This window comes from Motacilla alba, chromosome 3 (genome assembly GCF_015832195.1).
Source record: "Motacilla alba alba isolate MOTALB_02 chromosome 3, Motacilla_alba_V1.0_pri, whole genome shotgun sequence".
NCBI classification, from domain to species: Eukaryota; Metazoa; Chordata; class Aves; order Passeriformes; family Motacillidae; genus Motacilla; species Motacilla alba.
This window is the reverse complement of record NC_052018.1, coordinates 14,500,566-15,077,281: the sequence shown is the minus strand read 5'-3', so window position 1 is coordinate 15,077,281 and position 576,716 is coordinate 14,500,566. Positions and strand designations below refer to the sequence as shown.

Here is a 576,716-nt window from a genome sequence, read left to right as displayed (position 1 = left end):
CCAGGCTTAAGTAAACATTTAATAACAGATGGAGATGTGTGCAGTTGTTGAAGTTACCGGGTGATGGCATGTGATACTAAACTGTGATTTGTCTAACAGTAAAGCAGTTCAACAAAGCAATGCAGTCTGTGAGAAGGTGTTGATCATGAAAATTCCTAGGTGTCCTGAGAAAAGAGAGAAATAATACAGCTACCAAAATTTCCTGGTCCCAAGTCTGTTTTAGCAACTAAAGCTGAGAGAGAAACTTGGGACCAGGATTTTGTTAAAAAGTAGCTATGACGGTCTGGGAACATACATTAAATCAAGAGTGCAAAGCCATGGACCAAGGACTGTGAACTTGATTGTCCATGCTGTAAACTTGCTAGCAAAGTCATTAACATAGTTTTGGTCTCCTTCAACTAGCACTCCCCCAAAGAGCTCATGAGAAGAACTGAAGAGGGATCCAAGGCTGGGGCTTTTTCCCATGGGCAGGTCACATATCGGCATCTTTTCTTGGAGGTGGAGAGAGCGTTTGTCTGGCCTGCTCCTGCCACCTGGCCCTGATACTGTTTACAACATCAGTATGGATGTTACTTCTAGGTGTTTGTCTCTATGTACATTTAAATCACTGTCACTCTCAGCTCTGTGGTGAGAGACAGGGAGTTTTAAGATGTGATTCATGTCATCTAAAGCAGATATCTAAATAAATCAGATGAATCACAGCCTAAAGCTTCTACATACCATAATGATGGCAGCACAGCCGACTGATTCAGATGAAGGACCACCTGCATAAGTCCAGACAAATTCCTCCCTGAGTGTGCACATGCCCAATGGCCATAACGTTCAACTGAAAGCAGGGCTCTGAAGCCAAGGAGAGAGGCAGGACCATGGTGCAAGTGGAGCTTGAATCTTATCACTGCTGAGAGGCACTAAGAGCCATGAAGACATTCCTGCTCACTTCAAAAGGTAAATGTCCTATGATTCAATACCTCGGTTTGCTCGTATAATCCTGTAGGTACACAGTTTGGAACTGAATAGTGTTATTCTAAAGTAGCTATAACTGAAAAACTTATAGTCTTTGACTTGGACTTTAGAAGCAATAAGTTACTTTCCAAGGCATTGGGGGGCATGGTAAAGTCAATTACAAAGTAACATGATCAATCTGTGATGAGCTCAGTGGTGATGAGAGTGGTTACAGGTCAAACCATGCCAGATGAAGTCAGTGGGCAACAAGGAATGCAAATCTGAGTGCTTGGCAGAGGGAGATGGGGGACAAAAGCTACAGGTAAGATTCTGGTGGGCACTGGGTTGCATTGTTTTGCACTGTGTTGCAGGAAAATGTTAAAATATTGAAACAGACTGGGAGACTATGACAGCCTTTCTTGTTAGAGGAAAGGAGTAGGAATAGCTTAATTTAGGAATGCAGCATTCACAGCAAAACTTTATGTAATAGGTAATTGAAGACAAATTCTTTCATTTTTAGTCCTTTAAGTGTCCTGACAAGATGAATGTTACCTTTTGGACAAGCTTATGCTAAATTGCTAATGCTGATTAGACAATCACAAAATCTTAACAGAAATTAAGGTGTTGCAATGGTAAAAAAATTTGAAATTTTCTGATAATAGAAGTGAGGGGCAATAACCAAGGAAAATGCTGACAGTTCACAGAAGTTTTCAAAGCCTTCCTTGTAGTGAAGTCTGTGAGACTGATAGAAAGCACTAAGGAACCAGCCCCCTGACCTATTTGCAAGATCAAGAAAGAGGAAGGTTTGATTCTGAAGACCAAGGGCACATAGTTAAATGGCAGGTTAAGAGATGAGGAATTAGCAAAAAGAGCAATGCAGATTTTAGCAAACATGGGAAATCAGAAGGTAAATAAATAATCTCTTTCAGAAGAGACCATCTTCATATGTTCTTTTAGCCATTTTGGATCTGTCTTAAAATGAACTTCTGGAGCAAAGAAAAATGATAGCCCTTAGCTGTAGGGAATTGCTGTGTGCTCACAACTGCATAACAAAGCGCTGTAGGATAGAGGCTTTTTAAAGCTACCTGTTAAACCCTCCCCAAATATTGTGAAACCCATATTCAAATATTGGTGCATTTCAGTGGAGCTGAAAAGTAAAGGAAAATCAAGGGGCATTTGTTCCTGTCAAAGGGCAGAAATACTGGAGGCAGCTTGGAAAATAGTTGTGTAGCTTGGAAACCCAGAATTCCAACATATTGAAAACTATATCAATATGTAGTATCTTTATTTCATGAATGGTAGATGTAAGGTGGCACATAAGGTGATATACATCTCTACTTAACTGTCTGTCTAAAAGGTGGCTAAGTTAGCAGAGACACTCTTGTAGTCAGTGGATAAAACCAGGCTTTTCCAGAAGGCAATTTCTCTCAGGCTGAGATTGGTCAAATGAGTTGCTCTTTGCAGTTGCCTTTTGATTGTGGATTGACCATGGCAGTTGACACCTAGGCAACTAATTTTCCAACAACTATAAAACTAATTTTCCAACAACTATAATTACATCATTTTAATCCTACTGCTTTTACTTTCACATGCTTTTTTGCAGTTGGGCTCATCTATAATTGATTTCCTAAATGGTAGAAGATGAGAATGGATTTGAGAGGAAGGCAGTTGCCTTTTGTGTATTTTTAGAAGCAAGCTGAAATTTGAATATACTTTCCTAGGAATTCTTTGAGTTAGGTCAAGGCAGCAGCAGAATCACACATAGATCACAAAGTTTCTCTTTTCCCCAGTACCCACTTCAGATTTGTACAGCTAGATGGAAAAAGCTGAGAAAGCCACAGAAAAAATCTTATCCATTGGATTCAGTTGATTAAAGCATCACAGAAAAAAATAATAGGCCATTATAATCTGCATTTTTTGTGAAGAGTGACAACCACAAATATTGTTGTGAGCTGTTACCCTGAGTTCCACACAGGCAGCATTTGCCTTAGCAATTTCATCATTCACAGTGAGAAACACTGGCCTCCACAAAAGTGTGAATAGGTGGTTTCTAAATGACTAACTTGCTACCGGGACAGAGCAATGGGATATTGATCTGCCTTTCAGAGTTGATGAGTATGGCAGTTAAGAGTTGCATAGTTTTGCTTTGGAACCCAGCAAAGAGAGCAGTAAATTGTGTAGTGTCTACACAAAGCAACTCCTTTAACCATGAGAAGAGTCAGACCTGAGTCACACTGGGAGATTTTGTCCTGTAAAGATAATTGCCCCTTATCAGATAAAGCAGTACAAAGATAGCAATTGAAGCTACATTCTTGTTCAGGTGTGAAGTACACTTCTGTCCTTATTTGTGACAGTAATGAATGTGATATGGAAATAATGCACACTATTTCCAGGCAATGAGCCCCCAGTTAATTAACAATAGCAAGATAAAGCTGTCAGTTGATCTTCTGAGAAAATGACCACATGCTTGTTCAATTGGATATCATTAGGTTCCAATTTGATTATAGATTATATTTTATCCTCTTTTGTTCATACTGTATGTTAGAATGATAGGCAAGTGCTTAATGAGAGACTCTGGTTAATAATTAGCAGTAGCATCTCTGCTAAATTTAACGTTTCATTTCTGTTTCCTACTGTGTAATGAATTAGGCAATGAATGATTTTTTAAATTGGAACAAGCTTGATGTATATATGCAAGTTTCCTTTCTGCAGGTCCTTTGATAGTACTTGCTATGATTAGCAACGTAATAACAGGCCCTGCTGTGTGGAGGGGATTGTAATTTGTTGTGGGGTTCTTTTTCAAGAGACTGAGCAAGTGGGCCTGCACCTTAGGTTTGAATGTCTGCAGAAATTCGTGTGAAACCAGGAAGGTATGACTACAGCAAACACCAGAGACAGTTCCCAAACCATGAGCAGAATGGATTTTGGAGCTGCAAAACTAGTGCCCACTGAGGAATATCAGTAGAGGATTTTGTGAGGACTCAGTTCCTTCTAGTAGATAAAAAAATGCTATGGCACAGATACAAGCACTGCAGCCCAGTCATCTGTTCAGTTAAATTGTTAACAAGTCTTCTGATCCATTTTGACACTGGGGACATTGCAGTGCCATTCCAGTTGTTTAAGTTGCCAGGGATTGGTCTCCAGCATTATGTAATTTATTAATGCAGCCACAAAGTCCCTCCTCCTCAGTTCAGGCTTGCAGGGGACAGCTGTTCCTTACCAGCTCTTCATTTCAGTGGACAGCAGGAGAAAAAATTTGTCCATATCTCTTTTAAGATTCATTCCCATTCTGGGCATTTTGCTTGTTCTGAGAAATGCTGCTTTAAAAAACCTCTTCTTAGCTGTATCTCTGAAGTCTGGTCACTGTTGCATCCCTGCCTGCCTGTGCTCCCGCTGCATTTGCTGCCTGTGTTCACAGGCAGAGCTGTGGGTGTAGCTGCAGCCATTCCCACTGTTTGCACCACTCCTCTTGCAGTGCCTGGTGTCCTTGGAGAAGGAGAAGCTGAACAGGATGCTCATCCCCCTCCAAAGGGCAGGAGTCACAGCCTGATATACCGGTGCCAGCTGTGTGCACTTTATGCTGTGCTGATACACAGAGTGATGCTCTGTGCTGCTCTGCACAAGGGGGAACACAAGTGCTACCTTGCTGCTCTGCTCTGTGGGCAGCAGTTCCTGGGAGCAGCTGGTAAGGGGCTCTTTCAGCCATCCTGGCTAAATCCACCTGCATATACGAGTCAGTCTCAAGCTTTGCTCAGGCCTTACTGCTGAGAGAGCTTCAGTGCTCTCACTGGGGCAAAACTCCTATGCAGTGGAAGAAAACCCAAAACATCCTCATTAAATATCTCCTAGTGTCTTTTAGAGGGGAAGATTCTGTTTTATCAGTAGTTAGAACGCCAAGGGTCAGCCTAACACCAATGGGCTTGGGCTATTTCTGTCTATATTTGAAGTTATGTTAATACTTCACCATTACTTTCAGTGTTCAGGCTGGAAGCTCATCATAGGAAGGAGTTCTCACCTCTAGGAGTACTTTGGAAGGTAGGTCAGCTACAGTACTGGCACAATAATTACCTTCAATTGAATGACTGAAAAATCAGTTCTGGGCCATAGTTTTCTTCAGCAAGGGGCAAGACTTTAACAAGAATTTCAGTGCCTAGCAAAGCAGATGGATGCTGTGCAGGTTGTGTAGGAGGACTGAACTCCTGACAATTTCATATGCTTAGATGCTTTTGGAAGTCCCAATGAACATCTAAATGCCTTCACATTTACAAAATCTACACTCTTGAAAGTATTAAAACTAACTTTCATACTGCAGGATAATTAAATAATGTCCTGGGTGTGTACAGTCCATAGTCTAAGGTATAGCTGAAACCCACTTATTCAGAGACTGCAGTGATCCTCTGTTACAGCAGCATGGAGGAGACATAGGTAATAAGCAACAGTTTATTGCTGTTGAGCTGATGTAACAAGTTCTGGGTACAAATAAGAGAAAATGCTAAATATTACTTATCTGAATTTCTTTTAATAGGTATTTCTATAGAAGCATCTGGAATGATGATTGCCCAATTACTTTCCGTCATTAAGACTGTGACTCCATTATTGTGTGACTTGAATATCCTGTAAAGTCTGGTCATTTAAAACATGGAAGTGGAGTGAAGTCACTCCAGAAAGTACTTAGTGGAGAGGAGGATGTCCAGAGGAAGCCTGTATGTCTAATTAAATTCAGGGAAACAATTTCCTTAGATATCTGGTCTTTTTGTTAGTTCAGCAATTTACTTAGGTCGAGTCAAATGAGATGTACATTAAAAGATTAAATGAAATTAGCTATAATATTCTGAAACTGAAAGTTTTTTATTAAAAAGGCTGAAATGAGTAATAGCTAAAAAAGGGAAAATTTATTGAAAACTGAAAATTTTCAACTTGTTTGCTGGAAAGGAGATAAATTGAATTCTGAACAAAAGCCATTTTGCTTTTCCATATAAATATTAGTATTATGTTATTTGGAATTACAATTATATAGTTAATCATAATGAGATAAAAATTTTCGAATGCTCAAGTTCAGAGGAATCAAGTAGTATCATGGAAAGGGAGAAAGATGTATATCACAGCACTTTACCTCTGACCAAAATGTAACCTGCTTCTTCATTGTCAAACTCAGAAAATAAAACACAAACTCATACAATTCAGCTGAACACTTCTGCAAATGGAATCCTCTATATTAAGCAAATCTTAGTTTTAGTCTCTTTATATTTGTGTGCACAAAATTGCCTTCTAAAGCTGTAACATAGATCAATTAACAACCATAATTCTGTGTTCTTATTAATATTCCTAATACTTTTGCATACAAGACAGAAAAAAAAATTACCTGTGATCATCAAGATACAAATGGAGTTAAATATAAATTCCTGCGGGTCAAATTAAGTACATTTTTCTGTAAGAAACACACGTGAAAAGTATAAAGTTTATTTACATGCCTGGGTATGAGCTATGACTTGTTGACTGTTAATTTCCTTGCCCAGAAGTGCCCAAGCACTAAAGACTAATGGCAAGAAAGTCCATTGCCAGCAGAAGCTGGAAAATTAAATGCTTTTTTAAATAGGCTGTGAAAGTGCACTCTTATGGGCTTGCTACAGCATGTGAGCATACTTATAAAGTGTGCACATGCATACAGAGGGTTAAATATATTTTATTGAGTATGGTTTTTGTCCCAGTGCCTGTGCATTGTTAAATATCTCGTTGATCGATCTGTTTTCTTATTATTCCACAGAGGCTTTAATAATTAAATAGAACCTGACTTCTACATGTAGAGCCTCTACTTTCTAAAGCCATCTTAAAAATTTAGTGCCATTACAGCTGCTAGAGCTTGTAGTTCCTGGGATTTATGGTTGCTCACAGAAACATTTTCTATTTTTCCTTTCTGCTTCTGCTATGTATAGAATTATATTTTCTGGCGTCAATTTTAAAAATAATTGACTAACACACAAACAAAGATTCATCTGGCTGTTTTTCTTCCTAGAGTCACTCAAAAATGCAACCTCTTTTGTACTTCTTTCACTTCTTTGAAAGCACACGGTTTTGCTCAGCTCCTAGGGCGCCTGCAGTCTACCCTTGGCAGGATGTCCCTCCACCAGCCATTTCCAGGTTGCAGGTATGAAAGTCACAGCAACCACAAACAACTGTTTGTGGTATCAGCCAGAGCTTCTGTGGAGCTGGTGCCCTCTGTCTTGGATAGAGAAGTTTCCTTCAGAAGTCTCTAGCTCCTTGAGCAAATATGAACTCAATGAATGCTCTCTGTCTTGAGATTAATATAAAATTTATTCACTATGTAAGTCCTTCTTCAGGTCACTGTTAAGAACCTGGGAAGTTGTTGAACACTGATGCTTTGCAGGGTTGGAAATTTAACCTCTGGTAAGATAAAGAGATTTGTAAATTGTGCTGCCAAGCAGACAGCTGAACAGCAACTCCTTTAGGGATGAGGTGCTGTAAAAGAGTGTGCTTTTGCCCTACTATTTCCTCTCATTTTCACCCTTCAGCAGACAAAGCTGGTTTGTTTTCAGTTTAAATTTTTGAATTGGTGTCTAGAGCTCATCTTATTCTAGAATTTCATGAATTTCATGATGCTGGCTGACCTGGTAAGAAAATGACAGGTGAAATTGTATCAGTGACTGCAAGTAATGCACAAGGCATGGAATGGCCCTAGCTAAATGAAAACACATGGCTTAGCTACCAGCACTCAGGGAAGAGCTGATATTCAAATTCAAAGGGAAAGAGAACATTAGGAATTACTAAGGGAAAAACCCAGAGAACAAAATACTTAGTCATGTAGGTGCTGTAGGGATCATTCTCCACAACTCCAATACTAACTGTAGCCAGTGCTGCCCAGTGGAATCACATATTCCCTTAACCTCAGAAGGGAGAACAGAGAGCTGTGAGGAAAGGCTGGTGGGAAGTATGCTACAAAACATAGCAGGTCACTCCTGTAACTTTGTCAGATGCATTGCACAGAGATGTCTTTCTAAAGAGTCAGTAGTGGAACTCATTGCTGCAAGACATCATGGTCCCAGCAGGTGAAAATGGGTTCAGAAAGGCATTGTACCTATTAGGAGAGGCCAGCTCCATCAGAAACTATTAAATGTAGTTGTCTGGATGTAGCCTCTGGCTCAGGAGGTCAATAAACACCTGCCTGACAGGTTCTGTGAGAATAGCAAATGTATACACACCTAAATCCTGTCTGCCCTCTCCTTTCTTGAGACATGTTCCTGGATGACAAGTACATCTAACCAAGGCAGTTCTCTCATTTTTGAGTATTTAAATGTGATTAGCTTTCCTTCTTTGTAAATAAGTTTTAGGTCGGGGAATTCCACCTAATTCCCTGGCTTTATACTGTTTGTGGGCGCAGAGCAATGCTTTGCAAGCTTTGCACAAGCTTTCTGTATCTGGAGGCAAATGGCTACTTAAATGGGTTTAGCTGTGACTGAGTCATGTCTTTTTCCAGACACACAATAAGAACATATGTTTAAAAATCTCTGGGGCAGAAAACAGACTTCAGAAATGGAGCATTAAAATTCAGGTGGTAACTGGATGCACTTTATATGATGAGTTTGTTTGGTGTTTTATTTAGAAAGTATTAGAAATACAAAACTTCAAAGGAATGCACAGACTATGCAGGGGTTATTAAATAAAGCAAGCTGTCCCACTTCCCAGTAGAGTGCCAAGGGGAGACAGTTGAGTGTAAAAGGTTTATAGGAAAATAAATGCCTTTTCTTCCTTCAGTATTTTTAATGTTGCTGCCATAGAAAGAAACCTTTATTTATGGGGATAAAATATAAATCAAGACAAATGGAGAGATACAAGTGTTTTCTCTCAAATTTCAGCTTCCTAATAAAAAAGAAAAAACACACAAAGCCTCATAATTATATCTTTCTGCAAAGTTCAAGTTTTGAATTTTCCCAGTCACAAGGCTCCCCTGGGCAGACCCAGTGGATGCATCAGGGTTACTAAAGTATAGAGAATGCAGAAAGCCCTTCTTTTCCCATACTACTACTACTTTTTTGTTGGATGCATTGACTGCTGTCACCACTTTTGGCAGCCTTAGTTGCCATTGATATTGGGGGTAAAGCAGCTCTGCCAGGGTGGGGACTGGAAGGGACATGGGAGAAGTTAGGAAGAAAAATGGATATCTAGTGAAGCAGAGGGTCTAATTGCATTGTCAGTAAAAGGTAAATATTGATTTGGGTGTTGGAAAGCAGAATGTATTTAATGAAATAATGTTTTCTTAGAAAACTAAAGGGGTTCATTTAGGCCCCTACTAGAACTGCAGTATATTGTCAGTTCTTAGGGGAAAAAAATAAAATTAGTAATTACAGACAGAAATGTCACAGTTTCATTTAATTCTCCATATCTTGTGCAAACCTAGTCTCTAGGTAGGTAAGCCTCTCCTCTCTGACCCTTGCCAAGTACAACCAATACAACTCTAAAACAGGCTTCTAATCTTCCCTCAGCCCTCCATGCCATGCATGAGGGTTTTGAGCAGCATTTGGGGATGATCCCAGCAGTCCCCCTTGACCAGAGCAGTGCTGGGTTGCATTTCAGCATGTTGGTCACATAGAAATGCTGCCTTGCTTGTAGGAGCACTCAAGGAAACAGAACCCTGGCATTTCTCAAATGTCAAATAAGGTAAGTTGTTATCTGGTGCGTAATTACATACATTAAACATTACTGGAAAAGAAAGAATTGTTGGGGAATAAGAGAGCCCATCTCTTTAAAGTGCTGCTCAAGGCAACAGTGCTGTGCCATGTAACACATCTTTGTTTAGCTCACTGACTCTCAGACAAATGCTTTAGAAAACAGTGCAATTCAAGATCTGAACAATAAAATCAGAGTTAATAATGAAGGGTACGAGAGTGAAGAGAAAGGAAAAAATAGCATTATATCACCAGACGCCCATGACACTGTGTTTGTGCAGTGGTGTTTGTCTCTGTCTCTACCTTTGCTCTCCCTGCAACATTATGGGGTATGGTCATTCTTTATGTTATAGCTTGTTCAGGGTTGTCCATGGGCTCCCAGTCCCTGGAGAGAGGAGGTGGCAGGAACATGCAAAGTGGCTGTCCTGGGTGGTGGAAGATGTTAGAGAGGAGATCTGGTCCCAGCAGGACAGGTGGTGTGGACAGGCCCAGAAGGGCCCCCCACTCTTGCTCCTCCCTGACTGCAATCCCCTCTCTCTTTCCTCCCAGACCCCTCTGGCCACCCTGGGATCCTGCCTCTTGCCTACAGTCCTGGTTTGCTCCTCGCTGTTGGGAAAATGTCCTCTGAGAGAGAGTGACTCACAGACCATGATAATTCCAAGCGTTTTTACTCAAATAATTCCTACTTATTTGTCCAAAGATACAAAGCAGGAAAAGAGGTTAAATGCTTAAAAGGCTGCTCATTTAAGTCTTCATTAAAGTATGTAGTTTTTCTCATGAAATGTGGACGTAGCTGACAGCCTCAGACCGACCCCACAATCTCAAGATCTCAGGCTTGGCTGTGAGAGCAACTCCTTGGCAACTTAATTAAAAACTGAAACCCTTTTCTGTGGAGGAAGCTTGTGATCTTCTTCTGCCTTAGGAAAACGAGCTGTTTAATTATAGCTGGCAGCTGAAAATAGTGTCTTTCTAACCAATGGTTAGAATGGGTTGCTGTTCCCTGCCTCAGAAAGTCTTATTTAGAGATATCTTATACCTGTCTGTTTTTTTCCACTTCTGTTTCTGGGCAGGCCTTAGAGCCAGCTATGTGGTGGGATGACACATGGAGCAGGTAAACCACACAGTTTATAGGTCTCCTCTGTTTTCACAATGCATAGAATCAGAACACCAGTTTTTTTTTCCTTTGGATTTAAGTAAATGGTTTCTGTTTTCAGGTTTTCAAGGCAAATGTGAGAGCAAGAAGTTTGCTCCAAAACATGAGGCCAGATGTACCAATCCCTGCACAGCTGTGCCAGTAGAGAAAACTACAGAGGTACTTCTCCCCCATCCTTGCATGAAAACTTGGTAGAATCCCTCTGGCAGCACTCATAGGCTGCCAGGCCTTTCCCTGGCCACCCCTTCAGTTACACCAAACTCCTTGTGGGAGCTGCTCTGGCTGAGGTGGGACTGATGGCAAGCACTCCTTTGAGAGCTGATAGTGGTTTCTGTGAAGATTTTAACAGCATATTACAGAGTTTAATCAGATTTTCCCATGAACGAGATGTCTCCAAAATGCATGTAAGAACATTAGCTGCATCCCAAGTGATCTAGGAACATGTATACCTCATGCCAATTAAATTAAACATGTCTTTCCTAAGGAAGGTAGAAAAGGGGCTTTCCTATATTGTAAGACATTGTGTTCTGGCTGTGGTGACTCTCAGGGATAGCTTCTGCTCCTTCAAAGAAAGTAGGAGAAGGGATGAACCACCCCAAATTTGCTCTCCATACCTAATTCCCACTGTGCAGGGCTTTAGACAGCTGCCAGCGCTTGGTGTGCAATTTCCAACAGCAATCTGCTGTACGGATCGTGCACATTGTGCAATCTGCCTGCATATCAGCACAGCCAGTGCCATTTACTCTGAGCCTGCAAGTCTTTTCTCTAGCCTAGTAGTAGGTTTTAGCACTCTTGGTGAAGCTCATGTGCAATGACCTGTTGTAGTGCCTCAAGAGCAAATTATTTTGGTGGTGACATCTTGTTGGACAGCCAACATGCCTGCAGCAGCTTACAGATCTTGTTTAAAGTTGCTGTGCTTGAGCTGCTTAGATACCCGGGGTCCCAGACCAGCACAAAGATGTTAGAGCACATCGGCAATAAAATGGTTTTAATGTCTCAGATATTGTTATTATTCAGCTCTCTTAGGGATTCGTGTATTAAAGTCATAAAATGTTAAGGGGTTGGAATGGACCTTAAAGATCACCTAGTCCCAGCCTCCCCTGACATGGGACAGCTCCCTCTAAAACAGGTTGCTGAAGGCTTTGAACAGCCTGGCTTTGAACACTTCCAGAGCTGGAGTATTGCCAATCTACCTGGGCAACCTGCTCCAGTGTCTAACCGTCCTCACAGTAAAGAATTTCTTCCAATATAGTTACTTAACTGCATTAAGAAATCCCATAAGTGCTCAAAGCTTTCAAATGAAATTGATGTCAAATGTTTTAAAGGTTGGTCCACTCTGAATAAAGTGTAGCACTAAACATTTATATGTGGTATGTTCTTTGTTTTGTATTATGTTTTGCTGTCTCCTTTCCTGCTTTACTACTCTTCCAGAATATCTGCCAAAGAATTCACTGAGCACTTAACACCATCTGCTTTCCCAGTTCTCTGAGTTGTAGAAGGTGAATGTCTATTTTTTATTTGTATTTAACTGCTCCATTTATTTCAGTGATTAAACAGACTATTTTGACTGGCATACAAATGCTAAGGGAAGGTTTCATTTAAGAGACTGAGATCTTTGCCCTCAGTTTCCACAGCAAGGCAATGTTATTAGGACACTAAATTAAATACAGACTTGGAAATTTCAGCTTTGGTTATTACTTGGTATTCTGTAATGGCTCCATTGAAGATAGTGGAACTGTTCCTATTAAAGCAGAAAGACTTGGCTTAGGACATGGGTTGTGGGCATCATCACAGAAGTCAAGAAAAGCAATATTGTCCTTGCAGCTGAGGAAGCCAATCATGTCCTGGGCTCCACCAAAAGCATTGTGCGCAGCAGGGCGAGAGAGAGGATTCTGTCCCTCTGCTCTGGTGAGACCCCACCTGGAGTGCTGCATCCAGCTCTGGGGCCACCAACATAAAGAGGACATGGAACTGTTGAAGTGGGTCCAAAGGAGGCCCTGAAGATGATCAAAAGACTGGAGCACCTCTTCTACAGAGGCTGAGAGAGTTGAGGTTGTTCAGTCTAGAAAAGAGTATGTTCTGGGGATGTATTAGAATACCTTCCAGTTCCTGGAAGGCCTAAAAAAAAGGCTGGAGAGGCACTTTACAAGGGCTTGTAGTGATAGGATAAGGGGCATATCTTTAAACTGACAGATTTAGGTTATATATTAAGAAGAAATTGTTTGCTGTGAGGGTGGTGAAGCGCTGGAACAGGTTGCCCAGAGAAGGTGTGGATGCCCTATCCCTGAAAGTGTTCAAGGCCAGGTTGGAAAGAGCTTTAAGCAGGCTGGTCTAGTCGAAGGTGTCTCTGCCCATGGCAGAGGGCTTGGAACTAGATGATCTTTAAGGTCCTGTCCAACCCAAACTATTGTGATTGAACCACTTCTGTTGTTCCATGATCACAGAAGTCATAGCATTTCATGATGCAAAATATGGATGAGAGCAGAATCCAGTCCCTGCAGGGTAACTGAATAAAAATAGCATGCACATTGTGGTAGCATTTTTTCTCTATCCCTATACTCCATTAAAAAATATTTTCTTTTTGTGGCTGTATGTGAAAGTAGTCCTGGAAATCAGAGGGTTGAGAGAACAATTTGATTCAAGATTTATGCAGACCTTGGCTCCCAGGCTGCCACTTCCATTCCTGCCAAATAGCCCCCCATTCACACCCCAGGGAAATGTCTTTTGAGTATTCAGACTTTTTGCTCAGAAAAGTAAGTGTAGCTTTCCTAAGGACAAATAGGCTCTGTAAATTGAGCCAGTCTGGATCTGAAACAATGATTATGTGGTAAATCTAAATGCTCTCAACAAAACCGCGTCCATCATTAGTTGGAACTAATGTAGTGGAGTTGAGTCAAACCCCTTAAAACTCTTGTTAAAATCAGCTGGCTCTAATGCCACTTTCATGGACAAAACCTGAAACCTCATTTAGTATCTGATCATATTAAGAATACTGTTTTTGGTGGGGATCCAATGCAGCATAACGTGAAGGAGAAGTGAGGTGTACTCAAAATATTTCTGCAGGTCTGTCTGCTAACAGTAATGGCAAAGCTGACTCATGAAGTAAGAGACAAGAAACTCAAATCACAAATGCGATTGCCCTTGCACAGTTTGAGTAAAAGCCTTTTCCTGCTGTTTAGTCCCAATGTCTACACTCACATTTTAAATGCAGGTAATTGCATGAGGCAGATTCTCCCCCACTCCCCGACTGGTAGTCTAGACTCAATTCATCAGGAGTACAAAGACGAATGAGATGAACTCAAGTTGCTGCAGTTTAGAGAAATGTCTTCTATAGTTAAAAAGAGGATGTCTGCTTTTGGGGAGATTGTTCTGAGATAGCACAAATGCAGTTGTGACACTGATTAGGTACTTTGTTCATAGTTTGCCCCTAACCATTTATAATACACAAATATTCCAAGAACTGGAGCTGTACTTGGAAGTACATCTGCCCTGAAGGTTTTTAACTATCTTATGGGTTTATGGAAGGATGGATAATGTTATCCCTGTAGCAAGAATGTCATGGTTACAATACTTATGTTAGCAAAGATATCACAGCAGAACAACAGACCTTTCAATCTGCTACAGCCTTAAATTCATTTTCCTTATCTCAGCTTCTATGCCACAGGCATCACCACGGTGATTTAGTACCTGTGCAGAGAATATTATGCATTAACCAGTGACTTCTAGAAGTTCAATGAAAGCCTAAACCAAGAAAAAAAAATCAACAGTATGCCTTCCTTAAATTTTCTGTATTTTAAAATTTCCTTGAGAATGCACAAAAATATTTAAAATCTACTCTTCCTTTTCATTTTCCCCTACCCTTGGGAAATGCTGGCATATGAGATTTTTGTCCCTAGAATAAATAGAAAAAATTCAATACCTAGTTTTGATCATTTGTGCAGAATCCCTGTGTTGAGTGCCTTCTCACAATATAGAAATACGACTTTAAGTCTATTATTTCACTGTAAACGCATTTCAGAGTAAAGTATAGAGTAACTGCTACAGATTTGTTGAGGATCACACTGAAAATATGAAGTAAACATGATGGTCTTACATTCTATATTTTGGAATTTTTGCAACCTTCTAAACCAGTAAATGATCTGTTACCAGAGTAGTTCTTAGTAATTTTGCTCCAAAACCTCTGTGGAACACGAAAATTTCACAGGTGCATAATAGATATTGACTATCTGCATTACAGAAGGCTGCCTCTAGACTATTCAGTTAAGTAGGCACAGGCCCTTAAGATTGTACATTTACAGGTTTGCAAAGAAAAACATGGTGTGATTTAATCCCAGATCAACTAGAACTCTTGCAAAGGATTCCTGATCTAAAAAGTGCCACCAGCCAGAGACTTCTCCCAGTAGACAACTGGGATGTGGTCACACACATTTGTTTTTGACAATAAGGACGCCAGCCAACTGTATCTTTTGGCTTTGTGGGTAAGAGAGGGGCTCTGGCATTGTTTAGTTCACCAGTATAGAAGACAGCCATGAAACAGTACTCAGTAATGTGTCACAGTTGACAGGCTGTCCTGTTTTAAAGGATCTTAGTGTTTTCAGCCTGTCACCCAAGAGCATCTCTCTTAGGGGATGTGACTCTGCAGTGTGGGCTCGAGGGCTAACAGCAGTTGTGACCTATGGCAGATACCAAGTGACTGTTCTCACTAACAGTACTCAGTATTCTCATCTGCAGAAAGCCATGAGGAAGGGGGTTCCTTAGTTCAGGTGTCCTGCTGGAATCAAGAGGCACTGGGAAATGTTCTATCTTTGACCCTGAAGTCCAGGGATTCACAGTGGTAGGGCTGGACAGTGGACCACATTGGTTCAACCCATTTCCCCTGGGATAAACAAGAACAGCAGGAAACCTTCCTTTTCCCTGCTCCTTCTGTAAGTCACTCAAAGCAAAAAAGTTTCCTTGGTCCCTCTGAGTCAATCTGTTCTCGTCTTAACAGCTCCCAGTTTCCCATTTTTTGCATGTTTTCAACCTCCAGTTCATCTGAGCACCTCTGAAAAATATTAAGGAAGTGTTAAATACTTCTCTGCTTGACTCTGAGTTGCTCTTAGCTGGATCTTTGCAAACTCCGTGGGGACACGGCTGGCAATGTTCACTCTTGTCTCCAGCCTGACGAGATGGCAGCCAGCGGTGCTGGAGCTGGTGCAGCAGCCAGGCTCATGTTTTTATCCTGTCACTGCAGCAGCCAGCGCTGGCTGTGCTTGATTGATTTTAAGAGCAGCAAATAACTGTGCTTTTTTAACGATGCTGCTTTGCTTTCTGAGACGGTAATAAATCAGCTTTTGTAAAGGGTAGAAGAGTTTGCTTTCAGATACTGCTGAGATTCAGAAACCTGTAATAGTACAAATGTACAAGGGGAAATTGCATCTTACCCACCTGTGGTGCTTATGTCCTTAAATTCAATGGTTGGGTAGGAGCAGCTGAGAATTTATAATAAATATGACCAAACTTCATATTTTAAGACACAATAATGAGAAAGGATAGTAATAATTATCAGAGTCCCATGTCTCATTAATTACTGTCTCTGGTAACTTCTATGGAATTAAAGAGAAGGAACTAAGAAATACTAGGAGCATTTTTTAAAAATACAATTCTCTATTTCTTCCTAAAAAAATCTAGAAATTTGGAAAATGATTTATAGGTGGATATGTGTGTTTGGAAATATAGTGGCCAAAGAGTCTGGATGTGGGGAACTTAAAGGAAAAAACCCCAAGTCCTCATACAGTTTCTCTAGTGTTAACTGCCTTTCCCTGGTTTTCCTGCATGCTGGCATTGCAGACCTCCTGGATAGCTGCTGTCCTCAGTTTCTCTGCCTGCATACAACTCATTTCTTTCCCCATACCAGAGGAGGGCCAAGGAGGGAAGACAGGGGTGCTTGGAACTATTTGCTCATTCTCTGCTCATTCTCTTCCTATGCAGAGGAGAACTTGGTCCTTAGCACCACCAGCAGAACATGGTTTCCATTAGCAGATCTGTGACACTGGCACTGGGATGAGTGATGACTCATGAGGGCTGAGGGGAAGAGGAAGATGACTGGGTAACAAGGCAAAGGAATTATTTGCGGCTTCATTATGAGAAGTTCAGGTTTTTTATGTTCTCCTTCTCAAGCAAGCAGTCAAAGGTTCTTGTCTCTAATTCACTGAACCCTATGTTAAACCATTATGTTTTAGCTTAACCATGTCTCTATAGTCAGTGTTTATAGATATTTCTATAAAAAATAGAAACAGGCAGCTGCCTGTTTTGGTTTCTTATCACTCATTATCTCTCTTCTACCACTGTCCACACACAGATCCTTTCTGAAGGCCATGTCTCTTCAGATACTCATTGGAAGTTTGCCTACAGGCTATTTCATGGCCAGGAGAGGACCAATGAGTAAGTGCTGTGTGAGGGCAGCATTGTGGCTTCCCTTTCTACTGTGCATTCTCTGTTCAGGCATCAGCCTTCACAAGGGGGGGCCCTCCTGAGGGCAGGGGTCCTTCGGCTTTTGGTCATGTTTAAGAACCTCTGGTTCTGCTCTCCAGGGTGTGAAAAGGGGTGGTGGGCAACTGCCTGCATGCAGCCACTCTCTGAGGAATAAATAATGCTGTGGGAACGAGAGAGATGCCCTGCCTTGTGCATTAGTGCATTGCCTGCATCTTTTACATCTGGGAATTAGTAGGTTTTCCTCATTTTGACATCCTTTTTCCCTGCCTTTTTCTAGGATACTAGTTGGCATGTGCTCGTTCACTAGCCCATGCTGCAGATGCTGCAGTTAGTTCTCAGCTTAAAGGTTTTCATATCTAGGCTTCCCAAATCCTAGGGGAATACCTTGAATGGAGCCTCCTGATGGAAGGGCCACCACATGGTGATCAGTGACAAAAGCTACCAGGAGGTCTCTGCAGCCAAAACTGATGAAGCTCAGTAGGAGGAGGGACGAAAGAGACTTGCTTCTTTGAGGAGGCTTAAAATGACATGCCTTAAAATGGCATGCATTAGGAGAGAATGAATTTTAGCAGTGGGAGAATGGCTTGCTGTTGAGATGATGACATCCTCTCTTGGTCCAAAACAGCTGAATTGGGAACTGTCAGCAGCTACTTAACTTAAACATCTCTTTCTTTGAAGAATCCTGTAGCTTTAAATAGGAGGAGTTCTAAGACCTAGGAATGTTGTAAGCTTTGGGGCGAACTTAGAATTTAAAACTTAAATCTCTAAGTGTCCTAACTTGGGTGAGGGCGACTCCATCCCAGTGCCTCAGCATGATGGAGAGTCACTGATCTCACCTGTGCAGTCAGCTTGGGCACCAAGCTTCAAATTGCACCAACCATGAGTGGCTGCAACGTGCAGCTGGTCCATGCACTGCTGCAAGAGTCCAATTCTGCTGTTATCTACACCAGGACGTGCTGCAGTGGGGATAACCCACTAAAACAAACACAGTCATCTGCCAGTCTAGCCAAGAGCACACCTTGAGCCCGTGTCCAAAGGAGATGCAGCAAAGAGACCCTAAACTTCCTCATCAGGGAGGGGCCTGAGCATCTCTGTTCTGCTCACCACTGAGCAATCCTTCAGATTTTGTCTCTTAATGAACTAATCTCAATATCTCATCAAAAATCACCAAACTATGTCCCAAGAAAAATTATGCCAGTAGTTTGTGGTGAATTTCTCATGCATTTTACCATTTCTTTCACAATTATAGCTCTATCTAGAATGGAGAGGTTTATATTGCTATGCAGTTTTAGAATGATAAATTGCAGGATATTAAAAGATTCTTCACAGAATGCAAACAATAGAGAACTTAATTATTGCTCAGAATGTCACTGTAAAATTATGGAACAATTTGAAATTCAACTTGCCTGGCTAGATTTATTTTAAGTCTGACATTTTCAGCCTTAGCTTTCACTTTCTGGGTGTCTTTTTCACTCTGACAACACATCAATCTATTTTCTAACAGTTCTAAGATTAAAATAATCTCTCTTAATCTGATTTTTTTCTCCCTTATTTTATATTGGGAAAAAAGATATATCTGCACATCCAGCATGGTACAGGAAATATGATTATATAGGAGACAAATTCAAACCAGCAGCATCTGTGGTCTATGCATCTTTCTTGTCATAACTAAAGCTACTTCAAAATTTTCAAAGAACAATCTTGCAATGAAAAATGCTGTTTAATTGAAACAGTGTTTTATGGGAGCAAATTGATGGCATTAGGATACTAGACTGCAATCCCAACTACTAGAGTGAAATGTTCATTATAATAACCGAAATATATTTCCTGTTAAGTATGTAACATGAGGGTTAGAGTTAGGGTTAGGGGCATTCTCTGCTGAAAAGACACTCCTGTTGTTGTGTCCCTTCATCTGAAGGAGAGAGCAGCCAGAGGCAGCAGACAGACACACACCTGCTGCATTGCATTAGTGCCAGAGACCCCTTTCCCAGGCACAGGCCCCCATCTGCTGCTGTCAGCATCTTCTGTGGCTGTAGAGCTCCTGCTGCAACTTCTACCATTAAAGCTGAGTGTGACATGACAACACCTGAGGAAGGATTTACACCCATATCAGTCTGAATGGCTCATGTCTGTTACTGGATACAGCTCCATCCTCTGTGCTTTGTCCAAAAACATCTGAGTGGACTTTATCTCTCCCAGCCTTTTTGCCAATATCAGTGTGAAACAGTCATTCTGGATATGTTGGTGGAGAGAAGCATCTCCAGAGGTGGATCATCCAAAGGCCCTGGGCTGGATCTCTCCTTGCAACTGCTGTTTCTTGCCCCTGACTAAAGATGATGATCTGAAGTTTCAGCACAGACAAAATCCCTGGGATTTGGGTGGCTGCATTAAGGGATGTCAGGTCTTTGCACAGCCCACATCTGTTGAAGTGATGTTACCCACAAAAGCACTTGTGAAGAATTAGAAAGTTTCATAAATCTGAGTTACAGCATGATCACACAGATCACAGGTCACTGTAAGCAAAGAGGCAACCTCTGATGAAAGGGGTGGGCACAACTCCATGGCAGGGGTTTGAACAGGACTTTCCTGAACTGGCTCTTTCACTGAAGGGTTCATCGTATGTCACTGTGTCTTTGAGGGAGAGGTTCTGATACAGAAAATCTTTAAGCATCTGTGCAACTGTAGGCATGTAAGTCAGATGTATAACACTTCTCTGCATCAAGTACAGTTGGTGCCAGCCAGTAGAACTGGCAGTGGTCATAAATGACACTGGAGTTTTGTGCCCTGTGGGACACCACCATGGATGGGGATACAGTTGAGTGTTCTCTGCCTGATCTGCCAACAAAGCACTTCATTTCTCCCTGCTGCATGTGGTCTTTCAGGGATTCCTGCCACCTCCCATCAGGCTTGAGGAAAATTAGGAAGACAAAAAGCTACAATTGTGGCTGATCAAACATCTTGTTCTGAGGGGATGACACAGGAACATAAAGATCACAGTCCCTAAAGATCTGTGGCCAGAAACTTTGCAAAGTGGTTTTGAGGAGATTTCAATACCACTTTATTAAAGGGAAATATCTGCTGAGATTTAAATCATCTCTGAGAGAGTAACACAAAGTACAAAACACACACATTAAAAAAAAAATGAAATAGATGATCTTCAAGACTCCATAAAAGGGACAAAATGTCATTGTCATGTTTGTAAGTTGTTAGCTGTAGTAGCCTAAGTTCTGTATTTTGGTTCATTAGATCTCATTCTTCTTCCCTTGTAAGAAATGTCCAAGGAAGTTCCCCAGTGCCCCCTGACTGCAGCAAGCACAGCCCTGGAGAGACAGCGGTCCTGAGGAGTATGGGAGGGGTGGGCCAAGTGTTGGTGGTCAGGTTGTTGCAGATGGAGCAGGTCACATGTACAAGGCTGCCTTGGAACAGAGCCATGCCCCATGTCCCCATGCTGGAGGAGAATGGGATGCCCTACACCAGCCCTGCTGCCAGCCCCACATTGAGGGCTTGTGCCATGGTGCAGTGGAGCTCAGGGCAATTGTGTGACCCAGCTCTTCTCTGGCCCTGAGTGTCATCTCTTGCCATGAGAGAGAAAAATGAGCTGCATTCTCTCCTATGGGTGCTGAACTGTCTCTGGATTTAACTTATGGATTTAACTGCTTCTAATAAAGAAGCTACAGCAGGAGGTTTTGGGGAGTTTGACTCCTTAAAACAAAAACCCAGGGTTTATTGATAGTTTCCAACCTTACCACTGCTGTCGTGCTTCTGTGTGACAGTGGCAAAAATAATTATGCCGTCTCTTCTCTAACAATGAACACAGCTTCTTCATAATAGACATCCACTTCTCTGCTGCACCAGACCCAGCTTCTGCCTTGATTTTTGTAGCCCCTACCTCTGGTTTCCTCCCCTAGATGTAGAGAGACAGGATCTACTGCCTCTGTCCTCCTACTCTTCCTCCTGGTTACGGGCATGGCTATGCTGGTTTCTGCAGGGATATAATTAATTTTCTTTGCAGTGGCTGGTATGGAGCTGTGCTTTGGATTTGTGCTGAACACAGGATTGATACTATAGAGATGTTTTTTGTTTTGCTGAGCAGGACTTGCACAGAGCCAAGGCCTTTTCTGCTTTTCTTGCTGCCACACTGGTATGTGTGGGTGGCTGGGAGGAGATACAGCCAGGACAGGTGACCCAAACTGACCAAAGGGAGAATCCATACCATGTAACATGTATGTATATACTTATCAGTATATAAAGTAGGGGGAAAAAGGATGAGGGGGGGATGTTTGGAGTGATGAAGTTTGTCTTCCCAAGTCACTGTTATGTGTGATGGGACCCTGCTCTCCAGGAGAGAGCTGAACACCTACCAGACCTTGGGAAACAGTGTTTTAATTCTCTGTTTTTCCTTTGCTTGTATGTGTGGCTTTTGCCTTCCTATTAAACTGCTGTTATCTCAACCCATGAGTTCTCCAGCTTTTACCCCTCTGATTCTCTTCCTGACCCTGCTGCTGGGGGAGTGAGTCAGCGAATGGCTGTGTGGGGCTTGGCTGCTGGCTGGGGTTAAAGCATGACATAGCTCATTTCTTTTGCATGCACCCTCTGAGTCACCAATGATCAGATGCTCTTTGCAGCAGGAAGCAATTGGAGTTAGCTGGCTTGAGGCTCTGGCATCCCTTCCACTTCTGACACCAGCAAATTGCACTATTAGCAGCATCTTCTTTTCCCTAGGCTCCAGGCTGAGTTTGAGGAGAATATGGCTCAGCTCTTGATTTTATTCTGCTGTTCAATAAACTATTTTCTTTAAACAAGTTAAAAGAGGATGCTTTTCCCAAGGTCTCATGAAATATTTATTTACTATTTGGAGCTCTTCAGTAAGTAACAAAGGTCTCAGTTTGGGAAAACACAAAAGTTTCTGTAAAACCAATCTGAGCTTGCTAGCTAGAATATTAAAATGTAGGATGGGTGAATTAGTAACTAATTAATGCATAATGAAACCCATATGCATCTTGAAAAAAAATCCATTACAACTCTTCTGGTTCTAGGGCGTCTGAATATTCTTTTGGAAGCAGAAGTTGTCCTTTGACCACAGGGCAAATATTTTCTTCTCCAGAATGAGCTACCCAACACGGCTGCAAGGGTGACCCAGCCCTGCCACAAGTTGCACAGTAAAGTCCTGAGGTCTCCATCCTTGGTGATAATCAAAAGCCATCTGGGCATGGTCCTGGGCAGCTGTATCTGTGTGGTCCTGCTTGGGTGGTTGGACCTGGTGACCTCCAGACATCCCTTCCCACTTCAGCCATGCAGTGATTCTATGGTACTGTGCTCATCTTGAACTTGTCATATGAGTAAAAAGGGGACTTATTTTTCTAAGATCGTTATGCTCTGGAATTAAATCTAATCAATGTTATGTATATTTATATATAATTATATCTATTAATAGAAATTCTTCAGACCTGGGTACAAAAGCCATTTTGTCATGGTGTTTATTTACAGAACTATAGCATGGGTGCTGGAAAAGTGGTGGGGTGTGAAGAAAAAAGAACAGAAAAAATTAAAGAGAGTTATCTGGCAAGACAGTGAATTTTTGTATCCTTTTTAGGGCTGTTAAGTGTTGCTGCATGCTGAAAAAGATAGGACAAGAACTATACAAATATGAACTTGCCATAAAAACCCCACTTCATCCCTAACCTGCAGCCAAAATTTATGTTCTGAAGTATCTGCTTGGTATATTCTCAGCCTATAAAAATAATATAGCTGGATAATCTGATAGAATGCTGAAAAGTGCTTAGTCTCACAGCTATTCTTATGGAAAACCAAGATGTTCTTTGACATTAAGATAGTTATGTTAACATACAACCTTTGCAGATACAAGGCACTGTGGTTTTTTTATCTCACTGTAACTAGTGAGATAAAGACATAAAGGTTGACTTGACTGTTGTACCACAGACCTATGCCGTGCCTTTGCTAGGATTTTGAGCTGTGGCAGCTCCTTTGAAATGCCTCTCAGTCACAAAACTCTTTTTTCTCTTACATGGAAAGTTTGCTTGTCGTTCAAGTTCCCTTTCCCCTTTTCCCTTATATTGTATTCTTCTCTCGTTTTTCATTATGTAACATATTTTTTCCGAAAACTTTTGAAACAGGCTGCTTATCAGTGACAAATATATTTGGAAACTGTGCCAAATTGCACCAAAAACATTGCTGAAATGGCACTGGCCTGTTAGAAATATGACATTGCTACATTCTTTGCTCCTGAGTGCAGGTGTTGTTTCTCCCACAGAATCCAATGATTTTTCCCGTTGATATCCATTTATAAATTTACTTTAAGCCCCTTTGAATGTTGCAGGGGCTTCCATGGAAGAAGAGAAAGCATTGGGAGAGCAGGCTTGACAGACCCCCCCCAAAAAAAATCAAGGTCATCCAAACCATGTATGAAGCGTTATCCTGGAGTCAGTCACATGCGAGTAATTCCTGCAGCTTCTGTGGAATTAATCCTTCATTAAGCAAAGGAGAAAGGATCCCAGTTAAGCTCACAAATATTAATTTAATCCTGGCAGATTTGTGTGTGAAAAGCTACTTGTACAATAGAGCAGGAGGATGATCCTGCACTCTTTGAAGTGGTCCTGACGCCGAGTATTTCTTGTCTCCCAGGGGTTCTCTTCACTGCTCTGTGATTTCATGCTTTGCTTAATACCAAGGTGATAGCTTGCCTTTGGTTTGCCTTTGTTTGGAGGATATACTTTGTTTCCAAAATCAGAAGTAGAATAATAATTACATTTTGTCTAAAAGTCAGAGTGAGTTTTTCTTCTTTCACGCTGACACAATCTGCTAGATTTAAAAATTTATAGACTTGAAAAATGCTGAACACTCTCATTACAGCTGCAGATCAGCATTAGAAACAAGAAGTTATTTTTAGCAGCAAGGCACCCATGTCTTTATTCATATGTCTTTTCACTGGAATATTCAAGGATAATTCACAATTCACACATTTTGACATCTTGTTACTTTTATCTTCATTTTCTTTTCAAAGAGAATGTCTCAAAGTTTCAACATTAACACTATGCTGGGTGTCCTTGAAAGTCACCCCTGTTCTTAAATGGATTGGTCAGATTACCTGAATGACAACTGGCACTATATTATTTGCTCATTTTGCATTCCCCACACACCCCAAAAGCATGTTGACTGGAGCAAGGCTTTTGAATATGAAAAGTTCAGAGTTTTGTATGTAAAACAGACCATTTGAGAAGGAACCCAAATTGTGCTGAACATATCAAAATTCAGGGGTGTTGGGCAGCAAGAAAAAGATTTAGAAGCCATGTGCGTAGCAGCCATCACTTTTTCTGCTGTGTTTTAAAACTCATCTCATGCTATTTCCACATCAGAGATGTTTGTTAACAAAATATGCCTATTATTTTAAATTCTGCCCTTGGATAGATATTTGGCAAATACTGTCAAGGTGCCATTTTCACAATTTTCAAAGTTTCTGTTCTAGCTGAATGCATTGCTGCACTCTTCAGCCAAATTGCTGCTCCGTGAAATTTTTCAGAAAAAGAAGAGTATGACATGGGATCAGTTTTCTATATTTTCACGAACTAGATGTTGATGTAATGTAAAAACTCACTTTCTCAGAAAGGTTTTAACATTGGTGTAAACCTTACCCTATGTCAGACAACACTGCTGGGTAATTAATCAAGATTTTTGTGGGTTTCTAACTCCAGGTATATATAAGTGTTAATGAAGCTGAAAGCTGTTATTAAACCTCTTCATAATTTAGAAATTAAGTATTTCAGAAGGAGGTTTAAATGAGATAATTAGACATTTGAAAACATTCTCTGGCGCTCGACCTTACCGATAGATTTCAAGCAGTGCCTTGCACAGGCTCGTGGCATAAACAAGGCTGCAAACAGGGCTGAGGTGCTGCCTCTAAGTTTTCACTGGTTAGTCTGCAAGTTAGTCTGGGGCCCAACCAATGCCCCTAGTGAGGAAAGAAAGGCAGAGCTGTTTCTCTGGGTGTAGCTTTGCGGGAGGAATCAGGAGGAATTTCGCAGTGTTGTGGTGTGTGCTGGAGAGGGTCAGACAACTCACTCCCTCAGCTGGTTGAAGAGCTATGGCATTGAAAAGCTTTGCAGGAAAGAGATAAAAATGGCTGTACCAGGATGTCAGTTTCAGAAGGAATAGGCTTTGTTGTCCAGGATTTTTTATCCAGTCAGCTGTTCTGTCACAACCAAGTCCAGCGCTTGAAAGAAACCTTTGGATTGCTACTTTTAGCACATTTTCTAGGGGGCACACATGAAGATATGAGGGGTTAACCAAAAGCTGGTGTTACTGACAAGAATGCTAGGACTATTATGTTTACGTAACAATGATTTACAAAAAAATCACACCTGCACCTCCAGATTCCAGAGATTTTATTTTAAAAGGCATTATTTTCAGATAGTTTGTTGCTACTTTTTAAATTTAGATTCTATTTGTATTTTAAAGTTTTTTCCCCAGACTTTTCTGTGGAAGTGAAAGCTGACACTCTTCCATCATCTCTGTATTTTATCATCTGGGTCCTTCCACAGAGACACTAAATTACAGGTGCATGACAGACTCATAAGAGTTGTCACAGAATGATGACTTTTTTGTTTCTGAACTGATCTAACAGTTTATCTGGAAAGAAAGCATCATGTTTCTTTTCTCAAGATTTAGCTGCACAGTGAAGCTGATTTCCTAGGAAAAAGAACATGAAATCACCAGAAAATACACTGTACATCTTGCCATCCTGTAATTTGAAAGAAGTTCATATCCCAGGGCTGCTGGTAAGAGGAATCCTTTACATTTCATCCCTTTGGCACCCAAACTTGGAGCTGACCTTGTGCCTACCCTCCTCTGGCTTGGATGTGGCACTTTTGGCTTATTGGCATTTCTGTGGTGGTGACCAAGCAATCCAAGTCAAAAAAGGTTTTGGTAAGAAGGCACAACTTACACAGATGGCATCTGCAAAGATCATTATTATTTTCACAAATGACAGCAAAGTAAAAAATTCAGCTCTGCATCAGGAGCAGCATTTCATTTTGAATGCAATGGTTCTGTCACTCACAGAGCTACTTTTAGCTTTAGGGCTCAGTGGTCTGCCAATAAAAGTAATGGGAATTTTGTCACTGCCAGAAGAGAGAGCAGTATTTGGCCTTTCAGAGCAACACACTTAATTCTAGTGTGCTGCCTGGTTTCAATTTTTAATGAGAAAATGGGAATAAACGGAACAAAAAGTGTTCTAGAAGTCCCAGATCCTCAATAAATGCAGTGTAATGGTAGAGCTAAAATTAATACTATATTTTATAATCTGAATAGATGGGTGAGACAATCTGAGGAGCATTTGCTATATCATGCACAATAGTCAAACCAATTTCTTCTTCCTAGGGGTTTGGACTTACTGGTGTCTGAGTTCTCCACTCAAAGCACTGTTACTCCAAGACCAAGACAGACAGTGGAGAATCATGATGGGCTGATGATGGTTTGCTAGAAATCCTGAAGAGCCCAGAAGAGAGGAGCAAATGCTGCCTGTGTCCGGGTCTTTGCTTTAATTTTTTATGCAGGAGTGAAGAGGCAAATTGCCAAAATTCAGGGCACTTCAGGTGTAACTCACAGCAGCAGCAAAATGCTCAGCAGGGCATTGCCTATTTGTTGCCTTTTACCCTTCTTGTCCCATCACCTCTGCAAGTGTCAGTTGTCTCAGTCCTCGGGTCTAACCCTCCTGGAGGCAATAGGGGCTTCAGGGGAAGATTCAGCTGAATTTATCAACTTCCCATGGGAGTGCTTCTGTGGGGCTGTTACACTGAGGCAGTCGCTGGTGCCATTGCTGAATGCCTTCACACATGGGCATGGGGAGACATAAAAGGGGCTGCTCTAAATCTTTAGAACCAGCCAGGAATTCACATCTTAGGCTGGATTTGCTCACCTCTGGCTCCCTCTTTGCTGTCAGCTTGGCAGCAGTTTATTTGACTCTCCTTCTGAGCTCCTTCACTGGGGAACCCCAGGGTTCTGTTTCCTGGATCACCCTGGAGCCATGTATCTGTGCTAAGACATCAAAATTAGTCATCCCAAAGCAGTCAGCCTGACTCAAGGCTTTAGTAGCAAGAGGCAATTTGTTTCTCATTTTTGCCTGGTGATTTCTTTTTAATCAGGTTATCTGCTTTCTTCCTCCCTGAGGTAATTGCAGTGAAAGCTACAGCTTGACCCATTGAAAAGCTTCAGTGGTGACGTCTTGTGGAGTGGTTTGGGGACGAGAAGGTGCATTCACAGCATGCAAGCATGAGAGCAGCAGGGAGATGTCTCTTGCAGATAGCAGCAGAAATTCTCCTGCCATGGGCTTCCCCAGCACCACCAGCTTCTCCTGCACTGCTGATGGAGAGGGTGGCCAGAGAAAAGACTGAAAAGGGCAGTATCAGGGGAGGAAGAAAAATATATGAGTGCAGCATGATAGAAGAGCAGTAGACATGCCAGAGAAAAGACTGAAAAGGGCAGTATCAGGGGAGGAAGAAAAATATATGAGTGCAGCATGATAGAAGAGCAGTAGACAGCCTGTGTCATGTGAGCAGGTCCTGGGCTGTGCCATGGGGTCACAGCACTGAGAAGCCACAGGAGAGCAGCTGTAGCTGTCTGTCCAACTCTTTTTTTTTCCTTCTTTTTTTAAATGACCTCTGTGTGTGCTGGGCACAGTGGCCTTAAATACCTCCCCAGCTGAGCCCAGGGGCCCTGCTTACTCCCCTGAGCTCCAATGGGAATCCTCTGGGTTCCTAGAGGTGCCTTGGGAGTGCAGCAAGCAGCAGCGTTACAGCACTTCAAGAGTCAGGAACATTGGCTGTGGGAAACAGGAGTGGTTCTTGAATATTAAACTAGAGTGGGATCATGTGTATGTAATGGAGAAGCCCTAAAGGTGCTTCCAATAATTTATTGCTATCTCCTCTAGAGGATAAAATATGAGATGCTTTTCATTTGCTTATAATTCTTCTTAATGGGCTTAAACTGCAGCAAGGGAGATGTAGGCTAAGTGCTAGGAAAAACTTTCCATGGATAAGAAGAGCAAAACAAGATAAGAGTTTGGCTGGGAATACTGGTTTTCCCTCACTGGAACTTAAGCAGCATCTTGGACTAGTTTCTGTCAGAAGGGATTTGGGGGTAGATGCTCCTCCTGCAGGCAGGGACTTGCATTTGACATTCTCAAGAGCTTTTCCAGCTCTGTTTTGTACAGTCACCAGCTACTTTAGATGCCCCAAGATTTTGAGTTCTCAGTACATGGCTCCAGGAGGGAGAAGACTGTGGATGATTGGAATATCCTAATGACTGGAGCAAGGATGCCAGGAAGGGGGGACAGAATCTATGCAAATGGTAAACCAAGTGAAATTTGTGTTGCGTGAAAGTTCTCCAAACAGAACAAACACACTTTTCAAACCACTGCTGGGTTTGGGGTTTTTTTTTGGTTTTTTTTTTGTTTTTTTCCAGTTCCAGTAAATCTGCTTTAAGTGTTCTAAACTTAAGGCATCCCCACAAAAATGTAGTGGAAAATATTTAGAATTTAAAGCAGTATCCTTCAGATTTATACCATCAACAGCCATCCTGATGGACAAAGTCAGGCAAATGTTTATGTGACTTTAAACTGGGCTTTCAGATTAATACAGCCTGTTGATAGCTGTTCTAAAAAATGATAGCTATTAATCAATAAACATAGGAAAGCTGTTTTTAGAAACCAGCAGTCTGCTGGAATTTAAATGAAATCCAAGTAAACAATGATAGTTATAAAGTATTTTATCCCAGGATTCTGATTCTCTTTCTAAAAGGTGCACTTTCTTGATTAGTATTTTTTATCATGCATCATGCATGAATGGGTAGTGACATCTATATCTGTGTAATGTGCAAGGCAGAGACATAAAAATGGTGTGGTAAAAGTTTGTCTGGCTTCGAGGCACCTTCCAGGGTCATTTTTCCACAGCAGCTATTACACCCTGTTGGGCTGTTTATGGTGCCTGAAAATGGTGCATTTCCCAACCCTCCACTCTGTCATGCAGAAATTTCAGGTTGGTGAAAGGGAATGATCCCCACATTTGCTGGAAACATTTTCTCAGTTATTTGCTAAAACTATCCAGTTGTAATTGCAGCTGACTTGTCTAATCTCTGCGAGAAAAAAAATAAATTCCTTCTTATCTGTAGATTCAATGTTTTTCAAGGAACATCAATATTATGTCAGATCATTGGCTTAGATACCCAAAAAGACAGCTGTGTAAGAAGAGGGAAGCACAAGAGGATACTATGGTTTGTGTTGTCAATACTAATTCCACAGGAATAAGGGAAAAACTTAGTGTAAGAGAAGTTGGTAAAAACACAAAATTTATTGCCAGAGCAAAGCAAGGTTCATGTAGGCCATTTCCTGTTTTATGAGAGACTCACGAGATGGGTCAGAGCCCATTATTTTAATTGCAGATGCATTGCTGCTAACACACACCTGAATCCCAACCATGAGTCTTATCAGTGGGGGCAATTGTACATGTTCTGCATGGTCTGGAGGAGAGGATAAATGAAGTCTCCAAGGAGTCTCTTTCTTCCACCTAAAGAAGCTCTGCAGCTTATATCATATGTGCACCATCCTTCTGGTCCTGTTGTGACATGGTTTATGCAGTTCCTAAATTATGAATTGTATGCCTGCTATGCTCTTTCAGAGGCCTGCAAGGAACAGTTAAACTCTGGTGGCTCCTGCCACAATCCTGGGGGCCCAACACTGCTGGCACAAAGCCATGGGTGGTCAGGGAGCTGGTGTGATGTGCAGAGGCAGAACGGGCCAGAGAAGACAGCACAGCTGTCCCAGTCCTGAGCACAGAAACCCCTGGCAGAGAAACCCCTATAGAAAAATCCTGGTGTGCATTTTGGAGAGAGCACTGGCTGAAGGACACTTTTGAGGAAGAGCACACAGTCCCTGCTGTACCTTGGAAAGAGGAGCTCACATGTTCCATAAAAGCAAACAGGAAGCAAAGAAGCATTAGATATCATCATCACAGACACCGATTTTTTATTAACTGCTTGTCTTAAAATCAAGAACCTCCATGTAGAAAGCATTTTTATACTGAGTGTCATCCCTCCCATTCCTGAAGATCTATTCCCTGTGGTTATTCCTTTGAGATATTTACCTTCTGCAGCCTGTAATCAGCACTCAGACCTTGAAACACTCACAAAAAACAAGATCCTCTTCCCAGATGAGAAAGGTCCTGATTTTTACCACGATGCTTTCAGGTCATCAAAGTGACAAAGCCTGGTTTGTGGTTTTTAAAGCTTTCCAAATTTTTACTTCATAAACCTCCAGCTGGATGAGTTATTGCAGCTGCACTGCTCCCCAGCCCCTGTTTATCCCTGTTCTCCCAGGGGTCACAAATTTGGCATAGTGGCTGTTCTCCTCTCCCACCCTCCAATTCTTGCAGATGGGAACACGTGCCCTCAGCTTTCATGGATGAGAGCACATGCAAGAACTCTTGTTGCCTCCAGGATATACAAGAAAAATGTTGTGCCTTGCTCCCCAGCAGGCTTCATCTTAGGCTGGTTCTGATGGGACAGCCTATGTTCCTCCTCTCTTCATTCTTCCCCTCTGGATGTTTCCTGTGATACATTCTTGACTGGTTCAAAGCATTTGAAAATACCTTTCATTTGCTACCTAACCACAGAAGGGTGACTATTTCAGCCTTCACAGCAAAGGAAAAACAGCCATCACATATCCTGAAGGGTGTCAAACTATCTCTGTGACCACACATATTAATAAAGTAATGCTTATTTAAGCATGAAATGCAGCATCAAGCTGTGAGGGCTAATCTGTTTAGTGCAGAACCGCACGGCTTTAGCAGGCGACGAGGAGGCTGTGCATGAGGGAAGGCATGTTTTCAAAAGGGCTGGAAATTCTAATTTTATGATGGAATAGTACTTGCATGGTGTAGCTTCAGTGCCTAGGCACTGCAGAAAATGAAAATCATACTCATCCACATAGAAATGTGTCAAAATTTGACACTTTAATTTGAAGACAAAACTGCAATCCAGAGAAAGGTAGATGCAAAACCATGGCAATAGAAAGGAGCTAACGCAGTACATACAGTTCAGGAAAGCATGTTTAATCAATCTCTGTAGGGAAAGGAGACAGACAGCAGAAATATAGAGTTATTACTCAATTAAGAGAATTGGGAAAAAATTGTACTTACCAATGCACTGAAAATAAAATGATACACGGACAGTCCTCTCCAACTCTGAAGCAGATGATAAAGTTTGAGGGATTAGAACTGTTAATATCACTGTTGGTTTAAAATAAAAAAGAATCCCATGTAAGTTACAAAGGTAAAACTAACAGTTCCATTTGTTGCAATTAATAAGATATTTGCTAATGAGGTTGCTGGCCATTGATAAGTAGTTTCGAAGGTCAGAAGAGAATAAGAGAAATCCAAAAGCTCAGATGTAAAATTGACCTGGAATTTTCAAAGACAGATGAGAAGCATATCTGTAATTCAGTGCCCTAAACTGCATAAACCCTCCAAACTGTTTTAACTGAACAGATTATTATTATGCTTTAAGTACATAAAGCACAGACATGTTTCATTAGCAGTTCACGAGAGGCCCTTTAAGATGCATTCAGAAATGTCACTAGAATATATAACCCATATTGCTCTGGGGCAAAGCTACGAATGCTTAACCACTGCACTCAGCATGGGCAGCTTTGCTCTGAATATATTCTGCTGCTTGTGCTCTCCTCTTCATCTCCATGTCCCTACGCCTTTCTACCCTTCTAAAAGATCATCTAATAACATATCACACTGGACTTGTACATTTTTACAGAAACATTAACTTTGCTGCGATTTTTTTTGTCATCCTGGAGACTTTCTTTTTCCTTAGTATGTGATTTTTTAATGTCTCCAGCATTGAGGGAAGGTTTTCAAGGCAGCTCTGCCATTTTACTGTACAACTCAGGCACCAAACTACCTGCCAAATGCAAAGTGATGGCAAATTCCTTCTCCAAACTTCAGCTCTAGCTTCTGATATTTTCAGGCTGTTTCAAAGGCTGAAAAATGCCTTTCCTTTTATTAGGAAGGCTGTAATTACTATCTGAGGGCAACCTTTGTTATGACATGAAAAGAAGCACTCCAACTACTGTGCTAAACATTAGATGTTCACTGAGTGATAAAACACTATAATCAAGCCCTACATGTGAATATCTCCTTCAACCAACCTTTGCATAAGTGCTGAAATTTCAAATTGCAGTATTTATTAGGGCACAGCATCGGCTCATGAAATGAATGTCTTATTTTGCACATGTATAGAAAAAGCTGAATAACCGCTGTTGCATGCTGTGCTCCTCCCAGACTGGCACATGCTCCCAGGAAAAGCAATAGTGGTGGTAACGGCTCCAGAGACTAAATGATTCTCTGTGAGTGGCAGGCAAGTGCAGAGGTTTAAGCAATATTTTTGCTTTTAAGTAAAAGTCAAAAAATCATAGGCTAATATTGCACAAAGTTGTAGCATTACCTGCTCTTGCTGTTTGTGTAAACTCTGAGAATGTTTTCGTATTTTCTAGTGAAATCCTTAAATCTGTCCCAGTAGTTTTTGTGACATTCCTCTGTATTCCCTGGCTACATTTCACAATTCCACCAGTAAATGTTTCTTTCATGCCTTTAGAGGGATCATTCCCATCAGGATTACTTTGAGCAAAACTGTTGTGGGAATTCTCCTCCAGCAGGGTGGATGGATGAGCCAGGAGTGCATTGAGGAGCAGAGGGCAGGACAGTGTGGTGCTGCTGGGAGGGATTCTCAGCAGGTCACAGCTGCTCAGCTTCACCACTGCTGGAGAGCAGTGGTGGTGGGAACTCCAAAACATGGAGAAGGAACACAGAGAAGAGAGTTCCCCCCTGGGCTGGGAGGGGAGGTGAGTAATTTTAACCCTGCCTCTGTAAAGTTCTTTCATGGAAGCTCCCTCATCAGCTCCCTCCTTTTCCCACCAGGACAGAAGGACAGAAGAGAATACTGATATGGAGAGCCACGCTCTGGTGGTCTCACAGGCTGAGATCAGGAGAGGTTTGGTTATTGTTCCACTGTTTTATCCCAACAAATGATTTAATGAAAGCCAAGGTGTTTTCCTCCATTGTTAATTCCTGGAGAACATCTTGTCCATTTGCACATCTTGTCCATTATTGCACATGTTCTGCAGCAGAACTGAGTCTTTGCTGCAGCTTGTGCAGTTGAAACACATCTTCAGAAAAAGCAGAACAGATAATAATAATAATAATAATAATAATAATAATAATAATAATAATAATAATAATAATATGGTAGCAATGGGAAGCAGCACTGTTGTTATTTGACTCATTAAAAAGGAGTTCAGGCTCACAGAACCACAGTTCCACAAACTTTATTCAGATTTTTGGATGAACTGAGATATTTTTGTATCCTAAAGATCAGTTTACAGTCTTTTGTGCTGAACTTTTTGTTATGATTCAAAATATATAATTATCTGTAATTATTTGTTAAAGAAAATGCACAGATTAGATTGATTCACATCTAAGTATAGAAATATTGATTGCAATGAGGTAGATAATTTTGATAGTCATAGTTTGCTTGCAGAAGCTTTTCCTAGCATCTCTGCTAACAAGACAGTTTTTCCTTGGTCATGTTTAAGTGTGTCTCAGTGTGTGTAACATGTATGAACGATGCATCCAAAACATGGCAGTCACTGCTCAGTCTGTGTCAGCTGTGGGTTGATGCTTATTTGAGATCTATATTATAATACAGAAGAAGGAAATGAAAACAAGTCAAGGAATCTTTTTTGACTTTTTTTAAAATGTCTTGCTTTATTTTTTAGGACATATTCATTTATTTTAGCAAACTGATGGCTGAATTTTTTTGCTATCAATCAGCATTGTTTTAATTCAGAATGTGATAGTAAGTACAACTCTAGGTTTTAATACTGCTTATTAATTACAAGTATAACATATCTACTCTGTGTGCTCAATTTTATCACCCCTTTTTGTCTTCCTACCTCAACATTAGGAATCTATCATTATCTGTTCCATCATTATACTGGAGATAGGAAAGCATTTTATACTCACAGGTAATTTGCCCTGCAAATCTATATGTGAATGTAATGTGTACATGTGAGTGTAAATACGTGTCTGAAATTTAGGTAGTGCAGGTCAACTCATAGGCTTGTCCCTCAGTCAGTAACTTAGTTTCATTTATTCCAGCTTCAAAAGTCTCACAGTTGCAATTTCCTAAATATATTTGGGGTTTTTTTTTGGTTTGTGATTTTTTTCCCCCTTTGGGGATATTAATACAATTTCAGGACTGAATGAGTGCAATCAGTCACTCTCTAGTGGAGGCAAAAAGTTACTGACAGCAGGTGACACCCAGCTTCACTGATTCAAATGTATGATAACCAGCCCTTAATTTATTTAGATAAATTGTTTCTTTTTGATATTGTTATTGCTTAAATATGGCTCTGGAAAGTGAACAGAAGATGTAGACACTGCATGTTCAGCATGTTTGGCAATGACAAAGCCGTCACAGATTCAGACTTCAGGCATAGCATGGAACAGGGGCAAAACATCAAATCTATGGCCCCTCAACTACTGTCATTCCCTTTGTTGCATGGAATCATAATTTCTCCTTGTTAGAGAAGGCAAAGGAAATAAATATACTGCACAGCAAATAAATCTGAGGTTTGCTGGTTCATGTTTTACGGTGAGGAGTCAAAGCATGGATGCAGTGCTCTGTCTGTTCTGCATGTTGCCCTCTTTCCCATTCTAAGAGGGGATAAACAGTAGGAAACCTTGAAAATTTTTGTGTTTCACTGCCCATAAACTTGATCACTGCTGCAGAAAATGCAGGAGAGGAGCACTTTGTTTTTACTTACTTCCCTATAGAAGTGAGCACAAAATCTAGTCTTCTGTTACTTTTTCAGCAAGCAGTAATAAAGTGTTTTCTTTTTCTTTCTAAATTCAAAGCACATTGTCAGTGCCCAGAAAAACCAAAACCAACAGCCCCATACTGGAAAATGGATACACAGCAAAGACTTATAACTCCATCAATATCTGCAGTTATGCTGCAAGGAGCAGAAATGTTTTGTACTCTCAGACAAGTTATTCCTTAGCAAAGTGGATGGCTGCAGTCTCCAGAGAATCACTTCTGTGTGGGTTTTTCTTTTCTTCCCTTAGCCTGCCACTGGCAGTTCTGCCAGTGAACAGAAATAAGAAGCAAAAACAGAGCATTGCTTATATGGTAGTATAAACCATCTCTAACATCAGTCAGCCCCAGACTCTTGTCAAAACCTTCTTACTGCTTTTCTTCTGTTTGCTGTTGAAGCATCTTAATGATTATTCTGATCCCTTTCATGGACACATGTAATATTTTACTAAAAAATTGATATCTAAGCCAAACTAACCCATTTTTTCATTACCTTTTGCAAAGGTGAATGCAGGATGCAATTGTCTTTTAAAAATGACTGGAAATCACCCCTGCATTGAGGACCAGACACACAGACAAATAACGTGGAAACCCATGTTTAAGAGTATTTTTTATTTTTTTTTTTATTTTTATTTTTTTTTTTTTTTTTGCTTCTCAATTTCACCACTTTTCTCCTGAATTCATTTTTCTAAGAAAGGATGATCTCCATAGCTTTCTTTGTATGATTTACTTTTCTCTGGTCTTTCATGCTGCTGCTTTGTCTTCTCCAGGCTTTGTAGTCATATCAGTATTTTCTAATGGCTCCTATTATTGAAAGCACAGAATCTACCCATTATGAGCAAATGAACCAAACATGCCAATAAATGACAGAAGAAACTGAATGAGATTTGATATTGAGATACTCTGAAGAATGTTGTCAAAATATTTATGACATGGGAAGAGTGCAGCTGAGGCATCAGATTAGTATTGCTGAAGTTTGTGAAGAAAAATGGAATGATTTTACCAAGATATGCGGGGTAGGGAGAATGCATGTTGCCACTCAGACTGCTTGTTTGCAAACAACAGATTGTAGAGTCATTGAGGTCTAAGTAATTGCAGCTTTTTCCTCTGAGGAAACAAACCTTCCTCAGCACTCCATCAAGTTTTTAACAACTAGGTAAAAATAGTCTTAGTTAGTCAGGTCTGTGAGAGAGAGCAAATGCAGTATGTGGGGAGTAATTAAAATGAAGATGTCAAATAACAGATCTTCCAGGTTTTCCTGATTATATTCAGTGGTTAAAAATCACATGAAGCAGACTACTCTTCTGAAGGTAATAAGAGTCTGGTAATAGCTATATTATGATCAAAAGAAAATTTGACTACACATCTAAACTTTGTCCAGAATGATGGAACTGTGATTATTATAGAAAAACATTTAGAAAGTCAACTTGAAGCTAACAAGCATATATGGCATTTGGATAATTTTTTTTCCCCAGTTTTATCTCTAAACCAAAAATTCAGACTCCTGGTACCAGAACAGACATGAGGCTTGAATCAGCTTCTGGATTTTTGAATTTAGCTTGTTCTTCTACCTGGTAGGAGACAATATTTCCACTTAAGATCCTGCTATAGCCCTATAGTCAACAAGGAACTACTCAAAGCCTTCAAAGGAATTTAGTGGGTGACTCATCCCATCCTAAAGTGGACAGGTGCATCAGCTCAGCCAAGCCTCACTGACTCTTGACTAAGAAACTCTGAAATATAGGTTCTGAGGTCTTTGCTGTGCCCTGAGATGCCCTCCTGGCTGCAGCAGCTGTATGCAGAAAGGGGCAGATCTTTCCTGGCTCATTTTTGTACTTGTTTGGGCTGTGGGCGTGATGCAGCTGTCCTGAATCTCCACTGACTACAGTGTTTTCAGCCACCTTCCTTACCTGTGAACACCTGCCTTTACAGTAGAGGTATCTAACTGTGGAGCCAGTTCTCAGCCTTTGGCCCAAATTCATCCCTTAGACAGCCAAGTGAAGGCACTGAGCTGAATTTGTTGTTACCTAATATTATTTTCAAGTCTTGTATGCAGCAGAATGAATAATTAATTTTTTTTACTTTGGTACTGCCACTTCCAGAAACACTTCATACCTAGCAGAATCTATTGTCCTGTGTCTGCTCATTAGCAGTACATTTTTTGATTTAATTACTTTGATTAATGCAAATAGAAAAGCTCCTGTTCATGTACAAGGTTGTTATTGACAGAATATTTGCTGTTCAAATGGAAACCAGCCCCTAGCTGCTGCATATATTTGTTTAAATGAGAATCTGGATAAAATAGAGACCTGTCTTTGCCTTGACAGCTATATGAAGAGGAAAACTAGGTTGTCCACTTCAGGATTTTCTTTTTTGAAAGCAATATAAGCCCAGTCAATACAATAAACCCAGTCTGTACATTCCTGTGAAAGCATTATTTCTTACACTTTTTAAGGGAAAGAAAAAGAAATGTCTGTGGGCAGAAATGGCTCCAGCAGACCCTTGGTTTGAAGGAAACATCACAAAATGAGACAATTTGCATAGCAAAATACATCTGAGTTTGGATTAAAATTTTTGTATTCATATCTCCATAGTTTTAGTGGGGCTGTGGCTATAAGCCTAATTACAAAATACAACGTAGGGATTATATAAAGCAAATACTAGTTTTTCTAAAAAAAATCTTTATATTTCCCTTATCTTCTTCATATGAAAACAGAATAAGAGTGTGAAGTAATATAATATTTTTCAAGAAAATATGAAAATTCTCCAAAGTTCTCCACCTGAATGGTGACATTTATAAGCTCATTTACAAAATATTTAGGAATCATTTAACACTGGCTTTTGAAACCTGTGCAAGATGAACATATGCAGTTTTCCAGATGCTGTGCTTTAATATGTCCATATTTTTAACAGACTGCAGTTTCTAAGATCAGGGTATGCTAATTGCAAGCTGCTCTGAACACATGGAGACTGCTCAGTTTTACAGCAATTCAAAGAATAACAGGAACTTGTAATTGGGTGTCATTACATAGGATAGACCATTTAGGAGGTAAGATGAAAAGAATATAAGGGGAATGGCATTTGTCACTGATAGTTACACTTAATGTATCAGAAGAACTACATTTTGCATGTTTTGGCTGAAGAAGAATGAAAAGCACATGGACAACTCTTTCACTGCTGAGCTGGTCAAGTGTTTCTTCACTGTTCCTTGGGCTGGACTAATTTCTTCAAGGGACTCCTTTCTCCTGACTCTGGTGGAGTTGCAGTACCCATTTTTTACAGCAGCTACAGGCAGAAACACCAAAATTACAGTGCTGACAGACAATGCAAGCACGTCTTGATTTGTACAGCTCAATCATATTGGCCTATTTCTCATCTAAAGGATGTAGTCTGGTAAAGACAGGAGCAGAGGTGCCATTTAGAAACATCACCCAGCAACAGTACACTAGTGCTCCTTACTTGTAGCCTGAGAATAGTTTTAATTATGCAGTTTCTGGGGTTTTAGTTTCTTCTCATGGACAGTAGCCTGTTCTTTAGCTTCATTCCTATCCAGAAAAGGATTTTATCAGGCTCTGTTACACTTCTGTTTCACCAGGTTTTGGACACAGGAGGCCCTGCACTCAGTACTTCTGCTGTGCTTGATACTGTCCCAGCTGTGGAACATTATCTGTCACAGCACTTCTGTGCACAGGGGTGGCCACAGCATGCAGGAGCCATGGCAGCATGGTCAGCACTTCTCTCTCCTTGAGAATTTTCCCCTGTAGTGTGTATTAAGGAGGGGAAAAAGGCAGGGGTTTATACTGTGTACAACATAAAACTCATCCATGAAAATTCTTGAGCAGAACAGGCCCAGCACTCCTCTTATTTATTTTTGTTTAAGGTAGAAGGAACTTGGGGGCAAAAATTGGGCCAATCCAATTAGACTGAAGATTTAAAAAGGATTTATGGAAAACTTGTAAAGCAAGCTCCTGAAGGGCTTTGATTGTTTATGCTCTTTGTTGTGCCATTCAGCTGATGCCTTATCTGAAGCACGCCTGTCGCCAATGCTGATGCAGAAAGAAACCAAAATTGCTCCTTCTAATCCTGATAGTTCAGAGGTCAATGGTATGGCTGTGGGAGAAGCTTCTCTGATGACACAGAAGTCTTAGGCACAAGCTAATTCCTTCCAAGGACTCTTTAGGTGAAATTCTGTTTTCTATTAATGTGACATTAAACACCAGCTTACCTTTGCTCCAGATAGGTACAATGTTGCCTTCAGTCTTCTAAAACTGTTTCAGCCTCCACAAGATTTCTTTCTTTTTTTTTTATACTTTGTGTTTCTCCCTTTCTACACAGCATAAAATGAAGTCGGTGAGCATTAAGATTCAGTTTCTAAAGCAGTGTTCACTGAGGAAAAAAATACGATGCAGAAATTTCACATCTGAGCTCCCTTCCTAGTTGATGGAGAGACGTAGACACTTCTGGAATGTGATTCATCTTAACCTAAAATTAGGCCTTTAAATAGGACAGCCAAATTGCACTTCAGATTACCTATTGCTCTCCTTTGAGTACAAAGCAAGCCAAAGGCATTGGGCTCAGATGTAGCTGTCAAGACTGGAAAAGTCTAAAGCTAGGTGAGACGAATCCCAGTTACAAATTTTGAAGAGCGTAGACCAAAAAACTGCTTTTGATATGAGAAAGAAGGATAAAATGCCCAAATCTTTAATCTGTGTTTACTGCAGTGTTGGAGAACTTTTTGGTGAGGTAGCATTGCTTAGACTTTATTCTTTTTTGAACTTTCAGGAGCTAGGAGACTAGTTCACACTGGAAAATATGTTTGTTAAATTCCATCTTGTTTCTCTATGTTCCAGAAAGAAAATCTTGTTTCTCTCAGCTGCTATTTGGTATAATCCACTGAGTCATTACTGCTGCATTCTCTTAGTCTGCTGCTTGCTCTGCTTATGAGCAGATCACTTTGCAAACTGCAAGTTTCATGTTGTTTCCATTTTTAAAAAAAAATTAGGATGATAGAAGAACAAGAATTAGTTTGATGAACACAGATGGTGCTGTTAAATTACAATAATAATTTTCAGTTAATAGCTCACTTTCCATCTTCAGAGCTGTGTATGTCCTAAACATTGGTTTATCTTGCAATAAGGTCACATGAATGTTATCATATCAGTTAAATACAGTGTGTAACTTAATGCCAACATCTTCAATAGTCTGCCACAAATTCCACTCACTGCCCTTTTTCCTATAATCTGCATGTCTCTACTACCAAAACGGTGAGTTTGCTGAAATGAACCTTTGGGGCACATGGCTTCCACAGTTACAACCTGCTCAGAAATGCATGTTCGAGTTAACTGCAAAGTCTGTGCATCTTGGGGATTTTTAAACTTAAATTATACAGTTCACATCCACATATCTAAACTATCAAATCCAGTCCATCTAACTGCAGACATCTAATGTGCTGCATTTTAAATACCAAAGCAAAACAGTTATCCTAAAAAAAGATCTGATATTTGCCATACAGTCAGTGGTGAGATGTCTTCAAAGAAAGATGCTGTCTGCCTGGATTTCTGGAGAACTTTTTCACTAGGCATCTACTCTGCAGGCACAGATAAGGTATCTAAATTAGGCTAGATGAATCCAGATCTTTAAGAATCAATGTTCCCACTGAAGTTAATGGAAATTGAGTCTCTTTACAGGAATTAACTTAGGAGTTTAACCCAAGTCCCAGAGGAAATTTGTACCAGAGCTGGAAGAATGATCCAGGTCCAATCTTAGGGCTGCACTCAGTTGCCATACTTTGGCTTCTAGTGAGTGGCTTTTGGTATGCCTGAGGATGCATGGCTCTGGGTGTGACAGAGACCCAAGACTTGGGTCTTTTTGGACTGAACCAAGAGGAGCACTCTTGTTCATCTCAAAGGGTGGTAGATGACTTTTTGCAAGACACTGCACTAAGCTCCAAGTTTTCACTGCAGAATTTGAGAAGATATGTACAAGCTATTTCTAAAGAGCCTAAGGGCTTTATAAGCTTGAAAATACAGCATGGCTTTTTCCTGTCCCTCTTGATCAAGCTCTATTTACGGTCAGTATTCTTGCTTCATGCACCCACTTCATCAGACCTGTGATGCTCTAATTTTAATGACCAAATGCAGGAAACTACTTTAACCTGTTCAATAATTTCTTTATCATAAAACACAAAAAATGGCAGTTTCTTTCACACCAGCCTTACTGGCGAATTTGTGGTTTCTTCACTGTTCACTAATACATCTGATAACCAGGTATCTTCTATATCTATATAAATGAACAGTAACAAAAGCATTTTACAAATAGGGCTGCTTCTTGCTTAGGCCAGAGGTCTGGGGGATCAGGATCCACTTCTTGTCATTATTTTCTTCTACAATCATGACTCCTTTCAGAAATGGGTGAACCTATACAGTTTGCTCTGTATTTCAATTACCAGCAGTGGATTGATGTGAGAGAATGCTGTGCTGAACTACAAACTAAACAAAGCTGTGTTGTGCCCTTGTGCCATGCAGATGTAGCAGTTTGTGCAGAAGCTGCTTGGGGAAGCACAGCATGGTCTCAGGTGATGCAGACAGCTGAGCTACCCCATATCCGTCCTTGCAGGGATGTGGCTCAGTGGGGACAGCCATCTCCAAACTGTCTGCACCCAACGGTCTCCCCTACTTTCTGTGAACAGATGAAATCTGGGTTTCTGAGAGTGCTAATCCAGGACCATGCCTGAGTTGTGCTGCAACCAGCCAAGTCTCAGTGATCAGCTACCAAGACCTGAAATTCGTGCTCACTGGCTTCAGGCAGTCTGGACTCTGTCCACCACTGTAAGAAGAGCTGGGGTAGTTCAGCATATTACAGGATTAGTCTCAGTTGCCTAAACCAGAACTATTTTTCTCCCACTTTCCCAGCTCTCTGTAGCTCTGTAGGTATCAGCTATTATCTTTTAATAGCTTTAATAGCACTACTGTTGTTCTTCGTTAGCAAGGAAAGAAAATCCATAATCCAAGCTGTCTGAAAATTGCCTGATAAAATGTTTGGAGAAAATTGCCACCCACATCCTGTATTCCTCTGCAAGGTATGGGAGCATTTCTAGCACTTGTACAAGATGAGAGAACATGTGTCTTTAAAAATGTGGATACTTATGTTTAACATAAGTATACTAATGCAGATAGGAAAACTGGATATGGAAGTGTTTGTATGTGATTTTAAACAGCTATCAGGATTGACATGCTAGTCATTTAACCTTTTAAGCATGAACCTTGCACCTTCATTTTCCTTGTACCTCTGAATGTTTACATGAAATTGCAAGAAGAGGTAAAGCTATTTACTTACATAGAAAGCAGTCAGACCTGCAGAGGCCAGTCTTGATACCCAAGTATATGACACTGAACATCTGGCCTTGTATTTTGGCAGTCTGGTAAATGCAGTCTGATTTCCTAGCTAGAATAAAAACTGTCAGTGTCAAACCACTCAGAATAGAATAATTAATCTGTATAGATAAGGATGTTGGATCCTTTAAATGAATCAGTTTGAAAACACTGGATTCCACGCTTGTGTCCAACACAATGGTGCAACAGCAGTTAAGGGTCACTACTGTGCAAGTGGGGCTGAGTTCCCATGCCCACCCTTGTGCTGGTCAGTTCACATGCCCACCCCAGTGCTGGTGTGGGTGATAGCAGATAGCCAGAATGTCAGTGCTATGTTCATTCAGTGATGTGTTCAAAGCTCTGGCCACTAGGACTGACTTGTAGCATTAGTTCAACTAAAAGTAATTGCCACTGCAGAATTACAGACTTTAAAGAGAACATATTAACTAAAAAATCACACTTCAAGCTGTGACGCTGGCTTTTTTAGCTCTAACCAGCTGGAAATCAGTAAAACCAGTCTCTGTTAAATAGCCCCATCAATTTTAGCCTTTCTCTTAGACAGGGTGTCTCTGATACATCCCAAGGTAATAGCTGAGATCAAGAAAATGCCATTCACTTCATTCTTCAGATGGTGAAAAATAAGCCTGTGGTAAATGTATTTTGTGTTGCCCAATATTGCTCCAAAACTATGGGTACATTTCACCTGAATGGATAGGGGGTCTTGAGTTCCACTCCTGCCTTTCATCCCTGCCCAGGTGCTTAAATGATAACTAAGTTGTCAATGGGCAGCAACAACCTGTTCTGCATTCATTTCAGTTATTCAGTGTATTCCAAATCTTGATTACATCCATTTACCACTTCACTGCCATAGACATCCAAAATTTCAGTGCACGGGGCAGTGTCTCTTTCATTACAAGTCTGTAGATTTTAGCAGTAGTCTTCCCTGCCTGGCTATATATAATATTGCATTTTGTAGGGAATAGTGTCCTTACAAGAAAGAAATACACCACATATTTATGGTGTAAAATATTCTACACATTATTTATCCACAAACCACTGAGACATTCTGTTCCTCTTCTCTGCTCTTCTTCCTGAATACCAATCTTTTTCTTTCCAAGGCTTTAGGAAATGAATGCCCCACTCTGCTTCTAAACTGCTCATTAATAGGTTTATTTCGTGGAAGTTTTATGAATTTTAGGCAATCTAATAAATATTTTGGGCAGATCTGTTTATATTTTAGCTTTCAAAAATGGGTTAGCCTGAATGCTATCTAATGCTTCCAATAGCAAGGATGTGGAATTGCAGCTGTGTGAAAGATTAGTTAAATATGGTTTCTGTCCTCTTATGGGATTACCTATCCTTTCTGAACTGGGACCCCTTTCTGTGGTCAGAGGAGCCCAATGACATCTGAGCTATTGGCATGAGGTTGACAAAGGTGATGCAGGACTAATTGTAGTTCTGTATGCTTCTGGCATTGGAAATCAAGCAGGAAACAACTGAAGTATCTAAAATGGCTCCAGTGCCTTTGTGTGGGCAAGTGAACCTCATCCTGAAATTCAATACAAATGAGAGATGGTCAGTCAAGTTGGCAGAGCTTCACCTCACTTCCCCTCAGAGTGTGACGTCTGATTTGAAGAAGATTTCCACTGTGCTTTGCTGTGGACATAAATCGATAAAGAATCCGTCCCCTCATCCCACCAGCAGAGAAACAAAGATGAATATGGCTTTCCCAGTCAACTTTGAGAGCATGAGGTATCTATTCCATCTTCTCAAGGCAGTGGGAGAAGACCAAATGGAATCCCCAGATGGATTTTGTCTTGGGAATGGAGGCTTGGCTCTACCCATGGCTGAATTCTCTTTCACATCTACCGTCCTATTGACACCTGCACAACGACAGGGAGAAGGCAAGTCCTTCTATTGGTCTAAGTTTGCAGAGAAGCTGAATGGTTCTATCATCCCACATGCAAACATTCCAAGGAATATGATTGGAAGTGACATTTTCAAAGGTAAAAGGGAACATTCCTGAATAACTGCTTCCAGAGGTTACCCAGTTCCTTCTTATGGTGGGCTTAGCTCAAGAGTACCCATGACAGATACTTAATTTCAGTCAACATACTGTAGGTAATGTTTGCTCCACGTTTCCTAAGAGATCCTGCTTTTAACATCTGCTTATGGCAGTTGTTAGAAATTTTATTTATTCTGTGGAGTTTTCTGATGATAACAGGGGCAGCTGTTCTTCACAGTCAGCTGTGCCTCACACTATTCCTCAACTTCAGTGCTTTGGGATGTAAAATATTCCCCTCAATGCCTGCCTAATAGCTCAGAACAGACCTGCAGCCCCTCTTGACACTGACAAAGTCATGGGATTCAGTCTGAGAAAAAAAATCCCAAATTCAGGTGTCCACATGCTTTGGCTCTGACAGGGTCATTACTGTAATCCCATGGCAGGTTTATATTCCGCAGTGGCAACACAGCCACACTGAAAAAGCTTCCTAAGGCAGATACTTTCAGCTTTTTTATGCCTCAGACAGATCAGACCCCAGATAAATAATAAGTTGATTAATTTGTTACTCTGACAATCTACTGTGAATAGCCATCTGCTTCTGCTGTGTCATCATAAAAATCAGTCCTGCATGGAATGGCATAGGTTTTTCTAAATGAACAGAATTTAGGTAAGCTGATGGTGAATGCTTTGATATTAATGAGGGGGGGAAGCTATCTACAGAAGGTGGGAGTTTTATTTATCTTCCATTTACAAGCTGTTTAACTCTTCCTATTTGCTCCCTATTGCAGTTACAATGTCTGCTGGGATTTACCTTGATTTGAACTGCACAGAGCCTGGAGAATTTGTACCAGTTACATACAGTTCTGAATAATTCAGCGGTTTTTCTGCAGTGCCTTTACTGAAATTAGAAATTGGAATAAAAGTTCTTATACAGCCCAAAGGAATGTTAAGATTGGAGAATAAGATTTTTATGGTGCCATTTTTGTGTAAGTAACAGAAAATGGCAATAAAACTGAAAGGTCTGACAAAAAAAACCAAACCAATCCATGAATAAAAACAACCAAGAAAGGAATCTATAATGTAGCTAAGTCCAGGAGGTAAAGCACAGGTATTACAACTGAAGCAGTCTTAAAGTCAGCTGGGAGCACAAACAAAACAACTTTCTGTTTTAATGGAAATACCTTTTTCAAACATTCCTTGTCTTTGGTTTCCAGCCAACCCAGAATATTGCAGTGACTGATGCCCTATAAACACTCAGGCACCAAACACAGCTGTCAGGTGACTGAAGGAAAGAGAGCCAGCAATTTGGGTGAGCATCTCAAAAGGTTTCACCAAATGTTGTTGTCCGCAGCTTGACTGTGAATCTGAGTTGACTGTGTTTGCCATTTTGGCTAGAATCAAAGGTTTTTGACTGGTTTAAAGATTTCAGATAGATTGGGGTTTCCTGCTTGAAACCTCACATCTTTATCACGAACACAGGCCAGATGCTTTGGACACGTGTAGCAAACAATTCTCCCAGGATAGGTTTTCTTGTAGGTATTAGCAGTTCCATCCTGATGTAAGATTTACAGAAACTTGCTGTGTACCTGTCCCTAAAGAAAACTAAATGACCAAAGCGTAGACATGAATTCATGTAAATGCATTGGTTTTTGGAAACAGCTTGACCATAAAATTATTAAAACAAACTGATATTTCTATACAGCAACTTCAACATCCAGGCTCCAAATGGTATTTACAAACACACAATTCATCATGCCTTGACTACTACATTTAGAAGATGGTTTATATCCTTGAAAGCTTATTTCCTTCCTTCAGGAATGTAATTTGTTTTAATAAATTACATTCGCTATTTAAAAGCCTATCTGCAGAATACATTTATTTTACTCTGAGCGTGACAATTGTGTCTCTGTCACCAGGGTGGACTTTGCCAGTAGAAACTGGAAGTCTCCTCTGCATCAAGCAGTATTCCTGCTGTTTAAACCATGAGTCCCATAAAGAGCTAGCTGGCCTTCTCTTTATGATTTCAGACATGTATAGAAACATCTGCTACCAAAACATAACAATTTGTGGGTGGATTAAAACAAAATCTCAGTTGTCAGCAAATGTCTATTGATGCCTTCCTCTGGCTTCCAGGCACTGTAAAGCTGGGGTTGCCAGATAAGACAAAATGAATGGGGACTTTTTTTCCAATGCTAAAGCATGGTGACTTGGTTGCAGACTTGTTTTCAGTGACTCAGTCTTCTTATTCCTTACATCCTCTGCCCCAGCTATTGTTTTTGGAGACTGCTGTCACTTGTGATGCTTGGTCCACAAACCAGTGCGTGCAAATTTGGCACCTTCATGTGATATGGAGCAGGATGCTGAAGCCAGAACTGAAGGTCTGCCCAGGTAATTCTTGTCTCTGGCATGCAGGAGGGCAGCAAGAGCAAGCCTGAGTGAAGAACTGGTGTATCCACCACTGCTTGGGTCCACTCAGAATGAGAGCCAGGCAAGTACTGAAAAGAGCATCTCCCATGAGTGAGCCAGAAACACTCAGCATGCTTAACCCATGTGCTCCTTAAACAGCTGTTCCTGGGCTTGACTCTGAGCAAGTGCTGTGGTGGTGGGGAGAGGGAGCTGGCAGATGCAGAGCAAATCCCAACACTTGTAAAAAACTAAGGTGTCATTGCTTTAGTTTTTCTTTTTTACAGACAGATTTACCAAGTGATCATCAGGCAGAATTTTCCAGTTCCAAAGTGTGGTATTACCAATGACACTCATGTTGCCCTTCTTCAATTGTATTAGTGTGAAAGAACATTTGCTGTATGAGAAGCTCAAGTTATCCTGGTAATAAGCAGCTTTACATTGGAGTATCTGTATCTCAGTTAAAACTCAGAGTGATGGTAGTATATCAACGGGGCTAAAAAGTCCTATCTGCAATGGATAGTGGTAAAAATATGCAGTGTAGTCCAGCTTCTTAACAGGTTAAGAAGCACATCCTCTTCAGCACATCCTCTCAGCTTTAAATCAGTGCATGCTCATTTGACCCGGGGAAGCAGGTTGAGGAGACCAAAGCTAGGGACCATGAAATAGGAAAAGGAAATATTTTCACTTTGGCAAAACTTTGAGTCCTTGGAGAAGGATTCATAGATATGTTAGCAGTGCCAGGACACTCGAAGCTGCTGCTCTGTGAACAATTGCAAAGGATGATCAGTGTTTTCCCTTATACAGCAAGTGCCCTGGTCCAAGGCAAGATAAAAGAAAAATAATCAAATATTGTGATCTAATAAAGAAATTAAGTGAATGAGAAAGGCACTGGCCATGACAGCTAGTTTTGTTTAGCAAAGATTACTTGGGCTTTTTGTTGGTTTTGTTTGCTTTTGTGCTGGTTTTTTGTTGTTGTTTTGTTTTTCCCCCCCAAAAGAGCTTTATCCATCAGTTCCCCACATGACAGTACCTTTCTGGTGGCCACTCAGTGTCCTTTTATAGTAAGGAATTGGTGTATGAAACCCTGTCATGTGCTTAGGGAGTTTATTGTGCTGCAGAAATGCTGAGACTGTAGCACCTGAATGCTCAGAGAGGATTTAGACAATGAAACTGTATTATTATGCTAGTGTCTGTGCACCACCAGATTTCCTTCCAAAATACTGCTGAGGACATATAATCCGAGAATAATTAAAAATATTATGAAATAATGGACTTGTATTCTTAGGCTAGAAAAACTTCTCAAGCTTAATCTGGTAAAATAAATCTCTTTTCTTCTAACTACCTTTTATTTGTTGTTTTCCTACACCAGAGACCAGACACACACTAGGAAATTTACTGCCAGTTCCAAATAGAATAAACTTGCTCACCTAGTGGTAAGAAGTGTACATATTTTGGGAAGGATAAAATGTATTTTTCATGATTTTCAGTTACTCAAAAAGGTTATTTATAGATTCACAGCAAAGAAATTATCTTGTTCAACTGAAACATCCCAAAACTGACAGAAAATATCAAGCTTTATACTTTTAAAAAGTAAAAAGCTTTCCAAATATGACAAGAGAAAATTTCTTTCCCTAATGCCCACTATGTGTGGGAAGACAGATGAGAGATGTGTGGGAGCAGAGTTTATTTTGGTGATTTTTCCTTCCTCGGGCACCTGTGACAGCTTCTGCTGGGAGCCTTCAGGAAGGCTGTGGAGCAGGGAGATACTCCCCGGAGTGAAAGATGGAGAAGGAGGTGGTGAGCTCAGCAGCTGACCTGTTTTGGACTCTAGGTGGGGTCAAAGGACGTGCACAACATAAGGCTGAGTCTTCCTGCCTCTATCCTACTTGCAAGAGGAGATCAGTGATTTCTGTTTTCTTTTGGGGAAGAAGCTGTCTTGTTCCGTGATTGTGCAGAGCAGAGGTATCAGTCTGAGACACAGCATCTCTGTGCCACAGAACACATCCCCAGTGGTAATTTTTCCTCACTGCTGTGACATGAGACATCCCTTTTAAATGTGGAACAGTGGTAAAATATGTGTCTTTGCAGAGCTGAACCCTGCAGAACCAGATCATGAGCCTGGCAATGAGTGAGGCGGCTGCAGCCTCAGGGATACTGTGCTGTCCCAGAGGTAATATCAGATGAGTATTTTCACTTTCATCCTCAGAACCTGGAATTTCTAGTGACTCAACAGCTCTAAAATGTGTAGTATCAGTGCTGGGCTTAGGGGTATTTATTTATTCAAATTTGTTTGATGTGAAAGAGCCATTGGAAATAATCCATACATCTCCCCTTGCAGACACACTCACATGAGTTTTGTTTACAAACTGAAGAAATGGTTGTTATTCATGCAAAAAATATTACAGGTTACCATGTGAATAAAAGACTTTAGTGCATGAGTCATGAGGTCATAAAATACCAGGTGGGGAGGGACACCAAGGATCATCTGGTCCAGCCCTTCTTGGCAAAAGCATGATCTGGACAGGATGGCACAGCATCCTATCCAGCTGAACACTGGAAGTGCCCAATATTGGAGAATCCATCACTACCTCAGGGAGATTATCCCAATGCTTCATTGTTCTTACTGTGAAAAATTTTCCAATTGTGTTTAATTGGAATCTCCCCACGAGTAGCTTGCACCTATCACCCATTGTCTTTTCCATGTGACTCCTTGGAAAAGGAAGCCTCCATTTTCTCTTTGGCCACGCTTTAAAAACTGGAACATGGTGATAAAGTCTCCCCTGAACTTTCTTTTCTCAAGACTGAACAAACCCAGTTCTCTCAGCCCTTCCTCATATGGCAGGCTGCCTGGTCCTTTTACCTCTTCTGTTCCCCTCTCTGGATCCTCTCCAGCTTGTCCACATCCTTTTTTTGCAGAGCAGGGACCAAAACTGAACACGGTGTTCCAGATGAGGCCTGACAATCACTGAATAGAGTGGGACAATGATTTATTTCTCTCTGCTGCTGATGTCCCTGACCAGCACCCTGTTGGTTTCCTTTGCTGCAGCAGCACAATGTTCACCCTTGAGCTGTTGTCCCTCAGGGCCCCCAGGTCTCTTTCCCAGAGCTGCTCCCAGACAGGTAGATCCCAGCCTGTGCTGCACTCCTGGACTTTGCTCTCCCAGGACCTTACACTTGCCCTTGTTGAACTTCACAAGGTTCTTGTCAGCCCACTCTTCCAGCCTATCCAGGTCTTCCTGCAGGATGTCTCTCCTGTCTTGTCCCTGCTCTTGATTGCTATGCATTCCTGGCTGCTTCTTGCTCATTGCTGGAAAAATTTCCCCACTACATGAAAAAAATGCAATGGTTCAATGGTACCTGTGTGTGTAATTGTAATACTGGTAGATAATAAGTAGAGATAGCGCATATATTTGAAGAAAAACAGGATCATCTTGCAAGAAATTTGTGGGCAGGAAAAAGAGCAAAACAACTGCAGTAATATTCTGTATTTAAATTGAGAGAACTCTTTGTAATAAGTTTATGGTAAACAGACAAGGGACTATCACTTCCTCAGTTATTTGAAATATGCAGTGTGTTGTGAAACACTGTCTGGACCCACTTGTGTTTGTGTTTATATTCTGTACTTCCAGTCTACAGATTATTTACCTGCTTTTTGAAATGCTGATTTGGAAGCTTTTATATCATTTAAAAAACAACTTACTGTCATCAACAAGTAACCTGAGACAGAGCTCTTGCAGAATATAGCACCACATTATTAAAGTTGTTAACTTACATAGTGACTCAGTTTAAGAGAATAATTTTCCTCAATGTGTGTGCAACAATTACATAAGTTTGTCAAAAATCACCCATTTTGATGAAATGTTAAATTTTAGTCCAAAACCAGCCAGTGACAACTTTTTCAAAATAGAATTTGGAAAAAAAAATTAAAAGGAAAGAGGAATTAACAGCAATTTAAAATATCCTCCATCCTATTACCCTGTTGATCTGAAATGCAGGGGTGTTGGACTGTTCTGCTTTGGTGCTGTAGAAGAAATTAGTTTCCAGAAGATGAAATTCAGATGTTCCCATAAAAATGTATTAATGTACAAGGTGTATAGAGATGTGTCATGTGTGAGGTACCTCAGTTTTTGTTCTGGCCTTACAACTGTAACACTTACATACTGTAAATATCAGGTATTAATGTTGCAGTGCTGCAGTTAGAAACTAGTTGTGGTTGGAGCAATGAAATTTTTTTTTTTTATAGGATCCTAATTCCACCTTTCATTGCACTCGTTCTGAGAGAAAAGGAATTCTTTTCATTGGTGTTTTACAGATTTTTGGCCACTTTTGAGATCAGAGTCCATGCACGGTGGGTGGATTGGCTACGTTACTGTTTGATTGGTGTAAAGAGTGCTTCCATTACACCCATGGGTTCTCCAAAGGTTTTGTTAAGGACATTCTGTCCTTTTAAAAAATGTACTCAGGGACAACAATTGAAGATGATTCAGGCTTAATAAGATGAGAAGGGCTACAGAGAAAACAAAGGCAAAAGCTAGTGAAAATCTATTTGGAGAATGTTGACTTTTTCTCATGCCCTTGGGCTATATGTTCAGAAAGTATCCTTTTCTCTCACAAATCCCATCTGTCATTTCCAATTTCTAAGAGAGGGTCTGTCAAGGAAATGGGAAGAATCTCATGAGTGTTAGAATTACTGGTGTTGTACAATGGAAATAGAACAGATAATTTTTGCAGAAGAGATTCATGTCAGATAAATGAAGTTCAGTTAAATAGAAAGATCCCAAAAATGCAATAAAAACATGTAATCTAAATATGTCCTTGTGTTGAAAGAAACTCTTTTCATAATATCAAAATATATTTATCTCTGTAGCTAAAATGTTTAGTTAAGGTTTGTAATTTCACTTTTTTTTCCCCTTATTTTGGCCTTGTACTGCACTAGCAGCTTTGTATTTATAACACAATATCAGAATGTAATATTTAGTATACAGTGTATAAACATTTTCACAAGGTAAAATTTTAGTGTTGCTAAACTAAAGATTCCAATGTCCTATACTTAGATTTGTTTGACACATTGAAGGGAAGTTTCTGAAATGCAGATTAGTTTTTCCTTCTTTCTGCATCTCAACAGAATGGTATCAGAAATTCCTAGAAAATGTTATGTATTTTGTAAATGTCTACTTAAAATTAATTCATGTTAGTCAGTCTTATCAAGGAAAAAGACTTCAAGAAATGAGTGAAGGCCAAACAGTAAATGGTTGATTATTAAATGAATTGTCACCAGCTCTGAAGTCTCAAGAAGATTTTGAAGCCGGGGAGCTGGATTGTGGTTCCCCACCTATGCAGTGTCACCATTTCATGCATATACATCAAGAATTTATTGCAAAACATACACAGTACATGATTTTGATTTCTGTACACAACAAGTCTAAGACCAATATGAAAGGAGAACTCAGCCATTTATTGAGTAATGATTGATTATTTAGCATATTCATGGTGCTACTGGTATATCCAGTTCTGTTGTCAAATAAGCCAAACCCCCCCATCATGACACATTGACAACTGCTTTTAAAACCTCAACCATAAGGGACAAAACCATTTCCAAATACAGGATAAGGTAATTAATTCCCTTATTATTTGTATGTATAAGATCTGATAATTTTGTTTTCTGGCCACATTTATGGATATGTTTACAACCACCACCTGACCTCACGTGTATGGTAGTACCCATACTTACTGCAAAAAATAAAGGAAATAAAGGAAAATATAGGCAATAAAGGAAATCTGCTTTGAGATTTGAGCTATTTTTTTAAGACTGACTATCTTTTTATGAGACCAGCAAAATACTGAAATATTTATCATGATTGGAGTAAAGTTTTATATTTGAAGAGCCAGAGCCATTATTGTTTCCACTCTGATCTTTAAAGCAGTGCTATTTTCTGTCAGGATAGGAATTTTTATGCTGATTTGTAGGATGTGTCCCAGTGATTTGTGGCCAAGTGTGACTGTGGATGTTCTGACCAGGGAAGTGGTTCTTTTTCCTGGTGGTTCTGTTACTGTGTAGTGTCAATACTATGCCCAGAAGCCTAAAGAAAATAGTAGGGAGGACTGAGCAGGTAAAAGTGGGTCTAGAGCACGGGGGAGATTAGATTAAGGTAAGTTTTAGCATCATTGCTGTCATAGGCAGGAACTCCTTTCTCAAGGTCACCCAAGAGAAGTCCCAGGGTGGTTGAAATCCTCCTGCTGCCAGAAGTGGGGAGCCCCTGCCTGTCCTGGGATTAACCTGTGTTAGTCACAGCAGCAGCTTGCAGTGGAGCTTGGCAAAAGCAAGGAAGTCCTCGTTACTCATCGGGACAGAACGATTGAAAACTGCAGAGAATGGTAATAAAGAAAGGTTTCAGCAGCAGCATTTCCCATTCATCACTGAACTTCCTTTCATCTTCTTAGCCCTTTTTTATTTTGCCCAATGGGATACCTTGGATTTTGTAGTTTCATCTTTGAGGACACTACTGGTGGATACAATGGATGGTGGTGTTCTTATCACATTGTGCAAACGGGCTTATGACTCTACTCTGAGAAAAAAAGTGAATTAGTATGCAAGATGTCAATACAATGTTAAACAGCACATGGTAATGAAAGGCATTTAATTTAGTAATATTAAATGAAATCTTAACTGAGCAGAACCAATTATTGTATAAAACAGAATGGATAAAAGGCTTGACTCATCCATTGTCTAGACAAATCACTTAGAAATATGTGGGTTAGCTTTAGAGCCATTCAAACAATGTATAAGCTTATTTGTAATCTGTTTGTCAAATTAAAAGTGTTTTTTTATTTGACTCCTTTGTAAGCTATTAAGAAATACGATGTGTTGCCAAAATAGCTTAAGTAGCAAGAAGGCAAAAGACTTGTCCAGTGGCAGATGGCAGACCCAGAGTAGGACCAGGAAATAATTTCTGACAGATTGTTTGTCCTCCAGAAAACATAGTTTTGATTGACTTAAAACTTCTTGTAAATTCCACTCAAATTCAGCAAACACTTTTGCTAAGCAAAGCTAAAGAAGACAGGCAAAAAAGGAGATGCTGAAAGCAGTTTGTCAAGGTAGGGTCACACAGAGGTTTGGTCTTCTTTTTTCAAAGGCAACAAGAGTAAGAACATGGTCCCATCACTTCTGAAAGCAGTGATTTGAACACCAATGTAAGAGGAAAGCGCATTTGATGTTCTCCTTTCTCTGATCTATAGTGGAAGTGTTTACTGATAAAAAATTACTTTCATCACCACAAATGTGCATGCTTTAATGCTTCCACTCTATGCTGGCTGTGCAAGCAGGATGCTGGTTGGGAAATATGACATCCTCCAGTGCCTGACTGCCTTCCTGGCCCCAGGCAGGACTGTCAGTATCCCAGGAGATGGAGGGAGCAAGTCCAGAGAGCCTGCAAGCTGTGGGAATCACTGTCAGCAAGGGGCTCTAGGGCATCCTGCCACAGCCCTCAGTCCTGCAGGGTTCAATGAAGTCAAATGTCCACAGGATGCCTCCATGGGTAATTGCATTATTGTGAAAATATGAATTCTGCTTCTGCTTCTGCCTACTCACCTTCCTCTCCTTTATCTTCTACCACTCACTGCGAGAAGGAAAACTATAGCTGCATTTACAAGAGCCTCTGAGAACTGCAGGCTTTGCTGAAGCCTGCATTTTTCTCTCTGCTGCCATGTTTTCTAGAATCAATGAAAGTATTTTATTTTTTATTTCTGTTTCAGCACACTGACGAGTTGTTTTCTGTTTCTTTTTTTTTTTTTCCCAACAGGCATTCTTTACAGATTTTCATAGAAAATATTACATATACTTTCTTCTTCATTGAGCCCACATATAGGAGTACTTTTGACCATAGCAGCAGAACTATGAATTATTTGATTATATTCCTCATTTTGATTTGACACAATAAAAAATATTAGTTTATATAAAAATAACTTATATTTTTAGATGGTACACATTGAATTGCTACACATGCTACACTTTCAAAGAATTAGGAATGATAGCTTGTACAGAGTATTATTAATCACCATTCAAACTCCGAGCATGGTAGAGGGCTGCAAGGTTGAATTTTTTAAAAGAAAACCCATAAAACCACATTAAAAATCTCTGCCCCATCAGTCTTAGATCTGTCTTTGTGTCTGAGCTACCAAAACTTGGGAGACAGTCTGCCCATTTCACCTCACTCTCTGCTGACACAGTCTTGTTTTTTTCTTCAAGTCAATTATTGGTAACAAAATAATTTGGTAGTGATGGGAATGATCACCTTTGGGAAGGCCAGGCCCATCACTTCACCAGAGCCACCAGTTAGACCCTCTGATAGTACCATTACATTTATCTGCCTACTTACCCCAGTCCATTTACATTTCTCTGCTGGGCCTCCCACATTCAAGCTGGCTCCAGGGAAGCTGCTGGGCAGCAGCACCAGGATGTCATGGGTCCTGCAGGAAATTCCTTACAGCAAGTTGTGGTAAAAGTCAACAGTGGGAGTGCAAAGGCAGACAGAGCTGGGAAATGCCAGAACTGAGATCACCCATGCAAACTGCATTGAATCACCTTGTGTCTATTTACTATGACACAGCCCCTAATCATGTGTGCACATGCAAATTTTTGGACCATGGTCATGCTCAATGTATATGCAATTCATAATTTTTTAGTCATTGTCTCTCTGCAACTGTAGTAAGTATTTTCACATTGTTTTTTGGCTTTTCTTAGTACATGCAACGGCATTCAAAGCTTTTGATGGCAGTGTTTAAGAGCAAGAATTCCAGTCCTTCCTCAAGAGACAGTGATGCTGTAAACAAGCCAAGGTTCTTAAATCTTTTACAGCATCTCCAACTCCCATCCTATTCATGGCTCACTGATATGCTTAATTTGAGCCCATCTGTTAGCTGCTTAAAGTGAAGGTTGCATTTTATTTATTTAAAGTCATTTACATTAAATCAGAGATTTGGCTGCACTCCTGAGTGGTCACTTAAGGTAGGTCTAATTGTACAGGAAAACAGACTCATTAATGTCAAATGGAAAGCAAGGCCAATTGAAATTTGCAGCAAGCTATTACCAGCCCTTTAATAAGGTATTAATTAAAAGCTCTGATACAATTAACTGGCTATGTATAAATTTTGAACTTTAAAAAAGAACAAAGTAGCTAAGAGAGAGGAAATAAACTGGGAAAAAACTACTTTGAAAGTATAGTCTTGGAGAAATATGTAAATATGCTGGAAACAGACACATAAAACCAGATTTGCAAGGTGGATGTATCTGTTACAGTCCAGATACCCATCTCAGTTCAGACATTTCATAATCTCCTGTTCTTAATATATCAATCTGAAGGAAGTCTCATGTATTGAGAAACATCATACAAAGCACAGAGATGTATTAAAAGAAGTAGACAATTTGTTTCTGTAGCTTTACAGAGACCTTTCTTTTACCATATCAAGGGATTTAAAAGACTCATCTGTTGCTAGAAATAGCAGCAGTGGGCAATGAACGTCTTTCATGCTGAAGCTCAGATTCACTCCAGTAGCTCATAGCTACACACACATGACACACATCAGTGCTGGGACCACGAGCTGCTGCCACTGCATCACAGAGGTTTCCTGCAGGCAGTCCATGCCCACAACTCCTCTCCCACAGGCCCTGGTGTTAACAGTTCATGACATCAAGTCGTGCCCTGCTGTCCTTCAGGTATGCTGGGGAGGTGCATGAGGTTGGTGCTGGTGCTATGGCAGTGCCACCACATCCATGCTGGGAACCACAGTGCCCAGGGGAAGGCAATCCATGTGTTCTTGATGTGTCAAAACAGCTGACTTTATCATAGAGCATGTTATAAGGATAAAAGAAGGTGTGATTTGAAAACAGATTTTAATTATTGAGCTATAAAGAATAAAACAACATGTTGCAGTAGGTGGATTAATTTGCCAAAGAAGGTGTGCTGGATCTTCCAGTGTGGTTGCGGTGTTGCTGCACTAACCAGTAGAATCCTCCTTAGTTTTGGGAACCCTAAAGGGTTCTTTCAGCAAAATCTTTCCTGAACCTCTTACTAAAGCTGGCTGTGGTAAAGCAGTCAGAATAGCTGCTCAGAGATCAGTCTTACACTGGATGACTTGTTCTTTCTGAAATCCAGAATGATATCATTAATTGCTTCCCATCCATCCAGGTTATCTGTTTCCCATTTCTTGTGATTGGCATGGTGCTTTTTCCATACAGAACCTTGTACTGTTAGCTGAAGAAGCAATGTCCATGCAACTGGCTGAAAACTGACCCCTAAATACCAAAGGAAGGGAGGAAGAATAAGATATTTCCATTCTCCATCCTCCTTTAGGTCCCTGATTGACTTTTCTATGGGACATTTTGATGACATGTTGCTGTCTCAAGTGGCTCTCCATAGTCTGCATCTAGTTGAAAATAAGTGGTGAAGTAAGTGCTGTGTTAGATGCTGAGATCTCTTGCTGGATCTATCACGGGTCCAGTCCTGCATGTGTCATTTAAAACCCAAATATGACACAACAGAGAATGTGTGCTTATACTGAGTATAAGCAGGTTTATATGTGCCCAAGGATGTCCCTGGGCATTGAGGCAAACTGACAACGGGTCTCCATCTCTTTTAAGAAGTCCTTTTAATCTGCAGTACTGGTGCTGCCTGCAAATGGTCTGTTGGGAATTGTCTCTGACGGCCACATGATGGCTTGGAAATGCCCATGTTAGCTGGTCAGGGTGGGCTGGATCTGTGCCAGACATGCTTTAGCTGTTTCTTACTTGGACAGTCAGAGTCAGGTCCCTAAACTTTCTGGAGCTTGCCTGTGATTTTGGGAGAAGGGAGAGGGCAGATGCAGGGCTGAGCTCAGTGCAGACAGGCTGACTGCACCACAGCCTGCTTGCAGAGAGGCTGTCCAAGTCCTGCCTCTGTAGTAAGCATCCTTCTCTAAGTGGAATCCAATCTTATCTCCCTAGGTTTGGCTCCTAACCCATTCACAGTCCTTCAAGCACCACTACTGCCCACAGCTCCATGGGGAGCAGCTCAGTGCATCTGACAGGAGGACAGAGGTGCTGGCTGGGATTCAGGAATGCAGTATGAGCCAGACTAGCACTCAAGAGGAGCAATCTCTCTTCCCAGACTGGCACAAAGCTACTCAGGGGTAAATGCCCTTTCCCAAAAGTGGTCAACAAGGGAGCCAAACCTTGATTCTTCTCAGCATCCCTGGGGACTGTGGTTATTGCAGGTCCCTGTGCTGCACTATGGGTGCTTTGTGCCACCCCCTTCCCTCAAAAGGAGCCAGTGTCACTGGGGACCCACTCGGAGCTCCACCGAGCTTTTGGACCAAGCCCTGTTGGGGTTCAAGCCCCACCCTGGGACATTGCAATCCCACCAAATGCAGCCCCCACCCCAGCAGGGATGCCCAGCAAGCCAGGAGCCCTTCTCTCAGGCTGCAGGGCTTGGTGTCCGGCTGGGCCTCCTCCTCCTCCTCCTCCTCCTTCCTGAAGGAGTCTGTCTGAACCACAGCCAAAACTTAACACAACTGTCAGCTCAAATCCATGTGCTGTTCTCTGAGCCAAAGCACTGACACAGGAAAAAAAACCCCTCTGTGTTTCTTGTTGGGTCTGTAGGAATTCAATTGCCAGCACATATTGCTTCCAGCAGACACAGCACAGCTTGACCTGTTCTCACAGGCAACAGAAGTTGAATTTAGGAGCCCTAATAATTGCAGCAATCTGGTCATAAATGAATGACAGGGCAACAATTATCTACTGTAATTTTTAGATTAGAGAAGTTTTCTTTTTGTGGATAAAAAATGAATTAATGGAATAAATTACTTGCTGCAAATTATTATTTCTGCTCCCGTTGTTTGCTGATCTATGATACATCTGATACAAACATTCATCAAGCAAGCCTGTGTCACTCTTTTCAGCTACAAAAACAAGGGTTTAATTCATTTTGATTTCCCTGACTGTTCTTCGGATCATTTACATTTGCCCAAGTGGATTTCAAATGCTACCAGATCTCCTCTAACATTTCACAGGCACACTGAAAGGTGTAAAGAACTCTGAAAAGGTGCAAGACGAGGGAGAATAAAGCACAAGGATTTTAGCAGCCACACTAAGTAAAGTCTTTATAAGGACGGATCTGGCATTTCAAAAATAGTTTCTTCTCAACCTTTGGAGAATGTGCTGAGATTTATCATCTGAAAGGAGCTGATTTCACCTTTCAAACAGAACAATGTCCTGTGTGTCTTTTTGTAGGCATTTGTTCTGTAAAATGGACGGGGAGGGATAAGTGGGGAGAAAAGCCTTTTTGGAAACAAAGGTTTCTGTGTTGATCATGCTGGACCCTGCATTGATTTCTTATCATTACCTAGAGAAAAACCGAAAGGTCACTGGAATGAATTGTTGATCAAAGAGAGTAGGATCTGAGATGGTTAAATCTGAGGATTTAAATCTACAGAACTTTTCCCTATGCTCATGCAGCGTGACAAAATCTGAAGCCTAACTTTTCCAGATCTTGATTTTGTTTTGTAAGATTGGATAAGTAATCCCATCTGCATTTTCCCCTGTGCAAGCATGTCACTGCTATTGGCATCTTAAAATTTATTTTGCTAATGCCAAGTTAGTTAGTAAGCAGGAAAGCCACAGGTGGGTAACTATTTATTGATGAACCCAAAAAACAAAGGGTTTTTCCAAAGTATTTCTTTTGTCTCAAGAAGCTTACAAGTATCAGCAAATTTATATGTGCCTGGAAAAAAATTCAAGGGACTTCTTGTATTATACTCAAACTATGCAGCACACTCAGGAGCACATGAAGGTGACACTGGCCTCCAGAGGTTCACAGTATGACACAGGTGTAGATTAATAGATATTACTCCCTTCCTGGGACCTGATATTCCCTTTTCCTGGGTATGTGACGCTATGAGCACATGCCATGTCAAGATGAGGTCTGGTGCACAACCTCTCATTAATTACCCATAAGCTTCTGAGACAGTGGAGCAGGAACACTGTGTACTCACCAGGGTCCCCCTGGCTGTGTGACACCAGCAGGAGGACAGCAGACACATCACAAATCTCACCTTTCTCCCAGGATGGACACAAGCCTGGAAAAGCAAACAGTCAGCTGGAATTGCTCCTCTCTATTCCCCTCTACTGAGAAGCTTTTTAGAAGCCAGTAAATTGGGAAAGATCATAAGTTGCTGGTGCAGATCATTCTGCTGTGGCCAGAAACAGTTAACTTATGATCTGTATGTTTTCCTGGACTAAATGAACTGTAGATTTAATAATTTAATGGTGGTAGGTTTTCTGCATGCAGAGGTCCAGGGGAAAAATGTTCTTTAAATCCTGGAATTCAGAGAAAACAAAGTGAAAAGAAAATGCTTGTTATTCTACTTTTAAAGAGCTCGATGTAGTGCAAAGCATTGCTTCTGGTAAGAAGCAGTCACTGAGAAATCATAATAGATGTAAATTACTGAAACCCTCCTGAGGCTCAGCTGACTGCAGGTCACAGAAACGCAGCTAAAACTGAGGACCCAGAGCTTTGGGAAACATGCACTGAATGTAGGGGAGGCTTTGCTCCACAGCTGCAACAGAAACTTTATGGTCTCTCCTTCTTTTGCAAAGACATCAGTACAAATTCAAATTAACCCAATGTCCTGACACAGGACAGAAACGCTCTAGAGTTGTTTCAGTCCCTCTGAGAGCAAGATTTATTCCCAAAACACAGTATTGCTTCTTCTGGTTTCTGCCTGGAGAAAATGTTTGTGTGTCTCTCTGAGCTCTGAATGGCTTCATACACGATTAAGCTTTGCATGTGATAAAAAAATGTTTTAAAAAACTCCTTAAAGTTTCTGTCAGCATAGAAACACATCGTTGTACCACTGGGCAGGCGTATAAATAGCTGAGCAGCGCTTTCTGTGCAGCTGGTGCTTTGCTGCGTTTCACCAGGAGAGGGTAGAGTTTGGAAAGGACTCCCGGCAGCCCAGGCTCCCTATTGTGCTGGGAAACAGCGAAGGGAAAACAAGCACAAGTTTCTCCTCTGCCTGTTTGCACCGACTGACTATGTGCGAGAGTCAGCGGATGAACTCTGGAAGACCTTAAAGTAAACAGAAAGCGGAAAGAGAAACAAAATTCAAAAGCAGCTTTCTAGGGAAGCTGTGGAATCGAAGGGAGAAGCCGCGGCAGCTCCCGTGGGCTCACCCCGCCGACTGTCTCTGAGAGCTGTCACTCACTGCACGTTGCGTTAATCAGAGCGCAGGATTTATTTCTCTGCCGTGGCTTCCAAGCTGTGAATAGATATCACTTTTAGAGACAGAATGGGACCTGAAAAGACTCTCGAGCACTGAACAGAGTGGTGAGTTTTATTAAATGGTTTCTTCTCTTTCCAGTCTGCTGGAGCTTTCTAACACCCTGCTTGCAGGCACAGCAGCCCGATGACTTGTCTTTTCCCTGCAGCTTGTTGCATTCCTCACCAGGCTTTCCCGACCGCAGGTTTCTGTCAGTAACCTTTCCCACCAAGACTCCGGGGCAGTTTGGTGACATTTGTAACAGAGCTGGCTCGCTGCTGATTTGCTTTCATGAGAGGTTAAAACCACAAAGCTGTGAAACCAAACAACGGGCTAAAAATCAACCAAAAGCCAATACAATTATAAAATGGCAGGTGACTCTAGGTTTCCAGATGTGGACACTGATGGATCAGAAAAAAGTGAAGAAATGGAGATTGTAGTCAATGTCGGTGGGGTAAGGCAGGTGTTCTACGGAGATAACCTGAATCAGTACCCAGAAACGCGGCTGGCAGAGCTGGTCAATTGTTTATCGGGGGGATACGATAGCATATTTTCCCTCTGTGACGACTATGATCCTGGAAAGAGAGAGTTTTACTTTGACAGAGATCCAGATGCTTTCAAATGCATTATTGACGTGTACTACTTTGGGGAAATTCACATGAAGAAAGGAATATGCCCCATATGTTTCAAGAATGAAATGGAATTTTGGAAAGTGGATCTGCAATTTTTGGATGACTGCTGCAAAGCTCACCTAAGTGAAAAAAAGGAGGAACTGGAAGAAATAGCCCGAAGGGTGCAACTCATTCTGGATGACTTGGGAGTAGATGCCTCAGAAAGTCGCTGGAAAAAGTGCCAAAAATGCATCTGGAAATTTCTGGAGAAGCCAGAATCATCCTATCCAGCTAGAGTGATTGCTGTACTGTCCTTTCTGTTTATTTTGATCTCCTCTGTTGTGATGTGTGTGGGGACCATCCCAGACTTGCAGGTGGTAGATGCAGAGGGGAACCGTATGGAGCACCCGACCCTGGACAGCATCGAGACCGCCTGCATAGGCTGGTTTACCGTGGAGTACGTGCTGAGGCTGATCTCCTCTCCCAACAAACTCCACTTTGCCCTTTCTTTCATGAACATTGTCGATGTGCTAGCAATACTTCCTTTCTACGTCAGCCTGACCTTGACCCACCTGGGAGCCAAGCTGATGGAGCTGAGCAATGTCCAGCAGGCTGTCCAGGCGCTGCGCATCATGAGGATCGCAAGGATTTTCAAGCTTGCACGGCATTCCTCAGGGCTCCAGACCCTAACCTATGCCCTGAAACGCAGCTTTAAGGAGCTTGGGCTGCTCCTCATGTACTTAGCTGTTGGAATCTTTGTCTTTTCTGCCCTAGGTTATACCATGGAACAAAGTCACCCTGAAACTTTATTTAAAAGCATCCCTCAATCATTTTGGTGGGCAATCATTACCATGACCACGGTTGGATACGGAGACATTTACCCCAAAACAACACTGGGAAAACTGAATGCTGCCATCAGTTTTCTTTGTGGAGTGATAGCGATCGCCCTCCCCATCCATCCCATCATTAACAACTTTGTCAGGTACTACAACAAACAGAGAGTTTTAGAAACAGCTGCCAAACATGAATTGGAGCTGATGGAACTAAACTCTGCTGAGGGGAAAGCCGCAGGCTCCAGAAGTGAACTGGAGGATCTTTCAAGGGAAGGCAAAGAGGGTCCTTTTTATAGCAGCCGGATAAAAGTCTCCCACAGTGACACCTTTATTCATCTCCTGTCAGAAGAGAAACACCACAGGACCAGGCTTCAAAGCTGCAAATAAACTGTGAGCTGTTGTCAGCGCTAAGCTACAGAGCGGGACAACCTGACAATCAGCTATGGAAGGGACTCGCAGATCTGTCAGAGTTGGGAGGGAGCACTGCTTTGCTTTTCCAACATGAATATAAATTAACCCCATGGCTTCTCCATCAACAGTTGGTAAGACTTTACTGTTATTAACCCAAAATAAAACAGTAGGACTCCACTGAGATCAGACTGCTTATATTGAGTATGTTCTAACAAAACCATTTGTAACCGTTTCAGAGACTGAAAAGTCCTTCCCGATCCATAAATGTTCAATGACCCGAATGTGCAACATTGCCACATCAGAACTTTGTACCTGTGACAATAAAGAGCAGCATCACACAGATTGTGTCTTCCAGGCTCTCTTCAATGCCTTTGCAGCTAGGGCAACTGCTCCTTAAAAAAATCGAAGCAGCCTCTCATTTGTATTAGATTCAGGCTTACAGCAAAATGTTACGAGCATTTGAGCCTAGAGATCCTGAAGGTATCAGCATATACTGTGTGCAGAATATTAGAGTGAATAAATGGCTTTGTTTTGTAAAATGTACTTTGGGGTCAACTTTGTGAATAGGTTTCTGTTCCTCTTTCCAGAAAAAGTGTCATTTTCAATGGGACATGAAGCTATATTTTGAGCAGAGATGCAGAACAGAATCAATGTATTTTAAGGAGCAAATTTAAAAATATTTGTTCTAGCTATTAATTACTGCATGGTTTATATATGCAGGGATCTTTCAGGAAGGATTTATAATTGAGTAGCTTTTTAAAACTGTAAGTTAAATCATGGTATTTTTAATTCTCTACTAAATCAAAGGAAGTTTATAAAGAAGTTAAATTGAGTAATTCTAAATAAGAAACTTTAACTCTTTGAAAGTAAGTGCATAGAAAGTTTCGGTAAAAATAGTATAGTCTCCAATTGATTTATGGTAAAGACATCTAGCTGAATAAACAGATTTTAGGATATTTTTAAAAATAACATACCCTTCCCCTACAATAACTGCAAACTTTGTAAATGTTAGTTTACAGAAGTAGTAGGCACTAATCAGTATCTTATTCATTACTTAATATACTAATTAATCAACACCAGTGTGTAGGTACTCTCCTTTCCAAAAGCAAGTGCCATCTACATAAGTCTAAATTTGGTTGGTGTAAAAACTGTATGTGTAATAGGTCTGGTGTGTGCCAGAGAAATCCATTGAAACTAGGAGTTATGCCAGCTTGGAGGGAAGGGGAGCACTGGCACACAGATATATTTAAATAAATTAGAAGCAGGATCCCAAATGTTTAAAGGACTAGAGTAGCTATCTTTATTTGTTCCCTTTTGTGCTGAGCAACCCCTTGCCCAGGTGAAATGCAGCAACATGAGCCATGACCCATCCCTGGGCACCTCAGGCCCAAGATCCCCCTACGGGTCTTTGGGACTTTTTTCCTGGGATGTGTGCAAGCAGTGGGCTTGTGGCATCCACCCCACAGGAGCAGTGACTGGAGGGGCACAGAGCTGAGGCATGGGCTCTGTGCTCTTTTCCGGCACCTTGTTTGTCCCTGTTCCCTGGCACAGTGGGATGTGTCTGCTGGTGGAGAGCTCCCTGTCCTGCTGGGAGTGGAGAGCAGTGGTAGCGTGTAGGGGCTGGGCAGGTGTGCAGTGAAGGGCAGCATCTCCTCAGGAACACCAGCCACTCTGCATCTCTCCTAGCATGGAAATCAGCCCCTGCTTCCCTAGGTTGAAGGCCTTTCCCAACAATACTCCTCACACCTCAAATTGCTGATCTCCAGGGACACCTACTTGGTATCCCCACGCCTCAGCCCTTATGTCCTTTCCCCCAGTCTGTGACTCTGTCCTTCCTTACATACCTCCATCAAGTAAGATAATTCAAACAATGTCTAAACATATCTGTACCCAAATCCTTCCACCAGCATTTGTGCCAAATTCTCTCCTGCCTAAGACAAACAGCCACTATAAGTACCTCCTCAGCCCAAGCACCCCTTCACATCCATCCTCCCCTCCACATCCCTGCTCTTAGCCTCTAGAACTGCTCTCTCACTCTGTCACACCTGCTGAGACCTGCTCCTTGCTTGCCAACAGCCTCAGCTCCTCTCCCTGGCTGCCTGGCCAGGACCACAGCTGGCTCCCATCTAAGGGACAGGATCCTGTCCCTTGCACAGCTTAAGACGTCCAGGTTACAGGTATGGGCTGCAAACCAGCAAAAATTGACTCCGCTGGGGCGCTGAGGGTGGGAGAAGAGGGAATCTTACACAGCTGTGTGAGTCCAGCCTTATCTATCAGCAGGAATATTACACACTCCTGACTTTGCTCGTGGCATGCAAAGGGTGGCTGAGAGTGAATTAAGTTAGCAAAAGCATTTTCTTGAATGAGGAAAGCACTGTGTTAATACTAGGCAATATGGTTTAGCACTGCAAGTGCTAAATCCTCACTTTGGATCCTCACAAAGCCATGCTTTGTGATTTATTTAACCTGACATTAAATAAAAGAAAAACCCCTCTTTTATCAGAAATAATTCTATGGGCTAATTTCTCCAATGAGTTATGCCTTTGAGCCCGGAGCTCTGCCTATGCTCTGACAGTGCGGAAAGAGTTTTGAGACAACCTTGGTGCTGCTGTAGCCCAGCCAGGTCTCAGTGTGTCTTGCTGCACTAGGCACCTCATTTGTTGGATTTGTTGTGATAAGTTATGTTTTCTTAAAAGGCTGTGTGTGGGCAGGATGCATTCCTGCCTATTTGCCTTGCTCATGGTGTGGAAACCCTGCAGGAGCAGGGGGAGACATGGGCAGTGGCGGAAGGACAGGGCAGGCTGGCAGCACATGGTGAGCCTGGAGAGGAGCAGGGGGTCTTGACCACATAATCCTGATGGTGCAAAACAAGAGGCTTTCTGGGTCCCTGGGGAGACATCTCCTCAAATCAGGAAACTACCATAAACCTCTGGCTTTGGAATCAGGGCTGGACAGAAGGCTCTGCTCCTTAAAGAATGGAGTGATCTAGGGGTTGTTTGTTTTCTATTGTTTGAATATTCTATACAACCCAGCAGAGCTGATTTTCCTTTATTACAAGGCAGTCTAAAAAATAAAAAGATTTAAAAATTTTGAAGTCTCCGGGGTTGAAGGGGAGGATTAGAGAAGCCCTTTCTCAGAGAGTAAGAAACACAATCCAAAGGCTCTGGTGTCCCCACTCTTTGACACAGGACTTCTTAAGTCCAAATTTAGGACAAGCTCTGAAGTCTTTCCAAAGGGGAAACTGCACCATGCTTGTTGCAGGTTTCATTTCTGTGCTCTGGGTGAAGGGGGCACAGGCTGCACCACTCAATCCAGTAGTGCCTTCCCCACATCCAGCTCTTCCCATGAACTTTGTGGGCACTTTGGCTGAGTCTAAGCAATTAAATTAATGAATGCAAGGCATTCCGAGTGAGACCATCTCCAGACACATATGGGAAACTCTGAGCACAACTGTCTCTCAGGGGAGCCCTGTCCCTAGTGTTTAATACCCTTCACCTGGGAATCAGGACTGGGATAGCCAGAATGCATCCAAGTGCAGAAAAATCCAAATAAACCGCCTGGGTTTGTCCTTACTCTTGCTGCACAAGGAATATACTTTGGACTCACAAGTGTATGAAGGAAGGGGTCACCGTTTCCATAAGAAATTGGGAGTCTGGGAAAAAAATGTAGTACTCTTCTATGGAAGTCCATTGACCAGAATTATGGACAACAAAACTGAGGTACTGTAATTTTAGCTGATATCCCTTCTCATACAGAAGTTCCTCAGTTCACCATTCAAGCAATCTCAGGGCTCAGTGAGCAGATCAAATTGTCCTCTGGAGATGTTATCTTGTGGGACATCTGCCCTAGCAGCCAGCCCTGACTCCTTCTAGAAAACTTCAAATTATTAAAACAGCCTGTAATATAGAGTTAAAACTTGAAGCAAAAAACTTTTAGTTCCTGTATAACATCAATCACAGCTGTAAATTCAGGATTAATCCAGGTTTGACATAAAATAGCTGCTAGCAGAATCTGATTCAATAGCCTTTATTTAATAACCCTGCCAATGGTAGATTGGTTAAGATTGCTAAACTGTAGGTAAAATGAAGCCTGTTTCTAGCTTCCTGGACACCATTAACAGTAGAACTTAATAGAGTGGAAATTGCTGCTAGAAGTGTGAGAGATGGCTGGAATATTTAGTGACACGCAGCATTAGTCTTATGGAAGTGATAGGTGTTAAACACATCAGCCCACACCACACTGGCTGGCATGTCACAGCCACCTTCACTTTGGAGCCAGGCTCAGGTTCAGGCAGAAACAGCCATCAGCAGCTGGAGTTTCATTGATGGATTGACACATATATATGATTTGAAGAGACTTTAAAAAAACAACAAAATAATGGGAAATTTTGTGGAACACCTCTGTTTTCTGCTGTTGTGCACGTGGGAGAGCCTCTCAGTCCTGCAGGTTTGGCAGTGTCACACAAGGTTAATTGCACTGGCCTCTCTGGTCTGTGCATGGGTGGAGGGGAATGTGAACATGTGGAGGCAGAGCCAGCTCCTGTCAAAGAGCCGGAGGGCTGAGGACCAGGCATCATGGCCCATCTGTCCCTAAGGATACTCGTCACTTTTTTGCAGGTGAAGCTGACAGTGATGCTGTTTCAGTAACCCTTTGAGCAGATTTCTTTTTTGCCTAATGTACTATTTGAATTTAGCTGATAAAAATGCTAAAGAGGAGAAACGAAGACAGTTTTCAGCCTCAAGTACTCTCTATATATAGATTTTTCAAATAACTACCCAAAATGCTCACCTGAGACTGGATGAAATAGTCACAAACAGGTGTTTGTTGAAACAGAGCATTCAAATATCCATAAAAAGTAGAGGTTAAGGAATAGAAATTAACAATTAACTATACTAGAAGACACAAATCCACTGAGATTACCTCAGTTGGTTAGAGCAGGGTGCTAATAATGCCAAGGTTGTGGGTTTGATCCCCAGACAGGCCTTTCACTTAATAGCTGGGCTTGATGATCCTTGTGGGCCCCTTCCAACTCAGAATATCCTGTGATTCTGTGAAAAAAACCCACAGTCCTCTTCCAGGCACACCTGCATTGCCAGATATGCTCAAACAGACAGAACAGAGTCCTCTGTGAATTATACTAGGCAGAATTACTTCCTCCCTCCTCCCTTTCAGTGCAGCCCTTGGTCCTATATCCACCAAAACCCCTTACAATTCCTTACTTACACAGCTACTGGGCACATGCACAGGAGAATGCACTTGTGACCCACCCAGGTTTCTGAGGAACTGACTTGCTCTCCATTCAACTATTTTACCTAGACTGTCCATTTGGGAATATCAACGTTTCCTTCCACACCAACTCGCACAAGACATTTTTCCTTTGAGACAGAGGGTTCTTAATGATGTGGGTAATAAGTTCTGCACTGCCTGGTGTAAACCAAACTTCACTGGGAGTTGCACAAACATAACGCTGGTATGAGAGTCGGCTCAGGACAGTGTATCTTAAACACACTTGCTTCAGCTGTAGATATCTCACTAAAACCAAAATTGGTTTCTCTTCCTGCAATGAACTGTATTAGGCTTGAATTCAGTGGGAGCTTTGCCTGCCTTAGGAATTTTATAGAGGATGATGGAGCCGAGCAAGCCAGGCTAATGTACAAGGCAAGCTTGTATAAATTGCTAAGAGGAAAATAAAAATGATGGAAAGGTCTGAGAGCTCCAGGAGAAGCTGTGCCATTTAATTGTTTCTTTTCTTGTTGCTTTCATATGTAGGTGAGAAAGCTGCCAGTGTTTTAAAGTTGCTTTTTTTTTCTTCCCATGTAAAGGTAACCTTGAATATCTTTTTAACATGCTGACAGTCAAGTACTGCTAAATCATGCTGGTCAGTTAAAGATATATAATAAAAGCAGAAAGGAAGGGAAATCTTTAGAGGAGTGTAAGTTGATAAGATTTTATTTTTTTATGTCAAAATGGAAAGAAAGACTGAATGTTATGCTGTATATCCCTACAAAAATCCTCTTATTTTCAGTGAATCCCTTTACTGATTTAATTGATAATGATGCACACCAATGCTGACCCCAGTGCTTTGGGTTTTTAAGTACAACATGTTCTAATTCCCTATTGTATAAGGAAGTAACCTGTACACTCCACAACAGTGAAATGTCTTAAAAATGGAAATTATCTATATTCATTAGAGTCTAGAGCTCACAGGTTCTGTGTTAGGGCTCTCAAAGCCGTGGAAACCCAGGTGAGCAGTCACTGGAAGAAGGCAGCAAACTGCTCAGTGCTGCAAAGGGAACTTTTAGTAAACCTTCTGCCAGCCTCAGACTGTTTTACTATGCAAGAAACAAACTGCAGCTTCAATTAGTATAAGAGCATTACAGGGAAATTCTTTATCAGTACGATGCACTCCACTGATCCCAGACAATGTTTCCACTGCATTACTGTTATCAGCTTTACAAAGTCAATGTTTTCCAGGCTTACTAGCATAGTAAATAATGGCTATTTTACACAACATCCAGAATATGAAGTAGTAGTTGCTAGCTATTGGTCTCTGTTGATTTTTCCTTACTATTACTTTTGCAGCAAAAAATGATACACCACAAATGTTCTTCTCCATATTCACATAGATGATGTATTCATTGTCGTATTGATTTTAACTACTCATATCCCTGAAGTCTCAGCTTGTCCATTGTCAACCAGAAAAGAACTATCTCTTCTGACTTAGTCTATACCAGATTAACCACCATGAAATGCTACATGCTATTTCAGTTTCTTCCCTTATTCCATCCAGATTACTCCAAAATCAGACATCTCTTCTCACTGGCATGTTTTTATTTTCATTCACCCTCATTTCTCATACCTTAATTTCGGTCTATTACACTTCAATGTTTTGTTTCAGAAAATGGAAATGATTCATCTGTCTTGATGCTCACACCCCTGATGCATTTGTCAAATGACTCGTGTGATTCATCTGAATGGTGTCAGTTCAGTGGGGCAGGCTCAGAACATTCCCAGGAGAGAAAACAAACTGGCTTGAAACCTCACTTGGACATTGTTCCCTCATCCCCCAAACCCTGCATCAGAAGAAAACTCTCTTTCATACATGGAACACTCAGAAGTGAGGCCCATATGCAGCAGCCCTGTCTGAATGCTCAGCCCTAGGTGAACATTGCACACGTTTAAATTCCCCTCTCTTTGAGAGGACTGAAACACTGAGGCATTTGGCTGGAAAGAGATTGCTTTAAACGTACACTTACGTGCTTTGCTGATCAGAATGTGCTCGTGTTAAACCTTACATGGCAAAAAAATGGAAGTTTCTGAACTGCATCCAAGCAGGCACCAGCAATTTTCTGCTCACGGCCACCAATCAGGCATCAGCACAATGGGACCTTGATTGGTCCTTACAGGGGCTGCTGCAATACAAATGAGAATTATTTTCTGCTCATGAATAGCAGATAAAGTGTCACCCTACTGCTTGAGAAGTGAAATATTGAGAAGACAGCCTGACCTTTTGCCTCCTGCTTACTTACTCACTTTGTAGAAACATTACTAATTACAAATCTGTTTTTGTACAATAAATAAAAGCAAAAAAAATCCACCCTAATTCCATCACTGTTTAGTGGGCAAAACTCAAGCAGAGAGGAGATAAAACCTGCATCCTCTCCTGGGCTTTTGCTTGGCAATGGCCACTGGCCAGCTGGACACTGCTTGCTTGTTTGCAAAGGAACAAATCACACCCTTGTCTGCCAGCAGGTCCTTCTATTTCTACTCGTTGTCACAGTAATAAATCAATTGTTGCTGCAAAACACAGCTCCTCTCCAACTCGTGGGGAATCTGCAAACTCTCTGCAGCCCAAATGTCAACCAATTGCTGGCTGGACTTTCAGGCTGGAGTGGTTATTGTTTGCCAGTTCCTTATTTACATTGGAACAGTAAATTCCATTCGCACAAGCCTTTACCATTTGGACTCGTTTGCCTTAGAAACAAATTAATTGCTGCCGTACAACATCATCCCTGCTGTGACTCACATAGGGCACATGTGTACTGCCTTGGCTGGAGGAGTGAACCTCAGCTGCCAGCTGGACTTCATCCTTGCACACTGGAGCTGTTATTGTACTCCTCGTTTTGGGGTTCTTACTGGTCACAGCTGCTCACATGAGACCTGAGTGTTTTAAAGATGCATTAAAGTGAGATCTCCCGTGTCTGATGCAACTCATCTGCACAAACATTTCTGAGTTGGAAAAGAGGTGTAAAGAAGCTATAAAGATCTTCAATGAGCATCTGAGGGCTGAGTGGAGAGCATGCATGCAGGCTTGGCTCAGAGCAGAGCTTGGCTCAGCCACCCAAGAGTCATCAGGAGAGGCATCCAAGGCCTTCTTCCCTCCACTCATCTGACTGCCCCTTAGGCATTGGTTAGCAGTGAGCAGGTAGGTGGCAAAGGATGGTTGTGTCTGATATTCCCTCAAAAGAGGTCTGTCCCTTCCTCCTCCCCATACTGAAAACAATATTGCCCAAAATTCCACGAGGTTTAAAGTACAAGAAATATCATAGGAGGTAAGTAGAACAGCCTTGGAGATGCAACGTTCTTCTCTCAGCTAAACCTTAGGGATGTCAAAGTTTTTTTTTTTTTTTTGGAGTGGAACACTTTCTTAATCACAGGGTTGTAGACAGCCCCAGTGTGATAACCTCTGGGACCATGAGTGAGACTCGCCGGTGTCAGAGCCTGCAACAGTGACACTTGGCTTTGCTGCCTAAGCTGTTGTATGATAACCTGTGCCACCCTGAAAAGCTCATAGCTCTCTATCGTCAGGAATTTTGGAGGCAAAAATAAAAAGCCTTATTCAATGTGGCTAAAGAAGTTGCACTCACTTGTAAGTAAACTGGCTGTTTGCTGAAATCCCCATATTGCTTTGAGATGCTTGATAGGTCACGAGATGTTCTGTGACATTCACCAAGGGAAATAAAGTGAGATAACTGGATTCCTCTACATTTCTTGCTGTTCCAGGGTAAATGAGATATTAGTGATGACACAGTTGTGGGGGAGAGGGAGATAATTTGCTGGTACGCTCCCTTCTGGGCTGAGCTTTCTCATCCAAATTTGTACATTTTGTAGACTGAAAAAATTAATTTTGGTCAGCAAGGCAAAAATATTATGGTGCAGTCCAATACCACTGATTCTTGGGCAGCCTACAATTAGAAGTGGAGTGCAACAAACTAATCTAAAATCCCAGATTTCAAATTAATTCACTGCTACATAAAACCAAGACATAGGATGCAATAAAACACAAAGAATATTCTGTACATCTCTCCTGTGATGAGGAGAAGCCACTTCCAGCTTCAGTGGGAAGGCAAGGATCTTGGCAGTGGGCTGCAGGATTGGAAATGTGCCTTACCCAAGGACCCTCATCTGCAGCCTGGTGCTGCAGCTCCTCTTCTGCGCAGGGAATGTATGGGGCATTTCCCTGTGCTGCACTATCACTGTGTCAGAAAATGTTTTGTACAAAAAAAAGAGATTTCTTCCTAATGAACAGTCAGTGAGGGAGGGTGATGGACATTTGGGATCTCTCTAGGTATTGCTTAATTTATAAACAGAGACTAAAGTGAAAACAGCTTTTTTCATCATTGATTTGATTCCACTGCTTTCTCTCCTGTTCAGACCATACCATTGCTACAGTTCAATGGGAAACAAGGCTTACTCCAGTGAAATATCACCAGAATTCAATTGCTGGCTCATCTGCCTTGTTCTGATCAAGTGACAAAAGACACACACTGTCACAGTAAGCCATGTCCTCTGGCATTCAGGGGATCTTCCAACACTTCAGTATTTAATGACTCAAAGAACTTTCATGGTAAAGGCTGCAGGAATGAAAGGCTGTAGTCTGAAAGATCTGCCTTAAATAATTAAAAAAAGATAAATTTTGTTTTGTTTTGTTTCCTAGTTTGCCCAAGAATAGTTTTAGAGATGCCTTGATCAAGTACCAGCATTGAATGGAAATTCCAGGTAGCTGAGGGCTTGTTAATGTAACAGACAAAAGCATAAAGTGCTAAGTGTATCATACTCTAAGGAGATGCACAATATCATAGCAAGGAATTATCTTACCATGGAAGGAATTAATTTTGGATGGGCAGATTTTGCCATCCGGACTCTTGCCTACATAATATTTCAAAAGAGGTGACTACTGAGAAGTCAGTCACTCAAATTTAGTTAGTATCCAGTGTACCTGAGATGGCGAGGGTGTCCCTCCTGTACTGGCATGAAATTATGCATATTTTCCATAAGTGCTGTTCTGCCCCGGGAAGTGAAGAGCATCTCATGGCGTATGAAACTCCTAAACACCCTCAAATGAATCAAGCTGAACCACTGTCAGTGGATTTTGGCAGAGCAGAACTTTCAGGTGCCCAACGCACTGGAATTTATTTCCAGTTGAGACCACAGAATCATTTAGGTTGGAAGAAACCTTTTGAAATCCCCCAGTTCAATCCCTCTGCTCAAGAACAGCCAGTTGAAGCAGTGGAGTCCAGGAGCGTGTCCAGACAGGGTGAGCTGTCTGAGACTTCTGCAGGGGATGGCAAATACACTCTAGGGAGCACATGAGCCTTTCTGAAGTGCCTTCAAGATGCCAAGAAAGGTGCTTCACAGCACCTGAACTGATAATACATGTCTGTGTTTGGGCAAATGAATCCCAGCCCTTGTGTCTGCTTGAACATGTTTCCTGGAACTTCAACTGCCTGCTGGGCTCCACCATCAGCTTTGAGCTGGTCTCAACTGACTCCAGAGGGATCTGAGAATGCACAGTGTCTTAATGCTGACCTGAACCTTCACTTCTGCTGTCTGCTGTCTGCTTCCTGAGTTTGTAATCGCATGGTGAGGTACAGAGCACTTTGCTGAGGAAAAGCAAAGAGAATGGTCTTGTTTTACAAAAAAAAAAAAAAAAAACCCATGCAGCTGAAGAGTTTTCTGCTACAAAAGAATCATAGAATGGGTTTCTCCCATGCTGCTTAGTTAGAAAAAAAATATCAGATATGAATGAAGGTACCTTAATCATATGGTGTTAAGGATGGTCCCACAGTCTGTGGCACAAGCATGATGGCAGAAGAAGGAAGACTTTTACGCTTCCTTTTGGATCAGGGGGTGCCTGGATCTGGCTGCTGGACTCCTACCTGTAAATCATAGAATCATTCAGACTGGAAAGGCCTTTAACATTGAGTTCAACTATACACCTAGCATTACCAAATCCTGTCCTCAAATCATCAAGCTAAATTACCCAACATGTGTTTCTGATCTCACAGATCAAAAGAGGACTTGTGCCAGTTGTGTCAGTAGAAAATGAGATAAAAATCAGCAGTGGGCCATGTACTTTGGCACTGGATCAGAAACAGCCATGGGAGCAGAATGGTGACTGTTTTCCAAAATGCAAGAGACACTTCAGCAGCTCCTGCAGCCTTGACTCCTGAAGCCCATAACCCTGACAGAGCAGCCACTGCTCTGCACAGCTCCTCTTTCTCTTCTCCCACCCTGAAAAGCCTTCCTCTCTAAGTCCCTGATCCCTCATGTAAATGGAGACAGCATTATAAACTGTGCTGTCATCTCCTATTCTGGAAATGTAAATTCAAGAGTCTTTCAACAATGGCAGGGAACAGTGTGGGTAATGTGTTCCAGCTGATGAGGCTAGATCAAGCCAATTAACTTTTTTTCTTAGTCTGCAAGGAGATTTACCTTCCAGGCTTTAATATTGATAGTGGAATGTTATGGTGGAATTTTCATAAACAATGTCAGTACAAAATATTGCTCTGTTACAATACTTAAAGATTGCTTCTAACTCCAGGAATTTCATAGCATTTTAACAGAAATGTTGTCTTGTCTAGCTTTCTCTAGACAGCTTCTCATGCATATTCAATTTGAACAAACAAAACTCTGTGTAATAACTCTGATGTTATTGTCCTAGAATTTCAAAAGGAGTGAAGATCACTTGGGATAGCTGCTGACCACGGTCAGTATTCTTTCTACAGACTAAATAACTAAATCATGTGATTTCACATACAGAATCATTTGAATAAAAATAATAGGCTAACCACCCACATAACTCAATTCACAAACTATCAAGATGCACTCTCATGTTTATTATTGCAATAAATCTGTGATTTAAATACAGTGGCAAAACATTTGCAAACATTTACTCAATTACTGCATGCTCATTTTTTTAATCATAAGATGAATCAGCTGAAGATCAAGTAATGCTATAGCTCCATGGTGTTTAGTGCCACACATAAGTTTAGCATCATGTTCTTTAGTCCACACTGTGGCCCTGCATAGAAATGGTGTGACATCATCTCCTGTTTGTTACAGATGGAGTGACAGACACAGATTTTACTACTGTCAAAATAGCATTAACACTTGGCCGCAGTCATTGTCATGAACTTATCCTTCCATCAGACTGCCTGGTATGGTGTTATATTGCAGAAAAAATATCGTCATTGACATGTTACCGGGAAAAACAGAATCATCAAAGCTGCCGTGCTGTGACTGGAGAAAAAAATGAGTCTGATTCATCACCCTGAAAAATCCCATCTGAAACGTCTTGAAAAGCCGGCACAGTTGCACCTTTTCAGCTAAGAACAATGAGAAGAGTCAGTGTGCATGAGAGAGAGAGCATTTTCCACTTGTCCAGGCTTGATGGGAACATGAAAGGTTGTACTGCTAGTTACTATGAAAGCAGAGGAGGAGAATAGGTGGGAGTAGCACAGGATTTAGAAGGGCAATAGAGAGCAAAAGAATAAAAAGCAGTACAGAGAAAGACACTACAGAATGGAGAGGCAAAAGGGAAGTGGGTGAGAGACCTCTTACATTTTTTATTCCATTCTGTCTTCTCACAAAGCTCCACTTTCCAATTTCCTTTGTGTGACTTTAATTCAATAAGATGAAAGTCCTTTTAGTACTTTTAGCACTGTCAGTCATTTGCTAACAACAAAGTGAGTGTGAGTAGTGATGGTGCATAAATGTATGTGTGTATATTTGCATATACGCATATATATGTATGAATACAGTCAATCTTGCAGGATTGATGAAAAATATTTTTAAGTACTTTCAGAAAGTACAGTTTTAACAGAAGAATCTTTTAATAGTTATATTTACCATAGGGTATGTCTATAACTAATATATATTTAGATGTTTCTCCTTTGAATTTATGTCCAAAATATTTTTTCTATTACTAGTTACTTTCTGTATGGTGCTGAAAATGTTTATTGGCAGAGTGTCACCCATTTACAGTCCAGAGGCTGACAACTATGAAGCTATGAAGCCAACTCCTTAATGAGCTTCAATCTATTCCCATATCCCTATTTACTCATTTACCTCAGAATGAAATTGCCATTCTGTTCTTTCTTCCACAAACTGCACAGACTCAACTCACTTAATTGGAAAAAAGTGCAGTACAGAAGGATATTACATGTTCATGAAAATTTATGGCTATATATCCTGTCCCTTTAATTTCCAGCTGGTAATTCTTATTAGTGAGTCCTACAGAAAAAGTCTAAATGAAACTGAAAACACCAATAATTGCAATGAAATAAACTCCTGTATTATTCTCATTGATATACTGCTTTTCTGTGGTTACTTCTGATGGGTACCTGCAAGAAAACCAAGGAGATTGCAGTAAGGTTGTGGCTTATGAATTAAAAGAATATTTTTGTACAAGACATGATGAAAAAGCATTCTTCCATTCTAACATATTTCCTAATAGTTCAGGAACTTAAACACATGATTTAATTGCTACCAAGTAATCCAAGGTCAGGGATGGCATTATAAATCACTGTAGTGAATGCCTATTATTTAAAACCTCTGTGAGATAACAACTGACTTCTGGTTTCTGATCTTAAAGTTAAGCAAATGAGAAAAGAGTTAATTGTTTTTAAAGATTTGTGAAATAAATGGAGAGGAACATCTGTACATTTATTTAATTGGTTATAAAAATTTCCATCAATGCCAAGTGCTCTGAAGTTCATGGATGTATTGCTAAGTAAGAGGTATATATAAGCATTATTGCTTTCCCTTGAAGAAAAGTGGATACTAAGGGATGGCATGCCTGGATTTTCACAGATGAATGTTGAAAGTGCTTTGGTTTCTGACTGTCCTGGTGGTGGAAGGGGTATCCAAGATCTCCACTCTGTGCCCTGAAATGGCCATGGATGTGCTGGTGTCTAATGCTGGTGTCTGCACATGCACAAGCAAAGGAGGTGGCAGGTGGCTGCACAAACTGCTATAAAATCCTTTTATCTCTGCTCTCTAAGCAAAATCACATGCCCAGCAGACTCATCCTAGCCAAATCCAGCCTGCTGACTGGCAACAGGAGAGTTCTGCTCTATACAGGGGACTAGTCCGCCATTCAGCTCTTGTTCTTAAAGCATTGACACAAATCACCTTTCAGGCTGGACTGCAGGGATGTCCCAGCTTTCCCAATGTGTAGTTACTCTTGGACAATTCCAAAAAGCTAAATGTTAAACCAAATTGCCTAAGGGAGATGAAGGGAGGGAAAAACGTCCTGAGAAGCTGACCTGATAATTTAGTCTTCTGTGAAAAAATAAAAAAGACTGTCAAGAATGAACTTTCTTTATTTTAGACACAGTCAGAAATTAAAATGCAGATTTTCCTGCAAGGAGAGAGCCCTGGGTGTGATACAGGGCTACTTTCAGCTGCATGGAATAAGGGAGCTTTGATTCAAACTGTCAAGGAAAAGCACTGGAGAAAGGGACACGTGTGAAGGACCTGCCTTGCTTCCAAAGAAGCAGAACTATTTCTTTATGCTAGCATGGTAGTTTACCTTTTTTTAATATTTTAATCCTACTTGGTGTAGAATTTACACCTCCACAGCCTAAGGTGTGGGGATGCAAATGGCTGGAATGAGACATGAGTATTTTGCTTATGCTAGCCCAGCTCTTCAACTTCCACACATCATTGCTCACTTTTTCAATCCCATTTACCCCATTTTTAAAGGAGACAAAGCAGTTCAAGGTCTTTATGACCATCAGGCTTGTACTCCAGTGTAGTGACTGTTCATCCCAGTTTGGTATCATATGCAATTCTTCCTTCAATGGTGATGGTAAAGTAGAGCTCAGACATAATTTTTCAGATGTCAATTAGAAATAAAGACAGAGAAGACACTATCCTTTCCATGCAGCTTGCCACCCTGAGTTGAAAAGAGACCTTTTCTGCAGGTCAGCCTGGAAGTAGCTTGAAACATTGCTGTCTCTCCTGTGTCCTTGTATCCTATCCTGAGAAGCCTCAGGTGCTGTTACACTGAGATACAGATATGCTCACCCTCCCACTGAGGGCCTTTATTGACTTGTTAGAGACAGGAAGCAATTTAAAAGCCTTTTCTCATTTACCTATTGACTTTCACATCACTCCTTTAAAGGATTATTGGATCTTGAGATAGTGACTAATGATGTTATCACTATTCATTAATCCTGAAAAGCGTCTGCCATCCATGGAGTTTGGCAAAGAAGATGAAAAGAAGACACTGTAGGAAAAATGATTATAATGTCTTTAATGAAATTCCAAGAGGATAGCTATTGAAAAAAGCAATGCATCTTATGGAGTGATAATAGATTTTGCTTTCTTAAAAGTGGTGACAGGTTCTTGCTCAATGAACAGCAAGAGAAAGAATTGGTATAAAAACATTCAAGTGACAAACACAAGTTCAAGATCTTGTTTCTGCAATTATTTCTGCAGTATTTCTGGCCTGGTATCTAAAGTCATTGACAAACTTGGAAAAGCCTAGTGGAGGCCACCAAGTTGGCTGGGGATGGAGGACTTGTCCTGTGAGCAGAGCTGAAGGGAGCTGGGCTTGTTCATCCTGGGTAAAGGACAGCTTCAGGAGGGTCTCACAGCAGCCTGGCCCTGCCCACCTGGAGGGTTATCAAGGAGCTGAGATGGGCTCCTCACAATAATGCACAGTAGGAGAATGAGAGACAGGAGTCATAAATTGAAAGAATAAATTCCAGCTGGATATAGGAAAACAAATTTCACTGAGAACAGTCAGGAGACCAGACTGACTGGAGAGGCAGTTCCACTTTGGCCTAGGAGAGTTCAAGACCCACATGGGTAAAGCTCTGAACATGCTGGCCTGAACTCACAAATGACCCTGCTTGCAGCAAGGAGTTGGACAGAGGGTCCCTGAAGTCTATTCCAAAGCAGTTGATTCTGTGATTCTGCTTGCAGCAGTTTGCCAGGACTTCTAAAGAATATTCAGAGTCTAAACACAAATAAAATGATCTTCATTGCTCTAACAACATCTATCCTTACAATGAAACAAGCTGATGGGCCAGTCCATATTCATATATCCAGGTGATAAGAACCTAGAGACCACCATACAACCACCAGAGAGAAAAGCAAGTAATGCTGCTTACTGTACAAGACTAAATCCTCTCACAAGCCCGTCCTCTAGCAGAAAGATAGGCTTTTACATTAAGTGGTGCAACACCCTGGAAAATGAGTAATGACTACAAATAATTCCTGCAAATGGAATGAAAATCCTTCACAAGTCTGTCCAATCTCTGCTTCCAAAGTGCTCCCATTCATATTAATCTATTCAGAAGATCACATTACTCCTTCACTGCAAGCACCTCCATTCACACAGGCACTCATCCAGAGTTATGCTGAGAACATATTGCAGAAGTGTGGCATTTCAGAGCTAGAAAACATGTGTTAACCAGACAGACATTTCCAAGAAGGGAAAACATGCATGAAATTATACTGCTCCGTACATGGTGGAAAAACCTATGTTCTCCACAGGGCTACATCCCCAATCCTTTTGCAGCCACATCTACAGGGTGAAAAGCTTCAGGCCATCAGAAAATTGGTGCTCCCTCTACCTACAACAAGAGCATATCACTGTAAATAATGCAGGTTGTTAAGAAAAAGAGAATATTTATTTAAGCACAAATATGGTTATGAAAGTTTTTAAAATAGCACAGTAATGAGCTTGAGCTGGCAATGTATATTACATTTTCATGTTCATTATGAAAATTAATGTCAGCTTAAATACATGCATCCATTTAAAATATAGAGAACTTTTTGCAAATGAAAAATATATTGAAAAGAAATGTAAAGATAAAATATCCTTTTATAAATCCACAGAAGAAGTCTTATCTGAATTACTGACTCAAGTCAATGAGGCAGAGAAGAATAGAAGCCAGTAGAATCTTGACAATAAGAAGCTTGACCTGGTTTTCCTTCAGAATAGGAAGGTCACCTAGTCAAATATTATACTAGTATTGTGATCCAGTGTACTTTCAAAGGCAGAGTGGCTTGTACAAATAAAGGAATAGCTATCCATAGAGTAATGTATTATTAGTGGCTTGCATACTGGAGGACTTTGTTTTGTCAAATTGATTGACACAGATTTCATAAGTGCTCAAAAAACATAAATGTTCTTGGGATTCTCTAGCTGCTGTCTCTCTCACTCTTCTAGTTTGTGGATAAGCAGAAAAAAATTAATTTCTAAAAGCAAAAGAAAATTATTTTATCCAGAGTAATATGTTCAAACTACCAGAGCAAAAACGAAAACCTAAATGAAAAAAACCCAGAAATTATTCCATTTTTAGGATGGAATAATCTTTTCATGACTGAACAATTTAATACATATGACTTGCAATTTCTGTGCCTGGATCTGTCATCTTTTCAAATGCCATTAAACCTCAGTGTCAAAATACCTATTAAGAAAGAGGCTTTTATTGAGGAAAAGATAATAAAAATCAGGTACATTAATAAGCTGTATGAAAAGCCTCACTCCAGAAATAATGAAGCTCATAAAATGAGTTTTGCCATTTACATTTACATCCTAAAGCAACCAAGCACTTTAATACAGCCGGATCTGACCAAGAGAGATTTACCATCCATGGAACTCATCAGTCTGAACTTAATAAAATTTTGTACACACCTAACCTGTGATATTAGGTCGTCTATAAATAGAACAACAGAGTTTCAAATTACATTTCTTCTTCCTTCAGAAACCTAGAATGCCTAGAAAACAGGACACTGGATTTTGTGTTCTTTTAAGTACTCAGAAATCCCTAAGGAAGCCCACACAGTTCATCAGTACAAAGGATCATTTTCAAATAACGACTGGGGATGGGATTTTGTGCATGGTAGGAATATACACTAAACAGCAGAGCTGAAGTTACAGGTCATAAATAACCTCATGGATCTACAGTCACTCCAGAGCCTGCTAAAAACTTGCTCCTGAACTGCTCGAGCTTCCCAACTCACCTCCTCAATGCCTACAACTGACATGTCAGCATCATGGCAATATGAAAATTGTGTCAACAAGCATCCACTCATGCTATCATTTTAGAACATAAACTTATTTCAGTTATTGGATTTTTGAAAATAATTAAGGAGATAAGTATCTGGTGTTTGAAACAATAATTTGAGATGAAAAACAGGAACAACAAAAAGCTACCCATAGCATTCATATTTATTTTAAAGCAGTTTACTTGGTTACATACAAATACAATAAATACATTCTTAGAATTTTTATGTCTCATGTTCAATAAGTGATTTTCATTTGCTATAAAACTACTGATCTCTTTCTCAAATGAGAGACCATTTTGAATTTAATGAATTCTAAGATTAGCAAATTTAGGAAAAATAGAAGCATTCTTGGAATATAATTTACTACAAAATCAAAGGATTAAGGTAGCTGAAGCAATGCACTGTAACAACCTGTTCAAACAATAAACTCTCAAATAACCAATGGAACATTGAAATAGAAGACAACAAAACTAATTATTTTTGTGTTTCTTCAGTCTGCTAAATTCCATGAGACAAATCAGTGCTCCATTTTAAACCGACATCTACTGGGAATTAATAAAACAACATAAGGAGAAATATTTTCACAATGTCAGGATAAAATTGCATCTTTGCATCAATTAGCACAATTTTCTTATATTGTTTTAAATAGTCTATCTTTTTTTCCACACAGGGCAGCTGTCCATGGGCGAGCCTCTGGCTGTGCACCAAGCAGGTGTGAGATGTGAAGGGGATGGAAAAATGAGCCTACAAAAATAACTGCACTTCAGTACAATTAGTGCAGGCTCAGGGTGACCTATTGGCAAAGCAATGATTTTAATTCAGGTTTATGGGCTGTGCTTCCCAGACGCATGTAGGGCACCATGTCACAGTGGCTTTGGAATGGTGGAACCAGAAAGAGTCCCAGAGAAATGGGTTATTCTACATCATCAGTTTGCAAGGACAGATGCTGTAAAGCAGATATATTGTTAGAGCTCTCTTGTGTTCATTTCCTCCAGATTACAGTGACACATAAAGATAAGGTTTGGTTTCAAGGGAGCTGTGTCTCGCTGGCTCTGTACCAGCTGCCTGATTCTCTTACTTAAGAGTAATGTGGTCTAGATTCATTTCTCATAGGCTCATTTCCCATTGCTGTTTTACGTGCATACCACTGGAGTCCTGTGCAGAATCACCAAGGACACTGAGACTACCAAAACCAAAGTGCAAAAGGTGCAATGAAAGAAGATCTTTGCCAGTGTTGTCCCCCTCAAAAAAGTCAGTGCTGGTTAACTGGCATTTTACAGACAAAACATAAAAGACCATTTGCAAGACAATTAATTGAGCCTTCTTCCTGGAAGAGGTATGGATTTCTCACTGCCTATACAGAGGAGGAGTTACTTTTACTCCTTGCTTTCACACATCAAGCAAATCTGTGTCAAGAAGGTGATGGTAGAAGGAATAGGACAAGTCAAGATGGTCACCTAGTTCCATGTTCTAGAAATCAGGGCTGTATGTCTTCAGTGAGGTGTGCAGAATGGTGCACTTTCACAGAGTCAGACTGAAAGAGTAAGTTGTCCAGGCTGGTATTTAGCCCACACATCCTCAAGAGTGTGGATTTATACACAGACTGTCAGATTTCAGCTTTGAGAAACAGGGGTGATTTGGCTACAGATATATCCTTGGCCGGGAGAGCTGTGCAAGGCAATGGAAACAGGTCAAGTGATAATATCAAAAGGAATTCTCTCTTGGCTTGTCTCCTGTACTTCTCTGTTCAGAATCACAGCATGCTTAACTGGATCTTTCCAGCCCAGAGCAACAAAACAAATTTATAATGTTCTTAATTGCTTTTTCTTTTCTTCTTCCCCAGCTGGCAGGTGGACCTGTACCACATCAGCTTTGCTTTGTGTCATGCTTTCAAGAATGATAATAGAACCAACAAAATTATTTTATTTTCTGCTCTGTGCACACTGCAGAGAAATTTCAGTAAGCAGCACTTGGTCTTTATTTATTTTCATTTTCAGCTCTTGCTGAGATAAAAAATTATTTCTGCTGTATTTTGTTTGCTTTTATTATGTAGTGTTCCAAACATTCTCTTTTAATTCTCACAAAGGATGCTTTTTGGAAACAAGCCAGCCTTGCTGAATCTTTGGGAAGGACATTTTGAGACAGAAAACAGGAAATCATGCTTGTGTAGTCTACAGACACATAGGGATAAAAGATGACACATCCTATCACATGCATCAACCAAGAAACCCATCTGGGGCTGAATATAGTGAAGATTTTAGTTACAAATGCCTGCCTTTAGAGGTAACCTAAAGATTCAACTCAAAGCAGAGACACCCTCAAACATAACCTCACATTCAGTGAAACAATTCACAATTATAACATCCACAGAATCAGCACAAGTCTTTCTCTGGGATTTTATTTTTATTCTTATGCAGAGAAGCATTTCACAGTCTTATTTGTGCCTAACATATGGAATGGACCTGCCATCATTTTGGGGTGTAAGTATATACACACACACACGTGATTGTACTGTTCCTCCAAAATGGATGTCTAACCATATGAGGCACATTCAAATTCAAGTTAAAAAAATTAAGATGTGGTTCAGGGGATCTGCTGAGTATTGAAGAAAAAGAGGGGTCATATTGATTTCAAGAGATTTTTGATTTTTGCATGAGTTATTTTGAACTGACTCTACTAGTCCTCCTCCAGAGAAATCAGACTGAATAGCCCCTTCTGATAAGAAAGCTCATTAGGCTTTAATTATTATATAATGTTTTATATAAAAATAACAGATTTTTCCTGAGGTAATTTTGGTATTGCATAGTTGTATCCTTCTTAAACTTCATGCTGCAGAAGGAAAAATTAATTTTCTCTTTTATAACCCTTACAGTTTAGGACTGCATATGAAAAAGCAATGCAAAAATACTTGAAAAGTTTGGCTTCTCCTTGTAGATGAAGACTCAAGAAAGCTGCTATTTTCACTATGATGACTTTGATTGTAGTGCTTTCTTTTCCATTGAGCAGTCTGTTGAGGAAGCAGCCACATCAGACAGCACCGAGTGCTATGCTGCACCACAAACAAGGCTGTGAGAGAGCAAGAAATTAGTTCAACTAGTGTTTGTGCCAAACAGCATTAATTTAAATACGCTTTTAGTGTTGGAAAAAAAAACAAACCAACAAGCTGGAACAATTTCAATATCTTTGAGCAATGCAACTCATTATGGCAGTGCTTCTGGAGCTGTTGTTGAGTCAGCTAAGAGAACCTAGAGCTGAGGTTTTCAGTGCTGTCCCAAGAAACAGCAGGGTGTTATCTCCTGTCAGGGAGTGAAATGGCAATGAACCATCCATGGAGACCTCAGTGGATCAGGAAATAAGCCCCATGGGGAGCTTCTGCTGGCCAAAGACAGCTTGAAGTCACCAGCCTGTATTTAGAGCCATCAGCTTTTGACAAGTTCTGGGTTAGTGAATTGTGAATGTAGACCTCTGCTTGCTAGATACAGTTAATTATGTAAATGCCACTGCTTTGACATGGCTCCATTCTCAATCAGGCAAACATCAAGTGTCTCTATGGGTCAGATGAGCCAGAGTTCAATTTGAACTGCGGGACATTGGAAGCCCCAGATTCAAAGCTCACGCACGGACTGGCTATCGAAAAATGCCAGGTTATGTCATGGGGGAATGGATTTTGTTTTTAAACATCCACAACTTCCTTGCCCAAAATGTGTATGTCTTTATCTGCATTTCTCTCACATAATTTGTGGGGACCAATAAATCTCTTGATTGAATCTCTTGAGTGATTTTTCCCAAACTCAAGTAAACATAGACAGAAACTGCCCGGTAGAATCACAGAGACCTGTTCTCGCTTCTCTCTTGAACAGTGCTTGAGCCTATTGGTTTAACTTCTATTCATAGACAGAGAGGATACAGGAAAAAAAAAACCAAACACCCAACCCCCCCCCCCCCCCCAACAACAACAACAACAAAATACCAACCCAAAGAAACCCCAACCCCAAAAACCCGAACTAAACAAAAAAATATACTATTATTCTGTTTTGGTTTTTTTTTTTTCTGGTGCATTTTTCCTGCTTACTTTAGTTGGGAACAAGAGTGAGAGGATTAAATGAGAGAATTAAAGAGCAGCTGTACTTGCTCAGAGACTGCCACCCTGCAGGCAGGACTAGGCAGAATGTCCTGAGTCCTCATTACCACTTGGCCCAAACTGGCAAGGGCTGCACCCTGTAGCAGCCTTTTTAGTCCCCCTGGTACACCTGGAGCTCACAAAATTCCCATTATGCAGTGGTGAGGAGAAACTCAGGGTACTTTGAACTCACATATTTTCAATCACTTTTTCAATTCACAGGTCTGGTCCCAAACAGGTCAGATAGAGATGAAGATCTTTGTCAGACCAAATTTTATCAGCAGAAGAATCTGGGAATGGCTCCTTTCACTGCCAAGTTTATCCATCTCAGGGACAGAGCATTTGAAAGCACATTTAGCAATGGACATCGCAGCACTGTAATAGACCTAGAATTCCTCAGGAATGAGATCAGAGAGTAGGGAATTCTACAAAAAAGAGGAAAATAAAGCAATCTAGTGAGTCCTACAAAATTACAGCATGTAGCTGTCAAATACAAATCTTGCAGTTAAAGAAAATATTAAGGAAAGAGATTTTGTGTGTACTGATCCTAGCACTGCAATTTCATCACTGAAATATGTCTTGCCCAGTTTTCTTGGCATCTTGTCTTAGGTTTATCTCAAATCACATTATTCTTGTGCTAATAAAGTTAAGTGTTTTCCATTCTACTACAGAACAGTAAACATGGACTTGAATCCGCCTGTCTCTGCCAGTTAACTATTTTGCATAATTATTGCTTAAGTTCTATTGCATTAAATGGGAGATGAGGTTCATTTGGTAGGATATATAAACAATTGAAAAGTAAATCTAACTGCATCCAAACATTTTGCCTAGGCATATATATATTTTACTATTTCTGTTATTTTTAAATAGTGGTAATTCCTACCATATTTATCTATATCAAATCATCTCAGTGATTTCTTTTCCAAAATTCCTAAGCAAAGTGCTCAGTCTCCTGGGCAATGCGCGGCATTGCCAATCTCCACGAGGACTGATAGACACACAGGTATCTCTTGCTGTTTGAGGCATTTGTCTCACACAGCCCTTCCCAGGAAGAGAAATCTAAGTTCTTCTGGTTGACTCTTCTGTGAAAGCACCTGTACAGCAGGGAAGGTTGTAGAAAGAGTGAATTTTCTGCTCCTTGTTACCTAAACATGATAGTGAATATTCATATTTGCTGGTAGGATGTGCAGAGCACATTGGGTAGTACCCATCTCTTAGCAATTCATTCTCAACTACCCCAAAAACGAGACACTTGAAGCCAGTTGTTAACTAAGGCCCTTATTTTAAACATTTTTTCAGAAAAGGCAGTTAACAATTCACTTCCAGTGTAATGAGCACCGGATTCATTAAATAAACACTAGGTTACATAAATCCATATTTATGACTCTCTGCAGCAAACAGAAATCCAAAGTCATGTCTTGAACTAAGTTGTGGGAGGCTAGACAGTTACTGAATGGGGAGAAGGTAAATACACACCACAGAAAGAGTGGTGACTCCATACTTGTCCTCATGGTAAAAGCATGAGGGAAAAAAACCCCAGTGAGCTATTAATGAGACTGTTGTATTGATGTAGACAGGGTGAGGAAATGTCATGACATCTTTTGTAAAGCAGTCTACGTTAATTGACAAACATGATGTTCCATTTCTCCACTATAGTCAAAGGATTATCATTAAAAAAACAATTGAAAATTACAAAACCCATTACCAAAAATTACTTGAAGACATTTTCTTCCTTGGCTCCACATTCTGTCTGTCTCCCTCCCAGGAGAATTCAAGATTTGTAAAATCCTTGGCAAAAGGGGATTTTTTTTGTCACCCTCTCCATTTGGAGGTGATTATTTGGAGCAACATAATTAGCGGTTTGGCATACAACAGCAGTACTGTGTGATGGAAAATTTAAACCAGGAGATTTGAGGAGGACTGTTTGCTGAAAATGTGTTGTGCTCAATTCAGCTATTGAAAATATTTCAAAATGGACTCTCTCTCTTTCATCTGAAACAGGAGGAAAAAGAATCACTGTGATTTTATGCTCAAAGAGTCCAAAACCAGAAATGCACAAATGGGAAAGGAAAACAAAGGAAAACTTGACTGAATAAATGGTTGATGACCAAGCCTTAGAAATTAGCTTGCCCTACAGAAGGCTATAGCAAAAATTAGCAAGTAAACTGGAAGCAAATCTGTTACCACTTCTAATCTGTTCATTACATTAATATACAATATGCTATGCAAAACATATCTGGAGGAGTTGACTCTTTCAATCCTGCTTTGTTTGTTCTGTTCCACTAGTGCTGCTGAACATGAAATGTAATTCTCTGGAGAAAAGACTAAAGGATCTTTTTTTTTACCATGTAAATGCCTTATGTCACAAACACAGCCAGGCACAGCTCCTGGGCTCTCCTGTATTGCAAATGGTGTATGAGTTTCCAAAGAAACAGAAATGTTTTCCTGTTCCCTAAATTGTGCATTCGGTTTATGATTTCCTAGAGATTCATAATCAAAACCCAGCAGGGTCTGCAAATGGGGGGCATCTGAGAAACGTGCAGTAAAACTGAAATTCCTCTCCTTTCCTTCAACTATTTTAAAAATCCTAAATATGGGGAAGTCAAAATATTCATATTGAACATAAAAGGAAGGAAGGAAGGAAGGAAGGAAGGAAGGAAGGAAGGAAGGAAGGAAGGAAGGAAGGAAGGAAGGAAGGAAGGAAGGAAGGAAGGAAGGAAGGAAGGAAGGAAGGAAGGAAGGAAGGAAGGAAGGAAGGAAGGAAGGAAGGAAGTGGCAGAAATGATCAGGATGTTTCTTCTACATATTCTGTAAAATCTACTTTAAAGTCATCCAAAAGAGAATAAGTCCTTTTCGTTTTATTAAAAAAATATATCAAAGCAATAATGAGCAGTTTGATCCCAGTGTGAACATTTTACCTCTTATTTTATGTTAAATAATTCCTTTCAGTTAATAACAATCCCACTTTCAAAGCAAGAAAATAGAAATTCTCTGTGTGACCATTCTGTATAAAAGTAAAGTTTGTTTTTTTTTCTGCAGGGACAATAAATTAGAGCCTTTCATCAGCTACGATTTATCTCCTCTTTTTATGAGGATGCAAGTAATTATCAGTGAAGTTCAATGATCAAGCCACTGCATAAATATGCAGTAGAAACTAATACTGACTAATTAATCTGACAAAATGCATGGTTTAAAGCAATCCTTAGTGCCAGTAGTTCTTTCTCAATAATTTGCTTTTATGTTAGAATTTAAGCTGTCCTTCATGCTTTTTATTTGGAATTGCACCCAATATCCAGTTTTACCCAGAATTTTCCTGATATTTTGTAAATACAGCCTTGGGTACAAAGAGACAAAAGTAAATACTCTATTGCTATAGATGAGAGCATCATGACAGTCGTGAACCAATGCCAAAAAACTTTAGGAAATCTGGTGAAGATAAAAAGGAACAAGTTGAGGGGTGCACTGGACAGAACAGGATCACTTTAGGTCTTGCCACAGCTGTCAGGGAGTACAGACATCCAGGAAGGATGAGTTAGCTGAATAGGTTCCAGTACTCTGTAGTCAAAAAAAGCAATGGAAATTCTTAATCTTTTTTTTTCCCCTGAATGCTAATAAACTTAAATTTTCCTTGTTGCAGATTTGTAACAAATAAATATTTGCTTTTGGAAAAAAAAAAAAGAAAATTGGGTTATAGCATTCATTCACCTCAGCTCAAGAGAAACAGCAGATAATCTACCTGGTTTACTGAAACTTTAGCCCTCTGAAAATCTCTCACCTACCCAAAAAATTAGTTTCTACTCTTGAAAAATCCTTCTCAATCCTGCAGGACATTTACTACAGGATAAGCATAATGTCCACAACACCACATTGATAACATGCGCACAGAATTAATTTGTTGTAATATTTTTCAAATAACCGAAGTCACAAGGTTATTGCCTTGTCACAAGGTTATTGCCTTATTCTCTGAGATTTGTACCATTTCCTTGCTACAAAGAGGCTGCTTATAGAAGCAGAAAGTGCAAGGACAGTGGTTTTGCACGGCCTGGTTTTTGGTAGTGGGGAGGTCACAGAGGCGGCTTCTGTGAGAAGCTGCTGGAAGCTTCCACCACATCCAGCAGAGCCAATCCCTGATGGGCCTGAAGATGGAAATGCTGCTGGCCAAGGCTGGGCCCATTAGAGAGGCTGTAAACACCTCTGTGATGACATATTTAAAAAGAAAATCAAAACAAAGTGGACACAGTTTTTTCTTTTAGTGAGAGAAGAGGAGGAGGTGAGAACATTTGAGGGAAACGATGACACCAAAGTCAGGGGAGAAGCAGGGCGAGGAGCTGCTCCTGGAGCCAGAGATTCTTCTGCAGGCTGTGGTGAGACCATGGTGAAGCAGCTGTGCCCCTGCAGCCCATGGGGATCCACGAGGGATGCAGAGATCCACTCACAGCTCACAGGGGAGTTTCCCATGCCAGAGCAGGTGGATGCCTGGAGGAGGCTGTGATCCAGTGGGAGACCCGGTGGAGAGAGGGGTCCCTGCTTCCAGGCTGGAGCAGCCTGTCCTTGGAGGACTGCACCCCATGGAGGAGTGACCCACGCTGCAGCAGTTTTGGGAGGACTAGCTGCCTGTGGGGGGAGTTCACATTGCAGCAGGTGTGCTAGGACTGCTGCTTGTGATATTGGAGCCATGCTGGGGAAATTCATGGAGAGCTGTCTCCTGTGGGAGGAACCCCATGGCCCCACAGGGGAAGGACTCCTCTCCTGGAGCAGCAGAAGAAAATCTCCGTGCTGACCTGACCAAGCCCCCATGCCCTGTCTCCCTGCACTGTCGGTGGGAAGGAGGGAGGGGCTGGGGGGGGGGGGGGGGGGATGTTTTTAAGGACTTATTTTACTTCTCATTATCCTCCTCTGATTCGGTTGGTAATAAACTCACTTTGTACCTTTAAGTTGAGCCTGTTTTGCCCTTGGAGTGTTTTCTCCTGGTCCTTAACTCACAAACCCTTTGTTAATTTTTCCTCTCCTCTGCCCAGCTGTGGCAGGGGAGGGGCAGTGAGTGACTCTGATGGGTGCCTGGTGTTTGGCCAGTGTCAAACCACAACAGATGGCTATAAATGGCTGGGGAGATAATTCAAAGGAGTTGGGAATCCACAACAGGATTTACACTATCTATAGTTGTTTTTCAGCCTGTTTATACCTTGCATGTACTGTACATATATTTATATTTCCAAATTTTGTAAGTACAGTTATGAATGTTAATAAGACTGTCCTTCTAATTTCTTCCATTTGGAGAGTCTCATAAGAAATGCAGCCTTACAGTAACTCTAAAGCAGACTATGCTTTACATACCGTGACTCATTTCTGGTCCAGTCTTGCCAATATAAATCACAGCACAGAACCTATTCAGTAGGATAAACTACTCAGACCGGAATGGTGCAGGCCCTAGATGAATATACTGTCTCACCACATCCATTGTGCTGTGTGTGATAAAGCAGTAGTCAAAAATCAAAAGCTCAGCCAGAGACTTATAGTTAATTTGGATACATTTTCCCAGTTGTTTCTATGCAGAAATGTATTTCCTATGGTGTCTGAGTTACAAAGGCACTACTGGCACTTAAGAGATGAGCAGAAGAAGTTGAACCAATTGATAATTAGTGAAGCACTGCATCTGCTTGTGATTTGCAGTCCCCAAGATATCAGTTTTTCCTCCTAGCAACTGTCTTCTGGTTAAAGAATAAAGCTAATTTGGGTTGCTATTTATCTATCACCTTCTAAGGGTTTGGGGGATTTCCTTCATGCAAGCTCCCATGCTTCCTCAAATTTTGTCTCATGAGTTATAAATACGTGACATCCACACCAGAAAGTTCAGGCTCCTAGTTCACAAACAGGATTTAAGCAAACAGAGAAAGAGCTCTTGGCCTGAACACAGACCCCCTTTCCATGTGCATACAGCTCTCTGAGGCTGTGGCCACTTCAGTGCCCGAGCTCAAGGGAGCGTGGACAGCTCAGTCTGCCACAGTGCTGGCAACAGTCAGATTTAGGGATCACAACACTTTCTTCCCCTGGCATCTGCAGGGAGTCAGGAGCTGAACCCTCAGAACAAATCTTCTCAATTTCTTACGTTCTCTTGGACTTAGATGCCATGGAAGACATACCACTTAACTTAGGTACTTATAAGGTGCTACGAATACGCCCCTCTGCATTCCCCTGCCAGCTCTGACTTCATCTCTCAAGTGGTTACACATCCCAGGCCTCTGCAGGGCCCGTGGAGGTCCCTGTGCCTGGAGCTCCCCTGCCAGGGAAGCGAGGAGGCTCTGAACTGCAGCCTCGTTCTTTGAACAGAGCTTGGGGAGCAGAGCTGGCCATCATCTATGTTGGTGTGGACCAATAGCAAATTAATTACAAATTAATTACAAATTACAAAATGCAAAGCTGGTAATAAAGAAGACTGCTGTTAGAGCAATTGTTGCTCTAAATTGTTATGGAGGATTTGGGGAAAGAGTCTGTGAGAAGTAGTAACACCAAAGAGCAAGCATGCCATGGTTATTGAGGTAGCTCTTATGTGACTGTGCAGATATCTGTGCACAGCAGATACTGTAAAAAACACAGAAAACCCTGACTGATCAGCCAACCTTTAGAGAACAAAGCTTCTGTGGATAATTTATCAAAACAAAGCCATCTTCCTGGCACAAGTTTGCTTTATCAATTTTGTTTGTGCTAGTTAAACAAACACATTACAAATAATCCATTATCTTTTGCTGCCTGTACTAGCATTGCAGCATTTTCAGATAACAAAATAAACATTTTTACAAGTGGATCTTTGCATGAGCCTTTTATCACGACCTTTTAATAAAACAGATTGGCCAGTGGAAATAAGATGGACCTACACAATCAGGCAAGTAATGTTTTAGCAGTAGCTGCCCTTGTCCAACAATAAATGTAAGATTATTTATCCTTCTGTAAAACAATGACTTTAGTTTACATTACCATGGGGAAGAGCTCATACAGATATGCATTGCTGAATGGGTAAGTTGGGGTACACTTGCATCAAGCTTAGCCTCTGGTAACTTCCTGCTGTGGCCATCCCAGCAGCTCACCTCACAATTCTCTGTGGAGGTCATCTCTGAATCCAGGGACCTGTGAGGAGAGTATGATTTTGTCAGAGGCACTGCTGCACTCCAGTCTCTCTCATTAGCACCATGCCTAGGTATCCAGCAAGAGCTAGTAAAAAAAACCTGCCACTCCCCTGTGAAAACACATGTAGGTGTATAACAGATGATTTCCAAACTGCATGCTGCATAAGCTGTCTAAGGAACTTACAGGCCATGTGAACTCATAGTGCCAAAACCTTCTCAGCAAAAAAGACAGGTTCATGTTATAATTCTTATTACTATCAAGAATTAAACCTTTCTAAGTCTACCCAGCAATGGGTTTGCACTTCAACAGCACCTCTGCGGATCAAACTAATAACTAACTAATAACATGTGGCATGGAAAATAATGATCGGATACTTTATTAATTACCAAAGTAAAATCTTCATTTCACATTTGCTGGTTCACCTGTGCTAAGAAGGTCTTCAATAGCATTGAGTGACTTTCCCCTGCCTACCTTTGCCATGCTCAGTAAGATACCTGGAGAACATGGTCTGTCCTGTCACTGCTCTACTCGTCACCTCTGGCTGAATGTAACAGAAGAGATCACTAGGTTGAAGTAAATAACAGATATGTGGTCATGTTATCACCTTACACATCTGTAGGCCTTTCTCTGTGTCCAGTGACTGTCATGTCAGGGGTGGTCCTCCCACAAAGCCTCTCAGAGGTCAAGAGTCGTTTCTGCCATAGCTGTGTGCTCCTCTTCTTGGGGTGTGTTGGTGTTTGGGTGTGTGAGATGGCTCCTGGGGGGGCATTCTCTTTCCCCTTGGTGAAAGCTCCTGCACCATGCAGCTGCACTAGCACAAGACATGGAAGGCCTTATGGCAGTGCTCCACTCAAAGCTGTGAAGGCTTTAGAGAGCTGCTGCTGTGAGGTCAAGAGGGGAAGAAGCATGAGCTTGATTAATCAGGGTTTTATTACTGCATGTTAAGTATATAGTTTACTGTGTAATCAAAGCTTCCTTGACAATTCTCTGATTGCACTGCAGAAAATTTTAACTCAGTAATCAGTGAGAAAACCGGTGGTGCTTATACAATTTACTACCAGATTTCAGTTCTCCTCTATTACTACCAAAAGTCTAAAAGACAGAAAAATACACTTATCACTCCTTTCCATGCTGTCCCTTGCAGCCCAGGAAGATGCTAAAACCTGCCTTTGTTTCTCCAGGGAGAAGATGACAGTTGCTGATGCTGTGATCGCTTCATCTATTTTTGCTGATGTACTACTCAGTGCTACAATTTAGTTCTACTAATTGATTCCTCCTACAAGAAAACAGCTGATGAACACCCGTTTTAAAAAGTATGCCTAAATAGGGTTGATCTGCCACTCTTTTAAGACTGCAGCTACTTTTGATTACTTAACATAACAATAAGCATCTTAGTCACTCAGTTGCCGTAGGTAACGCTGTATAGCACTTGCAAATTCTCTCACTATTCCTTGTTGTAACCATTAGGATCTGAGGAAAAATCAATTTGTTACTCAAATTTTGGATTCTCTTTATGTGTTCCTACTTCCACTTTTCCATGCAATGATAGAAGATAGGTGATATGAGCTCTGACTGGAAATCATTTTATATGATGTCTAGTCCTTTTCTTCATCCTAATTCTGGCTGCTGTGAAGTCAGAAATATAGAATAAATACAATTGCTCATATAGGAAAGTTTTCCTGTACAAATTTGTTTCACAATTACAGAAGGATGTTTTTTCCTAAAAACTCAGTTGAACTAGCACTGTAGCAAATTTTAAAAATGAAAGGGTAATTGCTAGAACCACATTTTAACAACAAGGTACATATTGTTATCTCGTGCTGTAGGGAAACTGAAGGCCTCATTGCTGTAGAGAGGAGCTACATCCAGAAAAGCCTTAAATGATTTGTGAAAGTGGAATAGGAAGCAATGCTTGAATTGCAAAGGAAGTAGAAGGTTTGGTGTGAGCCTTAGCTGCCTTGACAGAAGGATGTCCATGCCCGCAGTGAGAGGAGCACCTTTCCCTGCCAGGTGGTAATTGAACATAGGAGGGTAGTTGTAAGCTGGTAAACTCCACTGCTTTGGGAGAGTGTCTGTGAAAATTCAAGGGCCCAGGAGGTGCAGAAAGATGCTTGTGGAAATGAGGAGAGGGTAAAGAGCTGATACCTTTTTTCTAGCAGAGGATTCAGTAACTGGCAGCTCCAGTGCATTACCTCCTGCATTTTGCTCCTTCTTCAGCCTCTGCAGTCTTTAATGGTGTATCTGCCATATATTTTATATTTGCAACTTTCCTGATCCTACATCAGAAAGCAACTCTGCCAAGTAAAGAAGAGCAAATCCTGATATCAAAGAGTAAATTTTTTGTGTGTGTGTATGTGTGTGTATGCTGGGAGAGATGGGAATAATAAGCTATTTTTCATAAAAGTTTCATATCTCTATATATATCTCTATAAAGATATGAGGTTAAGTAGACACTGGATAGAATAAGATTAGCTTTCATCTCCTGGCCAAATTTCATCTTAGGTAATTACATTCTTCCTGACTAAATATCTTTGTAATTTCAATTTGGTACAGTCTATTTCCTATTTCAAATTGCTTTTCTGTACATAATGTGAGCTCCTGTATTTTCCTAGAAAAGTGTATGCTCTGCTAACAGGTGAAGCAATCACTGGTGAGTACACATTAAAATCAATAAAATGCTCTTAAATTACTTTAGGAAACAGCCACAAATCTTACTGTTTGTTATGCTGAGACAAAAGGTTGTGGAGATTTTTTGAGGAGATTGGAAGAAAAGAGTTTGGTACTAAGCTAGTGATCTCTACCTCTTTCTACTTTTGGGTCGGGAGTGTCAGGACATTGGTAGGGGATTTGACACAATGAATTACAGACATGCACTTGGATTCTAGCTCTATGAGGGGAAAAATTTTGCCATACTTTGAAAAGATCTCAGTAAACTCCTGGGAAGAAGAGATCTGTGCAGGTGACCCGATAGCTCTTGTGTGCAGAGCTGAGCACTGACACAATTGTCAGTTGGTAAGGCCAAACTTGGGAAGTTACCAGTAGGAGCAGGACGCAGGACATGTGAAATTTAACTGATCCAGGTTTATGTTTCACAAAACGTGATAAAAATGGCTGTGGGATCAGATATTTGTATCAATAGCATGACTTGTGCTCATTAAATGTCTCTTCAGAATAGACAGCCACTGTACAGCACAATGTGCCTTGTATAGAGTAGAAAAGCCAAGTTTGGTTTATGGCATTTTTGAGCACAAAAATCCACAGGAAATTAATGATTTCTTCCAGAAATTAGTACCACTGAGAAGATCCAGGGTCCTAACTGTATGCACCAGTGTGAACTGCTTGGGATCATTGTCCTGCTTGTTAGGTAGATCCCAAATCAGAGTCCCAAATGTTTGAGATACATGAATACAAGGAGATGTCACTGGGGAATGAACTTCTTGAAAACATCTCCAGTGTTAGGAGCTACTGATTTGCTACACTTTCCAGAATATTAGCTAACTGTGTGCAATTGGCCAAGAGCACAAGCATTTAATGTGCAGATAGAAGTTGTTTTTTATTATTTATGTGCCTTATTTATTTACCAAATTAAAGCTGACAGCATCGCCACAGCATGGGGTGACTCTCTTTGCAGAGTAGGTCTTGAGGTCTGCCAAGACTCACTTCATAAATGGAATGGTGACATACAGACCACACACTCAATGCAATTTCCAGAGCAACATATCTTGAAAAATAAATTAAAAATCTAAATTGCCTGAAACAGGCCTAAGGTATCAAGAACTGATTGCCTCAAGCCTATATTACCTGAATTACTAAGATTTAAAAGGAAATTAAATTCTCTCTGGGTTCATCTGGGATTTAGAAGTGCAGACCCACTGCTTCACTCTTTATTCTGTGCAACAGTGGAATTTAGGAATCTATTTTCTCTATAAAATGCAATCTGACATGAAAACATTAATGTTTAGTGCAGAGCTCTGCACAGAGAACTATACATATAAAAAAATAAATAGAGAAGGATAAGAACTGAGCAAGCACATGTGATACAGCCCAACTTTTTTCAGGCTCAGGATTAATCACCTCACACAGCCTCCGAATCCAGGCTCTGGAATTGCAGATGATGATGATAAAGTCTCAAGAGGCCCAAATCTCTCCAGAGCTGTGCTCTGCCTGTGCTGTGCAATTACAGCAATAATCCTCCTTCACACTTCCGAGGTGCCTGGAAAGCTCCTGGTAACGTTCAGCAACCAACAGGATTTCTGAGCAGCCAACAAAGCCAGCATGATTCAGCAACCACTTTTTTTCCAGCTTCTATTTTTTTTTTTTTTTTAATAAAGAGCAATAGTGTGTATAATATAGTTTTAAAATACATCCCTTCATTATAAGTTAAAATTAAGTATTTTTGGTTTGCATTATACTGTATTCTTAGTCCAAACTTCTGCTATTTTCCCCTCTTGGGTTTCTTTTCCCCTTATTATTCTTATGAATCAAATAAATTGAGAATGAGCTTAAAAACTGTGCTTTACAGAATTGCCCATTATATGCCACTTATATGCCACTGAGCCTCTGACTTACTGTTGTCACCAAGATACACAATATGTTTGTTCTTTAAAAAAATCCCAGTTTAAGTAGTTGCAGAGTAAACTGGGTCTCCATTTATCAGTATGTCCTGGGTAATTATACAATGCTTTAAAATGCTAAGGAGGAAGCATCATCAGTCAACTATTTACATTACACACCAGCCCCTTATCCAGCAAATGGCCCTATCCACAGAGCAGAGCATCCATTCTGGGTTTTCTCTGGGCAGAGAAACTTAAAACATTACTGAGATTTTCTGGGAGTTTTTTTTATTTCAATAACATGAAAAAAAGGTGAAGGTGTTGCCATAACGTGGGAAAGTGGAGTGGTTCATGCTGTGACACTGAGAAGGTGCAATGAATAAGGCACAGCCTGATAGAGATTTGGGGTGCGTGAATTTCTGAGACCTGCCAGGCCAGTATGGGAGGATAATGTGTGGGCTCAGTGTGAACCCAAATCATCCCTGGCTCTGTTTCATGTGGTATTGGGAATGTAGGAGAGCCCTGGACCAAATTGCCAGTCACATGTTGTGGAGAACAGGGGGACAGGACCTGGCAGTGAGCTGAGGAGTCATTTAGCACGGACTATGTGGACAATTTTTTTTTCCCTTAGCTGGCTGATAACAAGGCAGAAAAAGAATGCCATGGTGACAAGATGAAGCCCCAATGACAAAAATTAGTTTCGTTCCCAAGATTTCAGTAGGGAATCTGTGCTGTACATCAGCACCTTCAAGATACACACAAATATTTCATGATTTTACCATCTAGAATATTCATAGTGGACTATGAACTAAACATTTTCTGAATTTAAGAAGTATCGCGTGCATATGGAAAAAGGAAGAACTTACTTGGCTGGGAATGGCCACATTGCTGCCCATAGTCTTCACAAAGGTGATGTAGCAGCAGTTTGTTAATGTCTCCTCACGTAGATGTGCTCCGGGTGACCAGCTCAGCTGCCAAACAAGATCTCAGTAGAGACAAAAATGCCTCTGTGCCAATTATTATAAATGTCATTCTATTTTAAGTGCATCTGAAGCTGCAAATCACATGCAGACATCAAATGCCAAGTAAGCTCTGAAGTCAAAACCACAGTGGTGGAAAGTGTCTTTTGTAAAACTGTTCACATATGCAGGCTCTCTGCAGAAGATAAGATTACTTTCCTATAACTTAACGGGAATTTTCCTCTGCCTGTCCTTGCCTGAGGATCGATGTTGCCTGCAGTTGTAATCCCAAGTGAAAGGCTGAAGAGCCTGGAAGTTTGAAGGAGACAAAGCCTTGTTGTGTGAGGCAAATTCAGGTCCCAAGTGTCTCCAGGATGCCAAAGTCTTCCCAGTACAACCACCAACCACTGCTGGTGCTCAGCCTCTTGCCCACAGCCTTTGCAAAGAGTGAGGAGGTATCAGACAGCTTAAAAGAGAGCAGAGGACAGTTGGGGCAGAGCTGAGCACCACCAATGGTCAGACCTGAGCTGGAATTGTAGAATTTGCTAACTGATGCTTCTCAGAGGAGTCTGATTTTGAACATTTTTTCAATAACCCATGTCCAGGGCACAAATGAAAAATATGCCCCCTCCTCTTCCGAAATAGTTTCTCTTCCTGCAGCTGAGTTAAAATTTCCCTTCCTGCTACTTGCCTTCACTCATGGCCATAAATTATTTAATAATATGCCAGGATGTAGGTTGGCTGGTCAACTGAATGATTCCCATCCTTTTTCTGTAGGGCAAACTAATTTTTGTAAAACCATCATGTGATGTCCCAGAGCCATCTGGTGATGTCCAGGTGAGGTCTCAAGGCAGGATCTTCTCTTTTAACTTGGTAGTCTGAAGACCTTTATGGAAAACCAGAAAAATTCACAGCATGGTGGATTTTAAAGTTTAGTGAAAAATACTTATGTTCAGCAAGTTGTAAACAGCCAATCAATCCTGGAAAAAATAATTCAAGGAGAAAGAATAGAATAAATAAAGTGAATTGTTGATGGCTTCCTCCAGTGTTTATGGAAAGCTCTGCAGCTGTTATTAGGTCAATGACACTTTTGATAGAAGTGCATTTCTGTAAAAGTGCACTTAACAGAGTTAGTGCAATGTTTGCATGCCTTTGTACTGGTGCCTGATCAGGGTAAGCTGTGAGCTGACTGGGAAATTGGTCCTTACCACATCTGAGACCAAAAGTGTTGAAACTCCATCACCAGAACATGGATAGCCTGGGAGCATCTGGGGACACAGAGATTTACTGTGTACTGCATTTAGAAAGTCCGTGTTGCTTCCCTTCAGGATTACAGGACATGTAAGGTGAAGGTCCCTCCAGCAGCCTGCACGCCAATCCATCTGTGCTGCATCCCAGAGATTTACCTTGGATCTAGGGCTTGGGAGAGTACTTCCAGTGCTTGTGGCACAGGAGCCCTGCTCTTTTACACTCCTCCATTCCACCATAACAATTGCTGGTCATTTTAATAATGTCATGACTTCATATCAAAAGAACAACTAAGTTTTGTTTCATTTCACCTTTTCAGTCATTGGGGTGAGTAGTTATGTATTCCTGATTGAATTGCTCCTCCATGCAGATGTCACCACTCTATAGTTACAATAATTACAATGCAGAAGGAAGCACTGGAAGCTTCGCCGAGAGAAAAATAATTTTTATAATGGCATGTATAAGAGGAAAAACATAATCTTGTTTGTTTTATTGAGCAGTAACCAAGGGAATCCATTAGTTTTGTAAATAGGAAATTTAAAAGCACAGCAAATCAAGGGGTATATAAAAATCTATCAATAGGATTACTTAGAAAAAATATTAAGTAAATCATAAGATAATATTCATTGAATACTGGGAGAACTCACTGAGAACAACCCTGAAGAGAAGGACTTGGGGGTCCTGTGGGTGAGAGGCTGGACACAACCCAGCCATGTGCCCCTTGCAGACCAGAAAGTCAAACGTGTACTGGGCTACATCCAGAGCCAGGACAGGGAGGGGATTCTGCTCCTCTGCTCTGCTCTGGTGAGACCCCACCTGCAGTGCTTCATCCAGCCCTGGGTTCCCAGCACAAGAAGGACATGGACCTGTTGGAGTGAGTCAGGAGGAGGCCACAAAGATGATCAGAGAGATGGAGCACATATCCCGTGGGGAAAGCCTGAGAGAACTTGGTTCATTCAGCCTGGAAAAGACTGGAGAGACCTAATTGTGGCCTTCCAGTACCTACCTGAAAAAGGCTTATAAGAAAGATGGGGTCAAACTTTTTAGCAGAGTCTGTTGCACTAGCATAAGTTGCAATGGTTTTAAATTAAAAGAGAGGAGATTTAGACAAGCTATAAGAAGAATTTTTACAATAAGGATGGTAGAACACTGACAGAAGTTGCCAAGAGAAATTGTGGGTGCCCCAACCCTAGTACCATTCAAGGTCAAGTTAGACCAGGCTCTGAGTCACCAGGTGTAGTTGAAAATGTCCCTGCTCAGTGCAAAGGGGGTGGGACTAGGTGCCTTTAAAGGTCCCTTGTAACAAAAACTATTCTATGATTGTATCTCTCAGGCCATCTCGGGTGCAAGGCTTACCCTGTCTTTGGTTGACTCCAGCTGCAGCTAATTATACTACTGACTAATTAAATATTACCTAAAGGTTACTAAAATGTCTCATTAATGTTAAGGGTCCAGAAACAAAAAGGTAAGTTAAAGTGAAAACAATTAGTGAAAGTTGACAAGTTGATAGTGAAAACAATTACTCTGGGTTTGCCAAAGGATTGCAGAGCTGATCTGGAGCCAGTGTTCATTTCTGCTGTTTCTGTGTCACAGTGTACACAACCTGGGTATTTGCTGTGTAGGAAGAGTCATTGGTACAAAAGCAACACTGTAAATGTAGTAATAGCTATACCAGTTTTTAATTCTTTGTGAGGACAGGTAAGTGTCACCTGAATGGAGCTAAAATTATCGTGCTGTTGAACAGGACTTGGTAACAAAAGTTTTAAAATTGGTACTGCCAATTAGTGTTGGTATTGTTTATTAGTATTTATCACTTGGTCTTCCCCCCCCCCCCCCCCTTTTTTTTTTTGTATTGTAACGAAATATGATTAACAAAAATGAAATTAGATGGTTGTTTTAAATCTAACTTAGTGAGAAAAGCTAACTCTTTTTAAAGTTACTAGAAACCAGTGAAACTAAAGAAGCCTGTCATGCTTGAATTTAGGATGTGAATTTTAACAGCTGTTTAACAGTAGCTTGACTCTTCCACAGTGATATGTGAAAGACAATGGCCTTATTCTGATTTCTGCTCCCATTTTCTGCAGTCACTTGGATGGCTTGAAGTTATTTATAACTTTTAAAAAGCTGTTTAAAATGTAGTTAATAGCTGGACTAAAGTAGTTTCATTATTAAACTGTTTTTAAGACATGACATGTGATTATTTTTGACAGAAGCTCAGCACTTAACAAACCTTAAGCTAATTATTGCTTCATACATTCTTCCATGGGGGAAAATCTTTTTTTTTATAAAAGAAAAGGAATAGAATTTGGGTGTTTAGGTACACACAAGGAAGCAAAATGTGTGGTAATTTATTTTAACAAAAGTGGAACTTGTCCTCTAACTTCCTGGCTGCCTTCAAAAAGCAAAATTAGGGACACTGTACTTTCTTCACCTGTTTTACCTTGTGAGAGCTCAAGTTCTGTGCAGGAGTGGGCACAGTATCATTTACAGCATGCAGTCATGCTCCAGTAGATGGAGTGATTAGTATAAAACCAGCTGCTAGGCCGGGCTCAATGGGCACAGGGACAGGACGTGGACCCTCACAGTTCCCCAAAACTAAATAGAAGAGGCACATGTTTACATATGTGGAGTCTTTTTTATTCATTCAAACCTTTCATACAAACACTTGAGATAGCTATTTTCCCATTCCCTTTCCTTTCCTTTCCTTTCCTTTCCTTTCCTTTCCTTTCCTTTCCTTTCCTTTCCTTTCCTTTCCTTTCCTTTCCTTTCCTTTCCTTTCCTTTCCTTTCCTTTCCTTTCCTTTCCTTTCCTTTCCTTTCCTTTCTCACTTCCCTTTACCTAAATCATCTTCCAAATATCTTCACCTTAAATCTTGCTAAGGTCTTTAAAATCTGCTTAGTTATCTAAGAGCTGTAGCATGGGACAGAGATAGTCAGGCTTCACTTTAAAGAATTGCAAAAGCAGAAAGTCTTACAAATTTTTGTCTTCCAGAACCTGAAGGGAGTCTACAAGAAAGCTGTAGAGGGACTTTTTTCACAAGGCCACGTGGCAATAGAACAGGGGGTAGTGGCTTCAAACTGAGACTAGGTTTAGATTAGATATTAGGAAGAAATTCTATGCTGTGAGGATGATGAGGCATTGGAACAGGCTGCCGAGAGAAGCTGTGGATGTATGTCACATCCCTGGAAGTGTTCAAGGCCAGGTTGGATGAGGCTCTCAAAAACCTGGTCTAGTGAAAGGTGTCTCCCTCCATGGTGTCTCCCATGGTGCCTTGGTGTCTCCCTCCATGGCAGGGAGGTTGGAACTGGCTGATTTTCAGAGCCCTTCCAACCCAAACCATTCTGTGATTCTATGGTTCCAGGGCAAAACAAGGACAAACAGGATGCCTGAGGTGCTGTTGGGTACTGCTAGACACTACTTTTGCAGGCAGAACTGTCTCCTTGGGACGGCACCTTCTCTCTCCCCAGGGGTTGCCTGCACTTACACTTCAGTACTCTGCTCCCTCAATTGCTTGGCTGGAAAATAAAGAGAATAGCACTTTTCTGACTCCCTCAAAGGTGAGTGCAAGGATAAATCAAGGGACAGAAAAGGCTCTGAACATTTCATCATCTTACATAAGCTCTAAATATCAGTAATGCTGTTATCATGTGTTCAGTATGCACTCAGCAACTTGCACTCTTAACAGTCCTGGATGGAGCAGAGCAGGAGGAGCTGCCTCCAGCAGTGGGGATTGCAGGCTAACACACCAGGTTTAGTAATCTACACCACTTCATAAACTTCTGGTGGTTATCTATTTTTAGAAAATAAAGTTATGCTTTTCATGTTCCTTTCATCTGAAGAAATGTCACTTATTCATCTCAGAGCTGGTTGTTCTACTAATTTTTTTTCCATTTGCACAGAAGATTTTATAGTTTTGATTGTTCACCAGAGTGGGAAAAAAAGGAAAGCTATGCAGCCTACATCAAACATCTCCTTATATAAAGAAATATCTATGAGGGTACAAGATTTTTTTTTGTGATTTCTAAGTTTAATTTCTTTTGTGATTTTATTATTATAATATACATTCTGTTTTGATAAATCCAAAACATTTAGAAAGTAATTTGCTCTTTTAATGAGAAAATAAATTTATTTCCATATCTGTAAGGATTTCAATCTATAAAATAGCATTCTCACCAAGGACTCAATAAAATCTTTAAAATATATATAAACTTCACGTTTGTCTTGGAATACATTTACAGAATATAATTGCTCTTAATGTACCATGAAGGGGAGCTGTACTTTTTAATATATAGTTTCTAGGGAGAAGTCTTAAAAGGATAGCTATTCTTCTACTTCTGACTTTAGAGAACTTCTCTGGTTGTTATCAAGATTATTGAAACATGACTGTTCAACGTCCTTCCCTCTTTTACAAACAGGGTATTAGGAAACAGTTGAGAATTGCTAAAGGAAACAAGAAGGAATCTGATTATTTGGGGTACTTACTACAACAATTAATAATAAATTGTTTAGAGACTTACTAATAAACTTACTTTCTATGTATACAGACCAATGTTTTATTTTTGTGTTGTATTTGGTCTATCCCTTATATCTCTCTGGCCCAATTTCAAAATTAATATATCACATGAAAACATCCATGTATTACTGATGTATGCTTTTCATTTTTCCCACTGAAATAATTCCCAGATCTTCCTCCCAATGTCAGCGGGGAATTCAGCTTCTGACAAAACATGCCAAGAACTTCAGAGTGAATTCTTCAAAACACCTCATTTTAAAACTGGTGCTCTCTCTAAAACAGAGAGAAAGGAAGAAACTCATTGGCTTTCAAAGGCCCTGAGTCTGTGAGCCCTGGTTTCCACAGGCGATGAATAGGACCCAATCCTGGCATTTAGCACAGGAAAGGGATCAGGGCTGACCAGCAGAGCTACCGGCTCACAGACTTAGCCATGAAGTTTGAATCCCAGCATGGTATTCAGCAGTGTAGGACTACAGTTTGGTTTGGCCCACTGTATGGACAGGAGTCACTCAGGAACTTGAAATCCAGGTCCAAAATATATTCAGCTTAAGTCCTTATGTAAATATGAGCACTGACAAGTAGAACAGGTTGCATGTTTCAGCACTGGGTTTGGATATGGATGGCAGGAATGGCTTTACCGTGGGACACATGCAAAGTCCAAACATGACAGAGGATCCACATTTCCAATGCCACTTGCTCACAAAAAACAAACAAACAAACAAAAAAACCCCCTCAACAACAACAAAAACATTCTCTCTTTCTCTACTGACCTGACCTAAAATTAAAATTTTGATTTAAACTGAAGTGTCTTGTGTTCAAGACAGAAAGGTGTATGAATAGCCATGGATTATTCCTCATATGAATATCTTCTGAATCACCTCTGACAAAGGTAGTGTACCAAACTGGCATTTGAAGTCTGAAGTTTTAATTTTATTCATGGACTGTGTTCCCAATCCTCCTCTATGGCAAGGTAATTTAGACAATTTGTAAATGAAAGTAATTAAGCAGGTGTAAATAGCACCATGGAGCACTTAAGTGTGCTCTTTTCCACTGAGAACAGCATAGTTAAATGAAGTTGTTAATTTAGTCCTTTGTAGGACTCAAGCATTACAGCTACATGCTAACACATTAATTAAATAGTCAGGATTCTGTCATCAGGATTTGATTCACAATATTTCACTTGAGAACAATCCAGATTCATCCACAGATACACAGGCATATTAAAATAGAGTATTGAAACAATTATGTAAAACCCAGTGTAGATGAAAGATACTCACTTGCCAGCTCGGTTTTATTTGGATAGGCAAAAGGAGTTATTCTTCTAACATATTTTCTAACATTTATTTAGCCAAGCCGCTTGGTCACAGCCAAAAGGCTCTGTCAACATATGGTGTAGGATGTTTAAAACAGCATTTGTGGGTGATATCTTCACACATTTGATGTGTTAGATTCAATAAGGAAACTTAGATTAGATACCCAGATTATAGCCCTGATTTGGAGAGAGCTGCAGGATTCAGGAAGGCCGTGGGCAGCCCTGCTGTGCCCAGGTGCAGGCACAGGTCAGCACTTCTTGTCACAGCCACGGTGCCATGCCCAGCCCCAGCTTCACAGGATGTGGTGTGCTCTTTGTTTCATGGAGAGCCCTGCTCCAGCTGGAGGCAGGATGGCCAGGCATTGGCACCCCAAAGCAGAGGGTTTGCCCTGCTTCTCATCCACCTAGCAAGGTGTACGATCAAAATCAGCTGGTTGGTACCTCCTGCAATTTCAGAGCAGAAGAGACACCATGCATGGCCCAGCACACTGGATCTCCTGGCAAGGCAGCCATGGGAAAAGTCTGGGTGGGGACCATGCACTGAAGAACTTTATGTGCTGAAAGGAGGTGTTTTGTTTGGGTTTTTGTTTGCTTTGTTTGTTTTGAATAGCCTCTTGGGATTTAATCAGTCTTAGGACTTGGAGCTGGGCTGCTCTCCTGAACTCTGGCACCCAAATTGTGTCTATGGTGCAGTGTGGGTCCAGGTATAGCTTATAAAATATATCTTACTCCTAATGTCAGCTTTTGCTCTTCAGTGCTTTTTGTTCAATGAGTTGACTTCCTGGTCCTGTGGCTATTGGGCTTCTGAGGTTAATTCTTTTGCTGCAGGATGAAGACATTTTTTATAAGCAATGAGCCCTCAGGGAACATAATCACACAATAAGACAGCTAAAATTTTTCCAACATACTCTTCATCTGCAAGTATAACTGAACCAAAACCCTGTTTTAAAGGAGAAACAGGCAGAGACATAGCTTATAAAAATGGAAAGAAAAAAAAAATTAAAAGTGTCAAGATTTTTGCCAAAGTTTTCTGTTGCAGAATTGAGAATTATGTGCACACAGATCTCACCCATAGCCTCACCAGCTGTGCAACAGTAGGAAAGGATTAGAAGTGCTACATTTTAAGAGAAAGTGTTGTGTTTAGAAATCATTGTCAAGTGTGTAAAATGGAAGGTGTTATTTTTAGAAGTGAAATGTATTTTGCTCCTCTTTTTCACACTCTCTTACTATTTATTAACTCTACAAAAGCTGGAAGAGAGTAAAAGTTTGTGAATGTGGCAAAAGAAAAATCCCCTTTTTATACTTTCATCCTTTTCTTATGAAAAACTTTATCATTTCACATGGAAAGTACTCCTGAGAAAAGCTCTGCTTTTCCAGTTCCACCTATGCATGAAGCAGAAAAGACAGATTAAAGGAACTGTCAAAAGTTTCAGTGTTAACAGTGGAGTGAAAAATAGAAACTCATTTTATCTGACTTTTCCTTTCCCTATTATTCTTCTTGCTGTCACTCTCCAAAATGTCCCCTGATGTTAAGTAAGAGCAGGACTTGTCAAAGGCGGAGAAAGATCCTTCAGACTTCAAGACAGGGATAGTATTTCCTGGTTTTGAATTATCTTGAGAATGCAAATGAAGATTTTGTCATAAAATTTTATAAACAGTCATTGACACTTTGCAGTTGCTAAATTGCCACAACAAATCTATGTTAACTTTTGCCCATGACAAAGCAAAGTTTTTTGGTCTCTTTCTCCAGCCAAACTCTTCAGTTATATTTCTATAGCTTCTTACAGACCACATGATTTTTTGCATGCGTGGTCTCACACAGGAACCAAGTTCCCTTGTATGTGCACATTTTCTATATTGCTATACCTCTAACCTGCCCTATCAGATCAGGAAGCCACATTACTGCTTTTTTCCATGTCTCTTTCTACTTACCTTGGAATAATTTCCATACCCTGTAACTGTAAAAGAGTTCCTGCAATCCCCAACCCCTGCTTATGTAACAAGGGTTCGTGCTGAAAAACACCTGTGTGCTGCTATTTCAAATGCAGAAGTTTCAGTGGAGAATCTCAGGAAAAAAAGAAGAAATCCCACAAACACTCAGACAAAATGACACAAGCCTTTCAAATGTCTGCCATTATTAAAGTAGAACACCAAACAGTGTCATTTGTCCTTCCAGTGGACAATGCCCTTGCTGCTGCTTAGCCCAGGCATTTGACAGTGTTGGCCATGGACAGCAGCAATGTGCCTCAGTGAGTTTTGGGTTTGGCAGACCTATGTGCTGTGCTTGCTCTCTCAGAAATGTTTTCAGGTTAAAGAGTAAGATACAGTCAGAAGGCTGACGTGAGAAAATGTTACCAACAAGACAAGGTTAATGACAGATCCCATGATCTGCTCCGCTGAGGCTCATTGTCATTGCACTGCATCATTAATGAAATGGGTCCCCAGCAGAGGGCAAATATACTGAAAGTTACTGTAAGAAATGAAAATGTGGAGATGGGGAGAAAAAAATGTGCTCACTGTCATTACTGTGTTCCATATATCCCTGTGAGTACGGGATATCTTCTGCATATATGGCTTGAATGTGGGACCTGCTCCACAGACAAGAGGGCAAAACTGGCTTTCTCTACTAGCATAGTAAAAAAGTAATAAAAAAATATAATAACCTTTTCCAAACTTTGGACTGCAGCTCTATATGCTGTTTCATGATGGATTACACATTTTAACTGCACTACCCAAGGAGTTTTATTGCTGACCCACAATTTTCAAAATATCTTCCTTCCTCGCAGGTAGAACAAGCTGTGATTTACTGCCATTGAGTTCTCCTAAGTTTAACAAGATTAATAGGATTTCCACAACTTTAGCAGTCTCGTTATCTTATGGCTTTCATATGTTATGTGAAATTATTTCAATCTTTGTAACAAATGGAATATTATATAATCTTTTATTACAATTGTTCTCAATTAGATTAGGTCTAGAATTAGTACCTCTGCTTTCTGGTGGTTGTAAAAAAGAACAAGCTGCCCAAATTCAAATGTGTTAATCACCATGTAGGACAGAAATATTAACCAAGAGACCTGTAGGCAGGAGGGGAAGGATTCACCCATGTGATAGATTCATGTACAAACACAAAAATGAAACCTGTCCTAAAAGAGAAATGTTATGGGCTGGAAACAGGACAGATTTCTTCAGGAACCTTCATCAAAAAACCAGACATCACACATCTCAAAAAGCTCTCCAGTGTAAAGTAACTTAGATGGAAAAGCCAATTCTCCTGTACCACAAACTGGCTTTGAGCAGTTAGTTTGGTTTTCATCAGATAGAGCTATTGCATCACCTGCAGCTCAAGCTATTTTAGAAAGTTTTGTATTTACAATCAATAAGTTGCAAGCAATTCCAAAGTGAGTGCAATGGCTGGAAAGCATTGCTGTAACTGTGATCCAAACCCTGTCTTCAGTCTGCTTTCACTTTTACTTGATAAGATTTTGACAATTTGTCTTTTTTGTTCCTCTGGGGTATTTTGCCCATGTAAATGCAAAACACAGAAAAATGTTCAGTTTTTTTAAACATTTTTGCTATGTGAAACTCAGAAGGCTAAGTGGATAAGAAAACAAATTATGTAAATCAGTTGTGCAAGGAACAGCTCCTTTTACTATGTCATATCAGTCATGTGTTTCTAAAGAATTATGATGAATTTTTTTGATATTGCATATTCCATTCTTTTCCAAGTTTCATACGCATTTAAGAGCATAGGAAACCAAGGAGTTAAAGTATATACCTTGGTAAATTTTATCTTGTATTCATCCCACACAGTCTGTTTCCTTTGTCCAGTGTTTTCATGACCCTTATTCAAATTAATGAGGGATAATTACAGTAAAGATGAAAAAGCCTATCTTTTCAGAGCTTTTGAATGAAATGTTTGTCTCTGTTCTCTTTCCAGAGTGCCATGTAAATGGAACAGAGTACCAGAGACTTCCCTCATGCCTTGGAAGAGAGCAGGCCTGAGTTTTTAACATGAGAATCTTTAGGAATACAGAATGATATGAGAATCTTTAGGATTTACTGGCTACATGTGTTTGTCATGAAAAAATGAAATAAGAGCTCCCAATATCCACCAGACAGGTTAACCTGCTGATGATTTTAAAATGTTTTTCCAGCATAATTAAGAAAGAAATTTTTGGGAGATCTCATCATATTCTGTCTCAGAAATTTGCCATGCAGCCTGCTATATCAATTTCTAATTCCAGGAATAATTAGGTATCTCCTGGTTCTTGCCCTGAGCATAATTTCTTGTTCATCCTGTATGCTTCTTCACATAAACTGATTTTCCACCTCTCTTTTCAGAGAAAGCACAGTAGAAGAACTATTGATTTTTGCCATTTAGAATTCTACAGTAATATGATGGCTAAGACATATATTGTCCTCTGTACTCACCTCTTCCCACTTCTATCTTGTCTTAGATAAACACCACTTATGCTACTACTAGTAGTAGCTGAAATGAATTTAAGGTGCCCCCTTTTAGCTGGAGTAAAATATTTACTTCCCTGAGGCAAGTAACAAGCACTGTGTAAACCAGGCTGGCCATGCTAGGAAATGGTCCAAACTCTATCCAGGTCTGGATACAGCCCAAACCTCAACATGCCAAATATTTGCTTCCTCTCTGTGCTTTTGTCTCTCTGAAGAAGGGAATTTTCTCTATCAGGTTATGGTGTGCAGGCTTACCCATGGAGAGCTACTTGGGCTAAGTGCTCCAGACCATCCCAACACTCTGGGGATAACTCAAGGAGAGTGTCCCAGCAAGGAGGTCATTTCTATGGTGACAGGCACAGGAGAAGCAGCGTGGTGGATGGGCAGGCTATGGTTCAAGACACCTAATGTGAGGTGTCAGCATGTAGGTGTCTGAGTGTGTTTATTTGCATTACAGACAGAACAGATCCAGGCTGTGATTCAGGTCCTGAATGTAAATGTTGAGCCATCTGAGACATCCTAGGACACCCAACAGGCCCCCTATATTTTCTGGGCCATACCCATGAAGCTCACATGGGTGTTAGAGTGTCTCAAAAGGCCCCAGGAATCTGCTTTGGTCACTGAAACCGAGAAGCACGTGCCTGCAGGTACTCACAAGGACCCTGAATGAGGGCTCGGTCTGGAGCTGAGTCTGGCTGGGATGTGTTGTACTGCTCAGGGTACAGATGGAAACCATGATCCTGAGTTGTCAAGTAACTCTCTTAGAAATCATAGAAATGATTGACACAAAATCATAGGCAGGCCCTGGAACTGATGCTTTCCAAATCCCAGCCATTCTCCTATCCACAATGTGGACAAGGATAGCTACAAAAAGGGAAAGATTAGACAGGCAGGACTTCCTGATCCAGCAGGTTGCCCTGATCCTGCAGGCACTCATAAAAAGTTGCAGATGCAACCTTTCCTAGGCACCTCATCTTCTTTCATGGATCTTTAAAGTTAGCAATTTTTAAGGTTAGCAATCTTTAAAGTTAGCAATTTTTTAACATGTAGCATATTGCTGCAAATACTAATTTTCTGTTGTTTTCTCTAGTTTTAAATTAATTCAGACTGGATGTCTGTGCAATTGGAATGACATACCTCTATAGACCTCAATAAATTCCCTTATGTCTATTACTCAAGCAATGTCTTACATTTCATTTGAAATTTTCTTTCTATTTCAGTTGTAATCAATTGCTTTAGCAATCTGAAAAAAACACTGTGTAGGTCACAGCTCCTAATCACACTTATGGTTAAGTTTGTAGTAAATTATCACATGTGGATTGAAAAGCATTTTTTTAATCTGTTGCATGATTACAGCTTCCTTTCTAATCAGTCTTCACTGGGTTTTGTGTATCAGCTATTTAATCAAGCCATAAACATATCCTTGTCAAAGGTATCCTTGATGTCCTTTCATTACATCCTACGTCCCTTTATTCCAAAAGACAAGCACCTGAAATGCCACACATTTTTCTACAGCTGTGAAGGTTATACTTATTATATCTGGAAATGGTAGAAAAATGTCATGTCTCCAGGTACACCTTTCCATATGGACAAAATTTGCCCCTCAGAATTATTTTAAAACACTTTGTTCTCTCTAGTTTTTCCAACTCAGATAATGAGATTCTCCCCATCTCTGCTGGGGAATGTTCCTTAAAACTTTCCCTATCCTAATGTCATCCTACACAAACAGGGACTTTCCACTGCTGACAGTTCCCAAAGCCCAAAGGTTTGCCATCATGTTGTCTCCACTGTCCCATAAATCTGATTAATCTTCTCCACACTACATAACCAGTTTTCAGCCAGTAATAATTTTGTTTCCTTTTTATTACTCTTCTATAATTTAAATTCATTTTAATTACCACCCACTTCCTAGCACTACACAGACACAAGTACTCCTGGCTGGAGTTTCTGTGGGCTAGAACTGTAACATACCATCACACTGGCAGAAAACGATGCCAGAAGATTTGCTCTGGGTGCACTTCTTAGAGCAGATATACCAGCTAAACTCCTGAAATTGTACAGCCCCATGGATTACAGCTCATCTCAGCCACATCAGTGCCCTGTCCTGGGCCTGAATTCAGAATGCAGTGAGAAGTGGGTCTCTCATGCTGTCATGCAGCACAGGACACAGCAGGTGCACCCCCAGCCTCTGGTCTCTGTGGCGTTTTTTGCTCCTGACCTGCCAGGGTAATGCATCCCGAGAGAGCTTTCCATTTGCAGCTCTGCCACATTGCAAATTCAAGATTGATTTTGTCATAGATACTATCAGCACATTCCCAGCTTTTGCTTGAACACTTATGTTTAAATATTTACAGTTTCTAGGTTTTGCTCTTGTAGTTAATACAGATATTTACTCCACATGTTTACTTGCATTTTCCAAGCACAACATTCCTAAGTGATTTTCCAACTGTAGCTCTGCCCTCCATCCTCATGACTTATTACTCTGTTCTCTGTTCTCTAGAGGATTGCAGTAATTCTTTGTATAGTATGTGTTGCAAACTGGTCCCTTAGGTCCAGTATACCAAAATGTAAAATGAGACTAATAAATGGACCAATACAAGGACAAATACCTGCACAGGGGCAAGCCCTAACCCACTATGTCCACAGAGAGCAGAGGGGTTTTCTCATGACCATGGCATCATCAGCAATGGCTTCGTGCTGAGCTTCCCACAAAACCCATGGTGGCACAGATCTTTTCAACCTGACCCCTCATTGTGGCAACATTATCAGTAGGGCTGCCACAAAGCCATTATCTTCTTGTTCTTTCAACCCACAAAAACACTTCAAAACATATCTTAAGGTCCGTCCTAGCTGGATGTAAACTAGAAATTGACTGCAACAGCATCTACAGTTTGCTGTTAATCCTACTAGCCTGCAAATACCCTTTTTGCTCTTTTATTATTCCCTGTACCCAGTGCATGGTAGAGTTCTTTTTGTTTCCCATGAGAACATTGTCTATTTCTTATAATTTCCCAGATGATACATTAGCTGTTTGAGAATTCAATTAATTGAAGTTATTTTTTATACTTATGCTGCAATTTTGCAATTAATATTGCAAGTAAACTATGTGTTCACCAAACTAATGAAAATATCATTGATATCCAGTAAACTGCTGTGACAACTTCCTGGGGAGCCCGTTGCACTCAAGGTGAAGAACCTTTCCCAATATCCAGCCTAAAACCCCTCTGGCACAACTTCAGGCTACTCCCTCAGGTCCTGTCCCTGGTTACCACAGAGAAGAGATCAGTGCCTGCCCCTCCTCTTTCCCTCATGAAGAAGTTGTAACTGCAGTGATGTCTCCCCTCAGTCTCCTCCAAATGACCTCAGTCACTCCTCACACAGCTTCCCCTCAGGGCCCTTCACCATCTTTGTTGCCCTCCTTTGGAACTCTGCAATAGTTTCATGTCCTCCTTACACTGTGGCACCCAGAAGTGCCCCCAGCATTCGAGGTGAGGCTGCCCCAGTGCAGAGCAGAGAGGGACAATCCCCTCCCTTGCCTGCTGGCCATGCTGGGCCTGATGCCCTCAGGACAGGGATGGCCCTCCTGGCTGCCAGGGCACTGCTGGCTCATGTTCAACTTTCTGCTGACCAGGACCCCAAGGTCCCTTTCCGTGGCACTGCTCTCCAGCCTCTCATTCCCCAGTCTGTCCATGCACCCAGGGCTGCCCCATCCCAGGTGAAGAATCTGGCACTTGTGTCTGTTACTTTTCATGCGGTCGATGATTGCCCAGTCTTCTAATTCATCAAGGTCTCTCTGCAGGGCCTCTCAGCCTTTGAGGGAGTCAACAGCTCCTCCCAAGACTGCCTGCAAACCTGCCCAGCAGAAAATGACCTGGAGGTGCTGGTTGGCAGCTGGTTGAATATGAGCCAGCATGTGGCCAAGAAGAACAATGGTATCCTGACCTCTATCAGCAGTAGTGTGGCCAGCAGGACCAGGGCAGTGATTATCCCCCTGTATTCAGCACTGGTAAGGCCACACCTTGAGTGCTGTGTCCAGTTCTGGGCACCTCAAAGACATTGAGGGGCTGGAGTGAGTGCAGAGAAGAGTAACAGAGCTGGTGAAGGGTCTGGAGCACAAGTCTGATGAGGAACAACTGAGAGACCTGGGGTTGTTTAGCTTAGAGGAAAGGATGCTCAGGGAGACCTTATCATTTGCTATAACTACCTGAAAGGAAGTTGTAACCAGGTCGGTGTTGTCCTCTTGTCTTCAATGTAATAAGTGATAGGACAAGAGGAAATGGCCTCAAGTTGAGCTGGGAGAGCTTTTGGATATTAGGAAAAATTCTGTCACAGAAAGGTTGTCAGACACTGGGACAGGTACCCAGGGAAATGGTAGAGTCGCCATCTCTGGAGTTATTTAAAAGATCCATAGATGCGGCACTTGGGAACATGGTTTAGTGCCAAACTTGGCAATGTTGTGTTAATGGTTGGACTCAATGATGTTAGAGGTCTTTTCAAACTTAAATGATTCTATTATTCTATAAAAATATTTCAAAATATGTTCTTTGTGATTGCCTTTTCCACTCTTCCCTAGTATTTCTCAATGAATCAACTGCACAAACATGTACAATAATTTTGGCAGCATGTATTATTAAGTCCTGACTTTTGGCTTTGACAAACACTTCTGTATTTTTCAATTTCTTTTGATAGGATCTCTTTTAGTTTACTAGCTCAATTCCCAGATGCCTTTTGTGTAATTCAGTTTCATAGTCTCAGTAATGTCTTTCATAGGCAAGCTGCTGAACTGATAAAAATTACACAAATTAATAATACATTCCTTTATTTCAAAATTTCAACAATATGGAGTAGAAATCGCTGCAAATAAGTCTTTCTGAAACCAAAGTTTAAAAAAAAACCAAAACCATAATAGCAGCCCAACATTTTATTGCAAAGATATTAATCTTAGAAGTAGCCAGAGACCTGCACAGGATAAAAACAAGGTTTAGTGAGTTCCAGGGCTCTCTGCTTTGCTAACATTTAATGTCCTGTTTGAGCTTCTCAAAATTATTTCTACATTTGTAGAAAAAGTTCACAGTTCCTTCCTGGCAACATTCAGAAAGCCCATAGTATTTGCACATACACGGTGCAGAGGGTTTTTCTGATGGTCATGGCATAACACTTTAGAAAGAAATTGGGTGTCCTTTCCAGTATAACCTGGAAAATGAAGTGGCCACCTAGCCTAGGCATTGATATGTAGATCCCACAGTGTACAGGTTCAGGAGTCGGAAGCCAGCTCCTGACAGATGTGTGTTGTGATCTGGGAATGATACAAGAATTGCTTTACCCCAGACACTGCATGGTGACAGCCCAAGCTCCAGCCCAAAGAAACCACAGTAATGGGAGTTTTCATTCCTTGAAGTTGGGCCAGGGGAGCAGATTCCTGCTCTTCCTGTCCTCTACACCATGTGAAGCTCTATGGTGTGGTGTCACCTCCCTCTCCTTAGGCTCCTCTGTGATCTGTACACAGGTACCTCGCTTCAGGTGGGTGCTGACATAACTGCCTGGTTGTCAGGGTGCTCAGCCGGAAGGGGGAAAGGGAATGGGGATCTCCTTCAAGTTAGGAAGAAGTAGAACTGAACCCAGGTCTTCAACTTCCTGATGCAATTATGGAAAAGCAGATGCTATTGCTGGAAAGACTTCAAAATTAGTAAGTATTCTCAGCTACAAGTCTTCACCTCTAAGAGGGTTCCACACTCTGGACTAACCTTATGGAAACTTTCTGACATACAAACTAATAAAGCCCCAACAAATAAACAAAAAGTTTGACTATGTACAGACAAGCCTGGTTTCACTAGCTCTGAAACTGCAGAACAAAAAAGGGCTGAGGGATGGGAGCTAGCAAGATGTTATATTTAATAAGCAGTATGTCACTTTTGACCATTGGGACCAAAGCTGCACTTCTTGGGAGTGCTCATAGGATACAGCTTTTCTGTATGGTTTGGCAGCTTCATGATACTGACACCAACTCACCAGTTAATGTTGGCCCAGAGTACTTGAGAAAGGAAAAGATTTTACCCCCTGAAATTTCATTACTCAGAATGAAAGAGACTAAAGAAAGTGAAAGCAGGGGCTTAAGATAAACTTTTAGCAGTACCTCAAGAAAAATCAAGAAAATTTTTGTCTTTAATGCAGTCTAGGGAAAGTTTTAAATTAGTACCTAACATTGGAAAAAAAATTATTATCCCTTTAGGTGAGCTCCTGCATTGCTGGGTAACTTCATTTTTCAGCCACCCAGTAAGAATGGACATGACTATTCCCTGAAGAAAGAGAACATGCCAGAGTAGTGATGGATACAAAGTGGGGGCACTCAGGGTTTCTGTCTGAGAGTTCTTTTTCTAATAGACTCACATAATAAGAAGTTGCACAGTTAAACTTGAACAGATCATTAATTTGGTAATGAAAAAGAGCCAAGTCCTATGAAATGCCCCAACTTCCATCATTTAGCAACAAATCAAAGGGAAACTATGAGAACAGATGGTAATATTACTGTTAGCACAACTGGTACAATGAAGAATGTTTAATAATACCTAATAATGCATCAAACAGGATGGGCTGTACTATACCAACACACTGCGTTTCTGCTCTTTAGGAGCCACTGCTTGCCAAGGGCACTTCTAGCCCACAGCACACAAAACCTTGAGGGTCCAAAGACTGCTTCTGAGAGACAGGATCCTAAAGTCCTAACAGAGGGGGCGTCAGTGCCAGGGAAGAGGGAATTTGGATTAAATTCTTTTTGCCAAGCCCTGTCCTGAAGTCACCAGGACTTATTACTTATTTCCAAAAAAAGCACACTGAAAACAGGATTGATGCTCTGGAAACAAGACCTGGAGAGTGCTTCCAAAGTGCTGATTTGCTTTTGCAAATTCATCCTTATTCTAGATTGTGGATGACAGTTTTGAGACATCTAACTACCAAAAAAAAAAAAAAATTACACTTACCAAATAGGAGATAGGATCTGGTGGGTTTCAACCAGTCTGTTGTGTCCTGTCACTTTTATGCAAGCACTACAGTAAAAGAAATAAGTAGGAAATTCTGAGCTGCTTGTCCCACTTCAGTTCACAGTGAAAGAGAAGAACTAGACCAAGTAGTCAATTCTTGCTTTCCTGTGCAGATCAATATGCTTTATCTTCATGCCATAAACAAAAAGCATGAATCAAACTCATCACTTACACACTCATATTTTCATGGCTTCCAGCCACATGAGTATTTTGTAAATGTAAAAATACAAAACGGTCAAATGGAAGTAATGAGTTTTACATCTCAATAGCTGTTCTGTAACTCTAATAAAAAATCACATTATTGACCCAATAGTTAATGAAGTAAATATTTCTCATGCTTCTCTTATTGTAATGAATAATTTTTCAGTTGAAATCCCCAATATAAGGAGCATATATTTCAATTGCTGGATAGCAGCAGCTCTTCTCATTGGTAACACTCATTCCTTCAGAAAAGGCAGATCTAGAACACACAGGAGCAGTAAGGACTACACCCTTCCCATGCTGTTGCAAAGGCAGGCAGAGTCAGGCCCTCACTCTGTAGTCTTCCAAGATTAGCAAGAGATCTAACTAAATGATTATAACCATGCAGTGAGAATTGCTGCAGGGTACAGAAGGAATCTTCTCTCAGTAGTTCCCATAGGCAAGATTTTTCAACTTTCTATTGAAATACAGAAATCAAATTTTAGTTTCAGAATAAAATCAGAAAATAAAAACCTATCAGCTAATTATTGTTGTATAACTGGTTACATACTAAGAAAGGTGAAAGCCAATGTTTGCACCTGGGGTGAATAAAAGTCAAACTTCTCCGACTTCTTGTTTGCAATCTCCAGCATGCAGTGTACCAGCAGCACCAGAACAATGACAAGGGAGAGCAGATGAGAAAGCTGTCATGTTAGAGGAGAGTGATCACTTCATTTTCACAGTTCTCCTCTGCTTTTAAACTTTTGAAAGAAAATGCTACAGATCAATAGGTTTCCTCATTAGCCAACTGTAGCACCTGGCTGTGAACACCAGGAGCAGCCCTGACTTACATACAGATGAGCTGTACAGAGCAACTCAGCTGACATCACTTGCACTGTGGAGTTTTTCTGGACTGAAAGTAAGTATGTCAGGAGGTATAGGCTGAACATATAGCTTGTTCTTTCAAATTCAGCTCTTGGGTGGTGTAAATTTCCTTTCTCTCCTGCCCTAAGCTTTGCAAATTTACCCTGCTAATCTTCACTTTTTGGGCTTGATTTTAGGGGGAATGCTTCCCATTCTGTTCAGGTTTTCTGGTGAGAAAAGGGAAAATGACCAGCTCTTTTTGAAGCCACTTGTTCCAGTTTCTTCTTTTTAGATTTGAAAAAGCTCAATACCATCCTTAAGAATAAACACTTTGTGAATTATTTTATGAAATTCAAATAAATTGTTTCAACTAAACATATTTTTTTCCTCCATGTTTTCTGCAGTTCACAGGATAAAAGCAGTTTTACTTCATGGCACTATGATGATACAGTGCACAACTACAAATAGTATTAGTTTCCAATTCCAAGCATTTTAGCAGAGAAAATTTTATAAGTACTGAAACCCTGACAGCAGATATATTTTCCTTACACCTGCAAAACATCTCTACATTTAATACCTGTGCAAGAAAATTCTCAGTTCTCTTTCCCCTAGGCTCCTCAAATCTTCTTTCTGCACCCAGGAACCGAATCTATGGCTGTGAACAGAGCTTTTTGACATCAGGTTTCAGGTAAGTAAAAATCTGCAGATCTTTACAAGGGAATTTCTGTGTTCCTTTGTTTCTAATTATTTTCTGTTCTGTCAATTTAAATTGGAAGCTTCTTGCTACAGGAACTGTCTCTGACTTATCATATAAATCCAGTTGTATAACCAGTCGCATATCTAAGAAGGGTGATACCATACCTTTGCCCAGGGTATGAACAGAAATGTATCTTCTAACATATTGCATCCTGACAATTTTACTGTGTCAATCTAAAGTTGTAATTATTTGAGTAAAGACAGGTGCAGATTTACACAGAAAGGCAAAATCCAGACCCTGGGGCTTCTGCATTGGGGTGGCTGGGAGCTACTGCCTTTCCTCCCACCTCCGCATGGCAGGCTGCACAAATCCCACAGCTGACCACTGATTTATGTTTTGCATCCAGGGCTTGTGAAAGGCATCAGCTCTGTCTTTCAAAGAAATGGGAGACGTGGAAACAGCCTCCAGTTCAAATGGAGAGCTCTGTACCAGCACACCGCTCTTTCAGAAGGCATCACAAGTACCTGTGTCAGCTCTCCATGAGAGAGACCTAGGAGACCTACCTGTCATCTCTGCAGGTCTCTGCAGCTGCCACTACAGCTGATGCAGTTAGGTTAATGCTCAAAGCCACGTGTAACCTGCCTACGCAAGTACTTCCAGAAAAATAGCAGCAAAAACTGAGCTTGACTTTGGTCATTGATGAAATAAAAAGGGTAGGAGATCTTTCTCCTTTTTTAATGCCTCTACTAAAAAGAAAGCAGCTGAGGGGGGGAGAACTGAGAGGATGAGGATGATTACAGCTTTGTTCGTTGGTAGGCAGGCAAATCTGGGGACCCGTTTACTCACAAGATCATCCAGAGACCCTAATAATCTAAGCCAACATTTGAGCTCGTCTTCTTAGCTGGCATCCTTTAGCTTGGGGTGAGGGGTAAAAAGGATCTTAACAGATACTGTATTGAGTCGCTCACCTTTAGACATCACTTATATCCCTTAATTCCATGTTGGCTCATTGTTTTAGGGGTTTTTTGCGGGATTTGGTATGGTGTTTACACCTTTGCATGCTGGTCCTTCACATTTGCATGTCAGCTCCGATTTCACCTTTGCAGTCCCAGGGGTCATCTCCGAGGATGCGGAGGGGCGGGGAAGGGATGCTCAATGAAAGAGGGATTTTTAACAATCAACAGGTGATTAAAAAAACTATTAACAGCAAGGGATTACAACATGAAATTATTAACAACAAATAGTTAAAACTCCAACTTAGCAGCAATTTAACTATGCAACCTTTAAAAAAAAAAAGAACACCTTTTTTCTACTCATAACAATTGATTCTTTTTTTCAAGATTATAATTCTGTGTATTTGATTATGAAAATCAAATAATGAAGAAAAATGCCTTTTTTCTGTTACAAGCCAGCTTTGAAAAGTGATGATTCTTCATTTCGTAATTTGGTTTATTCAGCTAATCTATTTGACCTTATGCAGACCTTCTGTTTTCATGTCTGAGTGGCAAGGAGGAGGGGTTCTCAGTGCATGTAGGAAAGCCAGAGGGGCTGTGAAGAAAACTGAAGTCCAAAGCCTATGTTTCATGAGAAACATGAGAAATGTTTTCGTGAGAAATGTAAAAACTGCATTTATGGCAATAAGTGTTACAAGGGTCTTCTCTCTTCTTTGCATTTGTGTTGTGGGAACTCAAAAATGAAATTATTAGCCTAAGTTACAAAAGTAAACTATTCAAAACCATCTTTCTGGATTATATGAATTTGTTGTGTCATTGTGTCTCCTCTGCTCAACAGGCAGAAGCACACCATGTACAGCTTACAGGCTCAGAGGAAGATGCTCAGTAAATTCATTCCCAACAGCCTCAGTGGCCAGCACTTCTTGCTCATTTCAGGTCTGATCCTGCAGTCTGACATACATTTGAAGAACAACGTCTTCCCACATGCAGGGGACCAGCACAGATGTAAGGAACAAGCTGGGTCTCTACCCCTCTCTCACGCCCCCAAAGAGCAACAGAAAGGGCACTGCTCTGGCAAGATTTTGGTCAACCCCTGGTGGTCCTTCCTTTCCCAGTAGCTTTTGTGTTCTTTCTTTAGTCTCCACTTCTGTGCCCAATTTTGTGCCAATATTTTTTTGTCTTGTCAGAGGTGAGGAAAAGCTGCAGCTCTGGAGAGCATGTGGGTACTCAGCAGTGGGTAGTACCTTTGGTCCTGGAGACCAAACAGCAAGTTGATTTGGGGCTTAAAGGCATTCCAGCTTGGAACTGGTCTCACTGGCTGAAATGGAAGGTACATTTTTTCCTCTGCTATTGGCATAGCATCCTCAGCTGTCCATCAGGATTAATTTTTGTCCTGACTAGGAGGAAAGTGTCCATGGTGCAGAGAGGAGCTGTTCTTCCTGCTCTAATAACAAAGCTAGCAGGATTATTACTTAACCAAGAGAAGTTTTGTTTTGTTTTTTTTTCCTGAGGGAGAGATAATCCTGAATGAGCACTGGTGGCATGATCTGCTTGAGGAAGGGCATCTGTCTTGTTGATTTTCAACTGGGCAGTTGGCAAAAGGGAATATTAACACTCAGATGGAAGTAGACAATTTTGGGGGTTTATACAAGATACAGGCCTGCTGGAGATCCCACAGCTCAGTGCAGCAGGAACAGCTTCATTCCCTTAGTGCTCCTGCTTTGTATATTCTCTTCTAGCTAAAAGTATCTTCTGATGGGTTGATTAGTCTTAGATTTCTGTTCAAAAACAGTTGGTACTGAAAGTAGCTGGACTTTCCTATAACCTATAAAATGTGATCTGAAGAGACCCAAAAAGACAAACATCTTTATGGGTAAGGTAGTATTTGCACCTTTATAGAACAGAGCATTTTAATGGGTAACTGGAAAGGAGCTGGCTAGTACACACAGGGTTGGACTTATCCTTGTATTTGGGATTTAGATAGAGTAAAACAGGGCAACCCTGATGAAGGGAGAAAGTGCATCTGACTCCATGGATATCAGAAAGCTAATTAATGACTTTATTATACTATATTATTCTATACTATATTACACTATATTACACTGAATCTGCACAAGCACTCAACTCCACAGAATCTCGTGACTGTCAGCCAACAGTCCCAACACACACACCTGGATTCAATTGGTCAATGAATCAAAACACACCAGAATTCAATTACCAATTCCCTTCAGGTAAACAAGCTTCTACAATGCATCCCACTTGTTCTGAAACACAGGAGCAGTAAATGAGATAAGAATTGTTTTTTCTTTCTCTGAGGTTCAGAGAATGTGAATCCCAGAAAATCCTTGGGAAGTTGTGCCTTGCGTTTCTCCGTGAAGAGAAATGCAGCCACATTTAGACATATTGCAAGAGGTTGCTTTATTCAACTAAAAATCCACACAGCTGTGATCCTTGTTAGCTGAGAGGTACGTACCAGTAACCACCCATAAACCTGAGAGTCAAAACTGTTTTGATTAACTTGGGACCCACATGAAATACCTTTACATTAAAGTTATTTTCCAGCACACTCGTCATTATTTTATTAGAAGATATGTATTGATAGCATAACAGACATTTTTCAGAGTGCCAATAAACCCTAAGTCTGAGATTTTGACTTCAGAAGGAGAGGCTGTAAACTAATGGGAGAAACACAGAGGCAGTATTCTGCAGAAAAAATTGTCCAGAAATAGTTTCATGTGCTTTGGCCTGATAAGAAACATTTGAATGTGCACCTTTAGATACACTGTATTAAGTAAGTGCTTGCTGCATCTTCTGAGTGATTTGTGACAGTGCATGCCATCTACTGTGAAAAAAGACTCCTGACAAAAATAAAGGATAACAGTTTTTAAAGCAGAGTGGAAATGTGGAGTCTTTCCATTGCCTTTAATGGGCTTTGGATTGATTCCAAACAGGCTGCCGTGATGTGTTGCTCACTATAATTCACAGGCTCTTGCCCTTGCCTTGTGACAAGAGAACATCACCCAGCAGGGCGTGCACTGCCTGCAGCAGCTCCACACTTGGGGCCGAGGCAACACCAGCCAGGGGTAGTGCCAGGTTTGTGTCTCAGGATGGTCTCAGAGGGATGGAAAAAATGCCATCAAAGGCAAAGGCCAGCCCCAGAAATTGACAGGGATACAACCTTTCTCCACTGTGCTGTGCCAGGGGGTCCCAAAGTCCCAGCCAAGAAATTGTTCCATGCTTTGGGTGCACAGCTTTCCTGCAGGGAATCACAGAATCCCATGGAATTGGGCTGGTTGGAAGGAATCACAGTAACCACACAGGTCATCTAGTTGAGCCTCCCTGGTCAGCGGGGTGATCCTAGAGCATGTGGCAGAGACTAGACTGCACAGGAAGATTAGACAGGAAGACTGCAGAAATCCAGGGCTCACGAGGAAGGTGCTGCTCCTTGAGCAGGGTTCACCAAGGTGCTACCTCCCTGAACCTATCATCCCACCAGAGCCATGGGAACTTGCCAAAAGTCCTGTCTTCTTGCCCACAGGAAGTTCCCACTCAGCTGGAAACACAGCCCATGGCAACGCATTACCAAAGCTTCATGTCTGTCTCCATGGTTCATTCTTTCCTGCAGCAGCACCAGCACATGGGGCTCTTGTCCCATCTGTTCCTGTTCCCAGGTGCTGCATCAGCTGTGCTGCAGGAACTGTCCTCATCCCTAATTCCCTAAAGTATCTGGTGACCTCCCCTCTCCCTGGGGTGCCTGTGCCCAGCTCTGCTCCATGCCCAGAGCTGGCAGAGGTTTGCCTGGCTGGGTAACACACCAAAACAAGGTGATGAAGAGTGATATGGGGACAGGGGGACAGGGCCACCTCCCACCCCAGCTCACTGCACAGCCACATGGATCTTTGGAGGTGGCAGATGGGGAGGGCTGCCCCACTCCTTCCTGGGTCCCTGGGTGATAATCTGGCAAGAGCTGCAGCTGGGTGAAGTTACAGCTGGTTGGTATTTGGTTGGTATTTAAGTTTCTGTTCTCCCTAAGCTCAGCAGGCTGGTATTTTTGAATTTGATTTCATTATTGGTGTGAATAGGAGCTGCAGGTTGTTTTCACTGCACTGGATTGTTCCAAGTTATACATATGCATTACTGGCTTGAGCTTAGGCTTCAATGCACAAATATTTTGTGCCTACATAGTAACACACCTCAGAAATTAAAAGACTGAATAATTACTTGATATAGGGCTTCTTGGAGAAAGAAAAGGTCATTCTGCAAAAGAAGTGTCCTTTTATTTCCAAAATGAAGCTGCTGAAATAATGCTCATAGCAAGGTTTAGCTGCAGAGCTCTCAGCAGCTTTATTAATAAGAATTACTTCCAGCCACTCTGCATGTGAAGCACTGTGACTCCAGGCAGACTCACATCTCCTGTCAGGTATAATGGAACACAAGCATCAGCTTTCCTGCTTTGTGTGTGACTGTTAAGATGAGGGATGAAGTAGACCAGGCATCACATCCCATTCTGAAGCAGCTGGCCTTTTGTGAGAAGTTAATTTTATTCATGAGCGAAAGTGATTTGTTAAATACAGCCTATAAAACCAGAATTTAAGGTAGATGTTATTATAATCAGAGAAATAAAATATTAGCCTTTCCACATCATAGAAATCCATGCATTCTTTTAATAAGCGGATTTCTCTAATCAGTGCTTGTTCATTCACTGTAAGTTAACATCTAAAGTCTTGGCACTGATCCTTGGCACATTTGCTGAGACAAAATATCATTATTAACAATTAGAGCAGAGTTATTTTAAAATATTTTGCTGCACTTGAACAATTATCTGGGTAATCACTGTCAGGAGCGTCCAGGCAGTGATGCCAAAGCAGAGAGCTGAGTTTTTTATTGTTTTCTAGTCTTAGCCTCAAATGTAAAATCACAATGAGCCAGTGGAATTAATGTAGGCAGCAGACAGTGTTCTCTCACCCAAACTTATGCAAAGGCTGACTATTTTCACACTCATCAATTCTGTGTTTAACCAAATTTCTGTGCACACACATGCACATGCTCACAGAGCTCCCCAGACTCTGCCAACCTCATATCATAGGAACTTTGTCTTAGTGGAATTCTCCCCTTCTGAAAGCACAGCTCAGCCACAGCACAGCTCCGTGCTGGTGACACTGCCCACCTGAGGAGCACAACCACTGAGAACATCCCCATCTGATATCACAGATTGCTCACTGCAAAGCAAGGTCTATAAAAAGATCCTGCTATCACAGCTCTCCTAAAGCAGATTTTGGAATCCAAGAAGTCCTACATAATTGAAGAGTTATGAAGTAATTGTAGACAAATAAGTAGAGGTAGTGCAAAGTCCTGGTGAGTCAGAAGAGTGGTGGCTCATCAGTTTAGCCAGCAGGAGAGGATTTTGTTTTACTTTGTAGGCCTGCAGTTTACAACCCTTTTACACCCTCTTACTGAGTGGTTTGCCTGCTGTTCCAAGGAAACTATTTATTCTGCTGGAAGTCTCATTTTGTCTTTGAGGCTTTTCTTTAAATTGTCATTGCTATATAAATAGAATCTAAGCTAAAAAGAAACATTTAAAAATGTTTAGCAGGGACTTGCTTTCATACCAATATAGATTTGTGTGTGTGTGTATGCATGCATAACATACAAATGTGCATGCCTGTTTAAATTGAATTAATATAGAAAAAATCCAAACAATAACTCAAGAACCAAAGTGCACTTTCTTGTCAACACTTTCCTTTTATTTGGAGAAAAAATAATGAACAGTGAGGTTGTTGAAGTATTTCTCTAAGAACAAAGTCTGCCATTTGTGACGTATAGCCAAAATGATTATTTTTAAGAGGTCCTAAAAGATCAATAGTCAGGTGTGAGAAAACAAAGAATTTTAAATATAAGATTTTATATTCAGGAGGGTATTATAGAAAATGAAGATTAGGACAGAGCAAGTGATACCACTGGAGCTCTTGGTGAGTGCCTAAGGCCTTCAAGATTTAGTTGTCCACTTTGTATCACTAGTCACAAAGTTGACCAGAGACATGATCTAGAGAGGACCATAATATAAAACACAATGTTTTTTGGAAGGTAACCAATACTGTTTTTCTTCTCAAGGAGCTTGGTTCTTTCCTTAGACAGTTTTCAGCAGAAATTAGCAGCTGATCTGTTCTGCAGCAGATCAGCTTTGAAAGCTCTGTGAGGCTAGGGAAATTTCTGTAAATAAATGAGTATCTCTACCTCATTTTGTACTTCACCCAGTTCACACAAAGTTTTGCACCCTCTGTGAGAAACAGCTACTAACATATCCACCTTCTGCTCCATTATATCTAAGCTCCTGTAAAGCTCATTAATTTCCAGCACTGATTGATTTTTTTCTGATGTGAATTCTAGAAGAAACCATTAAACTATAAGGCCTAGCAGTAAAATTAATTGTGGTGCATCTACTGGATAGTAATGGCAGGTGAATGTAATTAATTGGAGCATAAAAGGATCTTTATCATCGTTTCAATAGTGATTGAATTCTTCTTGTGAGTGAGCACTGGTGATGGACTGTGAAGAGTTGTTACTCCTTAGGTTGCTTGATTTCCATTGCATAGACATGTTTGGCATTAACATTTTTGATTACATTGACTGCCTTACAAAACTCCTACTGATCAAACACCTTTTGCTCAATCACTCAGGACTTCAGAAGAATGAAGATTATTTTTAGAGTTACAGAAGAGGCCAGTATACTGGCATTTTACAGTGCCTTTTTGGGCTAGAGCCACAGAACCTGTTAGTCCTTTTCTTCTAACACCCAGGTGAGACATACATTTTAACTCTATATGTACAGGACACATAGAAAGCCAACCATTTCTGTTCTGCCAAACTGCTAGCTTGGACAACATCTTACAGGAATGAGCACAGCACTGATTATGTATTTTATGAAAACCAGAATTTATTTTTAATATAGATATAGGAGAAAAGCAAAAACCTTTTCTGCCCTTAATTGAGCCTGAAGTTATATATACATATGGTGGGTTTTTCTCCAGGTCTTTTTTGAAGCAGTAGATAACAGATATTTGAACTGTTATCTTGGCTTAGGTTCTGGTCATAACCATATGGGGATTGAATCAACTGGAGAGTTTTAGGATTGCTAAACTTTATAGTTATCTTAAAGCTATAGACCTAATTTCATGTTAGATAAATGGAATTAATCCATCCCTTAAGGAAGATTTTTAAAATGGGTCAAACAAAATGATCTTTTAAATTGTCTGATGCTCTTTGTTGATTAGGGAACACCAAGTACAAGAATCAGTGCGAAACAATGACTTAAATTTAGGTACTTTTTTGGGTTACTTGATTCCTATACTCCCATTAGGGTCATTGGAGCCTGAAGAGCGATTCAGCTCACCATAAAACTGGCACGTTGTGTCTGTTCACCCGAATCGTTCATTGATTACTCTTACTAGATCTTCATTAGTGGTAGTGGGAGATTAGACACTTCATCACAGAATCACAGAATGTGCTGAGTTCAAAGGGACCCACAAGGATCATTGAGTCAAACTCCTGGCCCTGCACAGCACCATTTCCAAGAGTCACACCATGTGCCTGAGAGAATTGTTCAGAAGCTTCTTGAACTGTCAGGCTGGTGCTGTGACCACTTCCCTGGGGAGCCTGTTCCAATGCCCAACCACCTTCTGGTTGAATAATCTTTTTCTAATCTCCAACCTGAACCTCCTCTGACAAAACTTCAGCAGAGCAGGACAAACCCCTCCCTTGCCTGGCTGGTCATGCTGTTCCTCATGCTCCCCAGGACAGGGATGGCCCTCCTGGCTGCCAGGGCACTGCTGGCTCACGTTCAGCTTGCCATTGACCAGGATGCAGGCTGCTTTCCGTGGGTCTGCTTTCCAGCATCTCACTCTCCAGTCTGTCTGTCCACCCAGGATTGCCCCATCCCAGGTGCAGAATCCAGCACTTTCCCTTGTTGATGGTTGATGTTTGCCCAGTCCTCTAGTTTGTCAAGGTCTCTCTACAGGACTTTTAGGGAGTTAGCAGCTTCTCCGAATTTTGTATCATCTGTGAACTTGCTCAGTATCCCTTCCAGTCCTTCATCCCGGTCATTTATGAAGATGTTGAAGAGCACAGGGCTGAGGATGGAGCCTTGTGGAACTCCATTAGTGACAGGTCCCCGGTCTGATGTCACCTCATGCACTGAAACCCTTTGTGCCTGACCCGTGAGCCAGTTGCTCACCCATGCCATGATGTATTTATCCAGCTGTGTGCTGGATATTTTGTCCATGAGGATCCTGTGAAAGCTTTATTGTAAAAAAAAAATAAAAATGGAGGATCCAGTATTGAAAGCTATACTGGAATACAAAAAGATTATATTAACTGGCTTCCCTGGATCAGCTAGGTGGGTTACCTTGTCATTAAAGGAAATCAAATTTGACAAACAGGACTGTCCTCTCATGAAGCCATGCTGGTGATCAATGTTTGTGTTACATTTTAGGTGTTTTTCAATACCTCTAGGAATAATCTCCATAGCTTTCCCATGTACTGAAGAGAAACTGACAGGTTTGTGCTTTCTGGGGTCATCCTTCCTATCCTTCTTACCCTCCTTGAAAAGGACAATGTTTTCCAGCTCCCAGTCAGCTGGTACCTCTCCAGATTCTCAAGACTGCTCAAAAATCTTTAAGAGAGGATTTGTGATAACATCAGTTAGGTCTTTGAGGATTCTGGCATGAATCAAATCAGGCCTTAGAGATTTGTAGGGATCTACCTGGAGCAGTAGATCCTGCAAAATTTCAGGATCTGCTGGGATTTAATCATTCTTCTAGTCATGGTCCTCCAGTTCAGGGCACATTTCAGGTGTGGTACATTGTAGCCAAAGCTTGTGAAGCAGACCGAGGGATCCCATTGGTGTTTGTTTCCTCAAGATTTGTCACACAATCCCATTGCTCTTCACTGGTCATCCTGGTTCTGTCCCTTTCCCCCTTCCCAAGCTCATTTACAGCTCTGTCAACAGCACCACTCTAGCTCCTCTGAGCATCCTGTCAGGTTTCAGTAGACCAGAAGGAAGTGATGTGTTGAACTTATTCAAATTTTGGGGATGGCAAAAAGAGTTATGTGCTCAGCCTCGGAGCTGTGGCTGCCCCATCCCTGGAAGGCTGCAGGTAGGTGCTCGGGGCCAGGCTGGATGGGCCTTTGAGCAGCTTGGTCTAGTGAATGGGGGGTTAAAGTACATGATCTTTAAGGCCCTTTCCAACCCAAACCATTCTATGATTGTATGGATTATCTCAATGATAACTGATTTCCAAATTCACTTTTAAATGTAGACAAGTTTTCATGGTTTTTATTACATTAGCACAATCAGATGACTGGCTTTGTGGAGCCAACTGCTTTAGACACCACATTATGAACTAATTTCATTACTACTTGGCAAGAAGTAGTATCTCGAAGTCTCCTTTCACCAGGGCTTACAGAAAAGGCTGAAAGCCAACACTGTAATTTCACTAAATGCAATCATTTTACCACAGCATTGCACTAAACCATTATGTTATTCCCCCTTAAGACACTAGTTGCAAACAGGCGTTCAAATCATTCCCACCAGACATCCAAGATTAACAAAATAAATATGTTCCCACAGTGCAGATTTTTAGAAGGTATATCTGTACATTGGTAATTTCAAGTTCACAGAAGCATGGCTTTACTAACAACCAGAACAATGCAACAGTCTGTTTGGCATTCTGCAAGAAAAATGAATATATATATAAAAATATGTGCTGATTTGACACAGGAGACATACAAGAGTTTGAAATTTCGCTGCATTCAAGCTACTGACCTTATCTGAAGTCCAAAATCAACTGCTAAGAAAGTAAAATTTCCTATCAGAAAGGGTTTTTTTTCCACAAATATTTTTGAAAAGTTCTTCTTCCTACAGTTTAAATGTAAGTAATTATGTAAGTAATTATGTAGTTATTACAGGAAACTGTACTGCTCAACTCAAGAGAAGAGATGCTTCATTCTTCTTCCCCAAAAATTAGGCTTTCTTTTTCCCACATGCAACAGCATTACAGAAGGTCTAGGAATTGCTTTCCATATTATATTCTGTACAAGTAGTACTTTCTGGTCTAAAACCTTTCAGTGTGACTGTTTCATAGAAATTCAGTAGGTAAGGAAAAGAATACAGAGCACTGCACTTAAGAATTAAACTTCAGTTTTGTAAATACCTAGAAATTTTCTGGATAGTATCCAAAAGTCAACCTTACTCCCCTGTTGCACATTGCTCAAAGCTGTCAGAGAAATACAAGAGAAACAGAGAAGAACAGGCAGGATGTAAAGGCCCTGCACTGCATGTTTCATCAAACCTCAAACACTTATACCTCCTTCTTTCAATCTGATTTCACTGATGGGCTAAATTCTGTCAGATACTAAGCACCTACCACTCCTGATCCCACTCACAAGTCAACAGCACTCCAACTCTTCTCAAAAGGGAGAGGTAGGCTTATTTCTTAGCCCATTTTATGTAACATCCACAGGACTTGAGAGTCTTGGGGAACTTATAACCTCATAAAAACCCACTTGATTGCTCAGTGTGAGAAATAGAAAGGGATTTGCCACACATGGCACTGCTGTAAGAGCAGTCAAGGGATGAGTAACATGCTGGAGCAAGTTGGCCTTCAGTACTAAACTGCTTCAGTGCTCACATCAGACATGGTTTTTGCTGTCCTGCTTCAGTGAGGTTCAAGGTGGTCTATTCTACCCAGACAAAGCTAACACACAGAGTTGGGGTGACTGGTTGGCTGGGGTGCTGAGTAGCTGGGCTGCCAGCACAGGGAGTAGTCTGGGACCCTATGGCTAATTTGAAACTCAGACTTGATCCTAATAATTGCCCTTCCTCAGAGCTACCCAGGATGCCAGTGTCAAGGGATGCTTAGATGGATATCTCAGCTCTTATTCATACAAACTTTCAGATTAGTTTACCTAATTGATGTAGCTAAGAATAATAAATTGAAATAATGACTTAAACTAACTATGAGTTCCTGGAAAAAGGTCTTTCATAGAGGGTGGGTTAGGGCAAGAAGGTTGTAGGTGTAAGCCCACCCTTTGCCATTCTCTGCTATCAAAGTTACTACTTCAGTCACTGACCTCATCTAATTGAACAACCAAGGGGCACTCACACACAGAACTGGGAAAGCTGGAATACTTTATCCATTATTTTCTTTGTATGATAAGGAAATGGGCAAGCAGGATGGACATGGGAATGAATTCCTGAAGCATTGTAGTGACTGTACTCCCCTTTTGCCAGCCTATGGAGATTTTGCAGAGCAAAAATTTATACTAACAGGCACCTCATAAATCTATCTTATTTCACTGATTCAGGTCAAGAGAGTATTACTTTGCCCTGTTATTAGTGCTTGTTATTGTAAGCACTGATCATTCCCACAGGTCTCAACATTATCTTCATTGGTTTATGCCTGTGAATGGATAAGAGATGTGATTTATTACTTTCTCCATATTTTTAAATTGAGATGGTCATAGTTACTAAGTGACACTTTTAAGACCTTCCCCGAATGAATACAGTAAAATGTTATGTTTGATATAAGTATTCTGTCCCGACCCCAAAACATTAAGTTTATGCCACATCTTCCATCAGGTTGTTATTCCTCAAAGAGGGAAAGACACATCTTCTCTGCATTGCTGCATATGCATCCTTAAGGCTTAGCTTGCCAGTTTTATAGGCAACAATCCTTTATGAGCCTGTATTTTAATGTTATTAGCTGCCAAAATATGAAGTGTCTCACTGAAGAGGTTCACAATTGTAATAACTTAAGATCTCAGACTCATTCAGACAGTTTTCCCCTAATGAATGATGTCACCTTCTCTGTTGAAGTCTTGCTTGTTTTCAGTTTTTTGACCGAATGCAAAATGTGCCTATCACAGTCCAGGTTCCACAACAACATATATCAGAAATTGTTAATAGACTTACAGAAGGAAGACCACTGCAGGCCAGTTGTGAAAGATCAGGAATAGCTGAAGAAATTCACAGAGGAATAACTGCTGTGAAAATAGGTCCTTTATTTAATTTCTAATATTCCAAGAACCGAGATCTTTACACAATAGTAGAAAGAATAGTAGATCTATTTAAATACTTGGCTTCTTCTGCAATGTGAATTGATCAGGGTGAATGAATTCTTCTACTCATATCTCTGATACTAAAATTAGAACAATAAGCTAGATCCCAGCACCTTGACATTGAATCAAAAAATGCTGCTATTATTTTTGTCCACTGCTGTCCATGCAGGCAGTAATGCATCCTGCCAGTGACATCTCATCATTGTCCTCACTCTGGGGGGCAGGCCAGGTGGACATCTGTGCCAGAGGCTTTGAGCATATCTCCATACATCTCCTCAGTGAGCTCCGGAAGTGAGCTCAACAGGAGCATACTTCAGAGAATGATGATGATGGATTAGGTACCTTATAATTAAGCATTTTAACAAGCCAAGTCAAATTCTGTCCCCATGTTAAAAAAAAATGAACAAACAAACAAACAAACCTAAAAGATCCCCAACCCTTAAAATTAAATAAAACAACTGAAAACCTACTCCAGAAAAAAAAAAAAAAAGGGCATATTACTTCAGTGTTTCCAGTATTTACACAAGTCTCAGTATTTAAGAGACTTTGTTAAAAAGCAAACAGGCTTTCCTCAGGGCAATTTTTCCCCATAGTGCAATATTGAGTACAGGTTTCATTTCAGGAAGAAATAAACCCATTGCACAGAGGTTCTGAGAAGAACAACCACATTTTGTAGACTGTAGAGCACTTAGGGTGAACACAGGGATGTAGTCAAGACACATATTTAGACACAGTAGGACCAAGTGAATGCAGATCACTCTATACCTCTTCTATGGTAGAAAGGATACATCTAGGGCTGTGCTAGGAAATACGAAGAGGTGTGCTATCTTTCAACACATGGAAAACTTCAAAACTTCATTGAGGAGTTATGGGACCTGGTAACTCATATACTTGAGCTTTGGGCTCTGATTCAAGGAGTATGCAACTGCAAAGAGTTTACAGCTAGACTGACAGAGCTGGAGCAAGGCAGATCAATAGCTGGAGCAAGGATCAATACTGTGGTGTTTTCCTCGAGTGGGAAGCCCCATGCCTCTCCACAGCAGTTTGGTATCAATACCTCAAGGGCTTGACTGGGTGGGCTCCAGGTCTGAGGTTATCTTTAGATAAGGCCCAGTAAGAGAAGAGGAGAAGAAGCTCTCAGGCACTGTGCTGAATTCCCTGCAGAGCCTCGGGCAGGCAGGAGCAAGGGAAGAAGGGAATACCCCACAGGAAGAAGAGCAGAACTGCTCTCAGCCAGCTTTGCCATCAAAGGAAACCCACTACCGCTGTGCGCCCCAGGGACAGCTATCAGCACTCACAGGGAACTCTGTGCTCAGTGTAGAAAGCTTAATTTAATGGGCTCTAGCTACAGCAAGTGGGTTTTCAATAGCTAAAAGCTTTTTAGAGTGAGAAATTAATGAAGGATGGGAGCAGGTGGCACAAGGGGTTTGTACAGTCTGTGTTACTAGAGGTCAGGAGGAAACTGGACAAGGATGATGCCCCGGGCACACGGCATTATTCTGCCTTTGGACAGGAGGATAAAGCAGTTACCCCAGAGTTTGACAGTCTTATTTGACATAATTTTTGGCTCCCAGAGACTTTGGCCATAGTTACTTCGTAAAGAGGATATTCCCTTCTTTCCCTTCACTCACTAATGTATGGGGGTTTTTAAAAGTGAGAAGACACTTAAGTAGATAATTGACTCTTTAAAGGTAATTATATAATTGGGTCAGGATCAATGAAGAGTGATTAGGGCTACCTAGAACTGTAGTTCTCATATTGATGAATTACTTAAACATTTGCTAACTGTCTATAAGTGGGCCCAGAGTTGATACATTTTTCAAGAGAAAATTGTTCTTAATTACATGCCTTTTGACCGCTCTATTTCCTGTGGTTGTCTCACTCATGTATACAGTGCCATTGAAGTGGGTATCATTTCAGGAATCCAGCTGAAAATAATTGGAAGTTGGCATCGTTTTACAGAAGGCCACAAAGCATTAGGGACAGACTCAGCCTAGACAGGGTGCCTTCTAACAGTCATGCAGACTTGTTTCATCCTATTCTTACTTTTCCTTGAATCATCATCTCTTCTCTTGTCGGGCCACATGGTAGGTCTAAGTAATTAATGTCTGCAAAATGCTTTAAAACCTGGGCTGAAAGAAACTACACAGGAATGCTGGTCATTTGGAATAGTTTCAGAAACAGTCACAGCATACTCACTAATTTTATTCCCAGTGTGAATTTTCCATGAGTAATTTTCAGTGTTCATAACTACCAGAAGCAGATAATTTCTTGTATCCAGAAGCTGTATTAGCTGTTATTGTTTGCCTATTCACTAAAGGCAATCTTTCTTAAAGGTGAGCAAAGTAAATAAAAGAGCTTGTGGGAGTTTTGAACCCCATCCATCCCACTGCACAAAACCTCCATGAAGAGCCTCATCCCCCCATCTTTCTTGGCAAGAATGTGGGTCCAATACTAACACTCCCTCCCTTCATGAGTGGCATTTAAAATGTACCAGTTATACATGAAAGTGTGGTATGCTTTATTTCAGGAATGCTACCTTTGAATAACTGGCCTATTTAGGTAATCACCCAAGTGTCTTGATCTTTATCAAATGCAATTTCAGAGCCAAAGCACATGGGGGATTTCAGTTTTTAACTAATAGCTCTTCAGTGCAGTGCAGCATAGGAGAGACAATCGTGGTACAGTGGCAGCTACTGCAGAAACTCTGCACATTTTGTCCAAGCTAGATAGGGCTTCTAGCAGAGTATTATGAAACAATACAGAGAAAAAAATTAAAAAGCCCCTACATCACTACTATAAACCTGTCCCGAGCTACTGACCTTTTGGGCACACTGCAAAAGTACTGTAGGGAAGAGGATGCCCTCTCGAGTGACAGAGCAGCACAGCTGCTGGGCTGACTCCCATTTTAAACACTGAGAGAGCAGCTCATCCCCAATACTCTGTGTTAGCATGCCTGCATTGAAACAGACACTATTTTCAGAAGAGTCCAAGCCACTTAAAGATGTCTCCTTGAAGTAAGACGGCTGCTGTTGAAAGCAACCTTTCTCTGCTCTCAGTTATGGTCATCTGCATTGAGGTTGCTGTGAATTGCTTGAAGAAGCAGCCTACAGAGTGGTTTTCAGTGAAATAGATCAAAGATCATAACTTTGCTCCACTCAATAACCTTTTGTGGTTTTGTTGTTTCAGCATTAATCATCTTCTTTCTTTCTTCTTCAAAACCACCCATCCATCTTTCAGGTTGATGGAAGATATTTCCCCATTAAGAGCACATTATTGCTAGGAACAGCCTGTCCACCATGCAAAAAGTGCTATCACTCTTTAATATAACCATGTTCTGCTGCTGTATGCTTCGGAGAAAAGTACTTCTGGGCTTTTAGAGCATCTTCTTTGTGGCTGCTCTACACCTCCTCTTTCAGCCTACATCTGCCTCACTAACTAGCCCTGCATCAGGGTGATTCTCAGACATGATTATCACGGTCATTTTGTTTTCCTCCAACAGAGCTGTCTCTCTTAAATGGTTCCTTAGAAAGCATTTTGTCTTTTTTATGATGCCCAGCTGGACAGCCTGAAGTAGAAAGGACCATGAGAGATATTAATGTGTTTTTGATATAAAACATCCCACAGGGAAGGTGAAGTCATGCATCCCCCTTAGCATCAGGAGCAAATCTGAATGACAACTTTCATGGGCTCATAGTCCAAGTCTTCTAATTCTCTCTATATGGCACATGGATAATATTTTTTTTATTCTGAAGACCATGAATGAGAACGCTTTTGGAGGAAATTGGCTGGTGAGGCTGAATCAATGGCAATGACCACAATCAATGGCATTGACCAACAGTCTTACAAGTGAGTAGAATCAGCAACTAAGACCCAGGACAGGGAGCAGAGCAGAGTTAAAATAAAAAGCACAAATCAGTACTTAACCCTTAGTCTCAGTTATAGTCCTTCATGTCTCAGATATCACTCCTAGGCAAATTACATCATGCAAAATCCAATGAGATTCATAGACCTTGGACTTGGGTTTTCTCCTGTAGAAATTTCATTGATAAAAGTGACAAAGTATTTTTCCCCTGTCTGAATCTCACATATTTGAAAGCAGCAGCAACAGAGCAGTTGCCTGTTCCAATTCTGTGATAATGCTGGCCTCCAAGCCAAGCTTCAAAGATTGCTCTGACCTTAGGCAGTGACTGCAAGAGGCAAACTCTCCTGCTATCTTGTTATACCATTTCTTCCAGAAGAAATACCACAAAAAGTTTCCATTGCGGCAAGTTCCTTTTATTATGGGGGGTATGGTGGGAGAAAAAGTTTGATGAATTGTGCACTTCACAGTACTCTCAAAACCAGCTCTTTCAGATGTCAGCTTGCACAGCAGAGAGAGAATATGAACTAAGAATAAAGTTTTTTTTAAGAGCACCAAACTTTTATTGCATCTTTTGGGGTGAATGGCATTAGAGACAGAGAGACTGACACCCTGATTTTTCAAAAGCAAACTCTCTTCACAAACTATCTGTAAGAAGCTGCTCTCTAGGCATAAAAGTATCCCCACAGCTCTAAAAAGCAATGATACCTAGATTTTATCTCAGCCATTTATCTCATAAATGGTTTAAATGTTGCAATACCAACAGCCACTAAATCTCAAAAGGCCTATAAAACAACTCCCAGTCTGGGGCTAGACTGTCTAGTTATTTTTGGATTTACATTGTACAGTTACATTAATTTGAATTTACACTGTTACATTAATTGTACATTCAGAAACACTGTCACTGGTAAATCAGCCAAGAGCAATCTTTGCACAATTTGTTCGCTTTCACAATTTATTTAAGGGTAATCAAATCAAATCAAATCAAACAAACTACTTTTTCTTATTTTGAAGAACTAATACATAACCATTGCATATAGCTGTTTTCTTGAGATTTCCTCAATAAGCACTTTGACATGCAGTAGAGGAATGTACTCCACGCTGCATAAGCCAACAACTCATAGCAGCAGTGGATTTTGCTCCACTAACTCAACTAGAAGACAAAGCCAAAAAAAAGTGAATGTCTTCAGCATTTTTAATCCATCAGCTATTTGAATCTCCAGTTTCTGGAAACTCTTGAGGATGATATTTATGTCCAAGAAACACAGTGGACCAGAGCAAGGGTCTGGTAGGTGGTGCAAGGTGGGATGCAGGTGGAGAACCAGCAATGCCTGTATCATGGGGGAAAGGCAGCACATTTACAGCCACACAAAGATACAGCTGCACCCATGGCATAAGCAACAGGACAAGAGAAAATGGCCTCAAACTGAGCTAGAGGAGGTTCAGATTGGATATATGGAAACATGTCTTCACTGAAAGGGTTGTCAAGCATTGGAACAGGCTGCCCAGGGAAGTGGTAGAGTCACTATCCCTGGAGCTAGTTAAAAGGTGTGCGAATGCAGCACTTGGGGACATGGTTTAATGGTGGACCTGTCAATATTGGATTAATGGCTGGATTTGAAGATCTGAAAGATCTGTTTCAACCTAACCAGAGTTTGTGATTCTATGAATCCTTGTGTCAGGATTCACAAACACTGACTCACAAACAGCAAAGTACTTCAGATACTATAAGAGTTTTCTTGCAACAGCCAAGGAGATGCCATATTGCTGTTGACATCCCCTGACACAGCCCTGAGCCCTTAGCACCCAAAGGAGGTTCCTACACAATGGGGAGTGGCGGGGCCTTGCAGGCTGCCAGAGCAGATCCCACCAGCTCAGCACCCACTTTCCTTTGGCCCTCACAAATAAAGGGTTTCAGCCCCACAGTCCCTGCTGGCCACTGTCACAGGCACACTTAGGCTGTGGGTGTTTCATGTGCTGCAGGTGACCCTCCACGTGTCACATGTGCTTTACTCAAACTGGTATTTTTCTCCTCCTGGAAAAATGGTGCTTTTCAACTAATGCATTTAGATGGTAGAACTGCCTTAGTCTCAAGATCTGTGAGCAGACAGGAGTAGAAGAAAAGAGCGAGAGAACAGCAGAGAAAAGCCATCCTCTCAATGAGTGTCCCCTGGTGAAGATCAGGCCTTTCTCTGCACTGCTGGCTGAAGCCCTTCCAACTTAGCACTCCAAACCAGTTGTCAGCATTTTATAATTTGTTATAGCTCAGGGCTGGTGCTCAGGATAAAAATCTTGTTAAAACACTGTCCCACCCTCTTCTGAAGCTCTGCAAAAACACTTGTGTAGGACTCACAAATACATAATAACATAAAGCAAACACAGAAGTGAATATAAATACAGGGTGAAGATAACTCTTCTCACAGTAACAGAGTCCACTCCTGTGCACGTCTGGTAGCGAGATAATTGAAAAATAAGTTTTGCTGTGAGCTAGTTTATTAGTCAAATCTGTAAGAGTTGCATGTCTGCATGTCTATACCACTGAGATTTTTTTTCCAGAAGTCCAAAAGACAGTTGGTCTGCTTTTATGAGACAGCATTTATTTCTTTGATTTGATGGAAGGGAGCAAAGCAGTGAGAGGAAGATGTGGCTTTCTGCTCTAGAAGAATTCAGAAGGAAGCATAAGACTATCGGTAAGAAAGGCATAGAAACATTCAGGAAAATATTTATGTACTTGCAAATTATGTTTTGTGAGCCATTTTGGATATCAAATTAAACATACATATAACATACCCATGTGCAGTTATATATAAATGAATAAACAAGTAAGGAAGTTTCTGTAAGAGTAAAAATGTAGGTTTTATGAACTTCTGTTTATGAAATTATCTGAATATTCAAAAAAAAAACCATTACATGTAATATTTTTAATGCACATGAAATATTTTATTACAAGAGGGTTATATTTAGTTATATAACAAATTTCTGTCATATTCACCACTGCGTTACCCAAAGATTTTCCCAGAGTGCACTAATCAACATTGCAAATTGTTGTCTCTGAGGCAGAAAAGATAGCTGAAAAATTGAACTTTTCTGTTACAGTTGAAGGCAACAATGTCTATGATGTACCTCTGGCCCCTAGGGATTTTCTTCAAGGGTTTCAGAGTGATTTTTTTTGTGGACTCTGCTCAGAAAAGCTTCCTCCTTATCATAAAAATGCCTGTACCAGAAGAGAAAGACAGGCAAAGCCATCTGCATGCCTGCAGGAGCCTGTGAGAAGCTTTCTGCATATCCTTAGCCTCAAGCCATAAAGCGCTTTAGCACTAAGGGCTGGAAACATGAGCTTGCCTCAGCCTTCTGTAAGAAGCGAATTCAGATGAGAGAGAAAAGGATTGGTGGTGTCCTGGCGGCTGCACAGCTGAGGAAACGTATTCTGCACTACTTAGAAGTGCCAAAGTGCTGCACACTTCATGCCTCATTCTGGTTTTGCTGCCATCCAGCTAAGATTAATTATCCACGTCATGAAGCAATGGCTTATCTTACTCCCAGGGGTAGGCTGGAGTCTGTCATCCACCCAGAAGCGAAAGAAAGAGTTGATCATAAGCACAGATACTCAAACCAGTGGGAAATGCAATAATCATCAGCTGCAAGAACCTCCAGGAGACCTGGCATTATGCAATGGCCAGTTACAGTGTGCTCAGCTTGAATGTGAAGAAATATATCTGAGGTGACCCACCTAAATGGGGTGGACCAGAAATTGATTGGCAAAGCCCTGTGAATACTAATTTTTGGTAGTTCTCTTGTTTCAGCAGCTTTGTCAGTGCTAGTGCTGAAATGTAGCGGGATGGAAGTTCCTGCATTTGATACCTCAGGAGAAGATAAATGCAGTGTTGCCTTTCCTGGTCTGTACGGTGCTAAGTACCCTGTGGGGAGGCTTAGGAGGGGTTTGTGATGTAATTCAAATACATCCAGGCAAGGCAAGGTACACTAATGCCTCTTTCTGTTATACTTTATTGTTGTCACACCCTGACACGGTCAGGGAGCTGCCATTTGTCCCAGATCGGCTGGACACCCTCCATGGTATCTGTGATGGCTCTGCAGTGACGTCTCAGCATGACAGCAATGACATGGTTTGTCAGAACAGTCTGACAAACTCAGAAGACAGGACAGAGAAGTCTGCCCTGGGTGAGTGGATCCAATATCTACAGAACCTTTAGTTCACTAACCAGCACCTGCCAGCTCCACAGCTAGCCAGGGAGCAGCCAACAGATCCTCCTGACACCAGTGTGATGTGCTCAAACAAATGCATTTCAGAGTATCTTAACATCTTCTCAAACCATGCAATAGCGAGCCTAGCTACCCTAGGGGTCTGGGTAGTGAATGTCATTCCTTTTAGAGGAAATTAAAAGTACTTGATATCATGTCATTAGGCTGGTCTGGCCATGTCTACATCAGAGTCAGGAAGATCCCAAAGGTCCAGAAATGGAAGTAGTGTGTCTGCAAACAGGCTGAACCAAGGGACTGAGCTGGCCCCACTGCACTCTGGAGGTTACCAGCACACCCCGGCATTTGCTCAGCTCCATGTGATACTCTGAGAGCAACATCAGTTCTCCATTTCTCTTCACTACTACCGACTACCTCTAGGATTTCTCATAAGCTGTGAGCATCGTCCCTCACAGTGACTTGTAGATGTACAACAAAGAGCTCTGCACCACCACAGCAAGAGTCGCATGAAGTGCTTGGCAATATAACTGGAGTTAGTAAGTGCAAACCTCCACTTATGCTGAGTCTAGCTGGGAACTGCAGCTTTAAAGGGTTGCAGTCCATCAGACATGGAAAAAGCTTTACTAGTTTATTTCTTTACATTTCTTTTCAAGATCTTAGGGTCAGTGTGCCAGTGCTACATCAGCAATGAAAACAAAGTGCAGGAAATGGTCCAAAAAGGAAATCAAGGTAGTTTCATCCAACTGTAGCAGCAGATGATCTGACCTGATTTAGACATTTACCCTACTTTGAGTCCAGATACCTCCGTCTAAATTTTTTTAGGAAAAATGGTAAATGATTCAAAGGCTCTTCTATAGCCACATAGCCACAATTACATCAGATGATATAAGACATATACCATAGCCAGCAGTTCTAAAAAAGTGACATCAAAATATTATGTTTGTCACAGTTGCCCAATGAAAATTAGGTCAAATCATCAGGTTTCAGTTTATTTAAGAATATGGATATTTTCCTAGGTTTCCCTCAAAGACTTGATATATTCACAATATCATTGCATGGAAGAGGACTACTGATCCCAGCTTTGGCAGTGAGAACTCCATCCCATACTCCAGATCATTAATAAGGACATTGGATGGTCTCCCACCTTCAGTCCCTGAGGAATTCTTCAGGTAGATTTTATCCTACTGATCACAACACCAGAAATTCCAGACTATTTTCCACCAACCTTATCATCCATTAACCCAGCCCCTATGCCCCCAGTTATGATGACAGGATACTGTGGAGGTGTGTCAAAGGCCTTGCTAAACGACATATGCTGCTGTTCCTCACCTGCTGAAACGTCCATCCCATGCCAGAAGCAGATCAGGTTGGGCATGGCTTTGGGACTTCCATACTTGCTCCTCCCTGAAACCCTTCTTGCCTTTCATTGTTTGGGAATAGCTCCCAGGAAGATCTGCTCTATAATCTTCCTGTGGGAGTTTAAAACAGCTGTGCATATACTCAAGCCTTACTGAAGGAATGTGGAGTAACTATAGGGATGGCAAAAAAAAAAAAAAAAAAAAAAAAAGAAAAAGTTCTCATTTTTCTGTATACAAGGATTGAAAACCTATCAGCCTTACCCATCCCTGTCTGCTTCTAAGACTGGATTCTGCTTTAAGTGATCTTAAAGTGCTTCTTCTTGGAATATATTATTTATGTATATTTATGAACACTTCTGAGTAAATTGTTGTTCAACAAATCAGCAAACATTCTTATGCTAAACTACTGCCAGAATGATTTAAACCTAATTCATTTGCACTTACATATGAAATAAACAATCTGCATTTCATCAAATTATGTGGAGTCTCTAAAAGTTATGATGTGCACCTTACTCCAGATCTCCCAGCTGATACATGATGCTGTTGCAGACGTTGTCCTTCCTAACCAAAACCCCTCCACATAGGCTGTAATTCTGGCTACTAAAGGCAAATGCCAGAGGTGGACAAGTCTTCAGCTGGGCTATTGCAAAGAATGACAGCCCCTTGCTGGTTAGCTCTGTGCAAGAAAAAAGCTCTGCATTTTTGATGGAATAGCATTAGCTATTCTATACTAACTGCTGAATTAACAAGACATAACTAGCATTGCTGGCATCATTACTGTTAAAAATATCCCTAAAAAGCAGTAAGAGAGACTAAACAAAGTGACCTAAGCTAGAAACATATACAAGGATATGTGCTGAGTCTGGCTAGGATGCAGTGAACATTCTTCACAGCAGCTCATATGGTGCCATGTTTGGGAGTTTGGACTAAACTGTGTTGATAACATGAGGATGTTTTACTTATTGCTGAGCAGTACTTGCATTTAAAAGTGCTTTACACTTTGCTTCTGTAAGCAGCTTGGTTTCAGCTATTAAACTATTAACACTTGCCTGGCATTTCAACAGACGAGTTTTTGGCTTTTCTTCTTCAAATTCTCTCTCCCTTCCTGCCAGTGGGAAGTGAGTGAGCAGCTGAGTGGGGGCTCAGCTATAAGCCAGGATCAACACACCATAGTCTATAAGGATATATATGTTAAGCTAGGATTAAAAACACCTGGTTATGTGTTCTACTGGATCTTTAAAGCACCTCCAGGACAAGCTGAGGATTCATGTCCCTGCTGTACGGTCTGCTTGGGACAACATAATGCAAAATAATGCAAAATAGTGTAAAACCCAACACCCACTTACTCTTCATTTGACATGCCTTGAACAAATTAGTGGCATAGAAAGTATCAGCCTGAGAAGTGGTGCTAGGGGCCATTAGGAAAACCTCACCTTTCCAGGAATGTTTCCTCAACAGAGTCCCCTAAGAAGGTTGCAGCTGCACTGCCAAGCAGCTGAATCCCTCTTGGGCACCAGGCTCAGCAGCAGACCACCAGCTGCCTTGCACTCCCTCTGTTGAGCAAATAGTGATGTTCTCATTTCAGACCTACTCCATGCCCAGCTGTGAGCCCGTTGTCACTCACACGTGGGCTTCTAACCTCAGCAGCAAGATCCCTCACAAGATGCTCTTCTGGGCTGTGAAGCACAGCTGAGAGTACAGGCTTGGAGTGTTGGTAGAAGGTGAGAAGTGGCTGACTGTCACAAATTGGTACCCTGCAGCTGTGTAAGCAACATGGCAAACAAGGCTGCTCTGAATGTTATGTTTTCATCACAGACAGAATAAGACAGAAATCTTTTTACCACCTGTTTTGCAATGCTGTCAGATACTCCTGGCCCCTGTTTGGCTCTGCTGCCTTGCTGCACTCCTCTCCTGGCCTGCATTGCCTTTCAGCCCTCTGCTCAATTCCAGCTACGCATCCAGTATCTGAACAGATGGGACATTTTCTGCATTTTGGTTTTGTCAGAAGCTTCCTGAAAAAACTGCCATAGGAAATCTGCAAGGCTTTTATATTCAACAAATATATCCCATATGACATTTTGATTGAAAAAAATTGCTCAAACAAAGAAATCAGTCCAATGAACACCTCTCCGAATGCCTTAATGACATATTCATTGCAATTTCGTGTTTCCTTTTCTTTCCAGAATTGTCTGCTGATGAGCAACTTATCTGGGAGATTATTTCTATGAAGGGTTGTGCTTCTATCACTGCAGCAGGGCAAGTCTGGGCCTGGCAGAAAGAGATGGTACTGGAAAGGAGTTCGGGAGGGCTCTCAATGCACACGGAAGTGAAGAATGAAAGACACCCTCCCTCCAACAGCTTCTGCCCACTCTGCTGTTTGGGTACAGTTTCAGAGGACTGACGTCATAGGGCTTTTGAAAGGGGACATATTTCTGTGACATTTTGCTTGCCTTAGCTCATGCTGGCCTGAAGACCTTCTAGATCATTGGTATATGTTTTATATCCCTTAACACACCACTTCCAAATTAGGCCAAGACTATAGTCATTCTGTACTGATAGTGTACGTCGTTCTTCATCCCAAGAGCTGAGTGCTTTATACATCCAGATAACAAATTTCCAAAACATTCTTAAAGATATTTATCCTATTAAAGAGCAAATGACAGTGGAAACTTCCACAGGATTATATATATGTATCAATGCAGGCTAATTGCAAGAACAAAATGGAAATGCCCCTATATGTGGCCTTTGCAACCCCAACGGCCAGTGTTCTCACATGTCAGATCATGCTATGTGAATTTAGCTGAGACACAGGAATAAAATCAGTCATTAACTACTACAACATATTTTTTTATAAGAATTTCTGTTTATGCAAGTTTGCTACAAGCATTTAGCTGCTATAGCAACAGGCACTTTATAAATGAGCAAAGTCTCAAAAACAAACAGTCCCAGTTTTATTTGAGCTTCACTGAAGTAAAGACCATTTCTGCACTCTAGTGCTGGATCTTTTTTTCTACGTGGAACAGTGGAGAGCTTTAATTCACAGTTTATTTATCTTAGGATGATTTGTTTAAATGATGCTATTTTGAACTAGATTCTATTAAATGACAGAGTACTTGCTCCTTCACTTTGGCATGTAAGAGAATGTGTGTTCATGATGGATTTGAGTTACTCCATCACATTTCCACACTTAAGTGTAAGTGATGGGCCAGAATCAGGGCATATATGTGCTCATTGTCTATATTTGGATCTGCACTTTCAGTGGACAGGATGAGTAATAATAAGCATAAGATGAGGGAGTGGGAGCCTTCAGTGGGACCATAAGAAAAACATTCAAGAGCATTGGATTTGGTTGCTGAGAGCAGTTGTAGCATTTCCAACACAACCTTTTTTTGCAAAGAAAAGGTTAAACAGCAGTTTTTTGGTGGAATATCTTAGGTTGTAAAGCTGATCCTTTCCTGGAGCAGGGGACTGACTGAGAGGCTTGCTGAAGTTGCAGCTGAGCTTGTAAACTAAATAGCGCTGGAGCAATGGACTAAGAACCTCAACATTTGAAAGATTGTCACATTGTTTATTTGATGTCTCCCTTGCTAGAACAGTTTATTCTGGTGTCCAGAGCACACTCCTACTTACCACTTCTGCATATATATATATATATACACACATATACATATACATATATATATATACACACACACACATATATATATGCACATATATATATGTATATATATGTATATATTTGTGTATATATATATATATATATATATATATATATATATATATATATATATATATGTACGTATGTGTGACTCTGTGCAGTACAGATGAGGTCACACTTGGGACAGAAGGGAATTACCTGAAGGTGTTTTGTGCCACTGCCTGTCATTGCTGGGGAACAGACTCCTTGTCTGCCTTATTAGCACAGTCTTGAATGTTTTATTAGCACAGGCACTGCCAGAGGTTTTGTTCCAGCCCTACTTCCCCCAGCACTGCAGTCAGGCATTTAAGAAAAAGGAGACATTTACGAAATGGTGGTATTCAGCTCCCAGCAATGTTCAGAGTCTGTTTTGGTTCAGGCCCTATTGTTTGTCTCTCCCCTGACCTTATCTTCACAGCACTGGTTTCACTGATATATCACTGCTATATCACTGCTGGCTTCAGTGGGGATTATCCTAGTTTACATGCTCCAAGACTCAGAAGACAGCTTTGTAAAGGGAAAAGCCTGGTATGTTGTTTTCTTTAAATACATTGGGTGAGGTAGCAAGAGAAAAGGACGTGGACAATGTAGAAAGAGCTAAGGATGCGCAGTTTTATGATCTAGCATGGAAACAAAAATGTCCAGAATCAGGCAATTGACAGCAAAGTACATAACCAGTAGTATATTTTTGCAATATATATAAGTACATAACCAGTATATATTTTTGGAAGCTTGACAGAAGGTTGTTAGCTTTACAAGAAAGGTGAATGTTTTACAGTCTCTCTCTGTTTAAGTTGTTGTGGTCAGTTTTTAAAATGTGTGCCTCTCTGTGCAATTTCTCACCCAACACAAATCCTTCTTCTATTCAGTGCATGAAGAAATCAGCCTGCAGTGTTGCTGTGAAACCCTTGGTTTGATGAGGACCCTGGGCTGATTAGGACCCCAGACAGGCTTTGCTTTCCAAATAGGTGATTCTGAGCCCCCGTATTATCAGTAGCCCAAATGTGCTCAGACGTTATCTTGAGTAGAGGTGTCCATGGTAACTCAGAGCATGGACAGGAGCTCTACATTGTACATCTGAACTAACTGTTCCTGCTGGTTTCGTGGGGGGAGAAAGTCTTGCTGAGGCAAGTATGGTGCAGCTGTTTAATCTGCTGTCCATGGTAAAGATGAAGCTGTTGATGAAGTCTGTCAGATTTTCTCTAGAGTAACCCTTTTTCCCAAGAATGGAACTTGAGCTTGAAGATTTCTGAACAGACACATGATGGGATTTTACCTGTCTTGTGAGAGAGAAGTTATTTGTGGCCTAGAATTCAAAAAAAAAAAACCTCCTAAGAACTTGATACTTTTTCTTGGATAACCTTTGGTTTTTTCTTTTGATTTTGAAGACCAACCCAGGAAAGAGCCATGAGGTCATGGCTTCCAAGATGGGGCTTGCTGAGGTGACCTTTAGGGGATTTCCTTAGTGCTGTGCGATGACAAAAAGGATAAGAAGCTCTACAAGCATTACATTTCATGTGATTATAAATAATTCCAGATTAATGGACATTTCAAGATAGATCCATGAGCCAGAGAAGATGGCTTTCTCAAAGAGAAACTAAAAGACAGTGTTATGAAGTTCTTCCACAGCAGACATCAAGAAAGGAGTAGCAATATACTTGTTAGCACTTCAAAGACATGCTGGAGTTCACATTTCCTGAAAAACACATGAGCCAAAGGAGAAAACTTGAAAGGAAATAGGACCTGGAAGGAGATTCTGTCATGTCATGCATTTGCCACTGATGGCTTGTCTGTACTTGAAAGATCCTTTAATCCTCTGAGAATGCTGATGGTGCTGGGCAGACAGGCATTTCCTACAGAAAACCTTTCTGCTTTTGTGACCCTAAGGAAGGGCTCCAAAGTGTGATAAGCAGTCACAGAAAGTAGAGATGTAAGAAAAACCTCATGCATTTGATAACTGTAAATCTTCCTTGCTCTCAACAGGGCTGTCTTCCCTTGTAGCTTGGGCTACTGGGAATCCCAGGGAATCCCTGGCAAGGGCATCCATACAAATATTCTCATAATTACGGAGATGGAAAATACAGTCTACTGCACTGAATGCATCCACCCAGTAACTGTAGGGAAATAGTAACTACCATCTCTTCTTCATTCATGAAGGATCTTATTGTGCTTATTCTGAAACCCTCTGCCCTAATTCAGTACAACTCAAGCATCTATACTAATTTAATGCACTCCTCTACAAACTAACAGATGAACAAAATTTTCACATAATGGGCTCAAAGGGGATCAGCTGTTTCAGCTGGTTTTTATAACAGGAGCTGTTGTAACCATTTATGAATTTAAAGTGTGCCTCTCCTTCACAGATCCTGGTACCTAATGAGCAGGTGGTGCAATCTTTCACTGTGTAGGTCTTTTCAGACAGACCAAGATGCAAGATACCCAGAAGCTTGTGATATTTCTCTTGCCCAATTCTCCTGAGGTATATCTAGCTTCTATCATGCACATGATAAAGGAATGATACCATCAGCAAGAATAAAGATGCTGCAGAGGAGGCGAACTGTCCTTCCCACCCATGTCTCAATTCATGGAAGATGTGAAGAGCGAGCAGGGAGGAAAGATAAGTCTGTAAAAGGTATGGAGATTTACCTGACCTAGGAAGGACTCTGTTGGCTTAGTGGTTCTTCTTGTTAGCCATCTTTAGTCCCTTGAGGACACTGCTTCTAGGGACCAATTCAGCAGAAAATCAAGGTAGATTCTCTTTATTATATATGCAAATACTCTTGGGTATAGAGTTATTAAATGGTGGAGTTATGCAAGGTGGGTATTAAGGAAATGGGGTTCCCATGTTTGTTCTCTGGCTCAGGCAGTGTCTTAAAAATCAGATCCCAGGCATCAGAGAGACCTGTACTGTGCCTCTCTTGGGATAGACTCAGACAGACTTGTTTTGGCATGGCTGGGGTCAGGAAAGGGGTGACTCTGGGAGTACCCTTTTCCTTACACCCCCTGATCACCAGGCACATTTTAATGACACATGGAAGGGCCTTTTGGCAGCAGAGGGGTTTTACTGAGGCAGGAGCAGAGAGAGCGACCAGCTGGGAAAGCAAGGATTAGCTCCTGCATTTCATGAACTTTAGGCCTTGCATGGAGCATTTCCCAGATGATAAAATTAGGTAGGATTTTTGAAATAGCTTGTGAAGTATGGCACAAAAATAAAGTGTCTTCTAAAAACATGTTCCTTGCCTAAATCAGAAAAGCGTCTTTTTATATGTATTGCTTCTCACAAATGGCAGATCTTGTGCCCTGGGATTTTCTGACTCCCTTTCTCTTGAGCTCTCTGTCAGGATGAATATAATAGCTCCACTGTTTTACAGCAAAAAATATGGATGTTTGGGCTCTAAAACTGTTAACAACCCACAGATAACTTACATTCAATTATTAACAGTGTACAGGAAAAAAATTACATTTTTCTTCCAATCCAGGGTTTCATTAAAACATTCTCTGTTTTTGAAATTCAGAAACAATAATTTGCAAAGAAACCTTTAATCAAAACAAAGGAATTGGATTCGGGTTTTTATTTTTAGTGTAGGAGAAGAACAGATGGTTTGTGGGAACAACTCATTATTCTGTAACATTATCTCTTTAAGCAAATCTTTCTTTAGCATGCATGAAAACTGCTAGTTTGCTAACTCTGGGCACATAAAGACCTGTGTTTACATACAACACAGGCTTGGTCAAAGCAAATTCACTGGCTCAGTCTTAGAATGGATTATAATGGGTATTGAGCTGTGGAGCAGTGCTGAACATAGCTTGGAACTTCCACTTTTAAATGAATTGTATTTAATTTGAAATATAACAAATGCATTTATAAATTAAAGTTCTTGCAAATCATGATGGTTTTAGTTTAGTTTGGAGAAGCACTGATATTAAGTGTCAAACATGAAAAAGTCTTGGGGCAGCAACAGCAGCTGGCTGAGATTAGCACAGGTAATATGGGCAAAACCATAATTGACAGGATACTAATTTCACTCTGTGGTACCAAAACATTGCGTATCTGGGTTCAGTCCCCTTTTAATAAACTGAAAGTGAACATGGAAGAGACTTCCTACCCCTCAAAGCAGTAAAACTGTGGAACAATTGTTCCATGGGGATAGAGGAAGAGGAAAAATCCACAAGAGACATACAGACCCAGAACAAGCTCAGCTCATTGATTTAGGCTATAAATTCTACAGTGAAGTACTGCACAAGAATTCTTGTGTGCTGTGTCAAAGGAGTCAAATGGGAACTCTCCTTTGACCAAACCTGTGGCTTTGATGTTAAAGTTACCTGCAACCCGATATTTCTTTTGCAGTTTAAATGTAATTTCAACACCCTTTATATTTTACCTTAAAAGCTCTTGGGTTCACTTGTTTGGGAGTGAGAACAAAACAGGCCTACAATAGTCTGTTTTGTGGGAAGGATAAATATTCAACAGGACATCTCTCACAAATTAAAATCAAAAACGATTTAACGTCTTTTGTACAAATTATTAAAACCAAAGAAAAAAGGATCTTTAGAATGGTGAACACAGAGAAATTGGGTTAAACTTCCACATCAACTATTTAAATTCATTCTTTTCTACCACCCTAGGATTTCTAATACTTATAAAGAAAATATATGCTGAAAGATAAAAGAGAGAAAAAATTGAATAATAAACTTCAATTGTACATAAAAGGAATAAGTGGGAGTATGGGAACATATTTGTAACTGTTTCCTTATTGCTAAGTGGGACAAAATGACTCCAGAAATGCATGGAATTATTTAAACCACATATTTAAGCAACTCATACTTTGTTGATTTTTCAATACACAATTTCCTTAAAGAAAAAAATGTCAAGACAGATTGACCCAGGGTTTTAATGGTAAAAATTAATATTATCCTATTGGTTTTATTTTATTGATTTGCTTTTGAATAAGTAGCTTAGCATAGGATTCATTTACTTAATTATATACATTTCAGCTGTTAACTTTAGTCTCCCTTTATACTCAACGGACAGAAAGGACATTTTTAGAGTGCCATTTATTGCTCCTTTATGTAGATCTCTGAAATGGGTGGATGAATTGCACTCCTTTATTGCCTGTTTCTCTTGGGGGCTGTAAAGACAGTTGACCATACCTAGTGCTGATGTAGATCTCCACTGTGCAGAAATCTCAGTTTTGGGGGCGTGCTTCCACTGCCCACACACAGGTATGTGTGCCATCGAAGAGGGGACAGGAGATGTTCATGTGATAGTGCAAATGAGATATTGGATCTGTTGGAAATCCATGTTCTTCTCCAGCAGCAACTGAACACTAGACAGGACACCCTACAGAGCCTGTAGTACAGTTCTTTCTGTCAATGTTGTGAAGGCTGACCTAGAACAGAGACTAGACAGAGCTAAAGAATATAGTAGAGATTTATTAGAGGCCTCAATGGATCCATCTTGGGCAGCACAAGAGCCCAGCCAGATGAACCCAAAGATGAACCCAAGATGCCTACACCCAAGATGAACCCAAAATGGTCACAAAATGGATGACCGGTCACAGGGTCTCCCACTTTTATAAGTTCTGGTCCATTAACATATTGGAGTTTATTGTCCAGTTATAGCTTTAGCCCATGAAGTCCCATCTTTCTTGTTTTTCTCTCTTCAGTCCGCCGTTGTTTATGCTCTTGGGCCTGAAATTTGGATCATTTGTCCTTGGTCCCCAGCTAGAGAAGGAATTGTTTTGTCTACTTACTCTGTGAAGAGAGCTTACTATCCCCTAATATGAAGCTCAGAAGTACACACTAAAGCAGTACAGAATCTGAAACATATAAAAGCTAAAACCTGAGGCATCAGTAGAGACAATTTAGTTGAGACAGAGTCATTATTGTTTACTATCTGTCGTAACACAAACAACAAAGGGATATGGCAGCTATTTATGCAGATTGGGAACCAGATAGCCAATTTAGATGTCTTATTTTCAGAGGACTGGATTTCCCTCTGGAGGTCCTAAAAGGCACTACTTTTCCCTTTAGATATTATGTGATTTTTGGCACTTACTTTTGGAAGCATCGTGCATTAGATGCCAAGAACTGAGCACAATTCATGTACCTAAATGGACAGTACCTTAATTTATGCAGTTAAATACTGCAAGTAACCTTACTATTTCTAAGAAGAGTGATCCTTAATCATGTGCCAGGTGTGGGTGATGGATTTTTGAAATCTAGTTTTCATTTTATCTTCAGCATTGCTCAGCAGTCGGCAAATGCCAGATCTCTGTGTGCTGGATGCTCGGAATTGCAGTTGTGTTTCAAAACCATGGTACTGCATTGGTCCAAAAAGCACAAATTCCTACCCTTCTTTGGGGGCTTTTTGTGTGTTTGTTTGTTGGGAAGGGCTCAGGCAGGGTGTGAGTGGGACTTGGTTGTTTCTAGAGGCACAGTACACATCTGAGATCCAGCTGCTCTCACCTTAAGGTAGGTATTTGCACAGACAGAAGGACCCATGCCTCAACGGTGAGCACAAAAGGAAGCATGGGTGACAGTCCCAGATGGAGATGTCTCCTAAAGGGAGACTTGTCCCAAGGAAACAATTCCTTAAGACTTGCTTTGATTTCAGTGGGTTTGGGGGTCTCCTTCTCTGTGCTTCATTAACCAGTTGAAGAAACAGCACATCCATGTTTGATGTGGTGCTCTTGGGGCTTAGTGACCTGAGGCATAGAAAAACTGGAAAAATGAAGTCTAAAATACGCAATTTCAACCTGTTTGAGTTAAGAAAATTGCACTGTTTTTCCAAATTTCCTCTATCCCCATCTACCATTTATTAAACATCTCTTCAGCTCACTGCCTTTTTTGTAAACCTGGTTATCTAACAAAAGATCTGCTGGGAAACTCACCAGATAAATTACTGAATTTAATATAGGTACAAAAGGAAGAGCTGGCTGGCATTTAGACAGACTGACCTTTCAATAGGCAAGCTGGTCTGTGATTGAAACACTGCCTCATTCAAGGTTTTAGGAGGTTATTCCACATAATAAAAAATGTAAAAATGAAAAGGCAATTGGAAAACATAAAGAGTGGGGTCATTTAATCTCACCTGATACCAAGCACAATCTCAGTGTTATACCATTCAGTATTTCTGCATTATTTTACTCAAATATAAATCTCAGGGGGAAGAAGATTTAAATAGAATTTTATTATTGCAAAGACACCAAAACAAGTTAGACAAGTGATATTTCTTTTTGCTTGCTTTGTCATCTTAGTTTCTCCCTTTTTTTCATTTATATAATCTATCTTATCTTTCTCTATTCTTCAAATGTCATGTGACAAAATGGGTTTTAGAAACCTTTTTAAAGCATTGTTTTGTTTAGCCAGAATCAGCAGCTTTGTTATTAAAGGCTTGCATTATCTTGGTCTAAGAGAATACAGAGCATTTGAAAGGGCTTTTACCGAAAACTATTTGAAAAGAGAAACTATGTCATTGTATAGAGAAAACATTTAACTTTGGGAGACTTTTTAAAGTGAAACTTTTTAAAGTGAAAAATATCTTTTTCATTTATAAATAAGTGGGTGGACCAGTCAGCTAGGCACTCCCAGCAACCTGCACAAACAGTTCCAATTTGTTTCATTTTCAGTCCAATTATAATGTCAATAAAAGCAAAACAGATAGGACCACAACAAAATGGAGTAGAAAAGATATGCTTTAAATGAAAGAGAAGATTTTTCACAGTTTTTCTTTTCATCTAATCTTTTTCTTATAAGCCAACTTATATTTCTTCAGCTGGCTTCAGGATCACAGTTTTTGAGCTTGAAAATCAGGTGAAGTTCTGATTAAAATTATGCCTATTAAAACCCAGCATTGAATATATTGAAAATTTACATTTTCCCAGCATCAGCCAACTGCTGAAACAATGGGCAACTTATGATTCCAAAGTGATTCAAAGAGATATTCAGCTGAAAAGGTCAGGAATGCACTGTAAAGCTCTAATTAAATGATGCTGTAAGGAGTACTTTATATAGGCTAGTCTTCCACAGGCCATTCCACTTCACAAAAACGTTTACACTTATGCTTTATAATAACATATAATTTCTTATTAATTGATCTCATGCACATAAGACCCACAAGAACTCCAGTACCTGTATCAGACTGAAGTGATTTGCTTATGTCACCCAAGAAAAGAGCCCACCTCTGACCATCCCATCACATTTCACTTTTGTTTTTTTCTTTTTCAATTCAGAGGTCAACTACCTGCACTTTTGAAAGCCACCCAGTAAAAACATGGTGGCATATGCAGTTGCAATCTTTGCAGACCACTCGGTATAAAAGTTGCCCTGTACATTTCAATTCATACTTCAAAAACTGTCAAGTGTCCAATTTTTTTAATGAACTATAGTGGTTTAGAAAATTACTACAGCTGTGTAGATCAGATAAAAATGAACAGCTGTTTGAAGTATGCTTTTTAGATGGAACTCTCAGTGTCTCTCTAACTCACTTTGATATAGTTATTGGCTGCTTGGCTGTATTTGAGTTTCATGCTGTTTTCCTAGCTGGATTGCAGAGTTTCTTCCTCCCTCCCACTGAGGGAGACTCAAACCATGGCATTTGGTTACAGACTTCAAGCCTTGCAATTCAAATATATTCAGAACCTGCATCTCTCTCTAGCCTGGTGCAGCCTCTCTCAGCAAAAAGATAAAGACACAGTTCAGCTCTGGCCCTGAATTCAAATTTCAAAGATAGTTTGTCCAATTGCTTTACATGCAATTAGACAGCTGGTCAAAATTGCCTTCCCACTTGGGTCAGCAGCAAACCCAGCTTCCTGTTACACTGATGCAAACTAATGCTTCACTGCAAGTAAACATCATTTCTGTTCATTTGCATCAGCATCATGACTGAGAAGTGGATTTGATCCATGCCCACAACAATTTCACAGTATCATAAAGAAGAAATAAACCCATTTTTTTCATGCCCAGATGATTTTCTCACTTCCTGAATATTGTATTATAGTGCATTCAAGCATAATTAATGTTCCTGTCACTTCACCCACTGCCAGCAGTAGCAGAAGTATTTTTATTCCATAATTGCCTGCTTTTCAGTGTCCATGAAAATGGTTGTATTCACAGTACAGGCACTCACAGAGAGAGAGAAGAGCATGAAAAGGAAAGCATTCCTGTGTATGAGTCTGCAACCACCTGCAATGTCATACATAATGTGACCAAAATTTTAATGAATGCTGGAGTTTTAAAAGAATGTGTCTGAAGATCTCCCTTCCTCTTGGAGTATTCTGATCTGCTGAATGATCCCTAATTATCCCATACAGTAGTGGAGATAGCTCTTGGAACTGTGGCTTTGACAGCTGCAACAGCTGCTGGTGCATGAAAGCCAAAGAGCCCTCGAATCCAGTGTGCAGCAAGACAGTTCTTCCTCCCCATTTCTGTCTTTAAAAGCTGCAGTTGAACAGTTTGAAGATTGAGACTTTAAATGGCATCTGCCAGCACAACATCAAAAGGGTTTGTAGGGCTGACTGCACTTACACACCCTGCAAGGAGTTTGTAACACTGGTGTCATCAGGGCCTAGGTCTTCATGGGTTTTGAGGTGCCTCTCCCATTTAGATTGATAGGTTATGGATTCTGGCCTAATTGGCATTTTAGCACCCTGGGAAGGTTAGATCAGCAGAAAGCAGAAGCATTTTCAGACTGCAAAAGTACTTGTAAATGCACTGTTTGAGCAAACAACATCTGAAAGCACCTAGCAGGACAATAATTACTTTATCAATTTAGGTGCCAAAACAAAGGACTTAAAAGCAGTTTCTGGAGAGACCTGTCCAATTAAAAAAATTAAAAGAAAAAGTCAGCAAAAAGGTTCTCAAAGTGAAATAAGTACTAAAAGTGAAACAACACAAACTTATTCCTGCAATAAAACTGTACCATATAATATTACAGTTATACCATATAATATTACAGTTGCGTGTTCAAAAAGATGAAGAAAAGATAACTGAAAAAAGGAAAAAATTAACCCACACCTGGTATATTATGGGTGACAAATTATTCTGTGTCTAGTGAGCACAGGGGAAAAATACATCAATATAACTATGGGCAGAAGCACAAGGCTCCAACAGTAGTAATCAAAATGTTTCTCCAAGTAAAACAAACATTTAGATTCACACATAGTTATGAGGTATTTCTTCTTAGCAAATAAAAAGTTTGTGGGGAAAAACCCACAGAATACAAGAGTTTAGAAGGAACCCCCTAAAACCTAGATTCTAACATTTTTCTTTCTTCTACCATTGGTAAAGTGCCAGCAAAGGCTGCATCTAAGTTGATGCTAGAGAGGAAATGAGAGACATTAGGGACTGAGTTCCTAATTTCTGCATTCTGGCACACTGCCATGCTGTGATATTGAAAGGTGGGAGCTGGCTAAGCATCCACAACTAGGCAGTTGAAAGAAAAGGTTATCCCATTTTTGCAGTGGCAACCCAAGCAATATCAGTGATTAGAAGGAGCAACAATTTACCTGCCATGTTCATCTCCGAAAATTTTGCATTAACTTTATGAAAATAGAAGCATCATGGAAGTGATTCAAACATGTTTCCCTCCTCACCTGGGAAATGGTTGAGAGTTTTGATTGCTGCCCTTGACACTCTCTGTGAGCTGTAGAAAGACACAGCCTGAACTAAGCTGTGCAAAGGTCATAACATTTCCTCCTCAGCCTTACAGGCACCAGCATATTCTGTGCATTGAGGAGAAACACATAAAGGAAATTCAGATTCAAAATGTTTCTAACAATGAAGTATTGAGGCCAGAAATTTTCAGAGGAGATATAATATGTGCTTCTTCATTCCTGTTTTTCGCCCTACAAATCTGCTTTCAGATATTGTTGCAGAAACAAGCATTTAATGCAGGGAAGTTACAAAACTTCCATTTTGCAGCTCAACTTATTTCTTTTTTCCTTGCCTTTTATAGTCTGAGCTTAGTGTAAAGAGGTAACTTGTGTGATAGATTATACAGGCTCTCTGTCCGACCTGCCAGTAACTGGAGAAACTGGGAAGACAGCAGAGGGACTGCATGGAGGAGGAGGATTCCCAAAGCTGTCATAGCAATATCCTGCATGCAAGGAGCACCATACCCAGCCTTCAGTAATGAGACACAGACCAAGATGCAGAGGGGAAAAAGCTTGGGAAAGAGAACAAAAACTAACTAAAAGAGGAATATGGAAAGACAGAGGGAAATAGAAGACATCTGGAGATGGATGAGAGGACGCAAAATCAAAAAGAAGACATTAATGCTACCAAATAAGGAAATGGCACTGAGAGAGAAAACAGAAAAATATAAAAGTGATTTCAAAATGTGAGATAGAGATGAGAAAATGAAACACCACCATTACCTGCAGAAGGGCATAAAGAAAACTTCCTCTTCAAGCCCTCCTCCTCTCTGAGGTCAAAACAGGTACCAGATGTCAGCCTTTGGGGAAGGGGTGGTGGCTGCAGCCCTTTGCCCCTGGCACCTACAGCCGGGCATACACTGCTCTGCCTCCCTGCCAGCCTGGCACAGCCATGCTCTCAGCCAGGCTCAGGGCTGAGCCACAGAGCACCTCAGTCCTGCCCAAACACTCCAGAGTGAACCCTTCAAATTACTTCCAGGGATAGCAGCTTGCCACTTCTCATGAATTGTCTTCCACATTTTCTCATCTTTGAGTTATAAGTATACTGTGGCTGAGATAAAGAAAGATACCTCCATGTGGACTGTGTGCTAAGATAGTATCACTTTATGTTTCAGCATCAAAAATGCAAATGAGGAAAAGCTACCTATAGGAATATACCTGTCAAAGATTAAAGGGATTAATTTGAGAAAATCATGTCCTTCCATCTGTGACTGACATTGGATTTTTACGTTCAGATACTTTTCTGTTTAACCTCCTCAAGACATGTTATGCTAACAAAAAATTAAAACACCTAGAGCACAAATTTGGAGTGTTTCATTGCACTGGAAAAATAGAAACTGCTCTTTATAGGTTGCAAGCAATTCACCTCAACAAGCTACATATTGGTGTAACGGGTGGGTTTGTTTGTTTGTTTGAACTTAAATGGCAGTAATTCATTACTGACTGTCAGCATACAGTCAATTAAAAAGAAACACAAGGAGATAAGAGCAAGAAAGTGCTTCAGGAAGAAGGCGCTTCAACAAAGAAATGCATTGCTTTGAGAATGAGAAATAGATCCTGATTTCACAGGGCTGCGTTGCAGTGGAAGAATAGACTTGCTGAGCTATGAAGGTGAGTTTGTATGTCACAATGTACTTGTGTCCCTAGGATTTATTTATACAGATATAAGGCTACAAAAGAATGTGTGCAAAGGTTAACCAGCTCATCTTAGAGTTTCTTTTTCCCAGCAGTTCTACAGGAGCCCAACCTTAAAAAATCATTCTCAGCTGTTGATGCATCCTAGACACAGCCAGGCTGCAGGAGCTGCGATCACCAGGGAGGGAGCAGAAGTTCTCTGCCTGCACATCCCCTCCTGAGGGACCACAGCTCTCTCTCTTCTGCCAAAGGTGCTGTGCAGGGGCTGCCAGGGGCTGCTGGTCCTCCCCCGTGCTGGGAGGACCTGTGCAGCAGGTCTTGCACAAATCAACCTCTACACCCAAAGCCAAGACAACACAATGGGCTACTCTGAAACTAATTTAGGGCCAGCAACCACACAAGCACAATCCCTGCTCTGGCAGGGCTCCCAAGCTTGGTGCGGGCATGTTCTACCATTCTGTGAAATACCAAGAGGCCTTACAGCTCCAACATGTGCTGTAATCTGGCTACAGTAAGGCTGGAAGCATACAATCACAGGGAAGGCTGTCCAACTGGGCAACTTCAGCTCAAGGTAGTGAAAAAAAACCAAGTGAATACTTCATTTCTGAGGTCAGTTATTCAAAGCAGGAGCTGTCAGGCTTGTGCATTTGTATGGCCCCTTACACAGAGTGGCCTTCAGGCCAGCAGCCACAGCTTCAAGCTTATGCAACACGATGCTTATTAATAACTGTATCAGTTTTACATCTCACTCTCTAAAACAAGTTGCACCTCCTCCCACCCCCAGCCCAATCAATCAAAAGCCCTTAAAATAAATCTCCTCATTCATGACTATAATCAAGTCTCAAAGAGAAAATGAGAGTAGGTATTTGCTATCACACAAAATTGGGTTATCATCCCCAATTATTCTTAGGAGAATGTAAAAGGCACATTTTTTGTCTATGCTCCTCTCAGTCTCTCAGTCAGGTGCTAGTTTGTTCTCTGACCTTGCTTCTTCCTCCTTCACTGGTGAGTGCAATTTTGAATTCAATACAGAGTGTCCTGGGAGTCCCTGACCCCTTGCTACTCGCAGACCATGAGTGAGCACAGGGGACAGAGGCTGCCCCAGGCACCCCCTGTAAAGCCAAACCCAGCCACGGGCTGTGGATAATGCAGTGGCACTTTACTGTAGCCACACTGCTGTTTCAATAATAGGTATTTATTGTCTTACAGTTGAAAAGCACCATTAAGTACTTTCATTTCATCCAGGAAGCACAGAGGTGTCTCCAACTAGAAGTCAAATTTCAGATAATATTTTGTAACTGAGCAAGTAATTTGTTGGGAAATTGAAAATCACTGGCGTACTCTGAGTCACCACTGAATTCCAAACACAGCTTCTATTACGTTGGTGACACTGATGGCACAGATATAATGCCAGTTTGTAAAATATGCATTCAAAAATGACATAATGTCTTTTCATAGGTAATTGCATCACAGGAAGAAAACACTGCAAGTGAAAAATTAGTAACATTGCAATGAAACTGTAGGTGGACCTGTACATCCCTTGGCAGATGTAATACAAAATCTATAGATGTGGCACAATTATTTTAACATTTCTAAGTCCACTAAATACCAGACAGAAATGTAATCACTGCAACTGGAAAGAAGGTTCTGCTAGAAAGTCAAGTATTTAAGAGTTCCTACACAAATCACCACAGTTTTTCAGTGGTAACCCACCACACATCTGAAAATAGGCATTATAATTTACAGCCACTTGTCTGGAGGTTCACCTGGGGAATAGCCAGGGCTAGGATGAGTTCACTTGCCTAAGAAGAAAGATCATCTATATATATTCTGACAGGAAGAATGAAGAGACCCAAATTACCTCTGCAAGAGATCTTTGATGACTGCATGTGACTGAAAGGGTCATGGCATGATTCTCTGGACACTTAACTGATCAAGTAATGTGACCCACTTTTGTAGATAAACAGTGACATTTGGGAAGGGAGAAACAAGAAGAAGAATTTTTTTCAAGAATCATTTTTCTAAGCTTGCAAATGTCATTTTAAAATATAATAATAAATATTTGTCTTTAAAATAAGAGAAGGGACAAGAGATAGGGAAAAAGAGAAAATTGAAAAATGTTTTTTTATCTAATAATTCACTGGAATATTTTAAGGTTCCTCACTACTGATTGGTTAAAATAAGTTTAATACAGGCACAATGTACAGGCAATTTTTTTTACATATAATACATTCCCCAAGAGTCATGCCATTCATCCCCAGAAAGAGATTTATCTAAAAGAAAACAACAGAATTCTTAGAATTCATGTCAGAGGAATATATAGATATTCCTCCAAATGATTTTCATTTGCTTTCTTTGCCATAAGAAATGTGGCACTTTTGATCTTTTGGACTTAGAAGTTGTCAGCAATTACAATTCTCCTTGTGTTGTCTGAAAGAGGTGAAATAAAGGGCAGGGATTAAAACCTGATAGACTTAATTAAAATGTTTCCAGAACCATGCTCAGAGAGATGAGTTCCTCTCAGAGAAAAAAAAAAAAATCTTTAATGCTAGGACATTTCCATCCTTCTTTTCTGAATACACTGTTCAATCCATTAATATTTCCACTGAAACCTTTCCATGAAATAAGCATAGTTCACTAGAGTTACACTAGTCTGTGAATACAATACCAGATAATAAGGCTCATATAGTTTTATCTTCATAGTTCCACAAAAGATAATAATAATGTCTAATGGTTTCATCACCTCTTCACCAACTAATTATTTCATTTCTACAGCTGGAAAGTACACAATAGGAGCCATGATCACTCACAAAGGAAATGAAAAAGGGAAAATGGACAGAAAGAAGTAGAATGAAAAAATACTTGTTGAAATTCTACATATTGCTAACATCAGCTGTGAGAGTCGTGTATCCCTGTGCAGCAGAAAAATAGACCTGCACCATTCAGAGAAGCTCCTCAAAAACGTGGGCTGTGGTGTTGCAGGTAAGGCATGGGCCAAGTTGCTTGCCCCATTAGGGACATAAAATTAGAGAGGATGTGGGGATTTGGCATGAAAAATAGGTGGAGCGAAAAATATGAACCTTCCAGGTATAGGTGACATGTACCCACAGCTTGTACTTGTGCTTGGCATTGCCCCAGCCCTTGCAGCACCTTGCACCTGGGTTTTTTTGAACTCCATCAGATTTGCACAGGGCCACCTCTGAGGCCTTTCCAGGTGCCTCTGGATGGTGTCCCTTCTGTCCAGAGTGTGACTGCCCCTCTCAGCCCGGTGCTGTTGGCAGACTTGCTCAGTGTGCTCTCCATCCCACTGTGCTGCTGACAAGGATGTCCAACAGTGCTGGCCCCAGCAGTGAGCCCTGGGCACAGCTCCGCTCACCTGCTGGAGCATCCATCCCTACTGGCACATTCCTCTCCCACAGACTGCCTTCTCCACAGGCTCTTGGGAGGGCTGCTCCCTTCTCTGACTTGAGTAAGGCTATTTCCAGTTTCCATTTGTAACTTAATTTATTTCACTGCCTTCTGCAAGTGTATGTGTGAGGGGAAAAGGTGTATGTACAACCCAGAGCCTCGTTTCAGGCTTGTCTCTTGGTGACTATTTTCACTTCCCACATCTGGCAGCTATGGTGAAACTGGAAGTACTGGGGGAAAAGCCACAGTTTTGTACTCTGGATCTGCACACCCCAGATGTGCCTGCCAGCCCTGCACCTTTTTGCTGCATTGTGATGAGATCCTGAGGCAGAGCAACAACACCTCTCCCTCAAATTGGGATTTAATTCCTTTAGCAATGGTCAGGTTTCACTGATGCCCTTTACAGTCCAGCACTCTCAGTCTCATTGCATATAAAATGGAAAAACCCAGACATTTTTCAGCACACGTAGTTGGATTGTTTACTGTTGATGAGGTCTCAAGTAATGTATGCACTCTGTAAATAGTCTGTAGAGCTGCCTAGGAAGAGTCCCAGATAGGATAGAGGATTGGCATAATCAAGAGAGACACCTGGTCTCTCAGTCTGAAAGATGTCTGTCCAAAATAATGGCTTACAAAGTGCATATTAAAGCACTAACTGTGCACCTTGGAAGCGTTATCTTCTGCATTACCCTGGACCTATTTCCACTGCTGCAAGATGCTGCTTCTTTCAGATAAAAGCAATATAGTAAATGTCAGGATCAGTGGCAGTGGGCTGACTGGGGGAGATGCTGTTCTGTGATCTAGAGAGTTCCACATTTTCTTTCCATCCAGATTTCTAAAACTGTCTTAACTTCAGAGAGTGTTTATATCACATTTTAGAATGAGAGCCCCAGAGGGCACCATTCAGCCAATATAAAATTCCATCAAATCACTTGGGGTAAAACCTTTTGTTTACTTTACTGACCTCTCATTTTATTTAGCAATCTACATTTTGGATAGAAACAGATGAATAAAGCTTTACTTAAATTGTTTTCTAGAAGTGCTGAGGTTTTTTACAGGGATTATATCTCTTCCTCTTTTTAAAGATCAGCCTTTATACTGTACAGCTGTTTGCAGCTGCAATAGAGACTGAAACAATAAATAAACCAGATTTCCATAACCTGTGGTGGTACCAATGAATGTAGAGAGAAATTAGTTTTCACACAAATGAAAAATTTGGTCAATAGACTTAGGATGTACATATTTTACACAATTGAGTTGTGCATTTGAATTGTGTGATTAAAGCAATAAGATGCCATAGGAACTTTTGAGGAGAATGTCATCTGCCTCCCTGTTAGCTAATCATGGTCCCAGGATTTACCACAAGAGTTAGTGTAAGGGAGTTCTGCTGATCCTTGGCAAAACCCTGGCCAGCTCTGAATCACCCTGGACCCCCAGCTCCTCTCCCCTGAGAAGCAGCCTGCCCTTACTGCTCCAAGACAGCCAGAAACAGGGAGAACTTTCACCTCCAGGAATCTGTTTATCACACCTATTTGCTGGATGTTACACCACTTTTTTTTTCCAGTTTCCCCTAGACATTCACCTAAAATCCATTAACCCAGTGGTCTCAAAGGCAGACTCCTTGCAGTCTTTCTCCTTTAGAGTGGGAGGGGTTTTCTTTCACATATAGTTGAGGCAAGTACAGCCGACTTCTCTCCCTGAACCTTGCAATCCCAGACATAAGACTGAGACAATTGAAATAGAAATGTTTTAAAAAGAGAAAAGAGGTCACAATAAATCAAAATTGTGGTCTGCCAGGCTGCAGATCCACTCTGAGAGGTGTGGAATGTCTCAGGTACTTTTGCCTCAGGTTCACATGCAGCTCAGCAGCAATCACGTCTTAGTTTCTGCAGCTTTTTGCAATACAGAACCATGTCTGCTTGTTTATTCCCTAGCAGGCCTCTGGTGGTTTTAGAGGACTTTGTAAACATTAATAAAGCAAGTGATGATAAGCAGCAATAACCCACTTGTACTGGGTTTTAACATCCAGGCCTAAAGTATCAATTTAGCCAGTACGTTTTAAAACAACAACAACAAAAATTTCAGATAGAACAGCTTTACTCACGAATGTTTGTCCCCAAGGTGCACAAACCCTCTTGGGCTTTTGAATCTTTTAAAACATCTCCTATCCTATATTCTTGTGCGGAGATATCTTGATTTGCATGCATACCTAGAAATATTTTCAAGGAAGGATAGACTGGGAGAAACTGATCACAGCATTGTTGTGACCATGTACAAATTTGTAAAATAACAGAGCCAAAACAAAGTTTACTTTTCAATTGTATTAGACAGAAGATACTGACATCATTTGTGGGTAAAATAACTTCCAAAGGAATGATCAGTTTGCTATGTACGTTGGTAATTACCTTTAGATCATTTCATCAATTTCAGTTCACTTCTTGGTCCATCTCGTGTTCCTCCTTGCAGAACTGTGGTGCTTGCAGGAAAAAAAACTCTTATGGGACAATGCAGGGTTTTGTTCCAATATTTACTAAGGAAATACACAAAAAGGGAGTTTTTAACAGCCACATTATGGAAGGATAAGCTAACACAACAGGGAACTGAGTGACTGCTGATGCACTTAATTATTTTCTGGATTATATTAGACAGTGGCACCATATGGGGGACACCAAAAAATTATTAACTGCAGCCATAAAGGCAAGGGAATCAGAGCAAACTGCAGTTTGAACAGTCTCTAGGTACTCTGCACTCACTTCAATATGTAAATGCCACTGAATACTTCCAATCTCCCTGCTAAGCCCCAGAGACTGCTCGAGCAGTGAGGGGCCAGTCCCTCAGCCCAGCGGATGCCCACCCTCCATCTGCTGCCTCAGAGCTGGGGGAAGTGAGAGTGGGGACACAGGTTCCACCTGAGCAGCACTGCTGAGCCACTCATCAGCCAGGCAAACCCCCCTCACCTTGGCCCACCAGGGAATGACCTTTTGGGAAGAAAGTACAATTTGTATGAGAGATCTGCCACCCCAAACAGCACCTGGGTCTTGCATTTCTGCAGGGAAAGCTTAGTGCCATGACTGGGGGGGTTACCTGTCTATTTTTTCAGTGCCTGCTTGGTCTTAGAATGAGATTTTAAGGCACAGCTGCTGTTTCAGACACTCTACAGGACAAATTAATCTGACTGAGGTCAGAAATATTTACTGATCATGTCATCTCTATATTTAACACAATTCATGTGAAAGAAGCTCATATCAATTCCTTGTTATTGGCAATGCTGATATGGTATCCCAAATGTTCTAGCATCAGGTGACCAAGGAGATGTGGAGGGACACACTGCTGCTGGGTTTCCCCAAACCCACTCCCTGGTTACTCGGGAGGTGCTCTCCCCAAAGGCAGGAGCCCTCAGCCTGTTTAACAGGGGGAATAAAGGTGTAATGGGTTTTTGGAATCCTGGATGCTGAGAATTTTAAACTTTATGTGCTGAGGGGCCCAGACCCGCAACAAAATACTATATTGGACCTGAGGCCATGGAGAAGGCTTCCAAAATTGATTGATAGCACTGGGATTACAGGTGTGTAGTTGATTAGAAGTGTGCCATATCACAGGGTGGAAAACTTAAGTTTAAAGTTTTAGAATATAGTGATGCATATGGGGCAAGATGGAGGTTTTAGGTCAGTGGCTGGTTGTTCTTCTTTACTCTCTTCACCTTCTTCTTCCTTCTTCCTTATGGGTTTGGGTGGTATTTTTTAATTGGACAGAAAAGTCTACAGTGCAGACTTCGAGTGATCAGTTATTGGGTTAAAAGTGAAAATAATTTAGGTGTTACTTCTTAATTGGATAGTTTAGCCTTAAAAGACCTTGTAATGAAACATAGTGAGCCATTTTGCAGCTTGTTAGTAGAATGGTGTAGAACTCATGACTTGTAACATCGATAAGAAATGATAAACTTCTAAGCCTGAATGCTAAATGCCATCTCAAGGGCCTTCAGTCCTGACCTTGACAGAAGCAGGAAAAAGAAGCCAAGAACCAGCAATGGTTGAAGACAGATTATCTTATGAGTAGGCATGAGCATCTCAGGATGCTTGAGGGGATAAAAATTTAAGGCCCAATATAATGTATGGAATTACATACATGTGAATTATATTCCATCATCACCTAACTAAATGCAAAGTATATCTTTGGGATAAAATATGTATTCTTGTAGTTAACTAAAATAAAGGCACTAGCAGTGAAACCTTGAAAGGATAAAATTTACCCTTAAAATTTATGTCTTGAGAGAATAAAATTTACCCATTATACAATTTAAATATAACACTCACATCAAGTTTCTTTTTTCAAGGATTCACTGTGATATTTCTGAGACAGGGTCTCATATTTCTGTAGAGATGATGTTCAGTGTCATTCTTAAATAAAAGCATTACCATACACTGTGGGAGACCATTCTTGTGAAAGCTTTGCAACACTGGCCCATTCAAGGACCTGATCACATTGAAATCTTGGTCTTCAGCTTATGTGTGTCCAGTCTGGGCTGGACCACTGCCCTCTTCACTGGGAACAGCTTCTCCTGGCTGTCTGATGAAGTGTAACAGCTTCCAAAGTTTTATCTTATATGTGCTTTAAAACTACTAAATTAGGATTAGCCAAAACATAGTAGAGGTTTCTGTCTTCAGAAATTGGAGACATTTGGAGAGCATTTGCAAGCTGGATGTGGCAGCTACTAGTGTAGTTCAAATCTTAATGCAGAAGGTCTAAAACCTGAATATTTTCAACTTTGTGAGGTAATGAGTAAAAATTAATTTAATATTACAAGAAATTGTATAATCTTTGCATGAAAGTCATATGAATATTAACTGTATAAGCCATTATTTATAATGGCTCATTACTTAATATTTATTTGCAGGACTGCAGCTAATTAATCTCAAGCTGTTTTATCTTTGTTGAATTAACATCAGTCTTTCTTTGAAAAAATGTATTACAGTGGTATCTCTCTTCTTAAGTAGCACTGCTGAGCATAAGGAGATCAGTAATGTTTGCCGTGCTCCGGATCTATTGAACTTTTAAGAAAGCTAATTTGTCTTGGTTTTGTCTGCCTGGAGAAAAACTTTGTTCTTCATGCAGATCAGCAGTGATCACAAAGAGGAATATACAGCACAATGGACATTTGTTTTGATTCTAATCCTGCACTGGTAAATTATAAGTTAATTTGACCCTTGATCGGCTCACTTTTCTAAAAATTATAAACGTAGTTAATACAAGAGAGGCCATTTTGTACTTTATTTGTCCATTATGTTGCAGCTTCATAAAGGGAAAGCCTGCATGTTTAGTCCCTGTAGTCACTCTTTTGTCTATGAAGTGAAAATAAACAAAATATCATGGGACAGGCAAAGTTCTTAATTGGTAGTTCAGTCCTTCTCTTATATTTCTGACATTAGACACATCTGAGAGAATAACAGTTGCTGAAAGACTGCTGCCTTCTGCAACTGGAGTCAAATGAATTCACATTAAATATTAATTTCAGTATTTCCTTACACACTTATTTGAAAATGCGCAGAAATGTACACATGCTGAAGATACAAAGTTCTCCCTGCTTGTGAAGGTAATACCATTTGCCTTCTGGGTAAAGTGGATGCCATATATATAAAAATAAAGATGGAGAAAGCAAGATGCCCATCCATCTGAGGAAAAGAAAAGCCAATAAATGTTTAAAAGAAATTTCTGGTTTTAGATTCTGCATGTGTTTTATGCAGGGAGTGTGCTTGAAAGAAAAGATATTCCTGCATGCAAAGAGGATGTGAAGGAGTGAAAAAGAAGCACCTAGGAATTTCCCAGCCCCAAAGCCCTCCAGACCAACTCCATCACATATTCATAAGGTCAGGGAGGTCAGAGCATGGGAAAGGTTTGCTGGTGATGCAGAACTGCTCAGAGTGGTACAAAGAGAAATAAGTGGCACTAGGAAGGGCCTTAGGAAAATGATTGCCAAGGCCATAAGAACCAGATGAATTGTGATAGAGATGAACGTAAAAAGATGCACAAGATGGCAAACTATTCACCTATAAAGTTCTGCTTCTGAGCAAAGCAGAACCCCTCAGGACTGAGGCCTTGGGAAACATTACCTGTTTCCTTACAAGCTCAGTGTTTGGTGGAAGCCAAAAAGGCAAGGAAAATGAGATTATATATCAGGAAAAAAATTCCATAAGAGAGATCCCTGTTACTGAACAGACAAATTGGGGCAGGCAGAGGAAATCCATTGGTCTGAAACAACAGATATCCATTGGTGGATGTAGGCTGAGGCAGGGAGAAGAAATGTCACACAGATTTCTCCTGCTATTACGATTCCTCAGGTATCTACTTATGGACACTTTGGAGCTAGGTGGATATTTGCTCTGAACCAGTAAGACCTTTTTCATGTTTTTATGGGACACAGGAGGGTTGAACTAAATTCCAGCTCATTCACAGAGACCAAGTCCTTTGCCTGGTTACTTAATCTTAACCTTGAATAAATTTTCCCAGACATCTGAGTGAACATAAAGTTTGTGACCTTTCATAAGGAGACTCACGCACCTATGAAAATTATTCCCACTGGTTTTCAGTGAACTTTGCAGAAGGCCGGAATATTGTGAGGTTTTGAAACCAGAAGTCTTTGTCCTTTTATTCAGCTTGAGAGGCAGTGAACATACCTGTGGATGCCAGAAAGCAATTACAACAGTAATTATTTGCATTTCAGCACCTAAATTATTAGCCTTACTGTGAAAATTCAATCTAGTTAAAAGTTGGCTTCTGTTCATGCCAAGACTGAATTGCTCTGTCTTTCCTTAAGCCCTACCCAACCAGCAGCGTGGTTTGGGAAGGTTACTCAGCAGGGTACAGAGCAGTTTTATTCAAATGCATATAATGAGAGGGTGTGAGAAAAATGGTTGAGTCACACACAGCTTGCCATTTGTCACTGCCTAGGTGGGATTAAGCAAGTGACCTTATGATGAAAGCTCAGCATTTGAGGGTTATTCATGAAAGCTGTTTGGTACAACAACATCTAAATGAAGATTTAACTGTTGTGGTATAAAGAACTACTTGTCCCTCTTTGCTCAACTGTGCACTTACACATGATTAGCCCCATTTCAGCTGTCAGCCCCTGCCTAAGTCATACTGTGAGTGTACCTATATGGATGGACTTCAGAGCCAAGTCACAGCTTCCTCCCAGCCCTGTTTCTGGCCTAGTCTCCTTCGGTTCTGGATGGAGCACTTGGATGGATCCTGGTCCTGGTCCATTGCTTGCCAAATCAAGGGCTGTCAGACCCCCATTATCTGCTCCTGTGGGACTGGGACTATGGGTGAGGGCAAGGTTTGCACCGACTCATGCTCAGCTCCTGGCTTGGCTGTCTCCCTGGAGCAGCTGGCCCTTGCTCTCCCTGAGGTGAAACCACCCTGTCAGTAGAGTCAATGGTAGTGGGTAATGCAGGCATTTTCACAACAGGCCTCTTGAGTGTTGTTTGGGGGGATGTTGCAGTTGAATGAGTTGAATGAGTCTTAGATAGGAGAATTATTATTGTCACAGCCCTCTGTGATAGTTCCTATGCTAGAATGGTCCGAAATGGAAAAAGAACTTTGTCCAGTGATTCCCTCTTACGTTCAGTTGTGGCTACTATATAACATATAAGGAAGAGAAATGTTCTTCTATCTCAAAGATTGAAGAGTATGATGAATTCCTTGTTCTTTTCTAGTAGCTTGCAATAGCCATCTTCAGTGCTAAAACTGCTTGTCGTTCTCACAGTTTTACCTTTGCTTTCACCTTCAAGGCAGTAGATCTCTGCATAATCTGCAAAAAGGAAGGTAGGATTACTGAAACTCAAAGCTTCTTATATTTACATGTGATTGATCTGACTGTGCATACTTGCCACAACATCCATTTATTAAGATCTGTAAATACAAAATAGGAAACACAAAATAGGAAAACAACTTTATTTCTCCTCTGGTCACTTTGCTGTTTCCAGTTCCCTCAGATTCTCAGTTTCCCAGTGTCTTGTTGAATTTACTGTGCTCTAGTATTCATCTTTCTATGTAAGAATCAATTGGGCTACTTAGAGTTAAAGGAATTTAAAAGGTCAAAGATGTCTGAGAAATCCTCCAGGAAATATACAGTTTCCAGTATCTTCTGTGTAGGATTTCAAAGCAATTTTCCTTTGGGAATAATACTTCCCTTCCTCCTTCAGTCTACATTCTTCCATTCACCAAATACTAAGGCTGGTTTAAAAGTTCTTTTCTTCTGAGCTCTTCAAGTGAAGATGAGAAAGGGACTCAACCAGAGAGTTTGATCCCATTATTCTGCTGTTTCACTTGGCCTAATAAGACATTAGAAGTCAACGTTATCTGTACCTACAGACATTGCTACCCTGCATCCTTTGGCCATTACAATGCCAATCGTATTATTACTTAGCATTAAGTGAGATGTTCTGTTTGAACTCCCAAGCCGCCACACCTGACAGTCAATAATGTCCAGGGCATTTGTGAAAGATTACATCCATGTTGTAAAGGGAGTCTACAAGAAACTGTGAATTATTCTATCCCAAACAGCTAGAGTACAATATTTTAGAACACCACCACCACCACCACCCTCTACCATGAAAAAATAAACTCTCAGGAAGTACTAAATGAATGAAGAAACCTGGTCTGATTTTGTATCTGGTCTTGCTTCAAGCAGGGGCCTGGACTAGAGACCTCCTGGGGTCCTTTCTGACCTGAATGGTCCTGTGGTGAAAGTGAATCTCTCCTAAATCCAAAAGAAAGCACTGTGCAAGGCAGACCCTTAGTGGATCTTTACCTTTGGAGGCAACCATTGCAACTCCTGAAAATCCAAACCTTGTGTGAAACATTTTGTCACTGTTAAACTTGGTCATTCATTTACTAATTTTCACAGTCTTGAAGCAATCCTGATGACAGTTGTGCAGAATACAAAGGAAGAGCAGAAAGAAAAGAGAAAGAAAGGAATAATAAAAGAAGCTAAATAATATTTTTATCACTCTCCACAACACCTAAAGACTCCTTACTGCCCAAATGACCCAGTATTTTTGACATCTGGGGAATTCTTTAGTACCTTTATGCTTTTAAGAAAGAGACAAAGATGCTACGAGTGAGGCAAATGCACTTGTATTGCTTGAGAGATTAACCTCATGTATTCTTAGAAAGAAAGGGCTGAGGGGCTTTTTGAACTGTGGATCATGAACTGCTTTTACCTTTGTGATTCAGCCTTGTCTGAACCCTTTAAGTCAGTCTCTACTGGAGTCTTCCCTAGAAAGTGGTTATCTTAGGCTACCTATTTCAAGGTTTCTTGTCTCTTCCTTTGGATATAAAGGGAAGAAATGGAGAGGGAGACAGTAGCTCAGAAAATGGTCTAAGTGTCAAATTTTAAATTGCTGCTATGTCACATGCTATCTCTGAGAACAGGATGTAATAATCTGGAAAATATGAGTTTGGCAAGATTCATGTATAATGAATATTTTATACAGTGAGCACTGCTTTCAGTGCATAATTTAGATAGTTTGAAAGAAGTCTTGCATCTGTTGTGATATCTCCACCTCCAGAAAAACCCAGAATGCTTCATTCATAGCACCCAATGGGCTCCTGCCTGGGATCATTAAAAAGCTTTAAAAAAGAAGATGAGAAAACTCCAGTGCAAAGAACAAAAGAGAAAGGAAGAAATCTGAAGCTTTCAGGCACAAACAAATGGACAACATGACAAGTTGAAAGCAATTCTCCTGTCTCGCTTCATAACAGTGATTTCCACTGGAGGATGTCCAGAAGAGAGCTTAGCAAGGCAGGCAATTCCAGCTAAACAAAAGAACAGCCAGATAACTTTAAAAACTCACCAGGGACATCAAGCCCAAAAGAGAGAAGGCTTTTTGTTGTTCCCAACCATGGGAAACACTAAAAAACAAACACAAACCAAACCAAAACAAAAAACAAACCCAAAAACCCAACACAAAAAACAACAGCAACAACAAAATCCCACCCCAAACTATAGTTAGTTCTTTTTATTTAGTGATTTTGTTTAGTAATTGGGAATGTAAACCTTTCTGCTAACACAATAAGATTTAATTTGTCTAATAAAGACAGTTGATTCTTCTTAGGGGAATTTGCTAATTTGACAGACCACACAAGCAGCATGTAATGTGCTTGGCAGACACATTCTTTGATTTTCTGTTATTCCCTTCAAAATTCAGAGGGAGAGTGTATTTTTTATCAATGAGCAAGGATTATCTTAGAGGCTGGTAAGGTTGCTAGCCCACCAGCACAGAGAGGTTAATATTGGTGGTTAATATACCTAACATGCAGCAACAATTCAACTGACAGGGTAATCCCGTATTGTGGAAGAAGAATCTTACTGAACAGGTTGAAAACAGGAATTATCTTTCTTTAGAGAAGTGAAAGAAATAATATAGACTGCAGAAGGATGAACAATTGCAGCAGCCCTGGGAAAGAAACATTATCTCTTGAAAAAACGTATAGAATCCCAGTTTTCAAAAATTTCAGTTACATTACATTCTTAAGCAGGAGAATGAATATTTAAACACTTCTTTAGAGAAGAAAAAAAGCCATAGAAAGCTACTATTTTCCATTGTACAGTGTAGGGAGCATGCAGAGGTATCACCCAAGGACACTTCCCCAAATACTCTTTTTCTAAATACAAGTTTTCATATTAACCTGCAAAATAAGGGCTCTGCTCACAGGTTTCTCATGCCTGCAAGTAGGGAATGTTCTTTGGACCATCAAAGAGATTGACCATTACCCTTTTTAACACTCCAGTATTGTGCCACAGGGATCTGCCTCATTTTTTGAGCTGAAGTGTACTGAAAATGGAACAACCTTGTCTCCGCTCCACAAAAGAGACTGTCATCATGCTGGAAGTTGCTCAGCGCTCCTATTTACCAGTTCTTTCCTTGCCTGTTAAACAACATTCTGGCAGTGGAGCGAGGCTTCCAATTTGTCTGGAGCCTTCCTCCTGCCCAACCCACAGAATAAACATGGCCAAGGCCAAGAGCATTCGTCTTCCTCCTCTCCCCTAACTCAATAAAAACCCTATTCATGAAGTCTCCTAATATCTCTGTGAGGTCTCAAGCCCAGAATTGATGAAAAGTACTTCACAGATGCAATGGGGCCACTGCAGCATTTTGCATCCTCCTGCTGCCTTCCAAGGTAGCAGCAAAGAAGTGCTGCAAATTCCTGGCCATTCTGTCAGTTAATCAAAGCCAGAGATCATTTTGGAGGGGGGGGGTAAAACCTTGTGAAGAATTTGGCGGAAACATGCCCAGCTCAGACAGCCATTCATTGTGTGCTCAGATCACCACTGTGTGGATCCTTAAGTGCTTTGCTTCTCTTTCCTTGCCATTCAAATCTCACCCTCACCAGTTCCCAGGCAAGGTACAGCATTAACATTGTTAACCACAACATTCTGAGGTCAGATCGTGTTACTCAAGAAAAACAGAAGGAGCAAGAACAGTGTCTTCAAGCAATAGTGACACGGGAGACAAGAATTTTAAAAGCCCTAATCTCAGGTGAGGCAATCAGGAAATAGCAGCCCTACTGCAGCTCCTCTCCTTGTTCTTAAACTAGGAGTGGAAAAAAAATGTCATCAGCCAATTACTCTGGATGTTGTGATGCTGTACTGGCCAAGCTCAGTTCTGGCAGCCCACATTTCAGAAACCTGAGAGTAGAGACACTGACTCATGAATCCTGTAGCTAATCTGGTGTTACAAGAATATGACTGCATGGGGATGCAAGCTGAGCTCTGTATTTTTACCAAAGCATAAGAAATTTTTGTACACTTGTTTGATATTTTCATATATTTAGTATGTTTCTTTGGACTGATTCCATAGCATTTTTTTCTAAAATATCTGTCTATAACAGTAGAAGAAAGGAATCTTAGTTTATACATCCCTGACTGGAGCACCATCTTTAAACTTTAAAGTAAATATATCTGACTGAATGCTGGAAGAATTACACATTGTTAGTTTTATCCTTCTGAAATAGGACTTGTCTTTAAGTGTGTCTTATCCTTACTTTGAATTCTTTCATGAGCAGGGATGTCAGACAGTAGAAACTTGGGTACTGCTTCATAGTGCTTCCTTGAATTCTGGAGAAATGGGATTTTTTTTTTCTTTTTTTTGAGACAAAAGAATTAGGCTTTAACTTCCATTTAACTTCCATGTTTATGATGCTTCCTAGAATCCCCTCTCCCCTCTGGAGAGTTTAGCCCACTTCTGCTTGGCAAAACATAAGTCAAATCTGTTGCTGGAGATGTAAGAGTGAAGGATGCTGGAGGCAGGGTTCATCTGAATACCACCCCATAAAAAGCTCCAGGCTGACCTCTGTGCTTTGTGCTGGCACAAAAGGCTGCCTGTGTGTCAGTCATCTCCTGACAGGTCTGAGTGCCACCAGAACAGTGACCTGCAACCCCAAGGATGCAAGATTTCACTGCATCAATGGAAGAATAGTGACCCAAAAAGCAGCACAGTCATAGCTTCTTCCATGCCACAGGTAGAAGCCACCAAGGCCAGGACATTCCCATCTAGCTTTGCACACTTTTGTCTGGCCCCAAAATCAAACTTTTCACTAGAGGTGACTGTAGGTTTCTCCTATAGTCAATGGAGAGGGAGAGGCATTTTTGAGGGGCTGACTCCTGCTTGCTGGCAGCACTTATTTTAGATTTTTGCTACCAGTCCACAGAATGTCTGCTGCTGGAGAGTGTGACTGGGAGAGGAGCAGGAGGAGAGAGCCAGATGCTGAGGTTGGTCATGGCCGTGGGGCCCCTCAGCTGTCACTCCACTGCAGAGAGGGACAATGCAGCACTTCAAAAATTTCACTGTGCTTGTTCACACCCCAGAATGTTTGAAGATATTTCCAAGATGGTTAAGTCTGGCTGGCTTACTGTCTTTTATTTCTTCCATGGAGCTAATTGTTAGTCCAGAACCAGCACCAGCGATTCAAACACCACCAAGAGGGATTTCCCATCCACAGTATGACCTCTTGTATTGACATCTTTCTTTGTAGTCTTTACTATAATCAAAGAGATAGTATTTCATATGAGCTTAAAAATGCTCAGAAAAAAAGATAAACACTGTTTCTTAGACCATTTTCTCTGTTCATTCCCACTCCTAATAAAAATACATGTACAGAAAGCTACAGGCTTGACTACAATACCTGTAGGTGCTTTCTCTGCACAGAATGCAAGTTTAAAAACAGAATCTAAGAGGTTAAAATGGGCTTTTGAAAAAGATTTTGGAAATACTGAACATAAAAGAGGGAAGTATTCAGCTAAAATGCTGGTTCACTGAGAGGATGTTCTTTCCTCAGGTTGATTCCTTTTTTCCTTCAGACAGCACAGGATGAGTTGTAGCCAGCTTTTCTTAAAAAAAAAATAGTCTGTAAAGCTGTGTGTTTTGTACCAGTGAGATAGGAGAAATATTTTTAAATGAACACTTTAAAGTTTAATTTCACAACAGTGACATACCTGTAGGCATTTGAGCTGCATGAGTAATACTGAAAAAGACTAACAGGTTGTTATAGCAACCAGCATTAAGCAATGACTTCATGAGAGGAGTTGAGTGACATCAGAAAAGCACCTTTGCTGTGGAGCTCTGCTGTAGTTTAACCCCGGCCTGGAACTGAGTACTACACAGCCAATCAGTCCACTCACCCTGGTAGGGAGAATCAAAAAAAAGAAAAGTAAACCTCATGGGTTGACATAAGAATAGTTCAATAATTGAAACAAAATAAAACATACTATTATTAATAATAATAGTCATAATAGTAGTAGTAGAAAATAGAAAGGAATAAAAGGCCCCAAGAGGCAAGTGGTACATGCTGCAATTGCTCACTACTCAGTGAGTGGTGCCCAGCCCATCCCTAGACGGCGATTCCCCCAACCCCAGCCACCTTCCCCCATTTGTCCACTGAGCATGGAACGTGGCATGGAATGTCCCTTTGGTCAGTTTGGTCAGTAGGGTCCTAGCCATACTTCTATGGCTTCCTGGCACCTCCTCACCGGCAGAGCACGACTCAGAGAAGTCCTTAACTTAGTGTTAGCACTCAACAACTAAAACATCAACATTAGCCACAGCAGAGCATCAGGAAGAAAATGAACTCTGTCCCAGCTGAAACCAGCACTGACTCATTTTACAGAACAGACTGAATCAATTTCTTTTCTCCCAATCCCCTGAAGCTTGAAGGAGCTGTGAGTGCAGGGGAAACTGAGCTTGTGTCTCATGCTCAGTGCAGGGATGAGCACAAGCAGCTGGATGAGCAAGACATGAGCCCCATGGGTTTGGAGGATGCTCTCTTGTCTATCTCATAGCTCACTGAGCACTTCTAAGAAGGCTTTTTTCCCCCCCAAAACTCTGCTTCCTGTCACTCCTCCAAATTTTCCCTTCAGACCATCTCCTTGACCCAAAGTTTGTATTTCCCTCAAGCTTCTGTGCAGAGGGTTTCTGCCTTCTTGGCACATAATTACACAAAGCCTTGAAATGCCCAAGGAAAAAGGAGGCCTACAAAAGGCAGAAAATATCACTGGGCTTGGGCTGGAGTTGGGATGGCTGTGGTGCTGTTGGAAGAAGTAGCTGATATTCTGAGTGGTATCTGAGGAGCCACTGATCATTTTCATCCTCATGATGGTTATTTCAGAAGCAGATTCTATTCCCTTTCAGGTCTCTTCTCTCATTCCTGTTACCTGAGAGGCTTGGGAATTATTGGGATGGAGGTTTTTTTAGATATTGACAGGTTTTTTCATCCTGGTTTTTTCTGCCTTGTTTCACCCTACAGGCTTAAATAGACACAAGGTGGTGGCTTCTTGTCCCTGTTAATTTTTGCTATCAGTGGGTTGTATGAGACCACCTACCTTATATCTTTTCCCCAAAAGATAGGGAACTAAGGATTGAAGGATTTGATAGGTGCATATAGAAGAAGACTATCTCCAGTTTTCCTATTCCCTGGTGTCTTCAGCTCCCTTATCTAACCCACTGTTTTCTATCATCTTGACAGTTTCAATTTCTTTGTGGTTTCAGTATATATTTTTGTTCACCTGCCTGTTTATAGGCAAAGAGAAGGTAAACAAGAGTTTGGTGCTTCAGATGGCAGAGAAACACAGGTGTAAGGAATCTAGAATCTAGTGTAAAAAAAAAAAACAAACCCAAAACTGTTTTAGACACCATCATATTACTTAAGAAAGCCAAAGAAAATTTCTATAATAGCAATTTCCTTCACTGAAGAACCTGATTTAAAGAAATTAGGCTACCAGTGTAAATTTAGGATGCTTTTCCAGACAGGCTCCTTCCAGGCATAGCTACATCAATGGCATTTCTGAGATGTAACCTGCTGGATCCAGGTGATGAGCAGATCACACAGATGCTGATTGGATGCATGAGGCAAAGGAGACTGAAGAGTGAGAGGTTGTAAGGCATCACTCAGAGCACAATGAGACAGAGAAATGGCAGAGGTGGTCAGTAAGGAGAGCTAGATAACCTAGTCTCGTGTGTGATGCATGAAACTTGGTGGATCTGCAAATTCATTGCTGAGGAACAAGCACTAATTGCACTCCAGAAACAGACAGCAGCAGCCAGTGACTGCTTGGGTGCTGCAAGAGCTTCTAGGGGTATGCATCAGGCCTTTCTGGTTTTTGCTTGGCTGGAAAGACTGAACTCATTGAAGGGTGTCTGCTCCTGATGCAATGAAAGGAGACCACCAGAGACTTTTTGAATAAGCTTCTTTTAGAAACTGAGAAGAGATTCCAGTCCATCAGGCTCTTTTACAGAAAAAAAATATGATGTTTCATATTTCATTCAAGAAATTCATATGTTTTCATATTTCATTCAAGATTCTATACATGAAGAAAGGAAGCACTCCCAACTGATAATATTTAGAACAGTAACCAAACTGGCTGCAAACACTCTACATATCAAAGATACTGCATGAGTCACTAATAAGTGCTGTAAAGGACTCTGGCTGTAACAGGATCAGAAAGTGAAGTCCCACCACGCTGTGTACACAGTCAATGACTCAGCCTGCTCTGACTTTAGAGAACCATGGTACTGAATCTCAGTTTTTGGCCCAGCAATGGTTAATGAACCTCAGCAGAGATGAGAGAAGCAACTAATTGTTATCTGGACATATGGGAAAAAGAGGAAGAATAGGAGTATCGTTAAAAGATAGGGGTATCTTTAAAAGATAGAGGGGGAAAAGGACTCATTAGCATGCCAAGACATTTAGTTTAATTGTCTGCGTAACAGAACTATATAAAGAAAAAAAATCTAGTCTGGCTTCCCTTCTTATGGGAACTAGCCAGCGGAGGATGAGAGATGCTGTGTCCTTGACACCCCCTTTTTCCATAGGTACAATATAAATGCCAAGAGAAATGTGAACAGTAGATGTCCCACATATTTGGTGACTTGTAAAAACTGAAAATCTCAAATCCAATATCAGTCATGAGAGTCTGAAATCAATGCTACAAGAAAAAGGTAGCATTAGCCTATAATGCTTTGAGTCTTGCCTAAGAAGCTGAGGTTAGAAGACAAAACTGATCATTGATTTCGCAGCTCACTTCAAGGCTTGCACTTTTGCCCTTGATAGGACATAGCAGCTCAAAAGCATAAAAGTAGCTTTCCAATGGAATTCCTTTCTAAATCTGCATTCAGATTGTTCAATTCAACTGTTAGTTTCCTGATCCTGAGGGGCTTTTCCCTCTCATCTGCCTCAAATAAAGCTCTCCTACCAGTCAGTGTGGTCACATCTTTGAAGCTGTGCAGCTTCCTTGCTCTTCTTTCTCCCTGCTCTGAGGCAGGGATGATTTCTGGTTCTGCATAAAGATGTATGAAATGAGAGCTCTTCATCTCACCGAGATAAGAAAGGATTTCAGCCTCATATATTGAGGGTTGCATAGAAAAAGGAAGCAAAATGCTCCAGGAGTTATAAGACTTCAAAATTCAAGCATACATTCAAACAAAGAGCCAACATACATATATGATGTCTGCATGTATATACACACACATATAGCATATATAGATAGCACATATATAAAGCAAATCTATAAAGCAAGAGTGGACTCATACCAAGTACTATATAAAGAAATTACCAGAATTCTGGAAAAGATGCAATCTAATCTTCCACAAATTTGAATGTAACAGCAATTTCTATTACAATGTTAGACTATCTGTTTCTGATGCTAGGATAGGGAACAAAACCACACCTTTTCCTCACAGACTTACTACCACAAACTGAAATTAACTAATAAATAAATGCGTATGCCTATTAGAAACTGAGCTTTATCTCACCAAATTGCGACCATATTGTTGGACATCTAATCTGCATTAGGCAGCCAGTTTGAGGTTTGTCTTTCTCATCTCTCTGCAGGTTACCTCAGCACATGTAGGTTATCCCCAAAGACCAGCCTGGGAGCACCCCACATGCCCTAGCCATCCATAACAAAAGATATAAGCACTACCAGAAGGTGCCTCTAAATACAATGATTCCAGACGAATCCTAGGCCAAATATATTTTAATTATCCCAGTAGAGAGATGCGAGTTAATTTTACTTTTAATTCCGTGGTGAGGTTTGTATAAAAATTCCCCGAAGAAAGCTCTGTAACAGAAGAATGCAAAAAATGGTTGAAATTCAGAAGAAGAAATTAGTGATGTCATGTCTACCTGGTCTGCAAAGGGAAAGGAAGGATCCTTGTCTATGCTGTATGTGACCTGGCCAGCCATGGGAGAGGTGTGAGGCCTGGCACTGACCTTACATCCAAACTGAGCCAAAACCAGATTGTTGTGAATCCCACTTGCTACAGAACAAATCCCTGATCAGGCTGTGGGCACGCAACGTGAAGATCCACCCAACAGCCCCACAGGATGTGACTGCAGGAAGGGCCTGGACCCATGCAGAGATCTCAGGCACTGCGTGTCACTGGCCTGATACAGTGCAGGTGAATGCAGACAGCCCCAGAAATGCCTTTCAAAGGCTTTAGAGACACAGGCAGAGATGGTTGGATGCTGGCAGAACTTCAGTTTGGGCAAGATTAACTCACTAGATTGCAGATTTGAGCCACATTTACCTGCGAATCTGCCTGCAGTGAGTCACATGTACACATTTTCCTCCATGAAAAGGAACTCTCATCTGCTTCTGATTGCATCCATGAGACTTGCTGGTCTTCTCTGTTCCTGCTGAGGATCCCTTCAGTTTCCCCTATTTGTCTTCCCTGGCCTTGCCTTATGCACTATTTCCCAGCTGCCCACTGTCCTGACATTCTCTTGCCCTTCCAAACTCTTCCTGATCTCATATTTTCCAGATCTGTCATTGTCCTTTTCAGATTTTCCATATCTTCCTCCCACACCTTACATTTCCATCTGCAGTCTTCTGCACAAGATTTTACATTTTTTTAGCAACAACTGCTGGCAAACAGTGGTGGCTGCCATTGCCCATGGTAACCATTTGCCCATTTATATGGGGGAATATGACCAAAATCCATATTGTCAGAAGGAATAATGCCAGGCCTACCCAATTTGTTTGGATCATACAGATCTCACAACTTCTCTAGACCAGGGGAACTGCACCCCAACACAGCCAATGATTTTCACAGCCTGACATATTGCACAATCACAGAGACTTGACCATGGGAATGTCCTTTGACTGATGTCCAAAATGCTAAAGAGCTAAATTCACATGTGGAACCCCAAACAGGTGCTATTGTGGTTCACAATATATTTTTTATCACCAATGAACTCCACAAAGATTTCCTGCAGATTAGCTTTCTGTCTAAACACACCAAATCTGTGACCATTAATTTCCACATAGTTATAATTTTATTGTACTTGTCAAGTAAAATTGAATTTCCACAAATTTCCTTGCCATTGGGCATGTAGAGTTCAGTTATTAAAATGTTCAAGTTGGGAAAATGTTTTCAGCAGTAGGTCTGTGGCTTTGTACATTGGCAAATATAAATCAAAAGAGTATCCTTGAAAAAAAATTAATTGGCTCCCAAAATGAGAAATGAAGATGCAATTTTGAAAAATCTGTAACAGTAATCTGACGAAAGAGAGATAGAGTGCTTTAAGTGAACCCTTAAAAATGATAAAACATATTCAAAAGCCCATTTTTGCTTCTTTTATATCTTCATGTAAAAGCTTCTGGCTCTAATTAAAATCTTCATATCACTCAACTCACATCCACTGCTACAAAGTGATAACAAACTTAAATCACAGGACTGGTCTTTTGAAAATGAAGAATTCTGGTCTTGGAGATAATTAAATTTTAATCGATTGAGGCCTTGTCTGATTATAAACCTAAGATCTTTCTGTCACATCCTAATCACAATATACTTCTTGATTGTCCTAGCACAAGACTCTAAATGCTGCTCAATCACTTAGGCCAAAATGAGAACAATTTTTCAGACATAGCTTTAATTGGATTGAGGGCACTGTCAAGCTTGGCTTCTCATAACCTCTTGTTTTGGCTGCTTAATCCTACTGCTGATGCCTTGAAAAGTCTGGTTTTTTCCTAAAGGTAAGACTCTGGCCAGTGTTTGATCTTGTGGAGGGCTTCAAATGGACTGTGGCCCTGCAGATTTCAGCAAGCAGATGGAAAACAAGGATGTGTCCCACTAGGGTCTCAAGGGATCCAGGCAAAAATATGTGGCACACTGAGAGGGACAGAAGTGTACTCCTGTGAAGAGATTAATGACTGTCAGATTGACAGGATGCAGAGAGAACTGAACACCAGCTCTGAGTGAGAGTGATATGTTAATGGAAGTGAATGCTGGCATGTGCCTTAGCAGAGAAAGACAGCACATCCTGTGAAACAGTTCTGATCAAATGAAAGCTAAATGCCAAACATAAGGTGCCTACATTTTATCACCAAGATATAGCTGGATCTCCTTCTCTGTTCTTCTTAATTAACTGGTCTTCATCAAACAAGGAAAACAAGTAACACTTATTCACATGGCCAAACAGAGAGTCAGTTTCTAATATGAAATAATAAAATTTAAGATTTAGGACAGATCTAGTTAATGGCAACAAAAAACATCAGAGGCAACAGACTATATTCTGAGTTTCCCATAACCTGATGTGGTTCACACATCTCAGTGAGTAATGAGAATAATTTATCAGTTTGCCTCTATTATTTCTTAAGTTACCTTCCTACTTCTATGTGGTTCTTCCACATACCAATCTAAAACATATTTTTAATGCAGCACCTTTCATATTTTTAGTGTCATTTCTCTATTAAACTAGTGAGCAATTACAAATTCTTCAAATTTTTTCCTACGCATTAGCAACAGTGCTAGAGCAGGACTCTCATTCAACAGAATGACCTGTTGAAAAATTACAAAAATTACATTGAGACCAGAAATTTCATTAGTAAAAAGCATCAAATAAAGCACCCAATTCTCCAAAGTCTTCACCAGTTCAAATGTCTTTTTATTACACTCTCCTGGGGGCAATTTTAAAAATATTTTTTGTTATTGATCAGGGAAAGCATTGACCTGACTTCCTGAGCATGCAGTCTTCTCCCTGAACCATGACCAAATGCACCACAGAGGTGAAAGGAACAGAAGTTTTGGGGGCTCCAGACAGGTCCCCATTGTGCAGCCAAGTGTGGCTGGTGCAAGGAGGTAGATTGGTGCAAAGAGCAGAAACTGAGTGAGGCACAGCGCTTAGTGGCCAGGGCAAACTCAGGAGTTTAATCCATGGGTCTCAAATCCTGGCTCAGCATCCCCTCTCTGTTAGATCTATCCAGGAAATGGCCAAAAGATGGTCAAAAGAATTAGTGTTGCAGAAAGTGAAAAATTCACCACTTCTGAACTGTAGCAGCAGTAGATGAAATGAAAAAACTTCTCCATGTCCAGTGAGGGGGGAGGGGGTCCCATTTTTTCTTTAAAGTCCTTGTTAAAGTGCTTTTCTCTTTATGAATTTCAATGTAGATGTGCAGTGCAGGACAGAGCTGCCCGGATTGCAGGAGACACAAACTGTGAGATGGTACCTGCTGTGGTCTATGTGTTAACACTCTTTCCTCTTACATTTGATGCAGGATGACATGATCACCACCCTATGGCTGGATTCCTCAGGACAGATTAAGAGGCTTGGAGAGTCTGGGCTTCATTTTCTTGACATGCTTTTTCCCATCTGGGCTGGATAGTACAGCTCTGGCCTCAGGATGCCGGCACACTCCTCTGCTTCCCTCCTGGAGCATCTCATCAGCATTTGGTTATCATTCGGTGTGTTCACTGCCCTGTCCATCAGTGCTGAGTCACACCTCCTAATGCTAGCTGCCTAGAAGGCTCTTTCCTGCACTCTGCTTTCCTGAACTTGTCTTCACACAGACCTGCCAGTGATCCTGTGCTGCAGAAACAGATGGACACAAACTGCTGCACCCACCAGCTACACAACTGCACTTCACTTAATTCCATGGCAAAAAATGTACCAACATCAATTCCTGACTGTGAGCTCCTGCCCAGCACTGCCAGCACCCACACCCACAGCAGGAAGCAGTCCCCCTCCAACAGCAAGTCAATGCTTGGGGGCTCAGTGCAGGCACTTGAAGCATCATAACATAAATAAACTATGGATGAGATGAAGGGGAAAATAATCAAATAATTTCCTGTTGTGTAATTACAATAAAAATAGCTAATCCTGAATGAAGCTATTGCTTCGTTCTTGTATCCATGGCAACAGAAATGGAGCCTGGTAGACTGGCTGCAGATGAACGCAGCGTTCTCCATCCCACCAGCCAGCTCAGCCTGCCCAGTGCTCCAGCAGGCAGGTGAGGAAGGACTGGTCTGCTGCTGGGGTGGGCTCTGCCCTGTGCTCAGAGGGACCAGAGGCAGGGAAACACAGGTCCACGCTCAGCAATCTCTGCATAAGCCCATTACACTTTCAGAGCATCCTGCTCTGCTTCCTGGGCCTTTTCCAAAGGCAAGCATAGGAAATCATGGAGAAATGTACAGTGCACGGTGTTCTTTGGCCCAAGTGAAGGCAGAGGGCCTGAGTTCTCAGTCAGCAATCAGCACAAATCAAATGACAGGTCACCAGCTGAAGTGGATCAATACTTCTGTGAAGCAACAGGCTTCAGTGCTTGCCTTAGGTGCTAAATGAAGTCAGCTGGGGCAGTTTGCATTCTGACCTAAAAAGGGGCTTGGTGTATTGCTGATAATCTCTGAATTACCTATTGACATGGATATGTTTGTGCTTCCTCTGTGAAATTTTATCCAAGTCACTGAGTGCCAGTGAGCAGCAGGTCACTATCCCATGCTGGACAGTATCCTCATGTTGTCAGTATCTCTATTTTGGGCATCATTTCATCCCCAGTGAGTCTGTTGAAATTATGTTGATGAGCTCATTAGTATTGTCTGGAAAACAGTAACCACCACACAGGTTCAAAAGCATACCTTCAATTCCCCATTGGAAAACATCCCTTATTTCAAGTTCTCTTGCCCTATCTTATGTTTGTTTTACTAGTTTAAGTGTAAGAGGTAAGGACTTGGATACAAATTTCAAATGTCACGTGTCCAGGTGAGCAGAGGTCACAAGTATTGTATCCCAGTCACATCATGTTTATTTGCATGCTCTCAACTCCTGCTTATAATTAATTGCTGGTCATGAAATTCCTCCTCATTCAATGGATATTAAATTTTATTAGTGTAATCAGTTTTTATTTGATATTAATATTCCTTTAAGTACAGTGAATTGCACTGCATTTTTATTGGAAAATCATATAGTACAAAATCTTATGTGTCTTATTGATGACAAAGCACCAGAAACACATAAAGTTCTTGCAACTTTATGTATGAAGAAGCAGCTTTTCTAACCAAAGTACTGGGAGTAACGAAAAAGCCTTTGTAATATAATATCATAAGCATTGTGAAAATTGTGAACACTGAGCTGCTGGGAAAAAGAAAAACACTTTACAACATTTTTCAGGTCATGGGAAGATGGGTGAATAGCCTCCTTTAAAGAGGTAACCATATACAGAATACAGAACCACCTCTTGGAGAAAAATAGCTGCACAAAGTAGGACGTAATAATCTGTGTTATGTAATACTGTATATTTTTTCTGTTTGTGTGTTGTTGTAGTTGTTGGGATTTTTTTCCAATTTGGGCAATATTTGACTGAGATGCCATCTTCAGTGGATGGCATTTCTATGGGGATTTTAATTCAATTCAAGAAACTAAGGCGGGGGAAAAAAGGTTTCAGTGACTGTTTTTACCCAGGTGAAAGCCATACAAAATGACTGAAGGAATCAAGTCTCCTTTTGATATTTTGGTTCAACTAGCTTTCTGTAGCATGGCTTTTGTAAACAGCAGACAACCACTCTCTAAAGAAGAGTTAGCCTTCTGCTGATGTCCTGATGCATGCAAACATGAATTAAAGCTTTTTTCCTAAATATCCTCTATGCACATTAGTGAATAACTCATTCCACACTCAGAACTTTGTCTAGTTTGGTGGGTGACTGGCATGACTTGGCTTGCACCTGTATAGCTGACTCTGCTATCCCCAGCACCCACACTGCTGTGTAGAGGGACAGATCCTGCTCAGCCATGCTCTGGCAACTGTCCTGCCCTACAGCTGTATTAGGGATGGGCCAGCAATCCCACAGAATGGACAAACATGTGCCAGCACTGCCCAGTTCCTCATCTTGTTTAGTTTACTGGGAGGGAAATAACTTTTATGGCTGAGAGGCAGCTTAGTTTCTCCCAGCAGCTGCTCATCTGAAGGTTAACAGCAAGCTTTCACTGTCACACTGATGCTCAGAGTTAATCCATCAGGCACTACTTGCAGTTGATCTGAACCACTGGTGTGACTGGAAGAGGCAGTGATGGAAGCGAAAGGGAAAGACTGCTGGGTGATCCCCACTCAAAAAAAATTGCCTCTGGATCCCAAGAACATTTAAATGAAAAATCTCCTGTTTTCCTCAATATCTGTTACATTTATCAACAGCAGCCTCTACTCCTCGAAAGCCCTTCACAAACCCTGTTACTGTGTTCCTTTTCACCTAGAGTGTCTGCAGTCTCCACCTCTCCTTCACTGCCACTCTCTCAAGCATTTTTAGCCACAGGTTGTGTCCTTTGCCACTGATTCTTCTCTATTTTTCTTCTGCCAAAACCAGCCACATTCACCTTAGTAAATTGAACAAATGTAGGAAGGTCACCTTGGTAGGAGGGTCACAGCTGCAGGTCTGTCCATCATCCCAAGCAATTCCTATGAAGTGTTCACGGGTTGGCACAGAAGGGTCTTCTGGTGTCACTTTCAGCAGGTGGTTTCAGTGCAGCCTCTGTTTCAGAGCAGTGCCTGTTATGAAGAAGAAGAGAGCACGACATGACTGACATGGCCAGGCCATGCTGTGCTATTGCACTCTCCTGCTCCAAGACAGGCTCTCCTCCTCTCCAGACACAGGGCTAGTGTGTGCCAGGGTGGCACAGCAAGCTGGTCCTGGCACCACTTATTGTCTCAGATACAGGCTAATAAGCAGATAAAGCAAATGGGATCTCAGTGTAATGGTTATTGGGGTATTTAATTCTTGCTACAAAATTTTAGGGCCTCAGTTATTGCCAATCTATTCCCTTAATGTGCTTATTCACTGTTTGGGCTCAGTGATGAAAGCTCTTTATTCCATTACAATGGAAGGGAAATGTTTTCTTATGAACACTGGGAATGCTGTGGGTACAAGGGAGGAGCAGGCTGAATTTGTGACCCCTGGATTGTGAGACAGGTGATGCTGAGGGTGACGAGCTGTTGGGAAGAAGCAGCTTCACCATTTGGACAGCAGCAGCACTGTGCCGTAGCAGGTCCCACTCTGTGTCCTGCAAGGGCACAGCTGTGCTGTGGGAACAACTGGCACCACAGCACCAGGAGCTCTCCAGTGAACGTGGGCAGCTCTCCTGTCACCCAGCTCCAGCTCAGCACATATTGCGGGTAACACCTGAGCAAAATTACTGGGGTTTTCCTACAGAAAGAATGGTGGAGGAAATAAATATTTTCTCGTTATTTTCAAGTATTTCCTTTGACATTTTTCAATTCTTCTTTCAAAACAAGACCCAGAAAAAATATTGATCAGAAGCAGTTTCTGAAATTTTCACCTATGTGTTCTCTTTAACAAATGTTGTTTTTATCCTGATTTTCCCCGAACAAAACAAAATGTATTGCTACAGGAAAAAAGTCTGCTATAGTAGCAAAGGGCTGTGGTTTAGTGAGCCAGTATGGGATGCAGGAGAACTATGTGTGCACAGCCCTGTGAGAGGATTGCACAAGGTTTAATCTTGCTTTTTGAAGCTGAATACTTCCCTGTGCAGCCCAGGTGGGCCATCATGTAGGAGCAAGGGCAATTCTCCTGTAAGACACTGCGGGGTTGGGAGGATTAATGGTCCCAGGCAGCTGGTGAAGAACCCACTGTTTGTACACAGTGGGGCTCTGCCAAGCCACATTCACAAGGATGGTACATTTTCATGGACTTTTTGTTTAAAACAATTCCATTCTTTTCATCTTTGGGGCCTGACTTAGGCTTGCTTGTGTTGAAACCCCTTCCACCCAGCACAACACTGGCAGAGAACTGGGAACGACAGGAAGCAAAACTTGGTGGTGTCAGAGACCTAGAGTCACATTGTAAGTAAAATTAGTAAAAAATTCAGAGGCAGCAACAACATGGCAATACAGAATCCTAAAATTCACACCTTTATCTAAAGCTCTAGCATCTGATTGATCTCATAGATTCAGAAAGACGTATGACTTTCACACAAGACATTTTTAATTATTTTAATTATTATTATTAATGGCCTGCCTACAGGATTCCCTGTTTGGGGCTGGGAAAGGGGAGTGTAATGTTGTGGCTGCTTTTAAAAAGATCCCACATACCTTCTGAGGGAAATAAAATTGCATTATTAGCTCCTAAAAGAAATATCTTATTGAATCAATTTTTTAAAGTTTTCCAGGTTTCTGTAAAATGGTTTGTAATGTCAAATCTAAATAAACATTAATTTTCTGGGGATGTTTTTGTTAGGGTACAACTTTTTTATTTTGTACACGTTATAAGAGTAGCTATCCCTACCCACAAAACCATTATTACTTTAGCTGAACAAATTACTGCAATGCATAATTTTTGTTGTGTATTTATTTATTTCCATTTGTGAATCATCTAGCTGTATTTTTAAAGTTAGCTCTTTGCATTGTTTTATCATTTTAAAATTATTGTATTTCCCCTTGTGACTGACTGAGTGGTTGCTCTGGGTTAGAAGGGGATATGTGAATTCAGTGAGTGAGCACCTAAGTCACTCAACATCTCTTCTACTCCCAGACTAGGAAATCTCACTTTCAGTATGACCTTAACCTATGTAAATCATGTGTTTGGTACCCTCAAGGTGATCCAGTTTGAGATAAAGAAGTGTGACAAGTTAGGGATGCTTTAAAATATTTCCCTTTCCCATTTACTTGATGTATTTTTGAGCACAGCAGAGTCAGCAAAGCATTGCATTTAAAATAACGGAGATGCAGGAGACTCCAACACACCAATTTCAGTTTCAGAAAGCAGCAGTGGCCCCTCTCTCTCCAGATCCCCTTGGCATCACTGTGCCATCACCATTACTCTGAGGATGGTGGATGGGTCCGGGGTACATCGGGTGCTGGAGAGACAGAAGGTTTGCAAATCTAAGGCTGTGGATCCTAAGGAGCTAATGACTAACCCAGAAAAATAAAAAGCCCCAAACAAATACACAAAGAGAGTCAAAAGCACAACAGGATGAGGGATTCAGCCACAGACGTGGTGAGCTGGAAGCAGAGGTTAATAGAGGTCTGGGTCTCATGCATGCTATCCTTGGGGATCATGCCATATTCTCTTTATGGACTGAAAGCACTCAGTTGTGCCACATTGAGTTATTTTTTCAGTAGAAAGACTGGAAATAACCCACATGGAATCAGTGATATGGGTGGGACAGTAATATACCTCATTACCACCACCTAGAAAAACAGGCACATCTCAAGAGCCTTCTCAGGATCATCACATCCCTGCAACTTCTGTGCATGCCTTCAGATTGTTTTATCAGTTCCTCTTCTGGGCTGTTTTTTCTGACTTGAATGAGACCTTAGATCATATCTGCTACTTGAAATAAACCTAACCAAAAATATATTTGGGATGGCTGTCAAGACAGCTTCTCAAAAAATGTGAGCTGTATGCAACCTGTTCCCTATGAAATCACTTCCTCTAACAAAAAACAACAACAACAACAACAACAACAACAACAACAACAACAACAAAGACAGGTTTCAAATAGTAATTGTAAATTAATTGTAAACCTCCACCTAGGTCCAAGGAGATTTAATGCTGCACCTATTCAGTCAGCTCAGAGCCATGGGACATGGGATAAGGTATAGGAAGAGCTTTGTTGTGTCTGAGGGTGCAGGACTGAGTGATGTGTAGCTCTCAGGAACATGGCTCTGTTTCTATGATGGCTCTTACTGCAACAAGCTGGGGGTGAGTTGGTGTGAGTCCTCTTGCAGTCGTTTCTTCAGCCAGTGCTTGTTCCATGTCCTCAGTCTTTCCAGGGGCTCGGAGACCACATACTGAACAATTTGTCAAGGTTTCCACTGGGGCTCTCTTTGTAATCTCCTCTTTTCTCTTTCAAACCTGAGAATCATTCCAGACCCAAGGGACCATCAGCCAATGCTGAGGAGTCTCCCTCTAATCACAGCTTCAGAAAATAAGTCTTAGCTAATACACTTTTCTACAGAAATGATAAATCCCCATAAATCCTTTTTTGGTCCTGCACACCCATCAGCAGTGTCTGTACTGGTCTTCCCTAACTTTTGGCCGAGCATTTTCCTTCTGTGCTCTCTGCTACCTTGTGCTCTCTCCTCCCCGGAATTAGCTGCACTTGGAGAAGGACCCTTCTCCCACCCCAGACCCACACCTTGCCCTGGGACCCAGGGAAGAAGCTGGGCACAGGCTGCTCCAGCCCTGCAGTCACATGCTGCCTCAGGAACCATCCACAGAGAAGTGGGAGATGCTCCGCCAGCCCTCGTGGGCAGCTAAGAAATGAAAAGTTTGCTACAGCCTCCAGCTACCAGCTTCTGCTGGGAGCTTATTGGGAGCTTGGAGCTTAGAAGCCTTAGTACATTTATAGATGCTTCCACAGAAGAGTGTAAATCCCTGCCCTAGTATCTGTAACTTCAACCAGAGACACAACTGTCGTCTTCTGCCATGGCTGCAAACTACAGAGCATTCAGTGTAGAAGTGAAGGCCTCAGAGACCCTCTGAAGCAGGGCATAATACCTCCAAAATCCTAACTTCAAGGCTGCTAAAGCAGGAGGCAGCCCCTGGAGCTGTTCCTTCCAGGCAAGCCATGCCAGGAGGGCAGTTCCAGGGCATACTGTGCGCATAGGAAAGTCTCCAGGACCTGAGATTGTAGGTTTGAAGTAACCAATGCAGATTTTAACAGCCTACAGATGTTTTGAAACATGATAAGTCATATTTCAGTAAATTATGAGGGAATTAAAAAGCAAGCCTGAGTCCACAGGACCCAGTGGGACTACACCAGTGAAATCCCAAAACACCTATCAAAGAGTTTGACTAAAGTATGGCTTTCTGCAGTTTCTGGATAATGTGCTTCCTCAGACTTTCACAAAGACAGTGACATTACATTGAAAGGTTCAAGGTAGAATTTAAAACATCACCAACTATCCAATATATAAGGCTAAGAATTTAACAGATGCCAATGAATAGTACTGTACACATCAATTACTGTTTTTAATAGCATCTATTCATCCTCAGCAGTCCCAGTAGAAAAGCAAGAATGGTCTCTCTAATGCTGATCATAATTGTACCAGTCATAGAAAGTGACAGGACTGCTGTGAGCCTGTACTGGTGGAGGACACCATTAATTATCACAGTGGAAGGAGGCATGATTTACCTTTGACACAAAAATAGACCTCAGCACTTACTAACTCAACAAAAGAAAAAGTACTGAGATGTGTTAATTTGTCATGTTGGAATGAATCTGGAAGGTCAGAAGAATGTTTTGAAATTTAGGAAACAAAAAATATTAGATTATTTGCCAGATTACATTGGTCTGACACTAAGGATGTTGATATAAATGTATGCCTCTGTAGTGCTAAAGAAAGGTGTTAGAAACAACCCTGAATAACCCAGAGGCTTACAGGATCATTTCTTGTCATTATTTGCATGGCAAGGGCACACTGAACCTTTTTTTTTTTTTTAATGTTTCCACATTAATTTAGTATTTCACATTTAGATTTGGCCTTCTGTGGGCCACAAAATACAAAAAATAACAGGAGTCAGGAATGTTTTGATCATGTTCCTGAGTGGCCAAAGCTGTTTCAGCATGTTTTTGGTAGGCTGTGAACTGATAATATCCCGATTCTCTTTCCTGGACTATGCAATATAAAGGATAACAGAAGAAAAATAACAGGATAAACACAATCAACCTGATCCTCCTCTCAGCTTCCTGTCTGGATTACTGCAAGTAAGGACTTCCCTGGAGAAGAGGCTGCAGGTAATTAAACTCTTGTTATTCTAGCAGGCTAAACTTTGGGAAGGAAGATGTTTGCTCATCCAGCTGTGGGGTGATAGGACTTGTCCCCATTATTTTTGTTTTCCCTGCTAATTCCACAGTTGGTATCAAAGTGGGGATTTGAAGGCTGAATTTTGATATAGCTCTCCCTGAAATTCAAACAACTGAGGTGGTTTAACAAGATCTCAAATTGTACAAGGTTGAATCAGAACAAATGAGGTAAATAACATCTGGGAGTTCCATCCAGCTGCTGCTGTTGTTCCTGGGAGCATTTCATAGAATTGCAGAATGGTTTGGGTAAGAAAGGACCTTAAAGATCATTCCCTTCTCAGCCCACTTGCCACAGGCAGGGACACCTTCCACTAGACCAGGTTGCTCAGAGCCCCATCCAACCTGCCCTTGAACATTCCCAGGGATAGGACATCTACAGCTTCTCTGGGTGACCTGTTTCAGTGCCTCAGTTTGGGACAAGTATTTCTAGTAAAACTTCCCTCTATTTTTGCAGGTCCTAAGAGTTTCCCACATAGCAATATTCAAAATGGGAAGTGAAAACTGTTTCAGGAGATTCCTGTGTAAGATGGTGGCCACTGGCATGAGATTGGGAATGCCCAATCATTAGAAAATTAGTCCATCTACACTCTTCCAAAGGTGTAGAACATATTAGTAAAGATATATTCTGGTTTGATATATAGGGACTTAGCTAAAAAGTAGCTTAATTCACCTATTGCTCAGTCAATTACTTGCAAGTCCATCTAGAGGGACTATCACAGTTAGAAACTTATGTGGTGTATAAAGCAAAGGCTGAAGAGGAGTGGAGCTCAGATAAAAGACACATGTCACAAGACACATGATGTGCAAAGTGAAAAATTAGACCTGACATGACAAAAAAAAAATCTGAACATTACCAAATTAATTATGAAGCAAAAGAGTTCTATTATTATCTCTATTTGTATTTGTTTGTATTATTATCTCTATCTCTCTATTGTTTTGTTATCTCTGGATCATCTGTTAGCTCCAAAATGCATCAATGTGCTGGGATCTCTCGAGTTCCAATCAAGCAAAACTACACTTGCATAATTTTCAGTATCTGTTGGAGAGATGATTGCTTGAAAGATATGCAAGAGGAATTGTAACTCAGGTAAAATGGGACTAGTGCCATTGTACACCAGACTGCTCGGTGCTCTGTGGTTGGATAATAAGGATACACCAAGCTGGATCAAAACTGTGCTGGTTTGTTAAAATTAACTGCACCTACATGCCTAATAAAATTTTAGTGCTTCCTTTATTTGGAGAAACATTCTGAGCTCTTCATCTCATTAATTTGCACTTACTTTAAATTGGCACATCTTATTTCCATAATGGAAAGAGTCTTAAAAAGTGGAAGATGTGTTCAAAGTGACAGGTATATATACCTGTGAGACTTTATTAAAGCTACGATATGAAAAACACCACACATGAAGATGTGTGAGCATCTTCACAAGTTTCTGGATGAGGAAGGTCTGGCTCTGGAGAGACAGTTTTACCATGGTACTGATGCAGAATTGAATTAGCTAGGAAGGAGAAGCAGAGAGACATCTCAGTATACCTCTGTAAACTGATGAATATATCACACAGGAGGGTCAAGGGCAAGGCAAGAGGTACCAGTATTTCTTCTCAGCAAAGGCAACACTCCACTTCTGCTGCCTGTAAGAAATATATCTGTGAAATTTAAGAGATGGAATCAGAACCTTAGGGAATTCCGACAGAAGATTTTCAAAAAGTATTTTGTTTGTGTGACTGTGAATCTGCACTGAACAAAAATTCTCAGTCACTCATGTTACTGTGACCTGAATGATAAATTATAATTGAGATTATAGCTGTGCAATGACATCTGCTGCCCCTCAGCTGGAGTCTGGCTCTCTTGCAAGGACCGTGAATGCTCAAGACTCTCAGTGAAGGCTCATGCAAACATAATCTTTCCACTTTTGAAAGGATTTTGTTTTACAGTAAGCCACTCAGCCATTGCTCAGCCACTTGCCTGCCTGAGATAATGAAGTATCCTGGAAAAATCTCTGAGTAGTGAAGAGCAGCCCACAGAGTGCTGTGTGGGGTTTCACCCCCGGATTGGGGTGACCCCAAAAGATGGAAAAGTCTCTCCTCCAGCCCGTGCCTTCGAAGAAAGACTCAGTAGTCTTCTGTTGTCTGTTCTCAAGGTTGTTTATTGTTGGTTATCTACAAGATTCTTCTCCTGAACTGCTGTGGCCCGTTCAGCAGCTCAGACAAAGGCACTCTGCCCTCCCAGGGGGCTGGTGCCATCTTTTATATCATATATTACGTACTACATGTTTATGCTTTTTCCCCAATGCCTACTATCTATATTGAATAGTGACTTTCTACTCTAAACCAATCTGTGAGTGCCAACATCACCAAAGACATGGAGGCTAGGAAGGAGAAAGAAAGAGGACAGGGCACACCCAAGTCCCTCCATCTTAGAACCCCTGACCCCCATGTACAAAACTTGGACCCCTGCGTACAAGGCTTAAAACCCCCCTGTACAGCACTCAAAAATCCTACCCTTCACTTCGTGACTACTTCTACTACAATATCTAAACTTTTGTGACTTCTTGTTCTTCCTGCAAAGTTGGTAAACTGTTCCATGGGTCAGATTCAAAGTCACAGGGGTTTCTGGCTGCATGCCAGGGTCTCAGATGCTTTTGACCTGGGTCTGGAACGCCCGAGAATGTCTGTGGGACATTCTGAGTTCCGACAGTGCTGTACTTCTAAAACACATCTGGCGGCTTGTTCACAGTTAGAGATGAAATATCGGGCAGAAAGTCCTTAAGATTTTGCTTGGGGTTTTGTTTGTTTGGTTGGCTTTTGTTGGTTTTGGTTGGTTGGCTTTTGTTAGTTTTGGTCCACTGGGTTGGCTTTGGGATTTTTTGTTGGGGGTCTTTTATTCTGCCCCAATATTTCCAATGGTCCCTGCACCTGAGCCAAAAATGCTCAGGGTAGATGAACCCATCCTTCCAAATTTTTACTAATCCTCAAAATTTGAATTGATGCTAACTTCATCCCCTCTTCATTTTGCAGAAAACACAGGAAAAGGAGGTGCAAGGGAATATATATTTCTAATACGAAAAATTGTGTGCATGTTGCATCCAGGTCTAAGCAGCCATGGTAGCTAACATTCAAGTGTAAGCTTTCTTTTCCAGCAAGATTTTTTTTTCAGATCAAGTGGAGGGAGATTGAGAAAATCATAGCACTTTGGCTCATAACAGCCTATGATTATGCTTTTGTGCTTCATTAACTGTGGTCCACCAAAGGCACTTGAAAGACTTAGTCAGCTCACAGAGAAAGGCCTTTTATCCTGCCTAGAATAAATTATGTTTTCTCTTTAAAAGTCATCCACAGTGGATGGAGAAGGGAATTAAAATTTTCAGAAAGAATGATGAGTATGACCACTGGTACTATTTCCATATATCTATGTGCATGTGTTTACCTGTCTCATTCCTGGGCATCTTTAAACAAAGCTCACTTTGAGGAGAAAAAGGGAATTTAATAAATTAATAAATGTCAGAAAGCAAAAGATCAGTTTCCTTCTTCTCCATACAATATATACACTTTACCTTTCCAGAGCATAATTCCCCAGAATAGAAAAAGAGTTAGAAAAGCTTTTTTGCAGCAATAAAGCCTCTCCAACAGGCACAAAGAACCCCAAAGAGAAGGTCAAAACACGCAGCAGTCCAGGCAATCAGGAGCAGGTCAGTCAGGGCTTTGGTTCCCAGCCTTGATCTGAGCAGTTCTGGTGCGGGGAACTGTGCCACGGGCTGCCGAGACAAGCCCAGCAGCCTGAGAGGGACTGCCCTGGTCCTTCAGCAAAGCTCTCTGAAATGGTGTCTCCTGGACAGGGGAGTGCTGCCAACGTCCTATGGGACTGGTGAGGACAAGGGAAGGGCTGGGCAGTCACCGCTGCTGCTCCAACCCAGCTGAGAGGAGAATCACTGCTCCATCTTGCTCTCCATGTTATGACCCTGATATTTTAGGATGAAGCACACCCTATATTCCTGCTGAAACACTTCCCTCCTTCCTTCTGGGAAGTAGATTTTCCACCTTCTAGGCACAGCTGGTTTCTTCCAAACCCATATGCCCTGCTGACTATGGCAGGGTATCACGTTTTTAAAGCAATAATTGTGGTGTTTTACAGGAATATCCAATCAAATCTCAGAAAGCAAAGGTTAGTGTGAAAATGGGAGAATAGTAATACAAAACACAAAGGGAACACATATCTCCTGAAGCTGGTGGGTAGTTTCGGGAAGCTGGCTGCTTGCTCTCAGAAAGCAAGTGCTACATTCAGGAATCACATTTGTCTGCATCTGAGCAGAGGCTGTGATGCAAAGCTCTTCCATGGCACAAGATGCATGTACAGCACTTCACCTCTCACTGGCATTACGTCTGTGATGAAGTTTGTACAGAATGACCACAAACAGGGCCTCAAGCAGGCAACTCAGAAGTTTGCAGCTACACTGGGAATTTAGGCATCACGAGCATGGATGTAACCACATTAAAGTCAGAGGAAATGTACACCCTCTTTGCTTGTGTTTGCCTTTCTTCTTTCCTTGAATAGGTGCTGAGATCTTGCGCATCCACATGCCTGAGCTCTCTGGGTAACAGGAGGTTTTATTACTTGTAACATAGCACATCTACTCAAAACCACTGTGTTAGCACTACACATAAGAGACAGAAAAGCTTTAATCAGTTGAGGGAGAGAGGGAGAATGGAAGATGAGGCCAAAGATTTGATGATCTCACGAGGCCCCTTCCATGAATAACCTGAATAATTCTGTGAACCCACAAAGCCAAGCCACCATCATCTTATAGAAGCCAAATGAGGAACAGAGCTGAGAGCACTCACTGCCAGCAGGCATTGGGACATCACCAGGAACCCACATGGGTTGGTGCTCACCTTTCTCCTGTTTCACAGATATTGTTCATCCTCTTCCCTCTTGATTTTTGATCTGCCTCCTTCCAGCCTTCTGCTTTTAACCTTGTTAATTGATATTCTCTACTTTGCCAGAGCCCCACTATAAAATCTGTTCTCACCAATACTTCTAAGAGTCACCCCTCCTCTCACATTATCTCTCTCACCTTAATAAGTGCTTTTAATGCATTGCAAAAGGTGCATCCTCCCTTCTTCCTTTGATACTGTACAGTAACCACTGACCCTGCACCCTCTTCACCCACAATCAGTGCTCTTCAATCCATCTATCCCACCCACACTTCTGGAGCTTTTCCTGCTGCTGGCTTCCTGTCTTCTGCTCCTGCTTGGAAAAGGAGCAGTGTTTGTGAGCAGAGCAAGGTCACCCTTCAAATCTAGTGAGTTATTTGTGGCTCTGTGCAGGCTGAATCTGCCAGCAAAAAACCCCAAGAACCTCCCTCAAACGACTGAAGAGAAGGCAAGAGTCATTGCATAAGCAAGGGACAGAAACACTGTTAAATGATGTTTTCCAGTCCATTTACTTCTGTTCCTTTATAGTTTGTTAAGAAAAGAGACAGTTGGAATATTCCAGTAAAACAAAATTACCAGAGATGTGATTATCAGATATGAAGTTCTGTCTCAAGATCTTGTCTATTATGTTGGTTCATTAACCTGCTGATGTATTACAGACTCATTTAGAGGCTCAGAGACAGTTTCATGTCATCTAGTACAAAATCTCCAGGGGAAAAAAATGTACTGCTCACTGTTTTGGGAATTGGTGTATATTTATGTCATCAACACATCACTTTTAAATATCCTAACTCACTAGAAAGCCCACTTCCAGCACCTCTACAACACAGAAGAAAACGAAAAATCAGGGCAAAGGAAGACACTCATTCATTCATTCAGTCATTCTTTCATTCATCCACGCCCCGGCAGCCCGAGCTCTGCCGCGGCAGGCGAGATGGATGCGCGGCTGGCGGCTCCCCTCTGCTGGCTGGTACCCGGGCACGGAGCGGAGCCGGGCCGCACCTCCCCGGGGCCCTCACCCGCCTGCCGAAAAGCAACGAGCTCCCAAACTGCCCGAATAATCCCAAAAGGATGTTTTTCCCTGCAGGTGATCAGCCCTTGAATGACTTTGTGGAAGGGAAAGCTGACAGCAATGATGACAGCAATTTTTCACAAATTCTTTATGCCAAGACTGGTAACTTATGGTAGGGAGACTGGAGATGCTGCCTGGGGTGAGGATGTCTTGACTTTCCCATTGTAAAAAACAGATTTTCTGTGATTATAAATTTCTGTGACTGTAAGTGCTGTGATTATAAATCTTAATCATCATGTCTGAACATTTCCCTGTCTGACCTTAGCCTCAGACTGATACTTTTCAAGTTTCTACCAAAACAGCTCAGCAAGTCCTGTAAATTAATACAGGGAACGTACTTTTCCCCTCTCCATAAAATTTGATAGTTTTTTTTTTTTTTTACTGCAATATTTCTAACAATATCTTTTGTTAAAATTTCAATGGTGCTTCAAATTTGGCTGCGCATGCTCAGAAACTGCTTTATACCAGCAGCTAGAATGTATGTACCCAAGCCATGGAACTCAGAATCAAAAAATGCCTCTGCCCATGAGCAGCAAGAGATCTGGGAGTCTGGCAGCAAACCTCTTCCTACTCCTGTGAGATTGTACATCCAGCATCTTGTCAAAACACTGTCCTAAAGGAGCTAATAACACCTTTCCTACTGACAGCAGCAACTCAACAGACCTGCTGCTGGGAGAACACGTGGCAGCAGCCCACCTACCCAGCCCAGCTCCCAGGGCTTTTGGCAGGGAACCACCTGGATGAGGAGCCAGGGTTGCTGTCCAATTGTGTCCTGAAAACAGGGCAGCATCTTCAAAGCTTGACTGCACCATTAGGCAACACTATAGCTGGAGCATGCTTTTCTTTTACAGTACCTAGTTAGGGATGTGGGGGTTTTTTCTGACCATGAGGATTTCGCTACTGACTTCATGAGAGCAGGGCCTCATGCCCTTTCAGTAAGGCAAGTGCTTAAAGTCCACTATATATATGAGGGAATTTTTTTCTAAGTACAGGAGGTCTGGTTTGAATCACTCCCAATAGCACAAAAAAAAAAAAGATGTCTCACCTGGCTCAATGCCAAGAAAAAAGCTGCTTACCCTTTACTCATATAATTATTTGCATTAAATTATGTATGACCGGAATAATAGACTCTTAAAAATTTTAAACAAAGGCAATAAAGGTGTCTTCTGGAGGCATGGAGATGGAGTCCTGAGCTACAAGTTTGTTTGTTCATCCTATCACCTTGGAGAACAGGAACAGCCAAAGAGGTATCCTGTGTTCCAGGAACAGAGTCTCTTGAGCAACTTTCTATCTGGGGGACCAGATGCCACCCCTTTGATAGAACTTTGCAGCCCAGGAGCACACCTGGGCTGGTTTTCTTCTGCATGGTTTTCCTCTGCGTGCACATAAACTAGCTGCTGTGGTCTGCAGGCACCCCGGTGTTCAATAAGCAGCTTCTCAATGGGAGCCCAGATCTGCAAGAGAAACAGGCACAGGCACAAAACTTAGGGCTTCTCATACACCCAAAGGAAAATGAGAATAAAGGCTGCCTTGGTCCTGGGATCTCATTGGATTTTGGTCAAAACTTGGGTTGTTTCAGCACTGTGTGTGTAATATGGGAGCATTAATGCACAATGCACATATTGTGATGTACTCATAGCATAGAATATGCATGTGTTCCATTATATAAACTGAGTAAATGAAATTTTCTTAAAATCATTATTGTAGAGATATTTACTCTATTGAAATTCCAGAGAGCTTTAATTTCACCACTTACCTAAACACCAAATAGAACCACTATCTACTAGGAAACAAGGAAAGAAAGGAAAAATAGTACAAAATGCTGTGTTGGTTGTTTGAATCAAATTTTCATGAAAATGATCGGTTTATGCAAATTCACAGCTAAGCTACCAATCAAACACCAACATAAAAGCCCACAGAAATGCAATGATAAAAGCAGTGTGGCTGGCCACACTACTTGCTGTCACAAGCTGTCACAAGTCACACAATTACAATCCTTTTACTATTTACAGGCAAACTGCACAGCACAGCTGTAATGGATGGGGCTGTTGATGGGGAAGATGCCATCATACAACAGAGAGACACTTTACACAGCAGATAGAGTAAAATGGGAAAATAGTATATGCAGAAGATAGTCTGTATTCCATAATAACTGCCTCTAATGATAGATCCTGCCATAATTTCAGATCCAATTTCAGCAGCCACTGACCACAGTCTTGTGGCTGATGATTGTTTGATGTGTTACACGACACAGAGGTCTGTTTGCAGTAAATGTGTAATTCCATCCTGCCTTGCCCACTCAGTGGTGGGTATGGATGCCTGGGAAGAGACTTAAGCCAGCATAGGAGGAGGGCAGGCAGAAATAATTTGAAAACCACTTCCACTCCTTAAGTGGCTTTCAGAATTAGAAGCCACTGTGGTAATGCAAAAACCACTTGATTATCTTTAGTCTTTAGGGACTTTCCTTCAGTGTTGGAAAATTTCTCAAGATGTTTTTGAAGCTCTGATGGAAAGGATTTACAGAGGGAAGGTTGGCCAGTGGGGTCAACCTCGTTTCTTCTATTAACCATAGGATATTCTTTTTCAATAAGAAAAATGTTATCTGTTCTTCTAAGCACCTAAATACAATAGGTTTTTTTCAGTTTCATCAAATCTTCATTCAGACAAAGGAACCTAAACATCTCTCAGACACAGCAGTTACTGGGATGATTATTTACTGGCTTTGAGAGGGCAGCTCTCTTTCACACTTTCTGGGGCTGTCAGACATAATTTCCAAACACCAGAGCTACTCAATGCCCCAACTTTTACTCTGCACAGGGAGATTAAAAATAGGGCTGTAATAATTTCACTGAAGTTATATCTTGCACTCACACTCAGTATGAAGGAGAATAATTGAAACGTTATTAAGAAAGGCTCATAATTTAGCTGCAGGCTGCCAATTAGGCAGGAAGGTGTTGTCATATCCTCTTCACATACTATTAAACCTACTTGAGAAAATCCTTTCAAAAACGAGGGAAAACCTGTGCTTTCCATTAGTTTTAGGAAAAGGTAGACAACCACATGGACACAAACTCAACTTTAACATTTCTGCTTGCATGTCCATCTCCCAGCTTTCACCAAGAGCTTCCAAGAGCCTCTTCCAAGGCTTGCTTTGCACCCTGAATAAATCTGAACCATTTTTTATCTTTCCAGCCAGAGTTGCAGATCAGCTATAGGTGCATTGCATTTGTCAATGCCATGCACTCTCCTGACCTGAGAGAACTGCCTTCCCACTCCCAGCCTCCCACAGCATCCATATGCCACTGCTCATCATCTGAGGGCAACGGGGGACAGGGATTTTGCAAGTGAACACAAAAATCTGACCAAAGGAACACCCTTGCTTTTCATGCTCCAAATGACCAAAAACCTCTCTAGTCCCACAGCTAAAGCCCAAATCTTTTAGATCAGCTTCCCCTGAGGAATCTTTCCGTCCCACTTGGGCTTTTATTTATACAGTAATAAGTCTCTTCTCTCTGCACCTACTACTCAGCAGAACTTTTCAACTACAGGAGCTACAGGCAGCTGCTACAAGAGGCCGCAGAAATAGCATGGGATGTGTTTGCAGACACTCCAGTTTATAGGTTCATTTTAGCCATCACTCTCTTTTTATCTGTAAACTCAGCTTTTTGGATAAAAAATTATGATTGCATGGATCGTGGAGATACTTCAGGACCAGAGCACCCCTTTTCAAAGGACAGAGAAGGAAAAGGGAAAAAAATAATATTTAATATTAAAATTTTTACACCAGGATGTGACAGTTGGTCAGCTTTCTCTCAGTCTCCTGGTGTGGCCTCATTACCTCACTTCTCCACAGAGCCCCAATGAGCCCATTCCCTGTAGGACTCTGCCAGGGAGGAAGAGGAGGAGGATGAGGATGAGGAGGAAAATGAGGAGGAGACTGAGAACCAGAGTGAGGAGGAAGCCTTCAACCACCTGCTTTAGTACTGGTTCCACAGGGACTGGGGATGAAAAGCCCTTCTGGCTTCCATCCTCCCTATTGCTACTGCTGCCCCAGAGCTCTTTGTCCTCCAGCAGGTCCCTGCCATTGCCCTCCCTGTCTTGTGTCTCCCAAAGTCCATCCAAGGTACACCACTATTATTTCCCAAGGCTGCCAAGCAAACCTGCCTTGGCCTATGGTTGGAAAGAAATGTTTCCAAAGAGCTCCTGCTCTTCCTTGAACACACGACGGATGCTGCCAGCCATCAAGGAGACCTTCATCATCATCTCACCCACCTTAAAATTGACAGGGATTAATTTTCTTGGACTTGGCAGCCTTTTTATTTCCTCATTTCTGACAACACCAATAAAGCTTTTAAAGAAATATCAAAGGAAAGCATTCATGTGCTCATTCCATTTCCTTCAGTTTAGCCTTTTTTACAGAGTTTTATTCTAGATTTCAGCACTGGCGAACCAGCTGATTTTGATAGTGGTATGTGTGACATCAGCTATTGGCTTGGAGAAGAGAAAATAATTATAACAGTCAATGCTGCTTGTGAGAATTTGTTAAGAAGATCAATAAGAACAGGAGCACTTTGACTTTTCTTGTTAAGGTTTCTTTGGCAACCCAGGGAAATAACATAGCCAAAATTATAGTCCCATCACGCTCCATGTGCTGACAATACATAATTGCATGCTTCCCACCAGAAAGATTACTTAGTATAATCCCAAACAGTCTTTTCTCTCACACTGTTTTAGGTGTTTCATCATTTTCACAGCTAGCAAAGCCCTAAAAAAATCAAAGAAAATAAAACTCCTTGAATTGCTTTTGCTATTGCCTGTCTTTGAGAGCTTATGACAGCACCAATTTAGTTTGTCTGGCAGCAATAATCCTAGATTATTCAAAACTAAGAAGTGGGTGTGTAAATCATGCAGTATTTCTGGAAAGACTTGGTTTTGCAGTTTGTCAGAATCCTTACCCCACTATGGGATCAACTCCAGTACTTCCAGAGCATCTTTACTTCTGACAAACCTGACTGGCTACTGATTTCAAAGCACAGGGGGTGAGCCATCTCCTTTCTTTCAGTGTGCACTTTCCAATAGCTGGTGTATGCAACCCTGTGAGTCTGCTGTCTGTGTTCTGAGTTCTACTTGCCTCAAAATTCATGGATACCCATTTGTTTGCAGAAGGTACTCAGTGGGACCTAGAGAAGCACCAACATTTTGCTGTGACATTTATTCCTCAAAGGGGAGGCCGCTGTGCATGTAGCATAGCCTGTGCTAGTGTTTGAGAGGACAGGAGCTGGATAAAGCAGGAAAAAATCTTTCAAAATTAGCTCATAACTTGCAGAAGTCGAGGTCAGCATTCAAAGTTCTCATCCTTCCCATCCACATCCTTCCATCCATGGTCCTTGTCTCACCTCCATCCCACTCAATACTTTGCCTGTGGGACACAAGTTCCTCTGAGAAGAATGTTTTGGAACACAAAGCAAGTTCAGATTATTATTATTATTATTATTATTATTATTATTATTATTATTATTATTATTATTATTATTATTATTATTATTTTGTACTGTATCTTCCATGTTAGTTTTGGTATTTTTTGCACTCATTAGGGTACTTTTCTTTTTTTTTTCAGATTTGTCTCTCAGGTAAATGTTTTTGAGATACTGCCTCAGCCATACCATTCAGAACTTGGGTTTTTAAATAGCAGGCCCTCTTTTCATCCTCTAGAGATCTTGTAACCAAGACAGAAGCAATCATATCCACTACTCTAAAACATTTCATGAATATAATTTCTCTTCTACTTTTAGCAGAGTGCACTTCAGATATCTTTGGGATGTTTTACATTTGTTTTATCTCTTCTTGTTCTGTTTTTTTTCATAAAGCCAGACTTACCAGAATAAGCAGCATTGTCTTGTTGACCAAAGATCAATGCCAGATTACTTTTCTCCCCTTCCAGGTGACAGCTCCATCCTCTTCAGACTTCAGAAATATCTGTCAGTCATTTTATAGACTTCTTTATCTTAACACTATCATGAAAGCATAGCAGACACAATACTTTTCCTATATCACCTCTTTTAATGCTGGCTCTTTACATTTGGGCAGACACAGAGATGGCTGAAAGTGACATTCTGGGGAAAGTTACAGCCATAATTCCAATCACTAGAGTCTTGATGTCACCCCCACTTTGCAACAGACTTGAAATGGCAGATAAATCTTTATAGCCGGGAGCTGTGGATTTCTTCTACAGTGTGAACAACATCAGACATTCAGCATCTTATTACTCATGTTGGAGACCTGCACGTTGCAGAGCGACAGACACACAGCAGTTCAAAGGCAGCTGGGTTTTGGTCGAGAGCACTGAAAACTGAGAGTGCAGCTATAGCATCCCCTGGTCGGGAGCTGCTGCCGGCTGTGCCCACACAGCCGAGCTCGCTGTCACAGAGCTCGTGGTTTCTATAGCACTACATAAAAAGCTTGACTTTCCCCTCACCCAACTAATCTTCACATGGTGGAAGGGAGCTGGGAGAGAAGAGGCACAAACCTGCACGTGTGTGTGCTGCAAGTGGGCTCTGAGCTAGCACAGTGCAGGGGGCTCTGTGGGGATCACCTACCCCTGGATTTCAAGACTAATATTCCACTGATGTCCTGCAGTTATTGGTTTTTATGATAATTTCTATCAGGGGGGAAATACCCTGATATTAAAGCCGTACCTAACCCTACTCTACTTCCTAATTAGCTTCTCCAGCCACTCTCTGTGCCAAAACCCACGAGGACCTCACCAGAGAGAAGATCCTCCCAAATGGGGACTCCATCCCTCACTGACACTTCCCCTGACCATGCCTTCTGCACCACTGGCCAATGATAAAGGCAAGCCAGCTGAAGGACAAACACACATGGCTGAAATCTCTAAGGAATAAGGAATGCTTACACTTGGGAATAAAAACTTGCCAATTTGCTTATTAAGAAAAGAACAAACCCAAAGTACTGCCAGCAACAGTGTCTTAGCATCAGTTGCAGGAAGGAAAAAATGTGCTTTTCTGGCACACCCTTTAAAGGTTGAAGATCTCCCTCCAGCCAGGATGTTCAGAGGAGAGAAAAATATCCAGTTCAGCCAATAGATGTTTTGCTTGAGTAAAATCTACTTCTTTAACCGAAAGGTGAGGAAATTACAAACTGACAGGTTTGGGTTTTCAAAACACACATGGAGTTGCTTCCATTAAACATTGATTTTAATGGGAGAAGTCATATTCTGCTGGATGCTTTCAGGAACCTCTCCCTCAAAACAATCATGCACTTTCTGGTATTGTAAATAAGTGAAAAATACTCTCTTCTTACTGAGTGCCTGTGGTGTATAATTTACAGATTCACAGAATCTTCTGAATTGGAAGGGACCCACAAGGATCATAGAGTTCAACTCTTAAGTAAATGGCCCATATGGGGCTTGACCTCACAAACTTGGTGGTATTAACACCATGCTCTGACCAGCTGAGATAATCCCAGGGTCAATGGCAGCTTTTAAAAAATAAAATTATTCACCATTGAAATACTGAGTGTAGATTTGTCTTCAACTTATCTGCATTCAACCTTTTGTTATAAAACCAATTAATGTTCTAGTTTAAAAAATTCTTGAAGACATAAATTTCCACCACACAGACATTTATTTGAACTGTAAACAGAAGATGAAGGTTGCTATGGTGTGATCTCTTTCTCAAAGTCTATTTATTTCTTTCAGCTAACAACAATCCCAACAGCAGAGTCTATAAAACAGAATGTACAAAGTAAAGCAGCCGCCACAGACCAAGGTGCTGATGAATCTGAACACTCACCACAAACAAAGACATATAGAAAAGTAAGACAAATTTTTTGGTTAAAGGTTGTATTTTAATCTATATTTGGGGATAAAGTATTTTTTTTTAAAGAAGCACTTGGAAAAATCTGCTTTGACTGTTGTTGTTTTCTAGTCCTCCTGCAAAAAGGTAGGTTTGTGCAAGCTGAGGTATGCAGCCTGCGAGAATACTCACATTATGGCAAGTTAATGATATCATGGAGAAATGGAAACAGGCAAAGGTCAAAGAGCAAATGGATACAGCACAGAGATGCTTTATTCAAAATCTCTATCTCTATCTGGCCTTTTGCAAGAGTATGGTACCATTTCAACAACAGAGCCAGTGCAGGCTATTTCCCATATGGATATTCCCATTCATCAGCAAAACTTTAGGCTTCTGTAAACCATAAAATGGTTCCGGCTTTTTATTTTATGCTAATGGCATAAGTTGTTTTCTTCATCAGACTTGCAAAATAAGGCAGTCCAAACACATCCTCAGTCCTCCAATTGTCAGGTTCAAATACATAACAAAATTTTATGAGGGAAAAAATGGCTGGAATTAGGAATATTAAACTTATCAAACAGAGAAAAAGACTGGAAAGTTAAGCTACTTTTTCTGCAAAACCCCTCACCCAACCTCTTCCTTTGCTCCTGGCTAAGTCCCTTTTTAAACAGGAATTAAGTACCAGAACAGACCATGAAATATAATGTAATCACTTAGTACAAACCTCTTCACTAATGTGGGAAATGTTTATGATTCCCATCCAGAGAGTGGGGCCCTGGCACTCTTTTCCTAGCATAAGTGTACTTGTACCTTTCCCAGGCAGTAAATCTCCTGTTCAACAGCTGCTATAGGACTCCCTTAAGGATATCTCTGCCCCACTACAGGTAATGGAGGTGTAGGGAACACGTGTGCAGCAGCAGGAAGTGTAGATCTTTGGAGTGAGACCGGCTGTGGTTAAGGAACCACGGAGATGTTTAACCCACCCTGCAGGTCAGGGGCTGCCTGCCCTTCCCTGGTGCTCAGTGCTGACAGCTGTGAGCAGCTGCAGAGCAGGTGCACCTCACCCTCCCCAGCAGCACTCTGAGAGTCCCCCCAGGCTGCGTGTTCCAGGACCACTCCATGGCACGATCCACAATGCCGCAGGTGGAGCTGACTGGGAGATCTGGTTGAGTGCCACCCTTAGCTGGATGTCAAGATGTGAAATATTGACACACTCATGGTCATCCAGTGCAACATGACAGCCAGATGTTGTTGCCTGTCCGTCCTGCTTCTGTAGAAAGATGCAGGTTAGCTATGGAGCTGTGGCCCATCATGGACTTCTCAGCTGTCCTAGGACTTTCTAAACGGCAGTAGATGCTTCTATGTGTGATCATTTCACTGACCCAACTAGTTTTGCACAGGTTAGTTTGTCTTAAACAATTTAGAAGACGTTTAAATGATCCTTAGCATGGTCAGCAGACAAGAACAAAGATTTGCAAAACGTTTTTTGTCATGGTTTAATATACCAAGGACTTGGAATGCTGAAGTAGACAAATAATTAAAAAGCCCATCTTAATATCCCTATTTTGGTGGCTATTTTTGCCATTCTTTTGAAAATATATGGAAGCCTTGAGTAGTCTGCTCAGAAATCAAGGACCCAGGTAGCACAATATCTCAGAACTTTGAGATGCCTGCTATTAAGTGCCAGGAATGCTGGAAGCTGTAGGAGACCTCAATTGACCTGGGGCTCTTCATGCTGTCAGGCTTTGCCCTGTTTTCTGTCCGGGGCCTCCAGAACATGGAAGCATTTTGGAAATCCTGTTTCTCATTAAAGATTCACTGATCTCACTATATTTCAAGATTAAATGCTCCATGTGAAACAGGGCAGCAATTTTTCATAATCTCAGTTTGGCTGAAGTTTTTCATGATGTCTACATGGAAAATGCTGCTGGGTGCACTTCTATCAGCACTGTGATTCAGAGCTGGATTTTTAAAGAAAGATGTATGATACTCATACTGTACATGTGTAGATTATGTGGGTAATTCACACCAAAAGTAGGATAAGGTCTTGCCCTTTTTCTCATTAAGTGACCAAATGCAAGAAGGCAGGATTTAATCCTAATTCTGCAACAGCACTTTCATTTGTATTTGTGTATGTTGTTTTGGGAGGATTCTAAATTTAAGTAGTGACCTAAGCAAAAGGTTTCCTAGAAACTGGGACCTGTCTTGAAAGCTAGAATACAGCCCATTATAAGAAGCAGATTCCTATTCTCTTCATCACACTATAACAATATCATTATTGAAGCACCTGGTACAGTGAAAATCCAGTCTGAAATTTTTTCTAAGTCTGTTTGGCTACTCTGGCCTAAAGGTCTGGGGATGCAGCTCTTTTCCTTTCAGTTTTGCCTTGTTTGAGTATTCATGTGAATGGCTGCACAACTGAGCTAAAAAGCTCCAAACACATCCAGGAAGATTTCACATTGTTCTGGACATCCATTTCTTCAGGGAGCAAAATTTTCTAACTCTGCAGCAAAACAGTCAAGCTCGGTACAACCATAGAAGGAATAAGGCTGAAGTGGGCTACAGAACAGTGCAGGTGATCTAAGAAAAGAATGCCAAAACGGACCATGCACTCCAAGTACACTCTGTTATTTTCCTTTCTAGATCTCATGGAGCATCTGCCCTGCTGGGCATGAGCAGTGTAAATGGTCAAATCAGGCAGGGAGAGAGAACAGAGTGGGTCAGGTAAAGGTCTGACACATCTGTGTAACACAGACAACTGGAGTTCAAACTCTGCCCAGCCTGGAGCAGAGAAGGCTGTGGGGAGGCCAAAGAGCAGAGGCCCAGTAACTGCAATCAGATTATTGGAAAGACACAGTCAGGCTGCTTAGAGCATGGTTCAGTGGAGGAATAAAATAAAACAGGCACAAGTTGAAACAGGAGAGGTTCTGACTGTGTATAAGCCAAAGCAACCCTGAGGTGAGACGCATTACCCAAAATGTTCTGCAGTCTCCATCCTTGGAGGCTTTCAAGATGAACAGCATAAAGCATGTCCAGTTGATCTGATTTCATAGCTCATGGTCTGAGGAGCAGGTTGGGCTAGAGACCTCCTGAGGTCCCTTCAGACCTGAATTTGCATCATCTCTGGAAATCTGCCACCAGATTCTAGCGTATCAAAGAAAAGGTTATACACAAGCCCCCATATTATGGGAACATCCTGCCTTCAGGGAGAACTTCTTTCCAATCCCCAGCAGCCAGAGATGGACAAACATCAGCCTGAAGTGTGATCTGACACTAGCTTCTACAGTTAAAAAGGAAGCCGACACTAATGGCTGCAATGAAGATGCTAAAAGCTTTGCTGAAAAATAGACAAAGCTCGTGATTGACGTGTTCAGACAAGACTCTGACAGTTACCTTGAAAAAAAAGAGGAAGTAGCTCAATTCTCAGCCAACAAAACTAACAGAGGTGAAGAACATTTTAAAAGCCAGGTGACACCTTTCATTTAACAGTGAGATACAATTTAAAATAAATTTTAGGTATTGTCCTTTGAAAACTTTTCATGACTTGCAGCAGAGAATTTTTGGTTTCTCACATAAAAACAGAAAGTTAATGTCTTTTATAAATATGGTGAGCAGATGGCAAATGAAACATTCAGTGTACCAAAATGCAGATCAACAAATTATACCCTTAGTTGCCAGAGGAGACAGGTGAAAAACCAGAGAATAATGCAAAAAAACCCCAAACCAGAAAAGCATCTTGAGCATTGAAATATGTAATAACACACAGCTGGAATGTTGTAATTCACAGGACAAAATACTTCTGTACTTACAGATAGTATTTCTGTAAGTATTTCTGCCACGCCAGACTCAGAGGCCAAACCACTGCCACGGGTGCTTAGGCAGCACAAAGCACTGCCTCTGCAGAGCACTCAACCACTTTATACCCTGCAATTCTCCTAGACCTGTTCACAAATTGTGCGAGCAAACAGTGAGGATGAACAGAATAAAGTCAAGCTCCACTGTGCAGTTACCAGAGCTCCCTGCTGTGGTGAGGATGTGACTTTAACTCAACTCTGACAAACGAAGATAACTTTGGTTGTCCCTACAATGTTGCACTTCTTGACAGGATCTGGCCTCTAAGACTTAAATTAGGTGTAATAGCAACTGGAAAGATTCCACAGCCAATGAGGAACACTACATATATTTAATGTTCTTTCTCCTTAAACGAGATACCTTCAAATCCCTACCCACACACCAGCCCAAATTTTTTGCTTCAAATAGGGAAAACTGCACATCAGTAGTTAACATATTTTACAACCTTTAAAGAGGATTTTTTAAAAAATCACAACAGATTTCTTGCACTCTGTACTACAGCTTTGGTTGCATTTTGAAGTGTCAGACTCTGTGTCACTGGAAGCAGACATTCCCCCATGGTATTTGTACGCTGCCGACGCAACAGACATTCCACTTGCCAGGGTCTGTCAGCAGAACTCCATAAAGACATGAAATAAGTGTATGTTTAAAGAAACCCACAGCAAAACTTAATGAATGATGCCTTTAATCAATCAGCTACATAAATTGATTAAAAGGAGTTTGACTCCAAAGTGGTATCTGCCTGGATTCGTTTTCAATTTGCCTGCATACAGAGACCCAAGGCATTCTGCTCCTGCCAGACCAAGATATGGCTCACCAGCAAGATCTGCCATCTCCAGGCTTTCCAGAGCCCTCGGTGCTTAATGCGTAGGGCTGATGGAAAAGCAGTGTGTTAATGCCAAATGTCACTTCTCTGCTGGGTGCTCAGTGTCCTCTGGCCGACCACCTCACAGCCTGCTCTGCCAGCCATCGCCACAGCCCACCTTCCAGCCTGGAGCCCTGACTGACTTGACTGATCTTCATTCATTCGACGGAGAAGATGATAAGTCAAATGCCACTATTTGAGGCAGGCAGGAAACACTGCTTGTGCTGAAAGATTTCCATGGGGATCTCTTCACTCGTCTTGAAGTGACAGAGATCTTCTGAATTGTGACCTGCTCTGAGAAGCTGGTCTCCAGGGGGCTGCCCTCTCCTCCAGTTTTTGCTCCTGCCTCTTATTTGCATACAACATATGCATTGCACCTGGGTTTTTAAATGTGTGTGCTACTTAAATCTCCACAATATCTCACGAATCTTCTTGCATGAAAATTGCTTTATTGTCCATCAGTCACTATCAGAACCCTCAGAAACTTGATCCTCACAAATAATGTGATATGGCTGCTCTTCTTTTGCAAGGTGAGCTTGTTGAGAGACATGCAGGCATCCCATGCACCTTCTCCTAAATTCAACAGTAGATCTAGGAGTGGGGGAATCCAAAAATCCTTCTAGGTCCCTCTCCCATGGCACAAACATTTGGCAACACAGCCCTTAAAGTTCACAATACACAACTTTTGTAGGGAAGTATTGCAACACAGTATTGAGTTATTTAAAAAGTGCAAATCAACATTGGATATGTACTGTAGAAGAATTGGGTGCAAATGAGAAAATTGGGAAGCACAAATGAGCTAAAAAAGATTTCAGAACTTATTCCTTCAAGTAAAACCACATGGAAAAATCAGATCAGAGTCTCACTGACTGTGCCAGCTCCCATCCTGGACCAATGGGCACTTCCAGACAAAGCAGCAATGCATTCATCTCCTGTTACTACTTCTCTAATGTGATAGATGTATGCTTGCTAGCCGTTTCCATGAAGTTTTTCATTGTTTCAGCATAACTGTCTAAGTCTCTGTTATCCAGTGAAGGGAATCTCTGAGGTGTTAGGAAACTTTTACTATAAATTTTAGGAGAAACGAACTCAGAAATTGCCCTTGGACAAAGACATCAAATGCCAGCATACAAAACCTGATTTTCTTAACTACTACCTAATTTAAATGATCAGTTTTGAGAAATATGTATTTTAAAAATAAGTCAGAGCACATAAAGGCAAACATTAGTTAAAGTCTTGCATAACTGATACTGCAATACCCTCTTGTGGTCAAATAAAAAGGTTTTGTCTGAAATTTTTCCTCTATAAAGAGCCTCTCTAGGCATCTTTTCCTTTGACTCAGGAAAAGGAAATAATGGCCATATTTCTGCCAGATGAAGTTGTAGTGCATATTATCACTTGTCTTGTAAAACCAAAAGACTATAACCTCAGCCAAGTTATTCTCCAAAATGACAGGCCCTGACATTTTCTTGTCAGATTAATTAATTACAAAACAAACTTCTAAGCAAAAGTCATCTTTGACAGTGACACTCATCATTATTTCTCCAGTTTCATGTCCCCAACCAGAAAAAAATCAAGATGTTCTAATCAGTTTACATCAATGCATGTGGCAAGAAGCCACAACAAACATCAACCCGCAGGATGAAAATATGTACACAGTATGTCTTGTTGTTGTACCAATTCAAATGACCAAATAAAATGCTAAACTGGCAAATGGGAAAAATGAGAGGAAGTTCAGGATCTGTGCCAGGTCTGCTAAGATCACTCAATGGCATAGACTTAAAACACATGCTTGTAATCGTTCTGTCCAGTTTATTTGGTGGCTGCAAGTAGTCATTTGGAGGCTATCCTCAGTACAACAACCGGTTTCATCTTACTATTTTTTAATTTGCAGAAACTGACTTGAAAGAATGATCAGAATTAAAATTCGATCTGATACAGGAACTTTGTACACAAGAATTAAGAGGAACAGACTTTCTATCCGCATTCTTTCCTGAACAGATCAGGAGCTAAAATCTTATGAACTCTGAATAGCGCATCGTTTCTTCCAAATGTGCCTCAGATTCCTTTTAAAGCAATCAGATGCTGCTAAAACACTGTTCTCCAACCAGCTGCACACACTCCAACTTGGAGAGGACCCTGGACAAAATGCAACAGGATAAGCAGATTCCACTAGAGGAACAGGGACAACTATAAGTCCAGGCTGAAAAACAAAAAATTTCTTCACTCCATGACAATGCTATGTGGCTACATGACTTCTTTTTCTATTTGGCTGAAAAAGAAGAAAAACATGTTTCAATTATCTCAGAAAAAACAGCAAATAAACAAAAAGCCTACTAAAATTTAATTCAAAACCAAAGCGAACATAGGGGTTTGAGGTGGAATTTACCCTTTCTTAAGTTATCACAATCTTCAAATTCAGAATAATTTTTCAAAAATTATTGCAGAATTGTAGAAGTATTTCTTGCTCAACTTGTCTACATGAAGTGTTTGGATTGTTGTATAGTTATAACTACTATTAAAGACATTATCTGCCAAATTCAGTATGTGTTTCCCAATACTGCAAGCAAATAAGTTTGCCAAAATCTCCATGAAGAAGTAGATTCAAAGTTCATTAGCATTTACCAGAAAGATGGAACAAGAGGATAGAATTCGTCTGGAACTAATCCACACTACTCAAAAACAAGTCAGTCAAGAATTTCAGAGGAAATTTATACTTTAAATACACTGTTTTCCTGCAAGGTCACAAATAATTGAGGAAGTGAGTTCATCCCGCAGAAGCCTAACAGGCTGACTGCAAAGACAAACACTGACATTTTGGACACTGTTTTGAAAATTCTCACTTTTTATACTAATGACCCTTTATAGTTACTTAAAAACTTCTCATGGTTGCTTAATACCTTCTGCGGAACTCTCCAAGTGCTTAGAAAAGACTTTTTAAAATTTGAAAATAAGAAGCATTCAGGACAGATTCCTTGAAACACTTCATTTTAACGAAACATCTCTGCCCCAAACAGAGTTCAAGGCCCCCGCAGCTGTCACACTGGGTCTCTGCTCCTCTTCTGGTATATATTCACAAGTCAGACGTTTCCAATAGAGACAGTAAACACACAGGGAAACCAGCAGCTTTCAGGCGCTTTTGCTTCTGCTACATAACCACAACAAAAGTCCTCCTGACTACTCAGCAGCAATCTCCACAGCACCCTTTGCTATTAAACCAGACTTTATTGTTCTGAGGATTTTGAATAGAGGCTGATCTCAGCTGCAGTCACTGTAATCACCTTGTAAGCTAAGAGTTTGCTGGTTACATCTGGAGATCCCATTGCTTCCAATTACAGTCACTTATGAAATTGCTGTTACCATGAAGACCCCGACAGCACTCAAGCAATGATGCAACATAACACAGTAGGAAAGGGGCATTAAATAAGAGGGAAGTAAACCAGTGCTGAGCACTCCTGTTAGTGCTGCTGTGCGTGTTCTTTTCTGAAAGCACTCCAAAGCAGCAGCTGAAATAAAATGTTAGAGAAAAGGAACTTTGAAAGTGCAAACAAGAATAGGTTTCACTTTCTGGGAAGTCACAATACGGCTAAAAAGGCTTGGTATATGGCCTCAAAATGGACAAGCTGGAAAGGGGTTCTGGAATCAGGAGAAATACCTTGGTTAGGTCTCAGCAAACAGGAACCATACTTCTGGGGCACCCAGCCTCAGCTCCTTCTGTGTCCTAGCAGCACCCAACTGAGCAGAACTGGCAACCACTGCACAAATGGCTACCTGGGCCTGGGCAGAGAAGCAGGTAGACCAGGTCCAACAGGATAAGATCTGGAGAGTCTGTGGAGGCTGAACAGAAAGGAAGGAGAATCTGGTAAGTCACTTGTTCCAGTTCATGCCTCTTTGGCTTGTCTTGACAATGGTCCTGTTAGTCCCTGACAGCATTAGGGCTTGATTCAAAGCCAACACTATCAAACAAAATTTGCTGCTGCAAGGACTTTGGATCAGATCCTAATACCTTCCTTTCTAGGGCTACATTATCTCTGCTCTCCTTCACTGGACAAAATCTGTCCTAATATCTCCCAGCGTGCTGGGCTTAAGCTGAAAATCGATGCAAAGAACTGCATGCTAAGTATCTTTTAGCTTTTAAAGATTTCCACAATGAAGACATGAAAGTGCCAAGCTTTATAATTTATTGCAGACACACTGATATTATCACCTCTTCTCATACTCATGGAAATGGCTGAAATGGAAGCTGAACAGAGTGTTCTGCCAAAATACAATTTTGTATTCCCAGTCTGTAAATCTACTGAACTTGCCCCATTGTTATGATATTTCAGCAGACTGCTGCACATGTACAACCTAAGCTTTGGCTGTGCATGCACCAGTGACCCAAAGGAACCCTAAATTAAGATCCTGTCTCTGCCACATATCTGGAATAAGTGTTTATATTTATACTTTAGTATACATCATCAGTATGTCTATTAGAAGAATATTCTTGGTAAAATTAAAATCAGCTCCATTTCCAGCTGCACACCACCCAAGCTAAAGGAAAGGGAAGAAAAAGAGTATCACTCAGGATTTTCTAAAATAGGGAATGAAACCATCCAAAATCTTCACCCCCTTCAGCCTTCTAGAGGAGATACAGATCCCAGTCCTGATTTCCCCAGAGATGCATTTGCAGTCTTGCCTGGCTCTGTTTACTTGAGGGACAGGCTGATGCCAGGACTGTGACGCATTCAAAGCTGGGGTTATGTTACTCTCTCCCAGTTGTGCTGGGAAACTCAGACTCTTGCTCAACAGGCTCAGCCTGTTCCATACTTATTCCCTAGCTAAGGCAGCAGGAAGGACTGTGCCTGTGCCTGGGGTTGACAGTCATGAATATTGGTGCAAACTCACTTTCATCTGTAATGTAACACATCATACAGCTGATGCATTTTCTGCTTTCCAGTTTTAGTTATGAAGACAGAAACTCTTGCAAAAGGGTAGGAGAGGCTTATGAAGAACAAGATGCCTAAAGATGGATTCATTAAACTACATACCCTACAGCCTGCAGGGGAGTGTCCTTCAGTTCCACATTCCTATCCCAAAAACAACGATAGAGAAAGGCTGGTATGCATTAAATGGTCTGACTTGAAGTAGATGTAGGGCAATGCCTGAGACCATGACACTCTTCATTAATTAGCACCATCCAATAGCACCCAAACCTGATAATGCTCAAATAAGGGCTGTATATCAAGATAAAAAATTCTAGGATCTCAGTGCTGTGTTGGTATACCAAGACACATAGTGATAGACAGAACAGTCATAAATTAGATTTTATTTGCACCTGGGGCATATCTGCACTGGATAGAGGAATGCAGCACAGAAATCCATTGCTCCTAGCTCCACATGGTACATGGCTGTGCTCTACAGACAAGCTCAGCTTGGAAGGATGTACAGCTTCAGCACTAGTTTGATGAGCTTCGATGCAGCACAGGTAAGCAGCTCAGAGTCAACCCAGGTGTCCCTTGAGCCCTGCTGCAGATACAGCTGTACAGAACTACTACTTCTCTTGACTCACATTCCTCTTACAACAGTGGGTGAACTGATGTTTTCTCCATTTCAGACCGAGGAAAGCAAAGGACAGAAAATCAAAGGACTTGCCCTGCAGTTCCACAGCAGGTATAGAACAGAGCTGAAGTGCAAAACTCAGGTCTTCTGACTCCATGTGCTCCTAGCACAGCTGCCTATCTGCACAGACTACTCCTATGGATGTTTGCCTGCAACAATATGGCTCTGGGAACACCTGCCAGGGACTTCTGCCAGCAAAGCATTGGTCATTTCAAAAATAAGATGCTGTGACTTGCTCAAGGCATTGGAAAAATGGTTTCTAGAGCATCTCAGGACATGAGTAATTTATTTACATTTGCACAAGGTATTGTGGACATGATATTCTCACCTTCCCTTAGCAAAAATAACACCTACTCCTCATACAGAATGGGAATAAAGAAAACCCTGGGCTCTATCACCAAAAAGACAGGATTTAGTACAAGGAATCTGCAGGTAAAGAGCTGGACTGTACGAGTCAAACTGAGCAGTTGAACAGGCATTCAGTTATGATCAACGTGAACCAATTTATTGAAAGACATAAAATTTGACACTGTATTTTTTATTTCTATTCCAAGGTACCAGAACTGGAGTTTCCTACAGGACCATGACCAAATGTTGAGTTTTGAACAGACATTTAACTGTACCCATGCTCTTTTTAGTTTTCATCAATTTGATCTAGGCTAATATTTCAAATTGAAGCACACCTAGGCATTATTGGCAAATTCTTTACTACTATAATCTTTAGGAAAAATAACAGAGCTGAAATGTTTTCCTCTGCTACCTATGTGTGTTCAATCTGTTTTAATGTTAACAACTTGGCAAAAAGACAGGTGCTGAAAGAATCAACTTCCTAGGAACAAATTTGTAAGATAACCATCTTGCTGAAACCCAAGCCACTTACTAAAAATAAAAGAAAAAACCTCCCACATCATAACCATTCTAGAGCAGGATAACTTCCATCCCAGATAACATTTTATGTAACACATTTTAAAATTATTAACTTCCCTCTGCTATCCTATCATAAGACAACAGGGGAAAAATAAAACCCAATTGCTTTGCTTTATTTCTACAACACTTTCATGTACATTAAGTATGATATATTTAAGTACATTTAAATTCTAATTTCAAAAGCAGACGTGCTGATATTATAAGTGCTGATATTACAAATAATTTCAGTAAGTTGTACTTTTGTAAGAAGCAATTCTTTCAACTTTGAAAATTTATTATTGATCTTTGTTTTATCCAGGGTAAGAAGAGAAAGGAGCAGAAGCCACTGCTAAACTATATGTCTGTGTTCTCAAACAAAGTTCCCAACTCAACCAACCAAACTACTGGCAGCCAAATGAATACTGAGCTTGGCAGGGCTCTGGTAAATATGAATTCTTCAGCAGTGCTGCACAAAAGAGGAAACTTGAGGGTGAGCTCCAGCTTTCTTTTTGCTTCAGTTACAATATAACAGCAGCAAACCAAGTTCTTTCAAGGGTAAAAACAGATCTCCAACAATGCCATAATAGATGATCCTCTTCGTATTTTGGATGGCTGTGCCATATACAGACAGCACTAGAGATCTCATCCCTGCTCCCATGCAAATGAACAGTAAGGATGCCACTAACATCTGAAAGAATGAGGTTACAGACAAAAGACCATTTCTTCCCGAATTTTATCTCCTGAAAACAAACAATAGAGGTCTGCTCAGATGAGTCACAACATAAAAAATACACTTTCTGTTCTGGAAGCCAGCATGACAAAAATGCAGCAGCTTATTGGATTTCATGTAGTTAGACAAGGATTCATCAACTTCTGTCATCTGCATGTTTAAACTTGCTCTAAAGAATAATACTTAGGCACGTGAGACACACTCTGCTTTTCACCACTCCCTGCTGAGGGAGGGAGACCAAATATTTTTCACACTAGTTTTCTTTTTTTTTTCTGTGGATTTGCTGCTCTTCAATTCCTTTCCCTTATGCTTTTTTGGGGGGTTTAGCTGATGGAAACTCATTGACAAAGAAGCAGGCTTTCACATTTTGCTCTGAAGGCGTGTTGGCTCAGCAATCTATCTTACACCTTCAGGACTGTCAACCTTGAATTTAACAGGTTCAGTCCCTAAAATCTGTAGTTTCCCAGGAAAACTATCCTCAAGCTAAATAAACACAACAATACCAAAAACCTGTTCAGCTAGTGCATCTTGCTAGTGCATTCAGCTAGTGCATCATTACATAGGTTGAAACCTTATGGCCTGTTGTCTTGTAGGGAAAAATATGCAAGGAGCAGAGCACAGAGAGGGTACACACAATATCTGTCTTTAAGCTATATGTAACTTCTGCAGGATCATGTTCAGGCCTAAGTGGAGCTCAACACAGAAGCCATTAGCATTGCCTTGACACAAGAGACTGCAGTCTCTCACCAGACTGAGATGGAGATGGGTGCACTCATGCTTTGCAATTATAGCTATTTGTTTTTATGATTAGACTTCAGTGGCAGAGGGAAGCTCAGCAAACAAGGTGACCACTGTGACCAGTGTGATCACTGATCCAAGTGGTCTCAGGTAAAAAAAAGGCACTGTAGCAAGAAGAGCCAGGTCCTGCCCCCCAAAGTCACGACTCCCAAGTGATTCTCCGCTTGACTTCCTCAACACAGTGAGAACTGAAGCATTAGGGCTTTCAAGATCACAACTAAGTTGCCTAAAGAAGGAAGATGACATCATGCAACCAGCCCAGGTGAGGAAGGCTGATTCCACTCTGTGCAGACATGACTGATGACGGAGAACTGAGTTCAGACACATCGAATGGGAACCATCCTTTTAAAACCTCTTGTTCAGCTGAAACACTTTCTGCTCTCTCCTGTGAGCAGAAAACTTCACCAGGAACTCATTTGTCTCCTGAAAGCAGGAGAGGAAAGAGCAGATCAAGACTTTTCTTGTTCTTTGTGCTGTCCAGAGCTTTTTCTGAAAACTGCACTCAGGCCACCCAGAGGTTAGACATTTTCTGGTGATTGCATAACAGCAAGAGACATTGCCCTTGCATGCTTTACTCTGGGTCACAAACTTTACAGAGAGTGGTGGATGCCCAGTATCTGTCAGGCTCAAGCTCCTACTCATGTAAGAACATTTCGTTTGTAAACCTAAGGGATTTTGTTTTTCAGCATGAAAGCATACAGAGCTCCATGTTTCCTAACCTCCAGATGGCACTCACTCTACATCAAGTAATCCACCAGAAAGGAAACTAAGGCAGTGCTTAGTGCCTTTTTAATTACATTAAATAATTCCAGATTCTTGACTCTGTTTAATGTGTATAAATCCAGAGAATCCTTCTCCCAGAGAGTTCCTGCAAACTGGAGGGTAAGAGGATGGTCTAAGCAGTGCACGATTTAATCCTCCCACTTCACTTTAACAATGAATCAGCATTGTTTCAGCTGAAGCACTTATGGTTTTTGATAAGACCTTCCACGTCTTACCCGAAAGATGTGGGCTACCAATCAGAGTCTAGAGGAGCAGTGATGGCAACTGGAGTATGGGAAGACATGTCATACAAGGAAAGGATAAAAAGACTGTTAAATGTTTAACCTGAAGGGAAAAAAGCAGTCTTGGAAGAGGATAGCAGTCCTTAGATATGTGTGCATCTCCAGAATGAGAAAACAATTTGCACTTCGAGGGAGTGTCCGGCAACAGCAAAAACAACAAGCTTATGTTTTAGCATGGAAGAATCACATTAACTTTTTGGGAAGCTAGTAGTAAGGATAATACAGCATGAAATGGATTCCCTGAGGAATCTCCACCTTTGAAGGTTAAACACACACATTCATCAAGAGGAATGTATTTAACAGGGTTTGTCTTCTATTGTACAAACTGAATGACCGTCTGAAGAGCTTTTCACCAATTGTATGACTAACCAGAGCTGCTGGGAGCAGAACCCATTTTGCAAAATAATTTTTCCAAAACATTCACAAATAATTTTTTAAAATTCCCTATTTTAATTATGCCAAGTTTAAATATATTTCATCACCTCTAAAATACAAATTAATCACCTTTTTTTGATTGAAATATATTTTTAATTCTTCTAACTACTCATATAGGGTACTTTTCACGATCAAGATGTGTCTCTTTTAATCACACACATCTGAGAGGCTTGTTTAGTGCCCTCCTGACAGCCACGTAAGGACACTTCTCAAAGAACATATTATGTCATGTCTGTGAATGGCAACAACCAATTTTCTTAAAAAAAACTGACGAAGTCTTTAGTAAAAATGTGTAGTCCCATGTCCTTAATCAGACAAAGCAGCCGTGGAGCTGCCAGGCATTTCTTGAAGTGGGGACGTGCAGCGGTGATGTGTACAGCACAGGAAAAGCCCTGCACTCCCCTCTGCTGTATCCTCCTTTGCACGGTCACTTCAGGCCAACAGATCTCAACTGGAAACTCTGTAGGAATACCTGAAAAGGAGCCAAAGTATGCAATAATTTTTGGCTTAATTGTCAAAGAGTCCAACCTTGGAAAATGTAGCTCTGTGCCTTGCTGTCAGATCACACCAACCCACAACTGTACTGACTCCTTTTATGTGCAATAAAGCTAATATCTTGATTTTCTGAGTCAGAGTTCAAGCTAATAGAAATTACTCTAAAATACTCGTGGGCAACAACTGGATAGGACCACCTCTGTTCACCACAGAACTCCAAGTCATTCCTATTTCCTGTTGAAATCAACAGCAACTGTCTAGCATTTTGACATTTTAATGATTAAGAGGGAATGTCTTGAGAACCAAAGTTTCCTATGTGGAACAGATCAGATAATCTGTGTAATACGGGAACATTGTGTAGAACTGGACATCTGAATTTGTTAAATTATTAAAATTTCCCTAATAATTACATATAAATTATTTTATGTCGCTGCAATTAGCTCTCCAGCATTACAATTCCAAAGTTAGTTTGGGTGTCTCCACCATGTACAGTAACCTCCAGAAAAGAACTTTTGGGAATATCCAGGGTCCTAATCAAAACTGCCTTAGCACCTGCAAGTAGAAGGCAGCAAACGGACTATCTCTAGACTCCAATTTCATCCCAAGTTTAGCAGTCATTTTTCTTTTACAGTAATTAGCTTTGCCAACTCATCCTTATTTATATAAGCAGAGTGTCTTAAAAAGATTGGCTGAGATTATAATAGTAGTGAAATCTGTAAATTATCCGTGGAAATTCCATTTATCAAAGAGATTGTGTAGAGCATTCTTATGGTGTATCACTTAGGCTTTAGTTTTATAAGCCTTTTTCCCTTTTGTTGCCAGATCTCAAATGAGGACTTATCCATGTTTAGAGAATTCATTTTTTTTTTATTTCTTTCTGTTGGCACAAGTGGGTAGCTATATTGACTTAGTTCTTCCCTTAGTTAATATACTGCTTTCTCTTCTATATTTTTGATTGTGGTTATAATATTTTTAATGTGAACATGTGTTTCCAGTACATCTGGATTTAGTGTGTTCTCATTTTGAGTTCCATTTAAATTTAAAAAGTGTGAAATATATATTTTTAAAAAACATAACCTACATAAGTTCATATAAATCTGTGTTTCTTGTGCTTTTAGATCAGTCTTTGTATATAGTTCCCAGATGGCACCTTAACTATAAAGTTTTGTTTAATAAGGTTTTTTTATGACTGTAAATCCAGATGTTTCTTAGAAATGGTATTTTAAACTGTTTCTTGACCTTTAGATTACTCTACAATAAAAAAAAATAACTAAACAGGTTTTCCTACAAAGAAGGTCTCATTATGCTGTGAGACATATGATGATGCTGACAGGGCATCATGTTTGCATGCATTATGTGCATACATATTCACATTGCTCAGCTTCTAAAAGAAATTAATTTCTTTTCAGAAATTAAATCAGACAACAGTTTTCTGAAGTGGGGTATTTTTTGTTTTGTTGGTTTTAGAAACCAAAAATAATCTATCAGGGCCTCAAGTTGCATTTCCTAAATCCTGCACAGATACAAACCATTAGAACTTTCCTAAATCTGAATGCCTTTCTTAAAAATTCTACTCGCTAGTCTGAATCCATGTCAGATATGTTTTCCTTCTTCAGAAAACTTCATGTTTGTGTCAATGAATTCCCTGAAAGACAGATGGGTCTCCACATAACTCAGGAATTCTGCCGAAAGCTGAAGAGGTGCTGGCGCAGGCCTGCCCACAGCCCTCTTCTGTCACAGGGCATAGACTGACTGACTTCAGCTTGTGACCTTTCCAAAGCCCCTCTGAGAGGCTGTGTGAACCTATGTATCTGCAAAACTGACAGCACTCAAAAATGGAATTTCCAAGTGTCTGGGGTTACAGCCTCATGTCAGCACAAAGCCTTTATGGCAGACTGATGGAGCAAAACCACTGCAAATTTCTATTAACTGTCTCTTAACTCAGAGGAAAGTCTCAGCTGGCATATGATGATTGATAAAATGTATTAAGAAGTAATGTCCAAATAAACTGGCACAATAAATACAAAAATGATGACATTTGGATTCACTCTATGACCTGATCACTATATCACTTAAAACTGTGGGTTCACTTTGCCTGATTACTAATAACCAAATATTATCACTGGACATTTTTTATATGATCTGTGAATTAACAAATTTATTCATGCAGTAACTCTTATGTCAACTGCAGGTGTTGCTGAGAAGGAGAAACAAACCAAAGATGTAGCCTAGGACCACCTGAAGCTATCACAATGCTTATTTAGCAGTTACACCGTTATGTCTCTTTAAAGCCAGATATAGACTGAAAACACAATGTTTACATCAACTCTCTACCACAAAACTTAATGGAATGCTGACACATTGCGAGCACTGTGTTACCATAGAGATGCATAAAAACCCTACAAAGGCCAGAGTGAAACCCACACCTGGCACTGTTTCAGACTGGGTAAGATAATGATCTTTGCTGGAATAATCATGATTGTAACTGTAGCTGCTCCTCAGTGCTGGCAGATCCGTTTGCACCCTCTGGGAGAATCTTAAGACATTTAGCAAGAATGCAGGAGGTCTCATTCAGGACCTTAGCAAGGGCTGCTGCCCTTATATACTCACACTCTCAACTCTTGCTGGAGCCTCCTCTTTGGGTAAATCAGATGTAAGTATGGATCTAGAACAATACCAGTTCCAGATCCAAAAGCTGCAGCTCAACCTCCTCTCTGGGCTACAAGCTCAATTCAGATTTTCTAACAGGGACATTAGTTAAGGTATTTTCCTTCTCTTCTGCTCCTCCCAGATCCTCGCTTTGTTAAGCTTTTGGTTAGGTTTTAAAATCTGTGTTTCTAGGCTCTTTCAGTACTACTTTTTAGATAGCAATATTATTTTAGATAAATGACATTGCCCATTGCCCAGAATAACCATAACGCCCTCTGTTAACTCAGAAAAACATTCCACAGACCAAACACTGAGTCAAGAGGGTTTGGGGTTCTTTTTTTTTTTTTTTTTTCTTATAGTACGTTCATTCAATTTGTTATGCTTCTGTTCAGCCTAACCTCAAGTAAACCTTATATAAATAAGGTCATGTTTTCAGTTCCCACAAATATATACAACACACTGCAGACAGAACCAACAAACTACACGCAACCTAGACTCTTTCTTTTATACTCGTGTCATGCACATTTGCACAATGTAACCACAAACACGAAGCTCACAGGGATCCATTGGACTTCTTTAGTAAGAGAAGGATCTTCAAATCAGAGTTGAAGCAGTGTCATTGTGCCACCAAGGAGCCTCAGCACAGAGATTACCTCCTCCTCAAGGTGAGCTTTTATGACAACTCAACAGTAAAGCTCACAGTCCTTGGGCACTACAAGTGTTCAGCAAAGACAACAAAATGCAAAGAGTACCTAAAATCATAGCCATCCTTTTTCAATTTTGTTTTAAAGTCTTGATAATTTTTCCTTGTCTTAATGTGTCTGGTGGCAGAATGGAGCCTCAAATACGCAGCTTGCGTAAGGGTTAAAGTACAGGGAATCACAGTCGTGGGGCCAGAAGGGACCTCTGGAGGCCTCTAGGCCAAGCCCCTGCTCAAAGCAAGGTCAATGCTAATGTCAAACCAGGTTGCTCAGGACCTTGTCCTGCTCCGTTGTGAAAATCTCTATAGAAGGAGATGGCAGAGCCTCTCTGGGCCACTGTTCCAGTGTTGAGCTCCATTCCCTCACACCTGGGTAGCCCATACCTGTTTCCATCTCTCCAGCCCTCCCTTTTTGGTGTTTCAGTTCAGAGAAGCACTGCTGGATCAGCCAAGCTGTTCCTCTGCCTGCTCGAGTTCCATCTCACCAGACAAGCCAGTTTTTGTTCTGTGAGCATCTTCTCTTTGAGTTTCAATGCACCCTCCTGATCTCCACTGCCCCCATCGCATGTGCCCGAGAGGTCCTGACAAACCAATTTCCCAAATAAGACAAACTCTGTTCTTCTGAAGCCCAGAAGCTTTATTCTACAAATTTCTCTTGGGGTCTTAATTCTAAGGTCCTGGAGTCACATTGCCTATTTTTTCTTCTTTCTTTCTTTGTGAGTAACAAATACAGCACCTGGGTCAAAAAAGAATGTTCTTGATGACCCACAGAATTGGTTGGACTGCTTTTACCCCTCTTGGTGTTCCTCCAGATAGCAGAGCAATTTTGTATTCCAAAGCAGGCAGTACCTTCAACTGTGAGCTCCTTGTAGTTATTTAAAGCTTCATCTGCTTCCTCTTCCTGATCAGACAATTTATAGAAGGTGCCTGCACAATGTTCCCCATGCCAGTGTCCCCACCAATTTTGACCTCTCAGCTCTCAACCAACTCAGTGCTTATTGCAACAAGCAGGGGAAAGCTCCACGCAAACATAAAACTGTTTTGTGCAGAACACAACTTCCACTTATTTCCCTGTCTGCTTTTCCAAAAAAGCTTGAATTCTGCCACCCATACATAATGTGCTGTGCCATTCTGTCCCTGTGATCCCTAAGAGGTCACAGCCCTGCAACCGTGCTGGTATGTCTAATTCCTCTGGTTACTTTCCGGAGCTGTATGGGTTGACACACTGTGTTCATGCTCCCCTCCCTGGGCAAACAAATGAGCCTCCTGTAACCTGTGGACCCTGGCAACTCTGTCCACCCCAGCCTTCCTTTGTGTGTCTCTCAGGGACTGTCCCCAAACACTCAGGTTCCTCAATGGTGGATGTAACCTAGAGCTTAAAACATCAATTATCTACAAAATGAACTATTCCCTGTTAGTATGGCAGCCTGTGGAAATAACCAGCAAGAGCGCACTCTCTGCATTTCTTGCAAACCCACAAAATTTAAGGCATTATTCTGTTCAAAAACTCAGTTGTGATAAGCCAACATCATTATGGGGAAAAAATGTTTTGGCTTTTCGTCCTTAGTTACTACAGGAAGATTATTTTCCTTCTCTGTGCTTTTTTCAATAGGAATCAACACGTGCATTCCCATTTGAGGTGCAGCAGTGTTAAACCCCTGCCCATCTGCTGCAGAACTCGCAGTCTGCACTGGAGGCTTGGATGCTATGAATTCATTTCCTGAACTGTAACTTGAAGGGGTCCTGCATTCTGCTGCAAGTCACCAAAACTGAAACTTAATGTAGAACTAAATAATTTAGACAGACTAGGACTGTTCACAGATTAAATTTTTCTTCATGACCTTGGATGGGGCTGCCCAGCACTGTGATGTCTGTTCCTTCCCTAAGCTGCGGCTCACGTGCACAGTGAACAGACGCAGAGCAGGGCAATTACACAGACAGGGCAGGGGAGATACTCAATCATCCTAGTTATGTGACTGCTTGCAATGCAAAGCAGGATGTGTTTTTAAAAAGGTAAAATGCTGACTAAAGCTAAATACTTAATATCTTCTTAAATATAAAAATGGCTGAATAAAATGGGCTCATGGAGCTGCTTAATAGTTTGAAGTTAGCTCAGCTTCTTGATTACTCTAGAAAGGTACAAGGCAGTACAATTCCTGACACTTTTACAGGTTTTTTGGATCAGCATCCACACAGTAGTGCAAATATGCAACTTCTATCCTAGATATTTCACTGTTATTCTCAGATTATCTGAAATGACAAACACATCTACACCTCAGACCTAACTTTAAGTAACTTCATCACGTATTACAATTTCTCAACTTTTTCCCAAGTACATAATGCTCCCACAAAGCCAACAACTCAGTTTATCAAGAAAATCTTGGAACAGTTATTATTTAAGGTAAACTCAAATTTTCTTTTCTTCTTTTAGCTTATTGTCTTTGAAAAGCTTGATTACTTTGAATTGTATTAACAGAAACACAGTTTCTACATAAAAATTTTGTACTGGGGGCTATTTATTTCAGAGTTTTGAGATTTTATGTACTTCTACATACCTGCTTCCTTTTATGACTGAATTACCAAAGGGCAACATGATTTATGAATTCAGAATTAGAAATACGTTTTAAAATATCACCAAGAGTATGTGGAATTACTGCAATACACCTTTTAAGCCTTTTTAAGAACTATTGACCATAGTAAAATACAACTTTCATTAAAATTAAAATGAAAAAGAAAAAATTCTATGCCTGCAAACAACCCCTCATGTTAAAGCAATTACATTCTAGGTAAAACTCTGAATTAATGGTGTACATTTGACAGTCAGAGCAGTCCTGGCCATATGCAGGCACAAAAGAGCCAAGATTTGGAGCACGCGTAATCAGTACAAATGTGTGTTCCTAGGATAACCTTTATTTAGTTCTGACAAACTGAGAAGTGCAAAAATTTTACTGGTTTTGTATGTAACTGTGTATGGTGGGTAGGTGTATGTTCTGGAGAAGCTACTCCATCTCCAGTAACCTGTGATAAATAACTTAAAGAATAACAATTTTCAGCTCCCCTGAAGTTGCTGAAACTGTCAAAAAAAATACTGTAAAGGTACGCACATAGGAAGATAAACACAGCTGTGGAGAAACAGATAAGGAGGCCTACAGTGGGTTTTTAGCAAATTTTATATAACAAGACAGTTAAGAAACAACAGTGCATACACAAACAAAAACTTCAAGGGAAAGTCACCTTTAATATCGAAGCATTCAGTGAATACAGTCACCAAAGACCCCTCTTAATAAACCTCCAGAACCATAAACTTCCAGTAAGAGGTGAATGTATGCCTATTTGTTCTAGGAAAATGATATTTATATATTAAATAAGAAGCATGTTTTAATGAATGTATATAGTTATAATGAATAAAAACCCTGCTGTAAAGTCTCACTCCAGACACAGAATAAATCCACTGTGTCCTGCACAAGTAAAGAATGCCTGCTTTCTAATACTTCAAATTGTGTTAAAAAGTTTATTGCAGCCAATTTTGGTATCATCTGACAAGTTCAGCATTTAGCAACTTTTAATTTTGCTGCACATTTTTCTTGTAAAAATAAAGTGCTGCGGTCAGACCCGTGCGATCCTTGCTGCAGGAATTAGTTACACGGCACTCCAGAGAGAGTGACCTGAAAACCACGGGCGCTGGAGCAGTGGGGACTCTACTTTGGGGAAAAAAGCTGCTCCAGCCTACAGCTCCAAAGCCGGAGCTGACCTGCACTGCCCCAGGGTGAACACGGCCCATGGCCGGCACGGCATCGCATCATCCCTATTCGGGGATGTTGTTTACGGCAACAGACTCCTTCCAGGACCAACACTCCGAACCTGGAGCGGAGCGGTTCTCCGCCGGGTCACCGAGGGAATCAGAGGTAGCGAGGTCTCAGCCAGCGGCCCGGGGCCGGCGCGGGTGTCCCCTCGGTCACAGCGGCGTTCAGCACCACGGGCCGGGGGTGAGCGTGGCGCTGCCCCTCCCGAGGGGGCGGCGGGTGCTCCGCCGGGCCCGGCTCTCCCCTCCTCGCGCCCCGGGCAGTGCAGGCGCCCCGGGCGCTCCGTGAGGGCCGCGCCGGCGCCACCGTCCCACCGCACCCCGCCCGCCGCTCCGCGGATTCCCCGTCCCGGGCCGCCGCAGCGGGATGGCGCCGGGGCTGCTGGACCTGGTGCACTTGACAACCTGGGCCGTGTGTGCCGTGATCAAGCTGCCGCAGCTGGTGGCGGTGCTGAGGGCCGGCTCGGCGTGGGGACTCAGCGTGAGCAGCCTCCTCCTGGAGCTGGCCGGGTAAGGCGGCGGGGACACACGGGGACCGCGGCGGGAGCGGCGGCTGGAGCCGCGGGTCCCCTCGGCCGGGGGTGCGGGGCCCTGGGGCTGCTGCGGCAGCCAGGGATTCATTCCTTCCTCCGCGGCTCAGGTCAGGCGTGAGGGCGCGCTGAGGGGCGGCCTGGGGGCGGCGGGCGCCGCCCGCTCCCGCGGTGCCACTGCGCCCCGTTCGGAGCTCAGGACCAGCCCCGCCAGCTGAGCCCACAGAGCCTTTCGGGAAGGAACTTCCTGTTTTAGTGATTCCGCTTTGTCATTTAAAGGGAAACTCGTCTTTTTTAGCTTGCCCCAAACCGTCCCGGACCACTCACGTCGCTGCGTACAGCAGCTGCAGAGGGTGTAAGCCTGTGTTTTAGTTATTCGGTGGCCCGTGCGCCCTGTGGGGCAGGTAGCTGTACTCGTCAGACAGGCTTTCCCTCATCCGAAGCAGTAAGACTTAAATAATTCCTTAAGAAAATTACAAGCCGTGTCAAACTACGAAGACTTGTGAGCCTGTAATGAGCTTACATGGGCTAGGCTTATTAAATCTTGCTTAAAGAGGATTGTATGAAACGACAAACAAATAAGCTCGGTGTGTGCACGTTCAGGTGTGGGTACGAGTGAGAGAAAGCACCTCGAAGAGCCCTGCTTTGTCCGGAGTGGGGGTGGAGGTGGGCAGAACATCCAGCCGGGCGGCTGCCACCTCCCGGCGCCAAGCTAGGAAAGGGGGTTCCATCCAGAAAAATCCCCTCACAAAAACGGCGTGGCGTGTCTGAGGGTGCCTGTACCGTGTCTCCAGGCAGGGCCACAGCTCGGGTTGACAGACACCTCTCAGTGGAGCTGTGCAGAGTCCCTCACGCTCCGCCGCGGCCGCTCGCCGCCCGCCTCTCTCTACAGCACTGAACCCGTGTAGCTGCTGTTTACCCTCAACACACCTCAGAGTAAATGAAGCAAATTGGAGCTCCAGCAGAGATTACTGACCCCACAGCCTCAGCTGAAAAGCGGTGACGGCACTTCAGTCATTTGTGTGCGTTGGTGTGTAAAAGGGTTTGTAAGTAATGTTTGAGATGAGCGTGGAGAAGCTGGAAATGTCTTTTCAGCACCTGTGTGAGAACCACGGTATCCACACAACTACAGGTTCTGGTCTTCTTTGAAACATTTATTCTACTTAATAGACTGTTTATCCTTCTACCTTTAAAAACTTTGAATCCAGTTGCAGGGAGCTGTGTGACTACCACTACAAGCTGGGCTGGTTTTGTGAAATCAACATAGAGTTACCAGGTGTGAGGGGTGACCCAGAAACATGGTGCTGGTGGCTAGGAGTCTGATTTGACTCTACATCAAATAGCATTTCTAGGAAGTTCAGATATCTAAATTCTGAATACTGTAAAAGCCAGTTTCTTACAAGGCAAGCTGTTCCTTCTGCCATTTTTCTACACCAGAAACCATAATATTTTTTCTTCCATAAAACTGCTCTGAGTCCTTTCTGTTTTCTATGCAGCTTTGAATTTTCTATCTAACCCCATGGACTTGTAGGAGAGTTGGAAGTACAGAAAACATAAAAGTTTTGTTCCTTTTAGGTACTGTATTGTGGAATGGCAGGAAGGAAAATTGGCATTGTTTGGTTCACTTAGAAACAGACTCTTAATCTGACCAGTAGAGCTACACTAAGTAATCTCATAACAGTATAGTCTAGACAGCTTGGAAGACATTTTTTACACCTATAAAACTTTCTTAATGTACAAATTAAACTACAGACATAAATAAAGTAATCAGAGTTATCCTGGAGGTGCCAAGGCTCTTGCAGAGAGAAGGTATCTCCTAGGTCTGGAAGCCTTTATCTCTTTCTCAGCAATTATAATAAATAAAATTATGCCTAACAGACTGTGACATAAAGACCTCAATAAGAAGTGTGGGCAGTGAGGGTAACAGAAATAGGTTACAGAATGATCAGGCTTGCTCTGTGTGCCTGTGTTTTGTTTGATCAGTTTGACAGCAAGGGCTACACCTGTCTGGAGTCTTTTGGCACCACCAAGACAGTATAAAAGTTGTGAAGGCATTTGTGTCCCTCTGTGCAGTCATATTTTGTATCTCTCTGTTCAGCCTCCTTGTGTTTCTGAGGTACCAGATCTATTATGGTTACCCCCTGGAGACATACCTGGAGTTTCCTGTCGTCATTGCACAAGGTAATTTTTGTAAGCCATGTTTTGGAAATAAAACGGGGCTCATTCAGCACTCCAAGTCTCTGCATGTGGGTACAGTGCTCCACTGCAGTGATGCTGGAGTTGGGGGGAAGAGGGAATTAACATCTCATATAAAAATGAACTGTTTTTAAATGCCATTGAAAGAGATGATCAGGTAGAGGAGAAAAACCTAATTATTACACAGAGTCACAGTGTAAACTCATCCTTTTGGTTTCTCCACATGGGAGAGAAACATACTCAACACTTCAGATTCTAAGAAAAGCTTCATTTTGGAGCTTGCAGTATTTTGGTCATCAATCACATTTGAGAGACAAAAGCTATAAGAAAGGAGTTTCCACAGACCTTGTGCCCAGTGGAACTGTCTGGGATTCTGTTTGCCCCTCCAGTCCTTTCTGTGACGAGCCATCTTTTGTTTATTGCAGATGTCATTCTCTTGTCCTGTATTATGCATTTCAGTGGAAAAGTGAGACGAGCTTTTTTCTATGCAGTCGTGTATCCTTTGAGATCTGGGAGGTTTGGTTTATGTGGCTTGTTTGGTGGATCTTTGCATAGCAGCTATGTCATCGTTTCTTGTGTGCTACTGTTGTAACTCATTCTCAGGCACCTCCCAACATGTATTCCACATTCACATGCTGATTTCTGGGATCACAGTAAAACCTCTGCAGGAAGCAAGGTTTATATGTTTGCTCTGCTTTAGAAGGCTCCCAACTGATAAAGAATAAACTAAATTCTTAATTTACATATTTTCTACAGGGATGCAAAATAGAAATGACAGATTTTATTTTTTTAATAAGTTTTTTTTTAAATTCCTGCCCACTCAGGTTGTACATACAATAAAGACAGCACTGTGTGTTTGTTTTTTTTCCAAATAGGACTTGGGTTTAAATCTCAAATATTGTGCTTTGGAGCAGGTTTTGAGAAACTCCAGACACTATTTGACCAAAGACGGGGTGAAAAATAGGAACACTTAGTGTTTCAACCAGTTCTTAATATGTTTTATCTCAATTGTATAGTCTGTTAAAAAGTTTCAATAAGATTATTTCCAGATGTTTAAAAACATCTTATTCCCCAGGCAGTTTTGAGAACTTTGTATCCTATAATTGCTATGAAACTTAATGTAATATAAGATTTTGGGTGGGCTGGTACATGCTAACACTGCAGAAGTGGATAATAGACCTGGCCATGGTAAGTGCTACATGATTATCTGAAATTAGGTCTTCACATGAAATTACTTTTTCTTCTGGGAGTATTTATTAGTGCACTCTCTCCTATATATATGTCCTTGGAAGAATTTGTCATTTTGGTTAGCTTTCAGAATAACCAGCCAGTTTTCAGATACAGGTTCTTTCTTTTGCGAGTAGCTGGAAAACAGCACCGAAAATAGAGACTCCATGGGGGGCAAAAAGGCATGTTCTGAGATAAGCTGTTACTTGGTGGTGTCGTAATTAAAACTAAATACTTAAAATGTTGAAATACTACTGCCACTTTTGTCCTAATGTCATAATCCCAACCAATAAACCTTTAACACAAGAGGAAGAGAATAGAGCATCAAAGTGTTTGAAACAGGGATTGTGACATATTTCTTTTTTCCCCTTTAGTCATACAATTTTGCAAAAAAAATATAATCTGATAGTGCCTACAAAGGTTAAAGATGGTATTTTCTTAGCAGGAGAGAGAAAGTAAAAAAGTAATTGAGATGAACAGGAGCTGCTAATGGAAAAGATGATACAGATGGGGAGAAAAGTTTCCAAGCCCTATGCTGATCCTTACTTGCCGCGGAAATCCAGGCATGGCACAAAGGCCTGTGTGTAGTCCTCTCTACCTGCTGCCTTTGCAAAATCCCCTTTAAAAGGGGGACTGAGTGAATAGTGCATTCCTGTTACTATTTTTCCCTCCAATTGGACTAATTTTCCACACATTCTTGTCAGTTTTCTCATTCCTTTATGGTTTGGTTTGCCAGACGTAATGGTAACAGATGGTCTGAATCAACCTTGCTGTTTAGACTAGGTCAGTCTCATTTCAGCTGACTTTTATAAACAGTTCTATGGAGCAGGTTGAGAACCTTTTTTTGTTTCTTTGCTTCTTACTGCATTTGCCTCTGTCAAGCATTTGTCAGCAACAGTAGCAACTGTGCTCTTTGAGCTTCTTGCTGGGCAGTACCTCAGAAATGAGTCCTTGTTTCTGGCAACTCCCAGTTTTTCCTTCACTGTTCCTTACTGAGAAGCCGAAGCACTTGGGTTGCCAAATACTGGAAAAGTGTCAAATTTTTTTTTATTCTAAATGAAAAAGTTACTCCTTTGATATTACTCATGGTATTACTCAGATAATACCATGGCAGAGGCAGAGGTTCTCTCTCTTTTTCACCTGCTTTTCAGAATCTGTGCACGTTCATCAGTGCAGCCAGTAAGCTGGTTCAGCTGCAGCATCTCTGGGAGACAAAAGATTCGGGACAAGCGAGCGCCCTGACCTGGGGCTTGTCTGTATATGCCTCTGCAGGTAAGCTACAGACAACTTGGTGTGAAGTACTGAGTTCTCCTAATTCCTTTTTTTCATAGGTCTTTACTCAGTCTTAGCAGGTAAAGATCTTACCTTAGTTTCCCTCAGTGCTGACACCTGGGACTCAGATAACACAAAGTCTCTTGAAAACAAGTTTTGTCTTTGACACCGATGATAAAAACCAATGACTTAAAGTGTGAATATGACCAAGGGAACCAGAATTGAAATAACTGAAAGGCTGTCTTTATGAGGAAAATTTTTCCATGTTCTATGATTTAATAAAGTTACTAGTGGTCCAGCATGAAAAGGTGCTAAAATTTCAGGTATACAGTCAGACAATGCTAATTTTGAAAAGCTGTCTACAAATAAATACACAGTTAATGCTAAATACCTTTAATACTATGGCTACTTGTAATTACATTTCTTGACAAAATTTATGAACAGTCATTTGTGGTGTTCCTGTGGCAATTCCCCAGTTGTCTGAATGAACAGTTCTACAGCTGTTTGTCAGAAGTGCCTTTTGCATCTTCACAAAACTCACTTAAAATATTCTCTCTATAAAACTCATCATCCAGTGATGCTGGATCTATTTCTACATGAAAAAAAGTCAGAAGTTGTGGTGAACAGTGACAGTAAACTGTAAATGCTTTTGCTCTGCTGCAAGTGTGAAGAAATAATTAACATGTAGGTTCCTTGTGAGAAGGGAAGCTGAATTCCTTGTATTTGCAAAACCTGAAGGCACACACATGAACATTCCCAGTGGTTAAGCCATGCTAACTCAACTGTGGGTGTAGCTCTCTGTCAGCTCCTGAAGGAGGGGCTGAACAGAAGGAAAAGCAATAAACTGACCACGTCCAATCTAGCATGACAGATGTAAAAATTCTAATTATATCTGTGATTTTCTTATAAAAATGACCCTTCATACATTGTCAGTCAGCTTTGAGAGCTTGATCTCTAAAGCCAAAATAGTGAAGAGTGGACGCACTAAAGGTGGGAATGTGTACAGTATATATTTTCTTGCAAGATTATCTTCTGTTGAAAAACAGATATTTCATAATTTTTAAAGTATAAATGTGTCCTGTGTGTTCCACTAATCAGAATTCATTCAATTTACAGCAAGAATTATTACAACTGTAATGACTACAAATGATCGCGCAGGTGAGTGAAGTATGGAATTCTCTGCCTTTTCAAGGGAACAGCTGCCACAGTAGGTTTTAGTTGTTTTGCAAAACACTTAGAAAGTCTCACAAGAACAAACCATGAATGTGATAGGTTAGCATGGTGAGGGCAGGAGTTACACAGGATTACAAATCAGGCAAAGATATCAAGAAAAAAAAAAAAGCCAGAAAACTGCTTATGCTTGTCATGTGGTGCAACTGGTCCAAAAGAATTTTTTTTTCAAATGGCAAAAGCACTACAAAATTAATTCTGAAAATAGCAGAATAAACTATTAAAATATTTACTATAAATATTATAATAATAAATAATAAATATAGTAAAATACAGCTTTAAAAACCTGTAGTAATTGAATGAGATTTCAAGTAATAAGTATTTCCCTTATTGACAGCTTTTTGAATTAAAAAAATCTTCTAGAAAACTAAAGTTCAGCTTAGCATGTGAACAGTTTTAGGTCCAACATTCAGAAAGTTTATGACAGGCTGAAAATGAAATGGTAGGCTGGTAAGAAATTTTTAAAAACTGACTTAAAATATATAATTTCCAGAAATTATAAAGCAGATTTATGTAACTGCTCCTTACCATCCTGAGAAAACCACAAGAGCGAGGGAGTGTCACAGATTTTTCAGTAAATTGTTCAAAATCAAGGCTTGGTGGATGCAAGAACAGTAACAATCCCTTTGTACTTCATCTGGTGGTTCCTTGTTCTTGTTCAAAACTATTTCATCAGAAACATCACTTGAATGGATTTTGTAATTTTTAAGCAGCCTCTGCAGCCCAATAAAGCTGTAGCTTTGCAAGCATTTCAAGTGGGTCTTTCACTGGAAAAAGAAGTCCCATTTCTGGCCCACATTTCCACCCCCATGCTTGCTGCTTTTTCTTTGCCAAGGTAAGGAGTTTGTGGGGCTGTGCAGGTAACTGGTCACCAAAGATCTGGCAAAATGCTCACGCAGGGCTTTAGTCAGGGTCAGGTACTGAGTCCACATCACCCACAGCTACACACTTACACTGAGGGGGAGGGAGGGGTTCACTGTGGGAGGGAGGAAACACCAGGAAAGCAAAGCTGGTGCTGGGTGGAGCTGCTGTTTGAAACAGCACCATCCACTCTGGCACATGGAAGGGCCAGCAGCAAACACTGATGCTGTGCTGCTCTAATGGAAAATGTTTTCCATTAAGTTGCAACACTGACACGTAGGGAACAGTCAGATATCACATAGTTCAGAAACAAAGTTTTGTGTACGTTTCTGTGAATATTCCACCTGCCAAATGGACATCAGACATACCTATACTTTAAATACCTTCTCACAGGTAGAGGTACTATACTGTTACGATTTAAAGCTGATTTAACCCAGGTACTGCTTTTTTTGTCAGTTGTCAGATTTTCTGTCATTAAAGTCTGACAGATACAAGTATCTCTGTCTATTCAAAGTCTTAAGAGATACTTAAGAGTAGAGAGTAGTTCCTTTATTATAAATAACACATGCAACTATAAAGGACATGTGAGCTGTGACTCTGAATTTAACTTTTGGTGTACATATAAATTTATATTTATACTATTTCTCATGCTTGTAGTATTCTCCATGTTACAATAGAATTAAAGGTACTGGAGTGTACAATTTTGAGCTATATCTCTGGAAGTGATCAAGTGCTAAATGCTTGGATTCATGCTCAGAATGTGTGGGTTCCTGAACATGGTAACTGAACCCATGAATTGGCTGAAAACAGTTTCCAAATGTGAACCAGCCTCTGTGAACACCAGCAAAAGTTTACAAACCAGTGTTGTAACAGCAGTTGATATTTTTGATTTATGCTTACAATATTTTTTTTCTCTTTTAGTTCTCATCCGTTTCATAGTCATGCTCATTCTCAATATTTGGGTCACAGCCACAATCCTGCACTACAGGAAGACTAAAAAGACTGATTAGACGACACTCATCAGCACACATATCATTAACATAAAGGAAAAAAAAAAATTAAGCCTAGAGAATTTAAGAATTCTTCAAAGATTGAGGAAGCTCTCTTTCTCTAATATTTACTCTTTAGTGTACTTATAGTATTTACAGTGCTTACAGACTTACAGTATAGTACATTCATGCTTACATTCTCTTAGAAATAATTCTGATAAGATACTTAATTTAAGCAGCATATTTTTATTGGTCATTTCAGACAAGTTTCACTGATATCACATTTTCTCTGGATTTTTTTACTACAAGGTATTTCATAGTTGGATGTATATATATTCTGGTATCACTTCAGTACTTTCTGGTTACATATAAGCAATTTTCTTCAATTATACACGATCGATTTTGCACCAACATACTGACTTGTCCTGCTGCAAGACTGTAAAACCACAACAGAAGTTTGTCTTCTTGCAAGCAACTCAATTAGTTCAACATTAGCTGTCTGTATTTTAGTATGAAGAAAATCTGAGTCAAGGCCCAATCCAGAATAAGGTTAATCCAGTTGGGATTGTAGCACTTACATGCAACACTTAAATAGTACAATTTATACAGCTGATACAGGATACCCATAGTCACTTTCCTCAGTATACCCAGTTTTTATTGGATAGGAGAGCAAAAACTCAACTATTAATTATTTTTCAACCTGAGCTCTCATTCACTGAACATACTATTTTGGAAACAGCAGGGACTAAAATGTATGGGAATTTATGAAACTGTGGCCAACAGTTAAAAATGCTGTTCAAGCAAATGTTCCTGGAATGATATCCAGAATTCCCAAACACCATCCATACTGACAGTGACACGTGCACCTTGATGCATCTCAGCAGACTGATCTCCTGTGGTTGTCAGGTTTTGGTGATACTGCTCTGTGGTTCATGAAATTTTGGCCTGTCAGTGCTAAGTGTGTAGAAGAACATAGACTTCGCTTAAACTTTTCCTTCAGAAATTCTAATCAATTTGTAGTACTTAGAGTAAAAAGGGGGAAAGGATATTCTTGACAACTATTAACAGAGGATTTCAGTTTAAGAAGTACTGCCTTCACAACCAAAAGTTACATTAGTAATCATACAGCTTGCCTTCATTTGTCATTACATTCCCCAAAATTAAAAGATAAAACATTCCAAGAGTTCTTACGGTATTCTGTTGATTGGCATGTAAAAACCTAGGCACCTTTGATCCCAACACCCTTGAAAACTATGGGAAGACTGCATTGATTTCATTTGAGGCAGGTTTTCTTCGCAGCATTCTAAATTGTGTGACTGCTGTGGAGCAAACCGATCTGCAAAAGCAGATGTTTCTGCCAGTGAGCATACAGCAATTGGAGCATTCACCATCAGAAAACAGCTGCTTCGTACTCTAAATTTTAGTGGGAAGGGCTGGGAAGAGATGTGTCTTTGGGCACTGATTTCATGTATCTCACGTTATTGAGAGCAAGTCAAAGATGAGCTTTTTTTCACTGCTCCAATAAAAAGTCTAAATCTTTCTATGTTGGTTGAAAGATTAATTGTAAACATTCTGATTTTACTAAAGCTGTGTAAAGTATCTGAAGTGGTCTAAATGGTGGCAGGTGGCATGTGATACATTTTCTAGGTGATACTAATAAATGCTATTCTTCAAGATTGATAGTGTCATTCTTACAGTTAATTTTCATTGCGTTTGAGTTTTTATTGTTTCCATATATGGAGAGAAAATGAAATATTCATTACAGGTCATAAATGGGCAGCTTTCACCTTAACACTCGAAGCATCAGGCTGAATATTGACCTGCCAAATGCTAAAGAGCTCCAGCACCTTAAAATGAAAAAACACACTTGCTTTTTAATTAAAGCCTTTTCTTGATAGAGAAAGATTTGTATGGAATCCAAACCCTCTCTGTTATTGACATCTTTCACATGCCTGAATGATGTAGCAAGATGAAGCTGCTCCATTTTTGGTTTGAGAATCAGCACCACAAGATGGTTTTTTATCATAAAATACTGAAAATGCATTTAAGAACAGTTCTTAATAGGTTACTTAATGCATTTTGAATAAATCACCTTAGAAACCTGTGGGGAAAAAAAAAGACTGAGGAAAACAATTAAAGCTGGGTAATTAATGAACTTAAGGTAAAGTAATTTTGTGGACTTGGAAAGCTGGACAATGAGTTCTCATTCAAGCTGCAAGAGATATGGAACAAATCAGAAACTAGCAATAAATAGTTTTACACATTTTTTTCCTCTCTCAGACAGTAACTTTCACTTTCATAAACAGAGGCACATTCAGATTCCAGGCAAGCCCCACTAAAGCACAGACACTGTGTTTTCCAGTAGGTAAAGAATAATCTTCTCAGTGGCTGGATTAAAGGCAACAGCTTTAGACAAATACATAGGCAGGATAAATCTTGTTAAACTCATCATTCACCAGTATTGGGATGGAAACAGGGAGGTCATTTGCTGTGTAATGCAGCAGCAGGGCAAAAGCAAGCAGGAAAAGTATCTTGGATTTATGGCAGAACGTGTAAGCAAGTAAACGGCTTTTGTCCACAGGGCTGGAAGTAATCCAACTCCATTCACAGATGCTGTACAGGTGTGGAATTACACACTCGGTGTCTAATTGTACCAGTTCACAACATGCTCACAAGGTAACACAACCTGTCCTGCCCTGGCTGACAAAGTGTGTGTCTTGCTGGGGTTTCAGAAACTTTGAGTCTTCTTGACTGTGAGAAGACAAGCTCTGAGTTCCAGTACAGTCCACTAAATAACCTCAAGTACCCCCAGCAGTGGCTATGATGAACTGTGACTGGATTTGGCAGCAGGTAAGCTAGAAGCTCACTTCAGCTGTATGAGAGAGAAAACATTTTACTGTCAAAAGAATGAGGATGTGAGTCCAGAGACAGCAGGCTGCAGGTCGGGACATGGATGTAGACAGGGGAAGAGGTGTACAGTTCATTTTTTCTGGACTGTCCTCAGTGAACAGATCACTGAACACAAATGCAAAACCATCCTCTCCCCACCCTAAGGGCCTCCCCTAGCACTGGGCATTCTGTGCGAAGCAGACACAGATGTCTTTCCTTGTGCTGCTCCAATCCAGCCAGGGATGCGATTGCCTGGACTGCTCATGAGTCCCTGTTCCTGCCTGACCCCCGAGCCTCTGTCTGCCTTACACTGTGCATTGGCTGCTCCCAATCCTGGCTCTGCTCATCTGATCTACTGAAACACGAGAGAAAGGAGCGGGGTGGGGAGGCAGTGACAGCCCCCAACTGCTGCAGATCGAGAGCTGGATTTTAGTGAGTTTGACTGTGGAGAAAGTAATTCAGAATTAACTGAATGGCTTCAATCTTACAGAACACCTTCACTCACTTCTTTAAATGAGGTAAAATTACTCTCCCTCCACCAAACAATCATCCATTTAGTGACATATGTAATGGGGGAAAATAAAAAAAGGAAATAACAGCTGAGTCCACACAAGGAACTATTATAAATGAAAAACTCCACAGATGTGGAGATAACTGAAATGAGGTAGTTTCCCAGCCATGTATTTTCCCTGATGATAAATAATAAAGACTTCCCTCCAAATTCTCTTCAGGCTGGTTTTTCCACTCTCTTCCAAATTCTTCCATACTTGAAATTCATATTTATGTATGAAGCAGAACACGAACTGTCACTTTCATCACTAATAATGGTCTAAGGATGTCTCACTTACGAAAGTGAGGAAGCTGGAAAAAAAATCTTAAAATAGGATGTCCTAAAGTTCTTGGCTTGTACTAAATTTAATTTGCTGGATTTTGAGCCAGGGTTCTCCAGGACAGTTCAGAGTTCTCGGTGATGACAACTGTTGAGGTCAAACAGGTGCCTGGGAGCCACAGTGAACAGCACTGTAAGAATCTGACACATCATCACTAGTGATGTATCCAATTACAAGACCTTGCCAGTCTCAAAGACCTGAGTCCTGACAGACCTCAGGTGTTTCCTGCCTAATGGCAAGACAGACATCCAGATGTTTTCAAGTTAAAGGTGTCAGCTATTCCATTCTACATTGGCAGTAGTTTGGGGCAACCATGTCTATCTTGGAAAAAAAAAAATCAATCTTTGGGCCAGGGGTAAAATAACAGATTTTTACATCATAGTTTTGATGAAATTTAATTTAAACTGAAGAACAGTTTAAAGAATTGTCACAACTTTGTTCATACCCTGTATTGTTTCATTATTTCATCTTAGAACTTTCTTAAATTGTTAGAAGCCTAAACCGGTACCTCTGCATGTTATGTGGTATCACTGACTCACAGGGAGGGAGCTTTAAGAGGGCAGACTCCTTGTTTTATCTGTCAATTATTCTGGAAAATGATGTAAAGGGCAGAACCTGCACCAGTCTAAAACGTGACAAGTTAAGTTGGCTAATGATGATTCTCATTCAAACTCTGTAGTAACATGGCTCCATGCTGAAAATCAGTTCTACTTACTGCCTTATTATAATTGCAAGTCATCTGTGCATATGCCTGCTCTGGAATGTACAAGATTTCTGCTTTGGAATGTGAAGACTTTGGCCAGCAGTACCAAGACTCATACCATATGAAAATCATAAACAGAATAACACATATCCTATGCCTCAGTGTTGCCTCTGTCAGGTAAATCTTAATGAAGCACGAATTGATCTTCCATAAAGCATGTTTAGGGAGAAATTCTTTCACCTTTGAACAGCTGACTATATAAAGATCCTGTAGAGTGGTCTTTCAAGAGTCTGACTTATTTTGTGAGATTTTTTTTTCCCCCATGAAATGCACTGTCAGCATACCTTACAGTCCTCATGGACTCTGAGCTCATGGGCATTTTCCTCTCTCAGCCTTGTTGGTTATTTTTAGTTTGCACAAATGCCCACCTTGCAGTAATCAACTCCCATTGCTGTAGCTCAGAACAGAGCTGGCAGGGGAGCCTTCCCCCATGGCTTCGGATTGGGCTAAAGGCTACACGGATCCTACTGAATCTCAGTGGCCCCCAGGACACAGGGATTGTAATGTGCTGGAAAACATCATGCAGACACATGAGACCATGGGATCCAGCAAGCAGATTCAAGTCCTGAAGGTGCAGCCAGACCTTCACCCAGCTGCAAGACCTGCTCCAAGAGCCTACCAGAAAATGGAACAGTTGAGGTCAGAGACAGTGCAAGGCAAGCCAATATGAAACAGGGCTCAGACCTCAGGTGGGGTACCCAGCTCCTTCAGTCTTAAAAAGATCAAGGGATTTAATATCTCAGGTAACTCCAAAAAAAAGTTTCTACCGGTTCACTTGTTAATAAAAAGTAGAACATATTGAAGGCAATTCAGTGCCCTAAGTCTAAGCAGTCTAAGCAGACTGGCTGTGATCTCACAAGCCTGGTGTACTTATCGCTGGATAGCCATGCTTACCAAGTGGTGCAAGAGCATCCTGGGCAAAAAACACCTGTAAGAGTTACAACAAATGACAAGAACTACATGACATGAGGCCCACAGGGACAATATAAGACTATGCATAGAAGCAGGCACACATCTCTGAACAAACACTGAAGGCCTCGACCTTAAAATGAGGTGGTGGGACTAAAGCATCCCATGCACTTGTCTTGGCTGTGGAAGCATTTCTGTGCAGCTCCTCCAACAAGTAATGGCTGCAGGGACATGACATTATTGGACTCTCTGCCCTTTTCAGGGTGATGATGTGTTTTTCCAGAGTTCTTTAAGGTATCAGGACTACATACACTTACAATTGAAATTTTGTGACCTTTCACCATGACTTTCATTTTGAAAGATCACTTTAATCTTGCAGCTTCTGCAAGATCATTGGAGCAAAAGCAGCTGCAGTCAAATCCAAGGCTTCACCCTTTCAATATCGAGTAGTAATGTGGCCTTCTTACCTTTATAAAACACGGCTTCCTGCCTACAAAGTGGCAAAGATTCCAAACCCCAATTTTCATTAATAAGACCTGGTAATTAGCATCCCTATGCCAATACATTATTTTCTCTACATTCCCACTTCTTAAGAGCTATGTTTCTACAGCTACAGCTTTCCCATTCATTGCAGTAGTTTCTGGAGAGAACTAGGCTGGATGTGTTTTGAGTGCTCTTCTCTGCCACACACATTGCAGTAGACTTGTCTGATTTCTCAGATGAGAGTGTCTGAGTATGTACACCTGTCCAATTTTAAGGCAACTTCAACATCAAACACAAATTGTATTTTCAGAACCACTCCATCAACATCTTTTATGGAGATTAGAAAGAAGACTCCTTCCCACCCTCATGAGGGATACTTCAAAGCAGCAGGCAAACCGTATGATCCTTGGGATTCTGACAGAACCCTGAATAATTCAAAAGATTGTCTTAAAAAATAAGAAATAATGTTTTCAATTTAAAGTGTACCATGTGCAGAGATGATCATTTGCAAAAAACTGTAACGCACTGAAAAAGGCACCAAGCTTGTCAGAGGTCAAGGAGTGTCTAGATCATGCTTTTAGTCACATGGTTTAGTTTTAGGCAGCTCTGTGAGGAGCAGAGAGTTGGACTCGATGATCCTTATAGGTCCCTTCCAACTTGATATAGTCTATGATTACATGAAAAAAATAAATTAATCATTATTTTAACATGAATGTCAAGGCAAACTGTCCAGGAATGTGGACGAGATTGAAATACTCCAGTTCACTGAACTGGACCTTGTACTGTTTGTTCTTCTGCCTCAGAAACAGAATAGGGAGGTGATTAAGGGTTTGTATGAGCAATGCAGGTAAGAAGTTTGCTTTCATATAAGTTCCCCCTTTTCACAGCAGCATCCCAAATACAACCTCGCAAGCACAGGATGGGAAAAGGCACTTGGGACCAAAATTCAGAATTGTCTTCTAAGGATGATTCTCTCAAAGCTAGATGGGAAACTAATACATTGTAAGATTACAAACAGAAAGGCTCAAATTTCTAATGATCACTTGACATTAGAAACTAAAAAGAAACTAAGGAGAAAAAGCCCATAATTTCAGTGGCAGCTTTCCTGGCCTTGGTGCCTTCAGAGAGCCACTGAATGCCTGTCAAAATGCAGGAGGTTCAGTGTTTTCAAGAGGCAGTAAGAGAAAGTAAATGAAATTTCAGTGATGTTTTAAATTTGGCCCCTGTCACTGCTAAGATCCTTGAGCCTCTTGCATGTTTCCAAGTCCTACATCCTACTGTGATTCTATGTCATGTTTTTGGTTACAGCATCAGCCATGCTCAGAAGCACAAGAACCACCATAGTTTTCCTCTAGTTAAAAGCAGACTTGGTGCTGGGTTGCTGGCAGTGCTGGGAGGGGCTGCACTTTGGCAGGGACCACAAGAGGTAGGAAACTGTAGCACACAACTAGGACAGAAGTAGAAATCTCATTGCAGAAAGGTCTTTCTGACACCTGACAAGGTAATTCCAATGGGGTCTGCCTGTCCTTCTGTGCTGGTGAGCTCTTGCACTGGGAACTGAGGAGGAATTTCCGTACAAGAGCCTTGAGCTTCAGGCTCCAAGTCTGATCCCTGGTTTTTCCAGAAGATTAATCTGCAGCTTGGCTATACCACTTGTTTACTCTTGTGAGACAAAAGGACTTGCAAGGAGAGAATTTTCTATAAGTAAGTCATTCAGGCCATAAAAATGTCCTGTTTGCTTAGGACAAGCCTGTAACAAAAAGAAAATGTTAAAACATCATTGACTTTCAAGACAAATACACCTTAGTTCATGAATATGCCCTTCTCTCAAAAATATTAAAAGGTCACCACTAGACCATAAGGAAACAACACAAACTCCAGGAACTAGCATTAAAGAGGTGTTTGCATTTCACAGCAGGATAAGGGAGAAGAACAGAAGAGCAGCTCTGCCTTTTGTGTCCTGGGTACAAAGGGAGGTTTGTGCACCTCAGCCCACTGGCTTTGAGGAAAGCTGTGCTAAGTTAGCTCTGCTCTGAGCAGAGGTCAGAGCACAGGAGCCCAGTGCTCCCCGAGGCCTGTCCTGCTCCCCACTCCATCTCAGTGCAGCCTGCTGTCCGTACAGCTAAGGACCTTTTGTACATGGAATTCAAACACTGTGGCCAGCAAATACTATCATATAGTACATTTCCTAAAATGTCAGGCTTAGCAGGGCCCCGTGGATTCACAGTACATGAGGGCAAGCCAGGGAGAGAAAGTGCAAAGGATCCAGCCCCAGCAGGGGAGGAGCTGCCAAACAGCTCCCCCGCAGTCTGCTCTTCCTCCATACACACAGCCTTTGCTGGGCTGCCTTTGGAGCAGCCCTTGCCTTTCCCATATCTGCTGCAGAAGTTATCTTTATATTTAAATATTTCAATTAATTACCAGCTTCTCAAGTTCAGGAACTATTTTACCTTACTCAAATAGTTTATTTAAAAAATATATATATATATATAATATTCTCCAATTCAGAAAAGGATAGAACTTCCCACAATGTAACATTTTTTGTATATATATATAAAATATTTATGCATTCAGTGAATGGAAACAGTTTTACTGTATACATTTTTAATGTTGTACTCTATGCAAATCTGCATTATCTAAAAATATACCGTACTTATGTAAATCAAAACAAGCAGGGAAAAACCACTGTAGCTGTGCTCTGGGTTATAATACCTAACAGAAATTATATGAAAGTCTTAGTTTTGAATTTAAGAACTCACAAACGACATTTCACTTTGTGAGCACATAAATAGAAGACTGAATACATTCTTGCTTTGTTAAGCTGAACTGTAGTAGAGGTTACAAAATGTAAATATATTTATTAATCTTCAGTATTTCAGTGTTTCCAAGTCCACCTTTCATGATAGTGTTAAATAAAACATGGTCCTATCCTTCCAAACATTTCAACACTCTTTAAAAAACAAAAACAAACAAACAAATTTTTAAAGTGAAATGTCCTCCTTCATTGAAGTGTTAGATCATATTTTAAATTACTGCACTCCCACACAATATTTTATATATATATATTCTAAATATATATATATATATTTATATATATATAAAGAGACCAAATAGGAGACTACATTTTTTACTGTCAATATGTTTACCATCACATACTGTAGTTGTATAAAACATGCATTTCTGGGATAATTATGAACACATCATGAATGAGCCCATATATATTATATTTTTTGTACAACTCCAAGTTTAAAAAAAAGTCAGAATAAGTGCCTCTGAGGCCCTTTCTTCCCAGCTATAAGTTCTCAAAACACACTACTGAATTATTTATCTATGCCTACAGCTATGTGCTAGAGAACCAGATTAAAACTTTAAAATACATCTACAGTATGTTTCACTTTTCTTAAAGTTTGTGACAGTCCTCAGATATTGTGTTGTGAAATGTAAAAATAGTCACAGATTCTTTTATTTTTCAGAAATAATAATAAAAAAACCACATCAAGAAGAGTATGCAAAAACAAGGCAAAATGAAGTTTCATAGCACTTAATGAGGGTTAATATAAGTCAATAACTAGTATTGAGGTTTGTAAAAAGGGCTGGATGAGCAGTTACATGTACAAGCAAATGGTCTGGTAAATCCCATGCTCTCAGACATTGTTTCTGTAACCAACACTTCTCCACCCTTAAAACCGGTCGATATACATTCAAAATAGGTTGACACTGATATACTTAATAGGTGTAAAAATAGTGCACTATTTTTTCTGCCACAAAGCAAAACTGCATCCTAAGAGCTGGTAAACTTTCTTTTTCCTTAAATAGAAAGAATGGGCAAAAAAAACTTGAAAATAAATTTAAATTAAGGCAATTAGACAGGTACAAAGGGACTGCCCATGATGAAACTAGCTGAAACTAGTATATACTTCAAACCTACACCAGCTGCTGAACACTGACATGCAGCTTCTGATAGATGTGTATGAATGATATAAATGTCAACATTATGGCTTTATACAAGTGCATAGTTGCAACTGCAATAAGTAACGGTATCTGATTAATAAGCATAAAAAAATAAAGTGGAAAGATTTTTAAACCCCTCTTGCAGTATTACAGTACAATATATTTACACAGTTTAATGGTCACTTCTCACAGATGCAGTCTATATCACTATGGTGGATCTTCCTCCGGTTCTACGTGCAGACATGCTGGTGGCATCTTTATGAAAGCTGCAAAGTCAGTTTCTTCCACTTCAATACTCATTCCTCTCGATCCTTTTATGAAATGTAGTGTATGTGTCTTGACAAGGAAGCTTTTGTGTAACAGAGTTTAAAAGGTTACCTAACATATCCTTTGACTATTTACCAACCATTCCTCAACTGATCAGTCACTTGGGAGAATACAGGAAAACCCTCAGAGATTAGTAATTTATATTGCAGCAAAAATGTAAACCTCTGATATATATAGCACAATCTCTCAGGAAAATATATATTTTTAATATATTTTGGGATATGTTTCAGTCTTGCTGTAATGGGAAGAAAATTATCACCTTGACTGTGTCTGCATTCACGGAAAGCAGTTAGCTGAAAAAGAAGCAGGAAGTTTGGTCAGTAAACGCAACAGATGTAAATATGACAAAAATATACTTCTTCAAAGTCTTCCTTTAAGATGGGTTCATCATTGTACTTGTGAGAAGCACCTTTCCTCTGCATCCAACAGCAACATTACTTCAGTATAGCACATCCTTAGACACTGTAATCCCAAATCAATTAAACCCCCTTGCAATACATGAGGGTGAAGTACAATATGCCCAGTGTAATAGTTACCTCTAAAGGATTAGTGATCAGTAAGCTTTTAATACACAAAGATGCAGTAAATTTAATTAAGATAATGCTCATTACTGTGAACACTAAGCCAGTTAAGTTCTGACAGGAGCTGGTTCCTCAGTTCCTTGAGCACACAGCAGAGGAGCAGCCCCAGTGCCACTGTTATACAGCTGAGACACATCTCACATACTGTTTAAAACAATTCTTAGGCATTTAACATTTAGGGTTTTTTTCCGTGTAAATATAAGATTGCATCAATGTGTGAAAATTATCAGATCCTGAGGTCTATAAAAAAGGTAAAGCTATTTGCAATACATCCAGAATTAAGCCATGGGACAAATCAGATCACTGCAACAGCGGGATCTTTCTAAAGCAGTCAAGGAAACCACACCATGGAAGCTGCAAACCCGTTTGTTTACATAGTTTTCAAATGCGTGGTTAGGTACCCAGAAAGCACAGCACTGCAAAGGAAAGCCAAGTCAAATTCACTTCAGAACAGAGGTAAAAAAACAAAATGCAGAACTCCAGTGATTTCATGTCTGCTGGCCATAGACCAGTTTATATTCAAAGCTCAGAAATAAAAAGTGTTTGTAAATACCATGTCTACTTCAGTTAAACATCCAACTGCTACCATCTCCCTTTTATCCTTCAAATATGCAATGCTGAGGTTCACAGTATTAGCATTAGAGATGAGCAAAGACCCAGAAAACAGCAGTTTTGGGGGTTTTTTTTTCAGGCAGGCAGACATGAATTTTGAAAAAAAAATTCTAAAATTAGAAAAATAAAAACACTGGCAAAGGCAACAACTTTGTTTTAATGAAAATGACTCTTCTAAAAGTTCAATATGATGAACAGAATCTCATTTTTCTATTTAAAAATTTAAAATGAGATCTTGTATTTTCTCTGCTTTGAAAAACAAAATCCAACATAGCATGCTGTATTCAAAGGCAAACAAATCCATTCTTCTCTATTTAGATTTACCCCTTATACTTCTTCAGAAATCAAAAACATCGTCATCATCATCATCATCACCATCAATATCATCAACATCATCAAAGGACCAATCCCAGTCCTTAAATGCCAGATCAAGTAATCTGCAACAGGAGGGTTTGATGTTTAATGAGTGTCACACTTCTATAAAAGACTTGAAAATTCCTTTTGCTATCAACTAAACCTTTTTAACTGAAAGACTGTTTAAGGTAGGTGGGTTTGTTCTTTTGCCTATCACGAGTATGAAGATTCAGTTAGTGTTCATGTAAGTTAAGAATATTGCATTCATTGCAAATTCATCTCAAAAATCATTCCATTCAATATAAATCTCTTATCATATTGATTTTTCCCCCTGGAATTTCAGTAGGAAAGACCAACATGTACCTTTTATAAAATTATCTGCTTTCTGGTTTGTTGCTGTTTCTTGGTGACTGAGGTGGTTTTATGGTCTCCTGCTATCCCCTTCCAGACAATAATGCAAACCTAACAATTCTTCCAATAAAATCAAGTACTTTTGAGTGCTGAAAAGATCATTGAATAAGATAGCACTTCATCTGAATGTACAAACAAATACAGCAGGATTTTACTGTATCCCAAATACAGGGTGATTACACTATGAAGCTATTTTGTAGCTCATTCTTTAAAGTTAAGCAATGCCAAAAAAGAGGATGTATCAACTTGTCTAGGCCTCCCTGTCTGTGCTCCTTGTATGGTCACTATAGAACAAAGAAGGCAAGCAAGGCAAACCCTGTTAGCAAATGAGTCATTTTACTTATCTGCGGCATTTATTTTGGGATGGGGTGAATCATTGTCTAGAAGTACTCATCATCTCTTTCTGTTCTGGTATCTTAAGTACTAACTTTTCAACTGCTACAGCTACAACAAAAGAAACACAGCCTAGTCATCTCTCCAGTAAGCTGGAAGGATCCTAATTAGGGTTGTATGCCAAGCATAGGATGCAGGCATGGAAACCTCACCCTAAGAGAGCATCAATATAAACATGTTACATTGTTTAATACAGTTAATCACATGTTTTAAACAAAATGGGTTTCAGGGGAATTTGTATTTTCAGGCTTTAATCTATTTAAACCTTTAAATGTGATATAACCCTGAAAAGGCTCAATATTAATTTGTTACATGAACTATGGCTATTACATTTAAACAATTTAGTAGGAATTAAAATACATTAAAGTTGGGTTTTTTTTTCAATATGGAGTTATCCATTTGGAACAATCCAACCAAATGGCTAAGCAGAAATTATATGGTCTGTATGAAAAACTGGTTTGCCCTTTCTTAAATCCTCACCAAAAAATCCAGCCATGAAAACCTTGAAGAGACCTTCATTGTGTGAAATTCCTAGCAGGGACAGCATTTTTAGGACCAGGCAGCTTGGAAGGGACCTCAGGAGGTTTCTAGCCCAACCTCCTGCTCAAAGCAGGGTCAGATACAAAGCCAGCCCAGGATGCTCAAGGCCTTGTCCTGTCAGGTGTCGAGAGCCTCCAGGGATGGAGCCTGTCCAGCCTCACTGGCCTCCCTGTCTGCATGGGCTTTTCCTTCTCCAGCTGGATGTCTCTGGGTTCAGGGGAGCCCCTTGTTTCTCACCACACAGCACCAATGAGCCTGGCTCTCTCTCCTGGATACCCTCCCCAGAGGCTGGGGCAGGCTGCTATGGGAGCCCCTGGACATGTCCATCAGCCAGGCTGAGCAAGCCCAGCTCCCTCAGGCATCTGCTCTGACCATCCTGGTGGCCTCTGCTTGGTCCTTCCCCAGTGTGCTGATGTCTGGCTGGAATTCGGGGGCTCAGAGGTGGAGGCAGTGTTGTGCTGCAGACTATGGAGTGAGCAGAGGGGTATAATCTCTTCCCTCAGCCATCCAGCTGTGCTCCTCTTGGAGCCTCCCTGGCTGCCAGGGCCCACTGCTCAGTCCCTAGATTGAACTGACAACTACATCTTCATTCTTCATAAATTCATAAAGGAAAATTGACTATTTCATATGGTAAGCCGTTGCACAAAAGCCTCAGAGAAGCAACGCTGAGATATAAATTTACCATAGCAATTGACAGTTATTTATGAGTATATGGTTTCTAATTAAAGGTGTTTAAATCCATACAAATTTCCACTGGTTTGACAGACCTGCATTATTCTGGTAATAGGTGACATGACCTCATAGAACTACACTTTTCATCTGTTAGGTACATTTGTGAGGCTAACTTGGAAACTTAAACTGAAGAATTACATACTTTACACACAAAACCACTCATCCCCCTCCTTCTCCCACCAGTATAGAATGGTAAATACTATGCTATGAAAGCGTTTTGTACCAAAGTTCAAGACTGAAAAAAGGGTATTGGAAGAAAAAGAATTATTTGCAGAACACCTAAGAATAGCTATTGAAAAAAAATCAGAATTTATCATATACCTTTATATGTTAACAGCAAGAAACAGAGTAACACCACTAAGTTAGACTGTAAACAGTGTGCAGAAGTGATCTACTTGTCCCCAAATTGTCATGAACGTTTTCCTGATTCATGCTTTCAGTCCTATCACTGATAATTTGATTATTTTTGCACAAAGAAACTCTTCAATAATTCATCCCTAGAAAATGATTTAAAAGCTTTTTTTCCTTCATGATTATAACAAATCTATTAATTTGAAATCCAAATTATGAGGTCTGATTCTCTTTAAAATATGTAAATTAAATCACCAAAAATTAGACTGTATGAAGGTTGGGAGGAAAGTGAAATTAAATTACTCTAAGTCCTTCCACTATGCATTTCCACCCATTAAAATACCAGTATCTGTTTAAGAACCTTATGCTTCATAGCATAAGGATGTTTTGTGGTAATAGTGGCATCACAGCAAGAGTGTGCTTCCCTGCGTGCACCACTGTAACTCTGGCCACTCACCCAGTCCAGGTCTCACCCAGCCAGCCACCTGAGACACTGGTGCCAATCTGGTCACAGAAAAAAGGACAGCAATCCTGTCCAGGCACTGCCCAATTAACTCTCTGGGGAAAAATGTTAAGCCTTTGCTAAACTGGAACACTGCGATGAACAAAATAAGTGAGACCAACCTTTTCACAGGCTGCCAGCACTGGGAACTGAAAGAAACAAATATAAACTAGTACTGCAGAATGCTATCAACTTCCACAGCACAGCACATAGGATTCTGCTCCTTTGAAGGGATCCAGCAGTAAACTAATGATTTTTGTATGGACAATTTTTACCCAACTGGAAGAATCGGATTAGACTATTCTTTTAGGAATCATGAGACATTAGCATGAGTCCTTCTACCCTGAATAAGGAATTGAAACCAATTGTAGTAAAACATCTAGAACAATAAATTAAATAGCAGCTCCTGTGTCACCTTGGCTTGTTTGGAGGAAGCTGTCGACTTGGTCGTCTGATGGACTGGTTCGGCTGTACCTTCATGGAAGTTCTGGGAGAAGATCGAGCAAAGGGGTCTGGTGCTGGAGGCTTCTTGGGTATTTTTTTCACCAGTCGGCTCACCCATTTTTGCTGTTCTTCCGTAGAATTAGCTAACAGTAGTAGATTCTTTGCCGTAGAAATATCATAGTACACTGTAATAAGATTTTAAAAATAAAAATGAATATTGTTATTATTCTAAACATGTCCCCCACATCAAAAATTAGCTGTCAGATTAGCATACTCTCACACTTGAAGCAGAGAAATCAGCAGACAGGTGAAAAGTAAAATGAGCCAGTAGGTTTTGTGGCTGCTGACAGTCCCTCGTCCTTATATTTTGAGAGCAACAACTCAGTACTGCAGAAGATACACAATCAAGTGGAAGAAAACATGGGTAATGCAAAGAGGTGTGACTGAGACTAAGAAATTATATTATGTTGAGTCACAAGGAGCAACCTTCACCAAATGTAACGCCCTCCATAATAGCTCTGTTGTTTCCCACAGCAGAGCACAACACACAGTGTGAGCACCTTACAGTCACCACACTCTGCTGCACAAGGATGACACCACAACAGGTACATGCACACCACAGTCATGTGCCATGAACTCAGAGCAGAGTGATCCTCATGGAGACACCCTCAGAAAGGGGCTGATGGCTATGTACTAACAAAAGACAAACCAACCTTTATGTTCAGTTGGTGTCAGACCATTACCAGAATCCTTTGATCTATTAGAATGCCTTGTGACTTCAGCACTATCTGCATATTCAAATACTTGCTATTTACCTTTGCAAGGCGCTATAATCTCTTCCTTTTTATCCATGTGATCTTTGTGACATTTGATATGGCAGCGGCGACATTCCAGAGCAGGAGGAGGTTTAAACATGTGCCACAGGGGCTTCATGCAAGCTTCACAATTGGTTGGGAAGTGGTAAAGAGTAGGTATAAACTCATGTCCTTTGTGACAAATGTAATTTGACTTCTCTCCCATGGGCTCCACAGGAAATTCCTGTTCCTTTTTGCTCTCTCCCTCATTAGCATACAGGATCTAGAATGAAAGCAAAATAATCTCAATACTCCAAGATGGCAAATATAAATTCAGAGTCATTATCTAAATACAAAGATTGAAGAAGTACACTAGGAATGATTTATCAATCATTTTTTAGTAAATATTTCATTAGACAGTATTTTTGACAATGTCTGAAATGCCATGTCTATTACACTAGAAACATTAATTTATTAATGAATACCTGGAATATCCTAGGAATTTCCTTGGAATCTGCTCTGTACACATCAGTCTGAGTGACTGGTCGGACATGGAAGAGTTTGCTATAGGAAATTATTTCAATAAGGACAAAAATTAATGTTACCACAATGATAAATGTGACAGATTAAGTTAGGATACAACATACCACATTAAGGCTCAGAACCATTAGAGATTTGTCAAATTTGTACAGATTTCTAATCACTTGGTAAAGCCCTGTCTTTCAACCCTGCACATGAACTCCCAAAAACCCTAAATAAAAAGAAGTCACAAGCATCCAGCTACATTTGTGGAAGCACTGAGAAACCATCATCAAGTGACTTTAATGGCTGCTGGCACCTTTCTAACACAATCCTGTCCCCATGCTCTGAATAGCCACATTCTGCATTTATTAAGAAAATAAATTAACTATATAACCCACCTGTAAGGCCATGTTGCAAGAGAAAATACATGAACACTAAAAATGGTATCTTCTCTGCTACAGTTTTCATTACATGCTCTGCTCCCTGTGTGTGAGGAAGGTCTAGCTGAGCTAGTGGGGGCACTTCAGTTACACCAGGGCTCAGTGCAGCTCTCTGGATCAGTCTGTTCCTCCTGCACCAGCGCCTACAGCAAACCCCACTCTGCACCACAGTGGGTCCAGCTCTACAGTTCAGATTAAAAAAATTCATGTCCCATGTGATGTTGTGCTCCCAGACTGGACCTCAAAAAGCCCTTTGGTCACAGCAGAGTTCACCTATAAATCAGAAGGAAACACACATGGCAATACTTACTCTATATCCAATACCATATGAGGATTAGATTGCTCTTTATCTTGTTCACTGTCATAGAACAGGATCTTCTTGCTGCTTACAATTACATACTGTTAGGAGACAAAAGGATAGAACATGTTTTAATTCAGCTCATCATAGATGTCAAATGTGTCACAGCAACTATCTAACACATATGTTGTAGCAATATTTTTCTACAATTTGATTAAATGGTACCTAAATGGACAATGGTAGTACAGTATACTAAGTCCATGCCAAGGAATTCATTGCATAACAAACAAAATTCTGATTACCTGAAAAATCAAGTTATACTATCAGATTAACTGATTTCTAAACATATTTAAATATCTATGAAGAAACAAAAATGAAGGTCAGAAAGAAAGCAGGATATAAGCTTTTCCTTTCTATTTTATTGATTTAATTTTTGCTCGGACTGGTAGAGAGAGTAACTGTCATCCTTTGTCTATTTCAAGTGTGCAGGTCACAATTAACAAGGATCATATTTTAAAAGATCACTATTTTACTTACCAGAATAGCTAGCAATGTTCACTAAAAAGCTAATTACCTAAAAGATGTCCTACTTCCAGAATTTTGCCTAGAATTAAACGTATGGCAGCAGTAAGGAAATTTGTATGAAAATGTGTATGTGACATTTTGGACAAAGACTCATCAAAGAGGTTGCTGAGAAGCAGTAAACAAATGAAGGCTGCACAAGGAGGAGGAGTAGGTTTTAGTCTTATTTCCTAAATAAAGAAATTGTCAAGAGCACCTGTTTCCAGACTCTGCCTAATTCCAGCTGTGTAATACTGCTGGGAATGCTTATGGCATGTAGAAACATTTGAGGACCATGAATGACTGTTCTCACCTCTGGCTATACAAAGAGGTGTCTTAAGCTGCTCCTCTCAGATGTAGCTATACCAGTTAACATATTTTATAAATTTATGTAATGAGAGAACACAAAGAAAAGAAAAACTGAAGTGTTGAAAACCTACAGTAAGTTTAAAGTTGAACCTATGCATGAAACAAAATAATAAATCTGGTTTTATTACCTTTTTAACCCACCCAAATTTTTTAGTGTTATTTCTAACAGGCATTGATAGCCAGCCTTCCAATCTTGATTCTGAAAAAGAGATATGTATTAAAGAACAGACAAAAAAAATTTGACACTACTGTGCATTTTAAAAGTTATTGAGCATCAATAGTAAAGCAAGAGAGCAAACATGAGAAGATGAACTATTTAACAGCATGAGATCTTGCCAGGCTTACCATGGTAAGTGTTCAGGAATACATTAAATAATGTACCACTGAATACAGCCAATAACCAGCAATGCAATCACAGAAAGTAGTAGGAGGAAGAGAAAGAACAAACTTGCAATTATAGCACACACATTCCCTTTAGTAATTTTTTCATGTCTTAAAAGCCTTATGTCTATTGACTGTTACCTTTTACAACAGCACCTAAAGATATTAGTACAGACCACACAACATCCAATCCAAGACCAAAAAAAAAGGCAAATTACCACCACAAATAACCTATATACCCCACATGCTGGGAAAAATGTCAGTTTAGTATTCTAATTCATACTTTTTGGTCTGTAAATTTTTCTTTTCTCTAATTCTGCCTGTATCTCCTAGGCTTTCTAATTCAAATAAATAATTTTTGGCTAACCTTTAGGCCTTGCCTGAATTCAACTGCCCTTTCACACACTTGCAGTATTTTATATTACACTGGCACATTTGTCAGATTTGATTTATCAAGAGTATTGAGAGCTCAGCTGTTGTTTGACACACACATGTCAGTAGTCACCAAAAGCTCAACAGGATCACCCTTTCCCAGTGCTTGGTAATACATGGGATCACATACCCTTCCACCCTATTTTTGTAGCTGCACGTAACACAAGTGTTTCTTCCCCCTATGTTTCATTAAGAGGAACTACTTAATTGCAATAATATTTTTCTAATGTGTTTCCTACCCTAGCAGATAACCTCTACTACTGCTGAGGAATCTCGAAGTCAAAAATAGTGAAGTGTAAAGCATTAACAAAGACAAAACCATGAAACAAGCAGAAATATACTCCAAAATTACAAAAACTATTTTTCTTCTCATCAGAGGGCATTTGCAGGTTCCTGCCCATGTTTAACACAGTGTAACAAATAATTACTAGATATTCATAGAATTCTTTTGGTGTTAGAGAGACTTAAAGCAAGATACACAGATACACCTTGTCTTCAATGTTTATTGCCCTACAAGCAATGCTGTTGGGGACCTATTGTAAAACACATATCAAGTTCTGTAACATTTGTTTTGCCTCAGACCTGCCACCTTATATTGTTCCTTTCAAATACACCTCATAGAAAGTGTAGCAAGCATAAGGCTGATGCAAAAAAATAGTATATCCCATATCCAGGAAGCACAAGTAGAGGAAAAAAAAAAAAGCATGTTTCTCCTATTCCCTAAAATATGATTTTCCTATTTTTCTCTGTAACCTGTAATACAGATTAAATTGGACAAAATGGAGAGCTTCTCATTATACTTCATCACTTCTGGTGTCCCTTCAATACTAACAGATCAGGAAAAAGGGCAAAATATTCTAAACTTCTCAAAGTACATGTTTATAAACACTAGGAGGGGAGTAACAACAGAAGACACAACCCTACCTCAAATATTTTGTAATTACATCAGCAAAAAATCTCATCTTAGCTATGATTTTTACTTTAGAACAAAGCAAATCCATGCACATACCACAACAGCAGCTAACAAGGAAAAAAATATGTATGTATGCAGGTTTCCTTTCATTAGAAGCTTCAAAGCAAAAATCAGAGAATGAGGAAAATAGAGGAAATGCATTATTCTTTACTCTAGTTTGATGAAGTAATGTCAAAATACCAAAAAAGGTTCTACCTTCAGTGTAAAGGTATTCACACTTCAAAGGAACCTCATGTGAATTACAGAAATTTCAATGCAATAAAAAACCCACCTCAAACATTAACACTAAAGAGAAGCTTTGTTAAAAGGGTGTATGTGTAGTCATATAAAATGAATATAGAATTAATAAAACAGGGCCTTATCACTCATAATATACTTTTAAGGCAAAACAATGTCATTTTCAGGACAACGAATCTCTACAAGAAAATCATATATGTTTAGATGTGAGGAGTTAGATATTCCCACACTTCACTTAAACACAAAGGTTTGACTTTTTTGGTGTCCAGTACCTTAGGGTCATGCAGAGAGCTGCAGATACTGTGTAGAAGCTATCTTGAAAACAAGCCATGAGGCTCATTTATTCAATCCCTCAATAAAAATTGTGGGTTTATAACTGTCAGCAAGCATTTGCAAACATTTAGAGAAAACAGGCCAGTTATTTGTTCATGCAAACTTTCTCATGTCTTTGATGGCAATGTTTACTGCTGCTGCAGTGTGTTATCTGCCAGATTTGGTTTATGATTCTTTCACTATGTATTAATAGTGTTAGTTCTGAAACAAAGAAGAACACAGTAAGAACAAAACCAAACAGTTCTCAGGGATGTCACCTGTGCTATCAACTTCTGTAGGGCTGTGGGAACAAGACAAAGGTTCTTCCTCTGAGTCAGAATCGGAATCAAGAAGCATGCGAGAACTGGAAGGCTTAGTGGCAATACTGACAGAGGTAGAGGAGTGCTGATAGGTAAAGGACATGGATTCCATAGTGTGGGATTGAGTGATATGGACTAAACATAAAGCATGAAGGAGGAAAAGTAGAAAAGAAGTCAAAATAGAATCTCTAAGAGAGTATTAGTTTTACATTTTATCACATACACACAATAATTGCAAAGTAACCACCATAATAAAATGAAAAAATATTTAGCTCTAATGGAGCACAATAGAATTTTTAAAAAAATTCTTTAAATAAATGTAAGGTGAAGTATTACAACAGACAGATTTAGTTAGCAGGTGAGCAAGTGATCTCTATCAAAGGATCAACAAGATAGTAGAAATAGATGAAGATGAGAATCACAGAATCATCAGAGCATCAATTTAATACTCCAGTTTCTATGCAAAAACACTGGTATAAACCCAGTTAATGCAGAAATATTAATAAAATGAACATACCAGGGAATCCATCATCTGCCTCAGCCTCTCCAGGTCCACTGCCTATGCTACTGTTGTCCAGCCCAATGTGCAGTGACTGCAGCTGGGAACGAAGCTGTTCAATGTCACTGTCTTTGCTGTCCAGAGTCATCTGCAGTTCAATCCGTATCTGACTCTCTTCTGCTATTTGCTGCAGGAATAAATGGCAAGATTTCCTATTATCACAATATCTGGTTACTCAGAGAAAATTATGCAGAATTTGTAGCCAATCTCAATATACATTCTGTGTATTTCTTCTGGTTGGGGAAATTCAGAAATAGAGATTGGATATGCTACCTTAAAGTCTGTATCAATACTAAGATTTTACAGAAAATACTGCAATGTTTATATTTACAAAAGGATCTTACTGCCTGCATTTCATTTATTTCTTTCTGATATTTGATCATCATCTGGGTTAACTTTTCTCGTTCAGACTTCAGTTCCATATGCAGCTTCCTATTTTCCTTTTCCTTCCGCCGTACATCAGTGTCAGCTCCACGTTTGACTGGACCCTTCCGATTCATGATTTCAGCCAATTTATTCACAGCCTTCCCATGGGAAAGAAAAAAGTGACAAAAACCACACTAGTAAAAATACAGAAGTTGTGAAGAAATAAAGTCTTCTCTCCAGCTATAACCAGGCACTTCTAACTATAAACTAAGACCTCTGCAATCCAGTACTACAAGCTTGCTTTAATTCAATGTATTACACAAAATATAAAAGAAGGTAATTATGTCATTTTTACTCGAAGCAAGCCTTAACTGTGTGAGCACCTTCACTCATTTAAATAATCCCTTCCATCTTCACTAGATAGACTCAAAACATGTCTTTGTATTAAAATGCCACTTGTTCTAAACAAGAATCTAGATTAAAATCAGAAATGTACTTCTTTATAGAACTTGTAGAGATATGTAAATCAAGACTGAAACCAGTAATATTTCAAATCATTTGACAGAAATGAAGGCCTTTGCTGGTGGAATACATCTGGATTAGAAGTTCTTGTATTCTGAATCATAAGGATCCAGTTTCACTACACTGAAAGTCTACTTAGAAGAAGGAAAAAAAACCCCAATATATTTTCTTTCAGGGGAAAAACAAATAAAGCAATACTGGTATATATCAATAGTTTATCATGGAAACTATTCTATTAAAAATTATTTGATTCATGAACACTGTGTCTACATGCATTTGAATATATTTGCTTACCTGGGTTTTTAATGTTCTTTCATTCAACAACTGTTTCTCAAATTGTGCTTTAATATTTCCTACATTTGCTTCTTCTTCTTTTAGCTTTGTAATTTCTGTAGCAAGGTAATGAAAAGAAAATCTATGAAAACTCATGACAAATGCATATAGTACTATTAAAGAAAGTAACTAGTTTCAATTTAAATCCCATTTGGTTCAGAGAATACGTACGTTCTTGTGCTTCCTTCAGTTTATTGTTTAGTTCTTCTTTCTCATTAGCAAGGTTAGCCACATCACTAGTTAGCGTCCTATTTGCTTCCTCCAACTTAAAAAAAAAAAAAGGACACGTGACCATGTAACAAAACTCATTTGGCAAACAAAGCAGCATTACAAGACAGAAGGAAATGCTGCAGAGTGAGACCAGGATAAAGATAAGAGGACTTGCTGTAAGAGGGGTAGGGGCACAGAAGAAATAACGGTCAGAGAAATGCATGGAAGAAACACAGTAAGAGATTCTTGAATTTCAATCATAAGAAATAAATATTTTTAAAACATTACATATACTTGTATATCTCTTAAATCTGCTAAAGAGTAATGGATAACTCAAACTGCAAATAAAGCTCAATGTCTACCAAAATTACAGATCATGTAACTCACTGAGGCTATGGTGGCATCTTTCTCAGTAAGTTCCTGTTTATGCCTCGCCATCATCTCTTTAATTTCCAGCTCTTTCATAATCTTCTCTTTTTCCAAATCAGAGTACTGTTCTTCAGCAATGGAACGGGCAAGTTGTTCTGAATCTGCTTTTGTCAAAGTAATCTCTAGCTGAGCAGCCAAGGAATCTCTGCAAATTATTGATATATACTTTTAACTTGAAAATGGGTAGGGAGGAAAGAGAGCAACAAAAAGCCATCCTGATCTTTTATGCATTAGTAGTCCAACTAGAAAAACCTACCTCTCATCCTGTAACTCTTGTATCTTTTGCTGCATTTCTTTACAAATTTTGGTCTTTTCCTCACATTCTTCTTTAAGTTCTCGAACTTGTGTCTTATAGAGAGTCTGGAATTTAAAGTTGGAAAGAAAATTATGTGATTTCTATACTCTTGAAGGTCCACAAAATTTATACAAGGTGACATGGTATGCAGTTCCTTAATCATACTAATTAGAGTATAATTGTGCAATGGCTTCTTGAAACTCACCTAAATGTCATTATCATTCACAAATGTGCTTTGTGAGGTTATTTTCCTTTGTTGTTTTTCCTTTTTTAATTTGTATATATGTGAAGGGGTACATGTATGATTTATATTTTCTTTGTTTGTATACATACTGCTAAAGATACTGTAAATGTGAAAATCACTATTTTGTACAGAATCAGAAGTATCAGAAGCAGAGAAAATAATTAATTTCTTTTTCTCTACTATTTTAAATCGTTATCTCATGTAATTAGGCGTGTGGAGTTTAGATTCTAATCATACAAATCCATAAAACCAGTATGACAGTTAAAGAACAAAAAGAAATACAGGAATAAGGGAAAAAACAATTAGAAAATAATTTGAAATTCAGAATTTCATGGAATCAATATAAGTTTAGAACTCTGAAGAAAATGAAAGAAACATTTTATTGCTCTGTCCATTCAAATGACTGACTACAGGTCAAGTGACAGATGACTCTAAGTGTACTTACTGCAGGGATTTCAAGACAGATTGTCTCTCTGGCCCATCTACAGCAGTCAACTGACCTCAATTCTCCCTTTCTTTCCTTTATTTTTGTGTAAAATTTTCATCTATAAAACTTTAGGTAGGTCTCCTCCTCACTGACCTAAATCCACAACGAAATCTTAATTTTTCATTAATATTGAAACAAGCCTTTTAGCATCTCATACAGTGTGACTGGCTGTGCACTGTTAATAAAATTGACCTCCACATGCCAGTGATGATGATTTTTAATTATGCTACTGATTTATTCTGGTGCACCTTGCCACAATAAATGAAAAACTCTCAACAGATCACTACCAAGTTTGGTTGTAATGCAAAATTTTCTTCTGAGCTGTAGATGCACACGTATTGTCACACCACATGAGAATACAACTCTTCTCTATCATACAGCATGGAGAAGGCTTGAAATATGCACAAGATGATTCACACTGTAGAAAAATGAGCTGCTTGACTCCTCCCTCTAAACTCCCCTACAAAGCTGCATTTCTCAACATGAGCTCTTTTGTGCTGCTCAGTGATCAAGATCAAGGCAGCAGACAACACTGGAGACAGGCACAAGAAAAACAAGTAGCTTTGGGTTAGAGATGTGAAATGTCTGATGGCTGAGGGGGAAGAAGAAAAGCTAACGTACTCAGTAAACAGATTAATATAAAAATAAAGCAGCATGAAACATACTGAGAAATATTGCTCAGCTTCTAGCTGGTCTTGAAGCTCTTTCATTTGTCCATCTGCATCTTGACGTTCCCTAGAAAGGAAGAACATGCTTTAGAGATATGAAGGTGTTCCAAAGCAGTAAACAGAAAAGACAGCATTCATACTCTTGAGATCTCCGGCAATTTCTTGACCTAAGTATCATCAGCTATTAAACCTGAAACTTCCTCTGAGTAGCAGCTCTCTTTTTCACTTGTACAGCTGAGAATACTGCACTAATAACAAGTCAGTTTAATACTGCTAACACACTAACTACAACAGTGTCACAAAGTTTAATGGGTAAGAGACACTGATAAAGTAAACAGCCACCAACAGAATCTTCTTTCCATGTAAAATGTCACTGATCTGACTGGTTTTATTGGGTCTCTTGTTTGCTAGAGCAGAGTGTGTGAATGTCTGTATTCCTTGACACGCGTATTTTCTTGAATTCATCTGTTGTTTAAACAACAGTCAGTTCCATAACAACAGCAATGTAGCAGAAAAGACTTCTGCCAGTGTTCCAGATTATGGCCACCTTCTACATGACTAACTGCATCTTGCTGACAGAAAGCCAAAGTACAGGGAGACAAAACATGCAAAGTCATAAAGGAGCTAGGATTAAGATTCATCTGATATGTGTGGTAATCTGGTCTTTTCATTCACAAGAAAGTTCTTTATTTACTTTCCTTACTTCCTATCAGGTGCAAATAGTACTTGTAAAACCTTGAAGAACTCCTATCTGAAGATTCAACAGATGTGTTATCTGTAGTACTAGGTATTTCCAATGGCTATGCTTTGTAGCTCTGCAGCAGCATTCATTTCCAACTCTGATAAGCTCTCCTAGACTAATAATTCCAGTAACTTTCCTCTTAATCGAAGTCCTACATCATTAAAAAAAACTACCTAGACCTTCAGTTAAATAAGTGTTTCTCTGAAGTTTTCAGACTCATATTTCAGTTAAGATTTTCAGGATAACAAACATATTTTAATACAAAGCTATAAATTGCTGAATCACTAGGGCAAGTCACAATTAGAGTCACTATAAATTATTTTAAAGAACAATTAAGTTTTGCACTGTAGAATAGCATATTCTTTGCAGCGATTTTTTAAAATTAGTTTTGCTCCCAGCTTTTGTTCCAAAAATATTTCAAATCAGTAACATGACTAAAACATATAGAGCAACTTGCATACTTGCGGAGTTCATTGTTTTGCTTTTCCAGACTTAATTTGATTTCCTGAAGGTGGTTATTCTCCTGTTTTAGCTGCTTCTCCGACATTCTCAAGGTGTTGACCTGCTGTGTTTGCATCTTGAGGTCATTTTGAGTGAGACAGCGCTTTTGTGTTTCTTGCTCTATTTTTAATGTCAAGTTTTTTACCTGAAAAAGAAGGAGAAACCTGTGAATTTTACAGATCTACACAGGAAAACAACATTTAAACAGTCTCTAATTGACTTCCTTTACATCTCCTGGTAAATCAAAGCTGCTTCCTGAATAAAAGCATTAGCACACATTAAATTACCTAGTTTTTCCATGTCAATCTCACAGCATTTACCGCTATAGAGGACAAACCTTTTAACATGAATAATGCTGAAATACATCAGAAAATGACACCACATTCCATGATTTAAAGTTTCAAAGGCAGAGAAGGAAAACTTTGTTGTCATTTTCATTCACAAATATTCCTAAATACAGCTATAACAGGAAAAATACTAGAACATTGAAAACAAGGTTTGACTCAAGACTCCTTTTGTCAGTGCTCCTTACATCTTCACTCAGTATATCCTTTTGCCGAAGGAGCTCATTTATCTTCTGCTGCGATTGCTTGAGATCACAGTCTAACATGGAGCGCTGCTTCTCAGCTTCCAACAGCCGATTTTCTACTTTCTGCTTTAAAGCTCTCTCTTCCAAAAGTTTCTTTTCCATTTCTGTGAAGTAAAAGATATAAGACATCAGTGAAGTGTAAACAGCAGATTTTGGTGGCCAAAGGGAAGAGGATGTCTATCCTGTACTAACAATAAGCCACGTGTTTTTCCTTTTAAAACTGAAGAGAAAGACTACTTAAAAGTGATTAATTAAAATTTTCACAGTAAATACACGCCCAGGGGATGCTTTTTCAAGCATTTCTGACACAGTTATTTCCTACTTTTGAACTTGTAGATAACTTCCAGTTTATCTGCAACACCTCTGAGATGAACTAAACGGGTGGAATTTTTAAAATAAAACATTTAAATCAACTGTGCTCTGTGATAATATAAAATCAAAGAGTTGAAGCTGTTTGGGAACCTGATATGCCAAGTGACTCAGTCAGCATTACTGAATAATTCTTGCTTCTTTTGAAGATCTGCATGCTCACATTTTTTGTGAATGTTCTGCAATTGGAAGGACAGGATCTGTAGGTCACTTTTTAATTAGCTGCAATAAACACAAGCCATTTAATTCAAAAGTAAGAGCTATCTTCTGGATTTTTTTGCCAATTATCCTTCCCTTGAAGATATGTCAGTTGTCATGAGATGCACCAGAATATGCACAGTGAAAGATTATATTATTTACTTTGTACAATTCACACCTAAGTCCAACTGTGATGTCAAATACATACCTTTCATGGCTTCAGATTTTGCTTCCTCTATAGACTCATAGATCTTATTTTTGTCTGCTAATCGTGCTTTTGTGGCTTTATGTTCAGCTTCCTCTTGTTCAAGGTTCTGCTGCATAACTTTAAATTTATATGTCATATCTATTTCCATGTTGCTCTTTTCCTGTTAAAGAAAAAACAACATTGAAAGAAAACATTAAATACACCAGGTTAGTGCAGAATTTTGAACAAGAGTAACATGCTGCTTGGAAGCATGCTTGGAGTAGAAGAGAGAAATCATGCTAAGGAACTGAGAACTCATTTCTATTAATTTTTTTGTGAACACCAAAGTGCTTTAAAAATGTACAACAACATCCCCAGTTGCAAACAATTACAGAATTACTGCCTTAACAGCCAACATTCTGTAGGAAGAGCAGCTCAAATATTAAGTTTATTGAAGAAATTTTTCAAGCCTTTTGTTTCAATAACAAATTTGTTTAAAAATCCTATTAGCAGAGGCTATTTTATTTTTGGCAATAATGAGAGTTTAAAAAAACTCCACACATGAAATGAAATGTAGCTATTGTACTGTTAAGGTACACACCAGAGTGAATAATTAAGTACTTAAATACTTTAGAAGTAAAATGTATCATGATTTTATGGGAAATTATATATATATTTCCCCACTTCTCAAATTGGAAAAAAAAATTTTAAAAAAAGCTGAAAACAGAGCTTATATTTTGTATAGGTTTAGTTGCCATGTCTCAAACAATAGAAGTACAAATTCAGAAATTCTGTAAGAATGTAACACCAGTGTTCATTTAGCAGTGACGTTACCTTTTCTAAATCTGTGAGCTTTTCCTGCAATTGCCTTTTCTCCATTTCCAGTTTGGCTAATGCACTCTTTCCATTTTTCACTTCTTCTTCAAGGCTAGATATTCGACCTTAAAATTACGAAAATATTAATGAGGCTATGGTCAGTGTGTGAAAACAAGACTTATTTTATCTATTTAGAGATAACAGTTTTTAAAATACAACAGCTTCTAATTCTGACTATTAAGAATGTCTCCTTTTGGGGTGATTCGAAAAGTTTTCAATAATGTTTTATAGATGTCACCACACAATTTTCCTTAAATGCTATTCACAATTATGTAATGCTTTATAAAACAGCACACTTAGCTAGTCACAGTCTGAAACTCAAGTAACACCACCCACACCAGAAACAAGAAGCAATCTTAACTTCAGAAGATTTGCAGAAATACCTTGTAAATCACTGATAATCTCTGATCCATGACTTCGATCTCTCCTTTCTGATTCTAGAGCTGACTGAAGATTGAGATACTCCTTCTCCAGTTTGAGTTTTGCATTCTCTAGCAGGCAGTTCTTATCTTGTAGTTCTCTATTATTAATTTCCAGCTGCTGGATTTGCTTTGTGCTTTCTGTCTGGTTCTTCCTTAACCTGGCTGCAGTATCAGACTCTGACCGCAGCAAAGAATTGGCTTCATCCAACTAAGATTGATAAAACATACTTCAGAAACAATTAAAATATAAAGCCCACTATTTCTACTACAGAATACTAGGTTTTATGGATTAAAGAAGTAAGGAGTATATTTTAAGATTACTTATGAGCACCAAAACCTAACAAGAAAGAACAGCTTTTAAAACCCAATTGCACATTTCAGATTCCTCCACTGTTATCAAAATATGTACTTCAAGCAGTGATTATTTTAAAATATACATATATAAAGCTGACATACCTGTCTTTGTAGTTGATTGATTTTTTCATTGGATATTTGAGAGTTCTGATTCCTCTTTTTTAAATCTTCAAGTTGGTCTTTCAAACTGTTAACTGCAACAAAAACAATTCAACATTGTTAATCACTGTCATGAAAACACTTCAATTGGAACTATAACTTATTTATTTTAAGTATTAAAAACCCACATCAAAATGGAACCTTCAAGCATGGTTCAACATACCCTCATTTTCCAAATTGCGTTTCTTATCTGCTTCATGTTCTGCTTTCCTCTGGTATTCTGTATTCTTATGCTGAAGGAGAGCCTTCTCTCTCTCTAACTGCCTGACTGCAGACTCTACATTCTTCCTTGAAGTTATCTGGATATATTTAAAAAAATACACCACTAATTACACACACAGGAGTGGTATTCTCTTACGATAAAAACACAGCTCATGCACTCAGTTTAGTCTGTAATGGAGGAAGCCAGTCCACCTGCCTGCTGCAAATCCTACGTATCAGAACACGTGGTCAAATCCAGCCCAGGATGTCTACGGCCAGGAGCTTTGCAATTTAAATACTGTTTGATCGTCTGAATTTGACAAACCTGGTAGACCTGCCTAAGCAGTCACTCTGGGAGCAGAGAAACACACATGTAAAGGTAAGGAAGGTCTTGACATGTACCTGCATGAGCCATAGCCACACATCTAAATTTGTAGAAGCAGTAAAGTGCAAAGCTGGGTAAGAAATAGGGTCCTTTTACTAACACCAAACAATCCAAAGCATGGTCTTTCTCCCCTGGAAACACTATTTTCACACCTTCAATTTTTAAAATCTGTATGAGATATCTGTGTCATGCTGTCTGCCAACTTAAAAATATGGTAGAAATCTAGTTCTAGAACGAAATGTGCAGTTACAGTACAGAAATCATCATGAAAATATTTTAGCAATGACAACAATTTCATGCTTTTGAACACCAAGAAATCAATTGGTGTTATTTACTATAAAACATACAGCTACTCAAAAGCAACTTGCTGCTATTGAAGAGAAAAATCCACACACAAATGATAAAGTTGTAATTCCAGTAAGAAATCTATGGCCTTACCTCTTCATCGAGCTCTTTCGCTATCTTCTCTAAACGAACACTTGTAGACCTGAACAAATTTGAAGAATAATTTTAAACCCTGATGATAATACAGAAATGAGAATGTTTGGATGTGTTTCACTAATTTTATATATGGTGCTTTTGTCTCATTATTTTTATGCAAGATATTCTATTTTAAGCAAAAACATGAAACCTCATGGACTGGTGAAATCACTAAACAGTGAGATTCTTATAGGGAGTAAAAGCAAAAAAATCCTCAACAAACCCCCTGAAAACCACTCCAGTAGTCACAGGAGTAGCAAGAATTAAGCCAGCAACTTACAGTGAGGTCTGCTTGTAGGGTTGGGAATCCCCAATGTGGATTAAAATGCTTTCAAGCATCAAAAAAACAAAAGGTCTAATAAAACATCTTTATAAACATACCAAACATGTTGAAACATTCTCACCTGTACTTCTGTTCTAGTTCATCTTTGGCTTGTAATTCATTACTGAGCTGTTCTTCTAGCTTGCTTAGTTTTTTCTGAAACTGTGTAAAATGTCAAAAAAGCATGGCCCATGCATAAAAATACTTTCACAGAAAACAAATGCAATTCAATTAAATAAAAAAAAAGGGAAAGTGAGGAAAATTAATTCAATTTTTCAGTATATTATTTTAAAACCATCACTAGAAAGTTACATATTTACAAGGTATTAATTTTGATAATTTTGAATATATGGATTTATAGCAGCAAAATTTGCTGCATACTGAATTTAATTGAACCATCACAGAATTATGTGCCACAGATTGTGAGTCATTAAATTTATATGGGCAAAAGACATTTTTACCGGCCCCTTGTTGTGCTCTGTAGCCAGAGACTTTCCACTGGAGCAGATGTTTTTGGATAGCATTTTCTAAATGAAATGAAAAAATAAAAAAGGGGTGTACATGACCAAATTGGACAATATCAGGTAATATGGCTAAACATGTTCTATGATCTCACATAAAGAAGAATTTCTTAGTCTCACACCATGGAAGCTAATAAAAACTTTGGAAATGCTTTGGTTTGCTTACTAAAATATTTTTAAGAAGTAATTGTTAGTCTAGTACCCAAATATTCATGAAATAAATTATAAGTTTTGGATTAATCTCATTACTTCAGGCTTTCAAACGCATTTATTTTCCTCCCTTCCTCCTCTTCCTCTACCCCCTAAACATGAAATGTAAAAATGTGGTTTTCCAAAACACTTTATAATTGTTACAATTAGAAGATTTTCACAACAGGAACATTGAAAAGGACATCAAAACCGGAGATTTGTTGCTTGAGAAAATACAAATAAAATAAGTTGTCAGAAGTGAAATGCAAAATTTTACAATCTGCATTTACTAACACAACATAAAGCAAACATCATGAATGTGACCATATGTATTTTAAACAGCAGTACCATTTCTATTTAAAAGGTGAAGTCTAAAACTATTCATCTATTCATCAATGACAGGAAGGAAGTGGAGTCTAATAAACTTGTGCATTTAAATTTATCTGATCAATACATAATGCATTTCCTTTATGTATTTTTTTTAAACTTTGGAAAGGAATTATAAGTTTTAAGAAATCTTAACAACATACTATCTACACTTGAATAATACAAATGTTTAAGTAACATAATGAAGTAAGTATATGAAAATACCATTGCTCTTCCTGTCATGCAAATTTAAATTCATTTGTCAATCTTCAAAAGCTGGATAAACAAGCTCCATATGCTCCAACTGGAGTATGATTTAAACATTCCTTTATCCCGGCAGGTGACAATTTACTTTTTCAAACTCTGAATAAATCAGTCATGAATCATTAATGCAAGTGTGGGACCTTCACAAGAGCAATGCTGTCTGTAGGAAACAGAGCCTCACACACTGGCTTTCCAAACAAATTCTGGATGCAAAAAGAATTTGAGAAAAATCTGTATTCATTTATCTTTATATTACAGTACCTTAACACTTGATTACAACTGTTTCAAAATACAATTGGTTTACTGCTAACAATTTGGTGAATAAACATTAAAGATACTTCACATCCACATAAAATTACAAAGGAATTTTTTTATTCCTTTCATAATTCAGATACTATACTTACCTCTTTGCTGTCCTGTAAATAGAAAACATCATTTTTATTGAGGATCATTAAAAGACAAAGAGCTCCCCACAAAACTCATTCAACACTTATTTTAGACTTTGTCTTTTCTTAACAGACTTAACAAAATTAGTTAATCATCCCATTAATAGTAAGGAAAAAAGGCACTAACCTCATTTTTACTAGATTGCACAGATTCGTTTTCTCTGCAAGACTGAGAGGAGTCACTTAGCAACCTGTCAAAAACAAAAACAAATCCCTCCAGCTCCAACTCAAGTTTTCAACAACTCTGGAAACCTTGCCATTTTAATAAATTCTCTCAAATCTCAATTTGTCCTGTGCTGCTCTCAGAATGAAGCTTGTTTCATTTTGGTGTTAATGCATCTTTCTGATTTGAATCATTGCTTAACAGAACGGTTCCAAAACTACAGCAGCTTGAAATTTTTTAATTAATACAATTATTTCTTGATTATTCAAGATGAATTCTATAAAGTTATTATGCTGTGTAATCTTTCTTCTAAAATAACAAATAAAAAGAAATTTTACCAAAAAAAAATTACAAATCTATCAGAATTTTAACCCTAATTGATTTTTTAAGATATTGTATAATTTTGTGCATATGAAAATACATTGTTTAATCAGAGTTATCGAAATAACTGAAAGAGTAGCAAATTATTTTACTCAAACTTTGCATTTTGTATCTTCACAACTGGACATTAATATAATACAAGGAATAAATTATATATTTAGAGTGAAAAAAAGAAAGAATATGAGAAAAAATGTGCATACATGTTTTTTAAAATGCATATTAAAGTATCACATACAAATTGTCTCTGTAATAGGTAAATCCTATGAAAGGCAGCTGGTTTCCCACGAAGGCTTTGGGGATTGGAAAGGTCTCCACGTCTCCCTTGTCATCCTCAATGTCATCAAAATTACTGCTATCTATGTCACTGCTAAGCTCAGGAACAACAGGAGCAGCAGCTGTAAAAAGGGGGAAAAAGATGCATTTCACTCCAAGACTCAGTCACTTACTATATACAGGTATCTCTCTAGTGTTAAAAGACTGTAGTATAAGTTGTCCTTAAATAACTTGGAGTTAAATATGTATTAACCAGACGGCAGATCTGGAAATATTACTATGAACTATTTTTTCTAGAGCAATCTATTTTTGTATTCGTTGCCTAATGCATAGACCATCTAGTATGCAAGACATATTTGCTCAGGTAATCACACTTGAGAATATAACTTAAAATACAATAATAATTTTTAAACTTCTTAGTAAATATATAACTTTAGAAGTTATGACAAGCTTATGGAGAACTGACATACTTTGCTTTTTTACCTAAAGCTATCAGGTTCTCAATACCTTACATGAAAAGCAGTAAAACTGACAAGACCACTGTCAAACTACTGTTTTAACTACCAGAAGATTAAAAGAAAAATGAAAGAAAACAAAAAACAACATCAAAAGAACAAAAATCCCGAGAAACAGAACCTAACATGCATTCCTTTTAGTTAAAATTCTGAACCCTCCAATTCCATTGTTTAAAATTGAAACTTCTGCATTAAAAACATGATAAAGGTGAGATAATTCCAGTAGGAAAAATGCATATTTATTAACCCTTCCTCATATAAGGTTTTATAATACAAGTGATAAATATGAATGTTTGAGCAAGATTCTTGATAGACAGAAATTACTTTGTTTATACAACCGGAAGTTTTTTTTCATTTCTACTATTGTAAATACTGAATAAAATAGAACTGTTAACCTGATTTACTTACTCTCTCGAATGTTGTCCCAGTTCCACTGATCACTTCTGAAGAAAGGGTGATGCTTTATTTCTTCAACCCCATTTCTCCCAAGTCGCACATCCCTAAAAGCAATTGATCCAGAGTCACATTAGGAAAAAATAGCTGCTTTTTTTTTTTTTTTTTAAATTCTCACTTGTTCATAAGCAGCAATGAAACTTTCAGTAAATATTGTCTGTGTTAACCACACAAATGGTCAAACAAAACCAAAATTTAAAAACCACCAACCACTAATCTGTAGTTTCTTATATAAAATTTACTGATTCTTAGCATGCACTCTGCCTGTGACTGCTAAAATGTCCAGAATCTGGAGTCTGCCACGTGGGGAGTAAAGCAAGAAAGCAAGCACTGAGGCAAAAACTAAGAAAAAACTAAAAACACAAACAAAATCTCAACACCCTTGGGGGAAATAAAACTGCAGAACTTTCGTGTCTGCCAAACCACATGACAGACCATAAGACGCAAGTGAAGGAAGGTCTGACTTGCTGCACAGAACAGTTATTCAAAGCTGGACTAAAATAAATATTCTAAGAATTCCATCCTCTGCCCCACAACTAACCCTGACACGTCTCTTGCTGATATTTGCTGCGAAGTAAATCTAAAGTCCAGCAAGAAACTTTTAGTCTGAACAGAGGAGTCTCTTGAAACTACATACAAGAACAGGACATGAAAACAATGCAAAAAGAAGCCATAAATCACAGGGTCAATGTTTAGTCCTCCTATAAGTGCTTCAACAGCAATCACGCAGCATCTGTTTCAAATAAATTGCTCGAGCCCTGTGTTAAATATAAACAGGAAGAGGGACACACGTAGTAGAAGTCCACCTTACTACATTTACCCTATTAAATTCTAATCATATTTTCTCTCTACCCTTCAGCTACTAAGGGTGAAAAATGCTGTTAAATAAAGCACATCCTTCCTCACCAACCACAGGCTTGCTCACTAGAGCAAACAATCTCTCCTCAAATGCAAAACCCATTATAAGGCACTTTGTTTTCCTAATTCCTCCTTCTATAGTGGCCGGATGCCCTGCTCCAGCCAAGTTCAGGTGATCACAGGAAAGCATAAGAAGGCATCATCAATCCAGAGTTAACTGTGGACCTACATTGTTGTTCTTTTAAATCACTGAAATTGAAGATTATCTCTGCTTTCTGAAAGTAAACAAAATGTAAGTGTTCAGGTCAAGAACAAGCTTATACAGCTTAATTTCAATAAGTGGCTTAGCTCCATTAAGGGGAAACTTCTAGGATTTTTTTTTTTTTTTAGCCAAAACAATAACCTTTCAGGTTTGTTAGCTATATTTACCAATTAATGCAACAAACCAAATGAAAAAAAAAATTCAAACATTTTAAGTAACCTTAAATAAATTCAGTAAATACATGCTTACTTTCAGAAAAGTATTTCCTTCTACTTCTTTTTAGTAACATCCACATAGACATTGAATAAAACGATTTTGTCCCTGCCTTGGAGGTTACAAATTACTTTCAGCCTTACAAGATTGTTAGTGCAATTAGATGGATTTGTCCAGCACAAACTGTGTTGTTAACAAGAGCTGTCAGAACTGCTCATAGAAATAAAACACAATACCTGGAAAAAACACCTCAAAAGAAAAACTAGAGAACAGGAGGTTTGGCAGAAGAGATTTGAACAGAGATCAGGAGAAGTAGGAGAAGGAATTAATTTTCACAATATACCATCCAAAATAAAAAACAGTGCCAGAACAGTATGTGCACTTACCTATCAGTTAAAAAGGCACAGATAAGGTTCTTTGCATGCTTGGAGATTTCCACATCATCAGGGAAATGCAATGAGTTCTTATGATCCATAATTTTACTATATGTTCCTACTAGAGAGTCTGCGTAAAAAGGAGTATCGCCTGAAAATAAAACAGTAAACTGGCTGTGATTTTGTATCATGTTTAAGTTATGTGAGTTGAATAAGACAGAAGAGATAATGAAAAGTCTATAAGCAGTTTACCTAGAAGAGTCTTTTATTAAGAAAAAAAAAAAACAAACTGGACATGCAGTGTACAAATACTGTATACTACTGAAAATATATCCTTCCCTAAAATGTCTGTGTTACAAACTACACCATTTTCCATTCTGTCTATGCCTACCAAAATTTTGCCAGGTGAATTACATCTTTTGTTCTGCCTTAAAGCTCTCAATATATTTTCTAATTTACATAATGGCCGACACCCATATGAATCAATCTTTAAACATTCCAAGGGTAAAACGGACCAAAACTCATTAAAGACTTGCTCATGCACATTTGTTGGAAGGAATCCACCAAAGCTCTCTGAAGACCATTTTAGAGGCACACAGATCTATCCTCCCTAAGGCATGGCAGCTCTGAGCAGGAGCCTTCCCAGTGTGTTACCACATTGTTAAACCCATATTAATAAATCTTGTTGACTGACAAATTACATCAGCTTGAGTGCTCATATTAACATGGCAGGTGGCTTTTAAAATAATAGACTTTTCTTACCCAGAGGTTTCCAGCCTAGGCTGTAGTTAAAGACATTTGCAAAGGAACTAGACTTAAGAAAGGTAAAACTGGGGCAAGTGAAAAGAATAGGCTGTGATAGAGGCAACTGACAGTCAAATTAACTGGCAACATTCTTTACATAAAAATGGTTTGGGTCTGTAATCAAGAAGCTGCAACTTTCACAGGATTCCTTTCTCCCAACTAATCCCTAGGTTTAATAGAGATGAACAACCAGTCATGTGAGCTAGGTTCTTTCCTCAGTTGTGGTGTGCTGCACGCAGGCAGGAATCACCCAGCATTGCAAGCTGCAGCCTTCCAACAAGGAACTGAGCATCTCAAAAGTCACGAACATGAAAAAATGTACAAACCAATGGACAACAACCATTCTGCTTTTGAAAGAACAATCCTAACTTTTGTCTCTTTCTGTAATTTTATAGAAAAATAAGAAAGTAGTACACACCAGCTTGAACTTGACTTCAGGACTTTTAGTAAATTTAGTAGGTTGCCATAGCAGTGCATCGCAGGTGGGAACCACTGACATTTGCTGCTGCCTCCCTCCTTCCCAACCTTCCTCTTCTGTCTTGGAAACAGCTTTGATTTTGGCCACACCTCAAAACTATCTTAAGTCACTGAACTAAAGTTAGGATTCATCCTGTGACTAACATTTTATGGTTTTGTTAAGCAAACAATAAAATTTTCATTTTCATAATAAAATTACCATTTTCATTAGTTCTGCGGCTTTATCAAAACCAGAATAACAATACAGTTTCTGTGCTTTCTTTGAAGTGCAAAGCTTTAGAAGACCATAGCCAGAATCTGATACAAAAGTAAAGATAAAAACAAATACTTTCTACCAATATGTGGGATATGGAGAAATTAAGTAATGTTTTCCTCCTAGATACAAGAAGAAAAAAAAAGAGGCTCTGAAATGCTGAGAAAACGTTTTGGATAGCTATGCCCAATATTTCAAGAACTGAGTAATTTTATTTACTGCTAAAATTGTTCATGAGGAGCTATTAAACCACATATTCTTAAAGTCAAAATGCTGTAATTCTGAATGAGATGAAAATAGTAATAACATCATATGCTTAAGTGTATTGCCTGTCTCAGCATATCAGAAACATCAAATCTGCCATTTTCCCAGAAAATGCTGATTTTTAATAATTGTATGCTCAGTTCCATCCTTCCATAATCGGTATTTTGCTACCAGACTATCATACTGATCCCCACAATAGTTTAAGATGCAGATGACTCATCTCCTTAACAGATTATATTCTATGTTTGTTGCCATAGCAATCCAGTGTATTTTACTAGAAAATCCTGACTCAAGCACAAAAGAAAGAATCAAGCCATACTTCCACACTTTGACCTAACACAAGACACTGATGAGCTGTGGAAAAGAAGGAGAAGAGAAAAGAACAGGCCTGTCCTTGCCATTTCTCTCATCTCCTGTGTCCCTGCAAACTCAATCCTGCCTGAGGTGGCACAAATGTGGTGAGGTAGCTGACCCCAGTTAAAACTATTCTAAGAATTAGTTTTAAGCTGAACCGAGTCAGGGAACTAATCACTGAGCAAGCACGCAAACAGCTGTCACAGCACCAGAGTGACAGAGGGCAAAGAGAACAGCAATGAGCCACAGCATCAGCCAGAAGTCAGAAGCTGTCAGTGAGGCATGAGCAGCCTCCAAGCAGCAAAGTGCAGCTAAAGGCACAGGGAAGACTCAGTGATAGTCTCATTAGCAGAAGAAATCATTACTTACCAACTAACATCTCAAAAAGGAAAACCCCTACAGACCACCAGTCACATTCCCGTCCATAATAGCCATCACCCCCCTGCGATTTCAGGACTTCAGGCGAGATGTAGTCGGGAGTCCCCACGGCTGTGTCGCAGCGCACCATTCCTGTCTGGGCAACAGCAACAACACAAACAGCTCAGCTCAAGGGCCTTCTGAGCACCTCTCAAACCAATTCCTCTCTTAGTAGGACAGAAAGCCATCAAAAATATAGCCTAAAATACTTGGTTTGAGGAGGGTGTTTTAAAGACTAATTATAATTCAAGAAGCAATATGGATTAAAATGATATTTTTTGATAATGTCCTTACCCCTGCCTACTCTGTAGTGATTTCTCTTGACTCCATCTTCTCAAAATTCAGCAATTTTATTATTTTTACCACTGGTTTTAATATGAAGGAACACAGCATATCAGACTGCTCCTTTTTTCATTGAATTCAGGGACAAACTTCAGAATAATTTTGACAAGTTACAAATTCTAAGCCCTACAAAGCAGATGCATAACAATTTTGTCTAATTCAAACAATAAATCAAATGATAGGTAAAATTTTATACATGCCTTGTTTTTGTTTATATATAGAAAGAATAAAATGAGAAGCTATTTTTAAAGAATAGCAAAGCTTTACTTTTTTATTAACATATTACCACAATTGTATCAATGAAATGATTCCTCATGCTCTGCTTCACACTGAGAAACTAAAAATGTAGGGACTGAGTGACGCAGAAGCATCAATCAGCTCTGCCATCATTCTGATTCAGGGTTATAAGTCTTGTTTCCTTTAATGAAATTCACTGAATTCACTCCTGAGACCAGATGGATGAATGAAATGAAATCCTGGATGAAGTTAGAGAAGTACCAAAAATACACTCACCTTTTATTCAGTTTCCTAATCCAAAGTTTTATCTAAATCATTTCACAAAGGTTTTTCATGCATTTTGCCATCAGCATGAATGGCAATATATATTAATTTTGAATAATAATACAAAATATTAGTAGCAACAACTAAGTTCAAAGTACATATTTAAATAAAATAAGAGAACCATTTGATTTTGGAATTGTACTGATACACAAAATTTAGACACCACATTACAATTTTCTTTCTCATATACAATATGAACTGTGGAAAAGCTTTTATTTCTGTACTAAACCAGAATCCAGAAAGTCATGAACCCGTAGGCAAAAACTAAAGGGATGACTACATACTCTAAAGACCTATGGAATACTTCAAATGTCCTCCTGGCAAATGCCTGTCTTCTATGACTCCATGCTAAAACTGAAACCTAAAGAAATTTTAATTTCTCAGTTCCAGAATGAAGAGCAGGTAAACTTTTGCATTCTATATTGGATGAGATAGTACATAGCTTATTCATACTGGGATAAAAAAAATGAAGTTAGCTCTTTCCAGAAGACCTATTGCATTCATTGGACAAAGAAAAATTCAGGCAAACATATTTTAACACGGCAAAATAAACTAAAGCTCAAAGACTCCAGGAAACTAAAGTTAAGAGGATTTGAAAATGGATCTAACACATGGCAAGGAACCACTATTTGAATATCTTGCTTCTCACACAACTCTGTGCACTAACCTGCATGACTTCTCTGAAGCTTAAGCCTCTCTTTGCTCTGAGCACAGGAGGAATTGCTCTAGGGTTATGTGGTTCTACTCATCCAGGAGGACTGTGGCAACTTAATGAGGCTCCAACACTGATGCATGTCTATCTCTTCCTTATCCAAACACAAAATTACAACAGGGTAAAGTCTGAATTTTTGCTCAGTCAAGCCTGGTTGAAACTACCCGAATCCCTTCCTGGGTAAGGAGATTCTTTAAAAACAAAGTCACCAAAACAGTTCCAAAAGAGTTCTCTGAAGTCTACAGCTTGAGTCACAGCCTTTCCACTTTGACACCAAAGCATTTAATAACACCCTATTTCCCATCCCTCTATAACTAATACACCAAAACAGGAATACTTTTTAATATGTTACACATGTTGATATTTTCTGAGGTCTTAAACAAACAAAGTAAAGGCTGTGCCAAAACCTAGCCAGACCTACACAAGTCTGATGGCTGCTATACAGCAAAAAGGAAAGTATTTTCAAAAATGTTACAGATGTTAAAGAACTCCATGCAGTAACACTCAAGTTTTCAGGCAAGATGCCAAAGAATTGAACAGTAAAACAAAAAAAATACTTCCACAGTAAGAGAAGCCTTTGCATGTAACACCAGGCTCAATGGGCCATAGCTCTCTGAAGCACATGAACCTGGTTCTACTTATTCCCCGTAAAACTCTCTACCTTGTCTCAAGAACTAACCTAGAAATGCATTTACAGATCACAGAACAGCCTGGCTTGGAAAGGACCTGAAAGATCATCTGACTTAACCAGTCATAGGAAAAGGAGCTGATAAAATATTATCTAGCACCCTGTGGGACTGCATTACAAAATGGGGATTCTACCACGTCCCTCAGGAGGTTGGCCCATTATCACCTGGATATGAAATGCCCAGATTTCTGTTCTGCTCATTTACACACTTCCTCTTTCGAAGAACTTGGGTGTTGTTCTGTATGTATTTTTAAGTACTGGATACGTTTAATACCACAGTCAGACTGTGATCTCTGGCATCAAAGTTGAGTAAACAGGGACATGCTCTCTGTCCAATATAGAGCACCTTGGCAGTCCCTGCATTCTGAAGAGACTTAAATGGTGCTGTTTTCTCTGGGCAATGTGTTACTGCTGTGTTTCAAACACTGAGCCTCTATGCCTGAGTTACATACTTTCTGTAACAGTTGTCATGCAAAGCTTCCTGTCAGGAGTCTCAGGCCAGTGTTTTACCGGAACCTTTTCTCATCACCTCAAAAGATCATGGTGGACCTTGGATCTCCTGCAGATATGTGAGAGACGTACAGTGCAATCGTAAAAAACTGGCTGTCCAAGAGACACAGCAATGTTCTTGCAGCTCCTGACAACTTGGAGGTGAGGCTGTTGTGTTTCCCAGCATCATGCTGAAGACAAAGCAATTACGGTTTCATCTTCAGGAGGATCTCCATCAAACCTGAAGGACTTGCTGTCTTGAACCAAGGCTGACAATCAAGCTTTCACTCCCTCAGGAAGTTCCTTCCAGTAAACAAGAGCTGGAGGGTGTTTGGGTGGAAACATGAGGACCGCATACATCAGGTGTTAACAGCAGACAATGCACCAAGGCAGGAAGGATCCAGCAGAGTCCTCTTCACTGGACAAGCTTCAGTGAGAAAGAAGCTGAGTTCCAAAAAGATGAAAACGCTGCTTCTTTCAGCTGAACTGCCTGGGCTGAGGCAATAATCCCAAGTGGCAAACATCCCTTCTTTTGATCACATCCTTTTCAACAGATATCCTCTGAATCTGTGCTCGGCTGAAAGCTCAGTTAGCACAGGGCAATGCTGTGCATAGCAGCACTGGGAGCTCCAGACCCTGCGATACCTACCAAAGCCAGCTGCTGTTTAGTTTCTTACACAACACCTGAGGATTAGACAGACTGGTGAACCCTGCCCTGGTCTAGCTAATAGACCTAAATACCAAAAAAGAGAACCACGAATCCTACTAAATTTTTGAGTCTAACGCCGTTCTTTATTCAACAACAGAAATACTCACTTTGATGCAGATTTTAAATTAGACAACTAATTTTAAAAAATCAAGACAAACAACGAAAAACAATGCCACAAACCCCCCAATTATCACAACTGAATTACAAAAACAGAACAGTTCCTTTTAGGCTGGGAAAGATCACTAGAACACTTAGCAACTCTTTTCACAAAATGATAAGGAGAAACTCTGCTGCAAATGTCTGTTCTGGTCTGGCCGACTTAAGCAAACACTGAATACAATTCCACAACAAAGGTCAGAAAAATCATTCAACAAATTGAAGCAAAATTTTCCTGGGTTTTCAACAGCATAAGGAAGATGCTAATGCTCACAACTGCTAAAAGAGATCCAAATCCAAAAAATAAATAAGTATTGGGTAAGCATATAGTTTTTACAAATCAGTCTGCCAACACCAATATTATATTTACACAGCTGGGATGTGTTCATGTTTTGTAAGAAGTAACATGAGATTTGGAGACAATCCAGAACCTCTCAACTTCTAAAAGCTTCTGTAGAAAGCTTCTCAAACTTCTAAAGCTTCCTGTACAAAAATTTTTGCCATTCCACTGACTGTGAGAAACAAAAAGAACTTAAAATGTAATCCTTTAAAAAATTAATTTCTCTAGGAGATCACTGGTCCACTGATGATGCCCGGTCTAAAGTGGAGCTTGCTGTAACTTTATGAGAAAATGGATGCATTTGTCACATTTACAGTGCCATCACAAAAGGTATAGATCCACCATTTCTGGGGCCCCTAAAATAGCATAGAGGATCACCTTTTTTTGGTAGATTTATATTGTGAGCTTTTTTGATGCTTTTTTGCTGTCATTCCAACGAACAACAGATTCTTTTAAGACACTACAATCTGAATTAAGAGACTAAGTACTACTTTTGATTTTTTCAATTAAAATAAATGCTGTCCTCTAAAATACAGGAAAGTAAATCAACAAAATGGAGGTACATATTATCTCTGCCTTTAGACTAACAACTACAACATCACCAAAACTGAATAGACTGAACTTCTATAAACAGCTGCAGTTGGACAATGATTAAATTAATATATCGTCATGTGAAAAAAAAAACCCACCCTAAACAGACACAGTACTTCTTGATACTGCTGAAGAGACATTAACTTAATGATGCAAATGCAAATTAAGTAGATAGCAGAAATTATATCAAGTACTGCCTAAACAATACAGAAAAAAACCCCAAAACATAAAAGCAAGTAAGCTTAAAAGGATCACCCTTGCCAACACTGCTACAGAAAACTTTCAAAGACCAGGTAAATCATAACACACATTCATATAAAGGTTTTTTTTGGTATATGTTATAATCTTACATAAGTTTTTCTATAATCTTACAAAGTTTTTCATAGAAAGAATAATTATATTTTTTCATAGGAAGAGTATATTCCCTAAATTACAGCACAACACTGTCTGTCAGGCAAGATTCTAAGAGTGCAAACTACAAACGGTCATTTTATTTTCAAGTTTTTTTAATAATATAAAGTACCCTGTTAAAAATATTCATACACAAACTCATTAGAAAACTGTATTTGGCTGTACATAGCTAAATCTGGACAATTAAATAATTTTAACTGACATCTTAGCATCCTGACAAATAACTATCAGATTTTGATCAATACATCACATATCACTGCTGCTGTACTGTGACCTCACTTGAATGACCACTAGAGGATGCTATGAGAACAATTAGATACAGGAAAAACACATGCGGAATGTATCTTGCCTATAAAATAATTTCATTTACAAAAAAAGTTAGCTTATGAACTGTTCCAATATTATTAATGTTGAAACTAAGAGTTATCTTGCAAGCTTTTCAAACATTTGCAAAAAAAAAAAGTACCTTAGAAATTCATAAAGGCACATGCTTTCAAAAATAGCAGAGTAAGTTTACATCCTTCTTCCATGTGAGAGAACAGTTTATAACAGAAAAGATTACACTATTTAAAGTACTCTTATATTTAAAAATAGGAAACAAGAATCACCTTTCTAACCAAGTAGATCATTAGATGAATATTCCTTTGGGTATTATACTACATAAGAAAATAACCTTAGATGTAGATGTAAGTTAGAATTACAGTTTAATAGATGGTAAATTATTCAGTTGCATACTTACTTCATCCATTTTCATGCAAGTGCCAAAATCTGCCAGCTTCAGATGCCCATACTTATCTAAAAGCATATTGTCAGGCTTCACATCTCTGTGTATCAAGCCCATGGAGTGAATTGCATCAAGAGCAAGAACAACTTCAGCTGTGTAGAATTTGGCCCATTTCTCAGGCACATCGTAATTGCTCATAAGGTTTACAAGATCTCCACCTGGCATGTATTCCATTACCATGTACAAATATTTGTCATCTTGAAAGGCACAAAATAGCTGCAACGTTAAAAAAAAGGAAAGGAAAAAGAATGCAATTACTTTTCAGACAGCTAGAGAAAGGAATAAAGCCCTTTATCTTGAAGTTTCATTGAACCTGAGAATACGTTTTCAAGATTACTTTTAATATGCATAAAATATACATTTTTCTATTAATTTTTAGAGTACCTTGAAATTTACTGAACTTCAGAAACCCCTCATTATAATTTCTGAGAAAGTAAAAAAATATTTCCTGATTATTTTAATACTATATGCATGCATCTATCTATCTATCTATCTATCTATCTATCTATCTATCTATCTATCTATCTATCTCCATGTTTCCTGGCATTAAGAAGTATCACTGAGTCAAAATGCAAAGTACCAAATCTGCAACAGGGAGCATCATGTTCTGATTTGAAAATAGCTCAACAGTGAGCAGTATCTTAGACTGTTTCCAAATTTTCTATATTATAAATTCCTTATCTCTGTACATGTTTGCAAAGTCACTGCTGACTTTGTCCTAAATCAACACATATTGAAACAAGAAATAAAAACAAAATGTTCCTCAAGAAAACTAACACAATACAAAGAAACTGTCCTTAACATTAAAACACTAGCCTGGTATAAGTGGCAGTCAGTATGTTTCCTACTGGCACAATAGTAAAAGTAAATTCAGTCTCTTTAAAATGTACTTCAGACCTAGAGTGCTGAAGTTTTAGAAATTCCACTTGGTTATCACCAGGTCTGAAAATAGCCCAATCCAGCAAAAAGCATTACTATCAAATGTTCAGTGACTGTTGTGAAAAAGTCTCTGAAAGTCTCACCTTATTTCTCGGGGAATACTGCCTGACCTTAAAAACTAAAATCATTCACATCTTTAAATTACACACAAAATTACAAGGCAATTAAAAAATAGGATGTGTAGAAAGGATGAAGTCAGACTCAAGGAGACTGTGGAGGATGAGGAACCACAAAAGGCAGGTATGTTATTATGGAGATTTGACCTTCAGATTAAAATTACTTGTATAAATACTGACAGAGGACCTAGATTAGAAATATATATTTTAATACATATATGCTGCACTGTATTTGTTTGCACAAATGGATAATATATCCAATATATAGTACAATAATGGGTTGGGTCATTAAAATCCAAATGAAGATTCAATATAATCTCTATTTTGTCACATGTAGAGATATTAATATAATAACAAATAACAGCACTATGTCTTTATACAGCACTTTTGTTCTTGCCCTCAAGGGATTTAATAAAAAAATTAAAACTATCTAGGGCTCTTGTTTCATTTACTTTTCACATTAAAAACTAGACAGAGAGAAGCAGCGTGATCTGTCCCAGTTTCTAGATCAGAACACGATCTACATTTTCTTCAAACCAGCTCAATGTCCTACCCCACTGGACCACATCACCTAAATATATCACACTAATACACTTCGTCATAAAAGGCACAATTTCAACTACACTTTAGTTCATTTGCTATTTACAAATGCAGACACACATTTATATCCTGCTTGTGACTGTTTCCTTTGAAAATCCACGTCATGCATTTCTCGTTACTTTCAACTGCCTGTGAGAAACAGTTCCTGACAATTACTGCTACTAAACAAAGAACTAAATTTAAAAAATCATCTATTTGTTTAAGTACTTCTGCTGAATATAGGCAAGAGCACAAAACGTGCTCAAAGAGCAAAACATCTTTGTACACCTGAGGTAAAGTGTTATTAAAAATACATGGAAAGCTTAAAGTCAATCTTATCAAATATACAGAAGCATAGAAATATATATGAGAGCATTTAAATTAATCATAAGGACTAACAATTTCTCCAAGCACACGCTTTCACTACTCCTTTTGCTAACTGCTGCAATTTACCAGTTACAACAAATGGCAATAATTAGTACTGATTGTTCCCAAAGGCATAATTCACATTACAGCATTTTGATGACACATGTCACGAGACAGCTGTGAGTGACGGTGTCCAAGACCAGAGAAAGAAGTCAGGTCTGTTACTGGACATGCTGAGGGCTGATGTGAGCTCAGAACTGACCACCACAAGAAGATGGTTTCAAGGAAACCACTGCTTCAGCCCCCTGTCTTGCAGGAGACCAGGACTGCACACTCATCCATATATCAAACTACAGCTGAAAAGACAGTGGCTATTTAAAGCACTCTTAATACCAATTGCCTGTGATCAATTGACTGTATCATGAAGAAAGACTGGAAATGCCAATCACATTTGTTTCTACATTCCTATACAGAGTTTTTCACAGTTGGAAAGATAATTTCCCTATTATTCCAAATAATTACGTAGGCATTTCAAAAATCTATTTAATTCTGTTTTATGACACATTTGTAGTAACTAAAATGCAAATTAATCTACTTTTTAACACAGCCAAATATACAAAACTTAGTGAAATTGCTTTAAAAATGTATTTTTTAAAAGCAAAAATCTGAACCTAAACCTTGATTTGAGTTTCAATGTAAATTCCAAACCAGCCCAAGACTGGGAAGTATTTATGGCCTCAGCATCATTACTTTTGCTGTTGTTGTTGTTATTTTACTTTTACACATCTTTCTTACCTGAACCACCCACGGGCTGTTGGCAAAGGCCATGATATCTCTTTCTTCCCAGAAAAAGGCTGAATCTGATCTTTTGATCATTTCAAATTTACTAAGGAGCTTCATCGCATAAACCTTCTGTGTCATTTTATGGCGAACCTGTTGATTGAGAAAGAAGAGAATCAACCTTTTAAAATGCCTTGTTAAAATCTGAGTACCAGCCTAGTATGTTTCTGCTACGTGCAAATTGCTTTCTGAGATGTGATGCCTCCAGGTCTTCATACACCAAATTTTCTACACAGTAAGGATTTGAGAACTTCCAAACCTCAAAAGAAAAGTTAAACAGCTGCTCAAAAAACCCATCATAGCAGGAAATAACATCTAACTCTGCTTTTATTCTCTCATTCTGAATGCTGTCTAGCCATTGAATCCATCCATGTTAGAAACGGGGCAAGCTGTCTGCTTCTACTGCTGCCAAGTTTTATTTTACACCAAAACATGATTGTTCCTATTTGTTTTCCTAAACAGTTCTTAAATTCACTTTAAATGGTGCAAAAATTAATACAATAAATCCTGATGGAAAACTGGAATTAAACCTTTTATTACAAAATATAAAAACATTTTTGAAAACTTCATCTGAATTCAGACATGAAACCAAATCCTTAAATTGCACATTGCAGTCATTACTCAGCTAATTAATCATATGGCATGCTATTTTATGAAAAAACTATTAAAGGAACAGGTTTTTAACATTCTTGAGTGTTTCTTAAAGAAATCAAGGCGAGAAGTATTCAGCTATAAGAAGACTGAGTCATCAGGACCTTAAGTTTCTGCCTATTTTTTTTCCTGTTAAAATAAAAAATTCAGTGAACTAGTTATTGAAATCAATTCATGAAAACTGGGAAATGCACCAGAAACTGAAGTTATTATTTTCTGGTGAATTTAAAACCCCTCACATCTAGTAAATAAAGCAGATCTCCTAACTTCTTAGTTTTCCACAATATCTGAGTTTAATTATGTTACATGAAAGAATGCTTAACAGGCTTTTCTGAACAGCTGTAGATGCAGGTCCATGACACCTGCAGAGCAAAGCTTCAGAGGGGCACCTATTTGGTCTACAGATCTGGGAGCATCAGTCTCCTGCTCCTGAGGAGCTGCAAAAATTAATACTGCTGAAGGAACAGAAGAAGCATCAGGTAGAGGGGTGATCTTGGAAAAAGCAAGAACATGAAAGAAAAAGGATAATTTAAGAAGTTGCTGTTCTTGAAATTGGGGTTTTTTGCCTTCAAGATACAGGTGCAAAGGTTTTATTGTTAGTATCTTGTATAGTTTAACATTAAGAAATTAGATCAAAAAACCTCCAACCTAACGCCAGAACAGAAACGTGGTATCTCTGTGCATTAACAACTCCATAAGCATATTTTACGACATAAATTAGTCAGCTAGTGAAGATGTCCTAAAACAGTATTTTGAAAACTAACTTCTTCCCATTTACTAATCACAAATGGGATAATTTACAAAGGCTTGGTGGTACACCATAGACTATACTTCCCTAAGTAGAACTTTTGTAATCCTGGCCAAAACCAGAAGAAACACAAAGACCAGAAACCTCAAAAAGATATTGTTCAATTGAAGATGCATTCCCTGTGAAACTTCACATGGAAGCTCTGCACTGTATTTAGTAGTTTACAATTGCTAAAGTCACTATGTACTCTTGCCTAGGTGCAGTTAGAGTAGCTGCCTGCATTTAGAAAAAACAACTGTCTCCCTTGACTTGGGTGAAAAAATTCTTCAAAGTCATCACAGCCTGAAGGAAGTTCATATACAGTAGAAACAAAGTAAAGAGGGGTGGGGGGCCCAAAATCAGTCTGTACACCTGCCTAAATAGCTTACTGGCTAATGATACCTAACCAAAAGGTTACTGGCTAATGATTTCGTGTGAAAATTTCAAGATGGGCTCTTTCTCTGTACAAAACCAAAGCAGTAACAAGTATACTGGCACAGCCAGAGACTAAGTATGTCTTGGCAGTCTTTGCAGGTGAGCAGACCTACTGCTGACATTCCTCCTGCTATCAGCACCATGGCCCCTGGAGACAGCCTTTTGAGCTGCTAGTCACTGTGTGCTCTTTACTCAGAGCTATATTTGTACATACAGATATTAGCTCATACAGCAGATTATTCATGTATTAAACTGTCATGATGTTTCAACTTCTTCCAACTGTTAAAATGCACTGCCAAATTTAAACTGCAGCTCACCAGAGTAACTCTCAAAATAGGTAGGAAAATCCCTTCATGCCATTGGCACTGAGTAACATGGCCTTGTTTAACTCATGAAAATGCATTAAGAAAAAAGAATTTCACTCTACTCTGCTTCAACAATCTAATACTTTCAATAAACAAAATGCCTCCATAATTTCCCCAGTATTCACATGGGAAGACAATCTGCAGGCAAAGAAAATAACACATCAATTTGAAGTGATCAGATTTAGTACACAGTATTGGAAATGATACTGTCTCTTTTATGATTTTGAAAAAAATTATAATCCTAGAGTGGTGTTTTGAAATGAACTCAATGGCTTGAAGTAATTACAGGTATCCTAAAATAATTAATAAAGCTGTAAGAAAGGACTACAGATAAGGTATCAAAGTTCACCTCCTGACAAATTTGCAGGTAATAAAACATGACTGCTTTATCTGCTTTACTGCAGAACTGTACATCAGCAGTGCATGGGGAATTAAAGCTAATAAACAAAGCACTTAATGAAGAAAAATAAACCAGCAGGCTATGATGACAGTACTTTGCAACACTAAGAAATCAGACAGTAAAGACTGTCACTCAGACCATCCTGTAGCACCCAAACACAAGGAAGTGTTAACTTTGCTTTAGTTTTCTCTTCCAGTGCATGAGTAGGTCAATCTGCTGTGTCACTGCAACATTACAGTCCTTCATGGTTAGACCTGGGAGAAGGAACTAAAGATAAGTTTCAATTTCAAATCAAGATGATTTTCCACAAGTGAAAACAAACAAGAGGAACTCAGGATCTGCTTTCATAAATAACTGTTTCTGCATAAACCAGAAGTAACATATTAAGTACCATAATTCAATTTTTCTGTCTGGCCCTATACACCAGTCACTTTTATTCATGGCACTGCGTAAGAGGAGAAGTGATCTGGCAGCTGGCAATCATTTTCTTAGCTTTCCCCATCACAACAGACCCAGCAAAACCAGAGACCAGAGCACAAGTGTAGAGTTTAATACTTCTGGATTTATAAGGAAATTGTTTCTCCACCACAGTCAGATGCTCAGACCAGAGTCATCTGATCTCTCTTTATTGGACTATTTTTAAATTTTTTTGGAGGGGAGAGGAAGAGGAAAAATCAAGTCTTTTAAAAAAAATCTAGCTGTAAGACACAACAGTTGAGAATGTATTTTACTTTCTTGACCGAATCTGGAAAGCTGATTGCTTCACGTAAGTTCTTTAGCAAGAAAATGTTATACTGGAGCAGAAGACTTATGGAAAACAAAATTAAATGAAAGAGGTCATAGCTGATTATTTTATGTTGCAAACATTACAAGCCAAAAAATGAGCATACTAATATAATAATTAGAAACATATAATAAATATTTGTGCTAAAATTCCTATGCACAACAACACATACTGATAACACAGCATTCATTAATTTAACTCATGTACTTAATCATGTTTTATTTATGGTTCTTTCTGTATTTAATCCCCACTGAAGCAAATTTCTATTTTGATCACAGAAAGTGTTGCAAAATATTTTCATTACCACAAATCCATCATCTGCAACAGTGGTGTCAACATTTTGAATGGAGTAGAAATAGATAGAGCTTAGCTCAATAGTTTAAACTTGTACCATACCTTGTGAGGCAAAAAATTGAGGTATGTATGTCCACATCACCAGCTAATATTAGTTCAGATCTGCAGTTGTATTTATTAGCCCACTGCTTTTCAGCTCTAAGACTTCATAACATAATGATTTCTACTTGTATTTTTACTTTCCAGAAAAAGTGTTCTTTTAAATTGACATGAAGTACAGACGAGCTCTATATGAAGACACAGAAGTTTCTTTCCAATACCAAGGATTCTTGCTTTTTTTGAAGGGATTAATAAAGGTTTTTTTAAAAACCCCCATGACAACAATGCAACCCAAACCCCATCATTGTATGACCAGGTTACTGTGAATTTTTTCATTACATTTTAATGGGCGGGCAAATGAAAAATGATGTTTGTCTTCAGATCCCTCAAAGTGCCCAACTGCAGTATGTACACCACAAAAATTATCTCTTCTTAAAATTTAAATTGTGTATGACATGGTGAATTATGAAAGAGTTTCCAGAACAAATTAGGACCTTCTATTTGAAAATAATTGTTAAAAAGAAAATAAAAATAATTTAGAAAAACCCTTCTATTCTTAAGAAATACACGCATGAAAACAATGTATTTTCATTTTTGAAGCACATCAAAAATATAGTTCTCTTGGATGCTTCCAGGAAATATGAGTGGAACATCTAAAAATGGCACATGATTTTTGTTATTGGGACTTGCTCTTTTTCATCTCCTATCCCCTCAACAAATGGACATGGAACTCTGCTCTTTACAACTTGATTTTTCACTGATTTCACATGCCAGTGCATAAGGAGTGTCTCTATTCACTGCTCCATGTGGATAAATGTAAAGATACAAGTGTCTAATAAAAGACTTTAAAATAAACCATTTGATGTGACTGCCATTGAAAAGACACGGAGTAGACTGCTTTCTTACAAACACCCTGCAGCAGCCCCTTCACAACAAAGTAGGGTTCTGCTGAAGGTTTTGGTTTTAATTTCTTGCCTACAAAGATATAAAATTATACAAGGATATAAATATACATAATAATTCTTTAAAGTCTTGCTAGAAAATGAGGATTTTTGGAAATACTCCATTCCATAGTCCATTCACCCTTCTGGACGAAAACAAAGTGTAAATGACCCTGACAGAAAGAAAGAGAAGAGAGGTCTACATTTTCATGCTACTAGACTTGGATGAAGTTGTCTTAAAAAATGACACAGATGAATAAAAATTGCTGATTAGATGTTGCTATCTGCCATACTAATCACATCTAAATTTGAAAATTACCCATGAGTCATGCAAATAACATTAGGCTAGTCAGAGGGGTTTTCTTCAAGTTCCAACAAATTTTAACAACACTAATATGGAAAATACAAAGAATTTTATAAATGGATCATAAATTTATTGCCATTGTACACTGTGTCTCCCATAAGCCCTTCACAGCTTAGATCTTGCCACATTCCAACACATCTTTGTACTTTCCAAAATGGTTATACATTACAAGACAATATGATTTTCCCAGCTTCCTAGTGCAAAATTACCACAGTGCAGTAAAATGCCAGCTCCAGGTCAGCAAGTACAAGCAAAAGAGTAATTTTTGTTACCTTGCGGTAACAAGATAACAAGCTTCCTAGTTAGTTGCTCCCCTTTCCATTGAACTGCTTCATACCTCTCTTCCTCTAAAAATACTCACCCAGAACATCACCATGGATCAGCTGGTGCACAGTTATCTGTTAGCTCATGAAAACTTGTCCCTAATGTTTGCATTCTAGATTCTATCTGGCACTTACATCCAATACTTATTTCAAAACTGACATATCAATCCATCTCATACATAGGTTCACATTTTATGCCACTTATCAGACAGTAGGACTTGGAAGTCCTGGAAAAATCAAAATGAAATGAAAATCAGACTACATGTGATACACTAAGTTCCTTTTTGTAGTTTGATTACCTTTTTTTATAACAGAATTTCTTTGCAACAGAAATTTTAAAAGTAATCCCATTCATACTTTGGATATTATATTGCATACAATGTCAAGGGGACAATGTTATGGAGGGAATCTTTTAAAAATCCTGTGAGTCATGTCACTTAAAATACAATGCAAGCAGCACAATTATAAGAACAAAACAAAAATCTCTTGTTGCAGCGCCTCACCTGCTCTTTTGTAGAAGGTTTCATGTATTATTATACAGTGATACTTGGGGCCAAAAAGATTTAGAATTGCAATGGACTGCCTCTTTTATTTTGATAAAAGGATAGAAAACATTCCTGAGTTCTTCCCTTCCTATCCATCATATTTTAAAGTGAGATTTACTGTTTACCATGCACAGAAACAATCTCTCAATAAAATGAAAATTACACTTGTTCTTTTTAAGAAGAATTTTTAAATATAAAACATGAAGATTGAAGAAGGTTTTGGCTAAAACTGTTAATCTGTCTAAACATTAAATCATTACATTCTTACCAGCTGCACTTCTCCAAAAGCCCCTCTTCCAATCACCTTAACAACATCATAGTCTTCAGCTTTCATTTGTAAAGCTCGTATTTTTTCCACAATCTTCTCATCTAAAACAAATCAAATAGAAGTTGCAATAATAATGCATTAGTAGAATACAATTTTAGCTATTCATTTAGAGTAAAAATAAGCTATTTTTATTCAAATGATTAGAGTCTTCTTGGTAATTCTTGAAATCTGTAGTCACTATTAATACCCTCTTTCATTAATCTTTGGAAACAATTAGCCGTCTACCTTTAGCTGTAACAAATGAAATATCTTTCATATTTTGCTGACTCTCATTTCACACCTCTAATAATCACTCACAAGCTTATGGGAAGATTCTGGTAATGAAGAGAGCCAGAGATAACTATGTGGAATTTTCAATCATTCCTTGCTACCCACTGCACTCCCAGGATCCACTGACACTCCACTGATAATGCCAAGGTGGAGTACATGGTACGCAAAAAGCACTGCGGGTGCAACCTGTTCATACACACCTGGAGGGTTCAGCAGCACTCACATGGCAAGGAATGTGACTTGGTAACCTTCATGTACAACTGCAGATCACACAAAGACCTGGCACATCCACTCACCCATTCCACACAAAACACTGATTCAAGTTTACATGTGTGTATGTAACTGGGGGCCATCTCACACTGCTTTTTTGATGTTCACTGCATGTGTAGTTCTACACTTCTTAAAATGATGTCTACAATGCTCTGTTCAGCATTCTGCAGATAAGCACTGCCTGTCAGTATGTGTCTTACCGGCAGTTGTGAGAATCTGTAAAAGGGAAAACAGTGAAATTCTGACCTCTGACAAGTTCTAAAAACACACAAGGTCCTAGACTCTAATCTTGTAAATGAAGCATGCTATGAATGCATTCCCAGCTAGATGCATTTTTTAAATCTATTCTTATTATGAGGACAAAAGATAATGGAATCAGTGAATGGAATCCATAATACTGGAGGTAATCGGAGGCAGGACAAGCTCCTACACACACTTAGAGGAACAACAAAACAAAGCAAAACAGGTGGCTGGAGCAAGAACTCTACCAGGGAAGAGCATGAAATCGTATGAAAAGCTGTGGATGCTTATATTTAGAGAGGGGTAGAGGTTTATACTGCGAGATCCTGTTTAGGGTCAAATACCATGGAATTTTATCTCTAGAAAGGCATTAAAGAGGATCTCAGATCTGAATGCAGGGGAGAAAAGGATGAGAAATACAGTTAATCCAGTATGACATTAAAGATGACATGGTCTAAGGGAGTTAATGATAAGAACATCTAGTAAATAGCTCAACTATTCCTACATAGTCATGAAGAGCAACTTGGCAGGTTACAAGCAGTCCAAGAGATGCCTGACCATCAGGAATACTTCTTCCAAACAAACAATAAGCCAATAAGGCATTTTACTGAGTACTAACAACCCTCAAAACAACCACCTAACTCACACCAGACAGAGCTCTCCTGCATAGAGTTGTCTGAAATCAAAAGGTGTTAAAGTACAAGATTTGGCCATAAGAAGTGATATGTGTTCTTCACTTATGGATCATATCAATATCTCTGTGTGTTGTACAACTCAACACAGGGATTTCAGTAGCAGTGACCCTTATGTCTAAGTAGGTGGGCAACAGAAATCGACAAGGAGGCACTCTAATATATTACTCACAGACAAGAATGAACTGGTTCAGGAAGACAAAGTCTGTGGCAGACTTGGCAGAAGCAACTCTAAGATGGAGGAATTTAAGACTCGAACAGACCTGAAGAAGGAAAATAGCAGACCTTGGACTTCAGGAGAACAGACTATGGCTCGTTTAGAAAACTCGCTGGCAGGATCCTGTGAAAAGCTGCTGTGAAGGGCAGAGGAGTGGGCTGATCTTCAAAGATAACATGTTCATAGCACAAGAACAGTCTGTTCTAGTCAGATATCGAGCTGTTCTAGTTAGAAATCAAGCAGGAATGGCAAAGAGCCAGTTTGCCTAAATGGGCAACCTCTGCCTCAACTCATCACAAAAGGTAAAGGTCTGGAACATGGAAGCTGAGTTGGGTCATCTAGCAGGAACCTCCCAAACTAGAAGAGATGGAATTGGCAAAACCAAGCTCGGCTGGAACTGAAACTAGCCAGGATTATGAAGGGATACAAGAGACTCTATAAATTCACTGCCCATAAAAGACTGAGGCAAATATGGTCCCCCTGCACTCAGTGAGGGAGGTGATCTAGTACCAGGGACATGGAGAAGATCAAGGCAGTCTATGCCTTTTTTGTTTCACTTCACTCTCAAGCCCTGCTCAGAGGCTTCCCAGCTCCAGTGAAGCAAATTTGGCATTTACCAGGTCTGGAGACAATACAGGATGCATGTAAGTGTGCTGAAAATACCAGTCAAGATCATTACAGACTATCACCTTTGAAAGGTCATGGCAACTTGGGAAGGTGATGACTGGTAAAGCACAAACACCACATTCATATTCTAAAGGGACAACAAAGAGGCTACAGGGTGGGACAGCAGCCTGACCACACTGCCCAAGATGATAATGGAGAAAAATCCTTCAGGAATCCACTTCCAAGCACATGATGCACATGGAAGGATAAGAACATCCAGAATGGATCTAGAAAGGACAAACTGTGTCTGGCTATCCTGATTTCCTTCAATGATGAGATGTCTGTCTTGGTGGACAAAGGGAAAGCAGTGCATTTCCTTGACTATAGCATGACTTCCAACACAACATCTCAAAGTATCTTTATAGCCAAACCATGCTGACATGGACTGCACAGAGGAATTACCACATGCGTGGCAAAGTTGCTGGAGTCACAGCCAGTGGTTTTAAGTTCAAAGCTGACACACTGGAGAGCAGGGTGGCTTCTATGAATGACCCAGACAGGATGAGTAACAAGTTGACAGGAAGGTCACAGTTCAACAACAGCAAGTGCAGAGTCCTGTAGCTGTGATGGAACAGCACCACACCACAGAATAGGATGCACTCACCAGATAGAAGGCACCACGAGAAAGAGGATCTGACAGCCCTGGTGGACAACAAGCCAAGCAGAGAGGAACGAGAAGCCAGCCTTCGCACTGACTGTGCAAGTATGTGCTGGTAAATGCACAGCCAGTAGGTTGAGGGAAGTAGATTTCCTCCCCTATCTGACATTTGTGGAACCATATGTGGAATATTATGACTAACTCTGGGGTCCTCAGTGCACAAAAAATACTAAACATTCCCTAGCTTCATGGAAGACCACCAAGATGCTCACATGATGCTCAAGAGAAGCTGAGAGAACTGGAATTGTTCAGGTTAGGGATGGATAAATGGTTGGCCTCAACAGAAGTTGAAATGAGGTTTTATTTCTAAGGTGTACAAAGTGAAAAGGCAAGAGTCACCAGACAAGATGAAATACCAGAAATCCTATTTTGTAGGAAAAGAATAGTAAGAACTGGGGAAAGGTGCAGACTGTCAAGTGGAGCTAAAAAACTCCACCTTTGGAAATTCTCAAAATTCAACTGCACAAGAATCTGAGCAATGTGATAGACCATCAAAACTGGCTTCACTTCAAGCAGAGAGTTGGACCAGCTGGCCTCCAGAGATCCTTCCTAACCTGTGGAACACAAAACACAACTGTAAGTTTCTTCTAAGGAAAAGGCTGAATGTGACAGGGAAGGGGAGAGATTAATGTTACAATGAGAGAATGATCTGCTAGTAAAGTTGTAAGGACAGAGGCAATTAAAATCTCCAAAAGTAAACAAATCTGCTACATTCAGTATACTTATAAGACCAAAGTAATGCAGTGTGTCAACAGGAAGAGGAGTTGAGAGAATTGTGATGTTGTTTCCATACAGAATCATAAAAGCCTAGACCAAAAGCACAGGAAAGCAGCAGTGCTTTACCCACACCAAGTTTATTATTTTTGTTAATAGTATGAATTAGTTTTGCAGATTGCAAAGGGAATGTGTTCAGAACTGCAGATTACAAGCCCTGGTACTACAAGGAAGATAAATTCAAATTCACAGGAAGCAGCAGTAGAGAAAGAGTATCAGCAAACTTCAAGTGACAGAGAATGTTTGAGTATAATGTTACATCTCATTAGACACAGGAATGATGTGAGTTTATTTTAGATGTTTCTGACATGTTTCAATGTTTTCAAATATGTGAAATGAGCAGGGATCTAAACATGTTGAAAAACAGTGTATAGTTTTATGCAGCTCAATATCTGAGAAGAAACTCACAGGAATACTTCTGTATAAGGTAGAAACTATAAACAAAGTTACTACAGCTCCAGTGAAACTCTTCAAGCATTAAATAATGCAAACAAGCAATGAAAACCCAAAACTATATGAAACAACCAACTGAGGAGTTACTAGTTTTATCATCCCTGTGAAATGCTGAGAATAGAGAAATCCTACTTGCTTTGTTAAAAGATTAATAGAACAGAACAGAACAGAACAGACTATAGCCCTTTCAGTTCAAAGGGACCCACAGTGACCACCACTGGACAATTGTCTGACTATTTCAGGGCTGACCAACAGTTAAAGGTTGTTAAATGCCTCTTAAACACTGACAAGCTTGGGACACTGACTGTCTCTCAAGGAAGCCTGTTCCAGGGTCTGACCACCCTCAGAGTAAAGAAACGCTTCATGATGTCTTGTCTAAACCTCCCCTGGTACAGCTTTGGACCATTCCCATATGTCCTGTCACTGCATCCCTGGAAGCAAAGCTCAGCACTTCCCTCTCCTCTCTAAACAGGGGAAGCCCTGTTTAGAGAGCAGTGAGGTCACTCCTCCTAACGCCTTTAAAATTTAATAATCTCAGTTAATAATAATACCACAGAGGGATACAAATGTTGCAAAGGTATCTGTAACACAGATGGGTTGTCTATTTTGGCATAAAATCTTACAGATATGGAACAGATAATCAATGCATGGAACTAACCTGAAACAAAAAACTGGAGTGCAAGAAGGCAAGCTTAGATCAACCCTGAAGCCACATCATAATTGCAACATACTGGATCATAAGATTTAGTTCAGTATCACATAACGTGATCTAACTCAGAGTGCAGGAGACCTTTCCAATAGCAGCCTTCTTATAGTGGTCTGAATTTTCAGATTTCACACAGATTGAGTTTGAAAGTTTTGGTATCTGTATGCACATGTCTCATGAATTTGCAACAGCACAAAGCCCAGCAGAAGAAAACGTTATGTTTAAAGGAAGGCATTAGATGGACTTCCCAGCTCCTGGATGCAATGGAATCTTATAGAAATATTGTGACATTTAAGTAAAAGTCCTAAAACATGAGAATACCATCACCTATGATTCAGTTTTCTTCGTTAGCACAGGAAGGAGCAGGAATGTTAGATACAAAGAGTCTTTAAAGACAGCTTTTGATTTACTATTTGAAAATGGCACTATAACTTTTACACAAATGAAGTTTCACTTCCTGAAAGGGCAGAGTGTTTGGATCAGTCACTGACAGCTGGCAGCAAGAATGTGGCTGAAGGTTGCAAATGCTCGTGAAAATGGAAAAAATACCTGTCTAGGACAGTAAAGGGGGATAGAGAGGAAGGAAAAACCCAATTTTTTCTGCCTTTTAAGATTAAAAAAAAAAAGGTTCATATGCAGGTTATTTTCTCTTAAGAAAAAATAATGTGTATCAAGCAGTTCTGGGGAGTGTATATATGAGGAATAAAATTGCAAGGGAGTGCAATTTTACCCACAGATCAGACCCAGTCAGTCAATGAGTGCTGCTATGGAGTATGTTAAGTCAAAAGTTGCTGCCCTAGGCAGAAATCCAGCTAGAAGTTAAACTGAAGTACAGCCAGGAAGTGCTGCAATCCCACAGCTGAACAAAACCAAACAGAAAGCACAACAGAAAGACTGAAGTAATTAGGGGTGCATCTATAGTGTCTGGTCAAAGATGTGTGAAGAAGAAGCTGCTGGAGACCATGCAGAACCGGGAGGAACTAGAAGGCACAGCTCCAGACAGGGTAATGCTTCCTCCCTCAGAGAAATAAAAGGGGAACATGAGAAGTATGTACCCTTGCATAGATGGAAAAGAGCAGAACACAGGGAAACAGAAAGCAGCAGCTCTCTCTGGCTTACAGAGAACACATCCCTAATGTAATGAAAATAAGCCTGATGGCAGGGCTGAATTGCTTTGTATCTACCAAGTACCCAAAAGGGAATGTGGTTAATGACACTGACTTATAACTTGTTTATACATCTAAGACATTCTGTCTTACACACTGTGGCTTCCATGCTCTGCTTGGGAAAGTTGGTTATTTGATACCTCTCCCATCCCTACTCCTACCAGAACAATATCATTAAGAACAGAACTGGAGCCCAGCCTGCTAAGGTGACTGCGAAGACCTGGCAGGGAGCTGCCTTGGAGAAGCCAAGAGAAAACCAGAGGAGCAATTAGCTCCTTAACTCAGTGGAAGTTCTACAGTGCACTGTATTTCCAGGATTCTTGTTGGCATCTGACATTTCACAAGTGCTGCTGACAGGAAGCCCAGAGCACATAGAGCTGCAGCTGTGGGAGGCACTTGCACCACATTGGGTGACACCGGTTCCTGTCGGTAACCACATGGCTGGGCAGGGTTCAGCAACTTCAAATGACATAACAAAATGCAAGGGAAGGAACCAGAACTGTTGATTTTGCAAGAAATTAATCTTAACAGATACATCTTCCAAGTAAGCAGTGTCTGCTTGGAGAGGAAAATGGCCAAAGGAACTTTTCAGGGAGTTTATTCAGGGAGTCTATAGAAAAACTGGTGCACAGGTGCCACATCTCTGCTAGAAGTCCCTTCTACTGTAAATACATCCACTGTCACTACACCCTACAAGTCTGCCAACCTACATAACATCAGCAAATCATTTTAACAACACAAGTTTCCAACTCTTGAGTGATGCTAAATAATGCATAGAAAATCACTGATCCATTCAGGGAGTCAAGACTTCTGGGTTGTACAAGGCCTGTTTATGGCACCTCTCTCTGTACTGCTATTTGGACTTACTCAAAATCCATTTTTCATGCCCTTCTATTTATGATTATAAATTATTAAATGTTTCCAACTAGTGCTTAAACGTGTTATTTTACTATTTCAGACTAAGTTGAATCTGAATGGGAGACCACCAAAAAAGGCACAAGCCACTAAGACATGATTTAACTTGGCAAATCTTAGGCGGCAGAAAAATTGACTTGGAAGAATTTACTCTACCTATTGTCTTTGCCTGGATGACAGAAGAGGAAAAGACCAAGAAAGATTTGTTACACCAAGCCCATGCTGAAAAACTCAGCTTCCTTTTCTAAAATAAGCAAATTAGTTTTTGCTCTCAGAGGACTATGAGATTCCTCTCATTGTTTTGGGAATTAAATATGGCATTACACTTTTCTGTTCCATGAATACGCTAAAAACCAGAGCAATTTAAATCAGAATCCCAACAGCTGATTAAAGCAACAGAAAAATAACAAAAAGACTGAAAAGGAATGGTTGCATTATGTCAGATATTTAATGTGCCTCTTATAACAAACCCAGGCTACACTTTGGTTCAGTACCTTAGAGAAGGTGGTAAGAAATCAGAATAATAAGGCAAAGCAGGAAATGAAAGAATTTCTTTCATAATAAATAAATGAAGAGGCTGCTTTGGTGAAATGGTCACAGAAACAGAATTCACCAAACTCCTATGGTATGAACAATTACTAAACTGCCTTTGTGAAACAGTTGAAACATTTGAGTTTCAGCTTGCAATTATGAGTTGAGCTAAACATAAATTAATGTCTCAGCTGAAATGCAAGCTATTTATTTTAAATTAAAATACCTATTAATAAAACATTAACCCAAATAATAATAACTTGACATAGGTTGGAAGTAGGGTGTATGGAAATCCCTGGGATTGTGGTGGGAAAAAAAATTATCTCTCAAATGCTATTGTGGAAGAATTAAGTGATTAAATTGACTGAAAGTGTGATGATTATTTAGTGTTCTCCATAATTTCTGCAGACTTGTGTAACGTGGATGAGAAGAATCGCAGTGACTCGGTGCTTTAGCTGCCTCACTGTGCAGCACAGTGTAACTCCCAGGAGGCCCTGCCACCTCTCACTGCTGGCCTCAGGAAGCCTTGGGGAGGGATGCAGGTTCCAGGCCCCTGGCACAGACTGCTCATCAGAGTTTGTCAGAACCTTTTGACAGCAGTTCTCAGCTGGGCATTTGCAGCAGTTCTTCAGATGCTGAGAAAAATCACAAGAGACAAGAACTCACTGTTCCTTACCCTAAGAAGGCAACAACTTACAGTTCCATAAATTCTTGATAAAAGTTCCCAACTTTTCTTCCAAGCCCGAGGTGGCAAGAGGCTTCACAAGCACGTGCCACACTCTTTCCAGTGATAGCAGCTACCCTCACAACAGTTTCCAAGAAGACCTGAGCTATGGGTTTAGCAATTTTAAACTGCGTAAAATGGCAATGTCCATAGGAACCCAGTTGTCCTGTTTTTTCTTGTATCTGAGCAGCTCATTTTGTGCTAGCACTAGTATCAGTGAAGTGAAATGAAAATCAGAAACTGGTCTTTGCTTTTATTTTGCCTGACTAGTTTTAATAAAAAGAAAAAATGAAACCTGACTCTCTGCATTAATTCTGCTCAGTTCCCCTGTGTGGTATATAACAAACAATACAACCACCTGTGTCGGAAAAGACTTTGAAATTAATCACTGTGACAGGACTGATGCTTTCTTTTGCAATATCAAAATATTACCAGCCTCCAATGTTTACAAAATTCTCATTTCACAATTTATTTTTTCCCAAAGTGTAAATCACAGAAGATATGCAGCACTTTTTTTTATTCTCTCCCAGTCAGTAGAGAAACAGGAGAGAAGTTACTTGCGTGATTCTTAAGAAAGATGCGCTGATATGTTGGCCAAATAGTCAGGTGTCACATGCTTCTTTAGAGTTCAACAGGTAAGGATGCAAGTGCACCCTTAAAAACTCTTTATTAGCTACTGTGAATTTTTTTGTAACACATCTCAAAATTCTTTTAACTAGTATCTGGCTAGTTCAACAGTATACTGTCAGCTGATTTAACAATAAAAAGGCAATAATAAAATTATGAACAAAAGTATATTTTCATGTTTCTGACATTGCTGGTAGCCTCCAGGTCACATAAGATACTTAAAAATATTTACTACAACAATGACAGAGAACCTAGAGGAGGAGAAGGAGCAAAAGCCTTCAAAAAAAGGGAGACAGCCAGCCAGAATGTTCAGGGGCTGCAGAAAACAAACAAGCAAACAAACAAAAAACAACCAATCAAATAACCAAAATCCCAGCCTATTACTGAGGTTAAATTGTTTTCCCACAGTTACTATTTCTAATAGTCAAAAGACACTGGTCTTCTGAGCAGAGAGAGGCTTCTCATTTTGTTAATTTGCAAAAATAGTAATGTAAAAGCAAATATGACCAGCTCATAGAATTTGCTGATAAATGTTATTTATGTCATTTTCATAGGGGTTTCCCCTCACTTCACACATACAGTGCTCTGTTGCAAATAAGAAAGATACTTAAAATGCTATTACAGACCCTTTCTTTCATAAATATCTGCTTGAACTCCTTTGAACTCAAACTGAAAATAACACAAGGTATGCCTCTATGTCCTAATCTGCTCTTTCTTATTTACTGTATGTTAAGTGATTTCTCCAAATGATACTTTACTGGCAACTGTAAAAGCTCTATTTGCATCTACAGGGCTCTGCTAAACCTCATGGAGAAGCACTGAATTCCAAACTGTTGTGATGCACTAGGTTGTTATTCGGTTCTGCACTGGGTGTTATGTTATACAAATGTTTCCCCCCTTTTTTCTCAGATGGCATATCCCTCAGATACACCTGAAGTCTTGTACCTGTGGTCTTGTCCCTTGAAGCCCCTCCCTTTGCCCCTCCCCACTGGTGTGGCCTTCTGTCCCCGCCTCCCATTCCGCGGGTATAAATGTCCCTTGAGTTGGGGCATTCTCTCTCTCCTTCACCTGGAAACCCTACGATGCAGATGTCCCCTTCCAGCTAATAAACAGGACATCAGAACCACGTGGAGAGAGAGCGCTTCTCGTCCTTTACTTCGTCTATGTAGGATCCGTGCGGGCATAAATCCCAAGCTAGCCGGGGGGATTTACAGCCCGAAACCCACGCGTTCCATCACCAAACAAAGAACTCGCCACAAATTACTACACCAGCCACTATTAAATGAGGAATCTGAGTGGATATTCCAAGGAGTCCCAGGGCAACAGAGGATAGACACATACAGCTCTTACCAGTAAAGAATTTAAAAGGAGTTGCTAATAAGACTGCATCGGCAGAACCTAACCTCAACATATGCAACAGAAAAGGTTTTTTTAAAATATATATATATATGTATATATATATATATATATATATCAAAATAAGCTCACTACAAAGCATAGGTATTCCAAGAAGGCTTAGTCACTGCAAATTAAAAAATAATCTGCTATTTTTACAAGAAAAAATGTTCTGCTTATATACAATAATAGAAAACACTTCAAAACCACAAAATACATTTACTCTGATGTACAGTCATATGCTTAATGAACTCAAAGATCCTGTCTACAATTAATTTGGGGATAATCACAAACATTTATGCAAAGGTTCAAAAATGAACGAAGAGATTTTAAGGTACAACAATTTCGTTTTAAAAACCCACAGAAGACTTCTCTGTTAGATTAAATACGGCTATATAAACAACGCTGACTTCAGTGTAATGAATTCCTGAAGAATAGTAACTAGGATATACTTAGCAAGTTATGTAGCTACACATACGCAACATAAGAAAATAACATAAAAGGGTTTTTCCAAAGGCATTTAGGAAAATAAAAATCTGGTATTTTCCAACATATTTTCACAATATAACAACTCCCTTAAATGAAATTTCTCCGTGTAATAAATGGTCCCCCAAAGCATTCTGAAGCTCAGATTTATAAAAATTAATAGAATAACCATGAGTAATGCATTTCTGACCATTCCACTTCTTATGATTGAGATCACAACAATGTCATTGTTTAAGAGCCACTTGCAACTTACATCTATTTAAAAAATTATCAATGTTCTTGTTCTTCCTCAATGCTGGATAATCCAGATCAAGGACCAAAGAATTCAAGCCATCCTGAAAAAAAAATAAAAAATAAGTTAATTGAATTCTAAAATCTTAATTAACAACTTAAAATTTCTGCACTGAGACTGATTATACATTATTCAAGCACGCATTACATTCCTAGTAGGCAAATCAAACAAGCTTTCAAGTATGTTTATAAACCAGCAGAGGAGCCAACACACACTGACTGGCTCCAAGTTCTATAAACAGTACAGCTATATTACCAGTGATTAGTGGCACTGGGACTGAAACTGGAGTAGTAGTTTTAATCTTAATCAGTAAATAATCTTACTCATTAAACACTGATTTAAGATACTGAGTTAAGTCAATCCATTTTTCTTACTTCTGTTACACTTTTACTGTAAAGACTTCATATTTGTATATCCATATTATTGCTTTGATCAAAGTCTCTCTACCTTCTCATTCTGGATATTTTTCTTGGAAGCAAGATATGACCTAAATCTAAGAAGACAATTCACCATGTAATTCAGGCTCACAACACTAAAATACCTTTTCTAAGTGACTCAACAGAAGATGAGCCAGAACTCTACATGCCGTTCTGCTACCCATTATCAATGCCTCAGCAGAAAACAATTGAGACTCCTAAAATGGCAAGGGATGAGATCACCAAAATGTAACTAAAAATAGTATTTTAAATGCCTGTTACAAGACTTTAGTCAATTCCACCTTTCTGCAACCTGGAAAAACTTAGGAAATTACTCTTCAAACACGGAGATCTTTCCAGTTACATAGGGACAAATAAAACTAAAAATTAGTTTCAGATACTAAGAGCATACACCATTCATTGTCAGCAGCTCCAGTGTTCAGCCTGAACTGGCAGCTTTATTCATTGCCCTAAGAACAAAATCCTGAGACTGCTTTTTCAGGTTTTTGAGCCTTGACCACAGAGATTTAAGTCAGAGACCACATCATATTTATTAACAGGCAGCCAACAAAACTAGAGAGCTTTTTGGTCTTCTTAATAACTGAGGCTATAGCTAACAACCTGCTGATTTTATATTTTTTATTAATATATCTGGGAAGGTATAATTGATTGCAAATATTACTAAAATTATTATATTCATTTTAATAACATATCTGGAGAGATCCAAAGGCAACACCTAAGATTATTAAATACGTTTTGAATGCCACTTTGTCCTAAATAAGCTCATACAAAAATAAGACCACTTCATCCGTGGCAATACCAGTTTACACCACAAAACATATTAACGGTTAAGAAAATTTCCAAAATGAAGAGATTTTATTTATTAATTTATTTTTGCCTCCTAACAAATGAAAGTGTCTTGGAAAGTGTCACAGACACGTTGATGGAGTATGGGTTAGACAAATGATTAAAAGCTGCTTGAAAGACTGGGCCCAGAAGACTGATCAGGGGCACAAAGTCCAGTCGGAGCCCGTCTCCAGCAGTGCACCCCTGCACTGGCACTTCCCGCGGACAGAGAAGGTTTTCACAAAGGTCAGTGAGGGGAAAAGCCAAGTCCTGCTGCTGGAGAGGAAAAACCCCAGGTACCAGGTATAGGCTGTGGCCTGACAAGCAGGAGAGCAGCTTTGCAATGAAGCACCACAGGTCCTGGTGAACAACAGGTTCCTCTCTACTCTGCACTGATGAGGTCCCACCTGGAGTGAAGTGTTCACTCCTGGTCTCCCAAACCAACAAAGGGAGGGATCTACTGGAGTGAGTCCAGCAAAGGGCCAGTAAGATTAAGGCACTAAAACATTTCTCCAAGGAGAAAAGGTTCAAAGAGCTGTCACTCTGCAACCTGAGAGGAGAAGACTCAGGGCAGGGGAGCTCATCAGTGTCTGTAAGTACCTGATGGGAAGGACAGAAGAAAAGGCACTGCTCCTTGACAGGACAAGAGACAATGGACATAAGGTATAACATACAAAACTCTATTTGAACACCACACTTTTTTTCCTGTGAGAGTGGTTAAGTACTAGAACAAATTGCCCAGAGGCTGTGGAGTCTCCACCAGTGGAGATATTCAAAATCTGACATGGCATGGCCCTGGGCAACCTACTTTGGTAGACCCTGCAGTGAGCAGGGTGTTGGACTAGACAATATCAAGAGGTCCTTGCCAACCTCAAACATTCTGCAACACCTATAATATTTCCACTGCTGCACAGAAAAAAGGTGGAATTTTACTCTTGACTCCATGTAACCTTAACTGTTATGATGTAACACATCAAGCTGTAGAACTTCCTATCAGAATAAGAAGCATAAGACAGTGTAAATAAGCAAACAAAAAGTCAGTCAAGAAGGCACAGTAGTTGTTTTAATAACACTAAATATAGGAATTATTTCAGCCTTGAACATATCAGTTCCTGCAAGACACATTAAGGAGAAAAGAGTGACGCACCAGGACATCATACTCATCTTTCAGAGGGACAGAAAACTTACTATCTATTCCTAATTTATATGACACTTTTACAGAAGATACAATAAAACCAAACCAAAGTAACAAAGTTGTTGTACACTTAGAATTAGTCGCTACATGAATTGCACAGGTAATGCCCAATGATCTGGACAAATCCAACAGAAAGTACTAATCTGAGATGACTTCCTGCAAAATAGCATAATAGAATCCATACTACTCTTGATTTGGCAAACACCACCTTCAAGAAAGGGTATCTCATTCTGCAGCACAGTGTGTCTGCAGAAATATGGATCCTCACCTGGCAACACGCAGAGAAGGACCATGCTGAATGCCCGGATGGGAACAGCTGGGCCACCTTTTAGGATTTTACCTAGCTCAATGAAGCATCAATTCCAATTAGATGGCAGTCTACACCGAACTCCAATATTATTCTTTCACTGCTACTGAGAAAATACTCTCATGATCACTAACAACTGGGTAGACACTTTAGGGGGATGTAAAAGCACTCTGTGCTAACAAAAATCAGGAAGGCATATTTTTGTTCTTCCTATTTTGGAGGGGGAGATGAAGCCACCTGATGTCTTAATGCTTTCCATGTGAAGATATTTTAGTGGTTGACCAAGAAATCATAAATAGTGTGCTTGACTTCTATTTTATGCAAAACATCAGGGGAAAGAATGGTTATCAACCCAAAACATTTCAGTGAAGTTGGACTACAAGGTCCAAACCAATCATACATATTCCAATTTAAACTGAATTGTATATTATAATTTCAGATGTCACTTTTTTCCCCCACGTGTCATTCTGATTCCATGGCTTTTTTGTGAGCTATACAAACTGAGAACGGTATTTGCAGCTAATTTTTAATCAGCTCTTTTTGTCTCTTTTTCATGGACTCTAGGTAACAATTTTCACAAGTAGTTATTTATGAAAGGAAATTTGAGAACAGCACAACTGACTATTTTAGCTCTTTGGAAGTCTCCTAACTCTAGACCACAGCCAGATACAGCCAGTGTCAAAGAGAGGTGATAAGTATAATCATTACAAGGAACAGAAAGTGTGTCAAATTTTTTTTAGCCCTGTGAAGAAATCTTATTATCATACCCTTTCAAACACAAGATTTTAAGCTTTTAAACAAAATTTTAATGTACGAGATTTCAAGTTCATATCAACTTGTAATTTATGAAAAACTTGTCTTGCACACTAGCATTTTGTCAAAAGTTGTTTCCTTAAAGCTTTACATTTTCATTGAAAGACCTAATTTATATCACTTAACAGAAAAATTCACTACAATTAAGAAGCTGGGTCAAAAGATTATGCAGTAAAAAAGACAGTTGGGTCTGAAGAGAAGTAATCCAGGAAATGACGTGTCCTCTGTCTAGGCCTCCCAGATAAGTCACTTCAACCAGGAAATATGCTATTAAAGGGATTTCACTGCTCACTTCCGCTTTCTGCTATTACAAAAGACTCTGAGCTAACAGGCCAAAAATAGCAGCTTCCAAGCAAATGCATAACTGGCAAAGATAGATCTGCCCCCATCAAAGCCTTTTGCTGATGGCAAACATGCTGAAATGTTTTCCAAGAGAAAAGACCAAACTTGATAAATTTTGCAACACCCTCCTACTACATGAGGAGCAGAGCTGTTGGCCACTCTGACAGCAGTCACCCTCTGTGGACACTTGGCTTCCCCAGCAAGCAGTTCGCACTGTTTGCCAACCTGAATGAACCAAGGAAAAAACAGGCAAGAAAAGTTCATTAAATACAGGAACTAAATGTTTATGTTCTTCTCTGACAGAAGGGTCAGTGATCGGGAAAAATACTAGTAGCTTCTCAATAATGAGCTTAATATTAATTCCAGGCAATCCCACAGAAGCCTTCACCAAATTAAACCATTCTGTGTTGATAAGAATTTCTGATGTTAAAATAACTGTTTGAACCTGTCTAACATTGATATGTGCACGTAAACTCCGCTGGCTGTCAAAAGCAGCTTTAGCTATTTTGATTTATTCCTCACTTTCATGATGTGAAAAAAATAAAACACAAGGCCAAGTAGTGGATGACTGAACAGAAAAGGTATCAGTTACTTCAGAAAACAATTCATAATCCTGCAATAACTGGAAAATATTAAAAGCCTGATCTAGTGAAAGATGTCCCTGGCCACAGACAAGGAGCTGGAATAGATGATCTTTCAAGGTTCCCTTCTAACCTACACCCATGAGATCCTGTGGAAATTTCACTATACCATTATTTATTAAAAAACTAAAACAATATTCCTTTCCTTTTCCAAATCACCAAATAAAATTTAATAAAATATGCTGCAGCAAAAAGTAAGGATAGAAAAGTCTTGTAACATCACATTGCATTTTTCTAGCTGGGCCTAAATGCTTTTAAAGGTAGAACTACCCAAATCTACGAACACAGAAAGTGAGCATCTAATGACTCTTCCCCAGGACTAAACCTCCACTATGTTCTTCCACATGCCAATGGGACCCTTAAATAATTCTGGTCTTTCCTGAGCAATTACTTCTTTCCATAATGCAGAAGCTATGTTTGGATGCAAGGTGAGCAGCTCTGTAACAGCATTCAATAGGAAAAACAACTGAAAGGTCATATGCAAGGCAAATACAGCCTTTTCCCTGCTCAGTGATCTCTAGGATATGTTGCAATTCACTTTTCTCATATTTAAGTGTTAGTAATCAGTATGTGAAGAAATAATCTGGGCCATGATAATGCAGACGACATTTACTGCTGGGAGGTCTTGCTATTCTAGTTCTTTAACAGTTTTACATTAATTAACAGATTTTTTAACAGTATTGAGTATGTACAGTTTAGAAACCTAAAAGCAGCTAATATCCACAAATGAGTATGTAAATACTTAACAACAGGCTTTACTTTCAATCTGATTTCTGTACATGAAGGTAAACAAATACTGAAATGGTTTTAATGTTGTCTACTAGTGAATACAGGCAAATTTTCCTTCATCATACAAGCAATACTCCTCAAGACATGTCCTCTGATGTGCTGCATCTCACATGCATATTTCAATGGTTTTACACATTTTTCCCTGCTATTTGAAAGGCACAGCGCGGAAGTGTAATGGTAACGACAGGATGGTAACAGCCCAAAACCAGCTTCCTTCTAAATACTTACAAAAGTATAATCACAAAATTGTTCAAGATGCAACAAGACAGACATTAAGAAACACCACTATGATGCAGTAAAAGCATGTAAATAATGATCAGGAAGGCAAAGGATTATAATGAGTTGTATTTTACAAGAGACAAGAGAAAACAATGAAAGATACTATATATTAAGAATGATTAAAAAAAAATCCATTAAGAGTTACAAAGAACAAAGACTGCACAGAAGGTTTAAGTTTTCCAGGCTTTCTGGGATAAGAATGAAAACAAATCCTAAAGAAAATCATTATATACATGAAGAAATGTGCTGAGGACAGCGAGATACACTGAAATTCACTTACAGTATATAAGGAGACTGTTCCAACCCAATTTACACTGAAAACTCAGGAGAACAGGAGAGGTCAGCAGGACTGAAAAGGGTAAATCAAAGCACTCCCATTAAAAGACATAGGGTTTTCCAAACTACAGATCAGAATATTTGGCAATGAGGAGTTAGAACAAGACATTAATCATCTTGTAAACACCTAGAAGATTAACACGTGAGATCCAGGGTTTAAGGTTTTTTATGTTCTTCTCAAAGATAAAACAGTGCCATATAAAAAATTTCTGCCAGATTATTGGGAGTAATCAATAAAGCAAATCATCTTAACACAGGAATAAAATGCAGGACTCAACATTAACGTTGGCAAAGTAAAAAAATTATGGTAGAGGAAATCATGGAAAAAATGTCCAAAAGATAATTATTAGGAGTTTGGTAATCATCAGGACTCGGAAAAGTGTGTAAAAAAGAAATTCCCTTGGGTTTGTCCTCTTTCAGCTCTACAGAATATTTTCATTGCCACAATAAAGCAACAAAATTAGAAACAGATCTATTAAGAACTAAAAATAAAATAAATAAATTCAGCAAATGATATCAAGATTGGTGTTTTGAGCACAGGCTTTTTACTGAATTTGAAATTACCTCAAAAAGAAGGAAAAAAAAACCCTGAAAAAAATACAGTCAGATGCAAATCAAAGCACAAAAAGGAGGGGAAAACTCCCACTAACATATGCTTTTGAAAGAAGTTAAATGCACAGAATATAAATATTGAAATTATGACCAAGCAGGAAGATAATGGAAAATGACATAGGGTTATAGCAGACTAGAAGTCCAGTCTAAGATGCATAAACAGGAGGTGCATTGGATAAGACCTCACAGAGAACTACGATTCTTTTGTAAATAAAGATCAGAAATCATTTGCTGATATTGATTCAGCCTAAGCCAGAAGATTGTGTCCAGTTCTGTGAATTTCTACACAGAGGACTGCAAATGACAAGCTAAAAAAGAACTGAAGGGGAAGTTAAAAAGAGCAGGGAAATGATAAGGAATTTGTGCTACAATAGGCTGTCAAGACCAGAGACTTTAGTCTTTAAAAAGGTTCGCCTAAGGAGACAGGACATGTTCTCTCAGAACATAAAAAGCTGCTATGAGCAATGCTGATGATAGACAATTCCTCACATTCCCTAAAACAGCATAAAAATTAGCTGAATTAGGCACAAAGGTTAGGTCACAGATTAGGGAAAAAAGTTCTAAATAACAGTAGTGATAAACTGACATAATGCAGCTCCTCAAGGGAGGTGAGAAACCACCCTTACAAGAGATTCACAAGCTGGAGAAATACTTATTACAGTAGGTCCAGCTGTGGATCCTTTAGCAGTGATCTCTAAAATTCCTTCCAAGCCTACCTAAAATCTCTTCACAAATTACTGTAAGAAATACACAAAGACATTAAATCAAGCCAAAGAAAAAGGACTGAAAGCAGGAGTAAACGAGAAGCTCTGAGGATGCAGCTTAACATTATTCACTCAAAAAAAACCCAAAAACTTGACCATTACAAAAACGCACATTTTTCCTCCAAATTGGTTGTTGCTGTTTTCTCTTTAAGCTTTAATAAAGTAAAACTGGTCTTGCATGTGTTGCTGATTATCACTGTAGCCATGCAAAATTCAGTAGTTCAGCATAATCTGCTTTCATCTGAAGTCACTGTACATTTCCAGGTTCCTTAGATACTTTTGATTTTAGAATTCACACTGCTTTCAAAACATTAATGTGCACCAAAGCCCAGACTACAAACCTGTTAAAATGACATAAGAGATAATTTCCTATTCATTGGAAATCTCCAAGGCCTTTATTAGCAATCTTTGCTCCTTAACAAGAGAGCAAGAGCGGGTTGGAAATTTTGACTGTCACTTTCCCACAGTCATTTATGCACCAGCTCAGATGGAGTTTGCCCAGGCAATCAAGCAAAACAGTACAAGTACTAGAACTGCAAAAATACTATCCACAAATGCACAAAAAATAAATCCATGCCTGGAACTGTTTCTCTGACATCCTGAAACAATGGAATTACCTACTGTTTCAAGAAAATCCAAATGCAACACACAACCTTTTATTCATTCCTCTTTTCTCAAAAATGGCTTCCAAAGGTTACAGCTGTTGGACTAAGAAGTAACATCAGGAACACAGATAAAAGGTCAGGAGGCTCATCTGTGCTCGAGGATGGAGACAGATACAGCCTGTTCTTGTTCCATATTAACTAAGAATCCCACTTGTCCATCATGAAAATTATTCTATTTATCTTTTTGTAACCTCAGACAGTTCAGTCTGTGAAGCTGCTGTCAGCAACTATCCACAGCATGTAATACCATCAGAATCACTCACCCTTCAATTCCACCGTGAACTTGTTTTCAGATAAATGAATTTCCTATATATTCCTTCACGTAATGCTGATGGTTGTATTGTATTATGTATTTTTACTAATCTATGTAGCAGTCATGGATAAATAAGGCACAAGTCCACAATCTACTAACTAAAAAGGACACTTATTAGGGTAAACAATAAAAATTGTAACTACCTCTATTACAGTAACTGGAGCTGCAAACAACATGGCTTGAAAAAAAAAAATCAAAAAAAAGCCTAGCAGCCTCCTCCCTTAAGAGCATGATTAATTAGAAGTTATAAAATACTTGTTGTTTTTTTTTTTGTAGTCACTGATTCAGAACAAATTATTATAAAATTTCCCTACTAAAAATACCTGCAAATGTTTAAAATCACTCTTTAAAACACTTCTAACCAAATAAATAATGGCCTGCCCATCATGTTACCTCCTGCCTAACTTCAAATTTGATGTCAGCAGTGTATTCTTATCAGCTGCACCACATATTTCTTGAAATGTAAGTGCTGTACTCCACCATATTTCCATGAGCCCACATTTCCAGTTAAACTGATAAATAAAACTGAGGTAATCAAAATCACATCTAACTCTGGAGTACAGAATTTGGATGCAGTATGGAAAAACGTACATGCAAATATGTTAAAATACATAAATATTTAAAATGTTTAAATATATAAAATAACACTTCAATTCCAATTCCTGTGTCAGGACTTCTAATGGAACATTCTAGATTTTAAAGCAGAACAGGAATTTTTCTGGATGTTTTCTGATGGAACTCTGTATATATTCTTCTAGGGACTGACTAAAGTAATAGTTCCATCATTAGTAAAATCCATGATAATGAGGTATTATCAGAACCTGAAGTTTTCTCATCAACTTCAATAACAAAAAAAAAATTTAAGAGGTCAATAACCTCAACCTCGAGGACTGTAACAGAGTTTGTCTCTCCTGACAAGCCCAACTAAAAGTGTTTGAAAACTACCCCCCAAAACATGGAGAAAAACAAATCCTGTCGTGCCACATAACTGGCTGTCCTGTGTAAAAGAGACTGGATTCACACTCGGGACAGACATTAAGCAGCCACTTTGAGCTGAGGGGTTGAACCCAGATGACCTCTGGAGGTCTTCAAAGCTGAGTTATTCTGTGATGCTACAATTACTATTCATCTGAACATATGGCAGATTAGGAACATTAAAATCAGTTTCTGTATCAGTGAGGCCAAAAACTTCTGTTCTTGCAAAGATAAAGACAGTCCTGGAATAAGATTTTCTTTACTGTAAAAAAGTATGAAGTAAAGCAGTAGAAAAGAAGTGTTGACAGGAACTTGCTATCTACAGAGTTTGCAAGACTACTTCAGCAAGCCTGGTGAACTGAATGCCTATTGCAATCTGCTGCTAGAACTACTCATTTCCAAGTTTCTGAGAGAGAAGTTGGTTCTGTGCACAAATCTATATTAATTAGCTATTTCTCCCACAAGATTAGTTAAGACCTTCACATTGCAAACAACTGCTTTCCAAAGCTGTGGGTAGCCTTTATGAAGATCTTGAGGCTTCTTTCATTGAAGAGGAGGTGATGCAAAGGACCACAGAAGAGAGCAAAAAATTTCTACTGAAGGATTTTTTTCAACTACTTTAACAATACATTACTTCAGTCATGGAAGAACTTTTATTTCTTTAGTCACTAAAATCTAGTTAATGTAAAGTTTAAAAGACATCAAGGCAACTGCAGAACCTTGTTTTTGAAGCTGCTAGCATGTGAATAAATTACAAAATTTAAAATTTCTATCACAGTTGATCACAAACTCGGGAAAATAACAGCTCTTGATTCTGATCTGTCTATCTAGCCATAAATTCCACTCAGTGGGTGTTGTCATATCCTCTGCCTTATGAATCAGTTTGCAGAAGCTTTTAATGCTAATTGCAAGTTATACCAGAAGGAACTGTATTTAAAAATAAACATTACATAATGCTAAGATACCCAAGAAAAAACTCCAAACTATTGCAGCTTGAAGAGACAAATACAAGCAATAAACACTTGTACACAGCACCTCAGTTTTGTCTCAGTCAGGAAAAACATCAGTGTCTGTGAGATATTCAAATGTCATGTATGACCATAATAAAATAAACACATTATCTCACTTTGGATAGTGTAAAAAATCCTGTGCCGAGCATAAAAGAGCATGACTTGGAGCATGACACAGAATGACTGTGATTAAACCTGCTTCTCTTAAACTGAAAAGCACTTAGTATGTCTGTCCCTAGAAAACCAGAATACACACACATACATGGACACTCACACACAATGACAGGCTCAGGTCCTCGGTAAAGGGTATGAAAGACAAGAACAAAAGCTTCTATGAATAAATCAGCAACTAAAGAAAGTAAATGAGGGCACACTGTCTTGGTAAAGCAGGAGACCTGGGGACAGAAGATGGGCACTTCATGCCTTTTTGCTGTTGTCCCCTGGGATATTCAGAGCTCCACCTCAGGCATCCTTATGGGATCCATCTGAGGGGGGTGAAGGAGTCAGTCAAAACCATTACCAGGCTGCTCTCCACCTCCCCTGAGAGGTCACAACAACTGGAGGAGTCTCCTGTTTAGTGGAAAAGAACAAGTTTTCTGCCCATGTTCAACAAGGAGGATCTGCAGGAAAACAGGCCAAAATTCCAATTAAGTTCAGGCCCCTGGACACCATTTTCAATTAAATGCAGAATAAGATAACTGAATAAATTGATCAGAAGTAAATTGTACATAATCAGCTTGTCTTTTCTAAGGAGATGACTTTTTCGGTGCCAAAGGAATGAGCAGTGTTGTTTATTTTGTTTATCTAGACTTCAGCAAGGTATTCAACACAGATTCCTGCAGGAATTGTATGGGCCACTTGGGTACGCAAACAATCAGTTGGGTGGAAACCTGGCTGGACCATCCGGCTCAAAGTATCACTGTGATCAGCAGAATCAAGTCCAACTTGGCACCTGGTGACCACTGGCATTCCCCAGGGACTAATAATGGGAGCGATACTGAGACCAATACTGTTTGTTTTTACTAATGACCCAAAAGCTAGGACACAGTGTACCTTCAGCAACCTCACGGATAACACAACTGGGGCAGTGGCTGATACACTGGAGGACAGAGCTGCTATTCAGAGGGACCCAGAAAGGCTGGGGAAAATGGGCTAAGAGGAGCCTCATGCAGTTCAGTGACACACACAGACTCTCACATGTGGGATGGAATACACACCAGGAGAGGCTGGCACTTGCTGGCTAGACAGTGGTTTTGAGGAAAAGGATCTGAGGGTCCTGGTGAACAAAAACCTGGTCACGGGTCAGCAGTGGGCCCTGTGGCAGAGGCGTATGACAAGAGGCAACAGACACAGGTTGCCATACGGGAAACTGAAATTGGCTACATGGAAACCTTTTCTTCACCACAGTCAAATGTTGGAACAGGTTGTCCAGAGAGGGTATGGCATCTCCATGTTTAGATATTTTCCAAACGAAATTCTTAAACATGATCTAATTGAAGCTGATAATAAGTACATCAGCACTTTGGACCAGAAGACCTCCACAGGTCCCTTGCATCCTAAATTATCCTCTGATGGATATCTGTATTCAATTCTGGAAATAACTTCAACCAGAGCTCAATTACTGACAAGGTGCCATGTGCATCTCCAGAAATACCACAAATTATTTGGCTAGACATTGCTTTAGAAGAGCTGACAGGATATTTTGTGAAACAATATTTCATCGTGAATTGTATTATCACAGTGTCATCAATCATAGACGAGGGCCTGTCTGTGGAAGATCATGACTCTGTTTTGTTTTGTATTGCAGTCAAATCTAAGATAAGAGATGCCCGATGGATAAGCACAAATTGAAATAAGCAGAGACAACATCAGACAGTATCACAGGCATTCAGCTGGAACCTGGTCTCCTATGTATGTGGTGACTCAGACTTCCTGGCTAGCTGGATCCCCATTAACAGGAAGGTGGAAGGCAAATGAAGCCAGCATGCAAGACACTTAAAACAGAAGGGAAGAGTTTATTCACATAATAGAACTTACTGCCACGGGATGTTTCTATTGCCAAGGACTTTACATTGGGCTGAAAGCTATTCAATTCAAGGGAGATAAAGCTGACAAGGGCTGTGAAAACCACCACATCCACCTCGGAGATTCGCTGAGTTGCCCTGTCTCCCCAAGCTGGAGAGTGGAACTGAACAGGCAGAGTCCTTCTGCACTCTGTCCCAGGCACTTCTGAGCTACTGACTACTGCTGGGAACAGCATCGTTAGGCTCGAGAAACTCCTAATTCAATCTGGTTATTGAAACTGTCTTTTCATGCTCACACAAACTGCTTTAATTCCTACAAATAATTCCAAGAAAGTAAGACAAGTTTCTTTCAGCCTACATATTACATGCTCTGGACAAAAGAGAACATCATGCCAAACTCAAAAGTATGCATGGAAAAAGAGAAGAGCTTCAACAACAGAGACTAAGATAAACCATTCTGAAACCAGCAGTACATTGTATCTCGCCTGTCATCCTCCCAGCCTGCAAGAGGAGCCTTGAAATTTGGGGCTGGAGGAGCAATTTGTTGATGAGGTGGTGCCTGTTCAAAGGTGGGACTCTGATGATCTTGGAGGTCTCTTCCAATCTAAATAATTCTGTGAAATGTGATAAAACAGAGGCTGGATTCAGATGCCAGCTCCAGCAACAGCCAAATCAAGGGCTACTGCTACAAAGCAGGCTATGAGCTTGCAGAAAACATTTGAAAGGATTTAGTATCAGCCCTGTGCAATAAATCAATTTTTCTCATCTTTGAAATACACAACAAAAAGACTATTAACCATTTAGTAATGTTTTAAAGTCATACTGCATCTATCTTTAGCCGACTTTTACATCTTGGGAGTGGCAGTATAACTGCATACACATACAGACATATTAGAAGGAAAAAAAATCAAAACTTAGAGGATAAAATAGAGCAAAAGTTGACTGCCCAACCTTATCTCACTTCCCTTTCGACATGATAATCCAGCATGGAATGGGTGGCTGTGCAATACTTTGTGCACTCTTTCCCAGATGCAAGTTCACCTCTCGCTCAGTGAAAACAAAACCAACAGAATTCAGTGTTTAAAATTTCTCTTGGGTAGCTTAAAAACTACTTTCAGGTACATTCAGTGTTCTATGTACTTGACTTCCATTACTGCACAGACAATGTAAAAACCACTCACACTGCAGTTGCTGAAATACCATGACTGATTATCAATTTTACAGCTGGTTAAACCTCATTCTAGTTAAAAAAGGCCATTTGTTTTGGTAATATTCTAGATGGTAACTCTGAAATAAAGTGGGACACTTGGTCTGGAATTTGTGTAACAAGTTCTCAGAACATTTCTCTTCCCCATGTTCCAGCAGGAGGTGCAAATCAAACAATTCGGTGTGCCTATGTACACAAGATCTTTTTGTTTACATTTGTGAAAAAAAAATCACATCAAATTGGCAAAAGAAAACTGTAGTCCTTTTAGAAGAGACTTAAAATCATAATGAAGTTCCTTAGACTTTTACTGCTAAGAGTGAAAATTATTTTAAGTTATATCCCTACTCTAAAGAGAAGATTTACCTTTAAGAGAACTCTAGTTCCCAGACATCTCAATTCTCAGTATCTGAATTTTGATTTTGGTGTTATTTGCACCATTTCACCAGCCTACGAAATGATTATTTTCAAATCCAATGCAAAAAAAGACTTATCTCTACTAAGAGAAGCACTATTGCGAAATTCTGAAATTAGAGCAATATACTTTTTTTCACAGTAAAGATGTTATTCCTGAGGTATTGTAAAATCACTCTTCTGTTCATTATGGATGAAATAAAATCAAAGGCTTTGCTCTACATATGCACACTTGTCCTTTTATCCATGAGTAATGTGATTTTCAGATGGACATACAAGTCTTCGAGCTCTCAAGAAAAAATCTCCTCCAAATCCACCACATTTTGAAGTTGATATGCACCTTTACTCTTCAAGAGAGTTCCTGGTTCCTAACTTCCTGTACACAAACTAAGAAGATGGAGGTACACAGGTGAAAGATAAGAAGATCCCATTTTAATTTTCATCACTTAGAGGTGCAATGACCCACCATGCAGCTTACCTTCTAATACTTATTTCTAAATTTTGCTATCACCCTACACTACACAGTATGCAATTCTATATTTAGCCCATCTCTTCGCTCAGAATGCCATCACTCTCAGTGGAAATACTTTAGTAACATACCAGAATAGAAATCCTAGAAGCAGTAATCCTTTATGCTGACTCATTGATCTGAAAATATAATTTCAGTTCTTCGAAAGCATATATCTAACTTCATTATGTGCTCAAATCACCCATGTTTACATGTACTTTTCAGAAACACTGAATTACAGTTACCACAACAACAACTATTTGTGAAAATTCATTAACGTGCAGCTAATCCCTACTCTTCTGTTTGATCCCACTTCAATACATCTGAATAACAAACCTGTCACGGAAACCTGTTTGAAAAGTACATATGATTGTATTTGCCTAACAGCAGCAACATAAAACTTCTTCTACAAAGGATAGGCAAAGAAGTGTTAGGCTAAGAAATACTGCAGTCATCGAATTAGAAGATATTTAAGACCTATTATTAATCATCAAATATTTATGAAAGTTTGGCATGAAAACAAGCTCACATGTGTTCACACAAAAGATTTGGAAGAATGAAAATCCACAAACACGTTTCTACAGTAAATCATATTGAATAAAAATCCAAGTTAGTATTAAAATGACCAGAAAAAACAGGTCAGAGTTTTAGCAGACATGATGCAGACAAGAAAGGTGGTCAACAGTTAAAAAGATGAAAGGATAGGAAAAGATTCAGAGGGAAATATCAAAGATCATTCCAAACACAATTTGAAAGGAATTCTAAATATTATCGTTTAGATTTGGGCAAAATGAAGAAAGGAGCAGTTAAAATATTATGGCTTTTTCAGTCTGAATGGCTTAATACACATTATAAACCAGTGTTTCTGCACTGACTATAATTCCCATTACTGCTAAAATATATGGCAAATTATGTACTTAATTCTTTTTAAAAGAAATCAAATTGATTAAATGGAAATTTAACTCCCTAGCTAAAACCATTGATTGATAATGTTGGAGAAACTGAAGCCAATTATTTCAAAAATTATCTTAAAATTCTAAAATCCTACTAACACAAACTAGTTAGTGTCAAAATTCTGGAATTAGTTCTAGATTTTTACAATCTTTGTACATAAATTTCTTTAGTAAAAGGAAGTTTGGTTCTTTTTGCAGGTACTCCTACATGCATATGTAAAAAAAACGGTCCACAAAGCATCATAAATTGAACCAGATTTGACAACCTCTTATCTGAGTTCTTCCCAGTATCAACAAGTGAAAGAACCATGTGCCTTGAAGTTGCTTGTTGAGCCAGCAAAATAGATGACTTTCAGGTCATTCACCAGTACATGTACATGAACACAGCATATGATTCATGATTTGTAATTTGTTTCCAGAATTCCCCACATTATATCCATGCGAATAATGTGGGGGAAAATAATCTGAAAATGGAAGATTATTGTTTTTTTAATGTTAGGTTAGTGGTTGGACTTGATGACCTTAAGGATCTTTTCCAGCCTTAATGATTCTATGAAAAGCAATCCAGTAGGCTTACAAAGCAAGAGTAGGGGATGCCAGCACCTCTGATGTGACAGCACAGACAAATGGGAAACCTTTCAGTTAGACAGCACAGGCTGAGTAGGGTACAGGTCAAACAACAAGAAAAAAAAAGGGTACAGGTGAAAGAAAAAAAAAGTAAACTCTAAGAGTACAGTCTTCTGCCAAAAGGACAGCCCTGATTTCAGAATCACAAGTGCCTTGAATTCCCAGAGGAAGATTTCTATAACAAGCCAATGAAGTCTTCCCTGTGCAGATACCCAAAGCAGTGGCTGAGCCTCATGCAGACTATAGAGCTGTATTTTATGGCTATGGCTGTTTGTGAGCAATACCAGCAGTGAAGACCATGCCCAGAGCCCAGCTCAGCCATAACCCTGCAGTGCAAAGCAAAAGGTGGATGATCTCAACTGTTTCTAGCACATCCCATTGCAACTTGAAACGCAGACACTTCTGGGCGGAGACTTCTGATGCACCACAACACCGCTTTAGTGATGCAATTCCTTCCTCCTCCTGCTTATGAATTTTCACTCTATACTGATGTCACAGCTCATATCTTGTCCATTCTGCAAACACAACGCTCAGCCAAGCAACTAGCATGCTTTCTTGGGAAACAGGATCAGTTTAATAAAAAATGCTGCCTTACCATTCCTTTGCTAGGCACCCTGTCCCCCGCAGCCAGGGTGCACTGCTGAGAGCAGAGCAGCAGACACAGCCACTCTGGTCCTGTCCTCCACACTCACAGCTATGGTCAGGAGTGGGGACTTTACATCCCTTTACACACTCAGGAATAAGAACCAGAATTCCTTCCCTATGCCAAGAAGCCTTCAGAACTGCTTCCCCACCTGGCTCTTCCCTGCTACATCATGGCAACTTCTTCTTGCCTCAAAATTATAAAGGGTAATAAAAAAACCCACATTCCCAAGACAGCACCACAGACATTTTCAAAACCAGGAGACTGTTCTTCAGCTCCATATGAAAGCCAATGCTGCCCTCAGAGCAACAGCCTTATCTCAGACATGGAATTCCATTCTAACTGTGCAAACATTACCCTTCTTTACCAAAACGTAGTTTACCAGAATTCAAGGTTATTTGCTAGGATGTACTGTTTTGCAGATCAATTTTACATTTACAGTTGTGATATTTGATTAACAAGAATGTTGATGAAAATATTAACTCACACCCTTTGTCAAGCAGAAATATTTTAAATATGAAACCTCTTACTAGCATAATTTTAGATCTGTATTTTTAAAAAGTGCAAGGAAAAAATCCACTATGGGAAAATTAGCAGTAAGTATGTAGAAATCATTCCAAGCTGGTATTTCCAAAAGTCTTCCAAGTTCTGAAGCAACCTATAAATTTGCAACCATGCTTTGCTATATATTGATTTCAATCCCCTCAGTTACCTCAATTAAGATTGTATGTGTAAAGTTTACAGTATGACATATTCATCTTCTGAAATGTTTAAGAAATTATCATCATACTTTACTTCATTTTAAAAATCTTCCACTCACCACAGGAAGTAGCTGAACGAAAGCAGAATAAGGCACCTGCCCACTCCTAGGAACAGCTGCTCAAATACTATCCTCTACTAAGTACATGATTAAATGGGAAGTTATTTAATTTCCTATCAGCCTCAAATTTAAGGTGGTACATAACACAGAACCAACCATCTGCATGAGCTACCATGTGAATGCTTCTGTGAAAAGCATGAATTTTTAACAACATTAAGGCTTGCAATTTATCTAAACAATGCATATGTCAAACTTTAAACTCCAAGTGTGATTCCATACTTTGCTAAACTGACATTTACAACAGAAAACACTAAAGCAACACTCAGTGTAGCTGGGACAAAGTCAATCATGATGCTCTATGAAAACTCAGTTTCTGACTGACTGCATAACTATGGCATGCTGCAGTTATGCACATTCTTACAACCAGTCATAATATTAGTAAACCAACTCTCTCCTTTTAAATTTTCTCAACAAGTCAGAAAGGAAGACATATTCAGAGACCTTCATCAACCCCTCCAAAAGCCCTATGACACACCTGCCTTCCAGCTGCACAACCTTCCTGATGACATGTCATGTTTCACTAAAAGATCTAGGTCCTTTCCTGGACAGAAATTGACTGAATACACATTTTAAAGCATGACAGAAGACCCAAGATCAATGGAAATTTATGCTGGGATTTTTTGGGCAGCTCAGAGGAACATGAAGTACTGTCCCTGTAAATGCAGAGGTAAGCCATTCTGCACAGCAGGCAGAAAAACGAGCTAAGTGCTTTCACAACTTCCACTGGGAAACCAAGCTGCACAAACACTTTATGCTACAGAAATAAGGAGGAAAGCTAAAAGCTTCTTACTTGGTGCTGCAATATGGCACTTCAGTCAAGAGCAATTTTGTTTCTACTGAAGTCAGCAGAACTGTCTCATTTTAATTTTAAGCCTTTTTATAAAGGGGTGATTTAGCTGAGCCAGTAATACAATGTCAGAGGCAGATTTTTAACAAAGCCAGGCTCCTGTGTTCCTTTTATCTCCTCATCTTTTCTTCTTTGGGTTTCTTTCTTTGCTATAGCTCCATATCAGCTGGATTCCCAGACAAAATTTCATTTTCTCAAAACTGATCTTGCATGATCTTATTTTCATGATTTGTCATGAACTGCTCTCGATTTGAGATGCTTGACCACAGTTGTAGCTGTTCTTCAGAGTTGCAATGCCTTACTCAGCCAGCACATTTGCAGCTCTTCAAACTCATCTTATCTACACAGACCAGACTGCCATGTCATTTTTTCATACAATCAATATATTTTTCTTCATTACATATGAAGAGATCTGCAACATACTTGCTGTTCTTCTCATCAGATGACAAAGTAAAAAACCTTTTCAACCCTTTAGATTGAAAACAACACAAACTTTTCAATATTATGGACTTTTTTCCAGCAAAGTCAAGCTTTTAAATAATACTTTTCAGAATCCTTCTCTTTAGACTAGAACAGTTCAACTGTTCATTTTTCCTCTAGATGCACCAACAGGCCTCGGGAGGACACCAGGAGTTTTTCTCTGACCTTAGTGCCGTCTTTACATTGCTCTCTGAAAGTTTGTTCGTTTTTCAGTCTACCCAATGGCAAAAAAACAATACTCCGGTTCTACTTCACACCTAAACAATGGCACTCCATCAGCTTCACAAAAGCAGAGAATTCCAAATAACTACTATCCATAACCATTTAGAAAGAAGTTCTGCATATCTGTTGTATGAAACGATACTATCTCAGCATTTTCTGTGAAAGTATTACATTTACCACACAATTTCAGGTGTAACTCTGTTATAAACATTTAACTTCCATATGCTGCAAAGAGAGTTTTTAGTAAGGATGACTGCATAGTGGAATTTGACAGTAAGTAGCTAAGATAATTGAAAAATGCTGTCAGTAAATTATCAAATGTTTGACAGAAATATTATTTAATAGCACTTCAAAAACTTGACTGGGGAGCAGAAGAGGATCTAGCCTGGCACCATCTCTGAAAGAGGCACACATCACTGCATAAACCGCTGGGGTTTCATCAACAGAGCGCCTGGGTGGCCGTACAAAGTTGGAGCTTTACATTCATTGTATTTATTTTATGTAATTTCTTGGAATGCAGTTTATAGCTTAACACAGAGATCTGTCCAATCTTTTAGTTTTAGCTGTGTGATGTCATTTCATTTCTTTACCAAGATAACAATTTTCAGACAATGAAGCCCTTCACTAAAAGGTTATGTAAATGAGAACATTAATATATTCCTTCCATGACATTAACAATAATGCACCTACCAGATTTATAAATAAACTCTGTGCACTCTATGCCTCCTACATCATCTACCTCCATGTCTCAACATCTCAAAATATCTGGCTTACACAAAACAAATTTTCACAGGTATTGCAAACACTAACTATACAGAATGGTATTTTATAATGACACTTTGAAAAAAAATAAAAGTTAATACGAATGAAACTCATGCCTAAACATACTAGAGTCAATTAAAATAATTTAAACAGGATTGTCTTAAAGGTAAAATGAGAAAAAGCCTAGTTGTAGTGAATGACCCTTGGAATACATGATGGAGCAGTTATTTGCTACATCTTTTGCTACATTTGCTAACAAAGCCTGAAGGACTTCCACAAATAACAAGTGTTGAAATGCTAAAACTGTAAAACATGTTGGTAATTGCTCTATTTCAATTCACTGAAGAAAAGCGATTAAAAATAGCTCTATGGGAGGGGTTTTGAGATGGAAATACTGAACAGCTCATACTGTTCATTAAGAGTGACCAATACTTATAATTTTAATATAAAATAATTACTAATATATGGCATTCAAATATACATGCTGTATCAAGGACAAGTGTGAAATAACCTTTTGAAGCTTGTTTCATTTCATTTGCCCCAGACTGCAAAAGACAGTCATTATGTTGTTGACCTGATTAGGAAGCAATTGAATAAAAACCACAGAGAAATGGGAAGTTCCCTGTGCTATTGGTGATATCCACAGCAATCAGGATGGATGGCTCAAGAACTTACTCCACCCAACTCTTCCCAAAACAAACTTCGGAAGCAGGTTAACACTAACATTTGCTTCCAAAGCTGTGTGTTGCAGGCACCTAACAATGAGTAAATAAATTACAGCAACCCACAGTAATTTTCAGAGCTGCAGAGTAACCAGTCAAGCAGCATATGTTTGCATACAGAAGTGATCTATTCAAGGTCTGAGGATGAAGTTCCAGGACAGTCTAAACCTGTCTCCTTATCCCCTAAACAAAAATCCCCACCCCTCCTTTGCCTCAGCAGTTGTCTTTCTCACCCTGAGCAAGCCAGTTTAGGGAGCTAAACTGGACTGGTCTTCTGCTGTTTTCATTTTTGGCCATTTATCCCCTTAAACCTGCTCACTGTAGGGTCAAAGAAGTAAAATAATCAGCGAGAAGGCAACAGAAAGAATATAGCAACCAAGGCAGATCAGTCCCATGCCTGGGGAATTACTCCTGAGAAAATGTCATTTCATTCAAACCTGAAACACAGGGGGAAAAGCAATACAAAACAACAAAAAGCTGTAAAGAACTTCTTTCTTTTATTCTACCAATACAACTTCACTTGAAAAGAAGCTGTATATCTTTAGAACTGACTATTTCTTGGCATACTAATCAGTCTAATCATTATAGAAAATACTTCCATAATTCTGTAAGAAAAATATGCTAAGCATACTATCAATAGCAATCAGTTTATTCACAGAAAATGTTTTGTTTCACTAAGTTATGGTTCACATCCAAATGGACAGATAGACCTCTCAAGAACAAAACACTCCCTACATATTTTAGAGTAATCCACTAAGTTCATTTTTCACTTCCTGCCAAACATAAAAAGAAAGTCAAAATGTCAAAACAGTGAATTTTTACATAACTATATAAAAAGCTCTTCACACATGCAAATAGTACCTTCTTTTGCTTAGGAAATAGATCTGTAAATTTAGAGAGAGTGAAAAAGTGGAAGATAATTTTTAAGAAAATCATATTGACATACTGCACAAGGGTCCCATCAGCTGTAAACACAAAGAACTAAATTAGAAAGGACATATTTTGGGAAAAGATTAATCGTAATCTATTATCCTCCACAGAGAAACAGAAACATCACTTCACCTCTTCAAGTAATTTTCCTTTTTCATTCTATTTAAGACAGTGGTCATGACCTTGCTCATAAAAGTGTTGTTTGGATTTATATCAAGTAGTTTGAAAGAATGTTTATCCTGAGTTTCATGTATCCGCACTGTCAACTTGAAAATCTCTTTCCTCCCTAACCTAAAAAAAAAAACCCACCCTGCAAAAATCTGAACGTTTTTCCTCCTCAGCTTCCTATCCCGTACTATAGATAAGCCTTACTTAGTCAACTTATCTTAAATCTTGCTGGAGTGCTGCCATACAATTTTATGGACATGAAGATTTCTGGAGCCTAGTCCTGTTGTACCAAAAACTGCAGTGTTACTCCAGAGCCAGACCAGCTGTCTCAAAGCATTTGCCTTTGGCTCGTGTAGTAGATGTAGACTTTGCAAATCGATCTCAGCATTCCTTGAGGAACACAGAGTTCATCAACTGGCCTTTACAGTGTCACCACACCAGGGAAATCTCTCACCTGAAGACTGTGGTATATAATTACATTCCTCTTGAGCAAAGAAGATTTGCAAAACAGAGATGAGTTTTACCATCTCTGGAAGCCTAAGATTTTGAGAGACTGGTCCAAAACTAGGCAATTAAATGCCACAGAATTAAGGCCTACAGAAAAGCTCACCATCTTTTCCAGCACAAGCTGCCTCTTTCCTAGTCAGCTGCTACATTTTTTCTGCAGGGTTTTGTCTCCAAATACCATAGCTGAGGAAGCTGGCATAACAACTTAGGGAAAAGCAAATGTAATTTCCCAAACTCTAAACACAAAGAGAGCTTGCAGCTCTGGGGGCAGCCTGTGCCCCAGGTCTGAGACAGACTGCAGTTTTCTTCACGTATATCAAACTAATTTTAAAAATACATTTCATGACACTGAAGTTTGTTCTTTCAACAGCATTTGAAGTTTGTTGCAGAAAGTTTCTCCTACAAACATTAAAGAGGTTAGCAGTTACCACAATCACTTACAAAATTAGTGCTTAAGAAATACTACAATTTATCCCAAAATTTTGATATATATTTATTCTTTTCAAGATGACCTGTGTGCATTTGGAGACAAAGGGGAGAAAAAGTTGATAGCTGTTCATTTTTTGACAGTTTGGGTTGAAACTGCTTTTCAAAGACAAGCCTAGCAAAGGTAGTGCAGTTTCTACCAAAATGAGCAAGTTGTGTGTCAAAGCAAAGTAAATGTCACTAAATGCTTGGCAAAATGAGATAAACATGAAAAAACATCTGCCAACCAATATCACCTGATTAAATTTACTGAAACACTCAGGGGAAAGAAAAGACAAATAGTATATATATTTCCTCACTAAAAATATTGAAAAATACTTATTATTATTTCCAGTGTTACATATTTATGTTTGACAAAAAGGCTGAAAATTCAGAAAATAAGCACTTAGATAATCATAGCAGAAATTAAGAGTGACACATTTTTGTAACTACTCAAGTAAGGCACATGAAACAAATCCCAGGCCAAAACTCATTTTCAGTAAAGAAATACCGTCTTCCAATTACAGACACACACACACACACACACACATATATATATATATATATATACACACATATATATACAAGAAACATTGTAGACTCTGACCAATGATCTCAAAGAAAAGCTGACAGCACCATGGGAAAAAAAAAATCAAAGTTTTTCAGACATTGTCTTTTAGAAAAATAATAAAAAGGTTCTATCAACCTGTTCATATTTAAACGTGTGCTAAATCAGTAATTTTAATTCTGTGATTTTCATCACAGCAGCACAGTTGCAAATATTCCAGTTATGCACCAAGTTTCACCTGGATATTCTAGTAACAGAAAAAAAGCCATCTGGAGTCTGAAAAAAATAAAATCATCACTGGAGCCAGGACATCTGCCCTTTCCTTTTCCTCCAATTATTCCTCCATAAAGCACAGAAAACTCACTCCAAAAACACAATGAAATACCTGAGAAAGAAGGGGCAGAATTCCACGGAAATGAGTTGAACGTGTTACTGAATGCATGACTAAATTTCACATACAGTAAACTCTTTGGCTTCAAAGCAGTAATGACTAAGCTCACAGAATTACATGCTAACAGAACAGACATTCAAACATCAGCTCTTAGATGTCAGGAATCCACTTAAACAGAGCATATTTTTATTAGGAAATAGACTTCGTTTGTTAGCCTCAACTGAAATCGCTCCATGTTGCTCTAAGATGAGAAGAGAGATTAGAATGAAGTGGGTACAACAAGTATCTTACATATCAAAGAGATGACAAGGAAAAATTACACAGTCCTGGCAACAACCACCCAATCCACAGCTCTGTGGACTGAAACAACCTTGCGTCTAATTCTGGGCCTATAAGCAGTCCTACCTACTTAATTGTATTTACTAAATGTTTTAAGCTAAACACACATGTAAGGGCTTGCAAAACTGCACTCTAACAATATTTCTGAAAAACACTCCCTCTGCCCCAAAGTGTCTTTCTAAAGACTTCCAAGAATCCATCTCTCTAGGATCCATTTCACTTTCATGATTTGTAAAGTAATAATTTTAAAAATCCATGTCTGACTATCTATTCTGTTTACCTAGGGGGAAAGAATTCAAACAGCCAAAGAAGCTTCCCACTGTGTCAGAGAAATTTGTATCTTTTGTGAAGAGATGATATATTCACGTTTTGACAACATCCGAACAAGTATAACAATACAGATTTTTGATTAGCTGTAATTGATTTTTGACATTACTGTTGTCAAAAAAAGGAAATTGTGTGAAAGTAACTATTCCCTGGGATCCCAACTTCTCTGAAAGAAAATTGCTTTTAGCTTTTCTGACCAGGAGATCCAGTATCTACAGAAATTCATCCTGCCATGGTTCCTGCACTCTAATGGTGAAAAAAAAAATTTTTACACCCTCAGTCTGTTACCAAAACAGAGCTCTGAATTGCTTAGCATCAGGCTACAAATCAGAAACAAACTGAATGTAAAACTGACTGCGGTGACATCGCAAGTGGCTATTCTCTCCATAAATTGTATTTGACAGAGTTTTCTAACATTTTCAGGCAAAAAAAATCGAGAACACAATTCCAGTAACTGCAGTAAACTATTGCCTGTTTCTTCATGTGAACCTTATGAAGTTCAAAAGGGCCAAATGCCAAGTCAAGGACATGAGCTGGGGCAATCCAGACAGGCTGGGGGATGAAGGAATTGAGTGCAGAAGAACTTTGCGGTGCTGGTGGATGAGAGGCTGGACATGACCCAGCTATGTACCATTGCAGCCCAGAAAGGCAAATGTGTCCTGGGCTGCATCCAAACATTGTGGGCAGCAGGTGGGGGAGGGGATTCTGCCCCTCTGCTCTGCCCTGGTGAGACCCCACCTGCAGTGCTGCATCCAGCTCTGGGTCGCCAGCAAAAGAAGGATATGGACCTGTTGGAGTGAGTCCACAGGAAGGGCACCAAGATGATCAGAGGGCTGGAGCACTTCTCCTATGAGAAAAGACTGAGAGAATTGGTTTTGCTCAGCCTGGAGAAGAGGCTTCAGGGAGACCTTACTGCAACCTTTTAATACTTAAAGGGGGCTAATTGGAAAGTTAAGAGACCTTTTAGCATCACCTGTAATGACAGGAGACAAGGGACAACCTTTTTAAATTCAAAGATGGCAAATTTATAATGGACATAAGGAGAAAATCTTTACAGTGAGGATGTTGAGACACTGGTTGTCCAAAGAGGTTGTGGATGCCCTGACTCTGGAAAAGTTCCAAGTCAGTTTGGATGGGACATTGATCAATCTGGTTTAGTGAACAATGTCCCTTGCCCATGGCACGGGGGTTGGAACTACATTATTTTAAAAGTCCCTTTCAAGTCAAACTGTTCTGTAATTCTGAAAGAATTATGTAATCAGTACTGAAAATGATACATCAATAATCAGCTATTTCCTTAATTTGTAAATGGTACCCATCGTTAAAAATACTTCTTTCTTTTACCAACTATAAATGTTAAAATTAAACATTTATATTCTGTGGAACCTTCAGAACAATTTTGTCTATTATAAAAATATCTACCTCTCCATCAAAAACCTAGAAGTAAAACCTTTGCTCTTTAAACAACCTTGTTTCAATGCTAACACTACTGATGCAGTTGATGTTGCCCTGATATAAGAATATAAAATCAGAAGACTGCTAAGTGTAAGGTCAAATTAGTATTGATATAATTTAATACAGTCAGGTATCAAAGCGGGCTGCAGTGGTATCAGTCTGCTTTATGCCTGTGTAACAGAACCTACATACTGGAGATGGAGCAATAATAACATGGCACCAAGAACAACTTTTAGCTAATCACTGGCAGCTAACAACTGAAGTTAGTCATTTGGCATTTCTTATGTTGATGGATTTCACTATTTCCAGAAGAAAATATGAGCCAGTATTTATCTTTAAAACAAGCATGTTTACTCACAGATTCCTGTTTTTTCCTAAAAGAATAGATTAAAGCAATAGACTAAAGCACAAAACATCTGTTTAAATTACCTAAATTCAAACACAGGCAAGTACTAATCAGAATTGACTTTTTACTGATTTTTCTTGGAAAAGATACCCTTTCCAGTTTCTACAATTTTCTCTGTACTCACACTAGTAGGACAGTGTGATATTACCCCTGAATGTGATAGCAGAATTTATTCATTCTTTTATTCTCATTCTCTTTTCTCTAAATTTATACTAGCATATTCTAGCTGAACTGAAGTGTTCTCTGTAATCTGAAAGAAGCTGCAGTATTTGCAGAGCAGTGCACAAATTTTTTTTCTTGGGCCACGCTCAAAGTTTCATTACTAACACTCTGGTAGGACAGGCAGATGATGGCCTGCGTTCAGAAAAAGTAGGCTGCATCAATAAACGCACCATTCACTTGGAACCCACCTCTTTGGAAAAAGGAGATAATGCTGTGGATTTTTTACTTTGCTTTGGAGAGGTTCAGGATTGTGGGTTGTTTGGTTTTTAATGTTACTGTGATAGTTCACAGACTCATAGAATATGCTGAGTTGTAAGAGACCCACAAGGATCATTGAGTCCAACTTCAGGCCCTGAACAGGACACCCCAAGAAACCCACAATGTGCCTGAGAGGATTGTTCAAATGCTTCTTGAGCTCTGTCTGGCCAGTGCTGTAACCACTTCCCTCGGGAGCCTGTTCCAGTGCCCAACCACCCTCTGGGTGAAAAACTTCTTCCTGATATCCAACCTAAACCTCTCCTGACACAGCTTCATGCTGTTTCCTCAAGTCCTTTCACTGGCCTTGAGAGTGAAAATCTCAGTGTCTGTCCTTCCTCTTCCCCTCACGAGGAAGTTGTAACTGCAGTGAGGTCTGCCCTCAGTCTCCTCTAGGCTGAACAGACTAAGTGACCTCAGTCACTCCACACACAGCTTCCCCTCAGGGCCCTTCACCATCTTTGTGGCCCTCCTTTGGACGCTCTGCAATAGTTTCATGTCCTCTTTACACTGTGGCACCCAGAACTGCCCCCAGCACTGGAGGCGAAGCTGCCCCAGTGCAGAGCAGAGAGGGACAATCCCCTCCCTTGCCCGCTGGCCATGCTGGGCCTGATGCCCCCAGGACAGGGATGGTCCTCCTGGCTGCCAGGGCACTGCTGGCTCCTGTTCAACTTTCTGCTGACCAGGACCCCAAGGTCCCTTTCCGTGGCACTGCTCTCCAGCCTCTCATTCCCCAGTCTATGCACACAACTGGGATTGCACCATCCCTGATACAGAATCCAGCATTTATCCTTGTTAAATTTAATATGGTTGGTGACCATTCTGCAAATCTGCCAGGATTAGCTGAGAAAGTGATTCAGACTAGTTTTAATCCAGGCTAGGTACTCAAAGCAATTCACAACACACCAGCACAAATACTGTGTCACCACCAAGGTGGTGCCTCAGGGAAGCAGGTGGAGCTACTGCTTTAACTGATAGGGAAACTATTTGTGTTAGCCATTTGTTTTCAAATGGATTCATATAACTACTAAAGGAGAAAGACAGGGGTTAAAAAGTTTCTGAGATCACTGAGGCTTAGTTTCTCATACTGAAAAACTTCTCTGTTCTTCAGAATTCTGAACATTTCTTGTTCTTATTTTAAAAGCTGCTTGGTATCTTCATCTAACAGTGTACAATTTTTTTGGTTCATTTACAAATTCTTCCAAGACAGATGTATTCTTGTTAAATATATAAAAATTTGATTGGTACTACCCTTAATGATGGAAGCACTTAAACAAATACAAAAATATAAATTTTTAAAAATCAAAATCTAGACTATTAAAGAATAATCCAGAAAATCTTATTCCAGTTATCAAGACCAAAAGAAGAACAGACCATGTCTGTTCCTCTTCTAAACGTGCTAGTCCTAAGGCAGAAAACTTAAGTTGCCACCATTAATAATAATTATTGCACATGTATCTGAGAACATATCTGTCCTCTGCTGTGCCTACCTTTTCCAAAATAAAAGGGCTACCCCCACTGTTGTATCTTCCTTCAGAGCATTGCAGACTACCTGAGAATATTTAAGCTTGTCTTAATTACTGCTGCATTTACATCCACATTACAGGCCACAGTTATGTGACCCAAGCACGGTACTCGCCTCTTTACTAAGTTTCAAGTCTGCAAAATCTCATCTCTTTCTGCTTCTAAAAGTAATTCAGAAACAGAAACAGCATCCTATAGCATTTTTAGGCTTCCCTCATCCCCCATGGACATTCTAACATCTTTGTCTATGGCTGATAGAGATCTTCACAAAGGAACCCACATCCTCAGGAAGTTTGGTCTCAATCTGACAATGAAGTACCTTGTATTTTCAGAATGGTAGGGCAATTTCACAGCCAAAGCAAAGGCTCCTGGGCACTGTAAAACTTGAACCAGATAGAAAATATTCTTTCCAATTAATAACAGCTCTGCAAGGTAGTGGTATTATCTTCATATATGCAGGCAATGAAATCTGGCCTTTCCACCTTGTCAGAAGATATGCAGGACCGCTTTCATTGAGACAGTTAAAATAAAACTCTATCAGAATTTGTTTACAAACTGATATTAAAAATATCAGCTGAGATTATGGTAGCAAAAAAGAAATTTTAAAATAGAATAATATTTTCAGTTTATTTAGTTTGTGCTTATTCCACCATAATCACTTTCCTTTTTTAAGCAAATATATCTTTGGAATATGAATTCAAAAACCCCACAACTGTTAAAATAAAAATATGGCAAGAAATTCAGGGCTAAGTGAATATCCCTAATTACTTGGGAAAGCAAAGCAAAATAGAAAGTAGATTTCAAATTCCTCATGGTTTTGTAAGTGGAAAACAGTTTTCCCACAGACAATAACTCGATGTTTCCTAAATTTTCCTTCAGCTTTGGCAACAAGTGATTCTTATCTGGAAAGTCAAGAAAATATTTGCGTAAGACCTGAGCAAGTTAATCCCTACAAGAGTCATCTGCATCAGCTACTTCCTCAAGGAATCACAATTTTTACATTTGAAGAAAATCTCATGCATAAAGACCATTAAGGTCAGAAGAAGTGTATGCATTTGGCTAAAGATTGGGAGGAAAAAAAAATTTACATAGGTCTCTTGTAAGAGTATTTCTGCACACACCTTTATGAATATACACAGGTGGAGAGCGCACAACCTTGATCTAACCAGAAACAGGACCGCCACAACAGCATGGAACCAACAGCATGGATCTCTGTTGCAACAGCAAACAGAGATCACTACTAACTCTCTACTAAAGCAGAATTTAAATCTGGGGATACAAAGTCCTTGTATCGACAAAAAACAGTTTAACAGCCTCACTGCACATTGAGTAGGTATGAGCACGTAGCTATGGTGTTTCAGGCCATTCTAGACATAATTGGGTCCCTAAATGATTTGAGTTTCTTGTCATTTCTTACTACCCTACTTGGAAAATGTGCATATGACTAGCTACATACACCTCACCGTCAAAGGGAGTTCAGACATACAAAAAAATTGATTATTGAATATGTTCACTTACTCAAAGACCAGCATTTTCAGAAATAACTCAGGAATAACATGAGATAATTGGTGCCGCTCTTGTTTCACTTGCTGCTACAGATGTGGCCTTGGAAAGCATCATTCACTCTGAGCACTGGCAAGGTTCATTTTAAGCCTAAACTGCTGATCATTCTGCTGGTTTTGACTTAAATCACAGATTCACAGAAGGATATACAGAATATTCTGAGGTGAAAGGGTATTCTGGTGAATCCTTTTGTGAAACAAGAGCAGCACCTGAACCTCTGTGTGAGGCCTCCAGTACCCTCGCTGTGACCACAGTGATGTTTCTGGACAACCTTGGGCCAGGAACTTCCCACTAGGGACAGCGCAATACCACACCAGCTACAGGGGAGAGAACCCTGACACAGTCTGAGTTACTGTTATTAGATACGAACTTACAGATGACAGTGATATTTTACCACAATAAAGACTTTTTCATTACTTTTTTACATGCAAACAGAAAGAAGATAAAAATGTTATGCTTCTCTCACAACCCATATGTGCTTTCAGCATCAATGACCCTATGATATTACAGTTTCAAGGACATTTGTTTGTTCCCCACTTCCATTTTAGAGGAAAACTGACCCAACAGTGCTAAGAGTTCACACATGAGAAAAAAAATCAAGGCATGATGGCAGTAAAAGCAAAACAAATTCCACAATTCAGAAATTTAGTCTGCGTATAAACCCAAGAATAATTCCTGTGTGCCAAGAAAGGAGTCCAATTACATGGCAGCCTCTTCTGATAAACTCTAGAAAATAAGCTTGAAATCAAAATAGAACTAAAAAGTTCCACCTTGGAATAAAATGTATCCAAGTCTTTTCTTCAGTCCTGCTGCCTGCATACTCAAAAAAAAGGCAAAACAGCTATTCCTCTCCCCTGTGACGTTCAGCATCCATTTGATGTAAAACACCAATAAACAGAAATAACTTCAGTGTACATTCACTTGGTTTTGATTTAACAAAAAAGAATTTGCATTGCAAGGACACTGCAATTTTATTAATTCCCATCTGTCTGTAAGACATACTGCACATCTTCCCTCATAAATTTAGACAGAGTGATTTCAAAACACCAATACCATATCACCATATGTACTTTTACCCAACCTATAGCAAACATTCTTTCAGCAATATGGCATAAGCAGAACAGTCCATTCTAGGTAGAAAATGTAAAATAAGCTCTGCAGTTGAGCGCAGTGCTGTCTCTGATTTTCTGATTCAGTGAAGTCCTGCAGTAGAGTCATATAAAATAAAGCCAGGAGCTTTTTAAATAATGAACAACCTCATACCTTACAAAATTTTTAGTTAGATTTTCCACTTAATATCTGTCAAAATTTGCCAAAGATGTTTTCACAGGCAGAGAGGGGACATTAGGGACTTCTGGCACTTGAGAAACACTGCAAGGCACATGTGGGAACAAATACTGCTATTTCTTCTAAAAAATGAGAGCACTGAAATAGTTTATTTTGACACTTAAATTGCCTTTCTTCAGAGGCAGCCAACCATTAAAATAGATGAAATGATTCACACCTCACAGTGCTACTGTTACAGGCTTCTACGCACATAAACTACTCTTCATCACAGTGTCCACATTTAGAGGTTTTCTTCATAAACTTCAGATTTTCTTCATAAATCATTTCTAAACCAGAGATCTAGCTAGATGTCTATGATTAAAAGGAATTGCCAACATAATATTTTTTTCAGGAGATGCAGCTTATATTAGTGCATTTATAATTTATCTTTTAATACAAGCTTAAAATATTTCTGACACAGAATACTACATGCATACAAAACAATGTTCAGGCTGCCTCATTTGCTGTTACATTCAGGTTTTACCAGCAGAATTCTGACATCAGAGTTCTGATGCTTCCCACCCTCACTGGCAATACTGCCACATTTACAGAGTCAAGACAAATCCTTCAGTTCTGGGAAGATGACAAGTAGGGAATAAGGAAAATAACTTAAAAATACAATAAAAAATAAGCACATTCTATATAATTAAACTAATACTGAAAAATTATTTTGAAAGCAATTTAAAAAACAGCTTTATAAAACTTAACAATTTAGTACTAGGATTTTTTTAAAGTGCAGCTATTTTCAGCTTTCCCTATCAGCTCTATAGTTCAGGGGCTTGTAATACCAGAATGGATGCAAGTCTTAAGTTTAACAGAATTATTATTTTGTACTCACAGAGAAAAAAAAATAACATAGAATAATGTTTAAATTAATAGCAGCAGCTGCAATACAATCATAAACTGCCAGTACCTCCTTGCCAGATAAGTAATTCAAGCAGTTGTTCTCAGTCACTTTTCATATAAAAGAACATAAAATAAAAGGCAGGGGGGTATTTTATAATCCAGGTTTATACACCCTAAAGAGGTCATTAAATTGAACAGGCCAAGAAATAAAAACTATGGCTTAGTGCCTAAGTGGTCTAACTTCTACTGTTGGAGAAGGAGGTCCCGAGATGTTCCCTAAAGGAAACAGATCATGCATGCATACCCTTGGCATTGGAAAGGTCTTCATCACTCACTCACTAAACCAACAGCTTCCAACATGGTATTATTCCCTGCTCTTCTCCATTTTCCTAAACTATTAGAAGGAATAATGCTATTCCTAGATTTAGAGAGTTCATGGTTATTTTATCACAAAAGTTTAAAATTCCACAAAAAAACATAATTGAGAAGTCAAGCATAGTTACAAAATTGTGTAAGAAGGGGTGCAACCAATATTAAGTAACCTCACAAGATCTTTTATCTACTTACTGCAGCTTGTTTCCAATGACTTTAGCTGCACATTGTAGAAGCCTATCATAATATAGCCTCCCCTATATAGCAGATGGTGCTAAAAGTCATTTACAAATAAAAATCTGTGTCCTAAACATGCAACAAATGACAAGGCTTGTCTCCCTAATCTTGTACTTAAAATAATCAGTGCTCTGAAAACAGAGACTAGAACACACTAGTTTCAGAAACCACAAGGAAAACCAGTTTAAGACTATTTTCTGTATGAAATAGAACATTTTTATAGCACAGGCAAGCCAAACATTTGTATATCCCTCAACCAAAACCTGCGTTATTACTGTTTCTAGAGCATAATCTCTTTGAAAGTATGCAGATACACAGCACTGTGAATTTATCAATGCAGCACTCTTAATTTCAAACAAAAGAAAAATAAAGAAGGTAAATCAACTTGTACAGTAGCAACAAACACAAGCAGATTTCCAAGTTCAGAGCTCATTCAATAAAAAGGAATTCCCAAAGTACCTGAAGATCCTTCTCTGTATATATTCCATACTAGGGTAAATCTATGCTGTTGACAGAACTATGTTTGATATTTAATCAACAATTAAGCTATAGACTTTGGACAGCTACCTGTAACAGCAGTGACATGGACAAAGAACAATGATGCACTACAGCCTTTAAATAGTAATCAAGATTTTAGTTAAATTTTAAATAGTATTTGGAAGAAAGTGTGGAACTCAGGCATTTTTTTCTTCTAGTTATTTATTTATTTGGTGACAGTAACAGCCAACATTATGTGTTTTGAGATTAAAAAATAGGAGAATTTGCTAAAGCTTAAATTTTCTTCTTTCATAGTTGTTTAAGCCTACTTTCATGCCTGTATGTGACCTCCTCTTCATTTCCTCCCAAAGAAAAGTACAAGAAAATTCTTGTGTTTGGATGAGTCACCCAAACTTTATCTAGCTTTATGTAGGATCCTGTAATTCTGTACTTTAAATACAGACTAGTAAAATCAATACCCATGATTTAGATGCCTTAGTCAAAAGGCAATAGAGAAATTACTTGATTACCTGAATCCTCAAGGTTCAGAATTAGACACTTGGGCATAGCTTACTTGTGATCATCTTTTGTAATCACATAAGTCTATTCTAAATATTAAATTATTTTCTAGTACATCTTAAAAATAAAGCTTCATCGTCTCCATTTCATATAGTTGGAAATGAAGAAAGATTTGTCTGAAACCATATGGTGATAGCACTAGATTAGGATTCAGACCCTCCTGCACAATATTTTTTATTCTCTGTATCATCTGAACAACACTATCCTAAAAAAAAATAATTATGAAATGACTGTGCAATTAAAGTAACAATGCTGAACACTATCATTAGTCTCCATCTGGGCACACAAAACACAAAGCATGTGATTGGTTATTTTTTGCAAAAGATTTGACTTAGGTAAGTCATTCTACATGAAATAAAATAATGGAAGACAAGCATAATCAAAACCCCACTGTATGTCACACCCAGATTGTTTTTCTTCTCGTGTCTATCACCTTCTGCACCCTACAACAAATGGAGCAGAGACTGAACAGGAGGCACGTTTCACATGACAACGAAGAAATCTGTGTCCATCCAACAACAAAACTCCATGATACTTCACAGACAAAAAGTAGCTGTAACAGTAGCAGATGAACACAGAGAAAAAGCTAAGTCCACACCACATAAAGCACCTGTTACAGACTGAGACTATCCACCATAGTGAAATCTGGACAAAATTCACAAAATCAGAATGTTCCAAATATTGCAACCCATCAGCACATTAGGGGTCCAACCATTGACTGAAGCACGGAGTCTTATAACTCTGTCGGCAGGTAATGAATAAAATGTTGCCAATGAAGGACGCAGGTGACGCAGCCTGGCCGGGCTCAAGCGCGCCGGGCACCGCGGGGCTGTTCGGACACTGCTGCAGGAGCCTCACGCACCGCAGGTATGGCTGGGCAGCTGAGCACTACATTCAACCTTGTGTTTACATTGCGAACAGCTCATTAAAATAAGTTTATTACTAGCCAAGTCTGCCAATATAAACACTGTATTCTTGTTCACAACCAATGGGATGTACCAAGGAAAAAATATTTAAAATAAATTTGTTACCAGAAAGATTCGCTGCTTTACAGTGTAACAGTTTAGAAGAAACCTTGGACACAATATAGCATTCTTCCCCCCAAAACCCCCCATGCTTATGAGTTACAGAAATACAGAGATTTAATTTTTTTAAATCTTTCATTATGTAAAACTATACTATGCATTTTTAATCACTTTCATCTTTAAAAGCCAAAGTCAGCTCCTCTGTGACACTGATACAATTCCAGTCATATTTTGTAGATCAAACACTGGCAAGAAATCATCAACTGATTGCTGTGGAGATTGGCTACTGAGGTAGCACTTTCGTTTGAAATTGGGCAGTTTTTGTTATGGATCGCATTACTAGACAAAGAGCCAAATGCTTTGGCTCTGCTCTGCCATTAGTTAGAAGTGAAAATGTACTTTAAAAACCAGGTTCTAATAAGCATTTGCACACATTTCAACTGAAACTGAGACTACTAATATTTGGAAAAGTGAAGAGTTCCTGAATTTTTATTCCTGCACATACAAAACAGAAGAAAACTCTGCTAATTTGCTAGTGTAGGTGTATTTATGTTTCTCTTAAGTTGTTACAAAGACTGAACAATGAAAGGATACTAATGACACAGTCTGCAATCTGATCAACAGAGATGAAATACTGGGAGTGAACATGCCTATTGTGAATACACACACACAAAATCTGCATGCATCTCGTGTGGCAGTAAAAAGACCTGCAGCTGAGAAAAATATTCTTTCTGCTTTCTCAAACCAGAAGTGAAACACTTTAATCCTAGTGTAGAATAAGTCAGAATATAAAAACACATAAAGCTGTCAGAAAAACAGAACTATCTTTTTCCAGCTAACTATACTGCTATATATAAATCCATCAGAGGGGAACAATGAACAAAAGACAATTCAGTTCCCTTAAGGATCATAATTTTTAACTCTGCAGTAGATGTTCTATAATTACAGATCAAAACTAGAACATTCATGAAAAGAGTTAGAAACTAAGAGAGAAATAACAGCACAGGAAATATAACAAACAAGAAAAGGCTATTTCTTCAAGAACAGAGAATCATCTGGCCTTCAAATTACTTAGTGGGCAATGAATTTTAGATCAGATCCTGCTAACTGCTACATATGCATCTCTTCCCTGTACTTGCTGGCTCAAATTAACACAACAGATTGCTCTTGCTGATTCAAAATTATGTGTGGCAATAAATTCAGAAAAGTGAAACAACTTTCATAATAATTATGAAATACTTAGAAAGTTCCTAAGGCTGAAATCCTGCAAAGGAATACCTTGTATCAGCCATGATGACCTGGAGACTCTGAATTAACAGAGCTCAGCCTAGTGATCTGCTCAATTAACACTCTCGGTACACGGTTGGCATCTACTCAATTGATGAGATCTTTATGGACAGATGCACTTACTGGAAGAATGGGAGTCACAGCTGTATCTCCAATCCACTTTTCAATAAGAATAAAATTCCAGGGTCTTGATGGCAATGATCCATGTAGATGAACATCTATTCATGTTCAAACTAGTGTAAATACACAGTTTACCAGTCAGCTTTATTTAAAAAAGAAATAAATGGCAAATTAGTTCAGTTTTGGTTTGTGGGTTTGGGTTCTAGGGCATGTGTATTCTGAGACACTTGAGCACTCTCCTGCTAATCATCTGTCCATTTCTCAGTCCACCATGCTTGCATGCCAGCATAGCCCAGCACTGTGCTCACAATTTCACTGCTGCACTGCCTAATTAACAGTTTTAAGAGCTCCTTCTTTCAAAAGCTGACACAACCATAGCAGAGCAGCCAGAATATACTCAACATTTTACACCTCCAGTGTAATGTCAAACTTCAAGCTTAACGCTAAAATCCTGAGGCTTGCACTGAATGAGTGAGTCCAAGGGCAAACACCAGTGCCTTTCTCTGGACAACTGCACTCGAGCAGCTCCAGCCCAGGTAAAGCACTGCAGAAAGTGCATGGTAAGATTTACCAGAGCTGTTCAACACCACCACACAACTCAAAAGTTGAGTTCAGGATGTGCTGAAGTGATACAATTACATGTGGCAAGGAAGCGGAGGTCTGGATTAGTTTTACACAGCCTACAGTGACGTATCTCCTCTTGTTTTAGAGAAGATAACCCTTGCCAACGCACCCCTAGATAACGTGTATGAAATAGCATCAAAAATAACTCAGTTCATACTGTAGACAGAGCTTATATGCAAAATCATAAATGCCCAAATGTATTTGAGCACTGTTAAGCTCTCCTTAAATTTAGCTGTCAACTCGGAACTATCCGGTAGGAATGTATTTATAGAAGCGTTTCTTATGGATCAGCCAAGGTCAAATGCCATTAAGTGCTATCATCCATGTGTACATGCGGTACACATAAAAATGTCACTTCATTAAATTAGTGGGTGACACAACTGGCAGAAAAGCAAATAATAAAAATATGGTAGCTTTACAAAGTAATCTGCATGATCTAAATGTAATACAGAAAACAGGTTTTCATAACCACTAATGCACTGTTACATGCCCAAAAAGAGTAAGACTGTACCATAGAAAGCTGTGACAATATCAAAATTATTTATCTTAGCACAGGCAACCTAACAACAAGCTTTCAACAAGACACAATGAGAGAATGAGCACTCAGCCAACGCCTCAATGAGGTTGCAATAACCACTTCCCTTTGTGGATGTCTTTGCTGACACCTATCATGGCACCAAGTACACAGTTCTAGCATTCCTCTTTCCATCTCTTCATCAGACCAAAACCAGAACCCCACCAAGTGCTGGCTGTGCATCTCATCTATGCTAATGAGTAGAAAGTCCTTCATGATTTTTTTTTTATTTAGCAGAAAAAGGGTAGTAATAACATACCACACATTTTGGTTGGTTGGTTGTTTCCGGGGACATTTTATTTTTGCCTTCATAACTGCCTGTGGGAACAAACTAAATGCAGAGTTCTCCATCTCATAATGCCTCTGAACTGAGAATGCATAGGTCTTTTTTAAAGATATGCTTTAATCAAACACAAATAATTAAGCTCAACACAGGCATTAATAACTGTTAAGGCACAGAAGAGAGCAAAAATCCCATTAGAATATCTAACAGTCTCTCTTAAGCCCCGAAGGGGGATGGGAGGAACATAATCAATCAATGTATTTGGCTTCATAGATTCTCCTGCTGAAGAAACAGATGGATGTGGTCAGCCATCCTGTGGTCAGGAAGGTACGCAAAGAAGTCTCTTCATTTAGAGCCACTGAATAAAACATCTCTTGATGACAGTGGAATTGCTATCTAGAGAAGACAGCTTATTACCTCAGCTTCTCACGTCTTTCAAATTTACACCATGTGTTATAGATCAACAGCTACTTTTTCGCTTTTTACGGCTTCCCAAAAATAAAGCATGCACACAAAATACAGAATAGCAGCTGTTTATGACTTTTTACACTGTAAGGAAATGAATTCCATTTTGAATTCCATTCCACATTTTTAGTTTTGGTTATGTTATTTTTGGAGGATGGAATAGTGGCATTCCAGCTAGTCTTTTTAAGATGCTTTCCCTGACTCTCAGTTCATGTTGCTGTATTTCTACTTTTAACTGAAAACACATTTCCACTTTTGATAATTTACACTGCAAGGGAGCTGGTTAGTAAACAAATAAATTTTTCAATATGAATATGCTTTCATACTCAGACTATTTAGCAGCACACCAATGCAAAATTAATGTCAAATTGCATAAAGCAACAATACAACAGATGAAAAGAAAGTGCTTTTACAGGAAATCGGTTGCAAATTTCCTAAATAAGAATAATAAATAGTCCATTATTTCATACACAGATATGTAGACTGCACAGGCTAGGAAATTTGATTGATTAGCATTATATTTCACTTGCTGCTAGTTTTTTAAACAATACTTACAAACAGAATGTAGAGAACAGTGATGACCTTTACTATAAAAAAATGCATTTACAATCCAGCTAACACTCTCCCATGGTTTGCTTTCTCAATGTATTACATGAAGCAGTCTACATTGCTAGCATATAAAACAAACAAAAAAATCAAGTTCTAAGCAGCCCAGTATCAATTTTGTAGCTAGGATTTCTCTTCAGAAACATAAACATATTTTAGTGTATTCAATCTACATCCAAGGCATGGGAGGTGAGAGAATAAAAGAATCATGCATATAAAAGTATAAAAGCAGAGTGTGAAAAAGTCTACTGGGGTTAAGTATTAACCTGATGCATTTTTCAGAACGACTGTACTATTTTTAACTGCTCTTTTTTGGCCACAGGTCAAAGTTTTCCAAGCAAAATACCAAAGTGAAAATGCTGGGAGCAAAGCCCAGAGGCAGCTCTCTCTGCTTTGGCCTAGGCAAAAACTTATCTGAATCCAGTCAGATATGTAGCACTGTTTCCCACCCCCCTCCATTGACTGTGGCTGTCATTATGCCTCTGAACATGTATGAGAGGAGTAACAGCACCACAGCCTCGGGAAGAACATTTTTCAGATGTTATAGGAAATTCCTATATTCTCCACACAGCACAGGCATACATTCTGTTCAGTCAGTTCCTGTATTTTTGGCCAAACAGAACTGAGTCATTTGAAAGCACAAAAAAACCCACAGTGTAAGTGCCTTGAGCAACTGCTGGAAGGACTGGGATTTATTCCCCCTTTTTCTGCTCCTCATAACTGGGACATATTGGAAATTTTGGGGCAGACTGGAAATACAAGATTTGAAGACCCTAAAGTTCAGTTAAAATACAAAAAATTATAACACTAATAACGATAATAATGATAACAACAGTGATAATAATGATAATAATCTGTCTCTTGGCCGCCTTTCTAGAGCTCAGATGGTTAAATGAGAAAATCTAACCCCTATCACACTTCTTCACAAGGGCATAGATTTCTCACTAAAGTAAATTGTATTTCATACATTCACACGGAAAAAATGCTATTTGAAACAGGACACAGACGAATCAATTTGCCCCAACGAAAAATAAACGTGAAGGGTCACTGGACCCCCCAGTTACATTTCTCCCTTAGGCGTGTCCCCTTTTCCTGAATTATTTCCACATCACACAGCAACCTCAGCTTCACCAGGGGACGTTTCACAGGGGGTGAGCGATGGGTGCCCGGCAGCGCACACAAAGGCAGGGGACTTTGGGGACGGACACGCTGTGATTCCCAGGCGCGAAAGGGAACGGTGTGAACGATGCCGGGAGGGAAAACAAGGAGCTTTCCTCTCGCTGGATCAGATCTCGTCAGGGACGTTCCTCGCTTTCCCCCAAATAAGATGTAGCTAATCGGGGAGCGCTCGCTTTCCCCTCGCAGCGCCGTGCCCGTCCCCTCGCTCAAGCCAGTCCTGGGGGCGACGGCCGCTCCCGCCACCTCCCCGCTGCCGGTGACCCGGTCGGGGGCGTGGAGACGATTCCTTCGTCCTCCCCCAGGAAAGCACTTTCAGGACGCAAGAGCCCTTTCCTTCCTTCCCGTTCCCTCCCGCCCGCCTGAGGCAAGGGCAGCGCTCCCTTTGTTCCCCCGCCGAGCGCTCCCCCCAGGCGCGGCCGCCCCTCACCAGCAGACTCTCCACGTTGACCGGGGAGCGCGGGTCGCGGATCATGGACTCCAGCTTCCTCTGGCGGCCCTCGAGCATCCCCGCCGCCGGCTCCAGCGCCTCGGCCGCCAGGGGAGCCGCCGACATCTTCCCCGCCGGCTGTTGGCTCATCCTCCGGCCCGCCTAGTGCCGGGCCCGCGGAGGGCACTGCGCGGGGCCGCCCGGCGGGCCTAGCGCGGCGGCGAGCCCGGGAAGGGCGGGGGCGGCGAGGCGGGAGCGGAGGGCAGCGCCGCCGGCGGCTGCCGCCCGGGCATGAAGGGCGAGGGAAAACGGCCGCTGCTCCGCCCGGGCGCGGGGAGAGGGAGGGGAGAGAGCTAGAAGGGAGGGACGGAGCGCTTCCCGCCGTGCCCCCGCCTCTCCCCGCTCAGGGCGTCCCTTGGCGGCCGCCGCCTCACTGCCCGCTCCGCCGGGACATCGCTCCGAGGGCGGGGGGAGGCGGCGAGCGAAGGGGGAGCGGCTGCCGCGGGGTCGGGCTCAAAGCGCGGCTCTCTCTGCAGCGCTCGCCGGCTGCTGGAGCGGGAGCCACGATCCCCGCCAGCCTCGCTTTCCCTCGCCGCTCTCCGCGTTCCGCCCACCCCGGCCCGGCGCGGCCTCCCGCTGCCCGGCCCCGCGCAGGCCGCCTCCCCTACCCACAAGGCCCCGCTGCGAACGGCGCATTGTTCGGCGCTCGCTCAGCAGCCGCCGGCAGCCCTGAGCTCGGTGGGGCCGTGCCGGGCCTGGGCAAGGCAGCCGCTCAGAGACAGGGCTGTGTGCGTTTTGGCACATGAGACCTCAGCATGGCGTCAAGCACACAGGAAAAAAAAAAGCGAAAAATATTTGAGAAGGTGGGAGAGCAGTGTTTCCGATAGAGCAGCAGTGCTGACGGCACGAAACCATTCGGTGAATGCTTTTGGTTAGAAAGGACCTTAAATATTGTCTAATTCCAAGCCCTGTTCCATGGGCAGTGGCACTTTCACTCAGGGCTCCATCCAGCCTGGCCCTACCATGTCGGGGATTGTGCATCCACAATTTTCCTGGGCAACATATTCCAGTACCTCACCACACTCATGGTAAAATTTTTTTCCCCCCATATCGAATATAAACATACACTCCTTGGATATGAAACCATTCCCCCTTGTTTTGTTGCTACATGATCTTGTCAATAGTCTTGCACTATCTTTTCTATAAATTATCTTCAGGTATTGAAAGGCCACACAAGGTCACCCCAAAGCCTTCTTCTCTTTTCCAGGCTGAACAATCCAAATTCTCTCATAGGAGAGGTACTCCATCCCTCTCCTGTGTGTATATCCTACATGTATGAGAGGGAGGATGAAGAACTAGGCAGAGAGGAGCTGTGCTGGGGGAGGTGCAGGCCATCCTCATGCACCCCGAGGAAGATGAGCCCCCACAGTGTGCTGCAAATGGGTACAGCCACCTTGCCACCCTTGGTGGGCACGCTGAGGGGACAGGATGCTGTTTATCAGACCCAGGCAAGAAAGGCTACAGCAGGGAGGGCGTCAGTGATGCCTGAGCTGTGGCCGCAGGGATGGAGGTGGAGAATTGGATGGCAGGGATGCTCCATGGAATGGATGTGAGGTTGTGGCCAAACTATGGTTCCAGCACCCCGGACATGTGGCTGGCTGCTGGGCAGATGTTGTAGGACGGAACAACAGAGACGGTGGAAGTGTCATTCACTAAGGTGGAGGGACCTCAGGGAGGAAAGGTTAACATTTTACTGTGTTGACTTTCAGCTGATAGCTGGCTGGCAGTGAGCTGATGTCAGAAAAGTGGCTCAATATTTTAACTTTAAAGGAAGAGGAGAGAGTCAGAGAAGTAAATATGTGAGTCACTTGCATGGCTTTGAGCGAGATCACACTCAGTGATATTCTGAGTCAGGGCCCTGGTGCTAAACAACTCCCAACTTGAGGGAAGGTCTGCTCTGAAAATCCACCCAAACTTCATAACTGGATTCTGCTTTTACAGTCCACTGAGTCAAAATCCTCAAGCCTCACAGAAACACGCACACACAAGAACACTTTGAAAAGTCAATATGGGCGTTATAACTCACGCTTTAGCGTGAACTACATTGAGTTTGTGAGTTTTCTGAAGGAACTGGTGAAGTCTGTTTGAGAGAGGCTCTGGTTATTTATATCTTAGGACTACCTCATCTTCAAAACAGATTAGGATCTGCTTAACTGCAGCACCACCAAAAAAAATCACATAGTCTCCTTGAACAGTTTACTTTGCTAGGAGATAAAAGAAGTAAGTGTGAGAATGACTTGGGTTGCTACTAGGATTATATGTGGGTACTAACCGGATCATGAAGTTACACAGCCTTACAAAACAGCAGTTCAAAACTCTAAATTACCTAGAATAAACATGATTTCTTCACTTACAGCCTATTCATTGGCTAATTTTTATAAGTAGCACAAAAAAAATGTTTTGGCCTTTTTAAAGGATTTAAAATAGGTTTGGACAACAGACCAAAAACACAATGAGTGTGTCTCTAGTGATCAATAAGGAGCTTGTGCTGAGTTCTGTTACTGTGAACAACAATTTTGGGGGTGATTTCAATGAGCTCGGAGTTGGGCACTAGGTGATCTGATGATTTAAGCTCTTAGTTTCCCCTTGGCTACAGGCAAGGTCCTTTTTTTTTCTTCAGTTTTTTCTTATCTATTTCTTATCTATAAGCTTTGTAAAAACTGATCTTTAGCTTTTGTGATTTAATGGCATTGTTCAGGGTGCTATCTAAACAAAAGTAACAAAGAAAATCTTAAATAAGCATAACAGCCCTTTTTATGTAGGAAAAAAAAGTGTGATTGTGACTTCAAAAGCAAACGTGTAGAAATAATACCTTCTTGAAATTCTTGCCCAATAGATCCATTCTTCCACCCTTCAGGACATATCTGTTTACTAGCTAAACAAGTTTTACTCTGTTACAGGGACACATTGACAATGGTAGTCAGCTGAATTCCTTTGTACGACACAAATACTCAACAAAATCATCAGCAGAAGATTTACTGCTGGTTATAAGTGACTAAGTAACAAAAATAGTACTCAGAAAGTCCAATCCTTCTCTCAGTGTTTGCAAAAAACATTGTTTTAACATGCCCTAGAGGAAAAATAACACCACCTTCTGTGGTCTTTTTACAGTTCTACCTTTTCTGCCTTCAGTGGTGTAAATCTCTCAGGGTATCACCTATCCCCACAATGACCATCTAAGGAAGAACTCTTCCTACTCACTCTGTGTATGCTAGTTTTGAAGTCCTGTGCAGTGAATTGTCAAATGCTATTTACTGTGTTTTGTAAGGCAAAGTCCAAGCCTTCCAGTGTGTCTGCTGTAGCTTTAAGCCTAGGACTCCACAGATGGATCCTTCATCTCTCTGTCTGCTCCCTGAAATGTTGCTGAACTCTTTAGATATCTACAGTCCAAATATGTTTTAGGTGTCCCAAGGCAGTAGGGAATTCGCTGTTGACCATTTTCACAACTGGCTACATTTATAGGTACAGATTTTTAAGAAGTAGGTATGTGGGGCTTATTGGTTAAAAGCCACCAGCTTCAGGTTGTTCCTTTAAGGTATTCCATAGTCCCCAAGCCTGTCCAGGGAGTAGAGGGATTTGGCTTTGGACCTCAGGCATGCTTTCACTACTATTGCAAAAGAAGCAAAAGGAAACAAACTACCCATGTGTGCATCTGTTTTAAGAGATGGGGCTGTGTTTTTAGCACTTGCTGCTGGCTAAGTAAGGCTTTTGCAAATCCTCTTTTCAGGCTCCCACTCTGAAAATATTTGAAGAACATAAGAGCACTACCAACAGGGGAGTTGATTCTCCTAATAGCTAGGTTCTCTAAAATTTAGGTTTAGCATCTATCTCATGGATCTAGTCCATCTTTGTGTTTTGCATATGGGAGAACAGATGGAAGAGCTAAGTGAGTTGCCAGAGATATCTTGGACTATCTCTATCCAGCGACATGAATCAACTCTATCCCAAATGAGAAGCAAATTGTGACAACAGAGTAAGAAGGACAAAACACCTGTCAGTAGTCCAAGCAAATACAGCCTTTGAAAGCTGCCAAAAGTAAACCATGTCAGACAGCTACAGGCAAAGGTGCATAACTATCGTCACTCGCTCAGGATGCTGCACTAACGTGGATCAGTGTTGTTGTGATGGAAATAGGACAAGTCATTTTTTACATAATGAGGTTTTGAGACTTTGGAGGGCGTAGCTAAAGATCATCATTCTACCTCCAGAAAGTAATGTAGATTTATGTCATTAGTACAGGGATTTCTTTACTTTTATATTCATAAATACAAACCAGGGAGGAAAAGGAATATAAGTTTGTTGTCAGTTTTGTTTGTTTGTTTTAATTTTCCTTTCTCACATGCTAGTGTTCAGTCAACCTGAGGGTTAATAAATTTTTTTTTTCTGGATTAAAAATAAACTTCTTCATTTTAGGTTAGCGAAAACAGACAGGAAGACAGGTACACAACTTGTGTATATAGGAGTTACATTTTTGAAAGACTTGCAAAGTTAGCCGCAATCTTCATCATTGATATACTGATTCCAGTGTTGTCTTGGGACAAATAGTACAGTTATGTAAAATCCACAGAAAAAAACTCCCAACATTGTTTAACATTCTTTCATTTAATTCATCTCTTGCATTGTAATGAGAGACTTTAAATACAAGCAGCTTTTCAAACCCCATGCATTTCCAAACCAGCCTCAGTAAGACTGACACTACCACATCAATTACTAGCACAGGCCAGCTATAAAATTACAAAACCACTCAGCCATCTGTATAATTAAATGCAAACCAAAGTAATCAAGCAAATGCTGAAGAAAATGTCTTCATCTGGTGAGCTTTTTAGGTAAAGGCCTATATCTACTGTTCTGCTTGGAAAGGCATGTACCTTTGTCTCTGAAGGTGTGCTAGGTAGCTGCTTCCCATTTTTTTCAAACAGCATATATAGCTGATAAATACAGAATTATTAGTTGGTACTGTCTGTTGCTGTGTTAAAGTCAGTATGCTAAGCACAAATACCAGAGAATCAAGAAAAAGAGGTGTGAATCAAAAGTGGCTGTGTAATGTCTGGGTGTGTCTGATAACGCAGGACTTGGTCTCTGCCTGGCTCTTAATTACTTACATAATTCTCCCCAGCTGAATAATATTGCTTTTGTTAATAAGGTAGTTTCATAGATTCTTGGATGCATTGGGAAGACAGAAGTGAAGATGTGAATCTAGGTTAATTGAAATGCTTACGTGATGGTGATGTGCCAGATTCTCAGCTGTAAGTCTCAGGAGGAAACTTGCAGTAAGTGTAGCTTGGAGAGTAAGGACAAAGTGACCTCGAGTTTTCCTTTGCTGCTTTGTGCATTTAGGTGAACCTTAGGGCTCTGGGGCTCATAGGTGTAAATCACAGCAGTTTGAGAGACTGCTATGATTTATGAAATCCTTGCTGTTATGTTGTCAGTAGGCTGTTTATACCTCACAGTACCTTGGAGCAGAGGAGGGTTTCTGCTGCCCTCCTGTCTGCTGTGAGCATTATCTCCAGCTCTTCCTTCAGGTGACACATCGTAAAGGTTGAAATACTGGAAATATACAGGAGTACAATGTTGCCAGTCCTTTGGAAGTGCTGGCCAGAGCTTCTCAAAGCTGTCTCTGCCTCCTTTTTATTTGACAAGGGGACTAGAGATTGATTCAAACCTGTCACTTGTATGCCTGTAACAATCTCTTCCAGTGAACACATACCTGTAAGAACAAAAGCATTTCTGATAGTTTATTCTGTATTTAAGATCAAACATTTAAACATTAGATACCAAATGGGAATTATGAGAAATGTGGCCAAAGTCTCATGTTTTCCTAGACGAAGCATAATCTGAACCAGCATGTTCATCCTGATTTGCACCAGAATTCTTTAGCAGAACAAGAACCCATATACACATTGTCTTTCCTCTATCCTGTGGCAATTCACGTTACACAGTACACCTTCAAATAAAGTTCCTAGACACTATCTTGCAGAAAATTGCATTAATAAGAAATGGGATGCCAGGAAGAAAAGGCTTTGTAGCCTTTCAATGAGAACATTCAGCAGGATGGAGGCAGAGAGGTAGGTGGCAAACTTAGTGACCTTCACAGTTACACAGCTATTGAGGTTTTTTTGAATTGTCGTCTTGGATTTTGGTGTAAGAACCACTGGAGGCATCTAATCAACCTTTCTTTTGATCTGGCCTTTTGCCATAAGTATGCAGGAACTGGCTTGGAAAATGACAGTAAAACCCCAGGCACTGAATGCTCTCTGCAATTAGGGGGAAATGCCAGTAGAAGATGACTTGGATAGAGCAAGCTAAAAAAAGATTATTAGTGTAGAGGTTCTGTGTGTGTCTCTGAATACCCACATTATGTGTCTCTGCATTAGCACTGTCATTCCTGTGATCTGCTTTTCCTCAAGACTTAGCTACTGTTAATTGTGGGGAAACCAAGCCAGTCGAGCTGATACCGGGGTGTAAACAACTACAGCTGCTGTGCCTGCTCTCAGGGAACTTGCAGGGGCTGGTAGAGACGAATAAGAACAGTTGTGAGTGCACGAGTGAAAACACAGCTTTGCATATAAGGGTTTACAGTCCTCAAAAAATGACATCACTTTGTATTTAAACAGCATCACATTCAAGGAGGAGGGAGGGAGGGAAGGAAGGAAAGGAACGAAAGGAAGGAAAAGAAGGAAAGGAATGAAAGAAAGGAAGGAAAAAGAAAGAAAGAAGGAAGGAAGGTAGGTAGGTTGGTTACTGCTTGGAAAAAATACAATTTTTCTATCTGTCCTTTTGTCCAACATGGACAGTATGTTTAACTACTGTTATTTCTAGACTTGACTGTCAAATAATAAGTAGGATTACTGTACGAAGAGGCTGACATAGAGATGATCTCTGTTTTGCCCCAGTTTTTGGTGATGGGGGACAATATTAAAATTAAACACTACACATGGATAAGAAAAACGTATCTTGTAATACTTTATTTTTCCATGTTTATGGATAAGAAAAATTAAGGTATTACAGGAGGTAATTGCAACCAATTTGGAAGGAAACTTGGAAGATTTTGATGTGAGAAAGCTGAAGTTAGTGGGAATTATTAGGAGATATTTTCATGTACAATTTTTATAGGAGAATAAAACATTCTGAAGCATGTAATTCTATTTCCAAACTAAAAAGAACTCACTTCATGTAAGATAGCAATGCCTTATGGGGTGAAATAGGGAGGTAAGTATTAGTCGAATCCTTGAAGATTTGGATTGGTAGGAACTACAAAGGCCAGTCCTGGTCCCTCTTGTTTAACTTTTTAAAATTGGAAGCTTTTTGTTTGCCAGCATGAAAGCCAGGACTATGCTGCTGATGCTGTTTGCATCAGACAACGCCAGTAGAGAGTTGGGGGTTGGGATACTGCTCAGAAGATCTGGATCAGCTCAATGATGGGAATGATAGAAACAGGACATTATTAAATGGTACAGTCTACAGAGAGAGTGAGTGCCCTTGGGCACTAGGAAGAAGTTCTGATGTAATGTGGGAACTTACCACTTGGAAATAGCTGAGGAGAATTACTTCAGGCTTACATTAGCTAATGAAAATGTGGAATTAAAAAGTGTAAATGGTATTGTAAAATTTAACAAAGGTACTCAAGTGAGATAGGATACGGCAAGATCCAGAGAGAACACTGGAGCATAAATAATTCTATTCTGATTGCAGAAGAGGAACTGGAATGGGAATTTGGCAGAGATAAAGGAACAAAGCAGACTGTTTTATGTGAGGTAGCTTGAATAACTGAGTTTTCTAGATCCAGCAGCGAGGTAAATGAGAATATGGTGGTGTCTAAAGATACATCAAAGACAGCAACCAAGGAGTTTAAGAGCTGTACGTTACAGAAGAATGCTGGCAGAAGAGCATATTTGAGTAAACTGGCCACAAATAAGCGCAGATGGGAAATAAGACTGTTTCTAGCTATTCACAATGCGGGGTTAGTACAACCTTCATCCAAGCAAAGGCAGCCAGAAAACACAGAAAATACACCTGCAGTGTATCAGTGCACTTTGAAAGGGCCATAAGATATGGCGTCTGGCACCACAGGGACTGGAGTCGGGAGCTCTCAATGTCATTTCCAGCTCTTATGTGGCTGCAGACACAAGGGTTTGTGAGAAGCATAGGGTAGTCTGGATGAAGGTTATCAAACTATTTCATGATCAGTTAAAGACTTGGTGGAAGTTGCATTTTTGTTCAAGAGCTGCAGTGAATGACATAAAAATCAGCACAGTGTGGATATAACTAAACACGCTGCTTTTCTTTGCTGAAAGAAAATAACCTGAAGGTTATTTCTTTGTGTCAACCATTAAATGTTATGTTTTAATCCGATGTAAAATATTTGTTTTGGATGCTTGAAAGAATGTCATAGCATGGATATACTTAGGATGAGGAAATCCTACTTTTGTCCAAGGGAACTTGAAGCAGAATTCTACTTCTTAGAAAGCTGTCCAAGGACTTGGTATCCATGAAGCAGGACAACGGGGAAATTCTTACTCACAATGAAGCTGGTGACCTGCACAAAGGCACCAAGTTTATTTGGTCAGTGAGGGGGAGCATGAGAATCACAGCTTCCTACTCTGGGAACCAGCCTGCTCCTTTGGGAGGCGTGTCCCCATCCCTCGCAACTGGGACAAAATTGAAGTGGTCACAGGAAGGATTGAGCGTGGTCCACCTCAACAGAGCCTCTTTAAGGGGTCTCTGCTACCTAAGTAAATGCTCTGATCATTGAGCTGTTAGGTAATTGGGGACTTTTCTCCAACACAGTTTATCCCCTTCTTTGTTTTTTTTCCAGCCAAAACTATTCAGCAAATTTGAAGCAAATAGTTTAGACATGACTGAAACCACATTTTCCAGGGAATTAACTATTAAAATAAATAAATAAATCACCCAGCTCTATTACCTCTTTTAAAATCCATGATGCTTCTTTTCCATATAAATTGAAACTTTTTTTTTATTACTATATGTAATTAAATGTAACTGTTTGACCTATCTACCCAGCCAGGGTAGTAAATTAGGGCTCCTTAGTTATACTGTTCTGGAGTGCACAAGTTGTATTATAGCACTTACAACTAATGCTTATTTCTTTGGTTTAGTCATATTTTCCTTTTTTTGCAGCCCCTTTCATCCTATCAGTTCCAACAGCTCATCACTGTAGGAGAGGGAACTCTTCTCTATTACATTTTCATGCTTTTCTGGTCAACTTATTTAAACTAATAGAAAAATAAACCACTTTTTTTGCAGTGAGCCTCATGCTAACTTGTTGACAGTTTAAATAGATTATGCCATTCCACTAGATACAAGCTAAACTATTGGAAACAAATCAAATAAAAGGATATAACTAGATGTAGTTTGTAATAATGTTCAAACTATTCAACCAGAACAAGAAGGGTTGGAATTAGATTGTCGTCAACGTCCTTTGTAACCTAAACCCTTCTGTGAATCCATGACTGTATGATTTCTGGTCTGCTCTGCAGGAGCTTGTAGCACTCCAAGCATTGCGTCTCATCTTTCCAACTGGTAGTGTCCAAATACTCTCCCTAGGCCGCGGTGAGCAGCCCTCTGTTGCATCTGTTGCAGCATTTCTCAGGACTGTTGGTTGCCATGTGCGATTTGCAGCTGGTCAGGAGTGTGAAGTGCTGGTTTGCTTCAGAAGCCGTGGAAGGATGGTTGTAGACATCCCTCTAGTGGCCCCGCAGCGTCCGGGATGCCGGGAGCAGCTCTGGCATCCCCGGGCTCAGCGGGGGCAGATGTGCTCCTCTGCAGCTGGGTCCTCTGCGGAGCTGGGGAACTGTCTGACACACACAGATAAGAAATGACAGATATCGTCTCCCTTTTTCCATTTCACCAAAGTTTCCCTGGAAATTCTGCACCAGTTCAGGGTGTTTAGAGTGTTTGTTTCACACAAGCCTTGATACTTCAAGGCTAAACCCATTTCACTGGCCATTGTAAAAAACAGATGTACTGGGAGATGGTATGAGGAAAGGGTTAATCCTGTCTCTAAGCTTTTTTAAATGTCAGTTTATTTAGCCCAGAGTGAGGAAAAACTTTGTCATCGTTGAAAAAAAAAGGGCAATTTATACTTGCAGATTAATTAAATGTTTCAGATCTTCTTGTCTCTTTAATACAAGACTGATAGAATACCAAAGGGGAAAAAAAACACCAAAAAAACCCTGAAGTATATGTAAAATAAACATGAGGAACACTTACTTGTTCATCTGTAAACTTCGGCTTCTCAACTGAAATTGTCAATAAGATGCAAATTATGTTTATGTGTTTGGAACATTGAATTTATTTTGCTTTTTAATTTGTTAAAGGACATGCAGCAGAAATGAGAGCCCTGAGATAGCATCTTTAAAGATAGTGAAGAGGTCTCCAGTACTGTCTTCGGAAAGGATGCTGTCCCAGGGCACCCACTGTGGTTACTTCATGGAGCACAGCAAGTCTGGGAATTGCCCTTGCTGGTGCTGGACAAGCATCCTATGGAGGGTCTTGGGGAAGCCGGCACACTCTGAGGCTCTGAGGAGTCACTGCAGAGCAGAACTGAGCAGAGTTTGCAAAGGAGGTCAAGACAGTCCCCCCCGTTTTGCAAATGGGCACAGCACAGAGGAATGATTTGTTCCAGAGGCACAAGCTGCCTGACAGCAGCAGCAGGATGTGGTGTTGAAAGGAGATACGGGTTTCTACGTAAGTAAAACTGTCCTTAAAGGACAGCCCACCCTGAGATTTTCTCTGGATGGAAACAGAAACTACAGATCTCATCCTTCTGATAATGGTAGTTCTGTATCTCAGTAATTCACCTGTACTACCAGTATTACCACTGTGAATCCATTATTACTTTTAAATAAGAATTACCTATACAAAAATATCATAGTACAACAATTAAGTAAATTATACTTAGAGCTGAACTCAGGCCCCTTTCAAAGCCATCATTTGCTGTTAATAAAGCCATGGCTGAATGAGTATTTCTGGTTGAACCTTGATTTTGTTAAACTGATTGGAAGCAATCGACTGAACACACACCACCATCCTGATCAGGTTTTGATTTCAAAAGTGGTAAAAAACTTTTTAAGTTGCATTAGGGAGATTTTTTTTCCCCTTAGCTCTGTATAATTTTCCCTCCAAATTATAAATGCTGCTTTGAAGACTTTCCTCCTTACACCCCAAAAATAGCTCCATGTGTCAATTTAAGAGATGGACAATTGGCATAAAGTCAGCAGAGAGAGCATAAATGCCTGAGAAGTTTTTAGGCGACATCTATGTAAACGATTGCTGTTGTCTTGTTTTCATTTCCAGGCAACTGATCCTCAGAGACACATACATAGAATACAGACAACAATATCTGGACAACCTTCCAATCTCTACTTTCCAAGCAATTTATACTTTCTCTGTGTATAAAAGAACAGTACTTTATAGATTGGGAATAAAATATATCTTGATTGGAAGATACTTGTTTTAAAGAGTCTAAGCATCATCTAATGTTACAAATTTAAAGCCTTTTTGAAAGAGGTAAGATTCCTGAGCTTCAGCCTGCAGTAAATTTTCAATATAGTCTAGAGTATTTCAGACCAGGAGAAACACATAATTAATCAATAAATACACATTAATCCACATTTGCCTCTTCTGCGGCTCAGTGGCCCAGGGTTGTCTATGTTTTTTGAGTCAAAACTACTAATCTCTGCATGGACACTGACAGCCAATGTGTCAATTTTGGCAGTTTGAAAGACTAGCATTTGTTTCTATCCCTTTATTCAGTTCTTGAGGATAAATCTGCAATTAAGTCATTTTAATCTCAAAAGAAAGGCAATGCTAATACTTTCACAGTATTTTGCTTTTACTTTGCTTTATTTTAACCTCTAATCATAGGAAGAATTAATCCTGTATCTCTATATTTCCCCCATTAAGACTCTCCCAGGATAGGATAATATTGCATAATTTCAAATGTTTGTTTTCTCTTCAGCTGAATAAATACAGAAATCACCTCCAATAGCTGCTTGTCAGCCTGAAGACAATGGCTGGGCAGTCGCACACATGGCTGGCCACTTAAGGTTGAAGCTGTTTCTAAAACCAGGGAGATTTTTTTTTTGTGAGAAATTTTTTCTTACACAAAGAAATTTTTTCTTACACAAGAAATTGTTTCTTACACAAAATATTAGTGGCATTGATGGTGAGAATGTTGCTTTGACAATCTGCGGAGAGTAGCATTATCAAGTAAATCACAGTTCTAGCTCCTGACTGAATTCTGAGTATAGGATGGAGGCACTGTGTGGATATTGTCCTGTTTTTGTAGGTGTTTTAGGAATTGGAAAAGATCCCAACTAACTTCTGGGAAGCTTGATTTGATCCTTGAATGCCCAGCTAGCAGCAGTGTCTGGTATTGGCCACAGTGCACTGCGGTCCAGGAGAGCTCCAAGGGTCTCGCTATGGGCTGGTGTCTATAGGGTCACAAGGGAGTTGGCTTTAGTCACAGTAATTTTCTATCCTGGCCGCAATTCAGGTCATCAACTTTCTTTGAAAATTTGGTGACAAAAATTTTATTCCACTTGGGTTGTTGTTCAGGCAACAAAAGTAAGTTTCCAAGGCTGTTCATTAAAACAGGAGCTTGTTAGCAGAAGTTCCTGGGAGAAGAGAGTGTTTCTGGTAAGCCCAAGAGAAGCTCAACCAGCTGCTGTTTGTCAAGGCTGAGGCCTAATGAGCATTTCTGGGATCACAGTGTGGCTGGGGTAGGGGAATGCAGCCCCACAGTGGCCTAAGAGAAGTCAATAAAAGAGTTGTGATGTGCTGAGCTTGGATCTTTGAATTTGCTGTTACAGCTTCTAGGATTGTCTGCTATAACCCCATTCCTTAATCTAGAGTCAATTGGAAACACTACATCATTCATGGATCACATGGTGAGGAGCTTCCATCAGCCCACATGGTGGATGTCTGGAGAGTGAGAGTCTGGCAGCTCCAGGCCCTCAGGTCATCCATGGTCTGCCTGCAGGGGTGGCAGGGAAGGAAGCAACCAGGGGTGCCATACATGGACAGAAACAGGCTGCCCTTTCTCTGCAAACATCATTAAATTTCCTTTGAAACACAGACTGTGCTTTTTGACTAACAAGTATTCCAGTCCTTCAGTAAACATCTACAAGCACTGAGAAGCCTTGCCTAGGTTTATATAACCTACACAATCAAGTGTAGTTTATATGATTTTAGCCTCAATGCACTTCGCACAAGTTACTCCAGGCAGATCAGAAGTGGAACCAAAAATAGCAGATTCGTGTTCCTGATAAACCTTTCAGCAGTTACTGAGGTCCCAGCAGGGTGCCGGGGCCAGCCCATGCCAGGATCATGGAACACAAGGGTTTAGAGCTTGCAGCCAGCTGCTCCATTCTGGGAGCAGCTCATGGGCTGGCCAGCAGGGGAACCTTGCCACTGACAAGGACAAGCTACAGTGACTTTTGAAATCAGTGTTTAATTATGCTTATAAAATGAGGCTCTTCACACACACCAAAAAGATTGTCCAAAATGAAGAAAATTACTGACTTTCAAATGCTTTCCAACGCTTTCCAACAGACAATAATTTTCAGGAATCTTCTCTCTTCTTTAAAAATCACATTAATTAAAACTGTAGTTCACATCTGAAAACTCTGACAAGTGACTTCCCACACCAAGTAAGGGCTGAATTGGCAACCTGCAGTGCTTTTTACTGTAAGAATCAGCAAACAAGGAATTTATTAATTATAGATCCTGGCTGTTGCTATTGCTGATGGATGCATTAACATGTTTAGCCATTCTTACTAAAGGGAAGGCAGAAAGAGTACTAGAAACTTTTAATTTATCAGAGTCCTCAAATAGCCAAGAGAGCCTCTTACACATACAAATGTACTGAAAATGAGCAGATATAGACTCAGCAAAAATAATAATCTCTCAGAAAAAAAATCAAGCATTACTATACAAATTCAGAGTAAGGTCCTGTCACATTTACAAGTGAGCTTGTAACTTGTGTCTAAGTTCCGCATCACTTGGGAATTTTTCAAGTCCCAGTTGAATATTTTCAGCTAGTTAGTGCACTGAGCATATACAGTACATTGTTTTCCAGCATCACCAATGGGTAATAGTGTACATAACCAAGTAGCAAAAGCAGTAGTTTAATCTTCAGATGTCCATTCGTTGTGCTGAAGGTGCAATATTAAAACAACAGATGTGTTTAATAAAATAGTAGCAGGATAATTGTCATAGTACAGCTTCTTCCATTTCACTGTGACAATTGTGTGGCTAAAACCAGTAATTATACTGCTAGAAAACCTGTACAAATGAGTGAGGAAAAACAATCACTAGAGATTTGTTCAAAACGAAAAATCCTAATGTTTCATTTAAATGGATTGTTCTGCTGTTGAAGACAGACTTCCTTAACATTTTTAAGATGGTTATTTTGTAAAAATGTATTTCCTTACTCTATAGATATGGTAGGTAATGGCAAAGTGTTAGAGGGTCGGTTTAGATTAAATATTAGGAAGAAATGCTTTTTTATGAGGGTGGAGAGGCACTGGAACAGGTTGCCAAGAGAAGCTGTGGATGCCTTATCATCTCTGGAAGTGTTCAAGGCCAGGTTGGATGGGGCTTTGAGCAATGAGGATGAGAGGAAATGGCCTCAAGCTGCACCAGGGAGATTTAGGTTGGATGTCAGGAAGAGTTTCTTCACTGAAAGAACTGTGAAGCACTGGAAGGTGCTTCCACTGGGAGGTGGTGGAGCCACCATCCCTAGGGGAGTTCAAGGAATGACTGGATCTGAAACTCAGTGCTATGAACTACTTGACATTGTGGTGTTTGGCCAAAGGTTGGAGCTGATGGTCTTGGAGGTCTTTCCAACTTAATAATTCTGTGATGTGGGGAAGCTGTCCCTGCCCAAGGCAGGGGCGTTGGAATTATTGTGACCTTCAAGGTCCCTTCCAACCCTAACCATTCTAGGATTTTATGATCATGTAACAAAAACCCACCCCAACACACAGCATTCAGAATTAGTTAGCATTGGAAATTTTTATACGTTTTATGGCAAACATTGTCCTGAGTTGTTGAACTAGTGTAGGGGGAATCAATGCTTCTCTTCGGCACAGACCTCCCCACCCACCAAAACAGAACAGCAATGTGAAACCTCAAATAGAGTTTGCCATCTGAACAGTCACTGAAGGACAATTTTCCTGTGCAAAAAAATGCTTAGTTTTAACCCTCACTCCTAGCTGCACTGGAGGAGCACCTTTCTCATTTTTACCATATTCTATGTATTAATTGTGTTGTCACTTTGCTTTTATTTATTATTATTACAGCTCAGCCTGTAGTTTGAATTTCATAGACAAAAAAGTAAGTATCCTGTTTTTTCCGGAAGTCCTGTGTTCTGGAGCCAGAAGTTGATAGGACATACATAAAAATTCAAGATTACTTTCTGACACAAGATTGAACTTGGTGTTTTTTCCCCAGTTTGCAGAGTATTCTACTATGCATTTCGCAGAATTAGGGAACCTTGTGGAGAACTGAGTTAACTCTCCATCTGTATTTAGGTATATTTATGCTCATCAGTGTCACCTGTGCCACCTTATTTGTATTGTAGAACATAGGGCATTTAGTTTCACTGCACCTGTCTAAAATAGCTGTAGAGCTGCTGGCTAGAACATGCAGGGTTTAATTAGCATTGATGGTCTCACTTGTGAGTAGATATATAGTTGTCAATACTGTGTGACCGAAGGACTTGGACTTCCCATTAAAAACCAAACCTGCCAACCCACCCCTACAGAAACCATACTAGGACGAAGTGAGCCCATGCACAGCATTTGTACAGTGACAGTTCACTCCCTTAGACAATCCAGGATACAGATTTGACAGCTTTGTTTTATGGATACGACAGATGGATAATACAGACATAATCCTAAAGTACTTTACATACTTCTGCAAGCTGAGCCACAAAGATGTCACGATACTCGGCTAAGGCTCTGCTGTATGTAAACTCCAGAAACTGGAATGGACCAATTTAAGTAGTTATTGATCATTCTTCTGAAAATCGCTAGAGTACTGTGGCATCGCAAGATCCAGATCTAAGTGTTATCTGACATTACCATGTAAAACAGATTTTAAATTTTCACATAATTTTAAATGTTTGTAGTTACTCAGTGAATTGCAGCAAAGGCAACCCAACATGTTTCATTAGACTTTTCCATATTTTTGTAAGCTTATTTTATTTCTTTGCTGTACAGAGGCAGAAATGCAAACCATTTCAATAAATGTACATCAGTAACTACCTAGAAATGATACAAGTATGTACACAAAGCCCAACTATTTCACTTCAGTGTTGATACCATAGTTCATGTAGAACTGGATGCAAACAGCACCTACACAGTGAAAAGCGTAACTCTCAGGATATTTACATCTTGTTCTTTATAGCAAAGGCTTCCAATATACCAGTTCTTTGTTACACTTGACAATCCTGCTTAGTAGTGCTGCCTCAGAACCGAAAAGTGCATGTCTTCATTTTATACATTCCCATGCAGACTGTGGACCATTCCAGAAACCCTTCACCAACCTTAATTTCTGGAAGTAACTGATTATCTATGTTTCTGTCAATTAAATTTATAAGGTAAAAAACTGTTTTTCCAAAACTCTGTAAGTCATATGCAATTAAGAAAACAAAGTTCCTAAACGCAACCCCAGAAACTGTTGTCTTTTGACTTGGGAAGATAAGCAATCCTCTGAAAACACTCAACCAACCCACTGCTGAATTTTTTAAACACTGTGGAACATTTCAGGTCACAAAGTTTGCAGATCCAAGCAGTTTGGAAAAGTCCTATAACACAGATATTTACATTCTATATTAGATTTTTGTGTTGTAAATAATCTGGCATCTCAAAAGGTTTTTTCTCTTCCATCGGAGATCTCACTTGAAAAGGAAAGTAAAAAAGGAATATGATTACTCTTTGAGTTATTCCACAAGCAAAATGAATTTAAAAAATACCTGTGAAAAAAAAGCCAACTTTTCCCTTCACCTATAAAGCAGCACTTCTAAAAATAGTTTCTTTCTTTGTGTTCTGAGCTACTGCAATTCCTGCCACATTTATTTTTAAGCCACAACATCCTGCAGCACTAGGGTTCTTCAGAATCTTTATTCCATCCAGTCTTGTTTTAGGAGATTAAAATACTACATCCCCTCTTCTGTCTGCCCTCCCTTAGGACAGGAATGAACAGTAGCACAGTCTTGTTTAACAGCATCATAACTCTCATGGCAGCAATCTGAGCTGAGCAGGACGCTGTAGTGCAGCAGCTGAGAGGTGACACATGGAGCTGAGAGCTTCATGCACGGAGCGCAGCTCTGACAGGAAATCAGCAAAGGATGGAAAAGGCCAGGGAACAAGAGTGCCTTGCTCTGTGTGCATGTGCCTGACTCTCTGACCTCCTGTTGCTGTGAGGTAACACAACAGCACAGACTTCTCTTCCAGGCATTTCCTATACTCCCACACATCATGGCCCACAATCTGTGCTCCAAAAATTACACTTGTTCAACAGTACAGCTTACAACTTTATCAGAATGGTATGATAATCTTAAAAAAACCAAAAAAATACATGTGGATAAAAATGTAAAAGGAGGAGGTTACCTTCATCAGGATAAAATGATGTCTCAGTTTCACTAGATATGGACAGTATCCATATCTTCACAAGTTTTGGCACCTGGATTGTCTTTTTCCACCTCACATAGATACACATCAATGGGTCCTTTTGTGCTCTTCACATGTACTTCTATGTGATCCTAAAAAAGAGCAACTTGTATATAATTCCAAGAATAAAACTTATACATTCTTTATCTATTTTTGCACGTATTTTAAAGACAATAGATTAAGAGCAGAACAAATACAGAAATGATGTAGCTATTTAAAATTGTGTTACTGCTTCCACATAAATTATGACTATTACATACATTTGTAGGACAACTATTATGCAGAATTAAGCTAACAAGCTTTCAGTTTTGACGAATGTGCATTTAAGTATTTGTTTAGTCTTTCTATTGACCTTCAGATATATGACCAAGACTTACTTATATATTTAGGAAGAGTAACAAAATTTTAAGAACTTGACAAAACATTGCCATGAATCAGACAACAAACGGGAGCACATAGCTTTAACAAAATAGTAAAGCAACTAATCCTTATCACTTCTACTGCTTTCCTTCCACAGACATCATGTTGCAAGACACAGAGCAAATAAACCTTAATGCACAACGGAGAAAATATTCAGTTCTAATGTACAACTTTTTAAATTCTGCCTTTTTATTGCTTCAGGAGGCATGTGGAATTGCTCTTTTTCATCTCCACTGGATGAGGCACAGTTCCTTTGACCAGGGAAACTACTGGAGATCTACATAGTGGATCTAACTCTTTGGGTTCTACTTATTCATTTCCTTTTCCTAAGATATACCCACCTTTCTGTCCACACAGCAAGGCAACTTCAATGACTGTGCAACTGGGAAGATTATCAAAAATGCTCACGCAAAAAAGAAAATGGAATTAAAGTTCCGTTTGTTATCTTGGGCTGTCTTCCAGGATTTGCCCTCTCAGAGCACTACCAACAGTGGGTTCCCAGTACACAGGCCCCACTATACAGTTGCAGCACTGCTGGGTGCAGGGGGCAAAGGTCTGGCTCCTCTGTGAGACAAGAATGAAGCCTGTGTGTTGCACCATAGGGCGAGGACAGGGCACAGCCCCACTCCATGAAAAACCCGTCTAGATACCATCTACCACAGTGACAAAAGGTTTTCTTTTTCCAACCAGATTGCATACTTTATTACAGCTTTTCCATTCTCTCTAACAAAATCAGGTAACTAAAGCTCAGATACATTTATGGCTTAGTAATTTAGGCAAAAACAAAAATACAGCAAGTAAGCTTCTAAGACTATTATCCCTGCAGCACTGTTCAGTGGAACACAAGAACATTTAACTACCACTATCTGCAGGACAGAGAAACTGGAAGTTAATTACTCACTGCTGCTGCAAAAAACCAAATTTAAAAGCTTTTGTTCCTTTAGGAACAATGTACACAACTTACATCTTTAGGTACTGGTATTTCCAATTTGGTTTCCTCTGGAGCTTTGATTGCAATCACAATCTGTTCCTGAAATGCCTGAATGCTTCGGATATCTTGGTACGTCACATAAGCTAGTGTGCACATTGGTCAAGGATCATGTAATGTAATTTGCTAATGGGCAGAAGCAAAAGTGTGATGTCAAGATATGTTGAGGCAGAATACCAACTTCAGAAAATTGACCAACAATTCAGCAGAGGTTAATATTAGCTTTGTAAAATGAAGTATCAGCTAATGATAGAAAAATACTTTTCTGTATTTCCAGGAAGGAAAAAAGCTTTAAAAAAAATATATATTCAATGTTATATAAGAAACCCAAACAGTCTTCACAGGTGTTGTCATAAGTCTACAAAGCAGAGGGAGTACTGTTCTTCAGGAATTACACTCTGTTTTCTAATAGCATGAAAAAAATTTCCTGAGACACTGTTGAACTATTTTCTTAACCAGTATGGTATAAAGAATATGAGCACATTTCATTTGTACACACACCTTAACATCTTGCTAACAAGGAAGCTAAATAATATTTTATTGTAACTCAAAGCCAAAATTCAATCTTTATGCCATATATTAAATAAATTTCTTTTCTATTGTCAAAACCTATCTGAAAGTCAGAACTGCACTGGAATCTCTTTCAAGAGAGAGGAGTATTAGGACATAACCAACATACCATTATATCTCCTTGGCGACAGGCCACTGGGACTCCATTCTGAGTCTGCTTTGTCATCTCACTAAGCATCTTGAGATCACTGGTATGTCAAAATCTGCCTCTGAGACAACTCAAATGGAGAGAACAGGGTGATGGTCAGGGTACTAAGACTGTTGCCCCACTTCATTCTTCGGCAGTGGAAAGGTCACACAAGCAGCACTCCTCTGAGGACAGGCTAGACTGTCCATGATACTGCAAAGCAAGGCACAGGACTGGCATTCTCAAATGCACAATAATCAAAAAGTCTGCTATTATACAACTCATTATCAAGTAGTACTGCATACCTGTGGTATCAGCCTACACTTCTACTAGATATGTGAGCATGTGCAACCAAAGCCATGTGTTAAAATAATGCAAGAGCTGAAAGGATATTTTGCATTTTCTTTGTCATCTGTTAGTTCAAATATCTGATGAGCACAATCCTTGATTAATTCATCCAGAGCTTCTTCCATGGCTGATAAGTCAGAAAGTTCATCTTTAAGGTTCTGCTGCTCTGGTGCTTTTCCAATTAGTTGGTCAAGACTGTTACCTCTAGAAGAATATGAAAATTGTCAAGCATGTTTGTATAAATATAAGTCTGTTTATTAAACATCAAGTATACTAACAGCAAACAGCAAGAAAGTCTGGTATCCTTTATTCTGCTGAAATATGCTTCCAGGTACTTCTGCATTTGATACTTGTTAACATATTAAGTAATTCACATAGCATAAGGAAAGATCCAGAACTTAAAATATTATCTGTGAGAAGTAACTTACTATGCTTAAAGATACTCTCAAAGTTATAAACATTACTGGACACTGTTGGGATTTACTCTTTCAGAAACTAGAAGCTTCAAAGCCAACTCACATCCACTGGATATGATTCTTAGATCTTTTCTGAATCAAGTCGATGCCATCCAACACATTGGTGATGTCATACACTCTTCGTTTCCGTACTCCAAGTGTTGTTGCTACTTCATTTAAATCAAGGACACCGTCTGGAGCTTTTCTGAGAAGAGCCATAAATTTTCGTGTCAAAAGCACCAAGGATGCATCAAATCGAGGCCTTTTGATGTCCACAGTTTCTGTAAAGTTTCGGAAGAATATTTAGGGTAAGCTACTACATAAGCATGAAGTACAAAAAATGATAGTGATGAAGTAACAATGAAGGTAAAAATCTGGAAGCACTGCAGTTTTTATTGCTTACATTGCATTGGCACCATATAAAGCCTATTAACTACACATACCTTCATTTGTTTGCAATGATTTTATCTAAATAGCGAGCATACATTTTTGTGCTTCCAACTTTCATGACTCCACACTGCTAGTATGGATATTAATAACTGAGTAACTGTATGCTCTAGAGGAGATGGGATCAGATGACTGACCAAATACCAATGAAACCTTTGGTTAACTATAGACAGTGCTGAGGTGCTGCCAGAGAAATACGGCTCTATCTCTGCTGCATGACACTATTAAGAGTATTTTTTCATATCTCTTTGGTCCAGTTTAACCAGCACACCTCACATGTAACCATTAGGCATGGTTCACAAGTCAGCTTGGCTTCAGGACTGTTTCAGCCTGGACAGGACCTATCTGCTCTGGAACTGAAGAATTTAGTATGTAGACAAAATGTTTGCACTATCTGGTCTCAGGGCAAAAAAACTAGTCATTTCATTGGTTGATTTATTAATACAACAAAGATGTACAGCTACCCTGACACCATGGTTTAAGAGATCCCTGTGCTATGTGTATTCATTACCACCATATCTGCAGATACAGCAGAAATCCCTGATGAATAACCTGAGATTCTTATGTATGCAAAAAGCACAAAAAAGCACCTACTTCTGAGTCAGAAAGTCATGGTATGCACAAACTCATTTGATGCCAGCCAATAAAAGATTGTCAAATTCAGCTGTAACTTGTCTTTTCTCCCATAAAGCAAACCAGGTATTTCATCTGATCAACCTGTGTCCCCAAACAATATTCCAGTCTAATGCTTCAAGAAAAGGTGAGTGTGTAAGCAAAGTACCCTAGACAACACTTTGACTTCAACCATCAGTATTTTTCCCAAGATGAATGAGATACGCACTTTTACTCATAATGTATCACACCCATTCCATGGCTGCAAGTTTGTGCACTCCTCAACACAAAGTGACAGGTTCAACAACTCAGTTTTGGACTGTGTTACTGTGAAAGGTGTGAAGCAATTCAGCTGGTGAGAAAATAAACAAAACAAAACCAAACCAAAAACAAACCCAAAAAAACCCAACACCTAGAAATTCACTCAACTTTATTTCCACATTTATTAACACCAGTGGAAATGCAACATTTGCCAGTATGTTGTTCCAGTTTTCTCTAACTCACTTTTCCTGTGCACTGTTTTCTATATAGCAATGGGAAGGTATACTTGCAACAGATCTAAAGAGAAAAAACTATAAAGAATATATTGCTTCACATCTGTTTTATTCAGTGAGTGTTCAGCATTTTTCCTGCTCTGCTGATATTAAATACAATTTTTCATTTGTCTACAGCATTGGAATCACATTGTAAAAAGGCACGACATACTGCAAGATTCATTTTCACACATGACACATAGCAACTTACTTTTCACAAGCTGTGTTTCCTTGTGCACATTCAGGTCATTCATTGGTGCCTGAGGAAATAAAAAGGGAAAAAAAACAACTGTCATAAAATGCTACTACAGGGGGAACTTCTCCAGAAGAAATCCTCAAATCTACTTTAGATGTTACAGCCATCAGAGCTCTGACAATTCAACAGCTATTACTGTGAAGTGTCACTAGATAAAAGGAATTTTAATTTTTAATTCCTGCCAGAACTTTCAGCCCTTAATCTCAACACAACTCACTCTGTTTCCAAAAACAGGAAACACCATTGAACTCGCTGATGCTCAAGCAAGCTGCAACCTCTCTTGCTTCTTCTGTTTCAATTCATGGCCATTTCCTTTCAGTTGCCCATCATGTACAACTGTGAAATATCTGGTAACCTTTTAAAGTTCTTAACTTGCTTGCAAGTATGGAATGAAACTTGTCAGGGAAGTTTGGGTTAGACATTAGGAAAATGGTTCTTCACCCAGAGGGTGGCTGGGCACTGGAACAGGCTCTCCAAGGAAGCAGTCACAGCATCAAGCCTGCCAGAGTTCAAGAAGCTCTCGGACAATGCTCTCAGGAACATGGTGTGACTCTTGGGATTGTCCTGTGCTGGGACAGGAGTTGGACTTGATGATCCTCATGGGTCCTTTCCAACTCAGGATATGCTATGATTTTACTGAACGGCTGCAATGGCTTAACAAGTTCTCTCAGGAGTCTATTAACAGCCTTCCTGTACTAGTGGGCCTAAAATAGGAACAGCATTCTAAGGGCATGCCAAGTAAAGAAAAAAAGAATTTCCCTCAATTTACTGTTCTCCTGCTAAGACAGCCTCATATGCCTCAATGTCAGGACACAGTGCAGGTGCACATTTAACCCCCTGTCCATGAGGATCCCCAGGTCCTTTCAACAGGGTGGTCCTCAGCCTGTACCACTGCAGGGTAAAGGCAAGGCTTTAACACTTGATTTTCAACTTCCTGGGTTTGTGAGGTGTTAGATGACCCATTCCTCCAGCCCATAAACCTCACATCCTCCACCTAACAACAGGACAGGCCCTAGGACAGGCCCTGCCAGGCACCCACCAAAGCTGCTCTATCACTCCCCTCCACAAGTGGTCAGGGGAGAGATGTATCAAAAAGTTCATGAGTTGAGCTAAAGACCACAAGAGATCACTCCCCGATCACTCCCCATCATGGGCAAAACCGACTCAACTTGGGAACATTAATTAAATTTATTACCAATAAAATCAGAGCAGAATAATGAGAAATAAAACACATCTTAAGAAAGCACCTTCCCCCCAACCCTCCCCAAGCTCTACCTCCTCCACACCAGCAGTGCAGGGAGATGGGAATGGGGGTTATGTCAGTTCATCAAATGTTGTTCCTGCTGCTGCTCAGGGTGGAGAATCCTTCCTCTACTTCAGTGTGGAGTTCCCTCCCAAAGAAGAAAGCCCCCCATGAACTTCTCCAATATGAGTCCATCCCACAGCAACAGTCCACCAGCTGCTTCCATGTCCATCACTTCCTCAGGGTGCAGTCCTTCAGGCACAGACTGCTCCAGCAGGGGTCAAGGGTCACAAGTTCTACCAGACAGCCTGCTCCAGCATGGGCTCCACTCTCCATGGATCCACGGGTCCCTGCTAGGAACCTGCTCCAGCATGGGCTTCCCACAAGTTCACAGCCTCCTTTCAGGCATCCACCTGCTCCAGCCCAGGTCTCCTCCATAGGGTGCAGGTGGATCTCTGCATCCCCGTGGTCCTCCATGGGCTGCAGCGAGTCTCTGCTCCTCCCTTCCTCCACTCACCTTGGTGTCTGCAGAGTTGTTCCTCTCATATATTCTCACTTCACTCTTCTCTGGCTGTAATTACAACTGTATAATAACTTTTTTTCCCCTTCTTAAATAGGTTATCACAGAGGCACTATTACTATCTCTGATGAGCTCTGCCTTCCCACTGCAGAGTCTCAGATGTCTCTCCATAAAGCAATTTATTCACAGTGGAGCAACATGGAAACAGCCCAAGCAGGGACCTCCAAAGAGGGATGCACAATAAAGGAACCTTTAAGTTTTTATACCCTCATAGGCTACTCAGGTAAATCTTGTTCTTCACCCTGAGTCCTCTGCTCCTGCTGTGTCTCCCCATGCGTCTCTCTTCATCCATCTTGGCATTGCCACCATCTCTGTGTCCTTTCGTTACCAGTTCTGGCTTCTGCTGCGTCCCTCAGTTCCCATTCACCTGGGCAGTGCCACCTTCTTCCTGCCCTTTGTTATCCCAAAGGTTGGGCAGTTCGTGGCCTCTTTTCTAGGGATCCCACCCATCTGCTGCCTGCAAACCGAGCCACCTGCACGGGATGCAATTCACACCCACTATTCCATGGCCATCACAGGCAAGGCTGTTAATGATTACCACATCTTTGACCCCTCTGTTTATAAGAAGCTGATTGAGGAAAGTATCACCCATTATAAACTCATCTAAGTATCTACATAAAGAAGCTGTGCCAAACACAAAAAGCTTCTTACAATCATAACTTCAATTACTCACCAAAAAAACTTACGTGAACTTGTTCATGGCTTTAAGAAAATACTACCACGTATTTAGCCCAACTGACAAGATTAATTCAAGAGAAAAAGTAATATATTGAAAATATTTCACAAAATTAAAAGCATGCACCATCAGGATTAACTAAAAACATGTAACTTTTTTTTAAGTTTTACAAAATAGACTTTTTTGCAAACTACTTCATAACATTGCTAAAGGTAACGGTGGCAGCTCCGTGTAAGATGATCATAGACGTCAAGAGGAGAAAACACATTGTAGTCCCCTTTTCTCATACTTAGCTACACCATATTTAGCTCGATTACGTGGCTATAAGTAACATAGGCAAGAAAAAACATCCTTTTGCATTCTAGCACCTTTCCCGGGAAGCCCGCCCCAACGCCACGAGGGAGGGAAGCACCCCAATGCTCCATTCGGCTACCACGCTGCCTGGCCCGCCGCGTCTTTCCCGCCCAGAGACGTAGGACGGGCTTTCGGCCGCCTCCTCACAAGCTCCCGCGGCAGGAGCGCAGCTGCAGCGCCGTCCCGCCCTCTCCGCATCCACACGCGGCGCCTCCCGCCACGTACCTCACTCACACGCACCGTGTCCGGCTGCAGCGTCTTCAGGCGCTCCCACTGCTCGGGGCTGTCCATGTCGGCCCGGCCCCGCGGCGAGGCGCTGGAGGAGGCAGAGCGCACAGACGCCCTCACGCCGAGGCTCCGAGCCGCGGCCGGGCGCGGGGCGCCGCGGGGCCGCTCCCGCCCTCATCGCTGCCCGTCATGGCCGCGGCTCCCGCGCGCGCCCGAGGCGGCCGCCGGGGCGGGAACGGGCGGCAGCCGCGCACGCGCCCTCCCCTCCGCCGCCGGGGCGCGCGCGGCGCCACCGCCTTCTCCCTCTGTTACCCAGCGGCCCCCGCGGCGCCTTCCCGCCCTGCCCGGCTTGTCCCGGCTTCTCCCGCCCCCCGGGACAGCCCCCGCCTCTCCGAGCGCCCGCGGGAACGCGCCGAAGCGGCCCCTTTCCTCCCCTCCCGCCAGCTTGCCGGACCGGCAGAGGAAACGGTCCCCTCGCCCCGGTCCTCGCCTTTGCGACAGCGGAGCGCACTGAGCACTGCAGCGGCCAGCGTGGGTTAAGGGAGGAATCACAGAATATGCTGAGTTCGAAGGGACCCACATGGATCGTCGAGTCCAGCTCCTGACTCTGCGCAGGACACCTCAAGAGTCACACCGTGTGCCTGAGAATGTTATCCAAGTGCTTCTTGAGCTCTGGCTGCCTGGTGCTGTGACCACTTCCTTGAGGAGGCTGTTCCAATGCCCAACCACTCTGGGTGAAGAACCATTTTCTAATACCCAACTAAACCTCCCCTGAACACAACTGCAGGCCATCCCCTCAGGTCCCGTCCCTGGTCACCAAAGAGAAGTGTCAGCCCCTCCTCCTCAGGAGAAGCTGTAGCTGCAGTGAGGCCTCCCCTCATTCTCCTCCAGGCTGAAGCAGCCGGGTGACCCCGGGCACTCCTCATAAGGCTTCCCCTCAAGGAGAGACTCCTCACTGCTTACTGCGAGGAGGGAGATTTCTCTTTCCTCCAGGTAACAGCATGAGCTAGGAGAGAGCATTTTGGCTGAGCATCACCGTGCAAGTGTGTGTGAGAGTAATTAGTATTGGCTGCCTGCCAAATTGGTTTTGTCAATACTTGCTAGTACGAGGCAGCCAAAGCTATGTGTGTCGCTCACAGGGGAGACATGGATAGAATGCCCATGTCAAGTATAAGTTAATTACAAGAGGTTTGTGAGTGAAGGGCAAGGTATATTACTCTAGGGCCAGACAGGAACCATCAAATGTGGCATGTCGAAACTAATCCTGTACATTTACCTTGCAGCAACATCCTTTCCCAAGTCCCAGTTCCATTGCTCCTGCCCTTTCCTCCATACTTCTGATAATGTTTTACAAGTACTGGCACCTTGTCATGTGCCAATCTCAGCAGTAGTCTCAAAATTTCCAATTGCTTACATAACTTCTGTTTGTCAGACAAAAATATTTCTTTAAAACACAGCTCCTTGTTAGGTAGCCCATTTGTTGCTTGATTGCTCTTTATGGCAATTAACTCTCTTCTACAGCAGGTAAGTCTGTCATGGAGTTCTTTTGCTTTAAGAATTATGAACTATTTTGCTTCTCCCACCCCAATCCAAGTGGAATTTCTAGTCCCAATTTCATCAGACGTGTACAACTGCTAGTCTGGTATGAGGAATTCAAAGCCATGAAGAACTTTGTTCATATTCTAATATGTCAGACCAAACAAGTCAACTAACACTCTATTATCTTGAATAAATACTGAATTAATTTTCATTTACCACGTGTTTCATAGCCCTTCCAGTTAGACATTTCTTTAGCTTATGATATCACCAGTGATGTATCAGATGCCTTGATAGAGGATGGAGTTTTCTTCATAGCAACCAATTTTCAGTCAAGTACTTGCATGGCAATAATCGCCCTTGTAGAGAAGTGTAGAAATAAGGTGAGCTGTTCTTGTGCTCTAATGAATCAACCAGAATAAAATAGGGAAATATATGATACAGCTCCTCAAAGGCAAAATGTCTGTGTTTCAGGAGATGTGGAATTGTGCATTTAATGATGCCATGCAAATGCTGGTTGTCAGTATTGTCAGGCAAGGTTAGACTGCTGCAGGTGCAGGTTTTCCTACCATGGAAGGAACACATGATTACACCAAAATGTAAAATGCTCATTTTTGTGTGTGCAACATAACCTGATTGCTAACTTCTCTGTGGTGATGTGCATAGTTCCATGAGGAATGAATATTTCTCACTCTTTTTTGTATTGTGGAAGATGCATTTTATCATTGCAGTTACTGATTGTATAAACCCACTGTGATAAAGCAGGTTTTTTCCACCTGGAACAGCAAAATGGTTTGGAGTAGATGTTTAGGGCCACGTTAGTTTGAGGTGATGTGAGGAATGTGCCAAGCAGTATTAAAGTCATTGAATTGGTGGCTGTTGGCTGGTCAGATATTAGGAGGATGTTATCAACTCATAATTTGAGGATTAGGATACATGAATTCCTGTATTAACCCATGTGGAAAACATTGCATCAACGTTTAACTATGCTGTTGTTCTAGCCAATCATAAGATCAAATCCTGTTGTTCCTGTGCTTCTCTGTCCTTGCCTGCTGATGTTATCTCATGGAGCAAAGGAGAGCCCCACAGGGATTCAGATTCAGGAAGTGTTTTCTATATTTATATGAAAATTAAAAAGACTTATTATTTTTTAAAATGAAAATTGGATGTTGAAGTAACTTGCTTGACTATCAGGAGTTTTTGCTGTGGTGTTCTGCTGATAAAGATTTTTATTATAGTATGTTATTATTTACATTTTACAAAGCTGATAATTAAACATCACACATTCTTTATTAAAATCATCTTGTAGATAAAAATGTAAATTATACCCCATTTACTGTTATCTTTATACATATTAAAGTGACTGTGCATTCTTTTAACACCTCCAAACATTAATTGTACAAAACATGATTCCTAAAAGAAAATATGTGATTATTTATCCGTAATCGGTTTCTTTTCCATTACATTGATTCTTAATGTGCCACCAGGGGGCAATAATTCATTTCCTAAATCTGATTTTTTACCATCAAAACCTGCCAGAATAGTGGATTTACGAATATTTTAAAACGACTGTATGTGAAAGGCAAAACATAAGTTTCTTAAAAATGCTTCTTAAATTACTTGTGTAATTTAATATTTTACCGTGCACTACTTAGGTTTTACTTTTATTTTGAGCAGCTGAAATTTGACTGCTTTGTAAAAGTTTTTACTGGTGAACTTCATGCAGCACTGAAATGGTGGATGGTTTGTATTTCATGCAGTGTGGGATTTTTTTGGTGCTTTTTATATTGCCATTGTAATATTCAAAATTTGTTTAAATAATATTATTTTCCCATTCTTTTACTTTTTGCTGCACTAATATACTAATAATATTTATTAGCCTATATATGTGATCCTGAAGTTGGAAATACATCCATTAAAAAGTACCTTATATCCTTGTATGATTTTTTTGTTTCTTTATGTACATAGTGATTACAGCATTCTGCAGTTAAAGCCAAGATTGCCTTCTGTAAAACTCTACAGCTCTGTATCAAATGCAGTCTTTCCTTTCAAGACAATAATCTTGTAATTGGATCTTACTTTAGGTGCACATGTGTTGCTGAAAAGATGAGCCAGAGGAAATATAGTCCTGCAAAAGTGCAAAAGTAAAAAACCATGAAAGACAGCAATTCCTGTGAATATCTGTTTGAACTACATGGGCCTATAGAGATATCCATTTTTTTGGATATTAGTAAGTCAGTCTGTAGAAGCTTCCAGGCCTCCCTAGGGTCCTCACCACTGCATAACCATTAGGCATAAAGGTATACATTTTTATGCTGTAAAATGTAATTACTTAAATCTGTTTCTGGCAATAGCAAAATTTTTCTTGATGTGCTCAGCTTAATCTGCCTGAAAAAAATTCTTCCTGTATACATGGCAAATAGTCATCCTTTAGTCTAACAAGGCAAATATCCTTTTTCTTCACTTTGTTGTGTGAGTATGAGGAAGATTGGGTCAGGTAATCAGATCAGAGCAGCACAGTGCTGAACAGCATTCGTTTTTGTCATGTCTTGAATGACACTTGAAAGTCATGGATGTGGTATCACACTGGAGACATAGGGTTTAGTTCATTATATGAACTGAAGCTCCTGCTTCTTCTGCCTGTAATTCAGAAAAGAAATTACATAGATGGAAAAAGGACCCTTAAGGTGACATTAGGGTTGTGTAAATAGCAAGTACTTGCTATATATGAACACTGGTGTCTTACTGAAAAAGTTCAGTGAATATTGTGTTCTCAGGAAGGTTTGGAAATTTGGCAGTAAGCCATCTGCCATGGTCTGACAGAGCCTGGGGGTTTCTAGGCAAAGGTCTTTACAGAGCCTGCTGGATGTTTTCATCCATGCTAAGGAGTTTATCAACAGAAGAAGATTCCTGTTGCAAAAGGTCGTTATTATATTTTTTGTTTGTATCTTTTCTGTGGCAGAGGAGGTCCAAAATGCCATGATGTCTTTAATTTTGTCAACTTTAAATGTATGGAAAAGTTGAAGTATGTCCTCGTAAGGTGGTTGTCTTTATATCATGAGTTTAAAAGTATCCTTGAAGTTAGGTTTTTTGTTGTTTTGGGGTTTTTTGGTGTGGTTTGGCTTTGTTTTGTTTGGGTTTTTGTTTTAATTTTGGGGTTTTGTTTAGGTTTTTTGTTTGGTTGGTTAGTTTTGGTTTGGTTTGGGTTTTTTGGGGTTTGTTTGGTGGGATTTAAAAAATTTATTTTATCATTTAATTTTACCTTATCATGTGAAAAAGTACCTACAGTACCTACTTGAAATTGGAGTAGCTTGCTGTTATGCATGCAGTGAGATTTATGATTTAGCACATTCACCGATAGTGGGATTGTCAGGATGCATAAAGGTTATTCAAGCCTAACATGGAAGTATATTGGCCACTTCCATCCTTTCCTCCAGTTTCTCACTCTCTAATAGCAGTGAGAACTTGAAATGGATGAGAAATGTTGGGGCACCTGTTTGTGCTGAGGGAAGGTGTAGGAGAAAGAGATTCTAGGAAAGTGGGTTACCTGCCACTGGGAGGCAAGCTGTAGACAGATGCTGGGAAAACCACCAGAAAAACTCAGGTACTTGTTTCCATTTTTGAGGTATCTGCATTCCTCCATGCTGGGCTAGTTCAGCCCCAGTGCTTCCATGTCTTATCATCAGGGAGTAACACCCCTTGAGAACAGGCCCCAGGCCTCCAGCAAGCTGAGATCACCTCCAGCCCCAGAGGATTAAAGCTAAGCAGACTTTTCTGCCTCTCTTCTCATCCTTCCCTTCCTCTCACATTTCCACCACAAGCAAAATGGAAGGTACCACTGAATGGTAATACCATTGTTTTACCATTAACTTTGGTTTTACAATTGAGGAATGGCAAAATGCAGTTTTGCCTACAATACCGAGGAACCTTAGAATCAGAGATTCATTTAGGTTGGAAAAGACCTCTAACATCATCCAGTCCAACCATTAACTCAGCACTGCCAAGTCCACCACTAAACCATGTCCCTGTGTGCCACATTGGCACATCTTCTAAATACCTCCAGGAGTGGCAACTTAACCACTTCCCTGGACAGCCTGTTCCAAAGCCTGACAACCCTTTTGGTGAAGAAGTTTCCCCTAATATCCAATCTAAACCTCCTCTGGTGCCACTTGAGGCTGTTTCCTCTCATCCTCTCTCTTATTACTTGGAAAGAGACCAACACTCCCCTCATTGCAACCTCCTTACAGGTGGTTGTAGAGAGTGATAAGGTCTCCTTGAGCCTCCTTTTCTTCACCTTGAGTTGATTCTGATCAGAAGGCAAATTCTAATAAATAATAATAAATTATTAATTGCAAATGACAAATTTTATAATTACAGGAAAGCAAGAATGCTCAGTTTTTAGAGCAGTGAGTTCTATAATTTTAACTTGTTAGAAAAAATGAAGTAATTCTGTTTCAAATATGTTCCCTAATCTAAGGGAACATAAGGGAATCTTAAGTGGTTTGGTACTCTGCAATTCTTGTGCTATGGGAAACTGGAAGAATTTCTTTTCAGTGTGCTTTTTCCATATTATTCTCAACTAAATATCTCAGTAGATATTTATCAGCTCAGTTACCAGTTTTCCAGTTTGAAGACTCTTAATCTATGTAATCTGTTTTGTGTGTAAGTTATTTCAAATCTTTAGTCACTCTTGTGTGTTGCTTTTCTGTTCTGCTGTAGTCTTTTAGAATGTGACATTTGAAAGATGACACTGTCATCTGAAAGGGAAAAAAAGGGAGGGTGGGAAAGGAAATTTTTTCTCCAACATGAGAACAATAAAGCTGTGGATCAGATTGTCTAGAAATGTTGTGTAGTCTTCATCCTTGGAAGTTTCCAAGACACAACTGGATAAAGCCCTAAGTAACCTCACTGCATAGCTGATTTGTCTTTGACTGTGAAATTGGGTCAGACACAGCCAGTGGTCCCTTCCAAGAGTCCACCTATGATCCTATGATCAGATATCCAGTCAGGGTACAAGAAGTCTTAAATGTAGACTTAATCCATGGCTTAATGTAGACTTTCTTCTTTACTCTCTATTCTTTTCCTAAAACATTGTCTGTGCCTTTTTACCAACTGGTGAACATGTAGCTGTTTAGAGAAAACTAACTGTGGTGCTCAAACCCCTCTTTACTAAGTGGATAGGAGGCCATCATTATGCACGTAGTTGGCAGTTGCAGCCAGAGCAGGGAAAAAAATATCAAAGGGTGGTATTGTGGAGTGTGGCTTTGGGAGCAACATCCCTCCCATCTCTCTGTGCCAAGTTACTTCCTTAAATTTGGACAAGAGCAGATAGTAAGGAGAAAGTAAGTTTGGGATTGCCTGGATCTGTGGCTGCTGCTTTTGGCTGAAGGAGTGGCAGAAACAGTTCAAAAAGAGTGAGTTGTCTGCTGCAAGGGAAAAGGACTGCACTTCATGCCACTGGCATGTCTATTTTCCCTGGTATGCTCCTGCACTGGAGAGACTCAGCAGACCCAGTTTTAATTCCCTGACCATTCTTCTCCCACTCTCTGGATAGGTGACTCTTCTGGTAGCTGCTTTTGTTCTTCCACTGATCTCCAAATCTCTGTAGAGTACCCATACAGTCAGCATCTTGGCTCTGAGTGCCACTGTGGCTTGTTAGAGCCACAGGGCAGATATTTTTTGGACATCCGTTGTTTTTCATTTATTAGTACTTAATTGAACCTGGTCTTTCAATAATCCACTGCTGTGAGATATGCCTGCAAGATTTCACTGTCTGTTTTTGTGTATCCTGAATAGTTTTCTGTCACTTCAGTGTTCTGTGCTGTACAAGGTATCACGCTTCATTAAAGCCATGTTCCCCTCATCAGTCAGCCCTCGGTGATCCACTCCATATTCCACTCTTCTACTACTGAAGTTTGTTTAAGGTATATATATATAGGTCTTAATCTTATAGCTGGTAGTTCAGCAGTTTTGTATTTTGTGTAAAAAACTTCTGGTCCTGGTGATACGTTAATTCCAACTGATCTGTTCATTCTAATGCTTCCTTTGCTTTAGAAGGAAGTCCTGATCATCAGAAAGAAGTTCTGACCTTCAGAAATTGTGCTGACAAATGTGCCATCTCTGGAGTGTTCTAGAAAAGCACGTAGATGATTTTATAGAGAATTTTAGCACCAAAATAGTTTGAAATATGATTCTCTCTCCTTGTTTTAATCTTTTTTTTTATTTTTGAAGTTTATCTGTTCTTAAAACAAAACCTCTGACTTAGTACAGCTTAGGAGTGGTATGGTTTGGTGACCATGCATCACTGGCAAGAGCCAGAAGCGTCTCGAGACCTCCAGAGGGAGACCCTGTCCACCTAAATAAGGTGTGTAACATTAAGCAGTCAAGATCTTTTAGAAGTCTTCGGCATCACTTACCTCTCTCCACAGTCTCTGTAACAAACATAGACACTTTATAAGGACTGTTTCGTCATGTGTCTAAAAATTAGGTCCTTAAGAAAAATATTCTGGTTAGTTGTAATTATATGTGACTTTTGGGAGCCGTGTACTGATCGCCTGAAAGAGCTCCTAATCACCATAACTGCTCAAAGTGAAAAAAGACCCCTTGAACACATTTGTCATTCAAGCTGAAAAGTCAGAGCACTTGTTCTGCTGTTTTCTGTGATCTTAAAGGGGTTATTTCATAGCCCATAATCTTAAAAAATAAAATATTACTGATTACTTTTTCCCTTTCATTCTCCATTGCATCATGAGAGTATGTTGATATTTAAGTCTGGCTTTGCAGGGGAAAAGTTTCTTTACAAAAAAGCTATTTAGAATAAAGTTTGAGAAACAAAGAACATAAACAATAGGTAAACTGGATTTGGGAGATAACTAGCTATCCAGGGCGCTTTTCTTTATCTGTATAGATCTCTTAAACTAATCTCCAAGTGGCAGGCTTTGGCTATTGTGACTTGATTTTTTTTTTTTAACACACAGAGTTATTCAAAACCTCAAAGTTTCCAATTTCCCCAAAAGGCTTCCACTTTCCTTTATATCCCCGGTCTTCCTTGTGCATTTTCTAACTCCTTTTTGCCCGGGGCTGGTGAAATTGTCTGCACTTTAGATCCCAGAGCCGACTAAGGCACGTCTGTTTGGGAAGATACCATATTCCGTGGGAAGCAGGGGTGAGGATGCCTGGGCGGAGAGGAAAAGGCGGGGGAAGGGTGAGTTGTTGTATTCTTGACCTTAGGTAGCTGGTGCTGAGAGGTAGCGCATTGTGTGGGAGCGCAGGGAGAGCTGGAGCTCTCTGTGGATGGGAAGGAGGGAGCAAGGAGGAGGGAGGAGGAAGCTGGGACAGCGAGGGGGGAGGAGGAGGAGGAGGAGGAGGAGGAGGAGGGAGCAGCATCTCTATCTTTCTTTGCAGACCACGCTGCTAAACAGCGAGGGGAGGCTCATGCTTCCCTAATATCCATCGCTCCCTGCTTCCAGCGTGGTCGCAGACAGAGCAACAAAGAGGGTCTCAGAGGTAAGAGCCATGCAACTTGCAAAGCTGTAGCTTCTGCCAAAATAAGGGGAAGCAGCAGCAACAATAGAGAGAAAAGCTTATCAGCACCTGGGAATGCTCCGAGACGCCAGGGGGGTGAGTGGGAGCCCAGGGCTCCTGAAGGTTAGGGAAGTGCTGGTCCCAGCAGCTGCAGGAGCGGAGTGAGAGGGGAGCAGGGCAGGTCCGAGAGGATCGGGACAGCAGCCAGCAGTGCTGAGCTGCGGGCAGCTCGTGTCCCAGCTGCCTGGGTGGGAAGAGGAGGGAATGGGGTATAACTGATACATGGGTAAATGGGACTTAGCAAGGGATAGAAATAGTTTATTTACCCAAAATATAGTTTTGGAGTGAACAAAACAATTCATTACTTTGTGGATGTCAGAAGAAAGAAAAGAAAAAAGTGAAGTTAAAGTCTGCATATTGTTTTGACTTTATTTTTTTTTACCTGAAAGTTTGATTTTTCATTTTAGGACATTTCATCTCAAAAATGCAGTTAATAGCAACAACAAGAAAAAAAGACAACATTCCCAAAATAATGTGCTTTTAAAGTCAAACAAAATGGGCTGTTTGACAATTATTTTAAGAAAATATTTGCGATACCAAAACAAGGTATGGTGTTTGACCTGAGAAATACTGTTTCATTTCATTTAGGAAAAAAAAATCAAACCACAGTTTTACATTGCCTGAAATGAAATTTCTAGTTTTGTGTTTTCATCCACTCAGACTAAAAAAATCAGCATTTAGTTTAGGTGTATTTATAAAGTGAAATGTGTATTTTTACTTGTGGATACTGGGATCTCAAATGAAGGAGACAGAATCTATAGCATCTCTACATTGCAAAAATTGATGTTTGCTTTTTTCTTGTGCTTTGTCTCATTTACTTTACTTTTTGACGTATGGGCTGCATTGGTTTTGATCTAATATTTCATAGACCCTTCTGAAATTATTAATTAATAAAAGTTATAGTGTCAGTGTTTGTTGTTAAACATGTAGAACCACGAACAGAGAAGATTAACAGTGGTTTGTATGTCTTATGAATGAGAGTCTTTAGGACCTAATGTTGGGTTTTGTTTTGTTTTGTTGGTTTTTTGTTTGTTTTTGGTTTTGTTTTGTTGGGGGTTTTTCTGTAAAACAGAATCATTCTCGGAAGCTGGACATTCTGGAATATTTGTGCTTAATTGGAAGTTTCTGTGTTTTCATCTCAACATTAGGTAACTGAAATAGCTGCAGTGAGTTGATTTGTTGTTTGAGGGAGGAAATTGGAGCCACCTCTCTGGTGCATTGGGAACTTGGAGGTGGTAGAGCGAAGTTTGATTTGCTTTTTTGTCAGTGTAAATTTACTGCTATAAATGCACATCAGATCAATATCAGGGTCTGTACTGGTCTATGTTGCCTCATTTTTCTTATAAATGAGAGAAAAGCCACATCAAAGCAATGGGACTTCTCTTCCACCAGTTTTTGCAATGATCTTAATTACTATTTCAGGGCTTATTTTATTTATATTATTATTTTCAAAATATAAATAAGAGTCGGACATTGCTCACCATGTCTGGTGTGGTAGTTGTCACCTCTAGCTTTCAAATTTACTTAAGTTAATAGACAATCAGGGTTTTTATTATAAAAGAAAAACAAAATAACTTGCTTTCCTGTCAGCCCACCCCCTTGCTTATACAACTAGTTTGGCTTTGTTTGGTGGTTTTTTTTTAAGAAAAATTATTCTATCTTTTGATTTTCTGACTTCAGGAACAACTGATACATTTTTGAAACCTCTTGTTCTGTTTTGTCCTCAATGTACAGCTGTTTAAGAAAATAATGAATTAATTGAGGCCTTAAAAGTGATCTTTTGTTTCCTTAGAAAACCTAAATGTACTATGTACAAAATGATATTTTTATTTTTACTTATCTTTTTGGTTTTGACTACAGTTTTGATTTTCTGTGGCTTCTGTTAAAGAAATGGCATGTTCTCACTTGGGAAAGTTTTAGCTAGGTTAGATGCATAAAGAAACAGTAATAAAAGAACCTGACACAAATCTACCATTGCAGGTGAATTTCATTTGAAGCTAACATTCCTGTCTACTTAGACAATAGTTAGCTATTGTTCTCTTAAAACAACTTTCCATGAATTGTATTGTTCTTGAAGTCTATATGGGCTGGATGCAAAGCTCCCTGAAGTCAGGAAGAGACATTCCATGGACTTCAAATGGCTTTGGATCAGGGCTGTCACGTGAGATTAGCTCCTGACAGAAGATGTAATAAGCACAAGCCCAGAAAGGAATGATTTAGGGATGGAATTTCACTCAGGCTGTGATAATCTTTGTGTTGTGAATATCTCTTAATCACAATGTTTTTATTTTCTGTTGAAAGTGTCTGTATTCCTTGGTATTTGGAATACAGGGTTTTTCTTCTCACTTATGCCTCAAGTCTATGGTCTACTTGTGTCTATATTAAAATTCCTTGTTAGGGTAGTCTGTCTTTGGATGCAGTAGCTCTGAATCTCTCAGATGAGATTTCGTGCTATTCAATAAAACTATGCATCATATGCACAAAGTTAAACTAAGAGTTTTCTAATGTGAAATATCAAGTTAAAAACAATGGTTTGAATTCTGTTTTTTCTTGTTAAACCAAAAGAATGTACTCTATATAAAGAAATTACTGGCTTTCATAGTTTCTCTTTTAATAAAACAACACCTGTCCCCAAAAACCCAGAAGATCCTGCTGTATAAAATGTGAAAAGTAGCAAAGTAAGACATTTATAATTTTTCTGCATTTGAAGCTTATGGAACTTGCACACTGTAGAAGTAACTATGAGAAAAACAGTATAATTTTGTTTAACAAAATAAAAGGAGAGCATTTTACAGCAGAGTTAAGTAAAGTGCAATTTGGATTAGGAAGCTGTAAATTTTAAAAGGTGATTCTTACTAATAAATCAAAGCCTGTGAGACTCCCAGACCCTCTAGTGATGCTGGACATAGTTATCTTTAGGGGAAAAGTGCCTTTGGCTCTTATTGATTGTGGTTTTTCTAATGAATACAAAGCCTGCAAGATGAATGATAAGTGATTTCTCACTCCTTTTTTTCACCTTCATACAAAATAAAGCATTTACTTACTATCAGCTGAGATCAGGCAGAGCCAGGGTTTTATTTCATGCGAATAAAAGCTACATGAGGGGCATAAAAGGCTAGTGGAACTACAACCAACCAAAATCTACTTGAAAACATGCCTACTTTCACAAAAACATGCCTGCATTTTTGTATTCTACATGTGCACAGGGAAAGTATTGCTTCCTGAACTACAGCTGAATATTTCTTTGCTTTTTTCCCATGCAGACTATGGTTAATGATTCAGTCAGTCAGGAAATCTGACTAAAACTTGAAAACTTTTTATGCAGATTGTGGCAGGAAATACTGTAATTTACTAAGGAAATTCAAATGTATCAAATGTATCACTTATGCTCATTTTATAGATATTGGTAGCTGTACCTTTATAATTATGCTTAAGGATTCCAAAGATTTTTGGTTTTCTTTCAGTTTGCCTTCATTTGCCATTACCCATGTGCTGCCTTTCATGCTTAAATATTTATGTGAGGAAGTAAGGAAGTCTAAGAAGTAACACTGCCAGTGGTGTATCTCTGAAGAAACAGTAAAAGAAAATTGCCATTTAGACATTGTATACTGTAGTATGTAAATACTGACTGAGTGTTCTATGAAGAAAATACCTTTTTTCTAGTTAAACAGCACAGCAGTACTTCATGTACTAAAAACAACCTATAATTATGTTGATGGCATATTTATATAATTATGAAGTCGATAAAAATAAAAAAGTATTTGTAGAAAGTTTATTAACATCACAGGAAAGAAGATGTATAGTAAAAACATAGAATCATAGGATATCTCAATTTGGCAGACACTCATACAGATCATCAGGTCCAACTCCCTGCTCCTTGCAGGACAGCCTAAAACTAAAACACATAACTAAGAGTATCATCCAGACACTCCTTGAACTCTGTCAGGCTTGGTGCTGTGACCCTGTGCCAGTGTCCAACCATCCTCTCAGTGAGGAACGTTTTCCTAATGTCCGACATGATGCTGTCTTTCCCTGGTTCAGCTTCATTCCATTCCTTCAGCCACTCCCCTAAAGTCTTGTCTTTGACACCGTCTTGTCACCCTCCTCTGGACAGACTCTAATAGTTTGATGTCCTTCCTAAGTTGAGGCACCCAAAATTGCACGCAGCATTGGAGGTGGGGCTGCACTAATGCAGTGCCCAGAGGGACAATCACTGCCCTTGACAGGCTTGCTATGGCTGGTGGTGCTGTGCCTCACAGGACATGGTTGGCCCTTGTGGCTGCCAGAGCACACTCAGATTCACATTTCCATTGATCCAAACGCTCAGATCTCTTTCTGTGGAGCTGCTCTCCAGCCCAGTTTGTATGTTTAACCAGGATTGCCCCATCCTAGATGGAGAATCCAGCACTTGCTCTTGTTAAATTTCCTTTGGTTGGTGGTTGTGCTGCTCCCTAATCTCTGCAGGTGTTTCTCTATGTTAGGCCTCTTGACCCTTGACTGACTCCACAGCTCTTCCTGTGTTTTTCAGCAAATTTAGTCCTGTGTCCAGATAATCTGTACAAATATTAAATAACACTGGCCCTAAAATTGAGTCCTGTTGAACCCTGCAGTTGACTGGCTGCCAGCCTGATGGCACCCCATGTACTGTAACTCTTTGAACCCTCATTATGTCATCTTAGAAAAAGATGTGATCTTACAAGAATCTTCAAGAGACATTTGTCTTCAAAATGACAATGACTTTTTTCTGTTTGAAATAGAAGTTATGTAACTGTCTTGAGCATCTTTGAAGTATCATCTGGGAATTTCACAGTATTGTAACTTGGAGAAGACAACCTGCCTTTTCCTCCACGCCTAAGGCAGCAAGAAAATTAAGAAAGGCATGAAATCAGAATTATAACAACTTCAATTTTTAGAGTATCTCCTAGAGCAGCCCCCTGGTGAACATTATTACCCATATGTTCATGTGGCCTCAACTTGATCTATACTCTGTTTCTTTTGTAATTTGTGCACAAACAGTTTACAGCCTAGACAGACAACATGTGTTTTAACTTATGTAAATTACCCTGGCCTAAGTGCATCCATGCCTCTTCAGCTGCTCCATCATAGCTACTCATGGCTAAAAGCTTTTGTCTTTGAAGCTTTAAGAAACAAGGAGACTTTGCACTAAACCACTTCTATCTTGCAAGCTGCGTATCCAGCTTCATGCTCAACATATCTTTAATTCTTCTGCCATTTACTTCCTCTTCCATCAAACCTAATCATAGTCTTATTTTCTTTTAGAGGGCTAGGAAGGTGGAACTGGGAATTTTTGGCAAGGTGTTAATTTAATGTACTGGTCTACAAGCAATCTGTACACTGACAATGCTACATCTTCCAGTTCAACTGTGACATGGGGAGGTTTAATACAGAAGGGAAAAAAGCTCCCGTTCAGAGAAATAATAGGAGGAACAACTAGAAGATCAGGTAGTGTTGCTATTTTCTGGAGAGATGTGTTTAGCACTGGTGACAGAATAAAAGGGAAATACTGTCTTTTCCTTGGGATTATTAAGCAGACATTGGGTTGCTGATGCAAAAATTAGCCTTGCTCATACCAGCTCAGATAGCTGTGTTAATGAATTTCTTAGGTTAATGGACCCACTTGTCCTTAATGGACCTGTCTTTGCTCCTCCACTGATTATTCCTTTTTTTTTATATGCTCCTGCCATGTATTTCTGTAGCTTAATTCACATATGTTTTGTATGATTGAGAAGATTGCTTCATCTGGTTAATTTTGTGCTCCCTTCCTTTGGAGTCATGAAGCTGTAACGTCGCTATGCATATGGAAGTTTTTGTATGGAGGCTCAATCTATCTAATTGACTGCCTTCCCATATGGGGAAGCCAATGATTCCAGGTACTGTACATATCAAAGTAGATACATGTCTTTGTTTGCAGTTTGGCTGATTAGTAGAGAGTTTAGAAAATTGTAATATTCTCCAGCTGTAGTGCAGATCTTCTACTGAATTTCTCACTGCATATGTTATAAAATAGATTTCCCTAATAAAGACTAAGATAATGGCTTTAAAATACTCAAAAAAGGCAAGTGCTTCATTATACCTATGCATTTCTAGCATTTAGTTATTACTGTGCCTTAAAGGATCCCTACAATCTCCAAAGGTTAGGTTACATTTTTCAGTTAAGATACCAACATCTGTACATCTCAGGCAGTGATTGTGGATAGTCTTCTCTAGATTTTTGTATGTCTTTCCTTGTGTGTATGTCTTCTTTTATTCAGTGAGGTTTCCCAATACGTTCTGATGCTTATTTTATTTTATTTCTTTTCTTTCTCTTATGCAGCCAGCATTTCTTGTGCACAAGGGAAAGGCAAAGGCAGCTGAGGGATCCAATTGGGAGTATCGGTTGGTGTGAAAAAGAGTGCAGCAAGGGGAGAAAGTGACTTGGCTTGAGTTCATTCCCAGGTTTCAGCCCACTGACAATGTTCACTGTGTGAATTGTGTTCTCTCTTGGGTTCTCGTTAACAGAAATCCAATGATTTCCCTCTGAGGCAAAACTTCAGCATTGTTCTGGAGATAATTTATTTCAAAGACTGCTCCCACTTGGCAAAGTGGATGATACAATTACCTATGACTCTCCTAATCCCACGGATTTCTAATACTAAAATACTAATACTATTGAAGTAGGTCTTGTATCCTGTGTGTGATGTGATGCAGCATCACCATTCGTGTATCACATACTTTTAGTTCCATGCCAAAAAAGGCTGCTCTGATAAAAGCTTCCATACAGCCTGCATAATAATGAAATTAAACTGACTGGGGGAAAGACCACACAGAAAAATACTTATGTCAGGGCCATGGAGGCCCAGCTGAGGCCCAGAGACACTTTGGCCCAGCATCGGGTGATGTGAACTTGGTCCTGCAGTGTGAATGCAGGCGATTCTCCAGCCCTGGACATAAAGGCCTGGCATCTCTTCCTGGGCCAGGTGCTTGTAGCAGTAGAGGTGTAAGGTCATGCTGACAGGCCAGTCTGGGTGGGAAGTTATGGTCTACAGGATGGCAGCAAGAAAACAAAGCTCTATGCATGGTGCTATTCCCATTTTAAATTAGCTCTACTGCTTCACTGTATTTTCCCTGCTAGGTGGCATTGCTTTTGCATGTAATTTGGTTTCTTTGGCATTGTGCTCACTTTCTAAAGACAAAAGGCTGTCTTGAATTCAAGCTCAGTTGGAATGATCCCTTTAAACCTTGCAAATGAGATCTTAATCTACAGGGAAAGCTTTCTGAGGTTTGTTTGTTTGTTTGTTTTTCATTGTGTGCTTCTGTGGGTCCAGGATGAAATAAAGTTTTCATTTTAAGGTGCAATTTTTGGTATATCCAATTAGAAATTTCTTTCACAGTTGTATTTTTTAGGTTATGTAGTAAGAGTCTGGAAACTCCTAAAGGTGGTGTCACAATGGAGAAAGAATTGTCTGACGAACAGCAGACTTCAAAGGAATAATTTGTTCCTTGTATCTTCTACCTACATCAGAACTAAGTGTAGCTGCAGCTACAGAATTTGCCAAAACTCAGGGCTGTGTATACATGCATGCACATGAAAAGCTAGTGCATTTTTACTAAGGCTTTATCCACACATCCTCATCTGACTGTGCTGGCTGAGATGGTTCCTGCCCCTAATAACTCCTTACTGCACTTCTGCCAGAGAGGTGACTGTGCCAGCTGAGCTGCTCCTGGGCATGGCTCCTAATCCATTCCTCTTGAATTGGATAGGGCTGCTGAAGATCTATTACTATAACAGTGTTAACTTTTTGTACTAAAGAGGGTCAGAGATTGCTCACAAGGAAAACAATGTGTGTAAAACTGGCAGGGCAGTAATTTCCAACATCAGAGCAGTAATGAGCCTCTATAAAATAGATTGTAATCTTCAGTGGGCACTGCCAGAACTGGAAGATTTGTTGATGGCCTTGTGTGCATTTAATTTATGTCACTGATTTTTCAGTGTTTTCCTCTTGCTGCATAGGTATGACCTTAGGTTTGTATATATGTTGCCTGTTCACAGGTAGTTTGTATTAGCCATGGTGGGGTTTCAGCTAAATGAAAATATTTATAGACTTGGGGTTCATTAGGTTTTTCCCTCCCTGTTTTAACTTTATCTGTTTTACATTCTTGCCAGAGCTGCTCTGAGGGCTCTGTACTGATTCAGAATCTGGTCTCCTGTTCTGTTTAAACACATGCAATTTATTTAAAAAATAATGAGATTAAACATTGAAAATAAATAGTCAGGATCTGTCATTGAACAGAAATCCTTGGGGTCTGGTTTAATTCAAAACCCACCAAAATCAGAAAGATCAATCAGAACAGCCCTTATGTGGCTATTATCAGCATTTTGTCCGAGAACTTTATGAATTATAAAACTTCTTAAAGACACTTTTTTTACCTTCTTTGCTACTTTTTTATTGTTGGTTTATGCCCTGTTTTTTATGGTAGTAAACTAATACAGAGAAGAGAGTTTTTAAAAATCTCAAGATTCTTGGCTGTTTGAATCCCATACTATTCCTTTTGTGAATTCAGTTTCAGTCTTTTCTGGCAGACATTAAAATAAATAAACATTGGCTGAGCTGAGTAGATAATATTAGGTGATTTAGAACTGGCTTTAAAACAAGCATTATAAATCCCAGTGTTTGCATAATAAATGATGAATAGTTTGGTTTTCAAAATGTTGACATTTATCTGTTGTAAATCTCTATCTGTTGCATTAACACTGTACATCATTGACTTTTAAATTAGGAGGAATATTGTCAGTGTAGAAAAAAATGGTATTGATGCCAGTTTGAAAAAAATCAGTGCAAAATAATTTATCATTTGGACATAGTTTATTAAACTAAAGATAGTTTAGAAGCTTGTATACTGTGAAATCCATCACATTTTGGACCAGATTTTTGTCCTCATTTCAAGCTAAAGAACTTCATGGCAGGATAATTTTTTAGCACTGTGTTACAAAAAATTGTTGTCAAAGCTCAGGAGACTGAATATAGATACTAGTTTGGCTAAACTCCAAATTTGTGCATACATATGGATCATCAGCAGGTTGGTCTTGTTGAGAGGTTTTACTTGTATATGTGATTTCACTTATATATTAGGAGTGTCTTTACAGCAGGACCTCCCATAATAATAAAGGAGAGAAGGCTGTTTCTCTAGGTGTTTGCCAGACTTCCAGTGTTTCGGTGTTTTGGCTGGATGTGTATTGTTTCTGTTTGACCATTTTGTTCACTTTCAGTCCCTCAGAAAGGTGAAAAATGAAATTGTCTAAAAGCACCCATGACAATCTCTGGTAGTTTTGTGGAAAATTATTCTCTAAATATTCCAGAAAACAGGGGAAAACTGATCCAATTACCAATCACACAGGTCTGTAGAGAGCAAAACAGTTTGAAAAAATGTTAAAATTACATTTCTTTTTAAAATATGAATTAATAGAAAGTGATATCAGTCCTTAACATACGGCATGCACACCATTTAAAACGTGTATGTTTATTGAGTGAAGTTATGTCTGCAAGTAACATCTGCTTGTTAGAAGTAGAAATCTGTATGACACTGACTAGATAGAAATACTGTGGGTATATGTGCACATCATGATGACAATGTCAAGGCACTTTAGACAGAGTTGGCTTTTGGAAGGCAGATGTTTGAGATTGGTTTCAAAACCAGAAAATCAAAGGTTTTTTTTCTTGTTGACACTTTTGCTTCTACTCTTTTTGTAAAATCTTTGGCACAGGTACATTAGGATACCAAGCAATTATGGAAAGCAAAATAATTCCTTGGTTTATTGGCTAAATTTGGAAACAATTTTTTGATGTTTCTGACTATCCTTCAAATAAGGATGTCAGAGTGCAGAGGTCAGGGTATAGAAGCCTTGGGATATCAAAAGGTGGTGAGAAGAATGGCTGGGATTTCCAGCAGCCTGAGAGTACTCTTTTGTCTCTGGTGGTCAGTTGTCGAGGATGATGCCTGTGGACATCAAAGAAATGTACAAACAGTGTTATCAAGGCCTGTCCTTTGCCCCCTGCCATGTAATGGGCCTCTTTTCAGGAAAACATTGGGAAAGCTGAGAAAGCGAGCTGTCCTATCATGGTGCTATTAATTCAGCAAGAAAGCAGATCAATAACATTTGCACTAACCAGTAAAACAGTCGGTTAGTTTCTAAAAATGCAGATTTGTCAAGCCTATAAATTAGACACTGCACATCCAAAAATTGATTTTAATGGTTTTCTTTCATAATGTGTGTTTAATGAGACCTTAGTTTCAAAGAATTTTTTGCCTTCTTGGAAATATTATGGAGAACTGGTCTGAGAAAATGAAACAAAACAAATCCCCTATCTTTCTTTAACACTTGCAAAGAAGTTTGGTTTGTGGGGTGTTTTGTTTGGTTGGTTTTATTAATGTGTTATATGTACTGAAGTATTGTTTAAAACAAAAAGGGGCCAGTATTTCATGCAATTCATGCTTGAAATATTGACTTTGATGCCTGGAAGAGTTATGCCATCATTTTTAAGATTATATATTTCAAATCCATTCAACTATTTAATATACTGATGAAGGAACAGCTATTGTGAGCTGTTTGTGCTAAATGCAATAAAATGTTATGAGAAAAAAACCACCAAAATCAACTGTTGGCTTCTTGTAATTTTGTATTTCTTTTTAGAGAATAGAGCTTTTTAAACACTCAGTTTTGAAAAGAGATATTGCAAATTCTAGTGGTGAACAGCTGGGGTAATGATCTTGTCCTGAACCATGTAACAGCTTATTAAGCCTAAAATAGGGACTAACAGTGAGAAAGGCAGCCTAGAAATGGGCTTGTGCTGGTGATTCCTGTGAACTAAACTCTGGGGTTTTTAGCTGATTGAGAGCCAATGATAGTGCCTGTGTCATTAGGCAGTGCTGCTGCCTTTCTTGAACTAAGTAGACACAATGTAAAAACCATTCTTCACAGGACTGAGGGCTCAGAACAATTTTTCTCTATGGATCAGTCTTTAAAAATATTTGACAAACTCGGTTTTTAGGATTCACTGCTGCGCACATTTTGCTAAAAGTATGTTATTAATTAGAGTGTACTTGAACTCTAATAAAATTAGACCACATGAAAACACATAATTGCATTATTGTCATAAGAAAACAGCATGAATTCAATATGAAGATACTTAAACCAAATGATAATGTAAATACTAAATATAAGCCTGTGGTTGATTCGACAGCACACCTAAATAGAGGAAATCAGAGCTGAGATTTTTCAGCACGTGGTTATGTGACATCTTTAAATATAGCTAAAAGTGTAAGTGCAATGTGCTTTTGAAAGTCTGAAATGAAACTGCTTAAGGAGCATATGTGCCATACTTCATTTTACTGTAATTTAGGAGTGAAAACTTTTATATAAACCTATGAGTTAAGTTTAACTGGGAGAACATGGATAATAATATCATTGTTGCTGCATTAAAGTTTATAACAAGCAACAGATGTGCTGGGATAATTGTTATTTATTTGGATGGATATTGCACCTGAAAACTGGCATTTGGGGCTGCTAAGATGACTCATCATTACTTCCTTCCTGTACCCTCATTTAGTAAAGATGAAGAGCTACAGATTTGCTTGTGTGCTTGAGTGACCGCAGAGAGGCTACGTGGTCATGTTCATTTTCCTTGCTACTCTGAGAGTCCAAATGCTTTTCACTTTCCAGAGTATGAATCTTGAACACAGATGCTATGTATTCCATAGTAAGTATATTTTATAATAGATCATATAGTGCTACCTCTGAAAAAAACCATGGAAAACAAGGCATTGCATCTCCTATAGCATTTTAACCTTTTTCTTACTGCACCTGTGTTTTTTTCTTGTCATAGTTGCATCCTGATTTTGCAAACTTCTCTGTCCCTAACTTTTCACAAGAGAATATTTTCAATGAGTGAAGAACATCCTTCCCTATTAATTGGAGAGGTACAGGTTTGATGGATGGAGTGTCCAATGCATGAAATGTTAATAGGGTCTGTTGTAATAGGACAAGGAGTAATAGTTTTTAAAAAAGAGGTTAGATTAAGATTACATATAAGGAAGAGTGTGGGTTTTTTTGTTTTTTTTTTTTTTTTTTTTTTTTTTTTTTTTTTTTTTGTTTGTTTGTTTTTTTTGTTTTTTTATGGAAGTGGTGAAACATTGGCATAAATTGCCCAGAGAGATGGTAGGTGCCTGTCCCTGGAAACAGTCAAAGTCAGGTTGGAGGGTACTGTAAGTGACATGGTCAGGTTGGAGGTACCCCTGCTCATGGCAGGGAGGTTGGACCAGATGACCTTTAAAGGTTGTTTCCAAAGCAAAACATTCTGTGATTCCATGATGAAATGTTTTTCTTCATGAAAGAAGCAGGATAGCCACTGGAATTATCATGCAACAGAATTGAAATGAAGAAATGGCTTGCTGTTATTACTGCTTATCGTCTGGCATTTTGTTTTTCTTTGTTTGTTTTTGATATGGTACAATTAGATTAAATAGTTAAACTTCATTTTTGATGATAATTTCTGAAGAAGTGGTCTCCTATGGTGTTTAGCAAGTTTTTGATCTAACAGTTTTTCAGAAGAGTTTTGATTGTGGCTATCTAGAGATGTATTGATTACTAATATCTTTGAATTCTGTCACAAATTTATAAGAAAGAATTCTATTGGAAACCTCTGACATACCATGGGAAAGAGCATGAGAATTTGAGTAATATGAAAGAAAGTGAAAAGCAAATGCTGCTGGATAACAAACGTTTTGTGTTTGGAGAAGTTGCGGCCTACGTTTGGATGACAGTGCAACAAACTGTATCAGCTCCCATACAAGATGAGGTTCCTGTCTTTAATTTCTGTATTTTAAATTAAGACTCGTTATTACTTAGCTCTTCTCTTGAATGTGTGCTGAATTTCATGTTTAGTCTGACTTGTCTCAGAAAATGAAGAGTACAGTCAGTGTTCATTGATACTGCACAATGATGGAACAGAGTAAGAGAGAGAAAGTAAAAACAATTTAAAACATATAAACTGATAAGGATGCACATAAAAAATGTGAACTGTTTGTGAAGAGAATTGGAATAGACTTAAGAAATTTGCTGCTGAGTGGCATGAGCAGCATTACCCTCAATAGTGTTGTGTGTAACCAAAGGCAGGGAGCAAACACAAGTCTTAAATCATAGTTTGGACAGTCTACCCACAGCAAATGAGGAGTTGATGTAGAAGCTTTTACTATTATAATAAATCAGATATTCAACTTGCTCCTGTATTTACTTAATCTATGACATTTAAAGGTAAAGAAAACAATGTCTCTTATTACATGGGTATATGTGCAGCTGCAATACCATTATAGTGTCTACAGGTTTGCAACAGTCTCAAAATGCAACCTCTTCATCTTTTTAGCAATGATAATTTTAAAGCCTAGTGGTGTCCAAGTGACAGTAGTTGTTCCTTTCTTCAATATTCTAATTCTTGGAAAGGAGAGGTAGGTGGAAGTGGAATATGTACATAATTTTTGGGCAAGGCACTGAGAGTAAAAAGTTTTTAAAAGACAGTGAGTAAAAAAGAAGTCAGAGAAAGTAGAACAAAGAAGGAAAAACTGTGACCAGAGTGCACGTGGACTTGAAGGCAGAGTCTGAAAGGCTAAGTAAGGCCTGAGCTAAGTTTGTGCTGGGCCTGAGCTGGAATTCCCAGTCAGAGTGGCTCCTGGTACAGTTTTGGCCTGTGGCACGCAATAGTCTTCCAGGCAGTGTTTGGGCTGGGAATGGAATGCACCAGGGACTGCTCCCAGAGCACATGGACCTCACATGCTGTCCCAGCAGCTTTTCCCCACTAAAGCATTTCCACAGCCATTCTGTTCCATGCTGTGAAAGCACCACTGTGATGACTTGCAGCACAGTCCTGACACTGATCAAAATTCTGACTCAAACCACACTCAATATGCCCACAAAGCTACAGGGCACTACGTGTGTTCAGGGGAGTGGGCATGACTGTGCCAGCACCAGTGGCCTGGCTTTGTCTAGCAGTATAGACATGGCAAAGGAGTGACATTCCCTGTTTGTGTGTAGCTGATAAGTGGATGGGGTTCCTGAGAAGCTGCAACCTCATCTGATTGGGAGTGGATGGCTTTGTTGAGTAGTACTGATGGCAGGGGCTTCATCTGTATGTGCCTTCTGATAAACTCATTTCTCTGGAGTCTATCACTAAGGACTGTTGAATGTGGCATGCAGAGAAGTCACTAATAGCAATAACTAAAAGTTACATTTCTGCGTAAGGAACATATTTTGTCTTTGCCTTTTATGCAAAATTCTTGTGTAGTCCTGCAGGTGGAGTGATGAATGTCAATTAATGAAGGAAACTACAGTATAAGCAAGTGTTGTATTATGCATTGATACCTGAACCTCAGCCTGAGAAAACGTTAAGACTGTGTGTGTGTGTGTAGGTGTTAATAGGTATGTATGCACAGGTAGTTCCTACCCACCTGATTTATTTTTATCCATCACAGGGATGTAGCTATTGCTTGAAAAGAACTTCTTAATAGCATACTGGGACACTGTTGTGTAAAAAAAAAACAAACCAAAGTGATACATAGAATTTATTTGAAGGAAGCAAAAGCTTCAAAACTGCTTCTCAAGTAAAAACCTATTCAATCAGAGAAAGTTCTGTAAAGCTCTGCTTTGGTAAAGGTTATCACCTTAATGGGAAGAGGCTATTCATGTAGTATATAGACTGGCAATTGAATGCAGGAGATGATGAAGCCAAGATAATAATGTACAATTTCCAAGTCCATAATGTCAAGCCCTGAAAAAAGTCATCAGTCACAGTGTTAGGAAGAGAGACTTAGATAACAGAATTCTAGAAGAGGTAGGGTTATTTTCTGTGAACCTGTCCTTCCTACCTTTTCTTCTTCAGAATTTTTAGCACAGGAGACAATGAAGAAGGATAATATTTCAATCGGAAAGTGACTTGGGCCCTCCTATAGCCTTGAGTCATACTTTTCTTGAGGCAGAGGTGATGTTCCTGAGTCTAAGACAGCTTGTAAACAAGCAATAATTATGGTTATTCCTCAGTAATTTTTCTTGTTTCCCTGCATAGGATAAATTCTTGAGAACACTTCATTTACATCCCATATTCAGTCATAGAGGTAGTGTTTGAGTACCTTTGATAGGATGTTTTTCTTTATTCTTCAGGCAGGTGAACTACTCAGAATCAAAGACAGTTGAAGCTTTCAAAGTTTTTATTAGAAGTTTAAATTTGTTTCTGGCTGATCTTGTGCTAACATTTCCGGATGCATCATCTTCATGCTTTCAAATTATACCATTGATTGTGATATTTTTCTGAAGGAGCCTTTATCAAATGTCTAGAAAAAAGACTGTTTTATGATCACAGTTTATGTTTCATATGAAATGATTACTGCTATTGAAAAAATGATATGTGTGTTTAAGATATACTGGATATATAATTACAGGGGAAAATAGATGCTGGCAGTTGTGTAAGAGCCACCCATTAAAGGCAAGAAATTTTCTGTTACATAAAACTTGTTCCTAACATGTCAGTTGGTGCAATCTGTCCAGCTGTGGTGTTTCAGACATACCATTTTGTACTGTTCCTGCTGTCTGTTTAGAGTGCTGTTCCATTCTTTCATCCAGTCACATGAACTCTGTTCTTTTAAGTCTCTCTTGATCATGAGAGACTGTTCTCTGCTGCAGGGACAATGTACAATGGGTAACACTCGAATGTGAGAGCAATACCCAGCATTTCTGAAAAATTTGAGACACTATCAACCAACTGAAATAACACTATGTACAATTTCTACTGCTTTTTAAATAGATCTATTGCTCTGGATTGCCTTTTCTACTAATACTTCTTGTGTATGTGTTGCAGAACATGCAATCATGATTTCAAAAAAGAACAAGACAAAATGTTAAACAAGCCAAACATGTCATAATGACAGTGTTTCCCCTCCAGCTTCTTTTCTGTAGTATGATGTGTCAAAAATGCTAAAGATTTTAACATTGCTTTCAGCATAATGTCAGAAATCACACCTCTGTCAAATTGAGTCCTAATTTTGTTGAAAAATTTATTATCGTTCTGGCAGACTTGGGTCCAGAATGGCTTTTTGATAAATACTTAGAATAAAAGGGGAAACATTATACTTGATTATGTAATTATGTAATGAATACTTGCTTTTTAAAACTTTTTACTACTTTTTCCATAGGTCAGCAGCAGCATATATAGTCACTGTGCTATTGCAGCACCATGTTTTAGTTGTTCAGAATGCTAAACTGAAGTAGATTTTGTAGGACCTTTGCCTTTGCAATTTAACACTCGGTATTCTGTTTAAAGTGAAGTTTTGAGGCCTTGCAAACTGCATTGAATTTTATATGGTGGTAGCATAATGAAAGTATTTTCATATTGTAATGTGTTTACAGTAGGTAACTTTAATGTATTCAGTTGAAAAGTGCAATTATGTTAATATATGAGAAAATTATGAAAAATTTATCCCTTTGCATTTTTTGCTTGGGGTGAATTGATAGACTAAACTTGTTTAAATGGCTGTGCTGTTTTGAATTAGGTATAATAAAACATAATGTAAAGATGAATTGATTCTTAAGAACAGAATGAGAAAAAGCGTACAGAGTTTGCAAAATAATGTCTATAATTCCTCCAAATAAATGCCTGTTGTTTTTGTGTATGGAAAAGAAAACAGGGGCAGCTGACTTCCCAGTCCTTAGTACTATTTATTCTATTTGCAAATACTAGACCTGTTTTGATTTTGGTTTTTAATGTTAGAAAAATCCCTATGTTTGAGTCCCTCTTCCAGCTTTCTTGTAATGCCCCTTTAGGCACTGGAAGGTGTTCTAGCGTTTCGCCAGAGCCTTCTTCTCTCCTGGACTGAACAACCTGAACACTCCCAGCCTGTCTCCATGGCAGAGGTGCTCCATCCCTCTAAACATCTTTGTGGCCTCCTCTGGACTCGCTCCAACAGGTCCATGTCCTTCTTGTGCAGGGACCTCAGGGCAGGGTGCAGCACTGCAGGTGGGGTCTCACCAGAGCAGAGCAGAGGGGCAGAATCCCCTCCCTCACCTGCTGCCCACGGAGCTTTGGATGCAGCCCAGGACATGTTTGCCTTTCTGGGCTGCCTTTCATGTACAAGGGCACATGGCTAGGTCATGTTGATTTTGATCTCTACTCTTATTGCAGCTCAATTAAGGAGCAGTAGAGAAACATACCAGGAGATGTGAAAACTTTATGCTTTATTTTTCCTCATCTACAGCTTATCATTTTTCAAAAGTGACAGGGAATTTCTAGCACTCTCCAAATCAGGAAAAAAATCTATTTTTTATCATAAAACTTACTTTGAAGATTGTTTTTATGTGGCTATACAGTTAGGCTTTCCAAGTAGAATTACAGAAATAGAACGATTTATTTCTCTAAACTCCATATGTCTTCCAACATTTAAATGAAATAATAAATGAGCTGCATTCAGATGTGAACTTTTCCACAGTTTGCCATTGATTGAAATTTTTGAATTCAGACTCTTAAAAGTATTTAGATAACATTACCTGGCATGGATTTAATTTGTAATTAGAGATTCAGATGCTCATAGAAGCTACACTAATTTCACTTCAGACTGTAAATCTGAATGTAAGTCAGTAAAACGGAGGAAGAAGATACCCTTACTCCCCTGTTGTTCTCTGAGGGTGATATTAAGTAATCACTGAAATATTCAGGAATTGTGATACATAATCCATGATCTGAAAGAAGAGAAATTGGAGGTTGTGGTGGCTCTCAAAAGTAAAATGGTACAGTTTTTTTAAGTGAGATTAAAAACTGTACTGTTGTGAGCCTTCTCAATTAATGCATCCAATATACAGCACTAAGGTCTTTAGTATTATAAGTGACCAGATGATTCTGAAGAAAAAAATATATAAACCCAAGGTGAACTAAAGAGATTAAAACTCTAATGAGTCATAGTAATTAAAGTAAGATGTTTGAATAGAAAGGTGTGCTGTAGTACAGCAGCTGTGGTTATAATTGTACTGTGTTACATTTGTTTGGCTTACAAACAGACATACGTGTCCGTCCCTTGATGCACTGAATATGAAAAAGCCATCCGTGGCTACAAACAGACATGATTCCTTCCAAAGAATATGTGGGGCCTGGAAACACACCTAAATGGCAAATTGGGAAATGGGTACAGAACAAGGAAATGAGTGGGGATGGTATGAGTATCTTCGGTAGTTTGCAGTGGAATAGCCTCCTCGCTGGCTCAGTTGTTGGAGAGAGGCAGTGGGTTAGCACAAGCGTATCAAATCCCACACACTGAGCACAGGATTTGTTCAATTAGTTTCAGCTCACGTTCGCAGCAGAATGCAATGTTCCCAGGTATGAGATGGTGCCACGTCTTGTCTCCTGACCCAATGTACTGTACAGCATCCTCCATCACATGGCTTGGCATACAAGGTCTTTCACAAAGAGAGCGCAGAAAGTTGAGAGTTCTTAAGAGCTGTTTTTCTAAGCACTCAAAGGGATGTCACTCAGCCTGGAGGTTCAGGGGCTTTTTTGCCCATTACGACAATTACTACAGATGAAGGAACACTCTTAAGGAAGTGTTTTGAACAGTTGGAGTCTTTAATAGCTACAGAGATATCGCTCAGGCTGTAGCTTTCAAGTTTTAAAAAAATGGTCTGTGAAAATTCTTTTAAGATTTTTACACAAATACAGCATGACTGAATATGTGGTGGATGCTTTTGTGCAGTGTGTGAATAAAAATTAAATGTGGGTAAGACATGAAAGCACCAACAGTTTTTGACTGTTAAGAGCGATGAAGAAACAGATGTGACATTCTGAAATATTCCTATTGTGTCCTGAAGAAAGGAAGGATTTTTCTAGTGTAGGCTGTACCAGTTGTAAAACAATGTGTCTGATTGATATGCATTCTATTAAAAAGGAATGGGAAGTTTGCTGAGGTATGATTCATCATTGTCTGTTGCAGTAATTAAGTCTGTTGCTTGCCTTGAGGTCAGCATGACCCTGTTTATTTTAATTTTTCAGTCTCTGGAGAAAGAAGGGCCTTATTTAACTACTTGTGGAACTAAAGCTGAGTGCACAGTGCCTGGATGTAAACCAATGTGTACACAGTGTGATCAGGTGATGGGGAGCTGGAAGCAAACTGGAAGCTGAGTCACTTAACAATGTAGATATACCCATAGATGTGCCAGTTTTTGACTTTGAGAGTAGGATGTTTGAGATGGAGGATGTGATTCTGTGCCTTGTTTATGTGCTTCTTCTGCAATTTGAGATGCCCTCAGGTGTGGTTGTGATATTTTATGAAAATCCCTTTGCTAGGATTTTCTTCTCCTGAGAAGCTGAGAGGGCCTCAGCTTCAAGTGTAAACAATTTGTTATCTGCTGCTGTGGAATGCAGCAGGTGCTTCCTCGATTGGTCAGTGTGGGATGTTTCTACTTAGTGGCCAATCAAGGAGGCAGCAGCTCTCAGACTCTCTAGGAGTCACAGAACTTTGTTATTCATTCCTTTCTATTCTTATCTCGCCTTCTGATGATTCTTTTCTCTCTGTTCTTTGTAGTACAGTTATAGTGTAATCTTTTTTAATGTAATATATATCATAATAAAATAAACCAGCCTTCTGAAATGGAGTCAAGATCTCTCCTTCCTTTCACCAAGTCCTAACTGCCCGGAAGACCCACAGCAATACTCAGGTTTCCTGCCTGGTATGGTCTCCTCCAGGTGTTTGTGGTACCTGTGTTGCTGCCTCAGATACCCTGGAGCATATCAAAGAGCACCAAACATCTTAATGTAAGCAACTGAACTGAGCCCCCAGACTCCTCAATGTAGAGGTCTTCATGCAGCTTCAGCTGCAGCGCCTTGTGGTCGGTGAAGCGAAGTGTGGCCCATGGAGCTGGGGGAGGGAGTCAGCTCATGTTGAGCTGAATAAACACTGGCAGCTGGTCAGCTGAATCATCTCTCAGATCTCTCTCAGATCCCTTGGTTTTATTGATTATAATGCAAATTTCTGCCTAGTGAAACAGCAGATATCTGGAGTCTAATTCACCTATAGGTGCCTGGTTTCATGGTTGACCCAGTTCACTGGTTTTACCTGAGGTGTCTGTAAAGGACTGGCACATATGACAGAGGACTCGCTCCAGAATTCTGCTTCTTTGGAGCAGCAGTCAGAATCCAGACAGAACGACCCAGAACAGCTCAGACAATGCCTGTGGTGAGGCAGCTGAATTGCAGTCTGTATTTCTAGGTGATCTTGAAGGTCTCTTTTTGTACATCTTCAAAGTACAAGTCTGAGCGTGTTTCTCATGAAGCAGACAGTCTGGGCTCCACAGGGTACCCTCCATCCCAGTGTGGTTTGTATTTTTAGCTTATATAGATAATATTTTATGTAAGATTTTATGCACACTTCACTATTATTTCTGTATAAACACAAAAGCCAGGTATGCCTACAGCCATTTAAAAAACATTTTGAGAAGAAAAATAGTTGTCTCACAATTAAACCAGTCATTCTGATTGGTAGGACCCAGTTTTAGTTCTTTCATATACAGTTTGCATGCAGAATGCTTCAAATACTAAGTTTTTGGGGACTTCTCAAGTAACAATCTCCACTTCTACTTGCTAAAGCTGCTGGCTAAATCAGTCATTGATCATAAATAACCTGTCATTTTCTTGGGGAAAAAGCCCCCAAAATATTAAACTTTACAATCATATCTTAATTTTCCTTTCTGATTGCATGGGGGACCAACTCTTTCCTTGTTCCACCTTATAAATGCATGTCCTGGTAAATTGTTTTTATGATGCCATTTATCATTTTTGTGCTTGTGTGCTTTAGACTTTTGAAAATCTTGTAACCCTGAGGTTATAACCTCAAGTTACATGCCTTGTTTCACTTTTACTCCAGTGTTCTCAATATGTGAAAAACATGTCTTATAGAGTCCTGTAAAATATTATTCTCTTCTTTAATGCCTAGGGTACAAGGTTACAATTTTATGTACCTTTTGTTGGGATAATGACATGATCAGCTTTCCCCTAACAACTGTCCCGTCAATTCATCACTTACAGTACTGACTCATTTCACACAGATTCAGCAGCTCATTTCGGCAGGCAGAGCCCCTCTTTTCCGGTCAATGTGGTATCAGCAGCTGCATAGTGACTAACTCTTCTCTGCTTCTGTGTACAACATCTCTTATACATAAACTCCATGCTCATTGCCCATTCCTGGAATTCCTGCTCTGGCTACTAATCAAACACAATAGAGCCCTTTGTGCCCTCTTGCCCTTTCTTCTCCTCTGGAACTTCTTTTCCGTGCTTATATCCAATGCAGGCGGGCTTCTTTTCCTTTCTGCATTCCATTCCTGAATATCAGGTTAACATGTTCTTCTTTAACATCTCCCCTATGCTAATATTCTTTAACACTGATGTGGTGTTTCCAGCCACAAAGCAAAGCCAGAGACAGACACTGCAGCGTCCTAGATGTTGTTCTAAAAAACATCCTGGGTAGTGCATCCTAGAGAAATTTTGCTCGTGAATGCACTACAGTTATGGGGCAAATATGTTTGACTGGCATTAGCCAAGTTATACTTCTTTAAAAGGTGAATTTCCTGGCTTTTGTTTTGGTTGGCCTGGTAAATTATTAAAAGTGACTCTTTCAAAAATCACCTCTCACACACATATCTATTTCTTGCAATGTTTGTTTTCCTTTTGAATTTCTCTAAACTTTGGCTATCAGTATAATACTTCAAGTGCCAGTTGGGTCAAGCTAATATGTTGAAGATACACAGTTGTACAGTGCTGGTAGGAAACCAGTCAGTCATTCCTGCATTTCTTAGCTGAAAGAATTTGTACCTTACTTGCAAATGCATGGCTGAGGTCTCCTGTATCTGGTGTCATATACAGAACATTTATAAAGCTTCTAGTTCACTTCCATAGAAACAGAAAAAGATACCAATCACTCTCCTAAATAATTATTTACTACTTTCTGGACAGTTTCAGACTAGACTAGACTAGAGTAGAGCCTGTCAGTTGAAAGAGATCCACAGTGATCATCCAGTAAAACTACCTGACCAGTTCAGGGCCCATCAAAAATTAAAGCATGTTGAGTATATAGAGAAAGCATATATTAAAAAAAAATTACTAAAGAAACAATGAAAACTTTCAATTAACATGAAAATTGTTTTAGTGAAAGCACTAAATCACCAAAGTTCCCAACATTTTTAAGCTTCAAGAAGCTTTAAAATTCAGGTTTTTCCCTCTTATGTTACAGAAGATTTAGAAATCGTATCTTTCAAATTTTAAAATGTTATTTAAAGGATTTTTATAGAAAAAATATACTGTTCTCACCACCCTCCCAAGCCATCTACTGTTACTTTTCTTTTGCATAAAATAATGGCCATATACTTTATGCATAGCTAGATGAAGGATCTGATCTAGCAAAACATGACCCTACAATAACTATGAGTCTTCAGTTATATCAGCTGACATCAATGCCACTGAACAACAGAGGGGGAATATACAATCAGCAGTGAGAGATGTTGCTTTTCAGCAGTAGCCTGAATATAGAGTAGCTTGAGCCAGTCATGAAACCATATCCTGAAAGTGAGGGGTGGAAATCAAGTTTCTCAAGCTGTACCAAAAACACTCTTCAAATTGGGTTACCCAGAAACTTAATTCAACTGGGAGCTGAGACAAGTGCTTTATTTTACTCATTTCAGTAATATTTAACTTAATTTAAAATCAAGCATGTGTCTGAACCTTACATGACTTGGAGATCCAAGAAAAAGAAAATTCAATTATCAGAATTATTGCTTTTATCTTCTGAAGTTATTTGTTACCTAAAGAAATGTTTGATAAGTATGTTTCTACCAGAAACATTCTCTATACGTGTAGTCTAGCTGGATCTTGAAGATGCAATGTTTGTTTAAATATGATGCAACAGCTGTTGCTTTGTATATCTGGTGTTGTACTGAACATGCTCTCTCAAATATTGTTTTGACTTCCTGTCCTTTTGATATGGGCATAGTACCAGCACAAAGATAATATTGCTACATACCTGCTTTCATTCTCCTGTTAATCTTTCCTTTTGTTAGCAAAACAAAATACCTACAGTACCCACTTCATGCTTTCTTTAGTGATTTTGATATCTATATATCTACAAAAGGACAGCTTTATTTCTTAAAAAAGCCCAAACCATTTCAGTCCTTCCAAAAGCCTCCACAAAACTGTTGATGTTAATACTGTTTCAGACTGATAAATTCATGTGTGCCTGGCTGGGAGCACCATGACCCAGCACAGCACTTTTGTATTAATAAGACAGAAAGTCAGACCATTTATCATTTAGTATAGCCAGTACACAAATTAGAGAACAGCTTGCCAGGGTATCTTGTGGTCTCATTACTTAGTTTTTGCCACAGTTGCAGAATAGATAGCTTTGAAAGCTTCTTGTGCTCTGTGTGACAGGAGAGTGTTCATGTCATGGTGACCTGACTGAGTTGTTCAGTTGCGCACAGTGCTGACTCAGGAGCCTTAAGTGTGCTCACCAGTTTGCCAAGCAGCAGACTCTTCTAAATGAAACAAAAAAGAAAATTCCACAAAGACCTAACCACTGGCAGTTAGCACAGGTGTAAGGTATTCAGCGCTGCAGCCAGGATATGAAACTTCAAGAGTTGTTTACTGGAAGTCGCTGAGGAGCACGTGCTTTCAGTACGGTACAGTATATTTTCTATTGCATATTTCCATACTGAGAAATACTGTTACTGTTTAATAAAAATATTAATATATCATAACATATACCATCTTATGTTGGTTACTGTTCAAATGTAATATTAGTGAGACATTTTACAGCTAATATTAATGTTTTAAATATCTTAATTTGTCTGCATTTTTTGTCTCTTGTTTGCTGTCTTTGGTTTGAGTGATTTCCTCTTAGGAAAATTTCTAAATACTAAAAGTTCAGACAACTTGAATTTTTAAACCCTCAAAGTAGACCACTCAGGTATAAGAGTGCTAAGTTCAGTTTCTTAAATTAATTAAATTTGAGGATTCTGCTGATGCTTTTAACTAAAGATATTTGATTAATGCTTTGGATTGCATATTTTTGTTTGCAAATGTTTCTTATTCAATTTATTTTCAACATATAATACTTCAGCAATCAATCTCCTGATTGAGTAAACCCTGAGGTTCAGATCTATTTGTAATGTGATACACTCATCTACAGATGTGTTTGCTATCTACAGATGGTGAGGTACATTTTAAACTGCTCCCATTGTATTTGTGTCCATTCTTTGTTCATTAGATGGAAAATATGACCTAGATACAGTAGAGTGTTCTCTGCTAGTAGAAATCAGTGAAGCTCTCTTTGAAGCAGTGAGGCCATTTGCTGTGAATGAGGTAGAGCCTCTGAACCTGTGCACTCTGTGTGTATCCTTGGAGAACTGCCACAGGCACTGGCTCTGACTCTGCTGCCCTGGCAGACAGCTCCAAAGTGTGTTTGAGCTGTACATTCTGGTATCTCTGTCTGCCCCACAGACCTCTGGGGTGGGCCTGGAGGGGTGGGGGTAGGAATGGGTCTGGAGGCTTGGTGGAAGGAAAAACAAAAGTCTGGTTTTGAGGATGGCTCAAATAACTAACCTGTACAATCAGTACAGCATTACTCTTTGTATACTCCTTTTGGATTTGGAAAAGATTCTTGGAAACACTTTATAGCACCAGTACCCAGAACAAAGAGTAGCATTGGTTTCCTAGAATTTTCTTTTAGAAAATACGCATTTCAATATTATCTCTCTCCTGACTTGCCAATCTGCTCCCCACTGCTTTACTCTGAAATCTCAAGTGGCTGTTCTCAAAGCATTGGAGGACATGCCTGAGACAGTTCTTGGAGAGGGAGTTGTGTCTCCTTAGGTAATAGTGAGAGAGCCTTTGCACTTACAGGAATGCCCTGGACCTGTACAACTTGGGGATGTTTTTTACTAATTTCCCAGTCGCCACTTTGATCATTGCTTCCTACCCCTGATTTGTGGCACCTCCTTCCCTCCCTTTCTCCTCCCTCTACTTGACTTCTTCCTGCTGCTTAACAAGCTCAATTAGTTTTATGTATGTAATTCTTTTTTTTTTTTTTTTTTTTTAAAGAGAGTTTGAAGGTGGCCTCTGGAGGAATTGCTTTCATCCAAAGCCAGGAGCTGATCAAAGCAATGCACAAAAGGCAAATGGGAGCCAAGGCAGTGCTGCCTGACCAGCCACAGGATCAGGGTTCTGTGCTGGAGAAATAGTAAAGCAAATCAGCTGCACTATGCTGGAAGCTGCTGATAAGGGATTTTTCTCTCCAGTGACACCTGCAGAGTTTCTGAGATCCTGTAGGAAAATCAAGGAAATCTGTATCAGAATACATTGTTTCTTGCAGAGGGGAATGTGAAAGCATTTACAGGATGAAGTGCCACTGCCTAAACATATTTATTGCCATATCATGTATTAGGCTCAGTCTGCGCTATTAATACAACACTGGACTATCACCCAGCTCGTATTTATTTTTATCAAGTGTCCCAGTTGTCAGGATATAAAGGAATGACAAGTCTTTGAAAAGAAAGTTCATGCTAAAACAAGAAGCAAATAAATGAAAACCAGTGTCATAAATATATCTAAAATAGACTTCCAGTGAAAATTAAAATAAATTAATGATAGATGCTAAGTCACTTTTTAAAAGTCTGTCTTTGCAGATACAGATTTTTATCAGGCATCGGTCCCAATAGTCCTTATGATTATGGTTTTTTAAAACTTGAAGAGTAATCCAATATATGGCTTTTAACGAAGGATTTTTGTTATGAGCAATTTTAACTTTGGCATTTTTTCTTCTATTTGAAATAAATTAAAATATAATGTCATTTTTAGCACAAAACAGTACTTTAAATGTCTCAGAAAAAAATCAGCTCTGGTTTGAGAGTAGGCATAAGAGTTACTAGGGTGAAGGAAACTTACGTTTTCTGCTGCCATAAAGGAAGACTAAACTTTGTCTTAAAAACAAAACAGTCTTTCATCCTTAATTAATTACAGGGATCTGATTGCAATTGGAGTTTTCTGTTTCCCCAGAAAACTACAGTGTAGGCTGTCACAGCTTGGATTCCTTGTCAATAAATTGCCAGCATGCTTTAGTCCAGATCCCCCAGAGTAGCTGTATATGTTAATGAGTTTATGACAACTTAGATTGCTCTGGATTTCGTCAGGCTTTTTTTTTTTTTTTTGGTTCAATGTAAAGTTGAATTTGTATGAGAAGTTTTTTGTTTTGTGTTGGTTTGGTTTTTTTTGGTTTTTTTCCTAAACATATTGGGAAATTATTTTTCATTTTTCTATAGAAAATATTAATTTCATTTCATTCATATGTTCCCTGAATGAATTATAGTATTTAAATTGAAAAAATGAACACTCAGAAATAATGCTTATTGGATTTGCAGTTGAAAAATTTCAGCAAAAAAATTAGAAAATACTTTTTTTTAAAGCTGCCTTTACTATGGCCAAAATGGATGTGAAATAAATCCATAATAAGAATGATCCATTAAAAAATTATTTATTTCCTGCCTGAAGAAAAAAGAAAGCAATAGCTTTTATATAGTGCTTTACTGAGGTGGTTTAACACTGACTTGTCCAAGTGTGTTTTCATCCTTTTTTATGTTTATCAGTTAGGAAATAGACTTGATTTTTTTCAGTAGGTAGGGGAATTTTCCTGTATTGAATTTCATTGCAGAAGAGTCTGTATTAATCTCTGCAACAATCTCCTGATAATAAAGACATTTCCCAGTTATTTACTTGTGCAGTGAGTGAGAGAACTGATTTCAGTGATTAATATAAGGAATGTGGCTTGGAATCTAGAGCTGCCAAAAAAAAAAAAAAAAAGGCTTGACACCTTTCAATCTGCACTCTTGTTCCAACATCCTGTTGCTTGGAGACATGAGTCAGGGGAGGAAATCATCTCACTCTTGATGCAGGAGAAAATCCCTGTCTGTAGTCAGCCTGATTTTCCAAATCAAAAGAAGACCTCAGATAAAAATTAAAAGCAAACAAAAGATAAAAAGAAGTGGTAGAGAGGTCTGACTAGTCTTGTTACAGTATATTTGTTTTATGGAAGCTGCAGCAGAATCGTTCTTGGCTGTATAAAGGTGGTAGGATTAAGTTCTCTGTGACCTGTCATCAACCTTAATCAGAGTCTCTGTGTTTCATCGTGAGCTACTATCCAAATTTTTTGGAAACCATTAAGTTTAATCTGGACTGGTCCTTAGATAACATTTCTCATATACGTCCACAAGACATATGGAAGTTCTAAGATCTGGTAACAGAGAATGAGCTAGAATTTCTGGCAAAGGTAACTGTGGTTTTATTTAAAGGTTTTATGTTGCATTTAAAATGTAATGGGCCAAATGGGGCCTACAGAACTGCCAAACTTTTGTCATATATGAAACACAGAATAACTAGAGACTTCTCATTCATCTGACAACTTTACTGCTGAGGAATAAATTACTTCCCTGAAGAAGTGGATTTCAATCAGTAGATCGATAAGTGACTACTGATTTTGTTCTTGTTGATATTTGTAGTGTTGGGCTCAGGAAAGAATTGTAATTTCATTTCTTAGCTTCTTTTGAAGCTTGAAAATTTCTCTTTCAGGGTAAGACTAACAGACAAAAGTCAAACCCTTCTTGAAGATATTGGTGAAAATAATTTTGGTAAAATGTTGATCTGGAAGTAATCTCAAATGAGGTGATTGTTCCCACGCTCCAGTGTTATATCATAAACATCAGTCTTATGAGCCCTTTTTTCCCCCTCTCTCTTACTGCCAAGTCAGTCTGGCAGAATAGTGAGGAAACAGATTTGACTTCCAGAAACTAATATTTTTCTCAGAAACTGGCAATAATCCACCTCTTCACAATGCTTTTAGGTGGTTTTGTACTGACAGAGAAGAAGCTTTGTAAATTGTTTCTACAAGTGATAATTTTGTGGTCCATGAACAACTAGGTTGATTTCTGGAAGAATAATTTTTAATTTCTCTTTGCCCTTATGAGCTACAGTTGTATCACTAAATGAAAAACAATTGAAGGAGAGATTTCTGTGTGCCAGAAATCAATTTTCTGTTGTAATGTCTTGGCATAGCCCTGGTGCTTGTACTCCCCCTCTTCAGTAGTTCCCAGACACACTTCAGGAGTCACAATGGACCACTGACTGCTCCTGAAGGGCATTTTGGACGGAGTAACCTTATTTTGAGACTAGTAGTAAAGACATAACATATAATACTTTATTGTGTCTCATGGGGGCTGAATATCAGAGTGTCTTTTAGTTCTCCTGAATCAAGAGTTTTATAAAACCTGTGGGAATAGATTTTATGTAACCTGTGGGAAATAAATACCACACAGTATCACTTCTACACGTGATGCACATTAATGTAGGAGATTAAAAATAATTTATCCTTCCAAATCCAAAGCTAGAGATAACACTGTAATTACAGATAGCTTCATGAAAATAAAAGAGTAAACTCTGATGTTTCATGGCTGGACTGAATCCATGAGGAGGATTTTGCAGGATGTATCACTACCATTGAAGATAATCAGTTTTGTGCTGTCTCAAAATATATTTTTCTTCATATAGTTATATTTACATACCTACCCATCCCTAAGTCCCTACCCTAAGATTTCTTTCTTGTTAGACTGATGTTTTTAATACATCAGTAGAGACTTTACTGGACTTTACAAATATTGATGGATTTTGGGTGTTACTGGATAAATATAACTTATGTTCAAAGGGAAAAAGGATCACAGAACTTTTCTGGTACTATTCTGTTAAAAAATTGTTAACCTGCAGTAAATAATGCTTTCTCTCTCCTCACAGAAAAAAAAAAATAGATAACCTTTTAGATACCTAAATCCATTGTCCATGCAAACAAATCCTTTCTTTCTATAAAAGCAAAAAACTGCCTTTCGTCATAGTGATAGCAAATTCTGTTGGAGAGCATGAGAACATCTTGCTATTCTCATCTTAGAAATGATACAATTATTCTGTTAAACTATTTCAAAAGAATGAAATCTGGCTGCTGAAATTAGGAAAACACATTTACTGCTATAAAGCGATAATGAAAGGATTAATGTAGTAAAGTAGCAGTGTAAATTATATTGCATAATGCAAAAGACTTGCAATTTCATAAGAAACATTCCCACCTGTAACAATCTGTAACTTGCATCTAAGGCTGAATTTCTTAGTAATCAACCAGGTTTTCCTAATTTCCTGCTTAATTACCTTGATTGTTTTTTTAAGTCAACATAACGCAGCCCACATATACTCTTTAGTTCCCTCAGTTTCTGCTGAGCGCAGGGTAGGCTTTATTTATCAGTCTGTTTCTATGGGAGTTGTTAAATGGCCTGGATTACATGCCATGCTCTAAAGTCTATAGCATTCCTTAGGATGCTCAGTTTGTCCTAGGTGTAGGATTAATTTTGTCCGGAATTGCTGTGCTGGATTTTCAGTCTTCACAAAACCCTGGTGCTCTTCATGGCAAAAAGTCAGTAAAGTGCTGCTGTCTGTTCCACTGTGCACAAGATCTCCCTCCATGATCTGGGTGCTGGGACTGAAAGTCCTCCTGCTGCTGGCCATCGCCCTCTCTTGCTGTGACCAGTTATTGTCGTGGCTCTCGTGGAACGGGTTGCCCCCATGGCTGAGGGAACTCCTTACTGAAATCACAGCATGGGAGGGCAGGCTCATAGCAGGTTTTCTTAAACCCTGACTAGTTCAACTGCAGTTGAACTTGAAGTTGACTCTAAACGTGGCAGACATTCACCCTTAAGAAGGTCCCCATTTTTCTTAATTACATAGTCCCTGTTTACCTCTGAAATGCTGACAGTTCTTTATTTGGAATTTGAGATGCTCCTTTAAGTGACTAACAAACTTCTGCTCATATTTTCAGATGCCTGGACTTAGCATCTCTCTTTGCCAGCATTATCCATGGGTTTCTAAGGCATTGTCCTGACCTGTTTCATTTGTATCTGCAATTTTTTCCTAGGCTCCCTAGTGGCTCAGAGTGTTTTTTGTCTTTTTATCATGCTTTTATGAGGCTCTTCCAGGTCCAGCTCTTTGCCTTTTTTCCCCCCCTCTTTGTATTGGCAAGTATTTTGCTCTGCATGCTCTCCATGGAAACTGACCATGTGACAGGGAGATGCCCTTTGATTTATCAGTAGATGGGGTCGAGGGCCATCTTTCTGTGTCAGTGTATGGGGGTTTTTTTAGTAGATCTGGTCACCATCTATGTGCTTGGCTTGGACTTTCACAAGCGTTTGAATGTTTAGCCTGTGGCACCCAGTTGTATCCAAGAGAAGCATAAATCAGGGCTGGGAGTGCTGAGGTCATTGAAGCAGGGACATAGGACTCAGTTTTGCTTCCTGATGCTATGGAGTCAGCAATTGGCAATTCAGATACCACAGTCTGAACAGCTCTAAAGAAAAGAGGGCATGACAATTGCCATATAATTAGAGAGAAATGGTTTCTCCTTTGCTTGCTTTGGAGAAGTAGTTTCTCTTGCAGTTGAGAGTCAGTGGGGCTGTGAACAGCAGAGATTGGTGCTGGCAAAAAAGCTCCTGTAATGCCCATTTTCTGGTTCCAGTGGTGTGCGTTTGATGATGAGAAATGGCTAAATATATTTATCACATCTTCCAAAATAGGTTGCTGGGTTTATGATTGTGTTTACACTGATTTTAAGACCACACAAACACATGAGATCTACAAACATGCTTGTGTTCCAAAGGATTCCAAAACCTGCCTCTCTCATAAATAATATAATCTTAACTGATTCCTTATCTGTAACTTCACATTGATAAGATGATGGTTTCTGCCATCCTTAGGATTAAAAGCAGGGTTTCTCTTCTGACCGCTTGTGGGCTCTATAAATCCTGAGCAAGCATTCAGCATTGGATATAATTCATTTCAGAGCTAGCCTGGGGTTTCCTGCATATATCTTTGATAAAGCTTGTTAAGGACATTACTGATGTCAGGCTTTTCTCATTGTCTTCAGCTGCCTTTGGTGTAGGGGAAGCAGTACTCAGAAGGAGCCAGAGGGTTCCTATCAGTGTGGGATGGGAACTGTGATCAGCTTTCTGTGTTGGAGGAGAAGATGTAGCCTGATTTCCATATTAGCAGTAAACATCTCTAATAGGCTTTGCAGCTTCCCTTTTACCCCTTACCAAATGGATACATCAGTACTATTCAGTGCAACTTCTCTCATTTTGTGTATATACAAGTATATTTTGTTGGTAGTGCCTTCATTTAGTCTAAATAATTTTGTTCAATACTGCCTCCATTGTTTTTATTGTTCTCACTATGGTTCTGTTAATATTGTGTATATCTATTATAGCAATGTTATATCATGTAGTACTAGCTATACTCTCTATGGAGTATTAATCTGATATAAACAAGTACAATAAAATGTGATTATATATGTAAAATATGCTTTACAAAGTCATAAAAAGATATACAAATCAACAAGTTTGTGTGTTGTTCCCTTCAAACCCCTTTTCCCATCACAAGCAGTATGTGGTTTCACAGTGGTTTCCCTTTTGCTTGACTGATTCCTGCGGGATGCTTCCCAACAAGCGAATTTCCCAAGCAGCAGCCAGTGCTGGGGAGGGGCTGTTCACTGTTCAGGAATTACTGCCACAAACAGGAAGCGTTTCATGCTTTCTATTCACAGTTACTTGAGGAGGGAAAAGACATGGGGCCCAGGGCAAGAGCTACTTTGTAATAGGAAAAGAAAGCTGACATGGCTTTTGGTTACACCAGTTCATTGTGTTCCCTGTGGAAAGTAGGTGTCAGTTAATTCCATGGAATATTCAGCTGGAATAGACAGCCTGCTCAATGACAGATTGAATAAATTACATGGTTTCACTAAAAGTAAAGTCCTAGTAAATAAGGGAATGCAATATCAATGCATGTGGATGGATACTGTTTCATTAAAAATTTTTTTTAAAAAGCTGTTTTTTACAAGGAAAAATACTGTTTAAGGTGAAAAGTAAAAGTTATATTTCACCATCTCTGGGTTACAGCAATGTTGCATTATTTATGAGACAGCACCTCTGAAAGTAATGTTGAACTGCTTTAGCCAGGTTCAGCCATGATGGACCATGCAAAGATAAGTACACAAAACTGCTGTTGCCCAGATCATTTATTCTGCTCAAATCGCCTAAAAATGCAAAGACTGTTTAACAATAGATTCATGACTATTGCAAGTACATCTCCTCAATTGCTATATAAATCAAGGAATTACTTGAATAAGATTTCTAGTCACTTTTTCAAGAAGGTGCCAAAGCTTGCTGCCTTTCTGCTGAATTAGAGAAAGCTGTTACTTTTAGATAACTTCCTGTAATTTACCAGCAGGATCTGCTCCGTGACTGCTGCAGTCAATGTTCTTTGCCTTTCTTTGTGGACAATGAAGCATTTCTCTTTCATGAGAAATGTTGAGCCTGGCATCAGCATGCAGTGATTGAATTCTGAGTGCTTAAATTGTAATATCTTTCTTTCTTTTTTTTTCTTTTTTTTTTCTTCTCTCTGTTCTTGTTTCTTTTGCCTTTTTTTTTTTTTTTGTTTGTTTGTTTTTGGAGAAGATGGGAAATTCTTACGCTGGTCAGCTCAAGACAACACGGTTTGAAGAAGTGTTGCATAATTCTATCGAGGCCTCTCTCCGCTCAAACAACTTAGTCCCCAGACCAATCTTTTCTCAGTTGTATTTGGAAGCTGAACAGCAACTATCATCGCTGGAAGGTAGGAAAAAATAGAATTTCTGTTTCTGTCAAAGGCAGTTCTGCTATTTGCTCAGCCATGGCTCAGCATACACATTTTAAATCATAACATGGATAAACATAAGTTTTTATTTGGATTTTTTTTGTGATCTGCAAATATATATGTATTAGAATTGGATTAAAAATACAAAATTCGCTGTCTTTTATTTTGACAGAATTAAGCCACTTGCTCAGATTCATCTATACACATAAATTGAAGTTCTAGGAATTGTTCCATTACATTTGTGAGAAGTCTTTGGAGATTTGGAACATAAATCTGTTATCCTGTAATTTATTGTATACTGCTCAAAGTCACACTCAAAGAAAACCCATAATAGATTTATAAAACTTGTGTGCTAAGATTGATTTTCAGTGTGCATAAACACTGCAGAAATATTTTTTACTTTTTTAGATGGTTTATAATTACTTCAGGCATAGTAATTGTAGTTATTATGTGGTTGCAAAGGTAAAATTTAGGATGGGTACTCTCACAAACCCTGCACAAGTTGATATTTAACAAATAGGATTTCTCAATGAATTTGTACGTATGTTTACAGAAGCCTGATTTTCAGTAATGCAGTTTAAATGAACTGCATGGATCTGATAAACAAATTCATGATGCATTTTGGTGTTTGGTGTCTGTTATTTGTAGTGGTCTTATGGTTCCAGTGATTTTACTGGTGTGTGCATAACATTGACATGGTGGTGTAAGGTTGTGTTTAATAATTTGATTATTTAGTCATGTTTGTCAAGAGAGTGGAGTTTCATGTCTTTTGTCCACACCTACTTTCCCTGTCATACTTTGCTGCTGTTACAGTGAGAAGTGCATAAAAGTCCACAGTAGCACACACACACACACAGAATCAGGCCAAGGAGTAGTAACAGATAAAAGTATTTTGCACAGAATAAAGTCTTTGCTATTGCCTCACAGTGACAGCTGTGAATATTTCTTGAAAAAAAAAATCTGCTTACACATCATTAGTAATTTCCTCTTTTCTTCTTTTTTTTTTTTTGCTAATATAGGACAAAATAATGAGTATACATTAATTGTTTAAATATATATGTTGTTTATTCCCTGCACAAAGTGATCCTTCCATAATTTAATAAACTTCCATGGTAGCTGTGATGTCACAAAATTGATTATGACATCAGTTGGTAAAGGTAGCTACAGGAGCAGATGCATTGTTCAGGAACAAAAGTGCAATTTCACACTTCTGTGGATTCTTTCTCTCTTTCAAGACTTTCAAGGAACTTTGCAAACCTTGAGGGGCTGATTCTGTGTTTGTTGTAGTTAATGGAAACAGAATTGAAGTGTAATTAAAAGTCTCATAACAGCCTCGCAGAGAGCATTCCTTTCATGAAAGTTTCAGACAAGGGGAACTCTGAAGTGATCTATAATAGAGTGCCTCCTGGGTTGTTCCTCAGGTGGAAGAGGTCTTCAAGCTGCTCTTACATACTGCAGCCTTGTCAGAAATTGAATCTTCCACTTCTAGCTATGTGAATCCCTATGCTCTGAGGGGTCAGGAGGCTCCTGAATCAGAGAGACATCCTAGGGGGCTTGTGCAATGCTAATGAAACCCTTTACAGGTGGCAGCAGCTCATGCTTGAGTGCTTTCTCTTTTACTCTTTCTACTTTTGAACTGAAAATGCTGTAGCTTTCTTATTTCTTAGTCTCCACTTCCATTTTCCATTTCTTTCTTAAATCACCTATTACGGTTGAACAAACTTCACAGTTTACCTCTGTCCAAAAGGGAAATAAAACATATCCTGTTCTGTTCTCTTCATCTATCCATACATTCCCATTTTCTTCCTTTTCATGAATTTTGCCATCTTTTGGATATTCCATTCTGCTAATTTAATGCATAAACCCAGCAAAAAGAAAAAAGGAAATTGATCACATTTTTTTCCTTAGTTGGATTTTTTGCTGGTTAGTAAGCTGGGATGGCTCAGCAAAGGCTTCATGAAGTGTCAGAGCTGGCATAAAGAGGAAGGAAGGAAGGAAGAAATTTCTTGTCTAGGAGCAAGGGGAAGGAGTGGAGAGACAGATTCAGCTCCTTTTGCATTGCATTTGGATATTAGTCAAGGTTATGCCATAACACATAATTTACCCTTTACTTAAATAGCATAGATGAAGAGTTTGACTTCTCCCTTCATTCAGTTACAGCACTTTTGTCTTTACACCATGCCCTTAAAATATTTGTGTTTAGTGTTCTGTTCTTAGTTGTGTGCACCAGGACTGGAGCTTAATGTTCAGAGTTCAAAAGTAAACATACCCTTCAAATCCTCTTCTAGATTGGACTGTAAATCTTAATGACCTTGACAGATAAATCTTCAGACTCCGGATTTACTTTCCCCTCCCTAGCTGTCATTTATCCTATAGTAGTTTTCTAGATGATTGTACAATAATTTGCCAATAAAATAAAAGGATATTCTGAGGAGGGTCATAGGAAAGAAAAGAGAAATCCTTGATGGTATCCTGTGGGATTCTGAGTACCTGATCCAAAGTCAATTGAAGCAAAGAGAGTATGTCCAGTTGACACTGGGCTTTGGAGGATGACTGCACTGCTTCACTATTTTTCTGTTTCAAGACTAAAACTTGGATCAACAGTGTAATTTCAGCGCCTAACTGCTCTTTTACTTGCCCAAGTACAAGCAGCTATTCAGCTTCCTGCTGGTCCTCAAGTACCTGCAGCCCTTCATGACCCAGTTTTGCCAGTGGAAGCTCTTGTGGTGTGTGCTGCAGGTGTGTCCCTACAGACCCCTAGAAGCCTACAAGCCTAAAACACAAACCCCACTGGGTTCACTTAGTACTTGTGCAGTCTCTCTTGTATGTAAAATGTTCCTCAGTCCTGTCTGTGGAAGTGTTTTCCCCATTCTCCAGTTAATTGCTCTCCGCTTGCCGCATTTGTCCAGTTTGCCAGGAGCTTGTCTGAGCCATAAGAGGGGTTGGAGCCATTGGTCAGTATGGTCAGTTTTGCTGGAGCTGTTGAATCTTGCATGATAAAACCATTGTCCTTTGGGTGGAGAGAAGGAAAGAGGCAGTCTTTAGTTGAAGGGGTGAAACACACAGCAAAAAAGCCCTGTAAAAATGCCTAACACGTTCTAAAAATTGAAGCTTACATCATGTATTCCTCTCCAACATTCAGTACTGCCTCCATAGTGCCTCCTGGACTAGCACAGTCCAAGAACAGGCTGGTGTGTGAATCATTTTCCTGAACATCTGCCTTTCCTTGGCACTGTACAGGGAGTGTTGGTGCATTACTTGGAGCTCTGGACTTTGGTAGGAGACAGACGGGCTGAGAATTAGGTGTTCTTGTCGTGGCATCGTCTGTGGTGAAACTAGTTTCTAGCAGGAACTGTTTTTTCACTGTCCTGTACAAAACCAAGGACATGGTCAATGCCTAATTAATAAATTCTGTACTTGAACTGTAGCCAGGACATTCTGAAGTGCCAAGAAGTAATGACTTGGGGTTTTATTGGCTGTTAATATTATAAACAAAGGATACAGTTACACTGTTTTGATCAGCAAGGGTTCAAGCATTAGAAGTTAGTCACCTAAAAATTGTGTTCTTTTCTTAAAATAGTGTGATTTTTAAAAAGAGTATGTTGAGGCTTCTTTTTATTTGTCCTTTAGGGTTTTTTGCCTTCTCAGGTGCAGTTTTTGAACTTCTTTTGCACAGGAACTAACATCTTTATTTTCTTGGTGAAAGACATTCTATCATAAGCATGACTGGAAGTTGGTGCTTTAAGGAATAACAACTATCAAGAGCTGGCAACAGTAAAGTCATTGTCAAGAGAAGAGAATCCAGTCTGCTCTAATCCTTTCTGTAACTGGGTCACCCTGTTCACTCACTGGTTTGTTGCCAGCATTTTTTGGTGTCCAAGTCATTTATGCTATGATAATTTGCAGCAGGCAGCAGAGCAGATAATGAGGAAGAAGAAGAAGAAGAGGAGGAAGAAGAAGGCTCAGAATCAAGTAGTCCTCCTGTTTCTTACCAGGTGAAGCCTCCCCCAGAAGGATGTTGCACTACTGATGGTAAGGGTACAAACCATGCTGCCAGAAGCATTTGCCCTACTGAAAAGGGTAGAATTTGGGCTATTTCCCCTACAATTTGTCAGAATGAGATAATCTGTATGATATAAAAATCCTAAAAGTGTCAGTGTTCATTACCTGCCAGATAAAGCTGGGTGGCTCTCAGTTGCTCTTCTGTTTGACAGGGTCTTTGTTCAGTGTTAGATAAGCATTTGTGTTGGAATGCCTGGCCCAAGGACAGAACTTCTGTTCTCTTAGGCAACATAGCCTTTAAATTGTCGAGTTTGCAGGCATGGCATTTGCTAAAATGAGTGTGATAATTGTTATTGCTTTATCACCACTCTTTCCTGTTTAAAGTGTATTGTATTCTATAAAGCTGTAAAAAATATTTGAAAACTCAGGAAAAGCTGGTGAAATTCACCAGATTTTGAGACCTGTTTTCTCCCTTTTTGAATGTCTGACCCAAGTTATGATGATAGTGATGAGTCCCATAAATTTGTAGGTTACAAACTACCACCAAGAGAAACTTCATTGTGCGTTTTCAAATTTGTGTTTGTTTATAGCTGACCAAAAGCAGGAAAGAAAATTATCTTTTACTATGCCCTTGATCTTAGAGGGTAAGACTTTGGCTTTCATTAAAAATGTAGGAAATCCTTTAACAAAGACAAGAGTGAGCAGGAAACAAAAACATCTTGTCAACTTAAAATAAGTTGAATTGATTTTTTCTAGGTTTCTGCCAGGCTGGTAAAGATTTGAGGCTGGTTTCAATTTCTAATGAACATATTGAGGTGCCATCTGGATTTTTACTTGTTGGTGCAAAGTCACCAAATTTACCTGATCACCTGTTGGTGTGTGCTGTGGATAAAAGATTCCTGCCAGATGACAACGGGCGCAATGCCCTGTTGGGTAAGTGTCTGACTGCAGTAACTGGATTCTTCTGTGGCTTCAATTAATAGCTAATTGTTTTTTTGAGTTCAGCAGATCTTATTTCTATTCCGCATCTACAGTAATGCTCACAGGTCATGCACAAGAAGATAACAAGTTAGAGCTGGCTGTGTTTGCTTTGGAAAGTTAAAGACTGAGCCACTTCATTAGAGATGCTTCATCACCTTCTGTCCATCAGACCAAGACTAAAGTCATTATTTGACTGGCACATGTCCTAGTTGCTGGAACTGCACATCTAGTAACTGGACTGGTTCAACTGCTGCCTGTGTCTGTTGTAGCTTTCCAAGTATGGATGTGTACAGACTGTAGGCCTGTCAAGTGGAAATTTCAGGCTCTTATATACATATAAACTGTTTAATGATAGTTTAGACCACAAAAAATAATGACCATTTCAGTTTACCTTATTGAGACAGGGATAATCTTCTCCACTGTGTTTGAACAATAGCCTGGGCTCTGCATCCTAACCTATGACTTCTTGCTATCATCATAATATAAATAAATATGAGTGATTATAGGTTGAAATTTTTCCTATATGTACAATTAATTAACACTGTGTGTTTGAAAAATACTCTTAGGAGGATGCTTCGATTCATTGTGTTTAATCTATTTAAAAGTTTAACTTATGACATAAAAATAGATCCTTCTATCTATTTTTATTATAGTCTTTCTGATGGCCATTAACTTCGTCCAAATCAAGCCAAATAGGGAAAATCTGCAATCATGTGAATTACTTAAATGAACATTAATGTTATTAAAATGGAATATTTTTTATATTGGCAAAGGTGGTGCATAATTGGAAGGGGAACTCATTTTACTATCAGGCACTCTCAGGTATGTGTATATTGTTTTCAGAGTTCACCAAAAAAAATGATGCATCATATATCTGTGCACCAGTCTGAGCTTTGAATAGCAAAAGGGAAACATTTCCCAAGAATTTTAAGAGGTTTCTTTAATAAACACTGAGGGATATGACATGAACTCAATTGTTATCTCAGTTTGAGCAGCTCTTCAAGGCATTTGGGTTGACAGTGGAGTGTGAAGGTGCATAATGTGATCCTATGTACAGTAATTTCTTTTCCTATGTGATCTTGTAGAGTTGGATTGGTCACAGTGCATTTGACCAGTGATTGTAAAAGAATTAGGAGGGTTGTAAATCACCCACGTGTTGTCATTTTAAAGATAAAGACAGGAATGTTGTACCACTCAAGTCATTCAGTGCTAGCACTATTAACAGCTTAAGCTCCTTAGGCTGTTAGCAGAGAGGAAGTAGTGTATTTGTTAATTGCATGCTAAACAAGAACAGAAAAAGGCAACAGGAACATAATTGGGAGGGTTTTATGCTAGTTGCATCCTCAGTTTGCTTATTGAATACATTTTAGTTTCCTGAAACCATTTAAATGCTTATTTTTGGCTGTTGTTATACACTTAAACCCCAGTGAACCACATTCTTTTGCAGAGAATTCTAGTAACTCTGTAGTATGACTTTTATGTGTTCTACAACAAGCTCAAATACAAAAGAGTTTACATACTTTAAGATCTGAAGTCTTCATCTGGAAGGTGGAGATGAAAAAATCTTCCTGGTCCCTAATCTAATGAAAAAAATATGTATCATAATACATAATTTAATCAAAAATTAATATCATACTAACATGAGGATAGTATACCATTTGTACAATAGGTCATACTGTGGATAGAAATGATTGTTTGATTCAGGTTTTCATATCCCAGTGCAAGTCAAATCAGGGGAAGTAAAATTAGAAGAAAACATGAGTTGTCTCATGGTTTTGGACACATAGTGGGATAAAAACCAGAACCATCATTGCTCTAAGTAATTTCTTAATGTAGCACAGTGATCTCTGTGTGGCAGTACATTTAAATTGAAAACACGCCATACGAAGAAGGGAAACGATTTAGTGTCTTGCTTTTCAAGATAGCATAGAAGCCTTATTTTTGGTATTCTGAGTTCTGTCAAACATGTTGGCCTTTTGAAACAGCATGGAAAGTGGTCCCTTCAAGCCTCTGTTAGTTTAGAGGGAAATAGAACTGGATTATTTTGAATTGAAATTAGCTGTCATGAGTCAGAGTATATATCCCATACTTTTAGTAAGGCTTGTTGGCGATACAGAGACAGGATTTGTAACCCTTCAGCCTCACTGTTTTTTTTAACCTAATATCATGTTTTTCCTCTTAATCTACTGTATTTTTGTAAGGCAGCTGCTCCTCAGTACTGTTGACTTTTTTCAAAAGAGTTTATTTAAAGAGGGAAGACACCAATGAGTCACCCAATAGTTTCCTGGTTTCTTATGGTCTGCTGCATGTGTTTGTGAAGCTGCCTGTGGATTGCACAAAAAGACCAGAAGAAAGCCGGAAATGTCTCAGTAGTTTCAGGGCCAGATTTTGACTTTAGGTCTTGTTCCCATTTGGGCTTTGATATTCCTCTGAGGCATGTGCCAGTTTATTGATAATGCTGTCCAATTGTCCCACCATCCAGGCAGCTGTGCTTGTGATTTGAAAGTCACTTCTGTTGGAGGTTGTTTTGTTTTTTAGTTTTTACAATTGATGTATCATTCCATAGGAAGAAAACCTCAGCAGTTTCTGGAAAAGACTATATTTTTGATAAGGAAAATGTCTCTAGGCATGTTCCTCATCTGATTCTGTTAATCATGTTAGATCACAGGTTTAACTGCTTTGCAAAACAGATGCAGGTTTTTGCCTTTAGGAAGCTGTTTCTTGGGTTTTATGCAGTCTAAAGGAATGCTTAGATGGAGGAAGTGGTCTGTGATAGTGAGATATTTATTGTTTCCTAATTAAAGCAGCAAACTTGTATCACTCCCAAAGGTACTTTTTCTCTTCTTGTTTTGGTTTTTGTTTTGTTTTGTTTTGTTTTGTTTTGTTTCCTAGTTCTCACTATTCAGGGGTGTCTCTTATGATAAACAAAGCAGCTATTCACCCACCATTTCCCAGAAGACTAAACAGCTGCCTACTTTCCTATCAGGGAACAAGAAATCCTTTTTTTTTTTTTTTTTTTTTTTTACTGTGTCTCTACTTTTTTACTGTCCTAAGGTCAGAATGACAGAGGAAAATGTTCATTTGCTTGCATTGCAAGCTATACGTAAGATGAAAACATTGTAGTGTAAAATACTATGACTGCTTCTTATAAAAATGCAATGATCTGTTGGGCTTTTGTAGCAGTAATGAGTTTCCATACAATGAAGCTCTCCAGCTTGACCATATTGATTTTATTCATTTATTAAACTTAGGACTTCAGTTTCCAAAGGGAATGGTACTGAGTAGGTGGGAAAACCATGGAGCATTGTCAGTGTTTGAGTGCCTTTTTCTGTGAGTAGAACTGAAAAGAAGAAATACTTGTGGTGAAAAGTTGAAAATACGATCATTCTTTGTTTAAGCAAGCTGCAAACTTTCCACCAAAATATTAATGTTAATTAAAAGCCTGTTACTCATTTAAAAGAAAAACAAGAAGCAAATTTTCTGCTACTTTATGAAATATTTGATGGTGAAATATCAAGTGGGTGTCCTTCCATTCTGAACTCCTCTCTTTATCCCTACACAAGCTCGCTGTTGATCCAAAGGAACCATTTTATCAGCGGGAAGGTAGGTCAGGTTTCATAACCTTTTGGTCCAAGGCCGTTCTTCAGAGCGCAAGGTCCCTGCTGTGGAAGAGCTTTTTAAATTATGGACAATTGATTATTGTGATGTGAGCATATTCAAGCAAATGCATATGACAAATCACAGATGCAATCAAACACCTTCTGATTAAACAAACTTCAGAGGGAAACAGCCTTCAGTCACAACTGAGCTGAGCTCAGTATGAACCAGTGACCGAAAGGTGAAAGGCTTTTAGCCCCTAAACCCCAGGCATTGATTTCTAATTCTCTTGTGAAATCAATCCCATGACATAGATATATTGGGTCACCTTATGGCTGACCCAAGTCCCCTGACCTTTGTGCTCTCTGTAATGTATGGAAGAATATTTAATGCAGCTTGTTTATGAAACAAGCTGTCCCCTCTGTCACTGCTGCCTTGGGCCATGGCATGAACAGGGCATTCAGAGGAGGATGATGAAATGTTTGTGTTCTCAGTGTTACTCAGTCTGCCACATAAAATGCTCTGAGCAGGGGTGGCAGAGCCCTGCAATGAGAAATGACTGAACAGCATTTTATTGCACTGGAACTATAACAGCATGCTGTGTTCTATCTGTGGTTTCAGGGCTGAGCTGCATTAATGAAGCAAGGGCTGTCAGCAAAGAGTGCCAGTCAGAGGGAATGGGATGAAGAAGGGTGTTGGCAGGAGCTTGCAAGAAAGGACTGAGTTGCACCCAGAGGGGCTGGAAAAACTTGACATGAAAGATGATGATTTAACTTAAAGGAAAATTAGAAAATAAACTTAAAAAATGTCCTCAAAGGGCTTTTCAAAACAAGTGGACAATTTAGATCTGTTTAATCCTTACTAGCCTCACCTTATGCTATATAGAGTGTAAACTAATTTTTCAGCAGATGCTGCAGAGTTAAGAATAGGTGATAAGGGCAAAGGGTTTTTTTCAGGTAAAAGTTATTGCTAAATCTGGTTTGGGCAGATAGATGTAATTTACAGAAGTGATCTGAAAATCTGAAGTCTAAATGACAAGATTTTTTGTCTGCTGTCCAACTTGGAGTGAACAAATACTTCAACATATGACTTTGTCAAGTTGCTTTGTCAAGACACTCCCAGCAATATGATAAAACCTAAAAAGTGTACTTTTGGAAAAAAACAAAGAGTAAATTTGAAAATGTGCACAGTCTTGTAGGTCGCAACTAGGCAAAAACTGCAGTGCTGCTGCTGTGATGCTCTGTGTGCTGCCAAATAGATGGGAAGTTTTCATTTACTAGAAAAAGCATTTTTGATGATTTCTTAATCATCATAAAATGCATGTAAACTCTACAGCTTTTGCCACATCCGTTCTAATTTTGTTTCCTTTTGTTGTTGCTTTTATTGTAGCTACTCAAGGCTCTGTGATGTTAGACAGATGCTTTTGTGCTGACTGATATAACACAGAGGATTCTGCAGAGTCATGACTTGTCCTGATTTTATGAGTCACAATGACTTTTATCATCCTACTGACTAGGATCAGAGAGATAATAGGCAGCTTTCAATGGTTGTTAGCCACTTGTTCCCATGGATACATGGGAACAGACCAATCTCCACATCAACTTTAGTTTTTAATAAATTCTTCTGAACCTTTTGAAAACTAATGAAAGTGCTTAGATTGAAAACCAAGCAACAGGTGTTTACAGAGAATTATGTTTCAGTGCTTGTACTTTACAGAAAGAAAAAAAAGCATTGACCATTAGTTTGTAAATTTAATTTGTTTGAGATATATGATGGAAATAATAAAATTCATAAATGTCTCTTAATTTAATTTACCATATTATTGATCCTTTATTCCAGTTTTTTTCTTGGACAATGGTATTGTCCACCTTACGTGTTATACATTTCCTTTATTTTTACCATGTTTCAATTCACTGAATAGACCCTTTTCATTTCAATTCCTGTTATTACACATAAAAAGGTACATTACATATGATTAAAATTAAACAAAAGGTCATACTTCAGGTCATGTGTAGGGAACAGAGAGAAAATTTCCATGGGGACGGTTATCTTTTAATTGCTCAGTATAAGATGATAATAATGATATTAATAATCACAATAATAAGTATTTTCAGATAGTTGCATTAGTCTGATGAAGATGAAAATGTCTTAAGAAATGCTGTGTAAAATGGACAAAAGAAAGAAGAATCTTAAGGCAGCTGTGGGAGCAGTGCCCTTTATTTACGATGCTAATGACATCAGCACCATGAGCCCCTTGTTGAGGCCCAAGCTGTGTATCTCAGAATGAGAGGAAATGGCAGTATCCCTGGAAATGCCCCATCAAGCCGGAGTACAAAAAGCTTTACAGGGAAGGACTGTGTCTCTGTTGTGTCTATAAAGTTGCAGACACTTTGTTCCTGTAATCATAAATAGTTTCAACTGCTGTGAAGTGCTGACACAGTCCAGCCATAATTTGACAAAGCTATTTTAAGTTAATAGCCCAGGAATACTTTAGTATTTTGTCCTCTCTAAAATCGTGTCTGTAGTAGGAACTTGGTACTTAAATATGTTTAGATCTATCTAAATATAGTAGCTTACATATCCTTATTTTTTGAGATTTAATTGCATGTTTCATTGAACTGAGTGAAGTGAAATTCAGTGAAATTGAATGATCTGTCAATGAAAACTGAAAGAGAAGTGAAGCACGTACGTGCTGTGGTGCTGAATAGGGCTGAGGTTAAGCAATTGACTCAGTGCTCTTCAGTCAGAAACTTTTCACAGGTAAGTAATAAATAGGAATTGTGATCTTTTACTATGGGAGAAAATGAAAAATATGACCCATTTTATTTGTTTTTTAAATGTGGGGCTGTGTTTTTTGCAGTCTGTTATCTGAAGTGCAATACACTTTCTGTACAAAGTGCAAATACTTTTCTGAGGAAAATGGTAATAAAAATTTCACTCTCTGAAAAAAAAAAACAAAACAACCAAAAACCCCAAACCTAAATACAGCCTTTCCTCTGGAACGAGTCATGTTTGAATGTTATTAATAGTGACCCACCTATCTCATTGGATTATGTTTATTGTTTATTTTATCAGGCTTCTCTGGAAATTGTGTTGGCTGTGGCAAGAAGGGTTTCTGCTACTTTACAGAATTCTCAAATCATATTAATCTTAAACTGACCACTCAGCCCAAGAAACAGAAACACTTAAAGTATTATCTGGTCAGGAATGCACAGGGAGCTCTGACCAAAGGATCTGTAATCTGCTGGAAAGGGGCAGGTAAGATAATGAAGCTGTCTTCCTCAAGCTCTGGTTTTCATCATCCAAGCTTAACTATCACAGGGTCTGGCGTCTGTGTAAAGCCTAAGAGAGATCCTTTGAAAGACTCTCTAAAGCCAGGTGACTGGAGCAGCTGTAAAAGCCATTGTCTGACCTAATATGAGCCTGGCATGTCTGAAGACATTGGTTCCTTCATTCCCAGTGTTGTAGCTTCTAAGCAATTCATGTGTGAAATCATCAGAAAGATAAAGAAAGTTCTTTTTTTTGTTTTTTTGTTAAGAGTTCAGAGGCCGGCAGTCTTCAACCAGTACCTGCTCAAGCACCTTGTTCCAATTGCCAGAAAGCTCAGGCCTCTCAGGAAGCACCTCCAGTGAGCCTCTCCCACCTGCAAATCCCAGTGCTCCAGCTGGGACTCAGCAAACAGGTACCTCTTGGAAGGAACACACGCTGCGGTTCCACTTCCACTTAACTCTTCTGTGCTTGTGTACTTGGGTGTACTTGTGTGAAAGCAAAGACAAACAAGTAATCACATTGCCTAATAAAACAAGTTGAATAGAATTAGAGATCTATTACAAACAAAGAAAGCAATTATACTTTGAAGGCTTCTCACTGCCCATTTTCTCCTGTCAGGTATCTATAAAATGTTATGTATAAAAGGTTATGTAGAAAAGGTTAGCAAATTGTAAATAGGTGTTCTGCAGCTTGCTCACAGTTGAACCAAACCAAGACGTTTTAAAAAGCCTTTATTTCTGAAGTGTTTTTCCAGCTGTCACTTGTCTGGTGACAGATGACAGCTGTTACAGGATCCAGTGTAATTTTAGCTTTTTTTTGTCTGATCCAGTCTATTTTATGCTATGACCAAAATCCTTTTCAAAACAGACATTATATGGGCATTGGCTTAAAAGCTTGTGAATTTTTTCTTCTGCTGAGAAAAATTACTTTAATATTAAAAAGCAAACTAATGGTCAGTATCTGTAACTTTCTTTGTATTAAAAATTCTTTTGCAACCTTTACTTTTCCATTAACTTGACATAAATGAAAGGTGATGGATGACAGAGGCTCGAGTGATCTCCCTGAGCTTCTTCTAATGAAAACAGCTCTTTAGTATCTTGTGACTGTTACAGGTTTTTCCTGGGTTTTTACACAGGGGAGCTGAAGCACTTCTGTTGTGGTTATATTCTATATTCTCTATATTCACTGTGTGAGATAGAAGCCTGTTAAATAGTCGTGATCTGGTGCCTTTCCAGAACAAATCATCATCTGTTTATGATAACAGATTGCCTTTCTTGTTTTTTCTCAGACGTGACAAAAAAGCTACATTAATTACAAAAATATTAGACTTGAGAACACCTCCTTTTTTTTTTTTTTTTTTTTTTTTAATGCAGCATAGTTCAAAAAATCTTAGAGAAAGATTGAGATGGAGGTTTAGTGAATTTTAAACATCTCTCTTTTGCCTTGTTCTTGAGTAAACTTTATGTAAGAGCCAGGGTCATGCAGAGAAGCTACAGCTTCTGACATATGTATTTAGTTGAAGAATCAGATTTTGCCCAAGCACTTAATTGGGAGTAGGAGGTCAGAAGTGGATTGTTTCATTCAGCATTGTACTCACTTTTGAGCAGATCCCGATGGCTCTATTAAAGTAAATGATGAAATGATTGTTATCAACTGAGGATTTTGACCCTTTGAGAAATGTTTAATGTGAACACTTTGGGTTTTTTTCCTTGTCAGCTGCAGCCGTAGATCACATCCCTTCAACAGCTGCATTCAGCTCAGCAGTTTATAATGGCAAAGAATCACCTAAACAACAGTTGATGAAAAATAACCTGTCTGCTCTGACAAGACCTTCAGTGTTAGGTATTTGTTGTATTTGTTGTTTAATAACCTTAAACTCTATGTGTAAAACAGAAGCATTGAACAAACTATATCATGATTGTAATTTCCTGAATGAATAGAAATTACCATTCCCTTCCAAGTACTTTCTGACCACAATACCGTTTTCTGTATTAATTTCCTGGAAAAAAAATTCTTTAGATGTTTTCAGCCACCGTCTTTTTACAGTTCATAATATTAACTGGATGTTTTCCTCGTATTTGCAGTTCATTAATTTGGAGACACAGACCAGATTCTGAATCCAGGTTCTTAAAGAATGGGCCAGTTTGCATTGATTTCACCAACAGATTTTGTGAAGGGAATTAAGAAATATTTATAAGTAATCACTCACAGGATGATTCCTACTGCAGTTCCTATTGAACTGTTGCAGTTCACCTTGGGATGGAGAGCTAGACTTTGTCAACCAGCTCCACATTCAATAAATTGTCCTCACTGTAGCATTATTATAATGCTTTTTGTTAATTGTTTTCTGTCACAAACTGTGTCACTGGCTTGTTTAAGGAAGAATATTAGTTTTCACTATGGCTAGAAACAAACTGTAGCTCTATTTTAGGATAAGTCGTCTCAAGTTTCCCTGCTGGCATCACAAATTCTCCTTCTCCGCCCATTCAGGCTCTTAATCTCTTTTTTCCATGCAGCAGCACATTATTGCTAATTCATCTCAGAAGGATTAATTTCACATATCAACATACCTGTACGAAAAAGCGCAGCATTGTCAAATAAAAAAATCCTTTGTATTGCTCTGAGAATCTTGTGGCGCTGTCCCAGCGCAGTGCCAGGAAGCCAAGTGAAAGGATGAGCAGCAAAATGGCCAAAGGCTGCCCTCGCGTGGTAAAAGTGGAAGGGACAAAGTCACTGGAAATCTGTGTCTGAGGGTCTGCAAAAGTAAATCTTCTAGATCTGAAGGCCTCGGGTTTATCTTTAATTTTAATAATTTTTTTTCAAAATTAAACCCACAATTTTTATATGAAATTCTTATGTTGCCTCACATTTTATGTGGGACGAACTATTCTGCCAGGAGGTGCAGCCTTGGCAGGGTGAAGCAGCGTTATGACCTCGCTGTAGTCATCTCTAAAAACAGAAATAGCTCAATCCTGGAAGTTTCTGAGCAATTCCTGGAGGACCATTGACTTGCAATAACTGGAAATACTTGATGTTAGTGGAAGCTCATCATTCTAGGAGTTTTCAGGAGTGCACAAGGAGACTCAAGAAAATGATGAAAGGAAAAAAGTTAGTCATCAGGATCTCCTAGAGAAACTGTGAGAAAGTTGTTTTTACAGAAAAAAAATGAAGCTATACATCAGTAGCAGGATGATGTAGAAGTAGTTTGATAGGAGTTAATATGGAATAACACAAAACCAAAGACGGAATCAGCAAGAAGTGGCAAAAATCCTGTAAATGGGGAAATTGTTGAAAAGAACTCAGATGTTTATTACTATTACTCTGAAACACTGGGAATATAATTTTTCAATAAGTTACATGTAACACTGTGTCATGTATTCAGAAATAAAAGGAGCAAAATGCCTACAGTCTTGACTTCAAAATACTAGTACTTTTAAGGATTCTTAGTATAACTCTTACTGTACTTAAACTGTATTTTTCTTAGAGAAAGCATTGATACAAGATAAGGAAAATCTGGATAATTAGGAGTTCTCTGCACCAGAAATTTCCAAGAAATTTAAGCAGGACACAACAAAGTAAAATAAACCACACAAAATATTATATTCATAGACTTGACCTTTTCTATTACCATACTCGTTGAGTAAACTATATTCAGTCTACTATAGTAGACTATATTCAATCAAAACATATTGAATTACCATGCACAAACCTGTACACATTTTGTTCTAATATTTCTCTGGAACATTTAGGCACGTTAACAAATTCCGGGCCTCCAAAAAAGCGACATAAAGGTTGGTCACCAGAATCTCCATCATCCACTGAAACTTGGAACTTGCAGCTCAATCCACAGGCTTCAAACAGAATTAAAAATGGTAAGCTATACCCAAAGTAATGATTTTGTCTGATTATGCAGAAAATAATGGGGGGAAAGAGGCATTATTTTAAAGGCACATGCAGATTCATATGAGAGATTTCTCTGTGCTCACCTAGATGCTTTATTTCCATTGATTTGTTTTTGAGGCTATGAGCCTAACTCTCCTTAGCTTCCAGTCACCAAGTCATTAACAAATATCAACACATACCTGGGTCCATTTTTAGACACCAAAATGCCTTTGGAATACTAATTAAAATTAGTATAACTTAGCTCCATAATAGCAGTACCATTCATTGTTTCAGTTATTTATCATAATATTCGTGGCACTTGGATTATGTAGTCTAGATACAGACGAGAGTGACATGCAGTGAAACAAACCCAGTTTCCCCAAAATGTTTTCTTCCAATGTACTATTTTTATATTAAAATTACTATAAAGAAGTTATGCCTGAACAAACATTGAATCTTGTTTTTTTCTTTCTTCTTATAGCAATAAAAACTGTTTAGAATGAGTGAAACTAAATATATCACATAGAACTCAAAATATCATAACTACACATGTAATCACAACTACACAGTATCACATAGGTCTCTCTATTTATGCATTCCTACCTGGAACTGTTTATTTATAAACATTTCAAAATCTTTAGATGCATATGTGAAGTCCCATGTTGCAGTGACATAATTAGTCCTCCAAGACACTGAGCGTAATAGTGTGGGTTGTTGTAACAGGTCATGAGCTGTTTGATGGAGCCACAAAAAGCAGTTAATACTGATAGCAAATGTGGGTATGAGATGATGCTGAATAACTTCTCTTTGAGGAAATCATTACCAGACCTAACTCCAGTAATAATTTGTCTAAAATCCCAGATGGAGGAAGCCTGTCATCTTTACCACATTCTGCTTTGGTGGGACCAGTTTCCTCTCCGATGGTGGGCTCGGGAGAACCAGTCTCAGTTCCTGACAACTTGCTGAAAATCTGTAAAGCAAAACCAGTTATTTTTAAAGGTAAACCCCCCAACCCCACAACAAGGCCTCTATTTTTTGCAATAGATGTAAAGATATATCCCACTCCTAAACACTGCTAACACTATCCATTTTAAGAGGGTGACTGTTAAAACTGTTTAATGCATATGAAAAATTACAAAATTAATGTGATGTGTGCATGCATTTATTTTGTAGGTCATGGAAACTTCCCATATCTCTGTGGGAACATTAATGATGTGATAGTGAGTCCTTTGCTGTACACCTGCTACAGAAATTCACAGTCTTTATCTAGAGCATATGAACAATACGGTGCATCCACAATACAGCCTATTTCTGAGGAAATGCAGCTGTTACTGACTGTCTACTACCTTGTTCAACTCGGTAAGATTGTTCTACATCCAGATAGACTACATTGAATGTATTACAGGCAGGCAAATGAGAAGGGGAATATTAGGGCAGAACAGTACTAAATATGAGTCTTTGCTAATATGATATGAAACTACTTCATTCATGGTTATGGAACATGGTTTGAAGGCCAGACAGATTGAATTATAAACATACAAAGCTTATTTTCTGCTATCATCTGGGACCTCAGCAATGAAAATTAAAGGAAAAGAGCTGTAATTCACTGTTCTTGCAGACAATCTGTGGTTTAGAAGTATACTGAGACAGGCAGCACTCAACCTCTTAAATATTTCTAATTACTGGTACTCAGGTTCAAATTAGGGCAGCTTTATCTGAGTATCACAAAGGCATTTCAAAATGAAAAATTTGCTTTTCATTTACTAAAGGCAACAGAGTCATGCATGCAGAGAGAGTCTGAAACATGCAAAGTCTGAAGCATGGTTTTTAAAAAAAAGTTTCTAACTCAACAGTTTTGTTTAATTGTTTCATAATATTTCCCTTTTTTTTTTTTTTTTTTTTTTTTTAGCTGCAGACCAGGTCCCTTTGATTGAGGATTTGGAGCAAATATTCATGCGCTCCTGGCGGGAATCCCACCTGTCTGAGATCCGTCAGTACCAGCAGGCTGTTCCCCAGGCCTTCCCCCAGGTGCCCAGCCAGATCACCCCGGTGACCTCAGCCCAGCTGCCCTGGCTGGCAGGGCTGGCAGCCAGCTCCTGCAATGACAGTGTCCATATCATTGAGTGCAGCTACTCCCTGGCAGAAGGGCTTTCAGAAATGTTTAAGCTACTCATGGAAGGAAAGTTAATAAAGACAAACTATGTGGTGATCATTTGTGCCAGTAGAAACCGAGCCATTGACTCCTGTATTGTGATAACAGGTAATATCCCAAGGATGTATCTCCTTGCAAACCAGAGCAGTTCAGTGCTGAGAGGGGTTTGGTTGGAGTTCCAGTAAGTTGCCTCACAAAGCAGAGCTTTGGCCAGCCAGTAATGGGCTTTGATGAAGCCAAGCTGACACTTCACTCCCCAGCAAGCCACCTTCTGCCTGCGTTGCCCATTTTCTCACCAAAGCATCTCAGCCAACAAGGCTGCAAACAAGACATAGTGAGTTACGGCACACAGAGTGCATAAAGCTCTCCTGCTCTGTGCAACTGCAGAGAACCTTTCTTTAGCTTCTAAAAGATGGTCTTTCAATGTCATTCCCTTCAACAACCTGCTCACGAATAAATAAATTATCTGAATGGCCATTCGAAGATTCATTGTGATTGTAAGATAATTGGCAATTCCTTTCAATATTATATGGTCTTTTTATATCCTGTATCAACAAATACTTTCCAAACTGGGAATGAAATACAAAGAATTGTAAAACATGAATCTATTTTACATGTGTCTGGTGAATATATGTGTTGGAGACATAAAAGACTCATCTCTGCCATTTTTGTATGTGTGGCATTCATTTAGTTGTAGAGTATTTTTATTATGATTTAGAAGAATATTCTTATCTTTAGTTTGAAGAGTTTGCAAAATTCCTTTTTTTCTTTTTTTTTTCTCTTCTAGGAAAGTATCAGGCAAGAGTTCTATCTGAGAGCATGCTCAGTCCTTCAGACTACCAAAAAGAAGTTAACTATCAGCTGGTCACAGGGAAGGTGGAAACTCTGGGGTCCTTCTTTAGCACACTCTGCCCAGGTACGTAACAGATTGTAAAGAGCTGTGTTTCCAATCCCTGAAACTTCTAAATCTGGGAAAACACCTGTGCTCATTTTCTTACCAGAAGGAAGGCACTATTAGAAATACATGAAAAATGCAGGACAAAGTTGTGAAAGTAGAGTTGAATTGAAATTCATCCTAAAAGCATCAGTTTCTAAAATACATTGGTTTCATAAAAATAGGTCAGCAAATAGCTGAGCATATTATTCTTAGCTATGCAAACCCATCCTTACATTACGTAAGTCCATATGCATATGAATGTATAAATTCTTTTGCCCTAAGCATTTAGAACAGAATAGATCAGAGCTATTTTATGAAAGGTGCGATTTGCCCCTTCAACTTACCGTACTTTGAACTTGATTGTGATGCCTGGGACAGAGAGGAAAATTGCAGAGAGACTGGGTCATTTTTTAAGTGAGTGTACTGAGAATTACAACAGGCAGGATTATCTGGGGATAGATCAAGCTGTGTGGAAAGCTAAACCATATCTCACAGCTAGGGCAAATGCAGCATGTTTTTCAGAATTAATAGGATGTCACAGTCTTCTTTGCCATTCACATCATGTTGGTATATAGATCACAAGAACCCTTCTGAATGTGTCATCATATTTTGAGTGGTCACTTAAGGGAATCTCATTTTCCTTAAATCATCTTGTAGTTATGTATTGTTTATCTTAGTATCTTCAAAGTATGGTTCTCAAAATCAAAGAGAACTATAAAGTCACAGAGGTCACAGAATTCTCTGCAGTTGCTATTGTTTAACAACATTATTGTTTAGTTGTTATTTTTTAGCTATTGTGTAGCAGAACAAGTAAATGAGCATCCTGAAAATAAGTTGCCACCTGTATTCACTGGACTGCTCTTCACAGGACAGGCCCTGCCTTTCTGAGCTCACTGAAGACATGCTCAAACATCTTTTCAGCTGCTGAGAAAATACTAATGCTAGGGTCAGGCATGTTGTACTCTCTCTGCATAGCTTTCATCTGTAAATAGGGCCCCTGCTCTGTAGAAATGGGTATGTTTGCAGATCTGCAATGTAGTTATGATATTTTATGAAAATCCCTTTGCTAGGATTTTCTTCTCCTGAGAAGCTGAAGAGCCTCAGCTTCAAGTGTAAACAATTTGTTATCTAGTGCTGTGGAATGCAGCAGGTGCTTCCTCGATTGGTCGATGTGGGATGTTTCTACTTGCTGACCAATCAATGGAGCAACAGCTCTCAAACTCTCTAGGAGTCACAGAACTTTATTATTCATTCCTTTCTATTCCTGTCTTGCCTTCTGATGAATCTTTCTCTCTATTCTTTGTAATATAGTTATAGTGTAATCTTTTTTAATGTAATATATATCATAATATAATAAAACAACCTTCGGAAATGAAGTCAAGATCTCTCCTTCACCAAGTCCTAACTGCCCTGAAAACCAACGCATCAAAGCAATACTTTAATAAAATATACCTTGCTTGCTTCAGCATTGACTCATGGGTTTTTTTCAGCTGTATTAGAAATTATTTTTCTTTCTATCCCTCAAAAATGTTGGAGTTTTAAAAATGTTTATCAGATGTTTCTCAGCTTTCATGTAATTCTTGTTAATGAACAGTATGGATTCATGGTCTGAACATAAACTAAGCCAGTTTCATGTCATTGTTGTTGCTGGTTTGCATCAAGGCCTTAAGGTTAGTTTTCTACCACATTCCATAAATGTCATAACTGGTCTGCAGAGATGGTTTGCCATTCTCTGGTCTGGTTTTCATTTTACTAGTGATACTTTGTAAAAAGAGATGCAATAGAAAATAACCAGAGGGTTCCTGTATAAGGCAGCCAATAAGGCAAGGGCAGGATAGCAAGCAAATATATATATGCGTGTCCAAAGGAGAGCAACGAGGCTGGTGAGGGGCTTGGAACACAAGCCATATGAAGAACGACTGAGGGAGCTGGGGTTGTTTAGCCTGGAGAAAAGGAGACTCAGAGGTGACCTTATCACTCTCTTCAACTTCCTGAAGGGTGGCTGTGGTGAGCTGAGGGTCGGTCTCTTTCTCTGGGCAACAACAGACAGAACAAGAGGACACAGTCTCAAGCTGTGCCAAGGGAGATACAGGATAGAATTAAGGAGGAAGTTTTTCACAGAAAGAGTGGTCAAATACTGGAATCATCTGCCCAGGGAGGTGGTGGAGTCACCATCCCTGGATGTGTTTAAAAAAAGACTGGATGTGGCACTTGGTGCCATGATCTAGTTGAGGTCTTGGAACATCGGTTGGACTTGATGATCTTAAAGGTCTCTTCCAACCTAGAAATTCTGTGATTCTGTGATATAAAGTTTTTAAGATCTGCAAAACAAAGTCAATATGAAATGCAGCTCTTCTTAACATGGATGTTTATTGCACTATCCCTTCCATTTGACAGAAGGCGACATTGATCTTTTGCTGGAAAAATTTTATCAAGAAAACCAAGGGCATATCTCTTCATCACTTTCTGCTTCAGTGAATAAACCAACAGCAGTGAATGGAGCTGGAACAGCTGTGTGTACAAGTAAGTAAGGAGGATGTTCTAAAGAGATAACAGAGTAAGGCACTGGACACCAAGTTCTGGGTGCACAGTTGGATCGCTCTGGGCAGAGCCCAGAAGGCAAAGGTCGTGAGGCAAACAGAAACTCATCTCTAGGAATATTTAGGTTTACACTGATGGATGTTCTGCTTCATTCCACTGGGTGTTACAGAGTTTCAAGCTGTAAGTTGTACCTCTGTGGCTGCAGAATGCTATTGTTCATTTTCACTTTAGGTCTGGCACTTACAGGACCAATAAGTCCAAATGCAGAAAGATTTCGTTGCACATTCTCTATGGATTTTTCATAAATGAACTCCTGTAAATAAGCAAAATATTTTAAAGAGTAGATCAGTTATTCTTTGCCAGACTCTTAACATTTTACATTAGATTAGACTTTGGGCATATTATCTAAACAGAATTTTGCCTTTTTCCAGGTTATGAGATTGAACGACATCAAATTCGTCCATTCCAGCTAGCAGTGGCTCAGAAATTGCTGTCTCATATTTGCTCAATTGCTGACTCCAGCACTCAAAATCTTGATTTGGGTTCCTTCGAGAAAATTGATTTCTTGATTTGTGTTCCACCTTCCGAAGTGACTTACCAACAGACTTTGTTTCATCTCTGGCACTCAGGTGATCATTAGTTAGCTTTATTTTAGATTTACACAACATTCTTAGATGTATTCATCTCCAGAAATACTGACACGTGTTCTGTTCTTTTAGGTATATTATTAGAACTTGGATTAGAAAAGGAACATCTTACAAAGCAGAGAGTGGAACAGTATGTTATGAAACTAGATGCAGAAGCCCAAATTAAATTCAAAATCTTTTTACAAAACTCTATGCAGAATCCACACACACTGTTTGTCCTAATCCATGATCACGCACACTGGGATCTAATGAGGTAAGAAAACTATAACTTGTTTTTAGAGAAAATATTATTATCTGCATTATCTCTCAAGACTAGTTTTCAGATTTATCCCTTCCTTCATCTTTGTTTGCATTTTTCTGCTAACTCTGCCTCCCCATGCATTGAATAAACATGTTTTAAGGTCCTTCATTATTTATTCTTACCCTGCTTATTATATTGTGCCTCAGTGGAACATTATTCAGCCATAGCTATTGTTTTTTTGGCTGCTTGTCCTTTGTTCAGGGGAAAGCTTCCTGTGAAAGTACACAGAGCTCCTCATTCTCTGTTATTGTCCTCTGGGCTGTAAAATTTGCAAAACCTCAACCCAGTGAGTAGAAAACTAGTGAGCTAACACTGCTGCCTATTTTTTTAACTGATGGAAAATTTCCAGTTCTTTTCTATCCAAAATCACTGATTTGTAAGAATTGAAAGCTTCTGTGAATTCTTACTGATGCCAGGTAGAGTTCTGAGGTAAAGAGAGTGTTTCCTGTCCAGTGTTTACCAAGTTCCCCATCAGTTCACTCACGTAACTCATTGCTTCCCTCTTCCCTCACAGAGCTCTGTTTCCATAGATTCTCAACAACCTGCCTGCTGAGAAGTGGGGCTGCTTTTGCTCTCTGGTTCTGAGGCTCTTGGGGAGGTTGGAAAACATTCTGAACTCCAGAAACACCAACATATTCCAACTTTGGGATCATGGTAGTGTTTCTGAAACTGAACACTGGAATCTTGCTTGTGAATGAAGTGAGGTCTTGTCTTTTACACTGGTTAACAATGATGACTTTCAATGAAACTGCATCTGAGGGTTTCCTGTTCAGCTCCCCTGTCTTAGGAACTTACATGGACTTTTACAGGTGTCCCAGCCTTTGAGGAATTTATTCCTTGAGTGGTAGGGAAGTACCTATGTTGCTGTTTAACTCTGTTTTATATTTAATAAAGATACATAGGCAGGTAAATGCCAAAAATGAAACAGCATTAATTTGGACTGAAATTTTGCACAGGAGCAAGGAATTGACTGTCAGTATTCCGTGATACTGTGATTTGCTCTAAGAATAACTATTCTTTGTTTTTTCTCTTTTTCTATCATACTGACTTATCATCTGTACTTTTCTATCTTGATTTTTGTAGGTTAGAATTATCCTGTGTTAAGGGCAGCACTAACAATCTGACCAAAGTTACTACAGGACTATGTGTCTATTGGTAACTTCCATGTTAGCTTCCTTTCCTACTTTATCTCTGATATTCTGGTAGCTGCAAGGGATTGGTAATTTGCTAGTTAGAGAGCTTATCAGACTCAAAGAAATTTTTACTTGCAGTGAAATAATTTACATTTTCTTCTCTGCAACAGTTTCAGGGTAAAAGAAGAGTCCTAAATTCCTTTAACTCTGATTTCACATCCAAGTTTAAGCTGCTCCACTGATACAAATATTCCCTTTTGCTGATCACTTTGGAGAGTTTTGGGTTTCTTTTTTTGCAGTGCTATGCATAGTCTTTATCCTCAAACAGAGCTGTCGACAGGACTTGTTGATAGACTGTTGAACTGCAGGGAGGTGAAAGAGGCACCAAATATTGTGACCCTCCACGTGACTTCCTTCCCCTATGCGCTGCAGACACAGCATACTCATATCAGCCCTTACAATGAGATCCACTGGCCTTCTTCATACAGCAATGTAAGATGGATGCTTTGAGGTGCTTTTCTGAGCTTTTCATAAGTTATTTTCCATTTATGTACTTGATAAAATGGTGAAGTCCCCATGATTTTTGTAAACAAGAGTGAAGTTTGAATGACATCCTGTTCAGTCTGTGGCAAGTTAATTTTTCCCTTTCTTATCCTTTGTAGCTTTCTTTCTCTTTATTCCTTTTATATTTTCCATAAACCTTAGTAGCTCTGCTAAATTTTTTTTGAGCTACATAAATGGAAATCATCTTCAGTTGTCTCTAGTGCATTACTGCATAAATATATGTACCTACATGAATTTTCTTCATATATGTGCATATTTAGTCCATATTGCTTGTCTGTCTGTGTGTATGGATATGGGGAGAGAGAGAAAGAAATGAGGAAAAATTGGGTCAAATTTTCATTCTCTCAAAATAGCTAATTCTGTTTCTTTCTCTTCTTGTTTTAATATGTCTGAGTAGATGTATGTTTATTAGAGAATGTGATTGTAAGTATATCAAGATACCAATGGTTAATCATTCATAAATTAATTATTGATAGACTTTATCCTTGTATTTTTATTACTTCATTTGCTCTAGGGTGTAGATTTATACCATGAAAACAAGAAATACTTTGGACTGTCAGAATTCATTGACTCCACCCTCTCTGGACATAGTATTCCACTGCTTCGGTACGACAGCTCTTTTGAAGCAATGGTCATGGCTTTGGGAAAGAGGTATGGGGCCCTCCTTTGTTTGACATGGGAAACTTAGGAAGTCCTTTTTAGGGTCTTGAGTTATTAGTTAGAAGACCATTTTATTTATTGATTTATTTTACTTCTCACTGTCTTATACATCATTTACATATGCAAGGCGTTTCACCTGTTCTTATTTTCTCCTATGTATTTAGTATATACTGGGCCTGCAGTTTCATCAGTTGAGGCTGTCTCTTACTATGAGCACACACACTGCTTAGCCCAATTTACAATGTGATCTTCTTGTGACCTGTTACTCCTCTATATTGCAATAATCTACCATTGTGCCATCACATAATTTTAAATGTGTTATTACTTTTGTCCAATATTATCACTTGCTGACCCTGGCTGATTTTGATTTTGCGCATACTGCACTTGGGACACAAAGAGAAGTTAGATATATCACTGTGGTAGGTACACATAAATCAGAAATAAAAACTTCAGAGCAAGCCATAGTCACTTTTCTGAGCAAGCCATAGCAAGCACTCTTTTTACTGTGCACCAGGGTTTCATTTCTGTGAAAATCAGAACACAGGAAGCTATTGGATATCCATGGATCACCTTTCCATAAATTGGGGATTGAAATAAGGTGTAGCTGGCCTTGGGAAATTGGAGTGCTCATTGCCTGCTGCCTACATATTCAGTCCCCTTGAACACAAGAGTAAGTTGGTTTAGGGCTTCAGTAAGAAAATAAGAGAAAGACCCAATCTCTCTCTGCCCCTTAAGAACAGCACACAATCAAGAATACTGTTCTTATTGATAAGAAAATGTAATTTTGTTTGATGATATTATTGAGTGCCTCAGCTAATATTGTGTGATAAATTTTGTAACCGCAGTAAGGTATGGATAAATTAAAGTGATGTAACCTTACTGGACAACTTGCTTAGTAAACCTTTATGAAGAGAAATGAAGGGACAGCATCAGTTCTGTCTGTGAAATGATGCCTTGCAAATACTGTGCAACTGCAATTGATGAGATTCTGTTGTATAGTAGATACGAAGGATTCGTTACAGGAGAAAATCTTGAGTTTACTATATTTTGTAAAAAATAGCTTTTTCATGCCACCCTTTAATACTTTTTAATTCATCATTTATTTTAGGTTCCCCAGATTACACAGTGCAGTGATAAGGACTTTTGTCCTCATCCAACACTACTCTGCAGCTATGATGGCAGTGTGTGGTCTTTCCCAGATGAAGAATTACACCTCAGTTGAAACCCTGGAAATCACCCAAAATCTAATAAACTCTTCAAGGCAATGTCCTAGTGGCCATGGCCTCATGGTAGTGTTGAGAATTCCAAGTATCCCTCTGGCTGCAGTAGCATATGAACGTCTGTATAATGTAAGGGAAAGACTAGCCCTTGAAGATAACTTTGAAATAATCCTGGGAAATCCTAATTCGGGAATCACAATTGGGAAGCACTTTGTGGAACAATTAAAGGTAAATTGCAGAATGGCATGTGCTGGGAAGCTTCCTTAGATGGGTAGGTGGGGAGACTTTACTGGTGACAGCTATGGTCATGAGCTGAGGTGTGGAGTCTTAAAGTAAAATAAAAACTGCCATAAGGAGCATGACTTTTACCTTTTACACATACTGTCTGTGACACCTTTCCTGTCCTGCTGTGGTTAATGCTCTGTATTAACTAATTATTACTAAGTAGTAACTAATGTGGTTAGCACTTGACTTCCAGTAGCAACCCTCAGAAACAGCTGAAATGCTTTTATCTAAAGAGACTATGTGAAATACATTACAAAGCCAAATAAAATGTTCAGTTTTAGCTGAATTTTCTCACAAAAACATCACAGTGCAAAAAGATTTTAATCAGCAACTAGTTGATAGTTAAATTATTCTTGTCACCAGCAGGGGACAGGAAGACCGATTTGCTTGATCAGTGATGGTAGTTATGGATGCTAGAGCACCCTGGTGTTCACAGTTTGGGATTTTATGCTTTCTGAATCATGTTTTGATTTATGGATTAATTTATACCCTTTAAGTCCAGAATCATGGGTCATCTGTTAAAAAAAAAGCGTCCTTTACTCTTCCTAAAATTACCATCATCTGATCGCAAAAATGTATTTCCATTCTAGAATGTTGTAATATATATATCTGTTATACTGTTTACTCTGTTTGATCCAGTACACGTTAGATGAAGTCATCTGAGATCCAGAGCCTAATGCTGATCTCATTCTGCTATTAATTAGGCATCACTTACTCTGAAAGATCAGTATTAGTTCTGAGTCACATCCTGATTATGTTCTCTGACATGTATAGAGGGGGGACATGAACAGATGTCAGAGGCCGAGTTGTTGCACTGTTGATCATACCATAGATACTCCTTATCTGTAGATCAGTCTCACAGCAGGAAGGACTGACTGGTGAGTAAAGCAATATAGCCTGAGGCTGAACAGTCAAACAATATATGGACTTGTCAGATTCCTCATAAAGTTACCAGGAAAACCGATAGCTTTAGGGGAGAGTGGGAGATGCCAGAGGGCTGTAAATAGGGACAGTGGTGTGTGTTGAACACTTCCAGCTTTCTCCTGTCCCTCTAAGGTGAAAAAGTCTAATTTCTAGCTTATTTTTTTCCTTGGATTCAGACATCCATATATTATCTGCCTCAGGAAGCCTCTGCATTCTCTTCTCTCCCCCAAAACTCCTGCTCAGCTTTACTCTCCATTGTGCCATATTTGCAATATGCTCTGGTCTCAGTGCTATCTATGCAGCTTGGAAGCTGGGAAGCTTTTCAGGCTGGAACATACTGTCCCAATGTGCTCAGACTAACAGCAGGCAGATTGCTCTATTACAGATTGCCTGTAATGCTCTAGAAACTGTGAGAGGTATCTGTTTTGAATTTGGCTCTGCTCTGTGGCTTCTCTTCCACTGCACAAGTGGATTATTATAATGGATGATAAAGTATGTCTGCCTTTTTATTTGATATAGATATATCTCAAATATATACATATATATAAACTATTATATAGTTATAGATAAGTCCAACATATAGATATGTCCAACAGGGTTTCTCTGCCTTGTACAGATCTGGCAGAAAATTGAAGATGTAGATTGGAGGCCACAGACCTATTTGGAATTGGAAGGTTTGCCTTGCATATTGATATTTAGTGGGATGGATCCACAAGGGGAGTCTTTGCCACGGTAAGAAGATCCACTCTTTTCTCAGTGTTTTATCCACTGCTTATCAAATAGCTAGATTAACTGTGTGATTACTTGTGTGAGAGGAAAACAGATTTCAGTGTTGAGGTGTTTCTTTGCCATTTTTGGGGCAGTTTTTATATCACAAATGCAAACTCCCAATTATTGATAATAAATTTCTGTTTACAGCAAGATGTAAATAGCTCCAAAAATATTATGAGAGTTTTCCCAGTTTAGAGGAGAGAATTGGTATGTTAAAAAAAAAAAGTATAGATGCTTAGGTTTCTTAGGGTAGCTGAGAAATCTGCTGATGAGGGTTGTATGTGTGCCCCAGGATGTGTGGAGTGCCTTCTGGAATGGCAGCTGGAAGAGAGACAGCATGCCCTGGGGCACTAAATGCTTTTGTATGTTCAACTGAATCCTATTCTGTGTGTGTTAGGTTTAGAATCCAAATGATTATTCTTTTTCTTATGAAGATACTAATGTTCAGTGCAGTAAATTAAGTTGTGTAATTGGGTTAAGAGAAAGAACAGTGTATGCACCCCAATGGTAAACTTATTAAGCACAAAATTCTGTGTTCTATCTCATCCCTTGTTGAAGCAAATCATGAAAAAAATTCCCTTTAGCTGTGTTTCTCAAAGAGATAAGGTAGTAGATTACAGTGAGTTTTCATACGAGCTCCTCCCGTTTCTCCCCAGATCACTGAGATATTGTGACCTGCGTTTAATAAATTCATCTTCTTTGGTACGGACAAGCCTGGAGCAAGAGCTTGGTTTGGCAGCATACTTTGTGAGCTCAGAAATTCACACAGAGAAAGCAGTTGTGAATGATGTGTTAGAAAGCGACCCAGAGAAACTAAGCAGTACTGACAATGAAGATGAAGAAATAACGACAGAAGGTATTTTTTATTACTGGTCATAAAAGACTCTCCCTCCCCAGCAGAGAAGGGTGAAATTTGCTCTCTGAGAAGCAGCAGCAGTGACTGCATCCCTACCCTCAGTGGCATCTCCAACTAAACTGCTCCTGGTGCTACTGAACCTATCCTTAAAATGATGTCAGTGATTAAGATTCCTTTCAAGCAAACAGCTGAGTAGTCCCTAGCTTGTAAGGTGTTAAATAGTATGGATAGAAAATATATCTCAACATGGAAACGTCTGAGTTCTCCTTGAAAATGCCCATGAATTCAAATTAACAGTGTAGAGTTGGTGAATTCATTATTTCTTAAGAAACCAGTTGAGAACATACAAATGTGTAAAACCCAACAATAATTAACCCAGGAACAATTACTTTCTGGGTTTTTTTGAGTTATAATTGATGGATATTATCAGTTATTTATTAGTTCTTTACACTTTTCTTTACTATCTATTGTGCCTGTGGAAAAGAAAGGATTTTTATTCCTGTAAAGTATTTAAATCTCAAACAACTTGCCTTCATTTCCTTTTCTATACTATGAGGAGGAAGAAACCCAATTACCTTCCAAGTTCACCTAGGAAGTTCTTACTCATTGAAAATGACAACAGAACAAGCTGAACAAAAATGCTTTCTTTAATCCAATATGGACTCTTCAAAGAGGAATGACATGCCTGGGGTCATACTCAAACTGTGTTCAATAGATGCCTGCTTCAGATGTGATGAGTACTCCTTGTGATGAGCAGTTCTGTCCATTTAGTTGAAGTATGCTGAGATTGTATGTGATCTGAGTCAAATGGGTTCCTGTGATGTCTGAGGCATGAAGTGGTTTCCTTCATGGCTCCTAGTCCATGAAGTATGGTGTGATCATCCAGAGTCCAATTCAGAACATACAAGATATGCTTACAGTCTAAGTTTGCTGATGGCAGTGCTTATGTCTCAGTTTATCACGTTAAAACTGTACAGAAACAAGCATTTTAACTTAGGAGCCTCAGCTAGGAATCTCAAGTGAAGGACCTCGATGGCCATCCACCTGAGGATGTTCGTCACCAAAAGCTGAGATGTAATCTGGCCATAAAGCTGTGTGGGGTAGGAGGTAATTTCAAAACATACTGACAAAATAGAGCTTGTTGCCTGCTGCTTTCCCTGACACTGGATTAGTGGGGAATGTAGGACATGGGTTGGAGGAGAAATCATGGTTGAGACAGGCCTAGATATTACCAGCTCCTGGTTGCAGCCCTGATTTTTGTGAACCTATTGCAGTTCAGCATATGTAAATTAGACTGTAGGTTGATCCAATATTCTGTGGTGGGAACAGATACTCTCCATACTGGAAACAGTGTCAGCATGAGGACACAACCCCACACAAACCCTTTTGTACTTTTCCTTACTTTGACAATATATCTGTGACTTACAAGTTTGCCTAAATTATATTTTAATTTTATTTTCCATTATGATAATTCATGAATCAGGTTCTACTTCAGAAAAGAGAAGTCCTATGAAAAGAGAAAGATCATGTTCCCATGACTCTGCATCTTCATCTCTCTCTTCAAAAGCTTCCAGTAAGACCATAAGATCATCTCTGTTAATTTAAGTTTAGGACATAAAAGAGACCTTAGCTTATTTGATAAATAATAAAAGGCATAAATCACTAAGGTTTTGATCAAGCCTATTTTAATGGGATCACTTAAGATGACTAGAAAATAAAGGGATTAGACTTCTGAAATATAGAAAATAGGATGTTTTCTTTCTTGAAAAATTAACATGCCATGGGGTGCCCAAAGTAGGTGCTTCCATGTGGTGTGCCCATGGCTCTGTGCCCTCAGTTCATCTCTGGTTAAAGAAATATTTTTCTTTCTTTTTTTTTTCTGTGCCTCTGGATACTGCTATTTTGAGGAATGTCACACTGGTGTTACTTGCAGCCATTCACAGTGCTGCTGACACTTTTGTATTTGTTGCTAATGGCTATTACTGACTACTTGAGAATAATAGACAGAGGATAGCTTACTATTTCTTGAAATCAGGAGAAACTACTGACTTTTGTTTGTTCAAAATGTGGGGGTTTTTTGAGAACCAGGATGGTTGCTTTCACCATGAGGGGAAATCTGGTTTAATGTATGTTCAGCCTTAGGCAGATATTTCTAATACCTTGTGTAGACTGATTCCACAAGCAGTTCTCTGTCTACTTGGAAGACTGTGAAATATTTGCATGCCCTCTTTCACTAAGCATTAAAGATGCTCGGAACCATTTAACATGTGTTGAACTTTCCTGAAATCTTAATAGTTAAAATATATAGGGTAAAGATATATAGCTTTCAGAAAATCCACAATTATCTGCAGGGTGTATCTACAGCACATATTCTCAGCCAACATTCATGAGTTCAGTATGTTCTCTGAGCCAATCCCAAAGCTGTGTGAATGCACTAATGCATTATGTAGCAGCAGGTGCTTGAGGGCTGCCAGGTGTTATTAGATCAGCCTAAGTGCTGCAGTGACACAGACATGGGTGTCAGAGCAGAGCTGACTCAGAGGACTGTTTTCAGATGTCAGTCTGAGTAGACATTTCTGTAGTGTGGTGGGGTAATACCCTGGAAATACCTATTTCCTTCAATTCATTAAACGGTGGTTTCAGTAATTTTGTATTTGTCTTGAGTGATTAAAGTATCTAGTGAGCACCTTAAGCAAGAAGTGTATGAGGGAGATAGAGGACAGAGCAATCACTGACATCTTTCCTATGCACTTCAGGATTTTAAAAGCCACTTTCTGCATTGAAACAAATACTACAAACTAGTTCCATTATGGCTTCCTGTATGGAAGGCCAAAGCAAGTAGAGGAGCAATGTTTGCTGGACAATGTATCAAGAGGATTATTTGTTGTGTTTTGTTTAACTGTGGAGATAGTTGCACTGTGTTAAAATATAAATTTTCTTTTAATTACAGCATTCTGCACTGAGTCATCCCCTCCCCAAGCCCTAAGTAACAGCACAGAAGAAACTACAAATAACTACGAAAGGCAGAAGCAGAAAGTAGACAAGGGGGCACAAACAACAATCAGCAAACACTTGCCACCAGTAACTGAACAGCTGGATATGAAACAAAACATAAAAAGTACCCAGGTCTCCATCACCTCGTCATCCTCCCCACCTTTCTCCTCCTCTTCTTCCTCGTCTGCACCTACTCATAACTCCTTCATCCTACAGACGTCTCAATGCTCCATGACCAAAGCATCAAAACAGCCTCCCATAGTTTTCCTGCCCAAACTGGTTTATGACATTATTACTTCTACAGACAGCAGTGGACTTCCCAAATCCTCTTCCCTCTTGCCTTACCATTCTGTTATGTGGGCAAGTTCTTTCCGTCCTCTCATGAGCAAGATGATGACGTGCACGGAGCAGTCTCTGTACTACCGCCAATGGACGGTTCCCAAGCCAATCCATATGGACTACAACAACAGAAATGAGGGCAGAATGGACACCTTTCACCCAAGGAGACTGCTGCTGAGTGGGCCACCACAGGTGTGTAAAAAGAACAAGGTATTATCATTGATTTCTTTTGTTTAAGTTTATCATAATCTCAGAAAAAATATTTAGTCATTATTATTCATATTTGAAGGGGTGGATTTTTTTTGTGGAGAGAAAATTACATATGTTTTATTTCCTCATCCCTTAAAATAAAAAATATCTTCCTTTCTTTACTGTTAGCCTGAGTTCCAATAAAGAGAAGCTGAAGCAATATTCACTTTGTCAATCTCTCTCCATTAGAATGCTTTACAGACAGTTTTCTCAAAAGATAGATTTCATATGTAATTTCAGTTTGTTAAAGTTGAATATGCATTTACATTTTAAATAAAGATCAAAGATCTTGACAAAGCCACTTTCTAATGATCAATGTGAAAGCAGCTGGGAGTTTGTAATTAAATTATTTTGTTTCCTTTGCACAGCAGACAGAAATAGAAGCCGTTGTAAATAATACATGCTAGAAGGCCAGTTCAAAGTAGCAGAGCCATATTTAAAAGATGAGTAGCTGACCCGGGAGTTTTTTACATTACTTTGAAAATATATATGAAAATGGATCTAGTTCTAAGAAGTTAATTCTTGTGTAAATTCTCTAGGAATGTCTAGCACTTATCTCTGAGCAAGGTATTTCCCAGTTAAATGCACATGTTACAGGCTAATGGTAGTATTGTGCCTCATGTTTTACTGAAGTATGAAGCAACAAGATAGGAAGAGGTATTGTGCCTGCTGAGAGCAGATATATTTCCTGTGAACCTCAGAAGTCAAACAGGATAAATGCAAACCGAGACAAAGGTGTTTCCAGTTACTGTAACATGAACCCAAAGAACTAATCCAAAGACAGTTACCGAATTAGCTTGCCACACGATCCACTCTTCTATGCCCATCCATGGCAAAAAGCAACGGCATATTGCTATTTGTTACGTTATTGTTTTCCATTGTATAACTAAATATACAGGGCAGAAGGAGTGTAAATGAACTCTTCATATTGGGAATTCCCACAGATGTTACTCTGAGTCACAAAGGATTCCAGAAAATATTCTGATGATCAGTTTTTCACAGTCCATTCCTTTGATATAAATAGTTTGTGTTTGCCAAATATTGAGGTGTTATTTGATCAAGAAACTGAATTTCCTACTCAGCTGCAGCATAAAAATGAATACAATTTGGAGAGAGATGTTCATTTTCATCCCAAAAAAACCCCACAATGACAGGCTGTAACAAAATGACAGGCTGTAACAAAAGGACAGGCTCTAACTTCTGTTAGAATTTTATATTGTATTCACATCAAACCCCATAAAGATATGATTCTGAAAGTCATCCTAAACATTCAGATTAGCCAATAAGAAATTTTTTTGTTAATTGTGGATCTCAGAAGAGTCATTCAAAGACTTCTGACAGCATACTACACATGGTGAGAAGATTTTGATAGTTCACACACTTGATATTTGTAATTTAACTAACTATGATCAAACAGGAAGCTTGTTTATTTGTCAGTCCACTTTTCACTATCAAATCTCTCTGTTTTTGGTTTTTTTTTCTAAGTATTGACTAGGACTCCTGTTCACCCTCTGTACAGCTGTGAATTTCAGCCTTGGTAACAGTTCTTTTACTTGAAACTCCATCTGTTTTTCAGCTGTCTTCACAATGCAGGTTATTTCCTAGTGTTGTATTGGGTCCTACAGTTGGACCTGACACATCCTTTAGTTTCTAAAGGATGCTTTTCATATATTTATTCATTTTATATTCCTCAGTTCTTTCTGAAGAATATACCTGTTTCACACAGAACAAATTCATGCTCATCAAATCAGGAGTATTATATCTTCTTAAGTACTATATCTTCGTAGGGTTATATATTAATTTAATAGAATTTTCCATTTATTATTCCATGGAAATCTCTTAATTTATTTCTATCTTCATGGAAAAATCCAGCAACTTTTCTACCTTTACTATTTTAACCTCCCAAAGTACTTAAAAGGCCCATAAACCAAACAAACAGCTTTAAAAGTATGTGGGTTAATTTAGGGTATAACAATGGAGTGTTTCTTGAAGGGAATAGTAGCAATAAATTATGCAGAAATTAGAATTACCGTTCTCCTTTGAGAAGAAATAATTTTTCTTCCTAAAGTAGGTTTCATTTATTATTTTTGATAATATTAACATTTCACTTAATACTTACTGCATCAAGAGGTATAGGCAGAAATGAAAACAATTATTAGATAGCTCATATCTAAATGCTGGTAACATCTCAGCCAAAGTGTAAGACTGCCAGAGTAGTATCTTCCCAAAAATTAGTAATTACTTGTTTTCTTTGTCAGGCAGTGATTCCTTTACTAACATTTAAATCAGAAAGCAATTTTCTGGTTAAAATGAAAAATACTAAATCAACAGAGCAAGAAGACTAGGCACATTAGAAAATCAAAATGAGAATTCTCAGTGTCAGGGAAATTAGTAACAAAATATGCTCACCCTTCTCTAATGGAGATATTTTACCCTATGTACTAGTCAAAATATTTTGCTGGAGGACTTGACACATTTTTACAAGGACAGTTATGTACATTAGAAAGCAATAAATGTCTTATTTTTACAATAGGCTTTAGGAAACACAGCAAAAACTGGATAGGGTGGATTAATTTATCTGTAATTAGCTCAGATGATCAAAGTGAAGCCATTGGTTAGCAAATATAATTTAATGTACATCACCATGAGCAATACATATGGTGTCTACAGCTCAACGTTTATTCCCTGGTACACCCATGCAAATGCCTAAATGGAATTCTAAATTCCCTGAAGTATTTTTTCTTCAGAACATTCATCTTAAAGTTCCCCAAACTGCAAATCAAGGTTTCCCATGTTTGGTTTTTTAACTGGATTTTACGGTTTAGAACTGGCATTTTCCTGAAGCATGGAAGCTGCTGGTGAGCACAGCTCAGTCCTGTGGCACCATATCCAGGGAATGGAGCAAGCATTAGACACTTCCTGAAGAAGAAAACTGCTGCCCATATTATTACTCTACCTTTATTAAAATCTCATTACAATGGGTGTATATACCATTCAGCTTATGTAAGAAAAATATTAGGAAAATATTTAATATATCTATTATTAGCTGTTTTAGAAGAATGTAGCATGTGGAAACATGGAGAAGAGCCATCAACATTTGACCAACTGTCTGTGGATCATCAGCATGTTTTCTCCAAATCATCATTGATTCACAGGCCACAGTTTGAAAACCACTGTCATGGTATGTGAAGAACTGTCTTACCTGGAAATTAGAATAGAAAAGCTTTATGGAATTATTTCCCCTTTTGCCGTATTTCTCCAAATGTGAGGCCTGAAATCAGATGGTGCTTTATACCAATATGTAAGAATAATAAAGTACTTCTAGTGGTCCTGGTGTCCAACATCCGGAACAAGTTAAAAAAGGAAGCTCATGACTGTTACAGCTTCTACAACAGCACTTTTGAATGTCATTCCGTGGCTGCATGGAGGGACACATGCAGTTTATCTCACTGGAATGCTCTCTCTCAGATTCTTAGTTGGTTTACACCCTATGCTTGATATCTATGGCAAGCAGAGTTCAGTGGTCAAAATCTTTGGAGAGCTTTCCCCTTCTTTTACTCTTGGTAATATATGTCTTTGATACAAAAACTAGATCTTCATAGGTATGTCAAATTTTCTTCAGGAAAGAATTTGAATTCATATTCCTTCCTCTTGCTAGAGCTAACTCTTCATGAATGAAGAGCTGCAGAGTAAACATAATCTTAGCATTAGCATCCTTGGCACTAAGGATGAAAATAGAAACAAAACCCCTAAATCTCATCAGGCCCCCGATTCCTTAGTTATCATCAGTTTTCACAAGATTTGAGAGTTTCACTTCTTATTCTTCTGGAGTTTCTTCTTCCAAGTCTGATTCTTCAGACTTCTGTCCTCCAAAGTCAGGTAGGCAGGAACAAATTAGAGTAATACTTCTATTATTTGGGAATATTGCCCCCAAGTGCCTTATCTTACAAAGCACTGAGCACTGCCACATGTTTGAGTAAGTTTTTTTCTGGAAAGTAGAGCTGTTTGTCATAGTGGCCCCTCTCATGTACATTTGGTTTTAGAAATTGTAAAAATGCAGCCCAGTTCTAGGTTCCTTCAGTCTTTTAAACTGTTTGCAACTTTGCTATCCAGAGCAAAGAAAGGATATGGGGAAAAAAGCCTTGCTCAGAGTACTTCTTTACCAGTTGTTGTCATTATTAATATATCATGCTTAGCCCAGAGTCACTAGTTAGGATCAGCACAGCATTGTGCTTGGCTTCCCTAAAGCCATGTAAATCTGCAGGCCAATCAGGTATCCACTTGAAAATTTCTTTTCAGATCTCCTATTTGTTGCAGTTAGGAGATAGAGGATGGGCAGGATCCCATTATGCAGAGGATTATGCTTCAAAGGTACGCATACCCTGCTTGCAGGATCTCTTTGTAGCTACTTACAGTGCACAAACTCTTGGAAAAAGGGATATTGACAGATGGAGCAGGGGCTCTTTGAAGAAATGTGGTAGTTGTGGTTTTCAATAGTTATTCAGAATTTTCAAACAAAGAAAGAGTCTCCGTGCTTCTCCATTTTGCTTGTATATGTTAGATATATAAAACAGTACAATAAATTTTAAAGGTGCATTTAGCTATCTGGGTATGCTACAAGTTCACTTGTTCAAGATTTTTCCCTTCTGCAGTAAATGCTGATTGTAAATGGGATGTCATTCATTTCTCATTTTCTTTTTGAAAATCTTCTTCTCCAAATGACCTGCACCAGTTCTTTCACCAGTTCATTTCTTGAGCAGAAAGATTTCTTCATTTCTAATAACATGGAGACATTCCTGAAAGTTCCCAACAGCTTTTTACATACAGCATTGCTCATATTTAGCAGTCCATAAAACTCACAGTACTGAATTGGAAACTTTTAATGGCACAGATAGAGATTGGGTACGATCTGATGCATGCCATGGCCTAAGTGCATGCATTACAGATTAGTGGTGTAGCACTTGTCATCCTGTGGTTATCAGCATTTTTTGACTCGTGATCCTACAGTTTGTGTACACTTGAGCCTGGTGACTGATGCTTTTCATCTCAGCCCCATGCAGCAGTAGCCTTGTCACTCCCACACACATTCTGAAAAGCCATTGGCAAAGACTGGGCCCCCAAGGAAAGAAAAATACATGGGTTTGATTGAATAAAATCTTAATGCATATCAGAAAGAAAAAATAAGGTTTTCAGTGTGTTCTTCTGTTGGCAGTTCTAAGTATATACTTCAAACAGATTAAGAATTAATTTTTATATAGATATCTAATATCAAAGAGGCAGGTGTGTTTTTGATAAATGATCTCTTGTTTGAAATTAGGAAACTGTTAATCTGTCAGGCTACCCTGTGTTTAATGAAAAGATGATCAGAGGCACTTTAAAAGATTATGTTCATAAGAGAATAAGAAGGTAATCTCAGACATTGAGGAAAACAAATGGAAGTATTTTCTTTGTTTGCCTCAGATGTGGGAAAATAAAATGGTTTTGTTTTAGCTCCTTAATGAGTAGCCATTGCAGCCAAGTTTAGAACCTTGCTTCAGGGTCAGAGGACAAAAATTGCATCAGTTTCAATGGATTTTACATAAAAAACAAAACTGGGAGTTAGAAACATCTGGTCCATGGGCTGACTATAGTCCATGCTGTCATTTCCTCTGTTTGAAGTCACTTTTTTTATTGTGTTACTCCAGGGTGACAGAGAGTTGTGTGCTGACATTTGATTCTCAACAGAGAACAGGGATAATGAGACCCTTATCCACCCTTTGCAAAGCAACCGTTCAAACTGCAGTCTGATATGAAATGAGCTTTGACCAAAACAAATGTCTCTTGCTTTGAATTTAAAGCCTCCCTTCCTGAAGTGTTGAGAGAAAATGAAAATTTTCCTTGTCATAGATGGAAAATAGTAACTTAAATACTCTGTTTAGCAATTCCAACACCCTATGCTTCTGACATGTCCTAGCAGTGATGGAAGTGAAGCTGGGTTTTCAATTCAGTAGTAATATAGACCTAATCCAAAATCTGATGCCACTTTGTGAAATCAGACAGTTGCTGTCCAATGTGTTGTAACTGATCTATGTGTTAACCTCCCCTGTGCAGCCCCCACACACAGAATCATGGTTTTTAAAGCTGCCTGCTTAGATATGGCCTTATTTACTAGATGTTATCATCAGCAATGTTCATGTGAAAGAGAGAACAACTCATTGAGTAAATCACTGGCTGTGGCTTATACCTTCCAGCAATACTCTTGATGTAGTGAAGAAAAAAGTTATACACTGGTTTGATGGGGTGAAAAAGAAAGGAGAAAGTTATATTTTAAGATAATTTTAAAATGGACCTTTGAAAGGTAATTTTAAAAGATTGGAAGGGAAATATTGTATTTTCCACATGAGAACAGAACATTGTTGCACATACCATGTCCTTCAGGAGTGGAAGTGGCCAGCAGGAGCACTCCCAGGGATGCGTTGCCACTTTTACTCCTCAGGAGAGTGACTGAACTTCAGCAGCAGGTAGTGTACAGGTAAATCATATGGAAATGAAAGGCTTGGGATAATTCTTTAGTTATCTTGTAATTCGAGGGTTCTTTGTACATTTTATGAGCTTATGTGATTTTTAAATGTTCATCGACTGTGTAGAACATCAGGAGAGAAAATTCTTGTCTGTGGGCCTGTAATTAGACCTGTGATATAAAATGTGTTTTCCAGCTAGAGAGAATAAAACTGTTGAACATTATGCTTTTCATTTATGCCAAGGAATATACAAATAACAAAGATATCCAAGTCCTGAATATTTACATTCAGTTTCACCACAGCTACAATTTCCAGATATGTGGAAAACTAACATGGTGAAAAGCAAAATTTTACTTTTTTTTTTTTTTCCTAATTTATATGTTTACAGATAGGGAAAACGGGTGCCTATCTGCAGTTCCTCAGTATTTTGTCCCGAATGCTGATTAGACTGACAGAAGTGGATGTTTATGATGAGGAAGAAATCAACATTAGTAAGTTCCTGATATAAAAATATTCTGGAGACAATAGAAAATTTTTTTGCTAAATTGAAATATAGTTGTCTGTATATTATAAGTGTATTCTATCCTATTCACCTTTGCAATTGCTTTACATTATATAAATACTGTTAGAAAAAATTTATGTGATCTTCAACTGATACTTAAGAATATTTTATTATTTTATTAGTTATTTAGAATTTAAGCAAAGAACATACCTCTGGTTTTTGTGGAAAGGATCAACAGCATTTATGTATATTAAATGATATCAGCCATTGGTCTTCAGTGTAGAATTGGAGTCAACTTCTGTGGTAAAGCATATAAAAGGAATCACTGAAATTTTGTCAGATTTATACCCTGAGGAGCAATGTTGTATTTTCTTATTACACAGGATTACCTGAGGGAAGGAAGTTTCTGCTCTCTAGTATCTAATTTTAGTCCAAACTTGCTTTATTTACTCCTCTGTGTTTCCAGATGTATTTCTGTCAGACTGACCATCTATAGCAATGTAAAGAGCTTAAAAATTTCTGAATTCTTATTTTTCAATAATATCATAGACACTAAAGAAGAATCTGATCAATACTACCATCAGCCTGGGGATATGTGGCCGGATTTGGAGTCATTTAAGAAGATGCCTTTTGACTACACCATCCATGATCCAAAATATGAAGATGCAAGTCTGATTTGTTCAAAGCTTCAGACTAGAGACAGTGAAGGTTAGAATTTTTAAAATCCTGATTCATACATGTCTATGTATTTATTTGTTTTTAGTGTGAGAATTCTGTTAAACTTTCAAGCAGAGTTAAAATATCAGAATTGATTTTGATTAAGTAATTGTGAAAAAAGATTTCAAGTTTTCCAGATGAAGTACCAGAATATGATCCTTATAAATTACTTATGGAATATTATATGGATAGTCTTTCATTAAAAAAGCTCTAATTCCACAATAAGTTTGTGCATTTGAATAATTTTATAAAGTAGCATTGTCCTTCTCTGTAGCAATGCAATTATTTATGTGCATAAAGTTAGCTTTGTACTTAAAAGTATCCATAGGTTTATTTTTTTAGGTTTTAGGTTAGGTTTGGAAAGCATGAGATGAACGTGCCCAGATCTAGATTCCTGGAGTATTGATTTGAGAATTAGTCCTCTGAATTAGCCAGCTGGACATACACAGGCCCATGGAGTGGGTGGCAGGGAGGAAATCCTGCCGTTCAGAAAGACCTTGGCAGGCTGGAGAAGTGGAACCTCAGGAACAGGACCCTGTTGAACAGTTCACCAAATGTGCCCCTTGCCCTTGGGATAGAATAATTTTATTCAGCTGTACAAGTTTGGGGCCAGCTCAGTCGATAGCAGCTCTGATAAAGGTGACTTGATGGTCCTGGCTGACAGCAATTAAACATGAGTTCTCCACTGGGTTAATGGCTTACTAATTATCTAGCAACAGGTCAAGGGAAGTGATTATTCTTCTGTGATGGCAACTCTAAGGCCCCATCTGGGTATTCTGTCAAGTTTTTGGCTTCCCAATATGAGAAAGATGTTGACATAGAGAAGTGAGGCCAGTGAGCAGCCACTAAGATATGGAGAAAATTGGAGTGAATTCGGCTTGTTCCATCTGGGGTGGAACAGGTGCATCTAGCAGGTGCATCTGAATGCTGTCTTCAACTTCCTAATGGGAATTTATACAAACAAGCTATTATAGATACACAGCATAAGGACAAGAGACAACAGACACAAGTTGCAATATGGGAAATTACAATTACATTGTAGGAAAAATATTTGCAGAATAAAAAGTGGTCAAACCATGGAGCAGGTTGCCCAGAGAGATCATGAAAACTCCACTCTTGGTGATTTTTGAAACTTATCATGACAAGGAAAAGTTTTGAGCAGCCTGATCTGATGCTGAAAATATGAGTGGAAGATTAAATAACAAAGTTCTTTTCAGCAGAAAATACACCTCATCTTCCCTCAGTCTCTCACAAAAAGGATCCTTTGAAAAATATAGATATGCACGAAGGAGCAACATCACTAAATTGCCAAATTAATTTCACATATTCTACTGTGACATCTGTCACAGAATGGCAAATGTCATAAAGCTCTTTTTTACTATTTATTGCTTTTGTAAGCATTCTACCAATAATAGCAGCAATTAAAATTTTAATGATCAGGCATTGCTTACATTTCAGCCTTATGTGATATCTGTACTGAATTACCATAATCATGAATTTGTAGATAATTCCTTGTAGTTCTCTTTGCTGTACATAGTAATTTATAAAATTTACTGTGCTCAGAATAAATTCATGGTTTGTTTTGTACATGTTTTATATTGCCTTCTTCCTAGAAGCTGCTTTCAGTGACAGAAACAGTCTGTCACAAGAGAATACATTCTAGCCTTGAACATGTGTTACATTTAATTTGTTTATTTTCTTAATAGACAGATCAATGAGCAGGAGACAGGAAGATATGTACACGTGCCGTCAAACAACTAGGATGAGATTGTCCAAGTATGCAGCGTATAACACCTACCATCACTGTGAGCAGTGTCATCAGTACATGGGTTTCAATCCCAGGTACCAGGTAAAGATTTCCAGGTGTTACTCTGCAGATCAGAAGCTGAAGCACACACAACCCACAGTTTGTGTACATTCTCTGTATTTTAATTGGCTTAGAAGTTGTATGTGTGTACACGTACAGCCGATTTACAGATTTTGTTATTTCTTGATGTTTGCCTGCTTTGACTAGGCTGCAGTTTGGGGAGATCAGAGGACTGACCCTTGTGTCATTTACACTAGTTTATTCAGTGCTGTGATCTGCATGTGTACTTAAAACTGCTTTCCCAGTAAGCTTTCCACTCGGCTTTGCTTAAGTGGAAAAGTTTGCACCTGAGTGACTGCAACAGGTGCTACTTCTGATACAGGAGGAGTCCAGCACAGAGTGTGTGGTATACAACTTGCTTTTACTCAGAATAACCCTCTAATTTCTTCCCTGTTATAATGTGAGGAAGAAAGTGTCAGCGATGCAAATACTGTTTTTTATGCGCCAGTATTTCTGAAAGCCAGGAGGAGCCTGTATTGGTACCATCTGCAAGATGAAACTGAAACAACAGTTTCAAAAGAGGGAACGCTTTAATCTGTATTTTTTTAGTTTAAGCTCTAGCCTAGGGAATATTGCTTAACACTTATGAAGTTAAATCTAATGTCATACAGTAAGTGACTGTAATCTGTTTAGCAATGTTGTAAATGTGTATAAACTACACTGATACCTTGTGGTTTGACTTTAACTGGAATGATCATATTTTTTCCCATCCCTAGATTTATGAGTCCACTCTGCATGCATTTGCATTTTCCTATTCTATGCTGGGAGAAGAAATACAGCTGCATTTTATCATTCCTAAATCAAAGGAGCATCATTTTGTCTTTAGCCAACCAGGAAGACAGTTGGAAAGTATGAGGCTACCACTAGTCACAGATAAGGTAGCTGGATTATTTTTATTTATATTTATGGCCATATATGGGAGAGAGACGCCACCAATTTCAAAATTTGTTGAATTATTATTCTCTATAATACTATTCCTCCTGTCAAGAGACAATGAAGATGTCTTTATGCTAAGGTTGTATAAAGGGATACGTGAAAAAAAATTGTTGAGACACCAAAAAGCTCTATCTTTTGCCCATAGTCAAGGTTGATCCTTTGGTATAAACAGTCTTCTCTGTGACAAAAGGTTTTTGGTTATGGGTTTAAGATGTTAAAGTGAGAATAGTTTCTGCAAAGAAACTCAAAGATATGATTTAATTTATCATACCATTAGTAAGAGGAAGCATTTTTTTCTGTAGAGAAAAAGCAGTGGAATATCCTGTTTTATTCTGCATAAATGCTTAGTTACTTTCATATAAAAATAATGCTTTCAAAGAATCTTAGTTATGGCTTCATGACTGTATAAAGAATCACATATCATGCTTGTAGAAAACACTTTGTAAGGTCATCTATTTAACAGCTCTGCAAACTCTGACCACAGAATCACAGAATAAGCTGAGTTGGAAGGAACCCACAAGGATCATAGAGTGCAACTGCTGGCCCTGCACTGCACCATCCCCAGGAGCCACACCCTGTGCCTGAGAGCATTGTCCAAACACTTCTTGAGCTCTGTCAGGCTGGTGCTGTGACCGCTTCCCTGGGGAGCCCATTCCAGTGCCCAACCACCCTCTGGAGGAAGAACAATTTCCTGATATCCAACCTAAACCTTCCCAGCTCAGCTTCAGGCCATTCCCTTGGGTCCTGTCCCTGCTCACCACAGAGCAGAGATCAGTGCCTGCCCCTCCTCTTCCCCTCAGAAGGAAGCTGTAACTGCAGTGAGGTCTGCCCTCAGTCTCCTCCAGGCTAAACAGAAAAAGTGACCTCAGGTACTCCTCTCACAGCTTCCCCTCACGGCTCTTCACTATCTTTGCTGCCCTCCTTTGGACACTCTCTAATAGTCTAATATTTTTCTTATATTGTGGTGGCCAAAACTGCACAGAATATTCAAGGTAAGGCCACACTGGTGCAGAGATGTTGACCTTTATTCCTGAGGCCCACGTCCAAGGTGAAGCTGTGCCTTGCTCAGGCCACACTGCTTGGAGTATTGAAGCAATATGTGAAACAGCAGTAAGCAGTATAGCACTTCTATCCTGGAGAAAATAAGCTGCTTCCAATAAACAGTAATAAATCAATATCACCCTCCAGTTCAAGTTTTAAATAGAAGAACCAAGGCAGCAACACAACAGCAATGTAAGAATGACACCTCCTGCTCTTCCTCACCCAGTAAACTTATTCTTGGGTACATAGTTGTAACTGTGCACTGGGTCCTTGTGGATTCTTTTCTTGCTTCTGCCACTGACCTGGTTGAGGCTTTGACATTTAAGGACTATTCTCCCTTTGCCTCTTGTTCTATTCCCTTGTTCCATTCAGAAGAGTTGTACTGTAGTTTTGCAGTAAGGTGTTTCTTGCAGTCCTATATTATATGGACATAAATCCTCTTCCAGATCTATCCTCAAGGTACCTCTGTACTTGGCAGGCCAAGGTTAGCAGTCCTGTCTATCCCACCACACTCTTATTGGTCAAATAAGCTAAATTTCTTTATAAAAGTTTTCTTTTTTCCAATTCTTGCAAAAATTGTTTATTTTCTGATCAAGGAAGTTTAAAATGTGTCAGCTTGTCCAGTCTTAGTGTATCTGATTTATTCTCCTGAAAAACCTATTTCTCCTTTTTCTCTCTGGATTAATACAGAAGCTCACACTTCTTTTTACCTACAGAGTGAAGATTACATAAAAAGCCCCACTTTTACTCCCACCACTGGCCGTCATGAACATGGACTTTTCAATTTATATCATGCAATGGATGGAGCCAGTCATTTGCATGTTTTAGTTGTCAAGGAGTATGAAATGGCCATCTATAAGAAGTATTGGCCCAACCACATCATGCTTGTTCTTCCAAGCATTTTCAACAGTGCAGGAGTAGGTAAGTAACAAGAGGTTCTAAAAAATGTGGACACGCAACTTGAGTCCTTAGGTGTTGTTATTTGACAGTGAAATGTAGGCCCACAGCTTGCAGCTAGGATGTCTGATCTGGTGATCTGGATTCCCTCTGAAGACAATGTGTCACAGCTAAAGATACACTTCTCTTAATCCAGGACACCTAGAACAAGCTCAATGAGTTGCACCCTAGAAATACTTAACCCTTCTATTGTCTTTGAAAGAAGCTGAGGGTGTTAAAACTCAGATGGAGTTACTGACTCTGTTTCTTTGTGGAAATATGTTGCATGTTATTTGCATGGGCAGTGATGCTCTGGTTGGGTACATCCCTTAGGAAGGATCTGCTAATATAACATCTGTGAAATATTCAACCCTTTGCTTGTGCTGCTGGAACACCTTATATACAGCAGTAGTGGCAAACATTCAAAGTAGATCACCAGGGACAATTTTCAGTGTCCTTCAGCTGGTCAGTCAACATCTCTAACTCTTTGCACCAAGAGATGCTAACAAACACAAGTATTGTTAAAAGAAGTAGTCACTAAATCCTTAAGACACTAGAAAATCTTTACCACGGAAGTCAGGCCTCATTTTTCATCCTTCCCAATGTGGTTCTTCAAGTCACTTGCTGTCAAGTGACAAAGCAAGTTGGCTCTGGGTGGTGGTGGGGTGTTAAAATCTTCACAGTGATTTATACCCTTGTCTGCAAAAATATTCACTTCAAAAGGCTTCTGAGTTAAAAGCAAACAGTTTCTGCCCCTGTTTTTTAATCTGGTGGTTTATGCCCATGGTTTCAGGTGCTGCACACTTCCTGATTAAAGAATTGTCTTATCATAACCTGGAGCTTGAACGGAATCGGCAGGAAGAGCTGGGGATTAAACCCCAGGATATTTGGCCTTTCATTGTCATTTCAGATGACTCCTGTGTTATGTGGAATGCAGTAGAAGTTGATTGTTCAGGAGACAGGAAAAGGTAAATAGTGTAATATATGCTTTTTCATCTAGTCTCTTTTAACCTTTCTCTGAATGTTATTTTGAAATTATGTTTGCTACACTACAACTTCTAATCTGTACAAACAGAGAATTATATTTGCCCAAGGAGGGTGCTTTCCTACGTATCTGTCTTTGCATAGCACAGAGTGTAGCGCCTGTTTTTAATTCCTGTCCCCTGAGGATTTATGTGCCCTGCAGCCCTTGCCATGAAGCTAGAGTTACTTGGACTGCAGATTTCAGACTCTGTAAGCACTCCCTGACACACTGGACAACATGTCCATTTTTCACCAGGTTTTTCTAGGGAAGCTAAATGACAGTTCTGTGCAAGTTGTGTAACTGATTTCCTTTGGCTCTTTCGTCAGTCCCAGTCTGTGTGTCTCCTTTATGAGTTCCCCAAATCCCTGATCTAGCATTTTTGTTTTCATTGCTTTAGAATATTGTTTGTGCTAGATATTTTTATCTATTCCATGAACAGACTATGCAGAATTTACAGCAAACTTTCAGAGAGAATGACACTCAATGAAAACTGAGATTTATGGATTCTAGGGGTGGGCTAGAAGAATCTTAATACTTTGTGCCTAAGTTATGGCACAAGTCAGCAACTCTCCAACATTCATTGGAATATTACCTATCTAACTTTAAAAGTTTACGGCTCTGAGTGAATATTTTGAGAGATCTAGACTAAGTTTCCGATCTGTTATACTAGTCCCCACTATATAAGCACTAGTTAATTTTAACTATAGTGAGAGACAAAAAAATACAGTAAAGTAACACTGAAGTCATCTACTTGAAAGTCATAACAACTTCCAATTGTTAAGAATTGCTCTTCAGCTGAAAGAGATTCTGAATGTTCTCTATATATTTTTAACCCATTTTCATAATTATTGTAGTGACTATACATGGACTGAAAGGAATGTTTCCCTGAAGCAAATTCTGCAACACATTGAAGCAACTCCCAATGTCACCCATTATGCCCTAATTGGAATGAGGAAATGGTCCAGTAAAACAAACAGCGCTGAGATCAAGGAACCATTCTCCTGCTGCCATGTGCATGACTTCCTTATGCTGAATGTGGATCTGACACAGAATGTACAGTACAATCAGAACAGGTAAGTGAATCAGTTGCACTTTTCAGCAGAGGTGATGAACCAATAAAGGACGTTTTTTACAAAAACAAACAAAGCTCTTGGTTTTTTTTTAGGGAGGCTGTGAATGGCATACAGACAGTTTTTGTTTTCTTACTGGTGATTCAAATCCTTCCCAGACTGCCAGAAGTTGAAAAAAGACATTAATTTCTATAGTTCCAAATAAAACAGTGATAACAAAGAGACAGGATAGACAGCATAGACAGCAGTTTACTCTGCAGCACTGGTCTACTCCAAGTGGCCTTTGGTAAATAATGTACTTCCCTTCGTGTCTGCCTGACTGCTCTCCCTTCCAAAGGAAACAGGGATGTATGGATGAATGGTGCATAACCAAATCTCATTCTGATATAAATGTCTGGGCTTTTTACCCTGAGCAGCGCAACACTGCAGCATACCACATGTGTGCTCATCAGGACAATCAGAAGAAAATAATAAAAAAGTCTTGTTCCCATTGGTGGTTGTTTCTCACATTCAGCTGCCTCAGAAATCCCACTTTTTCAGTTATTGTGCCACTTAGGATATACCAGATTATAATTTTATCATGCACAGCATTACCACAGTTAACAGAACTGTATTCACTAGGTTCATAATTTCACAGAATTTCACTGATCTGTGTGAAATAAACTGTAGGTTTCCTCCCATTTCTGAGGGACATGCATTTATTACAAAAGAATGAAGTGTATATATATCACTAGAAATGGGATTCACTTGTCTAAAACTGGTCTTTCAGTGCCTTAGAATATGGAAGAAATCCATATGGGGCTGGCAGGTATGACATGAAATGTGTGGTTTTCTGTAAGCTGGGTGAGATAGCCCAGGTAATTAAAATGGCTCTACACAGCTACACTGAGGTAACTGAACACCAGGCACTGTGCTTTTCAGAAGAACTCTACTAACTCAGGAAGGTATCTTTTGAGGCCCAAGCTTACTTATAACTGCAGGGAAGCATTCTGTGTTCATTATTCTGTCAATAAACAGATTATATATTTCTATTGTCACTAGCCCGATGTCTTAAAAGAACAAATTTGCCCCTGTGCATCTCCTAGTAGAGAACTGTGCTCCCAGGCTGCCTAAGTGTGTTACCTTATGAAGCATTATGTATGAAGGGCAAATGGAGACAATGACAATAAAGCAAAATGATATGAGTACAAGCAACAATGTTAAAATGTCAGGAATGCCACATCACACCACCCATTTCCTGCCTCTGTCTTTGAACCACATGAGGCTCAAGTTAATCCTCTGTGGGTACTGCTGAGTGTGAAGTATTGTATGGCATTTCAAGCCTGGGCAGGGAAAAAGGTACGTGTTAAAACCCAGAGACAGTGACAGTCAGGGATATCAAATAACCATGTAGATATTGCTAAGATCAAAGACAAAACTTTAAAAACCTTTAATTGAATGCCATATTTCTCACTGATGTTGACTGTTGCACTGATTGCTCAGTTAGCTTAAATTCAAGCCCTGGATGTCAATCCAATGGTTGTGCACATCATCCTGTTTCCTTTGCAATAAATATACTCAAAATGGAGAACTGAGTCTGAATTTTCCAGAGATCAGGGTATTTGAATTTAGTCAGCTTTAGGAGTTTACCTTTTATTCTGTTCCCTCATATTTTTTAAATGGGTCAAATTTAGCTCAGGGATGTTTGGCCTCATTCTGCTAATCTTTTCCTATGTCTCAGCAGTTCTCTTGTATACAGACTCCCTGCCTTCAAATAGTTTTCATTTCTAAAATAAAATGACATTAGTTCTGTAGAGGAACATCGAAAAAATTGCTAGCTATTCATATTCTGAGGGGAAAATGAGTTGTCAGACACTTCTGTGCATTTGATAAATCAAATGTAAGGCCTCATCCATTTCCTTGGAAGTCAAAGAAATAAATTTCCTTGACCATATTTGGGGTAGTAATGTGTGTAACAATTTCTTATGACTCCATTATTGTAGTAAAAGGCAAAAAAATGCTTTAACTCCTGGGTATTTTCCTTAGCAATTTACTGCCTTTTCACTTTATGCTTTTGATCCTTTCCTGCCCTAAGTGCTTTCCTCCCTCATTCTGGTCTGTCAAACTGATGCCAGCCTAGTTTGTTACTAGAAAGCTGAAGCCCCTTTCCCTGGCTAATAGACACTGGTGGAGGGTCGGTATGTGTGATACCTGTCCTTTCTCTGTGGCTGATCAAAGGCTGTGAGTGCTTTTATTTGTCAGTGTGATGAGGAACATTCCCCTGACCTGTTTTGATTTTTTCTTTCCAGATTTACATGTGATGATGTTGACTTCAACTTGCGTGTCCACAGTGCTGGCCTTCTCATCTGTCGGTTCAACCACTTCAATGTCATGAAAAAGCAAATTGCAATTGGAGGACAACGATCCTTCCACATAAAGTCTAAGGTGGGAACTGAGACCTCTGTTGCACTGATGTTAAAATTCTGTTTTCCTTTCTTGTCTTTTTTAATGAGGAGACCTGAGGTATTTTGGTGCATCATCTGTTGCTAGTACTGGGGTATGTCTGCCACATGGGGCTTTTTCCAGTTATTTATTCCTGAAATCCACAATATTATTGTCATAAGTACAACTTTTCTTAATAGTTTTCCTTCAAAACTTCGAAAAACACGTAAAGTGTGTCTTTGCAATCCAAGCAACCATTCACTATGTGAATTTTATCTACAGCTATAGAATTGCTCAACTTCATGTGACTTCATAGGTAGGAGTACTTTGATTTCAAAGAAGAAACCTCAAACAATATAAACACAAATATAATTTTATGAAACTGAAGCTGTTTTGGTAGCAGATATTTTTTGCTGAATAACTTTTCTTCTTATGTAAAACATAGATTTTTAGGGAAGGGATGTATTTCATACAAACCAGAATTCACATAAGTACAGCTTGATTAAGATTGATCTGTATGAGAAATATTTTTTCCTCACAGGTATCTGACACTCCAGTTTCAATCTCCCCTGCTCAGTACATTTGTGCTCCTGACAGCAAGCACACCTTCTTGGCAGCACCTGCTCAGCTGCTTCTTGAAAAGTATCTCCAGTATCACAGCCATCGCTTCTTCCCTCTCTCACTGAAGAATTATAGCCATCCTGTGCTATCTGTGGACTGTTACCTTAACTTAGGACCACAGGTACTGAACAAAACAACCTCCAAGTAGCTCTAGAAATGTGTAGGCTCTGTTTTGGATGGGTTATTGATGTATTCCTTTGAAGAATGTGGTACATCCCTATAATGTCAAATTCGAATTCTTAGTCCCACAGAGATATTGTCAGAGGCTTTAACTAAAGTACATGGAGAGAAATCCCAGAATTGTCCTAAACACTAATATAGACTGTGAAGTGTTTTCTCAATCTGCTATAATTTGACTCTTCCTACAGAAAATTTCTTCCACAAGAGGGTTTTACAAATACTAGATAACCCTTAGAAAGCACTTCAAATATACAGATGTTTTAGTTCACTTCAGACTGATAAGCTGAGGCAGAGAATCAAATACTAGACATGCAGTGGAAATGGGAGAAGCTGACATTAGGTCTCAGGAGCTGTTGGCTCTCTCTGATGAGTCTGGATCTAAAGCCAAGGTTGTACTTCAACTCAAATATGCCAACAGAAATTTGGTACTAGGGTGGTGTGGTTCAGGAGAGAGGGACTGTTTTATCTCTTCACTGAATACCAAATGAAATTCAGTCTTTCTGGGTTTACTGAACTTCTCTTCCGAAGAGCTGTGTAATAACCTTCCCAGGTATGCTGCTCCCACAACATTTTGAGTTCTTAGGCTTTTGTTTCCACCATGTTTGGAAAAACAAGCTTTGTGGGAGGGCATTGTACTGTTACTGTCTTCATCCATTGCATCCTTTCAGCTCTAACCCATTCAGCACATGAAATAATTTCATTCTGGAATTGCTGCCTCAGCTGGAATATGATACAATAGGATTGAAGCAATATGGAATAGGCATACTGGTACAGTCTTAGTTGCTGAGGTTCAGCCTTCCTCCTCCACTCAACCATGCTGATCCATGCCAGATGAGGATGTATCCCAGCTAAGTAGTACAGTGGCACTTTTGAAACAAAGCCGTGTGTGGAAGATTCCCTTAATCTGAATTTATAAATCCTGAAAGAGTGCTGTAAATGTTCCCATTCCTAGTGGATTTCAGGAGTAGCCATACAAACAAACTAGGCAAGAGGAAACCTCATAAATTCATGTATATGCATAACTCTACTGACTTGAGTAATCCTTGAGTAATCATAATGTAAATGAAATTTGGAATTTCTAAGGGTCCTTTTCATGTCTGACTGTAGAGTTACTGTGCTTACTCACATATAAATAAAATGTGCTGGGCAGGTCACAACATTATGGTTGTAGGGAGCTATTGTTACTGCAGCTTTCAAACTCTATCACATATAAGCCTCATGATAATAATAATAATAATAGTACATTAATAATACATAATTATGAATTGTCCTTATATATATATTGTTAATAAGTAGTGCTATGGTTTGGAAGGAACTATAAATTTCACAATATTTGGAGTTGGAAGGAAAGCCTGAATTTGAATCAAGTGGAGATACTGGAAGCTTCATATGGAAGCTTTGAAGATGTTAATTTTTTTTCACCCTCTCCCAATCAGATTGCAGTTTGCTACGTGAGTTCTCGGCCTCATTCTCTGAATATCAGTTCCTCTGGTTTGACATTCAGTGGTCTCCTCCTGTACCTCTGTGACTCCTTTGTTGTGGCTAACTTTTTGAAGAAGTTTCATTTTCTTAAAGGTGAGCTGCAATAATTTCGTTACAAAGAATTACCTGACATGGTCTCTGAGAATGTGGGGAAAATCTATTTTATCTGTGTTTTAAATCTATTATATTTATTTAATATAAATCTATTGTATTTATTTAATATATATGCATATATATGTATATGCATGTATTCATATTTGTCTTTATATGTCCCACCCAACTTTGATGCTTGATCATGCTGGCTCTGCCCTGTAGTAAACTGGTATATAGCAGTGCTAGAAGTTTTGCAGATTTCTAAGTGGGAAGGAATATTGGATCCATATCGTCACGCCTAGAGTTTGTGCACAACTCCTTACTCTGTTTGAAAACTGAATATTGAATCATTCACTTACTCTGTTCTTGTAGCTTCTCTAAATTTCAATAGAAAATAGGTGATTGACAAATAGCTATCAAAATCTATTTTCTATTTTTACAAATGGAAACTGGCTCATTTAAGATTTACTCCTGATACCCAGTTTCTCCATGTAAACCTCATGATGCTGTGCAGCAGTGGAGACAACTAACTTCCACTTGTGTTGCAGACAGTCACATTGCAAACTTCCTTTGGATCCTTCTGCTGCTATCTTAGGGATTTGGTGCTCTGGGGCTTTGTTTCTCTCAGCTATAACTGTCAGTGGGAGAAGAGCACCATGGTTAGTGCCTCTTGAAACTGGCAGAGCTGTTATAAACTGCTGCGCTCTTCGTTGCAGCCAAAACAGAGGCTACCAGTCAGTCTCATTTTGCATAAACCAGTCAATTTTTATATCATGTAGCATAAAGTGTGTTTGCTTTGGGATTTCTCCATCTCCCCTGGCAGTCTGCTTGATTTTCTAACCCGTCACATAAGAATTAAACACTGTGTGTGACTCTCTGTCTTGTTTCTTTTTATAATATTCACAGGATTTTTTTTGTCTTGGGCATTGCCACTTACCTCGCCATTTCTCATTTAGATTACTGTATGCTGGTGAGGTAATTATTTTCTCTTAAAGGAGGACTTTTCTCAGAAGCCATGAAGCCATGCATGCAAGTTAAAGTGGTTATCAGCATGCCAGACAGGACAGTTGGCATTGGTTACTGAATGATTTTTTAGTCTGGCATTCTGAATTTGCTTGCATCTGTAGCCACATAGACCAGATTCTTTCTTGCCAGCACATGAGTTTACCAATCCAAAAACCACTCTAATTTGTGATTAGTTTTAAAGACATGTTTAGACCATTTCTGGGCAGCAAAGCACAAAGAGCTTAGTCAGCCATCACAATGATTGCCGTGTGGGTTTTGGTGAGTGAGGGTTTCACACAACAAAGGTAATGATCGGGAGGGCTACAACAGGAATGGATGTAGGGCTTTTATCTAGTTTGCTGTCAGGACCCATCATGACCTCTTTAGGCCTTCCAGTTTTACCTTTCCTACCCTAAGGATCATGGAAAGTCCTTCTAGTCCTGTTTACTAGATGATTATGAGGTATCTCAAGTTACACAAGAGGATCCTGACAAATAGGTAGCTGAACATAGCTCTCCTTAAGTCCTACCTGAGCGGCTTAATTTTCTCCCAAGCCCATTTGTAACTTCTGATGCGAAAGGCGTGGAGTTCTCCATGCAGGGTGGTGGGAGGTGGGTGATCTGAGAACAAAGGGGATACTCACGGGAGTTTCTTTTGAACTCGTTGCCTAGGTGCCACCCTGTGTGTGATCTGCCAGGATCGCAATTCTCTCCGCCAGACTGTTGTCCGGTTGGAGCTGGAAGACGAATGGCAGTTCCGCCTGCGGGACGAATTCCAGACTGCCAATGCCAAAGAGGACAGACCACTTTTCTTCCTGACTGGACGACATATTTAATTGAAAAGAGACACATTTCCTGAATGACACAAGACACCAATTGCCACCATCTCATGAAATTACTTTTGAGAGGCTCTGCTTTCTGAACAGAAACTGGACTGTTTTCTGTTGTTCATTAGAATGATATCTAATCAGACAGCTTAAGATCATATTTACAAACAGTGAAGTGACTTTTCTAATTTAATGTTCTGATGGAAGTCATCCCTAATTCCTGATAGAGACACAGAGACTTAACATGGTGGAAAGCATTTCATAGCAGAAGAGAGGGCAATGAGTGCACTTCTTCTGTGACAAAGAAGACCACATACAAGTTCATAAAGAAAAGGGTTAGGAAACTTTTTGCACGTTCCAGAAATAGGAAATGTAAATTTGGGAGCAGGTTCTGGTTTACAAGTCTTATTTATCAGACAGTCGGCATAGGGCAACAGGAGTTGGTACAGTTCTGTATACTGCTTCTGATTGATCCAGGTAGGCTTTTTACATGAAGATTTGTAAAGTATATTTCTTTAACAGCAGGAACTCAGTTGAAGCTTTTATTTTTGGAATAAATGCCACACTGGATAGTTCTACCATGCAGGACTGTTGGAGTAGAAGACTAATTATATGTCTGGTTTTATTAGCATAAGGAAGAGAGTTAACAAGATAGATGGTAAAATGAGATCTGAACATTTAAACCTGACACTGATATTAACTTGAATAACTGAAGAGATCAAATGGTGGGACTGACCTGCAAGTGGTTTATTTCTAGAACAGTAATGTTTTGTGACTAAATTGAAGACTGGCTGTAGACTTCAAGCTGAGGCAAGTGCACTCAGGAAAGCCTATGAAATGGTTCTAAAACACTCCCAATACACTTTCTGGGGATATTTTCTTGCCAAGGTGCTTCAAAGGAGTGAGAAAATGGAGATTACAATGCTGAGAAATTCAGGTGAAAATCTAAACCCCATGTTTTTGAACAGCACCAGGCATTGTGATATTTCATGTGCTCTAAATGTTAAATCAGTGGTCACTGTCTTTGTCTCGGTGTTTGGGGATGCTGTCTAAGCTGCAACTTCCCGTTTGTCTTTATGGAATCAGTGTTAATGTCACTCAGTCAAGGTGTAGGAAGGATGAGTACAGACATTGTCAGAGGATATCTAATATTTGGGCAGGCCTTTCTTACTGGATACACCAGTGAGGGGATCATTGGCTTTATACAGATGAAATGCCAGTGGGTGGCTGAGTCCGTGACAGTACCGGCCTTGAAACGCAGGCATCCGTATGACGGTGCCAAAGAGCTAATTTAGGTTAATTTACAGAGGAAATGTAAGGTCTGTAAGTTGTGAATTCTGTAAGAGATGTGGATTGCTATTTAGAAGGAAACTGCTGGCAATCAGTGTGCTTCTATATTTCGTTGTTTGTGTTTCAGAGTGAGAATTCACTTTAAGTTTTGTGAAGGAAGGTGAACATTGGCCTATGTAAATAGTATTACTGTTCAATTTTCACCAGTTGATTAGTTAATTTAAACTTTTTTTTAAGGAAGTGTGACATTTATGTCTTTATAAATAAAGTTCATGCTGCATGGACATCTGTCTTGGTGATGTACTGGACCAATAATTACGCACACTTTTGTAGTGGAAAAAAACAGAGGAAAAGCACTGGCTGAAAGGAGTTAATATAATTAAGGAATGACCTGAACTGATCAAGAGAAAATACAGTACTTCTTAATGGCCTAAACCACAACACAGCCTCAAAAATATAAGGGTTTTTGCAAGAACTCAGATTGAAAGACAGTGAGTTGGAATTTCCTTTCCTGTAACCAAATATTTAAACAACTTATACCAAGTGTCCATGAACTTTTCTGTGTTTTAGGTTTGATATTTGCTTTTTCAGTCTTTAGACATCCATTTTCTCCAAGAAATTAAAAAGGCCCTAAAGTACAAAATAACAATAATAATAATAGTAATAATAATAATAATAATAATAATAATAATAATAATAATAATAATAATAATAATGTCCTTTCTTAACATTCTCTTCTGCCACAAAGTTTCCAAAACTTTGCAAAATACAGCTGACAGTCACCTGAAGCCATCATACTCCTGAGTGTTGTTTCATGTTAATCTTTTTCTCCATACAGTGTCCTCTATACCTGATAGGAGTCCCAGGGCCTGGCCTCAGCAGACCTGTGTCTATTGTGTGACCAAGTGCAATCATTCTCCATCATGGACTGTATTTATGAGCAATTGTATGTGATGAAAGTTGCATGCACAGCCCATTGTCTTGGAGAGCACACCCTGTAATAAGACCAGATATGGCCTTACTTTGACAAATGCAGGTAATTCCTGTCATGCTGTGGGAGCATCTATGCACCCACATGGTTGGAAAACACAGCATTTTGCTCACAGGAGGCTGAAAAAGGATGGTGGATGACTCAGGGAGAGACAGCCTCCAGAGCTCCATCCAAAAGTTTCTTCATCCCTGACCTAGTTTACAAGCTAAGCCCCCCTAAAGGGTAAGCTTTCATGGGGAGGGCAATGTAGGTTTTGTGTCCAGCTGGGACTCTGAGATGATAAAGTAATTCAGATAAATAATAATGATAAATTAAAGCAAATCTGTTTGGTTGGGACTGGCATCCTGTGCTGCAGCCCTTGGTGCTATAGTTCTTTACCATATGTGCATGTGTAGGGCTGGGAACCCAGGTCTCAGATCCACACTTCTCTTTCTTTCGTGAGAAGGAATCATTGGCTTTCAGTCCCAGTGACCTTTTTGAGAAAACTTTGCCCATGCCCATCATGCACACAAATCTTTTAAGCATTTCCTTTCTGGTTTTGGATGTGGCAAGAAAGCAGAACTCTGCAGTCTGTGGATTCACTTGACAATGTGATAGCAAACTTTTTATAGCCTCGGCCTTCTTCTCTAGCACCTTCCATGCTTTCTGATTTAGTCATCCACTATTATCACCTGCAGATAGTATTATTAGCATGTTCTGAATTGTCTGTCAGAGAGGGAAGTAGCTTATGATTCAGCTTCTGTAAAAGACAGAGTCCAAATATAGAGAAGGTTATTGGAAAGGTGACATTATTTTCCTTCTTACCATCCTCTCTTCTCTGTTAAAGAGCTCTTCACAAGCACTTAAGTACTAATATCTGGTATCTAATCACTGGAGTACGTAAGGGATTTCATCCCTCCCTAGCAAGTGTCTCCTGTTGTGGTGACAGGGAATGTACAGACCTCAGCTCCCACTCTGCATCCAAAAGCAGTTGCTAAACATTGCTTGTGAGGGGGTTGCTTTGCAAAGGCTGTATCTGCAACACTCTGTGGTGGAAGGTATCACTCACACAAAAAGGAAGGTAAAACAAACCCAAAGGATGGGTCAAGGGACAGCTCTCCAGGGTAGAAATTGAAGAGCAAGTGAAATGGGGACTATGAATCGATCCAGCAGCATGGAAGAAGTTGGGAAGCAAGTAGAGCTCCTGGCTGCAGTAGGAAGTGTCTGCAGGGGCACAAGGACCCTGGGCAGGGGAGACCTATGTGCAGTGTAAAAGAATCTGAATTTCCATGGAAGCTGGAATTCATGTAGGTGTCATGAGCACCCAGCTCCACAGGACCCAGCTATCTGCCATGGGCTGCTGCTCTGGTCTGGCTGTGAGGGTGAGTGAGGATTGTGAGCCATCCCTCCTTCCTGTGGTCCATCCCCCAGCCACAACCACAGTGCCTGTGCCAGGAATGACTGTGCCAGAGCTGTTTCTCAGGGTGGTAAAGCACTACAGTTACCATAAAGCCCAACCTCTGCTTGCATCCCTCTGCCATGCGTGGCTTGCCCAGAGAGCACAGCCCTGCACCCTGCTGGGCACCCACAGCCCCATGGCACAGCCTCTCACCACACCACACCCAGCTGCCATGCTGCCTTTCCACCCCCCTGCCACAGTTCTCCTCTCCCACATCATCCCCTCAGCAACCAGTCTTAATAATTCATCAGCTACCACAGAAATATTCTGGATACTGGTGTGAAAAAAACCCCAAACATATTCTTCCCTTTTTCCTACTTCCTTAAGGATACAGTTCTTCAGTGAAAAGTAAAACTAGTCCCATCCATCCTCTGCCTGGTGACTCTCTTCTGTCCCTTATCCTTGCTCCAGTCTACACCTGAATAAATACTCAGTGGTTCTGGTAGTTTGCAAATGCTTTTATAACATTTCCAGTCCTATTTTGACAGCTCCCAGAATAACCATTGATGATTGTGGAGGACACAGCTCTGGCAGTTCTGAGGCATTAGTCCAAATGCTGACATTGTCCACTGCTGACATATTATTTGGCTAGGAAGTGGTGGAGTGTCAGATATAACAGTGAGACTCCTGTGCTATGAGAAAAAGGCATTGGGAATCAACTGCCACGATTTTAAGAAAGAAAGACCTCATAAAGCACCTTCATTAAAAATGTGATTTTGATTAAAATCCTCAAGGAAATGGAAATTTTTGATTTAGATTTACATAGGAATATAAACTGAAGGAAATTTCCCCACACTTGTTACATGACCAATGTATTGATAATGTACTTAAATGCTGAAGTATTATGAAGTATTATACATATATATATATAAGAGTATTACTCTGTCACTGTGAGCTGCTGTGCTGTGGAAAATGATGACTGGCATCATTAACAATAATTAAACAGTATTATTTATACTTAGAAACAACAGGACTGACAGGAAAGTGGGTTTTTACTTGTTGCTACCTATCAGAATAATTAACAGCTAGGAGAACAGATATTGGCTCAGAGTTATTGCAGTAATCACAGGGCTGATTCTGCATCATAAGATACACTTTCATAAATGGGCTTTTGCAAACACATAGAACCTTTTCTTTTATGTTGATGGTGAGATTTCTCTCTACTAGACCTTAAATTATTGTAAACGCTGTTTATTTACCAACTATAAATCTCAAAGTTCTCTCCCAGGCAAGATGGCATCTGTGGTGGGGCAGGCTGGCAGCCCTGTGTACCCTTCTTAAGTCCCCCACTAGAATCATGCTTGGCCTGAATTTGTAGCATCTTGAACTTTACCTCTGCAGGGGATGCAAAAAGGGAGAGATATGACTCAGCATTTCTGTTTGGTAGATTTTCTTTTTGCTTTCTCAATAAAGCTTTCTTAATATACATGAATGCTATACATTTCCATAGGTGTTTATGAGACAAAAGCCTTTACAGAGAGAAAATAGAGAGAGAGAAGCTCCATAAGATTTGTCCATGGAAACTACTGTAATGTGAAAAGCAACTATTTTAAGAGAGTGATGCTGTTCCAGTACAGTAGAGTTGTGATAGTATTTAAAAATATCTTAAATTACTCTTTAAGTTGAAAAACTATTCCATTAAAAAATAATATGACAGTTATCAGTTCAGCAAAAGAAAGTTCACATAGAGGCTACCATGAACTAATATTTCAATATTTAAATATTCTATTCATTATTCTATTAAATTATTCTATTAAAAATAAGATGACTGTTGTCAGTTCAGCAAAAGAAAGTTCACATAGAGGCTACCATGAGCTAATATTTCTATTTTTAAATATTCTGGAGTGATGACAATTTTTTTTCCTTCTTATGATACAGCACTTGCAAATGCTGTTTATAAAAAGCAACTTGCTCCTCTTTAACTTGTGCCATGTAGTCAAATCACAGGACATTGTTTAAAACTAGCATCAAAACTTCAGTTTATAGTGCATAATTATCCAGTGAGACTTGTTGTTAGAGGATGTCACAGAGGCTATGGACTGAGGAGGAATCTAAAAACTGATGTGAAGCCTACATGAACTGTGAGTCTTGACAACATTTTCTGTGAATTTTGTGTCAGCCACATACCATTCCACATTTGTCTTTGGTTGAAAACACCAACTGGGGAAGAAGCAACAAAGCTGTGAAGTCCTGAGAGTGCAAAAATGGGAAGGTAGTGAGGGAAAAGCAGCTGCTGGAGTGGTTGGGGAACACTGGGAAGAAGGCAAAGAAACTGGCCTGGCTGTGTGGGTGTGACAGCAAGAAGGTGGGATGGGGAGCAGGTAGTGGGGATGAGAACCTTGGGAAAAGTCTGCGAAACATTGTCATCATTTATGCAAATTATGGAGAAAGGTGCTTTTACATCTAACAAAATCATTATTCCATTTATGGGTGTATTGATCAGAACTGTTTGGTGATGGTCACCCTTGGACATGGACACCAGATGCACTGATCTAGGAATAGCAGCCACTGGATTCATTTATGTTGCCAAGGGGAAATGCCCACACTTGTTAGTGCTTCCTGGGGAAAGCAGGAAGTTCCTGAAATCAGATGGTACAGAAAATGACAAAGGCTTCAGGAATACAGTGTGCTGGGAAAGATGCACGCCCACTTCTTGAAAATTTTGATAAATAAACATTATGCAGCATATTACAATTATTTAAATGCTATTTCTGATAGATTGTTATACTTACCCATCACAGCTTGAAAGAAAATTTATCAGAAGAAAAGGGTGGAACAGTGGAAAAATACTCCAACAAACAGTGGTTCCTATCTTTTCAATTTGGTGAATAGACCTTTCAGTAGGGGCAGGAATGCCATTGAAATTCATTAGGCGTGGCATTTCCCTGTTTATCTGAAATGAGAATAATTGTATTGAATTTCCTTCCCCAAAATTGTTCCAGAAAGAAAATGTGATTTGTCAGATAGCTAATAAATGGGTTTCTGTGCTTACAGTCTTAACATTTGGTGTACAACAGAAATGAGTAACTTGAGCATCTTGGTAACTCAAGTGCTCTGGTATTTTCTCTTGGAAGAGTTCCTCTACAACTTGAGGGTGACTTGGCTATTGGGCCACTTCAGATTCAGAGTTTCTAATGTGAAGCGTGAAAGAGTCCAAGTAAACATCATTTTTTCTGATGATTACATCTCTTCCAGATGCCTTTCACGTCAGTGTCCTGTCACCCTAAGACACCCATCAGGTGGAAAGTCAGCCCATCAGAGACTGGCTGCAGTGGGGCAGTGCCAGGGTTTCAGGAGCAGGAGCAGGTCAGAGCCAGCAGCAAGAGGCTGGAGGGAGCCCAGCAGAACCCCATAGGCCCAGTGAGCAACTGGAGTGAGCTGAGACTGGGTTGCCTGCATCTAATGCTTGTCCTGTGATACGAACTGGCACCCCCTTTGCCATGCCAGGCATTCAGAGCAGTTTGGCAGCTGTGCTAGTTTTGGTCAATACACAGGAATAACACTCATTCCCAATACTCCTGAAGCTTAAAGGCAACTCCATGCAGCAATGAACTTAACTCTCAGCTGGAATACCACAGCTATTCTTGAGTCCTCAGAATACATTGTTTTAGGGAAGTATTTCAGACTTTAAACAGTCTTGCGTGTTGTATTTTGGGATAAAGAGGGAGACAGAGGCAAGCACAGCTGATGCTGATGTTGCTGTTGAAAACAACACACTGTCCAGCCATGGCCTGTGATACCCTAATCCTCCAGCTGACAATGCCTGGTGGGCTGCACAGAGGGCTGTCACTTTTTAGTCCTTTCTGTCTTTGCATGCTGCCTACTTAGTGACACAGTGGTGAGAGACCACCTGCTGGCAACAGGCTATTTCTCTACTCTGTGCCTTATTTCCAGGGTTTTTCCATTGTCTGATTATTTTCTTACTCACTGAATTTGCATATAGCCTAGGGTTAAGTCTGAAGCATAGCTGGGCACATTTGTTCATTTGATAACTGTTATCAGCTCACAGTTAATGCTAGGACTCTCCTGCAGTGGGGTGCTATAAATAGCCCATTTCGTTACATAAGAGTGGAAAGATTTAGAAGCCTTTGCCCAAAGCCAGACCTGCAACAGAAGGGTTCAGGGGTTTCTATTAGCAACTTTATTTCACCAGCTACTGCAGCCAGATGCCTTATAAGCAGAGGGATGATAAATTACAAAATTCAAGCCACAGGCTGAATTTGTGAATTCAGTGTGAATGGCTGTGTGAAAGTGTATCATAGCTGTGATTTAGTGGTCAGTTTGAACACAAAACCTCAGGCTGTATCTTGGTGGCAAGGCTGCTATTTTTGCCAGCTGCCAGAAGTGACTTCAAGATGCTGGACCCAGCTGTCCTCTCAGACAGAGCCAGAAATCTCAGAAGATTCAGGACAAGTTTTATCTGATAAATAAATAGTGTGTGATCTGTATGCATCTGTGTGGATTCTACATACTTGTATCAAACTAGGCACAACAGAAAACCAAAAGGAACAAATGGAAACAAAAATAATCTTCTTTCAAATATTATTGCACAGAGGAACAGGAAAGCTGTGCTGCCTTCTCACTCACACAGTTACAGTTGTGAAGCTGTGGAGTTATGCAGCTGTGCAGAAAGGCGGAATTAGACTGTGGCATTAAGAACCTGTCCTGAAAAGAAATTATTAAAATCCACACAAAATACGATCAATGACAGTAATAAAATGTTGGCAGTAAAAATTCCTTGTATTCTGTTTCTGGAATTTATAACTCAGTAAACTGTCTGACCATAAAATCATAAAATCTTATATGAAAGCTAGGATACCGACTAGAAGTGAAGTTGTGTTTTTCAGGCTCTAATTTTTCACTGAACCTTTTGACTGAGCTAGAGCACTTGAGGAGTCTGTTGCAAGGAAAGTGTGCTCTGGTTTACTGAGCTCAGGTTTCTTGCTCTGACTGTGCTTCCAAGAACTTCGGCAGGTAAAATTAGCAAGAACATGATCACTGAGAAATTATATTCTCTGGAGCTTTGTTGTCTACAGCTAAAATCTGAAGGCAGCTTTCTTGTATATGGCAGAAGCCAGCAGTGTCTTTAGCAGTGTATGTGAAGAACAGGGAAAAACTACCAGCTCAGGATGTCGTCTGAGGAAGAAGATCATCCAGAGACCCCCGTTGGCTCCCCTTGGTCTTGGGTAAGAGACTCTGCCCCTAAGGTGGCATAAATAAAACTTAAAGCTTTAAAAAAAAGTAACAAGCTGTGCTGTGTGACCCTCAATAGTACTGAGTATCAGCAGCATTTTTAGTCTCCTGTTGAAGTGCGTGTTTCATCGATGGTTTGGTTATCTCTTCTAGTTCAGCCTGTGGACTTAAAAAAAATAAAGATTGAATGGGGGAAAACCTTCTTTTGCTTCTCCTGTGTATGTCAGTTTTACAAAGAAACCTGACTGATTCTGTACTGTCTGCTTTGCTGTCTCACTGGCTGTGCAAAGCTACACTGTTGAAAGGTAGCTTTTAGCTATAATGGAGGGAAAAGGATATAAAGAACAGTGTTAATGTTTGCTCTGGAGGTCTGCATTTAAAAAAGAGGTGGTAAAATACAAAATTTTTTTTCAGTAAGACTGAAACTGCCTTAATGAAATACAATCTGCACTGATGCCCCCCTAATAGTGGCTTAATGGTCCTGTGTTTTAAGGTCTGGGCTGCTGCCTAATGCTGCTAGGAGGATGTGGGTCAGTACAGGTTTCTGGCAAAAAGACAGAGGATGAATTCCCTCTGAAGAGATTTTGGGTAGAAATAGGAACAGCTCTCCTGAATCTCCTGGTAATTCACTAAGTTTCAGGAAAAGGCAGGATGGGTTACAACCAAGGCTTTCAATTACTTTTTAAAAAGCATTAAAGTGGTTAAGAAACAATTTGAAATTAATACTTATGGTTTCATATATGGTTTTCATATCTTTTTATAGACACACATATCTATGATTTTTCAGGGAATGACAATATTTGAAATGGTTTCTAAATGTGGTCAGGCATGAATGTGTGTGATATATCCAGAACTGATATGTCCTGCAGGTACCCAAGGAATTATCTGAGACTTGCTTTTTGAAGGTAGAATGCATAGAATAAATTGGTTTAGCTAATGATAGAAACATTTATTTAAAGTAGTCTCATATTTGGAGGAACATGTAGGGAGGGTGAAAATGAGCACCAGTTGTTCTCACTATCAGGACACAGGTTTCCTGGTATTTGTGTGTTGGTAGATGTCTGTTTTTGACAGACAGGAAGATAGTTTATAGGTGTTGATTTCTAAATTAAACACAGGAGGCAACTTTCTATTTCCACGGAAAATTCCCTACAGACTGAGCAGAATGGAGGCTGGGTGGGAGAGATGGGACTGATTAGTTCAGTGATGGTTGGAACACTAAGGAACATCAAGACTCTGTTCAATATAAACCAAACTGAGAAGGAACAAAGAAGTCAGGGATTTTATCTTTTCTTTAAACTCCAAATATCATTAAACTCCTGGCTTTCACCTGTATTAAAAATTAAGATAACCTACACAACACTTTAACTATTGCATTTGTATGTTGTGCACTTTAGCTTTAGTTTCCTTCTAAAAATTTCCTTCACATATAAGTCTCTTGAATTCCAAGGAAAGTCATGGATCCCACTGTTCCTTTGAACAATCTATTTTGTAGTGAATGTGTAAGTTTCATTACAAGTTAAATAAACAGTATTATTCAGCATATAAAGAATATCAGATTTCTGATGGAAATAGATGTGCTAAATATCATTTGAAACTGTTGCTATTGGCCTTTAGGAGCTGCTGGCTCTGGGCCTCTGCTGAGGACATCAGAAAAGAAGAACCACCAACCTCTATAGATTTACTGAAGTGGTTCTGCCTATCACTGTGTTGTAGAGTACAGAGAAAATTTTGGTCCTTGGAGACGATGGCAGAATTCATATATTAGAGCATATTAAAAGCTCATCACAGAGAGCCCCTTGATAAAAAGATTCCCTAGGTATGCAAATAAAAACATATGAGCCCCAGGCTTTGAAATGCAGCATGTGATTAAAAACTTACATGCTTCCAGAAGCAAAAATTTGTTTTTGTAAGCATTTAGACTTCAAACTTTCTCTGATTTATCACGATGTTGCAAGAGGACCAAACAAATATGATGTCATACAGATATTTGCTTTTCCTAGGGTTGGGAATAAGATTGTACACTTACATCCTTTCCAGTGGAGGAATAAATAACAAATAACAAATAAATTAAGCATCACTGAGAGAAGCTGATATAACATGTGGGGATGGTGGTCAAAACTTGGCCTATCAAAACATGGCAGACATCAAGGAGAGCTCTGCAAATTCCTGCATCAAATACAAGCTTTCTATACTACCCAAGGCAAAATTCACATTTTATTTGCTAGTGTTTCAAATTATTTGGTATCTGTGCTCTAAGATCTCTGCTTGAGAACTTCATGTTCAGAAGAATTTCTACAACTTTCACCTGTACCACACGGAGCATTTGTAAAAATATTCCCTGAGCCTCTTGCACTGGGTACCCAAATTAAACAGGCACACTTGAAAATTGTAACTTTCATTTTCTTCCTACACATAAAACTTTTAGGTTCCTTTAATCCGAATCTTTTGTTGTGTTTTGAGATCCTGTGGGAGAAGCCTTCCAGAAATGCAACACCTTGCTGCAGTCACTGCCTGCTGCCAGCGCTGCTGCTGCACTTGATGCTGCTGTGGGAGAGGGACTGGTTGGCTCCTCAGGGCAAGATTCCATCATTCTCTTCCCAGGCTTAGTCCCAGTGACAAACCATTGGTCATGACAAAGCACTGGCATTTCTCTGGGGCTGCAGACAGTCTTGGATGTACCAGATTCCAGTGGGGGTAGCAATTTAAGTAGCATCAATTTCTTTGGAAATGGAAGCACTGTATGTTTCTTACTGTGAGGCTTTTCCTGCACTAAACAGCTTAAACAGCTGTGCTGGGTAAGGCAGAAGGAGCGGGGCGGGCCAGAGGCTGCTCTCACCCCACCAAAGCTGTGCTGGCCCAGGGCAGCCAGATGCAGAGCCCACTTGCCCGGGGGCTGCAGTCCTGCACTCTGACAGCAGGGCTGTTCCCAGCTGTCCCTGCAGATGGCAATGCCCTGGGCTCGGGGACTGCTCCATCCCATGGACCTTTGCTGGGAAAGGTCTCTTCCCATGGGGCCTGATTCCTCCCCTGCAGCTGATCTATAGCACTTCAGGCACGGGGATCAAGTGTACCTATGGACCCTATGCACAGGGGCCACAGTGTTGGCTCTCCTGTTTTATTTTGGTGGCCTTTTTGCAGCCATCTCCTGAGCAGACTCCAGACTTTTCAGGGGCAGGAGCATCTTTCCCCCACAGTGGCCTTTCCCTGCCATGCCCGGCAGGTTGGCAGCAGCAGGCGGGGGAGCAGGTGCCGCCTCGTTGCAGCTCTTTGCTCCCATTTTGGAGGGCTGACCCTTCAGAGAATGGAGGATGTATTTCTGCAAGGGTAAATAAGTCTCAGCTTCACTGCAGATCTGCTTTCCTCCAGCATCAAGCACGTGTACTGCCTTCTCACCTACTGAAAAACAAACAGTAAGTTGAACCCAGACCCTTCCATGTGCTTCACTCTTGGGGAGCTGACTGCAGGCCAAGTCCTTTTGCATTTTATTTAGGGCAGGTTGTGGGAGGCCAGTGATCGTTCTGTATCGGGAGATCATGTCTCAGAGAGCATGCCCTGTCTTAATATAGATCTGAAAGTTCAGCTTGGTCCACGGGGATGAAAGGCTGTGAGGGCCATGAGTGGCTGTCAGCTGCTTCACCCCCAGCTCCTGCCACCTCCTCTGCCTTTGCACCATAACAATGTGCGTGATGAGTAATGCTTTAATAACACTTGTTTATCTCATGCTGCCATAAATGCAAACAGAGTGTCAACCTCTCCATTTCTGACTCTCCTACTCTTTGAAGGGGTCTGTGACAACTCAGTCTCACCTGGGCAGGAGAATGCACCTCATCAAGACCACAGTCTAAGGACTGGTCAGCCCAAGGCTGAGCTTCAGCAGCTCCAACTGAGCAGCTAAACAAAACCTACTGAGGTCTAGGCTGCAAATGTAAAACACTCAGAAAAGTGGAGCAGATTAGAAAAAATCCAATCCAAACAGGCAGAAAGCACAAACACATCTCCAACAACCAGAGCGGTCTTAAACCCTGAGATTTTTGAAAGCAGTGATACAAATTTGTTTCTTGCTATGGACTTTTAGATGTCTGCATTAAAAAACTTATCAAGCTGTTACCAGTTATGGCAAAGGTTAAAACTCTTTTCAATTTAAAGTCCTCTATCTCTTGGAGCTAAGAAAAAGCTTCCTAAAAAGCAGCGTTAGTCTGACACTTATACTGCATCTTCCCAAAGAGCTTCTGTTCCAAATCAATGAGCAGATAAGGGCTGGGCTGTCATCAGCTGAGCATTTCCCACTGACATCACCCAGGGAGCCACTGGGTGCCATAACAGGGTGTGCACAACAAGGGACCATTGTGTTGGCACCTCAGAATGTGTCCCCTCTGTTTTTAATGTGCACAAGCTGGGGAGATCATTGAAAAGACTGCATGGCAAAATCGTTCAGAAAATACAGAACTGTCTTCTACTTCACTTGAAATAACATTTTTTGAGGTGGGGAGTATGTTAAGGAAATGGGATCAAGTGAGCTTGGGGATCTCAAGAGAGTTTTCTAACTTTACAGAGTTAGAAATAATTTAGCAATTGCAAATGGAGTTGCATATAGTGAAGCCCTGAAGAGACAGGTGTGAGAGTGAGCATGGGAGCAGAAAGCAAAGCTCTGCTTGCCTGTGGAGCAAAGGAGCAATGAGAAGAGAAGGACATGTTTTACTCAAAGCCTCATGCATGGCCATCCTGTCAGGGCACACTGCCTCACACTGCCCCATGCTCCCAGTTCAGATGCCCTGTATATTAGAACTGAGGTAAATGTCACATGGGATTGCAGTTCCTGAAATAAGGAATGGAAGTGACCCCAAGACTATCCTCAGAATCAATTTTCTCTTTTGGTACCTACACTCATAGGAAAATCAGATTTTATGAGAATTTACCAATATAATATAATATAATATAATATAATATAATATAATATAATATAATATAATATAATATAATATAATATAATATAATATAATATAATATAATATAATATAATATAATATAATATAATATAATATAATATAATATAATATAATATATATTATTGCAGAGAGGAAAAATATGTTCCTGAAACTGTTTCCCCTTTAATCTGTGATCTGTATTGTCCCAAATGAAGCTGTCGGTTTCTGCTGTAACTTCACCACCATCCCCGAGTTCTTTACATCTGTGCTGGTGCCTGCCAGTGCTGTACTGGGATGGCTTCCCTGCAAAGCTGACAGCAAAGGGGAGCCTTCACTCAGCTTTGCAGAGCGTCTTTGTGTTCTGTCCTGTAGGGATGAGTTTTTTGGGCTTCAGCGTGAGTTTTGTTCAGTTTCTTGTGTCCCTGCCATGGTGTTCAGGGGCAGGAGGCAAAAGCCTATTTATCCCTCAGTAGTACCATTTAGAAGTTACAGCTCTTTAAATCTTCACCAAGTACCAAGCTGTGATTTTTATCTTTACAGTCCCTCAGGAAGTTCATCATCAGAACCACAGACCACAGCAGAAAGAGGCAATCATTTACTCTGTATTACAGGCACTGTTACCAGGCAATGGAGACATGCCTGCTCACAATACTTTCTTCATCCTCCATTCAGAAAAGCCAAGAAGAAAATATCTGATGGAGGAATTTATGTGTTCTCAATTTTTTCTTGCCCTCTTTTCCTTTTTTCCTTTCTGTCTTCTAAATTTCACAAAAGCCTTGGTCTGATCTTGTAGTAAGGCTGGTTTTGTGGCTCTGCAGAGAAATGCTCTGCTATAATGGATGAGCAAATTGTACTTTGTCCAGCCAAAAGGGGGAACAAAGAATTGCATGGCTGCTTTCAAGCAAGGGAGGCCAGGAAGCAGGAGGCCAGACCCTTTCATGAAGGTCTAAGTCAACAAGGAAAAAACTGCAAAAGGACAGACTGAACACTGGCAGCTGGTCTGATAAATCTTTTTTTTTTTTATTCAGGCCCACTCTCCCTCTGAAGTTAACTGTGTCAATCATCTAAGGAAGACTGCTGAGTGAGAGCAGAAAGTTTGCAGGATTAGTCTAGAAATGAATCTAGTGCACAGAGAATTGCTGTTCTTTGCTCCTTCTTTACTCCTTCAGTCAACTCGGAGCCTTTGAACCAAGTGGCAGATATCTGATTCATGGATCAGGTGAATAGTTTTAGCATATTTTTCTTTTAAATGCAGAGCTAGCAATGTGTCTGCATAGCAACACAGACAAAAAATACAGTCTTTTTTATTCTAACCCAATCTATAGTTGTTGTTTCAATTATTAATTAATTAATTAATGTTATGTGTTCCAGGCCAAAACAGTCACATCGCAAAAATCTGTAATAAGGGAAAAAATAGTGAGAATAGATGTTTCATATGGGTAATATGCCAGAATTTCCTCAAGCTCTTTTGGGCTACAAAATATCTTAAAATGAAATAAGTATTTTCCTATGAATTGGCATGAACAAGTGACAAGCCTCAGTTCTGCTCCCTCCTGCTTTTACAGAGGTTGTATTGCTGCCAAAAGACTTTTAAAGTGAGGGATTTTTAAATCAAAAGTGCCCTCCAGTGGTCCCACATATTATTTTTGGCTGACACTTGATATTTATCTTCCCCTTCTTAGAAATGAGGCCATATGATATTTAACAGCTTGTAGCAAGTAAAACCAAATAAATTGGATGTACCCTTTAAAAATGGGTCAGAAAATTTGGATGTATCCTTATATTGAGATGTTTTCTATACCTTTTAACCAGTTTGAAAGCTTTAACTTATTCACTTTTAATTTTTTTTCATCTCAGGAGTGTTTTTTCCTGCATTGTGCGGGGGTTTTCTCTCTGCTCACCCTCTGCACGTGGTACAGCTTTGACTCTAACACCATCCATATTGCAATCTGCTACAGGATGAGGTGACCTTTGAAAAGCAAACAATATATCATCAGGCAACTCAAGGGTAATTTTTACTTACACAAGCAATCAGGAATTCAGCATACCTTTGCTAATAAAATCATTAATTTTCCTTTAAAATCTGGAAATTATGATGGATTACCCTATCTTTTTCCAAGTATTTTAGGGTCCCATGGACTCATTATTTCTTGGATATTTTAAGGCAGAGAAGGGTCAGGGAGAGGTATAAATCAAGGCTTTGTGGGATTTCCATCTCAGTAAATATCTCTGAGAAATCGCTGGAGTTCAAGGATTTTCTTTCATTATAAATTTCTGAGCCCCTCCACTCTGCCAGTTTTGCTTAGAGGTTTTTATGAGTCAAGAGCATCTGAGGGGCAACATTCCTTCAGAGGGACACTTTGGAAATTCAATGGAAAAATACTCTTTAATAATTACATAATTTGCAATAAATATCTTATTTGAAAACTCTTTTGCAAAACAACAGTTTCCTTAATCTGTTTTAGCTTTACAACAAAACAAAACTAAACAAAACAAAACCCAAAAAAAACAATGAACCAAAAATCAGATTAAACTTGAAGGAGTGTTTTCCCAATGGGTATTTAAATGTCCTTTATCATTAATTCCTTATTGGATTCACTGTATGAGTCCTGGTGCTTTTGCAAGGTCAGTGGAAATGCAACAGTCATTGCAAGCGAGCTAACTTAAAGCAAATACAAACATGACCTTCAGTAAAGAAAGTTTGGGTGCTCCTAAATCCCTTCTCCTGGAAATCTAATGTTTGTGCGACAGAGGCCAAAACTTGAATATAAGTCAAGGAAGACTTGACTCTCAGCTAAGACTGAGAAATGAGCTGTGGCTCTTGCCCTGGTCAGAGCAGTGCTGGCCTGAGACAGAATGACAAAGCTATTTTCCCTCACACTGCTGGATGAGTTTCAATAACCCTCTGCAACTTTCTCAGCTGCTCCATCTGTTGAAAGGGGATTATGTTAATAACACCTTTTGCAATACATTGCAACATTCACCAGGCTGTGCTGTGTGTGAGCAGGGTAATGCAGTTAATAAACAGAGTACAAACACAATAATACTTTTTTCCCCTTCTGTGTGAAAAGTAACACTAAGTGAAATGACTTTAAATGAAAGATGTTAGCCCTATTTTTCATCTATTTCCTCTCCTGCTTCCCTCCAGCAGCTGTATTAAACTTGTGAAGGACAAGCCCACGAAGATGGGCACAGACCACAGCAGCACCTGCGTATATAACTCATGCTACAAAGTTACAAAGTTCATTTTTTCCTCAAAATTAATACACTTTCTCTCTTTTTTCTCCCTAGGACAGCAGGTTGTTGATAGTCAGGCCCTAATGGTAAAACAGAAAACCAAGCAGTTTCCTTTAACTCCTACTTATTTGACTAATTCACTAGTTTTATCTTCTTCCTCCCTTGGTCAGTGCTGCACAAATCTCAACAAATCAGGAAATAGTACAGAAAAGAGAGCTCTGCCAGGACCTGTGAAACAAAAAGAAGATGGATGGGAGAAGGAATGGCATTTTATCTTGGCATAACTCTGTGACAGTCAAAAAGGTGGTTTATTAATAGTGGTTTGGCAGACATACTATACCAACACTTCATGACTGCAAGAAGACCAAAGCAGGTGTCTAATTTCCTGCAGGCAGCCCGTGCCTGAGAGGTGGCAGGTTTTTGCAGCAGGAGAGGCAATGGTCAAGTTTCCTCAGTTTTCTTGGCAGCTCTGGGCAGCTGGGTAGGAGAAGGAAATTTCTGCAATGGATGCAGAACTATTGAGGATATTCTGGACTGAGAATTAACCCAGTCCTTACTGCAGGATCCAGACACTTGGCTTTTGCTTGGGCTGGGCACTTGTAGCCTGTAAGCAGGAAAGGACAAATAAGCAGGACAGCCTGTGGGGATGCATCCAAGTTTGGCAGAAAGGCTGGGAACAGATGGGGGTTAATGGTGAGGGTGAAGCAGAGTTGGAGGCTGAGGGTGGACAGATCCAGGGCCATAGGGACACTGGCTGATGGGGAGAAGGTTTCCCTTCCACACAGCACCCATGTAGGCTGTAGGCAATGCTTTTCCTCAGCTTTTGGCAGGAGCTGGAAGGAGCCTTTGCCCTACACTGGGAGGGCTGCCAAACACCAGAGACATCAGCATCTAGCCCTTCCTCACATGGCATCTGGGGAAGAAACCTCAATCTCAGCCACCCCAGGGATTCCCACAGGTTCCCTGGGGCTCCTACCTCCCATTTCCTGTGGATTCATTTGATCTCCACCAACACTGCAGAAAAAAAAAAATAGGGTGCTGCAGGTTTGTTACCTCATTTCAGTGCAAAGATAAGTTTTGTTTGAATCCACTGAAGGATTTATTCCTACAGTACAAAGGCAACAATCTTGTTGGAGTAACTCAGTCCTTGGAATTGTCTCTATCTCTCCACTCCCTACAGAGGGAAGTGGGAGCTCACTTAGGTTTCCTGTAAGGTTTGGGAAGACACTACTCACTAGGAATCTGTGCAACACTTGCACATGGGAGAGGCAGTTCCTCACTTTAACTGGCTTGTCTCAGTTCAGAGCCTTTGAACAGTGGTCTTAATTGCTTGGCAACACCAGTAGTTTATTTTCTGCTTTGTAAATCCTCAGACAAGCATTCCTGAAGCCAGGCTGGAGCAAACATACCTCCTGACTACTTGCTGGCCTCGTGGTAGCTGTGCAGCATGTTCCTGACCCTGCCATACGTGTCAAACAAACCCTTCCACTCATCCTGGGCAGCCTACATTAATGATGACTTGTTCCTTATTATATTAATAAAGTTGGTGGCAAGTAGCAGAGAGAGAATGACTGCCCAGACTTTTGAATGCTAAGATTTGGGAAAACTTCTCTTAAATTACTGAGGATTTCACAAAAGAGGCATCCTGTTGCAACCTTTTCATTTTGTCCCTGTACAGTGTATGACAAAGTGAGCCCCAATTAAAGCTTCAAAGCACTGTTGAAGGCCAACAAACAGCTGTATAGTATGTGAGTCTTAGTGCATCTTCTTTTTTCTTTACAAACCCAAGAATAATTTGATACTTTCTTTATAAACTCTGTGATAATTTAATGCTGCAACAAAGGAAGCTGTTTTGACTGCTAAATTGATTTTCAGGGTGTATTTGCACTTCTTTTCACTTCTTCATTGACTATGAGAGCTTTGCTGAAGAGAAGCTGACCTTGATGGAAGTGGTGCTCTAGGTGAGATACAAAAGCAGATCTATCCTGTGGGGAAAAGGATGGAAAATTTAATGAGAAAGAATAGCAGGCAGTTATGAAAATGATGTTTCCAAGACAGGTCAGAGTTACATTTAGAGAAAAAAAGATTGTATTTAATCGCTCTATGTCATGCTATGCTAAGGAAGCTTAAATGGATCATGGTGTAACAGTGGGACACTCTCTGTGGATTAATTAGAAAGGGAATCCAGGCATAACCATCTTTCTTAGGACTGTTTAAGGTAAAAAGGGCAGCCCCAGGATCTAATCCCACTTAAAAAGGTGGCCTTGAAGTTAAGGGGAACTATTCTCTCACCTTAAAGTCAGACAGGTACATCTGGGCTGAATATAACAGGATTCTTACATTAAATATCTTTGGATTAGATACCTTGGAGACTCCAAATCCAGCATTATCTCACTAACACAAACACTAATAACACAGCCCAGAGAAAGGGTGTTTTTCTATTCAACTAATGTCACATAATGAAGGCTGTGGCCTGGGTGAAAAAGGCTCTGAAAAGGTAAAGTATTGTGTTGGCACCTCAAGGGAAATAATACCAGCTGGACCTATGTGCTTGCCCTCTGCAGGAATTCCTTCACATACGAATGTGGGCATTGCATAATGAAGTGAAAACAAGGAAATATGCAGGAGTCTGCTAGACTGAACAGATTATTTCTTGCCACCATCTTTCTTTTTGCTGACTACTTAATCAGTGAAGTTAGTTTAAAAATTAATCCCTCCAGTTTGGAGTATCAGGAGGTGTTCATTTCTCACAGAACAATTAACAATCCTTCACCCATTGAATTCAGGAGTACCTTTAAAGTCCAAAGTAGTCAATAAAATATTCTTCACAAAATGGAGCTTTGAATGTTCCCATGATCTAACTTCCAGGAAAATAATTACAGTGTAGGTAACAGAAACAGTACTTGGGATCCTCCACTCACACTGGTTCATCTCTGATGGCCTTAACTGTGTTGCTAGATGCTGGGGGAGGTGTGGAGGTGGAGGTCTTGTAACCTGTCTCTCCATATTTTCCTTAAACAATAAATGCAAAAAAGACCGTCCCAAAGCATTCCTAGGGGCAGCTGGTTGTGCTCTATCAATGCAGCACTGCTTCACCACCAGTCTGGCTGCAGGGGCAGCTTCAGGAGTGGAAAATAAACACTTGGGGTTGCTCTACTCTTGAGTCAGCCAGCCCTTTGTGGAGCATCCACTGATTAAAAACTTCATTCTCTGCAGCCAGGGATCTGTGAAGCTTCACCCATAGCACTGCCCTGCCTGGAGAAAAACTGTATGACATTTAACAAAGAGACTGAAGGCTGCCAGGCCACTGAGCCTTTTTTAGGGAAAATACTACAGAAAGTAGAAGGAGAGGCAGAGAACTTCTAAAAGTGTGACATGGCAAAAGAATTTCCAAGCCAATGCAGTTATTTTAGCATTAATTAAATTAAAGCCCAGTCAAGCCCAAGGGATTATTAACATTTAAAAAACATTTCTAAATACTTTTAAAGCTTTCTGTGTGAACAAGTACTAAATGTGCACCACAGAAAAAATGTTCCTGGCCCACTGCATTCTGAGATGCTTCTTTCCAAGAATTTTATTCAAACACTTCCTCTTGTTCTGCACATGCTGTTTTTCTTCTAGTCAGCAATGTTGCAGCATATATTGATTGGATTTTATGACTGCCTTCTTCCTAGAAATAGTCCTGAACAATGTGTAGCGTTAGTGAGAAAAACAAATCACTTGCAATGAAGAGGCACACTCCCCTCTTTATTTTCTGCCCTTCTGGACAAGAGCCAGTAGGGAGCTGCTTCCAAAGTCTATTTATGAACATGTGTTTACTTTTGCATGCACGCCGTCTTTACTGCATGTGAGCCCTGTGTACTGAACCAATGAAGCCAAAACTGTGAAAATTGAGAAATTCACTTTCATAACAGTAATCTGAGTTGACAATGTTTCTCTATTTTATATTAAAAAAACAGGAGCAGAGTGAGGTTAGCTGGGTTGTGCAGCAGACCACAGACAGCCTGCAATAGTGCCAGCCACAATGGAAGTTTCCAAACTTCCTGACCTACCCCTCAGATGTAGGATTGTTTTTCCTCTTCTTTTGTTCCACTCCAGAAATCTGATCTTGGGACACAAGGTCTCTTCATATTGCAAACATGCCTATGTTCCACAAAATGACATAAACCAACTCCCTAAAAAGCTGTGGCTAGCAAATCCCTTTAAAAAAACCCTACAAAAACTACACACAATACAATCTTTTCTCCTGTTAGCAATGTGCATGTGAGGCTTTAATATTTGAATGCTTGAAGGGTTTCAAAGAACAGCAAGCCTGTTTTTTTTCCCCCTAGATGGACAAAGTGGAAAAAGTCCCATGTATATTTTAATTCACTCACACTTTAACGGAGGCTTGTTATGACTCTATCAAGCCTGTCATGAAGCCATACATTAAAACCTGTTTTGCCCATCACTGTTGGTGTCCTTGATGACTCTGGAAAGTGACTAATGTGCAAGTACTTACATATCAGTACTGACTTGATGGAACTTCCCTCTGTGGTAAAATTTAATATTCTTTGAATAAATTGCATTCTGATGGGAGGCTTTCCACAAGTCAATGGACAGGGGGATGGGAAGCATCACTGGCAGCCTAAAATGGCAGCCTATGATACCCATAGGGAAGACTTGTGAGTAAAGTAAATAAAGTATCTACAAGCAAGTAAAGTAAATAAACAGAGAGACTAAAAAGCCCAGCTAGGTTTTACAGATCAGCCCCAGATGTGGCCATTACCTCCCACTTGCCATGACCTTTATGCCTATGGAAGCAGCTGCCTTAGACAAATGGACAAAGGGTTCAATCATAACACGAAAGGCTCGTGCAGCTTTTCAGTGTACAACACACAGTTTTTTGCTGCTATTCTCCTAACCCCATCGCCACTCTTGAAATTCATGCCTAAAATTGCACAGAAAACAAATGGGATCAGGGAAATGCCCCTTTCTGAATGCTTTCCACGAGCTTCTATAAGGTATTTGTACAAGGTATTTCTATGTGACCCATGACAAAGTTTGCTAGCAAGCAAAAACATAGTCTGTGCCCGGTATTATCTGAAGAGCAGGTGTAGCACAGCAGCAGTAGCAGCTTTGCTCTGTGTACTGCTGGGTGCTGGAAAGCCTGGGGATCCAGCGTGTGGCACAAACCCAGTTTCTCAAGTCTTTAAACAAGCCTGCTGCCAGTTCAGCACTGCTGCCATACCTGTTTGACCAGAATCCCTCTGAACTAAATCAGGAACTTCTTGATAGTTCCTTCCTTTTTTCTCTTCAGAGAGTCCTCTGTTTACATGACTGAGCATGTATCTTGTGTCTCAGACTGAACATCAGCAGGCTAGATGAGTTTTGTTTGCTCTGTATCATGAAAAACCAAAATTTTCAGATTCTTCATGGTTGCAGATCCTTCATTCAGCCAGATCTAGCTCTGAGCTCCTTTGCCTTGCATTTAACAATGAGGGTCTGGATGACCCAAAGCCTCACCAAGCCTAAGACACGGGAAGTGTTAATACTGCAGTCATGGAGCTTGACCACCCACCAGCTTTCTGCCCCTGGCTGTGAAGAGGAGCAGCCACTTTCACCCTTCTCTGGTGAAGGGCATGTATTGCCCTCTTCTGTGCTCTGGGGAAAGCTGTGGGTAGCAGCTGCCATGTCCAGGGCTGATGGAGAAGTTGCTCAGGGAGGCCTCTGGGTCTGGAAAGGCTGATGCCATGAGGGAGCGTGGGGTGAACATCAGGTGATGTAGATACATCACCTCATGAAACACCTTTTGGTAGCCTAGGGTGGTTCCTAAGAGAAACATTCCCAGGTGCAGTGTTAACTGCAGCCATTAAAATATCCGACAAAAGCAAGTGCCGGTGTGGTGGTGGGGCCACCACCTCTGCCAATGGTGGTGGCAGCCAAAAAGGCTCCGCCCTGCTGAACGGTCTGGTCTGCGGGAGATGACAAAACAGCCTTTATCAGCAAGCCTTGCAAGATGTTAGATAAACAGCTGATAATTCTCTCTGTGAGTGACTAGGGTGAGGTTCAGAAAAGGGAGGAGCTCAGCAGGAAGAATCCAGACGTGGCGTGAGGCTCTTTCAGGGTGTATTTCAAAGACCAGGGTCCCCTGTGTTAACCCAGCCCTGGGACGGACTCGGTGAGGTTTCTGGCTAAATGAGCAGCTTCATAGCGTCTTACTTGCAGTCCTTAGTTTTATCTTTATTTCAAAGTCAGTTCAAAGTGTGGTGAGCAAACCAGCATGCCTGAGCTCTGCTGCACTTTGCAGCAGCTCCAGGACAGAAGTGCCATGGATATTCTCACTTTTTTTTTTTCCTTTAATTTATAGGCTGGATTATTACAAAGCATTCAGCTTTGAAATCTGGATTTCAAAATCATTTAGGAACTTGATGTAGTACACTGGGAGATGAATTCATTGAGAGCAGCCCTGCAGAGAAGGACTTGGGGGTTCTGGTGGATGAAGAGCTGGACAGGAACTGGCAATGTGCACCTTCACCCCAGAAAGCCAAATGTATCCTGGGCACATCAACAGGAGCTCTGGTGAGACCCTGCCTGCAGTGCTGCATCCAGATCTGGGGTCCTCAGTGCAGGAAAGATATGGACCTGTTGTTGAAGCAAGTCCAGAGGAGGGACATAAAAATGCTGGAACACCTCTCCTATGAAGACTGGCTGAGAGGGTTGAGATTGTTCAGCCTGGAGAAGAGGAGGTTCTGAGGAGATCTTAGATTTGCCTCCCAGTACTTGAAAGGGACTATAAAAAAAGAGGGAGAACAACTTTTTGCATGAGCAGGCAGTGGTCAGACTAGGGGGAACAGTTTTAAACTAAAAGTGGAGAGATTTATATTACATTTTAGGAAAAAAATCTGTACTGTGAGGAGTGAGGCACTGGCACAGGTTCCCAGAGAAGTTGTTGATGCTCTGTCCTTGGAAGCATACAAGGCCAAGCTGGATGGGAATTTGAGCAATCTGGTGTAGTGTGTGGCATCCCTCCCCATGGTGTTGGGGGCTTAGAACTAGATGGTCTTTAAGGTCCCTTCCAACCCATTCTATGATTACAATGCAGGTATCCATGTTTTCAGCAAGGAAAGGACAGGGTGAACACTGCTCATGCTGCAAGAACTGCCCTGGCACCCATGCTGCGTCCAGAGAAAAAGAGGCTGTGAGGGCTGGCAAGCAATATCACTCCAGCGTGCTGTGATCTTCCCACCCTACACCTGTTCCTCTGTCTCCATGTATGCCTTGGGACCCTGGGGCTACCAGAGTGCTTGAGCATAATGGCTCCTTTGACTTTGCACCAGGTTTGAGTGAGGTGATTAAACAGAACTAGTTTCTTGTGCTTCCTCTGCTTCATATGATAAAACTTGACTCTGGCTTCCATATTGCAAAGTACTTAAACTGTTCTGTGGTCATCTTCATGGGCAGCAGCTCCCACGTTACCTCCTACAGACCAGTGGCTTTATTTTGGTATCCTTCTTATAGAAGATAAATATAGATAGGAGTGTTTTTGTTTTGAGTGTCAGAACATCAAGCTATTTAACTAGGAACTCACTACTGAAGTTTCTGACAGAACTCTTGGTAGTTACATTTTTTTCCACATTATTTACTGATGTCTGACTAGTCTTAGACAATCTTTGTCTGACTAGTTACAACCTCTCCAGGAAAATTAAAGTTGTCAGTCAAACCTGACTTATTTAAGAAGCTAGAAATTATTTTCTTACTTTAGGTCACTTAGAAAGGCAATATGATCATGTGGCAATTGGATTGTCATCTTACCTTGAAAGAAGGTGGCCCTCCTTCCTCTTTGTTGCTTAAAATTACTCTGGTTCTCTGTGAAAGAACAGACCAGCTGCTTTGCTCTAGGCACCCACACTGCAGGGAAAATATAACTCACTCTGGGCATCAGATGCTCCTCAAGGGAAGTAATAGGATGTTTCTATCTGGTACTAGCAGAAATAAAGCACTCAGTGTGTACTTAACTACATTTAGAGGCATGATTACGGTAGGAACATGATTTAAATCACTTGAGTAATTCACAAATGAATAACTTTGTTTACAACACATGTTGCATCAGTGTGATGAGCTAAACACCAGTCAGGTGATGTTGTGAGACTGAGTCAGAAGTTTGAGACAGAAGAGCTACCTAGGTCACCCTGCCCATCCTTGGCTACTCAGCTGTGCTTCCCTATAACTTGTTTCTGCACTACTTTTTTTAAATTCAAAGCATTTCATGTAACGGGGTTTTCATCACCAGTTTCTGTATGTTTTCCCACTGTGAGATTTCCTTGTTAGGAAAGAACTCCTGAGAATGGATTCTCATTCTGCCATGTCACTTTATCATAGACTAATAGAATTCAAGGCTGCAAGAGACTCTGAGATCATCTGGTTCATCTCTATGCCTGGAGGCAAATTCAGTGATAATTAAAACATTTCTGTCAAATGCGTGTTCAGCCTGCTCTGAAAGATCTCAGCCTCTTCCGGCAAGCCATACCAAAGCTTGGGTGTTCCTACTATTATAAAGTTTTCCTAGTGCCTAAATATTTCCTGTTTCTTTTCATGCTCACTGCATTTCCACATCTCTTCCAAGGGGGCATGGATTACAGTTACAGGGAGCATGGATTACAGTTACTAGTACTATTTTTTGCTTGCAATATTTTTATATAAGATATATATTTTCCCTCTAAATGAGAGTACAGACAGACTAATCTGTTCTTTTGCAGGTATCAGGCCATATCTGTTATCTCTGAGTCTTCTGTTTTACTTCACCTTCTATCAGCTAAAAGAAATATCTTCATTCTTAAACATTCCATATTTAGTTGGGAAAAGTACAGTTTGGCTTAATGCTAACAGACTGGGCAATATAGGGTCATAAAGACTCTTTTTAGGGCTCAAAGGGCAAATTTTGCTTTGCACCACAAATTAAAGTTTTCCTTTAAATATTATTGAATTTCCCCTGACAGTTTCGGAACATGTTATTTATTTTAGACATCAGGAGAGCTGTGCAATAATGCCCACACTCCTGGAAGCAAAAAAGCTCAAGTAGCTTCACAGGAGATCTGGATCTCTTGGCTACACTGGTGATAGTAGTCTAACAGTGACAGTGCCCATTCTCTGGCTTTGATGCTACCTGGTATGATCAAGTCACCTCCTGCTATTATGATTATTAAGCTACATCAATGCTAAATACCAGTTGGCCTCCTTGAGAGGCCTGTTGGAAATGCTCTGTGCTCATTCCCAAGGTGGGAGCTGCCAGCTGGCTGTGGCAGCACCTGTGCCAAGTGCTGTTTTTCCAGCATCAGGGCACAGGCCAGAGTGTCCCAGTGCCTCCGCCTGTGCCTTGACTCTGATTGTCTTGTACAGGAATAGCACTTGTGTCCTATTTCACTAGCTTAAGTGCAAGGTCATCTTTTCCCCACATTAGCTTGCTTGTTGTCTAAGGTCGGCAGGGTACCTTCTGAGGCTGGTACAGCTAAAGGAAAGATTTAAAGCATTGTGTCTAGTTTGAAATTGTTTTTGCTCATGTCAGTTTGCATTTCCAAGACTACTAAATAGGAAAGGCAGTTGATTTACAACAGTCACACAAAAAAATTGACAAAATAGAATTCATTAAATTCTAAATTTTTCCATTAATTGCAGGTCTGAATGAAAGCTCCTTAGGGTTGTTTTTCAAATGTGAGCAGGAACAAGAGATTAGACAACTAAAAACATCAAATACTTAACTGCAACATTAACTGTACTTTCAAAATGTTGGCAGGGATCCTGGAGAGTCGCGTGGTTGTTGCACCAGTACACAAAGAATGTTTTACAGGACTGTCTCTGATCACTGTTTTTCAGAGGAACTGAATGCACAGGCAGCAGCACTCTTGTAAAATTGCCAGCTCTGTTGCAACACCCTGTTGACTTTTCTGCCAACGAAATGTACTGTTTGCCTGTGGCAGTTCCTATTACGATGTTTCTGAGATTTATTTTTTGGATCATGGAATTTTTATTGTTTTTAAGAAAGAAAGAAAAAGAAATAATGTGTGTTTGCAGCCCTGAAAGCCAGCTGTGCCCTGGGTTGCATCCAAAGCAGCGTGGGCAGCAGGTGAGGGAGGTGATTCTGCCCCTCTGCTCTGCTCTCATGAGACCTCACGTGGGGCTGGTGCACCCAGCTCTGGGGCCTTCAGCACAGGAAAGATGTGGAACTGCTGGAGCAAGTGCAGACGAAGCCACAAAGGTGATCCGAGGGCTGAAGCACCCATACGCTGCAGACAGGCTGAGAGAGTTGGGGTTGTTCAGCTTGGAGAAGAGAAGGCTCTGGGGAGACCTTATGGCACTTTCCAGTACCAGAAGGGGCAACAAGAGAGCTGGAGAGGGACTTTTATGAGGGCTTGTAGGACAAGGGTGCACATCTTTTAAGTGAAAGAAGGTAGGCTTAGATTAGATATTAGGAAGAAATTCTAATGGTGAAGCACTGGAACAGGTTGGCCAGAGAAACTGCGGCTGCTCTGTGGGAATCCATAAAATCAGAGGGTTTTGGGAAAGCTGTAAAAGGCAGGCCTCGGAGACAGCAGAGCTGTGATTAGAGCTAAGCAGTAGCCATGAAATAAGTCAGCAAAAAAATTATTTAAGAAGTAAAAAAATAAAGACTTTAGAACAATAGTCTGTATATTAACGCTTGTCTAAAATAACTCCCTAAGCTGCAAAAAAGTATATCTAAAAAAATATTTAAAAGTTCTAAGCGTAATAATAGAGCTCTGTGCATTATATCTTAAAGCTTACAAGCATGTATCATATTCGAAATAAGCAAGCATTATTTTACCCAAAGATACGTGTGCTTATAGTGATTAAACCACTGTCAATATGTTTTTGCTTTGTGTGATTAGTCAAAAAACTTATAAAGTAAGTTGTAACAATAAATTCTTCGTCTGCTGCCTAGAATGTGACCTGTTAACATCTTCCCATTGTCATAATCATGTAATAAGACTGATGCTAGAAAATAAAACAACTCAAACATTCCTAACAGTCCCATCCTATTCATAATCTGTACATAATCCCCCAACCAGCGATATGCTCCATCCCTGGCAGTTCAAGGCCAGGCTGGATGGGACTTTGAGCACTTTAGTCTCATTAAGATGTCCCTGCCCACAGCAGGGGCGTTTGAACCAGATGATCTTTCAGGTTCTTTCCAACCCAAACCACACTATGACACCTCTTAAACACAAACAGGCACATGTAACGGGATAATGCAATTATATTGAATTCAGCATTTGCATACAACATGGATGCATCTGTATTTCAATTATTAATTTAGCCTGGAAGAGTATTTCTGACCATTTAATTATTGGGGTAACAGTGCCAGTGTGTTTATTCTGCTTCTGAGAACAGAAAAGACAGACCACTTATTAAAACAATGGGCCATGTGGAAAGAGGTCTATTCCTAATTCAGATGCTAGAAGTCCTTTGTAATGCCAAAAAGTCATTTAATCAGTGTGTATTTCAATTCCCCAATTTGATAAATGGAATTTATAATATCTTCTGGTCCATAAGGTTGTTGAGAGACTTGGTAAACTCTGGATACTGTGATACAATCCTTGGTGGAATGTTCCAAGTGCAAGATATTGTCGTGAACAGAATTCCTCTGATTGTGCCACCTCAAACTTACTTGTCACATCCACCACATGAAATTACATTCTAATTACACATGTACCAGAGTGTGTGAGTGTAATTACCAGTGTAATTAACAGTAATGGAACCCTTAAGAACTGGACCTACCTGAACTAGGTGAATTTATTTCTGCTTGTTTTGCTATTTTTGATTGCTCCCTATTTGTAATGGTTTCATAGGCTTTATTCAAATGGAAGAAAATTCCGAAAAAGTATCATTTTTTACCTTTTTTACTTGCACAGTAAAATTCCACATAGTATTCTGGGTGTCATATAACTTGAGAATGATAGAGAGCAGAATGTTTTTCCTTTTTTCCGGGTGAGTATTTTTGTTTGAAAAATGTTGAGATTTGAATATGAGGGAATATGGGTGTTTTGAGAACACACCACCAGCAAATCTGGCCATAACTTTTCTAGCCAAGAAAGAGAAATCTTTCAAATTATTTGTTCATATCATCATCATCATCATCATCGGATTCATTGATTCTGTAGAATTAGTCCTTACAGTAGGAAATTTCACTATGGAATAAGAAGTATTATAAAATGCACTTCAGAATTTCTCTTGAATAACTTTTCCTTTTATTTATATGTGTCCCTTCATCTCCAGCAACACTGAAGGCTTACCCTACTTAGTGGGTATTAATTAATGTCAATATGTCTTGCAACTACGGCTTCTTTAAAAATGAAATCACCATTCACTCCTACTTCTGTGCGTTCATAAAGAGGTTGTCACAGTAATTGTCACCTCATTTGTGGGCTTTGTCTCTGGAAGTACAGTCACGCTGCTGAGGCCCCTGTGCTGCCTGTCTGCAGAGGAATTACTCATGGAATATACTCATGCCTCTGCTATGCAGACCCTGAGCGCCAGGCTCCTTCAAAGGGGCTGAAGTGTGCTCTTCTTGTTCTACAGAACTGCTTTTCCTGTCCTACTGGGTACTAGAGGTCTTCCTGTACCATGAACACATCTAGGGATGATGCCATATGAAAAGATCTTTGGCATCCCCATCCTGTGAAAGAATAAACAGACACTGTTGTGGTCTATGCTTCTTCAGAGCTCACAGAATTTGCCGGCTTCCAAGTTCTCCCCAGCTGATGATACAGATCCTACTAGCAGAGGACTAAATCCTTCTGCAATACCCCTGAAAACTGAGGTGGTGGGAAAAAAAAAAAAAAAAAGAGAACATTTCTCAGTCTAGATAAAAAGTGAGGATGACACGAAGGCCATGTGGCTTACAAAGGAATCTTAGGAGAGATATTCATTGAAGCTGGGTTTCAAGGACCATGATTGAGGCCTGTATATATTAACTTCTGTGTATGGTTAAATAACTACATTATTTTTCATTGTGTTTTGTTTCTTTCAGATTCCGTTGATGAAAGATCCAGGTTGGATTCGAAATGTCTGGACACGCAATCTAAATGTAGGAATTTAATTGTTCATTTGCTTTTTAACTCCTGTGCCTTAGAGCAGGCCCAGCTTGAAGCTCAGTGGTCTTTGGTAAAGCAGGATGAGGAGTGGTTAATTCTTGCCCACTTCCTGGTACCCAGTGCAGAGTGTCCAAGTGTCACTCTTTGGACACTGTGTTACTATATGTCACCACTAGAATGTGATATTATTATTCCTGTGAAAGGCTGGGTAGCTCTATGGAACTGGTGGCTCTCATATGTGGCCAGTACTAGCAGAATAAGGATGGAAAAAACGTATCAGTTTGGAAATCTGGCACTTGACCTGGACAATAAGCACAGAGTGACCAAACCTGTGGCAAATGTGAGATGCAAGACATGTCCCAAGCAGGGGAAAACATGCCTAGACATCCCTGCTGCTGCTCTCCTGGAAGGCAGAGAGCACATCTGTGAGGTGGTGGTCTTGGGACACAGCCATGGATTGACAGAAGAACCACTCAGGAGAAGGAATGAGAGGGGGAGAACAGCACTTCCCATACCAGTTATAGAACTGTCACTGCTGAATGATTGGCGGAGGAGGTAAAAGAGGCAGATCCAGGGAACAACCTGATGCTTGTCTAAGTGACTCAGGACTCTATTCCTCAGAGTGACCTACTCTTACAGTGATGATGGGGCAGAGTATTTAGAGGCTGACTTGATGAAATCACAGGTAAGTCCACAGAATTTCTACCTAGCACCAAGCAGAGCTGTGCAATCACATCCACCTAGCTGAGCTATTTGAGCCACTGTCCAGCTCTGCGTAGGCTTCACAGAGGTATTAGCCTGGGTGGAGTGTGATGTTAGCATAGCTACACTGCTATCTCATGTAAATCCCACCTGGGGGTTCCAGACAACCTACACAGTGCAGTGTAGGATATTCTCTATGCTTTCCAGAGGTATCTTCCTGATCCAGGAGCCTGTGGAGACTTGCTTGTAGCTTGTTGGTGTGGGAGCTGGTTGGCAGAGCCTGGCAGCGTCTCAGCTGGGTCTGGCAGATGTAGGAAGGTATGTCAGCTTCAACAAATTGAGGATCTAATTTTCATGCTGAGCTTGATACTAGCAATGTCACATAAGCTGGACAGCTAGATAAGCCAAACAGGCAGTCTGAAATTAGGATGGGGTTGGTTGCTGTTGGCAGGAGTTGGGTTTGGACATGCAATTCAGTAGCTGTGCTTTGCAGACAGAAAGGTATCTGGAAATTCAAAATGCCAGTAAAATAAACAGAGAAGGAACTCCAATTAGCAAGGAACAGCATAAAATGTGAAAATTAAACACATGTGATCTTTTAATTCCAAACTTTGGGAACATTCAGATCTGCATTCAGGTGAGATTCTGAAATTTACAAGAACATCTGCTGGGTAATCAAAACATGCCACAGGAACTTGTGATGCAACTTTGAAAGAATGGAGGATAGATAATACATACTTGCAGTAAGATTATACTTTAAGAAGGATCAAGTTATGGGTTATTTGGGCAAACTTTTGAATTTTTAAAAATTTATCAGTACTATGGTTTTTGGCCTAAATTTCTCATAAGCTAGTACATAAATACATGAAGAAGAGGAGGAGGAGGAATTTTGTAATTCTAATGACTAATGATAAAAAAATCTTAGAGATTGTGCAAATAAAAGAGGTGTTTGCACTAAGCTGTGGCAATATCGGCAGATAGAAGTCAGCAGTATGAAACAAAAAGTGAGAAAAACATTTCATGCTGAATCTGCCACAGGAAGCAGAATTACACAGAACAAATAACAACTGACCTGGACAAGGTAGATAAGCAATAAGCATGATCCCACGCAAGCAACATGAAAAACGTGCAGGGTGAATGAACTGGGCTGTCATCTAAGGCTGCAGGGGAGTGACATCTGATATCACTGGGATGACTGCACAGCAAGGCTTTTTTGTTAGTGCCCAAATTGCAGTGTGGGGGTTGGAATGGGGAAAACGGTGTCTGAAGAGTTCACATCAGAAGCAGACATGTACCTTGACATGACTCTGACCTACCTGTGGGTATGAATTTTTTTTTTTTATTCTATTAAATAGGATTATTTTCTTTGTCTTCTGACCAGTCCTTTGTCTCTTCTTGTACTATGGCAGAGCTTGATACAAAGCACTGCTTTCTTCTTCCTAGTCTTGCTTTTTAAAAAAAGAAAAATCTTCACCTGTTTGGAACAATGAGCAAACCCTTTGCTTGTGTAATACAGAGTTCACTGGCTTGAAGGGGATTATATTGCTCTGTCTGAACTGAGCACCAGGCCTGATACTTTCAGACTCTAAACTCACTGGGATGGGAATTCTCTTTGTGCATGATATGACCAACACAATGTGGCTGATGTGTGAGTAATAAAACGAGCTGATGTTGTTTTTGTGGGCAGAAGCTGCTGGCTTTGAGAGACTGTGCATGGTATTTAGATTTGTCTGAAGTAGATACGAAATGAGGGTAGCAGGAATGATGCAAAGTACCTGATGAATTCTCACATTTGCATAATGGAATATGGAAAGCACACAGGCCACCAGGACAAAGGTTTTCTGTTCCAGGATGTGCTGTACCTAATGAAATGGATTTACCTTATTTCACCAAAGTATATTATTTCCATAGAATTACACAAAGTGCTTGTTTTAACACACACTTCTACTGTATTTATGGAACAAGGATAAATTATTTTCACAGTGTTTTAATTCCTGAATGCACCTATTTTCTCAAAACAACTCTGAAACATAATGTTTTAAACAATTCTTGCGTGTATGTGCAAGTGGTGGTAAGCTTTTTTTCAAATAGTGAAGAGGAATACATGGAGACAGAACTGACCCATTTCTGTAAGGGCAGGATCTAAAGAGCTACATGTAGAGCAGGCAGGCTTGATAACACATTCATTTATAGTATCTTTATACTGGAATAACTAAAATGGTTTCAACTTTCTCAGTTCAACAGTGAATTACATTTCCTTCTGATGGATCACTGTCTCCTGAGAGCCATTCTAACACATCATACTTTGTGACCAGATTACATAGACATAATAAACACCCCTTTAAGACAGGTGTGTTTCACTTGCAAAAACTGTTGTGCATTTTAGACTTCAAGACTCTTTTATACTGAAGTTTTCATTAGAGTAAAATTTCAATTTTTGCTCAGCTTTCAACATAATGGCAGAAATCAGAGAAAAAAAACTTTCTTTCAAACCACAGACTACAGTTCCTCCATTGGTTAATATGCCCATTGTCACAGCAAATCTAAATTTAATTTTCCAAGTAATAATTTTTAGACTGATGGAGATGAAATGCTGTTTAATTATAGTTCTAAAATAACATTCATTACTATGTTCAGGGATTTTAGTGCTATAACACTTCTGGAGAGACTACACTCATTTTGACACTGAGTATTTTGAGGGAAGGATTTACTGAATTACCCAGGACACTTCTACCACTAGTAGAAAATTGAACATGAAACTGACATAAAGTACCATTTTCATGATTTTGCAAACTAAAAACCAGAAATAAATTACAAAGTTCCTGCTTTAACATAATTGACTTACAGGTTCCAGCTAGAGTTTTATACAAGTTTTCAGCCTGAATCAGGAGAATGATGTGCTCAGAAAAAAAGAAAGAATGCAGGATTTACTAATTAATTACCTAGGCTTCATGCAAATGATTAAAGAGAATTTATTGTCTTGTGATGTGCAGGATTTACTTCTGTGCCTCAGCTTGTTCCTAGGATTTTCACACAATTTTGATTATTAACTTCATATATAACAATATAGTTTTAAAAACAAAAGAGCCAACAACAATAAGATTGCCAGCTTTTACAGCAACCAAGACTGAAAAAATTATTTGCTTAAGCAAAATATGTTTTTAAACATTGTCATTGTTCCATTTAGTTCAAATTTTGCCTGATAAAAATTTATCACAAGAATTCAATGGATGATTGTACTTTTAATTCAAAACAAGCACAGTGACTCAAACTGTAATCACTAAAATCTCCAATAATGGAATTAAAAGGAAAACACTTCTAAGACAGATTATCCCAATCCAGTATCTTGCCTCTCCCCGCAATTCACCTGATACAGAGCCTTGAGGTTAAATATCATAGAGATCTGAAATCTGTGCTGCCAGATTAAGGTGTCTTCAAGTTTGGCACAGAAGAAGGAATGAGAGGACAGTGTGGAAAGATCTTAGGGCCAGAGCTCCCTTGTATCTCACTGTTAGAGACAGCCCTGAGAAGGGAAAGCAGGAGCCCTTCAGGTGAAGGCACAGGACTCACTCCTGATGCAGAGACCGAATTGGGAAAAGTACCTTTTTAAATGTTACAAATAGTTGTTTTAAAAAAACCCAAAAAACTTCTCTAACCTGGTTATATTCTGTCACTTCAAATGTTCAAGAAAATTGAGCATTAGTGAGAGAGGAAAACACTAACTAGTGTATGGGGTTGCATTATCTCACTTATTTTTTTACAGCAAAAGTAGTAAACCCTTTACTTTGGATGAAGGGATGAAGACATGAACTCTTGGGCAGTACCTGCAGAAGCCTTCCCCATCAGTTCATTGGTGAGGAAGACAATAGCCACAGTCTGCCTCTCCTCCCGCTCACAATCCTCCATCTGCCTCTTTCTCGAGGGGAGAGTAAAACCCTTTTCATCCAGTTTATATGACAGCCAGAACTAATTACAGTACCTGGGAGAGTACAGAATTATCTCACTTCAAAGCCAAGGAAACCTGCTTCTTGTAATGCCAAGCCAGGGACAGAATGCCCCTGCACTCACCAGGAGCCACACACAGCACAAGCCCCTCCTCTACCCTGGTCTGCACAGAAGTGAATAATTTTTCTCTCACAGAGAAATGGCTAATATTGTATTATAAAACACATTTTAGATACTTCACTCTCTCCGTGGAGTTATAGAATGAACTTCAAGCTGACCTTTATTAGCACTTAATTCTTAGCCCACCAGAAGAAAAAGCTTTACACAAAATATCTATTAATCTTCTTATTATCGTGAGTGCAGCTGTTACATCTTTGCCACCTACAGTTTGCCGGTAAGGTGGAAACAACGCAGTGTACTAATCAAGATGTTCAGTTTTACAATCCCCAAGCAATAGCTTTCAGAACCTATTCGCAAGGATAATTTTATATTGGTAGGCACTCTGATCTGGAAATTTCAGCCATGAGGCTGAGAGAAAAGCAACAAACTTCTCAACAGAAGGAGTTGGTTTCCAAATATCTTTCTCCTCTTCGGGATTAAGATTGCCATTTCAGTTTCCAAGCATTGCAGGTACTGTGAAGAAAAGATTATACCCTGGGAAACAGACCAGCTTTGTTTGAAGTTCTCAAAGCATGTTTGGTACTATTTTGTTCTGAACAAATAATACCAATGATTTTGGTTTGCTGTGCTTTGAAAACAGTATTCTGGGCAGAAGCTTTGCTTATCATGCACAGATATATTGCACTGATGAAAAGCTAGATTTTGGGTTGGAAAGTATTTTGTCCACAACAGGATGGACAAGCTTTGTTATGATCTTTCATTTCTTGTATGTATGTGCACTTAGACACCAGTATGTATTTTACCTGAGCAGGATACAGGTCTGTGTTTGAACAAGCATATGCAGGAATTGTGGTCTTGGCTGAAGAAAGAACATGTTGATGATTTCACTGTTATATCCTTAACCTCACAATGGAATTGCTTTGCTTTATCAGGGCTCAAGTTTTTCTAAGCTTTTTAAAATTATATTTAGTGAGCTCAACCTTGGCAGATTTGGAGCTAAATTGCTTTCTGATGAGATTGGACTAGTACAAGTGTAGCTCCAGCAGAGTTGATATATTTAGCCTCTCTTGTTCCTAATTTAAATACTCCTACACTCTTCTGCTTTGATGATATTTGGATCATAGGAGTCAACAGAAGTCTCTTTTTCTCAGTAGCCAAGTATTTCATAGCAGAGAAATTACTTTTGACTGGGGAAAGAGCTGCTAGGATAAAAAGGAAGTATTGAGGTTCTCATGGGTTTGCATGGTTGGATGTGGATCTAGAAGAAAAAGAAAGGCTCTTCTGAGAATCGTCATCATCAAGTCTTGTTATATTCTGAGAAGCAAAAAAAGACTTGCCGAGTGGTTAATTTGCTAGAGATCCCCTTTCCCCCTTTTTTTCAGTGAAGGGGAGGAAAGGGTGTATCTGTCACAAAACCAAGTCCAAAAGTACTTGGTTCAAAATCAAATTTGGTTATGCAATGCACACACTGATGGCACGAGAGATGTTATCATTACAGATGAGCATTTTGGTATATGATCAATGCTTCCTGTCCTGCCTCTAATTCCAGCTGCAACAGTTCCTGGGAAATTGCAATCCCACATTTGATCATTTGACAAAATAATCCTCTCAGTTTGGCTTTTCACTGGTCACTGCCATGCCTCATTATTGACTGAAACTTTATTCTACTTCCTATGACATCACAGTCCTCCTGAGGATGATGTCATCACCTCACCTCTTAACACAGAGGTCAAAGAAGAAAGATAAGAAACGATGTCAGAAGTGTATTCATTGTGCAACTGTCAGCAAATTATTACAATACTCAGGAACTGCGATGATAAACAAAACAAAATCCCAAAGCTAAAGCTGTCAAACTGCAAGGACCTCAGTGGGACAGATACAAAGCAAAAGCAGCAGCACAGTTAAAACTGACAACACGTTAAAGTCAAAGGGGAGAGGGAGGGAATGTTTTAGAAATCTGTGCAACTAAGTAACATCTATATATACTTTTAAAAACTGGTCTCCAATCAAGCACTTAGAGGCAGATTAAATGCCAGTATTTACATGCTGAACAGCCTGCACTACTGTGCCTTCAAATGAAGGATGAAATGAAGTACTAGGTAATTGTACTTAAAGGAAGAGAAAAAGAAAGGGGGGGAAAAAAGTGAACCAGACAGAGAATTCAGTAGCTTATCAGAGGCAGCTGTAGGTACTGTATAAAAATATCTACTTATGTTAGGAAAGAAATTCTTTTGTTAGGATGGTGAGATGTTTAATCAGGTAATTACAGAGTCAGTCAAGCTGCTTTTTGATGTTTACACTGGAATAAAACTAGATCAACTCTTAATTTACACTGCGTGAGCTACTCTGAGTTTATTACTTATATAAAGAATGTCAGCACGACTCCAGAGCCATCTTTGCATATGAGTTAATTATAAATTAAAAGCTAAAAGCTCATCTTATCTATTTACTGAATAATTTTTACCTGCACATTGGGCATTCATTAACAATTGCAGTCATTCATAACCCAGGTCCTGTGTGCCTGAACTTCAATTCTAGTTTTAGTGGGGGAAAAGCCACATATTACTGCTAATGCACAATGGTTTGAATGGTTATTTTGCTCACTGGTATCACCTTTGCTAGTAAAATCTAGTGTCCTAAGATAGAATTGAAAGCTTTTTTTCCCTCTTGCATGGACTTATGTAATTTTTTCTAGGAATCTGTTCTTGGATTGTATTAAATGCTTCTGTGCTTGTCAACTCTTTTTAAACCCAGTTTTATTAATTTAGAAGACTACACAACTCAACTTTCTTCTTAAGTGTCTTTTTATAGTAACTATGAGCCCAGATCACAGGCTAGAACTGCACTGTGCCAGAACTATACAAACACGGAGTGAATACGTAACTTATAAGGTCTTTGAAACAAGAATCAGAGTTAGGTAATAATGAATTAATGTACATTGACCATCAAAGGAATGGAAAGAAAAAAGTCCATAAGCAGGTCCTTCAAAATTTTGTGTACATTTTTAGATCAAACCTTGGTAAACAAACATCTGTTGATCAACACAATGCCCCCAGAAAGAAACCAGTCAAAGGCAAAACCTTTCAGGAAGAAAATAATAATACTTCAGAACTTCATAATTCCTGAGTCTGTTTTGGAAATGACACTGTCAGGGACTTTCCTCTTGCTAGGGCTATACTCCCTCTGCCAGCTAGTCTGTGGGTAACTCCAGATTATTTTTTAAGAACCATCCCTGGCCATACTATCCTCCAAACTCTGCACTGGGCTGAGTCAAATCCACAGCCATGACCATGCTAAGGCCTGGACAATATCAAAGTACTGGTTATGTACTAGTGCTTGGTCCTCCAGGTGGAACTAACTGAGAGCAGTTACGAGCTGAAGTGCAGCACAAATAAGGGTTTCAGAATGAGATGGCAGAGGTTGCTCCAGGGAAGTAATCTGAGGAACCACTCTGCACACTGGTCACACCATGAATAAGAATAGAGTGAAAAAGCACAGAAGGATAGTGCCCTGTTGTTAAGGGAAGCTCACTGTTGCTGTGCAAGCATTTGGCACTTCCCACAGAATCTTGTGTGTATTGTGGCTGTATTTACTCTGCTCTGTAGGAAGAGAAAACATGACCTTGCACATGGAATCATTTTAAATGTAGAACATTATTCTGTGGGCTATTTTACATCAAGAAGCAGATGGTTGGACATGATAAGTAAGCTAAACACAATATAGTACTTCCAAAAATGAGATCCCAGCTTCTGGATTTCTGAAAGAAGCATGGAAGGGCGGGTGTTGTTGAGACTGTGGAAAGACAGTGTTTTTGATTCAGTATGTTATGATCATATTTTGACTTTAGCAAAGTAGTAGATGACCATAGTGGACCAATATGTTAGAGGAGTCCTCCCACCTAACATGGATGGTGCTGGCTGGAGATTTCCACTCTCTCAGAGGGAACACAATATGGAATTGTATTCTGCAGAAATGTGGTGGGCAGAGGTGTGGTAGGATCCACAGTCAACACGGATAAAGCTTCTTGTATTAACAAGCATGGGATTATTTACCAACATTTCTCATTGCCTACTTACTGCCCACTGGCAGGAGATTAGATATGAAATGCCTGGGAAATGAAACTGCAGTTGTACATTACTTTCTCTTTGGGAGTAAATATACACCTTTCCTTGTCATGCCTGGATAGAATCTGTCTTCACTGACCTTTCTGTTCTAAACTGAAGCGTACTCATTAGTGAAGCTGTGTAACCAGGAATGGAGGCAAGAACAAGAGGTCGGCATTGGAGTCTGTGAGTTTGCACTGAGTCCTATCTCTCAGTGGCTCTGTCTTAGCTGTGAGCTGCACAAAGACTGACCAACATGGAGAGCGAACTAAGAGAGCTATAGAAGCAAGATGTGTCACAGAAAAACAATTTGAAGGATTACAATCTGGTGATAACCTAGAGAAGATTCCACTAAGATTGTTTAGGAGCGTAACCAGAAATTTAACAGAAATGGAAGGCTTAATTACTCTAATTCCTAATTACTCTTCCCAAGCCTCAGCTGCATGTACATTTTGAGGACTACAACATGCAGATACTGGAAATCCACCTCTCAAAAACTTTTATTCAGGCCTAAAACTAGCAGAGTGCTTCAATAATGACCTTTTGATATTTTTTTTGGGTGTAATCTTTGTCATCTTTTATTCTTCCGCGTTACTCCGCTTCCTGTTTATTTGTAATGGACATAGCACCACCCTCTCCTGAGTTCTGTAAACAAGACTTCAAAAAGGCCTGGAAGATTCCTCCATCAGTTTGTTTTTAACATGGACATCCACTTCCCTTTTTAGCTGCGTAAGGCGGCCAGTGCAAAGAGAGGTTACAATACGGTTTACAGACAAGTAAACCACTATCAGGTGGAAAAGCTTTATTTCATCGCATTTTTTTAAAGCGTCTGACGCTGACAGACGTGCTCCCGATGGCGATGAATGCTAGGCTCTAGCAGCCCAAGCGACGCCTGTCGCGGACCTGCCTTTGCTCAGCCTGGGCCGAGCGATTCCCTTTCCCACTCTCCGTTTTTGCCAGCCAGGAACCCGACTCGCCGGCGGCCGCAGGATCACCCCACACCACCGCGCCTCGGCCGCGGGATCACCCCACACGAGCGCGCCACGGCCCCGCCCCGGCCCGCGGCGGCTGCGGCAGCTCCGGCCCCGGCGGGCGGGCGGGGCTGGCCGGGCCGCGCCGTGCCCCCGCTCCGCCGCGCCTTCCCCGGGCCCCGCGCTGCCTCCTCGCGGCCCCTCCTCCGGGGCGGCACCGCCGGGCGGCCCCAGCGGCCCCGCAGCGTCCCGCGGCCGCGGCGCGCACAGAGGCGGCGGCGAGCGGAGCTGCGGGAGCCGGCCCGAGGCAGAGGTGGGTGCCGGGGCTCTGGCGGCCTCTGCGGGAGGAGGGAGGCCCTTCCTCCTCCGGCTGCCCGAGGGCGGGGAGGGCAAGGCCAGGAGCCGCTGAAGGCAGCGGGTCCGTCCGGCCTTGGCATCCTGGCGGGGCTCCGGGCGGCTGCCCGCATCCCCTGCCCGCCTTTCCTCGAGGAGCCGCTCGGCCCTGGGCAGTGACAGCTCGGGTTGCTGGGCGCATCGCGGCCGGACACAGCTTTGTGCGCGGGGTTTGAGGGAAGATGTGATGCTTTCCAGGTGTCCCCTCAGAGGGAGGCACCCTGCGTGGGGGTCTCGGTTTTGGGTCTGTCCCCCGCCGAGCTGTGTGAGCTGGTGGTGGCCAGTGCCCCTCAGTGCGCTGCTGCTGCTTCCCCTTTGGCTTTAGGAATTTTGCTTCTCTTTGCCTGACAGCTGCTGATGCAAATCGCTGCGTTAATGCCCCTGCTTCACTAATACTTTCCCTGAGCCTGAATAACGACAGCAGTAACACAACAGAGGGATTTAATGACATAGCAGAGCCTGGCTAGTAGCAATGCAATGGCTACACGGGAAACTAAACTTTCAGATATTTTGAGTTTCTTTTATGTTACCCCCCCCCCCCCAACAGTTATTATTTTTCTATTGGTTAGAATATCTCCTCTACCTTCAAGAAGCAAAACTAAAAGCAAACGTGTCTTGTGGGGAGGAGACAAAACACTGCAATATTGTTATCCCTGTCAAATAGAGAAGTTGCGTAGAGGTAGTATCCCAGCCTTGATGTTGCAGACCATCTAGCAGATCATTTTTCTTTTCTCGTGTAAAGTCATAAGCATTGATACATCTTTTGACCGCTAATCTGGCTCCTAGTCTGGAGGGTGTTTAGAAATGGTTTATTTTCTGGATAGCTTTATCTGTGTCCCTGCCTCGGCTTTCTCAGGAAGCAAACTCTGGTAAAGGTTTTGTTGTCATCAGTGCACTGTTAGAAGTTAGATAGGTGAACTCCTGTTACAGTAAAGTGAACCTGCTTCCATGAAGAGAACTGGAGAAAAACTGGGCAGACAGTGAAGGCAATCAGAAAATGCTGAACATAAATATGATTTTAGGCATGAAGTCATGGAAATAGCTTCTAATGGTTTTAGATTATTTCTGCTTTTCTTATAGCTCCAGGTTTCTAACACAGATACAGACTACCTGATAATATCTGCTTCCCTGATGCAGTGGGGCCTGTTTGTAAGGGAGTTGGACAAGTTTTAGTCTTTGACCCTTTTCCATACCTGAGCACGTGCAGATGTACAGCTTTGTTTATCTGTGAACATATATACACACAGCAGTCATCAAAACCAGTTGAAATACAGTAAAAGCGTACTTTAAACTCTAAAAATGCAAAAAATATAGAGTCTAATGAACAAATTTGTTTTCCAATCCAGTTGAGAGAAAGCATGCCAAGTCAAGCGAAGTGTCTATATAGAGCAGAACTGCTGCTGTTTTTCCACTCTGATTTATGTTCCCTCCCTGACATCAGAACAGTAGCACAGGACAGCACAATACATGATTTACCATATATTCTCAGCTACTTCAAAAGTTCTTGGTTTCAGGCATCAGTTGGTACTTTTCAATTTGTTGTAAAGTTTGAACTCCTTTATGCAGGGTCAGCCCAAAGGGGTCCAGTCCTTCTGTACATTCCCTCAAAGCGTCTCCATGAGAAGGGAAGCACTGTACAGATGGGAAGTTAAGGTACAGTGAGACCAAGGGAAATGTGGCAGGTCTCCTAAGAAATCTCTGGGAAAGGAGTAGACAAGTCTTGAGATAAGATTTCAGGACTGCCTGGCATTTCAAGAGGTGTCCCTTGTACTGTGCGCTGCTGACTTGGTTTCTCTCTTTGTTTGGTAGTAGCAATTGTATGGTTATGTGGTGAGTCAGATCATCCCATTGATCTAGCTAGAAATATTTTTTTCTGGCTTTCGTGGTGTTACTTTTCAGTGCTGACAGAAGGGCAAGATTTAGGAGAGTGGAAAATCTGCAGCTGGGAGGTTCGTGTGGGGACTGTGGTTGTACCCTTCAGCTGGCCTTGTAATAATTTTCCTGGACTCTTGGGTACCATTTTGATACCCTGACTGTGGGGTTTTGGGCCAGTTCTCCCTTTGTTTGAACATGGGGATTCACTGCAGGCAAGTTTTGAGTCTTCCGTTTGAATTTTTTATTTTAGCTGCTCTCAGGAAAATACTCTGGCCTTTACAGGGACTTAATGAAGAATTGCACTGAGTAAAGTTTTAACTATTTGAAGTACAGTGCAATACCAGAACCAGAGGAATAGTCATGTCATATTCAAAGTCCATGACTGTGAGTGTGTGTGAGTGGGTGGGTTCTTGAAGGGACAGGCAGCTTGGAAGATAAGTTTGACATTTGATCCATTTGACTCTCTGGCTGTTGTAAGAAGTCACAATTTTTGGCACTGGCCTCGGGTAACTTGGAATAGAAGTCAAATAGTTCCTAATAGAATTAAGCCCAGAATAATCCCAACCCTGAAATATTTCTGGAGGTTTGACTGGCAGGAAGCACAATGCTCTTACTCTGGTGTAGAGCCAGCCACAGTCTGAATTTTGCTTTTTGATGTGGGACATACAAGTGAGCTGCACCTGTCTCCCAACTGACCAGATGTACTGTCAGATCACCTGCAGGAATGTGGTCTGTCCCATGCAGCTGTGACTACGGGGAAGTCTGGAACAAATGTGAGTGTAATCAGACTTGGACAGAGTTTGCCCTCCTATTTACAGGGCAGCTGAAGTCACACTCCTCAGCAGAGGGCTCTGCAATTCTCCCTCAGCAACTTGTTTACATTGGGGTCATGGCTGCTTATGGCTCCCTTTCAGGTCATGTGTCCAGGTTTCCTTTCCTAGGAAAAAAGAATAAGCAAGTAGAGTGTTTGTCTGTGTCTCACTTGGGTGAGCTTGGCCTGCTGCAGTTGAGATACAGTAACAGTGGTAGACCCTACTTGCAGCCGATGGGAGCTACACCCTCTGAGATAAAAGCCTCAGTAACTTGCCCAAAGTTATGAGGGGATCTTGTAGGAGAATGGATCTCTAAATGGAAGTCTCCCAAAGTCCCATGCAATGTCTTCATGACTCCTCTAGAGAAAATAAATCCAGGCTCTAAAGATGCACAACTTTGGGGTTCTGCCTGGGCACTTACTCAGAAAGGTGGGGTGGGAATTCACGGCAGTGACTTTAGGTGGGATTGATGTAGGAACTCACAAATAATTAAGAAAAAGGCTTTTGAGAGTTCTTAATGATTTTCAGTTTCCTACCTGAAATGGCTTAAAATACTAAGGGATTTGAATGTGATGATCAAACAGCATTAGTGACTTTACAGTGTGTTGACGCCTTACTAATAAACAAAAGTACGTATTTTAAAAATGATAGAGTGATAATTATTAAGAGCTTTTATAGTTAAGTCAACATTACTATGGTTGTTGCATAGACATGAAGGGCTAAGCTTAATTTTGGAAATATTAATCTAGAGAATCTTAATCTGAAATATTTTCTTATCTCCTTTACCATTTTATCATGAATATTTTTTAGAACATAACCTCTGAAACTGTTTTTTATGGTAAAGAATATGTCAATAGTAAAATTCCATTAGTTGCAGTAGAGGGGTTAAGTGTTCAGTACTGCAGACAAAACTGAATTGTTTCATAGTCAAGAATAGAAATACTCGATATGCAGTAAAAGAGTGTTCATAAGCACTGACTTTGAAGTATTATAATTTACAAATTATTTTCTGTAAACAAATAATTTTCTTGAAGGGACCACAGTCTGATTCCCAAATATAGTCCAGTCTCTCAAGCTTTACATCTTCAAAACAGAAACCAAGGACAAGTCAGGGTACAGACGGACCAGGTTTGTAAAATTGTCATAGTTTCAGTGTCAGCAGCAGAGGTACGGTGATGTATTTTAACTGAACGCTGGCCCATCAATTTTTATCTTCCCTTCACCATTTCACAACATGTATGGAAGTTCTTAGGAGGAAAGTTGATTTGTTTTGTGCTTATGCTCATCACTTCAGCCATGGACCAGGGTCTCATCATCATATCAGGTATTAAAAGTGTAACTGAAATATGTGTCTGTATTTTTTGTGGGGTTTTGTGTTTGTGCTATGTTTACCATTGCTGGAAATCTTCCTCTCCTGCCCTACAAAGCCAGTCCACAATCATAACCATAGAGCCTTAGAAAAGGGGCTGAAAGAGACCTAAATGTTTCCAAAGCTCATTCTTGGTGACCAGACCAGCTAGCACCATCTATTCTACAAAGCTCTGTAAAGTTTTAAAAGAAGGGGACTGCTTCTTGCTGGCCATGGGAGTAGTGCCTAGTCCATCTTAGCTCCTTAGCTGTGCCTTGGAATTGCTGGGTGATTGCTTATTGGCCTGTGCCTAAAAGAAGCAAATTTTGAAATTTAAATACATTTGGTAGAGATGTCCAGATTGTAATGGTTTGGTCTGTGATGGGATATGGGTTGATTTGCTGCCTGGGGCACAGGCAGAGCAGCAGTGTCTTTCCCAAAGGTTGCAGTTGCCTGTTCTTAAACCAGTCCCAGCAAACGTTTGTCCTGTTTTCAAAACGTTCTGCATTGGAAATTTCATATCTTCCAGAGGAAGTGTGTTTCACTTTTTAATTACCCTTACAGTATGCCACCTAAATCAACTGCCTCTTTTTACAGCATGTTGAATAGCACTTGCATCCCTTAGTGATTTGGATATGTGTGGATATCTAATCTATTATTCATAAATTTTGTGGCACCTCATGAGACACCAGGTATTGCAAAAGGAAAAAAGGCATTTAGTTCCTATTATTTTCAGTGTTTTATTTTCAAAATTGCAGTAAAGAAAGATGATATTGTAAGGGGAAGAGCTGAGCTGTAAAAAAAAAAAATCCCCAGAAAAACAAATAACCAAAACCATGCCACAAGGGGTACAATTACTGGCTTTTCCAGTGAAATTAGGACATAGTCTGGTGTACCTGTATGAAAGAAGTGGATTATCTAGATGACAGTGTGTTTGATATTACTGTGGCATCCAGCAGTGTGGGACTTAAAAGAATTATTTATTTTGTTAGGTCAGTCTTTGTTAAGTGAATAAATTGGTTAAGTAATAAGGGAGATCACCAGCTATTTATTTTTAACTTATTTTTCCATATGATGATAAACTCTGAAAAATGGCTGCTATCTTTTACAATCAAAGAGTTGGAAATTTTCTAGACTTTCTGGAAGATGATGCTAATTAGATTTGCATTTAAAATTATACTAGAAAATAGCTTTAATTTTATAATAGATGCAAAACGTAGAGCTGTGAAATGTCTTCTGGCAAAGAACAAAACTCAAACCATTTGAGAATCCTGACAGAAGCAGTACAGACTGTTCTCACTTGCAAGCTTAGATCAAAGGATTCTGAATTTTTCCAGCACAAAAAAATATTCTGTGCTGTGTCCACTAGCATGGTATGAGAACAAGAGTTTACTAAACTGAGTATAATGAACAGGCAGGCACTAGAGGTGTAATCTATGATGTAAACTCATGTTTACTGCTGAAGTTGCTGCTGCCTGGTCAGTAAGTGAAAGACTTCTTGGAGTGGCCAGAGTGAAGTATTGCTCCAAAACCACATCCAGTCCCTCTGGGGTTTGAGGAGTGCTGGTTTCCTGGAGTGCTGACATGGCATGGATCAACTTTAGATTCAGAGTACAAATTTAAAAACCTCAGATCCAAACAATCTCAGCTTTGGTTGGCGCGTATAAAAGGTAGGATAGAGGGCCTGTGACCATCAGAGTCACTCTTTCCCTACAGCATCTTTTGTTCCCTACATTTGAATAATAAACCCATTTTGGTAAGTTTTTTGGGGAAGTGAGGTTTGTGTGATCAGTCTCCCAGTCTGTCTTTGAATTCCACAATGACTTTGTTGCACGTGCCAGATTCAGCCCAGCTTGAGAGGAGTGTCCACTACCAGCTTGCAGTTGGAATGTGGCACTTTTTAAGGGATAGGAGAGTTCCACTGTATGGAAGCAAGCTGTGCTGAGCTGTTGGGGCTCAGAGCTTGTGGATGGTGTCCAGCTTTTCTAATTTGTGGGTATAAAAATAATTTTTGTGTCCAATGACAGGGCAGGCAGAGTAGGTAAGACTTGTTGTGAGCAAGAAGAGTTGCAAAATTCTCTGTTTAGGATTTTAGGACCCCAGCTGGTATAACTTGTAAAGAGGATGTGTGAGTCCTCATGTTTGGATTTTCTGCCCAGAACTCTCCCAAACAGTAGGGGTTTATAGTCTGTCCCAGCAACTCCTTCTCCACCAAGGAAGTCATGGCTGTTTTGCACCTAGAAGTTTCGCTACTTTAGCAGACCAAGCATTAACTGGGGTGAACTATACTGTGTAATTTTGACTCCAGCTGTAGCTGTATTTGCATTTAATTTAGCTCAATAAGAAATGTGTTTGTTTTTGTGCTTTAGGTTGGAAAGATTGCCAGTAAAAATGGAAGTATTTTTCCACAGCAAAGGGGTAATTTTAAAAGTTTGCTTATATCTGTCACCCTGGAGGCTGACTTCTGAACTTAGATTTGTGCCTATGTCATCCCAACTTTTTTAAGAGTTTAGATGGTGACGCCCAAGATAGTTAGGGGGCTAAGACCTTATGACTTAGAAGCAGAGGCCAAGAAAACTAGTTTTATTTATTCTTCAGAATAATTCTTCTTTTGGGGGGTATAGAGGAAACAGCTGGGATATTAGAAGTGCACACTGGTAGGACAGGAGGCAGTGGTACAAGCTGCAACAAGGGAAGCTCAGGTATCGTGAAGAAAATTTCCTCCATGAGGACAGTGATACATAGGATCAGGAGAGCAGAAAGGCTGAGAAATTTCCATCCTGAAGACACTGAGAACTCTGCAGGACCAAGGTTGTGGACAGCCTTGGGCAGATGTTTGGACCAAGTGACCTTTAGAGGTCTGTTCCAACCTGTTGTTGTGTGACACAGCATAGGGTGTGGCGTGAGTTTCAAGTGCTGTTCCCTGTGAAACAGCTTGCCACTAGATTTGCATTCAGGAAGGTGATGTTTCTAGTGTATAATAGGAGCCCAGAAGTGCTGATACCAGTTCAGTGCTGGAGAAAGGAATATAATTGCCATGAAGTTTTTGTGTATTGGTTTTTCAGTAGGTGGCACTTTCTGGATGCCTGAATTGAGGGCTATGCAGAAACAGCCCTCAAATCTCCAAACACTGTGTAGGGATTATTCTTCCATTAGTAAACATCTGTCCTGATTTTGGCTGAGATAGAGGTTTCCTCCTAGTAGCTGGCATAGTGCTGGGTTTGGGATTTAGGATGAGAATAATGTTGGTAACACACTTCTGGTTTAGCTGTTGCTGAGCAGTGCTTACATTATGTCATGGATTTTTGGTGGTTTGTGCCCTGCCAGTGACAGGGCTGGAGGAGCATAAAAAGTTGTGAGAGGACACAGCCAGGGTAGCTGATCCCAACTGGCCAAAGTGATATTCCATACTGTGGACTATCATGCCCAGAATATAAACTGGGGGAGGAAACTGGCCATGGGCTGCTTGTGGAATGGCTGGGAGCTGATCAGTGGGTGGTGAGCAGTTGCATTGGTCATCTCCTGTTCTGTATGTTGAAATTGTTTTGTTCCTTTTATTATAATTTATTATTATAATTTTTATTACTTTCTCCCCTTTCTGTCTCATTAAACTGTCTTTATTTCAGCCCATGAAGTTTATCACTTTCACTTTTCTGGTTCCCTCGCCCATCCTGCTCAGGATAGGGAATTGGTTGTGAGCGAGTGACTGTGCAGTGCTTTGTTGCTGGCTGGGGTTAAACCATGACAGCATCTTGTACACTGAATGCTTAGAAAATCAAACATATTTTTTTTAAAGTTAGTGCCTAGTTTTAGTCTTAAGCTTTTTGAGGTTCCACTCCCCAGTTGTCACATGGGGAAACCATGATTGCTTTTCAGGGACAATGTAGTGATGACTACCATAAATAATTCTTCCTTCAGAGCACAGTTTGTGTCCTGACCCATGTATTGCAACAGAAGCTGAGAAGAAAGCAAAGTCTCAGTCCATACAATGTAGAGGGACTTTTGAAAAAAAACGCAGGTGGACATTCGTTAATTAGAACAGCAATGCATGGAAGAAAAGTGTCTTAATTGTAGCATTTCCAAAATTTCTGATTTTTTTTACTCTAGTGCTTTCATGGTGTTCTTTAAATAGTCTTTTGTTTATAACTGTAAATCACAGTTAAAATTTGGAGCCATTTTATAGCATCTCATACATTCTTTTTGTTGTTTATGAAAGAACACAGCTGAAAGAGTCTCTATTGTCAGATGCTGTTGCTGTGCAGTGACTGTCTCAGGCTCTGAGCTCAGTTCTGTGCTCATCACCATCAGTGGGAGTTTCAGCATTGCCTGCCCTGCAACTGTCACTTTTATTGATGCCCAGGTGCTGTGGAACAGCCTAGCAAAGAACTTGTGTGTGAGTCTTATGCTTTATCCTGCATGCACAAGGTCTTTGATGAAATCAGTATCTTGGAATCTGGAAGAGGTGATGGAAAAATAGTGAAAACAATATACACTGGAAGTCTTTAAAGCCTATACTGTTCAGGAAGGTATCTGCTTAAATTCGTTGATATTTTGAGAGCCATTGAAAGATTTTTTATCTTTTAAGCATGTCTAAATATGCATGTTAGTCATTTCTGGGGGACTAAATATATTGAACAGGACATGTATTAATAATGTGGAAGCAGCAAACTAAATGCTAAATACTACATAAATGTAGGAGCAAACTAAATGCTAAATACTACATAAATGCAGGGAAATAAAGCAAAGCACTTCAGCCATCAACAAAAGTGTAATTTGTACTGAAACTGCAGATACTGTTTGAAAAGACTGTTTGAAACAAGAACAGTGAAGTTGCATTAGGAAACAATGTTCAACCGTAATTCATAACTAATGTCTGAATGCATTATAACAACCTTTTAATGGGAGAAGTCACTGTAAGATGGGAAAATAGGCTTTGCCTTTAGTGTGGTGCAAAATTAGATATGCTCAAAGCTATTCACTTGCCCTGCCTTTAAAAACCTGTGGAAATACACAAAAAAAGTATTTCTGATATTGAGGGCAAAATAAATGTTAGGAGGAGGGGTTATTCTGGAAGTAATGTTTTTCTCTTCAGAGATAATTGAACACATTTGAACTTCAGAGTCTCAAAGTTTGACAGTGGTTTTGAATTCAATTGATTTTAATGAACTTATGAAAGTTGTTACAATTTTCTGACTTACGAGGTCCCTCTTGTGTTTCAATAGCTCTCTACAAACATGCTGTAAATAAATTAGGTGGGAAATCCTGATTTTGTGCAAAATTGTTAATTTGTGAAACAGGAGAATACCCCACTTCACGATTCTCCATCTCTCAAATGTCTCCAAAATTCAAAGCAGAGATCAAAATCCAATTTGTTCCACCTTTTGCCTTTTAGGTCCAAACCATGAATTACGTTGGACAGTTAGCAGGGCAAGTGTTTGTGACTGTGAAGGAGCTCTATAAGGGTCTAAACCCAGCCACGCTGTCAGGATGTATAGATATAATTGTTGTACGCCAGCCAGATGGAAATCTTCAGTGTTCCCCTTTCCACGTTCGCTTCGGGAAAATGGGAGTTCTACGTTCCAGGGAGAAAGTGGTAAGAAAATGTGACAATTTTTGCATGTCCTGTCTGTGAGTTGACTGTAATAGCATGGAAGTTACTGAATGTTCTTTGGTCTGCTAGTTGAGGTTTTCTTTAGACACCCTTTATAAAGAGCCTGACTTAAGACAAGCTTCAGTTGAAATGGTTGTTACTGATTCTTGCAGTTCAGAGCATAATTTGTAAGACATTGACTTTAATAAAAAACAGAACTAACCATGAAATTTGTAATATTTATGTTTAATAAAGCAAAATTTCAAATGTGCTAATTTGAAACTATATTAGATTTCATTAGTGACTCACTAAAACCCCTTTCTTTGTTCAATGTTCAATGACATGTTCAATGATAGTTCCAAAAAGGGAGATATTAGTGAAGTAATATTTTCAGATAATAGAACCTTGAGGTTAATTGAAGCTAGAAAAAAACAGTGAGGATCTTGAAATAAATGTAACTAGGCTGAGCGACCTGGTAGTGTATCAGATGTGAAGTTACCAGTGTGATAGATTATTTTAGAAAGTAATTTTTCACTCAGTAGAGTCTAGGTTCTAATGTAGCTAGAATTTTCAGCAGAAAGATCCTAAAATCAGCATGGACATTGTTCTTACTTAGATCAGAAAGACATTCCAGTACTTAGAATCAGTAAATGTTGAAAGATATTACTGTGCCAGTGATGTACTGTGTCCTGAAATAGACTTGTGGACTTGTGCAAGTCTCCAAAAAATTTACAGTGAGAGTGGAGTTAGTGGCAAGCATGGTTATAGCCAAAGAGAGAGAGATCTTCCTGAGAAGAAATGGAGATAGTTAGGGCTGTACAGTGATTTGATAAATGTGTGGAAGGAATAGTCACAGGAATTAAATGTAGAATGGTTTTTCTCATTTGTGTTTCTCACAGTGTAAAGAGAAGTCTCTTTAATGAATTTGAAGGAATGTGCATTTGGAAGTATTTCTAGCACAATTAAAATAAGTTGTGTCGCACGTGAAGCATTCAGAATTGCATTTAAAAATATTCAGAACTTTATAGAGACTATAAACCTTTCTGAGTAGAGGAGCAAGGTATCAATGAGCTGAACAAGTCAGAAAAACATTTTTATAATTGATTGCTTTGTGAAGAGGTACTGAAAGAAAAAGAGTAGGTCACTATTTCCTGTTCATTGTAATGTTTCCTACACCTCCCTGAGAAGCATTTGCCCAGTGCCAGCAGCAGGACTAATTTTCTTTTCATATAGAAATATATTTATTTCCTTCCAGGTTGACATAGAAATTAATGGAGAGGCTGTAGATTTGCACATGAAACTGGGAGACAATGGGGAGGCCTTTTTTGTGCAGGAGACGGATAATGATCAGGTAAGAGTGAAAATGACTTTTAATTAATTAAAAATCTGATGCTGGCTCTTCAGAGTCAGTTTTGATTTTAGGAATCTTGTTGAAAAATATACTTTTATCCATTTTATAGTTTTGAAAGTTTCTGGACAATTTTCTGCTATGGAAATTTAATGCTATGGTGTTACTTTAGGTTTTTTTTTTAATTGCTGAGATTTGAAAAAGCTGAAGATAATCATATAAATGAAAAGTAAATAATTTGCATGCCAGTGTGTGAACAGAAATGGCGACTACAGAGTTCACATGCTTCAGTGGTGTGTATCAGAGGTTAATGTCCAGGCACCTGTTTTTTGCAGAAATCTTTAATTTGAGCATATGCACCAGACTGTCAGTAAAAGTGCACATGGTCTGTAAACATCTGTGTACACATTAATTCTGGTGCTCCTCATAAACATGATCTCACAACTATTATTCATATGGGGCTGTATTGAAATGAGAATGTCTGCTGTTGAGCTGTGGTAAATACTGGTCCAAATAAATTATGGTCACAGTAGCTTTGAGTAGTTCACATGTAATGTAATATAAAAAAACTTTTGCAGGCATTTCTCTTCATATATCCCCAATAATTTTTTTCACTGTCCGGAGTAGGATGAGTGTTCAAAATTCCTGTGCTGAGTTTGATATTACCAGTTTCAGGTGAGAGTTTTGTGAATGTGCATCTCTATACCTTTATTTTTAAAATTTTTGTGTGGTAAGTTATTTGGTGACTGAAAACTGCTGGAAATACTTCCATGAATGTCTAGAGATGTATATATATGACTGAATAGTAGAGTGTTTGTGTGACCTAATTATAAACCACTGACCTATCTGATTACATCTGTGTTGTGAAGGGGAATTGTATTTTACAAAATGTTCAGGTTCTAAACTAAGGTTTTGTTTCTGCTCTGTATTTTACATGAGGGACAGAAATGTATGCTGTGACCTGGCCAATATTAGCTGCTCAGAGGATGCTGTATTAAGAGTATTGTCCCTGGTTTGTCTAAGGAGATGCAGCTATGGAAAAATTTCCATATGCCATAGGAACATAATGAGAATCCAATGTCAAATACTTGTTACTTTTCTGAGGAGTAAATAACTAAAATTTTGATAATTTGTGCATAGGTTGCCAGTTGTATGACTGATGAAAGAGCTAACATGTTTTATGATTTGAATTTTTTCTTTTTCAGGAGGTGATTCCTTATCATCTCTCCACATCTCCCATTCTGTCTGAGGGGACTGCCTTAATGGAATCCCAGCTGAAGAGGAATTCCGTAGACAGGATACGAAACCTGGACACCAGTGCATCCTCACAAGTCCCGCCCCAAGCCCATGGATCCCAGCCTTCTACTGAAACATCTCCAGTCTGTAGCTCCGTGAAAAAAAGGAGAAAGAAGAGGAGGAAGTCAACTCATAAATTAGACAGCTTAAAAAGAGAAGACACACATGGAGACACATCAGAAGATGAAGACATGTTTCCCATAGAGATTAGCTCAGAGGAAGAAAAAGAGCCATTGGACAATTCAAGGTATCATAGTGGAATTGAGATATCTAATGAAAACCTGGGTTAATGTTCCAGTCCTTGCCTTCTAGCAGTAATTGCCAAGTCAGAACATATGGCTGTTGAAGGTGTTACTTGAAAAATAAAGCTTTAGGCTAGAAAGCTATTGGGAATGTTAGTAATTAAAGTAATGAAAATGACACTAAAAGTATAAGAATTCTCTGTGGTGTTGTGAACTAAGTGGTTTGAGTCAGATAACATTTCTTTATCTCCTTTTATTTTAAGTTATACTAATTCTTCTCTGCTGTAGGGTTTGTTAGCTGAGGTATATGAAAATTCAGTAACCAGTTATGTTTTTTAAATTCACTTCTTTCCCCCTGTTTAGGGTCCCTGTTCCAGATGTGTTTGTTGATGATGTATCTGACATAAAGGCTCCTGCAGTTTCTGTGCTTTCTCAGTCTGCACCTTACCCTCATTCAGATGGAGAATGGTCCCCTCTTCAAAGGTACTTTTTTTCTGATAATACAGTTCTAGATAGTACCCTTATTTTAGTTTTTCCATTAGTGTCTTCTATGTGAGTACTATATGAAGTCTCACTAAAGATTTTGATATCAAACATGGTCAGTGACCATTATTTGATGAATACTTTTATATTTTCAATAAGATGGTCTACCAAAACATCAGGTTGGCTTTGTCCTTGATACAGCAAATGCATACATAAAAATGCAGGTCCACAAATGCTGAAGAATATTTTTATCTCTTAATGTCACTGACTATTTATTTTATATAAATACTGTAGAGAGAAGGAATGTTTTGTGCAATCTGAATATTTGCCTGATGCACACACCCTGTAAGGGCTTCAGTGAATGTAGGTTTATAAGTCTTCAGTATTTCAAGTATAATCCTTTCAAAAATTTCCCAGATAGGAGTTAATATATTAAAAATAAGATTTTTTTAAACGAATATGAGCTTTTCATGTTGCTTTTAATATAGATATGATATATTTACTGTGTGAAAAGAACACATACAGTAATTTGCTTACTTTTTCCTGTGTGTGTATTTGTGTGCTTGTGAATACCTTTCATGTCAAAACAGAGCAGTTTGGACCTCCCTTTTTGTGTCTGTCAAAAAGGGACAATTTTTGTTTAATGCATTGCACTCTAATTCCAGTTAGGTCTGTGTGTCTGTGCCCCATGCACATGTGCTCCCCATCTCCCATCTCCACATCTCCAGCAGACTGCTGGAGTGCAGCAGTATTCATAAGACCTTCCTCTAAAATGTCTAACCTCAATATCCTGCTTCTGTAGTTGAGGGGCAGAGGAAGAGAGTGTGAGGAGGTTATTTCAGGGCAGTGGTTAAATTGAACTGCTTTGAGTTGCATTCTGGAAGAAACATTCTCCAGTGCCTATGAAGCATAATGTGATTGGCTTCACCAGGCTGCTGATGGCATTTGTCAATACCCTGCCCTTTCGATGGCTTTTGGAACTGTGTGTTCTGTTTGTTCCTTGATTGCAGTATCCTGGGTTTTGAAAGCTCTCAATGTAAAGTCAGTGTTTGTGTAACTAATACATGAAGAGTTTGTGTTAATCAGCACTTGTGAATATAATGACACCTTGTCTTTCTTTCTCCCCACATGCTCTGCTGCCCAGTAAGGCTATTGATTGTAAAGGGCAAACCACTCTCCTCACTGTTCCAGCAGACGGAGGCCTATCTATCTCTTGTCCTCAACAATCTTTTCACTTTCTTCTTCCAGACAGGTAGAAGAGTTGTTCTCCCTCTTTTCTGGACTGCTTCTTAATCCTTTCAACACTTTATTACATTTTTACCGCATTAAGACTATGTGAACTGCTGTTGTATTTGTAGTTGTACTTATTGCTACCCCAGACACTTTGAAAGTGACATTGGAAACCACTTTCTCTGCTTGCTTCTTTGTGTGCATTGAGTAGTAGTGAAGTTGAACCTTCAACAAGTTTCAGCCTTGTTGAACCATCCATTGAAAGAGGGTGGCTGATACAAAATTATGTCAATTAAAGCCTGGGTTAAAAATCCAGTTCATTAAGATGATAAAAACCCCAAAAAGGAAGAACTTAGCTAGTGAATTCATTCCTTTGAAGACTGACATTTCCACATATCTTTTTACAATCAGTGTATATTTTAATGACATTTTTATTTCATGGTTTTCCTGAGTTGTTTGCTCGTGCATAGATTGCTAAAAGCAAAACAAAAACATTAGAGAATAAGTGAGCAATAAAAAATGCAAACCTTGTAATGGGAGGAGCCTCGTGTCAAAAGAAAACTTCTCTCTCTAGGCCTTTGCAGTAGTGTAGGATTCCTCTTTTTCACAGAGCTAAAAGTGGATACAGACTTTCTGTGTTATCTTAAATTCAAGAAGTTTCAAGCCGATTCTGCAGTGAAGCTCTTTCACTCCTTTAAGTCAGTGGAGAGAGGTCACAGCAACGTTAAGAAATATAAAGTGGTAGAATATGACCTCTACAATTCTCCATTAATGCTGGGAAAGCTTTGAGTAATACATCAGGCTAAATTACTCACTGCTTATATCAACATCGTTGCCATACTAGGTGCCTAAAGCTGTGTCAAAACTGATAATCTTGACGTTTTCCCAGCTTCTAGGTCTGCCTTCTTTAACCTGACCATGTTGTAGCACCAAGTCAAAGTGAGATCCTGGGATGTTCAAAACTGTTCTCCTTAGCATGTTCTCATGGTAAGGAAGGGCAGGAGCACAGGTTGGGATGGAGCAGTGATGTGCTCTGGGTGGCTTCATGAACTTTGTTGTGGAGTTAGCTGTCTTACAGACTAGACAGACATTTAAAGTGCTCTAGCACCTTGTCTGAGTGAGGCTCTGTGTTTGCAGCTGTTGAAATAAGAAATGCTTGGTGAGTCTTTCAGCAATTGTTTTTTTCCCTCTGTGTGAAGTAAGGAATGCTATTATGGCCACCTAAGAGGTGCTTCAGAGGCTCTCAGTCATTGCTGTGACATGTGCATGATGTAGGACTCTTTCCTTTCGATCATCTTTTTTCACAGGTACATTTTTGTTGCACAAGACTGGGCTTTTTCTCAGGTCATATTGCTGCTTTTTCAGGGATCTCTTTGCTTCCAGTGGAAAACACTGCAAAGATCATTGTAGTCTGTTATTGTAGAACTGCCAGCTACAGGCCAAATTCCTTGTTCTTTGTCATTAGATTAGATTAAGTGCAATCATAGCTGATAAAGAATATATAGGACTATGATACAAATATTCAGCAGCTATGGGATGTGAATCAGAGATGCTGATCTAAATACCTGAAATTTCCCTTCCTTCTTGTGTACTGTTGACAGGATGGGTGGCTCTGGTTTGATCTGCAGTATCTCAGCAATCTGTGCAAGGCAAGGCAATTTCAGCTGGGCTGAGTCAGTGCATAACTTAAGGACACAGGAATTGCAAGGCACAGTTCAGCCCAAGGCAAAGCCAGATCATTGGGCAGCAGTTGCAGCAAGAACCTTCCCAGAGCAGAGCTCTGCTGCTTTAACATACACATGTGTGTGAGTGCCATATTTCTGGTACTTTCATTGTGTCCCTGAGAATGGAAATCACAAAGCTGAGTAACAGCTCGGGCTCTTCCCCGCTCAGCTGTATGTACAAGGGAACTGTATTTTCAGGGAAAATTATGGAGAAGACCATGTTTCCCTCCACCTCAAATCTGTTTTCTTACTGCAAAATGCAGAGGTTCTACCCAAGCTGAAGCAATACCTCTATTCTCTCAGGGTGTCTGAGTAAGTGAGCTTGGGCTGAACAAAGACAGATTGGAGATTTTTCTAGGTAAACAATAGGTATCTTGGAGGTTAAAATGTCTGTAGTGCACAGGGTAAGTAAGACATGAAGTGACAAGGCTTCCTTAAATCTAGATATTTTAGGCTTAAAGCAGCAGTAGGAACATTATTTCCTACTGAGATTTTTTGAATCTCAGGCTCAGGCTACTGATTTCCCAGGTTTCAGTGGCCTCTAAGTATGGAACACACTGCAAATCCTACAAACTTTTCAGTGGAAGTTTTAGAAGTTGCTGAGAAACCCACTAGGCACGTCTCAAATCCTTAGAGTTTGAAAATACTTTTAAAATTGCACTGTATTCATTCCTTCATCTGTCAAATTATAGGTTATACCCTGAGGACTGATAAAAAATTGGAATTCTTAGGCCCTAAAAAGATGGCTTATAAATTTTATAATTTAATTAGGTAACATAAATATCTGCAGCTAAAATGTCCTAGTGTCTGTCCATATTCAAAGTGTATTTTACTGCATAGATGAAAACAGTGAATAATGTAGATAATTAGGTTGCTGTTATTTCATATGTGAATGTGAAGTAATTATTTTGCTGTGATCAGTGAATTCCCTACCAGCTGGCTTTACAGAACATTGAAAAAGGGAGACTTTATAATACCTTCCAGTAGCTAAGGAGGAGAGGAGCTTTTCACACAGGCATGTAGGGACAGGACAAGGAGCAATGGCTTTGAACTGAAAGCTTGGACTTTGGGCAAGAATTTTTTCACTGTGAAATGCTGAAGCACTGGAACAGGTTGCCATGAAAATTGTGGATACCCCATCCCTGGAAGTGTTCAAGGCCAGGCTGGATGGGGCTTTGAGCCACCTGGTTTCATGGCAGAGTGATTGGACTAGATACAATGAAGCCATTACAAACCGTTCTATAATTTTACCTTTACATAAATTTCTCATGTTTGATTTATTCTTTATCTTTTTCTGAATAAACTGATTGTCCACACCAGTTTGGGCTCTTTCATAGAACTGTGGAATCACGGAATGATTTAGGTTGGGAGGGACCTTATCTTGTTCCAACCCTCCTGCTACGGGCAGGGACATCTTCCACTTGTCCAGGTTGTTCAGAGCCCCATTCAGTCTGGTCTTCAGGAATGGGAGGTTCACAGCTTCTCTGGCAACCTGTGCCAGTTCCTCACCACCCTCTCAGCTTTTTGTCCACAAACACCCTCAAGTAATTCTTCCCAGGGCTGCTCTCAGTCCATTCTCTGCCCAGCCTGTATTGGGATTGCCTCATCTCAGGCATAGCACCATGCACTTGGCCTTGTTGAACTTCATGGAGTTAGGCACCTAATGAGATGGAAGCCTTTTGTTTTTAAGAATGAAAATAACTCAGTTTGGACCTTTGATTTAGGCATAATGTGGATTCTTCTGTTGCTTTTAGTTTTTAAATCAGATTGGATGAGTTTACTGAGACACGCTACGGCTCAGGTAAAAAATGCAAGCTTTGTTCAGGAGGTTCTGGGGGAGATTCTATCACCTGTGTTATGCAGAAAGATCTTTGAAATCAGTGATTCATTATTTAGTAATGACTGACTTGACATCACGTTCTTGACTTCACCACATTAAAATATGCTATAAGCTGATAATTCACTAATTAATTTATAAATATTTATGAAGTAATTATCAAAACAAACAGTGGAATATGTTTCAATTGAAAGGGCTCAAATTCTTTGTGTAGCTCTCCTACTGTTTTCCTTATAAACATCCATCCAATGATGCTGAACAAGTTGAGCTGAACAAGTTAGAAAGGAGTCAACTGGATTTCTTAGATTAAAGAATTACTTAGTCAGGATAAGGTGTCTTGTTGATGTGAGTAATTTCTGCACTTTGCGTACATTATTCATCTGCTGCTGCTGCTGGCACCATCCCCATTCTTTTTACCATGCAGAGAAACAAAAACCCTCCTGAAATCAGGTCCAATGTTCTTGTTTTATCTCTTTCAGCCTCTCAAATACTACTTCTCTGAAAGCACTTAGTGAAAAAGGGATGAGACCTCTGAATGCCAGTGTAAAAGAATCCTGAACTCTTTAAACTATTTTTGTATGCTTTCATACCTTCAGCTGGCTATTGATTATTTCAGTCTTCAGTTCCTTGTATTGGTGGACATCAGTTTGGAAAGCACTCAGTGCTTTGTTGTTACTTTTGCTTTTGTAACATCTTTTTGTTTGTTTTTCTTTAGCCCATCAGACTCACGTCCTCCTACTCCTCAAAGTGACTCAGAATTAGTCAGTAAACCTACAGATAGAAGTGGACTGAAGGATAATCCCCACATGCACTGGGCATGGGGAGAGCTACCACAGGCTGCAAAGGTATCCAACATAAGTTCTATAATTCCTGCTAGCGTCTCTTGTGCTTTATTAGGGCATGTATGCTAGTCTACTGCAGACTGATGAAGAGGAAATGGATCCTGATTTTACCTAAAATGACAGTGTTTTATGTAAGATAATTGAATTTTACTCCATAGGATGTATAGGAAAGTACCTTATGGCATGGATATTCTCAATACTGATGATATACAGTAGAAAATGAAGAAGTAACTCAGACCCAGTCTTGTAAATGTTAGTAGCTTTAAAAACAAGAAAAAAAACAAAAAAAAAAAAACCAAAACAACAAAAAAATCAAACCAAATGTCCTTTGGTAAATCACTGAAACTCATAAATGATCTTAAATGGAAATTAGGTGCCTGGTATTAGCAGTCATATTCACAGAAACGAAAATGGTCTGCTTCAGTACAAAGGCATCTAGAGACACCTGCGGTTCTGTATCTGTGGATGTGCAGACGGGCTGTTCTCTTGGCTGATAGGACTGGCTTGGTGCCTGTCTCCTCCTGGAGCCATTTGTCCCAGTTAGGTGAGAGATCTGCAGTTGGCAGCGTTGTTTCCTGTGCTGCACAGAAACTGTGGGCAGCTGCCCACACTGCAGGCTGGTCAGGTGCTGGCTGGCTCCTTGTGACAGCTCCTGAGGAATCACAGCATTCACACAGGAAAAGGGAGCCTTTGGGTATGCATGTGCACCAGGGTATGAGAGGTAGAGGTCAGATTTCAGCGGAATACTGCAGCTGTGGGGGCTGGGATAGTGCAGAGTTTGGCACCTCCTGCTGAAGGCTGGCTTCACTGCAGAAAGAACTGCAGGAGAGATAGGCTCACACGCAGTGTAAAGAGGAAGAATTGCTGCTTTGCAGGCCAGGGAAGTGGGCATCCTGTTCAGAAAGACTTCCATGTTCTGGTGATGGTACCAGAATTATAATGGTACTATTGTGATTTGTTGTAATTAATTCTCTGTTGGTAATTAGTCAAAAAGGAGGGGTGGGAATCAAGAATTCTTAATTTATTTAGAGGAGCTCTGGCCTCTTCTTTGTCTCATCACCTCTTCACTATTCTCCTCCCTGGATACATTACAAGAAATTTGGGAGCTATTTTCTGCACAAAGAGAACTGATTTAAGTGCACAGGTCCATGCATGAGTTCCAAATTGGCAGTTGTAGTCTAGAGTAGAGAGTTTCCTACTAGGAAATTTAGATGTATCTTTCATATCGCAGTCACACACCCTAGTGTGTATTGCAAATCTTACTCCCAGAGGCTTTTCTCTCTCCAGTCCCTGTCTATGTCCCAAGCTATTCTGATCTTGCCATACCTCAACTGGGAGTCACACTTTGGCTGCTGTTGAATTTGATGTAAGAGTTGTTTGTTTGCTATGACATGAAGGTTATAGCAGCTGTGCAGCTGCTGCTGTAGTTCAGCTCCTCTCTGTCCCTCTGTAAGAACACTTCCTGTCCCACACTCAGAGAAAATCTGGAATTGTTCCTATAAAGTGATTTAAATTCTAAATCTGGGGATTAGACAGTGTCCTGGGGCCTGAGACCATCTTGATTGTGCAAGGACTCCATTCTGCACCACCTTCTCTTGTTTGTCAGGTTTACCAGTTTACCTTCTGAGGGAAAGCCAGGATTTTCACAGGAACAGAGGAAGGCAGGGTGAGAGGTGGGATTTGCAGGTAAATGGAAAATGAAGACCATAGAGCACTTTGCAGAACTAATTATTTCTGGCCTCAAGATACAAATGAATTTTGCTCAAACACAGCAGAGAGGTCTTTTGCATATTGTAGTCTCTGTCTCAGTGATGGCTTTCTGCTGTAGTTGGTCATCCTGACAGTCTGATCTTATTACAGTGAACAGAACAGGTTACACTCTGGCTGTTGTATTTTTTAAGGGCTTTTCTTTGTAGTAATCTGTTAATTTTTCCTCACAGGCCAGTTCTCTGCTCAAAGCAAAGGAACCCAGCATGGCAGATGTAAATCCTTCTGAAAACACTCACTTTCGGGTCATCCAAAGTTCTCCTGTAGAGGAGTTTAACACAGTGTCTCCTCTGCCTGCCCTTGGACAAGCAGATGCAGCAACTGCTGATGAAAATGAGCCCTTACCAGCTGAGACAAATAAGCCAGAGACAGAGCTGCCAGGAGCAGCTGAACCCCCATTGCCTGCAAATGAAGAAATAAAGCAAGCTGCAGCTTGCTCAGCCCAGCCGACTGGCAAGACGGATTCCCCTTCCAGAAAGAAAGGTAAAGCTGTTGATCCTGCACTTTTATATGCATGACTTTATCTTCAAATTTCATGGTGGTAGAGCATTTTATTGCCATATAAATTAATCCATGCCCTGAAGGCACTTCCAGATCAGAAAAGGAATAAGCTTTGGAATGAGCCTTCAAAACCTGAGTTGTGCATCAAGCTATTCACATGAGATATGTATTAGAAGATTCTTCTTGTTCTGAAGTTGTTGGCAGCTCTGTGCATATGAGCAAGACTACAAAACTTGCTCCGTTTGACAGATGTGAGGATTTCACTTTTATGTATAAGCAGACTGTAGATCTGCTGATTCACCTGTATGAGGTGTTGCTGGTAATTGTGGAAACTCTTCTGCTCTAGTACAAAGTTGTACTATGTCTTTTGCACAATGAACAGATTTGCCATAAAATAAGGTGCTTTTGTTCTATGTTCTTTTCAGTTCTGTGTGGCACATATCCTGTCCTGAATATGTGAAATATAACTTCATCTGCTTTTCTCTCCTAATTTCTGGGCTCTATTTCCATGGTATTTGATAACAAGTGAACAAGTGTTACAATCTTCACATGAAATTTATTTGCTTACAACTATTCTGTTCTAGAGCACTAATTATTCCATAATTATGAAAGCTCTATATAAGCCTAGTTTGTGCAGCTGCTTTTTAATCAGTAAACATACAAGTTTCTTGGCCTCTTCCCCATGTATTCCACTGTTTTTGGAAACAAAAAATGACGTGTTTCTCTGCTTACTATTCAGTCCTTGTATAGATTTTCTGATTGCTTTTGTGATGCTTGGTGTTGGAAAGTGAGACAGTGAGAAGTTGAGGGTTTGAGAATGAATTCCAAATTAGGTTTTGGCCTTACAGCGGTTACTTATCTAGGACCACTGGCAACAAGAGGACCGTGGTTGGTCCTAGTGACAGCCTAGAAGAGGTCTGTGCACATGCAGAAGAGGTCTGGTGCATGTGCACACACAACACATCAGCTGTATGTGCTTGAAAGTGAGTTGTCTCCATAACGAGTCAGTTATAGTGTGTTAGTGACTGTATTTTAATTTGTTATTTCCCTTTTTCGAAAAGGGATGTAAGATTAGTTCTCAAAGATGAAGTGTTCTGACTATTATCGCATAGGCGATAATAGGCCTATGCAAATACTTAGAAGGTTTTCCTTTTCCTGTTTTCCTCTGGTGACCACTGACTTCTGATTCCCAGTGGGTTTGTCTGGGATAGGGAGTCTTTGGCATGTCTCAGAACATGTCCTCTGTTGTCCCATTTTGTTAATTCATAGTTTGAACAGTGTATATAAACTACTTGTTTTGAGATTTTTGGCAGTATCATTTTTGTCCAAATGCAGTTCACAAACTTACAACTTTCTGGCTTCTCAGTCTTAAAATGAACAGCTGAAGAGTAATAACAGCTCTGTATTGTTACTCAGAAAATACTAATGAATAGGCTTATTTATTCTATCCCTTACAGACAAACGGAGCCGTCATCTTGGTGCTGATGGTGTCTATTTAGATGACCTCACTGACATGGATCCAGAAGTTGCTGCACTTTATTTCCCCAAAAAGTATAAGTATTTTTCTTATATTTTTACTTTTTAAAGAGCTCTTTTCACCTTCCATATTTAGATTAATCTCTTCATTGCCAGCCAGATAGGATGTATTTTTCAGGGTTCAAGCAGAGATGAAGGTGGAAGGAAAGGAAAATTTTGTTAGAGAGGACTATTCATACTTTTGGAAGGTGCTGCATTTGGGCTTGAGAAAAGTACCTGCATCTGGTTTTTTGTTTTGGTCAATAATCATCATATATTGATTGTGGATGGTTATGTAATATACACAGATGTTTGTGAGTGTTACTCACATGTCCTGGGAGAGCAGTTGACCTTGGGATATATTTATCCCCATGTCCTGACTTACTACCATAAAGAACACATCTTACTGTTAACAGTATTAGCAGAAAATCATTGCTCTAATGTTGCTTTACTTTGGTTGATTCACCTATAAATACAAACGTGAGAAAATAATTTTTGGAAGATGCATGACAGAGTTATATATGAAAATACTGCACTCTGAACATACAATTTCCAAATTGTTCTGATCTTTATTGGAGCCTCTTGCAACATTTATAGTTCTCTTTCAACATATACTCTAGTCACTTGATGAAAGTCATTGAGCAACAACTAAAGTAGCTTGTGTACTTTATTTTTCTTTTTTTACTTGCTTAAACTCAGCTGCTGTAATATTAGTATTTCAATAAAGCTGAGAAGGATTAGTTGTATGTGGAAAATGTTGAATTGAAAATTTCTTTCTCAAATGCATTCATATAAATCTGAAGTGGAAAGCAGAGTTTGATGAGCTTGAACTTTGTAATATTGATCTCATTAGATTTTAAGTAGGTATAAGGATTTATTGTTTCTGAAAATTTAAATCCTAGTAGTTTACATGTAGAGTGTTTTATTTATATATACATGACACATAAATACACAAACATGCACATTATTTATTTGGGTTTTGCTATCAGTTTATCTAGTTAATATAAATGAAATAATAAACTTACATGCTTATTCTTGTTCCTGTGTGGGAATAGTTCTACTAGTATAAACTCTGCTTATTGTATAATTATTTTGTCTATTAAGATTATACAGTTTGTCTTTTTTTTCTAGCTCTTGTAAATAAGTGAAGCTATAATTATACATGCCTAGTTTAGACAAGTAAGTAGAAGCAATCTAATATTGGAGGGCACACGAGGCCTTTTTTACTTTGTTTTGTTTTGCTGTAAAACTTAAACAAAGGTGGGGGTTTTTTGTTTTTTTTTTCCTAAGCTTGTACTTGTAAAAGGGAGTGAATTTGGGAATGGACACATGAAGACTGAATTCCTAATTTTTCTTTTCCAGTGGGGATAACACCCAAAGCAAGAGCACGGCCGATGTGGGGCCGCGGCCGGCCAGCCACTCTCCGCAGTCTGTCGGGAGCTCAGGTGTTGACAGTGGCGCTGAGAGCACCTCGGATGGGATTCGGGATTTGCCCTCCATTGCCATTTCTCTCTGCGGAGGCCTTACTGAGAACAAAGAGATAACCAAAGGTACAGGATGACTGTGTGAATTGCAGACGTGTGCTGGCAGCTGGGTTTGAGCTTCCCAGCCTGAGGCTGCAGAGCCCTCCTGTGGCTGTGCTCGGCACTGGGTTGAGAAGATGAATTCTGGCCATGTAATGATAAACTTCCTAGAACCCCTCATGATTTTTAACACATTTGAACAATCCACTATATGTGAAAAGATTTAGAAGTATTTTATTGGTCTTTTTACTTCCTGATAGTAAAAACATAGTTCCTATGTTTTGTGTCACAGCAGTGTTAATGATACTTGCCACTTAGTACAGTATATAGCTAGGAAATGCACAGCTGTTAGAGTCAGGAGTGAAAAAGGTGGTCCATAAGTGGGAACATAAGGAGTAGGAGTTGAAAAGTTCAACCTGATTCCTGCCCTACCACCAGTTTCTTGTGTAACTTTTAGATAAATCACAATACTTTGTGTCCTAAACTTCCAGTGGCATAATGTGAAAATAAATGTGTTAACACTTGCACTTTCTGCAGTAATGTGGTGTCATAAAATCATATGAACCTGGTGCTATACTGACTGCTGCTCACAAGCTACTTATTAAAATGTTTCAAATATCCTGTGATTTATTTGAGTCATACTGTCATCTGAATCACTTGTAAATTACATAATTTTTCTAAAAGGAGATTTTCCTCCCTCGCAGTTCAGTCCCTGAGCTTTCACTTTAGGTTGTATTTTGAAAGGAAAGACACCCAGAAACAAAGAAACCCTTATCTTCTGAGATTGAGAGCCTCTGAACAACTTGCTTCCATATTGCAGTTAAATCTCAGCACCCTTGTAAAGAAGATGAAACCAGTGTGTCTGAGAGGTGTACAGAGGTTTAGGTTGGCCCACCCCAGGCATCTATAAATGCATGCTTTACAAATGTAACTTCTTTCCCCCACAGAAGAGTTCTTAGAACATGCAGTAACATATCAGCAGTTTGTGGACAATCCTGCTATCATTGATGACCCTAACCTTGTGGTTAAGATTGGAAATAAGTAAGTATATTTCAGAAAAAAAAGAATTACTGTTGTAACAAAGACCCTTTTTTGTCACTTCAGTGCATTACATCAGTATAACTGTAGCTGAAAACCAGGTTTTGAATGTTTGTAGTTTGGATTCATCCAGAAAGAGTCAATTCCCTAGTGAATTCAGGTCCTTCTAGTTACCTTTCCTCCTTTGAACTGAAAGTAAAGAGCAGTTTCAGATGACCTATTAATGACACAGTTTGAATTTCAAGAAGCTGTTATTAAATGCTAATAGTATTCACACTCAACTGACAGAGTAAAAATGAAATATGATGTGAACTTGCTAAGGCTTGCCCTGAGCCAGTTTGAATAATTAATATTTACAGGGATACATCAGTCTGCTTCCAGTCACTCAGTACCAAGCAATTTTTTGTATATACTGAATATTTTGCTAATATGCCTCTGTGGAAGCATTGCTTTTCAAGACTTGTCAAACTTCCCTCTCTGAGTATGAGGCTTCCATTTCTGCAAGGCTGCGACATTATTTTTGTATGTTTGTATTGCTGGCAGCAGGGCAGTGCTGTGGTCTAAGCCAGATGCAGCTTTTTGGGGAGTTCTTTAACTTGAGAGTTCCTTGAACCTAGCAGACAGAGGAGAGGTCATGGCTCTGTGCTGCTCTTCTCTAGAGAGGTTTGGCTAACCTTGGTCACAGACATGGCTCTTGCAGGGCTGATGTATCAGGTGGTAGTTTTTATTGTGGATGCTGCAGCCTCATAGCTGACCTCAGCTCTCTGTGGTCTGAGGTGAGTCACTCATTGCTTCCCTGACACTGTTCTCTGAATCTGTTGCTAGTATTTATCTGCCTGCTGAATGTATTGGGAAGAGAGGAGACCTTAGTGAGGATCTTAAATGTCATATTCTCTTAATGTCATGTGAACTTCATCTTCCCTAGGCAATGGAAACTGTAATTGTCTTACTGTCTGCAACAAGGATGTATAATAACAGGAGCTTGACATCATACAGATTACAGCCCCTAAGTTTTATGTGGCTCCTTGATGGAAAAACAGTGAAAAAAAGTATGCAAAAATGTGGTTTATGCTGTGATAAAGAGGAATATAATAAGGGCTGTAGCTGGATGGGTGCAGCAGAGAGTTGTGGCCAACAGCTCTGTCCAGATGGAAGCTGGTGTCCCTGAGGGCTCTGTCTTGGGGACTGGTGCTCTTCAATATCTTTGTCAGTGACACAGACAGTGGGACCTAGTGCACCCTCAGCACATTTGCAGATGACACAAGCTGAGGGGTGCAATGGAATCAACAGAAGGAAGTGATACTATCCAGAGGGAGCTGGACAAACTTGAGGAAAGGGCCCACAAGAAACTCATGAAATTCAAGAAGTTAAAATGCAAAGTGCTGCAGCTGGTTTGGAGCAATCCCAGATATGAGTATAGGGTGGGAGATAACTCATTGAGAGCAGCTCTGTACAGAAGAATTTGAGAGTTCTGGTGAATGAAAATCTGAACATGGGCCAAGAGTGTGTGTTTGCAGCCCCGAAAGGCAGACATGTCCTGGGCTGCATCCAAAGCAGCAAGGGCAGTTCAAGGGAGGGGATTCTGTCCCTCTGCTCTGCTCTGGTGAGACCCCACTGCAGTGCTGCATCCGGCCCTGGGGTCTCCAGCACAGGACGGACATGAACCTGTTGGAGCAAGTTCAGAGGGGGGACATAAAGGTGATCAGAGGGGCTGGAGTGCCTCTTGTATGAGGACAGGCTGAGAGAGTTGGGGTTCAGCCTGGAAAAGAGAAGGCTCTTGGGAGACTTCATTGCAGCTTTTTAGTACTTAAAGGGGACTAGGAAAAAGAGGGAGAGCAACCTTTTATATGGTGATAGTGATAAGATGCTGGGGAACAATTTTAGATGAAAAAAAGAGAGGTCTAGATTAGTTGTTAGGAGGAATTCTTTATTACTCTAAATGAGTTGAGTTACTGAAACAGGTTGTCCAGGAAAGTGGTTGATGTCCCTAGAAGTGCTTAAGGCCAGGTTAGATGGGGCTTTGAGCAGCCTGATCTAGGGGAAGGTGTCCCTGCCCAAGGCAGTGAGTTGGAATTAGATATCTTTTAAGGTCCCTTCCAACACAACCATTCTGTGATTCTATGATGACTTGAGTAATGTGTGACAAACAGCCTTTCTGCTCAAGGCCTAGCTTCTCTTGTACACCCTGAAAAATGTATGTGGTAAATACCTGTGAGCATTCTGTGGAATAAGATAGGTCTGTTATTACTAGTGCAGGTCAGAGTTTGATCTGTGCTTCATGGCTTTAACCTGCCAGGTGGTGAATGCCAGGTAGATTGTGAATTGGGACTTTGGGATTACAAAATGCTGTAATTGTCTCCCTTGCATGCCCAGGTACTACAACTGGACGACAGCTGGTCCCCTTCTGCTGGCAATGCAGGCATTCCAGAAACCTTTGCCAAAGGTGAGATTGAACATGAAGGCTGGTAAGAGGAGGAGTTTTAAAATGGTGCCACTGATTAAGGGAGGGAAGGAGGGTTGTTGTATGAAAGAATCTGCGCATCAGTAAAATCTACCCACATATAACCATTCATCTATCTTATGGCCTAAATAAGGACTAAGTTTGGTCTGTGAGTAGTGTTTGTTTGCTAGGCTAAAGTTATTACAACTATTTTGAAGTAGGAGAACTTCTTTTTTATTTCATTAATATGGATTTTAAACATAAATTACGTAGACCAGTGTTAGTGTTTGCTGTAGCTGCATACTTGGTGTTTGGTTTCTGTTTTATATGTATACTGCATATATTATTAAATCAATATAAATAACCCCAGTGAATAGGGTTTAAATACTAGATGAGGAAGGCCTGCAGCTTGCTAGCATTTTGTTTCTCAGTTGGTTATTCATAACCCAGGTAGGTAGTGCCAGATAGCTCTATGACTGTGTGACAACAGTGTGTGTTGGCTTACATAAATGTGCTGAAGAAGTTAGTTCAATGCCATATGACCTGGTGCCACATAGGTGCTCGTGACAGAAATACTGTAAATGTATATGAAGAAGTAGCATCACCACTATCACTATTTTGTGTCCTGGTTAGACATGGATTTAATAAATTTTTGAACCTAAACTTTCCTCCTGCCATTTGCAGCACTTCACATATCTTTGGGATTGTTCTGTGTGAATTCAAATGCTATCTCTGTTGCCATCACTGTAGACTAAAAATTTCTCTAAAGCCCAGAATACTCTCTGCCAGTGTTTCTTTCTTAGTGCCACGTTACTTCTGTATGCAGTCATGTGCAGCTGCATGGTACCATCCCAGTATAAAATAAATTGAGCCTAAAAATCCCAAGTATCTGGTAAACATTGCTTGAATTTCGAAGGTGTCACAGAGCCAGATGTTTTGTGCATTACTGCAAATATTGTGGTGATCATCAAAGGTGGGATTCATCCCATGGAACTCAATGCCCACAAAAGGTACATAGTTATCCTATTCTGTATTTGTTGATTTCTCACACAGTGTGATTCAGACCTTGATAGGTGCCTCTCGGGTCTTCATTGGCCATAGAAATAATGGAAGGTAACTACATTTTAAATTAAACACTTCAAAGCCTGAGACGGATGTCTTGGGTTTTGCCTAGGATGTATAAATGGAAAGAAGTGCTGTAAAATATTTTTCCATAATATTACAGCAGATGGCAATTCCTTCAACAGCTTTAGATTTATGTCATTATTCATATAGGTTATCAGTTGAGAAAAATATTCTATGAGTGTGTAATTCAATGTGCTTGGGTTTTTTTAATGGCTAATTTATGTTCTGAATGCTGATAACTTTCTTGAGAGTGCAGTTTTAATTTTATGGAGGAGCCAATATTTATAGTTTGAACAGTCTGTATGTTTGGAAAGGTTTGCTTGGTTTACCGTACCTCTGAAACTAAAATGACTCATGTTACCAGTCATCCTACTGGTTTTCATGACTTGTTACTTAGAGTTTTGATTTGCTGTAGTAATGAGGCTAAGGAATTGAAATACTAAGATACTTTAATAATAAACAGTTCATGAAGTATTTGAAAATGGATGTTTTTGCAAAAAAAATTTACTGATGTTCTGTAAGATACACTTATATGCAGATCTAATTGTAAGCATGGGAATTCCCCCACTAAAAGTCTGTAGGATATCTACTTGAAGTTGTTGATATATTTGAGAATCTCCTTAAATGGTTGCTGTTCTCAGTTGTGGCATTCCATTCTCCATAGCTCCATCTGCTCCCTGTGTTATTTTGTTTGAAAACCTCAACTTTATTCTTCTGTCATTTCTTTTTTCTAATGTACTTTAGATAATATAGTGAAGAAAACCTATGGAGAAACTGAGAAAGGGATGCACTGTGCCACACATTATCTGAACACAGTCCCCTCTTAATTGCTAAGAGTTCTTTGCCTTTAATTTTTTTAAAAAAATCATGAATAAACATCACAGCTTTCTTTTGGTGACCTTACTTGCAATGGAAGCTGTCATCTCAGAAATACAATGTCCAAGCTGTTCTAGGGTGTAACAAACCCTGTGGCCACTTTTACCTTAGTATTTTCCTGTTCCATCTGTTGCTTCTCTCTGAGTGAGAGAATTCAGCTCCCCTTGTTACAATGCATAAGGCTCCAGTCGTTACGGATTGAAAGAATCTTTTCTACTGGTGTCTAGTATGTAGAACTAATGTAGAGTAGAAAAGGTTTTTAAATGAAACTATTCTAACATTTTCAGTCAAGTTCATAACATGATAATTCATGAACTCATAACTCATAAAAGCTAGTAACTTCTTTACTTTTTGCTAAGCTGGTGATTGAATACAAACTTTGTAAATAACTCTCTTGCATGTCAGTTTGTTACTGTTTTGCATGACGCCTCCTTTAGGAAGTTATTTTTTTTATGTATAATTTGTACTAAATAACTTAGAAATAGCAGGTTCTCCATTCTAGACGTTATACTAACATCTCTTTATGTTTTTTTTTCTTCTTTGATTTGATTTCTTTTTCATTTTCCTTTTAAAAATACCATAAGTATTCATGCTTAAGTTACTTCAGAGCAGCTCTGGATACCATTAGATTTTGCTTTAGAAGAATTTATGGTCCACAGACAGTATGTTTACTTTTATTCTATTTATTATCAGTTAAAATTGTGTGTTTGGCACTTCATTTACGTATGTCAGGTTGTCCTTTATTTTGGGCCTTTTTTATGTTACCATCCATTTATCACAGGCAACTGTGGAATCTATAATGAGGGACAAGATGCCAAAGAAAGGTGGAAGATGGTGGTTCTCATGGCGAGGGAGGAACAGCACTATTAAAGAGGTAAGTTTAAGAAATAAGCAGAGTTTCCTTCTGCTTGCAGTGGGAGGGCTGGGTATCTGTATAGTCATCCCTCAGAACTTCACTTCAGAGGAGTAACTTGGTACTCGGTTTGACTGAGGATGTGCACATTAAACATGGGCTGAGGTCTGGTTTGTTTTGACTTCAGAAAGGTTTGGATCAGACCCTACCTGAAACATTCACCTGGAGAGTTTTGATTTATTTTCATTACACAGATCTGAGACAGTAGTATCTAATGTATTAAATCTCTGTTTGGAAACCTAGCGTCAGAGTTGTGCCACTTTAAATAAATTTTTCACTCAGATTACCTACCTCTCAGCATCTTTCTTTTGATGGTTGAAGAGCAAACATATTTATGAGTAGAGTGAGCTGTAAAATTCAGCAAAACCTAGGATGGCAAACTGACTATGTAAATTGGTTTGAAAGTCTTTGAGTTTCTTTTCAGAGCATTAGGAGTTTGTGATAACAATCTTAGTCATGGATGAACATTGGAAAACTGAAAAATCCGAAGCTTTATATGAAATATTGTTGGCTAATAAAACCTCTTCATATTAATTTATACTAATGAAGCATTAGTACTTGAGGGGAGAAAATGACTTTTAATACAGTTGTATGGTTGTGCCTCTGTCAAGAACTTCTTTAGCCTTGCATGAGATAACAATTGTACTGATCTGTGGGTATGGATTTCAGAGCATGAGATTTTAGTTTTATAGTTGTTTGAAGTTTTCAGGATTTTCTCGGGAAGTATTTGATTTTTCTCTTGAGCTGTGGTAACTTTAAATAGGACTATGTAAAGCAGACCTATTCACTATTTAAAAGTCTTGTGGAATGACTTTGATAGTGTTCAGCATCTACTCAAGATAAAAGCAGTTCAGAAAGTTTTACTGGATTTAAGGTTTAAATGATTCTCTGAAAGGTAATTTGTGGGGTAATTTTTTCCTTCTCCCAAGTCATACTTCGCTTTCTGAGGTGAAGTCTAGCTATTTGAGATGTATGAACTGAGTAGCTATGGAGTTGATCCCAGAACTTCAACAGTACTAGATGTTAAACATGGTATTTCTCTACTTCTTCCCTGCAAAACTAAATCTTAATTATCGTTCTGAGTTTTATCATTCTAGTTTTTAGTTCTTTGTACTGCCTTTATTCTTTAAGGGTTTTATTTTGCCTACAAACAAAGGAGACAAACATACTGTTGATTTTTACTAAGTCTGTACAAGGAGAATTTGATTTTCAAATATTTTTCTAAAAATATCTACTTTCTGCTCAACTGGAGATACACGGCTACTCATACTTGTATTTTTACAGGAAACAAAGCCAGAGCAAGGTATGAGTGAGAGTGGACTTACAGAAGAATCTTCACAGATGAGCAGGGCAAACAGGTACCCCCAAAATCATCTGCACCTGAAACAAGCAAGAGTGATAATTTAAAAATGAATGCAAGTTACCTTAGCTGTTCAAACAAAGAAATACTGTGTCAGTGAAATGCTTTAAATTTGTTACTCATTGCACTACAGAATGCAAATAGGAGGCCTCTACCCATGGCAGGGCTACAGACCTTGTGGGTGCACTCTGGCATTTCTGTGATTTGGCTGGCAGCTCTGGGACTCACATTCCAGCCCCTGGAAACACATTCTAATTGGAGCAGTTCTCCAAAGCTACATTTATTTCTCTAGAGTTTTTAAAGGAACATCATAGATGAACCCAAGCTGTTGTCAGATCCCAGTTGCTTAAATTATTTTATTTATTTAGATTTATGGCCTGACAAATTAATTGGTTCCTGCAAATTTTGGAAAGTTGAAGGACTTTCCAGAGTGTGTTTCACAGGCAGTAGTCATGGTTTTCTGTTGCTTCTTTCCAGGATTGCAGAAGTCTTTTCCTTCCTGTGCTCCTGACAAATCACACTGTACAGCCAGAATCTCACCTTGCAGGGTTCCATGACATGAGTTTTAGCTTGCTTTAGAGGGATGAGTTAGCCAGGGACAGCTATCCTACCTTGTCCCTTTTCTGTGCATATACATCTTAATGTAGAGACATCTTGTTTGTGCTGGCTGCAGTTACAGCCTGTAAAGGACCAGATTAAAATATGTTTTATGCTCATTAAGTGAGGTTCAGGAGTCTCCCTTCTGAAACAAAAAGCTCTCATTCTTTCTGGTGGTCAGCAGTTGCAGTCCAGGCAGATGTGCCGGAAGGAGGATTCCTTATTCTGTAGGAGATTAGCTGTTGTCTCTGTTGCCTCTCTGAGACTAAGAACCAGAGTAAATTGGAAAGACTGATTTTCCTTTTAAGGATGACAAGTGACATATAGGTCTGTTTCTTACATGGTTGTTTAAAAATAAGGTTTAAAGTGGGATTAAGAGTTCAAGCAGACTAGATACTGAAATTGGTATTTGTTTAAATTTTTACTGGCCTTAGAAATCTCTCATTAAAAATTTATTGTTCGCAAGCAAAATATGACAATTGGGATGTTGAGTAAAGCTTTTGAGATCACATGTCACAAAGGATAAGATAGGCTTTTAAATGTTACTAGTCATGGCATGCAGTACCTTGATATTGGGTCAAGACTACCGAACATCAAACCTCCAGGTGTGATTGAAATAAGAGGCCAAATACTGATTGTTTTAAAGACCAGATTTGCAGGATCTGGAAGAGTTTTAACTTGCACTTACATTGATAGGTTTTTTTACTGTAGGAAAACATTCTTTCTGAGGAAGAATTCCCTCTAAGAAGTTTCTAAAAAATGGTTGTAGGAGAACAAAAGTAATTATTCCAATGTGTATTTAAACAGAATACTGTGAGGGCGCTCAGGTTTTATGACTTTTCATCATTGTATTCTGAACAGGGTAATCCTGCAAATCCCGGAAATGAATAATCCTGTTATCTGGAGCTGCTCATTGAAAGAACAGGAGGAGTTATTTTGTATAATTAAACTTCCATAACCTGCATTTTTTAAAAATAATTTTTAAATTCTTTGGGGGAGGAGAGAAGAGGGACAGAGAAAGCCAGCATAACAAGTGCCTTTTTCTTCTTTTGAGAACAGAAGATTAGAGGATTTTTTAAAGTTATAGTATCTAATGGGTTATTATTTTTTATCGTATGATATTTTTGAGTTAGTATAATACATTAATTTATATTAATTAAATTTAAGTAATGAAAGCTGTTATAGCCATTCACTTGCCTGTAACAATTCAAGTTTGAATAATGGGGAATGTATGAATGAAAGTTTGGTGCTTCATTGATGTATTAAAACTTATGATATGAATGACCTCCTGTGAGACAGTGCTTGGTGGCAGAGAATCAATGGCTTATTTGGTGACTCACTGTTAATGTATTTTTAATGGCTACTGAGATGCATTTACGGGTATGATAACATCATTTTCTGTGTGTGCAATGTTCCAGAATAAAAGATGAATCTTCTTCAAGTGATGAAGACCCTAGAGCTCCCAAACAAAACCTCGGGTCATTACAAACCAACTCCAGTCATCTCTCATTATTGTCTGGAATCAGTTACAAAAAATCACTTCGACTCACTTCTGACCAACTTGTGAGTTAATTTTACATCTTTGTCCTGAAATGGCATTTCTAATACAACATAAATTTTTACTGTTATTCAGGCTTCAAAGCTTAATTAGCTCTTATGGCTTGCATTTAATTAGCTCTCATTATATTTTTAAAAAAGGCCTTTTCCTCTCTCTTTTCTATATTAAACATGAATTTTGTTCCTTGCAGCAAGTGCTGGGGTTTGAAGGTGGGATCTCATTTAGAAAAATATCAAATTCCAAAGTGTGCATTTGTCACCTGAGTAACTGTATTGGAACCACATCCTTCCTTGTAGTATGTGAAATGTGTACATGTTACCAGGCATCTCTTCTTTCTCCTTCCTCTCTTTTTCTTTTCTCTCATTTATAGGCAGATAGCCATATTTTGCATAAATACAATTTTCTGCTAGTAACTTCTGAAAGAGCCTGCTTGTGAATTTATAATGAGGCCAGGCTATTGATTTCTTTGGAGCTTATTAATTTCTTTGAAGCCAGTTCTCTTCCTCTGTTGACAGAGGTGTTTTGGCTAATGATGACAAAACTGTTGCAGTTTTGTGTTCTGTACATTTCAATTTGATCTGGAAAAATGGGTTACTATAGGGAAATACTTCTTGTCATCTTAGGTACAGATGGTTAATTTTCTGAAGGAAACCCACATGAAGTGTACAGCATTTAACAGCCCATCACTCACTGCCTGGATAATGTGTAAGAAATGCAGTTTTTCCCAAGAGACAGATGAGATGTGTTGGTTATTTTTTGTTGCAAAGAGAGAGCAGGGGTTACACAAATAAAGTGGGACTTCACAGTTTCAGAAACCTTGCAGAAATTAGCTGAAGTTAGAACTGCTCTTAAACTGGTTTAAAAGTGGGTGAGATTCATCAGTTACCCATGAGTTCTGCATTCTAACCTCCTTTTCACTTTTTAACTAATTGAAAAGTTGCAATGAAAGGTAATGGAGAAAAAGATACACTAGAGTGTTAAATTCCTGCAGGTCTCGGGAAAATGAACAGCTAGATTCTCAAATAGAATCAAATCAGTAGCCTCTTGTCCCACATGTCACTAAGTGGCACAGGAGGCAGTGAGGAGCAGCAAAGTAGGAGAGTTAAGGATAGTTAGTGTAGGCTGAAGGGTAATTGTTCATGTGGTGTGAGAGGTCGATTATTGTACGAAAGAGATAAAATACTGTAGAACACAAATCCCCCTAGCAGAGGTCTTAATTAGAGTTCATGGAACTTCTTGTTACATTTCTCTCTGCATATGTATCTGTCTTTTGGAGTGGGAAGCGCCCATAGATGGTCCCCATTCCATAATTTGTTATTGTTTGTGAACATTTGGGGATTTTTTTTTAAATTTACCTGATTGTGAAACAGATTTTTTTTTTGTTTATTTGTTTTGCCTTGTTCTATAAATCAATGCCTAATATACACCACACAGGGTAAGTCTCTGCTGCTGTTTTTTAGAATACCTCTACTGAAAGCAATAAAATTCAGTGTGACCAAATTGGGTTGACTGATTGGATGCCAGGTGCCCAGCCAGTCTGTCGCTCCCCTTTTCAGTGGAATGGGGGAGAGAACATAAGGTTGATAAGCAAAGAGAAAAACAAGTATATTCTCTACTTCCCACCAATGAGGGATGCTCAGCCACTTCCCAGAAAGCAGGGCTTCAGCTCTGGTAGGCAGTCATTGTAAAATAACAAGTGCCCCTCATTCCTCCTTCCTTTCCTTAACTTATATCTAAGCTGATGTCGTATGGTATGGAATACCCCTTTGGTTAATTTGGATTATATGGCCTGGTTGTGTCCACTCCCAGGATCCTGCCCAGCCCCTTGATGGGGAGGAATGTTGGGGAGACAGTGCTGGTGCTGTGCCAGCGCTGCTCAGCAGTACCCAAAACACCAACATACCAACACCTTTCCAGCTGCCAGTGCAAGGCACAGCACTGTGAGGGCGGCTGTGGGGAAATGAGCTCCAGACCTATTATAATTTCCACCCCATTCCATACCATTTGTGTCACATGCAGGTCCCACAGGTGTTGATGTATCTTCTAACTGTTCCATTGTATTCTCATTAGCAAAATCCCTCCTTACCCACAGATTCAACTTAACTACATTGTTAAACCATGTCTATATCCAACATGCATTTCATTTACTTCTGTCCTATCCTTTCATAGATACATATTACTTTTCCATTCCTTGGGCTTCTTCCACCCCTCCACATCCATGACTTGGGCTCCATTGCATCAGAATGGGTGATCAGGGCAGGAGAGTAGCATACCTGATTGTTGTCACCAACACTGGTCCAGCTTGGGTCATCATTGCATTTCCCTCAGTCCTTGCAAAATTCATTCTTCATTGCTTCATGTCATTGCTGTTACTTTGCTTCCTGCAGCATACAGTTTACACCACAGATTATTTTCCCCCCAAGGTTAAATCTCCCTGAGGCACATACTGGTTCTCCCTATCCTTCTGAATTACCCACCAAGTACACCCCGGTCTTTGGGCAGAAAACAATCTCACAAATGGGTTTGACTTTATGGGAGGAGAAATCCACACCAGCTTCCCTAGCCAAATACACCAAGGCAATGCTCATGTGCAGCTTTTACACTGTGTCCATTTCACATGCTTAGTTTGTTGATCACCTTGCTGATAATATCTTGCAGAAAAGCTTAAAGCTCAAGAATGGCCCCAATGATGTGACCTTTAGTGTTACAACGCAGTATCAAGGCACTTGCCGCTGTGAAGGCACCATTTACCTATGGAATTGGGATGATAAAGTTGTTATTTCTGATATTGATGGAACAATCACACGGTGAGTTCATGAACAGGGACAGACTTTATATACGAGATTTTCCTCTTTAGTTTAAAGGAAAACATAATTAACAAGTGTTTTGGGATGTTTTGTTTCTTGGCTTTGGGTTTTGTTTTTTTGTTGTTGTTGGTTTAAATTTTTTTTTAATTTTTAAATTTGGCTTTCAAACAATATAAAAATCTTTAGTTGAATTCCTAATTTAATAGCCACATGCCATATGTGCCCATTATTTGTTGCCTGTTGGTATTTTATGATGGTTTCTTCAGCAGTATTGGAGGACCTTCTGCAAAATCCTGACCTTTTTGTTGCATCACACTCATGAAGTAGGGAGTAATTGAAAGGAGTAATTAAATATGAAGGAGTATTAAAAAGAAGAAACATGTGAATTTTGTTTTAAATGGCATTCCTGGGGCATTCCAGTGTTAGGCATCATTACTTAGAAGACTAGACTCCAAAATCAGTGGAGTCAGAACTAAATCAATCTGCTCAAAACTAGAATCTGATGGAAAGTTTCAGATTAGTACTTTGGATAAAAGTCGTAATTTTGGAGTGACCAAAATGATTCACTGACTTGCTGGTTTCTATTTATTTGGTGTATTTAACACTATGGGAAACAATTGTGTGTGTAACAGGGAAAACATGAAATAAAAATACAAGCATTGTCTTTTGAAGTGAGATGTTAAATTTATTTTGAAATTAATTTCTTTCAAAATCAAACTTAGCTATATTTAATTAGGAAAAAGAACAAGGAAAACAATTTTCAAGAGCAATCTGAGGGAAATTAAAATGCTTTATTTAAACTGAAATTTTCTTCTTTCTTGTGATTTATCCATTGTATGTCAAACCTCTCATTTGGTGCCAATGTAAATTAACATCTCTCCCCACTTTCCTTTCTTAAGCTTCAGTAAAGTGAGTGGGATCTGCTCTCTCCGCTATTGTTATTCCCAGAGTTACTGAATCGCTTCACCTTACAATGCCAGTGCAAATCCATCCTAAGCCACTGCCCAGTATTTCTTCCTCTAAGATGCAAGTTATTCAGGGTGTGGACTTCTTGCTGTGTATCTGTACAGTGCTTTGTCAAGCAAGATGCTCATTTGCACTATTTATTATTATAGTGTAAATATCTTTCTATCATATAAAGCCAGAAATACACTGAAGCCAGAATGAATATTTCAAAATAGTTTACACCTGACCAACTCCTGGCTTAATGTGGAGAAGTTAGTTTGAAGTAAGCTAAAATGTGACTTACCTCATACTCTCAATTTCCTATAAACGTCCATTATGGGTAGGTTTGGTTTATTTAGAAAACATTTAACATAGACCTCAAAAATTACGCTTAGCATTGGTGGTCTCGTAGAGGTCTGAGTAATACTTGTGTCCTGTGACTTCTATATTACCTTTTGGGGCACAAGCTTATCCATCTTGGGGAACAGGAATAATTTAAACAACATGGCCAAGGATGAGCATGTCAGTCTATCTAAAAAAAAGGAAATAAACTAATTCTCTTCTGATGACAATCAGTCCCTTACAGAGTACTTTCTTTCCATTTGCAGCTTCCAGGTAAGTTAGTGGGATTTGTATTAGACTTGACTGTTATTATAAGTGTGGGGTTTTTTCAGCTCAATTGTATTGTTTTTCCTTTATTCAGGTCAGATACTTTAGGTCATATTTTGCCAACTCTTGGCAAAGACTGGACACACCAAGGGATTGCGAAGTTGTACCATAAAGTGAGCCAGTGAGTATTCAGTGAATCTGTTCATGCGCCTGTGGCTTGTGTTTGTTCATTTGTGCATAATAACTTAAATTTCTCAAGGCTTCTCGTAACCTAGAAGGGTGACAGTTTCATCAATATCTTCTTCCTTTAGTGATGCTTACACAGTGTAAATGTCTCCTGCTGGATATGCAGAGCAAAACCAGCTCTGTGATAACAAAAGTAAAAGCCCCCATCTGTGAGTTTTTCTTTTATTGCAAGAATGTCATCTTTTCTTATATATTTAAATACCATGAATGTGTGAAGAGCCTCTGGTACACATCACAAGTCTCCTCTTAGTTAATCTGATTTGTTCTGTGTAGAGTTATGCTAAGGTTTGTTTATTGCTTTTTGTTTTACATGGACGATGAACTATAAATTATGGATATTGGAATCTAAATTATGCCAGAAACACTTCTCTGCATGTTAGACAAACGCGTTCACAGAAAAGACAGGACAGTCGGGGAATTCACATGCTGAATTTTATGTATAACCTCTGCATTACATTTGGTGAAAATGTTAATTAATTTTTTTAATTGCAGTTGTTATTTCTGTGCCTGCCAGCATCATCAGTTGTTAGGGCTTTGATGATCATAAATATAGGGGAAAAAATAGATTTGAGTCATGTTGGTTTTCAAATTACTGAGTTAATTATGTCATGGCTATATTACTGCTGAACACCATATAAATGCTTAATAGTTAGATCTAATGACCATGCATGTGCTGAATTCAGTATTCCTTTATTTTATGAAAATTAATTTTTTAATAGGAATTGGAAAGTAAGCTGCTATTAAGTTGAGCTAATATAAGATAGGATTCTCTTCTAACATGAACAGAATCAAAAGCAACCTGTGACTAATGCCAGAACTTTCATTTCAGTGTCAAGTTTAAGATTACTTCTCATACTGTGTTTTAAAGCTCAGGTTGTTCCAGCTTGAGAAAATATGTTATTGCTGGATATCTTTTTTTGCAGAGGCCTGAGAGGCAGGAATGCAACACTGTTAATACAACAAAGACCAATATACTATTGTCTGCTTCATGCCAAGTGTTTTCCTCTTTGCAGATGTCTTTCCAGTTAATTCTAAGGACAATGGTTCCACCACACAGGGGTGGAAAGATAACCATAAGGAGTCATAAGTCCTGAAGGAGCAGAGATAAATGAGCCCTCTTTGGGTGTAATCACTAAATGCAGCAGGGCTAGATGGGTTTTAATTACCCAGTTTTCTGGCATAAATGTTTTTACTCCTTTTAAATTAAGTCTGGGTTAAACATACTGTTTAACAGCCCTGATTTGATTCATGTAAAAGTACACCCTCAAAATTATTACTATCTAAACACCTGCTTTATTTTTACAGTAGTTTCTTCTTTTATATCTGCTCACAGAAATGGATATAAATTTTTGTACTGCTCAGCACGAGCTATTGGAATGGCAGGCATGACCAGAGGATACTTGCACTGGGTCAATGAAAGAGGAACTGTGCTGCCTCAGGGGCCAGTTTTGCTGAGTCCAAGCAGCCTATTCTCAGCTCTTCACAGGTAATGCAATTTTGCTTTTACAGAAAAGGAAACTAAGGTTGGTGGAGGCTGAATTATCAGCTTTTTTAAGTGGGAGTACTTGAATTAATTAGTAATTTAATTTTTTTTACATATTGGTGCAAAATTTAATTAAGAAATTTTGTTAGAGAAATACCAAAATTCAGTAGTTACTCAATATCTAGTTTTGCCTAGTTTATATCTTAGATGTATATTAAGGCACGGCTGTGTTCACTGTTTACCAGTAGGTACTGCTTGATGACTTCATCTGTTTAACATCATGTGTTCATATTTAGCTAGGGGAGAAATGTGGACATTTTCATAGCAATCACTCTTGTCTTTACCTGTAAGGTGTTCCAGTTGGCGTAAGTATATTTTTTGTGGAAGGTTATTTCTTGATAGGTTTTAAAGAAATTCATGTGAAAATGAAATGAACTTTTTATATGCCTGACTGCACTGTGGGATTCTGTGAGGACAATGTTATCTTTTCTAGGTGTTGAACTGTGGTGAGTGAATAATAACAGCACAGATTATGAATATTGTGCCTTCTGCCTAATTCAGCGAAGCATGTCAAGTGATTACTGAAAATATTTTAGGCTGTTAAAAGCTGCTGTGACAAGATGTATTTCATTAGAATTTTTAATGGAAGGTTGTTCAGATGTTCTCCTGATTGAGTGACATGCTACAGGCTGTCTTACCAGTCACGTTCTAAATATAAGAAACCATGGAGATATTAGAGTGCACTTCTCAGACTGATTAAGTAATAAATGCAGTAAAGGTAGTTACTGTTATCTTATGCTCCTTGTATCTAGAAATACCTTTAAAATGATACTCCTTTTGGTATCTTGTTTAGACTAAGGAATGCCCATCTTTCAGGGTACACTATTGTAACTGCTGAGGTGTGTGGGCAGTAAACGACTCCACTGTTTTATCCATAAATATAATCCTTGTAGGTTTGAGATCAGGTGTATGTGGGATTGAGGAAAGGTGGTTTTATTCATCTTTTGCACATTCTCAGGCATTGATTTATACATGGATCTGCTGTTCCAAAGGGGTGCTTTACTCCTGTGAAGTTTCTGTACTATTCACATCTTCCTTGACATTTGTGTTGGTACTAGGATCTTGGATTCTGAGCTTCTTAAGTGTTTCTGTGTCATGCTGGCATCTTCCTATGTTGTGGGAACTCCAGACTCTGCCACCTGTTCAGTCCTCTTGCCAAGAGAAGCTGTTGTGAAAGGGCTTTTGCCCAGAGATGAGATAACTCCTGTGTTCATTAATGAATTCTCTATTCTGCAAGAAGCAGCTGAAGAGAAATAGAAGATTCCTTTATTCCTTAACTTTTGCTAATTAGCAGTGGTGGAGAACCTGACTGTATTTCTGTCTTAACAGGCTGAGGTGCTTCTAGCACATATGGTGATTGCAATCCTCTTAAAAATAAAATACAAAAAAATCCACCATAAACAGTGAGGGCTGATATAATCTATGAATCATTCTGCAGTTCTCAGGAGGCAGTTTACTTGGTGAGAGTTTATGTCTCATAAGGATCGATTTGCAGTACAGCAGCTACTTCCTGTAATCCACTATCCTTGCTCAGTAGCCATCATTGTAATGTAGGCTTCAATAGAAGTTACCTCGTTTCAGAGGATTTATTTACTGTGCCCATTATGTAAGCTTGGAAATACTGTTTTGTCTTCATGGGAAACCTGACTTCTAAAAGATTTATTGGGGAAGGATGGATGCTCTGCAGTAGTATCTAGCCAGGCGAAAATGTTGAATAAAGAAGATAAAATGGTTTGTGGTGTATTTCATGTATACTTATTCAGCTTCTCTTTTTTATCTTTTCAGGGAGGTCATAGAAAAGAAGCCAGAAAAATTTAAAGTTCAGTGTTTGACAGACATCAAGAATTTGTTTTATCCTAACACAGAGCCCTTTTATGCTGCTTTTGGAAACAGACCTGCTGTAAGTAATAGCTGAATTTATTTCTGTTGCAGAGAATAGAAACATTGCTGTTATTTCATGGTTCTGTTGTATTAGAACCTAGAAGCTTTAAATGAGAATTAGGCACATTTTATTAGGCCCTGTACAAAAGAAAGTATTAAGGTTCTTCCTCAAAAATACCATGATGTAGCATTCAGAGATGGAAGAACGGCAAAGTAACTGGGTTATACCTGCATAAATTAGCAGTTAAGCTTGTGTAGAAACAGTGATCTCATTTTAATCCACACAGATACAGTGTCAGTGAGGTAACTGTGGGCAGACAGAAAATATTCCAGATTAATATTGGTGGGACTTACACTTCTGTAAGTACACTCAAAAGACCTTGAATGTCCCATCGAAGTCAAAAGGTTTTACTTTGTGTAGAAAGTGGTATATTGGACATAGAAAAGACAGATCTCTGTCACCTGTTGGAAGACTGGATATTTGGTCTATAGAAGGCTCCTGCCCTTGACCAAAGAATGCTGTTATGCATCTAGAGAAGGAAACAGTCTCATGGGTTTGGGCTGAGGGGGGATCTGGCATGCAGTTAGCTCTTCTTTAGAAGCATTATGTCAGAACTTACAGAGGTGCTCACTTATCCCATTGCTGTATTGAATTGTTATATTATAGGCAGCTTAGTTTCCATTATCAAGGCACCTTTAAACATGTGATTATGAAATAACATTTTAAAAACTTCTGTGCTGTTGTGTTACAGATAATAACTACCTCTAGTTCCATTTTTTTGAACCTCAGGAAAACATGCATTAAATAATGATTTTATTTCAATAATATTTCAAGTAAAACAGAAAGTTATTGTTTATAAAGTAACTACTGGTACCTCACTCCCATGCTTGCTGCCAGAGTGCAAGCTTCAGGTGTGTAATGTGCCACGGGTTTTGTATAGCTCAAGACCGCAGCGTTCTCAATTTTCTGCTCTGGGTTCTCTGTTGTTTTTCTGGTTGGGTTTTTTTTTTTTTTTTTTTGGAAGTTGTTTTTTTGTTATCTTTTTGGTTTGGACTGTTTTTTCCAAGAACAAACTCGGGGAAATTTCTGTACACATGGGTGTTACAGGTGTAGACAGTGTGTGAACTGCCATGATGCTGAATTCTTGAAGTGACTGATATTTTGTTCAGTTACTTAATTTTTTGAACAGTCTTTACAATATAGAAATAATAATACACTTTGTGGTTTCATTAATGTTCCAGTTTTTCACCATCTTGGCTTTTAAAACCATGATTTATGTTAGCAAAATGGAAATTGATTTTGCTCTTATCTTCTCGGAGATATTTTCAACTTTGGTTTTGTCAAGCTTTTCTTCAGAGCAGATCAAAACTTATTTATTGTTTTCTTTAACAATCTGAATTTCATAGAAGACATTCTTAATTCTGACTTCTAATTGTACTTCCCATAGTTGTATCTGCATTACCTGCTGTCGCTCACTGCTGCTGTTTTTGCATATATTTCTTGCTTTCCCTTCTTTTCCCCGTGTTCTGACATGGAGTATGCCATATGAATATGCCACAAATCTGAACTCAGCAGCTAAGTGATGGCTTTGGTATAGACATATTTGTTATGAATTTTGTAACCTTGTCCTTAAAAAATAATTCCTGTTTTATGTGTCAGTTACATTTTAACCTCTGTACACTGCTGTAACATTTTTGGTACAATGCCCATAGGACATGAAATATTCGCTGAAAGAAAAATGAAGGTGCTAATGTGCTCTTACACCAAATGTCATTAGTTCTTTACTGAATGTTATTATTATGTCAAGGGAAGTTACTGAAAAAAAATGAACATGATTTTGATTACCAGTTTAAACTGAAGTGGCAAACTTCTTATCTAGCAGGAAATTGTCTGTTTCATGAACATTTCATTAGATTGACCTCATTTGTAACATAATGGAGAATTTCAGGCACACAATAACTAGGTAAATTTAGGACCAGTTCTTACCAGTGTAAATATGTTCTTTTGTGTAATATATTGCAGCAAGATTACCCATGATTTTGCAAAGGCAGATCATGATTTTTCTTCTTTTATATTCTTTTTTAGGATGTTTATTCATACAAACAAGTGGGGGTTTCTCTAAACAGGATATTTACAGTTAACCCCAAAGGAGAACTTATACAAGAGCATGCAAAGACAAACATCTCATCGTAAGTAGTCTCTTATCCCTAACACTTCATGGACTAAACTAATTTGTTGTAACTTATGACTCAAGTTGCCCAAAGATCCATTCGATTTTAGTAATTAAAGATTCTTTAGAATACTTCAAACAGAACAAAAAATCATTTAGATTAAAATACAGACTTTCCACTTCCCTTCAGTTAAACTGACAAAAATAAATTTTTTGTATTTAGTATAATAAATTCTATCTACTTAATCATGCAAAATATTTAAAAGTGGATCATTTAGTCTGCATAAAAATGAGACTCACTAGTTTGCTGATGCCATCTGCCTTTTCCTGGCCTTTTCAAAATTTCCTTTTCCTGGATCTCCTATCTAGAAGAGCCAGAAAACAAAATCTGAAGAGAGGGTCAAGTGCTTCCAGAAAGATGCTTAGGCACTGGTAACCCCTAACACTGGAATGGCTTTTAGTAATGTTAAGTGTTGGTGTCCTTAATTGAAGGGCAGCCATATGTGTATAAAATATGAATAATTAGTTGAGCAGGGAGCTGCTTGAGCCAAGCTGGACAGAGACAGAGAAGCAGAATGTGGTACTTGAATATTTGAGCAGATGATCTGGGTGTAAAATGGCATCTGTTTCTCACTAGGTAAGTGTCATTTGTTAGAATGAACGGATTAGAATGAATTTCTTATCCTAGCTGTGAATCCTTTCTGGAAGCTGGGCAACAAAATTAAATTTAGTCTTATTCCTTTGAGGAGGGTGACTTGTCCACTTTGTCTGTTTGTAAATGTAGTCATGCCTTAGTGGTTGGGGACATTTAAAAAGTTCAAAAAAAAAGATCATCTGAAATGGTTCAGCATTCCATTTTATATTTTGTTTTATTTTCCAGCTATGTCAGACTCTGTGAAGTGGTAGATCACATTTTCCCTCTGCTGAAAAGAAGTCATTCTTCAGACTTCCCTTGTTCTGACACCTACAGCCAGTTCACCTACTGGAGAGAACCTCTGCCACCATTTGAAACTCAGGATGTACATCCAGCCTCATCTTAACCCCATCTCCAAATTGTTGGTCTCACCTCAAAGAATGGGTTGGCTTGTATTGAAAGGACACCACTTGGCTTTTGCTGTTGACAGTTCAGTTGGAATCTGTGAAGTTGTGAGCATTGTATTCTTCTGTTGTGAGCAAACTTAGGAATGCTTTTTCATACTTAGTTAGGTTTCTAGTCAAGAGGAGTCTTATTAGGAATAGGAGTTGCTTTTCTAGGTCCTCTCCCAGCTCCTCAAATTTTGCCATGCACTTTCATTATATAAGGTTAATTAAAAGTGCAGTGATGTTGGAGTTGCAGGTAAACATGCCATAAGGTTGTGAAGTGATTCCACATCTGTTCTGCATCACTGAAGCCATCTTCCATCCTGTCAGAACCCCTTGCCAGTAAGGGAGTTGAAGGTGCTCACCATTCCTGACATTATCTGCTGACACAGACAGGGATTGCAATCTATATTTTAAAATCCTTCTCTCTGAAGGAGCAAATGATTCTTCCCCTCTCCCCTTGCTTGACCAACAACTGTCTGTTTAAGGGTTAATTGCTGGTCTAGATCCTCAGCAGATGTAAATCAGTGTAGCAGTCAAAACCAATTGAGCTGTGTTTGATTTATTCCAGCCTGTTTTGACATGGGACATTTCCGAGGAAATAAATTATATGTATTCTAAATAGAAAGTAAATTAAATAGGATGGCCAGATTCTTCCAGTCTTTCTGAGTTTGAGAACCGTCATACTTCAGGAGTAGCTTTTTGGATCAAGATAAGTGTTCAAGTGGAAGATACAGGCCACTGTGGATATTGCCCACCTTACTGAAGTGGGTGATTTTCAGTAAACACATCTTTCCCACAGACAGTGTGCTGAGGTTGAAGATTTTTTACTGAGCCAAAAATAGTAAGGATTTTATCAAAATGAAATAGTTTTGTTTGAAATATTATTTTGGTTAAAATGTGAATTTTGATGCTGGTGAATGATGCATCTCAGGTTTTACTGTATGGATATTTTTTGCTTTGTTTTGTATCATAAAGAATGGATACTTTTAGTGCAATTTACTCTCCTTTAAGATAATGAAATCTCCTGTTTTTTCTTTTTTTTCCATATTTATCCAGACACAAGCTGTAGATATGGCTTTTGACAGCCTTAAGACTGAACTGTGTGCACTAAAAGCAATACTGTGGATCAGTTTATTACATTTTCCAAATGGTCTGCCTTTACACAATGTGGTACTTAAAATATGGACTCCAAGTGCCCACATGCCAAATGATTTCAAATGTGTTGTAGATAGGAAAGAATTTTTTTTTTCTTTTGGAATATACTGAAAAGTCTAATTGTTCTCTGAAATGCTAAAAATGGCATCATGGGCTTCCCATGTACATTGTATTTCAGTATGACTACACTGGTGGTTTACAAGCTGTGGTCTCTGCCAGCTTGTGATCTGAGGCTATGGTAAGTGTTTTGCAGCTGCTTTGTAGTGTTTTCACCTAAGAATTTAATAACAGGAAGGCAGAGTGGTCCAGGAGAAATTTTAAGATGAGATTATGGTTGTTTATCACCCCAAAATTTGGAAATGGCTGCTCTGTATCACATTTCTTTTGTAACAACAAATTCTGGTTTTGCGTATCAAGAGTGATAGCAGTGTAGATAGGATGGTAACTCTCTGGTAGGGGTTTTCTAAGTTTTACTACTGAAGACTTTATCTGGGATCTTAGTGGGCCAGTTTATGATTTCTCTGTGCCTTCAATCGTAATGAGAACAAGTGCAATGCTTTACGTAGCTGCAGTGTGCAGGGGAGAGCCCTCCCTAAGTCTTCCTTTCACGTGAATGTTGCTACTTCAGGAGGGGTAAATATCTGCTTTGGACATATCAGGATTAGACACAAAGAGGAGGAAATGTGTGTTTGACGTTTGTTTGACAACCCAGAACTGATTGTATTCTCTTGAAAGTTTAAAGAAAATGCAAATATCTTTTTACTTCAAGGTGTAAGAAATATGGGGTGGATTTTCTGAAAGACAATCAGCGGGGATTAACAGATTGCCAAACTGAGATGGTTGCATCTCTAAATATAGCTACACTTTCCTTTAATTATCTATTAATACTTGTCATTAATGATTGAATAAATGGAAAGATGTACTAGCTGCATCCTATATATCCTAGCTGCATCAGTTTTGGTAAAGGCCTATTTCAAGCCATTTATTATGTAAAATATATAAAATAAAACTAACCCTTCTCTTCAGTGAGAGGCTGTCAGTTTTGTGGTTTTTATCCTTAACAGCAGTTAAAATCTATTTTCCCAAGATGGTACACACAGCAATTCCCACCAGAAAAGATGGACCCTGAAAGTTCTCCACAATTAAAGCCTGTGATATATTTATTTCTAACTTAAATAGGCAATCCAGGGTTGTTTCTTGCCTTTAGTATTTAAAACTAAATGATAATGTGAATGAGGAACTTTTTTAATTGTCAGATTGTGGCCACAGTGCAGTGCTGGTACAGGTAACCCTGAGGTGCTGCAAAATCTGTCCCAGAGTTTTTCAAGATTTGGTTAAACAGGGTTATGGCTGTCTTGATCTAGTGTTGGTATCCATCTGCTTTACGGCTGAAGTTGGACTGCATGACCTCCAGGGGTCCCTTCTGACCAACTTTTCTGTGAGTCTGTGACGTTCAGCGTTTTGCTTCTGAGTTCCTGCATCCCCCTTTGTATCTGAAATTGAAATATAGCTGAACAGTGTCAGGAATGTGTGTTGCTGTAACTTTTATCAAATTTACTGACAAAAAAGACACTTAAATGAAAATCAAGGGTTTGACCTGCTAGAAAGATCACCATACTTTTCCAGAAAGTATAAGACATTTTGATTCGGTAGCTCAATAATTTTAGCATAATATTTAAATCTGCTTTGTTAATTCGTGTAGAAGAAAAAGATACGGTTTAAAAAATTGCTACTCTTTCTGTGAAAGAAAAAAATCAACCTTGCTTGCAGTGTAATGCTGTTTTTTGTTACAGAAAGCAGAAAGAATATGTTAACATAAGTATGCAGACACATTAAGTCACAGTATATTCCATTCATACAATACACAGAAACTAGAATATGCAGCAGTGAGGAGTGACTGATGTTTATTTTCTTGATGCTGATGACCACACCACTCTAGCTGGGTCGTGGGAGGGAAAGAATGTTGTAATTGTGACATTAGTTATGCTGAAGATAAAATGTTACTGCTGTGATTTGGGGAAGGAGGAGAAAGAGGTATTGGGTACTTTTTATTTGTAGATATGGTTTGTTATTATTTGAAAGCCTATTTATATACAGTGTTTACTCTGTATATGTATGTGCTACTGCAGTGATGAAAATAGTTTTAACACTTCATTTTGATCTGCTGAATGCAACAAGAGTAGGAATACATATTGTAATAAAGGCGAAAATAAATTTTTTCCTGACTTTCCTATTTTTCTGTATTCTTTGATAATGGCAGAGTGCTTTTGCAGAACTGCTGAACCTGTAAAGCATGGCTTTTGTATCTCCAGTCTCCACTGTCTGTTTCTTGCTGGGGCTATCCAGTGTAACTTACATTATTTTTGCTGTTCAGCAGCAATGTTTTACCCAGAGCCTTTTAAATCCGAAAGAGTTTACTGAGGGAGATGGCACCAGAATCTGGGCTCTGGCTGTTTTGGGACATGGGAGCAGCACCTTGGAGCCAAGAGCAACCAGATGGCAACTGGAGCAAATTGGAGCAGTCAGGAATCCTACCCCCGCCCAGAATTTTTTGAATCTTCCTTCTGTCTAATTCCTGGTGTGACCTAAGCAAAAGCTGTCCATCTGTTCTGAATGGGGATGTTGTCATCCATCCATGGCAGTGAGACCAGATAGACTTGTTTTGTGGGGCTTCTTTTGACATAGGCCATCCTGCTGGGGAAAAGCCAATAACCTTTTTTCCTCCTGTCCCTGAGAATACAGTGGTGCCTTTTGCTCATTCTGCCACGTTTGCTGAGCAGCCTTGCTGCAGTGTGGTGATACTGCCAGGCCTGTGAGTGCTGGTATGGAAACAAAGATGTTTGGGGTTGATAAGACTCTGCGGCATCTCAAGTTCTCTGTTCAAAATACAAGAGCAGCCGCATTTGGGCAGCCTGCAGTCACTGCTTCTTCAGTCTTCTCTGTCTTCTGTATGTCTCTGCCTTGTATAAACATTTACCCTGGAGCTCTGGAGACAGACTTTGAAATGAAGGTACCCTTTTAATTAAAAGTCAGAGAAATTGTGCTTTTGCATCAGCAAAACAAACTTTATGAGGACACACTCATTGCTCCTGGAATATCCCTCTGACACTAAAGATACAGCAGTCTGAGGGAGGAAGCTCTTTAGGAGCAAAGAACATAAAGTTGGGGGGGGCATCTTTTGATGCCATGGGAAAGGTAGGGAATATTTCCTGAATGATACGTTTTTATGCTTTATAAATAGATAGCCTTAATTCAGTATGCATTGCATATACCATCAAGAACCTCAGGATAGTTCATTGCCAGAGACAGAAGATGGTTGATGTTAAGAGCTAGTGCCTAAAAATATAACTAGTGTAACTTTCAGCTCTTTTATGAATGCATGAATAGGTGAAGTCTGAGGGTTCTTAGTTTTCTTTGGTTTATGTTTATTTTTTCTTTCTTTTCATAAAACTCCGGCAAAGTATGCTGGTGAAGGGAATATACTCACGGTGCTGTGACCTCAGGTAGTCTCACTCTTGTGCTTACAGTAAAATACAGCCCCTCATTGTGTTCAGTAGCATTTTGGAAATATGCAATCAAAGGGCTACTTGTAAATGGGAGCAAAGAGATGGTGCTGAGGAATTACAGCTGTTGGATGCTGTGGGAAGAAACCTTCATCAAGACCTTTCCAGCCATTGGGATGTGAGGGAGAAAAATAAAGGTAAAATAAGAATTAGTTTTTTTTCTAAGGGGAACTAGAGAAAGGGAACAAAACCAGAGCAAGTGCCAGAAAGCACCTTCTTGTTCCTAGCCTTGTGCTGACCCTGGGTGGTGCTGGGTCAGGCCCTGAGCTCTGCCTTGTGCGCCCTAAGAGCACAGCCTGAGACCCGTGTGTCTGTGCTGTATAGAAGACATCAGAAGGCTGTTTTGGCTTCATTTGCCAGATAGAAGAGAATAACATTGAACAAAAGGAATCCTATGCCCAAGTGTCCAAGGAGTACTGCTAACAGCAAAACAAAGTTGCAATTACAGCTAAATTTTAAGCTTATGTAAGGACTAGAGCTTCTTTATTATTTTTTCATGAACTTGGGAAACAAAGCTTTCACCTGCACTATCTGCACCTTGGTGGTACCATGCATGCCTCCTAATACAGTTTGCTTCAGTGAATAAATACTGACATCATCATTTTTCAGCCTATTTTAGCAAGCGTTTAACTCATCCCTCCCTGAGCTTAAATTTGTGCATTTTCAAAACACTTTGCTGGATTAAGCCAACTAATTCCAAGAAAACTGTGTACTGGAGAGATACAGTTTCTGAGCTGAAGAATTGATCTGACTTTACTAATGGTTACCCTTGGACCGGTTTTTAGCCTCCAGCACTGTCAGGTGTTCTGCCTACTGCCAGCAATCTATTTATTGATACAGGAAATCCATTTTGCCTTGCCTTGCTTTTAATGAGTTTTGCAAGCAAGTGGCCCCTTCCTGTGACTCATTCTGTGTTTTCTGAGCAGGAGATTGTGGTTTTAAGTTTCACATTGGAAAGTAACCGCTGTGTCTGCTTTCCTTGTCTGCTGGAATCTCAACAAGAGGAATACATTTTGGAACAAAGAAATGTAAATGGAGTAGAACAGTTCATGTTTCTTTGCAAAATTGTATAAACATCCTTCTTTTCAGGACAGTTAAAAACACTAGTGAAAAGTAAAAATAAGTTTTAAAATAACAGCTTTATCTTAGAACATTACTGTTAACACAGGCAAGAAAAGGTATTTCCCCTGCTATCTCAGTATGTGTTGGCCCTTCGATTTCTAGGCAATAAATATTCAAAAATTAAACAGTGGAGGTCTTTCTCTAATCTTACTGACACAGGATCAGCTCCATTAGCATCTGGATGGCTGCTCAGATATGCACAGCTATGATTGCAGTCTGAAGTCTGAATAGTGAGTGCTACAGATTTCCATCCAATGCCTGCCTTTCATCCCTTCAGAATACTGGAGGCAAAGACGTAGGAGATGTGAATGTATTTGTTTTTGACTTTTGCCAAAATATGGTGGCGGAAGGAGAGAATCCTCAGCAGACTTAGACCGTTGGCAGTGAAAACTCAGATTTACGTTAAAACCAGCCATAAATACATCAAAACCAATGACCAGGACAGTTTCCATTCCCCATTGCTAGATACAACTATTTATATTTCAAGCTCGCGGCTGTCTGTGCAGATTAATTGTGTGCAGTAAAGGGTAGGGCTCGTTTTAGGTGCCTGCACCAACGGGCTCCCTTGGCCACTGTCCAGCTGCCTGCCTGCACACGGGGGACTGCTGGCCTCTGCTGACCCTCACACTGTGCCCAGACCTTGTCTGGGTCAATGCTGAGTGCCCTGGCTGAGGTCACAGGAGACTGGACAGGCAACCTGGGGCTCATGCCCTGACGCTTTGTTGATATTTCTGTGGTGTACCTGGGAAGAGCCAGGTCTGGGGCTTAGGTCTGGCGGTGGCTCCTTTCCCCATTCATGTGCCAGCTGACTGGTAATCAGATATTGGGACCTCTCTTTGCAGAGGCTTTGAAATGAGCTGAGCTCTTCTATGGCTTCAGGAGGTGCTTTGGTTCATCTGTAGTTCAGTTCAGTCTCAAGAGGAGTCACTCTCTGGTCCTGAACTGCTTTGAGCCTCTGTCTGCTGGGAGCCTGTGCAGTATTACCATGTTAGAGAAGCTGCAGTTCTCTGACAAGGCCAGCAAAATCTAAAACCTTTGTTAGCGCAGGCTTCTTAAGATGAAGTGTGGAAAACGAAGTGTACACAGTACAAAAAAAGAAAAAATATCTGAGAGTAGTTAAGTACATTGGGAAAGCAGAAATTCAACTGATCATGCTTAAAAAGTGACCTTCCAGTTACCCCTCTGAGCTGTAAAGTTCAAGCTGGCAGAGACAACAGCTGGGAGGAAAAAATGTGAGGCTCAGAAAGCGAAGCAGCTTTATTGGGAATGTACTGAGAGGAAAGAAGGAGGAAGACTCCATATCATCCTACTCCTCTCCTGTAGGGATCCAGATACTGTGTAAAAATGCAGTGCCCTGTATTGTGGACTTTTTTCTGATCCATGTATTGTGTGAATGGAAATGAACTCATTTCTATTTCTCAAAGTATAATGGGGTGGGGTGGTTTATGGAAACATTGTTTTGTGTCAGTAACAGATTGTTTGGAGTTACAGTGACTTAGGGAGCAGTTCAGCTGCTCCAACACACATTGCTTTCTCATGCACTCTGCGCAGCCTGAGAGCCTGCATAGGTATTGCACTTCTCTGCAAAGCTCATTTCTTCTCTTGCTCTGCACTGCTTTTCTGCACATCATTGGCATAGAATCACTTCCATTTATTTTGACCTAGTAAATTATTGTAAATGAGGGCTGTTGTTTTAAGGGTGGCTGATCTGATCTACTGGGTTTTTTTACTGCCTAAACAAAAAAGTCACTTTCCATGTTTGTTCCTCCTGATTCTCCACCCCCAACCCCTCTGTACTCCTGGGATTTTGTTCTACATTAGGGAGTTACATGGTCTCAGAGGGAAAAAGAACCTTATGCTTCTAAGTCTTATGAAACTGTAAACTCAATTTTACTATGTCCATCCCTATTCTATACTTGACCTCTTTATTCTTACAGTAATCATCATATAATTGTGGGCAGATCTTATAAAGTGACATGCCTGCTGTCCATCAGGGAACTTGAGAGCATGGGATAACTGCATTCAGATGAGAACCTGAATGGTAACATACCATATGTAAAGAAATTGCAGGATCAAAACCACCTGCCTAAAAGGGAGGGATTAATACAAATGCAAAAACCTGGTTGCAAGTAAGGAACTGGATCCAGTCTATGCCCTGGCACAGAAATCTTGTGTTGACTGAGTGAATTTACACTGTGCTTTGCGCCTTATGTCTCCACGCAAAAGGAGGGGATGATGGCAGCTCCTCTGTCCCAGGTATGTCCTGAAAGCAAGGCTTTAATGCCTAGAAATTGTTGTTATGTGAAACCAAAGGATCATGCAAGAAAGATATTTGAACCACCAGCAGTGGCTCAGCTTCTGAACACCTGACAGTCAAGTTTTATCCTTGCTGAGAAAGAGAGATGGAAGAATACTGTCTCCATTTAATATCAGAAAACAGAACATCTTGGTAGCCTCAGTAACATCAGCTTTCGTTTCCTGAGTCTGTTGTCAGGGTCCCAGGTGTCAGCCTTCAATTTGCTCAGAACAAGGATTGAGAGGAAGCAGGAAGCTCAGAGCAGATGCTAATTTGTCAAGTAAAAGCTTCTGGCCATCAAACTTGTGAAGGCTAATGCCTTCTGATACTGTGGTAGCCTGTAGGATGCCTCATCATCATCCCTGTGATAACAGACCACCTACAAGTAGAGCCCAACTAGAAGAAGAGAACCATCTACCAGAAAACCCCAGAAAAAAAAGGTATTGCAAATATAAGGCCATTTGGGTTTGCTGGAAATGAGCAGTGGGTAAGGCTGGTGCAGAGAAGCACCAAATTAACATTAGTCCCTGTAACAGAGAGCAGTACATACCAGGGCATCCTGGCTTGTGTGAGCTAACATTTGCTCTTGGGAGTCACTGCCTGATGTCTGTTGGCTTGCTGGTTATGTCCCAGCTAACTTTGCAATGCGAGTCTAAATCCTTCAAACCACACATCCAGTTTGTAATTTAAGCCTGCATAATTTTATCTCTCATTGCTTACACCCACTGTCTCCTGGTTTATACAGGCCATTGCTGGTTTCTGTAAGAATTACTGCATTGATTGATAAGTGAAACAGGAAGGTAGGATGTTTTAATGTGGAACAGTATTTAGAGAGATGCAGCATCTGTGTCTAAAGCGAGAGATAGTTACAGGGTTAGACAAGTAGGCCATCAATTACCGGAGACTGAGGTTAGGACCATCTGGCTGTTTGAAACAACACCAGGTGTTAGCAGAAGCAAATTTCCTGTGTTGCAACATAGGAGCGGCAGGCAAGAAGCAGCCCTCCAGAGTGAATCTCAGCCACAAAAGAGGCCGCTTCTCATTTCCTTCTTTAGTGCTGTCTTGTGGGAAAAAATCACTCCAAGAGCCTGACACACCTGTGTCCCTTGCTCGGTGCCTCCCAGGGCCGCTCTGCTCCGGGGCAGTTCTCAGCCTGGGGTGGGGACCCCTCCTCTGAGGAGGGTGGAGCAGGACCGGTACCCTCACAGCTGGCTTTGCCAGCTCCTGGTTTTCGGTCACAGCTGCAATGTGACCCTTGCTGATGAAGCTGAGCACCGAAGTCCTGGCTTGTATACCCAGGATCCGTGGTCCCCTCGAGGCCCTCCTTGCTGCCAAACCCACAGTACGAGGTATCTCCAGCCACGTGCATCCCTACCTCGGTGTCCCTCCCCACCCTGAACTGTCTCCGTCAGCCAAGGGAGAGGCGGCCAAGGGTGGGCTGATTGCTGGTGGACTGCCAAGAGGTGCAAAGAGATGACTGTCACCCACAATCTGCTCAGCAGATGAGCCATTTGCAGCCATTCAGGGCTACTGGGCTGTAGTTTTAAATAGTCAGTGGCTTGGTATATGCAAAAAATATTGCTGCATAATCCAAGTGCATGTTGTTAAACCTGAAGGAGTTTCTCATGTGGTTGTACCGCTCCAAATTTTCTTGTGTATACTTGAGAATATTATTATTTATATTAAAAGGGAAAATAAATCACAATGCTAAAATTCATCCAGCTTAAAAGTTACATAAATATGAGGATGCAATTTCCCACTAAACTTGTTCTTGCTGTACTAAACTTTAAGTGTAACGAAGATTTGATGGAGGACCTGGCAAGAGACAATATCCAAGGCAATTGTTCCCAGGAGGCATCCCAACTCAGTAATGTCCTCTCACAACAAGCAAGCAAAAGGTTAAAATCCAGGTAAATGCAATCTTAGTAACTCACAGCAGAACTTTAGATCAGTTTTTCCTAATTTCTATTTCTGTCACAGAGACAAAGCCCTCACAGGTTTATTTTAAACTTTAATTATTATACTTTAATTATCTGGTGAGAGGGAAAACCCCTCTGATTTGGTTATAAATGCTAAACTTACATGAATTCCTTGATAAAACACTTCATTTAGGGACCATGGCAAAGGTTGCTAAGTGACAGCGATACATTCTGTATCAGAGCCCTTCTAAACCCCTATTGCCGAGGAGAAAATGAAACAGCTGGAGACAGCAGCATGCAGGCAGGGTGGGAGGCTAAAGGGCTCTGGCTTGTAAGCAGCCTGGGCCTATGTATTTTTAGCTACCTATTAAATGCAGGCTGGTTTTCAGAAGCTCTGAGCACTTATGCTATCCACTGAATAATGGCAACAGTGAGGTGTCCAGGTCACTGGTAGCCAGGTACTCTCATGAAAGGGGATAATAAGGTGTTAGCTCCGGCAGGATTTGAAACCATCGGCTATTATGCAAATCAGGAGGGCTCACACTGTTCATTAAAATGCAACGAGATGAGTGTTGACCTAGGGATAACATTTCCAAAATGCCCTTGTGACAAGTAGGGAGGTAGAATTTTGGCTAGTGAAAATTTCTAAACATTTCCTTCAAAGAGAGCATCTGATGGGTAATACTGCAGATAACAGCAATAACCATTCCTGAAAATAATGCTTTGATTGCAATTCATACTTAAAAAAATTACAGAAAATTTCAGATGTCTGGTCAAACTAGCTTCCTACTGATTTACCTGTGAAAGTGATTGGTATGTATGAGTAATAACCTCATGCACGACCTTCCATACGGGTAAGCAAAGACTTATTAAATTCAAGAGGTGTAAGCACATAAGTCACATAAAACCTGCCTATTTCAGGAGCAGAGTAGTAATTTTTGTGTTCCTTTCTTCAGTGAAACTTTTTTTGTATGTGACTATTTCATTTTTTGTACTTAGGGATAAAAAGTAATATTTCAATGTTGTACACTACAAAGAAATATTTTAGTCCTTAACTCTTTAAAATGCTTTATAATTTTTTACATGACAATTTGTCAGCCGTTGACTTGACAATAATTTTACTTTAAAAAGAAATCTTATTTGCAAACCAAATAAAATGCTAACTTCTAAAACTAGGTGAAAATGAGACAGAGGGTTGGTTTGACTGTTAAATGAATGTATAAAATTAACACACAACCACAGGTTTCTAAGATTGGGCTAGAAAGCAAAATATCCTGAAGAATGCATTGGCTGCATCTATCCAGGACACTTCCTTTGAGTGTTTTGGGTGGGTAGGTGCCTATTCTGTATTTCTCTGTTCTCTTTAAAGAGATGCGTCCATCTCTTTAGCATTTCAAATTCCACTCACTTCCTGTGTGTTTTATCTTTACCTTGTTTACAAGCTGCCTGTTTTTCATGCAAGCATTGGGATCTGTTTCTATTTCACAAGGACATGAGATGGGGCTGTATTGGGCCTGATCGCTCCTATATGCTCATCTGCTTCTCTGTCATCAGGAGGCTGTGCTGCGGGGTTGTGACAGGAACCAAAGAGCTGCTTGTGGCCCCAAGGCCAATTGCAAAGATTTCACAAGGACTTTACTAACCCCTTGAAAACTGATGGGGCTGCCCCACCTAAATCAACCCTCAGCCTTAGTCTTAGACGAGCAATGATGCACTGGGTTTGTGCAGAGGCATGGCATAGCACCACTTTACAGCAATACATATAAAGTGACCTTTATAAGGCCTTCATGCAGGAGACAGGTGACTGACTCCATTAGCAGCTCCAGCCTGGCTTCACACATACTTTCAACCCCGTGCAAGAGCATTCAGAAAATGTGGCTGCAGACAGCAAAAATATTCTGGTAAGAGAAGTGGACCCCAGTCCAGCTTAGGCTTGGCTTCAGTCTTATCTGAGCTGCAGGGTGATGGGTCTGGCACAGACATGTTGTACTGGATGAAACGTGGGTGCTTGGGCAACCACCACCTCTTTGGCTTCTTTTGTCACTGCCCAGCACTAGTGCTGATGGTGCAGGGCTGAAACTTGCACGTTTGAAAGAGCAAGGCCCACCTGCCAAGCAGCTCCTCTGCTTGGCCAGGTCCTGCAGACAGGTGATAACTGGGCTGGCAGTGGGTTGCTCCATGGCAGAAAAATCTGGCCAGCAGGGATGTGATGCTGTCTCATCCTGAATGAACTCCTGCTGGTGCCCCAGGAAATACTTTGGGATATTTAAATGCCCCAAGATGAGGGCAGCGCTGAGGGTGATTTTGGCTCCTTAGCTGTTGAGTCAGTTGCTGGGGCTTAGGGGCCAGGGGACTGTTTCAGGTATAGCTTTGGGCTAATGCCTAAACAACTGCTCTGCAAGCAGTCCTGGGAGGCTCCGTGCAATCCTGAGGCACCTCCTGCTTTCTGGTCAGGACAGAAAACTTGAAGCTGGGATCTGTGATAAAGTCTCATTGGTAGGAGTAGCCAAAAGAAACCAGAGAAAGAAATATTAACACAACTGTCTTTTGATCTGACTGAAAAATGTATTCTCAAGAATAATATGTGAGAAAGGCACCAGAATTTTTGCCTGTTTAAAATTTCCTATTGTCTTCTAAGGAGCAAATACTTTGGTGTATATTTTGTTTAGCTGGATTCTTTTGCTATGATGGTCTGTCTACACTGACTAAGTTCTTGTGCTAATGGCTCCATGATGCTGCATTTCAAGATTATAATACATTTATAGTCCACTGATAAAAAAAAATTTAAAAATAGAAGCAAGCAGCTGTACAAAAGCCAGGTATTAGCTGTTATTAAATAAAAATAATTTACAGCTTACCACAGTCAAAATGAATGAGATTGACTCACTCATGGGCTTTAGGACATTTTTTCTAATTTTTGTTTTATGAGTCTGTACATGAAGGATGTTAGCTCAGTTGGAGATTTTTTCTTTTACTCTATGCCAAGGTTTTCAGAAGTGACTAATGACTTTGGGTGCTTAACTGGAAACATTGTAATAATGCCTGAATTTCAGAATGGCTGAGCACCCATCATCTGAAATTTAAGTCCTTTTATGGTCGTTTAAATTCAGCTCTCAGGACTGAGATCCTCTAATTCATCAGGAGCTCTTGAAAAGCTTAGAAGTTATGGAAATATATTAAAAAATTTAAGATGCAATTTCCTCCTTAAAAGCCTTCCCACGCCAAATTTTCCATGTCCCAATATGTGTGGAATTAGAAGAAAGAAATTGGCAATTATTGAATGCAATATGCTTTGAGTTTATGATAGAGAAAACATTGTGTTCATTTCCTTACCACAGTGTGGTAGCCCTGCTTTTCTGATAAATTTTGATAACCATAACCTTGTTCTTAAAGAGCGTTGTGTCAGTTCTCTAGACCTTCAGCATCATTTAGTGAAGTGGTTGAGGGAATCCAGCCTTTTTTTTTTTTTTGTAAAGCTAGACACAACTCTGTTGTCTTTTTACTGGGAGGAATTGTTCATGGAACATAGTAAGCACAACAGGCTTGGGATACCCAGGAATGAACATCACATACAAGATGACAACATTCTTTATTTCATAGACTTTCTGGTGCTGTGCTGCCAGAAACCCACATAACCCACAGTTATACAGTGGGCAAATGTTACCTTTATTAACATTGCCCTTCCAGATACCAGGTCAGATCTGTCTTGACATCCCCTGGTGCAAATTACCACCAGTTAAATTATGGCATCTGACACCAGGTGATCTTAGCATTTCATTGCTCACTGGGAGGTGAAGCCTTCCCTCAGGTAACTGGAGAACTCTGGCTGATCATCTCATAAAAACCAGATATTGCATCAGGCATAGAATAGAAGGAAGTGAGTCTCTTAAAGGAATTGCAACTCTAAGCTTTTACTCTGTTTAGCCAGGCTGTTACCCACAGCTTAGATTAGATGTTATCTTTTTACGCTTCCCTACAGGTTTGCTCTGATTGTCTCCCCATTTTCCAATAAACACTCTCAGAGACCACTGAGCAATTACTGAGGAAGTCCCTGGGAACTTTTCCCAGCACGTCTGATCCGTGGCATGCATGGTCTACAGGACTTGCCCAGGATCACAGGCTCCCAGACACACAGGGCACATGGATGGCTGTTCCCAGAAGTGAATGCCAAGAAGCAAACTAGTGAGGGGCATGGGAACAACCTTGTGACTGCAGCCCACGGCAGCAGTGGGAGACTGAGGGCTACAGCTGGACTGTGAGAAATGAAGCAGCATGTTTGGTCATGAAGAGAGAAACCCAAATGCATGTCTAAAGCATACTGGACATCCCTGAGCACCCAGATTTACAGTGACAGTGCTGCACAGAGGTGCTGCAAATCCTTTATCTCTGCCTGACTGATCTTTCATCACCTGTTCCTGAAAATTTAGCTCCAGGCAAGGACAGAAGAGTGAGTTCTTCTTGGCATCTTCTACTCTATTTTTATAGGTTGTAGCAACTATGATTTCCTCCAAATGCTTTCCCACATCCTACCTCTCTGACCCTGGCCTGTAATCCTACACTTATTCCTCCACTGGCTCATTACCTTTCCAGTCTCTGTTTTCATATAATTTGAGTGCGTTCTCTCCCCAGTTTCAGCCAGTTGACTCGCTGCCTTTGTGAAGGACACACTGGAGAGAGCTTCTTGTACTTTTTTTTATAACAGTTTGTTTTATTTCTTCTCGTTTAGATGACCCTACTCCACTCTGTTTTATTGAAATCCAGCAAGTCACATGGGAATCTCCCAGTGTGCAACCCCAGCTGTGGCCAGGATCTCCAGGACCTTGCTGCCTACATCAGTTCCTCTTGTTGGGTAGGCTCCACTCTTCCTGACTGTGCCAGATCCTCTCAGGTACAAGGTCTGACCAGCCAGGCCTGTTGTGCAGATGAGGCTGCACTGTCTATAGTGGCAGCACACAATCATAGAATCACAGAATATTCTGAGCTGGAAGGGACCCACATCAAAGTTCAGCTCCCGACCCTGCACAGGACAGTCCCAAGAGTCATACCATGTACATTTTCGGCTTTTTTCTTCTGTACCAAGAATCATGAGTGACTTTTTTTTTCCTTTCCTCCTGTTCTGCATCCTCTGAATTACCAGCCTGGCACCTGAAGTCCTCAATGAGGCTGACATGACAATGCCAAGGGCACCCTAATGCCACATGTCCCTGCATTATTTCCCCTTCTCTCCCTCCCTTCTGATGATGTGATGTGCTGAAATTGGTTGCAGGAAACATAACAGAGAAGGAGGGTTTGTGAAACCTTCTGGCTGCCCAGCTACCCTTCAATCGAGGGTGGGCAGCTTGTGCTCCTAGAGACACCCAGATGCTCAGAACCTTCTGTTCATGGTACCCATCCTTCAGCTAAAATGTGTGATGTCTGTTTTAGTAAGAGCAGACTAGCAAGGCATGTATGTCAGACATCATGAGTTTTGGGACTTCAGAGATTTGCAGGTGTAAAATGAAGCCGATATTTTTATTTTTTAAATTAAATTAGTCTAACAGTTTGGACAACAGCATTGCACAGGGGAGAGTAAAATTGACTCTACTTATACTCAAGCAAAGCTACATTGTACAGAGTTAGCATCCAGACTGGGTAGAAAATGGACTCTGCAAGGAAGGTCTGACAGATAACGCTGGAGGTATAACCAAACCAGCAACTTATTGCCTGGCCCATCACTGGGCAATAAGGTTTACCTCACTTACAAGGAAGGGAACAGGACCCTGGAGCTACTTCCGAGGAATGTGACACTGTGGTCTGCGCTAAGGATGGCTTGATATGACCCCTAAACCTCCAAGGCCACATCTGCAGCTGCTGAGGAAGCAGAAGCTGCACTGGCAGCACGGTGTCTGTGAGCACCGTGTTGCTACAGCCCCACTGGCAGTACCCAGGGCAGTGAGGTCCCCAGTAGAATCACAGCTGCAGGGAAAACCTCTGACACCCCAACCACATCCCACCTTGTTCCACTTCTGCTGCCAGAGTGATTTTGGTAGCTAACTAGATGGTTTTATAGGTCCCTTCCAAAACAAACCTTTCTGTGGTTCCATGATAACACTTTTTTTGTCTTTCTGTCTGTCCATCGGTGGCTGTGCAGTGCCAACAAACAGCACAAAGGTGTCTGCCTGCCAGCTCTGGCAACACAACGTTTTTGAGATGTCCCCCCAGCTCCATCCCATCCTAGCACAGCACCACCCCCGCTTCCAACATCCCTCTCAGGCACTCAGGCGCCTGTGCCTAATTGAGGCAGCGGCTGGTTTTAATATGAGCTCGGAACACTGTTTTGGGGTTTTATTTAGGTCCTGAATTGCTTTCAATGGGATGGTGCATCATTCCCCCCCTCAGCCCGGCCCGCACTGCCGCGGGAGTGGCGGGACAGGCTGTGCAGCCTCCAGAAGATGGTGCCCTGCTGTTAGGAACAATGCTGCGAGCACAGTCATTCCAGTTCACTGGCACAATGTCACACAGAACGCTTTGTGTCTGTCAGCACATTCCTGGAAGGTCACAGTGAATGATGAATGCTCCTGTGTAGGAGCTGAGGAGGGTTTGGGTATTTTTTTCTTCCCTTTTTTTTTTTTTTTTTTTTTTTATCTTTTCCTCATGAATTGCATCACTTGGCAGTCTCTTGGCTTCATTCATTTGACTCCTGTGGTTACAAACCTTTCCCAATTGTTGTGAGCCTGCTTCCTCCACAACCCCTCTGTGGCCAAAGCAGGATATTCATGACTGACTGCCCTGGAGAACCTGGATGACTTCCAGCTACTTTCCACAGCAGAGTTGCTCACTTCCCTCCCCCCGAGGGCTGAAATATCCTGTGGTTCTGGTTAGCTTTCTCTCCGGATGCACATCAGCTAAAGCATATGCATCATCATGTGATATCCAAGGTTGTTTCAGCACAGCTAATTGTGACAGAGGCTTTATTTAGATGCCATGTATAAAAAGATGTGTATAGCACTCCAGTGTGAAGTCAGAAGGATATTTGACTTGATCCTGAATGAAAAGCTAATTTTAACTGGCATGTAGTATTGGAGTTCTCCATTGAGCTTTGCACATATGTCTAAGATGTTTAAATAATTCCAATAAACTATGATGTCATCTTTGTAGCTCTGTTGCCATTTCCTATGATCTGGTTCACGATTTCTTTCCACTCTGAGTTACTAATTGCTCATGAAGCTTGTGAAATTGAATGGGGCTCCTCTATTTTTTCACACCCCCTTCCCCCATACAGAAAGCACACAGACTTGCTAGTTTTAATTGGGGAAAAACACCTACAGCTAAATTCAGCATTACTTCTCAATGGGAATTGACCAGCAACTGAGTAGCAGTAGTCACTTGGCACAGTTCAGCCAACCCCATTGAGGGGGATTTTGTTGGCATGGGGAGTGTCTGGATGGGGAGGAAGGTTCTGAAATGCCAAAGTGAAATCGAATGAGGAACACCTGCAAACAGTGCTCATGGGCCTGTTCATAGGCTCATGTGGGCATACATTCTTCTGAGGGATGAAGATGCTTTCAGTGGTCTGGACATTTAACAGCCTCCAGTACCCCTGCTCTTGTTGGACTGAATGCAGCAGGTCCCGAGAAGGCACCACTGGTTCTCCAAGAATATATCAGTTGAGGACTCATTGTCTCTGAAGCCATCTGGCAATGTCTGTACTCTTAAACTCTCTCCCTGGCCTCCAAAACAGGGTGCCTGCATCCAACCTGGCCAGTCCCTGGTCTAATGCCTTGGCTGTGCCTAGGAACTGGTTGGAGGATGCTGGCAGGCCACGTTCAGAAGTGGTCCTGGCACTGCTGTGACCATTCTCTGGTGCAGATGATGGTGATCTGTCCTTGTGCCCTTGCTCTACTGAACTGGCAGGTAGGGCAGATTCCTCTGGGCTGTACGGGGTTCACATGTAGAACTGGGAATCTTCATTTTGGAAATAAGAAAAACATCCTTGAGCAGGAGAAACTAGATAGGGTCAAGATGGAAAGTCAGTTCTGGGTGAGGAAAAGTGTCTGGACTTCAATAAAAAACTAAATAAAGCCAGAGATTAAAAAAAAAAAAACAAACCAAAAACAAAACACCAAAGCAAACAAACAAAAAAACCCAAAAACAAACCCAAAAAAACCAAACCAACCGAACCAAACCAAACCAAACCAAACCAAACCAAACCAACAAAAACAAACAAACAGAAACAACAACAAAAACCAAACCAAACCAAAAAACCCAAACAAGGATGAATTCTTGGGAGTCACAGTTTGTGAACTAGGCCAGGACATTATATTTTCCAGAAAACTGCAAAAAAAGCACATGTTGCTGCAAGTTCATTGGCATGTAGGGAGAAACTAATCAAAACATCAAGGGGCTTTTTCAGCAGCAGCAAATAAGGACATTTTGCAAAAGCTTTGGTGAAGACAATCAAATTGCAAAATGCTATCCAGTAACGGCTACATGACGCAAAATGTGGCATGAAAGGAAAAGAATCCTGAGAATATATCATACTTTATACATTTCCAGAGAATTCATCAGAACTTTCAGGTTGTTGAAGAAATATCAGGAAATAGAGAAGCAGAAGTTTTGCAAAGCCTATGAGTAATTAAAAAAAAAAAAAAAAGAAAGTACTTTAGTCAGAAAAAGATATCAGAACTTGTTTGGGTTGATTTTTGTTTCATGAAATCCCTTGGTTATTATTTCCCAGGTCTGCATTTTACAATATCAGGTTTCTTTATCACTTCCCTTTGTGCGGACCAAGAGTTGTTTCATATACATGCACACAAATATCATTAAAACCTCTGGGCAAAGGTCACTCCAGATCCAGTGAGCTCTGTCAGCATCTCTAGCAACCTGACAATAACAAGTGGAAGTAGGTTGGCCAAGAAACATAACAGGATTGAAATCACCTTTTTCTTTTCTCCTCAGCATTTCTTGATGTCACTAAAGGGCATTGCTAACCAGACCCTTATCCCTGTATTGCTGTATCAAGCCACGGGGGGCTGCCCTGTGTGCCAGGGCACTTCTTTGTGAAAAACACAAGGATGTCTGCAGGGCTTTGGATAAAGGGCTGGAAGAACTTTATGGTGTGAAACCACATCTGCAGCATGTTCCAAAGGTGTGGCAGATGTCCATGCAGACATGACATAACCAGCTGGAACAGCCCAGCTTCACCGGAGGCTGTACATGCTCATGCAGGGTGCTGGGTTTGCACTTGGTGGCTGTAAGTTCCACTGTGTCTGCTTTTCATGGGTTGGCTATAGCTCTCTCCGTTGTGTCTTCCTGAGCATGGGAGATCCTCAGGTCTCCTTGCCATATAGGAACTATACATCCAGTTCCTCTGAGGGGGACATCACAGAGTGACAGAATAGATAAGGTTGGAAGGGACCACAGTGGGTCATCTGGTCCAACCTGCTTGGTCTAGCAGGGTTATCCTGGAGCACATGGGATTGTATCCAAAAGGGTCATAAATATCTGCAGTGAGGGAGACTCCACAGTCTCTCTGGGCAATCTCAATCACTTGCACAGTAAAGTTGCTCTTCCTTATTTTCAGGTGAAACTTCCTGTGCAAATGTATATGTGTCTGATGCTAAGTATACAAAAATCTGTAAGAAGGGCAATGTTACTGTCTGCACCTATCTTCCAGAGCTCTCACAGAGATATTTGTATAATTACTCAGTGATAAGGGCTACAGCTCATCCGACTGCACATGAGAAGAAAGCCTGCCAAATCTGCCTTTTCCATCTGTCCAAGAGCAAACCTCAGTGTGCTCTGATGCAGCCAGAAGAGCCTGTAGCAGAGAAGATAAGGAAAAGTAGTCTGCTGTCATTCTCAGTGCAACACGGCTTGAGTACTCATGAGTCACTGTTTGCTCTCAACCCTGATTGAAGGAAAATGCTTCCTGATATGTCAGGAACTTGAGAAAAATAAGGACTCTAAGGGTCTTCTCAAGGTATTTTGACATGCACACCACACCATCTGAATAGCAGCAAAATTGTTATCAGCATCTGTAGGGTGACACCCAAATGCACTCATCACTGGGATGAGGGAAGGGAGGATTTATTACATGCCCACACATGTATGAGGAAAAAGGGTTAGAGCTTCTGGAGTTCTTCAAAGTATGTGGTTTGTTCTGCATGCTGGTGTTTGACCCATGCAAACAAAAACTTCCTGTGTGTTTTGGCTTTTGCAAATGGCACTTCCATACCAATGTTCTGAGTACTTATTTGGGACTGAGACCTCCTCTACCACAGACAGTGCACCTGGCTGTCTTGATCCACAGCAGCAGCATGGATACCTTGGAAAGACAACAAGACTTTCTCTGCTATGGTCCATAACCAGCACTGGCAGAGGAAAGCAGCTTGGCAGTTTCCTCAGCTTCTCTCGCTGAGAGGATGCAGGTGGGCAAGGACAAACATTCTCCACATGTGCCATGTCTTGCTCTTGGGTGGTGTGTGACTCCTATGTACTGACTTCTTCATGTGTTTGTCATAGGTAAAACCCAAACTTAGTTTCAGTTTTGTTCTTCTGAGGCCCTTGGGATGGAATGTCCAGCACACTGCAGGATGGATGTGAAAGATATCAAACACGATTTTCAATCACCAGTAGAGTAAGTCCAGGCAAATCCACCATTGAAGTCAAGAGGGGTCTTTTTAATAGCTTCAGCTGGGCTTGGATTCTTACTCTAGTGGTGTGCCTATGCAGGGTTTGAAGACTAGAATTCATCCACCTAAATGTAGGAATTTGATGAAGATGTCTGAGGTAGAAGAGTACAAAGAAAGATGTGTAGTCAGGCAGTGGGTTAGACTCTTTGACTGAACCCATCCCATGCTGTTAACTGTGAAGAGTCAATAAAGGAGCTTAATCTTATAATTTGGTGCCTTGAACAGTGCCCAAACCTAGTGGGAAGAACAGGCTGAAGCATCGCAGTACCGAACTGAAGCAGTGGGAAAATTGTTGCATAATTTTCCTGCACCAAACAAACAAAGATGAGGGTGGAAAAGTGCAGGTGTTGCTGGGTCTGACTGAGGGACAAAGAAGGAATATAATTAATTAGAAAAAATAAAATTAAAAAAAAAATAAAATTTTATTTTTATGCTTTATTCTAATATAGCTAGAATGTTAAGAATTTATCACCTGAGGTAAAAGACTTAATCATTACTAAACCCTTTGGCAATTGTTTTAATAACATTAATCAAGATGAGCTCATTAAGTGCTAATAGGGGTGGTTTAAGTACTTTTATAGGATTTTCACTGAAATTCAGAATTAAATAATTGGGCCATTATTCTAAAGTGTTTTCGTCATCCCTCAGGGAAGTCTCAGTATCCTGGATTTCATCTGCTTGGTTTTATTTCCTCTCAAGCATTAATTCTGATTGCCCTTGACAATTTTGAAGCACCTCCTCCCAGTTATAATTTGACCCTCTTCTGGGCACTCTGAGGTTGGTTGCCCCTGATAATCTATTTTGTCAATGCAGTCATGGACAAGAAAGATTTAAAATACCACGTAATTATTATGATGATGGATGATGAGACAGGAAGGATGTTGATTGCCATTGGCTAAAGGTTCTGATGAGTTGAGTTTTTCACCACACCCAGACTGGATGAGCAATTGGGTAATCAATTGCCCATTTCTACCCAGTGTTTCTTTAAGTGAGCTTAGTCTTTATTAGGGGCTGTAGCCTTTGCAATCTCCCACACATCGGCAGTTGCTGAAGGCATATGGAAGGAAGGCAAAGAGTTGTGGACTTAGGATACCTGCCTGAATTTATACTTTTAGTGCCAGCTGGTGCACCCCAATGAATCTGGAGCATCCATCTGATGGCAGGTGTAAGATAGGATGTAGAATAGACCTTTGCCTTCCCTGACAAGCAGTTAGATGCCATGAGTGATCTGGAACAACACTAAGTGTTGTGGGCTGCTTTATTGAGCTCTACAGCTGTGAATCCATTTGAGATTAGGACTCCATTTATACATTAACTAGGTATCTAGGCTGTCACAGTCACTGGAGATCTAGTTAATGCAGTCACTAGCACCCAGCTCATCACTTGGCTGCTTAGCCACTATTTCTCTGCAGCCAGACAAGTTGAGTCACCCTCCAGACTCTGGTGACTGTATGGAGTAGATCTCTGCTAACACACTGTGGATCTGGGTGCCTCAGGCTCAGTTCAGCTGACTGAAATTAAGATGCCTAATGCCATGGTAGATGCTCTAGACTATCCTGGCTGGCCTCCAGCTCTTTCTTCAGACAGAGGCATGTCATCTCTGCCAGCCCAATGAGGACGTCTCAGACATTCTATGGCACCTAAAAAATTGCAAAATGGCTATATATGGGCACCAAAGTGCTGCCTTTTGTCACACAGTGCAGGATGCAATGCTCAAAGTCATTTCAATACAAATGCTAAAGCTCTCTGAGTCATCTGTATAATGATACATTCATTTATATGACAGTCATGTTGGAAGGTTTTATTTAACCCGGTCGAAAAGCCTGTATTGGCCATCCCCGATTTTGATAATCGTAAGAGATGTTGCCATTTCAATCTTACTCAGCAAATCTTACTCACATACCTAGGCCTCAAAAATGACAGTAAGGGTTAACTGTAATACATTTAAGCATGAAATGCTTCATTTTTTTTTTCGTATTCTTAGACTTCTCATAGTTTTATGACTGCTATTTTCTATTTTTTTTTCTCAGAATAACTGAAGGTTTCTTCCTCTTCATTTCTCCTACTGATTCAAAATAGTACAGGCTAGTAAATATATGAGGGGGTAAAAAGTGGAAGAAAGCATTCTAACTTTATATCTTGTCTGGAAAATAAGCACTGAAATGTCTTTGAGAAGATTATCTTCAGTGCAAAGATCTTTACTCAAATCATTGTATCAAGCACAATAAACAACTTAGATTACATGCAGCAAAACTTCAGTTCCATAAATCCCATTTTCCAACACTTTTTGTGATAACAAAGATCAAATTCTGTAACCAAAATGTGTGTAACTTGTATAGCATATGTTTTGTTTGGTTTCAGCATAATATAACAATACATTTAAGATAGACAGATGTAACAATTTCTAATTTTCCATTCACAGAAGGAAGTTGAAAAATTACATCAAACAATAGGACTGAGAATACTTATTTTCAGGACAGCTTAATCATTGTGTAGGATCATTAAGATGTATTTTTACTATGTAGAGCATCTTTATTTTTGTGTGCTTTGTGATCCCACACATAGATCTCAGGTTTTTCAGCACACATTGGACATGGCTTATGACCACAAGCAGCAAATACATAAGGAAATCAGAATCCAGGTAAAAAAATATACCATGTATCCTTTTTACACTTAAATAATTTTAATAGTTCAATCCTCTGCAAAAAAATGATGCATTAAGTTTTCATTTTAGAAGGTTACACTCTGTGCACATGGGTGACCTAACTCTGTTGCAGGCTGCAGCTGACATTTACATGTCTCCACTACAGCTGCATGTTACTGGTCTAACAACACCTACTGCATCCAGTCCTTGAAATTACTTAATCTCCCAAACATCTAACTCAATTTGAACTTTAGCTAAGCCATAATTGACTAAGGATTTCAGCTGCGGCAGGTAACCTACGAAAAAAATGAAGCTGGAAAGCTAACACTTCCTGTGCCTTTAATTCATGGCAGTGTTGCACCAAACAGTAGGAATAGCTATGCCTGGAGATGCTAGTTGGTCATAATCCGGTGGGCCAGAGCAGAGGAAAAGCAGCTTAACTAATTGTAACTTTTTTTCATTTTATAGTTTCAGAGATTCCAAGGCACTCTGATTATCTAGTCTGACCTCATGTGGAACAGAGGCTTCACCAGGTGGTTCCTGCACAGTCTGAATGGTTCTTCCCTGGGCCATAAGGAAACTCTCCAACCAGCTATATGGGTGAGCATTACCTCATGCAATATATTGGGCTGTATCCTGAGTTCATTTTACCTTCTTGTAAATCCTGAGAAGTTTCACTTGGCAGCCCAGGGCTTACATGAATGAAAGAGAAATCAGAATTTGGTTCACCCTTCCTCAAAATATGGTACCCAGTGAAAACTTTTCTTTACTCTTCTGAATAAAAAAGCATAAGATAGGTATTTTTAGGTATTGTGTACATTGTTTTATTCTGAAGTGCAATGTTTCAATAGAATCAGTGAGGTTGAGGTAAGTAGCCCCTTGGTCCAGTCATAGATTTTGGTGCTGGTTAGATGACAAGGAAGGGTCTTCAATATTTTTATTGCAGTTTATAGATGTGTCTGACCTTCTGCCTTGTACATTTCATCCCTAATATTGAATACCGAATCCATCGCTTCTCATATAATCAGAGAAGAACCTCCAAAAGACTTAATTTAAGAATCTACCATATCACTACGCAGCTATTTTCAAGCACTTTCAGAAGCTACGTGCCTACCTCCAGAGAGGAAAAGAGTGAAAAGAATGAAATTGCAGACTGAAAATCCTTAATTGTAGTAATATTACATATTTATCATTACTCCTAAAAGCAAAACTTGCATATTTTAAATACAGCTAAATCTAATGTGACAAGAAATAAAACAATTCAAGTGTAGTCACTATTCTAGGTAGTATTCTGATGCTTAGAAAAACTGCATCAGTGCATCTAATTATAACTAAATAACAGAAAAATGCTCTTATACTGTAGTCAGCTGGGAAAAGAGGGGCTAGGACAGCTAATGTCAATCAGGTTACTGGGTAGCCAAATCTGGGTTTCTGACAGCCAAAATTTTTGGGACCTATATTTGACTGAGATCACCTGTTTTCTTTGAGACACTTATTTGCATACCTGTATCTTGCACAAGACGTCACAATTCTTTTCAAAAGAAAGGGATGTAGTTCCTTTAAGGTCTGACTCTAAAGTGGGTATATGAAAATGATCCATGATGCTATTATCCCAACCACACTTCCCGAGTGATACTTTCTAATATCAGAAAAATTTGTTGCCATGGTGACTGGCCTGACCTGAAACAGTTCAGTTGATGCTGAGCTTCCTTTCCCTTCCCCAAAAAAAGAAGCTAAATATAATCTTTTGGAAAGGCAATTTTTCTTTTGATTAGTTAACGGCAATATCTCTCAACCTGTTGTTTGTGCCATATTGGCTTATTAACACTCTCAGTTAGAGCAAATAGAGAATTTAAAGAAAAGTGAGCTTGAAAGCAGGCTACAATTTTAACAAAAAATTATCCTTGTAAAAGGATGCTGTGCACACCCATCTCAGGTCACCATCTAATTTAGCTTCTTCTGAATGGAAATGGAAAGTCCAAATGTGCCAGTAAAATCCAAGAATTCCAGTACTGGGTGAATTCAGCATTACCTGCCCACAGATAAAGGGGACAGTGGCATGTTAAATGTTACCTTTGATCTTTAGTAACTTAGTTAATTTGCCCCATCATCAGCATGCATCTTACTTTAATCCTCTACTGGATTAAAAGGTGACCTTTGCATGACCCTCAAGTAAAGAAATTTTTTGCTGAAAATTTTCCTTTCTTTGAAAAGCATGCTGAGAAGGCAGAAAAGTCAGGAGTGGCATCCTTCTGCAGCTCCAGTATCATCTGGAACATGCTGCATTAGGGGCAAAACAAGGGCTCAAATCCACAAAAGGCCACACGTGCTGAGGAAGGATGACTTAACAGTTTTTAAAGGCCAGGAATAAAAATCACAGGGCCCATAATCAGCACCAACTATGACTTCTCTGGTTAAATTTTCTAGGTACCTAGGGGAAGGCTTCAACTGTTTTGTGTTGTCCAGCTTGCCTAAGGGGCATACCTGGGGTTCCTAAGGGCAGTAGGTTGAAGAAGTTTATGTATGTAACCTGGAGGTGAGGGCAGTCTGTCTTTAGAATGCAGACCAGACAGGTACCCCAGACTTCCTGTATTTCTGAGATTTATTATTTTTAATAACCTCAGTTATTGAATATTATTAAATATTTAGTAACTTCTGTTTAGGGATATCAGCTGCAGTTGAGGAGTGGAATTTGGGAAAAGGATTTTGGGACCTTTCTTGCCAGCTACTTCAGCATGAAGCAGCATTGCCCACTGTAAAAGGATACTGGGCTGCTTTTTCCTCACCTCTCCAGTCACCGCTCATAGGTCATCCTTCCCACACTAGCATCCTCCTCCTCCTGACTTAGTGCTTTTACCATCATGTTCCAGACTTAGACTTTGTCTTGCTTTTTCTTTTTGGCTCAGGGCTTTTGCAGGTCTGGTACAAATGATGTTCTTACTTTCTGATAGGATTTCAACCCTTTGCTTTGGAGACAGACTTACTGGCATTTACTGGTGTGCCTTTTAGAAATAATTCATCCAGTGTGTGGGCCTCCTGGTCTGAACAGGGAAATGAGGGTCTGAATGCTCGAAGAAACAGAGGAAGTGTCCCTAGGTCTCTTTGTGGGATATGGTGTATGCTAATGTTGGGAGAAGCAACTAACTTGCTCTGTGTTCTTGACACATCATTTCACCTTTCCAAAGTCTCTTTCACAAACAAAAAAAGGGGGGTCATTAACTACTGCTCAGAATATGTCCACTGAAACAATGCCTGAATAGAAAATTAGGTTCTTAGCTGAAAGACTTTGATGAAGAACTTCTGCATTGCTGTAAATTTTCCCCTTTTGGATGGAAAAATTTTAAAGCAGAATTGTTTGGCTTACAGCCATGTTTAGCTTACAAGATTTTTGCTTTGCTAGATCTTTTTTCAGGAAAAGATCATTCTGAGCAGCAATATTTATATAAGACATTTCAGAAGCTAGCAATGAAAAATGATCTTGAAATGCAAGAAGCAGTAGTGTTATAACTGGGAGCACCAGCAAGAGAAGATTTGTAGGGAAAATAAAGTTTTTCAGTATATCATCTTATATAATTGGGGGGAAAATATGGGGATGTAAACCCCTACTCAGACCTCACTGACTTACAGAAAGGTGCTAGCTGGTAATAAAGGGAAAAGAAGTATGCCTTCAGCTTCTCCAGAATTGCTCTCCAGAGTCTCTAATTGCTCTCTTTCACACACACAAACATACACAAACAAGTTTTAAAACCACTTATCTTGAACAGGTCTGCAATCTGCCAAATACCATGTTCTCTGAAAGGTTACAAAGGAACATGGGATTCCTCTTACCCCAACAAACTAACTGACTTTGACAGGTAAATTTCCCTTTAAATATGTTTAGAAATTCCTTTATATAGAAGTGTGAGTCATTCTGACAGACCTAATTTGTACTGAAAAATGAATGTGTTAAACTTATTAGCCATTCAGGTTAGAAAGACTGTAAACAGTAGACTGATGACATTTGCACTTGGTGTACTACACTCTGTGTGCCTAAAAGTGAAATTATAAGAGTCGGTGAAAGACACACTGAAGTTTTGCTAGGAATTGTATCTTAATCCTTTTCTGCTCATGACTCAATGTTTCCTTGATATTTCATTTTCTGTTATGAGGAGAATACGTATGAAAAAATGGGCTTTTTTTAGCAACGTTGTATTTATGGCAATTTATTCATATTTCCATCAGAACTAAACAACAGTATATGGCAGTTTTTTTTAGCTAATAAAACACTCCACAATAGACCAAAAGATTTGTTTGAGTCTGAAGACCCATAAAGTGATACTTAAGGAGACGTTGAAGTTCCAACCTTTGTTTAGAGTCCTTGACGGTATCTGAATCTGCCTTGGTTTCTGTGCTGAAAGCTTTCCTGACTCGTAAATAACAGTGAGTGGAAAGGATGTGGTATTCACAAAGTCAAGTGTGAATTACTTGGGAAATCTCCCAATCTCTCTTTGTTCTCAGGTAAGAAAAGCTCTCCAGAAGGTAATTCAGAGGTGAAGCCTATCTCAGGTGCTCACAGGCAATGTTTAGTATTGTCAGATGATCTCCGGGTGTGAGAGGACTCCTCAGAGCAGCCTGCACATGCCTCTGAGCTTGTCTGGGGAGAGCTGGCAGGTCCTTCAGGCAGGGAAACTCAGGCAGGAGTGTTCATGAGCCCTCTCCAAGCTCAGAGTCTTCTGGCCGTACTATTGGATCAGGCACTTAGGACCCAAGCATTGCTATGAGGGAGGATAGAGATCTTTTTCGAACTGTGTGAGTCAGCTTTTGGCTTTGAGTGGTCTTTTAGATTACTATCAGGGACATATAAAACTGGAAGATCAGGTTTAAAAATGCTGGAGTTTACTCCTCTGTGCCCTTCATAATCAAAGAGTGGACAAGATCGTACAGTGTGAGAAGACATGCTTATTGTGCTATGATGCTATGATCTTGATCTTGGAAACTGGTTGATGGCACTTTGGATCCAAATCAGCCATTGTTTCAGTGGGTCAGGCACAGTGTGGGAGCCACTAGCTAAAGCTGAGGCTGATCTTGTCAGTATAGACCTTTCCCTGTCTCCTTTCTTCAGCAACTAGCAGTTGAAGAAGCTTTAAGAAGCCTAAGCATATAACGTAGGGCACAATATTTCACAATATTTCAATTTCCTTCCTGTTTATTTTATGGAAAATTCTCTATTGCCAAAAATATAAGTATGGAGCGTATCTGTAAATTAGAGATGTTTTAAGGTTTTGCTTAGAAATCATAGCCTTGTCGCTCATACTTGAAAAAAATCTTCATAGCTCATCATCAAATCCAGCAAGTATATCTGTAGTCAGGAAGGAAATGTCTGCTGAGATTATTTTCTAGCGCTATGCAGGCCCTCTTCATTTCTCTGGATTGTTTCAGGAGTGTGTAAGACTCTGCCCAAGATTGCTTTCTCATCTGCCTCACGATCGTCGTGAAAAAAGACTGAGACCACCGAAAGAAAAAGGATCCTACATCCTGGTTTGGTGGGGGTTCGCCAAGTTCCCGGGACTGGAACTTGAGTTATTGTACCTCACGCTACACTGCTCCCAGTGAAAAGGACGAGGAGCATCTTGACCTTCCTTCGCCTGCCTTGCTCTGTAACAATGGCCTGGAGTTTTCCACCCCCAAGCCTGGCTGGATTCTCTTCTGGAATTACCCTTTGGTGGTCTCCACAGAAGACTCTACAACCACCGTGGCAGATGGACTGAGATGGGAGAAACCACTCCCTCTAAGACTGAGACATGAAATCCCTATGTGGACAAGACTCTTTTCCCTCCTCAAGGACTGAAACCTGTAATCTGGGGGGAGGAGGGCAGTGTGTGTGGGGAGAACAGCTAACCGAACTGATCATGTTTGCCTGCAGGCAGTGAACCAGGAAAACAATAGCTCTCCCTACTGTTGAGATTACAAGACTATTGTGCTCTTTCCCCCCACTCCTTCCCAACTTTTAACATAAAAGGCCCCTCAAGTCAGATAGCCTTTGAAGATCTTCCCCAACGTAAAGGCGACTCCTCGACTGGACATCGACTGGACTTCGAAGAATTGCATCGCCTCTATGTTGGTAGATATACCTACTCTGTCCTTCCTTCCTTTCCTATAGGGTTCTTCTTTCTCTCTCTCTCTCTCTCTCTCTCCCCAGTTCCCTCCAATGCATTTTGCTGTGATTGTTCAATAAAGTACATTGATTTTGTTGCTGCAAACCCCCTTGCCGTGTTGGTGTTTTGTACCCTGAGATCAGATAACGAACCATCACAATCTCGTCCGTAAGGGCGGATCGTGACAGAGTGTGAAAGAGAAGACAATGAGAATGAAGATTCCCTGTCTAATAATAGCACACTAGAACAAAAGAAGATTAGGGGTGTATGAAAATGAACACTCATCTGATCTGAATGTGCCAATTCTATGAAACCTTTTATGTCTGACAGCTTTGGTGTGATGTACTCTGCAGAGGACTTTGTTTTTCTTCCTTTGCTGACAAATGTCTGCTGGGAATCTAATGCATTATTATATTCCATGGCAAATGTTTGCAGGCCATGGAATGAATAGGGAAAATCAGTGACTCATTTGGAGCATTTCGTGCTCTTCATATGTGTGTGTGTGTGTGTGTGTCTGTCTGTCTGTGTATGTGTGTGTCTGTCTGTGTATGTGTGTTCTTTCAGAACCGTTCCATGTGCTGTGCATTGCATTTGCCATCAGGCCAGACTGCAGCTCTCCAAAGGCCTTGAGGATTAGGACTCCTGTAAAACCATGTATCAGAAAAAGATGCAATTTTTAATACAGAAAGAGTACAAGCACACCAAGCTCATGTACAAGTACAAATGAATCTAGGTATTTTGGATATCTTTTCATCTGGAAATGACTATCTTTTTGGATAGAACTACAATAAATTATTAGTTTCATATTTTTACTATAGTGAATCAGAAAAGATAAATCCAAGTGAATCTCAGTGCTCTTGTTGCCCTGGGAATACAAAACTGATTTCATGTGATGCAGCCTAAGATAGATTGTACCAGCAAACAAAATGAAACCAAATATCCCACCCAATATCTAACAACCCTTAAAAGAACATTTCTAGGGTTGCAGATGCAGAGATTTAAAAAATAACAACATACCAGAATTAATGTCATCTGTGGTTTTCCATTCACTTTCTTAGGTTACAATATTGAATTAAATAGTTACATATGATTTTTCCCACTTTGCCAGGGGGGTGAATCAGACTTGTGCTGTGAAAGCATCTGTTGTCTGTTAAATCCCCTGACTCATTTGTTGCATAAGTTGGAAGATGTGAGATGAATGGGGTGGGGGAGAGCAGGGAGAAAGAGGATTGTCTGGTGGCTGAGGTAGGTGGATATCACTTAGGAGAACTGGATTTCATCCCTGCTTCTGACACAAAGATCATATGAGGAACTGCAAATCTTTTAAACTGCAAAATCTTTTAACTAATTGTTATTTTCAGCCACAAAGAAGAAGATTGATATTCCCATTGCACAGATATGTATTTCAGTTCTTTCGTGGACTTCCTTGTTCCAACCAAGCTTTTTCTGGTCCTCCTGCTTTTACCTTGCTCCAGGGAGCATATTAGTGAATTGAGTCCCCTCAATTCCATGCCAGCACCTTGGCCTTTACCTTACAGGGTCTTTGGCATTTCCAAAGCTCGGGACAGGGCAGATGTTTCCTGGAGAGGTGAGGATATAGACTGTACACCTCAACCAATGAAGGACCATCTAGCTCACTAGTCTCATGATCTTTTCCTCAATATTTGGGAAGTAAAAAAGATCAGCTTTTGTTCATATTCAAGAGGATGGAGCTGATGTCCTCTTCCCAGCAAGGCATTTGTGCTATCCCATGGGGGTAGCTCAATGCTTACCTGCATGAGAATGAACTTGGCTGCTAGATGTAACAAGGATGCTGCAAATTTCACACATGTATACTAGCAGAGGATGGGACGTAGTCAGGGAAGAGGCTGAATGGAAAGATTTTGAGCTTAGTTTGCAGATCTGAGGATGGTTGTGTTTGTC

General features: G+C 39.8%; 7 protein-coding genes across 23 annotated transcripts; 5 read left to right on the top strand and 2 right to left on the bottom strand.

Moving 5' to 3' along the window:
• Positions 1-60,941: 60,941 nt before the first annotated feature.
• On the top strand, positions 60,942-63,474 carry KCNF1 (potassium voltage-gated channel modifier subfamily F member 1). The gene is made up of 2 exons (XM_038134057.1): positions 60,942-61,340; positions 61,442-63,474. The coding sequence occupies exon 2, from the start codon at positions 61,640-61,642 to the stop codon at positions 63,101-63,103; it is 1,464 nt and encodes a 487-aa protein (XP_037989985.1). The 5' UTR covers positions 60,942-61,340; positions 61,442-61,639; the 3' UTR covers positions 63,104-63,474.
• Positions 63,475-195,860: 132,386 nt separating this feature from the next.
• On the top strand, positions 195,861-225,677 carry C3H2orf50 (chromosome 3 C2orf50 homolog). Its single transcript, XM_038130736.1, is given in 9 exon segments — positions 195,861-195,999; positions 212,124-212,282; positions 212,285-212,351; positions 212,353-212,391; positions 214,685-214,723; positions 215,355-215,488; positions 215,491-215,591; positions 216,578-216,654; positions 225,506-225,677. Coding segments are annotated over 9 exon segments (927 nt in total).
• Positions 225,678-225,933: 256 nt separating this feature from the next.
• On the top strand, positions 225,934-236,465 carry SLC66A3 (solute carrier family 66 member 3). 2 transcript variants are annotated; one of them, XM_038133750.1, is made up of 7 exons: positions 225,934-226,219; positions 228,338-228,420; positions 228,861-228,930; positions 229,566-229,623; positions 230,814-230,934; positions 232,051-232,092; positions 233,947-236,465. In XM_038133750.1, exons 1-7 carry the CDS (start codon positions 226,077-226,079, stop codon positions 234,033-234,035), a joined length of 606 nt encoding a protein of 201 aa, XP_037989678.1. In that variant the 5' UTR covers positions 225,934-226,076; the 3' UTR covers positions 234,036-236,465. The 2 variants fall into 2 exon arrangements, with proteins under 2 accessions (XP_037989678.1, XP_037989677.1); XM_038133749.1 differs by lacking the exon at positions 233,947-236,465 and adding an exon at positions 232,658-233,940.
• On the bottom strand, positions 234,241-338,837 carry ROCK2 (Rho associated coiled-coil containing protein kinase 2). Of its 7 annotated transcripts, none has more exons than XM_038133742.1 (35): positions 338,688-338,837; positions 298,513-298,594; positions 287,410-287,510; positions 281,109-281,246; positions 278,269-278,529; positions 272,483-272,627; positions 269,974-270,112; positions 268,210-268,301; positions 267,249-267,408; positions 266,597-266,660; positions 266,428-266,439; positions 264,766-264,845; positions 264,320-264,368; positions 263,459-263,594; positions 263,239-263,330; positions 262,744-262,990; positions 262,319-262,425; positions 261,506-261,665; positions 260,674-260,834; positions 260,102-260,286; positions 258,896-258,965; positions 257,461-257,564; positions 257,163-257,349; positions 256,737-256,830; positions 256,527-256,621; positions 255,689-255,868; positions 255,303-255,471; positions 254,744-254,920; positions 252,259-252,329; positions 251,213-251,301; positions 250,426-250,504; positions 249,962-250,223; positions 249,118-249,331; positions 245,744-245,856; positions 234,241-244,519 (listed from the first exon to the last, which is right to left on the bottom strand). In XM_038133742.1, the coding sequence occupies exons 1-34, from the start codon at positions 338,835-338,837 to the stop codon at positions 245,757-245,759; spliced, it is 4,452 nt and encodes a 1,483-aa protein (XP_037989670.1). In that variant the 3' UTR covers positions 234,241-244,519; positions 245,744-245,756. The 7 variants fall into 7 exon arrangements, with proteins under 7 accessions (XP_037989670.1, XP_037989669.1, XP_037989675.1 ...); XM_038133741.1 differs by lacking the exon at positions 266,428-266,439 and adding an exon at positions 265,145-265,210; XM_038133747.1 differs by lacking the exon at positions 254,744-254,920.
• A 4,493-nt stretch (positions 338,838-343,330) lies between these two features.
• Positions 343,331-364,514, bottom strand: E2F6 (E2F transcription factor 6). Of its 3 annotated transcripts, none has more exons than XM_038133164.1 (7): positions 364,281-364,514; positions 361,158-361,206; positions 359,419-359,635; positions 358,945-359,103; positions 357,831-357,945; positions 356,387-356,538; positions 343,331-344,454 (listed from the first exon to the last, which is right to left on the bottom strand). In XM_038133164.1, exons 1-6 carry the CDS (start codon positions 364,344-364,346, stop codon positions 356,419-356,421), a joined length of 726 nt encoding a protein of 241 aa, XP_037989092.1. In that variant the 5' UTR covers positions 364,347-364,514; the 3' UTR covers positions 343,331-344,454; positions 356,387-356,418. The 3 variants fall into 3 exon arrangements, with proteins under 3 accessions (XP_037989092.1, XP_037989093.1, XP_037989091.1); XM_038133165.1 differs by lacking the exon at positions 343,331-344,454 and adding an exon at positions 352,202-355,674 and having other exon boundaries at positions 364,296-364,514; XM_038133163.1 differs by lacking the exon at positions 343,331-344,454 and adding an exon at positions 352,202-355,674 and having other exon boundaries at positions 364,281-364,512.
• An 8,677-nt stretch (positions 364,515-373,191) lies between these two features.
• On the top strand, positions 373,192-461,549 carry GREB1 (growth regulating estrogen receptor binding 1). 5 transcript variants are annotated; one of them, XM_038133606.1, is made up of 34 exons: positions 373,192-373,325; positions 406,060-406,216; positions 410,144-410,269; positions 410,996-411,172; positions 417,893-418,075; positions 418,356-418,499; positions 419,804-419,929; positions 421,837-421,959; positions 422,831-422,968; positions 423,143-423,328; positions 423,879-424,229; positions 424,909-425,037; positions 427,456-427,581; positions 428,031-428,228; positions 428,319-428,499; positions 429,980-430,172; positions 430,759-430,895; positions 432,013-432,352; positions 433,950-434,065; positions 434,761-434,960; positions 436,444-436,533; positions 437,911-438,086; positions 438,171-438,485; positions 445,431-445,533; positions 446,094-446,252; positions 447,968-448,110; positions 448,845-449,006; positions 450,822-451,026; positions 451,835-452,009; positions 452,920-453,138; positions 455,424-455,559; positions 456,098-456,298; positions 457,794-457,932; positions 459,609-461,549. In XM_038133606.1, exons 2-34 carry the CDS (start codon positions 406,060-406,062, stop codon positions 459,770-459,772), a joined length of 5,718 nt encoding a protein of 1,905 aa, XP_037989534.1. In that variant the 5' UTR covers positions 373,192-373,325; the 3' UTR covers positions 459,773-461,549. The 5 variants fall into 5 exon arrangements, with proteins under 5 accessions (XP_037989534.1, XP_037989532.1, XP_037989533.1 ...); XM_038133604.1 differs by having other exon boundaries at positions 437,911-438,485; XM_038133605.1 differs by having other exon boundaries at positions 410,147-410,269; positions 437,911-438,485; positions 459,609-459,772.
• Positions 461,550-468,464: 6,915 nt separating this feature from the next.
• LPIN1 (lipin 1) lies at positions 468,465-548,673 on the top strand. Of its 4 annotated transcripts, XM_038131346.1 has the most exons (22): positions 468,579-468,668; positions 489,865-489,921; positions 509,590-509,790; positions 511,043-511,138; positions 512,341-512,678; positions 513,037-513,156; positions 514,301-514,408; positions 518,663-518,792; positions 520,730-521,039; positions 522,515-522,608; positions 523,935-524,122; positions 525,043-525,136; positions 527,507-527,576; positions 530,356-530,448; positions 531,772-531,845; positions 533,863-534,007; positions 536,661-536,809; positions 538,458-538,544; positions 539,943-540,095; positions 541,938-542,052; positions 544,120-544,223; positions 545,085-548,673. In XM_038131346.1, the coding sequence occupies exons 1-22, from the start codon at positions 468,612-468,614 to the stop codon at positions 545,242-545,244; spliced, it is 2,943 nt and encodes a 980-aa protein (XP_037987274.1). In that variant the 5' UTR covers positions 468,579-468,611; the 3' UTR covers positions 545,245-548,673. The 4 variants fall into 4 exon arrangements, with proteins under 4 accessions (XP_037987271.1, XP_037987274.1, XP_037987272.1 ...); XM_038131343.1 differs by lacking the exon at positions 514,301-514,408 and having other exon boundaries at positions 468,465-468,668; XM_038131344.1 differs by lacking the exons at positions 468,579-468,668; positions 489,865-489,921; positions 514,301-514,408 and adding an exon at positions 490,001-490,613.
• The last annotated feature ends 28,043 nt before the right edge of the window (positions 548,674-576,716 follow it).

Excerpts from the sequence above, each read along its gene's own strand:
- KCNF1 (XM_038134057.1), top strand. The coding sequence starts at position 61,640 with ATGGCAGGTGACTCTAGGTTTCCAGATGTGGACACTGATGGATCAGAA.
- SLC66A3 (XM_038133749.1), top strand. The coding sequence starts at position 226,077 with ATGGCGCCGGGGCTGCTGGACCTGGTGCACTTGACAACCTGGGCCGTG. Across the intron at positions 228,421-228,860 it reads TCCTGTCGTCATTGCACAAG|ATGTCATTCTCTTGTCCTGT; the intron begins GTAATTTTTGTA and ends TGTTTATTGCAG. Across the intron at positions 230,935-232,050 it reads GTCTGTATATGCCTCTGCAG|CAAGAATTATTACAACTGTA; the intron begins GTAAGCTACAGA and ends TTCAATTTACAG.
- ROCK2 (XM_038133741.1), bottom strand. The coding sequence starts at position 338,837 with ATGAGCCAACAGCCGGCGGGGAAGATGTCGGCGGCTCCCCTGGCGGCC. Across the intron at positions 278,530-281,108 it reads ACAGCCCGTGGGTGGTTCAG|CTATTTTGTGCCTTTCAAGA; the intron begins GTAAGAAAGATG and ends TTAACGTTGCAG. Across the intron at positions 256,831-257,162 it reads AAGATGCCACCATAGCCTCA|TTGGAGGAAGCAAATAGGAC; the intron begins GTGAGTTACATG and ends TTTTTTTTTAAG.
- E2F6 (XM_038133164.1), bottom strand. The coding sequence starts at position 364,346 with ATGGACAGCCCCGAGCAGTGGGAGCGCCTGAAGACGCTGCAGCCGGAC. Across the intron at positions 359,104-359,418 it reads AAGAATCATATCCAGTGGAT|AGGTAACAGTCTTGACCAAC; the intron begins GTGAGTTGGCTT and ends ATATTCTTCTAG. Across the intron at positions 356,539-357,830 it reads AAATACCAGTACCTAAAGAT|GATCACATAGAAGTACATGT; the intron begins GTAAGTTGTGTA and ends GCTCTTTTTTAG.
- GREB1 (XM_038133604.1), top strand. The coding sequence starts at position 406,060 with ATGGGAAATTCTTACGCTGGTCAGCTCAAGACAACACGGTTTGAAGAA. Across the intron at positions 432,353-433,949 it reads ACTTTGTGGAACAATTAAAG|ATCTGGCAGAAAATTGAAGA; the intron begins GTAAATTGCAGA and ends TGCCTTGTACAG. Across the intron at positions 452,010-452,919 it reads TGTTCAGGAGACAGGAAAAG|TGACTATACATGGACTGAAA; the intron begins GTAAATAGTGTA and ends TAATTATTGTAG.
- LPIN1 (XM_038131346.1), top strand. The coding sequence starts at position 468,612 with ATGTCGTCTGAGGAAGAAGATCATCCAGAGACCCCCGTTGGCTCCCCT. Across the intron at positions 524,123-525,042 it reads GAACAAAGAGATAACCAAAG|AAGAGTTCTTAGAACATGCA; the intron begins GTACAGGATGAC and ends TTTCCCCCACAG. Across the intron at positions 536,810-538,457 it reads ATTGATGGAACAATCACACG|GTCAGATACTTTAGGTCATA; the intron begins GTGAGTTCATGA and ends TCCTTTATTCAG.